This window comes from Manihot esculenta, chromosome 3, assembly GCF_001659605.2.
Source record: "Manihot esculenta cultivar AM560-2 chromosome 3, M.esculenta_v8, whole genome shotgun sequence".
Classification (NCBI taxonomy): domain Eukaryota; kingdom Viridiplantae; phylum Streptophyta; class Magnoliopsida; order Malpighiales; family Euphorbiaceae; genus Manihot; species Manihot esculenta.
This window is the reverse complement of record NC_035163.2, coordinates 25,362,178-25,927,434: the sequence shown is the minus strand read 5'-3', so window position 1 is coordinate 25,927,434 and position 565,257 is coordinate 25,362,178. Positions and strand designations below refer to the sequence as shown.

The window sequence follows — 565,257 nt, the reverse complement described above, 5'->3', positions numbered from 1 at the left end:
TTTTCGATTCGGTATAGTTTTAGAAAAATATATTTTTATCAATTTTTTAATTATATTTATTTTAAAAATATTAAATTTTATTAAATATTAAAAATATTTTGAAAGATTTTTTAAAAATAATATAAACTTAAATAGAATTATAATAGATAATTTACATGTTAATATAATATATTAAAAAATAGACAATCTTTTAATTATGAGAGTGAAGGAGTATAAATAATAACTTTTGCAGAATTATAAAGTGAATTTTAAAATTAAATGAAATACAACTAATTTTAAAAGTTACACTATTATATCAAAATTATAAAAAAAAATAAATATTAATTTTTTAGTTTTTTATTAATTCTGATTGAAATTCAAACTCAAATACTTTTTATTAGAGAAAGCATTCGGTCAGTTCGGTTTAAAATCGTACCGAATCGAATAAACCAAAAATTAAAATTTTGGTATTTATAATAATCAAATCGATTTTGATCAGAAATTAAATTAAATCGAACTGATTTGATTTAATTCGATTCGATTCGATTTGATCGATTTAAATTTTTAATAAATTTTTTACGTTTATAATTTTTAATATTTTAAAATTTAATTGAAATATTTTAACTTTAGTTAGGATCTAATATCTCTGTATTATTAAAAATAATATATTATTATCAATAATCGGTTCGATTTGAATTTTTTTAATTTTTTTATCAAAATCTAATCAAAATAATCGAAATTTTTTAAATTAAAAATTAAATCAAATTGAATTAAAATTAATAAAAAACCAAAATAAAATTTTAAATTAATTTAATTCCATTAATTTTTTCAATTTAAACCGCTGGCTTTCCTTGTTATAGCCAAGAAGAGCTAATATTAATAAGTTAAAAGCTGGCTGGTATATTTGGATTTTTATTAACTACATACCAATTACAAAATACCTTTCCAAATAAAAATACTAATATTGTATGAAAATCCTCTCACCATAAATATTACATATTACTATATATATCAGATTTTCTTAATTATATTATATACCTAATTCTAAATCTCTCTCTATTTCTTCCGTGTCTCCATGTCCTTCTCTTCAAGATCAATGAAGAACTTCAACAAGAAACTTCGCTCAAGGATCTTATCAACCCTCATCAATGGCAAAATCCACCTTCCTCACTTCATCTCTCATTTCATTGTCTTCCTCTGTGGCTTAGCCTTCGGCATTGCAATTCCTTCTTGGCATTCCAAATCCATTTCTTTAAACTTTCAACTCAACCCATCTTTGAACCAAACGCAGACCCTTCCATCTCCACATAAGCTTTTACCTTTGGAAATGCTGCTGCTTAATCGAACCAGTAATTCAACCGGTTGGAAAAATTTGTTTAAACCGCCAACCAGTGTTTATCACGACATGGAAGAAGAAGAGCTGTTATGGAGAGCATCAATGGTTCCTAATGTTGGAAATTCTACGTTGCCTCGTGCTAAAAAAGTTGCGTTTCTGTTCTTGACACATGGGCCTTTGCCTTTGGCTCCTTTCTGGGATTTGTTCTTTAAAGGCTATGAAGATCTTTACTCAGTTTATGTGCATTCGAATCCTTTGTTTAAAGGCACAGTGCCCTCCAACTCTGTGTTCTATGGCAGGATGATCCCAAGAAGTAAGGTCAGTCTTTTTCTTTTTCTTTTTTCTTTGAAGTTCCTAATTTTTATTTCTCTTATTCAGTGTTCTATTTTGATACGTTTCTTCCTTGCAATATAATTATACAGTTACTGTACAAATATACTAATAATTAATGAAAAATTAATATAGCCTTAAATCTTAATCATGTGATTTTCAAAAAAATAAATTAATAATTAAATAATATAAGTGAAACATATATTAAAAAAGACAATAAAAATGGTTAACTTTAGCGCCTAATTAATTGTATTTTTTAATTCACATGAAAATAATAATAATATATATATATAAATTTTTTTTAAAGATGTATTATGACAAATTGAGCTTTCATGCAAGGTGGTGCAATGGGGAACGTTTTCAGTAGTAGAAGCAGAGCGTCTCTTATTAGCAAATGCATTACTTGACGTATCCAACCAACGCTTTGTTCTCCTTTCAGATTCATGCATTCCTCTGTTCAACTTCTCCACAATCTACAATTACTTAATGTCTTCTTCAAAATCTTTCCTAGAGGTTCTTGACGTGCCCGGCCTAGTCGGCCGTGACCGATACAACCCACGAATGAGTCCCACAATTCAGTTTCATCAATGGCGAAAAGGCGCCCAGTGGTTCCAGATTGATCGAGATCTTGCCCATGAGCTAATCTCAGACCTAAATTATTTCTCCACATTTCAAAGATTTTGCAATGGCTTGTGCTTCGGTGATGAGCATTACTTGCCATCTTTTGTTACTGTGAGGCTTTGGAGGAAGTTTTCAAACAGAACTTCGACTTGGATTAATTGGTCAATGGGTGGGGCCCATCCCTTTGGGTTTGGGGAGATGGAAACCACTAGGGAGAATTTGGAGTGGTTGAGGAGTTATGGGAATGAAGGATGTGAATTCAATGGGGGAACTAATATTTGCTTCTTGTTTGCTAGAAAGTTTCTGCCTTCTTCTTTGGATAGTTTGATGAGGATTGCTCCTCATGTCATGTCATGCAATTTTAATTTACTAATACAAGGTTTAGCCTGGTGGAAAGTGCATCCTGTAACCTTGAAAGGTCTAAGGTTCGACTCCCCTAACCTCCTATTTCAAAAAAAAAAAAAAAAAACCTTTCATTTAATCAATTGAAAATTTCTGCTTAAACTCGATCTGCTATTTACCGAAAATTAAAAGATCAAATTTCTAACGGTTACGTGATATTTTAGTTATAAACAGTTAAATTTAGATTAATTACATTATATATCTAAAAATTATTTAATTTAATTAGAATTGAATTGTCATAACTAGTATCAGAATCATCATCAATAAATTTATAAAAAAAAAAATTCTTACAGAATAAAATAAACCGTCAGAGACACTAACAAATCATAATATTCGAAACTCTAATTTCGACCTAACAATTATACCTAATTTAATAAAATAAATTATGGTGATGCATGGTAAAATTTAGTGTAAGAGAATATCATATTTCACATTTTTAAGAGATCATAATTATAAATATTATATAATATATTAATTTAAAATTATTAAATAATTTGAATTAATCATTTTAAAGCTAATGAAAAAGAGAACCATAAAGTATTTAGACCAATTTAAATTAAATTGTTAGAGTAAATTGAATTTTTTTGAATAAATTATATTTTAATCTCTAAATTTTAGCGTAATTAACTGATCGATAATTCTATTTTTAAAATCCAACACGTAATTTTATTTTTACAATCATTCAAATCCAAAATCTTTCTGTTAATAAAATCTACGAGGTCAATAAAAAAGTCATGGTCAATAGTAATTGATATATTTTATTTCTAAAATGCCCTCTTCTTCAACCTCCATCTCAAACGGCTTCCAAAATTATTATTTAAACTTATTCTTTTATGGGTACCGGTTGCTTTTTTTTCTTTAACCATTTCTTATTGTTGTCTATAGTTTATGCTCTCTAACTCTCTCTAGTAACATAACAGATAATTAAATTTACTCACCCACTCATTGGCTATGTAAAACAATAAAATAATTTACTAAAAATATTTTAATGAATTTTTGGTTTGCTGAGATCTACATGATACGCTGGAGGAGAAATTTAACAAAGAAAATGAATTGATTAAAAATGGAATTTACACCTCGTTATTCATAAAAATTCTTGAAAACGTCATATTATCACCAACTATGTCATGATTTTTTAACTTTAGCATCAAACCCCAAGATCCCATTTATTACAGAAGTAATAAAATGCCCACAACTTCCATTATTACGGCTAATCCCGCTTTGCTAGCCCTTCGAAGCTCATTACCTCCTCTATTTCTCTCTCTGTTATTTTGATTTCTTTCTCCATTATTACTATTCCTTTCTCTGCTGTTTCAAGTCCCTTTTGTGCTGTCTTGAATCCTTCCTTCACTTAGCTCCTTCGCCTTCTCCTCCACTTTCTTCAACTTCTTCTTCAATCAAAACAGTGGAATATCATCGCCTTTAATGTTGATTATAAGATCGTCAATGTCGGCACTACCACTAGAAGGAATAGCAATTGCCTCTTGTTAGTAAAAGGTTTGGAGCGTATAAATATCTGATAAATATTTTGATTATTTGAAAGATATATGCTTAATGACCGGTTAATTGGAATTTCAAGGTGTTAAGGATATAGAAATTTGATTTTGTGGTATTTCGAATTCAATGGTAGTGAAAACAGTAGCTAAGAGAAAAGGAGAAGTAAATATTTAAATTTTTTTATCAATCGAAAAAAAAAAAGTTTGGGCTGCTTAAAGTTGGCCAAGAATTGTCCATTCGGATTTCCTATATTGAACTAAAGAGTTCGCACACATGTTACGGGCCCATATTAAGGTCAATATGTTTATTTATTTATTTTTCAAGGGCAAAACTACTACTTAAGCGGTATTTTTTTTTATAATTACTCTGCTTTATTTATTTATTTTATATAAATTTTATTCTTTTCATTTGTTTCATGAAAGTTAATTTGTTTAAGACATGTTTATTAAAATAATTTAAAAATAATAATTTAAACAATTACATTTTTTTCTTCAACTAAGAAAACATTTTACATTCATAAACTTTATTAAATTATCATTCTTATATAATTACTAAGCATATATAACGAACACAATTACAAACTAATGCGCCTTTTTGTAAATTAACCTAATCATCTACGTATTTTTCTTTTCTTCAAAAGAACTCCTTTAAAAATGTAACGGAATTATATTTCTTTTATTATATTTTTTGATAAAAACTTGTAAAAGATTTTTTCTTTTTTTTTTTCACGAACCAGCACGGAAATAGTGAAATGCCACACTCATGTGCCCTGACGTCTTGGGCAAATTAGTCATAAACGTAATCTGATTCTCCTCCCAGCGTAATTTCTAGGGTTTCTTCCACTCGTTCGCGCGCTCCCTCTCTCTTTCTCTCGCTAACCTCTCTATCCCGGAAAATGGATCTCGAGGTGGTGGGCCGCCATGCCTTGCTCTTCGACGACGACGCCATGGCGGCGTTCGTCAACTCCGCTGACGCACTTGTAGAGTGGAATTCTCTCTCTATAGATCGGTACGATGTGCGCCATCTCTTGCCTTCCCCTCCGCCACCGCGAAATCGCCGCCGCCACCAACATTCTCCGTCTCCCAATCCTGACGATTCTCTCGAATCCGAGATCGATCATGAGCGCTACCTCGATCTACCGTCAGCATCCGACGAGCAAGGTAATCATAGTTTCCCATTCTAATGATATTAATTTCAATTTGCTAGTTATTGCTTAAGTTGTGTACAAATACTGAATATGTTTACGTTAAATTTATTGGACCAATATTGTAAATAATTTGCCATAGCTTTAGCTTATAAGGAATTTGTTTATGTATTAAGGAGAATGCTTTAATTTAGTGGAAATCCTGTTTTGAACTTGCGGTGGATAATCTAGATATTACATCTCTCGTCTTGCTTGTGCGCGTCTTTTAGGTTTGAAGGTAGCTGTGGTGCCTTTTAACTCGGTTACTCGTTTATTATTTCCCATCATATTTTGCACATGGATGTGTATTATTCTGATTGCTAACCATTGCGGGTTGGAAGTTTAAATTACTAGAGAACTATGAGGCTATTTCAAGAGGGGGAAGTGGACGGACACGAGGAGGGCTTTAATTTCTCCAATCCATACTAGTATGGATGGTAGAAAGAAGTAAAAAAAGGATAGCTTAGAAGTGATGTGGATTTATAAGAGGAGGTCCATCTTTCAAAATAATCTCTTTCTTTTTTTGGGAGAAAAGAAATAGTGGGATGACTTCTCCCCAATTTTTTTCATCTCATTTCAATATCCTAATGATGAGTTACGTATTACCAGTTTGATTTTTCTCAAAATCTCCTATTTTTAGGGAAAAAGAAACAACAGGAAAGGATGATATCTTATAGTTCTTATTTTCCTCTCCCCATTTTCTCTTATTATTTAAACATCGAAACAATGAATAATGTACAAGCAGTTATATTTTGAGATTTTTGCAAAAATATCCTGCTTTCTCTTATTATTTAAACATCGAAACAATGAATAATGTACTACCAGTTATATTTTGAGATTTTCGCAAAAATATCCTGCTTTCTCTTATTATTTAAATATCCAAACAATGAATAATGTACTAGCAGTTATATTTTGAGATTTTCACAAAAATATCCTGCTTTTCTTGGAGAAAAGAAAGAAAGAAAAAGAAGAGCAGGATGATAACATAGAGTTCTCATTCTCTTCTCATTTAGAGATCCAAACAATGGAATAATTCATTTCTTTTACAAGTTTGTCTTTCCACTTCTCTCTTAATCAACATATTTATAGTGTGCAATTCATTTACTTCTATTGCTTCTACTTGTGTGAAGATTCAAGGCAAAATGGTTTAAGCTGATTCCATTTATCATTGTCTCGCAGATAGATTAATGTGCTGCTAAATCTAATGACTTAATTTGTATCTAGTTGCTGTGTTCAGCTATCATTGAATCCATTGATACATCTCATCCTGTTTGAGCACAATTTTAACATGGATTTTTCTGAAGGATGGTATTTAGCTGAACACGGGAATGTAGTGTTCTTTTTTTAGGGTTTGTGTGAATGTTCTACATTTTGGGTTGCTTTTCTAAGTTGCAGGATCAGATTTTGTTTACTAAAGTTTCATCTTTCAGGTGCCAAGTAAGAATTTCCTTTCCTCATTCTTGTGTTTTTACCTTCTCCTGATCTCATTGTTCATGTTCTTCTGCAGTTTTTCTATGCTGGCCCTCTCATCACAGGCAGGTGGTCTTATATTCGTTTGGTTCTAATTTTTTTTTTGGTCCTTTTCAGATTTAGGAAATGAAGCAGAAAGGAATGACATCAGTGGCTATCATATGGTTGCCTTTTCATATGGAGCCTCTAGTGAATCAACTGAACAGAAGAATACTGATGCTGAGTCTAGTTTTCAGCCACCCTTCACAGTGCCTGAACAGTTAACTCAAAACCTGGTAGGTAGATGGCCTTGTTGCTGTTTTCTTTTTACATATTTTATATGTCCTGATGTTGTTTGTTTGGTGCTTATCTAGTGAGACGGCTTGATAGATGTCTAAGGTGCATGTGTTTTTCTAAGGCTTACCATGTCTAAGTTTCAGATGCTCGGAGCAGGGATTGGAGTTCCTCAAGGTTGCCATACACAGGCACCTTGTCTTCTTTTGATGTCTTGACAAGGGGCCGCGCAGGTGGGATTAGGATGATAGAAGTTCATTACTTTATCGGGCATCCTCTGCAGATTAGAGGATAGATATCTTTGTAGAGTTCTGTTTCTTTATCTTAATGGTTATCTAAATATGTGTATGAAAGTCAGTGATACTTCTTGGGCCTATTTAGTAAGATGTCCTTTTCCTGGCGTTATGCTTTCTTAAATTTCCCATTGTTGAAAGATTTTCTCTCCTTGTTTTTTCAGCCTCCTACAGAGAAGGTGCACCAGATTATTGCTAGGACTGCCATGTTTGTTAGCAAACATGGTGGGCAGTCAGAAATTGTTTTGAGAGTTAAACAGGGGGACAACCCAACATTTGGCTTCTTGATGCCTGATCATAATCTTCATCCTTACTTCAGATTTCTTGTTGATCACCAAGAACTTCTGAAGTCTGACATTGATGGCAAATCTATAGAAGATGAGAACAAGATAGATAGTGGGGATCAGATGGGTGGTGGGGGTGGTGCATTGTCATTGCTTGGTTCTGTATATGGATCTGGAGAGGATGAAGAAGGAGCAAATGAGGATGGCCCAGCATTTACCAAAAATGACACTGAGGATTCTGTTGATGCTGCTGATAATGTAACCATTTCTTATGGATCAGAACAAAACTCTTCTTCTTTAGATGTTGCTGGGAAAGATGATTTGGTTTCTAAGCCTCAATTTTCTTCTTTGAAAGAAAGGTCTCAAGTCATAAAAAGAAATCGTGCCATCAGTTCAGTCAAGGCGGGAACCACAATTGGGTCAAAGAGATTTAGTGATTCCATGGCCTCAGTTTCCTCTACTGTGGATAAGTTGCAACCTTCCATCTCCCCTAGCCTGTCCAAGGTTGAACAGTCTATTTTGGAGCCTCCATCTGATTTGAAGAGAGTGGTCGAAAAGATAGTTGAGTTCATACTGAGAAACGGGAAAGAATTTGAAGCTGTTCTGGTTCAGCAGGACACTAAACATGGGAGATTTCCTTTCCTTCTGCCATCCAACCAATATCATCCTTATTATTTAAAAGCCCTCCAAAAGGCTCAGGAGGTACGTCTTCAATTTTTTTGCCTTCTTTTCTAGTTTTGGGAATTTGGGCAATTTGCATTAGATTCATGTTTATTAAGAGCATTATAATTGCATTTTTTTTTATTGCTCATTTGAACCATGTATATCATGCATCTATCACAAACTAAGTATTGTAATGACATCTTGAAGTATTATAGTTTTTATTTTCATCTTTTTTATCGCAATCCTATATGGTGGAAATTTCTGTTGCAATCTCACTTTTATTTAAATTATAGCAGACCCATTATGGATGGAGCTGATCCTATTTTGCTGTAATACAATGGTTAATGTGACATGGCTTAGCTTCCTAATCATACATTGTGGTTATGTGTTTCCAGTCAAGGTTATCTGGCAAGAGCTTCATTTCAGAGAAACATGATCCAGTAGGCCATGCGTTGGACAGGAGAACGGGAACAAAAGAAAGTGATACCCTGTCCTCAGCATCAGATATACCATATGAATCTGATAGGAAAGAAAAGTTTAAAATGGTAATTGGAAAGTCAAAGAAGGATGGACAGGACCCACCTTCGAAAGTCACCCAGCCACAAGTTGGAGTTAGTGTGGATGCTGTTGCTGCTATTCTTCAGGCTGCCACAAAAGGCATTAAGAATCCCAACTTAGAAATGATATCTAAGACACTAAATGGTATTGGTCAAGGTCCTAGCAGTGAAGCTGGAGACAGCGTCCTTGCACCTTGGCCTCAAAGTTCCAACCAGGACTTGGACAAGAACTGGGAGCATGGTGTTTCTGTCCCTCTAGCTAAAGCCATTACAAAGACAATGGCTGTTACAGCAGCAAGTGAAGCTGATTCCTCAGAAGCAAGGTTGACCAGAGAGCAGAAGTTGAAGGCTGAGAGACTGAAACGAGCAAAGATGTTTGCAGCCATGGTAAAAAGTGGTGCTGCACCACTAAAAAGTGAACCATTGCGTGGGGTATCTGTAGAGCCATCTGAATCTGGGTTATCTGGTTCTGATTCTCATGCTGTCCTTCCTACAGACCGAGAAAGGGAAAGTAGTTCTATTCCATTGGATATTGATACTAATAATAGGATTGAGAAATCTGCCGAGGAATATAATGAACGGCGATCAAAGCGGAGCTATCGATCTAGAACTAAAAGGGGTGAAGAGGAAGAAGAGGATGAGGAACTGAAAGATAAAAGGGATCACAACAAGCATTCAAGGAAAAAGAGGCATTCTCATCGCAGGGACAGGCATAAGCACAAAAAAAGACATTCCTCTTCCCAGGATGGAGAATCTCAACATCGACATAAGAGCAGTAGCTCCTTGGATGAACATCAGCACAAGCAAGATAGCTCTTCTGAAGATGAGTATAGGCGTGGTAGACATAAGAAGCATGATAGCTCCTCAGATGACGAGCATAGACGCTCTAGAAGGAAGCACAGGCATGATAGCTCCCCCGATGATGAGTATAGACACTCTCGAAGTAGGCGCAAGCTCGATAGCTTCTCCTCTGAGGAGTACACACATTCTCGACATGGTCACAGGCATGATTCTGATGATGAGCATCAGAACGCCCGACATCAGCATAAGCATGATATCTCCTCCAATGAGGAGAGTCGGCATCAAGCCAAGTCTGTAAAACATAGAAAGATCCCTCGTTCAGAAAGAGAGAGAGACTTGGAGGAAGGAGAGATCCTTACAAAATCAGATCAGTCAAAAGTTAGTGAGGGTGGGGATGGTGCTAGTAGGGAAGCTTCTGTGGATATATCAAAAACATACCAAGAGGTAAGGGGCTCATCTAAGCAGTCCGATTCCACCGAAGTTTCTAATGACCTTAGAGCCAAAATTCGAGCCATGTTAATGGCAACCTTATAACTAGCCATAACATACATCTTAAGTTTATTGCTTTGCAGCGATTGTATCTTATTAATTCTCCAGGTCACAATTCTTGTAGAAATCTGTTACAAGTTTCAGATTGACGAAGGGTATTTAACGACATTATGTTGAAAATTTCCTCTCTAACGCTTTTCTTTGACAGTAACTGGTCTATCAGTTTCCGTTGTTAGTTTTCATATTTGGAGCATAGCAAAGATGGTTATCCTTTAAAAGGAAGGGTAAATTAACATGATGCTTGACGTCCCAAGCAACAGCAACGAGCTAAGGCTTGACGTCCTAAGCAGCAACATCGATTCCAGGAGTAAAATAGATGGTTTATACTCATATTATTTGTATATGCATAATTAGCTAGACAAATGTTATGTCTCTCAATCTTTTTTTACCAGTTTTTAAAGGTCTCTTGTTTTTATCGATTGTTTTCTTTTTTAGTAGTTATGTAATGCATAGATTTGTAGATAAAAATATATATATAGTTGGACAATTAATAAATTTTTGATGCAGTGATAATCGATTTTCATTATCATATTTACTCTAAAAATTTAAGTAATATATACTTGACTGTTTACTCGTTGATTGTGTTTTTTCTCTCTATTTTAAGCGGCTATTCTTATCTCTAATATTCTATATCTGCTATATATATATATATAACAAAAAGAATGGAGAGAATTTGTAAATGTTGTGCATCACCGAAGCACGTACGTGTTCCCCTATTCAAAATAGAGCAAGTCTCGAGCATATTATTTTACATTATCTCCAATTAAGTTATATGATTTTCAATAAATAGTTTATAGTAAATACATTAATTACTTTTCCTAAATCATTTTTTATACATTTTTAGATCTGTATTAAGATTTATATATAAATTTATTAATAAATTTTATTTTTAAATTAAAATTAAATAATAAAAAATAAATTATTTTATTAAAAATATTTTTTAAATATAAATTTTTTTATAAATAAATAAAGTCTTAATTAAAAAATATCTTCAAATTATGAATTACAAACGATTATTAAAAAAAAAAAAAAAAAAATCATGAGTTGCCCCTTCATCAGTCTTGTTCCTAGCATTGATGTTGCTTCAAATTCTGACCCGACTTTAGCAAGTCTACCTAACATTTTAGGTGGTATTATTTTTTCAAAAAGTTTACATTATTAATTGATTTTTTAATTTTAAATAATATATTAAATATATCTAAAATTTTTATAAAATGTATTAACTAATTACTATATTAATTTTAATTATTAAACATATTTAAAAAAATTATTATTTAATTTTTTAATTATATATAAATATTTATTAATTATTCTTTTCATATTAAAATATTTTAGACTTTATTTATAATATTTAATGGTTAAATTTAATAAAAATATTAATTAATATATTTTTAAAATTTTAAAAATATTTTAATATATTTTTTAAAATAAATAAAATTATTAATAAATTTTTTCTATATAACATAATCAAATAATAATTTTCTCTTATTTTTTTTAGGTGCTTCAAATTTTATATACCTCTAATTTAACAATTTTCATATAAGCCGCTATCATTAAGCTTTTGCAAATTTTCACATGTTGCACGCCAATTTTATAAATAAAGATTTTTTTATTAAGTTAAACACATCTTTCATAAAAGTGAAAAATATTTTATTAATCGAAATTAAATATATAAGTAAAATAAAATAAAAGTTAATTAATATATTATATTATAATATTGTATCATCACCGAATGAATTTGCATATAGAACAACAAAAAAAATTTAATAATAACTGGATTTCCCACATTTGGTGGTTAATCACAACATTGATAATCAATTAGGGTTAGATAACACCGTAAATTCACAATTAATTAGACACAGATGATTTTTTTCATAACATTAGTGAAAATATATATAAAGAAATTAATTTTTTCTTAGTCTTACTAAAATATGTTTAATAGGTTTTAAATAAGAATTTGATATGTTTAATAGGTTTTAAATAAGATTTTATAATATTTTAGAGTTCAAAAATCATAATTTAAAAAGATAGACCCTCATTATTTGAATAGAAGTAGATGTTAATTCATGATTCAGAGTGTAAGCTATCCCGACTTATGAGGAGTTAGGGCATGAGATAGCTCCGCACCAACGTTTGTAGACATCTCTCCTTACCTCCTTTTACCGCATTCAAGGTGCTTTTCACGCGACCGACTAAGGAGCCTCCTCCATTCGAGGACTCGTGGGGCTGAAAATCTTTAATCAACCTCTTTCTCTTCGTTTGAGGCATTGGAGGGTCAAGTCTTTGAGAGGCAACCTGAGATTTCTTTCTCATCAAGTCACCTGAAGTCTTATCCTCTCCTTCTGAGGAATGGTCAGACAGAAAAACATAGATAATAGGGGTGTCAAGGGGGTCACGAGAGTTACCCACTTTGCAAGGCGCTTGCGGAACCCCTCCTTGGTGACTGCTTTCCCAGCACCTACTTCCTCTGCAATCTCCACAATATTCTCCTTAGTAGCAATAGTTCCATGATGGCCAAAGGTCACACGTCCTCCTCTTGTTGAGGATCAAGACCAAAGGCATCATGAACAACCTCAACAGCATGCTTGATGAAGTCTCTGGACAAAGTGAAATTTCAGGACATTGAGATCTCACCTATTGGAATATCAAAAGCTACAAACTACAAAAACGGAATTTTTAATCAAGCGTGAGAGAAAACAAAAAAAAGCTGCAAGAAATCAGTTAAGATATATCGGTAGCATAGCAATCGCCCTCAACAGAGATTTGCAGATATTTGAAAACGTCGTACTTATATGAGAAAGAGGTCATACAAGAAAAATACAGTTACTCCCAATCAAACAAATAAGGGAAAATATTACGCCCAGTATCAACATCCTCCCAAGATAGGTCGAAGCCCCAATTCTGCTCTCCCTTTATAGAATGATAATATTTTGTCGTTGTATTTCACAATAGAGATTACAACCTATTTATACACAGTATCTAAATAAGAAGGAAAATCAAAGTCTATGATTATACAATCCTAAGATTAAGCAACTGATCCATCTATCAATATTTACTTTCTATATTAACATATTTACTTCCTATAACCTATAACACTCCTCCTCAAGTTGGAGCATAAATATTAATCATGCCCAACTTGTTACATATATAATCAATTTCAGCCATAAAAACAAGCAACCCAAAACAATCAAAATAAACAAATGATCAGAAGAACAGAACCCGTGAACAGTAGCTCGTAAACAGTAACCGATGAACAGTAGGCGTGAACAGTTCCTATGAACAATACCCGATGAATAGAGCCCTAAGTCTCCAAATATTACCCTTTATAGGTAACCCAAATGAACAGAGCCCTAAGTCTTCAAATGCTACCCTTTATGAGTAACCCGATGAACAGATCTCTAAGTCTCCAAATGTTACCCTTCATGGGTAACCCAAATGAATAGAGTCCTAAGTCTCTAAATGTTACCCTTTATAGGTAACCCAAATGAATAGAGTCCTAAGTTTCCAAATGTTACCCTTTATGGATAACCCAAATGAACAGAGTTCTAAGTCTTTAAATGTTACCCTTTATGGGTAACCCGATGAACAGAGCCCTAAGTATCCAAATGTTACCCTTTATGTGTAACCCAAATGAATAGAGCCCTAAGTCTCCAAATATTACCCTCCTTTATAGGTAACCCAAATGAATAAAACCCTAAGTCTCTACAAAATTCAAATATCTATGGGTGAGACTCTGATAACATGTAGAAATATAATATTTTTTGTTGTTCACAATAGAGATTACAACCTATTTATACACGGTATCTAAATAAGAAGGAAAATCAAAGTCTATGATTATAAAATCCTAAGATTAAGCAATTGATCCATCTATCAATATTTACTTTTTATATTAACATATTTACTTCCTATAACCTATAACACTCCTCAAACGTATAACCAAAGCTGTCAACCAGGTGACAAATGGAATCTTTATGGCCTGTGAAAATAGATAAACCCATGCGACCACTAAAATTACAAAACCTATTATTTGATTTAAGGATCTTGAAGAGAGACTTAAAGATATTCACAGATGGTTTGAATCCCCATCCCCAGCATACCGCTTCGAAGATGCGCATAAATAAAATAGAGTTGGAGGTCAACATCCAAGGAGACACTCCGTAGAACTGAAGTACCTCAACAAAAAAACAAGAAAAGGGAAAATATAAGCCATAGTCAAATTACTTCAAAAAGAAAACTAGCTTTTTGCCATATTGGGCGTCGACTAGCCCAGGAGGAGGAGGAGGAGAAGCGAACAAAGCAATTCTCTCGAAGGAATGTGGAGCCTTGATATGATAAGACTCCGTAAGAAGCAATTCTTCAACAATGGCTCTTTGAAAGTTATTCGGGGTAACATTAGACTGCAACCCTCTATAGGGGGGAAATCCTAAGGGAGCCATGGAAAAAAGGAGATGTACCTGAAGCAAGAAGTTTCTCAAAGGAAGAGGTGAGGAAGGAGGGAGTTTGAAGCAGGAAGGAAAAGAATTCAAAGACGCCAAAGTGGTTTAAAGCGCCCATATAAGGCGTAAATTTAAATTCAAAATTCCTGAAAAAATATCTCAACCAATAATTCTTCAAAAACTCTCCACGAATTATTGCCTTCATTTAATAGTACCTTTTTGAAAATCAATAACGACTAAGACATTTTTTTTGAAAGAAAGCACATCAAGAACTATCCACAATGGCTCAAAGAAAGTAAATTCATTCTTTCAACCGTCATAAATAACTCTCGAATAAGTGAAGGGGCATCTGATAATGTGTAAAAAGTAGGCCTGCCAAGATCGTGACACGTGTACATGTGATTTGAGAGAGACAAAGCAAACCTCTCTACCTAATCTAACTGGGCTATAGAAAGCCCGACCTATAGAGTATAAAGGTTAGACCTTTAGCTCCCCTGAGTTCCTCAACACCCAGAACGAGCACACCAATCCCTCCAATGCTCGCGCCACCCATAGGAACTTAATACAGAGGTTACCAACATCTATAAACACCATGCAAACTAAGTATGACTTAATGAAAACTAGGATGAGACACTGATTTTCTGCACAATGGACGACCTCTCTAGCCTCCTTTGAAGTATTAAATGAGCATGCAGAAAGCTTGACTAGCGTGATGTGCACGGTAGATAGGGTATGAACAAAACAGCTCTGCATTGATTAGTCAACTATCAGCTGCCTGGCCAGCCACAACACGCCACCATCCAATTTGATGGGATATAAGACAAGGAATCGGGGTATAAGTATCTTGCCTCGAGGATGGACACTCCCTGAAATAAAGCTCTTCGAAAGTGAGACTCTCACTCTTTCAGGAACCAAGATCTAAAGAAGCTAATTTTTCTCTGCTATACTCACAAAAGAACCCTCATGATAGATGACCCTCCGAAGATTCTTTACTAATGCTTTATTATTTATTTATTTTTATTTTCTCTCTATATTAATGAATTTCAGATAACTCTTGATCTAATTTGAGAGTCGGAGAGTCTCTATTAAAAATATTTCCGGTAGACCCTTAATCGTCTGTTTCTATCTTATAAATTTCCTACCTCAATATTAAATATGAAGGGACCTAACCTAATTAATTTTGGATCAATGATTAATCCATTAAATTAAGCCGCTGTCAAAGTGTCTGAACGCCCATACAATTACTATTTAAATTATATTATACATGTATTCGATTACATGGACAATAATCTATTTCTAAATAAAGCTTTTTCTCATTAATATTTCTTGTAATAATCTTAATCTAATTAGAAAATTAACACAGTTTAGAAATAACACAATTGCAATCATACTTTCTAATATATACAAAAATATTTCTCCTGATTAGGCTCCATTTGCTTGATGAAAAATAATTTTTTAAAAAATATTTTTCATATTTTTTGGTATTTAAAATATTTTAAAATTTTAATAAAAAATATTTTTCTGATCAAAGAAAAAAATAAATTATTTTAAAGAAAATGACTTCATTTTTATAAAAAATAAAATTATTTTTATATTTTTAAATTATTATTAAAATCTTTGTATATAAATTTATTAATAAATTTTATTTTTAAATTAAATTAAATAATAAAAAATAAATTATTTTATTAAAAAATATTTTTTATAAAAAATGTTTTTTACAGAAAATACTTTTTAAATATAAGTTAAAACTAACATAGCCTTAATTAAAAAATATCTTAAAATTATGAATTACAAACAATTATAAAAAAAATAATGATCCTCACCTACCCTCCTTCATAACTCTTATCCCTAGCGTTAATGTTGCTCCTTTGGCAAGTCTACCTAACTTTTCAGGTGTATTATTTTTTCAAAAAGTTTATATCATTAATTGATTTTTTTAATTTTTAAAAGTATATTAAAATTTATTTAAAAATTTTAAAAATTTATTAATTTAAATATCGACTTATAATTTTAAAAAATTATTATTTAATTTTTAAATTTTATATAAATGTATATTAATTACTTTTCCATATTAAACTGTTTTATTAAAACTGTTTTATTTATAATATTTAATAATTAAAATTTATTAGAATAATAATTAATATATTTTTATAATTTTAAAAATATTTTAATATATTTTTTAAAAACAATTAATAAAATTTTCTATATTACATAGAATAAATAATAATTTCCTCTTAATTTTTTAGGTGCTTTAAATTTTATATACCTCTAATTTAACAATTTTCATATAAGCCGCTATCATTAAGCTTTTGCAAATTTTCATAAATTGCACGCCAATTTTATAAATAAATATTTTTTTATTGAGTTAAAAACATCTTTCATAAAATTGAAAAATATTTTATTAATTGAAATTAAATATATAAGTAAAATAAAATAAAAATTAATTAATATATTATAATATTGTATCATCACCGAATGAATTTGCACATAGTTGAAAAATAACAACAACAAAAATTAATAATAATTGGATTTCCCTCATTTGGTGGTGTAAAATCACAACATTGATAATTAATTAGGGTTAGATAACACCGTAAATTCACGATTAATTTGACATAGATAATTCTTTTTAAATATATTTTGAAATTCAGATAATAGGGTTTTATAAGACGTGTAAGTTTGGTCAGAAAATATCATCTTTTTTTTTTAATTTTTTTTTATCTGCTAGTGACATACAACTGCCTTTCTGCTACAGTGTTACCTATCTATGTCATTCAGACCGTACGTATGGACAAGTCAGAGCATGTTTCTACACGCATGTGTTGGTAGAGCTGCGAAGTGACTGGATCGACTGTTCTGCGCTATGATATATCACAGGGCTAGATTATCTCATGGGACTTGCGCTCGTGATTGATCCAGACTGCTTCATGTCGCTAGCCTAGAGCTTGTGGTCTCGGATTTGTTTGCTTGAGAATGACCTGATGAACTTTGGGTTTATATTCTTTTTTGGGGTCCGGTCTCACCACCAGGTATAAAAGGTTCGGCGGTCATGATATACAAATATAAAAAAATTAACTTGATTATTCAAAATTTTAAATTAGAATATAAATATAAAAAATAAAAAAATTAATTTTTTTTTCAATCAATCAAATTAGAATTTTTTTTACCACTTAAAAATTTTCTATCTTCTCTATCTCTTTCTCTTTTGCAACCAATTATGTTATCACTGTGTTTTTAGGGACATATTTTCTAAGTATAAAGCCAACAATTTCATTTTCATGTCACTGAATATGAATATTGTGATTGAATTTGGACTACTTAATTTCTTGTCTAAGGCGTTGAATGCTTTATGTCATGCATTGATTGTCTATATTAATTTAATTTTTCATAATCTAATGTGAAATCAAGAAAAAAAAAATTAAAATTGAGAAATAAACGTTTTTATAAATTATACTAATAAAACAAGTTTGCAAATTAAATTTAGGTAGGACAAATTGAAAATAAAAAACATAATTCAGATGAAATATAATAAATTTTATTATTTTGTACGACATAACTTAAAATATACAATTTAATTAAATTTTATATAATTTACTTTTTATTTTTTAAACTATTTTTAAGAGTAAAATAAAAAAAATTTACACTAAATAAATTATATTTAATAAATTCATAACAATTAATAAAAATATAAATCTATTAAAAATATATTAACAAATTTAAAATAAAAATTTTCATAATTAGAAGGTTTACATAATAAAATAAATAGTGTTACTGATAATAGAAAATAAGTTCAGATATTATAAGATTTAAAAAATAAAAAATATATAATAATAGTAGATAAATAGAAAATTAATTTTATAAATTTTATCTAGAGATAAATTATTGAGAGAAAATTATTTAAAAAGGATATTTTTGTCTAAAAAATATTATTATGTAAACTTTATAGAATTTATTTCAAATTTTATTAAATTTGATAGGAGTTGATTTTAGTTATAACTAATTTTATGAAATTGAATTTCTATAATTAAATTTTAATTTTTATTGGAATTAAACATATAAAATATAAAATTCAATTGAATTTCATAAAAATTTAAGAATCAAAATTGAACTAGACACTATAATGTTTAATAAAAAAGTACAAAAATTTACAAATATTTTAAATCATATGTCATTTTTAATTTTTTCACTATTTTTATTATTTTTTTCTATGTATACTTACAATTATAATAAAAAATATTTCTAATTTTTTTCTTTTTATATATTTATATTATTTAAATATAAAAGAGTAAATTTTTGAATGATCTACTTGAATTATATACTTAGATTAAAAAATAGATTAAGATATATATTAAATTAGATAAGATTTTTTTTAAAGTATAAAGCATAACTTAAAATTTTTTGCTATATAATACATTCCGATCAATATCAAGTTTTAATATTATTTATTTTTATAGTATTTTAAACAATGTCCACACTTATAATATTTAGTTTTGAATTCAGTTCTAAAATATGTTCTATTGTAATAATGTTTCCATTTCATAAATTTATTGTGACTATTATTTTTTATTATTAACTTTATTAGTTTTTTTAAGTGGAAATTAAGAATTGAGAGAGTAGAATCTGAAATCTCTGATCTATTAAAATACACTTATCACCACACTAAATCTGTGAGTGCATTTAACTTTATTAGTTTAAAGTCAATTTATTATATATACAATATATTTAATTGTTATAAAAAATTAAAATAATTAAGAACATTGATATAATATAACAAATTTTTAAAATAAATCGTGAGCTGTCATTATAACTCTAATAAAAAAAATAAAAAATTAATATGCGGTTACAGAAATCTTGTAAATAAAAAGAAAGATCAGAACATGTAATATTTGATATTTCGCTAAAACTCGCCCTTTCTTAAATCAATCAAACTTTTTATAAAATAAAGTTATCATTAAAAAATATAATTTAATAGATCTCCATTATACCTAATCAGTATTAGTTGGATTGTTAGGAGATTTGATAATTAATTTTAATTTATAAAAAATTTAAAATACGCATTCTTACACATTTATTCTAATATTTAAAGTTCAAAACAATTTATTATCCTCATTATTTCTAATAAATTACTGATTTAAACATCAGAATGATTAAAATTTAAAAAGTGTGCTTCCTAATTTTTAAATTAAATCAAGAAAATATTAAAAATTTTAATTTTTAAGTTAAATTGGAATTATTATGAGTAAATTTGAATAAAATGTTGAAAATAAGAAACTTAAACATTTTTTAATAAAAGCCTGTCTAATAATTCACAGCCAAAACCTTGACGAGAAGCCATGGGCCTGACCATTAAGATTTCACTTTCAGAGTTTTCCTTTTTTTTTTTTTCTTTTTTTTTTTCCTGGATTCTTTTCTTCTTTATCAAGGCTTGCATTATCCAATTTCAAACTAGTATTTAATTTCCCATAATTGGAAAAAGAAAAAAAAAAAGGAAAAAAATTAGCAATATAAGAATGATTATATAGTCGATTTGATTTAAAATTGAACTCAATAAATTAAAAATTAAAATTTTAGTATTTATAAAAATCAAATCGAATTATTTTTATTTAAAAATTGAATCAAACTGAATCAGTTTGATTCGGTTTAATTTAATTCAGTTTATCAATTTTGATTTTAAATAATTTTTTTTATTTTTCACTCTTTATTTTTAATATTTTAATTTTAATATGATCTAATTTTTTTATATTATTAAAAATAATATATTATTATCACTATTTGATTCAATTTATTTTTTTTAATCAAAATTAAATTCAACTAAAATAATTAAAAATTTTAAAATTAAAAATTAAATTAAATTAAAATAAATAAAAAATCAAAAAAAATTTTAAATTAATTTAATTTAACCGATTTTTAGAGTTTGAATAGAATATTGCTTCACCCAAGCAATTTGTACAGAGATTGCTAGTTTTCAAAGTCCACCACCTTTCTTCCTTTAAGATTCAACGTACCCACATTTCTACGTATTAATCAATTGTACCAACTTTTCTACATTTTGACTTGTCACAGAGATGGCTACAATTTGTCAACACTATCTCATCAATGTTTGTTTGCAAAGTGTTGATAAGAGTTGGTGGGTCATACATTTGAATTTCTATCTATGATGTTTTTTAATGAAATTTCAGTAATAATTTTAAAAGTACTAAAATATTAATATTTAATAATTAAATTTACTTTCAATTAATCACTATCTGAATAATTATTTAATATTCAAATAATTAATAACTATTATAATAATACGTATTGCTGAAAAAATTTTTTTTTTTTTTAAATTTATATTTTTTATTAAGTTCAATTACTTGTTGGTTTAGTATACTTGTATATGAAATCAATAATTTTATAGAAATTGAATTAATGTCAATGATTTGTTGGTCTATTATAGTTGTTTTTGAAACCAACAAATTTATAAAAATTAAATTAAATTTATGTTTGTAATAAAAAATTTGGTTTTTATATTTTAATATATACATAGAATTCATATATAATTTAATAATAATTTATTTAATTTTTTAAATGAATTATTTCGGAAGGTAATATATTAATTAAAATTAAGAACCTTGAAGAGTAGTCCAACTTGATTAATTATTGGTGTATGAAGATTAACAGCACAACAAACCCACGTCTGGTGACCTAGTCTAAGTCATAATAGGTTATAAGTAGAGTTAGCAATATTCTGTTTGAATGGAAAGAATTAATCAAATCAAATTAGTTTAAAATTTTAATTTGATTTTTATTTTTTAATTTATTTTAATTTTTAATTTTTTTATTAATTTAATTTATTTTTAATTTTAATTAAAAAAGATTTATAAAACTGAACAGAACTAGTTAATAAGCAATAATATATTATTTTTAATAATATAAACATATTAAACTATAATTAAAATTAAATATTTTAATTAAATTTTAAAATATTCAAAATAAATAGTAAAAAATAAAAAAATTTTATTAAAAAATTTAATCATATTAAATTAAATCATACCAATTTAATTTTAATTTAATTTTTATCAATATTAAAATTTTAATTTTTAATTTATTCAGTCAAATTTTAAATTGAATTAACGATTAATTAAGTAAAATCTCACTGATTATTATGGATAGTTAGTTGAATTAATATCATGCGAATATAATAATCAGTATGATTAAGGTTATGAAATTTATTTTTTTAATTTAAAATTGAAGACAACTATATAAAATTAAATTATAAAATATATTTAGCTATGAAATCATAAAATTTGAAAAAATATCAAACAATTAAAAAAATTATATTATTATACAAAGTTATATATATACAACCTCTTTAGATATTGTTAGTATTAACATTTAAATTATTTTAGTACCAAATATAAAACTTTATTGACCAAATTATTGTAATATGATAATAAATAAACTATTAAAAGTTAACTTTGTGATATAATAAAAAAATGATAAAATCTTTTTAAGAATAAATATAAATTAAAATTATAAAATATTTAGTAAAATAAACAATAATGATTGAATAATTAGTCCAACAATATTGTTTATGCCTAGGTGAGCAGTATTCGATTCAAATCGAAAAAATCGATCGAACCGAACTGATTTAAAAATTTAGTTCGGTTTTTTATACATTTCGGTTCGGTTCGGTTCGGTTTTTAATTTTAGAAATTTTGGTTATTTCGGTTCGGTTCGGTTTTGATCAGAAAAAAACTGAAAAAACCGAACCGAACCGATTAGTGATAATAATATGTTTTTTCAATAATATAGAGAAATTAAATCATATTAAGATTAAAATATTTTAATTAAATTTTAAAACATTAAAAATAAAGTGTAAAAAATAAAAAAATTATTAAAAATTGAAACCGATTAAACCGAATCGAATCGAACCGAATCAGACCGGTTCGATTCGGTTTCTGACCAAAATCGGTTCGGTTCGGTTTTCATAAACACTAAAAATTTGATTTTTGGTTTATTTGGTTTGATTCGATTTTGAACCAAACCGACCGAATGCTCACCCCTACTTATGCCGTCTAAAACCATATCCAAAGTTTAATTATATATGTGAACATCCAATAGTTAATATAGGAATAATAATCAAGAAAATGCGAGCGATATAATATTTAGAGTGAATATATAAAATTATATGAAATTTTTGAAAGAAATAAATAAATAAAATTAAAGTAAATTAAATAATATAATATTAAAAAAAATATATAAATATAATATTTTTTTATAATTTTTTCATAATAATATCATAATTGATTTAAAATTTGGATTAAAATAGTAAATACGAGCAATATAATATTTTTCATGGATAATAGTAATGTATAACAGTTACATGTGAATTAATTTTTTTTTTCTAGAGAAATATGAAATGGGAAAAAACAAAAAATTTAAAGTGTCAAAAATCGTTGCCCCACACTTGATTGTCTTCTTCATGGACTAGAGAATCCCTAAGTTTGAAAAATGAAGTTCCAGGTGAAGGCGAGAGAAGAGTGGGTAATTTTTGTTAATGTTAATTAAGGAGACATTATATACATATTAATTAAGAAAATGATGTCTATGTCGGCATCATATACTGTTGAAAAATTATTTCATGCTTATAGAATAATATTTTATAAGCCGACATGGTACTCTGGATTAATTGTAGTATAATAAATGATTGATTATATAATTAAAAGTAAGAGAAATACCAATAATAATTAATCATCAATTAAAAATAAAAAATAATAATTAATATAATAAATATATTTTTTTATTAGCTACCTTAATAAAGTGATATGCCATGCTTATACAATTATTTTTCAATATTGGAAGCACACGTCTCTTGTATATTTGACTTTAATATTATATCCTTAAATTTAATTAATAACACCTAGCTAGTATACATTATTTTTAAAATTAAAATATAAGAAAATTTATTATTTAATTATTGTAATTTATTAAAAAAATATTAACGGTTTGAAAAAATATGAATTAATTATTTAAATTTTAATTTTATTTAAAATATTATTATAGGATAATATATTTTTGAATTACGAGCCATATCATATCTTGCCATTTTTTTAAATAATTGAATAATATCAAATTTTAACAAGAAGTAAATTTAAAATTTTGCCTATAGATTGATGAGCTGCTTTAACTTGAAAAAAAAGCTCTTAGTAGTTATTATCATGCCAGAAAAGATCAAATTTGTGAGGGTAAAATTTTACTTTGGTTAAAAAATATATTTGAATTATCATTAAAAATTTAAAAAAATTTAAATAAAATTAAATAAAATATAACTCATATTTTTATATTTTGATAATCAATTATTTTATTTGATTTTCTTTTAATTAAGGAGAGAAAAAAAATTATAATTCTCTTTATTTTATATCGAGAGCATATATAATTTTTATTTAACTTTTTAATAATAATTTTAAAATAAATCTAAATAAAAAAATAGATTTAGTATTTTTAACTTAGATAATTCAGCAGAAAATTTAGATTTTTGTTTTTTCAAAAAGCGGGTTTGTGAATTCTACGGCTTCGCAGTGCTTGGTTCAAACTGAAAAAATCGATCGAATCGAATTAATTTTAAAATTCAGTTCGATTTTTTATTCAATTCGATTTAGTTTAATTTTTAATTTTAAAAATTTCTGTTATTTCGATTTGATTCGATTTTGATCAGAAAAAAATCGAAAAAATCGAATCGAACCGATTAGTAATAATAATATATTATTTTCAATAATATAGAGAAATTAAATTATATTAAGATTAAAATATTTTAATTAAATTTTAAAATATTAAAAATAAAGTGTAAAAAATAAAAAAATTATTAAAAATCGAAACTGATCAAACCAAACTAAATTAGAAAAATTTTATCATTATATTTATTAAAAATTAAAATTGATCAAATCAAAACTAATCGAATGCCTCGCACCTACGTCTAGCACGTAATGATCTAAAATGTGAGGAGTCAAATGAAAGTTGTGAGTGAGCGTCGGCCGCCTGTGTCTTATGAAAGTTTGCGGCTTCTACTCCTCTCCTCACGTGTTGTCCGCCGAGCCAATTGTGCCGGTTCATTTCGTTGAACCAGTCAAACCTCCTCGCCTTTATCTCCGCTCAACTCTACTTAAAGTTTGACCTATTTACTGTTTCCTTTTTCAACCACAAGGGGAACCCACAATATTTTAAAATTAATCTACCTAATTTTTATATTATTACAAAATCAAACTAACAATTTCTCATATAATTATAAAAAAATTACTATTTAATTTTTATATTATAAAAAAATTAATTAATTAATTTTTTAATTTTAAAAAATATATTAAAACATATTTTGACATTTAAAAAATTGATTATTTTTATTAATTTTATCATTAAATAATTTATTATTTAATCTTTATAATTTTAAAAAATTTATTAATTCACCTCTTAAATTTTTAAAAAATTTAATAATTAATCCTTAAATTATACATTAAAGATACCAAAGTATGAACACAAATGTGACTTTTACTGCTATATTTTACACGTGCAACATGCACAAGAAATGTTATCTATACAGTAGCCGCAATTTATGATTTTTTGGCCTTTCTCCATACAGAGGGATTAAGGTAATTTACAAAGATCAAGCTACCAATCGCATAGCTGCAATTTACGTATAGCTTTTAATGTTATTATATTATTTGTGCCTTCATTTTCATCTATTTGCTTATTTTTTTAAAAAAAATCAATTACAATTTGATGAAAGCTGGATTTCACCGCTCCGAGAAGAGACCGAGCCCACAGTGACAGGATCGGTCCAAAATCTGCGGAGTTTTACGAGTGAGAAGGCCCAACCCATTCACTTTCGAGGTCGGATTTTTCTCAGGACCCAACTTTCTCTTCCCGAACCCGGTCTGGACGCTTAACAAAACGAGGATCACTGACCGACCCCGAACTGCTCGGTTAACCTGCGTGTTAAAAGGAAGAATTAAATGACCGTTATGCATATAGCAAATATCTGATATTTTTATACGACCGTATCCGTATGGCAGAGACAGATGATTCAATAACAGTAAGGCCATTACACGTTACTAGCAGACAAAAGAAACGAATAAAAAGGGGAATAGCACCCTCCTTTTAGATCAAGCTTACTCATACATCGTAAAATAGATATTTAAGATTATCACAATTGATTTTCATAAACTTGTATCACAGTCTTTCTTAATCAAGTAAATCAATTATGATATTATCAATAAACTAATAAAGAATTTTGATATATATTAAAAAAATTTTTTATCCATTCAAAATAAAAACATATCCATATTAAATACTATAAAAATTAGAGTTTTTCTTCTTTGATTAATCGTTGTGCTTGCTTACTAATTAAATTTTTCTGCACCTATAAGAGATGCATGTAGCTGGACTGCTCGGCAATGTAACTCTGTATTGTCAATATGAGGAGACAGAATTAATGCGGTTTAGTTTCTTTACAAACATGGTTTTCTATCTATTTTATAAACATAAATCTCTCTCTCTCTCTCTATCTCTATAGATATCTCTCTCTCATACAAAGTAGTTAGGAATGTAAATAAATCCACCTGTCCAATTGACGCACGACCTTACCTCACATGGCTCGAGTCTTTTCTGCATATTCATGCTCGAAGATGGATCACTCGTTTCACATTTGGTCTTAGTCCACCTCATATCTTTATTGCCTAGTCAATTGCACTTGTTCAAAAACCTCTTTCACTCTTTCTCCATTTCCTTCTCCTTTTCAATGTGCCAAACCAAAACGACTCTCCTCTGGCACTGATCCTACAACTTCCCTGATCATTTCCAAGCCGCCTGGAACAAACACTACGTGGATGCACCATATATCAGCATCATGGACCTATCTAATGATCGTAGCCACTGTTGCGGCGATGGGTATCGTTCCATTTCAAATGGAAACAGAATGATTACTGAGATGGATTTCTTTGCTGATGGGAATTGTCCCAAGCAAGAAACTAAGCTGGCTGCAATTGTCAAGACAGAGGCCATATATGATGGGGTAGGGCAACAGGATGAAGAAGATGTAAATGTAAGCTAAAAAATATATCACCCCTATAGTCTCTCTCTTCTCTCTCTATCTACGAATAATATATTTCTTCTTTCGGTAGTTCTTGATTTGTTATCTCAGTGTTTGGATCCTTATTTTTTTTCTCTTTACTACAACTAGACTGGTTTGAATCTTTTAACGGGAAGCAGTACTAGTAGTGATCATAAATCCATGGTGGAAGATGGAGCATCTCAAAACAAGGCATTTTACAATAAAAGAAAGAAAGAGGTATATATATGGAACCCATGATCTGTCTGTCTAGCTACATATATATAATACAACAAAGAGAAATTAATTTTCATCAGGAATTTGAATTTTGATATTATATATTTTGTTCTTTCTTTTTTTCTTTTTGTCTTCTAAAGCGATCCTTATTCATTCTCCAAATGTTTTTTCTTGGTTCAGCTCGAACTTTTGCACTCAAAAATAAACCACATGAACGCAGAGAATCAACGTTTAAAAGGCATACTTCATCAGGTGAACAACAACTACTATATCCTGCAGATGCACCTTTTTACACTCATGCAGCAGCACCAGAATCAGAACACTGTAACTGTGAAAAATGAGGTAACTTGATCTAATCTCTTCATATATATACACACACATAAACACACCCATGTAGCAATTATCAGGTCAGCATATAAAGATTTGCTACCAATTTTTCAGGTGAAACATGGAGCGGTAGAAGACAGACACGATGAGGGATCCATAACAGCAAGGCAAATCATGGATCTGCGTAAAGCTGAAATGGGCGAAGATCGTTCACAATCTGAAGAAAGATCTCGGGATTGCCCAATATCTCCTAATATATTTGAGTCAATGGAGTATAATAAGTCACCCATGATTAGTTGTAGCTCTATTACTGGAGTTGTTCCTGTTATTGATCATTTGAAAAAGAGTGCTGATGGTGGAATAAGAGATCACGAGTCTCCAGAAGAAGCATTTCAGGGATGGGTTCCAAACAAAATCCCCAAGTTTGATACTTCAAGAGACGTCGATGATGAAGGGAAAGCAGAACCCTTGTCTATAATTAGAAAAGCCCGTGTCTCAGTTCGATCAAGATCCGAGTCATCAACGGTAAGTTTTGGTTATAGCCATGCACATATATATATTTTTTTCTTTTGGTATAATCATAGTTATATATATTCATACGGAATGATCCACTTAGAGATAAAGGTGCTCCTAGTGAATAGTAAAAGTATAAGAGTGTCGAATAATTTATGCCAAATTTATTAGTAACCATGCACATACTTAATGGGTGTATTATTTGGTAGGATGTAAATATACTAAGCAATTAAGCATGAGCTTCGTTCAATTCCTTCCGTGATAAAATTTCCACACAGAGTTTGATTAGCAACACAGCAGATTAAGCTAGAAAATAATACAGCACAAAGCCACAAAGCTCAAAAGGAAGTAGGGCCTCTCTCCACTGTACTTTCTGGCGGCATGAGAAAGATAAAGACAATTGAAAAAAATCCAACAGAGATCATTTTGCTGGCTTATTGTATAATATATTCTCTTAATAGTGCAACACTTTTATTAACCAATCTTTGATTATTATGTGGCAGATCTCTGATGGATGCCAATGGAGAAAATATGGGCAGAAATTAGCTAAAGGTAGCCCATGCCCTCGATCTTATTATCGATGCACTATGGCATCTGGATGCCCAGTTCGCAAACAGGTAAAAACTACTCCATTTCTTAATAACCTTTTTCCTGGAGAGTTTAAAGCTAATCAATACTGAAAAAGGTTCTGGGTAAACAATTCTTTAGGTTCAACGGTGCGCAGAGGACCAAGCAGTACTTATAACAACATATGAAGGTCATCACAACCATCCACTCCCTCCAGCCGCAATGGCCGTGGCATCTACCACATCAGCTGCAGCATCAATGCTACTTTCAGGGTCTATGCCAAGTCCTGATGAGTTAATGAACACTGAGTTATTAGCAAAAACTTTAGCTTGCCCACCAGGCTTCGCAACACTTTCAGCTTCAGCTCCATTTCCTACTGTAACACTGGACATCACTCGCCCTCCAGTTCCTAATCCCTCACAGATACTCCAAGGCCATTTCATGTCTGCGTCTCATGTTTCCGCGCAAGCCCTTTATAACAAAGCTGAAATTTCAGATCTTTTAAACCCTCATCAGGGAATGGAGCTGCCTCAAATGATACCTCCGTTGGCGAACAGAACAGTTAGTGCAGTAACTGCTGCTATCACTTCAGACCCTAACTTTACTGCCGCTCTAGTTGCAGCAGTAAGTTCCATCATTGGCAATGTTCAAGCTAAATACGATCAGCTTAATTAGCCCCACATTGAAGAACGGTATCGACAACAGCACATGAAAGAGCATAAATAGCCAACCAGCTTAATTAGCTCAATACGATCACAGCGTAACAAAAAGAAGTGCATAAATATTTGTATTGAACGACAGTGAAAGTACGATGAGGAATTTATCTGTCAGTATGAATGTGAAGGTGTTTAGTTAAAATTTACTTCTCCCTTTTGGCCTAAAAGAAGAGATCATGGGATCCGATTTACTTGTCAATTAGCAATTATGGGCAATTCTTAATTCATAATTTGAGTAGTAAAAAAATATGGAATAATAAGCCATATATATATCAGACCTCAAACCTTCAAGGATTCCACAGATCAGATTTCTTTTTGGGGCCAAACATGTAAATGCCCTGCAGTAAGTTAAACTTCATGGAAAAAGAAGAACCCTAGTTCAAGGTATTGACGATTGAAGTGGTAGTTAAAGATGAAGGCTTGGTTTAGATTAAGGCTTGGTTTAGATAAAACAGCTAGACGCAGATGATAATAATCTGCCAAGTGAGATCCTCAAAATCTTTTTTTCTTTTTATTTGAAAGATAAACTCAAACATATTGACTGCAATAACTGAATTCTAGTCAATATCATGATAATTTTGACAATAAATGTAACATAATTTACATTTAGCTAGTTCTAAATCTTTAGAGTTATTGGGTTGTTGAACAAGGTTGTTTTTTTTTCTTCCTTATGATGATTTTCTGTCTGCAACCTGAGAATTGAGAGCGGTAGTCCTATTTCGGCAATTGACTCTTGATGCTTAAACAAAATGGTCCAATTTTAAGAAGTTAGGTTAGCTTGGTGGGGCTGGCTTAGGTTAGCTTGGTGGTGCTGGCTAGACAGTCGAGTCTCTTAGTCGAAAATTTTATACGTGTATACATTTATTTAATACAAAATTAATATATTATTTAAAAATATAGAAAATTTTATTCAATGACAAAATTCACATATTAATTAATATGATATTTTAATTTTCAGTTGGTTGAATATTTCTGGCCGGAGTAGTATATGATCCATTGCATATGAATTAGCTCTTTTCATTTTTTGCATGTGAAATTTGATGTTGAGTTTAACTTTAAGAAGATAAATTATTAGATATTGCAGATGTATCTGCCCCAAGTTAATAGTATTTGATGTTAAATAACATTTGCCTAAATATGGTTATGAGCTGCAACCACAGGAACTACGTAGCAAGAATCAAGAATCAGACAGGTTCCGTATCACGCCCAGCCCATAAAAATTAAAAAAAAAAAAAAAATGAAGAGACGGCCCATAACGTACAAATATATATATATATAAAATTATTATTAATAAAATAATAAAAATAATTAATAAAATAAAATAAAATAATAAAATAAAAGACAGCATTAAAAGCTCTGGTTTCGGGAAAGTTCCGTCCCGAAACCATAACGAACTCTCTTCCTCCCGAAGAAAGCAGAAACAGAACAACATCTGTGATTAAAAAAAGAAAAAAAATTTCCTCTTTTAAACCTAAATCTCCTTTCCCTCCACCCAATCAACCCATAAACTTTTAAAATTCTATCCAATCAACCCATAAACTTCTAAAATTATCGGCTAAATTCTATTTTAAACTAATATCCTGCTCAAAAATTCAATAATTTTTTTCAGAGGCTCTAAAATTGAGTATGTGAGTTTTATTCATTTTATTCAAATTATTATGATATAATTTATTTTCTCCACCATTAAACAGTGATTTTTGGTAATTTAAAAATAAAAAGGGATAAGTTTTAGTTAGACCCAATTAATAGAATTCTATATTTCTTTTTAGATTGATGATTTTTCATAGGTTATCCTATATAATATTTATAGTTTATTGTGTATTTTTATTGAGATTGTGTATTTTGGGAGGTCTAGCTATATCAAAATACTGCCGAATTTTTTTTAAAATTATATATAAAAATATATTTAAAATTTCGTATTTTATATTTTATATTATCATCCTAAAATTTTTGTTTATTATTTGATATATTATTTTTCTTTTTCATTCTAGGAGAGGATCCAGCTTCCAGAATAGATAATAAGACTGCTCCTGCGACTTAGGTTATTTTGTCCCCAGTACTGGTGCGTGGATAAATATATAATATTGATATTTTCTTATATATATATATATATTTATATATGTTATTTTGTTTATTTAAGTTGGGAAAAGGATAACGATAATTTATATTTCTTGAATAAATGAAAATTGAATTTAAAGCACAGTTGAATAAATAACCGATTACACTCTGTATATGCACCGAATAGATAACACCTTGATGACAGGTGGTTTATCTTCAGCATAATATAAATTTGTACTATCTTTGGGACAGCGCTTGATATATAGACAACCTTTGAGGCGTATGTCGGGTGGTCATTCTTTGGGATAGCTCTGTACATGTGTAACACCCCCTACCCGGTTATTTGATTAACTGAGCCGGAGACATTACATTATGTAACAATTCGCTTATTTTTCCTGTATTTTATATCATGTAAATTATGGCTCTTTTTTTTTTTTTTTTTAACAAAAAATCCGGCAGAGTTTCCCCTAACATATGGACTTAATTCCACCTGTAAAAAGTAATATCAATCTTCTATCAATTTCAACCTTAACCCCCAAACTTCTTTCAACATCAACACAAATTCAACTGAGATCAAACACTTCATAACATTTCAATAATCTCAACACAGAACTTATATTAATCATCCATATTTACATATACAACTTCATCTCTAAAACTTTATGTACATGCTATATTACCACAATCAAGTTCATATAAAAAATTTACAAAATATACCCTAGTATGGTCAATGATGTAACTCTGACTGGGTTGATGCAAATCTTGCACTACTGTTCCTTGAATCTACAGCCTGCGCGAGGAAAAAAATAAATTTCAACGCGCTAAGCAATTTGCTTAGCGGTGCTCAACTTCTTTTTTTTTTTTTTTAAATAAAACATTTAAATCAAATTCATTTAATCACAGTAAATTAAACAAATAACAGTAAATAATATAGCAAATAATTTGAAATAAATCTAAATCATCTTATTATATCACATATATGCGTATTTTCATTTCATAAGCTTTTTCTTTTTCTTCATCATGTAAAAGGTTTTATTTTCTCTTAATACTTTTATTTCTTTATTATTTTTTGTTGGGCCCTATAAATCTAAATGGGACTGTTAAGTCAGATAAAGAACCTGTAACTGTAGGGCACAAAGTGCCAAATAACTGTATGGCTCAAAAGCCGATTATATAATTGTAGGATACCTCATTGTATCACAAGAATCAGTGTAACTGTAGTGCAGTACTGCAAGATCTGTATATGGCAAGATCTGTATATGGCATGCCACACCTTTAAACTAACTCACAATACCCACCAAATTCATAGGGCCAGACTTTAAATAATTTATACATTTAAACATGAGCCAAAAAGTTCAATATAGTGTAACTTTTAATTTTTCAAACTATAATAATTTATCATATTACAACTCTGTCTTTAAACATTGTCATATCATGTAAATCTATTCATTTACTTCAACTACATAAATTACAAATTCATAATTTAATCCTTAATTAATTAACTATTATTCTTTTTATTATTATTTTTTTCTAATATAATTTTTTTTTCCTATTTTTTTATCACAATATAACTTATTTCATTTTTCTTTTTCTTTAAATTTCTATTTTTAGCTTATATTATTCTTATTATTTCTAGCACATCATATTTACACTATAACTCACTTTTCTTATTCCTTTAATTTCTTCTTCTTTTTTTTTTTTCACTCTAATCTCATATCTCTCTCTTTTTTTTTTTAGTCTACTACATTTTTTTATTGTCACTAGATCTAACCAAATTATATTTCCATCCAAGAATATAAGTCATGTCATTTGATCCATAGCTTAATTTTTTGTTAAATTACATATTAATTTTAAAAATTTTCTATCTATTAAATCTGTTATTTTTCCAACTTTGACTATACAATATAATTAACCTATTAATCACTTGGTTTATGTCTACTAGGTAGTAAAATTTCAAATAGAACATAAATAACAATTTCTTGAATTTATTAAAATTAGAGTTGAGCACAAATCTTAGAATTTTCAAAATATTCTACAAGCTTTAATTCTCTACTCTTCCTTTTCTTTCCCTTTGGAACTTCCACTTTTCCTTTCCACTTCTTCTTCATGAAAAACATAAACCAATGAATCAAATTAATACACTATTTCTCATATATATATTCACATAAAATGATAAGAAATAACCCTACAACAAAAACCCCTAACATACCTTTCAAATTTCCAAACCCTTGGTTACTATTCACTCTCCCTCAACCTTGAATTTTCTCTTTGATTTTTCCTTCTTTTCTTCAAATTCTTCTTTGGAAAGGTGTTGGGAGAAGATGGATAATTAATTGGAGGTGAAATTTGAAGAAATTAGTGTAAAAGAGAAAAGATGGGAGAAGTGGGTTTCATGGTTGGTTGTTCACGGGGAGGAGGAGAAAACAAAAATGGGAAAGAAAATTCCCTCTTCTCTTCTAGTCTTTTCTCCTTTATTCTTTTCTTTTTTTTCTTTTTCTTTTTTTTTTATTTTATTTGGTTGTGCCACTTGGCTTTAAATTAACATTTAATTTAATTAATTTTTCTTTTCTTTTCTTTTCTTTTTCTTTTCTTTATTCATATTCTTTTTATTGATTTATTATTTATTCCTTTATTTTTATTATTTATTTACTTTTTTTTGGATGTTACAACATGTGTATGACCAGTATTTTATTAGCTCTTGGGGCCAAAATTGTCATCATAGAGCCTGAGATGTCAGCATTGCTCTCAGGCTGTCATTATTTTATCACACCTGAGATGCCAGCATTATCTGCAGGGAACATATTATGAGTGTATACGACTGCTATTTTTCACAGTTTATTTTATATTGATTGAATTAAATTGTATTTATTCAGCTGACTTATTTTAACTAAATATTTGGTACTAATAAGTACCTAAACTTTATCTTTTCCCCTTTGTTATTTATTTATCCGCTCACTGAGTATTTTGTACTCACCCCTTATACTTTTATTATTTCAGTTCATTTTCGGTGATCCGCTCAGCAGTCCTCATCTCCTAGTTTGTCCTTTCTTTCACATCGTCCACTCAGAGTCTAGAGGAGGTCGGACCAATCCTAGGTCTTTTGTCATTTCTTTTTGTAATTTTGAAAAATCATGTATAGATTGTACATCCAAGTGCAGAATGTTTTTTTTGTTTAATGTATATATATTTTGGATTGACTAGATCCACCATCAGTTTTCTCTTATATGTTTAATATTTTAAAATTATAGCAGGTTATAGGTATTTATATATATAAATATCAGGGGAAGTTCTGTCAATTTTTCGAGTCATATCCATCTCTACAGATTAGAGAATGGGTGTGACATTCAGTCACAGAAAAATGAGACCTAGACGACACTCAGATTATCGACAAGACTCGCCCTCCCCTGATAGGAGTCTTAGCGTAGAGTTACCATTGTTAGGCACATTTCCATTTTGCCTATGATAACAGGATCACTAATCTATTAGCTGGCCACGCCCAGTATCGAACAACCGGCTATATCATCGTTGGATTTTCAGGAAACACTATATTTATCTTCATTATTTTATAGTATAAAAGGGGAACGATTCCAAAAACAAAGGTACGCTATCTCTAATACCATTTAAAGTCTAAGTAATCAATTGCATTTTCTCTATTTTTCAAAATACTGACTTGAGTGTCGAATTGGCTGTTGTGGGAACCCACCACTATCTCATGTTTCCTCTCTTGCAGGTTCAAACCAATCACATCACAGTATTACTCCGGTCACATCATCAATCTAATCTCAGCTACATCACTTGGTTTCGTTACTGAAAAATTCATTAAACCTTTTTTTGGATTAGATCACAACTGACTCTCTATCATCTTTCGATGCTTAAAATGGCTGGAAGCCCTACAACTGCTAACAATATGGCTACCAACGAAGGAGTCATCTTTTCCTCCATCCCAGATAATCGGGAGAACATGCCCCAGTTGTAATACCCGGCTAGACCCCGGCATCAGAATTCCAACTTTCCGGCGAAATCTCCGTTGGAATTCGGAAATTTCTGATGTCAGAGCCTTCTAGAAGGGTAAGATAAATGTTTTCTAAAATGTTTCTAAGTATTTTAAGGTTTTGAATGAGAAAGAAATTGAGTTTTGAAAGAAAAGACCAAGGAGGGAAGAACCCAGGTTCGACCGCCGAACATGGGGCTGTTTAGGAGGCACGTTAGGCTTCCGAAAGTGGCTTTCTTTCAGCCGCCGAACGTGGTGAGGTTTTGGAAGCAGCTTTGGCCGCCGAAGGAGGTTTGGTCGGCCACCTATAAAAGGCCCTTTGTCCGAAAATTGGGCGAGTTTTCTCTCTCTTTTCGGGCATAGGTGAGTTCATGCTCTCCTTTGATTGTTTTTATGCTTTTTCTTCAAATCCCTCAAGTTTTCATGCATTTCATCTTTGTTTTGAAGAGTTTTGAGCTTAAGATCAAGTTTTGGAGTTTGGAGACCCAAGGAGCTAGATTTCTCCCATCTCCAAGTTAGGGATCGCACCAACCCTCGACCTTCAAGAGGTAAGTGTAGATCCACACCATTTTCTTTGTTTTAAGTAAGTTTTAAGGAGTTTTGATGCTTTTGTGTGGGTAGATGTACATGTTAAAGTTTATGTGAGTTTTATGCCCAATGTATGTTTATGTGATGTTATGTTGGGAGGTTTAAGTTAGTTTATGCCCCTAAATGCTTGTGGGAGTGTGTATGCATATTTGGGAGAGAGCATGTGAGGTTTTGGGTTGTGTTGGAAGGTTTGGAGGCTGTTTGTGCATGAGGAGGCTGAGTTCTACCATTCTAGAAGAGCTCAGGTTCGGCCGCCGAAGGGACTTTCGGCCGTCGAACCTGCCTGTGGAGGCAAGCTTTTGGCTGTCGAACCCTGCCCCCGAAAGTTGGGCTTTCGACTCTGGAGGGGAGTTTCGGCCGCCGAAGGTGCCGCCGAACATGCATGAGTTTCGGATCTGGAAGGAACCTTCGGCCGCCGAAGGTGCATGGCTGAGTTTCGGCTCTGGAAGGACTTTCGGCCGCCGAACCTGCCGCCGAAAGTGCCCTGTTCAGCATTCTTTTGCATGATTTCTATGATTGTTTTATGATGTTTTAGGGGGTTTTTGGGGAGATATTTAGAGTCCTATTAGAGTATGTTTGGTCCCTCATTTGAGTCCACCTGTGTAGGATCGGACCTGAGGAACCGAGGTGATCAGCTGTGAGTTAGCTGCTCCAGAGTTAGTAAGCGTCAGCCAGAGGTGAGTAGAACATAACTCTTATTATATTAAAGAAATTAAATGTTTTAAGCATGTTCATGCATCATGAATACCATGTTATGTAATAGGTTGTTTGCATTAGAATTCACGAATATGATGCATTGCATAATATGATAATGATGATGTGGATGAATATTGAATGATCCTCTAGCCCTCTGTACGATATGATATGATATGATATGACATGAGATGGAAAGACCAGGTGTGGCCGTATCGCCCCTGGCAGTATGTATATGTGAGAGAAGACCAAGCGTGGCCGTATCGCCCCTAGCACAGAGTAAGAGAAGACCAGGCATGGCCGTATCGCCCCGGCATAGTTGGACATGTTATGATATGAGATATGTAGAGGGCTATTGGTGACAAGTTCATCCTTGATGTGTATTGTTTGTGATGTGATGCATTTCATGATGGCATGTTTTTATGAATTGTTTTTACTATTCTGCTCATTGGGCTTTATAGCTCACCCCATTCCCTTAACCCCCAGGTTTGCAGGGACAGAGATAGTTCAGGAGGTCAGCAGGTTATGACTATGGTTATGTTTTGTAATAGAATAGTAGTGGACATGATGTAATGTAAATATGTGTAATAAAATGTAAAATGTTATAATGAAATGTAATGGATAGAGTTGTGCTTGGCCCGAGTGTTTGGTTAATCCATTTGTCACATGATCTGTATGTAATGTTTTTATATTGAGAAATGATGACCCAAGCTTGATATATGTTATGTTGACCCAACTGGAGCATTTGATGAGGGCTCCAGTAAATGGGTTTTTTATGATTACAGGTATAGTGCATGCTCAGGTCAAGCTTGGTAAGAGAAAAGTTAAAATTTTTATGTTTATGTTTGATCATGTATGGGATTATACCAGTTGCACAGGATGTATGTTAGGCTTGCTACGGGTCCCGGCAACCTTAAGTCAATCTGGATCCTAGCGCCGGTAGCGGTCTGGTTTCCGAGTCGTTATACCAGTGATCAACGGAGCAGACCTTAATAATTTAAACAACGAGCAAATGCTTCAGTATATCCAAAGGTTGTAGGTTACTCTCAGGCAGTATAAGACTCGGGAAGAGGTATCTAAGATAGACCCTGGAAGAAGGGACGAAACTTCCGTAAATATCCCAAGGGTCCAAACGGAAACGACTAAATTGCGGCATAAAGGTAAGATCGAATCTAAAGATGAATCAAATGAGGATCCAACAGGAGTGGATTAGAAGCTAGTATGGGTCGTGCAAATATACCAAAAAGAACAGGAAGAGGACTTTAGTTTAGATGGTGTCTCGCCTCTTTCGGAAGAAATATTAGCGGAAACCTTTTCCGCCAAGTTCAAGTTGCCAAACTTATATAAGTATGATGGAACGGCAGACCTCTGAAGCCATCTAGCCATTTTCAGGACGACTATATAGCTTCAAGATGTAAATGATTTTGTGTTATGCCAAGTGTTCCCATCAATACTCAAGGGTTTGACTCAGAAATGGTATCAACACTTAAGTTCAGGTCTAATCTAAAACTTTACATAGTTTGCTACGATATTCAAATCCAAATTTGTCACTCGCATATCTCCCAAAAAGCTTTCCTCAGAGCTGCGGAAGATTCGCTAGGGAGAGGGCGAGCCTTTAAGAAGTTTTATTTCTCCTTTCAAAGCCGAGGCCATACAGGTGGAGGCCATACAGGTGGAAGGGTTGAATCATAAGATAACATGTGAGACATTGAAAAAAGAAACCCATAACTTCAAGTTCATGGATTCCTTAATAAAAAATCCAGCCGCGACATACCAACAGTTGATAGACAAGGCCTAGAAATATATGAGGTTGGATGATGGAATTTAGGCATTAAAAGAAGACAAGAAGGTAAGTCAAAAGCAAAGTCAAAAGCCTGAGAGATGAAACCATAAAAGAGATCACAAGAGCTACCCCATCTCGTGAAAGAAAGACGAACAGAATAAGTATAAGAATTACACCCCGCTAAGTGACTCACAAACTCGTATTTTGACATAGATAAAAAAAATAATAAAGAAATCAGGTGGCCGCCCAAACTCAATCCCAAGAAGGCAAAAAAATGGAATAGGACAAAGTATTATCACTTTCATGAAGACCATGGCCACACAACGAAAGAATGTCGATAATTAAAGGATAAAATCGAGAGACCTATAAGGGATAACACCCTCCAAAAATTCATGAGAAAAAAAAAGAAGGGAAAAAGTCTGAACTCAATAAAACAACTCCTGATATCCCGTATGAGTAATACATGTGATAACAAAAGGGTCCGGCGAGACATAAATGGATGACAAATTACTGAAAAAGTAGAAAACTTTATAAGTCTTGAAAAACATTCACTCATGAGGTATCGTTGATATTTTTATATCAATTTAGTCCTGCACTCATATGTAAATAGAGGATATTCTGTTAATAATAAAACCAACGAATAATTTTCAGTAATTTCAAAAAAAAATTAATACAAGTTAAATGGTTAAACTCATTGCCCTAATTAAACTACTAGTATATTTATCTCCAAACTCGATAATACAACAAATAATTCTTAGTAATTCACAGTAATCGTTATAAGTATTTTCACATCAATTCCTCCCCTAATTTGTATTAATTTCAAAGGAGTACAAACAAAATCTAATTTAGGACTATTATTTATTGTTGTTCGAGTTTATATATCTAAATATGTGTGAGAATTATTTGTTAAATAAATTATTTATTTATAAAATAAATTAAATTATACCATCATTAACAAAAATTTTAATTCTATTCGATATCTCATTGCCCTATATTAAGCTACTACTAACTCTCTACTCCGCATTTCTTTTTTTTATTATTATTATTATTATTATTATTTTATTTTTGGCAGTATTTGATCAATCGTCAATTTAAATTCGTGGAATTTAAAAATATATCTAATTCATTTTAATTTTGTTTAAAAACACTCAAAATACTTACAATGCAAATGACATGCAAAACATGAATCATGCAATTAAAACGTTTTTGTGTTTTGTAAAATTAATTAAATAGTTTTATCAAAATATTTAAAAAATTGTTAATCAATTTGCTTTATTTTTAATTAGAAGAGTTTAATAATATAAATATTTAAAATTACAGAGATTAATTAATATAAATAATTAAAATTATAACTATTAAATAATATAAATATTGAAAAAATTAATAATTTATTTAATAAAAAAATTTAAAAATTAAATTTTATAAAATATAGAGACATTTAAATTGAATAATTTTAAATAAAAATCAACTATAGTAAAATTTTAAAAAAAATTTAAACACTTTATATTAATTCTAAAAAAAAAGAATTCACACCTAAAATAATTTAAACTTAAATAATATGATTTGGTGCACCTAAGATAATTTAAATTTAAATAATATGATTTGGTGTGATGCATACATATCTTAATTTTTTTTTTATAAAAAGTTTTCCTGCATAAAAATCATTATATTTGTGAAAAATAAAAAAAACTACAAAATAAGAGAAAATTGGAACTGTGGTTTGAGATTTAAAATTAATTTATTTAAAAAAATGTTTTAATGACTAACGTATATAATAAAAATTTCTTATTTTAAGAGTGCTTGATTTAAAAGTTGGATATAATCGAGAGCTTAGATGATTTTTTAAAATATCAAAAATCAGATCATAGGCAGCTCTAATTTTATAGCTGTTTTCAATTATTTGGTAATTATTTGTAATTATATTTTTAATTATTATATATATTATATAATAAATTAATATTTATATATTTATCTCATTAATATAATAAATTATACATACTGTTATAAATTATATTACATGCGATTTGATGGTTTGAGATCCAGAAATAGGGTTTTACAATTGATTCTGTAAAACTGGAAAAAACTTAAACCTAGATGAGAGTATTTCTTCCTTTATATGTTTCCTTTATCACTGGTCCACATGTCCCTGCTACGTTGATACGGACGTACGAGGGAATCAGATCTCTGCTCTATGCGTAACGGCCTCTGATTCTTTCAGGACGCGCATGCGGATGGATTCACACGAGAGACATGTGGATCTGCTTTCTGGTTTCGAATCGGACCAGAGGATGAGGTACGGGCTGAGCCCATCGAGGATCGGCTGGTCCAGTTGAAAGGGTCGAGCTGGTCTTGGAAAGAGGGAACTGGACTTAGTGCGAGTTGTGAAGTTTGAGGGTTTCGAGATGATGGGCCCGCATCGTGGGTTGGACCCCAAACCGGGGAGTGATGAGCCCAGCGGTCATCACTATTAGTAACACTTAAATTTAATTTACTAAAGGCCAAATATATATAGACACATAAATTTTACAACTTCTAAAATATTTTATTATATTTCTATACTTTTAAAAAATAAAATTAATTAATTTTCAGATAAACAGTCAGTATCTATAGTGAATGTATACACTAAGGAGAGAGTGAAAGAAAACACAATAGCTAAATTAAATGTATTTTTAATTTTTAATAAATAAAATTGTTTAAATTTATATTTAATTAATATATTTAAGATTTTTTTGGGCTCAATCAACAATTTTAAGTACTTAAAAAATTCAATAAAATCCGTATATCCTCGAAGGAAAAGACCAACTGCTATTTTCAAAGAGAGGAAAGGATACTCTTCCTCAAAACCAAATCCAACTTCTGTTTGTTATCATGTATCAAATTTTTGGTCAAATATACAAGTAAAATGATTCAATTTAATTAATTATATACTTTTCATCCTATAATTTTTATTTACTTCTTTTTATTTTATTATTTTAAAATTATTATTCACTTTTTTATTTTCTATTTTATATATAATTAACATGTAATTTAATTATTATAATCTTATTTTATTTAATTTTTTTTATTAATTATCAAAATATTTTAATATTTAATAAAATTTAGTATATAATTGAAAAGTTAATAAAAAATTATTTTCTTAATTTATATAAAAAATAAAATAAATATAAAATATAAAATAAAATGAGCATTTAATAAAAAAATAAATAATTATTAATTAATTAATTGCCCTTCTGAATTTAATTGCCATACAAATAACAAAGGAAACTTTATTTAGATTTTTTCATTTTAAAAAATAATTTAACTTTTTTTTCCTATATTTTCTTTTTTGCAATTATTATTGTTTATTCTTCTCGTGTCCAAGTGAAGTCTGTGGTTGGAGGAAGATATAAATACCCATAGTCTTCTGCAGCACCTAATCAAAATTCTCCTGTACTCTTAGCATAGAAGAAAAGCATATCTCGTTCGAGACAAGGTAACGGCACTGATCCTAAGTTGCGCGCTGAAGTCAATTTCAAAAAAAAAAAAAAAAAAAAGAGAAGAGAAAGGAAAAGAAAAGAAAAGAAAAATCATCGAACCGGACAGCCTGACATATATATACTCTCCCTCAGTGGCTTGAAAATTTTCCTTAGCATCTCTCCTTTTCTCTCTTGCTCTATCTTCGAAAACTGTGAGTGATTTTGATCTTAATCGCTTGATTGCTGTCGATTTTTCTTTTTTGTTTATCGTTCTTAGTAGTTTGAATGTTTGTAATTTATATCGCGCTATGTGATTTTCGTTGGGAATTTTCCTTTTGATGTGTGAATTTGACTTTCTAGTTATGTTTGGTTGCTTAGAATCTGTGGGAAAAAGGAAGTGGTTTTTGTTTGTGTTTCCTGTTTTTGATTCTTATGCTACCCGGTTAATATAGTAATGCTTTTATTTAAAATTTTACGAAATGCTTTGTGGATTGAATAAGCGTGGATATGGTCCATTTAGAAAATTTGTTCTCAGATTTTTGTTTATGATTCCATCTAGTAGTAGTTTAAATTCTAGAATGAATTTAGTTCAACATCATTATGTTCGGAAGTTTGCCGAATGCAACTTAAGAAATTATTTTGCCAGAAAAGAAATAAAGGATAATTTACATCCTAATTGTTTCTCATTTAGGGGAAAATGGTAGTTGTTAAAATAAGAGTTATTTCTCTTTCAGTTACAACTTCCACTTCTGAAAGACTTTTTTGTTTAATCTGTCTTATAACATGTCTCTGCTGCGCCTATGTGTATCTGTTGTATGCAAGTCAAGCTATGTTGAAGGAGTTTAGATGGTATGATCTTGTTATTGTGTGTGAGTTCGTTGAGAATATTAAAGGATAAAAACGCTTTCTTATGTGTTCATACGATATTTGTCATAATCCAGCTCAGGGTTTTGATCAATAATGATTTATTTTGTGTATTGTGCCTTTGAATTGCTCAGTCTTCAACATGGGAGCAAGATTCAAACCCATTACAGCTGCTCTTTTCCTTTGCTTCTTTCTATTGCCTTTGGTTTTTGCTGCCCATAATGATGGATTGGTCAGAATTGGACTAAAAAAGAGGAAGTTTGATCAAAACAACCTTGTGGCTGCTCAGTTTGAGTCCAAGGAAGGAGAGTCACTGCGAGCTTCTATTAAAAAGTATCATCTTCGTGGGAATTTAGGTGATGCAGAAGATATTGATATAATATCACTAAAGAACTACATGGATGCTCAGTATTTTGGCGAGATTGGTATTGGTACTCCACCACAAAAGTTCACTGTAATATTTGACACTGGTAGTTCTAATCTGTGGGTGCCCTCTTCCAAGTGCTATTTTTCAGTAAGTTATTTGCTTAGAGGATAATTATGTGATTTTTTACTTTACAGCTTGGGATTTTTCATCACTTGGAAGATCAGATTGAGAAATATTATGCAGCATGTCTTTAGTTGGTTCTGAGGATTTTGTCTCTGATAATCAATGTATAAAATTCTCTGTAAAGAAGTTTCTTGCGTTCTATGGTTAATGCCATGTCTAATTTCTGTTTTCAGCTTTCCTGCTATTTCCATTCCAAGTACAAGTCTGGCCATTCAAGCACCTCTAAGGAGAATGGTTTGTTACTGCACCTCAATTCCTTGTAGTGTTTATGGAATGTTGAGTTCTTTGTAAGACAATTTTCTTCTTTTTTTTTTTGGTGCATTGTTTGGAATTGCATATTTTTAGCTAAATGTATACTTATCAGACGGATGTCCATTCATTTTTGTGATTTATTCTTATGGCTGTAATGTGTGCTATAATGCTTTTATAATCATTATTCCAAGGTAGTTTTCCTTTTGTACATATATTTTGTTAATAACATGTTTCCATAAGATTCTTTTTTTTTTTCTATAGAAAAAAGTAATAATAAATCCAAGTGAAGTGGTGACTTTTGATTTGACAGCCAGAAAAGAAACAAGAAGCTTCAGATTGAAGGCTTATAACCCAAACCTCACCCCCCCCCCACCTCTCCTTTTTACCCTTTTCCAGAAGAGTTACATTCCTAAATAAGCGTGCAGGGTGGATACTGGATATCCTCTAATATCCACATGGCTTAGTCGTGAGTTTTATTCTCTTTACAAAATAGCTTTAGCTTTGGGCAGGTAGTTTTTAGTTTGAGCCCTTTCTGTTTATGAGCAGATCATAATGATGTTGAAATCTCTACTTCCAAGTAGGATGCTGTTTTCCATGTCTTATCTAATTAGTGCTGGATGTCTTCTTTGGTGTGCGCATTATAATTATATATATATATATGCAACAAGCTAAAGTTATTTTCGTCTTGGGCAACACAAGAACAAGTAATGCAGTCTTCTGCAGTTATATTCTTCAATTTTGCACTGTCTTCTGCGCCCCCCCCCCCCCCCCAAAAAAAAAAAAAAAGAAAGAAAAAACAAACAAAAACTCCCCATGTGGCGTTTGATGTCTTCATGATATTCAGAGTTCTGTCTTTTGTTGCCTGGCTTCTGCCATGGATTTTGTTTCACTGAATATTGGTTTTACCCACCTTTTCTTGTGCAAGTTTTCTGTGAACATTGCCATGCTTATATGTTGCATTTTCAGATGCTCGTGGAATATTGTTATATCTTTACCTGGGGTCGTTTTTGCATGAGCTTTTTCAGTATATGTGCAGACAAAAACATTTTTTAGATGCTATTGCAGAGCAGTGATTGTGCATTATTGCATCAAAATTTATTTATTTGCACATGATCCTGAGTACATGTTTGTGATTTGGTGAGAGACTTTCCTACTGAAGATTTAGTGTGACATAATTTCATCCTACACAGGAAAATCAGCAGCTATCCACTATGGAACTGGTGCCATTTCTGGCTTCTTTACTCGGGACCATGTAAAAGTTGGTTCTCTTGTGGTCAAGGATCAGGTAATTTGTGCTGGTTACTTTATATACAATACTACATAATTATATAATAGCGCGTTAGTTGGTGGTTTGAATTTATAATCTAATAAGGTGGTGTATTTTTAGGATTTTATTGAAGCAACCAAGGAGCCCAGCCTCACATTCTTAGTATCAAAGTTTGATGGTATACTTGGACTTGGGTTTGAAGAGATATCAGTTGGAAAGGCTGTACCTGTGTGGTATATATAGTTGTTTATTGTTCTGTACTAATAGTGGATTGTTCAATTGTTGTATTGATAATGCCTTGGTAAATTAGAACGTTGAGGAATTACAATGATTATATATCTGAGTAGATTCATCACAGGTACAACATGGTCAATCAGGGTCTTGTTAAAGAACCAGTTTTCTCATTTTGGTTTAACCGCAATGCTGATGAATATGAAGGGGGTGAGATAGTTTTTGGTGGGATGGACCCCTACCATTACAAGGGTGAGCATACGTATGTCCCTGTGACACAGAAAGGGTATTGGCAGGTTGGTTCTCTAAGCATCTCCTCTACTCTGTAATATCAGTATCTCAATATTCTGAATCTGAATGCCTTCTTTTCTTTTGCTGGTAGTTTAACATGGGCGATGTCTTGATTGATGGTAAAACAACTGGTAAGCAAAGTTCAACCTTTTTTAATGGGGAACGTTAATTCTCTACATCATTTTTCATCCTGATTTTTGAATCTATTTCAGGAATTTGCAGTAGGGGCTGTGCTGCAATTGCTGATTCTGGAACTTCTTTGTTGGCTGGTCCTACGGTTTGTAGTCAAAACACTTTTCTTTTGCCAACAATAATTATGCGTAGTGCTTAATATGCTGGGTCCATCTTCCCCCAGAGGACTCTCATGACCAAATCATGTAGATTTTCTAACAGATAAACACACCAGGGAAAAGGAAGGGAATAGGAGTCTTCAGCTTAAAATCACGTAATCCTTTTTCTAAACAAGGGAGCCTTGATGTGCCCTTGCTTGATGGCATAAGGGAGGTCATTTGCTGTGGGAACAATAACAAGCCCCCTATATAGACTTGCCATTTTCCATGGACATATAATTATGTTTATACTTTCTCCAATATCTTGCACTTGTTTCCTCTGGGAGTATATTTTATTTATTGCCTGCTTGATGGCTGCATGTATGGTCTTTGTATTTGGTGTGGTAGTTGGCCATTTGATTTGAGGTTCTGTGCTAGATGTTATTCCCTATTTTGCAAGGCACTGTGCTTCCTTTTTGGCTTTTGGGCTTTCTGCTATTTTGAACCTTATTTGGTAATTGTTAGTATTATAACCTGGGTAGTTGATGGTGATGTTTGTTAGTGTTGATGAGATTTCTGCTGGTGTTTGAGTTTGTACTGCCTTTGCATTATTTACAGGGCATTATTGCTGAAGTGAACCGTGCCATTGGAGCAACTGGAATTGTTAGTCAAGAATGCAAGGCAGTTGTTGCTCAATATGGAGAAATCATAATCGAGAAGCTTTTAGAAAAGGTATCAGCTAAGTTGCTGCACAGCATGAAGAAGAAGTTTATATTTTCTGATGTTTGTCTTAGGTGGATTTTCTAAATATCCTCATTACTATATGTGATAGGACGAACCACAAAAAATTTGCTCACGAATTGGTATGTGCACATTTGATGGTTCCCGAGGTGTAAGGTTGGAGTTGCATGCTTCTTGCCATTGCATCTATTAATATATTCCTTTTGCTGTTTGCCCATTTAACAAACTTAAGCTACAATTGGTTTTATATGATCAGTATGGGCATTGAGAACGTGCTGAATGAGAAGATTCAAGGAGTGGCTGGTAGTTTGCATGATGCAATGTGCTCTTATTGTGAGATGGCAGTTATATGGATGCAGAATAAGCTCGAGCTGAATTTAACTCGGGAGAACATACTTAACTATGTCGATGAGGTAAACGACTACACTCTGGCATTGTTAATTAAATTCTACATCACATTTGCTGATGCTGTAATTTTGTTAATGCAGCTTTGTGACCGATTGCCCAGTCCACTGGGAGAATCAGTAGTGGATTGTGGTGGTTTGTCTACATTGCCTAATGTTTCATTTACAATTGGTGGGAAGGTTTTTGACCTCTCCCCTGAGCAGGTATCGTTATCCATTTGGCTTTGTTGGGTTTGCCTGCATACCTTTTGCAGGAAAAGACATCATATGTATCTCAGTACTGTCATGTTTACTCATGTTGGTTGGATTTTGAGTTGAGAAATGAGAAGTAACCTGTGGACTTGAACCACCTCTCAACACCCACCTACAACCAACAGAATAAAATAAAATAATGCGTTTCTCTTTGGAGTAGCATATATTTTCCACAAGCAAGCTTATTTGTAACATTTGTGAAGTGTCTCACTGATTGTACATTTTTGTGATGGCGATAGTATGTCCTCAAAGTGGGTGATGGAGAAACAGCGCAATGCCTTAGTGGATTTACAGCTTTAGATGTGCCACCACCTCGTGGTCCCCTTTGGTATGCCCTACCCTTTTTGTCATAGATGGCAAAAATTCCTCCTTCCAAATTTTGTGGTCTAAATTATCTAGTTGATTTGTTGGATACTGAATCATTGAATCTAAAATTCACTGCATGGCAGGATATTGGGAGATGTTTTCATGGGTCGCTTCCATACTGTATTCGACTATGGTAATATGAGAGTTGGATTTGCGGAAGCTGCATAATTAATCATCTTTTACTACTTAGGTTCTGTTCAGTGTTGTACACCCTTGTTCATCTGTATTCTGTTTACGAAGTCTGTCGTTGTCGACTTTGAACTTTAAAGTGTCGGAAAATAAATCTCTTGTAAATATCAGAACAGAAATGTGCCCCGTTGTGTCTAGTATGATACCTTCAAAACTAGGAGTTTGAAGGTTGACTATAGATGCTGGGTCTTCCAAAACAGAGCCTTATATAATAGTACACGTAAATTTTATAATACCTCCAACCGAGTGTGAATGCCTTATATTTGTATCCGAGCTATTCGAAAAACTGTTTAGTGGTTTTTTATTAATAATAATAATAATAAAGGATCGCCTGCATCTCATTGTCCATTTTTTTTTTTATATATTTTGTATTTTATGTATCCGAGTTTAGTCTAGGTCTAGTGCATTTAAAAAATCTAATAATTGAAACCCTTCTGGATGCCTCAGCTTCTGGGCCATGGCATCTTCATCGGCGGTCAAATTGTCCTATATTCCCTATTAGGAAAGAGGCGTAAAAGGAACAGAATCATCCATACTTTGTTGTAAATAGAAACAAAAGTGGAAGAAGACCCTAGCAGACACGTTTTGCTTGCTGTATTGAATAGCTGGAAACAAGGGGATCAAAATTCCCAACCACGTTTAAGGGTTCGGCGCCGACTAGCTGCAAAGGGTAAGTGATGCCCCCGCTCTCTTCAAGGAGGTAAAAAAAAAAAATTGAGATTTTTTGGGAAATTAAATTCATGTATTATAATCTATTTCCTGCAATTACTCATGTTGTAAGCTTTTATCATTAGTTTGAATATAATTACATTATTAAATAAATATAATCACCCAAAATAAAATGACATAGAATTAATATAAAAACTTATTGAATTTAAAAAGAGTTAATGAATATAATCGAGACATATCAGCCACTTTTTAATCAAGTGACAACAATATTGAGAAGTCATTAGAGTGATCCAGATTTGATTTTTCGCTTCTCCCTTTTCTAAACTTGTATAGTAATATATTTGTCCAATAAAATTTTAAAAAATATAATTTATTTATATGATTGAAAAAATAGAAAAGAAAGCATGCTTTTTTTTTTTTCCCTTCCCATTTTCTTCAGTATTGAGCCAAGTTGAGGGCTCACTCTACAATACTCCCCCAGCATATAAATGTAGTGATTTCCCTCGCACAAGATACGAGTCATTCTTATTATATGGAGGGTTGGTCCTATAATAAATTAATATTGATTGTGAGACACGGCACAGAATGCACTGGTCCTCCCCCGTTTGACTTGATATCCATAGCTTCCTTCGTGTCCAAACCTTATATATTTATATAAAGAGGACTATTTTAAACAGATAAAATAATATGATAATGAGTTTACCTCAGATTCATTTCCTCAGGACATAAATATCACCTTTCACAAATACAATTGCTTGATGATGAATCAAACACATGTACGGTACCTGAATCCCTAATCCCAGTTTACGCAACTAACCTCAACTTATAACCAAAATTTGAATTTGTGTTTTAGTTGTTATCCCAAATACAAATTTGGAATTATTGTTTTCATCCCGCATAATTATGCTTCTTTTGCGAAAAGCCCCCCGAATTACTTTTGCTTTGATGATGATTGTCCAAATCAAAAATCAAAACGCCAACAACCTGTGGGCCTTTCCACAAGAGTCATACTACACGGTTTGCCTGTTGATGGAATTCTAATTATCTCGCAATTTCACGTTGAAAAGTTGGTGCCAGTTTTAATCAAATGTTGTATTTATGTCCCAATGAGTCCCCCAATCCTGACGTAGTCTTCATAAACTATACGCGATTCTTCATTGTCTATATAATGATCATATTAATGAATAGATACCATCATCTTCATACTTTTCCCCTCTAAATTTAATCAAGATATTTTGAAATGTATAAACTTAATTTATTTGGATCGAACTCAGATAGACTTGTCTATTAAAAAGAAAAAATAATTTTTTTAATTTTAAAATATTTAAAATTTATATTTAAATTCAAGATAATTAGTTAATAAAAAAGGATTTTATGATATATATATATATGATAATCTGAAATCCAAAAAAATAGAGTTTTACAAGGATTTTTTGAACTTAGAAAAACTTGGGTCTAGAGGAGGCCAATCCTCCTTTTATCCTCTTCCTTCTCCCTTACGCGAGATGGCTTCTCCGCTATAGGTCCACCTACCCCTTGATACAGTGCCGTACGTCAGGATAACCTCAGGACCCTCCCTGTGTCAGGCGAGCATTTAATTTCTTTCAGCGCGTGCGTGATCAGGGCTGCGAAATGATTGGACCCGCAATTTTTTCTTCTTATGACTGGATTTGAGGAAAAAGAACCGGCATTTAGGAGAGGACTAGATCTAAAACTGAAGTGAGCTGAATCGGTCTAATTGAGTAACTTAAATGGAAGTCTAATTAGGAAAATGAACGGATTGGGCCTGATTTACTCGGGACTCAAAAACCTCTTGATTGTGGGTTGCTACTATCAATCTGGCCTCAAAGAGATGGAAAAATTCAGCGAACATTGATATATATATTAAATGGGTGATATTGTAGACATGTTAAGAGTTTTGTTAAGACTTGCAAGCAATGTTCACACTTTGACAAATACATAAATTTGGCTTTGCCGCCGCAAAGACCATTCCTCTAATTCGGTATTATTCCTTATAATCACCCATTGATCACGCTGCCTTGCCACATGTTCACATGTCTTCATGTGGATGCCTTTATCCAAATCTCGCCCCTAAGTAACCCACCGTCCATGAGCGGCCAAGCTGTCAAACTCCTCCCTCCTTCTGCCACGTGGTTCACCTGCACTAACGAAAAAGTCACCTACTTTGGGCAGATTGAACAAGAAAAATACACTTCAGATTTGAGGCAACAAGAACTCTTAATTACGATGTTATGTGCAACAGTACATGACTCCAATACGACAAGTCGTATATGTAGTATTCACGCCCGTTAAATAGCCAAACCCACCCCAGCTAAAACCCATAACTCCTCATTTCTTGCTCTCTCTCTCTCTCTCTCTCTCTCTCTCTCTCTCTCTCTCCAATATGGAGTGGACTAGAGGACCAGTCATCGGCCGTGGCTCCACCGCCACTGTCTCGTTAGCCACCTCTGCCTCTTCCGGTGAGGTCTTTGCAGTTAAGTCCACAGAGCTCTCTAAGTCTAAGTTCCTGCAAAAAGAGAAGTACATTCTGTCTAATTTAAGCTGTCCTTATGTAGTCAAGTACTTGGGCTATCATATTACCGACGAAGATAGTAAGCCTATGTACAATATTTGCATGGAGTACGTCGCCGGCGGCACCCTTCACGATGCTATTCAGAGACATGGAGGTCAGCTAGATGAGCCTATGATAAGATTATACACACGAGATATCTTAGAAGGCTTGGAGTATTTGCATACAAATGGGGTGGTTCATTGTGACATCAAAAGCAAGAATGTTCTGATAAGCAAAGAAGGGGCGAAAATTGCCGACTTTGGCTGTGCTAAATATGTTGGCAAAGTTGGTGGCACCGAGTCAGAGTTTTCTGGTACGCCGGCGTTCATGGCGCCGGAGGTAGCTCGTGGAGAAGAGCAAGGGTGGCCAGCAGATATGTGGGCTTTGGGATGCACAGTCATAGAAATGGCAACTGGGACTATCCCATGGACAGGGCAACAAAACCCAGTATCAGCTCTCTATCAGATTGGATTCTCCGATAAGGTGCCTGAGTTTCCCAGCTGGTTAACAGAGAAGGGTCAAGATTTCTTGAGCAAGTGTTTAAGGAGAGATCCAAACGAGCGATGGACGGCGAAAGAATTACTCGATCATCCATTTCTTAATGATTTGGAGTTGGAGCTTAAGGAAATGGAGGAATTCACAATGACTTCTCCTAGTTGTGTACTGGATCAAGACTTCTGGGGTTCAATGGAGGCATTGCAAAGTCCTCAGGGTTTAACACTTGAAGGATTTTCGAATTCTCCAGCTGAAAGAATGAAGAAGTTGATTGAATGTGCTTCCCCCGCCGAAGTTCCCAACTGGACTTGGGAGGAGGATGATTGGATTACAGTTAGAAGCAGTGACACTGAGGAAACCTTTGATGCACCTTCAGTTCCAACTGCATTCTCGACCTCAGATTCAATTTTTTATGAACAAGACCTTCAAAGTTCATTTTTTTATGAAGATTTGCTAATGGAATTCTTTGTTGAAAATGAAAACATCAGCATTAATAGTAATGAAAGATATGATTTTGTATCAGAAGATCTCAATTCTGAGAAATATAATGATAAATCTTGTTTTCTGCTATCTCATATCTTATCAGTTCTCTGTTTTAAATTTTTATTATTGGCAAATATTTTCCTTGACAAGCCAACAGCCCCCTTTGTTTCTGTTTTTCTTTCTCTTTTTTTTTTTTTTTTTTTTGTTTTTCCAGTTAAGCAGAGATGACCGCCAGATACAGATAACTTGGATTAAGGGGGGTTGACTTTTAACTGAAGTCAATCTTGGGTTTGGTTTCGAAGCCTGCGAGTGCGAACAGAGAAGACTTTAGGTAGATTTTACATTGTCAATGTCCGCTTCCTGCTCTTTTAAGGGGTCAACTGAGACGAAATCTGAAAAAAAAAATTGTTAATTTTTTCCCCTGCTCTTCCAAATCCTTCAACTTGCTCCAGGTCCCAATTTGGTTGGCCCTTATGGGACCTGGGGAAACCCGAGTACCTGTTCCACAGCTCTTTTTCTTGAACCACCCAGAGTGGACTTTGATGTGGTGTCTCATAATGGAAGTTTTGAACATCCAAATTCCACAGTTGGTGGCTCCATTTTCGTATATTGTAGTGGCATTTGACTTTTTCTTGGCAGGTGAAGATGAAGGAACTTGGATATGTTTCTTATTAGATGCTACACACCACTATTAAAAGATTGGTCCATAATTTTTTTTAATTATATATGTTGTATTTTAGGAATTTGGTGTTAAAAAGGTGACAAAAGTAGCATGGAAAATAAAAACTAAGTGAAATAGTGAATTGGGTTCCGTAGTGACTATTCTAATGTTTAAATTAGTAATTGATTAATTATAAAATAAGAGAATATGGAAAATTTAATTAGTAAAAAATATGTGTCAATTTTTTTTATATAATGTGAGAAGATGATTATTGTAATAAATATAGAAATGGGTGAATATTACTATTAAAACTCAATAATTATCGATCGCTAGTCATTTATTTGATGACTAATAGTACTACATAAGAGAATCATGTTTAAGTGTTACACTATCATGTTCGTGTCATGTTCATATGTCATATTGCTATATTCGAGTGTCAATATTTAGTATTTAGATATTTTATATTTATTTGAATAATATGATTTCGAGTCACGATATTTTAATAGTGAATTGTGGTAAACTCTAATGATAAATAATATCAAATTATATTAAATAATACCAACTTATATTAAATTTTTTAACAAAATAGACAGCTCTCTGAATGTGAACAAATATATATTATATATATATATATATATAAATTAGGTTGCAATAATCTTTGGCGGTAAGGAAAAAGAATCCTCCTTTTATGTCCTAGTCTAGCAGGCTTTGACTGTAAATAAAGTCTAAGTTGTTTTTTAATAAGTGAATGGTTGGTTATGAAGATTATAAAGCCTCCAATGTGAAAAGAGACTTTGATTAGGCAAGTGGGAAAGTCAACATCCTTTTGTTTAGGCAAGTGGAGACAACATGAATGAATTATGACCAAGTAGTAGCCTTTTATGATCAGAAAGACTGTACTTTCAGTTGACTGCATGTATAAGGCAAGTGAGAATAAGAAACTTGGAATGTGTATGCAATTCTAGAGCATGATAATGGAATCTATTTCTTAAACAGTTGTCACGGAGTTGACCCTGATTGTACAAAAATGCTCAACTGGTGAATGATGGAGCTTGGCTTTCTACCATTTCTTGCAATGACTTATACAAGTTCCAATTCAGGTAACCTTCCAGGACTGGCATTTTGTTTCATATTTTGACATGAACATGGTGTTACACGGGTCTGCTGAACCCCGCGGCCAAACCATGCACGGGGTTCCAGCGACACGCGTTGATGCTCGATATGTTCAGGTGACATCTTCTCTGGACTATTACACAATTTGGATCATTGAAATGGAGCTGTTGGGCTAGCAGTTCAATTGTGGAGGGCATAATAAAAGACAATGCAAAAGAAATGCATGCAATGGAGACCTTGCGGTTTCTTTTTGAGACATTTTCCGTATCTTTTAACTTTTTGTCCCAACATTCTCCTCCATTGTCCTACTTTTTTTTGCTTCCACAATCCTGTTTTAATTTGTTCAGCCCTTGCAGCTTCTCCTTTACCAGATAAAGTTGTTTGATGTAATGGTGTAGCCTCTGTCATCATTGCAAGGAATAGAGAGAACCCTGTGAAATAATCATCAAGTCTGTTGTTGTAACTGATTCTATTGCTAAGACTTTATGCAAGTGGGTAGGAAATGTTTTCTCAAGAGAAAATCTTTCATAAGTCACCTGCTGAGTAACACAAACTTAACATCTTACAGCTTTCAGGCAATAGTTAACAATTTTTTACTGCATTCTCAGCAACCAACAGCAAATGATTGATTGATGTTTCTTTGGTCAAAATTTCCTCCCACAAATTAAGCACCGACAGTTACCTTTTAAAGATGCTTACAAAAGTTTTTCCGCCATGACAGCCTCATCAGTACAATTAACCACGCCAGATTTCAGAGCACGGTTTGCGAATCTTCATTACACTGTATAAACCACAAGGTGGCTCTCACAGTTTTTGCCACCACCAATGGACTCCTCTTGTCTCTTCAACTAGTCTATCCCTGCTGATAGCAGAATTCTTAGAATAGTTATAAAACAAAAGGGTTAGTTAGATGAAAAGAAGGCTCAAGCCTAAAATACATGGCCGAACAAATAAAAGATTCAGCCCAAGCCCAAATTCTATAAATTTAATCCTGACCCGGATCGGACCTCAGTTGTAACTCCCTTCTGAACCAAAACCATATCTCACTAGATTGCTGCTGCTGCCACTAGATACACAACCTAAGTGGTGTCGCTAGAAATTCCTACAAGAGCAGCTGCGAGGCCATAGCACAACTTATTGAAGCTTAATGAGGTGAAATGGGGAACAGGTAAACCCAACAAAGTCCCAAAAGAACTACACAAAGCAATCAAAGACTCCTCTAGTATCAACTATGAGATCAAGAAATCCCAATAAACCACATCAGCACCGAGATCAAGTACCCACTGTAAATTAAAACAAACGCATTTGAAGGTGAAGAGAGTATGTTCTTCAGTAAGCCATTCACGCCTTTTGAGGCTCAGTTTGATGAGCGACTGTCATATTATAATCGCCAGACTGAGACAGAAGAAGAGCCGTCATCAGAGAGATAGCCACCTGTATGCAAAATAACTCATTTCAAAAGAGGTTGGGCATAAGAGGAACACATGACAGAAAAAGGTAAAAAAAAAAAACAAAAAAACAGATCCCTCACAACTGATTTGCTGGCTAGAACTAAAATAAAGAAAGAAAATTTAAAGAAACCAAAAAATCAAAACAACCATTCGAAAGTGAGGAGAGAAGCTACTCTTTGAGTAAAAAGGAAGAAGGTCTCCTGCCAAACGAGGTAGAGTAAAGCCTTTGTTATGTGATCTTCAAGACTTGCAATACATTTACAGAATATCTTGACAGTTGGGAATCAAATGGTGTACGTTTAATAGCAAGCTGAATTTCATATGCATAGGTTTCTTCTCTTAGAAATTTTAATCGTAAAGAATCAATCTTCAATTTTAGGTTTATGTCATATTCACAGCTTTCAATTAACCCAAATGAAATAATAATAACAATAACAAAGCCTATTGAAAAAAAAAAAAAAATTTAAGGTTTATAAATTTTTACACTTATACACTAAACTTACACTTTAACTTTAGCCATCCCCATCAATCAACTTTAACCAAAATCTTTTTAATCTATTTTTTATTTTATGTTAAGTGAATTATTATTTTCAAGACCTATTAAATAAAAAAATTTAAATTTAAAATTTATTATTTAAAATTTTTAATATAAATATAAATTAAGCGTAAATATTTAATTTTTTTACTCAATAAAATTAATTGAGTAATGCGAAAATTTTAATTATAGTATTAAAAGTGTTAAATATAGTATATATTTGTTAAACAATAGGCCTAATCCGCAACTAAATCGACGTCGTTTTAAACTCGATTCTCTTCGGTACTTCGCTCATTGCTTCTGTGCAACCAACCTGTGCACCAGTTGTAACGGGAGGAGAGATTTTGGTTTTGGACAGCTGCAATGGAGGCGGCGCCATTCGCTTCTCCTTCTCTACCTTCTTCTTCGAAACTTTCCGGACTCTCTTATTTGTCCTCGTCGTCTCTCATTTCTCTGCCCAAAAATGACCTCCGCCGATCAAAGTTCAAGTCTCCAAGAAACCTCTCAGTCCGGGCCTCCTCCAACTCCGATGCTGGTCCTCTTTTCTTCTCTCTATGCACACTTTCACCTTCTTATACTCTCTTTTCCTTGCATATATGATAATAATCCTTGCTTATTTTCTCCTTTTGCAGTAGTGACTTTGCTCGACTATGGCGCCGGAAACGTCCGTAGTGTGAGAAATGCTATTCGTTATCTCGGCTTCGAAATCAAAGACGTAGGATTTTTCAATTTTTTAAGACTATGAACAACTATGCTTTTTGGTTCTAATCGTTTCGTCATGGTATTGTTTTAATTCTGAAAATCAAAGCCTCAAATGATGCAGGTGCAAACTCCAGCAGACATTCTAAATGCAAACCGTCTTATTTTTCCTGGGGTAGGGGCATTTGCGGCCGCCATGGATGTCCTTAACAAGACCGGGTGTGTGCTAAATGCAGTTTGAAACAATTTTTGTGCATTACATGGAGCGCGCACACACACACACAGAGTATTGGAGAATGGTTCCTTCATTTTTCCTATGGCAATTTAAAGTTTTTGACATATTGAAGAAACTTTCTGTTACTTCTGGTTTTTTGCCCTTGAATTCTTGCAGGATGGCCGAAGCACTATGCGCCTACATTGAGAAGGATCGCCCATTTTTAGGCATTTGTCTTGGACTTCAACTACTTTTTGAGTCTAGTGAAGAGAATGGTCCAGGTAAACGTTTCATGACTCCTTATTAAGTGTGAATATCAACCTGGATAATTTTGGTTGTGGAAGTGAAGCCTGATGCTAATACGTCTATCATGCGTTTGTCACTCAGATGACCAAATTATATTTGAAAATGTCATGAAAAAGAATCTGTAGGAGATAGGAAGTAATTTAGTGCGTTCAGCTTTTTAAAGTTAAGGTGGTCAATCTCTTATTTTGTCCCCATACTTCAGTCTCAATGCTAGTACATCATCATCATAATCATCTTCATCTGCATTTTATTGGAATACATAGGGCATTTTAGAATTGAGGCTGTTTAAAGGTTAATGGATAGAGATTGGGTTGGGGAAGAAAATCACTAATTTATAGAGGGGCGAATGTGAAATTGTTGCAGCTTTGGTAAGCAGTTTGTGTTACAAATAACATATTAAGAAGATGCTATTCTTTTCTCAACTTTTCCTTCCAGGTTTTAATGTCTGAAATTTTACATGTACATTGTCTCAGTGAATGGTCTTGGCTTGATACCTGGTGTGGTGGGGCGTTTTGACTCATCAAATGGTTTCAGAGTACCCCATATCGGCTGGAATGCTTTGCAAGTTGCAAAAGACTCTGAAATTTTGGATGATATTGGAAACCGCCATGTTTATTTTGTTCACTCTTACCGTGCGATGCCAGTGTGTTTTTTTTTGCTCATCTTTCCAATTTTTGTGAATGAGGCTATTCCATTGTGCACCTATCTGGTGATCTAAAGCTCTCTATATTCCTTTTGCAGTCACATGAAAATAAAGAGTGGGTTTCCTCTATCTGCAATTATGGTGATGACTTCATAGCATCAATCAGAAGGGGAAATGTGCATGCAGTTCAATTCCATCCGGAGAAAAGTGGAGGCAAATATCCTCCTTTTCTTTTCCCTTCTTCATGAAGTTCCCAAAATGTTAAAAGCTTGTTGATGCACATGCACTATAGATAATCAGGAAAATTGTATTTCCTCTCATCTTTTTTCTTCACGGAGGTGATATAAGGGAAAATTTTATATCCTTGGAGTCTTTGCTGCCAGATACTTTCTTCCCTTGCAATGTTTGAATTCTTTTAACGTGCAATAGATGCAAATACAAAAATGCACCAGATATCTACAGTTTTGATTTTCCCTTCTATATCTATATCTAATTAAACATTCCCGTAGGTGGACAATTATTCTAGGGAGTCCATTGCGTCATGTTGTCACTAATATCAAGCCTATTTCCTGATATTGTGAGTACTTGAAATGATTGTTACAGATGTTGGCCTTTCAGTACTGAGAAGATTTTTGCTTCCAAAGTCATCTATGACTAAGGTAGCCTTTGCAGCAATGAAATCTTTTATTTTTCTGTCTTTAAGACTTCCTTATTAGACCATCTAATGAAATTAAAACTTCATTGAAGACAGAAGCCTAGGGATGGGAAGGCATCAAAACTTGCAAAGAGGGTAATATTGTTACGCCTAAATTTTGTATGAGCTGTTTTAAAACTTTTCTCTCAATATTTCTTTTTTTTTTTTTAAGTTGTGGCTCCACATTTTGTTGACCTGATGTTCCTTTTTCGTGGTTTTTTAACTATTACTTTGTCGCATTGAATTTGATATGCTTGTTAAAAAGGTTCTACACTACGTGATATTGTTTCTGTTTAGGTAATTGCTTGTCTTGATGTGAGGACAAATGATAAAGGAGATCTTGTTGTAACCAAAGGAGACCAGTATGATGTGAGAGAGCACACAAAAGAAAATGAGGTATGAGTAAAGAATTACCTGTTTGAGGTGCTACAGAATTATGTTTTTTAGGGTTTGATTTGCTATAAGATCATATTGCTTGGTTAGGGAGGGAAATAGTTGTGATAAAAGAAATCCAAATATTATAAATCTTCATAACTGGAAAGGGCAACAAAATTCATATGCAAATAATCCCACCCAATCACCAAAAAAGAATAATAACAATAAATGGATAAACAATAAAATTGGTGGTGGGGTGCCTGCATAATGTGTATTCTGAATGCTCCTCTTGTCTTTCTGTTTACCTTGTTAAATGCTTTAACTGCTTCTGTATGAGATTTTCTTTCTTGGACAAAGAAGAGAACTTCATTGCTTAAGTTAGCATTGATGAGACTTTGATGGATTATCATTCTCACTTGAAAATGAGAATTGTGATAGTTGAAATAAGTAATTTACTATGATGTGAGAACTAAATTCTTATGGCAGCATTGTTTATGCTGAGTGGTTAACATCTTTGCTTGATAACAGAAGTTGAATTTAGTGACTCTAGTTAGATTTACCCTGAATGATATTGCTGCCTATTTTGTCTAAATTTTATCCCTTAACTACTGAGTTATGATGGCATGAATATTGTACTTACATCTGGCAATGGTTTTTATTGATGAAAATTTTTGCAGGTTAGAAACCTTGGCAAGCCAGTGGAGCTTGCTGGACAATATTACAAAGATGGGGCTGATGAGGTATGCTTTATTAGTTATATGCCCGTAGAGCAACAACATAATGTTAACATCTTAAAGTTAAATTTCAGGTTAGTTTTCTGAATATTACTGGTTTTCGAGACTTCCCTTTAGGCGATTTGCCAATGTTGCAGGTTGGTTTGTAGCAATTGCAAATGTCCCAATTGAAAATTTAATAAAATTTCTTTTCAATGCCTAGTGAGATGCCTCATTTTTCTATTGCTTCTAATTTTATGAAGGTTTTAAGGTTCGCTTCAGAAAATGTTTTTGTACCACTGACTGTTGGAGGTGGAATTAGAGATTTTACAGATGCTAATGGCAGGTATAAATTAGTTTTGCATGGCAGAAGTATGTTTTGATTATTTCATTTTCAACAATTTTTGCGAGCAATCTCCATGAATCCCTCAATTCTGTGTTGTTTGAGAATCTTCTGATTTCTGAGGATGAGGAAGTTATGTAAATATATATCATGATTTTGTACTCAGGCACTATTCTAGTTTGGAAGTTGCTTCAGAATATTTTAGGTCGGGTGCAGATAAAATTTCTATCGGAAGTGATGCTGTCTATGCTGCAGAAGAATACTTAAGAACTAAAGTATCCCCTATATGCTATTATCAATTTACTTAACTGTTATATTAATGGCTGCAGTCTGTCTTTCTCGTGTATGCTTCTAATAGCTTTTGGACTCTTCCTTGCAGGTAAAAACTGGAAAGAGCAGCATAGAACAGATATCTAGAGTATATGGAAATCAGGTAGTTTCTTGCTATCTAGTTTTAAATCTATGCATTCTCACTCATTTCCATCTTTTGTATTCTTCTAAAAGAACCTATTCTGTCATTCTAATTGTTTTTTCAATGATATATATGGTACCAATGCATTTGGTTTTGGGAATCCTGACTAGTTGCTGATTGACTTGGTTTCTGCACCATATAATTAATGTTGACTTTTCAGTTCGGGTTCTCTTTCTTTCTTCTTTCCCTTTTTAGGCTGAGCAAACAGGTAACTGTATATAACAGATATAACTGTAGAGGCAGGAGGGCAGCCCAAATATAGTAAGGAGAAAATGATCTGCAAGATAGGAAATGGATAAAATCTGTAGCAGTTGGTATTTAAAGGGCTTGTAAAGTGTACTTAAAACTAAGGGAAGGGTTCTAAGTCAACTTTCTGAAGAACTCGGAGAGAGTTCTACATTGTTGAAAACACAATTTTTTTTTTTTTTGGCTCTGAAATAACTGAAAAATAGTATCAAAATAATTAAACTTTCCTGTGTTCAAGTGGTTATGCCCCTCCAGGTCACACCTTATCCACCCAAGAGCTGAATAAACAAGCTTCTGTAGCTTGCTAGTCTAATTATCTCACTTGCAGCAAAAGCTTTCAGTTATTACATTGCTCCATTCTCAAATAGAGGTACGTTCTTAGGTGTATCATGCATGCTTATTGCATAGCATCTTCCTTGGAAAATTGGTCTGATGTTCTTCTCTGATTCATTAATGACAGCTTAGTAATAGAATTTCGCCTGAAAATAACTTGGACCCCTCCATCATGTGCAGTCTGCTCTGTGCGTATCCATCATATATAATTAGCCAACAAAGCTCAAAAGTTGCTCTAAAATGTAGCCTTAACTGGGAGTCTTTCTCACAGAAGGTCCTGTTAGCAGAAAATGCCCTTGAACACACACACATGTTGGAGAACAAAGAGAAAAACTAACACAAGAATCTTCAGTGGTTTGTGAAGTGTGCCCACATCCATAAAGTTGCCTGTTTTTACACCATTTGATAATGGGAATATTATAGCTCTTTCTATGTTAATCTAATCCTTATAAATCCTACATTCTACCCCTCGTCAAGGAGCTGCTGCTCCTAGTCTGGGGCCTTGGTGAACAATTTTTTTTCCTCTTAACAAATATGAGCAATAACTAGATAGGCCCCAACTCAAGGATAATAGTGCATGGAAATTTATCGAGGGTGGGAAGTTCCCCACCAAGCAGCAGCCTAACACTTAAGTGATCATGTTTCCATTAATAGCCCTCTTACTACACTTAAAACATTCACTAAACACCATCCATACCGTCTTTCCTTGGTTCTTTGTTTGCACTTCTGAAACATATAATTTTGAAGGTTTTTTAATCACATTTTATCCCTGTGTTCCTTCAAGAATTAATAATCTACCATAACCTAGGTATTGGAATGTAATTGTCTTCTTCACTGCTTATCTAACTGGGGAAGGATGATATTGTTAATAATGCCCTGGCTGGCTGTTCACTTCATTAACATTTGTGTTTGTTGCATCAATAGTTTAGTGATTAGTTGATGTTTTGCTGCAGGATCATTTATTACTGAAAATTGTGCTTAGGCATGTTGTCAGTTGTGTACACTGTTAGAAAACAGAGATCTATCTGTATGGTAACTTTTGTTAATACTTGTACTTAGGCAGTGGTAGTAAGCATTGATCCTCGCAGAGTCTACCTCAAGAATCCTAATGACATGGAGTTCAAGGCTGTAAGGGTTACTAGCCCAGGTAAACAATAGTTATTTATGCTAAACCTTTTTCTGCACTTCTAGCATTTCTCCTTTTTTTTGTTCACTTCATACCATATCCTATGTCTAGATATTATATGAGAAGGAATATTCCTGAACCTTAGCAAGCATAAATAACACCAATGCTAATAATAGCGACATTCTAAGTTCACTTTACCAATGAGTTTAATTAGCCATACACGCATGTCTGTGTGTTTATGAGTGTGAGAGAGAGAGAGCAGGGGGCAGGGAGCAATTATCTTATCTTCTCAGATGTTGCAAGGCATGTTTTTTAGGATTTAATTATTGGTCTCAGGTCCAAATGGAGAAGAATATGCCTGGTATCAGTGTACGGTAAGCCTTATTTTCTTTTTCTTTTTTTCTTTACTGTTCTACATGTGATTAAGTTAAAGCCATATTTATCTTCACCTGAGGGTTTGGTAGGCCCCAATTTTGGACTGGCCTCCCCAGCATGGCTGAGCTTGTGCCTCCCACCTTGTGCAAGTTCAAGCCCCTTTTCTTTTGAACCCCAAGCCTCTGATCAGCACGTGCGCACACACACGCACATGTATGTATGTATATTCAAATCATTGTTTGACAGTAAAAAAACTGCATTCCTTTTTTTATGTTTCAAGGTTAGTGGTGGTCGAGAAGGTCGACCAATTGGAGCCTATGAACTTGCAAAAGCAGTTGAGGCGCTGGGAGCTGGAGAAATATTGCTGAACTGCATAGATTGTGATGGTGAGGACTCTTTTTGTCTGTATTTTTCAATCATGGAATTATCTTTTGAACATTTGCCTTTATAGTGGACCTTAAGAAGCTTTGAAGTTCTTCTGAAAATAGTAGCAAAAACATATTCGCCTGACTGGTTCTGCTATTCTGGGCGGTCTCAACTCTACAAATCTGTGTTTTCATGACCACCTTTGAAACTATGAAATGCATATCTTATAGTGATTGCAACTTTAAAGTGCATCCTAGGGAACTTTTTAAGTGATTCTTCTTTTTTTTTTTTTTTTGTACAATTGGCTTATGCTGATGTTCAAACTTGAGACCCCTATTAGAGATGATTCCATACCAATGAACTGAAGCACATTGGTGAAGTCGTTATTCATTAGTAGGTAGCAAAGATTACTGATTTTAACATAATGACTATTTTGTTTCTATCCTACTAAAAATGGATAGCCCTTAAGAGGTATAAAGTTTGAACCTCAATCGAAGCCGATTGCATTAAAAAAAAATGGATAGCCCTCAAATTGATGTAATTATCTATGCATGTTTCAGCATTTTGTGTTGGAACTACAAATTCTATTGTCTGAATTATTTGCAAAATGATCAAATATCTGTTTTGATTTATTCGGGAATTGTTTTTTTATGTATTTTCTTTTATCATGACTAATATTACTCTGCCATTTCAGGTCAAGGGAAAGGATTTGATATTGATTTAATAAAGTTGATCTCTGATGCCGTATCCATTCCTGTGATTGCAAGTAGCGGTGCGGGTGTTGTTGAACACTTCTCCGAGGTGTTCACACAAACAAATGCATCTGCAGCTCTTGCTGCTGGCATTTTCCATAGGAAGGAGGTAAATCTATTCTTTAAGAGTTCAGTATTATATGAATATAATGTCACATATGTATTGCTGTTATCGTTTAGGTTTCAAATACGCATATCCTTTTTATGAAAATTTCAAATGCAAAAAAGGAAAAAAAAAATCTCTATGGTCTGCCAACAAACTTGCTCATCCTTTTGCATGCTAATGAAAATTGCCACGTCCACATAGGAATAATAATTACTTCTATTAATGGTATTGTTTTTTTTTCACGTGATTTTCAGCGTTATGCTGATGCATAATAAAATGTTGTGGCGTTGCAGGTGCCCATTCAGTCTGTAAAAGAGCACTTGTTGAAGGAAGGCATAGAAGTCAGAATCTAAATGGCGTTTATTGCGGAAATATAGAAATGCTGCCGCTAGAGTCGTTATTTAGGCACTCTAAACTTATTTTTGCAACTTTATTTCACTTTGACATCTTTTATATAATTTTTTTTAAAGAACTCGCTATCGTAATGATTAATTACAAATTTCCATTTGTGGTTTACATGCAAGCTTCGGTTCGCTTCACTTCACATCGGGGCTCGCTTGCTGTTCTATGGTATCTTCGATCAGCTTGAAGGCACCCAGAGCTTCATGCATCTTTTTCACTATGCTGACCAACAGATTTTGATTTGTTGCAGGAAAAAAAGTATATATATTCCCCCCGGGAATGGAATCTGTTGTAAAACGCTTAATTTTGAGAAATAACCCCTCTGAAGCGTCATGAGAATTGACCCATTAAATAAATGCAAAATTCCTCATGTTCAATCTTATTCCAACCTGCATAATCGACTTACTCAATCCTGCCAGACAAAAATAAAAGAGAATTAAAAAAAAAATGTGCATAACAATTTATAAAAGTCGGGAAATAATGACATGCATATGACCGCAATGTAAGATTTCCTCGATAAGTAAAAAAGCAAAGAAACAGAAATTTTCATTTCAGAATAAAATAAGGCCATGTACTATCTTGATGTCAATTGAATTGAGGCAAGCCGCAAAAGAACTCGTTACAGCAGAGAATCAAGATCAAAAAACAAAAACCTAACAGAACTTTGATATCAAAGTATTATTCCTGCCCTTTGTTGAGATGAAATTGACAATAAGTCTTTAGCTTGAATTTTCAAATGTCAAGAAGCAGCCTGCGTGGATCCTCCACTATATCTTTGATACGGCGCAAGAAGAAAACTGCCTCTCTTCCATCAATCAGCCTATGGTCATATGTTAGAGCAATATACATCATTGGCCTGGGCACTATATTGCCTCCAACCACCATTGGACGGGTCACTATCGAATGCATCCCCAAAATAGCCGACTGCAAATTAAATATTCAATTATTAGACTCTTTGATCTCATCATCATCAGATGCACCTAATACTGCGACCGTCAAAAATAGAACAATCCAATGTGCAACGCATGGATTGTCCAAGAAGATATTATCGTTGGTGCATTCGAGAGAATCACAAACACATTTTCAATTAAATTTGTTACAATTTCCATGCCAGCGGTAGATTTATAGCATTAAGTTTGGAAAGAAGAGTAAAGTACATTAACCCAAGCAGAAACAAACCTGAGGAGGGTTAATGATGGGAGTACTCAGAAGACTTCCATAAACTCCTCCATTAGATATTGTGAATGAACCTCCAGCCATCTCATCAATTGATATAGTTCCATCATTTGCTTTCTTTGCAAGGGTGTTGATCTCCTTTTCTATCTCGGCAAAGTTCATCCTATCGGCATTACGAATAACTGGTACAACCAGACCCTGGATTGAATAGATCGAAAACATTAAGCCTCATAGGAATAAGAATCCAATTCACATAAACATTTCCTTGTCTTTTATGATTAAAGCCAAAATAAATATCCTTCCTCTTTATCTTTTTTTCAGAATTTTATATGCGACTTCAGCTAATAGAAAGAAGGGGTGGGATACTAGTAGTTATTTTCTCTTTTTTCAAATGCAGGGACTGGAGGACTGAAGCTTTAATACAAGCATAGCAGTTATTTCTCTTATTTTTCATTCAAATTTTTCATAAATAAAAATGAAAATAAAAAGATAGCATTTAAACCACCAAGTTATTTAAAAAATAGAAGTAAAAAAATTTCAATGACTTGATCTAAAAGTCCATCAGCAAGGGTTTTATTCTTGTTACTTTCATAATATAATTGAGCAAGGATAAATCCATGCAAATTAATGTAAGAAAGTCTACCTTAGCATAAACGTCAAAGAACGTGTAATGCCCACAAATATTATAAAGGCACAACAATAGTACTTGTAGGCCAAGAAAATCACTGCATTCAGAAGAGAGCATATCTCAATGAAATACTAGCAACCTAGGAGCTCAAACTTAGAAATATTATTTGAGGCAAAAAAAATGCATATTACATCCTCTGATTATTTGAATAAACCACATTAACAACCAGAACGATCACATCTGTTCCATCAAAAGAATTCATCACTAAGCAGAGGAAGAAACATTTTTCTATACTGTCAACTGAATTCAGTAGGATCTCAAACTATACTGGTACAATTTTACTAATGCTTCAAGGAAAACATTCATTAGAAGATACTTTAAAAAAATCTATAGGTTATGAAAGAAAAGAATGCAAAATTACACACCAGAGGTAACCACAAACATGAATGCCTAGAAGTTTATAAGCATAAGAAGCTAATGAGCTTGGGAGATGAAGACAAACCTTAGGAGTTCCAACAGCGATACTGATATCTACATAATCTCTATATATAATGTCATCACCATCAATAACTGCATTTATAATAGGTTGATTCTGGAGCCCACTCACAGCAGCCTAGAGCATTTTACAGACAAGGAAAAAGATAAGGAATTATACATGTTAGATTATTAGATATTTGCAAATTGTTTTTTCTTATCCCTAATGACATATTGCACAATACCTTTATAAAACCTGACATAAGGCCCAGCTTAACTCCATGCTTTTCGACAAAAGCATCCTTATAATCAGACCGGAGCTTCATCAAGTTAGTCCTGCAAAATGATCATGAGAAATGAAGAACTGCCATTTGAAGATAACAAATCAGGTTTGAAGCTACATCACTGGCCTCCCAACAACCCAGTTCTCCAGCCCTCCCCTTGTGACAAGGGAGAAATTATTGTCAGTTAGATGAATTAGTTAGCGAGCTAAAGTTGTATTTGAAGAGTATAAAATAATGAAAAAATGCAAGAGTACAGTTATCCAATTATTGAATGGAGAACTACATTTTCCTTAACTTCTTTCTCTCTTCCGGATTCTCTCTTCTAACTTCTTCCTTCCTTCCCTTTCTTCTACGTCACTCTACCTTTCCTCTTTTCTTGTGTTGGATTATGGCACTGCCATAACAAAATGGTACCATTTGAGTTTGGGGACCAATGATTGTTGAGTTTATTAAGGAGAATAAGCTGGCAAGGAATGACTAGTCTATGAAATATTCCAAGACTCAACTCCAGTAGAATCACATGCAAGCCTGAGAGCTGTAGTTCCAAGATATGAACTGGGAGTTGCAAAAAGAACTGAAACAAGAGGTGAGCCTGATGGACCAGAAGAAAATCAAGTTTTTCAAGCTGTTTGGGGTTTCTCAGCCCTCTAATTGCAGGAAAGAAGATGACAGAAAAATCCAACAAATTTTAGTAAATCAAATAAAATCTCCACTGGCATTTCAACAAAGATATGATAATTCGCTCCAAGAAATTGATCATTCTGTTGATAAGAATGTTCAACAGGAGCGCCAACCAATCTTCAAGCATTTGGAGTGTTCCAAATTGAGGAAAAAAAAAAAAAAAAAAAAAAAAGCAGAGTTTTCTGATTTCATATGGGAATGATGATCAAGTCCTTGCCAGTAATATGAATTCTTGCATTGAACAATGGTATTGTGAAGAACTAGGAAGAAAAAGCAATTCCCAAACTTGAGAAAAAAGATCAGGTCTTGAGCACAACATTATCAAGATGTTAAGATTAACCAATTAATTCACAATTTAGAAATACATGTCAAATCCTTGGGTTTGCTCTCTGAGAAAAATTTTGTAAAGGGCAAAGAAAGAGTTGGTTGAAAAAGAAGATGAAAATATGCTGATTGTTCTAAATTTGATTCGAGGGACTATGATTTGAGTTGGAATCCTCTGACATTACACTTTTGAAAGAACATGAGTACGAGAAATGGAGTAGATACAGGACAAAAATGATTCTATCATCAAAGAGGGAAGATGTACATTAAGTGTTCTAGAAAAATGCCTTATCACTTAAACAAAATGACTAAGTGCAAATTCGATACTGATAAAATGCAAGTCTTGTCCACTGAATAAATAAAGAACTACATTTCTCTCTTAACTTCTCTTCCGGATTCTCTCTTCTAATTTCTTCTTCTAATCTTGCTTCTACTTTCTCCCCAAACACACACACACAACACCAGAGAGAGTGAGTGACAGAGAGACACCATAATATTCAACTCGTACATGTATCTTTATTTAAGGCAAGGATAACGAGGCAATTGATGAAACATAACCTAAAAGCAGGAAACTATTGAACCAGGACTCTGCTTTAGACTTAGCATCCAGAATCAACATAAACAAACAAAACCTAGATATGACCTATTTCTCTTTTAATCCATCAAAACATTACTCCAACCAAGCAGTAACACTTTAACCAGAGGGTGCGTGCCTTTTAGGAATAACAGCCTTTAATACACATGGATACAGAATGAGCATAGTCTCGACTAGTTCACAGCGTCAAACAAATAGTTAATTCTTTATAAATGATTAGCAAACAACCCAGATGCATATTTAGAGAAATGATATTAATTTCTGCACAAAAGTATGAATTGATGCTCTTATGATCAAGTTATATGCTTCCAAAGATAGTATAAATGACTTTAAAACTATTATCAAAATATGAAGAACTACAAGTAACCAGATCCATAAAACTTTAATGGAACTCACATATCAACTTCATTGAATGTAGTTAACATTGCAAATGTATTTTGAGAGTCCTTCAATCTGGTTGCAACCCTTTTTCGGAGCCTTGTCATAGGAACCTGCAATCATGAAAGTATGAAGCCTACACCCTCAATGCTGTTTACAAACCTGAACTTGCTTAAAATAAATGAAAACCTCTTTAATGAACATTATATATTTATAATAACAAACCAAAGTACTTACTCGTCTTTCTCTTTCTTTGGGGGGAAGCTGAGGTTCTGTTGCAGAGGGTTTAGGTGGTGGTGGTGCTGTTGTTTTAGACTTCTCCATTGTAGGTTTAGGCTTTTCATCTTTCTTTTCTTGAGGAGCAGATGCATTCTTAGGAACAGCTTTCTCTGCTATTTTCTCAGAGGGAGCAACATGAGCTACGTCCTCGCCAGACCTTGAAATAACAGCAACTTTAGTTCCTGGTTCGACAGTCTCCCCTTCCTTGGCTACAAACTGCCAATAATTACACACAAAAGCTAGAATCAAATCATTGAAACCTCAGCTAACTCATACCCAACCCAAAACAAATAGAAAATAAAAATAACAACACAAGTATTACCTCCTTTATCACACCTGCTTCTGGACTAGCCACATCAATTGTGACCTGTAACAAAAATTAATCTTCATATGCATTAGATACATAAACGGATTTCAATCCAACCAGAGAAAAAAGGGGGTGATTGTGAAAGAAAAGTACCTTATCTGTCTCAATTTGGGCAATTGGCTCATCAACTTCTACCCTATCACCAGGATCTGCTCTCGAGATATCATATTCACACACATCAAGAACTAGGAAATAATGAAAAAGCAAGCCAGCAAAAGAAATAAAAAATATTTGGAAAACATACTCTTCAAGAATTTTGCCAAGGTGCCATCGGTGATGGATTCACCCATAAAAGGCACAACAACATCAATCGAATCCCCTGCACCAGATGTATAATATGAAAAATCATCAAATTTTAGATAAAATAAAAGTGTAATGTGAACTAGCTGCATGGTCCTTCAGAATGCGATAGCTTCCTTTTCAAACAGTTGGAAATCATAGGTTCAACATCCACACCATTCTACCAAAGAACCAACAAAGCTACTTCCTGCTTCTTCAATGTATTGATGAAGTGGCTGTAAACCATCCATCCCTATCATATCCCAAATGTTGTAACTACTAATTTGTAAGAGTGCAAGTAACCAGTAATCCACCATGACAATGGTAAAAATCATTACCAAAAGTCAACTCATCCACTCAGTTGAAACCTAGTGTTATAAATAAGAGAAGGACGAAGAAGGCAGCAGGCGGAAGGACTGAATTGAAAAACTGGAACTGTTTGTGGGTGGATGAGTATTGAATAAGGAGTCATTGTTTAGGGAAGAGTGGTTTGCAGGCTGTTAGTTTTGGTAGGAAAGTATCACATCAGTTGTAGATGTTGGACAGTTATCAAGAATAAAATCAAGGATAGGAGGTCGCCTGTAATGCTCATTCCAGAATTCAATAACAATCATAAATGTTCTTTCTCTACTCTACTCTCTTTAATTCTCTCTTTCTAGAATCTTCTCTTCTTCTGTCTTCTCTATCTCCTTTCCTTTCTCTATTCTTCTCTACTTCTGTTCTATTCTAAGGTTTCTGTAAAAATTTGAGTCAAGAAGCAGCTAGCATGATGAATAGGAGGAACAGCTCCAAAGTATCAAGGGAAACCTAACAACCTGCTAACTAGTAACTACTCTTCCCTCCAAGCCAGCGACTCCTCCATTCAATACTCATCCAACTACAAAAAGTTCCAGCTCATCAATTTAGTCCTTTCCACCTGCTGCACTCTTCTTCCTTCTCTTATATTTAACTCCTTACTACAATGCGCTTATTGCTAAAGTACACCTCCCAAAAGCTTCTACAATACTTGCACATGTCATAATTATTAGGAAAAGCCTCATCAATGGAGTCTCTCATTAACCTACTTACAAATGACTCATCTAAGTGCTAAAATATTTCATATCATAGATAAAGAGTAACGAATTATCGAATCATGAAGTGAACTGTTAATGGAACAATACAAGATACAAATAAAAATTCAGTATTACAATTAACTGATTCATATGCTTGATTCAAATCATTCTATATGCAATACCCTTCCTGTGACTACACATTCCCAACAGCTTCATGAAGAATTGCTTAAGTTGGAATTAGATGGAACTAGCTTCAGCATGTAAATCCTCCTCAGCTTATAAGTGGCTCAATAATTACAGCAAAGCTAATATCATAGGGTACACATATGAGAACAAATAAAGAAAATTAGCTAAAAGCAGTCGAAATCATACCACCATCTGAAGAAAATGGCCTGCTCCACAATTGCTTGGGAGCCACAAGCTCAATGCTGGCAAAATCCCTGAATAAAAGAATGACTGTATCGACAATTCTATTTTCATAAAACTTTTCTTCGGTTATCTAGTTCACTTTCTCTAGATAACTAAAATTAGATTGAAATTACTTATTAAAGGAAGTTCACTGTGAAATAAAAGCTAGATGATGTACTGAGCAGGCAAATCTAATCTAGCCATCACTCTGTTAAGTTCTTTAAAGGGGAGAAACAATCTATTTGAAACAGCTTTACTTGTCCACAGCTTATCCAATATTCAGCAAAGACCATAAATGCCTCCCTTGTCTACAATCTCTCTCTCCTTCAGTCAGTCAGCTTTAGCAAGGAGACTCTCAATTGAGAAATATCTTCTGTCCGCCACTTATGATGTCTTGTGACAGCAGCATGGCATGAATTCTCTTCTAGATCCCTTCTACAGTGGGTTGACTACAGACTTATATAAAGTCTGTAAACTTAAATGACAGTATAGAAACTTCACCAAAACCTCGGTGACCTGCTTTTGCAGCAAGGCTTAGCATGAACCAGTTTCTTTAATTCTTTTCTGATTCATTACAAGCATGATTCTAAATCACAAATCCATCAACTTGCATACTAAATCATGATTCTGAAAGCCCTACTCAAAAGAAACTTCCATAAAAATCATAGAAATAGAATGATGTGTCACTAACCTCATAGACGCTGAACTAACTGAACGACCTACAACAACCAGATAAAAATCGTTCAAAACTCATTACAGCAATCAACACAATCATTATCCATATAACAACAAAAAGTAGTTCTAATTACCAGGTGAAGTGAGATGGCTGAAGTTACAGACATGCCCAAAACCTCTTGGATGAAGTAAAATCTGTTCATATAATTAAAAAAATAATAATAATAATAATAATAAAAAAGAGCTCTCTCCCAATATAATCTTCCAACAAAAAGCCAATCAAGAGAAAGTGCATTTGACTACCAGCAAAAGGGGTTAACATCTAACCAGCCAAAAAATAGATATGATGCAAAGCTACATATAAAAAAAGGACAAAACAACTCCAGCATTGGTAAATTACAATCAGATCCTTCCATTTTGTCAAAAATAACTATTAGCCCCTATTTCTAAAATCTAATTAAAATACTTATGTATGTTATAAAATCAAACTCTCTCATCCTTCAATTAAAAAGAGTTAGTCAACAAGTTTTAGCATTAGAGGAAGAAATTACAGGCTAAATAGCATACATATTCAAATATTTGTGTTAGTTGCAGCCCGTGATCAAAATTATGATTAGGCTGATGACATCATGTAATATATATATTATTTTAATTATGGTTGTTGATGTATCATAAAATCTGATAATTAAAAACCAAACATTTCGATTTTTATCAATTATAGCCTAGTTTTATAGGTTTTGTATAGTTATAACTGGTTGATTATTTTTTATCTAAAAAAGTCAAAATTAGTATTTTTATTACTTAATATAATAATATTAATATTCATTTTACTTGGTATAATAAAAAAATCGCCTCCCCTTATATTTATGGAACTTATTTGTAATTTCTAATTTGGATAAGTAAAAAATTATTATATTTTCATAAGTTTTTATAAATATGTTCTAAAAAAATAAAGGAGAGAGGAAATTATATTTTTATTATATTAAGAAAAATAAAATATTACTCTATTCATTCTATAATTTTTATCCATCTTTTCTTTTTTGGTTGTCCCAAAATTATTGTCCACTTTTCCTTTTTAAACTATAGCAATATATAAGTTGACATTATAACCCTATTTAATTTTATTTTATTTTCAAGAAACATCCTACAACATCTCTCAGTATTTAATAAAACTTTATATATTTAAGACATGTATAATTAGAAAATTAATAAAAAAATATATTTGTTAATATGTGTGAAAAAGTAAAAGTGTATAAAAATTATGAGACATGGAGAGTAATTTTTATTGAATATTAAAACAATTTGCTATAATTGACAAAAAGGACCAAGTTTTGGTTTTTTTTTCTTTTCTGTTGTTTACCATATCTAAAATACCAAGACTAAATAATATAAAATTTCAAGTATAACATAAGTTGACTGACATTTTTTAAGAGAATGATCTAATAGTTTTATTTTAGAAAATAAAGGGATATTCAGTTGTGTTTTAAAAAAGGACCAAGTAGTTTAATTTTGTCAAAATGCAGGGACTTCCTAGTTATTTTCCCTTCCAAGTCGCTGCTATTCTACTTCAATAAAGACAAAAAATTTGCTTTTGTGTATAAGAAGTGGGAAAGGGGGGCGAGCGAACTACCTCCTTCTCGGGAAGAGAGAAAACTCTAGGAGTAGACGCCGCAGTTTGAATGCTCTGCAAGGACTGCCTCAAAATCTAATATACAAATTCCATTCAATAAGCGTGCAATCTGCACAATAAATGTATTTAACCAAAAAAAAAAAAAGACTAACCGTATAAGATGAGCCTCCAGTGGCGACTCTTCTCCTTAAAATACCGAGCATCATTGCCTTGGATCTCTGTTTCCAGATCAAAACCAATAGACAAAATCACTTAACAAATCTCAAGATAATCAGTAATAGATAAATACGAGCAATCAATCCATCTATGGATTAGACAATAACACGAGCTTCGACTCTGTGAATGGAATGATAAATTTGGAAAAGCAAAATTTAGATTTTACCTGAGTGAAGCTAGAGGGGAGTCTGTGACCAGTGCGAATCAATAATAGAAGAAGAAGATGAAGATGATGAAGTAGGGTTTCACCTGAGAGAGAGAGAGAGAGAGAGAGAGAGACGCCACGAAGCTGGATTTTGAGCACGTTGTACGATCTCGCTGTGGCAAATTAACGATTTGTTGCGTGGCGCACTTTGATTGGTTAGTACTTGGAAAAAAATGTAAAATTCAAACGGGATGCTCTGGTGGCTTCTTCCAAAACGTCGTCGTGCCTGTTAAACTAAATAAAATTAATGGATTAATTTTATAACTGAATTGCGAAGAGAAATGTTCACCAGGAAAAAATGAATTGAGAAGAGAAAATAAGAAAAAATAAGGGTGTGTTTGAATTGGTGTTAAAAAATTAACCGAAAACAATTATGGTGCAATTATTAAGATTTAATCATTAATAATTTAAATATATGTAAAATATAATAGAAGTAACCGTTAAATATGGTTCGTATAATAAGTAGAAAAAAAAAATTTTTTTTTGAAAGTAAGTAGAAAAATATTATATTTATATATATATAATGGGTAATAATTTCTATTAGAAGTGTAAAATATGCACATAATAGTATAAAAACAACGTTTGATTTAAATGAATTATAAAATTTAATTAAATTCTATATTTTCTACGTTTTGGTTTGAATAAACGTTCGTGTCCTTTCTCTTAGCATTTACACCATAATTTAATTTTGATTATTTAAATTTAAATTAATTTTAAATATTAAAAATCAAATTATTAAAAGTTCATTCCACAATTTTTTATTGACAAGATCAAAATATTACAATAAAGATTGAACGAAAAATACGTCATATAAAAAATAATTTTATGGTAATAATTCATTTAAACGAAATTTAATCATAATATTTACTTAAATATTATAATGTCGTATAATATGTATGTAAGAAACTTGCTATAAATATGAGTTAAAATACAATATAAATGCTATTATTATCTTAATTTCCTATATTGAAAAATCTAAAAGATCTAAACAGTATTATAAAAATTTGTGAATCTATTCTAGCAAGATCATATCACTTCAAGTGAAAACTCATCATTCCAAAATATTTCATTAAGTTTAAAAACTCCTTGGTGGAGGAAAAATTATACATCATAGGTAACGAAAATATTATATACACACGGAGAAAGAATAGCAAAAATATCACTATGCTATAACGATAAAAAATTAAGAGATATACAGAGCAAAGGAAGTATAAAATCAGAAGCCACTCTATTCTTTCCATATATGTATATTCTTTCTATATATGTCAAGAGTGTGAGCGTTGGAAGAGACAACTATTTTACTAATAAATGTACAATTACACTGTCTCTACACTAATAGAATTACTCTTCCAAGTTCCAACATTTAATATAGTGCTATATCAACTTTTATAAGTGGAATATATATTTATATTTTTATATTAATTAAAATTAATTTATTAAATATTTAAATTATAATTATAATTTATTTAATTTTAAAAATTATAATAATTAAATATAAATTAATCATATTATTAATAATTTATTATAAAAAATAAAAATTAATCACTTATATTATTAAATATACTTTAAATTTTATTAATTATACTCTAAATTTCCTGTTTATAAATTAACAAAATTAAATGGGTATGATTTTATTATTTTATAAAAATTTAAAATTAAAATTAACAAAATTTTAAATAAAATTAGCAACAAATCAAACTGTTTTTTTATTAATTTGTATAAATTATCAATAATGTGGCTTATCTTAAGGTTTATGAATCACTTATCCTTCATTTTAAGATTTTAAAGTAGATATACCAACAAAGATAATAGGGTGAGCATTCAGTCGATTTAATTTAAAATCAAATCGAATAAATTGAAAATTAAAATTTTAATAATCATAAAAATTAAATAAAATTAATATTGGACATAAATTGAATCGCTTCGATTTAATTTGATTCAATTTGATAATTAGATTTTTTTAATAAATTTTTTATTTTTACATCTTATTTAATTTTAATATTTTAAAATTTAATTGAAATATTCCGACCTTACTTATGGTCTTATTTATTTATATTATTAAAAATAATATATTATTATCATTATTCAGTTTTGTTCACTTTTCTTAATTTTTTATCAAAATTGAATCAAATCGAAATAATTAAAATTTTTAAAATTAAAAATCAAATTAAATCGAATTGAATAAAAAATTAAATTAAAATTTTCAATTAATTCAATTCAATTGATTTTTTCAGTTTAAATTGAATATTACTCACATAAAAAAACTCTCTCTACTGTAATTGTGAATAATAAAATCCAAAGAGTAACATGCAATATTAAAAGTTGAGATCCAGCAGAGTATGAAGCAGCTAAATCAAAAAAATAATAATAATAAAAGCAGAGATGGAAACGACAAAAGTTTTTTTGAATAAAAAAAAATAAAAGAGAGAAAACATATTATGCAAGATTTAGTTTAAATTTGAATTTGATTTAGTTTTTACTCTATTCTAAAAAAATGTAAATAGGCTAAATAATCAGAAAAAATATATATTTTAACTATTACATTTAACTAAAATAATCTTTTTATTTTTACATTATTGTTTTTTTACCTTTTAATTTGGTATCTATTTTATTATTTTTATACAATTCGTCAATAATATTTTATCACATATATACATATTACATTTGAATACAAAGAATAAAAATTCTAATGCAAAAGAGTATAAGTAATTCAGGTAACCTTGAAGGTGGTTCAATGGAGACTGGCCAAATGTGTTCACTGCCTTATATTTATTTAAAAGAAAATATTTATTTATACTCAATCTATTATACATTAAAATATTTTTAAAATATAAATAAATAGATATTTTTATAAAAGAAAATAAGTAAACTCTAATGTCTCTCAATGAATTTTTTTTTTATTTTAGTTTTTTCTCCATGGGGCCATAAATTCTAGAGAACATTTTAAAATTATATTAAAATTTGCTTTAAATTTCTGCGTACTTATTCTTCCACCGCATCCGTATGTATCTAACTCGTCGTTTTGTCAACAGACTCAACAACCCATTTACTGCTCATTATTATCTCTACCAGAAATTCTCAGGGATCTTTAGACCACATTTAAATTTAATTATGGGTCGCGCATTGAATTTAATTCTCGTATAGGAAATTGTAGTTCCTCCTGAGAATAACGGCTATAATCTTTAGCGGTTTTAGTAGCATATTGTTATTTAGGTAATAATTAATTTAATATTATAAAAAATAATTTTTTATAAATAATTATAATAGTGATTAATTAAATATTATAAAAATTTTTTTTTTATAAGAGATTAAGTTTTTCATATATATTATTAAGGAATTCAATAATTTTTTATTATCTTTATTACAAATTAATTAATCGCTTAACTATCATCTATCACTTAATAATATGTATTATCCATTCATCATTTTTTAATCCATATAAAAATTAGTAATAAATTACCCCCATCCCATAATTATATGCATATAGTTTTTTTAATAGATTAAAAAATAAAATAAAATAAAATAAACTATATATTTTTTTGTTAATTATTTTAAAATTATTTTATTTTATATTTTTATATTTTTGTTTTTATTATAAAATTATTATCTATTTTTTATATTATAATAATATATAAATTTATTATTATAATTCTATTTCGTTTTATTTTATTTTTAAAATATATTTTAATATTTAATAAAATTTAATATTTTTAAAATGAATATAATTAAAAAATTATTTTTTTAATATATATAAAAAATAAGGTTGATAAAAATTATAATATAAAAAAGTAATACTTATTATTCTATTAATTATTCATTTCATCAGCACTTCTGAAACAAAAAAAAGAAGAAAACAGACAATTGCATAATGGTTTAAGTTTAAGATATGTGTGCTAATTATTGTCATCTGGGGAATTTTCTCTCATGATCAATCTCTGTTACTTCAAGGCAGTCCACCTCCAAGTCCACCGCCAGCGCCGCTACCAGCACCAAACCCACCACCAGCTCCACCACCAAGTCCGCCGCCGCCACCTCCTCCAAAACCACCACCTCCTCCAGCACCACTTCCAAATCCTCCACCAGCTCCCCCTCCAAAACCAGAACCACCACCTACTCCTCCACCACCCCCACCTCCAAAACCTCCACCACCACCAGCACCCCCTCCAAGTCCAGCACCAGAACCAGCACCACCACCAAATCCTGCTCCTGCCCCACCTCCAGCACCACCACCTAACCCACCTCCACCTCCAAACCCACCACCACCTCCACCGCCAATACCTCCACCAAGTCTAGGGCGACGAAATAAGTTCTTCTCATCCTGAAAAGAACCACCCTTCTCGTCCACAATCTTTCTAGCAACACTACCAGTGCAAACAAGAGCCCCAAGAACAACCACAAGGATCAATTTCGAAGTCATCTTTTCGCTGCAGCCAATCAAGCTCCGATATAGCTAAGATGACTCGAGTGGTGAAGAGTGAGGATCCGAGAGAGGGTATATATAGAGACATTACGAAGCTATACATAGAGCACAGTTGAGAAGCTTTCATGTCTTGTGCTCATCTTCTATCCAAAAAACCGTGTTGAGACATTTAATGAACACAGCTGTACATATTGACAAGGATTTAGGACGAGGGCTTTTATAGCTTTATACTCTGACTTTATGCATGTAAAGAAAGTACTTTGCAAAAAAAAAAAAACAAAAAAGTCTACTTGGCATAAATAAATAATTATATAAAAATAATTATTTTTTAAAATATTAATTAATTACTATATTTTTAAAATTTATTAGCCTTTTATTACTAGCATATATTTATATAGTTATATTTTTTTATTAACTCATTATATTATATAACTGTATAATTGTCGGTACCTTGAGACTTTGTCGTGCGAGTTGCATGGATTTGAGATTGCTTTTCTGTTTATGGTTGAAGGATTTGACGTGGGTATTAATTAGACTACAAGGGTACTTCATCCTTTTATCTCTTGCAAGTTGCACCATGATCAAAATTCAAAAGTCCAAATTATTTGCATTGGCGTCAGAAAATAATGTGTGTATAATTTAAGTGTATTTAATATAAATTTGAGAAATTTAATAAAATGAAAATTTTAATATAAGAGTGATTTTTTATTTGATTAATTCTAACTAAAAAATCATTAATTTTTTCAAATTCTTGAGGATACCTTTTTTTTAAAAAAATAGAACCCTTATTTTATTAATTTAGGCCATGAAAATTTTAATCTATTAATATTCAGTAAAAATTTAATAGTAATAGAAGTTTATTGATAAATTTTCGAATTAATGGGGAGTTGCACCAAGATTATTTTCATCACATTGCGCATAATCATCACAAATCTCTTTCCTAGATTCTGCATCTCCATTGTATAACACTGTGGGAATGTTGGAATAATTAGAAGTTTGGGATGATTAATGAAGATTTCAAACCCAACCACTATTTCATATCTGTTTGATATTTCTTTGAAATTAATTTTTTTTGGAAAAAAAAAAAACTGAGTTCAGGTGATTTATCTCATAAACTGCTGCAATTAGACAATTTGGGAAATTAGATTCGTTTACAATCAACAGTTGTAGGTTCAAGATTTTAAAAAAATAAATCACTTTACCTTTTTATATCTATATAACCAATGCTCTTATCTTCTTTTTTTTTTAATAAAATATTTGTTTATTATTTATTTATTTTAACAATAAAAATTATATATTTTTATATGAAATGAAAAATATTATTTTTTAAAATTTACAAAATTTTCACGAAAATAAAATCAAACATAATTTTTACATTTAATTTAATTTATTTTTTTTTATAAAATGAATCATATTTAGAAGATAAATGATGGAATCTAAAATTTCTTATTAATAATTCAGTGGCAAACTCTATTGTACATCCATACCCAATAGTTGTTGGTATAAAGGTTGAATAGAAATGATAACATTGATAAAGACAATTGAAGATTAACAATAATTTTAAAAAAAAAAAAAAAAAAACCTTTAAAGCAACAGAACACCGAACAATCACGTTGACATAGTTTAAACCAAGTTGTAGTAATGTTTGGGATATATATAAATGCTTGTGTTTCTGTGTCTTCAAGGCAATCCACCTCCAAGTCCACCACCAGCACCTCCACCAGCGCCAAACCCTCCACCAGCTCCACCGCCAAGTCCACCTCCACCTCCACCTCCAAATCCTCCTCCACCTCCAGCTCCCCCACCTAGCCCACCTCCAGCACCACCTCCAAATCCACCACCAAAACCAGCTCCTCCACCTAATCCACCACCACCGCCACCTCCAAATCCTCCACCACCACCAGCTCCTCCACCTAGACCACCTCCAGCTCCCCCACCAGCACCTCCTCCAAATCCAGCTCCACCACCAAGACCACCTCCACCACCTAAGCCGCCGCCACCTCCAGCACCACCACCTAGGCCACCACCATGGTGGAATAAATTCTTCTCATCCTCAAAAGAACCCTTTTCACTCAGAAGCTTCCTAGCACTAGTAGTGCAAACTAGGGCACCAAAAACCAAAGCAAGAAGCAGCTTATTACAAGTCATCTTTGCTAATAATATGAGATATAGCTAGCCGAGATGGCTTGGGTGAGAAATGAAGGGTCGAAGGAGAGGGTTATATAGAGATATCCGAAATGAGAAAGATAAGATAGAGTTGAGCCTCTTAAATTTTGTTCATCTTCTCATCCAACAAAAACCGGTTTGATCAGTTAATGCACCCATCTGTCGCCGTTGAAAAACAGGACTCTAACCATGCCCCACCTCTGATCAATTCAAGTAAAGGTTTTTGTTATTGCATGGAGTTATAGTTCTGCATGGACTTGAGTTGGAGCTTTGGGAAATTCTTAATCAGCCAATAATATAAGAAAACAAATTCTTACCCTTACTCCCACAGACAAGGTGTACAAATAGTTAACTAGAAAAAAAAATCAACATTAATTACATTATAGTATAGGTATGTATAGGGTGTGCATTAATAAGTTATAATCAAATAGCCAAACTGAATCCAACTAATAACATTTAGTCATTTTCTTAGAAATATATTTTGCTTGGTTATATATTATTACTATTATTAGTATATATTATTTCAGTTCTATAATTTTTATCCATATATTTTTTAAATTATTATCTAATTTTTTATTATAATAACATATAAATCGATAATTATAATTTTATTTTATTTTATTTTATTTTTAAGAAATCTTTCAAAACATCTTTTTAGCATTTAATAGAATTTAATATTTTTAAAATGAATATAATCAAAAAATTAATAAAAAAAATTATTTATCTTAATACATATAAAAAAGTAAAATTGATAAAAATTATGAAATGAAAAGAATATTATTTTATATATTTGATTATATCCATTAATCAATCAAATTTCGTACATATGGTTAAAAAGTTAAATTTACTCTTAAACTAACTATATAGTGAAAATTATAAAAATATCAAATTTTAACTTGTGATTCAAATTTATCCTTGAATTATTATTAAAAAATCAAATAAAACTGTTACTTGTTTTTTAAAAGCAAATATACTTATTGTATTAATAAAATTCCATCCAATAAAGAGGAATATAATCTCAAACAAAAAGACGATTATGTATGATAGATTCTCTAATCAAAGCATGAATATTACGACGAACCCATCTAACAGAAATATCAGTTTTAAAGTTTAACAAAAAAGATTTACAATCATTGAAAATCAAATAAAACCGTTATTTATATTAGTTTTAAAGAATAAGCTACATTCTTCTCGGTACATTTGATTTTATTTGAATTTATTTAGTTTTTTAATGATAATTTATGTTTAAAAATAAAATTTAATATTGTTAACTTTTTACTATATAATTTGATAACATATAAATAATAGAATCCATTAAAATTACGATACATATATACGGAATTTAGAATGATTTCATGAACTTCACCATTTGATTCAACCGTGCAGCAGAAAACCTAACTTATAAGTTATAAAGATCATAGCAACACCCATTACCCTATTAAAATCCGAAATGGACGGGTAGACTTATTCAAAATTTGATATTGATACAAGCTCAATTGTTAGTGACTAGGGAGAACCCATCTCAACACAGATCGGGTGAGTCGAGTACGACCTCCCGATGAGACTAAGATAGGATGCCGATCTCCTAAGTATTAGTCTTCTCCTCAATACATTGCTGGGATCACAAAATGTACGAGCGGTAAATAGACTGACGTGACACATGCAATATACAGAGTATGGACTAGTCGACTCTGTATTTATTATCCAACCACCCACCATGAATAAGCCGCTTAACACACTTGCAAAATGATACTCATTTAGTCTGATAGGACATGACACAAGAGGTGTCAGAACAATCAGGGATATATATACTATTGATCTAACTCAAAAAAGGACGTGCTCTCTCTTGAATTATCCAACTCTCTCTTTCACACATGATCACACCCACTCTTGGACACATCCTCTTTCTTTTTTCTCCAAATTTTTTATTTTTTATTTTTATTTTTTTTGCATCTCTTTACACTAAGGCATCACTTTAAAAGTTTTATACATAACTTGAACATTGGAGAGTCTCCACCGCGATATCCCTAATAGACCATGATTATTTTCTCATATCTTACAGACTCATTTCTCAATATCGAGAAAGGAGAACTCACGTAAAATTTCAAAAACATTCACTTTTCATGAAATCAATCACAATTCATTAATCTGTCCATCGAATTAAATTACAGTTTAAATATTCACATATCATGATCCACGAAATTGGTTTAAAAATAAATTTAGGGTTTTTGCCTCTTACATACACACAGTACGCAAATACTCGACTATAATATAAAAGCAACATGCCATATAATCTTTTATGATACTTAATTATCATAATTTCAGTTCAAATGATAGCTAATCATTAAGTAATTGGTGTATGTATTAATTTGAGTGTAGGTAATAACTACTCAATTTATAAAATCTATCATATTCTTTATTAGGGTGAGCAAGAAAAATTGGGCCATCAACAATTTATTTTGCTTAATTCAAATTTTAGCTATAAAAAACTATCTACCATTTTTTGTTGAAGAAAAACAATAATGCATTAAAATCTAAACTAAACAATTGTTTTTTACGAGCTTTCATCTTCTTTGGAAGTTTTGCATGACAATTATATCATCAATGGTGTTGCAAAGAAGTTCTGCAATTGGATTTTTCAAAAATTTCTTTGCAAAAAGTGTATTTTCAACATCAATATTAATTTCATAAGCAAAATTAAGATATAATAATATTTTAAAAATTTTGATGGGATATAAAATAAAACATTTTAATGAGTCATATGAATAATTTATTATAATGATAATATTTTTTTTTAGTAAATTCAATAGATCAACTTACTCGACACAGAAATCTTTGAATCCGTTCATGATTTTGATTAATTTGATATTTGTAAATTAAAATGGTTTATATATTGAGTAGAGGGGAGTCTTTTTTTCCTCATCTTGATTAACTTGTTAAAAAAAGGCTTCGCGTCTTGATAGAGTAGGTGGACGGAAATTAATTGGCGATCCATAAACTTTTTGGCTGGCCTGTCCTGGAGTGCCGTGCTGTGTGCCAAGTATATAAATTAGGTGAGAAGGATTCGAAAGGATTCTTATATGCATGGGATTATCATTTTTATATACACTGATCAGAGTTAGAGCCGCTCTTTAATGAGTTCAAAATAAGGTAAAATCAATCAGCGTAACAAAATTTCTTAATTGACTGAACATGGCAAATTAAATTTTTTTATGGGCATATCAAGTACTCCATGAATACAATGAATACGATTACTGACAAAGGTCCAATGCGAATTCGTTAACAATATAAAATTAAATTGTTGTAATTTAAAAAAAATATATTGTTATATAAATTGATCCTTTATCATAATGAAATTTATAATATAATTGATATACGTACAATAATTGAATTGTAAAGTTTCTTTTGCATTGAGGACTATGGGATACATAAACCGATGAAAAGGATCCTCATCAACACAAGAAATCTTGTTATGGCCTTTTCAGAAAAGAAAAAAGGAAAAATGTTTTGGCCTGTCAGGCTCTTGTGGTTGTGAGGAAAAGGCTGAGTACGTAGAAAGTAAGTGTACAGTTTTGGAGACTAAATTGTGCATATGATATGTTAACATGGAAAATTAATATTGTGATTACAATTAATTAACCTCGACAAGTTAATTAGCGCCAGCTGTAATAAAAACCATGGTGGTTGTGATAAAAGGTTCACCACACGCCAAATACATTATTTAGAGAGTATTTGGCCTGATTTATAGACTGATTAAATTAATTTATATATTTTAAATTTTAAATGAATAGTTTATTTATAATAATATAATAAGTTTATAAGTATAAAAAAATAATTTTTATTTTAATGCTTATAAATACTTTATTTATAAATTAATTTAATTAATTAAATTATTATCTTATTATTATTAAAAATTTAAAATTACAATATATATCTTTATTTAATAAAAAAACAACTTATACTATTTTTAGTTATTTTCATAATAAATGTACTCATTAACTAAACACATAATAATTTAAAATTATTATAAATTAGCTTATAAATATTTAGTATTTATAAAAGAGTGTTTAGTTTTAGTTTATGAAAATTATCTTATAAACACTAATTATTTAAAATTTATTTAAGACTTATAAATATTTAAAATTTTAAATAATTGTGTATTTAATTAAAATATTTATAAATAATTAATAAACAGCTACTATATTTGATAATAATTAGTTTATAAGCACATTTATAATTAAAATTATTAAAAAAGATATTAAATAAGATATATGATAACTTTTTAAAATTAACAAGAATAATATGTAATTTACTAGATCAAAGCAATTTATAAGGTTAGTGTTTATATGCCCTAAAATGAAAAACTTTCCCTCTAACTTATTTTCTTTTTTAGCCTATAAACTGCACTTATAAATTAAAAAAATATTATAAATAAATAATTTAATTAATTTTTAAAATTTATAAACTAATTTTACCGGCTTATAAATTTAAATAAACATTCCGATACATATGAATAAATCTGTCCCTCAATTTTTAATTCTCATTTAATAAAAAATAAACACGCCTTTTTAATATTGAATAACATGGCAAATGAGGCCTTAACACAATTAATTCCTAGAAAGGTTTTTGCCTTTTTGACACTCATTTATTAACTATTATCCCATCATATATACAAATTTTAAAAATCTTTATCTTTGTATTTATTATTTTTCCATTAAAAACTTTACATTTTTACTTCCAAGTCAAATGTTAAAATCTCCACTACCAAATCAGGATAAGAGAAAAAAAATAAATAAAAAAATTCCAATAAATAAAAATTTCCAATTTGACTAAATTTTTTTTTTTAAAAATAAGAATAAAAATATAAAATTTAAAATTTTTTATATTTATTCAGATGCATTTACTATTAAATTTATATCTGAACTACCAGAATAAAATTGTGAGTTCAAAAATTTAATTTTTAAATTTTATTATTATTATTTGTTAATTCATAAATATAATTTTTTATATATATAAGTAGCTTCGCTAGGCTCAAACTCAAAACATATTGGTTTGTAAAGATCTTTATTCAAATATTCTATTTACTTATAATCAAAATTCAAAACAATGTTATCACAATTAAAATCCAAATTAAATTACTGTGTAAATAAAAATTAAATACTTAATATTTACTTTTTTAAAATCCAGTTAAAATATCATTATAATTTAAAATCAAACTCAATCATCTTATTTTAATCTTAAATATTTATATTACTAACTCTTATAATTTTAATAATCCATATTACTTAATCTATGTAACTTTAATCATTCACAGTATTTAATCCTTTCATCAAAACTAAAACTGGACTAACATTTTTCTTTTTCATAAAAATCCAACAAAACTGCCAAGAAATTTATTTTAAAAAAAATAGACTCAAGCAGTTAATTTTGATAAATTACATACATTTAATATTTATTCACCCAAATTTCAATTAAAATCAGTTCTTCAGTATACTGCACATATTTTTTTCTCTCCCCTAAAAAGTAATTTTGTTTTCAAATGGCCTTTAAAAATCTAATAAATAATAAATAACTATGTCCTTAGCTTGTTGCAAAGAAGTTTATATTTACATTTGACACAAGCTCTGTTGTTCACTGAAACAGGCAAAAGAAAACATAACCTTACGAATCATCTGAAACTCTCATACCATAATGGCCTGCCAGATTTTGGGCAGTTTTATCACCCAGGACACCAACTATCATCTCATACTTCTTAAAGTTTGCTTTTAGGGTCTCCGCCTGTTGCTTATGTAGTTTCTCTTCTCTGTCCAATTGTTGCTGGAACCATAGAGAATAACGTAAACTAGTCAATTACATTGCTGAAAACTGGAATACAATAACAAACCAAAAAAATCATTAGTTGTGACAGAATGCAAAACCTTACCTTGAGCAAGAACGAAGCTTCAGTAGCATGCTTTCGGGTAACGAGCTTCAGTTTCTTTGCTACCTCAAAATCAGGGTCACTTGGGTCCAACCAATGGCAGTGTATCTTTCTACCAGGCTTCACTGGGCGATCATCAAACATCTCGGCTTCGGCAAGACGGGCCCTCACAGGTCTTGGCATCCCAGCCATCATGAAAGGAAATTGGGTTATTGATGAGATGACTTTTTTGGCTTTCTCAGAGTTCTCCATCTCTACCAGAGCACAAGAAGGGATACTCAAGGTTTCCAAGTAGTTTGGAATAAAACTTACACTCACAACAGTTCCAAACTGATCTAAAGCCTTTTTTAAGACAGGTTCAGTAACTTGTGGTGAGAGGTTGTCAACAAAAATTGTCCGCTCTACTTTTTCTTCAAATGCAGCATACTTTGCTTCAGCTGTAGACTCCATGCTATAGTGCACGCAATCTAACTAAAGCCAAAAGAATTAGTAAGCCAAGGAGCAATTATAGATTTTTCAGTGCAAAATTATATTTTACCATTTCTAGCCAATCATCACATATCGAGTCCAGTATGTCAAATGGTATAGAAACCATTAACTGGCAAAATTAACAATATTATAAAGCTTCTATATTTTTAAAAGCATGCTGAAGTACAATAATTACACTCAACCATAAACAAACCAAAAACTGCATCACTGCAGGCATTTTGCCATGATTCAAATCTATCTAACAGTTACTAGTTCAACAAAAAAAAATGCAGTTTCACTATTTCACACAGCAGAGCTCCAAGAATCTTCAAATCAATCTAGCAATTGACTACTCTAAGCTTAATTTTGAAATTCCACATTAGGAAGCACAGTATAAAATTGAAAGTTAAGACTAGTGGCAATTTAGGAAAGAACAAGCTAGAAGACGAGAGAGCTGATGCAAGACATATCTAACTTCTTAACCTCTTATTCTTGGGATGTTGTATATCTACACATAGTTTCATGTGTGTCAAGAGGGTGGAACCGTAAGCTATCACTCTTACAATGTTAGAACAGCTGAACATCCAAAAACAAGGAATACAGTACATACTACGAATAGGTAAACATAAAATGTCCAACCAATTATAATCGATGTAAAGGGATTTTATAGGAATCTAATGGTAGAGAATTAGGGAATAATAAGAGAACAAAAGTTGAGGCTTAGGAGGGACAGATTGTCTGAGGATATAAATTAAGAATTTGTCATTAAAATTACATGTGAATCTTCTAGGCATGATGTATAGAATTCACAAAATTGAACAACGCCATATAAAGGCAATATCTATTACCTAGGGATAGTGCCAAGCAGGGTAGCCGCGAAATTTTTAAGCACAGAACCCATTTGGAAATATAGTACCCATATTCATCCCAAGATTTCACTACCGGCATCCTTCCCAAAACCCGTACAACATTCTCGAAACTACCAAAACCCGATTAACTCGTAATCACAAAAAAAAAAAATTCACATAAAATAATCTCACATTAGCATCTCAATAGAACTCAGAAACCCATTTCAATCTCAAAAGAACATCTCTGAATTCATTCATAATAGTGTTCGTTTCAACAAATTTTCAATAAATCTCACAATTACAGCCCTAAGCACATTTACATAAAACTTGGCATTTCCAATAATTTCAGAAATCTCACATTAACATTTCAATAAAATTCAGAAACCCATTTCAATAATCTCACTAAAACAACTCTCAATCCATTCACAGTAGTTTTTATTTCAACAAATTTTCAATAAATCTCACAAATACAATCCAAGCATATAAATCTTAACATTTCCACAAACTTCAGAAACCCACATCAATAGATCTCACTCATCTTAGAAAGCGAAACCACAATCTCAAAACCCATTCAAACCTGCAGAGACTGAGGACGAGGCGACGAGCAGCAGGGGCGGCGTGACTGAGGACGAGTACCAGCGGCGAGGAGCAGAGGGACGATCGGTGGGAGGAGGGAGGCGTCGGCTGTACCAGGGGGAGAGGTGGAGAAGCCGAATAGGGGGAAGGGAGGGCAGGGGAGGGGACGGAGCAGTGTTGAGAGTTGAGAGTGAAATGTTTAAGGATTTTTATATATTATTTAAAATATTTTATACTATAGGTATAATTTTGCTTTTTAGGTTATAACTTTTTAAAGATAAATAATATAATTTATAATATTAAAATTATTTAATATAACAAGTATATTAGTTTGTAGTAAGAATTTTTCTAATTTCAATTTTTAAATTATTATTTTCCAAAATAAATAATAATATAAAAAACATTATAATTTTCTAATTATTTCTAAAACATTCAATGTTACCTTTTTATCTCTTTCGATTTCTTTTTAGGATTTATAAAAAGGAGACATGAAAATTATATAAAATAGATTAAAGGATGGTATATATATATAAAATTTAAAATATATTCATAATTTAGATATTATATTTTGTTTGGACTAATTTAAAAAAACCATTATTAGAAAAAACTTTATACAAAAGAAATAAAAATTAAAAAATTGAATTTAAATTTATAATTTAAAATTTCCCATTTCAACCATAAACTTTAATTTAGATTTGAATCAAAATTTTTGCCTTTATTTTAATTTTTATTAATTTAGTATTTTAATTTTACGTTTAATTTTAATTTAAAAAAAAAGACAAAACTAATTTTAATTTTAACTTTAACTTTAAATTTTAGTTTTAATTTAGTAGCTCTAAATTCTAGTCATTAATTTATTTTACTTTTTATTTTTACCCATTAAATTAAAATTTGTTATATATTTGTCCTTATATTGCAGTGTTACATTATCTTAAATTACAAAAGATTTATACATAGCTAATAGCTTTACCCAATTTTCAGCCTTTCTTCTAAAGGAGTCCTGCAAAGAGACAATTAGGCCGCAAGAATCTTTGGGCTCTAGATGCTGCCAAGCACCACTCAGCCTAAGCAAAAATAGCGCACTTACATATCACAATCGCAAAAGCCTACGATTCATGCCATCTCCAACGCTATGCTTTGGAGATAAGCCTCGCTCAATTTTGGCATTGCGCGTGTCACGCTAAATATAATGTAATATTGTAGCAACGTTATTTTATTTTTTTTTAATTTATATATAATTTAAAATTTATATATATTTTCAATTAAGTTTAATTTTTTTTATTCTCATAATTTATTATATTTTTAATTTATTTTATATTTTTATAATTATTAAAATTTAATTTAAATTAATATATTTTTAATTATAAATAATATTTATAATAAATTAATTTATTTATAATATATTATATAAAAAAATAAAGTGAAATATATTGTAATTTAATAATATATATTAATTTAAAATATAAATCTGAAAGTTCATACTCAATTCTAATAATATTGTTAAGATATTGATCATATACATTGGATGATGGTGATGGTAATTGACGTTAATTTTTTTTTAATATTTAATTTTTTTAACAAACTATTTCACGAGTAATTGAGTCAAAAATAAAATTTAAATTAAGATTTTATTTTATTCTTTAAATTTTTTTAAGTTTAAAACTCTCCGTTTCATTACTTTCCTTCTCTCTTTCTATAGTTACATTAGTCAACGATTTTATACACTTTTTATTATTCGCATCTAAATATTGTAAAGTGAATGAAAAATATTCATCAAATTTTTTATAATTAATTATTTTTATTTATTTATAATATAATTAAATATTTAAATATAAAATGAAATTATAAAATATATAAATATTTAGAGTGAGTATATAAAATTATATAAATTTTTTGAATGAACGATATAAATAAAATTAAAGTAAAATAAATAATATAATATTAAAAAATATATATAAACAGAATAATTTTTTTGCGTTAAAAATGATGCAGAAAATTTTAATATTACGCTACTATTTTGATGTTTTGCATCAAAATAGTACAAAAAACAGTGCTTGGCGATGGAATGGCCTCAGAACAATGGAGTCAACCACGAAATTGACCTGCTTCTTGCATCTCCTCATCTTCTCTTTTCTCTGCCAATCTTTGGCCTCATCACCCTTCCCCATTGTTGATTCAAACTCTACATTTCCCAGTGAAGCTCTTCCAACCAAATCCGGCTACCTACCCATCAACCCCAACACCAATTCAGCCATTTTCTACACCTTCTATGAAGCGCAAAACCCAGGCTTACCTCTCTCCCAAACCCCACTTCTTATCTGGCTCCAGGGCGGCCCTGGTTGCTCATCCATGATGGGCAACTTCTTTGAGCTAGGTCCGTATCGTGTAGTTGATATTCAGAGTGAAAACATCCAACCTCTTTCTCTTGAACGCAATTTAGGCTCTTGGAACCGCATTTTTGGCCTTATTTTCCTTGATAATCCAATTGGAGTTGGGTTTAGTATCGCTGCTACACCCGAAGAGATACCAAGAAATCAACGCTCTGTTGCTAAGCATCTAGTTGCTGCGTTCACTGGGTTTATTGGGTTGGACCCAGATTTCAAGAATCGTCCACTTTATTTCACTGGTGAGAGTTATGCTGGTAAGTATGTTCCTGCAATTGGATACTACATTTTGAAGCAGAATATGAGGTTGCCAGAGGCACAACGAGTGAACTTGAAAGGCGTGGCTATAGGTAATGGGTTAACGGATCCAATAACTCAAGTGAAAACTCATGCTACAAATGCATATTTTTCTGGTTTTATCAATGAGAGGCAAAAGGGAGAATTGGAGAAGCTCAATGGAAGGCAGTTGAGTTTGTCAAAATGGGAAATTGGAGTGAGGCAACAAATGCAAGCAGTAAGGCCTTGGGTTTGCTGCAAAACATGACAGGGTTGGCCACCTTGTATGACTTTACTAAAAAAGCGCCTTATAGGACGGGTTTGGTCACCAAATTCTTGCAATCAGCAGAGGTGAAGAGGAAATTAGGAGCAAATGAATCTATTGTTTACGAAGACTGCAGTGATGCGGTGGGGGAAGCACTGTCGGAGGATGTGATGAAGAGTGTCAAGTATATGGTGGAATTGTTGGTGAAGAAGAGCAAGGTATTGTTGTATCAAGGGCATTTTGATTTGAGAGATGGTGTGGTTTCCACTGAGGCTTGGGTGAAGACAATGAAATGGGAAGGAATAAAAAGGTTTCTGATAGCGGAGAGAAAAGTATGGAAAGTGAATGGAGAGCATGCTGGGTATGTGCAGAAATGGGGAAGCTTGAGCCATGTTGTGGTACTAGGAGCAGGTCATCTTGTGCCTACAGACCAGGCATTAAATTCTCAGGCAATGATAGAGGATTGGGTTTTGGATAAGGGTGTCTTTGCTTACGAGAAAAACAAGGGTCTCTGCATCGGACACCAGGTAGTCATTCTGAAAGTCGTAGCTCTTGCTGTTGGTAGACAGATCTGAAATGTTAAACGCACATTGTTATGGTATTTTGAAGTGATGGAAGATCTAGTGAGAAGTAAATTTCATAAATAAGACAACAGTATGCTTGTTATTAGCCAACTGTTGTTTCATTTATGTGATCTACAAGACATAATGACCATAGGACAGTGATAGTCGTGGTTTGAATATTTAAAGGGCATACATCATATATGAGACAAATAAATTGATGATAGAATTAATTTTGTCTTTTGCATATGTATTCTGCATGATTTGGAAAAGCAATTTAATTATTGAAATTATTTAAAGTAATATGGAAAAAATTATAATATGAATTATATTTTTCAAATATTATTATGAATTAACTTGACACATATAGTTCAATGACAAAAAAAAAAAAAAAAACTTGCATAATTGATTTTAATTATTTTAAGCTTAGAGAGGTTATTCACAGTTGACTTGGGAACTTGGGAATTAAGCTTCATCTTTTGTGTCAAAGAAACAAAATCAACATGGTTTATTAATATTTCATTATTAGCATAATCCATATTGATTTTGTGGATACTTTATAATTTAAATGAATTTATTTGAGATTTTATTCTTTTAAAAAAAAGTTAAGATAAAGAAAATCTAAATATTTATAATAATTTATGTTCTGACATTTTAAATTTTGAATAATAAAATTAAATATTTTTAATTTATCATAATCATAACTAAAAATATTAAATTGAATATAGTAATTAAATATTTTTTGTAAAGAAAAAGAATGAAAAAGGACAAGTAAATGCTAATCTCTTTTAACATTGTATGACAACAGGCGGCTGAAGAATCCATAGGCACTTGACACTTGTGTGGCCAATCTCTTCTTCCCAGTTCCACCTCACCTCAATCACACATTGAAAGGTCCGTCGTTTTTTTTTAATAAAAAATTAAATTAAAATCATTATACATTGATTTAAATAAAGTTTGTTTTAGTTATTTTAAAAATTAAATTAAATTAAATTTATTTAAGTTAAATTACACTTATAAAAATTTAATATATATATATAAATTTAAATAGAATTAAAAATGAAAGGTAATTGCAAAATAACTAAATATATACATATATATTTTACGTGAATCCCTATTTTAGTTTGAATTGTAGCCCAAGCCTTAAAAGAGGGCCCATCATGGTCGATGCTAAGGAGATATAAAAATTCCATTCGCACCCAAAAAATTTAAAAAAAAAAAAAATCTCACAGTGAGACAACATTATCCACAATCATCAAATGCCAAACAATTAAAGGAAAGAGAGCATTTCTGCTTCAATAATCTGAAAACACAGAAGCAAAAACAAACTCTTCACTATGAAGTGTATCCAATTTCAGTCTTCATTTCCTTCCTTGCATCTACAACCCCAGCAGAAGCCTCAGCTGCAGAAACTGAAGCCATACAAATGGCTATGCCCTTCTTCCCAAAGAATGTTATCAAGGACTAGGGCTATTATTAACCCTCTGATTCTCGCCGACGCTTCGCAACCTAAAGGAGGAGATATATCTGTCCTCCTTCAAACTGGGTAAGTTAAACACGTTGAAAATTCTTTGCAATTTCGCATAGCCAATGGTGTTCAACTCATTTCTCTCCTTTGATAATGCTGCAGTGGTTTGCTTTTGTTTGTTTATGGGATAGCAAACTTTGTGGTGCCGGCCTTCATTTCCAAACAATACGAATCGGACGAGAAAACGGAGGAAGATTCAATGTCAGATGAGGATGGCTCCACAGGTGATGACAAAGATGGTATGCCAAAGCCAAAATCACTTGGAAAAAAACGAGGCTTCCAAGGCACGAGGACATGATTACATGTAAGGGAGATGATCCCATGATTGCTACTAATGTCTTCTTTATCATTATCATCATTTATCTTTCAGAAAATTTTCCATAGCAAAATGGACTCTCTCTCTGTGCTAAGTTTTCTGTTAATAGTTCCAAGACTTTCGGTTTCAATTTTTAGTTGGCGACCTTTGATTTGCTGAAATAACTAACTAAAATAACCATTTTTATTAATTAATATATTAATTATATTTTCATTATAATAATTATATATCTTATTTTTGTAGATAAAAAATTATAAATTTTTTTTTTAATTTTTTTGTCAATATTTTATTATTCAATTACTAATAGAAAAATAAGTTATATATCTTCGATAATAACCGGTACCTTCAAATTTCTCTCCACTTGGTTAATAATTTTCAAATTAAAATTAAATTAGTTAAAATTTCGGACAACCCACTAAAGGGGTAAAAGAAAAGAATTTTTTTTATCAACATTAAATGCAATATGCAACATCTGAGCAAGAAGTCCAACTCATGAAGTTTAAAAAAAAAAAAAAAAAAAAAAAAACACTCTATATTTCACTTCTCGATTTCTTTTGGACATAGGGAAAGAAGTTTTCCAAAATAATTTACAATTTCCTTCAAGATATATCTTATAAAAAAAAAAAAGGGTGGTCATATTGTCTTACGGGTTAACAATTGTCCAATCATTTTCATCTGAACTAGGAGTTCTATCACCCGAGGATGCACTCTCAGGCTTAGGAGGCTTCTTTGAAAACAAAGATGATTTGCCATCAAAGAAATTAGAGAATTGTTGACGAGGTGAAATCTCCGAACACGTTTCTTTAAATGATGATTTTCTCAGGTTTCTATCCTTGTTGCCAAAGTTCAGGCCAAGTCTCTTAAACCTACCTTTGGATTCACCCGCAGTGGGAGTGGTGGCTTCTTCCGCCTGCTTTACTGCCTTCAGGACTTCCTCTGGTTCGAGCACTATTTTCTCCAGTGTTTCATAGACCTAACCCAGAAACTGATAGTATTAGAACAAGCTATAACTTATCAAAATCATCATGCATTATTTAACTGAAGAGTACAATTGTAAACTACTTTCATATGATAATTTTGGATAAGAAAACCTTCGAAATGCTTGTATCAGTGTAGTGGGGGAAGCGAAGAAGAAAAAGAGTGCAAATTGGTTTTTGTGCTTGAGCAACCATGCACATATACGTGCTCAACATGTGCTGCTCCCATATGGCAAAACAGATATTTCGATATCATTTGAAATTTCCCTCATTCAATAGATCACCAACTCTGATACTACTATTGGCTTAATCACATAACATGCTGAAAACAATAGCTCAGATTTGCTTGAATGACTTGCTAAAAACTAAATATGCATGCAATTATCGATTATATTTGGACTAAAATAACCTACCTGGCAGAGGTCATCAACTTTCTCACTCCAGTTGTTTCCTTGACAAGTGAAAATAATGTAGTCTTTACACTTGTGAAACAGCTTTGACAGATCATTGTTGCTTGAGACTTTAGACTCGGTCACTAAAATTCCTAATCCAAGCTGAAATTTTCGGAACATTGGACATCATTAGCACCATATATATATATATATATATATTAATGTTAACTAATTGAGAATTTGCAATTAGTGGAATTGCTTATGATTATTTATAAAATATGCAGCCTAGACTTCCATCATGCAGACAAAAATCAAATACGATTAAAAAAGAATTGATAAAATATGAATTTCCACTGGAAACTGAGGCAAGCCAACTATATATTCTGATGACAATTCATACAGCATGCTTAACTACCTGACTGAACAGCCCTAAGTTTCTCGAGACAAGTTTTCCCTGTTCTTCTAAGAACAATAATAAATGACCCATACTGGAGTCTGGATATTAAGAAATATAGGATATTTATGCACCATGGACTAACAAAACCAGCATAATGGAACATGGTTAGATAACTTACCAAAGAAATAAACAGCTGCTCAAACAGCTCAGAAGGTGAGAGTTCCTCTAGGTCGTGCAGTATACCCTCCCTGCAGAATCAAGGAACCACCTCTTCAATTCATGTGCATTAGGTTTCCTGTAACTTTAAAAAGAAAAATATTTATGAACACCATATGAGGATTCCAAACTTACACTGCCAAGTCCTCATCAAATTGGGGAGCCTGTTTAATAGCTGGTATTGCTTTGGCTGTTTGCCATAGTTCACGCCACAGGTTACCTACAATCAATTAAAATCATTTATCAGCACAATTTGATAATAATGTCCAGAAAAAAAAAAGAAAAGTGAAAAATAAATAAAAAGGTACGCATATAATACAAAAAGTAAAAAGCTTTGGTTCTGTCAGACAAATATATAAATATTTTTTTGCCTCATAGAAATCAGGAAAAGTATTTTTCCATGTGTAACAACAACTGCTATCCTAGAAACCGTTTTATTGAAAAAATTGAGATGAATAAATGCAATTCAGCAATTTATTAAGAAATGGACAATAGGATAAGGCTGCTACTATACCTTCTTTTTGCATTCGACTGCTTAGTTGACCTCTTGAAGAAGTTACGTCACCTCCCTCAAAAAACTCATTATCCTCGTCAAGATTATCTGTCCAATCTGGAGGAGAATGCCATCTTACAAAATCCTCCAAGATACAACCAGGATTTGCAGCCTGATACATATGCTCAGACAAATAGAAGCCAGTTATAATCACAGGAATTTACATCATGACCATAAGGTAGACAAAACTTAATAATTCAGACTACCTTGAAGGCCTGCATGTCCGAGAGGAGTTGAGAACAACCAGCACCAACACTGATAAAAATTAAAAAAAAAAAAAAGAATTATCAAAGCATGGCTAAACTTAAATCCCTTCCTCTTGTGTCAACAAGTTATAGCATATCATGCAAATGAGATACTTCATGGTAGGCTTGAAAAATATGGATACTTGTTCATAAAATGTTTAATCAGTCATATTAAAAACAATCTGCTTCATGATTATTGAAGAATGTGAAAGGACCCTAATAAAAGTGGCTTAGAATCAAGAAATCATGAGAAGCTGAAATAGGACACAGCTCAAAATCTAAAAATAAGTCCATATGATCATACTCAATAAACCAACCTCCCAGTTCGAAGCACAAACTCCTCATTTTCTTTGATAAGATCTTCAGTGAGCAAAGGCCCTTCCTGCATATTGAAATGCTCATAGATCAGAATAATATGGACAAGTTTAAATGCATAGTTATCTTCTAGCAAAAAAATTCACTATCATACCTGTGTTATTGGTGAGTATACTGGTTCACCAGTTTCCAACAGGGTTAAATTGTCAGCTGGCTGATCAGCACCCAACCGAAGGACATTTTCCCCATTGCTCAATCTGGCATACAAGATAACGCTTGAACCTATGGCCTCATTTGAAATAGCTGACTGTTCAGCACATGAACTGGCATCCCTCATTACCAATTCTAGTGATTGAGTGGCAATAATGCGACGCCGTTTCCTTGAAACACAGCAATTGATAACTTGAAGTTTCTGGTATAAAAGACATAAATTTAGATCTGGAAGATCATCCACAGGGATGCCAGGTATATGTCGTTCTTCAGACCAGTGTCTCCTCATCTGCATGTGTTAAGGATTCAAAACATACTTTGTCATGCAAATATACAATGAAGTATCATCAATACTTGAATTTCAATTTCTGGTTTACATTACCCAATAACTTTAAAAAGGAAAAGTAACAAAATGGAAAACTAAGGGCTGGGGACATTATTTGAGAAAAGGGAATCGTCATAGGATATAGTTACTAGTAAAGTAATATGTTAAACTTATGCATTGATAGAAATTACAGAATTTCCAGAGGACCTACTTACTTCATCCACAATTTTGCACCATATAAATGCCATTTTCCGCAGGGTTTTAAAGCTCCCAATTACTTCAGATAGCTTGGCAAGCAAGCTCTCAGGAGGAGCACCATGAATATCTCGGGACATAGATAATTGTTCTAAACCAGAGCTGATATTCCTTTTGAGAAACTTTCCCTCTGCGAATTTCTTGCAGATATTACAACGGAAGTGAAAGATCATCACAGGATAGTGAAAAATATTCCATATGAAAAATTATGCCCCCAGGAAGCACCCTCTAGACATTAATTATTCATGAACCTACCTACATCAAACAGTGATTGTATCAAGGAAGAAACTTTCTCCTCATCACCCCCAAACTCAGATGCAAGCTTATCCTCCTTGTCACGAAGAACTAATGACTTCACTGCAGCAAGGCTCAAGCTTGCCCTCTCCATGATAGGTGAAGAGCCTCCAGATGATGACAAAATATCTTTCATTGACTTGTGCTTCTTCCCAGCACTGGAAAAAGGACCCCCCAGAATAAAGCAAAAACAATTAATAAAATTGCAGCATATTCAACAGAAGGAATTCAACTGTGAAAAGAATGAATCATTTTTAAGGAACATGGAACAATGTGGGATAGAATGGGTAAGGAAAAAAGTTCAACAACAAGAATACATACTCAATAGCTATAGCCAACTGCTTCATGACAGATGTTGGAGGAATGCTATCTGGGCTGGTAGAATTTAATCTTTCTACTATGAAGGACACTTGTGAACCCTATAAAATACTGAGCTTGTCATGAACGAAGAGAATCCAACATTTGTTTGAGCCAACAATGAGACAGGTAGGAATATAACTGCTAATTCATCCAGCCATCACAATTCTAATTCATCTACCACAGATGAAAAGCCATCACAAATTGGCATGCTATATATATATAGGAATTTCGTTACCTTTGCCTCAGCATCATTTTTCATGTTCAGTATGTACAAATTTTCATCATAAAATGGAACAGCCATGTTTGGATTTTCAACTTTCTCCGTGTGATTTTCAGATCCTTTCTTTCCAATTCTAATTTTCTTGAGCTTATCCTGCCACTCCTGCTTTGTCCCTATATGCGCAGATCTCCACCTCAAATGTTTCCCTTCATTACTCTGCATCATGCAATATTACATTTTTTTAAAAAAAAAATTACTACTCTGCAATCATCCAATGTTAAATTTCTCCAAAAAGATAGAAAATACAAGTACCCATTATTTGATATGATAAAATTTCTGCATCCCACAGGTCAAACCATGACTGAAAATTAATTCCTAACAAGTTTGATAAACGATGGCGAGGAGAAGGGAAAGAAAATCAATAAAACCTTTCTCTAATTCAATTTAGCTAAATTCAATTTAATGCATCCCTCAAAAGAGAAAAGACAAAGTTCTCCTACTCTCTCTTCTTTCTTCAATATTCCTTGCTACCAAACGGAACTTTTTCTTTTTACACAGAGAGGGTAAAAGAAAAACTCAATATGCTTCTAGCTCCAGTATGCGAACATACATTTCCCATCAAAATCAAATTCACTAATGGAATTCTACGTTTCAACTGAACGCCTGCGTACCTTTGACTCATCGTCATTCTTCAAAGACTCATATTCTATTTGCTTCTTCGATTCCTTCGGCGATGGCTTATCCGAATCTTCTCCGATCGAGCAGAAAAACAAAAAAAATAGACCAATCAAATAAGGATATGAAAATAGTAAAAAAAAGCCAAAAATAGCGAGAAAATCTAAAAGGGGATGAAAACAGAAATAGCAAAAGAAGCAAAAAATCTAAGAACCTGCTCGATCGGATATAAAGTCTGATTTAATATCGGTGAAAACTCGCTCCGCTTTAGCAGCAGCAGAATGGAAGGCGGTCCTTGCTTTGGAGACAAAAGAAGGCGCCTCCATATCCTGCGCAGAGTGTGCGTAGGTTAAGATTACGGAAATTTGCTGATTGCTACAGATGAATGAAAATGGAAGACGAAAATGTGGGCATTTCTTAAGGAGACTGCAGTTTTGGGAAGCTCGTATCGCTGGATAGACCGATGGACTTGAATCTACTTGCTCTTTTCTTTCTTTCTTTTTTTTTTTTTTTTTTTTTAAATTGACTTCAAATTATTCAAAAAAATATTTTTTTTTGAATCAAATTATTCAAAAATTTTAAATATATATTTATAAAATAAACATCTAAAAATTATATGATATTTTATTTTAATAAAAATACTTTTTTGCAGAAAATTACTGTTCAGATATGTATATTAAGTTTTATATCACTTTCCAAAGTAAACCACCGTGCAATAAACTATTAAAATTGACTACATTATTCTGAATTTATATTTTTTATAATAAAATTATGTTATTTAATTTCAGTATTTAACTTATTTATTTTCAAAAAATAAAATGACATGTGAAACTTATTTATTGAATTTAAAATAAAATTTTTTTCTTACACTGCAAAATCACCTGTAAAATAAGAATGCAACAGAATTTTTATACAATTAAATAATTTTTATTTATTTTAAAGTAATTTTTTTCAAGTTAAATTAATTATTTTATTAAAAAATGAAAATTTAACAAAAATTATATATTTTTAAACCTTCCATTCTAAACAATGAAATTATGACCAAATGACGCACCGTTCACTTGATATACTTGCGCTGCATTCTTTCTTTGCATGGAAAGCCTTTTTTATTTTTTTTTAATTTTATAACATTTGAGATATTTGAAATTAAAAATTATTTTTTTATTTTTAAAATACATCATAATTAGTAGAATTATTCTTTTATTTTTAAAATACAACATTTCAATTCTTTAATTTTAATTTTATCTAAATCAAAGATTTTTTTATTATAACTGCCGTTAATGATAAAAAAATTATCAAATTATCTTTTTAGAATCTAATTATCAATTTATTTATAATTGTTTTTAACAGTTTAAGAAACTCATTAGTACTTCTCGTCAGTCACGGCTTGGAGTGAAGAAAAAGAGCTCGATAACGACTTTAAGGTGAAGAAGCAGAAAAATCACGACTCAGAGAAGGGAAGAAATGATTGGCCAAGAGGAAGAAGGAAGAGAAAAAAGAGGAGAATAAAATGAAGAAGAGAGAGGAATAAACGAAGAGAATAAAAATAAAATAAGAGTATTTTAGTAATAAAATATAATATTCTATTTTTAATTATGTAATTAATTTAAAAAAATAAATGGAAAAATATTTCGGACAAAATTAAAATTGAAGCGGCGGATTCATTAATTATATTATATTTTGAAGATTAAAACATAATTTTCTCTGTTAAGGTAAATGACCCACATGCACTATCAAATCTGGAGCCTACGTAACCATTGAGAACTCGTCTCAATCACTTGCATATAGATTTCGACTGGATATGGGAAAGCTTCCATTTCAAAGATGATACAAGAAAGAGGAAGATATATACTTCAAGAAACATATCTAAGAAAAAATCTCCCTTTTGTAAGAAAGGATCTGCAATAAAAAAAAATTAAAATTTTATTTATTCACATAATTTCGTTCAAAAACAGAGAGAGAATAAATTTAATTTTTAAATAGAGAAAGGAGAATGACTATATAAAGATCAGAGAGAAAAGGAATAAATTCTTTCTATAGCAAATCAAAGAGAGAAAAATAAAAAATCTCATACACCAACGCTTTCCAACAACTCTATGATAATTTGTTAACGAGAAGTACAGATTTATATATATATATATATATAGATGAAAAGTGCAGATTTTCATTAGTTATTAATTTTCAAAGAGTAATTTAATTAATAAAAAAATCACAATCGAACTAAAATCATAAATATAACTTTAGTTTGATTTTTTTTTTTCAATTTCAATATAATTTTTTTGGTTTGATTCGTGATCCCAAAACTTGTGCACAACTTAAGAGGACAACTACATCGTCCTCCTGGGCTGGATCCAATTTATTTTGGTTGAGTTTCCACCGAACTGCAGAGTTTTATTTTGTATGCGCTTAAAGTTTTTCTTCTGGGCCAATGGTTTGTAAGTCTGGAATTTTCATGTGGCAGCTCTTTTTTTTTTCTTTTTTTCTTTTACCAGTGCACCGTTAGTTGTATTTTACATGGCGCGAGGATAAAATTATAAGTTGTGATCCGATTTCATATAGAAATAAATCAAATTCAAAATTCAAAAAATCAACCACAATTTAAAAAGAATAAGACTTGTTTACAACCTTCCAAATGCACCAAGCCCATTGTAGTTGCCGCAACGCAGCCGACCAGTAATTGCACCACCCGCTTCGATTATAAATCAGAAGATCAAAACTACAAAGTCCTAAAATCTTCAATGAAGAACACATGCCAGAGACCTTATAAAAATTAAATTCCATGTATGCAATCGGAAACAAATGAAGAAAATTACAGCAGCGGTAGATAGTTTAAGGATAGCCAACCACGTGAGGCAACGAAATTTCAAAGCAAAGTACCACCAAACAATATTAGCATTTCCACCGGCTATCAACAGAAAACCATATCAGCAACATATTGAGTGCAAATTAAATTTTAATTAAATTAAATTGTTATGTTTAATTAAATTTTAATGCTGCATATAATAACAAATTGGTATTTTATAAGGTTTAAATTATTTAAAAATTTACTAATCAACTTATGTTTAATTTTTTGATAAAAATTTTATTTCTAATATTTTTAAATAAAATAATAATATAAATATTTAAAATTATATAATTAAAAATTACACTGATTAAATAATATGAGAGTTTTCTTAATAAAATAATTTAATTTTACAAAATGGATGGTGAGAAAGTTTGAGATAAAGTTTAAATAATACATTTTTTTAAAATGCACAATAATATGATAATAATTATGTGATTAAATAATATAAATTTATTTTTAAATTATAGATTAAATATACTAAATTTTAATTTTTTATTTAAATTTACTTTTAAATACCAAATAAAGTATCACTCATCATGATTCGAAAGAGTGGATTACACTTTATATAATTTTATTTAAATTTATTTAATTTTTAATACTAATTTAAAGAAAAATTTATATTTAGAATAAAATTTGGTATTTTTGCTGATACTGCATGGAGGTAAATTTAGCATAATTCTGCCAAACTTTAACATTCCTTACTGATCCGTTTCCGTTTCCGTTTCGGACTTAACCGTATATAAGCTACTTCATCGCGCCCTCTCGAGCCTACAAATAATACCCTCTCATCTCTCTACCAACGCACAGCTGCACGCTCTTGGAGCTCAGAAGAGATGGAGGAAATGGACGAAACGGAGGTCGATGCTCAGGTTGATTTGGATTATTTCCTTTTCCACTCCCATTTGCGCTTCTTGATTTCCATTTGGTTGCCGAGAAAATATGAAAGAGCTAAAAGTTTTCACGATCATCTCATCTGTAATCGTTTCGAAGGGAAGAATGAGAAAGACAAAAAAACTCAACGTAGTCGAACAGTTCCTGAAGGCTCTCTATACATTTATAGGAGACGAAATACTGGAGTTTCTCACGATTCGTTGTTTTTGTCTCCATTTTTTTTTTTTGTAAATTGTAAAACTCATTTCGATGAGCTAAAAAACAAAATTGCTGTATATTAGAAGAGAATTCAAAACTATTTCGCAATTTCCTTCTATTTATCAGAAATTTAAAATAGGATATCTTTGTGGATATAGCTCAAATTGCTGGAAATGTGTTTGTTTTCTGTATCTATGGCTTCCATTAGTAAACCTTTTTTTTTGGCCTTTTTGTTATTCTGAAGTATATTTCAATTGTTTATGTGTGTTTAAGCTTGCTGAATTCTGCAATTTTGTTTCAATCTAAATGCAGGTTTATATGGCATGCATTCTACACGGTCATCGGTAAGCGTGTTCGTGCAAGGCTAAAGACCTTAAATGCGCATTTCTCTTACATAAGAATCAAACTAGTTTTTCCGTAGTAAATTTGGCCATGTGAGGACCAGTGTCATTGTAGAAGTGCCTTTGAATGACAATGAAGCTCTAGTAAATTTGTCTGTGGATTTTCTTGTAGTCAACAGGAGAAAAACATGAAGCTATATGGGTAGGAATATTATCTTCTTCATCAAATTGAAGTTCTGGATGAGTAAAATGAATAAATAAATTATAAACATTACTAGAATGTTTAAAGTAGTGTGAACAAGTGATGAAAAGCAAAAGCAGCCATAGATGTTGCTTCTGATGTTTAGTTATTTACATTTTGCATTCAAGAAATTAGTTAGGGCTTTTATCTTTTGATGACTTTGCTAAACTCGCTACAGGGTTGGAATTTCTTATTATGATTCCAGTATTCGCCAACTTCATGTGCTTGAAGTTTGGGAAGATGGAAGCTCAGACTTCCCCCTGATTGATCTTGGTAGGTTTTTTTCCAATTTTTCTTTGCTAGGAATACAGTGCATTTCTTTTAGTTCTATGTGTCAACTGGTCTGGATTGAATGAAATGAACAGTTCTGGAATCATTCTGTTTCCTAGAGTTACTTCTCTGCATTCTTTATAATGTTCTATGCTTTGCTCTAGATTGAACTCGTTCCATATGTCTGTGATCAACAGATATGGTGTTAATTGCTGATGCCTGGAATAAGCAGATCTAGATTAATTTATTTTGTATAGAATTACATTTTTTTGTTATTAGTTACTTTTTTCATGACTGCCATTCTGTATGGATTCAATTCTATCCTCTATTTGTCACAGCTTCATTATCTTATTTTTCTACACTGCTACAGTAAAATATCAGGCTAAGCCTCTCATTATTTACACGAGCAGCAAAAGTGAAGAATCCTTCATATCCGCTTTACAACGAAGTGGTACATTGCTATTTTTTCTCATTATTATAAGCTATTAATACATGACCTGTTTTATCCGTTGAAGTAATGCAGATGGCACCAGTGAGACTCCCACAGTGAAACTGGTAAAAAGTTCAATTTTCAGCTATGAGCAAGCATGGCACAGGTATTAAAGATGTGTACAAGGGATCCTGGCACTTATGTGTACATACAACAGGCTAGAGAAAGAAAAAGAAAAATCCAAGTTAAAAACATTTGAGCGTCCTTAACAGTAGGGAGGGTAATAGTGTGACACAACAATTTGATTGGCACTGAATATCTTTAATTACCAATGCTCACATTGCATTTTTCAATTTCTGATCACCAGAGCCAGCGACTAGGAAATTTTTTGTGTCTCAGCTGTCTGATCTAACAAACTTATGGTCGTATTGACTTTTTCCAAGTAGAATGATTTATATTCTATTTTTCTCGATGCTCATAGGAAATGCATGAATGAGGTTTCAGTTTGACTTCACTAAGATGGTTGTATATTTTCATCTTTGTCACTCTGTTTTATCTCAGGCCTTACTGGAGTTGGCTTTTATCTTATATCTTTTCTCTGCCTCGACTTCTATAAATTAAAAATTTTACTACACCTTCTCAACACTTTCCCTATGATTTGGCAACTTGGACTGTAATAAGATGCTTGACAATTTTAATTTTACATATTTAAGTTTGATAACAACATTATGTCTTTCCTTTTTTATAATCTCCCCCTTCCTCCAGTTGCCAATAGTTACTCCCAACCGCTGCTTTTTTGTTTCTTTGGTTTTATAGATTGATATACCTTCGAGTAACAGGAATGGATGATGGGCTAAACATCAAGGAGAGAATTTGTTATGTGAGTGCATATCCACTTAAACTCTTTTTTTTTTATACTTTTTTTTTTTATAGTTATTGACCTATGGCTTTTTGAGAATGCATTTTTTTTCCTGCAGCTGAAGTTTAGTTGCAATTTTTTCCTGCAGCTGATGTTTAGTTCACTTTATTTGATGGATTCATTATATGCCCTCTGTCTGTACTGCATATTCTTTTTTTATTTTGTTTAAGTTTTTATAATCTTGTATTTATCAGGATCATTTATTGCATAACAACATAATAACTAATTTGGTGATTTTATATTTGTTTTTTATGGTTCTTAAGCATTTTTCCATAATTATAGTGTCAAATCTTGCTATGAATATTGCAGATTTTGATATTAACCCATGGGAGACAGAAATATTAATTTACTTTTTTTTATTAATTAAAAAAAAGATTATGGGAAGAAAGTCACAAATTGTAATCCTTTCAAAGATGTTCTATGTATTGTTTCCTTTATTTTTTCATACTTTCCTTGCTCAGAATACATGCTAATAACTAATTAGCCATATCTCTTCCTACCAAATAGAACCTTGATCTCTTGCCAATGTAGTTTAACTGCAAAATCTGTTTATTATATGCATCTTTATTGCTACACTTATTTTGTTCAGGGTTAGTGCTCCCAGAACCTATTGCACAACATAAGTTCCTTTTTGCTACATTTTTTTGTCAGTGTTTGTGATCCCAAAACCCTATCTAGTTCTATATCAATCTTCTTTGTCTCTTTCCTTGTGGAAGCTGAGTTCTATGATGGACATGGGAAGTGAAGTTCAAGTTCGAGCAAGTGGAGGTCTTCTTGCCATATTAGAGAATGAAAGGATTGTAGATACCCTTGAGCAAAAAGAATGTGGGAGTGCATCAATTACAATTGATTCTGTCACAGAAATTCTATTGTATCTTCTGATGTATAGAATTTAATTCTTAAGTGCTTAGTTTATATTTTGTTTTGATATCTTTGTGCATTTATGTTGAAGTATTAGCTTGTTTGTAGCAAAGAAACTTGGACAACAATGTATCCTTAACATTTAAAAACAGAAACAAATTTCTTAAACTTGATGCAACTTGTCATGAGGCCTTGCAGATTTTCCAAGTAGATAAACACCCAAGCCATATGGGTATTGGCAGATCAAAGGAAGGGTAATTCTGAATGATACTTCCAATATTTTCATCTGGAGAACAATCTACTGATTTCTTGACATGCAGGTTCTCTGTTTTTGGCATGATGAATAAGGTTGGTAGAAATATAATTTTCTGTTTGTAGCATCATTTCTCTAGTGGACTGACATAAGTTCCTGAATCAGTGTGTGACACCAATGGGTCAGCGTCTTTTGAGGTAAATTAATTTTGGCACATTTCTGATATTATTTCTTCCAGAAATAATATCTTTAGCTGTGGCACATTTCTGTTCATTAGCATATTATCTTTAGCTGTCGGACTTAAACATGTGATTTTCCTTGCTTTAGAAATTGGTTCCTAAGGCCCATACTTGACCTTGAAAGCCTGAATGGTCGTCTCAATGCTGTATCCTTTCATCATTTAAGTAAGTGAAGATTGATTTTCCTTTACATATCCTAGAACTTGATGTGGTCACAAAATAAAAGCTGACAAGGAAGACGGATTGAGATCACCATGAAATGGGGCTTTGTTACTTGATTTGGCTGAAATATAGCGTCCACAACACATTGGTTACATGATTGTAAGTATTTTAAATGAAGTTGATAGGAATCAAGAATTCTTGGATTGAATTTCTTGTTCATTGAATTATATAACTGCTAGTACAACAAACTTATATTCCTTAATGAGATCAAGATATCATTCTTTTTGTGTTCTGGAGAACTGATGGTTTCTCTGCGTGAAACACTGAAATCTGTCAAGGACATTTCCCGCATACTCAAGGTACTATCGCTTTTATTATTTGTCCTACTCTTATCTGGGGTCGTTAGGGGTATTTCGTCCCAAAGTTAGTATTTCCAAATTATATTTATGCTACAGAAACTTTCTTCGAGGACGGATTTCATACGTGTTGATTGTGGTAATCATTTATCGTTTCACAAATTGCCATTGTGATTTGTGATTCTTGTAAATGTTTTCATTGTTGTCCTTTTTCTGTAATAAGATTGGTTGTATTGTTGGATCTTTTATCACCATCTTGTAAAATTTGTCATGTTCTCCTTTCTTTTCTTTCTTTCTGTTTTGTTTTGGGAAGAAATTTAACTCCCCAAGCTCCACGTGCACTGCTGGTGATTGGACAGCCTTTTTGAAGGTAATCCTGATTGCAAGAATATATTTTCAATTTCCAGTTTTTTTCCTAATCAGCAAATGTTTATTATGCTCCTCATAGTGACAGGATGATTTCTGTTATGTTTATTAACGTTTTTTTTTCCTTTAGTTAATTGTTGCCTTGTATATGAATAATTAATCGGTCATGGTCTAAATATGCTGTATATTAATGTTTTTTTCTCTCTCGTAGAGCATTTGTTCACTTTTGCATGTCGATAAGATATTCAAAGTAGGCATATCAGAAAGCCTGCAAGAGCAGGCAAAGTGCTTGAGTTTCAACATTGTTGAGAAGGTACTAGACCATTTCTTATTGAGCCTTTTCTGTGAAGGCATATCTTATTCTGTTCTTGAGGTTTCCTGATATGCAGTATCTCTTTGTGGTTGTTTTGTTTAATTTTCAGGCTTCTTCATGTATTTCTACAGAGCTGGTTGATGTTTATGAATTGGTCAGTCTGTTACTCTCTCATATATTTTTTTTCCAGGGGTAATAATGTTTATGTTGCTAAAGATACATAACATTTCTAAGTTACTTTTCATTGGAAGTTATATTGTCATGATTTTGGAACAACTTGGTGCTTGAAATGTATTGGGAATCTGCTTGATGCATGTTCAGGTGTATAGTCAATTCTAATCTGAGGGACTTTGTTTTTTTAGTAAGGTAAAACAGTATTTTTAGCCTAAACTGAATAACTTTTCCAGCTCATTGTAGAATCATTATTGAGAGCTCTATGGTTCATATGATATACTTGACTTGATGGAAAAATGGAAATACAATTTATATGCTCTAATAAGTGTATAAGCATGATCCAAAAAACCATCAGTGGATCTGGAGCAAAATCTTTTTGTCATCTTCAAAAAGAGAAATTTTTTTTAAATAAATGCTAAAGGAAATAAGTGAGCTGCAGAAAGATGAAAATCAGAAGACGAGGGATTTGATTATTATCTCTACTATTTATTGGTCTACTTTTCCTTGTGGACATGTTATGTCATACTGCTGTCCTACCTAATGCCATATTATAATGTTTTCAGTGTATAGAAGCATTCAATTTTATTTATGTTTATTTCTCATCATCTTTTTTATATTGCTTCCATTCTGAATGTTGTTTTTTATTTAATCTATAGATCATCCACTTACCTATATTTTGTAGGTGATCGGTGTTATTGATGTTAATAGAAGTAAAGAGAAGGGTTATGGAACAATAGTGAAAGACGGTTTCTGTGATGAGGTTGCAAATTAATTGACTTTCCTGAGCTTTTCTTTCTTTTTCTACTATGTTCTCATTTTTCTATTTCATTTTGTAAAGATTTAAACGAGTTATTCTGCTGACTACTAAATTTAGTGTTGAGATGATAGTATTTAATATAAATGACTTTTTCATCCTTAAGTTATGTTACGTCCTTGATTTTTAGAACTCAATGATTTAGTTTTTGACTCTGTCAATTTGAAAGTCCCTCTATCCATATTTGAACACAATTCACTTTTGAAAAGTTGAGGGGACATATATGACTTGTTAATTTTTATTTAATCCAAATACAAAAAGCAATTAATCTTTAAGCGTGTTTTACACTATGTTTGGTTGAATTCCAATTTCTAAAATTTTGTCAATTCAATTCTATGTTTTGTATATTTAGTTTGAAGAAAAATTAGAATTCAATTCTAGAAATTGAATTTCATGGAATCGGTTTACTTCAAATTTTGATGGAATTTGAAATGAATTCCACGAAACTTATATAACAATGTTTTGTGGACTAAAATACTCCTATCAAAACTTTTCCTTTCAATTATTATTTATATTACTAGTTAATTAAATAAATAACTGAAAATTAATAAATCATTAAAAAATATTAATGATTTACAGAATAAATGATTAAAAATTATTTTAATGAATAATTATATTTTTTAAATTTTTTATATTATTTATAAATATTAAATAAAAATAATAGATACTACTAAACAATCAGTCATATACCTTAAACTTTCACTTTCTAAATGAAAACTTCCTTACATAAGAGTACACACAAATATAACTCTCAGGTTATTTATTTTGATTTTATCAATATATTGTTAGAAAATTTATATCATTATTATTATTATTATTATTATTATTATTATTATTATGAATAAAAATTTTTCAATAATAGAATATATATTACACTTGAGGGTAATTTAGGAATTTAGAGCAAATGAATTTCAATTTTAAAATTAAACTAAACAGAAACTATCTGGAATTCAATTGAATTCTGCAGTTTGAGTTATATCAAACCAAATAGTGAAATTCATTTGAAATGAATTCTATCTGGAATTCCACATAATTCTAGTAATAGAATTGAACCAAACATTGTGTTAGTTATTTCTCGAAATCAACTGAAAATTAGTGAACAATTGGATGGAGGGACCTCAGTTTGTCGAGTCAAAAAACAAGGACTAAACCTTTCATTTCTAAAAAGCCAATGGATTATTATACATGTTAATTTTGACACAACTGAAGGACAATAAAGTAATTACTCTAGTATTTATTGTGTATGCGTAAAATGTTCATGCCTCATTCCTTGTGGTTTTTCATTATCACCTGTTCTGCTCTGGTTGATGCTTCAAATTTAGTTTTGGAGTTTTGACAGTTCATTCCTTCCCATCAAATGTAGTTGGATGAATTGCGGGAAATCTATGAGGATTTGCCAGAGTTTCTGCAACAGGTGCTTCTTGTATAAATACACATGTATCAAATTGGAATAAAAAGTTCAAACTGAAAGTCGATTTGACTATACTCATTCTTCACAGATTTCCTCAGTGGAGGTTGCACAAATTCCCCATTTGGGTAATCAGAAGCATGTTCCATGTATTGTTTATATACATCAAATAGGTTGGTCTTTATTGCTGCAGTGTAATGTTATTGAAGAAATTGGTATGCCTAATTTAGAATCATTAGGGATTTCATAACAGTGAGACTTTTTCCTTATATTTAATTTTAAATTAGTCAGTATCAGATTATTGGAGCTTGAGGTCTTATAATGATACCAAATTTTTAATTCCATACATCTCAACACTACAGCTGTAACACTGATGACTTTTCCTTTATATGAAAGATTACGTTTAGAGCTGAAAGTTAAATGAAATGGAAGGGTGGGGTTTCCACGAATTGTTTTATGTGGAGGGTTTTTAGTAATAATGTAGAATATAAATGTGTCGACTTATTTGCTGATCCTAACTTATTCTAGGGATATGATTTGATTTGATTAGAATATTTAATTATCTCTATAATTATTATTTGATTATTTGCTTTCTGTTTAGATATAATTTTTTATGTATAAATAATCATATAGACCAATTGTAAAGATGAAGAGTGAAATACAAGAATATTCAAAATTTTCCCAAAATTCTTCATGGTAGGGTTCAAATTCAATTTTTTTCTCTTTAAGATTTCAAAACTCTAGATCTTCCTTTTTTGGTACTAACCCATATAGGAGTCTTTCCTCCTCTCACCGCCGGCACCAGGACTATCGCCGGCCGATCACCCAGCTTCGATGCTGGAAAAGCCTGCACGTGAGTGTGACCCATCGCGTCCTTGCGCATGACCAATCGCCTGATGCTACTTCGCCGCTCCAATCACTCCGGCGATGATTTTGACCATCTTTCCGGCCTTCTCGTGCCGCTACCCGGTCTTTTGGTGGATCGATTGGGCTCTCTTGTGTGTACAACCTTGGGTACCTCCTATTCTTTCACGGTTCATAAATCTTGACCATGGCAGAAGGTAAAAAGGGCTCGATTCCTAACTCTGATTACTCGTCCTCCGGTGCCACATCTAACTTTGTAAAATCAGGTAATGCTTCATCTCTTAATAATGTTCCATGGATTATCGATTCTAGTGCGAATAGACACATGACAGGCTCTTCTAAAGGCTTTCTCAATTATTTTCCTTCTCTAACCAAAGATAGTGTCAGAATTGCTGATAGCTCTTTTACTCCCATATTCGGCATAGGTTATGTTATTTGCACATCCAACGTTAAATTATCATCTGTCCTTCATGTTCCCCACTTTCTTGTTAACCTTTTATCTGTCAGTGCTATCACCAATACCCTTAATTGTAAAATTGAATTCTATCCTGATTATTGTGTTATTTAGGATCTTCGCACAGGAAAGAGGATTGGCAATGGTAGGCTGCATGATGGCTTATATATGTTAGAAGGTGATCCAGATTCTTTGATATCTCAAGTCTGTTTTGGAGAAAATAAGGATGTCAATTAGGAAATAATACAGTGGCACAGACGGTTAGGGCATCCATCATTTTTTTCTTAGAAAAACTTTATCCTAATTTGTTTGCTAGAACTCAATTTGATTCTCTATTTTGTGATGCTTGTGAGTATGCTAAACACACTAGAACATCTTATCCTTTGAGTCATAATAAATGTCAAATTCCTTTCGCGACTATTTATTTTGACGTTTGGGGGCCTACTCAAACTGTCTCCTTGTCTGGTAATCGATGGTTTGTCACTTTTATTGATTGTTGCACTCGAATGACTTGGGTCTATTTGATTAAAGCTAAAAGTGATGTCTTTTTTTGTTTTCAATCCTTTCATAAGATGGTTTGTACTCAATTTGATACTAAGGTGAAAATTTTGAGAACTGACAATGAAAGAGAATACATGGATAGTAGCTTTTCTACTTATTTGGAGAGTAATGGGATAGCACACCAGACTAGTTGTCCTTATACTAGTGTTCAAAATGGCGTTGCTGAGAGAAAAAATAAGCATCTATTGGAGGTAGTTCGATCTCTTATATTCACCATGAATCTACCCAAGACATATTGGGGAGATGCAATCCTTGCATCTGCTTATCTTATCAATAGAATGCCTCTCAAGACTCTTGACTTTATGAGTCCTTTGGCGGTTCTACATGGAAAGAATTCATACGTTGTTTCACCAAAAGTATTTGAGTGTGTTTGCTTTGTCCATACTAGGACGGCAGGGAAATTGGATCCCAAGGCCCTTAAATGTGTGTTTGTTGGGTATTCTCTAACACATAAGGGATACAAGTATTATCATCCTCCTTTTAGAAAATACTTAGTCAGTATGGATGTTACCTTCCGAAAAACTGAACCCTGCTTCAGTACCACCCACTCACCTCTTCAGGGGGAGAATAATGAGCAAGAAGAGGTGATCCCGAATTCTGTGATTCTGAATGATATGATTCAACTAGGAAGTTTGAGTTCTATTAGATAGGGGGAGATGTCCAATTAGGGAGAGAGAATTGGTCGTTTGGACAAGTCAGATTTGAGAAGATATTCGAGGAGAGACAAGGCAAAAGAAGCCATTATGCAGTCTACTCAGAGTCAAGAGTCTTCTTCTGTTGAGTTATCCAGTCAAGAATCTTCTTCTGGTGAGTTACCCACAACTCTTGAATGCTCCAATGACTTAAATAAACCTATTGCACAAAGAAAAAGGGTTAGATCTTGTACTAAACACCCTATTTCTAACTTTGTTTCTTATGAAAACTTATCTCCTTCCTATAGAGCCTTTGCCTTGTCTATTTCCTCTGTGTCTATTCCACAGGGTTGGAAAAAAGCTCTTGCAGATCCTAAATGGAAGGAAATAATGATTGAAGAGATGAAAGCATTGGCTAAAAATGAGACTTGGGAGCTTGTCACTCTCCCTCCTAAAAAGAAACTCGTTGGCTGTAAATGGGTGTTCACAGTGAAACACAAAGCTGATGGCACAATTGAACGGTTTAAGGCCATATTGGTTGCTAAAGGATTCACCTAAATCTATAGAGTGGATTACCAAGAGACATTTGCCCCAATTGCAAAAATGAACTCAATCAGAGTTCTGTTATCTTGCGCAGCCAACTTGGATTGGGACTTGCAACAGTTTGATGTGAAGAATGTTTTCATCCATGGAGATTTAGAGGAAGAAGTGTTCATGGAAATTCCTCCTGAGTTTGCTAATGAGAAGACACAAGGAAAGGTGTGCAGGTTAAAAAAGACTTTGTATGGGCTAAAACAATCTCCCAGAGCTTGGTTTGACAGGTTTAGCAGAGTTATGATATCCTTTAGTTACCAACAAAACAATGCTGATCAGTCTCTGTTTATCAAATATCACAAGGGTAAGATCACCCTTCTTATTGTTTATGTTGATGATATAGTGGTGACAAACAATGACAAAGAGGAAATGGCTCAACTAAAGAGGTTGTTGGCTCAGGAATTTGAAATCAAAGATCTAGGAAAACTACAACATTTCCTAGGTATCGAGGTGGCTAGATCAGAAAAAGGAATTTTCATCTCCCAAAGAAAGTACATTCTAGATCTTTTGGAAGAAACTGGCATGATGGGGTGTAAACCAGCAGAATCTCTCATTGAAAGTAATCACAAGTTGGAAGCAAGAATTGGTGAGTCCGTGGATATTGGAAGATACCAGAGAATGGTAGGAAGGTTAATTTATCTCTCACACACTCGACCGGATATAGTCTATGCTATTAGCTTAGTCAGTCAATTCATGCATGACTCTTGCGAGACTCATATGCAGACTGTACTTCGCATTTTAAGATACCTAAAGTCTGCGCTAGGGAAATGGCTTTTTTACTCTAAACATGGTCACCTCCAAGTTGAAGCTTTTACAGATGCAGATTGGGCAGGATCTCTCGATGACAGGAGATCCTCTTCTGGCTACTGCACAGTTGTGGGAGGGAACCTTATCACCTGGAGGAGTAAAAAACAAAGTGTTGTTGCTTGGTTAAGTGCTGAAGCAAAATACAGAGTAATGACCCAAGGTGTGTGTGAACTCTTATGGTTACAGAAGTTATTGGAGGAGTTGAGGTTGCTCAAGAGAGACAAGATAACTTTGTATTGTTACAATAAAGCTGCTATAAGTATAGCACAAAATCCAGTCTAACATGACTGGACGAAGCACATTGAAATTGATCGGCACTTCATTAAAGAAAAATTAACAGACAGTGACTTGAGCTTAGTTTATGTGACTTCTATTGGGCAACTTGTGGATGTGTTTGCTAAAGGGGTCAACAACAAGATCTACCATAATTTAATTTGCAAGTTGAACATGTGCGACATCTTTGCATCAACTTGAGGGGGAGTGTTGACTTATTTGCTGATCCTAACTGATTCTAGGGATATGATTTGATTTGATTAGGATTCTTAATTATCTCTGTAATTATTATTTGATTATTTATTTCCTGTTTAGATATAATTCTTTGTGTATAAATGGTCATATAGACCAATTGTAAAGATGAAGAGTGAAATACAAGAATATTCAAAATTTTCCCAAAATTCTTCAAAATGTATGACAAGTAAAATGATGATATTTCTGCTAGTGAATTCCACTTCTTTTTTTTTCCTTAGTTGGTTGAAACTTTGAAAGATGTTAGAGTTGAAAGGATATGAATTCCATTGGATTCTTGTAATGCTATGTCCAATTGTCCATAAAAAGTAACATACTGGAGTAACATGTATCTATTTTTCCTTGAAGATAGGGAGGAGAATTCTTATTTCAATTAACATGGGAGAGTTCTATTTCAACTAACATGTACCTTGGTCTTCCTTGATGCCCTTAGGTATCCACCAAAAGTTAGGGAAAAATTCTCAATGTTATTGACATTGAAGTGAAACTTGTGTTTTATTAAATTATAGAGTCGTAGCTATTGGCTCAATGTTCGAACTTACTAGAAAATAAATAAGGCTCCAACTAAATAAAAAAAGGACTTCCTAAAATAAAAGTAAACTTCCCATATGATTTAGATCCTAGTAATTCCTAGCTACCTATGTAGAAAATCTAAACTAGGAAACTACACGAAAATATTCCAAATAATCCTATAACTTGGAGGCCAGATAATTGAAAATTAATATAAGAATCTTGAAATATGTTCAAATAAAAATACTCATTAACCATGCTTGGGGCGCCATAGCATCACTTAGTACACTTTTATGTAGTATAAGTTATAACTCCCTTAACTTTTATGCTGTATTCTGATCTTTTTTATTTTAAGGTTTTTTTTCCCCCCTTTTTGCAAATCCACTCTTACTGATTTCTTCATATGCAGGATATTTGCTCTGTATTTTTGAAGAAAAACTTGATGAAACCTTAATGGAAAAGATTAAAGATTTTGAATTTGTGGTAAGATAAAGCTGCATATAAAAAATCAACTGTAATAAAACTGCATTTCTGCATCCCCTAAAGAAGAAACACTATAAAATGTAGTTCTCTGATGCTGATGGAGAGACTAAAAGATTCTTTTATCGCACTCCAAAGACACGGGAATTGGATGATCTACTTGGAGACATCTATCATAAGATTCTAGGTATTGTTACGAAGTGCTTGTAAAGTGCTAACTGCTTGAATTTTGTGTGGATTTTTCTGAGAGGATAGTTTGATGTCTAATATAGAAGCGAATTTTAGATATCATTGTAGTCCATAATCCTTCTTAGCATTGAACTCTACGTGCTCTGATTTAGGCAGTAAGTTACTAAGTGCAGTAACATATACCTTTTTTTTCTCTTCTTAGTAATGTATCGCTTATTTGTTGTTGAAGATATGGAGAGAGCAATTATTCGAGACTTGGTGTCACATATTATTCTATTTTCAGCGTATCTGCTTAAAGCTGTGAATTTTGTGGCTGAACTTGATTGGTAAGAAGCATTTGACAAACCTTCCCTTGCCCCCGCCCCCTCCACCCCTCCATAATATGGCATTCATTATGTGTCTTGTTTTGGTTTATTATGTACATTACTCCTTATTATGTGTGAATTTTGTTATTTAGCCTTTTGTCATTAGCGCTAGTTGCTCGTCAAAACAATTATGTCAGGCCCATTTTGACTGAAGAAACGTTTATTGATATACAGAATGGAAGGTGATCATTCATTTTATTAAATGTGCTATTTTTCTTTGAAAAGCTCTCTTCCAAGAGTTGACTTACCATTTTCATATTGACAAGTATTCACCATTTTGCAGACATGTTTTGCAGGAAATGACAGTAGATACATTTATTCCTAATGATACCAAGATTCTTGATGATGGTAAAATGACTTCAATCTAATTTAACTCTTGTTACTAAGCTTAGCTAGTCCATCTTAGCATGGAAGTTGTCTCAATAAATGTTTAAGGTTGTGTTGCTTCAGGAAGGATCAATATCATCAGTGGTCCTAATTATTCAGGGAAGAGTATATACATAAAGCAGGTCAGTAACTATGGCTTATTTGTAGGTATGTGTGTGGGTAGATGTACTGCATGTACATATAATGATGGTTGCATGTCTTATCCATCTATCATGCCATCTAGATACATTCATGGGTATGTTATATATCGTTTTAAGTTTTAACAATTAAGTGAAATTTGTACCTAATTTTCAGGTAATATATTTTAGCCTATGCTGTGAGCTCAGATAACATAGCATTAAGTCATATACCAAAGATTTATGTTTCTCAGCATAACAGTTAACGTGGCAATCATGCAATTGTTGCTCTGAATTTGTAACCTTGCTGCCAATTGTGTTGTTGATTCCTCTCACATCAGTTTCAATGGGTAACTGATGGATTGTATTATTCTTCTGCTGTATTGCTTTGTTGTAAATTTTGCATTCTGAAATTTGTTTTTCCAGGTGGCTTTGATTGTTTTCCTTTCGCACATTGGGAGTTTTGTTCCAGCAGATGCAGCTATTGTAGGATTGACTGATAGGTGTCTGATCTTACATATTTCAGTTATCTTTCTTATAGTTGCAGTTAACTATTGCATGCTATTAATTACTCTGTCCCCTATTCTGTTGCAATAGGATATTCTGTGCAATGGGAAACAAGCTTATGACTGCCGAAAAATCAACATTCATGATCGATCTGCATCAAGTAGGGATGATGCTAAGGTAAACTTTATACAAGGACAGTTAGCATGGTTTCTATTAATGAGTTAAAGGCCATCTGGCCATGGTTCTGACAATTGTCTCCACCTCTTTGTTCTCTGGACCTTGTTGATCTGTAATGAAGAATCTTTGTTTTGCTTGCTAATTTCATTTGAGTTCATAGGGGATGTTGGGAGTTCAAAAAATTCCTGCTTGAATAGGTGGAAGTCCATAATGCATCTTTAATATCACATCCATTTTATTCCACATCTGCGTTGTAAAATTTTACAGGCAGGCAACTTCACAATCCTTATGTCTGTTGGATGAATTTGGTAAAGGTACACTTACAGAAGGTTAGTCTCTCTTGCACAACTTCTAGCTGTCTTTGCTATGCTATATGCATATTAGGGCCTGAATTTCATAACGGTTGTTCCTTTTGGTGTTATGCTGAAATTGATGATTAACTACACTATTCAAGCACAATACTGAATGCAGATGGAGTTGGTCTACTTGGTGGAACCATAAATCATTTTATTGAATGTGATGACCCTCCAAAGGTTTGATATTTTTTCTCTACCTGCCGTGAGAATTCCATATGAAAACTAGTGGGACACTTTAAGAGTATTTTCTTCTGATGCACATGATAGGCAAGCATATCTTGCTACCAAGTTTTACTTAACATTAGCTATCAATTTTGTCCTCTGGTCAATGCATCTGCATGACATCTATCCACATATATGAAAGAAACACTTGAATTAGTTTCTAAGAATTGAATTTTATTGAATAGACCCAACCTCAATTGCCAACTTGTTCCTGTGCTTTGGTTAGTGCCACATCTCCTCCTTTGTAGTTATAAAATTTACACCACTGTTTTGATAGATTTCTTTGCTTGTGGCCAAAATTTGTCATTCAGTTCCTTTTTGTTAATTCAGCAACCAATCCACTGAACTTACCATATTGTAATGAATAATAGTGCAAAGACACCTTTACTAATCTGAGGAACAGTAAATAACATTAGGAACACAAGAATAACTCAATTCGAGCACCTTTTGCAGGTTCTGGTGTGCACTCATTTGACTGAGTTATTTAATGATAGTTACTTGCCAAAGGTATGCCTTCTTGCTGAGCTGTTATCCAATTTATTCACTTTTTGCATCATCAGTACTGTGAAAGTAATCTTTCAAGTTTTCTATCAATTCCAGTCTGATAAGGTCAAGTTTTACACCATGAGTGTGCTGAGGCCTGACAACAATTCTACAGATGTTGAGGACATTGTATTTCTATATCGGTATTTCTCTATATCCTGTCAGATTATATCAACTCAGTCCCATATATGTCACTCTTCAGGGGAAAAAGCAAAAAGAAGCAAAGTTCAATTTCTGGTTTTTGATTAATGATTTGATTGTTTTATTTACAATATGGAAGATTGGTGTTGCAAAAATTTACCACTGCATTTGATTGTGGAGTGATATGGTTAGCATGCCGAATGCTCATTTATGATCCATTCTTCAGCATTTATGCGTATCAGTAGATTGCAGCATTTATGGTATTGGATGTATCATTACAGTCCTAAGTCATGTTAATATATAGACAACCTGAACTTCACAGTTTGGTGCAATGCTTCTGTCATGGTTACTTTTCCTGGTGGCAATTGAATGTAATTGTACAAATATTTAAAACTATATCCACATATTTTTCAGGTTGGTTCCTGGACATACTCTTCTTAGTTACGGTGAGTGCTGTGGATAAATTAGGGACATATGCTGGGAATATTTTAGTTCATTCACATGTTATCTTTTTTATTTTCAGGGCTACATTGTGCGCTACTTGCTGGTACATTATCCCCATGATCCATGTGTATTTTGGTGAAATTTCAGAAGCAATTCATTTTAGATTGACAAAATACTTTTTCTATATTTCTCTGATTTTTGTTTGTTAATACAAGTAAAACAGTTAAATCTTCAATCAGGCAACAAGATGGCATACTCTGCTTTGTGTTTTTTTTTTAAAGACTTGCATGATTGGCAATAAGTATTGAACCCATGGATCAGCTCAATTAAGCTCCAAACAGTTGAAGAGAACTACATTAATCCTTTCCATAATCCTTTCCCTTCTTCCAACCAATCATATGATGTTGTTATGGGTTAACATTGATTATCAAATTCCCACAGCTTTATATCCTGCACTAGAGATGTGTACGATGTTTAAGCATGGTTTGGCTGCACAGGCAGAATTCTCTCTTTGATAGACACCAAAGAGTATTATATGCTTTAATGGATGCGATCTCTATATTAGAATTGGTCTGTATTCTTTGATTTGTTGATAATATTATGTCAATTTTTTTTATACGCCCAATATCATCGTTCATGCAGGAGTTCCTGCAGAAGTAATTAAGAGAGCAGCAGTTGTATTGGATGCTATTGGCAATAACAACCATGTCGAGCGATTGTGCAATGAAAACATATCAGCTCAAGATAAGCAATGCAAGGTCTTATCAAACATAGACTTGTTTTTCTGAAATTTGGTCTGCAAAACTTTTTTTTTCACAATGTAATTGGTAATAACAACCATTATTGAGCAATTATGCAATGTGTACACGTCAGCCTCAGCATCAGAAATTCAAGGACTTATTTTCAGAATCTAGATTTCACGAATCAAGGTGATGAAAATATTTATGCTTCATCCTTGCATGTATCATGGAGCTTTGTTACTGAACTCACAGGATGCGGTGGACAAGATGTTGGCAATGGATATTCTTAAGGGCGACCTCAACCTCTTCTTCCAAGATATATTTCTTCCTTAGTATACAGAGGTTGATAGAATTCTTCTCCTTGCCTATATATGCGAGCATGTGCCATGTGTCTATACTCTGAAAGCTACAGGTGAATTTAGTTTCAGCTTAATTTCCTTCAGAAGTTTCAGATATTCTGTTTACTACATGATATGACTGTTCTGTATGTGTTACCGGATACTAACTGGAACTGAATGATTACTGTATTTTTCCAGCTCTTCCTGAAAAACTTCGACGACCTAAGCAAACCAGGAAAGATGTCCTGCTCTCATGTCAGGAGACTGCTATAAGAAGAATCCTACAATTTATAGAAGTCATTCAAGTTCCTCTAATCATTCTTTAGTTTGCCATTTTTTCTCCATTTTTAAGAATGTGTATAATCCAACCTCAAATTTTACACTAATGCAAAGCATGAGCCATTGGTACAGTCTGAATATAAAAACATGTAAATAGAATTTCAGCGTTCATATGCCCACTCCTTCAATATGTTTGCTATGCTAGAATCTTGATATTGAAACATGAATTATGTGTTCGTGGATAACCACACTCCCCCCCTCCCCCCCTTCCCTCCCTCCCTCTCTTAAAAAACAAAAGAAAATCTCCCAGTTGCCAATGCATTGCTAAAGAAGTAGTTTCTCGCTATCGCTTTCTCTCTCTCTCGGGATATGATATCTTGCGATGTTAGTATGTAACATTTCAGTCTCATGCTTCATTAGCCTGTAATTGGCTGCGTTCTTGAAGATTCAAATACTCGACAAACATGAAGTGGTATCACATTTAACAGCTAATCGATTCAACTCTTTTAAGTACAAAAAACGCAATTTTGTTATGAAGGGAGACCAAAAAAAGAAGAAAAATATGCACCTATTACCTTCCCAAACTTAATTTCTCTAACTTGTGGAACTGATTTTCTATGGGTGCGCCAGTAGATGTGATAGGAAGAAGACATTTTTTCATCGAATACATGTCATAGCCATTCATATTTATGAGCTGAGTTGAGCTTAAACTGCAATAAGCTGCTTTATATTAATGGGAAATGTGTACTTTGGTGGGCCGTCGAAGATGGTATTCACAACAACTCGATCTGTTGCCTCTGTTGGATGAACAATATCCCAAAATACATGATTGCTTCTATTGGAGCAATATGTTGAAATTGGAATACAGGGGATTTCGGCATTCAGCTTCCCTAGCCCACAGCAAGCTGCTTTAACCTCAGCAAATCCTGAAAAACAAACCAAAATATTAACATATGTAAAACCTATACGCCAACTTATAACGCAGTCACGCCAATTTCTGAGACGTACCATAAGCAGCTGGTTTCTGGATGATGTTTTGCAAGACGCTGTAAGTATCAAAGTAGGAGTAATTTATGCTTTTAAGTTCTAATTTTAGTTGCAGCAACATCGACTTTATGCCTTCATTATACTTAACAGACAAACCATTTGCTTCTTCATTGCATTCTTCTGCTTTATTCTTAATCCTTTGCGATGGAGCACATCCCACAGGCGCCAGCCCAGGTAACAGAAATTTACGTGCACCATAAGTGTACAATCTCTGCCAAAAGATAGCAAAAATAAGGATCTATTGTAATTAAAATTAGAAAAAAAAAATCATATTTTACCATGCATGATCCCTACTACCAGTGAATGGAAACTCAATTGGTGACTGCTATTTAATCACCTTTATTTGCGATTTCAGTGTGAGAATCATCATATCCACGTATTGCTGTGGGGTGTTCTTCTTGTGGAGATCAGATGAACCAGAGTATCTTAAGAGGTCATTGCTACCAGTAATGATAGTAAAGAGAGATTTACACAGGTGCTTTTGTGCCCCAGAGGATCCCAGCTTTTCCAGCAAATCTTCGTGAACAGTTGCATAGTAGTCCACTTGTTTTGTCAAAGGGATTACTACACCCTATCACAGAGATTTTGAAAACCAGTAATAGAAAGTTGGCAAAACTTGAAGATCAGAAAAAGTTTTTATTGCATTAGTTCTGGTTTCGTTTCACTTACTAGGGATTGGCCTGTAGCATTGAGGATTCCTGAAGCTCCAGATGCAAAGTTTACACCAGCCAGGAACGATCTTTTTTTCTTGTTAAATAACAAGGACATATATGGTGGAGAAGTAGGCAGGCCCACTTTCTCAGCTGCTCAATTGATAGCAAGTATGGTGAGAATTAATTATATATATTATGTTATGTAGTTTATATGGAGGGAGGAAATTAAAAAATATACAAAAAAGAAAAATACATAATTTAAGGCATCAAATGATCAGCTTAGATTTTTTCTTCATTACTCTTTTATTCTCATAATTTTTGTTTACTTTAATTATTTTTTAAAATAATTTTTTTATTAACTTTTCAATTATATCTATTTTAAAAATATTAATTAAATATTATTAATATTTTAAATACCCATTTAAAAGTTGTTTTGAAAGTAAAATAAAATTAAATAAAATTAAATAAAATTATAATAATCAATTTATATATTAAATATAATAGAAAATAATTTTAAAACAACTAAAAAATAAAAAAAATTATGAAACGGTGGATCATAATGTTTTATGAGTGCGACAACATCGTTTATACAAGTGCAATAAAAGAAGGGCAGAGGTAACCAGTAATAACAGTAATATGTGAAGTTATAATTTAATGCTGTCTGGAGATCAGTTGGGAGTTAGGTTTCAAGTAATCAATACTCTAGCTACCAGTCAAGTTGATCTGATCTCCTGCTAATGGAACCCTGCTAACACTTGTTGTTTTAAAAAGATTTTTGATGTGAAGAAAAAAATATAAAAAATAATACAAGCTTGGATCAACTGTATATTTTATCCAGAATCCTTGGAGATGGAGATGATCTTTCCATGCTGAAGAGGATTCGATCTTTTTAAACTTACCGAGAAAATCTGCAGCATTTTTGCCATTGCTAAACCTCCCAGTTGGTTTTCTGGTGGGGAAGTCGATCCCATTAAAAGGAAAATCTGCTCTGGCGATGGAAAGTGGAAGGTAATTGTTGTTGCCAACATCTACACTAGAGTCGCCGAAAACGAACATCGCCGGCACCATTTGAGCCTTAGAATATTTGAAGCTCATCACCATTATGAAGAAGAAGAAGCTCATCGTCACTACCTGAGAAACCATTTTCTCTATGAGTCTCTTTTTGCTATGTATGTATAAGAAAGTGGGGAAGCAGTTAAGGGTATCAAGAGTTCATTCGGTGGTTTTTATAGCTGGAGATGGGAAGTGTGTGAATGGTTTTTGACGGTGTGGAAATTAAGGAGACATCTGCTTGGCAATTGGCATGGGGCTTTGTGTGGATTGTTTTTAGTTTCCAAAGATACACATGTACTAATTCTTCATGTAATAAAGAAAGGTGGTGGATCTATGTTGACGTATTTCAGTAGGTGGGTTTGATTTCATTTTGCCATTTAATGCCTTAGGTCCTTTCGCGGCTTAGCTAATGGCACGACGACTCTTTTCCAAAGTTGTCGCAACAAAATGGGCGGTAAATAAAATAGATGCACTGTCTCGCCTGATTTGGTTTAATATAATAATAATAATAATTATTATTATTTTATTTGAGCTTATTAATATCTTTATATATATTTATTAATAAATTTTATTTTTTTAAATTAAAATTAAATAATAAAAAATAAGTTATCTTTTTCAAAAAAATATTTTAAATATTTTTTAATACAAATTATTTCCACACAAACTGCGAATCTTATTTGCAAGTGTATTTCCATTGACTAGTATTTCTTTTTAGTTTTCTAGCTAATTTAAGTGTATACAGTGAAGAGTTTTATCAATGTATCTATTTAGAAACTAGATTGATTTTTTTAATAAATTATATAATTTCTTTTTATTTTTTATCTAATTTAAATGTATCTAATGAAGAGTTTCTAAATTTTAGCTTGGAAAAGAAAATAGAATTGGTCTGCATTTTTTCAACTTTTATTGAAAAATAATGTGAAAAATAATATAATTTTATTAGAATTGTTTTTTTTTTACAATTTATTTAAAATGAGACTCTAATGATAAAATTAGATTCACAAATTTAATTTAATGATAAGTATATATAACTAAATTTAAAAGGTTTCAAATTTCACTTTTCAATTTCAATTTCATTTAAAAAAAAAAAAAATTTAACAGGAGTTAGTTTGGAGATGAAATGATAAAGAGTGGTTGTCCCATTTAATTTGTGTAGATGGCTGAAAGGACAGAGTCGGAGGTAGGCCCTGCTCAAGGGATCGGATGATTATTTATAAAAAATATTTTATAATCATAATTAACCTAAAATTTTATTTCTTTAAAATTTTTTTTATCAAATTTCTTTTAATCATGTTATGACTATAATTAATTAATATGTTATTTACTGAAATTATTTAAAAAAAGAAATTAAACTTAATTAAAATTTTAATTCTATTCAAATATAATCAAACAATTTTCCTTATTATATTACAATTATGAGAATTTTTTTATACATAAATTTTCTAATTTTTTTTTAGAAGGCATTTGATTATCAAAATTTATTTTTACTTGGAATCACTGTCTTGAAAAAACAACTTTCCAGTAAAGTGATCTTTATAAGGATTATAATTTTATTTAGTATATATAATTTGATAATCGAATAATACATAATTTAATTAATAAAAAAATAAATTGAAATTATTTTTTTTTAAAATAACAGTATCAAAATTTAATTGGAGCCAAAATTTCTTGAGTCTACCTGGACTGTAGATAAATATTTTCTTATTTCTCTAATTATAATAGTAGTCAAATGAAAAGATTGGACATTTTCCATGGAACATCAAAATATTTAAAATAAAATACAAAAACACGTAAATATTGAATTATTCATCTTGTCTTTAATTCACTGATCTAAATTAATGGAATTAAGGTTTTAAATTTAAATAGTTATTTAAAAAAATTGAGGAATCAAGCGATAATTTTAATTTAAGTGATTTTTTAAAATTAATTTTTAGGGTTTAAAATCCAACCACCGATGGTGGCTCAACTCCACGTGCAATAATTAAGCATATCTCTCAATCTCATGGTCTCACTGTCTGTGTCTGTCTCATCTTCTTCTCGCTCTTACCTCTATGTTCTGATCGTGTGTGATCCTCATCATTCTCGTCTCCATCCTCGTGTTCATGTCCATTTTGACCCCTTGAATTGCCTTGTATTCTCTCATCCTCATCCTTATCCCTCTTGTTCTCTTAACGGACTTCTTCTGTCATTTCTTCACCCCTTTGTTTCAGTACTCGAATTGGTGAGAGCTTACACGTTTGCATGTGAACGAGGAAACCTTGATTGCTGAGCATGAGATGCTTGTGATAACGACTCAATGGGAATTGCTTTGAACTAGAGTTGGGACATCCATTTCTCAATATGGGTATTCTAATTTTCCTTCAAAAAAGGGCACCGAGAAAGTTGTTAAAAATTCAAAATCTCTTAATCTTTTTACTCCTGCATGTGAAGTTGGTGTTACAAAATCACGCAAGGTTAAAAAAGTATCTAGGATTAATAAAGAATAAGCTTAAAAAAGGCAATGTCTTGCGGGGATAGCTCAGTTGGGAGAGCGTCAGACTGAAGATCTGAAGGTCGCGTGTTCGATCCACGCTCACCGCATTTTTCTTTTATTAACTTAAAGAGCAATAACGCATAATTAACCCCTTCGGAAGGAAATTGAACAATTCAAAGGTTTTTCTTTTTTTTTTTTGGTTGTTGTTTTCTGCATTACTTTGACCCAAATGGTAACAACAACACTGCCTGAGGAGCTTCCTCGTATACATGTATATATGCTAACTATTCATCAATCATTTCTGTTACTTTTGTTGCAGCAACTCAAGTTTCTAAAGCTTAAATGGTTACCAACTTCCTCACATTCATGGGAATTGTATACTGAGATGACCCATCAAAAAGAGTATCTACAAGAATACGAGCAGTGGCTTCTGTTGGATGAAACAAATCCCAGAACACATGATCTTTTCTGTTAGAGCAATACGTAGCAATTGGTAAACACGGCACATTAGCTTTCAGGGTTCCAAGCCCACAACAGGCAGCTTTTACTTCTGTAAACCCTGAAACGACAACAAAAAATAGCACCCCATTAGTTTCAAGCCATAGCTGGAGCCAACTGAATAACAATTAAGTGTAATTAAGAAATTAATACTGTTAAACGAAAGTGTACAATTGTACCATAAGTAGATGGCTTTTGAATGATATTTTCGAAAATGGAATACGAGTCAAAGTAGGAGTAAGAAACGCCCTGGAGTTCTGAATTCAATGCTTGCAACATTGATCTCAGCTTTTGATTATACATGACAGCCATAGAATTAATTTCTTCATTGCAAGTTTGGTTCTGGGTCTTGACTCTACGTGATGGAGTACATCCAATTGAGCCAATCCCAGAAACAAAAAACTTGCGGCCACCATGCCCATAAATTCTCTGTCGAAAAAATCAACGTTTGATTGTTATTAAAAGAAGTATGTACTGAATTTAAATTGCTAATGAATAAGGAAAGATAGATTGATTACCTTTATTAGTTGTTTTAATGTGAGAATCATCAAGTCTACGTATTCTTGAGGAGTGCTCTTGTTGGGATCTGATGAATTTGAGTAACCAAAGATGTCATTGCTTCCTATCACTAAAGCAAAAAGGGATTTTGTTAACAAATTTTGTGCAGCAGAGGATCCCAGCTTCTTCACCAACTCTTCATACACCATTTCATAGTCACCTACTTGCTGTGTCAAAGGCATTGATTGTTTCTACAAAATAAAAAAAAGAAATTTAATCATCAAGCGGGGATAGCTCAGTTGGGAGAGCGTCAGACTGAAGATCTGAAGGTCACGTGTTCGATCCACGTTCACCGCATTTGAAATTTTTCCTTTTTGAACTGATAGTTTTGGCAGATTTGCGCACTCTGGGAAAACAAATTTTAAGGTGAAGATGTTGATTTCGGCTTCACTTACCAGAGTTTCATCTGTGCCATTGAAGATCCCGGCACCGCCAGAGGCAAAGCTGACGCCGGTCATGAAGGCGGAGACATTCTTGGATGAAAGGGATAGATATGGTGGTGAAGTGGGCAACCCCAGCTTCTCGGCTGCCCATTAAACCCAATATTGGAATATCAATTATCAAAGAAAATTCAGTAAATCACACCCACACTCACTACTACTAAACAGTCATATGCTGCAAAAGAAAATCATAATTCAAAAAAATTAATAAATAAAAAAAATAAATTCAAAGAAAAATCAATAAGATTAGCATCAAAGTTTTAATATTACTAACCATGGTTTGTCCCTTTCAACGTTAAAAACAAAAATGAAAATGAAAATGAAATAAATCCAATTAATTGGATTTTCACTTATTTATTATTGTCAAGAAGTTGAAATATCAGAATAAATTTATATGGTGGGGCATCACTATAACTTGTAGGTTATGAAGAAAGAGACTTGAAATTTCCAGCTTAATTTCATGTCACCCAACCTTATTTATTTATATATTATAAATTCAATTGATGGTTAAAAGTCTCTGTAAACAGAGCTATTATAATGAAATTGGTATTAAAGAATCTGATAGAAGATTTATGGAAAATAATCAATCGCTGGAAAAATGCTCATTGGATTTACGTGGGTTCTAATTACACATGCAACTCAAATACACATGCAAGGTTGAGTGATTCACTGATTAGCCACATACACTAATACAATTAATAATTAATCCATTACTAAAATAATTAAATATATAAATAAATTAATACTGCAAGATTTACTAGTTGAAATTTTTAGCCTTAAAATTATTTTTTTAAAAAGATAATAAATTATATATTAGCAGTAAAAGTTGAAGAAATAACAGATAAGTAATGAGAAAAATGATAAGAAGAATGGTCTAGAAAAGGTGGAATGATTTGGAACATTATGAGACTTTTTAGAGGTGCTTAGTAGCTAATACTGACCAAGAAAATCTGCAGCGTTCTTCCCATTGCTAAACCTTCCGGTGGCTTTCTTGGTCGGAAAATCGACACCGTTGTGAGGAAAATTTGCTTTGGCAATAGACACTGGAAGGTGATTGTTGTTGCCAACGTCCACAAGAGAGTCGCCGAAAACGAACACCGCCGGCACCATTTGAGCCGTGGAGAGCTTGAAGCTCAGGGTCAAAAGAACAATAGAAATGATGAAGAAATTCAGAAAAAATGTTCTGGTAGCCATTAATGGAAGTGTAAAAGAAAACAGAAGCTCCCCCAATAAGTGAAAGGTGTGTTGTTGGTCTATGGTTTGAGGGAGAAATGAAGCCTTTGTTGATACTTATATAGAGGAATATGAGTTGATGGAAATCAACCTTCATTTCTTTTTTTTTTTTATGCGTGTGAAAGGAAGAACAATTTTTTAAGCAAAAATAATAAAAATAGAAAAAAAAAAGGGGATAAGAACACTTTCTCAATTCTTTGTAAACTTAGGGTGTTGGATTGGAATTCATTTTTGTTTTTTTCACATTTGGATTATGGCTTTTGCATTTTGCACTGGTCTCTGACTCTTTTGTTCCCATGATTCTATTGCCAAACTATTTTCATATATATATATATATATATTAGTATAGATTAAGAAATTTATTACTAAATTATAAATTATACATATATTCATTTAAAATTAGTAATAGATTATTAATAAATTATCTTTTTAATAAATTTTTTATTTTTATAATTTTTATTAAAATTAATAATGAATTTCAATTTATTATTAATTTGTTACAAAATTAGCAATAAATTATTAATTTATTATTATTAAACATGTTAGTAATAGATTTTTCATTAGTAAACGTAAAAATCTGTTATGGCTCACCCCAAAGCTACATATATGGCTTACCCAAAAACTTGGAGCTTTGAGGTCAGCCATATATGGCAGCATCTAATTCTCAATCTACTTCCATATGACATGGACATAAGAAAGGCATTTTGAATTTGGTAGAGTCATGGACCCTTGGACTAGGATCTCACTTTTCTTAGTATTCTCCCTTTTCAAGTGGATAAATTTTATAATTGAATCATATATGAACAATGTTGTAATATCTATTCACCATAAGTAATAGTTAAATTATAATAGTTAATGACCGTTAGGCTTCTCTCATTCTGGATGAGACTGGATCCTAGACAAAAATACAGACTCAAAACTCATATAGCCATTCTCAAGCAGACTGGCCAAACATGATACATCCTAATCCGACTATACAAAGCAGGCTGGATTAGCCCTACACAGGTCCACTATAAAATAACCTAATTCGATGACGTGATAAGAGATAGAAAAGCAAGTCCAGTCACCTCGCAGTCTTACCAGCATGCGCGCTGAGGAAATTAAATGACTGTCTAATAGAGAGAGGTGTATTGACATGTCCGTACGTATAGACCTGTGTGACAGAAACATGTGATACTATAACAAGAAGGTGGTTATACGTCACTAGCAGATAAAAGAAAATAGAGATGATCGTCCTGACTAAACTTGCTAAACTCTATTTTTTGAATTTTAAAATATTAATATTATATAATTATTATAATTATTATTATTATTATACTTTTTTTCAATTTTGTTGGCAACATTGGATATGCTGAGAGGAAAAAAGTATTCTGATAGGATGAAAATAATTCATTTGATTTAATTCGTTTCTTGGGATTATGGAATGTTAATTTGGGAGCACATTATTGAAAATTAAATTGGGATTTTTTGTGCAAATCAACTGGTAATTTTGACATCAAATCTGTATTTTTATAGGGAGTATATGTAGGTTTATTGTTTTAATCGCTCAACTATCAGGAAAAAATTATTGAAATATACAATAATTACCAATATAATGCAATTTCCTGCAGGGTTGGCACGTACCGAATAATTGGAAAATTGGCAATTTCCAGAAGTTGCTATTGTATTTGACTCAGCACTCCAAATTCGCAAATGGGTCACTTCCATTATCTGATTTTTTTTTTTCTCACTAAGTCACCACATTTTGATTCTTCTGCATGATTTTAGTGGAGCAATCAACAAAACTGTGTTGTACAGACTTGGGCATTACTCATTAGCGCAATTGTAAGTAAAAAAATAAAAAAGTTGCCGAATCTGACGTCGCCGCAGTCGTGCTCATGATTCCATGTTGGCTTTGCATCCCTGCTTGACTATGCAGAAATGGCCAACCAGCCCCGTAGCAAGAAAATGACACGGTTTGTGTCCTGGACGGAAAATGAATGCCAATAGTTAGTCAGAGTCCTCCACTTCGTGTGAAAAAGATCAGCTTTTTTTTCCATTTCAGACCACGAACTTCAACAATAGGGACACGAAAATTTTCAAATATTGAATGATTGTGACTGCAGAGCGAGCAATCAAATCCGGCGAGGGTATTATATACCGACCTTGCAAGTTGAATCCATCCAATTTTTCATTTGGCAGTAAAAGTTGACATATGCACGAGTTTCTTTCATGGAGTTGAAACCTGGGTTAAGCTCTCTTCTAGAAGCAATATAGGTTTTAGCTCATTAGTTCTAAGAAAAAGTTGAGCACTTCAAAGTGTTGTATAACATTTTAATGTTAATTGTCTAATAATTTATTAAATTTATGAGTTAATGACTAAAAAATAGTCTACTTTTAATTTTATAATTTTTTTATAAATTAAATTCTAATTTTTAAAGTTACTTTTATTACATTTTACCGTTATTATTACTTATACCATTAAAAATTAACGAAATTATTACTATTTCATATACCATTATAAATTAATAGAAATTAACACTTCACGCGTGATATCAATACCATATTAGTAAATTTAAAAATAAAATTAATAATAGATAATACTTAATTTATATATTATTAATTTTTTTGAAATTCATTCTAAATATTATTAGTATAATCAGAAGAAAAAAAATATTAAATTAACATTATACTTAGAGTTAAAAAAAATAATTTAAAAAAATTATTCTTCAAAAATTATTTTATTATTTTTAATATTCTTAAACTCAATCATATTAAATATTATTTTAAATTATTTTTTAATATTTTATAGCTAAGATTATTTTCTATAGTTTTAAAAGTAATACTAAATAGTAAGTATATTAGATAAATTCAAGGAAAAAAAATTGGTTAATAAGTATTTCAGTTAAAATAAAATAAGAAAAATTATTAATAAAAATAAAAAAAAATAATAAATAATAACATAAATAGTAATTTTTAAATATATTTAAGGGAAAATTATTTTTTAGTCCCTGAAGTTTAACATAAGTAACACTTTTGTCCCTCTATTCTGGCGACCCAACACTTAAGTCGCTCACTTTCTCTTCCGTCCAAATTCGCAGTCCTTCCGTCTAAAATAACCATTTGGGATACGTCAATTGACAAAATTGACATTCACTTTAGTTCCGCTATTTTAAAATCACGAAATATAAATCCAATACCTCTTCACTGTAGATTTTCTTCTTCTTCTTCTTCTTCTTTTTCTTACTATTTCTCCAAATCACTTATTTCTCAGTTCCCATGTCAGCCTCCTCACCATAACTCCCACCTTTTCTCCAACAAATTTCTCTCTATTTCTGCAAGAATTCACTCTCTCATCTCTCTATTGACCCTCCAAGAAAAAAATTTTTGTAACTCTCAAATAATGCTTCAGGGAGAAGAAAGATGGAAAAGAGAAAAAAAAAAGAAAATCAATAATGTCAAAAGAAAATACAGAAAATATGAGGGAGAACGAAGATGAAAAAGAGAGAGAAAAAAAAAAAGGAAAATCAACAATGTCAAAAAGAAATAGAGAAAATATGAGGGAGAAAAAAAATAAAAAAGAGAAAAAAAAATCAACCATATCAAAAGGAAATAGAAAAAATATGAGAGAGAAGAAATATGAAAAAGAGAGAGAGAAAAAAAAAGAGAATTAATAATGGGTAAAATGAAATGAAGAAAATATGAAAAAGAAGAAAGATAGGGATTTTACATCGAGGGGAGGGTATTTTTGGAAAAATTTATTACCTCTCACCTTTGACTCTTTGACCAAACGACTATTTTGGACAGAAGGCCTATAAATTTGGACGGAAGAGAAAGTGAGGGACAGAAGTGTTGGGTCGCCAAAATAGAGGAATATAAGTGTTAATTACGTTAAATTTCAGAGATTAAAAAGTAATTTTTCTTATATTTAATAATGAAAAAAATAAATTGATAATTTTGTAAGTTTCTAACTATATAAGTAATGATATAGTGCATTTGGTCATATATTAAAAAATATAATTTAATTGACAAAAAATAAAAATATAAGGTGAAATTATAATTAAAAAATATAAATTTTTTAGTGATTAATTCTAAATTTTACTGGCATAATAATAATAATATGGCATTAACATGCTAATTGTATTAATTTTTTAACGACACACACATAACGATTTGATACATTTAAAGTAATTTTAAAATATCATAATTTAATTAGCAAAAAAATACAGGATATAATAAAACTATATAAATTTTATTTGTAGTTAATTCTAAATTTATTTGTAAACTTATGTTTTAAGATCCATTATTAAATTTTTAGAAAAAATTACTATTTAATTTTTATAATATAAAAAAAATTATTAATTAATTTTTCAATTTTAAAAAACACATCTAAATATTTTTAAAAATTTTAAAAGTTTACTAATTGATCTATATGTAACTAATGAATTGAGTTTTTGTATACTATAAAAATTAAATAATGAAACACTTAGCAATTAAAACTAATGAAATGATTAAGTAATAAATTTTTTGAAATTTCAGCAACTTCTTAATATATTTTTTTAAATTAAAAAATAAACTAATGAATTCCTACCTATTGCAATACTACAATGATTAAATATTAAAGTTTTAATTCTTTCATAAAATATATATTGATGACTGCTGGGTTTCTTCACCCCGGTTTAATGTTAGACCCATTAGGACAACTCATAATCTGAAGGCTTCTAGACCCCCTCCAAGATCGGGCTCCAGTCCATTTCTTCAAACAGGCCGGCCTAGCTCTTCCGGTCCTATGGACAGATTCCCTCTGGGCCTAGTTTTAACCTCATCCTCCGGCCCAGCTCAGAACCCGAAAAGAGTTCAACCCCTTCGCCTTGTGGGACCATCCGTATGCGCGTTCGGAAAGAATCAGGGGCCGTTATGCATGGGACAGAGATCTGATTCCCTCGTACGTCCATATCAACGTAGCAGGGACAGGTGGTCCAATGATACACGTTCTGTTAACACGTCACTAGCAGACAAAATGAAACATATAAAAGGAGAAATACTCTCCTCTAGGTCTAAGCTTTTCCAGTTTTACAGAACCCATTGTAAAACCCTATTTTCTGGATCTCAGATCATCAATTGGCGCCGTCTGTGGGAACGAAGGAGATCTTTACATCGCCGGAGTTCCACTCTCACAAATACCCACTGAGATCCACAATGGCTAACCACAACGAAAACAACGTCACTCCAAACGACTTGAACTCTGCCCAAGAGGGGCAGCAGTTCTCCTTTTCTAGTCCTACAACACCAAATAACCAAACACCAATCCCTTTCAACCCCTCGCCAAGCCTAGCGGGGAATGCTTCCGCCGCCACCTTGTCCAACCAAGACCTCCAAACCATGGCCCTCCAACTACAGAGCACCGCCCACTGGTTGGGGCAGATAATGCAGCAATGGGGCCTTAGCACTCCCGCAAACGTGTCACCAGTGGTAGAAGAACCCCAGACCAACGAACCTCAGCTTACCTTCAACCACCCCAGAATTGTCAGCCAAGAAACCGGAGACGGGAGGAGGAGAGCCAGAGAAGAGGAAGAGCCGGAAGCTCGAGTTCATGGAAGGAGGGTGAAGGAGCTGATAGAGAATGATGAAGTCGATAGCTACTCTGATGGAACCACCGGAAGAGTGGGGAGTGAGACAGGGAAGAGGAGGCCCACCAGGAGAGGAAGCCCAGGCGGGAAGGGGAGAGTGTAGACCAGAAGTTACAAAAGATGAGAGAGCAACTCTTGGCCGAGCTAGGAACGAAGGATCAGAACCAGGCCCTCCTGCCCACCTCTTCGCCCTTCTCGAAGTGGGTGCAGCAAGAGACTGTCCCCAAGAAGTTTATGATGCCGCCTATGGCCGCATACGACGGGGCTGGGAACCCTAGGGAGCATGTCTTGAACTACAAGACTTTCATGGAGCTGCAAACTTTGTCAGACGCCCTGATGTGCAAGGTATGTCCTACGACGCTCTCGGGGCCATCACGGGCGTTGTTCAACAGCCTTGAGGCAGGAAGTATTAGTAGCTTTGGAGATCTGGCCACCCGCTTCATCAGCCGGTTTATCGCCGGGGTGCCCGCAGATAGGAAGACGAGTTACCTGGAGACGATCAGACAGAGGAGAGACGAATCGCTCAGGGAGTATGTCGCTCGTTTCAACACGGAAGCCTTGCAAATTTCCGAGCTCGATGAAGGAAGGGCTGTAGAAGCCATGCAGAAGGGGACGACCTCAGCCGAGTTCTTTGGTTCACTGAGCAGGAAGCCTCCGACCTCACTGGCCGAGCTAATGAAGCGGGCTGAAAAATACATAAGGTAGGATGATGCCTTAGTGACAAGCAGGTTCGCCAAAGGCAGGAAGTATTAGTAGCTTTGGAGATCTGGCCACCCGCTTCATCAGCCGGTTTATCGCCGGGGTGCCCGCAGATAGGAAGACGAGTTACCTGGAGACGGTCAGACAGAGGAGAGACGAATTGCTCAGGGAGTATGTCGCTCGTTTCAACACAGAAGCCTTGCAAATTTCCGAGCTCGATGAAGGAAGGGCTGTAGAAGCCATGCAGAAGGGGACGACCTCAGCCGAGTTCTTTGGTTCACTGAGCAGGAAGCCTCCGACCTCACTGGCCGAGCTAATGAAGCGGGCTGAAAAATACATAAGGCAGGATGATGCCTTAGTGACAAGCAGGTTCACCAAAGGAGCGACAGATAAGGGGAAAGCACTGGAGGAGGAAAGGCCAAAGAGGCACGAGAAAAAGCATGGCAAGAGGCCTGAACCATATAGACAACCCTGGGAGCGTAGGGACCAAAGACCTCTCCCTCCTCGGGCCTCAGAGCAAAGGTCACTCCCCCCGTGGGTTCCAGAGAAACCGACCCCTCTCAATGCCTCTAAAGCCGAAGTACTCATGGCCATCCAAGACAAGGAGTTCCTCCAGTGGCCCAAGCCTATGAAAATGGAATCGAACCAGCGAGATCCTGACAAATATTGTCAGTACCACCGCACAAACGGCCATGACACCAATAACTGCTTCCAGTTGATTGCTAAGATCGAAAGGCTAATAAAGAGGGGACACCTCAAGAACTTCATAAAGAAACCGGAAGAACAAAGGTCTCAGCCAAACCCAACAGGACAGTCACTCAGAAGAGCGGGAGCAGGGCAGGTGAATGACGGATCCAATGGGACCATCAACATGGTCGTTGGAGGAACAAAAGGTTGAACAAGCTAGAGAGGTATTTTTCTTAGAATATTTGTGAAAAGAAATTCTTGTACTATGAAAGCACGAAATAACACCATCTTATAAATGCAATGATTAACTCTATTATTATGAGTATTAACTCTCTCAGGAAAAGAAAAAAACAGATGCCAAAAAGACCTCCTGGAAGGTAGAAGGCCGGCGGGATCACAAAGATCTCCCCGGAACAAAAACGGCCAGGATCTCGTAAGATCTCCTGGAGCAAATACGGCCGACGAGGATCTCAAAAAGACCTCCCGGAGCAAAAACGGCCAGGATCTCGTAAGATCTCCTGGAGCAAAAACGGCCGGCGAGGATCTCAAAAAGACCTCCCGGAGCAAAAACGGCCAGGATCCCGTAAGATCTCCTGGAGCAAAAACGGCCGACGAGGATCTCAAAAAGACCTCCCGAAGCAAAAAACGGCCAGGATTCCGTAAAGATCTCCTGGAGCAAAAACGGCCGGCGAGGATCCCGTAAGATCTCCTGGAGCAAAAAACGGCCAGGATCCCGTAAGATCTCCTGGAGCAAGAACGGCCAGGATCCCGTAAGATCTCCTAGAGCAAAAACGGCCGGCGAGGATCTCAAAAAGACCTCCCGGAGCAAAAAACGGCCAGGATTCCGTAAAGATCTCCTGGAGTAAAAACGGCCGGCAAGAATCTCAAAGATCTCTCGGGGCAACAAAAACCGGGATCCCTAGAGATCTTCTGATATCACATGCTCACAGAGGTACACAGCAACCACACGCAAAAACAAGAGTTCCAGCCTCACATAAAAGATTGGGGCACGGGATCATAAATAAAAAGCTAAAACTCCGACCTCCCAAAGGAGCTCGAGTCATAAGGTAAAGAGACTTTGATCTCGACTGCCAGAAGTATCAAAGTGTCATGCTAACCTCACAAAGAATGCTGAAACAAACATAAAAGACTTCAAAACCGACCTCACGAAAGAGCTCGGATCAACAAAGCTAATAAGGCCAAACTCGCAAAGTAACCAGCACATAACAAGATTAAACCAAGGCACCTCAATGCCTATATCATATAGCAGTACGACCTATTATGTAACGACCCGAAAATCGGACCGCTACCGGCGCTAGGATTCAGGTCGGCTAAAGGCAGCCGGGACCCGTAGCAAGCCTGACATGCAACCTGTAAACCTGTTTAATCCCATACATGATCAACAACATACATAAAAATTAAAACTTTTCTTTCATTCAAACACCAAACTCAACCTGTGCATGCACTAAACATAGTCATGATCATAACCATGACCCCTCTGTGGGATCTCAACAATGCCCCAATGGGCGATACAATATATGTTGAGTTGGTTTACATAAACATCATAAAAGATCTAGGATCATGCATTAAAAGGGATACCTTACACATAGGTCAAGCACAACCTCTAATCCTCAATATCATTACATTACATAACTATTCATAACTTTACATTTTATCATGTCCACATTCTATCTATTACATACAAATAACTTCAATACTCTTGCTGACCTCCTGGTCTACCCTGTACCTGCAAACCTGGGGAATTTGGGAGAGGGGTGAGCTACTAGAGCCCAGTGAGCAGAATAATAAAGCATTTAAAACACATGCTATCATGAAATGCATCACATCACAACTAATCATATCAAGGATGAACTTGTCACCATTTAGCCCTCTACATATTCCAATCATGCCAGGGGCGTAGTGCAGGCCACACCTGGTCTTTCTCTTATACATAACATAACATACATATCCAATAGTGCCGGGGGCGTAGTGCAGGCCACATTCGGTCTTTCTCTTACATAGTGCCAGGGGCGTAGTGCAGGCCACACCTGGACTTCCATATCATATCATCACGTCATAACATATGAGGGCTAATGGATCATTCAACATTCATCCACATCAACAACATATTATGCAATGCAACATATTCGTGATTTCTAATGCAAACAACCTAAAATATCACATGGCATCCGTGATGCATGAACATGCTCAAAACTGATTTATTTACTTGAAACATAAAGAGTTATTCTACTCACCTCTGGCTAGCTCTGACACTGACTGAAGCAGCTGACTCACTGCTGAGGTCCTCGGTTCCTTGGGTCCGAACCTACACAGGTGGACTCAAATGAGGGACCAAACAACTAGAACATAACTCTAAAAACATCCCCCAAAAACCCTCTAAAACTCCTCAAAACATCCATACAAAAACATGCAAAGGAAGGCTGGACAGGGCACTTTCGGCGGCAGGTTCGGCGGCCGAAAGTCCCTCCAGAGCCGAAAGTCAGGCAGGTTCGGCGGCCGAAACTCCCAGACAGAGGCGAAACTCATGCATGTTCGGCGGCCGAAACTCCCAGACAGAGACGAAAGTCTCCTTTCGGGGGCAAGCTTCGGCAGCCAAAGGCCGCCTCCACAAGCATGTTCGGCGGCCGAAAGTTCCTTCGGCTGCCGAACCTGATTTCTCCCCTAGTGGCAGAAACTCAGCTCTTCTATGCATATACGCCTCCCATTCCATCCAAACATGCATAAACCTATTCTACAACACACATACACAAGCATACAAGCACCTAGGGGCTTCAAACTATCTAAAACCCCATCTACAACACATCAAACATGCATTTGCAAGCCACATTGTTCAAAAACACAACATAACCTCATAAACCTAACCATAAGCTAAACATGCATTCTACCCCATAGATCTACTTAAAACTTGCTTAAAACAAGCAATGAGCTTAAGATCGGCTCTTACCTCTTGAAGATCGAGAGAGAGACGACCTAATCTTGGAGATGGGAGATTTTAAACTTCCTTGGGTCTCCAAGCTCAAAACTTGATCAAAACTTGAAAATCTTCAAAACAAGATGAAAACTTGTGAAAATTGTGAAAGATTTGAAGGAAAAACTCCGAGATTGGTGAGAGACGGCGGAGAGCTCACCTTGGCCGAAAATGGGGAGAAAAGCTCGCCCATTTCGGCTAAGGGACCTTTTTATAGTGGCTGGCCAGGCCACGTTCACAGAATAGCCACTCCTGACAGGGATGAAGTGAGCAGATTTGGTGAGTCTGTCCATAATCACCCATATGGAGTCCAATCTGTTGGACGTCGCCGGTAACCCCACTACGAAGTCCATAGCTATATTCTCCCATTTCCACTCTGGAATAGGTAGCGGGTTAAGCATTCCAGCCGGCTTCTGATGTTCCAGCTTCACCCTCTGACACACTTCGCAGGCTGACACAAACTGTGCCACTTCTTTCTTCATAGTTGGCCACCAATAAACCTTCTTCAGATCTTGATACATCTTGGTGGCTCCAGGGTGAACGCTGTATCATGCATTATGAGCCTCTCTCATAATGTCTCCCTTTAGCCCTATGTCATATGGTACACATATTCTGCTCCCGTAGCGGAGGATCCCTTTGCTGTCGAATCTGAACTCACTATCTTTGCCTGACTGAACAGTCCTGGCAATCTTCACTAACTCTGGGTCCTCATGCTGTTTCTGAGCCACCTGCTCCAGAAACACGGGTGCCACTCTCATCTGGGCTACTAAAGCACCTGTACCAGACAACTCCAACTGTAGACCTTCCTCAACGAGCTTGTAAAACTCCTTCACCACTGGCCTCCTCTCTGCTGATATGTGGGATAAACTGCCGAGTGATTTCCGGCTTAAGGCGTCTGCTACAACATTCGCCATACCCGGATGGTACTGAATCTTGCAATCATAGTCACTCAGCAACTCTACCCATCTCCTCTGTCTCAAATTCAAGTCTCTTTGACTCAGGATGTACTGTAGGCTCTTATGATCCGTGAAGATCTCACATTTAACCTCATAGAGGTAGTGCCTCCACATCTTGAGTGCAAAGATTACTGCTGCCATCTCCAGGTCATGTGTGGGGTAATTCTACTCATGCTTTTTCAGCTGTCTAGAAGCATAAGCAATCACCCTTTCATTCTGCATTAGTACACAACCCAGTCCCACACGGGACGCATCACAAAAGGCTGTAAAGTCTTTATCACTAGATGGCAGAGCTAACACTGGTGCTGAAGTCAACCTCTTCTTATGCTCTTCAAAACTCTCTTCGCACTGGTCGGTCCACACAAACTTTTGATTCTTCCTGGTTAGTCTGGTCAGAGGAGCTGCAATCTTTGAAAAGTCCTGAACGAACCTCCTGTAGTAACCTGCCAAACCCAAGAAACTTCTAATCTCTGTCACTGAAGTGGGTCTAGGCCAGTTAGCCACAGTTTCTGTCTTCTTGGGGTTCACCTCTATTCCATTTTTTGACACTACATGCCCCAAGAATGAAATGCTCCTCAGCCAGAACTCACACTTAGAGAACTTGGCATACAAGCCATGTTCCCTCAAGGTCTGCAGAACCAATCTCAGATGATGGGCATGCTCCTCTGTATTCCTGGAACACACTAAGATATCATCTATGAAGACAATAACGAAGTGATCCAGGTAGTGGCTAAACACTCTGTTCATGAGATCCATGAATGCTGCAGGGGCATTGGTTAACCCGAACGGCATTACAAGGAACTCAAAATGCCCATATCTGGTCCTGAAAGCCGTCTTTGGCACATCCTCATCTCTGATCCTCAGCTGATGGTACCCAAATCTCATATCTATTTTGGAGAAACAACCCACTCCTGCTAGCTGGTCTAATAGATCGTCGATCCTTGGCAAAGGGTACTTGTTCTTGGTAGTGACTTTGTTCAACTGCCTGTAGTCGATACAAAGTCTAAGGGATCCATCCTTCTTTCTGACAAACAAGACTGGAGCACCCAGGGTGAGGTACTCGGTCGGATGAAGCCCTTGTCTACCAGCTCTTACAATTGTTCTTTCAATTCCTTCAACTCTGCTGGTGCCATCCTGTAAGGAGGGATAGAGATCGGTCGGGTTCCAGGCATCAGTTCTATCTCGAACTCTATCTCCCTAGCAGGTGGTAAACCTGGCAGTTCATCTGGGAACACATCCAAAAACTCTCTGACCACCGGCACCGAGGCGGGCTCTCTAACCTGACTGCTAAGCTCTCTCACATGAGCCAAATACCCCTGACATCCCTTCCTAAGCAACCTACTAACCTGAAGAGCTGATATCAGACCTCTAGGTGTACCCCTCCTGTCTCCTCTGAAGACTACCTCTGACCCATCCTAACCTCTGAACCTGACTACCTTGTCCCTGCAGTCCAAGGTAGCACCATGGGTAGATAACCAGTCCATCCCTAGAATGACGTCAAAATCTGTCAAGTCTAGAACCACAAGGTCGGCGGACAAGCATCTTCCCTCAACAAACACAGGACTACACTGGCAGACTGACTCTGCCACTGATGGATCACACTTGGGTCCACTGACCCAGAGAGGACACTCCAATCCAGAGATCATCAACCCCAACCTCTCAACGGCTCTCGGAGCAATAAAAGAATGAGATGCACCAGGGTCCATCAAGGCATACACATCTGAACAACCAATGACTAAGTTACCTGCCACCACGGTGTTAGATGCATTTGCCTCCTGCTGTGTCATTGTGAAGATCCGTGCTGGAGCTGATGGACCTTCACCTCTGAAACCCGCTGAAGAAGAGGCTGCCCCTCTCCCTCTACCTCTGCCACTGGCCTGAGTCGTGGCTGGAGCTGCTGGCTGCGCTACACTGCCTGAAGCTGTTTGCTGGGACTATGCCATCGGGGCTGCTCTTGGACATTCTCGAGATATATGCCCCTCCTGACCACATCTGTAACAGGCTGTCGTCCCAAACCGACATACTCCTCTGTGTGGCTTACCACACCTTGCACAAACTGCATTATCCGCACCAGAGCTTGAGCCACCTCCAAATCCCAGACTGGACTTAACCTTATTCCAGAACTTGTTCTTCTTCGACTTTCTAGGGCCTCTGTCCCACTTTTTACTACCTGAAGCTGCTGCACTCAGAGAAGAAGAGCCTGGGGTCTTAGAACCAGAAGGCTGTGCCACTGACTGCTTGACTTTTCCCTCGATGATAACACTAGCCTCCATTCTCCTAGCCATATCCACTATGGCATGGAAGCTCTCCCTATCTGCGGACTGGATCAAGGAGGAATACCTGGAGTGAAGTTTCATGATATACCTCCTTGACTTCTTCTGGTCTGTGTCAAGAGTTTGCCCTGCAAACGGCAACAGCTCCAAGAACCTGTCGGTGTACTCCTCTACACTCATTTCCTCTGTTTGCCTTAACTGTTCAAACTCGATCATCTTCAATTCTCTTGAACTGTCAGGAAAAGCCCATCCTGCAAATTCTTTTGCAAACTCCTCCCATGATAGGCTGTCCAACCTCGGGCTCACATAGTTCTTAAACCACTCACGGGCCTTTTTGCATTTTAATGTGAACCCAGCCATCTGAATGGCTCTACTGTCATCCGCCCCTATCTCATCTGTAATGGTTTTGACCCTCTCAAGGTACACAAACGGGTCATCTCCGGTTTCAAACTGGGGAGCATCCAGCTTCATATAGTCTGTCATCTTGACCTTGCTCCCACCAGATGAGCTAGGCTTAGGCATATGGGTTGCTGGAACTGTGGGTTCTGCTGATGGTGGAGGAGGTGCAACATTTTCTGAGGTAGGGTTTGCTGGATTTGGATAGTAAGGTCGGGGTGGATACATTGGGTATTGTGAATATGGTGGGTAGTAGGGTAGAAACATGTTTTCATAAAATGTTTTAAGGTATTTCATGGTTTTAAGTATGAAAATTAAATGAGTTTTTGCATGAAAAGTCTTTGGAGGAAAACTCAGGTTCGGCCGCCGAACATGCATGCACTTCGGGAGTGCTTTAGGCCCCCGAAGGCATAAGTGAGGAAAGTCCAGGTTCGGCCGCCGAACATGGCATGCATGCGGAAGCACTTTCGGCCCCCGAACGTGGCCTGGCCAGCCACTATAAAAGGGTCCCTTAGCCGAAAACGGGCGAGCTTTTCCCCATTTTTGGCCAAGGTGAGCTTTTCCGCTATTCCTCACCATCCTTGAGTTCTTTCCTTCAAATCTTTCAAGATTTTCACAAGCTTTTACATTGTTTTGAAGATTTTCGAGTTTAGAGCAAGTTTTGGAGTTTTGAGGTTCAAGAACTCAAAATCTTCCACCTCCGAGTTTAGGACGTCTCTCTCTCGATCTTCAAGAGGTAAGAGCCGATCTTAAGCTCATTGTATGTTTAAAGTAAGTTTTATGCAAGATCCATGGGGTAGAATGCATGTTTAGCTCATAGTTAGGTTTTTGAGCAATGTATGTTGGATTGTGTTGTTGTTATGTGTTGTAGTTGGGGTTTAAGTTAGTTTGAGGCCCCTAGGAACCCTTGTATGTATTTTTGCATGATTTGGATGAGTTATATGCATGTTGGAAGAGTTAGGAGGCAAATGTGCATAAAGGAGCCAAGTTTCTGCCCTTTGGCAGAAACCAGGTTAGGCAGCCGAAGGAGCTTTCGGCCGCCGAACATGGCTGGGAAGGCAGGCCTTTCGGCTGCCGAAGTTGCCCCCGAAAAGAGACTTTCATCTCTGTCTGGGACTTTCGGCCGCCGAAGGTGCCGCCGAACATGCATGAGTTTCGCCTCTGTCTGGGAGTTTCGGCCGCCGAAGGTGCCGCCGAACCTGCCTGACTTTCGGCTCTGGAGGGACTTTCGGCCGCCGAACCTGCCGCCGAAAGTGCCCTGTCCAGCCATTTCTTGCATGTTTTTATGTAGTTGTTTTATGATGTTTTAGGGGGTTTTTGGGGAGTATATTAGAGTTATGTTTTTGTATGTTTGGTCCCTCATTGGAGTCCACCTGTGTAGGTCCGGACCCGAGGAACCGAGGACCCCAGTAGTGAGCCAGCTGCTACAGAGTTGTCAGAGCTAGCCAGAGGTGAGTGGAATAAACTTTAAGTTTTAAAATAAATGAAATATGAATTTTGAGCATGATCCATGCATCATGAATGCCATGAGATATAGTAGGTTGTTGCATTAGTATTCACGAATATGTTGCATTGCATTTATGATGTTGATGTGGATTGGTTATTGGATGATCCTTTAGTCCTCATATGGCATGATGATGTTACGACATGATATGGTATGGAAGTCCAGGTTGTACCCATTCTACGTCCCTGGCACGATGTAAGAGAAAGTCCAGGTTGTACCCATTCTACGTCCCTGGCACATTGGTATGTTATGATATGTTATGATAAGAGAAAGACCGGTTGTACCCATTCTACGTCCCGGCACAGTTGGACTATGTAGAGGACTATTGGTGACAATACCATCCGAGATGTGATTAGTTGTGATGTGTTGCATTACATAATAGCATGAAATTTTAATATATGATTTCACTATTATGCTCACTGGGCTTTGTAGCTCACCCCTCTCCCCTAACCCCAGATGTGCAGGTACAGGGTAGACCAGGAGGTTAGCCAGAGTTTTGAAGTATGTTTATGTAATAGTTAGATGGTGGACATGACAATTGTACTATGATGTAATGTAAGAGATTACAGTATGTTATGTAATGAGGTATATTGAGGTTATAGATGTGCTTGACCCTATGAGTATTGTAATCCCTTGTTGATGCATGATCTTAGATATTTGATGATACAGATGTTAGCCAACTCAACGCATGTATATCGCCCATTGGGGCATTGATGAGATCCCACATAGGGGTCAAGTTTATGATTATGTTTTGGTGCATGCACAGGTTGAGTTTGGTGTATGAGAAACGAATGAAAGAAAAGTTTAAATTTTTATGCATGTTGTTGATCATGTATGGGATTTTACAGGTTTACAGGTTATATGTCAGGCTTGCTACGGGTCCCGGCGGCCTTAAGCCGATCTGGATCCTAGCGCCGGTAGCGGTCCGATTTTCGGGTCGTTACAGTTCAAACTCGATCATCTTCAATTCTCTTGAACTGTCAGGAAAAGCCCATCCTGCAAATTCTTTTGCAAACTCCTCCCATGATGGGCTGTCCAACCTCAGGCTCACATAGTTCTTAAACCACTCACGGGCCTTTTCGCATTTTAATGTGAACCCAGCCATCTGAATGGCTCTACTGTCATCCGCCCCTATCTCATCTGTAATGGTTTTGACCCTCTCAAGGTACACAAATAGGTCATCTCCGGTTTCAAACTGGGGAGCATCCAGCTTCATATAGTCTGTCATCTTGACCTTGCTCCCACCAGATGAGCTAGGCTTAGGCATATGGGTTGCTGGAACTGTGGGTTCTGCTGATGGTGGAGGAGGTGCAACATTTTCTGAGGTAGGGTTTGCTGGATTTGGATAGTAAGGTGGGGGTGGATACATTGGGTATTGTGAATATGGTGGGTAGTAGGGTGGGTATGGCATCTGTGTGGGATAAGGGGTGAAGCTAGGGTAATCCGATGTACCTCCCATCGAATACCCGGGATTTTGTGAGAAGTGTGGGTAGTGGGGTGGCTGAACAAATCCCGAGGCCTGAGTGCCTCCTTGGGACTCTCCCATTCCCTCTTCTGACATGTTAACTCCTAGACTGCCATCCCTCCTCTGCTCCACATCCATATCATCCCCCATGTCTTCTGACATTCCTCCCTGAACTGTTCCCCTCACTGATCTGCTTCTACCCAGATCCAGAGACCTTCTAGGGTCTCTTGCTGCTCTTTCTCTGCTAGCTCTACTAGACATTGCCCTAGGCAATGCAGGAGGATGGGCGCTCATGCCCTCATCCTCAGGTGGCACTCCAATCAATCGTGCAGATCGACGAGTTCCTCTCATCCTGTTTTCTGAAAAACAGCACACATCACATAAACGTTAGCATCATATGGTTCATGTGGGCACACATGAACCCGCATCACATATATATCATTCACACCATAGCATTAATGCACATGTATATAATCATGGCATTTCACATCATCATACAAGACAGGACTCCACATCATAACCTAGTGGACATGACCTTTCCTATTGTGCTTGACCTTCTATAACATCGATGAGCCCGACACTCTAGGTCCGACCATATGAACCTAGGGCTCTGATACCATTATGTAACGACCCGAAAATTGGACCGCTACCGGCGCTAGGATCCAGGTCGGCTTAAAGCCGCCGGGACCCGTAGCAAGCCTGACATGCAACCTGTAAACCTGTTTAATCCCATGCATGATCAACAACATACATAAAAATTAAAACTTTTCTTTCATTCAAACACCAAACTCAACCTGTGCATGCACTAAACATAGTCATGATCATAACCATGACCCCTCTGTGGGATCTCAACAATGCCCCAATGGGCGATACAATATATGTTGAGTTGGTTTACATAAACATCATAAAAGATCTAGGATCATGCATTAAAAGGGATACCTTACACATAGGTCAAGCACAACCTCTAATCCTCAATATCATTACATTACATAACTATTCATAACTTTACATTTTATCATGTCCACATTCTATCTATTACATACAAATAACTTCAATACTCTTGCTGACCTCCTGGTCTACCCTGTACCTGCAAACCTGGGGAATTTGGGAGAGGGGTGAGCTACTAGAGCCCAGTGAGCAGAATAATAAAGCATTTAAAACACATGCTATCATGAAATGCATCACATCACAACTAATCATATCAAGGATGAACTTGTCACCATTTAGCCCACTACATATTCCAATCATGCCAGGGGCGTAGTGCAGGCCACACCTGGTCTTTCTCTTATACATAACATAACATACATATCCAATAGTGCCGGGGGCGTAGTGCAGGCCACATTCGGTCTTTCTCTTACATAGTGCCAGGGGCGTAGTGCAGGCCACACCTGGACTTCCATATCATATCATCACGTCATAACATATGAGGGCTAATGGATCATTCAACATTCATCCACATCAACAACATATTATGCAATGCAACATATTCATGATTTCTAATGCAAACAACCTAAAATATCACATGGCATCCGTGATGCATGAACATGCTCAAAACTGATTTATTTACTTGAAACATAAAGAGTTATTCTACTCACCTCTGGCTAGCTCTGACACTGACTGAAGCAGCTGACTCACTGCTGAGGTCCTCGGTTCCTCGGGTCCGAACCTACACAGGTGGACTCAAATGAGGGACCAAACAACTAGAACATAACTCTAAAAACATCCCCCAAAAACCCTCTAAAACTCCTCAAAACATCCATACAAAAAAATGCAAAGGAAGGCTGGACAGGGCACTTTCGGCGGCAGGTTCGGCGGTCGAAAGTCCCTCCAGAGCCGAAAGTCAGGCAAGTTCGGCGGCCGAAACTCCCAAACAGAGGCGAAACTCATGCATGTTCGGCGGCCGAAACTCCCAGACAGAGACGAAAGTCTCCTTTCGGGGGCAAGCTTCGGCAGCCGAAGGCTGCCTCCACAAGCATGTTCGGCGGCCGAAAGTTCCTTCGGCTGCCGAACCTGGTTTCTCCCTTAGTGGCAGAAACTCAGCTCTTCTATGCATATACGCCTCCCATTCCATCCAAACATGTATAAACCTATTCTACAACACACATACACAAGCATACAAGCTCCTAGGGGCTTCAAACTATCTAAAACCCCATCTACAACACATCAAACATGAATTTGCAAGCCACATTGTTCAAAAACACAACATAACCTCATAAACCTAACCATAAGCTAAACATGCATTCTACCCCATAGATCTACCTAAAACTTGCTTAAAACATGCAATGAGCTTAAGATCGGCTCTTACCTCTTGAAGATCGAGAGAGAGACGACCTAATCTTGGAGATAGGAGATTTTAAACTTTTTGGGTCTCCAAGCTCAAAACTTGCTCAAAACTTGAAAATCTTCAAAACAAGATGAAAACTTGTGAAAATCGTGAAAGATTTGAAGGAAAAACTCCGAGATTGGTGAGAGACGGCGGAGAGCTCACCTTGGCCGAAAATGGAGAGAAAAGCTCGCCCATTTCGGCTAAGGGACCCTTTTATAGTGGCTGGCCAGGCCACGTTCGGGGGCCGAACGTGCCTCCGCAAGCATGCCATGTTCGGCGGCCGAACTTGAGGTTCGGCGGCCGAACCTGGACTTCCCTCACTTATGCCTTCGGGGGCCTAAGGCACACCCGAAATGCCTGCATGTTCGGCGGCCGAACATGGGTTTTCCTCCAAGGTTATTTTTATGCAAAAACTCATTTCCTTTTTAATTAAAATCATGAAATACATTAAAACATTTTAAGAAAACATGTTTCTACCCTAATAGAGGCTTCCGACATCCGAGATTCCACCGGACGGTAGGAATTCCGATACCGGAGTCTAGCCGGGTATTACATTCTCCCCCCCTTAAGAACATTCGTCCCCGAATGTTCCTCAACTAGCACATGCAAGGTACACAACATATCATACACATAAAACACATAAAACTCATAAGGAACTAACCTCAGAAAAGATAAGGGTATTGCTGGAGCATGGACTCCCATGTCTCCCAAGTGCATTCTTCCAAATTGTGGTGGTTTCACAGGACTTTCACCATCGGGATTTCCTTGTTTCTTAGCTTCCTGATCTGGGTGTCTATGATCCGTACTGGCTGTTCAACATAGGTGAGATCCTCTTGGATCTCCATATCAAGCTCACTAAGAACCTTGCTCGGATTTGACACAAACTTCCTCAACATTGAAACATGGAAAACCGGATGGATTCTTTCCATTGAAGCAGGTAAATCCAGCTTGTACGACACATTCCCAATCTTTTGCAAGATTTCAAAGGGTCCGATGTATCGTGGGGCTAGTTTACCTTTCTTCCCGAAGCGAACCACTCCTTTCATAGGAGACACCTTGAGCAATACCAGATCCCCCTCCTGAAACTCTACCTGTCTTCTGCGGATGTCTGCATAACTCTTCTGTCTGCTTGCAGCAGTCTTGATCCTTTCTCTGATTATGGGTACTACCCTGCTGGTAATCTCTACTAGCTCAGGCCCTGCCAAGGCCTTTTCTCCAACTTCTTCCCAGCAAACAGGTGATCTGCACTTCCTCCCATACAAAACTTCATATGGGGCCATCCCGATGCTAGCATGATGGCTGTTATTGTAGGCAAACTCCACCAAGGGTAGATGCTGCCTCCAAGAACCGCCAAAGTCCAGCACACACATTCTAAGCATATCCTCTATGGTCTGGATGGTCCTTTCTGATTGTCCGTCCGTCTGTGGATGGAAAGCAGTGCTAAAGTCCAACCTGGTACCCATGGCATTCTGCAGACTCCGCCAAAATCTGGAGGTGAACTGGGGCCCTCTATCGGACACTATTGAAACAGGAACCCCATGCAGTCTGACGATCTCATCGACATACACCTGCGCCAACTTGTCCACAGAATAGCCACTCCTGACAGGGATGAAATGAGTAGATTTGGTGAGTCTGTCCACAATCACCCATATGGAGTCCAATCTGTTGGACATCGCCGGTAACCCCACTACAAAGTCGATAGCTATATTCTCCCATTTCCACTCTGGAATAGGTAGCGGGTTAAGCATTCCAGCCGGCTTCTGATGTTCCAGCTTCACCATCTGACACACTTCGCAGGCTGACACAAACTGTGCCACTTCTTTCTTCATAGCTGGCCACCAATAACCCTTCTTCAGATCTTGATACATCTTGGTGGCTCCGGGGTGAACGTTGTATCTTGCATTATGAGCCTCTCTCATAATGTCTCCCTTTAGCCCTATGTCATCTGGTACACATAGTCTGCTCCCGTAGCAGATGATCCCTTTGCTGTCGAATCTGAACTCACTATCTTTGCCTGACTGAACAGTCCTGGCAATCTTCACTAACTCTGGGTCCTCATGCTGTTTCTGAGCCACCTGCTCCAGAAACACAGGTGCCACTCTCATCTGGGCTACTAAAGCACCTGTACCAGACAACTCCAACTGTAGACCTTCCTCAACGAGCTTGTAAAACTCCTTCACCACTGGCCTCCTCTCTGCTGATATGTGGGATAAACTGCCGAGTGATTTCCGGCTTAAGGCGTCTGCTACAACATTCGCCTTACCCGGATGGTACTGAATCTTGCAATCATAGTCACTCAGCAGCTCTATCCATCTCCTCTGTCTCAAATTCAAGTCTCTTTGACTCAGGATGTACTGTAGGCTCTTATGATCCATGAAAATCTCACATTTAACTCCATAGAGGTAGTGCCTCCACATCTTGAGTGCAAAGATTACTGCTGCCATCTCCAGGTCATGTGTAACAGCCCGGCCCTTCTCGCACGGCACTGTTACCACCCACAGCCCGTGACCTCCTTCGGGCCCCGCCACTGTGAGCAGCTCTTAACATCCCTTCACCCTCACGGGTTCCAGGCAGGATTTGTCCCTCGGGAGAGCACCTACGGCCCATCTTACCCCAAGTGGATTTGGCCCAAATTTCCCTTTGGAAATTAGGTCGCCTCCCCCACTGCTCGAACCCTTGACCTCCCACTTTAAGGGAATAGTCTGGTGAGAGTGAGTACCAATTGTTCCTAACAGCCCGGACGTGAACCCCAGCACTGTTACCGTTCACACCCAGGGCTATCCCTCGCCTGGCCTCTTGCCACCTCGGGCTTTCCACTGGCGTATGAACAGCTCTTAACATCCCTTCACCCTCACGGGTTCCAGGCAGGATTTGTCCCTCGGGAGAGCACCTACGGCCCATCTTACCCCAAGTGGATTTGGCCCAAATTTCCCTTTGGAAATTAGGTCGCCTCCCCCACTGCTCGAACCCTTGACCTCCCACTTTAAGGGAATAGTCTGGTGAGAGTGAGTACCAATTGTTCCAATGGGAGGTCAAGGGTTCGAGCAGTGGGGGAGGCGACCTAATTTCCAAAGGGAAATTTGGGCCAAATCCACTTGGGGTAAGATGGGCCGTAGGTGCTCTCCCGAGGGACAAATCCTGCCTGGAACCCGTGAGGGTGAAGGGATGTTAAGAGCTGTTCATACGCCAGTGGAAAGCCCGAGGTGGCAAGAGGCCAGGCGAGGGATAGCCCTGGGTGTGAACGGTAACAGTGCCGGGGTTCACGTCCGGGCTGTTACATAAAAAGGCGCCTTTTTATGTAACAGCCCGGCCCTTCTCGCACGGCACTGTTACCACCCACAGCCCGTGACCTCCTTCGGGCCCCGCCACTGTGAGCAGCTCTTAACATCCCTTCACCCTCACGGGTTCCAGGCAGGATTTGTCCCTCGGGAGAGCACCTACGGCCCATCTTACCCCAAGTGGATTTGGCCCAAATTTCCCTTTGGAAATTAGGTCGCCTCCCCCACTGCTCGAACCCTTGACCTCCCATTGGAACAATTGGTACTCACTCTCACCAGACTATTCCCTTAAAGTGGGAGGTCAAGGGTTCGAGCAGTGGGGGAGGCGACCTAATTTCCAAAGGGAAATTTGGGCCAAATCCACTTGGGGTAAGATGGGCCGTAGGTGCTCTCCCGAGGGACAAATCCTGCCTGGAACCCGTGAGGGTGAAGGGATGTTAAGAGCTGCTCACAGTGGCGGGGCCCGAAGGAGGTCACGGGCTGTGGGTGGTAACAGTGCCGTGCGAGAAGGGCCGGGCTGTTACATCCAGGTCATGTGTGGGGTAATTCAACTCGTGCTTCTTCAGCTGTCTAGAAGCATAAGCAATCACCCTTTCATTCTGCATTAGTACACAACCCAGTCCCACACGGGACGCATCACAAAAGACTGTAAAGTCTTCATCACTAGATGGCAGAGTTAACAATGGTGCTGAAGTCAACCTCTTCTTAAGCTCTTCAAAACTCTCTTCGCACTGGTCGGTCCACACAAACTTTTGATTCTTCCTGGTTAGTCTGGTCAGAGGAGCTGCAATCTTTGAGAAGTCCTGAACGAACCTCCTGTAGTAACCTGCCAAACCCAAGAAACTTCTAATCTCTGTCACTGAAGTGGGTCTAGGCCAGTTAGCCACAGTTTCTGTCTTCTTGGGGTCCACCTCTATTCCATTTTCTGACACTACATGCCCCAAGAATGAAATGCTCCTCAGCCAGAACTCACACTTAGAGAACTTGGCATACAAGCCATGTTCCCTCAAGGTCTGCAGAACCAATCTCAGATGATGGGCATGCTCCTCTGCATTCCTGGAACACACTAAGATATCATCTATGAAGACAATAACGAAGTGATCCAGGTAGTGGCTAAACACTCTGTTCATGAGATCCATGAATGCTGCAGGGGCATTGGTTAGCCCGAACGGCATTACAAAGAACTCAAAATGCCCATATCAGGTCCTGAAAGCCGTCTTTGGCACATCCTCATCTCTGATCCTCAGCTGATGGTACCCAGATCTCATATCTATTTTGGAGAAACAACCCGCTTGTAACGACCCGGAAATCCGACCCGTTACCGGCGCTAGGATCCAGATCGGCTTAAGGCCGCCGGGACCCGTAGCAAGCCTACATACATCCTGTTTACCTGTTTAATCCCATACATGATCAACAAACATACATAAGAATTTAAAACTTTTCTTTTCCTTCATACACCAAACTCAACCTGTGCATGCACTGTATTCATCATATACATAAACATTAATCCCTCTGTGGGATTTCATCAAAGCCTCAATGGCAATATAAAATCTGTGTTGAGTTGGTTCACATATACATCATAAAATAGGATCATGTACATACCAAGGGATTAACATATACTATGGTCAAGCACATCTCTATCCTCAATAACATAGTTACATAACATGACTGTTCAAACTTTACATTACATTCTTATCATATGTCATGTCCACATACTCTAGCTATTACATACATATGACTTGACTTCACTCTAGCCGACTTCTTGATCTCTCCTGTACCTGCAACTCTGGGGATAATGGGAGTGGGGTGAGCTAAAAGCCCAGTGAGCGGAAACTAAAAACATTTGTTTTAATTCCTCCATTTTTAGGTACATTATTATTCATTTTTATATTTATTATCAAATAACTTTTAATTTCATTCTTTTTCTTATTCATGCTTTCATGTATGCGTCATAACACAAACATTTCACAACAAGGATGAACTTGTCACCATTTAGCCCCTATCCTTCTTACTTATACATGCCGGGGGCGTAGAGCCGTAGCAGGCACACCCGGACTTTCATAATCAGTCATAGTGCCAGGGGCGTAGAGCCGTAGCAGGCACACCTGGACTCACATAGGCTATCATGTCATACGAGGGCTAATGGATCATTCAATGTTCATCCACATCAACAACAAATTATGCAATGCAACATATTCGTGCATTCTAATGCAAACAACCTAATATTGCATGGCATAATGATGCATGGGCAATGCTTTATGATTCATTCATTTAAAAATTAAGGGGTGTTCCACTCACCTGGTAATTGAAGCTTTGACAACGAACTCTGAACAACTATCTCACAACCGGGGGTCTCGGTTCCTCGGGTCCGAACCTACACAGGTGGACTCAAATGAGGCACCAAACATACATGAACGTGACTCTGAAAAGCTCCCCAAAAACCCCCTAAAACATCCTGAAAACATCACATGAAAACATGCAAGAAATGGCTGAACAGGGCACTTTCGGCGGCAGGTTCGGCGGCCGAAAGTCCCTCTGCAGCCGAAAGTCATGCAGGTTCGGCGGCACTTTCGGCGGCCGAACCTCCCAGACAGAGACGAACCTTGAGTTTCGGGGGCAGGCTTCGGCAGCCGAAACTGCCTCCACAAGGGGGTTCGGCGGCCGAAAGTCACTTTCGGCGGCCGAACCTGAGTTTCTGCCGAAGGGCAGAAACTTGGCTCCCTTGTGTCCACAGCCTCCAAAACATCTCAAAACCTGCATAAACTTGTTTCTACTCATGCATACACATCATACCAGTTCCTAGGGGCCTCATACAAACATATACCCCAACTACAACACTTCAAACACACATCAAGCAAGCCACATTGTTCAAAAAATCACATAAACCTAACATATGCTCAACTAACTCTAACATGCTTCTCTACCCCTTAAAACTTCATGAAACTCATTTAAAACATACATTGAGCTTAAGATCGGCTCTTACCTCTTGAAGATCGAGAAAGAGACGACTCAACTCGGAGATCCAAGCACGAGAGCTCCAGAGTTTCCAAAGCTCCAAAACTTGCCTTTAAAGCTTAAAACTTGCAATGTGGGTTTAAAACTCAAGAAAGATGGAGGAGATCTAGTGAAAGAACACAAGATTTGAGGAGAGGGAGATCGGAAGCTTGTTGTGGCCGAAAATGGGAGAAAACCTCGCCCATTTCGGCTAAGGGTCCCTTTTATAGTGACTGGCCAGGCCACGTTCGGGGGCCGAAGGTGCCTCCGCATGCATGCAAGGTTCGGCGGCCGAACTTGGAGTTCGGCGGCCGAACCTGCATTTCCCTCACTCAAAACTTTCGGGCGCCTAAGGTCCCTCCGAAAGCATGCATGTTCGGCGGCCGAACCTCAAAGTTCGGCGGCCGAACCTGGGTTTTCCTCCAAAGATTTTTCATGTAAAAACTCAATTAATTCTTACTTAAAAACATGAAATACATGAAAACATTTCATAAAATCATGGTTTTACCCTTCTAGAGGTTTCCGACATCCGAGGTCCCACCGGACGGTAGGGATTTCGGTACCGGAGTCTAGCCGGGTATTACATTCTCTCCCCCTTAAGAACATTCGTCCCCGAATGTTCCTCAACTAACATACAAAGCATGGCATCAATCATAACATACAACATATCATACATGCAACACATAGAACAACTAACACTCACCTCAAAACAGATGGGGGTACTGCTGGAGCATGGACTCCCGTGTCTCCCAGGTGCATTCCTCTAAGTTGTGGTGGTTCCAAAGGACCTTTACCATCGGGATTTCCTTGTTCCTCAACTTTCTGATTTGAGTGTCTAGGATCCGCACTGGCTGTTCTACATAGGTGAGATCCTCATGGATCTCCATATCAGGCTCACTAAGAACCTTTCCAGGATCCGACACGTACTTCCGTAACAGAGAAACATGGAAAACCGGATGGATTCTCCCCATCGAAGCAGGCAAGTCCAGCTTGTACGACACATTACCGACCCTCTGAAGCACCTCGAAGGGACCGATGTACCGTGGAGCTAACTTACCCTTCTTCCCGAACCGAACCACTCCTTTCATAGGAGACACCTTGAGCAAAACCAAATCCCCCTCCTGAAACTCTAGCTGTTTCCTGCGGATGTCTGCATAACTCTTCTGCCTGCTGGTGGCAGTCTTTATCCTTTCTCTGATCATGGGCACCACCCTGCTGGTAATCTCTACAAGCTCAGGCCCTGCTAAGGACCTCTCTCCTACCTCTTCCCAGCAAACGGGTGACCTGCACTTCCTCCCATATAAAGCTTCATATGGAGCCATCCCTATGCTAGCATGATAGCTGTTATTGTAGGCAAACTCCACCAAAGGTAGATGTTGCTTCCAAGAACCGCCAAAATCTAGCACACACATTCTGAGCATGTCTTCTACGGTCTGGATGGTCCTCTCTGACTGTCCATCGGTCTGGGGGTGGAAGGCAGTACTGAAATCTAACCTGGTACCCATAGCACTCTGCAGACTCCGCCAAAACCTGGAGGTGAACTGGGGCCCTCTATCTGACACTATAGATACCGGGACCCCATGTAGTCTGACGACTTCATCCACATAAACCTGCGCTAACTTATCCACAGAGTAGTTGCTCCTAACTGGAATGAAGTGAGCAGATTTGGTGAGTCTGTCCACAATCACCCATATGGAGTCTAGTCTGTTGGATGTTGCCGGTAACCCCACTACGAAGTCCATAGCTATGTTCTCCCATTTCCATTCTGGAATAGGTAGCGGGTTAAGCATTCCAGCCGGCTTCTGATGCTCTAGTTTCACCCTCTGACACACATCGCAGGCTGACACGAACAGTGCCACGTCCTTCTTCATAGCTGGCCACCAATACACTCTCTTCAGATCCTGATACATCTTGGTGGCTCCAGGGTGAACACTATACCTGGTATTATGGGCTTCCCCCATAATATCTCCCTTCAGACCAATGTCATCTGGCACACATAGTCTGTTCCCGTAGCGGAGGATCCCCTTATCATCAAATCTGAACTCACTATCTTTGCCTGACTGAACAGTCCTGGCAATCTTCACTAACTCTGGGTCCTCATGCTGTTTCTGAGCCACCTGCTCCAGAAACACTGGTGTTACCTTCATCTGTGCAATCAAAGCACCTGTGCCAGACAACTCCAACTGTAATCCCTCACTCATAAGTCTGTGAAACTCCTTCACCACCGGCCTCCTTTCTGCTGAAATGTGGGATAGACTGCCGAGCGATTTCCGGCTTAGGGCGTCTGCAACAACATTCGCCTTACCCGGATGGTACTGAATCTTGCAATCATAGTCACTCAACAGCTCTACCCATCTCCTCTGCCTCAAGTTCAGTTCTCTCTGACTCAGGATGTACTGCAGGCTCTTATGATCTGTGAAGATCTCACACTTTACCCCATAAAGGTAATGCCTCCACATCTTGAGTGCAAAGATCACTGCTGCCATCTCTAGGTCATGTGTGGGGTAATTCAGCTCATGCTTCTTCAGCTGCCTAGAAGCATAAGCGATCACCCTCTCATTTTGCATTAGCACACAACCCAGTCCCACACGGGACGCATCACAATATACTGAGAAGTCATTATCACCTTTTGGCAGAGCTAACACCGGTGCTGAAGTCAACCTCCTCTTAAGCTCCTCAAAGCTTTCCTCACACTGATCGGTCCATATGAACTTCTGATTCTTCTTTGTCAATTTGGTCATAGGAGCAGCAATCTTTGAGAAGTCCTGAACGAACCTCCTGTAGTAACCTGCTAAACCCAGAAAACTTTTGATCTCGGTCACTGTGGTGGGTCTAGGCCAGTTAGCTACCGCCTCTACTTTCTTGGGGTCTACTTCAATACCCTGTTCTGACACAATGTGCCCCAAGAATGAAATGCTCCTAAGCCAAAACTCACACTTGGAGAACTTGGCATACAAGCCATGCTCTCTCAAGGTCTGCAAAACTATCCTCAGGTGATGGGCATGCTCCTCTGCATTTCTGGAATACACTAAGTTATCATCTATGAAGACAATAACGAAGTGATCCAGATACTGGCTGAATACTCTGTTCATGAGGTCCATGAATGCTGCAGGGGCGTTAGTCAACCCAAACGGCATCACAAGGAACTCATAGTGCCCATACCTGGTCCTGAAAGCTGTCTTCGGTACATCTTCATTCCTTATCCTCAACTGATGGTACCCTGATCTCAGATCTATTTTGGAGAAACAACCTGCTCCTGCTAGCTGGTCGAATAGATCGTCGATCCTCGGCAAAGGGTACTTGTTCTTGATGGTGGCTTTGTTCAACTGTCTGTAGTCGATACAAAGCCTAAGGGATCCATCCTTCTTCTTTACAAAGAGCACTGGAGCACCCCAAGGTGAGGTACTCGGTCGGATGAAACCCTTGTCCACCAGTTCTTGCAACTGTTCCTTCAGTTCTTTCAACTCTGCTGGCGCCATCCTGTAGGGAGGGATAGAGATAGGCCTAGTTCCAGGCATCAGCTCTATTTCAAACTCTATCTCCCTTGCAGGTGGTAGTCCTGGAAGCTCGTCTGGAAAAACATCTAAGAACTCACTCACCACAGGCACTGAGGCGGGCTCTCTGACATGACTATCTAACTCCCTCACATGAGCTAGAAACCCCTGACATCCCCTCCTAAGCAACCTACGAGCCTGAAGAGCTGAGATCAGACCTCTAGGTGTACCCCTCTTGTCTCCTCTGAAGACGACCTCTGACCCATCCTGATCTCTGAATCTGACTACCTTGTCTCTACAGTCCAAGGTAGCACCATGGGTCGATAACCAATCCATCCCTAGAATGACGTCAAAATCTGTCAAATCTAGAACCACAAGGTCGGCGGAAAGGCATCTTCCCTCTATGAAAACTGGACTACATTGGCAGACTGCCTCTGCCACTGACGGGTCACACTTGGGTCCACTGACCCATAGGGGACACTCTAACCCAGAGACCATCAATCCTACCCTCTCCACGACTCTCGGAGCAATAAAAGAATGAGATGCACCCGGGTCCATTAAGGCATACACATCAGAACAACCAATGATGAGAGTACCTGCCACCACGGTGTTGGATGTGCTGGCCTCCTGCTGAGTCATAGTGAAGATCCGTGCCGGAGCTGATGGACCTTCGCCTCTGTATCCTGCTGATGAAGAGGCTGACCCTCTCCCTCTGCCTCTGCCACTGGCCTGTGTTGCGGCTGGAGCTACTGGCTGCACCACACTGCCGGAGGTTGTCTGCTGAGACGGTGCTGTAAAGGCTCCTCTAGGACAGTCTCGAGCCAAATGACCCGCCTGTCCGCATCTGAAACATGTGTTTGTCCCTGCCAGACATACTCCCTTGTGTGGTCTCCCACATCTCATACATACTGTAACCTCTGCGCCAGAGCTTGAGCCACTGCCTAAACCCAGACCTGACTTGATCTTGTTCCAGAACTTATTCTTCTTAGATTTTCTGTGGCCTCTGTCCCACTTCTTACTGCCTGCAACTGCCGCACTCAGAGAAGAAGAGTCTAACCTTTCCCCACCTGGGGTCTTGGAACCAGAAGACTGTGCCACTGACTGTTTTACCTTCCCCTCAACGATAGCACTAGCCTCCATTCTCCTAGCCATATCTACTATGGCATGGAAACTCTCCCTCTCTGCTGACTGTACCAAAGAGGAATACCTGGAGTGCAGCCTCATAATATATCTCCTTGACTTCTTTTGATCTGTGTCCAAATTCAGCCCAGCATATGGCAACAACTCCAGGAACCTGTCTGTGTACTCGTCTACACTCATGTCATCAGTTTGCCTCAACTGCTCGAATTCTATCATCTTCAATTCCCTTGAACTATCAGGGAAAGCCCAACCTGCAAACTCGTTTGCAAACTCCTCCCAATTCATGCTGTCCACTCTCGGGTTCACATAATTCTTGAACCATTCCCGTGCCTTCTTGCACTTAAACGTGAACCCAGCCATCTGAATGGCTCTACTGTCGTCAGCCCCTATCTCATCTGTAATTGCCTTGACCCGCTCCAAGTACACGAACGGATCATCACCGGTTTCAAACTGGGGAGCACCCAGCTTCATATAATCGGTCATCTTGACCTTGCTCCCTCCAGATGAGGTAGGTTTGGGTACTTGTGTTTCCGGGACAGTAGATACTGGTGGTGGTGGAGGTACAACATCCCCTGGGGTAGGGTTTGTTGTACTGGTATAGGGAGGTGGAGGTGGGTACATGGGGTACTGAGAGTATGGTGGGTAGTAAGGTGGGTATGGCATATGTGGAGGGTAAGGGCTAAAACTGGGGTAATCCGATGTACCTCCCATCGAATACCCTGGATGGTGTGAATAGGGTGGGTAGTGATGTGGCTGGACATAACTCGAGGCCTGAGTGCCTCCTTCTGATTCTCCCATGCCCTCTTCCGGCATGCTCACACCAAGACTGCCATCCCTCCTCTGATCTACCTCCATATCCTCAGACATTCCTCCCTGCACTGTTCCCCTTACTGATCTGCTTCTACCCAGATCCAAAGACCTTCTAGGGTCTCTAGCTACTCTGTCTCTGTTGGACATACTGGACATTGCCCTAGGCAAAGCTGAAGGACGGGCATCAGTGCCCTCGTCCTGAGGTGGCACTCCAGTCAATCGTGCAGATCGACGAGTTCCTCTCATTCTATCTTCTGAAAAACAGCACATAGCATAAACAATCATTAGCATCATATGGTTCATGTGAGAACACATGAACCCTCATCACATACATAGCATCACATCATAGCATTTATGCACATGTATATCATCATGGCATATCATATCATCATATTGACAGGACTCTACATCCTATCCTAGTGGACATGATTTTCCTAGTGTGCTTGACCTTCTAGAACATCTATGAGCCCGACACTCTAGGTCCGATCATATGAACCTAGGGCTCTGATACCACTCTGTAACGACCCGGAAATCCGACCCGTTACCGGCGCTAGGATCCAGATCGGCTTAAGGCCGCCGGGACCCGTAGCAAGCCTACATACATCCTGTTTACCTGTTTAATCCCATACATGATCAACAAACATACATAAGAATTTAAAACTTTTCTTTTCCTTCATACACCAAACTCAACCTGTGCATGCACTGTATTCATCATATACATAAACATTAATCCCTCTGTGGGATTTCATCAAAGCCTCAATGGCAATATAAAATCTGTGTTGAGTTGGTTCACATATACATCATAAAATAGGATCATGTACATACCAAGGGATTAACATATACTATGGTCAAGCACATCTCTATCCTCAATAACATAGTTACATAACATGACTGTTCAAACTTTACATTACATTCTTATCATATGTCATGTCCACATACTCTAGCTATTACATACATATGACTTGACTTCACTCTAGCCGACTTCTTGATCTCTCCTGTACCTGCAACTCTGGGGATAATGGGAGTGGGGTGAGCTAAAAGCCCAGTGAGCGGAAACTAAAAACATTTGTTTTAATTCCTCCATTTTTAGGTACATTATTATTCATTTTTATATTTATTATCAAATAACTTTTAATTTCATTCTTTTTCTTATTCATGCTTTCATGTATGCGTCATAACACAAACATTTCACAACAAGGATGAACTTGTCACCATTTAGCCCCTATCCTTCTTACTTATACATGCCGGGGGCGTAGAGCCGTAGCAGGCACACCCGGACTTTCATAATCAGTCATAGTGCCAGGGGCGTAGAGCCGTAGCAGGCACACCTGGACTCACATAGGCTATCATGTCATACGAGGGCTAATGGATCATTCAATGTTCATCCACATCAACAACAAATTATGCAATGCAACATATTCGTGCATTCTAATGCAAACAACCTAATATTGCATGGCATAATGATGCATGGGCAATGCTTTATGATTCATTCATTTAAAAATTAAGGGGTGTTCCACTCACCTGGTAATTGAAGCTTTGACAACGAACTCTGAACAACTATCTCACAACCGGGGGTCTCGGTTCCTCGGGTCCGAACCTACACAGGTGGACTCAAATGAGGCACCAAACATACATGAACGTGACTCTGAAAAGCTCCCCAAAAACCCCCTAAAACATCCTGAAAACATCACATGAAAACATGCAAGAAATGGCTGAACAGGGCACTTTCGGCGGCAGGTTCGGCGGCCGAAAGTCCCTCTGCAGCCGAAAGTCATGCAGGTTCGGCGGCACTTTCGGCGGCCGAACCTCCCAGACAGAGACGAACCTTGAGTTTCGGGGGCAGGCTTCGGCAGCCGAAACTGCCTCCACAAGGGGGTTCGGCGGCCGAAAGTCACTTTCGGCGGCCGAACCTGAGTTTCTGCCGAAGGGCAGAAACTTGGCTCCCTTGTGTCCACAGCCTCCAAAACATCTCAAAACCTGCATAAACTTGTTTCTACTCATGCATACACATCATACCAGTTCCTAGGGGCCTCATACAAACATATACCCCAACTACAACACTTCAAACACACATCAAGCAAGCCACATTGTTCAAAAAATCACATAAACCTAACATATGCTCAACTAACTCTAACATGCTTCTCTACCCCTTAAAACTTCATGAAACTCATTTAAAACATACATTGAGCTTAAGATCGGCTCTTACCTCTTGAAGATCGAGAAAGAGACGACTCAACTCGGAGATCCAAGCACGAGAGCTCCAGAGTTTCCAAAGCTCCAAAACTTGCCTTTAAAGCTTAAAACTTGCAATGTGGGTTTAAAACTCAAGAAAGATGGAGGAGATCTAGTGAAAGAACACAAGATTTGAGGAGAGGGAGATCGGAAGCTTGTTGTGGCCGAAAATGGGAGAAAACCTCGCCCATTTCGGCTAAGGGTCCCTTTTATAGTGACTGGCCAGGCCACGTTCGGGGGCCGAAGGTGCCTCCGCATGCATGCAAGGTTCGGCGGCCGAACTTGGAGTTCGGCGGCCGAACCTGCATTTCCCTCACTCAAAACTTTCGGGCGCCTAAGGTCCCTCCGAAAGCATGCATGTTCGGCGGCCGAACCTCAAAGTTCGGCGGCCGAACCTGGGTTTTCCTCCAAAGATTTTTCATGTAAAAACTCAATTAATTCTTACTTAAAAACATGAAATACATGAAAACATTTCATAAAATCATGGTTTTACCCTTCTAGAGGTTTCCGACATCCGAGGTCCCACCGGACGGTAGGGATTTCGGTACCGGAGTCTAGCCGGGTATTACACCGCTCCTGCTAGCTGGTCGAATAGATCGTCGATCCTTGGCAAAGGGTACTAGTTCTTGGTAGTGACTTTGTTCAACTGCCTGTAGTCAATACAAAGTCTAAGGGATCCATCCTTCTTTCTGACAAACAAGACTGGAGCACCCCAGGGTGAGGTACTCGGTCGGATGAAGCCCTTGTCTACCAGCTCTTACAATTGTTCTTTCAATTCCTTCAACTCTGCTGGTGCCATCCTGTAAGGAGGGATAGAGATCGGTCGGGTTCCAGGCATCAGTTCTATCTCGAACTCTATCTCCCTAGCAGGTGGTAAACCTGGCAGTTCGTCTGGGAACACATCCAAAAACTCTCTGACCACCGGCACCGAGGCGGGCTCTCTAACCTAACTGCTAAGCTCTCTCACATGAGCCAAATACCCCTGACATCCCTTCCTCAGCAACCTACTAGCCTGAAGAGCTGATATCAGACCTCTAGGTGTACCCCTCCTGTCTCCTCTGAAGACTACCTCTGACCCATCCTAACCTCTGAACCTGACTACCTTGTCCCTGCAGTCCAAGGTAGCACCATGGGTAGATAACCAGTCCATCCCTAGAATGACGTCAAAATCTGTCAAGTCTAGAACCACAAGGTCGGCGGACAAGCATCTTCCCTCAACAAACACAGGACTACACTGGCAGACTAACTCTGCCACTGATGGATCACACTTGGGTCCACTGACCCAGATAGGACACTTCAACCCAGAGATCATCAACCCCAACCTCTCAACGGCTCTCGGAGCAATAAAAGAATGAGATGCACCAGGGTCCATCAAGGCATACACATCTGAACAACCAATGACTAAGTTACCTGCCACCACGGTGTTAGATGCATCTGCCTCCTGCTGTGTCATTGTGAAGATCCGTGCTAGAGCTGATGGACCTTCACGTCTGAAACCCGCTGAAGAAGAGGCTGACCCTCTCCCTCTACCTCTGCCACTAGCCTGAGTCGTGGCTGGAGCTGCTGGCTGCGCTACACTGCCTGAAGCTGTCTGCTGGGACTGTGCCATCAGGGCTGCTCTTGGACATTCTTGAGACATATGCCCCTCCTGACCACATCTGTAACAGGCTGTCGTCCCAAACCGACATACTCCTCTGTGTGGCTTACCACACCTTGCACAAACTGCATTATCCGCACCAGAGCTTGAGCCACCTCCAAATCCCAGACTGGACTTAACCTTGTTCCAGAACTTGTTCTTCTTCGACTTTCTAGGGCCTCTGTCCCACTTTTTACTACCTGAAGCTGCTGCACTCAGAGAAGAAGAGCCTGGGGTCTTAGAACCAGAAGGTTGTGCCACTGACTGCTTGACTTTCCCCTCGATGATAGCACTAGCCTCCATTCTCCTAGCCATATCCACTATGGCATGGAAGCTCTCCCTATCTGCGGACTGGATCAAGGAGGAATACCTGGAGTGAAGTTTCATGATATACCTCCTTGACTTCTTCTGGTCTGTGTCAAGAGTTTGCCCTGCAAACTGCAACAGCTCCAAGAACCTGTCGGTGTACTCCTCTACACTCATTTCCTCTGTTTGCCTTAACTGTTCAAACTCGATCATCTTCAATTCTCTTGAACTGTCAGGAAAAGCCCATCCTGCAAATTCATTTGCAAACTCCTCCCATGATAGGCTGTCCAATCTCGGGCTCACATAGTTCTTAAACCACTCACGGGCCTTTTTGCGTTTTAATGTGAACCCAGCCATCTGAATGGCTCTACTGTCATCCGCCCCTATCTCATCTGTAATGGTTTTGACCCTCTCAAGGTACACAAACTGGTCATCTCCGGTTTCAAACTGGGGAGCATCCAGCTTCATATAGTCGGTCATCTTGACCTTGCTCCCACCAGATGAGCTAGGCTTAGGCATATGGGTTGCTGGAACTGTGGGTTCTGCTGATGGTGGAGGAGGTGCAACATTTTCTGAGGTAGGGTTTGCTGGATTTGAATAGTAAGGTGGGGGTGGATACATTGGGTATTGTGAATATGGTGGGTAGTAGGGTGGGTATGGCATCTGTGTGGGATAAGGGGTGAAGTTAGGGTAATCCAATGTACCTCCCATCGAATACCCGGGATTTTGTGAGAAGTGTGGGTAGTGGGGTGGCTGAACAAATCCCGAGGCCTGAGTGCCTCCTTGGGACTCTCCCATTCCCTCTTCTGACATGCTAACTCCCAGACTGCCATCCCTCCTCTGCTCCACATCCATATCATCCCCCATGTCTTCTGACATTCCTCCTTGAACTGTTCCCCTCACTGATCTGCTTCTACCCAGATCCAGAGACCTTCTAGGGTCTTTTGCTGCTCTTTCTCTGCTAGCCCTACTAGACATTGCCCTAGGCAATGCAGGAGGACAGGCGCTCATGCCCTCATCCTCAGGTGGCACTCCAGTCAATCGTGCAGATCGACGAGTTCCTCTCATCCTGTTTTCTGAAAAACAGCACACATCACATAAACGTTAGCATCATATGGTTCATGTGGGCACACATGAACCCGCATCACATATATATCATTCACACCATAGCATTAATGCACATGTATATAATCATGGCATTTCACATCATCATACAAGACAGGACTCCACATCCTATCCTAGTGGACATGACCTTTCCTATTGTGCTTGACCTTCTATAACATCGATGAGCCTGACACTCTAGGTCCGACCATATGAACCTAGGGCTCTGATACCATTCTGTAACGACCCAAAAATCGGACCGCTACCGGCGCTAGGATCCAGGTCGGATTAAGGCCGTCGGGACCCGTAGCAAGCCTAACATGCAACCTGTAAACCTGTTTAATCCCATGCATGATCAACAACATACATAAAAATTAAAACTTTTCTTTCATTCAAACACCAAACTCAACCTGTGCATGCACTAAACATAGTCATGATCATAACCATGACCCCTCTGTGGGATCTCAACAATGCCCCAATGGGCGATACAATATATGTTGAGTTGGTTTACATAAACATCATAATTGATCTAGGATCATGCATTAAAAGGGATACCTTACACATAGGTCAAGCACAACTTCTAATCCTCAATATCATTACATTACATAACTATTCATAATTTTACATTTTATCATGTCCACATTCTATCTATTACATACAAATAACTTCAATACTCTTGCTGACCTCCTGGTCTACCCTGTACCTGCAAACCTGGGGAATTTGGGAGAGGGGTGAGCTACTAGAGTCCAGTGAGCAGAATAATAAAGCATTTAAAACACATGCTATCATGAAATGCATCACATCACAACTAATCATATCAAGGATGAACTTGTCACCATTTAGCCCTCTACATATTCCAATCATGCCAGGGGCGTAGTGCAGGCCACACCTGGTCTTTCTCTTATACATAACATAACATACATATCCAATAGTGCCGGGGGCGTAGTGCAGGCCACATCCAGTCTTTCTCTTACATAGTGCCAGGGGCGTAGTGCAGGCCACACCTGGACTTCCATATCATATCATCACGTCATAACATATGAGGGCTAATGGATCATTCAACATTCATCCACATCAACAACATATTATGCAATGCAATATATTCGTGATTTCTAATGCAAACAACCTAAAATATCACATGGCATCCGTGATGCATGAACATGCTCAAAACTGATTTATTTACTTGAAACATAAAGAGTTATTCTACTCAACTCTGGCTAGCTCTGACACTGACTGATGCAGCTGACTCACTGCTGAGGTCCTCGGTTCCTCGGGTCCGAACCTACACAGGTGGACTCAAATGAGGGACCAAACAACTAGAACATAACTCTAAAAACATCCCCCAAAAACCCTCTAAAACTCCTCAAAACATCCATACAAAAACATGCAAAGGAAGGCTGGACAGGGCACTTTCGGCGGCAGGTTCGGCGGCCGAAAGTCCCTCCAGAGCCGAAAGTCAGGCAGGTTCGGCGGCACCTTCGGCGCCCAAAACTCCCAGACAGAGGCAAAACTCATGCATGTTCGGCGGCACTTTCGGAGGCCAAAACTCCCAGACAGAGACGAAAGTCTCCTTTCGGGGGCAAGCTTCGGCAGCCGAAGGCTGCCTCCACAAGCATGTTCGGCCGAAAGTTCCTTCGGCTGCCGAACCTGGTTTCTCCCCTAGTGGCAGAAACTCAGCTCTTCTATACATATACGCCTCCCATTCCATCCAAACATGCATAAACCTATTCTACAACACACATACACAAGCATACAAGCTCCTAGGGGCTTCAAACTATCTAAAACCCCATCTACAACACATCTAACATGCATTTGCAAGCCACATTGTTCAAAAACACAACATAACCTCATAAACCTAACCATAAGCTAAACATGCATTCTATCCCATAGATCTACTTAAAACTTGCTTAAAACATGCTATGAGCTTAAGATCGACTCTTACCTCTTGAAGATCGAGAGAGAGACGACCTAATTGTAATATCCGGCTAGATTCTGGCATCGGAATCCCTACCTTCCGGTGGAATCTGGAATTCTGAAGATGCCAGACGCTTCTAGAGGGGTAAAATGTGTTTTCTAAAAGGTTTTTACTGATTTCATGGTTTTAAATGAAAAAGAATTGAGTTTTGAAAAGAAAAGACCAAGGAGGCATTTGCCAGGTTCGGCCGCCGAAAGTGAAGTTCGGCCGCCGAATATGGGAAGGCTTCGGGAGCGCTTTTGGCCTCCGAAAGCTTTGTTTGAACGAGCCAAGGTTCGGCCGCCGAACCTCAAGTTTGGCCGCCGAACATGCATGAGTTTAGGGGGCACGTTAGGCTGCCGAAGGTCTTCGACTAGGCCACCTATAAAGAGCCCTCAGATTGGAAATGGGCGAGTTTTCTCCCCATTCTCGAGCTCAGGTGAGTTCATGTCATCCTTTGGTCATTTTCATGTTTTTCTTCATCTCCTTCATGTTTTTATGAGTTCCATGGTTGTTTTGAAGAGTTTTCAAGCTTAGATCAAGTTTTGGGAACTTGGAGACCCAAGGAGTTGGTTTCTCCCATCTCCAAGTTAGAGCTCGCACAAACCCTCGATCTTCAAGAGGTAAGTGTGGATCTATGCTTTCCTTTACGTTTCATGAAGTTTTAAGTGAGTTTTAAGAGGTTTTGATGGTTGAGTATGGGTAGATATGCATATTAGGGTCTATGTGGATTTGATGCCCATTGTATGTTATGTGTTGATATGTTGGAAGTTTATGCTCCTCTATGCATGTGGGAGTGAGTATGCATGATGGGGAGAGAGTATGTGAGGATTTTGGTTGTTATCGATTTATGTTACCCTTTATGTAAATGTGTGTTTTTGTAGGATAAATGTAATGTTGTTGGGGTTTAGGATAGTTTGAGACCCCTATGTGCTTGGTTGCATGTTGTAGAATAGTTAATGCATGTTTTAGGAGGTTGGATGCTTGTTTTGGGGTGTTTGGAAGGTTTGGGAGGCTTGAATGCATGAGAAGCTGAGTTCTGCCCTTCTGGGAAGAACTCAGGTTCGGCCGCCGAAGGTGGTTTCAGCCGCCGAACCTGCCTTTGGATGCATGGATTGGCTGCCTAACCTTGCCCCCGAAAGTTGAGTTTTGGCTTGAAAGCAGACTTTCGGCCGCCGAAGGAAGGTTCGGCCGCCTAAAGTGCCTGACTTTCGTCTCTGGAGTGGGACTTTCGGCCGCCGAAGGTGCCGCCGAAAGTGCCCGAGTTTCGTCTCTGGAGAGAGGGTTCGGCCGCCGAAGGTGCCACCGAAAGTGCCCTGTCCAGCCTTTTCATGGTTGTTTTCTATGCATGTTTAAGTGATGTTTTAGGGAGTTTTTGAGTAGTTGTTTATGAGTTGTTTAGAGTGTGTTGGCACCTCATTCGAGTCCACCTGTGTAGGATCGGACCCGAGGGATCGAGGAGGCCATCAGTGTTAGCAGTTGCAGAGTCATGTCCAGCGTCTGCCAGAGGTGAGTAGAATTAAACTTAATCTTTTAATTTATGAAATCAAATGCTTTTAGTATGTTTCATGCATCATGATGAATAGTAGGACTGATTGCATTAGTGTACACGAATATGAGGCATTGCATTTAACCTTGTACTTGGCACTGCTCCTTGTACATTGTATGATGTGACAGATCGAACATAGTTTTGGATACATTAGCCCTCACAGTAAAGACCTGAGGAGCCCCATCGAGGGCCGGGCACAGTAAAGTCCTGAGGAGCCTCTGAGAGGGGCCGGGCACAGAGTACTTCGGTACTATTTGATTGTACAGTAAAGACCTGAGGAGCTCCTTTGCGGGCCGGGCACAGATTCGAAGGAGTTTTGATCCGTCCATCTGAGATGATGTGATTTACTTGTGATGTGATGCATTCCATGAGATCATGTTTTATCACATGTTTTATATGTTCTACTCACTGGGCTTTTTAGCTCACCCCTTTCCCCTAACCCCAGTTTTGCAGGTCAGAGGTAGTCCAGGAAGACGTCAAGGGTAAAAGTCTTGCTTATGTAATAGTATTAGATTAGTACTTTTAGTGTGGACATGTATTGTAAATTGATATAATGTTTTGTAAGAGATTGTAATGTAAAGTTATGTTTATTGGATTAGTACTGTGCTTGGCCCTAAGACTTGGTTAGTCCCTGTTTAATACATGATGTATGTTATGTCTAGATGTTGAGTTATGTTTGAACTAAACTGGTGGCATGTGTTGTTTACCACGCTAATGTTTGATGAGGACCCTCGTAGAGGTCTTATGTTTGTGGTTTGATGCATGCACATATTAGGTTCTAGTTCTTTGGATGTGACCCCAGCTTGATGTATGTTATGTTGACCCAGCTAGAGTTTTGATGAGAGCTCTAGTAGGGGATCCTTTTATGTTTTCAGTTATGTCGCATACAGGTCAGGCTCGGTTTGTACATCAGATGTTTGCATTTTTATGTTAAAGTTTCGATCATGTATGGGATTTGACCAGGTGATAGGAGGTATGTTTGGCTTGCTACGGGTCCCGGCGGCCTTAAGCCGATCTGGATCCTAGCGCCGGTGGCGGTTCGGGCCGTTACGGTAGGGTATCGATTTCCGGGTCGTTACACTAATCTTGGAGATGGGAGATTTTAAACTTCCTTGGGTCTCTAAGCTCAAAACTTGAAGATCTTCAAAACAAGATGAAAACTTGTGAAAATCGTGAAAGATTTGAAGGAAAAACTCCGAGATTGGTGAGAGACGGCGGAGAGCTCACCTTGGCTGAAAATGGGGAGAAAAGCTCACCCATTTCAGCTAAGGGACCCTTTTATAGTGGCTGGCCAGGCCACGTTCGGGGGCCGAACGTGCCTCCGCAAGCATGCCATGTTCGGCGGCCAAACCTGGACTTCCCTCACTTATGCCTTCGGGGGCCTAAGGCACACCTGAAATGCCTGCATGTTCGGCGGCCGAACTTGAGGTTCGGCGGCCGAACCTGGGTTTTCCTCCAAGGTTATTTTCATGCAAAAACTCATTTCCTTTTTAATTAAAATCATGAAATACATTAAAACATTTTAAGAAAACATGTTTCTACCCTATTAGAGGCTTCCGACATCCGAGATTCCACAGGACGGTAGGAATTCTGATACCGGAGTCTAGCCGGGTATTACATATTATAGGCTAAAGTAGGGCTCGCAGGCACTAAAACGCCAAAACACCATGCCGACCTCAAGAAAACGAGTTCAACACTGATAAAACTCTGCGGCAGCAAAAAGCTCATAAAACGCTGGAGGGCAGGCAGCACATAAAACACTCAGGGGCAGTAGGAAGCCCTGACCCAAGGAGAAAAGGAAAAAACACTTAAAAGTGAAGCCACGCGATCACAAATGAAGTCTAGGGATTTACCCCCTTACCACTCATATAATAAATACTGAGGAGGTAAAGGGGCAACCCGAGGAGAAATCCAATAGCGTGAGCAGACGAGACCCCAGCTTCAGTTCCCATCAAATCAGAACTAAAAGCAAAAAGGCTAAACCCGCTCACCATCTTAAAAGGTACATAGTACATTTCGCCTTAGTTATAGAGGGCTACACGCCCAAGCTTGTACATGTGAAATAATTGGAGACTTTAAATCAGTTGCTAAAACCTGAACTCCTAATAATCGAGCTCATAATAAAGATCTAATGAGGTCAAAATTTGTAAAAATACAGCTTAAGGACCTTGGCCTCAAAGCAAATTCAGCTCGAACAGAATTAAGGACCTTGGCCTCAAAGCAAATTCAGTTCGGATAAAATTTTATAAAGAAGAGCGCCGTTGTGAAATTAGAAAAGATTACAAATAAGAGACTAAGTCTCTTGCTAAGCTGTCAGCCCTGATTAAAGAAGGGACAAAGGATAAAAAGCAGTAAAGCCAACGCCTTACCAAGTTCATTAGGCACAGTTTTAGTACATCATTCTTAAATCTGTGAAATTAAACAAACTCAGACTGCTCTATAGTCTACTCCACCGAAGGAAAGACAGTTTTTAAAGGACTTACATGTCTAGGGACATTAACATCTACATTACCTTCTGTACTATCTACATTTACATTATTTACATCGCTGTTTGCGGGAGGCCCAGCGCCTTCTGACTCAGATCCCCCAAGGCCCACAAAAGGCACGACCTCCATTCCTCGAGACCCAGCGTCTCCATCGCCCAGCTCGGGGCTTGCCTCAGAAGGCCCAGCTGCAGTACGAGAAGCTCCCTTGGGCAAAGGTCTGTCGTCCTCCCCATAAAGTACCTCCTCACCATCAGAGTCTTCCTCCTTAGCTCGGAGTTCAGACAACGGAGTAGAGGGAGCGTATCTAGCTGTCCTCAAACCTCTATTATACCCAGAGGCGAACATACGGAAGCCCTTATTCCATATGGCAAGTTTCATCTCATTAGAGCCTTGGAACTCCGCCAGTCGCCTCTCACAAGCCTCAGCTATTTCAGTTTTCAACTCATTGGACTCCTTGTAATTCTTGAGGTGAGCTTCACAGGCTTGTTGGATTTCCTCTTTCAGCTCAGCCGACTCCCTATACTCCCTCAAGCTCCTCTCGCACTCCAGCTGGACCCTGCCTTCAGCAAGTCTGGCATCCTCGAGCAAGGCTGAGCATTTATGCTCCAAAGTCTCAACCTCGTGGCAGAGTTGTTGATTAAGAAGTTTAGATTCCTCTGCCGCCGAGGCCAGATCTCTGATGCGATCTAAACTCTTACTCAACTCCTGCTCGAGAACCTCGACCCGAGCTAGGGCCCCCTCTTTCTGGGCCTTCATCTTGTCAAAACGAGCTTGAGCTCCTTCAAGATCGGCCTTCATGGCATCGCACTGACGCTGGACCTCGTCCCTTTGGCTCACAGCCTCATCTTTTTCACGAAGGATCTCCACCATGGAGGACAGCTGCTTCGAGGCTTCTTCACAGCGGACCTCAGCAGCAGCTGCCCTCTCGTTAGACTCCTCGAGAACCCTTCGAGTGTGAGATAACTCCGCTTCCAAGGACTTGATATGCTCTTGCGCCTCGGCAGTCTTCCCGTCAGCCCTTTTTAAGGCCTCCAGTGCTGTATGCAGCTCTATCTGGAGGGACCTGGCATGCTCCCGAGCTGCTGCAAGGTTGCCTCTAGCATCGCTGGTTGCAGATAGATTCTCCTCCAGGCGCGCCTCCTCAATCCGGCGGTCTACAGATTCCTGGAGAGAGTGGTCGCGAGCATCCACCTCCATAAAGAGGCCCATCACCTGATACAAAAAGACAACCATCACGATAAAGAGTTCAAGAAAGCTCACGCAGAAATAAAAAGGGGAATAACTTACCATCAAGAGCATTTCCTTGATTGTATCTCCAAGTTCCCCCCGAGATCGAGACCGAAACGCAACTGCTCCTTAGTAGAACTGGCCAGAAGACCAGTAAGGGCAAGCAAGCGTGGGTCCGAAGCCTCCGTAACGCCGCCGAACATCCGCTCCTTAATGATTTCGGCAACAAAGCTTGCAGGAGACTGGTGAGTGATGTCCTCAGTGTTCAAAATGTCGTTGTCAGGAGCAGACAACAGGGGTACCACAGAACTATCTTTCCCCTTTAGAGGGGAGGGGGCAGGAGCTAACCCCTCGGAAGCTTCCTTTTCCTTTCCAATAGGAGGAAGAGCTGGAGTTGATCCCTTAGAGGCCCTGGATTTCTTCCGAGCAGGAGCTAGGGCAGACGTTTCAGGGAGGGCGGGACGTTTGTCCCCAACCTTTTTTGCGACTCCCCCGTCATTAGCAGGATCAGATCCAAGATCCCCAGTACGGGCCTCCTGGACATCTTTGTCAATCAGAATAACTTCCTTGCTCTTCCCTGGAGCTTCCTCCTCGATAATGGGGACCTCAAGCCCCACCTTGGAAACTCCCTCCTTAGCAACAGTGGAGACTCCCAGCTCCGTACCAGAAGCATCCACAGGAGGAATGGCGGGATCCGCCCTTGCCAGCCCGGCGTCCACGGCCGCATCAGAAATAATTCTCGAAGTCTTCTCCGCCCTCTCAGTAAAACGTCGGGGTTGGGGGGCTGGAGAGGACGGGAGAGCTGAGCTCGATCTGCTGTGACTAGAAGGCCGAGACGACTTACTACGTCGGGAGCTTGGTCTAGAAGCTTGTGAGGAAACCGGAGGAGGAGGAGGTCGGGTAACCGTTCTAGAAGAAATAACCTCGACCACCCTCTGCGTAGCCTCCCCAACAGATTGCCCAGCAAGGAGGGCATCAAGAGCAATGTCCATGCTCTCCCAAGACAGTATGAGATTCTTGAGAGGCTTAATCTGATCCATTTTCACCTCGGAGGCTGCAAAATTAAAAATCAAAGCAAATCAGAACAGTTCTGAACAAAGGTCGTGTAAAGCAAAAACTAATGCAGGTAGGTAGAATAAGATACCCGCGTCCTTAATATCCCTAAGGTTGGACGCGAACAAGCACTTTTCGACGTCATACTTCCTATCCATAGAAGTCAGTCGAAGGAACCCGACCTGCTCGGTAAGGCCCAACTGGGGGAGGTCATTGCAACTCAGGGAGACATCCTCCCAGTCAAGATTGAGCTCCCAAGCCAACCCCATATTCTTCTTCAACTCCACCACCAAAAACCTTTCTACCCAACCCTTAATGGAGTCCTTGTAACCCGTGAAAATGGATAACCCTCCGCGAGGGGCAAAGTAATAAAATTTTTGGCTCGCTTTGACTAGTATGAAAAAACTGACGAATAGATGAACTGTGGGTGTAAATCCCCAGCTCAAATACGCAGACTCAAAGTAAGACATGAAAAGAACGGAGTTAGGGGTTAGCATCCGAGGGGTAATCTCGAAATACTGAAAGACCTCCTTGAAGAAAGAAGAAAAAAGGAAGGACAGACCGTACTCCCTCTGTTTGATAAAGAAGACCAAACTGACGTCCTTTTGAGGGTCAATTAAGCCAGGGGGAGAAGGATCGGGAAGAACAATCCTCTCATTCCGGTAAGGAGTCCGAATGTGGTAAAGAGGGGTATCCAGATATTCCCTAGAGATGAAACTTCTAATGTTAGACGGGGTGATGCTAGACTCCTGGTGGACGACGTCGGGGAGACTAGAGCTATCCATGGCAAAGGAAGAGGTGTACCTGGAAAGTGATTAGGGCAAATGAACAGAGAAAAGCAAAGAGAGCAGTAGAACAGAGGAGAGCCAACGTTCTGGGGAGACTGACGGTGTAATACCCGGCTCGTGCAGGCATCGGAATTCCTACCGTCCGGTGGAATCTCGGATGTCGGATTCGTTTTGGAGGGGTATTGCAAGGGTAAACTGCAGTGTTCTCCAAGGTTTTCTACCATGTTTTTCCATGTTTTGAAGAGAAAAGACCAAGGAGGCAGAATGCAGGTTCGGCCGCCGAAGGTAATGTTCGGCCGCCGAAAGTGCTATAGGTTCGGCTTCCTAAACTTCACGTTAGGCCGCCGAATGTTGCATGGTTTTGCATGCAGTTTCGGCAGCCGAAGGAAAGGCGGTTGGCCACCTATTTAAGCCCCTTTGACCGGCCATGGAGGGTGTTGGAAGCTCTCTTGGTAGTCAAAGGTGAGGTTATGCTCTTCTTGGGAGGTTTTCATGGTATTTTCCTCAAATCTTGTAAGGTTTTCATGAGTTTTTACTTGGGTTTGAAGGTTTTGAGTAACAAGAGGAAGGTGTGGAGCTTGAAGCTTGAGGAGCTTGGTTTCTCCATGATTTGAAGCTAGGATCACACCAGCCAAGAGGTAAGTGTTGATCCTTATGTTTTCTAGTGTTTTAAGCAAGTTTTATGGAGGGAAAGGGAGAGTTGCATGGTGAGGTGTAAAAGGATGTTTTTGAGGGTTTTTCTGCATGAGTATGTTTATGTGTTATGGGTGTTGTTTGTTGGGGTTTTTAGGTAGTTTTGGACCCCTTTGTGCATATCTTTGAGTATATGCTTGCTCTGTGTGTTGAGATGCATGGTGAGTGAGGTTTGGGGGAAGTTGTGCATGAGGTGAGCTAGGTTCTGCCTAACTGGAGAACCCAGCTTCGGCCGCCGAAGAAGGGTTCGGCCGCCGAACGTGGTGAGGAGGTGGTTTCGGCTGCCTCAACCTGCCCCCGAAGGATTGGACTTTCGTCTCTGGAGGGGAGGTTCGGCCGCCGAAGGTGCCGCCGAAGGTGGAGACTTTCGTCTCTGGAGTATGTTTTGGCCCCCGAACCTTGCCCCCGAAGGCTTCGGCAGCCGAAAGAGGAGCTTCGGCCGCCGAAAGTAGGCGAGTTTCGTCTCTGGAGAGGACATTCGGCCGCCGAACCTGCCGCCGAACGTGTCCTGCCCAGCCTTCTTTTGCATGTTTTGCATGATTGTTCTAGGATCTTTTAGGGGGTTTTTGGGAAGGTGTTTACGAGTTGTTTTAGAGTTATGTGAGCATTGTTTAGCACCTCATGTACGTCCACCTGTGTAGGCTCGGACCTGAGGCGAGGTGTTTAGCTCCAGTGTGAGAGTTGGCCCAGAGTTAGTCACAGCTTGGCTTCAGGTGAGTAGACCTAACTATGCATGTTTTCAAGTTAATGAGTACAGCGCATGACAGTATGAGCATAAGACACGCATCATGAATGCCATGTGAGCCTAGGTTGTATTGCATTAGAGATCACGAATATGTTGCATTGCATTATTATTGTTGATGGGATGGACCAAGGCGATCTCAGTAGCCCGCTACCTGTTATGGCTAGATAAGACCTTTGGGAGCTCTGTAGTTAGGGGTCGGGCTCTAGTACATGTAGTGACCTGGGAGTCCGTAGGGACCAGGCACCGACAGAGGGAGTTCTGGGATCATGTCTAATCCGAGATGTGAGATGTTTGTGTTGTGACACATTCCATGAAAGCATATAATGAATGAACTGTTTTATGGTTTCTACTCACTGGGCTCTTGTAGCTCACCCCATTCCCATAATCCCAGTTTTGCAGGGCCAGAGTTCAGCAGAGTGAGCTATGAGAAAAGCAGAGTCAGCAGAGTGAGCTATGAGAAAAGCAGAGTGAGCATGAGTTGCCGTGTTTGGCTGTACTAGCATAGCTAGGTTTTGATACAGTGGCTTGTAAAGAGGCTTGATGTATATGTTTATGATGTAAAGATTAAGGATAATATGCTATGTTATGTATGTTTGTATGTTTGTATAGTATAGTTGTGGACATGATGTATGGACATGATGTGTATACAGGTTATGCATGGAAAGAGCTTGTGGTAAAGAGTATAATGAGATAATGTCTAGAATTGTGCTTTGCCCAGTGTGTGCTGAATCCCTAGTGTATGCATGTGTCCTGTTTTCCGTTTCTTGATGCGAAATGTGTCAAGCTAGGCTTAACATATGCTGTGTTTCTAAAACTCCAGTGATCAGGGAAGAAAGGGTATAAAATCCCTTGACCCATCTGAGAGGGAAGAAAGGGTAAATCCCTTGACCCAAAACAGACATCAAGACTAACCTGTGATATGCTGACCCTGAGAGAGTGGGTTCTATGTTTTCAGACATAGTGCATAGCGGTTGAGTGTGGTAGTAGATCACTGGTGTCAGCCTTGAAGGCTGTGATTTTAAGGTTAAGCCTGGTAGTTTTACAGAAAAGGTTTTCAAAGCTAGTGTTTAGTTGGCTCATGTATGGGATTGAGCAGGTACCCAGAGTTCAGTAGCAGGCTTGCTACGGGTCTAGGCGGCCTTAAGCCGATCTGGATCCTAGCGCCGAGCAGTTTGGAGCCGTTACAGAGGGGTATCGGTTTTCGGGCTGTTACAGATGGTATCAGAGCATAGGGCCTCTTGAGTACGGTGTTGAGTACGGTGTCATGAGCAAAGATGCTCAGGGATGAGCAGTATCTCACATCGAAAAGAGGTTTGTGTCTTTAGGAGGGCAAGCACAATAAGAAAGATCGAGAGAAAGATCGAGAGAAAGATCATGTCCACTAGGATAGGCTGAGGAGTCATGTCTTGCTTGATGATGTGCGATGCCATGTTTGATGCATGTGCATGTCTGTTGGTATGATGGCTGTTGACTGATCCCTTAGTCCTCGCTATGCCTATGTTATGATATAAGATGAGTTGAGAGACCAGGTATGGCCTTTGGCACAGTTGGTCATGACATGTTATGCTAGATTGAGGGCTTTTGGTGACAGGATCATCCATGAGATATATGTTTTAGAGTTCATGTGTTTGCTACATGGACCCTAGGTTCCTGTGTTTTGTGTTTTGTTCACATGATGTGAAGCTGATGTGTGCCTGTGTGCCTGTTGTGTTTCAGAAGAGTGCTGATGCAAAGTGCGAGTCAGTTTGTGGAGTCAGATCCGTCTGAGTGGGAAGGTACGGACACCTTTTCTCCCGTTCTGCCAGGGGTGCAGTCAGGAGGAGTTGGCGGTAAGGAAGCCTCAAGGAACCCTGCGATGTTGCGAGAGGGAAACAAAGAAGGAATGGAGCAAGGAAGAGTGTCCGGAGACAGCAGGCGAGAAGAGAGGATGGATATGCGAAGGAGGGATGTAGGTGTGCAAGTGAATATGGATGAAGAAAGGATGGGCAACTCGGAAGATGATGTGCAGACGAAGGATTCTCAGACCTCAAGTTCAGGAGAAGTTGAGCCCTCCATTCTGAGCACAGCTGCAAAACGAGAGCAAAAGAAGGGTAGAGGCCGTCGAAAGGCGAAGAAAGACAGGTTGTGGCAGGGACGAAAGGCTAGTCTGGGGTATGGTGTTGGTTCAAGTTCTGGTAGAGGGAGAGTCAACTGTGTGAGCTGTGGAAGGCCGCAGAAGGGAGTGTGTCTTGCACGGACAACAGCATGTTTCACGTGTGGACAAGAAGGGCACTTTGCGTGTGACTGTCCTACTTCGCCCAGGGTGGTACAAGCCCAGCGGTTCGCTACAAGGAATGTAGGTCAGGCCAGTCACCAGGGACGTAGAGGAGCAAACACAGCAGACACAGTGATGCCAGGTATGCTCACTTGTTCCTGTTCTGTTGTTTTGTGAGCTCTCGTGTGTGCTCTGCGTTAGTTGCTCTAGGAGCTTTGAGCAGTTGAGTTGATAGCTTCTCGGCTTAGCGTGTCCTCTTTGGGTTAGTTAGACCCGGGTAGGACGGTTCGAGACTTGAGTGTCTGGATGTCATTCGGGGGATGGTTTGGTTTTCTCTTTCTGATGCTGGGGTTACCTGCGTCTGCAGCGCACGGTAGTCCGGAGTTCAGGATGGATCGAAGGTAGGTGTCAGAGGGGATCCAGTAGAATGCCTAGAAGTTCGCTGTCAGCTGTCAGGCTCGTAGGGTGTTTAGGAGGGGTTGTTAAAGTGAGTTCTTGTTCAGGTTTGAGCGGTTAGCAGGCAGGTCTGGGAACCAGCCTTAGTGCCGTAGATAGAGCGAGTTTTAGAGATTCTAGGCTAGTGTCAGGTTTACCATCGGTCAGGGAGGTAGAGTTTGGTTTAGAAGTGGTACGCAGTACCAGTACCATTTCTATCTTTCCTCACAAGATGGCACCTGCGGAGTTGTGAGCGTGCGTCAGGGCGCGTAGGAGTAGTGGCGTGCTAAAGAGACAAGCATGAATGGTCCAGTGTGATGTGAGAAAAGAAGGATGAATCCGTGAAGTGAGGAGAGTACAGAGGCAGAAGAAAGCAACGACGAGTAAGAGCAGAGAAGGAGGAAAAAGAGAAGGATCAGAGTAGCACAGCAGAAGCCTGTTGCGAGGTTAAGACGACGCCAGTGTTGTACAGATGAAGAAAGAAGGGCAAGGTTCAAAGTGCGCAGTGGAAGCGTGTGCAGTTCTAGCGAAGCGTTAAGTTTCGTTTTCTTGTTTGCTTGTTTTCTTGTTTTGTTTGTTGTGTTAACATTCGGGGACGAATGTTTTTATAAGGGGGGTAGATTGTAATACCCGGCTCGTGCAGGCATCGGAATTCCTACCGTCCGGTGGAATCTCGGATGTCGGATTCGTTTTGGAGGGGTATTGCAAGGGTAAACTGCAGTGTTCTCCAAGGTTTTCTACCATGTTTTTCCATGTTTTGAAGAGAAAAGACCAAGGAGGCAGAATGCAGGTTCGGCCGCCGAAGGTAATGTTCGGCCGCCGAAAGTGCTATAGGTTCGGCTTCCTAAACTTCACGTTAGGCCGCCGAATGTTGCATGGTTTTGCATGCAGTTTCGGCAGCCGAAGGAAAGGCGGTTGGCCACCTATTTAAGCCCCTTTGACCGGCCATGGAGGGTGTTGGAAGCTCTCTTGGTAGTCAAAGGTGAGGTTATGCTCTTCTTGGGAGGTTTTCATGGTATTTTCCTCAAATCTTGTAAGGTTTTCATGAGTTTTTACTTGGGTTTGAAGGTTTTGAGTAACAAGAGGAAGGTGTGGAGCTTGAAGCTTGAGGAGCTTGGTTTCTCCATGATTTGAAGCTAGGATCACACCAGCCAAGAGGTAAGTGTTGATCCTTATGTTTTCTAGTGTTTTAAGCAAGTTTTATGGAGGGAAAGGGAGAGTTGCATAGTGAGGTGTAAAAGGATGTTTTTGAGGGTTTTTCTGCATGAGTATGTTTATGTGTTATGGGTGTTGTTTGTTGGGGTTTTTAGGTAGTTTTGGACCCCTTTGTGCATATCTTTGAGTATATGCTTGCTCTGTGTGTTGAGATGCATGGTGAGTGAGGTTTGGGGGAAGTTGTGCATGAGGTGAGCTAGGTTCTGCCTAACTGGAGAACCCAGCTTCGGCCGCCGAAGAAGGGTTCGGCCGCCGAACGTGGTGAGGAGGTGGTTTCGGCTGCCTCAACCTGCCCCCGAAGGATTGGACTTTCGTCTCTGGAGGGGAGGTTCGGCCGCCGAAGGTGCCGCCGAAGGTGGAGACTTTCGTCTCTGAAGTATGTTTTGGCCCCCGAACCTTGCCCCCGAAGGCTTCGGCAGCCGAAAGAGGAGCTTCGGCCGCCGAAAGTAGGCGAGTTTCGTCTCTGGAGAGGACATTCGGCCGCCGAACCTGCCGCCGAACGTGTCCTGCCCAGCCTTCTTTTGCATGTTTTGCATGATTGTTCTAGGATCTTTTAGGGGGTTTTTGGGAAGGTGTTTACGAGTTGTTTTAGAGTTATGTGAGCATTGTTTAGCACCTCATGTACGTCCACCTATGTAGGCTCGGACCTGAGGCGAGGTGTTTAGCTCCAGTGTGAGAGTTGGCCCAGAGTTAGTCACAGCTTGGCTTCAGGTGAGTAGACCTAACTATGCATGTTTTCAAGTTAATGAGTACAGCGCATGACAGTATGAGCATAAGACACGCATCATGAATGCCATGTGAGCCTAGGTTGTATTGCATTAGAGATCACGAATATGTTGCATTGCATTATTATTGTTGATGGGATGGACCAAGGCGATCTCAGTAGCCCGCTACCTGTTATGGCTAGATAAGACCTTTGGGAGCTCTGTAGTTAGGGGTCGGGCTCTAGTACATGTAGTGACCTGGGAGTCCGTAGGGACCGGGCACCGACAGAGGGAGTTCTGGGATCATGTCTAGTCCGAGATGTGAGATGTTTGTGTTGTGACACATTCCATGAAAGCATATAATGAATGAACTGTTTTATGGTTTCTACTCACTGGGCTCTTGTAGCTCACCCCATTCCCATAATCCCAGTTTTGCAGGGCCAGAGTTCAGCAGAGTGAGCTATGAGAAAAGCAGAGTCAGCAGAGTGAGCTATGAGAAAAGCAGAGTGAGCATGAGTTGCCGTGTTTGGCTGTACTAGCATAGCTAGGTTTTGATACAGTGGCTTGTAAAGAGGCTTGATGTATATGTTTATGATGTAAAGATTTAGGATAATATGCTATGTTATGTATGTTTGTATGTTTGTATAGTATAGTTGTGGACATGATGTATGGACATGATGTGTATACAGGTTATGCATGGAAAGAGCTTGTGGTAAAGAGTATAATGAGATCATGTCTAGAATTGTGCTTTGCCCAGTGTGTGCTGAATCCCTAGTGTATGCATGTGTCCTGTTTTCCGTTTCTTGATGCGAAATGTGTCAAGCTAGGCTTAACATATGCTGTGTTTCTAAAACTCCAGTGATCAGGGGGTCAAGGGTATAAAATCCCTTGACCCATCTGAGAGGGAAGAAAGGGTAAATCCCTTGACCCAAAACAGACATCAAGACTAACCTGTGATATGCTGACCCTGAGAGAGTGGGTTCTATGTTTTCAGACATAGTGCATAGCGGTTGAGTGTGGTAGTAGATCACTGGTGTCAGCCTTGAAGGCTGTGATTTTAAGGTTAAGCCTGGTAGTTTTACAGAAAAGGTTTTCAAAGCTAGTGTTTAGTTGGCTCATGTATGGGATTGAGCAGGTACCCAGAGTTCAGTAGCAGGCTTGCTACGGGTCTAGGCGGCCTTAAGCCGATCTGGATCCTAGCGCCGAGCAGTTTGGAGCCGTTACAGAGGGGTATCGGTTTCCGGGCTGTTACAGACGAGAAGTGAAATCTGAAATAATAAAAAGCCGAAAAGATTGTCCTTAGGCGGCGCGGTCATGATGACTCTAGGTATTTACCCCCTCATCAGCCGGGCAATAACTGACGAGAAGGTAAAGGGCAATTGATGACCGCTGGGTTTCTTCACCCCGGTCTAAGGCCAGACCTATTAGGGCAGCTCATAATCTGAAGGCTTCTAGGCCCCCTCCAAGACCGGGCTCCAGTCCGTTTCTTCAAACAGGCCGGCCTAGCTCTTCCGGCCCTATGGACAGATCCCCTCTGGGCCTAGTTATTAACCTCATCCTCCGGCCCAGCTCAGAACCCGAAAGGAGTTCAACTCCTTCGCCTTGTGGGACCATCCGCATGCGCGTCCGGAGAGAATCAGGGGCTGTTATGCATGGGACAGAGATCTGATTCCCTCGTACGTCCATATCAACGTAGCAGGGACAGATGGTCCAATGATACACGTTCTGTTAACATGTCACTAGTAGACAAAAGGAAACATATAAAAGGAAAAATACTCTCCTCTAGGTCTAAGCTTTTTCAGTTTTACAGAACCTATTGTAAAATCCTATTTTCTGGATCTCAGATCATCATATATATTTCTTTGTCTTTAGAAATTTTGGTGTAACATGTTTAAGCGACTAAAAAAACAACTTAATAGAGTTTCAAGTCAAAGAGAAAGGTATTCTTTGGATGGATTTTTTGAATGATTCAAGCTTAGTAAAAATTTTATGATTCAAATATATCATATTTTCCCTTTATCTTGTAATTTTGTTTATATTTTGTTATTGTCTATCTTTTTTATACTATAATAACATATAAATCGACTATTATAATTTATTTAATTTTATTTTATTTATAATAAATTTTTTAAATTTTTATAACATAATAATTTTATTTTATTATTTTATAAAAAAATAAAGTAAAATCAGTAAAATTTAAAATTTAAGTTAATAAATATGCAACTCCAATTCTTTATGGTATAGCATTACAAATGCTATGATTAGAAGGGATTTGAGTGAATGACTTAGCCAATAATCCGTCCTCCGTATATGCTAAGATTTAGTCTTGACTTTTATATCAATTATAAAATTAAGTATTTATCATTAATTTAAAATTTTAAATTAAAACCATGTCAGCTACTATTAATAAATTATATCAACTTAATAAAAATTTATATCAGCCAAAATTAAAAAATTATTATCTTACATATTAATTAATGTGAAAAATTTTCATGTGAAATATTAATCAACTTACATAATTATATATTAATTACTATTAAAAATTATATCAACTTCTGTTAAAAAGTTTACTTATTTATTTATTCATTAACTTTTAAAATTAAATTAATTTCAGTTCTCTTGAATAATGAGTGTAAGAATTATTAAAATTCTTCCTCTTTTCACTTACCAGAATGTTATTGATGATAACTTTTAAATTTTTTTATTATTTTTCCCATGCTTCTATAGCCAACACTTGTGGAGTTGACTAAACCCATGTTTCTACAGGAAGTAGTGGATCTTTCAAAAGGCTAGTCCAACTCAAAAGTCTTAAAAACAAATCAATCTAATCTCAGTCTAGCTCAGCCCACATACCCGATCCATGATACACAGTCCATAGTCCAAAAGCCATAATCTAATATTCACAATCGATTTGAACTCCAAATATATTCAGCACACTTGAATAAGCTTTCCAAATTCCAACTGGTTGAGATATCGCAAAGTAAGACGGGAGATAAACGCAACCGACAAAACGACAACGGCAATCAAATCCAATACCACGACAGCAATCGTAAAACGACATGAAACTAAACCAACCTAACGAAGTAGAGAAATCTTAGTTAGGCAAAAGCGGCTCTATATAAATAAATAAGTACAGATGGAGGAGACGCAATAAATCTCTCCGCTTTTTTCTTTTTTTCTTTCATTCCCTTTATGTATCCAAATTCCAAAGTCTGAATAGGCGTTAGTGAGTGGGAAAAAAAAAAAAAAAACCTCTTTTTTCTTTTTGAAATTGTTATAAAATTTTCTTTTGAACGAGGAAAAAGGAAGGAAGGGCGTGGTCTGCTTGTTTTCATGAACAGTGAAAAATCCAGTTGGACCACCTATTTTTTTACAAAGGACCACCTAATTTCAAAAGAACGAGACCCAATTGGCTACAGTTTCGGCTGCTATTTTATCATCACAAAATCGGACGGCTTATATCTATTCCTTCACTCGTCTGTTCTTGAAACACGTTTCTCGCTAATTTTTCAACCAAAATAAATCAACAAATTGTGGCCCACATTTGTTGTGTCCCACTACCTAATGTGGGACCCAGCCGAAATTGCCAGACCAGAATTTCCGGAGATGGCTCTTGTACTGGTACTGGCACTTGCAACAAATGCTTAGCTGGGCTCTTTTAATTTGCTGACTCACTGTCTCTATTCAAATCCCATACTGTGAAATTTTCCCAATATTCACCGTTTAATCACTTTGGGTCTGACGTCAGCAGCTACATGATTCACTGGTCGCCGTCGGATCATTTCGATCACTTGATGGGAGCCATCGTGATCTGAGTCGAACGGTTTTTGATGGCCGATGAGGAGCTTTTAACTTTGAAGAGCACAACACATAAGAGACCAGAACCAAAAAAGTTAATCAAAATGACCAACGTCTCCCCAATGGTATGGGCAAAGAAAGAATTTTTTATTGGATATTTATGTCAAAGAGCTAGTCTGGAGTCTCTGCACTTGGACATGTGGTCATGGCGGTTGCTATTCCGTAACTTAAACTGACGAATGAGAATGACTATGTTCTCCACTCGCCTCTGGGCGCGTACATTTTCGTAGCTCTGGGATTACTCCTTGTGGTCCTGCCACTTTTGGCCAGTAGAAAAATATATATATATTTTTAAAATTGAAATAGTAATTCTTTAACTTACAATTTCATATTTTGATTCATTAAAAACAATTAATAATCCACATAATTTGGTATTTAATTGGTTAAATTATTACAAAATTTCTATAAATTGTCAGGACCAGTTACGTAGTCATTATTTCTTAATCTTTTAATTATTTTTTTATTTTTATGAAATTAAATTATTTATTATTTTGTCAAATAAAATGTTAATTCAGTTTTTAGTCTTAATTATATTAATTAAATAATATAAAAGACTTTTTAATTGAATGATCAATAAAAAAAATTAATATTTTAGAGAAAAAAATTTTAAAAAATAACTTATTTTTATAGTGTATGATTATAATATTAAAAGATAAAAACATTAATAAAATTATGTACAAAAAATTTAATGTGTATTAATAAGACTTTTAAAATCTAAAAAGTGACTCTTAAAATTAAAACTGCTTTATTTTTTTAACCATGAAAAATATTTTACATTGACCATTTATTAATAAGATTGTTAATTTTGTAAAAATTTAATTTAATTTTTTAAATAATTTTTCAGTTTGAAATGAAGAAATTTAATTTTTTTAATTTAAAAAAATTATAATTTTAAAAAATAATTTTTGCCTAATTTTATAAAGATTTATTTGATTTTTTTTTTACAAAATGAATTATATCAAATAAGGGTAAATTTTTATTCGGCATGATTTATTTTATAAAAAAAATTAAATTAATTTTTATAAAATTGTATATTATTTTAATTTTTTTAAAATAAAAAATTTATAGGTAAAAAAATTAAATTATTTTTTTAAATAAAAAATTATTTAAAAAATCAATTGAATTGAATTCTTATAAAATTTTTATTTTTAAATTAAGTAAATATCATGAAATGTAAAAAAAAATTATTAAAAACTATTTTTAGCGAAATAAATGGAGTTAAATAATTAATTAACTCTAATAAAATATATGAATCTAATCACATACCATTTTATTTTAATTTTAGACAATAAGTGTAAAACTTCCAATTTTACATATTTATTTTACAAGAATTTCCTGATCCGTTGAGGGCCCGGTCACTTCCAAGACAGATCCCAAGTGCAATCCTTTGGAACTTTATCTAGACCTGCCAAGAGAACATAAGCCTATTTAATAGTGAATAATCCGGAGGAGCTATATTTTCATAATAACTTATCTGGTCCCTCTCGGTGGTGAGGAGGCTGTAAAGACACCACCGTGAGTAACAGCGAGGCTGGGAGATCGGCCAGTCCCAAAATCCATTAGGAGTGACGAAGTGGGTCACTCTTTATTTCTCCTTCACGGTCCAACTATTGTCTTCTTGCATATCTTTAATAAGAAGACCTCTCAGGAGCCAATAATCATCTCTCCAAAAGTTGATACTCCCTCCATCACCCATGGATCACATTGCCCCATCTCTCAAATGGATGCAAACAGAATAGACACCTCGCATGAGATTGGACTTAAATCCTCGACAACGTAGATCATCCAGGCAATTATACTTGATTTTATATTTGGCTCTCAAAACCTTAGCCCATAAAGCACTTTGATCCGAGATTATTTCCCACGCAATCTTGAGTAAGAAGGCATTACTTGTTAACCTGGCACTTTTAAACTCCAATCCTCCCATATTCTTGGATAGTAGAACTTGTCTCCACAGAACCACCATAACCTTTTGGTGAGTTTCATCAGAGCTCCAAATAAAATTTCCACAAATTATGTCAATCTCGTCATAAGTGCTTCTAAGCAAAAAGGACGTTTGCATACAGTATGTAGGTATAGTAAATAGGATTGACTGAGCGAGAGTCACCCTTCCCGTTAGGGATAGCTTCGAAGATGGCCAATTCATCCTTTTTGTTGAATTCTGTCAATAAAAAATTGATACGTCTGCTTAATTAATTAATTATTTATTTTTATTTTTACTAAAATTTAAATTTCGTAATTTAATGCTAAGTCAAAACTAGTTAGTTATGTGTATCATGTGTGCTCTATCGGTATTAGGTTTGGTAATTTTAGAAAATCTTTATTAGATTTAACATATAAATTTCTTTTCTCAATTTAATTATTTTAAAATAAATATCCGTCAACTCTTCATTTACATACACGTATTTAAAAGAAAAAATGAAAGATTTAATATTAATTAGTCAAATTTAAATAAACTTAAAAGAATTAATTCCTTACTTTTATTCATGCATTTACTACCGATTTAATTATAATAACTTCGTCGCAAAAAAAAATGTAATGACTTCATTTAAAACAAATTGTTTTTATAAAAAATAATTTAAATAAATAAATTAACATATTAATTATATTTTATTTGAAATATTTTTAAATTAAAAATAATTAAATTTTTTTATGTAAATTAAAGTTAAGAGATGATTTCATCTAAATTTTGAGGCCCTCAGTGAAATTTAAGTATATATCGACATGTAATCAATAATAATATGTCAAAAGAATTTTAATAATGATGGGTTGAAATTTAAGAAATTTTATGATATAAATTAAAATTAAATAATACTACTGATATGAGTGAAATGAACTATATTCATTATTATTAAAAATGTTAATCCTGACATGTAATTACATATTAAAAAATTTTATTTAAAATATTATAAAATTTATGTATTATTTTAAAATTTTAATTTTTTATTGATTGAATATATAAATTAATTTATATCATAGTCCAGATTCGTGCAAAAATTTTTGGAAAATGATATTTTACTGCCCGTAAAAATAGTAATAGTAACAGGGGACCGAAATCGTTCTAAAACAGAAGACTAAATGGAAGGTGCGTAGATGAAACGCTCCAAGACTAAATGCCGAGTATGAGCGCGGAAATAAAAAATAAAGAGATGACGTCGACAAATGGACAGCAGGCAAAAGGGCCCCGAGCCGATTTGGTGGTTTCAGAGAAAGAAAATTTGAATTAAAATTAATCTAATGATTAAAAAAAATCATTTAAATATGTAATTACCTGTCTACCAAAAATATTATTTAATTACCCAATTAACGATCGAACCTCAGCCTCGCAAGCCTAAAAGATTAGGTTCGGATCCAGGTTCGGACACCAAAAGCAACACTCCCTCGAAAAAGCCAAGCCACCATCTAAAGAAATAATGGAACCAAAAATGAGAGAGAGAGAGGAGAGAGAGAGTTAAAAAAAAAAGGACTCAATTTCTAGGGAGAGAAAGGGAAGCAGAAATAGCGAGGTTTTTGAGAGAAAGACAGAGATGGGACAGATCGTGAAGAGGAAGAAGAAAGGAAGACCATCCAAGGCAGATCTAGCTCGGCGGTCGTCGGGTCAGAACACGGCAGCTACTGAGCCTCATCGACGGCAAAGTCTCCGGCGCCGGAATGTGAGATATAACAATTTTATCGACTACGATGATTACCTGGACGAGTTCGAGGAGTACGAGGATATAGAAGAGGAAGAAGAAGAAGAAGAAGAAGAGAGGAGGAAAGAGAAAAAGCTCAAGCTAGTACTCAAGCTCAATAACCAGGAACATAGCCGCAACAAAGCGGCGCGTGGAGATCACGCTCGCGGAGATGCTGCGGCGTCTTCGTCGGAGGAGGATGTAGACCAGAGTGAAAAGAAGCCATTGAAGGAGAAGAAAATAAACGGCAGAGATTACAGTGAAGCAGAGGACGAGAGTGAAGATGATCATGTAAACGAAGATGATAACGATCAAGAGGTATAAAAAATGGTGCATCCATAGATTAAATTGTACGGATCTGATCAAGTAGGAGGGAAAAAAATGTGAAGCGTGGGAGGGAGAGATGGATATAGAGTAGGGAATGGAAGTGTCCAGCTCAGCGGAAATCACTGAGAAATTTCTAATTGGTCCAGACTTCAATATTACTCCTCTCTTTCTTTCTCTCTCTAAATCTATATCTATTTGGTTTCTCTTTCTATCTCTCTGTGTGTCGGGAAATTTTGAGATAATAACGGTCGGGTCAACTGTCAAAAACTACCTTCTCTCCAACAGAATCTGATCACACTCTCCCCACCTTTCTCTCCCTACCAACCTCTATCTCTCTTTCTCTACCTATTATCCTTTTTATCTCCCTTTCACATATGTTGTCTGCTTTATATAGATGTCTCTGTCTCTGTCTCTGTCAGCATCTTGTTTCTCTCCCATCGTAATTGCCTCATGAGCATGTATATTCGTGTTTAAGGTTTCGACTTTTTTATTTTGACAGGAAAGGGAAAGGAAAGCTGATACCAAGAGGCAGGACTCTGTACCAGGTTTGTGTTGATTGATGGATTTTGATTAGAGTGCATTTGGTTGCTTAAATTACCTTGTGGAATGGGAAATTGAATTGGGCTTGCTGAATTTTGTGTTTTCTTTCGATCAGGAACACCGACTGATCATGCAAATGGGTTGCCTTTACCTGATAAGAAGTCGCTCGAGTTGATTCTAGACAAGCTTCAAAAGTGGGTTACGCGTCACGTCCCTCTTTGTCATGCGTTAATTCATTAATTTACTTAATCTGAGGAATTTTTTGTTGTTAATTGTTGTTTCGGCTCTAAATTGTGGTAGGAAGGACACATATGGCGTGTATGCAGAACCTGTGGATGTTGAAGAGGTGAGTCAAACGGACACTGAAGTGCTTGCTTGTTAGCGGATTTTTGGAGGGCACTATTTTTTGGTGATCTTGAAGCTCTAATTTTTTTTTCTTCTTCTTCTCTGTTCTTGTAGCTTCCTGATTATTTTGATGTAATTGAGCATCCAATGGACTTTGCCACAGTGAGGAAGAAGCTGGGAAATGCGTCATATTTGACCTTTGAACAATTTGAGGTGAAAATCCGCCCTCACACCTCTGTTTTTGCTTTGCTAGGTAGTTTGTCGGCTTTGATATGGGCCCTCTCACCCTAAGCACTTAGCAGAACGCTGCTCAAGTCCAGTGCTGGCTGTCATTTGTTTATTCATTTGAGGCGGTGTTGTGTTGGACTCCGTTCTGCTTGCAGCTGCCTACGATTTTACAGCATTCCTTCATTTGATTCAAGTGTCAAAAATCTTGACTTCTGGGCAGGTCAATTGGAAGTTGTATTTGTTTGTGGAGAAAATCATGCAGATGGGATGTAGATGATATTGGATTGCAGTTGAGCGAGAAAGTTTTGGGATAGAATTCTTGATGCTACTTTAGTATAGAGCGCCTTTTCTTCCCCCCCCTCCCCCCCCCCCCCCTCTCCCTCCCTCCCCCTCTCCCTCCCTCTCTCTCTCTCTCTCTATATGCCTTCTTGGTTTTTCTATGGGGGACGAGATGACAATGCTTCTCTTTACTCCAGGTCAAAACTACGATTTTCTGGCACTTCAGATGGCAGAAACAGATACTGGGCTTTCACCTTTTATTTTTAAATTTTCTCAATCTAACATCCAAGCAGTAATTAATTGTGCAACTTAATGCTTCATAATTATGGTCAATGCATTGGCAAATTAAACTCAGTAGATGGTTTAGAAATGAGAGAGGATTTAAGAGCTGGCCGGTATTGAACTGGGTTAATTGGGTAGGTTCTGACATGTGAGTCTAGAATGTAAATTGAGACGGAGTATGGTTCTTATTTATTTGGCTTCCAAGCCAAAAAGGAATTAGTGGATGTGTGGAGAGTGTGATGCTAATGCTGGTTTTGCTGTTTTAGTCTTGTTCAATTGGTTTTTACCATGTAATCATACTGAGAGAATTATTCTGAATTAGATCACTTACCTGTGTTTGGGTTTTTGGAATTCACAAGCCACTACTGATTAGTGGTTATCTTCCTGGGTCTATGTGATAAAGAGAAAATTTTCTTTATGCCTAACCTTTGTATTTGACTTCTTTCAAGTGTTGTTTGACCTGAGAGCATTAATCTCTATAACACGGACTGTCATTCTCGTGGATAAACCTGCACAAATTGGCAGATACCATTTTCAGTTGGATGCCTTCATACTGATGATTGAAATATAATATTCTATTCATCTGTATTCCTGTATTTTTGTTAGTAGCATGTAGTCCTTGTTGACCTGGAAAACGGGGCTAAAATTTTGCTAATTTTCACTGTTGCCGAAAGTAGCACATTCTCTTGTTGCTTATTTGAGGTCCTCACATTTCTAACTGGTCGACACTGCATTGGCGTTTTTCTTTGTTAAATTTCTTGAACTAATGTTCTTCAAAAATTGTTTTCATTAGCTGGAGTATTTAACTGATGAATGCTAATTTACTTTTATTGCAGAGTGATGTGTTCTTAATTTGCTCAAATGCAATGCAATATAATTCAGCTGAGACCATATATCATAAGCAGGTATATGCTTTTGGTCTTCTTAATTCTTCTCATTTCCATGGTTTATCTTCCACCTTCTAGCTAAACATATTATTGATTATTTTGGAAAGGCACGAGCTATCCAAGAGCTGGCAAGGAAGAAGTTCCAGAAGTTAAGGATTGACTTAGAACGCTCTGAGAAGGAGCTGAAGTCAGAACAGAAGACAAAACCCAACTTCTTGGCAAAAACACAAATGAAGAAGCCTTTGAGCCGGACTATGCAGGAACCTGTAGGCTCAGATTTTTCTTCAGGTGCCACTCTTGCCAATACTGCTGACCACCAGAATGGTTTTGTTGCTGCCCAATCTACTGGCTGTGACAGGCCTAGTAATATTGATGGGCCTATAGAGGGTACCTCTTCCGTGTTTGACAATACTTTGGAGAAAGCAGAAGAACTATCATCAGGTATACTTAATGAATTTCTCTCTGTTTTTTTTTTATATATGTATTTTGATGAGTGCTTTTGGGATTTTATTGCTGGTGTACACCAAGCCTAGAATCAGATGCCAAAAGTTAAATTTTATTCAAGTGTACTTGGGAAATAATAGGTTAATGTGCTGTAGCTTGCTGCAGTGGTAAAGTTTCATGGTAGTAATTACAAGAATCTAACTTGGAGTCATGAAAGCAGCAACTTTCTGCGTAGTTACTAAACGAGATTATTTAAATTCTCAATTACTTGACCCCATTTTGGTTATGAATCATAATTAGTAATAGCTTTTCAATGCGAAGTGTCTATCTGAGCATGTTGAATTATCTCAAGCGGGAAGGCTTCAGAAAATGCTGTTTAAAAAAAAAGAGTTCTTGATGTTTATTTGGTCTCCATGTCATTATTGTTCCAAAGAATAATAAAAACACTTTATATTAACCATGGTTGTATTATTTCTTTTAATTGTTTGACTGCTTTACTCTTTAGGGAAGGGTCTCCTACCAAAATGTGGGAGGAAATCATCCATGCTTGATGAAAACCGTCGTGCTACTTATAACATATCAAGTCAACCTGCAGCAAGATCAGAATCTATATTTACAACATTTGAGGGTGAAATCAAACAGCTGGTTGCGGTATGTCAGAAAAAACTGTTTTCTCCTTTGAAATACTTGGTTTCTGTACTCACTGATTTTTATTTTCGTGAATCAGGTTGGGCTTCATGCAGATTATTCTTACGCTAGAAGCTTGGCTTGTTTTGCTGCAATGCTTGGACCTGTAGCATGGAAAGTTGCCTCACAGAGGATTGAACAAGCACTACCGTCGGGGTGTAAGTTTGGGCGTGGGTGGGTTGGAGAATATGAGCCACTGCCAACACCAGTATTAATGCTTGAAACACGCACACAGAAAGAATCTACTTTACTAGGTGCTGCTGATGCAGTGAAGAATGACTCAACTTCAAGGACCCCTATTCCTGCGAAGGAAAATCATGTTAATGCACCAATTTCAGAAGGAAAACCATCTTTGATTCGTCCAACTTGTGGGCATATTTTAGAAGGAAGACCATCCTTTTCTTCTGCTGGATCGACACCCAGTACCCTTCTTCCTGTTAATCCTACTTATCAGCAGCAAAACCTTCCACTCAGGAATTTTTCTGAGCCTCAGAATAAGAATTCAAAACAAGTTGAACTTAACTTGCCTCCATCGAGCTATCAACATGATGCTGATATTGCAGAAAAGCATCTTCCTAATAATTCAGAAGTTGCTACTCCGAAGCCAAGGGAGATGCCGAGGACAGTGAGTCTTATGCAATCGATGCCTTCTAAGCAGCCAGATAGTAGTGGAGTTGGCTCTAGTGGGTTGCCTAATGGAAAAGTCACTAGTTCCTTGAATAATAGATCTTCTGATGGTGTTCCCAGTCAAATGGCCCGAGCACCAACATTTTTTGCCAGAGGAAAGGAACATGTCCTTAATGATCCAGTTGAAGCAATGAGAATATCAGCTGAAATGGCCCCAAAACAGCAGAAACCTTCAAATCAATCCTCAGTTGATACGTCATCTGTTGTACCATCACTTCCACCTGTAAGAAATGATTCTGGCAATGCTGCTGCTGTTGCAGCCCGTGCATGGATGTCCATAGGTTCCGGGGGTTTTAAAGTACCAAGTGAAAATCCCTCCACACCCAAAAATCAGATCTCTGCGGAGTCGTTATACAACCCTACTCGGCAATTGCATCCTCAAATTCCTCGAGTTCAGGGGCAGTTTCCTCTTCCGGCAGGGATGCAATTTCAGGCTGAGAAGAATAGCTTACCATTTCAAGCATTTATGCAACCACCTGTTCATGCAGGAATTGGTCAAAACAGACCAATGGTCTTCCCTCAATTTGTGGCAACTGACTTGTCTAGGGTTCAGATACAATCTTCGTGGCGAGGGCTAAGTCCTCATTCTCAGCCGAAGCAAAAACAGGAGAGACTTCCTCCTGACTTGAATATTGGTTTCCAGTCTCCAGGATCTCCAGTGAAACAGTCTTCAGGTATCATGGTCGACTCACAGCAGCCAGACTTGGCATTGCAACTTTGAGCGTTGATGGACGTTTTCGAGGATCAGAATAATGACAAAGATTGTTGATGCTGAGGTAATATTGGCTATGGACTAAAGAACAAAAAAAAAAAAAATTATCCATCACACCTCAGCTGCATAAAATGTGTCTGGCCTGCCTAATTTGGTCTTGAAGATAGTAATACCAGCCTTGAATTCATAAGATAGAAATCCTGGATTAGTCCTTGGCTGGGTTCTATCTGTACAAAAGGAGGGATTTTTTTCAGGATGAAATGACAACTGGAGATTATCAGGAAGATAAATTTTTTAATAGAGCTGCATATGTTTGATATTTTCCCATTGAAGATCACTGACTTATAAGTTAGAACAGAACTCAGTTTCTGTCAGGGAGTTGAAAAAAAGATAGGGTACGGAAAGAGTTAAGTTCAAGGATTCTTGATCTCTAGGACTTTCAGCTGTTGATCATAAATCAAAATGAATCATAGATAAGTTTCAGTTCCAGCTATTCCCTTGTACATTTGATTCTGATGGATGAGAATTACTTGCATAGATTCTATCGTATTTGATTCCTTCAATATCAATATTTTGCTTCTTTTTTATGCCACTTGAATGTGTTTATGCTCTCAGAAGGAAAAATGATTTGGTGTTTTCTCTCTATCCGCCTTTATGTTTTTGTTCTGTCATCGTGTGAGCAATGTCTAATACTTTGACCCTTTTCTATGGTAAATAATATTATAGTTGGGATCAAAAGAATTTTGAAGGAAAGAAATGTATTAAGATTTTATCCCTGAATTATTAATTCAATTGCTGGAGTTACACCTTAAAAATATGAATATTTAATTTTATTTATAGTTATAGTCAAAATTTTTAATTTTATATAATGCAGTTTAATATGTTTAATTTTTTTATAATTGGAGTCAAACTGGAAATTAATTTTGACCGGTGAGCAATCTCTAAATCATGGTTAAACTAATAGTTTGGCATCAAGGTTACCACTCTTTTAACAATCTCAAGGCCGATGTAGCTCAATCTCTATCCCCTTTCTTCTAAATTCTTTTGCAGTTTGGGCTTTCAAATCTTTCTATTTATAGCTGTTTTAGATGGCTATTAGTTTTTTAAGATCCATAAGCGTTCTCTTTTACCAGAATTAAGACGCATATAGATTACAACCATTGAATTTATAAGAGTTGATTCTTGATCTCTATGATTGTCGATCATTATATGAGTAGTGTATTTTTAATATTATAGAAAAGGGCGACAATAGTGTCTGTCTAATTTAATATTTCAAATTTTGCTGCAGAATATTACATGAGACTTGATGTGCATATTGTCTGATTATTCAAAATTACTCTTATCCACTCCGTATCTTTCCATGATATATTATTCTTAGTTTTTTTATTCTCTCTGTTTTGGATCTAATATCTTATGTTTTTTTTTTTCTCCCTATTAATGGACAGTGCGCTGAGGTAGAAAAGCTTTCGGCAGAGGAAGATAACAAAGCATATAACCGGAAAAGAACGACTCGTCGTTTCACGGCCAAGACTAGTGATGTAGGATTGGTAATTGAGATAATTAGGGATTTAAAAGAGAACCACTAGTTTAACCATGATTTTCATTTCTAACAAGAAAAGATAAATCACACTTGACATCACAGGCGCGTAAATTACAACTATTTTCTCCAAAAAAACAAAAAAGAAAAATACAATTGTCAAAATCAAAATTAAGCTTTTTTTTTTTTTTTTTTAAAGCTAGGAGGAAAAGTCTATCCTGATATTTTCAGAATTAATATATATGCCATTGCAACCGCTCTAACTTAGTAAATCGAAATTAATTGACCACCTATCTTTTACAACAAATTAAAAACAATTATGAATGAAAGTAAAAAATTTGTCTAATAGACTTTAAAAAGTGCAGAATATTAATTTTAGCTTAATAACTTAAAGAACCAGAACTTTCATGCTCTTTTTAAATCTAACTAATTCTTATATTTCTTGTTTTCAATTCTACATGCTGCCTTTAAAATTTCTATGCATTTTGGTACGAAATCAATTTTCGGCCAGATACTCGGAACAAGAATCTGGTGTGGCACTGAATATATATAAAATTATTAAAAAATCGACTAAATCATTGAATGGACTCGATGATGCAGAACTCATCTAAATTCTACTCATGGTTATAGAGAGAAACCATCGAAACGCCTTCCTTCTGAGAGCATAATTCAGATGCACACATCGTAAGGATAAATTTTACGATATAACCATTGAGTATTGTATCCATTAATTATAGGGTTCCATATAAATCCCATTATAGTTAATGATCAAAATTGTATAGAATAATTTTTCCATCATAAAAGCTATAAAAGGAAGCGAAATTATCAATGCGTTCATATTGAGGAATCAAAAGACGACAAGAATTTCATCGACCAGAATCAAATGTACAAGGGAAATGCTGAAACTAGAACTTACGTATGATTCATTTGATTTATGATTAATAGTTGATGGTCCTAGAGATCAAGAATCCTCCTACTTTTTCCATAATATATCTTCTGTTCAACTCCCTGACATAAACTAAGTACTGTTTTGAGTCAGTAATCTTCAATGGGAAAAAGACCCAACACATGCAGCTCTGTCGAATCTCCGGTCGTCATTTCATCTATGGCAACTGCAAAAATCCCTTCTTTGCACAGACAGTGTTGTGATCCTCACACCAAAATTAGGCAGGCCATGCAGCTGAGGCGTGATGAGTTAAAATTTTTTTTAAGTTCTTGTGTCCACAGTCATATTACCTCAACATCAGCAATCCGTCATTCTCCTGATCCGCTAAAAAGCCCATCCAAAATCAGAGTTGCAATGCCAAGTCTGGCTGCTGTGACTCAACCATGACACCTGAAGACTGTTTCACTGGAGATCCTTGAGACTGGAAACAAATATTCAAGTCAGGAGGAAGTGCTTCCTGCTTTTGCTTTGGCTGAGAATGTGGACTTAGGCCTTGCCGTGATGATTGCATCTGAATCCCAGACAAGCTGGTCGCTACAAATTGAGGGAAGACCATAAGTCTGTTTTGAAACTGTCCATTTCCTGCATGAACAGGTGGCTGCATAAATGCTTGAAATGGCATGCTATTCTTCTCAGTATGAAATTTCGACCCTAAAGGAAGAGGAAATTGGCCATGCACTTGAGGAAATTGTGGATGCAATTGCCAAGTTTGGTTGTACAAAGACTCTGCAGATATCTGATTTGTGGGTGTGGGGAAATTTTCACTCGGTACTTTAAAACCCCCAGAACCTATGGACATCCATGCACGGGCTGCAACAGCAGCAGCATTGTTAGAATCCTTTCTTACTGGTGGAAGTGATGGTATAACAGGTGAAGTATCAACTGAAGATTGATTTGAAGGTTTCTGCTGTTTTTGAGCCCTTTCCGCTGATATTCTCATAGCTTCAACTGGATCGTGAAGAAAATGTTCCTGATGTTGGGCAAGGAATGTTGGTGCTCGGGCCATTTGATTGGGAACGCCATCAGAAGATCTACTAATCAAGGAACTAGTGACTTTTCCATTGGGTAACCCACCAGAACCAACTTCATTATCATCTGGCTGCTTAGAAGGCACTGACTGCATAAGACCCAGCGTCCTCGGAATCTCCCTTGGCTTGGTATTTGCCGTTTCTGAAGTACCAGGAAGATGCTTTTCTGCAACATCGGCATCATTTTGATAGCTTGATGGAGGTAAGTTAAGTTCAACTTGTTTTGAAGCCTTGTTTTGAGCTTCAGCATACTTCCTGGGTGGAAGGTTTTGCTGCTGATAAGTGGGATTAACAGGGAGAGGGATACTGGGTTTCGATCTAGAAGAAGAAAAGGAGGATGATCTTCCTTCTGCAATATGCCCACAAGTTGGACGAATCAAAGATGGTTTTCCTTCTAAAATCAATGTATTAACATGATTTTCCTTGTCAGAAACTGGGGTCCGTGAAGTTGATTCACTCTTTATTGCATCAGCAGCACCTCGTAATTTTGTAAATGAAGTATATTCTTTTTGTGCATGTGTTTTAACCATTAATACTGGTGTTGGCAGTGGCTCGTATTCTCCAACCCACCCGCGGCCAAACTTACACCCTGGGGGTAGTGCTTGTTCAATCCTCTGACACGCAACTTTCCATGCTACAGGTCCAAGCATTGCAGCGAAACAAGCCAAGCTCCTAGCATAAGAATAATCTGCATGAAGCCCAACCTGATTCAGGGAAATAGAAACGGGGTGAGTATAGAAACCAAGTATTCAAAAGGAGAGAACAGTTCATTTGTGACATACAGCAACCAGCTGTTTGATTTCACCCTCAAATGTTGTAAATATAGATTCTGATCTTGCTGCAGGTTGACTTGATATGTTATAAGTAGCACGACGGTTTTCATCAAGCATGGATGACTTCCTCCCATATTTGGATAGGAGACCCTTCCCTAAAAGCAGTCAAACAGTTAAAAGAAATATCATAACCATAGAAAATAACATGTGCTTTTGTTATTCTTGGGAAGAATAATGACAAAAAAACCAAAGGTTGCAACATCGGCAACCTACAGCTAGTAACCTGTTATTTTGCATGTACATTAATAAAATGGAACAAACTTTTGAAACCCAATTCTAGGCTTAGTAAAAACCTGCAATAAAATTTTAAAGAACTATTCAAATATTAAAAAACCCACCACTAAAAATCACTAAAGGTACCTGATGGTAGTTCTTCTGCTTTCTCCAAAGTATTATCAACCAGGGAAGAGGTACCTTCTATAGGCCCATCAATATTACTAGGTCTGTCACAGCCACTAGATTGGGCAGCAACAAAACCACTCTGGTAATCACCAGCAGTGGCAAGAGTGGCACCTGAAGAAAAATCAGACCCTACAGGTTCCTGCACAGTCCGGCTCAAAGGCTTCTTCATTTGTTTTTTCACCAAGAAGTTAGGTTTTGTTTTCAGTTCTGACTTAAGCTCCTTCTCAGAGCGTTCTAAGTCAATCCTTAACTTCTCGAACTTCTTCCTTGCCAGCTCTTGGATGGCTCGTGCCTTTTCCAAAATGATCAGATATAAGATTAGCCAGCAAGGTAAAAGATAAACTACAGAGTTGAGAAGAAATAAGAAGACCAAAAAGCAGTATACCTGCTTATGATATATGGTCTCTGGTGAATTGTATTGCATTGCATTTGAGCAAATTAAAAACACATCACTCTGAAATAAAAAAAAAAAGAAAGCAAAAAATCAGTATTACAAACAACACCAGATGTCCTCTAGGCTTCCAGCTGATGAAACAATTTTGCAAGAACTTTATTAAGAAAACCATCACTGCAGTATTGCAGTGTCTAACCACTAACAAATGTGAGTATCCATAACAGTAAATAAGCAACAAGAGAATGTGATACTTTTGGCACCAGTGAATTTTAGCAAAATTCTAGCCCTATCTTTAAATGTCAACCTAAGTATGAATAAAATATGGAAGATGAATAAAATATTACTTCAATCAACATCAGCACGAAGGCATCCGACTGAAAATGTCAATATATGCCAGTTTATGCAGGTTTTTCCACCAAAATGACAGTCCATGTCATAGAGATTAATGTTCTCTGGTCAAACAACAGTAGTAAAGAAGTCAAATACAAAGGTAAGGCAAAAATAAAATTTTTTCTTGTCACATATTGCCCCAGAGATATAAATTAATCAGTAGCTTTTGAATGCCATAAGCCCCACAAAGATAAATGATCTAATTCAGAAAATTTCCCTCAACATGGCAACAACCAATTGTATGAGACGAAAACAGTAAAACCAGCCCCAGAACCATGCTCTCCACATATCCACGAATGGCTTTCTGACTTGTAATCCAATGATATAAAAACAAGTCAACAACATATTCCATCTCAATTCACATTCTAGACACACAAGTTTGAAAATTAAATAATTAACTCTAGTACAAGACCAGCCGTTGTTACATCCTCTTGCTATCATTCTTAGAAGTTTTATTTATAAACCATCACAATTCTGAAGCATAAATTGCACAACTAATTTCTGCTTGAATGTTGGATTTGAGCAAAACTAGGGAGTAAAAGGTGAAAGCCCAGTATCTGATTTGTGCAGTCTGAAACTGCCATAAAATCCTGGTATTGACCTGGTGTAAAAAGAATCATAGACATTCCATCCCTCCACCCAAAAAACAGAAAATGAGAGAGAGAGAGAGGAGGAGCAGGAGTAGGTGGGGGTGGGGGGAGAGAAAATGCGTTTCATCATAAAATAGCATAAAGAATCCTATCATAGAACTTTTGTGCACTCAACTGTAGTCCAAATATCATTTATATCCCATCTCCATAATTTTCTCCACAAGTCAAAGACAGTCCGATTGACCTCGCCCGGCTACCAACAATAGGACTCCCAAAACGTTGACACTTGAATGAACCGAAGGAATGCTAAAATTTTGAGAGCTCCAAGGAGAATGCAGTCCACAGACTCAAATGCATAAACAAATGACAGACTTCAGCAGCATTCAGCTAAGTGATTGAGAATTCCCAGATCCCAGGCGACAAACTAACTAGTATAGCAAAAGCAGAGGTGTGAATGCTGGATTCTCACCTCAAATTGTTCAAAGTTCCAATACGACTCCTCCGCCAGTTTCTTCCTCACTGTGGCAAAGTCCATTGGATGCGCAATTACATCAAAATAATCAGGAAGCTACAGAAAAACAGAAGGAAAAAGAAGAAGTATGAGATTTTCAAGATCCCATGAAAATAATGCCCTCCAAAAACATGCCAACAATCCACCTCAGTGTCCGTTTCGCTTACCTCTTCAACATCCACCGGTTCTGCATACACACCATACGTGTCCTTCCTACCACAATTTAGAACCGAAAAAACAATTAACATCAAAAAGGTCTCTCAGACTAACTACATAATTAATTAACGCATGACATAGAGGGCGTGTAACCCACTTTTGAAGCTTGTCTAGGATCAATTCGAGCGACTTCTTGTCAGGCAAAGGCAACCCATTTGGATGATCAGTAGGTGTTCCTGCTCAAAAGAAAACAAAAAATTCAGCAAACCCAATTCAAAATTGCGATGCCATACATGTAAATTAAGCAACCCTTAAATCAAAATCCAGAGCGATCAAAAGCAAAGCTAATCAAAATCCATCAATCAACACAAACCTGGTACAGAGTCCTGCCTTTTGGTATCAACTTTTCTTTCCCTTTCCTGTCAAAATCAAAAAGGAACAACCTTAAACACGAATAAACATATTCATGAAGCACGCAAAATGTACGATTGGGGGGAAACAAGACGCTGACAGACAGAGACAGAGACAGAGACAGAGACAGAGACAGAGACATGTAAAGAAAGCAGACAACATACGTAGAATAGAGTGAAAGACAATAGGTATAGAAAGAGAGAGAGAGAGGTGGGTAGTGAGAGAAAGGTGGGGAGAAGTAAGCAGATTCTGTTGGAAAGAAGGTAGTTTTTGACAGTTGACCCGACAGTTATTATCTCAAATCTCCCGACACAGAGAGAAGAGACACACATAGAAAGAGAAACCAAATAGATATAGATTTAGAGAGATAGAGGAACAGAGTAGTATTGAAGTCTGGACCAATTAGAAATTACTCAGTGATCTCCGCTGAGCTGGACACTTCCCTTCCCTACTCTATACCCTCTCTCTTTCTCTGTTTCACGCTTCACGTTTTTACTCTTCTTCCTTGTCAGATCAGTGCAATTTAACCCATTTATGAGCAATTTTTTTTTATACCTCTTCATTGTTATCATCTTCAATTCCATGATCATTTTCACTCTCGTTCTCGGCTTCACTATCATCTCCGCTGTCAATTTTCCTCTTCCTTAATGGCTTCTTTTCGCTCTCGTCGTCCTCCGACGAAGACGCAGCATCTCCACGCGCGTGTTCTACACGCGTCGCTTTATTGCGGCTCTGTTCTTGGCTGTTGAGCTTAAGTACGAGCTTGAGCTTCTTCTCTTTCCTCTTCTCTTCTTCTTCACTCTCCTCGTACTCCTCGAACTCGTCAACGTAGTCATCGTAGTCGATGAAATTGTTATACCTCACATTCTGGCGCCGGAGACTGCGCCGTCGATGATGCTCGGTATTCACAGCGTTCTGACCCGACGACCGCTGAGCTAGATCTGCCTTGGATGGTCTTCCTTTCTTCTTCCTCTTCACGATCTGTCCCATCTCTGTGTATTTCTCTAAAATACTCTGATGTTTCTGCTGCCCTTTCTCGCTCTAGAAATGAGTCTCTTTTTTTCTTTTTTTATTTTTTTAACTTTCTCTCTCTCTCTCTTGTTTTTGGTTTCATTATTTCCTCAGATGGTGGCTTGGCTTTTTCGAGGGAGGGTTGCTTTTTATGTCCGAACCTGACTCCGAAGCTAATTTTCTAGGCATGCCAGGCTGAGGTTCGGTAGTTGATTGGGTGATTAAATGAGATTTTTTTATCATATATTGTATTACTTTATTTTTTAATTCTAATTTTACTAATTTTTTATTTTAAAAAAAATCCAAATTAAGTTTAATCCGCAAGTTTCTCCGCTTACATCCAACTCAAAACTTAAAATTTGACGTTCAAAAAAATATGTAAAACATTAATTATATAAAAAGTCATACAATAAATTTATATTTTCCACAGAAAGGTGAACTCATTATAATACTAAAATTTTTAACGCTACGAAAAATAAGCTAATGTGTTTTTAAGAAAAATAAAAAAAATAGGTCAAGAATGCTTTTGAGGAGTTGCAAAATATGGTGGTTCAAGAAGACCATTCTGTGCTATGCTCGATCACAAGTTTAGAGAAAATGTCTTCCTCCGCCTGAAGGTGCTATTGAAATATATGTGGACGTCTCTTTGATTCTTCTTGTTGTTCAGCAGGATATGGTTTCCTACTTAGAAATCATGAAGGTTTAATTTTGATAGCGGGGCAGCATGTGTTTTCTTGTACTTCATCTTTGATTGCTAAAGGAATTGCCTTAAAATAGCTTTAAATTTTACTATTTTAAAGCTAATTATTATCTGTACTATTAATTATAAAAAATAATCATATGAAGTTTCCATTCCGTATTAATATAAGGTTAAAATCATTCAAATATCTTTTAGATATTTAAAATATTAATTTCAAAAATTGAATAATAATAAAAAAATTAATTCAAATAAATAAAAACAATCAATAATTCAAGTTAAATTAATTTTTTTAACAAATGAATTTAGGTGTTTATATTTAATAATTCAATAATAAACTCTATTGAGAAATTATTTAAAATCATTCTAAAATAATTATAAACAATAAATAAGAAAAAAAAAGTTTTATATATAGATCTCTTTTTAGATTTTCTAAATCTTCATTCTTGAGTTTTTTGCGATTTCTATAGTATACATATATTCAATGGTGGATAAAAATTACATCCATATTTCAATTATATGTATGTATATTCTTTTAAAATTTATAATCCATGACAATTGAAAAAAAACTTATAAGATTATAATATTCAATAAAAATATGGAGCGGAGTGCATAAAAAAAAAGCAAAACATATAATAGACTATGAAAAAACAAATTTATCCATGTTTTATACTGTATAATTCAGCTCTAAATTTATATACGGAGGGAAAACATGAAGTAGAATGTGAAGGGGACAAAAACCCAAACATATGAACTACTCCGTATTTTTATCTGTTTTTTTAAAATCTCTTCAAAAATTATTTGATTTATCTCTAAAAATAAACATAAAAATTTAATAAATTTAATAAAAATTAATTAAAATAAATGGATATGAATTGTATAAGTAAATATATAAAATTTTACAGTATCATATTTCTTTAATTATTATATTTTTATTCATAATATTTATCTAAATATTTTTAATTTACAATTAAAATAATTACTTGAAAAGTGATAGTATATAACACTTTGCAGTTTAGAAAAAGTATTCGTTTACGATTAATTTGCGGATGCTTATTTTTTTTAATATATATGAATAACATTATTTTTTTAATTGTATAATAATATATTTTTATAATATTTCGTAAAATATTCATGTAAAATCACAGTATATGACATTATATTAATTTAATTTAATAAATAATAATATTTTGATATTGAAACGAAAATATAATAAATCATTTGATAATATATGTTTACAGCTTGTACTATTTGCAATTAATATATAGAATATTTGAATTATATTAAGATAAAAATAATATAATTAATTTATATAGATTTTATAAATATAAATGTTTATTAAACTAAAATTTTAATTGATTTTTGAATTGATTTTTTTTTTTGAAAGCAAAACTATTGGAATAGAGATGCGTCCCAATCTAGAAACAACGAAATGCTTTAGACATCTCCATGTCAAAAGGCTAATCACCTTCAACCCTATCAGTCCTCAACTCGGCGATGCAACCCGCGTAATCGAACAATTATTGAATCCCTTATTTCCAAGCAAAGGGCACAATCTCAACAAGCATATTGCGCCATTGACTCCATTATGGGATACCATGAGAATCACTCGTCAGCACCATTGGTTGCAAGATCGACTGCATTTGGAGGCATTGGCTCCACTTCCGAAGTTGATGAACTATGCGTAGATGGGGTTACTGAAGGTGGGGCTTGAGAAGATGGGTTTGGAGTGGAGGACATGCTTGTAGGGGTGAGCATTCGGTCGGTTCGGTTCAAAACCGAACCGAATCGAATAAACCGAAAACCGAAATTTTAGAGTTTATAAAAACCGAACCGAACCGATTTTGATCAGAAACCGAACCGAACCGGTCTGATTCGGTTCGATTCGGTTCGGTTTGATAGGTTTTGATTTTTAATAATTTTTTTATTTTTTACACTTTATTTTTAATATTTTAAAATTTAATTAAAATATTTTAATCTTAATATGATTTAATTTCTTTATATTATTGAAAAAATATATTATTATCACTAATCGGTTCGGTTCGGTTTTTTTGATTTTTTTCTGATCAAAATCGAACCGAACAGAAATAACTAAAATTTCTGAAATTAAAAATCGAACCGAACTAAAATGTATAAAACACCAAACTAAATTTTTAAATCAATTCGATTCGATCGATTTTTTCGATTTGAATCGAATACTGCTCACCCCTCGTGTGGAGTACTAACTCATGGGTTTGAAGGAGATAAATAGAAGGGGCTTAATCACGAGTTGGTGATTGCGTGGGTAAACCGTGGATTACAAGGTTAAGAGCAGTGTCCGACCGAGCAAATTCATATTTAATATATTTCTATTTAAAAATTAAAATTTTAAGGAATGATAATGTCTGCTTCTATATTAAATTCGTGCAATGGTCACGAGGTCATGAAAAAAAAATTTGTGAAAGTGATTTTTATCTATTTTTTATTATTTTAAAATTATTTTTCACTCTTTTTTATGTTTTAATATAATCATATTTTATTTTATAATATTTATTCTTCTAGATAAATGTATTTTTTAAAAATTTTATATTGCAATCTTTGGCAAGTGGTTGATAGGAACCTTCCATTTCTATTAAGTACACAGACATCTCTTTGGCAAGATTAAGTTTGAAGTCCCAAATTTAACAATGGTAAAAAAATCATGCAAATGCATGTCCAAATATTGAAAAATGAAAAGGAAGAACGATAATCCAAACAGCAAGAAAGAAGCTGTTAAGGCTTAAAAAGAAATATTTAAAAAAAAAAAAAAATCAAAAAGCCAGAAGCCAACCGCCTAATAGGCTCCACCATTGAAGTGTTGAGAAGTAGCCGGAGGAGGAGAGAAGAAGAAGAGATGTCATTGTCCTCTCATTTTTCCTCTCTCTAAAAGGCTCTCTCTCTAACCCCTGGGCCCCTTTTGTGGGTCACCACTTTCCCCTTACCCCACCAACCCCACCCCATCACCATCGTCATCATCATCTCCCAAAAGCCAACCTAGCCCCACTCCCTCTCTCTCTCTCTCGATCCTTCCTTTCTTCCTCCTTCTGCAGTTCTCTTTGTTTGTGTTCCTGCAGAAACCATAAAGAAAAGCGAAGAACACTCAGGAAAGAGAGATACCATCGAGAAAGAAAACCAAGAGGAGGAAACAGCAAAGTGATGGCAATGTCTTTCCTTGCAGGCTCAGAAAAGTCTCATTCTCAGGGCAAGAAACCAGAATATGGAGTTCTGTTATTTGTCCATTTTGCTTTGTTTTTTCTGAACAATCATCTCCAACCTAAATAAAATCTTTGGTTTCTTTCTCTCGTTTCTCTTCTCTCAGCAAAAAAGGAGAAGAGAGAGACAGGGAGATCATAATCAACTTAGCTTTTAATCCTTTTTTTTTTTTTGCTGATTTTTGTCTCTGTCTCTCACCAAGCGTAGAACATATCAAAAACCCAGCAACCAGAATCCTTGTTTCTGTTGTAGAAGTGTCTGTTGGCACAGAGAGAGAGACAGGGGGTAGGGGGAGAGACCATATCTCACTATACGTACATAAATAAACCAATCAGTCTTTCTGTTTGGCAATTTTTCAAAAACTTTTTAAGTTTTGCGATGATGATGTCTGCCAGCAATGGTGGTAGCGAAGGAGGTGGTGGTGGTGGTGATGATGATGTTGCTGCTGCTGCCGCCACTAATCAGGGTGCAGGCAGGGATATGCATGCCAATGTTCATCATGGTGGAAGTGGTAAAGGTGGCAATGGCAATGGTGATGGAAATGGTGAGACCCATTTGAAGAGGGGCCCATGGACGGCGGAGGAGGACGCGATACTCGCGGAGTACGTGAGGAAACACGGTGAAGGAAATTGGAATGCAGTGCAGAAACATTCTGGATTGTCTCGCTGTGGCAAGAGTTGCAGGCTCCGCTGGGCCAACCACCTGCGGCCCAATCTTAAGAAAGGTGCCTTCTCGCTTGAAGAGGAGAGACTCATTGCTGGGTTTCACGCTAAGTGGGGCAACAAATGGGCTCGTATGGCTAGTCTGGTATCTATCTATTGCTTCAATTTTTCATCGTTTCTTATTTGAAAACAATTATGGTTTTGTTTCTTGAATAATCTTCAATTCTTTTGTTCCATGAATTTTAAACATTAATTTCTTCTGGTTTAGCTTCGCAAATGTCCAGGTTCAGAATTTGTTTGTGAGTTGTTTGCCTGTGTTTCGGCTCTGTTTGTTTTTCTGTGTTGCAGAGAACAGAGAAAACAGCTTTTGTGTTTGTTGTGCTACTGCAAATAAAAACCATTTCCATTTCTTCAATTCTTTCTTCTGTTTTCGTATCTGCAGCTCCCTGGAAGAACAGACAATGAAATCAAGAACTACTGGAACACGAGAGTGAAGAGACATCAGCGCCGTGGAATCCCTCTTTATCCTCCTGATATTCAACCACAACACCCATCAAGCCCACATTTCCACCACCACAGGTCCTCCTCTTCATGCATCACTCCGACCACCCCAACCTCCTCTTTCACTTTCCCGACGCCTCACCCGCTGGCTCCAACGTCTGCTACTCCTCCCCATCTCTCCCTTACCACCCCTTCTACTAGTTTTCCTACTCTTCCGCTTTTTGACTTCTCTCAACCCCCCCACCACCACCATACATCCCACTCTACACCCACCACACCAACCTCTTCGTTTTCTTTCCACACCCAACTTCCCTCACCATCACATGCACACATTCAAAATGCTGCATCTTCTGTATCTCCTCTATCGTCTCCCTCCACCAATGCATCGACTAATTTTCCTACTCTGCCGCTTTTTGACTTCTCTATACCGAGAACCCTTCCAGTCCTTCAGACACCTATGCGCTTCAAACGCTTCTCCTCCTCCCCTAACATGGCCACCGTCACCACCACCAACAGTATTAGTCCTGATTCTCACTTCTCGCTGCCCTTATCACCATTGCCCCCTAATTCAACATCCAACATGCCTCCTCTGAGTCACCAGATGCATTCCTGCTTTGGTAGCTTAGTAACCAGCAACAGCAGCAGCGAGTTCTATGATGGACTGCAGGAGGAGAATCAGGATATGTGTTCGCTTTTGGCTGGTGTGACACAGCCGGAGCTCCCTTCAAACCAATATTTTTTAAAAACAAACCAGAATAGGAATTTGGGGATTGGTGTAACTACTCCCATTAGTAAGTTTGGTAGAAGAGCGAGTAAGAAGAAAATTAGTAATTCTATTAAAGACAATTTTAATGGCAACCTGGGGTTGACATTGGAGGATCTTTTGCAAGAATTTGGACAGAGTTCCACAGAGGACAGCAGTTTGGTTTTGCAGGAACAGAAGCCTAAGCTGCTCAGTTCTGATGGATTTGGCTTACATTGTGATCAATCCAGTCCTCTTGCTTTGTCTTCAGGTTTGTTGTTTGCCATATAGGCGCGCGTATATTTTGTTTCTTGCCATTCTTGCCACTAATCCCAATAACTTATCTTTGAAACTGATGATCCCTTGATGGCTGCAGGATTGGAACCGAAGGATGACGTTGCAGGCCAATTCAACGCCATGCCTGACGACTTCAGCAAGGTTTTTGAGACCATCCCTTCTCCAGTACAGGCTGAGTTGTATAATGATAGTGCAGATATCTCAAATGGGCCATCTTCAGATGTAACAGATGATAATATTGGGTTTGAGATGCAGCACATAGCTTCACTGTTTCCCCCAGCAGACAATGGCAGGAGTACTTTCGGGTCTTGCTCTTGGGATAATTTGCCAGGGATTTGCTGAGAGTGTGTGAGTTCAGATTGCATGCAACTTTGAGAGAGGCAGGAAAACACCAAGGCTTTTGGGTTAATGGTGTATTGTCTATTTTTTTTTCGTATCAAACTTGAATGGGGTTTGGTTTGTTCTAGCAAATGATGCTTTCTAGTATCTCTCTTTAGCTTCAAAAGATGATGTGTCTTAACTATGAACGTACATCACCATACCCATCCTTAAAAATAATACCATTACCGAACATAATTGTTCGTGTGTCTTTCATTGTTAAATGAAATCTTCTGTTTTGCTAGTTTTTGTTGCAGGGAAACTTGGCCTTTACTGTATATGCTGAACGGCTGTTAAAATATTTATTAATGCAATATTTATATTTAGAGGATTAAAATAAACTCTGTCCATTTAGAATAATATATAAATTTCTAAATTTCTATGACAACTATTTTTTTATATAAATTTCTATATCAGTCCTTAAATTTTAATTTTTTTATTGATAAATTTATATTTGTAAGCAAATTCAACATTTAAATAAATCCTTTACATCTCAATTCTATCGAGTATAAAATTAAAGGGTATCAATTAATGGCTAATGAAATAAGTAAATAATTAATAAAATATTATTTTTACATTTTAGATAATTAAAATTAACTATTAAAAAGATTATAAAAATTAATATATTCTTTTATTAGCATTCGACAAACAGTAACATAGGTTAAATCTTATATGGGTAATTATTAATCATTATAAACCTGATACTAAACTCCGATTAGCCTAATTAAAATTAAATTACACGTAATTTATTTGATCTAATTTACGAATTCAAGGGTTTATTTAATTATTGATTTATTTAATAGTTTATTGACTATTAATATTAATTTAGAAATTAAACAAAAAATCTATCATAAATTCAAATTTCGCCTCTCTCTCCCCTCCTAAAATAACAGGTGCAAAAATTTTAAAAAATTTTGTAAATTTTTTAAATCAATTATTGCAATAGTAATTGCCAAGATGGGCATTTCAAAACTAAAACTAATTGGTTAGATGTTTAATTTCGCTTTCTACTTATTAAAAATATTGTCATTTTTAACTTTTTATTTAAATTAACTTAAAATTTTCAATTTAAACTCAATTTAATTAGAAAATCTAAAATTTTGACCAAATCTTTCAATTTCCGAAAAGGTAATATTTTGATTTTCTTGATATTTGAGGTAAATTAAGCTTAAATTAAAATTTCAAAACTAATTTAGATTATAAGTTAAGATAAAGATCCAGTTCAAAAAAAAAAGTTAAGAAAAAGTTAAATTAAATATTTTCAATAAATATGAGGTGAAATTATATATTAAGCAAAAAATTAATCAAATAGAAATTCTGAAAAAGTTGATGTGGTTGAGTTTTATCATCTCATTTCCCCAATAAAATACATCGTGTGAAGAAATGAATTCAGTTGGAAAACACAAAGCAGAAGCTTCAAAGTGTTTGGAGCCATGACAACATAACCAATCCAGGGCTTCAAGAGTTTAACAGCAGAGTACCAATTAAACTTGCTCAAGCCTTGGCAGACTCCAGTGGACAAGTTAGGACTTGAGCCAAATATGACTATCTATGGAACAATACATCACATATCCATGGTCTCAATCACCGAGCAAAATTCCCTTCATGAAACCCAACTCATTTTCTGCCCCTTGCAATGTCTAATCACATTCATCTTAATAGGGATGATATTTTCAAACATCCACTTGAATAAATATAGGATGCCACTTCAGATACAAACTTGCAATTCACAACCCAGAAAATGATTGCATTACCATTTTAAACTTTACATTGGCCTGGCAAGATCCAACATAATTTAATTTGCCCGCCTAGATTCACAGAAATCACACGTATTAAGTTAAATAGTAGCAATTCATCCAGGCAACGAGGAGCACTTTCCTAGAGTTTAAACATGGTCTATTCAAGGTAAGTACAAAGCCAAGAATATACATATATATGTTCATTGACATCTCAAACTTTTAGCTGCATGATTTCCGCTTGACTGCCCTTTCACTGATCCCCAAATGTGTTCTCACCGCTATAAGTCATGTACAAGAAACCGTCCTCATCTTTGTTTTCCTCGTAAATTGCTGACATCATGGCAGCTGTGGTAACGGAAAGCATACATATCATCTGTCAACTGAATGATAATAACAGAAGTAATAGTACAAGTAAATGGGATAAATAAAAAATAATTGTCAATAAATTTAGATTCTCCCCACCCGTGGGCGGCAAAACATTCTTGACAAAGATGAATATAGCCTTCTCAGCACTGAGCTTTATTCTCTTCCGAACCACATAAACAAACTGGCCAACAGTCAGATCAGCTGGAACCAGGTATCTGCATCCAAAATGATGTGTGAACCAGAATTGGCCAACAGAGATCATCTAGATATCACAAATATAATTAAGACTGACAGGAAAAGCCAGCATTTCCTCTTCAGTCTTGAAAGCAGTAACTCCATGATTACCATAATCTTTCTTGACAGCTTTCCTTCATTACACAACACATTTCCAAAATCTGCATATATGCAATTACAAGGTGCAAGTGCCTAATGCATCATCATCCAAAACTAGGCTATTCAAAGAAGCTAACTGTAATTCATGGGAAGATGCCTAATTCACTAAAGCAATCATTAAACAATATTCTAATTAAAATATACAGCAGTTAGAAGCAAAAGATTCAGATACTACTGACTTCTTTTTGTCAATGTCAGGTATGTCACTTCTTTCAGCTCTCTCCACAATAACCTATGTAACATTAAAAAATAAGGGCAAAATAAAAGTGAATAAACAAAAAGGGTCACAAGTAACATGTCCAACAAATAGACAACATTATTGATGAATAAAAGATGACTTTCATACTGGTATTCTATCAGGATACTTCTCCCTAATACGGGCTGATTCTGCCTGCCTCCTTTCTGGCATATAAATAAAACACAGTCGTTAATTGAAAATATAAAGGAGAGAGTAAATCGGCATTTATAATTAAAGCAATATGGTGGATGACATTAGATTGCTTCTCATAGTTACAGAAAAGTTCTGCAATCTCAAATTTGCTAGATGAAATGTATGAGTGGGTAAAGGGCTTTTGCTTCAATGATGGAATGCTTCCATAAAAAATTTTAATGGTAACCAATATTATTGTCCACATAAACAAACCCATAAATAACAGAAGCAACAAAATTAGTTACACTCAATGTTCCAATTCTTTCAGAATTATGGTTGCTAAATCTTAATCAAGGTTACTTGGGACAAAAATTGCTATGCTCTGTGGAACAGCAAAATAACTGGAACATATAAACTAATCTAGCATGGAATATAATACTGAGAAAAGGATTCTTTTAGGCCATGTTTGGATGATGTTTTCCATGGTTATGTAATGTGCTGTTCATAGATAACCATGTTTGGGAAGATTGTGTTATATATTAGATGGTTTTTGGCGATTAAATTCCATGGTTATAGAACCATTAAAACTCATAGATTCTTTTACCATCAAATTGGTGGTTTTGCATTGTTGTAAAACAATTATTAACTTTAACTAACCAAACCAATCTCCCCAACCTAATAATCACCCTCATTAATATATCATCTTATGGATGTCATGCTATTATCAAATATTTAATAATATTTAACATATTAAATATGATTTTAAAAAAAAAAACAAAAATTGGACAGCTCTTTGTGAATTGGAATAAATATAAAGTGAGCATTAAATTATTAAAAGTGAAGAATTAGTGATCAAATTACATAAAAAAATGAATGAGGGTATTAGGTAATTTAATTATTATTTAGGACAATACTACACAATCAAACCAAACAAGTAATGGTTATAGAATCATGATAAACTATACAATCTTTGAAGACATTGTATAGTACAATACATTATAAAACCATACAATGGAAACAATACCATGAAAAACCATACATTAATGCAATCATAGTAAAACATCATCCAAACAGGGCCTTAGTGTCAAAATTTACAAAATTACATCCATTATGAAATGCAATAAAAAGCAACCTATATATATTATCACAGTGTTCTAGAGGAATACTAAGAAATTTAACTCTATATATATTATCACGGTGTCCTAGAGGAATACTAAGAAATTTAACTCTCCCAATTCTATATCATACTCAATTGGCTCATTAGTACATAGTTCAATGTTATACTTCAAACATTTATATTTATAGAAATCACTACATTTTTCTCACTTGTTTTGTCACATGAAATTCTGCATTCCAAATTTTCAAGAATACACATCCAAACCAAAAATTCTAATTTGCTAAGATTGTATAAGGAATTATGATAACTGCACATCTCTGGCCATTTATTACCATTACACATGTATTCCTCAATGAAAACGCAGACATACCCTCATTTATTAAACAAAAATATGGAGAACTTATAACAGTCCCGCAAGTTCTTCTATCTATTTCTCAATATCCCTTTATCTCTTGGCCAATATATAAGATGCCACCCTTATAAAAATTCAAATTTCCATTTTCCAGTGAGCACACTCACCAGATAACTAATGCACAATGTATTTTCCCTTGCATCAATTAATGAGATATTGAATTTGGCATCATGTTGAAAATTTATAATTTTTCAGTTGAATTACAAACCCAAATTTACATGTATTTCAAATGCATACGTACCCAAGTGGAACACGGGATTTCATTAGAAGAAGAAATATATAATACAATTCAAAACCTCCTTTTTTACATAAAATTTAGCATATCATTCAACACTCAACCTAGTGATCAAGCATATAATTTGATGAATTGATCTATGCTTTACTGTTACACATATAATTAAACACGAAATTAAATGGATCACGAGATCAAAACACAGTCGATAGAGGAATCTGAAATAAGCTTAGAAAATCCTTATTTCGTGATGCAAGCAGCCGGTATTACAAGGTCAATCATGGTAACTGGAAAGCAGATCAATATAGGATAGATATTAAAAGTTGAAACCACAGGAAAATCCAAAATCCATGAACAACCATGACGTTATTGATGTCAAAAAAAATTGTCAAAACCACCAAAAACCCAGATCAAAAAGTAAAAAAATCAAATACAAAAGAGACCCTAAGTGAAAAGAAAGAGGATCAATCAATACTTATGAACGCAAATACAAAGATAGGTGAAGATAGAGACAGAACCTAGGGGGTGTTCCAACTTGAAGGAGCTCTTGGCCATCGCTTCGAACTCTGTTTGTCGTGCTAATCAGCTAAAAATAGTTTGTCTTCTTTCCTCAAATGAGGTTTTGGATTGCTTGTTCCAGAGATAATAAATGAAGCAAGACTTCAATGAGCGAAAGCAAACTATTTTTCTTTTGAGATTCTTTCCCTGAACGACAGCGTTTTCGTTTTTCTTTATTCCATTTTTAAAATTTTGTTGTGCTTGAGCATATATATTGATGACCGCTGGATTTCTTCACCCCGGTCAGGAGCCAAGCCCTCGATCGCGGCCCATCATTCAGAAGCCCATACATTCTCAATACTAATAGGTTAGGCCCATTCGCGCCTTGATACCGGGCCCCTCAGAATTTCTCAGCCAGATCGGCCTCACCTTCATTGCACCTCGGGCCGATCTCCTTTGGGCCCGGCTTCGCTCCTATCTTCCGGCTCAGCCCAAAACCAGAAGGAAGACTCACCCATCTGCCTTGTGGACCCATCTACATGCGCGCGGAAAGGATCAGAGGCCGTTACGCATTGGGCAGAGATCTGATTCCCTCATACATCCGTATCAGCATAGCAGGGACAGGTGGTCCAATGATATACGTTCTGTTAGCACGTCACTAGCAGACAAAAGGAAACATATAAAAGGAGAAATGCCCTCCCCTATGTTGGAAGCTTTTTCTAGTTTTACAGAGCCCATTGTAAAAACCCTATTTCTCTGGATCTCAGATCATCAATTGGCGCCGTCTATGGGGAAACGAAAGAGATCTTTTCATCACCGGAGTTCCACTCTTAACCAAACCCACTGAGATCCACGATGGCTAATCACAATGAAAGCAACCTTAACATCCCAAATGACCTGAGCTCTGCCCAAGAGGGGCAGCAGTTCTCCTTTTCTAGCCCTACAACACTAAACAACCAAACACCCATTCCTCTCAATCCCTCGCCAAGCTTGGCAGGGAATGCTCCCACCGCTACCTTATCCAACCAGGACCTTCAAACCATGGCCCTCCAACTACAGAACACCGCCCACTGGTTAGGGCAGATAATGCAACAAAGGGGCCTCAGCACCCCGATGAATACACTCCCAGTGGTAGAAGAACCCCAAACCAATGAGCCCCAACCTATCCCCGACCGCCTTCAAACCAGCAGCCGCGGTACCGGGGAAAGGGAGAGAAGAGCCGGAGAAGAGGAAGAGCCGGAGGCCCGAATCCATGGAAGGAGGGTGAGGGAGATGATAGAAAATGATGAGGCTGACAACTATTCCGTCGGGACAACCAGGTGGACCAGAAGTGAAGCAGAGGAGGAGGAATACCGCCTGGAGAAGAAGCCCAGGCCGGAAGATGAGGATGTGGACCAGAAGCTGCAGAAGTTGAGAGAGCAGCTCTTGGCCGAGCTGGGAAAGAAGGATCAAAGCCAAACCTTCCTGCCCACTTCTTCACCTTTCTCGAAGTGGGTGCAGCAGGAGACTGTCCCTAAGAAGTTTATGATGCCATCAATGGCGGCCTATGACGGAGCTGGTAACCCGAGGGAGCACGTCATGAACTACAAGACCTTCATGGAACTACAAACTTTATCGGATGCCTTGATGTGCAAGGTATTCCCAACGACGCTCTCGGGGCCAGCGCGAGCGTGGTTCAACAGCCTGAAGACCGGAAGCATTGGAAGTTTTGGAGATCTGGCCACTCGTTTCATCAGCCGGTTCATCGCCGGGGTGCCAGCGGATAGGAAGACGAGCTATCTGGAAACAGTAAGGCAGAGAAGGGAGGAATCGCTTAGAGAGTATGTAGCTCGTTTCAATACGGAAGCCCTGCAGATTCCCGAGCTCGATGAGGGAAGGGCGGTGGAGGCCATGCAGAAGGGGACGACCTCTGCCGAGTTTTTCGGCTCATTAAGCAGGAAGCCTCCGACCTCACTGGCCGAGCTGATGAAGAGGGCTGAGAAGTATATAAGGCAGGATGACGCTCTGGTGACAAGCCGATTCGCCAAGGGAGTGGCAGGCAAGGAGAAAGCCCCGGAGGAAAGGAGGCCGGAGAAGCATGAAAAGAAACATGGCAAAAGGTCTGAGCCTTACAGACAGCCCTGGGAGCGAAGGGACCAAAGACCTCTTCCCCCTCGGGTCTCAGAGCAGAGGCTACTCCCTTCATGGGTTCCGGAGAAGCCGACCCCACTTAATGCCTCTAGAGCCGAAGTGCTCGTAGCCGTCCAAGACAAAGAATTCTTACAATGGCCCAAGCCCCTGAAATCGGAAGCCGACCAGCGAAATCCTGACAAATACTGTCAGTTCCATCGTACTCATGGTCACGACACCAATAACTGTTTCCAGTTGATTGCAGAAATCGAGAGGTTGATAAAGAGAGGACACCTGAAGAACTTCGTAAAGAAACCGGAAGGACAGAGACCTCAACCCAATCCGGCAGTCCAAACGCCGAGAAGAGCAGGAGCTAACACTGTGAATGATGGGTCCAGTGGAACCATCAATATGATCGTAGGAGGCACAGGAGGTCGGATGAGCCGAAGGGGGAAAAAGAGAAGCAGAGAGGGAGAAAACAGCAGTGCTGAGGTCATGCAGATCGTCGAACACTCTTCAGCGACCATCACTTTCTCCTTGGAGGACGCTCAGGGTGTTCAGATGCCTCATGACGACGCCCTTGTCATTGAAGCTGTCATTCACAACTACTGGGTAAAGAAGATCTTGGTGGATGACGGAAGCAAGGTGAACCTGTTGCCTTATCGAGTCTTCCAGCAGATGGGAATTCCTGAAGAGCAACTGGTTCGAGATCAAGCCCCGATTAAAGGGATTGGAGGAACACCAGTGACGGTGGAAGGGAAAGTAAAGCTAGCCCTTACTTTGGGAGAGGCTCCGAGGGCTCGCACCCATTATGCGGTGTTCCTAGTGGCTAAACTCCCCCTGAGCTACAACGCGATCCTGGGGAGACCTGTGCTGTTTGACTTTGAGGCCGTCACCAGTATCAGATATCTGGCGATGAAGTTCCCAACAGAAGCAGGGGTGGGGATAGTTCGGGGAAGCCAGGAGGAAGCAAGAGCAGTATACCTGGCTACGGTGGCAGAGCCGAGCCTAACAGAGGAAGGGCTGGATTCAGAAGTCTTAGAGGTCAGGGACGAGAAAACAGAGGCCAGGACAGAGCCGGTGGGGGAACTAGAGACTTTTCCCTTGTCAGAGGTGGAAACAGATAAAGTCTTCAGTCTCAACGCCGGCCTCACAAAAGAGCAGAAAACCGAGGTCATGACCCTGGTCCGAAGTCACGCGCCAAGCTTCGCCTGGAAGCCTTCTGACATGCCCGGAATTGATCCCGAAGTGATGACACATAAGCTGAATGTCCTCCCCGAAGCCAGACCAGTAAAGCAGAAGAAGAGGGTGGTAGGAAGGGAAAAGCAACAGGCTACCAGGGAGGAAGTACAGAAGTTAGAAGAGGCAGGCTTCATTAGGGAAGTCATGTACCCGCAGTGGTTAGCTAATCCTGTACTAGTCAAAAAAGCCAATGGCAAATATAGGATGTGCATAGATTTCACTGACTTGAATCAGGCTTGCCCTAAAGATTGTTATCCCCTCCCTGATATTAATAAAATGGTCGATTCTACGGCCGGTTTTGATTATATGTCGTCTTTGGACGCAATGTCTGGTTATCATCAAATCCCAATGGATAGGTCGGATGAAGAAAAGACCTCGTTCATAACAGAAGATGGGACTTATTGCTATAGAGCCATGCCTTTCGGATTGAAAAACGCCGGGGCAACTTACCAAAGACTGATGAACAAAATCTTCAAAGAACAGATCGGCAGAAACGTAGAAGTTTATGTGGACGATATGGTGGTCAAGAGCCTAACTTTCCAACAGCACGTGGCAGATTTGAGGGAGGTGTTCGGAGTATTAGATCAGTACAGAATGAAGCTGAATCCAGCAAAGTGCGCCTTCTTCATCAGAGGAGGAAAATTCCTGGGATACATGGTGAGTGGGAAAGGCATCGAGCCCAACCCGGAGAAGGTAGAGGCCATATTAAATATGCCAGAACCGACCTGCGTAAGGGACGTCCAGAGACTGACCGGGAGAGTAGTGGCACTTAATCGATTCATGTCGAGGTCGGCAGAAAAGTGTTTACCATTCTTCAAAAAGTTGAGGAAAGTGCCAAACTTCGAATGGACAGAAGATTGTCGAGAAGCCTTCAAAGAACTCAAAAGTTATCTCAGCTCGCCTCACGTGCTTAGTAGTCCCATAGAAGGTGAGGAACTTCTGATATACCTGGCAGCCTCTGAGCAAGCAGTCAGCGCTGTGTTGATAAGGGTAGAAGAAGGAGAGCAGAAGCCTGTTTTCTATGTCAGCAAGGTGCTTAAAGATGCCGAGGTCAGATATTTGAATATTGAGAAGATAGCGTACGCTCTACTATTGGCAGTCCGAAAGTTCAGGGTTTATCTGGAAAGCCACCAAGGAGTAGTGATGACAGATCAACCATTGAAGAAGATTCTGCATAGACCAGAGACCTCAGGCGGATGCTAGCATGGTCCCTTGAGATCAGTCCTTACTGCCTAGAGTACCGACCTCGAACAGCTATAAAATCTCAGGCCCTTGCCGACTTCATAGCAGAGTGCACATTCAGTAAGGAACAAGGAGAATCATCTTCAGAAGTATCGGGGAAGGAAAGAAAGGAAGAACTCTTCCAAAAGTTCAGCTGGAAGTTATATGTGGACGGGGCTTCAGGCGCCGGAGGCAGCGGTGCAGGAATAATGCTTAAGGGGCCTGGAGAATTTAAGGTTTGCTACGCCCTGCGCTTAGGATTCAAGGCCTCCAATAATGTGGCGGAGTATGAAGCCCTAATAAACGGAATGATGGTGGCAATGGAGGTAGGGGCAACCGACCTCGAAGTAAATAGCGACTCACAACTGGTGGTCAATCAGATAACTGGGGCATATCAGGCCAGGGATCCAACCATGCAGAGTTACCTGGCAAAAGTAAAAGCAATAGAGGCTGAGTTCATAGATCAGGGAGTTACCATCAAATTTCAAAGAATACCACGAGAAGAAAATGAGGAAGCAGACCTGCTTAGTCGGTTGTCCAAAGAAGAACTAGAACAGCTCCCCGACGAAGTGTACATACAACACGTCCTTACGCCTGCTTTTAGTAAAACAAACACGGTGCTGCAGGTGGAACAAAGCCCAACTTGGATGACCCCATACCTAGAATACCTGGAGAAGGGAAAGCTCCCCGAGGATAACGACGAGGCCAGAAAGATAGCAACTCGTGCTGCCAACTATCAAGCAGTAAGGGGGACCTTGTACAGAAAAGGGAAGTCCAGCCCGTGGCTCCGGTGTGTGAGCCCGGAAGAGGCTACAAAGGTGATGGAAGAGATACACAGGGGAATATGTGGAGCTCACGAAGGGGCAGGGACATTAGCCAATAAAATATTCAGGCAAGGGTACTACTGGCCCACTGTTAAAAGGGAAGCAGAAGAGTTTGTCCGAAGGTGTGATGTATGCCAAAGATTTGCTAACGCCATCAAAGTCCCAGCCACTCCTCAAGCCAGCATATCCAGCCCATGGCCATTCTCACAATGGGGAATAGACATCCTGGGACCCTTCCCCAAGACCACGGGGCAGAGGAAATTCGTGGTGGTGGCTGTAGAATACTTCTCAAAATGGCCAGAGGCAGAAGCAATAGCCACGATCACAGCTCGCAAGATGATAGACTTTGTATGGGGAAACATCATCTGCAGATTTGGCATACCAAGAGTGCTTATCTCAGACAATGGCAGACAGTTCGACTGCAGCACCTTCAGAGCATTTACAGTGAACATGGGCATATGGCACAAATTCTCCTCCGTAGCCCATCCTCAAACTAATGGTCAAACGGAGGTCACCAACAGAGCTATCCTCCAAGGGTTAAAGAAACGGCTAGATGGGGCAAAGGCGAACTGGGCAGAAGAGCTCAACAGTATCCTGTGGGCACTCTGAACTACCCCCAGAACGTCCACTAAAGAAACACCCTTTGCGCTGGCTTACGGCACAGAAGCCGTAGTCCCAGTTGAGCTGCAAATCCCCACTCATCGAGTCCAATTTGCTAGCGAGAACACTAATGCTGAGAAGTTAAGAAGCAACCTGGATGCTCTCGAAGAAATTAGAGAAGAAGCTCAAATCCGAACTGCTGCTTATCAACAACAGGCAGCCTGTTATTACAACCAGAGGATCAGGGAAAGAAGCCTAAAGGTAGGGGACCTAGCCCTAAGAAACTTAGAAGCTACGGGAAAAAGAGCCGCAATGGGCAAATTGGCACCGACCTGGGAGGGCCCATTCAAGATAACAAAAGTGGTCAAACCAGGAGTATATCGAATTGAAGATATGCAGGGAAACCCTGAGCCCCATGCCTGGAATATCCAGCACTTGAAGAGGTATTTCCCTTGAAATATTCGTAAAGAAAAATATTGTACTCTAAAAAACACAAATGAATGAAATAACACTATTCTTTGCACAATGATGTTACCTCTATTATGAATGTTGCTTCTCTTTTAAAAAGTCATGAAGACCGGGATCCCATAAGAACTCCCGGGAAAACAAAGAAGACCGGGATCCCCAAAGAACTCCCGGGAAAACAAAGAAGACCGGGATCCCATAAGAACTCCCGGGAAAACAAAGAAGACCGGGATCCCCAAAGAACTCTCGGGAAAACAAAGAAGACCGGGATCCCATAAGAACTCCCGGGAAAATAAAGAAGACCGGGATCCCCAAAGAACTCCCGGGAAAACAAAAAAGACCGAGATTCCCAAAGAACTCCCGGGAAAATAAAGAAGACCGGGATCCCAAAGAACTCCCGGGAAAACAAAGAAGATCGGGATCCCCAAAGAACTCCCGGGAAAACAAAGAAGACCGGGATCCCATAAGAACTCCCGGAAAAACAAAGAAGACCGGGATCCCTAAGAACTCCCGGGAAAACAAAACAAAAACGGCTGGCGATGATCTTAAAAGACCTCCCGGAGCATGAAGACCAGGATCCCCTAAGAACTCCCGAGAAAACAAAGAAGACCGGGATCCCTAAGAACTCCCGGGAAAACAAAACAAAAACGGTCGGCGAGGATCTTAAAAGACCTCCCGGAGCATGAAGACCGGGATCCCCTAGAACTCCCGGGAAAACAAAGAAGACCGGGATCTCCTAGAACTCCCAGAAAAACAAAGAAGACCGGGATCCCTTAGAACTCCCGGGAAAACAAAACAAAAACGGTCGATGAAGGTCCTAAGGGCCTCCCAGTGCAAAAATTCCCAATATCATATGCAGGGACAACTCATAAAAACACGGCTCCGATCTCACATGAAAGACGAGTCCTAAGCTACCAATGAAAAATAAGATTCCGACCTCCCGAAGGAGCTCAGGGCACAATAGCCAAAAGCGCCACAGCCCCAAGCCGACCTTAAAAAGTGAGCTCGGTATGACACCAACCTCGCGAATTGACCGCTGGCGCTAGACTAGCTAACCTAGAGAGAGGTCTAAACAACAAAGAGCCCGGAAAATACTCAAAGGTACCAGAAGCGTTAATGACTGGGCATAAAAGCCTAAACAAGGAGCAAAGAGCCGAGCTCCCAGCTCGGATAGATTCGCAACCTGCAACACTTAGGTAGAATGAAGCCAAGTATAGAGGAAACAACAGAAAACCGAGCTCCCTCTATGAAAAGGCCCATAAATGCAGGAATGTATAGGAGGATAAATGAAGCCACACAAGTACAAATAAAGTACAGGGATTTACTCTCTCACTATTCATGAAATAAGTACTGAGGAAGTAAAGGGGCAATCCGAAGAAAATCTAATGACACGAAGCAAATAAAACCTCAGCTCCAGCCCCTGTAAAGATAGAACCAAAGCAGAAAGACGAGCCCTGCTCATCATCGAGACAGGTACATAATCTGACTTACTATCACTCAGCAAAGGCTGTGCGCCCGAGCTCACATTAATAAAGTAACAAAGCAGAACTCACGAGGGCAGTTAGTTCAGCTCGGAAAGAGCTTACTGATAAGAACGCCTTGTGAAAAAAACGTGCTCTGATGAGACTAAATTCTTTACAAAGTTTATTAGGCACAGCTTAAGTGTTTCTTATCAAAATCTTTAAAATTTAAACAAGTTAGACCGTTTAACAGAAAAAGTGGTCCAATGAGGCTAAAACAACAAGCAAAGTAAATGCAAGTGAAAATTCATTAAAGAAAAATAAAAAGATATTACAACCTATTCATCTGATGAGGACGAAGGAAAAATAGTCCTTAAGGGACTTACATTTCTAAGAATGTTATCGCCTACATTATCTTTATTTATATTTGCATCTGGAGGAGATCTGGCACCCTCCAACTCAGATCCCCCAACGCCAACAACAGGCACAATCTCCAGCCCAGGGCCGAGGTCTTCCCCTTCAGGCTCGGGGTCGTCTTCTTCAGTTTTGAGGTCCCCTATATCCTTCCCGTCCAGCTCGGATTCTTCTTCAAAAGACCTAGTTGCAATGCGAGAAGTTCCTCTAGGCAAGGGGAAATCATCTTCCCCATACAGCACGTTCTCACCATCAGAGTCCACTTCGGCAACTCGAAGTTCTGCTAGAGGAGTATCAGGAGCATGTCTGGCTTCTCTTAAGCCCTGATTATAGCCAGTCCGGAACATGCGAAAGGCTTTCTACCAAATAGCAGTCTTCATCTCCGCAGAGGCTTTATACTCAGCAAGTCGTGTCTCACAGGCCTCAGCTATAACTGCCTCCAGCTCAGGGGAATCTTTGTAGTCTTGGAGGTGAGCTTCACAGGCCTGCTCAATCTTTCTTTTTAACTCATCCGACTCCTGATACTCCACCAGACACCTCTCGCACTCCAACTGGATCTTGCCCTCAGCATGTCTGGCTACCTCGAGCAGGGCCGAACATTTACGTTCTAGAGTCCTAACTTCATGGCTAAACTGTTGATTACGAAGCTTGGACTCCTTCGCCGATGAAGCCAGATCTCTGATACGTTCAGAATTTGTGCTCAGCTCCTGCTCAAGGACCTCCACCCGAGCTAAGGCCATCTCTTTTTGAACATTCACCTTATCCAGGTGAACTTGAAGTCCTTCTGAATCAACCTTCAAGGCCTCATATTGGCGCTAGACCTCATTCCTCTGGCTTATAGCCTCATCCCTTTCACGAAGGGTCTCCACCATGGAGGACAGTTGCTTCAAAACCTCTTCACTTCGAACCTCTGCTGCAGCCGCCCTCTCATCAGACTCCTTGAGAACCCTGCGAGTATGAGACAACTCTGCTTCTAGGGACTTGGTGTGCTCTTGTGCCTCAGCCGTCCTCTCATCAGCTCTTTTGAGGGCCTCCAATGCAGAACGCAGCTCCGCCTGGAGGGACTGGGTATGAGCATGAGCTGCTGTGAGGTTGCCCCTAGCATCACTAGTTGCGGATAGATTCTCCTCTAGACACGCCTCCTCAATCCGGCGGTCCACAGATTCCCGGAGAGAGTGGTCGCGGGCATCCACCTCCATAAAGAGGCCCATCACCTAATACAAAGGAAAAATTGTTAAAACAAAGAAAACCAGAATGAAAACAAAGGAGGTAGCCTAGCTTACCATCAGAAGCATCTCCCTGATTGTGTCTCCGAGCTCCCCACGAGGTCGGGAACGAAACGCTGCTTGCTCCCTAGTAGAGTTGGCTAAGAGACCAGTGAGAGCAAGTAAGCGTGGATCCAAAGCCTCCAAGGCGCCACTGAACATCCGTTCCTTGACAATCTCAGCAACCACACTCGCTAGGGACTGATGAGTGATATCCTATGCGTTCAGAATGTCGTTGTCAGGAGCGGACAGCAGTGGTATCACAGGGACCTCCTTCTCCTTTCCAATAGGAGGGAGAGTTGGAGCTGATCCCTTGGAAGCTTTGGACTTCTTCCGAGCTGGAGCTGGGGCTGGCATTTCGAGGGGGGCAGGACGTTTGTCCCCTACCTTCTCTATGACACCCTCGTCCTTGGCAAGGTCAGACCCCCCTCTTCAGGGGCATCTCTGGTAGGAGCCTCCGGGACGCTGTCCTCAACAAGAATGACCTCCAGTCCCGTCCCGGGAGCCTCCTCTTCAATAATGGAGGATTCAAATCTTCCCCTTGGTGCCTCCTCAAAAGGAAGAGCAGGATCCGACCTCGTCTGTTCAATGTCCCCTGCCTGCTTCACAACAGCTAGAGGCGCTCCCTCCGCATCCTCCGTAGAACCCTGACCAGACTTAGACTCCTGAACAGGTTTCAGGGCAGGGGCTGACCTGCCACGGCCAGACGGTCGAGAGGACCTGGCACCGTGGGAGCTCGGCTTAGGAGCTCTAAAGGAAACTCTGGCAAGGGGTCGGTTGACTTTCTTCGAAGACACAGTCTGAGCCACCTCATCAACGACCTCAGACACGCGGCGCCCAGCCCGAAGGGCATCTAAGGCGGCGTTCATGCTCTCCCGAGACATAACTAAATTCTTTGGGGGCTTGATCGGGTCCATATCAACGTTGGACGCTGCCAAAAAACACAAAACCAGAAAAAATTAGCGTACTTTCTAATATCACTTACGAGAAAAAAGCAGAATTGCTAAATAAGGCGTTATACCCGTGTCTCGGATATCCTTAAGGTTAGACACGAACATACACTTCTCGACGTCATACTTCTTGTCCACAGAAGTCAGTCAAAGATACCCCACCTGCTCAGTAAGGCTTAGTTGGGACAGGTCGTTGCAACCCAGGGGGACATCCTCCCAGCCTAACCGCACTCCCCAAGATAGGTCGGTCTCTTTTTTCAGCTCTACCACAAGGAAACTCTCTACCCATCCCTTTATTGAGTCCTTGTAGCCCGTGAAAAGAGACAATCCACCACGGGGAGAAAAATAGTAAAAATTCTGAACCGCTCTAACGAGGCGGAAGAAAGTGGCGAATAAACACGCACTGGGTGTAAAACCCCAACTCAAACAGATAGATTCAAAACAACACATGAACAAAAGGGAATTTGGAGACAACATCCGGGGGTTATCCCAAAGTATCGAAAAACCTCGATGAAGAAAGGGGTAAAAGGGAAAGTCAAACCGAAGTCTTTTTGCTTAAGGAAGAAGACTATGCAACGACCCTTTTGGGGATCTATCAAACCAGGAGGGGAAGGGTTTGGCAGAACTATCCTTTCATTTCGGAGAGGAGCTCGAATAAGGTAAAGCGGGGTGTCTAAATACCTCCTAGAAATATACTTAGTTATGGAAGAAGGAGTAATGTGCGACTCGAGATTAGCAACATCGGGAAGTTTAGGACTCTCCATGGAGGAATAAGAGAGCGTACCTGAAACGTAATAAGGTTGAGAAAGCAGAAGAAGTCGGAGGAAAACAGAGAGCAGAAGAGAACAAGTTTCCTCAGGAGACAGAGAGAATTTGAAATGAAAGGCGATAATGAGACGACGAGTGGCTCTGAACAGTTTTGTCTTGGAGCGGTGCGGTCATTATTATTCTCGAAGTTTACCCCTTCACCAGTTGGACAATAACTGCCGAGAAGGTAAAGGGGCAATAGAGGACCGCTAGACTTTCCCACCCCTGTCAAGGGTCAGGCCCACAGTAATAGCCCATCATCCAAAGGCCCACACGCTATCTGCATAAAACAAACTCAACTCGTCCAGGCCTTAAGACCGGACTCCACCTAGATCTCTCACCCAGGAAGGCTTGACATGCAAGATTTACCTCATCACCACTCATACGATAGATACTGAAAAGGTAAAAGAGCAAGTCGTGGAAAGATCCAAGGACGCAAGCAGACGGAAGCATGATAAAGACCAGACCTATTCACCACCTAAAAAGGTACATGATTTGACTTATCATTATTAAGCAAAGGGTACGAGCCCGAAGTGGTAGTAACAAAGTAATAAGGACGTCTTGGAATTATACAAACCTGTGGATCAAGAGCTCAACTCACTGGTTAAAAACAGAGCTCGCGGGTACGGCTAGTCCAGCTCGGAAAGGTTAAACCAAAAGCAGTTAGTCCAGCTCGGAAAGAGTAAACCAAAAATGGCTAGTCCAGCTCGGAAAGAGTAAACCAAAAGCGGTTAGTCCAGCTCAGAAAGAGTAAACTGAAAGCTCAGTTGGCTAAATAAACTCTAGTTCGGATCGGCTAGGAGGCGAGAAGGAAAAAAACGATACAGCGGATCCCTCAGCAAAATTACGAAACATGCGATCTAAATACTTCGCTCATGATAAGGAAAGAACAGCTCGAGTATGAATGAAAAACAAAAATTTCATTAAAAGAAAAATACATTACAGCATGTTACAGATACCTACACTATGGGATGAAGGGCTACCCTTAAAGGATTTACATGCCCGGATACATCATCATCTACGTTTACATCATTATCACCTACACTACTACCTTAGCTTTCGACTTTAGAAGAATTCTCATAGTTCGGAAGATGAGCTTCGCAGGCCGGCTGAGCTCTGTCTTGTTACTATAGGAGAGCTGAACAAGTTGATTCCCATAAGCATCTCTCACTGTTCCACCACAGACCGGCTTCCTATCGCCCAAGTGTGATGCACGATACACTCGAGCAAGCCGAGGAAAATCGGTGAGATATTCGGAAGAGCAATGGAACAAGTGAATGTTGCAAACCTACACACATACTATGTTGGACTAATTTTAGCAGGTTACCCTTGCTAATATTATGTGTGTAGACAATATCTTGTATCTCATAATAAGCCTCAAAAACCATGTTATTCCATGAGTTTGAGTCAGGAGCAGACATCAGGGGCACCACGAGAATCTCCTCCTCCTCCCCGGGAGAAAGAAAGACTGGAGCCCGGATGGGAGCAGGGGGAGGAGGCCGTCCGGACGACCTGGAAAACATGATTCTGGCAACTTGTCGAGTAACCCTCCCCGCCGATCGCCCCATTAGGAAGACATTTGAAGCGACATTCAAGCTCCCTATGGTCGGCGTAAGAGTCTTAGGGGGCGTAATTCGGTTCATCTTTACCCCTAAAGGCTGCAAAAATCACAAAAGCAAGGTTAGGACAGACCCCGTTGAAAGAAGGAGACAAGAGAAGGATAAACCATACCTTTTCCACATGACAAAGAAAACTAAACTTGCCTCTTTCGGGAGATCGATCGAACTAGAGGAAGGAAGATCGGAAAGGGAGATCCCGTTGTCCCGACAAGGAGCCCGAGGATGAGAGGGAGGTGTTATTAATATATAGCCAGAAGCTGAGATTTTAATGAAAGACAGGGCGACATTGCACTCTAGGCTAGCAGCATCAGAATCCTTAAAGGTTATTCACAAAAGAGGAAAGAAAGCGTATCGGGAAGATAAAGGCAGGAAAGCGAAGATAACAGTGCGCACAAAGAGCAGAGAAAAGCTAGAAATAGAAAAAAGACGGAGAAGATTTAAAGCTGCAAGTGACAAAAAGATGAAAGGCGTTAGGGAGCAAGCTGAATTCAAACAGGCGCGGTCATAATGATTATTGATGTTTACCCCCTCGGCAGTTGGGGCAATAACTGCCGAGGAGGTAAAGGGGCAATTGATGACCGCTGGATTTCTCCACCCCGGTCAGGGGCTAAGCTCTCGATCGCGGACCATCGTTCAGAAGCCCACACATCCTCAGTACTAACAGGTTAGGCCCATTCGCGCCTTGATACCGGGCCCCTTAGAATTTCTCAGCCAAATCGGCCTCACCTTTACTGCACCTCGGGCCGATCTCCTTTGGGCCCGGCTTCGCTCCTATCTTCCGGCTCAGCCCAAAACCAGAAGAAAGACTCACCCATCTGCCTTGTGGACCCATCTACACGCGCGCGGAAAGGATCAGAGGCCGTTACGCATGGGGCAGAGATCTGATTCCCTCGTACATCCGTATCAGCGTAGCAGGGACAGGTGGTCCAATGATATACGTTCTGTTAGCACGTCACTAGCAGACAAAAGGAAACATATAAAAGGGGAAATGCCCTCCCCTATGTTGGAAGCTTTTTCTAGTTTTACAGAGCCCATTGTAAAAACCCTATTTCTCTGGATCTCAGATCATCATATATATATATATATAAAGATAAATGTAAATAATTTAAAAGTTTAAAAGTTAAGTTTTAGAAGAATTAAATTAAATAATTAAATTAGATTAGATTAGGTTATATTTTAAAAATTATCAATTATCATATTATATATATATAAAATAAAAAAATGAAATTTTCTAATAAAAAACAGAATACCGGACATAAGAAGGTTTTAAACTTTCTTATTATTTCAGCTTTAATATATATATATATATATATATATTAAAATAAACAGAAAATCAAAAGATCTTTTTTTTTGTTAATTTTACTTTCATCTTTTTGATAATTATACTTTTTTTTTTCATCTGTATAAACCATACCTTTCATCTCTTGTTATTTTTTAAAACTTCTTTTTCTATGTTGGCATTAACTATTCTGACATTTTTTCTCTTATGGCAAAAATGACCTCAGTTCACTTATTCATCTCTCTTCTCAGTATTGGTCTTTACACCAGTTAAATATCAAGAATGCATTTTTACATGGTAATGTCCAAGAGAAGGTGTATATGGAGCAACCATCAGGATTTGTTGCTCAGGGGGAGTATGGAAAAGTCTACCATTTCAAGAAATTTTTATATGGTTTGAAGCAAGAGTTCCCGTGAATAGTTTGCTAAGTCCAGTTAAATATCAAGAATGCATTTTTATATGATAACGTCCAAGAGAAGTGTATATGGAGTAACCACCAGGATTTGTTACTCAAAGGGAGTATAGAAAAGTCTACCATTTGAAGAAATTTTTATATGGTTTGAAGCAAGAGTTCCCGTGAATAGTTTGCTAAGTTCAGTAAAGTTGTTCAAAATTTTGGGTTGAAAAAAAGTAAGTGTGACCATTCAGTCTTCTATAAAAATTCAAATACTGGTATTATTCTCCTTATTATATATGTGAATGATATTGTCATTATAGGGAATGATAGTATAGGGATTTCTTCTCTCAAAAACTACTTGCATGCGAGTTTTCATACCAAAGATTTGGGTCAATTTAAATATTTATTAGAAGTCGAAATCTTGAATAGTAAAAGAGAAAATTTTCTATCTTAAAGGAAGTATGTCCTTGCTTACTTACAAAAACTGAGAAGATGGGAGCTAAATCATGTAGTACACCAATAATTCATAATATATGTCTTACAAAGGATGACAGAGACTCTTATGATGATACAGAGAGGTACAGGAGGTTGGTTGAAAAGCCGGACTACCTTATGGTGATGACTTGGCCAGATATTACTTTTGTAGTAAGCTTTTGTAATCCAGTTTATGTCTGCACCTACGATGAAATATTGAACTGCTCTAGAACAAATTCTATATTATTTAAAAGGGACTCTTGGACTCAGTATACTCTACAGTGATCATGGGCATACAGCACTTGAGTGTTTTTCTGATACTGACTAGGCGGGATCCAAAAGTGATAGAAGGTCAACTACAAGCTACTGTGTGTTTGTTGGAGGAAATCTAGTATCTTGAAAAAGTAAGAAGCAAAATGTAGTGATGATCTGAGATCCAGAAAAATAGGGTTTACAAAGTGTTCTGTAAGCTTAAACGAGAGGAGAGTGTTCCTCTCCCTTTTATCCTTTTCCATTATCTGTCAGTGACGTGTAATGGCCCTACCACCATTGGACCATCTGTCCCTGCCATCCTGATACGGTTGTACGAGAATATCAGATATTCTACTTCATGCGTAATGGCCATTTAATTCTCCTCTGGCACGCATGCGAATGGTCCCATCAGATGGATCAGGCTGGCCACCTTCCTTCTTCCGGGCTGGGCTAGAAGATGAGATTAAGGCTGAGTTTAGAGGAGGTCTGCTCATTGGGCCGGAAAAGGCAGGACCGACCTGATTGAGAAATTTACATAGGGCCCGGTCTTAAAACTGAGCGGGCTGGACCTGGCTCACGCGGGAGACTTAGAAGCCTTCTGGTTATGGGCTGTCATCGTGAGCCTAGCCTTGGGCCGGGGTAGTGAAATCCAGCGGTCATCATGTAGTATCCAGATCCAGTACGAAGTCAGAATACAAGGCCATGACTCAATCCACTTGTGAGATTCTGTGGATAAATCATCTACTCAAGGAAGTTGATATGAATATTGCGTCACCCGCGAAACTTTTGCTTGATAATCAGGTTACTCTTCATATTGCTTCCAATCCGTATACCACGAACGGACTAAGTATATTGAAGTTGATTGTTATTTCATCTGTGAGAAGATTCAAGATAATTTAATCTCCACCAGTTATGTGAAGATATGAAAGCAACTGGATGATCTACTCACCAAAACTTTAAATGGGTCTCGAATAGAATATCTTTCTAACAAGTTGGGCATGATAAATATCTATGATCCAACTTGAGGGGAAGTATTAGAGTATGAATATAATCTGTACATAATCATAGGATATTACATAATTATAGGCTAATTGATTGATTGAGGAATTTTAGGAGTTGTTCTTCCAACTACTTGGAGCCCTAGTGTTGTGCGATGAAGCCTCTCCAAATAGTTACAAGGATGCGACGACCTTGTGTTTACTTAGCCTTAGATCTTTTTTTGGTCATATCCACGTTTGAGAATAGGGTTTATTTTATGTTGAGTTTCTTGGGTTTTATGAGCTTTGAACTAGAGTATTGGGTTTATCTTACACCTTACTTTGTAATTTTGGATCCTTTTGAAATTCTTTTATATTAGGTTTTGGTATTTTTCAGTATTGTCTTAACAAGATCTTATAATCTGTATATATACACATTTACAGAAAAATATAAAAATTGCCCAATTATCTTCATCTTATTACAATTTGATTTTGGATTTCTTCCTTAAATGTTTTTCTTCCTGAATAAAAGTACTTGATTTAAAAAAGTTTTTGTGCCGCATGTTTGAGGAGATTCTGGTTTGAGTCCTGCGTTTTTAATATGATAACTAGGTCTTTTAAATTTTTAAATTTGAGTTTTTCTGCCTGCCGCTAATTTTGTGTAGGTTGATGATTTGCCAGTTTGATTTGGGCGAATCATTCTAGACAAATTATTGTCTGCAGATTTTGATCAGCTCTGGAATGCTGTGCAGTCTTTTGGCTAATATGTGAAGTATACTGGATAGTTTATTCGAATTATCCTGTCCAGTATGCTTTTATGCTTTTAGGCTATTTTTTATTAATTTTTTAAATATTTTTCTATAAAATACGATAAAAATTATAAAATTATGTAAAAAATATTTAATTTAATACTAATAATAGTAGAAAAAATGTACCTAAATTATATTTAATCAGTCACCATTATAAAAATTTGATAAAATTTTATTTAAGTTAAAATTGAAAAAAAAAATGTTCACAAGTGAGATTAGAAATTTTTGCATGATATGCTTTGTTAGAGTTGATCTAATAATTTTAGTAAATATCAATAAAAAATAAAACCAAACTAAAAATATTAATACTGCATTGTTTTTTGCTCTATTTAAATCAATGACCGTTAAAGTCAATTCAAAATAACAACACAGCTACTATCTGAAAAAGTCACTTTTCTTTTTCAATTACTGTTGTTGTAGTAGTTGATGGCGTACCTAAGTGTATTTGAAGTTATTTTTCATTAGGTGTGAAAATTCATGTAATTTTTAAGATTCAACGATTCTGTTTGCAGCCTTAATTAATACGACTTCTTCGTTATTTTCTAATTAGATGTTAAATTTCATTTAAAAGTGACTAACTTTTCGAAATTAATTTCAATTTTGTAAATCTTGTTATAACTAATTTTAATTTTGTAAATCTTGCTATGTTTACAGCCAAATAATACATTGTTATGTAAGTAAAAAAAATATAAAAAAAAAAGACTTTACTGAATATATCAGTTAAAGTATAAAAAATAATTTTAAAAAATTGACATATTAAAAAAATTAAAATAATAAAACTATTTATTTCCATTTTTTCCGATGCATTTTTTTTCAAATTTTTTCCCATCAATACAAGCCGAGTCTAGAGTTGAAGCTAATTATATATAAAAATAAACAAATAAATAATTTAATGGGCATTGCAGAGTTGCTTGTGCTTGGAAGACTAACCACCACCTCCACATCATTACACGTTTCTAAGACAGGTGCCTTTAAGCTTAAGACTTGGGATAAAAAGAAGCCCAAAAGTGGGACTAAAAAGCTTCTTTCATGGTGGGTGATGATGCTGGGCCACACTCCAAATCATCAACACCACTCTCTCAAGCAACAACTTATGAGAGATTTCAATTCCCAGCAACACCATACTTGAAGAAAAAATGGTAAAACATCAAGTGATCAATCATATTTCAATATGCTGTGATTACAAATACATGACAGTGAAGGATCAGTATCTAAGTTGCATCTCCTTCAACTTCTTTACGAGAAAAAGGAGGTTCAAATTTGCTAAAAGCTCTATAAGAAGATATTACAGCTAAAACAATGAAGCAGAAAACAGCCATGGCATGGAGAATCAAAGCTAGCTTCATTCTTCTGCAGAACTTCCCATAAGAACTGCAGACTTCACTCCATGTCACTGTTTGATCTCCATTATAAGCTAAGTATATCAGGTCTATGAGTGCAGCCCCAGATGTGATCATCAAGTAAGTAATAATCTGCACAACCCACACAAGTATCCAATTTCAAAATAGAACATCAGAGATATTCATAATATTCATTCCCTTTTGAAGGAAAAAGACACAAACCTGGTCAGAAACAAAGAACAGCCAAACTTTATTAACTAAGAATCTGATCCAAAGAGACACAGCAGCAACAAAAGCATAACCACCACAAATGGCACTGATACAAACCATGTACCTGCAGAACATATTCATTCATTGACCTCAAAAAGACCAAAAGCTAAAAGGACAAAGAATTAGGACATAAAGAACAAAAAGTTCATCTTACTTGAGGCCCATGAGATTGCTGTACTTCAAATTCCCATAGCTGCTGTTATCTTCCTGGTTGGTTACAGTTAACCAGATGGTTGCAGCAGTGAGAGGAATCACAAAGAGCCTGAGAGAGCAATCAAAGAGCTTAAGCATTGAAGTCATCTCTGCAAATAAAAAGCAAAGCCCACTGAAGGTGAAGGTGAATAAAAGAACCAGAGTTGAAGGAGAAAGAGGAAGAATTCTGTTGGATTGAAATTGGAAACTGGGGATAGATCACAAATATATACTCTTCTTTTGGCCTGAAGAAAAGGGTGCGGTTGGAGTAGTGGAAAGAGTGAGAAGAAGTGGGGGCTGAGGCTTGTGCCTTTTCTGTCAGTGTAGGCATCATGGGATTATTTGTTTGGTACTATCTCCTAGACTTGGCTTCGATGATTCCACACGGCTTTGTTGATTTTTTGTCTACTTTCATCCCACTCGTTTGGATCTTTCTTCCATACTTGGTTTTTTTAACTCCTGTGCATCCATTATGTTCACACATTGATGTGCCTCACGACTCAAGAACCCCGCCAATTCTCGCTAAACAAGTGGCGTGAAGCCATCTGGGATGCCATCTAAGTGGGCAAAAAATCTTCAGTCTCATGATTATTACTGTAGATTTATCATTTCCGTGGCTGAGGTGGCTTTACATCATTATGAAGAGTTTTATTTACACTCTTGGAGTTTCAGTTGAGTCAGCATGAGATATGCAATTCGTAGCTGCAAAGGAGCTTTCAGGATCAAGAAAGATGTGAACAATCATGAAAGAGGAAGATGGAGAATAAGAATTCTTCTAATTTATGAAGCAGAAGATAGCAGATGCTAGATCAAATTATGGCACTTATTCAGGGGTTTCATTGGCCAAGGCAAACTTACAAAATGGCCCCTCCAAGCATATAAAGAATAAATAATTACAGTCTCCTCTTAAATTTGCTGTTGGTTTTTACTCCTGGCCTAAAATGGAGCAGAATCCCAATAGCAAGAACCCCTCCTACAACTCATTCTCTCTCACCTTACATTTAGAATACACACACTCCTCTACATCCAAATCTCTAAAACTGTCTCAAGCCGTCTATTTGCTTCCTCCTGAGTTAGGAAGAATTCATATTCGTCAGAATTCTGCACTCCATAAAGCGTTCTCGCCTTCCCCACAACGCCGGTGAACCTCCTTGATTCTCTCTACAGACTTGCAAATCCCACTACAGCTCCAATCAAATGAAGCAACACAGATGTTGCCTGCTTGAGCCTTCCACTCACAATCTGCAGAAATTTTATCATTATAAATATTTTAGCAACAATTTCTTGCAGGATGTAAATATTTTTGCATGAAACCAACAATTTCTTTCCCCCTGTTGGAGTACTGTAATGAAAGCGAAAAATATATACAAGAAGAAGGTGGTCAAAACACAAATCACACATAGCCATAGGAATGATGAGGCATGACTTGGTATGGATGATCTAACACCCATAATGATTCAACAGATCACATCGACGTCTCAAGTAGCCATCTCATATAAGTGAGCATACATGAAACCTACCCATGCTTCAAACATGAACTAGCTGTGCTAATACTATAAACATACTCTAAAGTATTGAAGATTCATGCCAAACAAAAGAAAATTTTATTCCTTGTAATGACAGAGAGCTTGTTCACTGGATGTTAGCTAAATCAGATGTAACAGCAATTTGTAATCCACCTATAAGATTTCTAGATGGGATGCCACTTGATGAGAATCTGCACCTACTTGATCCACCTTTGTTATTTGATTTTTTGTTATGTGCAGATCCTGTTCTCGACATGAAAAATCTTATTACAAATTTCAAAGTATATTGTCAAGTGATCAAGTCTTTTGCCCCTAATCATGACGAAAGCATAACATTTTAGTAACTTGCTATTCATTATAAGCAGGTATGATATCTGCCATTAGAATTCTGCAATGTTTGAATTGCACCCAATCACAGACCATGCCGTTGCAAAGTTTGCTGCCCTTATCACATCAAAATGTGAAGAAAGTCCACTTTCTTTTGAATAATATTAATAATGAATAGATGATTAGTTTAGACCTAGAGTTGTACCAAGGTAAGAGTGATTTATTTCTTCCAAACAGCTAATCCACAGTTAAAAACTGGTGGCCTAGTAGGTCAAAACTTATGATAAGTGACATAAAGTCGCACAAAGTTTATAATGTATGAGATTACCAGGTGGGGTACCACAGCAGAGTCTCCGGTCATCAATATGCTCCACATCCAATCCAAGAAACCATGACCCCAACGAAACATCCTCATTAGCATATTTATGTAGCACATGCCTGATATACAATTTCAAGCAGAACAGTTAGGCAGATTACTAGGGTGCCAAAAAGTTTATCATCTATCCTCCAGAAGACGCAGGAACTTACTGGTTGATTGATATGTAAGTAGCCAAATCATTTGAAATAGCATACAACTGTCCTGTAGCATGACGAAAATATTTGTTTCCCTCCTCCCCAAATTTCCAATACTCAGGTTCATGGTATTTGACTCCCCTATTCATGTAATAAAAAAGAAATTGAAACAGAATCCATTTTCTTAAATATTTAAATAAACTATCAATTCAAAGCATCTTTTTTGCTTACTTTTGAGCAAGGACAGGACCAGACTTCATGCATCCTATATAAACTCTGGGTTTTGATCGATGCCTAGCTAAAGTTGCTCCAAGTGTGGCTGCAAAAAAAGAAGTGTTGGATAAGCTCAAAAATAGAAATTATAGACAGGCAGAAAAAGATAGCAGCATTGACTTTTAGTTAAAATGGCCATGTGAAATAGTACTGCATTATCTCACAGTTAATTAGAAATCATTATTAGTAATAGGCTGCCTGTTATCCAAAATATGAGAACTTCCTATGGTTTTATGGACAAAAAAGTTCATGGAACTTTATTTCAGGTATATATAAAATGATTGGAATTGAATTTTTGGATATGTTTTCATGGGCCTAAAATTACGGCTCAATTTGAAAATCCCATGATCCCACCTAATTGGAATATTTATGAGGTTTGTAGTACAGACCATATTTTGTGATTTTACGTAAATCTATTGGGAATTAGAATTTGGAGAATTTATCATGGTAGAATTTTCTCTCATGTCTTGCCAATGGACTTAGACTTTACAGTCATAACACGTAAAATCTTTGCGTACCTTAAATTCATGTACCTGTCGTACATATATGTTCCAACTTGGAGTTTCTTGTTCTCAAATTAAGAAAAAAGATTCAAACACACATTTATGTGCTACATGTTATATATAGATATTTAGATGTAGGCAAGCTTTTCTGCTACATTTAAATAACAGAATAAATGTTTACCTATATTTACATGCACATCATCATCAACTTTGACATAAAAATCTGCATCCCACAATGCAACAGCAGTAGCAAAATATGTCTTTGTCTTTGCAGACAATTCAAGGTATCCCTCAACATGCTCCTGCTCATACAAAAGTTAACACAAGTCATATGCCAGGACTGAGCTGTTTTTCTAAAATCAACAAAATGAAGGTCATGTTTTGGTCAAACAGAATGGCTAAGAAGAAGAAGATCATTACCAGCCTCAAGAAGTCACCATGCTTTTTATCTTCTGCTTCAATAGCTCTGTCAAGGATACCACCTGCTGTAGCACTGGTGATCCAACAGCCAAGGGCAGGGAAAAAGATAATTAATATTCCATCTTTAAGATTGTGTTTGATGTCAACAATTAAGAAAACCATGTATAAATCATTGTCAGTACAAAAGTGATTCATGAGGATATGTGCTCATACAAGATACTGTTTTCTTCTAACACAGAATAGCTGTGAATTAATTATACACGACAACTTGACTATTGTTTATTGTTTCCTTATACTGTCAGAAATGTGAATAAACACCTAAATCTAAACAGATGAGAAGCCAGAAACATGTTCAAAAAACCCATTAAATTTCCAGGTGTTCTACCGTGATACATTTCTACAAAAGCCAAGACATGAGCTGTATTGCCACCAAATATCAAATTTGGACTTAGATAAGATGCCCACCTGTGACCTATTACAAAGCGAATTATGATTCCTTTCTCTTCCTCAAGCTTCTTTCTCTTGTCACCTATTTTCATAGAGGGAGAAGGGAAAAAAAAAAGGATAAATAGTCATTTACATACAAGCACATTTATTAAACAAGTCCTCACACATCATTGCATTCAAAATTCAAATCAATCATTATCATTCACAAACCTTGGGGCATCCAAGTAGCACGAACTGAATCTCTTCGCTTTCGGCTGCTAAAAGCAGTATTTATGCCTATAACCATTAAATATTTTCTTTTGCCACTTGATTGAGTGATTTTTAAATTGTCTGATACTGGTGAACCATTTAGTATGGATTCCTGCGCAGCCCTTGCAGCAGCTAACTCCATTTCCAAATTCGATATTGTTTTATCTAGAGTTCTGTCACAAGCAATCAAAGGTTAATGCTGCTACTTTCAGAAAAACTGAGACACAAAGCCCAATAATAGCTTACTGTATGGCATGATGTGTCTTTGAAACTTCTCCCATGATATCCTTAGATTCATGCCTTACATCCTTCTGACACAAAAGAAAATTAAAAGCATGTTAACAAGCAAGTAGGATGTCAGCACATGATACCATCACCCAAACAAAAGTGAAGAAAACATTTCACATAATTTTGATGGGTACTCACAGTTTCTGGTGCACATCCCTCTGAAACTAGCTTTAACTTTTCATCTTCAACCCTTGTTGTCCTTGATATATCTTTAACTTCCGGCACAGTCCACATTCTATTAACAGAAAATCCAAATTAGTGTGAAAGACACATGGGGAATAGATCTAATATCAAGAAAGTTGACATTGTTTCATCCCCTGAGAGTCCAAATGATAATGTGTTCTTTTGCATGCATTTTCAGACTGAAAGCATGCAGTACTTATGATTTAAAGTGTTAGCAGATTAATAATGGCCATTAATAAACACATAATCATCATAATAAATTACCACAATGAAAATAAAATCCAAGGAATAAACTTATAAGATAAAGCATATAAATGAAGAAATAAAAGTTATAGTGTATTGCAGCCTGGAAACAAATATGGCCCATGAGCATGTAAGGAAACAGATGCAAATAAAACACAAAAGTTTCCAATAAAAGATCTCAGATATGTGAAATGTATTTTTACAACTTGAGTTTCAAAAATGCAACATTTTAAATGTTTAGGACTTCTGTAGCAATTTCCTGAGTTTCATATATGGTCACTAGCCACCACATATTTAAGTTCTGATTTTTGGTGAGTGCCTGCGAAGGAAGTTTTTGGACCAAATAAGCTGTCAAAAGAAAGAAACCAGACCTATGCCAGATTGCATCAAAGAAAGGCCACCACTAAAGGCATTACTGTGCCCAGCACTGGAAGATACATTATTGTTTTCTTTGCTTTGCTTAAAGTCATTCCTTCAGTTATGTGCATTGCTAGCTATTCTAGAGATAAATAACACATAATCGCTCCTTCTCTAGTTGGCAATTCGCTGATTTGCTAATAACATTAATGCAATAAATTTGACACTCATCAGAAGGGCATTGACTGGAGAACAGAACTGCAAGGCATAATCTAGAAAGCCAGTTGTTTTGGATGAACAAAAATTGCTTCTAAGCAATACAAGCTCATAGACATGTGCTTGCACATGCATATGTTGTAAGAGGTTTTGGAATGGGCCTATCTAACTTGTGAAAAAAACTCCATAAGTTTGGTACTTCCAGAGGGTATCCAAGAAATAGAAAGTCTAGAGAATGAATGTGGGAAATTACAAGAGAAAAGAACTGAAACTGTTTGCAAATTACGATATGTAAAAGAATCCACAAGTAGCTAAAGAAAAAGATGGGCAACCCAATGAAGTCATCCTCTCTCTCTCTCTCTCTCTCTCTCTCTCTATCCCCCACATATACATGCCCCACCACCACCAAACGAGAGTAGAAAGCAAAAAGAAGTAGCTTCTAGAAGAAAGCCAACCACATGTGAACTGGATTAGTACTTGATTAATTATCAAAAGGATACCACAAAAAATCTCAGTGAACTATTCTAGATATAAACGCAATAGATCAGAAAAGTATCAATGACTTAGAAACAACACCACACTCCAACCAGATACAGGAGAATTGATTATACCAATCATGCAGGCATCTTGTTTAGCGAAGCAGGGAAGGAGCAATGACATCATTTCTTGAAACGATAATAGCACTTTAGCAGGAATACATACAAAAGAGATGCAACATACAGCTTCATAGGAATTGACTCTAGAAGCATGATATTCATCTTAGTTGAGCTATAGAATTGAAAAGGCAACACCGTAATAATTACAACAGAAAAGAAAATGGTATCACCAACCAAGACCCAATCAAACAAAAAGCATATCCTAGTATACTTATATAAAAGTATAGAATCTATAACAATTAAAGTTATCTTGACACATTGATTACAACACCAATCCAAACCCACATACTTAAATTTCCATCAGTATCTCAAAGAAAAATTTTCTTTCTATAGAGCTTTCAAATATTGTTTTCTGCAAATATATCTAGCAAAACTTCCAACCTGATATACAGAAATCTATTGTTAAATTGGAAGCAAAGGGACATCAATTAATTTCTCTCCCCACACACACAAGAAAAGAAGAGAGAGAGAGAGAGAGAGAGAGAGAGAGAGAGAGCTTATATCAGATCTCCATGGCTAACCAATCCAAAATTTCAAAGAACATGAGAAAGGCCTGTGAATGAAATTTTATGAAGCTAATAAAAAACTGAAAATGATGGAAATCACCTGTCAGAGAATAACATCCCAGCACAGAAGCAACCAATACAAAGCAGAAGACTCCATTTCTTTGAAACCACACTCTTCGCAGATGTATCTACTCCTCTACTCTTCCAAGTCATTATGGTCAATTGCACTTTGAGCCAAATCACGAGCTAAAATGAAACAAAACCCATCTCAAATCCCAAGTCAATGCACTGAATTGACTCCGACCCAGATCCAAAAGAACCCTCCTTTACTTCAAAATCAACACCAAATTAATCCCCAGAAACCTCTAAGTGCACAAATTTGAAACAAGAGACAATATAAAAGATAAATCAAAGCAGAGCAAGAATCAACAACTGCTTAATTCACACAATACACAGGCAAAGAGACAAGCAAACACGCAAAATCCAGATCAAGATGTATGAAAAGAATAATGCTTTGCATCTAAAACATGTGTCTCTCACAATAAAGGCAGAGTTTGCCACTTGGGTATTGTATGTGAGGTCTCTCTCTGTGTCCCAAGTCCAAGTTTAAAGAGTTGCAGAGACGGTGGAGCTGTGGAAAGCTAGGAGCAATAAGGAGAAGAAAATAGAAATAAAATGCATAGTTAATAATTTAATGTAAATATATGACTTAACCACCATGGCAACTCTTTGTTATTAAATGTTGGTAGGCCTACCAGTTTCTCTTGCTGACAGATTAACTACTTTCTCCTCCCAACAATAATATAATTTCAGTAATTATTAATGTTAAAGAGTTAATGCTCAAAGATGCACAACCTTAATTACCAATAGATTGCTCCTTCCACATAGTTTCATCTTCCCAAATTAGAATGTTATAATCCAGCATCATTGCTCTTCTTCTATTTTTTTTTTTAAATAATAAAAGGTTTGTCTTTAAGAAACTATATCCTATATGATGTTGATTTATGATTTACTTTTCTTCTAAAATTAAAAAATCTTCCTTCTTTTTCTTCATTGTATTCTTCCTCAAATGATGTCTATTTCTTTTTTTTTTTTTTGCATTTCTCTTGAACATTTGATTTGAGTGTATTATTTTTATTAATTTAATAGATATTTCCAAATTGAAATAATCAATTTGTATAACCCACTTATTTTTTTCTCAATTTTAATACATTTTAGATTTTGTCTCTTTGTGAAAATTCTAAATATTTATCATGAAAGATTATATTATATAGCCTTATATCATGTATTGATGTTTAAATTTGATTGAGATACCACTCTTCTACACTTTATTTGGTTTAAAATTGATTACTTTTTAAGAAAGTTTTTTTTTTAGAACCTAACCCAGTTAGGGAAGTAAGTTATTTTCTCTGAAAAAAAAAATTTAAAAGTCCAAATAAAATATTGGACTAAACAAATATAATTTTAACATTTGTTAAAAACTTTAAGCTATTTAACTAAATTATTTCCAACTAAATAAGACTATTATATCTTATTTTGTTCACACGTTATACGAATATTAGAATTTTTATATATTATTTTATAAAATAATATTTTTTCATATAAATTCATTCCATCTAGTAAACAAATCAAAATATTTCTTCTAAAACTTTAAATTCAAAATAGTAATCAATTATACAATCAAATTCAACCGTAACAAAAAAAATTAAAGATGTTAGTTTCTATTATCAGATATTATTAATATCTAATAATAAATTATATTTAAAGAAATATATTCTTAAACAAGTAAGGTTTATTAAATTTCAATTACGGTGGATTACAGTGGCAACAACGGTGGTGGTGAAGAAAAATCATATGCTTTATTAAAATACCCTTCAAGTATGTGAATTAATTTTTAGTGGTAAAATTTAGTATATCAATCATGTTAGGCATCAGGTCGACTTAAGGTCGCCGGAACCCGTAACAAGTCTACTATACATCCTGTATACCTGATAAAATCTCATATATAATAATCTCTTACATCGTGTCAGGGGCGTAAAATGGGTCTTGACTTGGACTTTCATATCATATCATATCATATCATATTGAGGGCTAGTGGGTCATCTAATATCCATCCACATCAACAGCAAATTATGCAATACATCATATTCGTGAATTCTAATGCAAACAACATATTATATAACATGGCATTCATGATGCATGAATATGCTTAAAAGCTTGATTGCTTTGAAAATAAAAGAAGTTATGTTCTACTCACCTCTGGCTGACCCTGGAACAGTTGGACATGTTATGTTATGTTTAAGAGGAAGTCCTGAAGAGCTCCGTCGAGGGTCGGGCATGTATTGGATTATGTAGAGAGTTACTGGTGACAAGTCCATCCGTGATGTGAATTGTTTGTGTTATGATATATTTCATAAAAGCATATGTTTAATTAAATTGTTTCTATTGTTCTGCTCACTGGACTTTAGTAGCTCACCCCTTTTCCCTAACCCCCAGGTTTGTAGAAGCACAGATAGCTGTGTGGGAGAGTCTATGTAATAGAACAGAAATGGACATGTACTGTGTAATGGATTAGATTTGTGCTTTACCCTAGTTTATGTTTTGTAAATCTCTTGACCCAGAAACAAAACCGTGAGAGAATATAGAGTTTCAATCCCTTAACCCAAAACGGACAATATTCACTGTGGACCCAAAAAATGTTACAAATACTTTGTAACTGTACAAATAACTTTATAACAACTATAATATAAATATATTTTCACTATTAAAAAGAATAGATAATTTCTTAAAACATCTAGATTACTCGTTGTCTAACTTCAAACTAGTTAATAGGGTTGAATAGCCTATTAAGCGTTGTACAATTATACATTCCATACTAAATGCTAAAAATATAATAAAAAAATTCAAAATCGGAGTCGTTTAAAAATGGAAGAGAGAGTTGTACAAATAAATATATGGAATAGAGATATAGCTAATGAGTTTTATATAAAATGTATAATAAAAGTTATATTTTTATAAAAAATAAAAAAATAAAATTATTATAATTATTTATATAATAAATTATAATAATTTAAATTTAATAATTTAATTGTTTAAGATTTATAACACTTGTTTAGAGTATTATAATCACAATTTTAGTTTTTATTATATTTTAATTATTTATATTTATTAATTTATTTTATAATTATTTGAATCCAATAAAATTTTAATTTGATGATATTTTATATAATTAATTTTATTAATTCTTCGATTGTTTTATATTTTTATCACAATTAATATTTCTTTATAATAATTTTAATGGATTATATATATATTTTTTATATAATTATTTATATCATATAAAATATTTGTAATTAAAGTTATGAAAAATATTTATATGATTTTTTGTTATAAAATTATTGCTATATGGTAAAAATGATTTTTTTTTATTGTTCAAACATTGTTTTATATAATGTTTACTTAATTTTTATAAATATATTTTTAACATATAATTTATTATTAAAATATTAAAATAGAATAAATTTTTTAAAAATATAATAAAAAATTTTATTACAATATTAATAATATAATATATGAAAAGTAGTAAAATATCAAAAGATCATATATAATAATGATAATAAATATAATAAAATTGTATTTATTATATTAAAAATAGTATAAAATTAATAACAACCAACACCAAGCAAGTAATTATAATATACATTTTGGGCTTAGGGGAATGATTAAGAAAGTTGACTTCCCATGGATTTGACCCATTACCCATTGGATAATGTATCTCATTTAATTTATTAAAAAAAAATCAATTACATTTGAATAATCGAGTTTATGTTTACATAACACTTATTTTGAAATACAATTTTCATTATTATCATAAAAAACTTATATTTTTAATGAAAAAATATTTGTTATCTTGATATTCAACTGAAGTTTCATACACCTACCAGTCGTCTTAGCATTATGTTAAAAGTTAAAATGAAAAGAATAAATATATTTGAATGGAACAAAAAGTTAAAACACTGGTGTCCCTATGCCTTAAAGATTTAACCCTTTTAATCCCCTAAATAATATGGCAGCTGCATATGTCTAAATAAATTAAATTATTTGTGAATTATTCGAGATTTTAATCAATAAAAATTTAATTGAATTCGGTTTATTTTGTAAATAAGTCGAATTCAATCTCACGTTTTAAATTCATTTAATAAACTCACGAGCTGATTTGTGAATAAACTCGTGAGCATATTTATTTACCAACACCAATCCCTTGAAAGTTGAAAGTATACAGAAAATTATTCAAAAATTAAAAGGATACGGATTGTGATTTTTCTATAAAAACAATCCTTATACATTTTTTTTCATTAATTTTAGATTTCAGAGATTTTAATTAAATAAAAAATTTTAATTTAAAATTTTTTTAATAATTTTATAAATTAAATTTATTTATAATTTAAATAAATTTGAATTATATTAAATTTGTTTATAACTTTATGGATCGAATCTAAATGAGTTCAAATTTAAGGAAATTTTTATAATAGAGTTTGAGTTGATTCGTTAATATAATAAACGAGTTTATTACAAATTGAGTTTGAACCGAAATCGAGTTTAATATTTATTTTATAAATTTAGTTCAAACTTATAAATAAAACTCGAGTCGAATTCGATCTAAAACTCGAACTCTTAAATGTATTTTATAATCCATTCTAAACTTATCAAAATTCGATTCGATTCGGTTAGATTACACTTCTACTCTCATATAAAATTAATAAATATATAGTTTTGATATTTATATTTTATAAAAAAAACTATTATTTAAATTTTTTAAAAAATATACATATTGAGCAAATAAATCCTTTTTTATTAAATAACAATTACAAATGAGGTAATAAGTAATAAATTACACAATAAAAAATATCTTTATTCATTTTTTCATATAATTACATGTATAAATTCATTAAATATAATTAAAATCATTAAATATCATAATTTATGAACTAAATAAAAAATGTAATTAAAATTTTAAAAAAGGCACAAAATTCAGAATACATTAAATTATTAAAATATTAAAAAAAAAAGGAATAAGAAGAAGCAGACAAGAGAAATTAAGTCCCTAATGCTGAAGTTGTTAGATCTAGAACATAAATTCTTTCCAAAAATAATTACCCATAAGTACTAACTTTAAAAAATGCAATAATTAGAAATGAGCAAAGCCTTTGGATTAGAAAAATATTCCCACTTATTAGGTAATTTCACATGCAAATCTCTGTTGTACCACTTGCCTTCATTTGGCACGTGGCTTCTGCCAATTAAATAATTGCATTCATTTAACTGATAATCCTCAATAAATCCTAAATATTAAAAAATAATAAATAAAATAATTAAAAATCACACACCCAACTGGGTAATGAGAAAATATAAGCTGTCATTTAAAAAAAAAAGAAATCAGTAGTAGATAAAAAATGAAGAAACAAACATGCCCTTAATTAGTGGAGTTGAGATTTTTTTCTTTTTTTTTTTCAGATTTAGCATCTAGAGTAAATCCATGATTTGATTAAATATTTATTTATTTATTACAAAAGAAAAATGTAAATCCATGATTTAATCATTCCAATTGTCCCAAAAATCCTACACAGCAACACTCACAAAGTATGGCTTGTACACATGCAGCTTATGCACAGCACATACCTCAAATAATGGGCTTCACATGCTTTTTCATTTTTCATTTTAATTTTAATTTTTTTTAAATACAAATATTTACTACTAAAAAATAAAATATTTTTAATAAATATTTATTTTATCCGAATTGGACTTTCCCTTTCGCTTACAGCTAAATTTAAATTTTGCTAAGTTTAAATCATCATGTTGTCAACATTAGAATCACTTGCCCATTTTTGATATTTTCAGTATAAATATAATTTTTTAAATATTGAATTTTTGGCGCTTTACCACTACCATTCAATGATTAATAATAAAATTTTCCTTTTATTTATTTATTAAAGTTTTTGTTTTCTTTCATCTATATAGAATTAACTTTGCATGTTTTTTTTTTCGAATTTTTGTGGGTATTATTCTCATAATTTTTATAATAATGTATTTATTTAGAATTTTATATTATTATTGATTGATTTCACTGAATAAATAGATTTTTTTCTAAAGAAATATAATTTTTATATTGAAAAAGACGATGATAAAATATAAAAAAAATTTCAAAAAAATCATTTAAATGGATCATGATGACCGCTGAATTTTTGTCATTTGACTGAAATCGAATATCGAAGAAAGAAATAAATTCAAAGCCCACTAGAGTCCATTAAGCAGGCCAGCCCATCAACCTCACGTTCAACTCGTGCCTAAGGCAAATTGAATTGTCCGAAAGGCCGGACCTGTAACGACCCGGAATCGGACCGCTACCGGCATTAGGATCCAGATCGACTTAAACTCATCGTGACCCGTAGCAAGCCTAACATACATCTTGTCATACCCGATAAATCTCATACATGATCATACATTTATATAAAAACTTTAAACTTTTCATCTACCAAGTTCGACCTGTGCATGCATTGAAACTGAATACATAAAACTCCCATACTAAAACCCTCATCAAATGCTCTAGTTGAGTCAACATTACATTAATCAAGCTTAGTTTAAACTTCTCAACACATTAATAAAAACATTTCATAAAGATCATGTATCAAAGTTATTAACCATAACTCTAGGGTCAAACACAACACTAATCCTCAATACAAATACGTACAATATCTTACATTACATTACATTATCTTTCATGTCCACAACTAAACTATTATATACTTAAAATTTTTATTCTTGTTGACTTTCTGGTTTAAGACCTGCTAAAAGAGAGTCTATCTTGCATGATGTGACGAGAAATAAGAGAGTAGTTTCAGTTATGCTACGGTTCTACCAATACGAGCGTTAGAAGAAATTAAATGACCGCCTGACGAGTATGAATATGCAAGTATGCATGTATAAGTGATTCTGCGTTATAAGAATATGTGACACTGTAATAAAATGACGGTTAGATGTCACTAAAAGATAAATAAATAAAAATAAAATAAAAAACGTGATCCTTCAAACTAAATTACACACTCGATAATTTTATTTTTTCTAAATTTCATACCATCAAATCATATTTTCAGATATATATTTAAATTTATAAGGATAAATTACATATTTTTATATAAATATTATTAATTATGGATGTATATGGTTATTTTTCTCTAATAGATAATCAGTTCTTTTTAAGCAACTAGAAGTTGCATCCTGAAAGTGCACATTCACTTTTTAGCTTAGTGCTTTTAAAAGAAGAGCCTCTCTCTCCACCACCATGTAATCATCCCACAAGTTTCTTCTGGGCCCATTTTGCCCACATTACTAATTACCCTTTTTTTTTTCTTTTTAGATTAATTAATTAATTACCTCTCTTTACTTTACATTTGAAAATATCTTTCAAAGTTAAACTTAGGTTTTTAATTAAAAAAAAAACCCACAAACATGCAACAATAGGTAGTACAGAATTTCTTAAGAACCAACATATTTTGCCTGAACCTGAAATCAACAGGTTTTTCTTGAGAATTACTCATCCTGCATGAAAATGAATGGGCTTCTCCAATGAATCCTAGCCACTTGATGATCTATGGCTGGTTACAAGAGAACGCCAAGCTCAAGATCTGGACAAAAAACCCTTCAAGGAGGTCCAACAACTTTGTTCCAGGGATAAAATAGCCCTACAAATTTGAAACACAACCTTTAAAAAAATCTAGAAATAATATTAATATTTAAAAATTCATTTAATGAGTTCATTTATTTAATTATTCAAATTAATTATATATAATATTAATCTAAAATATAAAATTAATGTGAAATTTTATTAAAAGTATATTATATATATTTTAAAAAATACTTTTTATAAAATTAAGTAAATCAATTAAAAACGTAATTTTATTGGTACTAACACAAATTCAAACAGAATAGATTTCAGTATATTTATATAACAAATTATTCTCTTTATTTTATATTTTTTTATTTTTTTATACTATAATAATATATAAATTAACTATTAATTTTATTTAATTTTTAAATAAATCTTTTAAAATATTTTTTAATAATTTATAAAATTTAATATTTTTAAAATAAATATAATTAAAAATAAATAAAAAAATTATTTTTTTAAAATATATAAAAAAAATAAAGTGAACAATGATTATAATTACAGATACGGCTTCGACGATAATGATGACAGAAACCCACCACCAACCACGAGCGTGTCGGTACTCGGTAGCCAAAAGAGAAGATTTGACAAACACCAAAATTAAAGAAAACGATGCGGACCACACGATCTACGTGAAATCAAACCCTCATCCGTATTTCATGGGGATGGGGCCCTACTTCTAATTAATTTCAATTTAACTATTTCCTCTCATTTTTAATCTATTTTTTAAAAATTTTTGCATACAAATTAAAAAAAATATAATAAATACAACATTAATTGTTTAATCTCACATAATTCAGGGTTAAAATATCAAATTTAATTTAATAAAGTATAAATATTAAAATTTTTATAATTTTAAGATATTTTTAAATAAACGTTATCTTTTTATAGGTAAACACATACTTAGCGAGACAATTGTTACTTTATCAAAATTTAAACGAAATTATATTTATTTAATGACTGAATGGTAGATTCATGAGTAATATTTAATTTAAATTGATAAAATTAATCAAATTAAATTAATTTAAAATTTTAATTTTAATTTTTAATTTTTTAGTTTGATTTAATTTTTATTTTTAAAATTTTCGGTTGTTTTGATTTTTATTTTAAAGTAATTTGTCTTTTTGAATAAAAATTTGCGGGAAAATTAGACTTTTAATAAATGAAGGATGTAATTATTTAATGGGTTGAATGTATAAGAATATTTTAATATACTTTAAAATTGGACATAAGAATATTTGTAAGCAGAATTTTTATCGGTAGCTTTTTCTTTTCATTTAGAGATTTTATTCTATAAAGGCCTAGATCAATACAAAGATTAAAAGTCTTAAGATCTAAATTCAGAACAATAATTCCAGAAACAAAGCAGCTTGAAACCATTAGGGCTCAACAAATAAAAAAAGCCTACTTAAAGCAGAATAATCTTAGGACATAAACCCTAATCCCACTAACTAAACCTGTTTTGCACATAACAGTGCCGCTTCTCCTCTGCCATAGTAGACTTTGGTCACTAAGAAGCCAAACCAGTGGCGAAAACAAGGTTTTCTTTTGTAACCATAGTCATGAAGCCATAAAGCCAACTGAAGCACATAGAAGATAAACTATCAATAGACCAAAAACTCATAATAAGAAGAAAAAGGTAAGGATTCTTTCTTTAAAGAAGAGAGAGATGCTTTTTTTATGGGTAGCTAACTTTATTTTCATTCTAACTTGCAAAAACATCTTAATATCAAAACAAAATTTATGCCCACAAATATTGGAAGCGGCTCATAAGCAAATCTCACGTCACATCATACGTAACTATGTCATTGCAAATAATTTTACTTTTCTTACAGCGCCTGTCCTTGTCATTTGCATGGCCTTCAGGCTTCCCTTGTGAGAATTTCGTGGGCCTCGTCGACTATAAAATAACGTTCTTACACATCCAGATCCCAATTATTGTACTTCAATTATCCATTTTCTTCCGCAACTTCCTCCTCCTGCTTTCCAGAGCCACCACCCATGGCCGGGGTTCTCTCTTCCGCCGTACATGGCAATCCCATAGCTCGTATTGTCTCCGGTTCCAACCCCAACCGTCCATTATTTTTTCATAGACCCTTGGCGGTTGCTGTGTCTACTACTCACCAGTCTTATTGGAGCTCCGTAAATGCTGACATTGACGCCCATCTCAACAAGTCAATTCCCTCAAAACCACCGCTGGTTGTCTTCGAGCCCATGCGTCATTTGACCTTCTCCGCCCCACAAACCACCGCACCCGCCTTGTGTATCGCCGCTTGTGAGCTCGTTGGTGGCCACCGGGACCAAGCCATTGCTGCAGCATCTGCTTTGCATCTTATGCATGCTTCCGCTTTCACTCATGAGAACCTCCCTTTGACGGAGAGGCCCAAGCCCACTTTTGACCATACCTATGGCCCCAACATTAGACTTCTAATGGCAGATGGAATGATAGCATTCGGGTTTGAGTTACTGGCTCGGGCCGACAACAATTCGAATCGGGTTTTGCGTGCAATCATCGAGATCTCACGTGCCATGGGTACACAAGGGGTGATGGCAGGGCAATATAATGAGTCACAACTTGGAGAATCGGACGGGACGGAAGCTTTCCACGTGGGATGGCTACATAATGTATGTAGCAAAAAGGGAGGTGTATTGCACGCGTGTGCAGGTGCGTGTGGGGCAACATTAGGAGGTGGAAGCGAGGAGGAGATTGAAAAATTGAGAAGGTATGGCTTATATGTGGGGACGATACAAGGGATCCTTAATAGGGTAGAAAAAAATGAGTGGTCAATAAAAGAGGTGAAAGAGTTGAGAGTTTTGGGTCTTAGAGAATTGAAAGATTTCAATCAAGAAAAGGTTAGAACAATTTCTAGCCTCGTTGAAACCTACTTTTGATGTAATTATATTAGTCACATGGTATGTAATAAATAATAATTCACTCATTACATTTTGAAACCTACTTTTGATGTAATTATATTAGTCACATGGTATGTAATAAATAACAATTCACTCAGTACATTTATTTCAAAAAAAAAAAAATCATCACTTATTTGCGTTTTAATAATTTATTATAAAAATATTTAATTTATTTCCACTTCAAAATGTGAAATAGAACATGATATAATACAACAATCATTCAAGATATATTATGAGCTATCTTTATAATACAGTCACATGACACAAGTTTGATTAGATAATATGTGATTCATTTGTGAAAAAAAAGATTCAAATACTGTAATTTTCAGTTTTTTATCGAGATTCACACTCTTTTCAGTAGAGCGAGACTTTATAAAAAGTTTTCGTTAGAGAATACAATTCATTCGATTCTCATTACACCTACAATCGTAGGATTCCATATTCACTAGCATGTGTCAGTTGGATTTTTAGGAGATTTAATAACCGACTCTACCTTCTTACACTATAAAGGCTGGTTAATATATAGATCAAGATATACATTTTTATATAATTACTCTTGAATTTTAAGCAATTCATTATATTATGCATTAACTTGAGCGTCGAAATGACTATTTTACATTCTCTCTCTTACAGATTGATCAATGGCGATACAATCTCATTTCAGCCACGTCAGAATATTACATATTTAATATTTTTAAACAATGAAAGGTAGAGGGAAAAAACTTCATTATTCATTATATGAAGCTACATAATTCAGTCTATAAAATTTAAATTCAAACAAATCAAACTCTCTGATGATTAGGGTGTTAAAAGCTTAGTAGTTTCATTTCTCCACGTTTATAGAAGAGTTGGGCTATAATCCTTCCTGATACTGGCAAAGCATTATTTGGGAAGTTACCAGTCTAGTCGGACATTTTCTTAGGGAATTTTTAAGAAGCTAATTAATAATGTTTTTCATGTGGATAAGCTTAATTCAGAAGATGATACAGGTATCCGAAATGCTTGGTGCCACCTCCTGTTCATGTAATTAAGTTGAATTTTGATACAGCTATAGCTAAATGGCAAAATAGAGGAGCCCTTGCTGTCACAGGAAGGAATCATAGAGGATATTGTTATTTTTTTGGAGTTGTGGATAAGATTTTTGATCCGCTTGTTTTAGAAAGCTCTCGCCTATAGGGAGGCCATCATGTTAGCTGTTCACCAGTGTATCTTCCACCTTTAAATTGAAGGTCATTTTCTTAAAAATTTTTTACTTGTAAAATAATATTGAATTATATGGTTGCTGCTAGCAGCAAAACATAACTATAACAAGACTATTACATTTTTTAATTGATACAACTGTCAATTTGGAGAAAGAGGTATTGAACTGATGTGGGATACGGTAGAAGGAGACCCTATACAAACGAGAGGATATTTCTAAAATGGCTACTCTCGTGGCCTTAATATTCCATGGTAAATAAGATGTTGTACAATGCAAAACATCATACACAACTGTAGAATCTGTTGCACACTCAATTGATGTAAAGTCAGCTTTAGATGCCAATTTGATCACTGCCAGCACAGTTAGAGCCTCTCTTGCTGTAGCAGATGAACACCAAACCCTCATAGCAATACCATGCACAATGATCCCTATACTATTAAAAGCAACCACAATAATAGCAGCGGGTGAAAACTAATCTTTTCATGCAACATCGCAGTTGAGCCTGATATTCCCTTGTGAGGGAGGATTCTAAGCAACATGAGAGGATCTACAATGTTGAAAGTGAGAAGAATAAGCAAAAACACCACTTTGTTGTAATTGCCTAAAATCAACTTTGACAAGTTGTGATGTAGCAATAGGATCCAGTTGTATGGAATCGAAGAGACTTCTATTTCTATCCCTCCATATATGCTTGTATAAAGTGAGTGTGACTAGGGTCAAAAGTAAAGGACCGTCCATCTCTAATCGAAACCTCTCCCACAGAGTTGCACACCATAACATAAAATTAGGAAAACCAACAGGATTCGGTTTACAACTACAAGGGCTAACAAACTAAACTATTTAAGCATGTGGATACCAAAAGAAAACATGTTCTAAGGTTTCAGGCTGAGATCAATAAATGGGGCATAAAGGATTATGCATGACACCACATCTTACCAAATTGATAGAAACTGGAAGAGCATCATGAAGAAGTCGCTACAGGAAAGTTTTTAATTTAGGAGAGACTTGGAGAGACCATATGCCCTTCCAAATGTCCGGATTAATAGTAGAAGAAGAAGAAAGTTGAACAACACATTAAAAATCTATAACCAAAATGTATATTATTGTAACAGCCCAAAAACCGGTACCCTTCTGTAACGGTCCGAACCATCACTGGCACTAGGATCCAGATCGGCTTAAGGCCGCCGGGACCCGTAGCAAGCCGACTCTACTCTCTGTGTACCTGATAAATCCCATACATGATTCAACAATACTCAACAATCCTGTAAACTCTCCTCAGAGTTACCAAGCTCGACCTGCATGCACTATGTTTGAAAACATAGAACTCACTCTCATAGGGTCAGCATGTCACAAGTCAGCTTTGGTTCCACACATTTCTCATCAAGAAACGTAAAACAGGATCCATGTACAAAGGGATGAATCATACACCATACTAAGGCAAAGACACTAGGGTAAAGCACAATTCTATCCATGATCTGATAGTACATATCTATCTATGACATTACAACTAATACATTAATTACATCATGTCCACTATTCTATTGCAAACATACATTCATGCATAACTTTCCTCTTTACTCTTGCTGACTCTGACTTCTGACTTCCCATAGCTACCTCGGAACCTACAAAACTGGGGTTAAGGGAGTGGGATGAGCTACTACAGCCCAGTGAGAAGGAACAATAAAACAGTTCATTCATTTCATGCTCTCATGGAATACATCACATCACAAACATATCATCTCACGGATGAATTTGTCACCAATAGCCCTCTACTATATACATATAAATATATGTCCAACTGTGCCAGGGAGACTACGTCGGTCACCTTGACTTCTCTGAACTGACGGACTCTTACCTGACTGTCTCACAGTACCAAGAGCGACCTGGACTGTCCAGAAGCGACCTGGTATGGCTATCTCATAGCCATATCTCATCTGATCATATCTCATCTGTAACAACCCGGAAACCGAACTGCTATCGGCACTAGGATCCAGATCGGCTTAAGGCCGCCGGGACCCATAGTAAGCCTGCTGTGAACTCTGTGTACCTGTGAAATCCCATACATGATCATACATTTTCTGTAAACCTTAAAATTTTTGTAATACCCGGCTAGATTCCGGCATCGAAATCCCTACCGTCCGGCGGAATCTCCGTTGGAACCTGGAATTTCTGAAGATGTCAGAGGTTTCTAGAGGGGTAAAATGTGTTTTCTAAAATATTTTTACTGATTTTATGATTTTTTTTTAAATGAAAGGAATTGAGTTTTGAAAAGAAAAGGCCAAGGAGGCATTTGCCAGGTTCGGCCGCCGAAAGTGAAGTTCGGCCGCCGAACATGGAAAGGTTTTGGGAGCGCTTTTGGCCTCCGAAAGTCTTGTTTGAACGAGCCAAGGTTCGGCCGCCGAACATGCATGAGTTTAGGGGGCACGTTAGGCTGCCGAAGGTCTTCGACCAGGCCACCTATAAAGAGCCCTCAGATTGGAGATGGGCGAGTTTTCTCCCCATTCTCGAGCTCAGGTGAGTTTTTGTCCTCCCTTGGCCATTTTCATGTTCTTCTTCACTTCTTTCATGTTTTTATGAGTTTCATGGTTGATTTGAAGAGTTTTCAAGCTTAAATAGGAGTTTTGGGAGCTTGAAGGCTTTTGGAGCTTGGATCCTCCACACCTCCGAGTTAGGGATCACACCACCCTCGATCTTCAAGAGGTAAGTGTAGATCCTCGCTTCCCTAGTGTTTTTATGAAGTTTTATGAAGGTTTTGATGGTTGAGTATGGGTAGAAATGCATGTTAGGATTTATGTGAGTTCTATGCCCAATATATGTTATGTGATGCTCATGTATGTTTATATGATGCTATGTTGGAGGTTTAAGCTAGTTTAGGCTTGAGGGAGAGTGTATGCATGATTGGGAAAGAGTAAGTGAGGTTATGGGTTGTTTTGATGGTTTTGGCCTATGTGGGTCATAAGCTATCTAGGTATGCTTTTGATGTTGTTTTTGGAGTTTAATCAAGTTGTTAAGCTCCTTTTGTGCATGGTTAAGGGTTTATGCATGTTTTAGGAGGTTGAGTGCTTGTTTTGGGGTGTTGGAAAAGGTTTGGGGGCTGTTGTGCATGTGAAGGCTGAGTTCTGCCCTTCTGGGAAGAACTCAGGTTCGGTCGCCGAAAGGGCTTTCGGCCGCCGAACCTGCCTGTGGATGCTTGGTTTGGCCGCCTAACCTTGCCCCCGAAAGTTGAGTTTTGGCTTGAAAGCAGACTTTCGGTCGCCGAAGGAAAGTTCGGCCACCGAAAGTGCCTGACTTTCGTCTCTGGAGTGGGACTTTCGGCCGCCGAAGGTGCCGCCGAAAGTGCCCTGTTCAGCCTTTTCATGGTTGTTTTCTATGCATGCTTTCGTGATGTTTTAGGGGGTTTTTGGGTAGTTGTTTATGAGTTGTTTAGAGTGTGTTGGCACCTCATTCGAGTCCACCTGTGTAGGATCAGACCCGAGGGATCGAGGAGGCCATCAGTGTTAGCAGTTGCAGAGTCAGTTCAGCGTCTGCCAGAGGTGAGTAGAATTAAACTTAATCTTTTAATTTGTGAAATCAAATGCTTTTAGCATGTTTCATGCATCATGATGAATAGTAAGATTGATTGCATTAGTGTACACGAATATGAGGCATTGCATTTAACCTTGTACTTGGCACTGCTCCTTGTACATTGTATGATGTGACAGATCGGACATAGTTTTGGATACATTAGCCCTCACAGTAAAGACCTGAGGAGCCCCATCGAGGGCCGGGCACAGTAAAGTCCTGAGGAGCCTCTGAGAGGGGCCGGGCACAGAGTACTTCGGTACTATTTGATTGTACAGTAAAGACCTGAAGAGCTCCTTTGCGGGCCGGGCACAGATTCGAGGGAGTTTTAATCCGTCCATCTGAGATGATGTGATTTACTTGTGATGTGATGCATTCCATGAGATCATATTTTATCACATGTTTTGTATGTTCTACTCACTGGGCTTTTTAGCTCACCCCTCTCCTCTAACCCCAGTGTTGCAGGTGTGAGGTCGATCGGGAAGTCTCAAGAGTAATGGTTTTGCTTATGTAATACTATTAGTTTAGTACTTTTAGTGTGGACATGTATTGTAATTGACATAATGATTTGTAAGAGAATGTAATGTAAAGTTATGTGGAGTTATGTTTATGGATTAGTACTGTGCTTGGCCCTAAGACTTGGTTAGTCCCTGTTCAATATATGATGTATGTAATGTTTTAGATGTTGAGTTGTTTGAACTAAACTGGTGGCATGTGTTGTTTACCACGCTAGAGCTTGATGAGGACCCTAGTGGAGGTCTTATGTTTGTGGTTTGATGCATGCACAGGTTAGGTTCTAGTTCTTTGGATGTGACCCAAGCTTGATGTATGTTGTGTTGACCCAGCTAGAGTTTTGTTGAGGGCTCTAGTAGGGGGTTCTTTATGTTTTCAGTTATGTCGCATACAGGTCAGGATCGGGATATATACCATATGTTCAAGTTTTTATGTTAAAGTTTTGATCATGTATGGGATTTGACCAGGTGATAGAAGGTATGTTTGGCTTGCTACGGGTCCCGGCGGCCTTAAGCCGATCTGGATCCTAGCGCCGGTGGCGGTTCGGGCCATTACAGAGGGGTATCGATTTTCGGGTCGTTACAATTTTTCTCTGTTCCAAGGCTTAACCTGAGTATACACTATCAAAACCATGAAAGATTTGAGAAAACACATAAATCACACAAGGAAGATCAAGTCTCACCTCAGCTCGTGCAAATGAAAAACAAATCTTATCCATTTGACCGACCTAGGGCCTTTTATAGTTGGCTGGCCAGACCAACTACGGCGGCCGAATGAGAACCCGAATGCCATGCACGTTCGGCGGCCGAAAGTCACCTTCGGCGGCCGAACCTTGGCTTTTCTGCCTTGGTGCTTTTCTTGCAAAACCTTACTTCTTTAACCACTTTAAAACATGAAAATGCTTTCAAAACATAGAAAAATAGCATCCATACCCTTCCAGAGGATTCCGACATCAGAAATGCCACCGGACTACAGGACTTCCGACGCCGGACTCTAGCCGGGTATTACATTATCTTATCTTAAGGGCTAAGGATCATTCAACATTCATCCTCACAAATAACATCTTATGCAATGCATCATATTCGTGAATTCTAATGCAACACAACCTAATACATAACATGGCATTTTATGATGCATGGATCATGCTAGAAGTGTGTCTTTTCTTAATTTAAAATATTAAGTTTAGTTCCACTCACCTGTAGCCACTGCTTGGCTAACTCTGGGCCAACTCTAACACTGAAGCAGCTACTACGGCAAAACACCTCGGTTCCTCGGGTCCAATCCTACAATGGAGGACTCAAATGAGGTACTAAACATACTCTATACAACTGATAAACAACTCTTACACAATTCCCCAAAAACCCCCTAAAACATCCTAGAACAATCATGGGAAACATGCAAAGGAAGACTAAACAGAGCATCTTCGGCGGCACATTCGGCGGCCGAATGCTCCCTTCAGAGCCGAACCTCATGCATGTTCGGCGGCACCTTCGGCGATCGAACCTCTCCTCCAGAGCCGAAAGTCCAAACTTTCGGGGACAAACTCAAGCAAGCTTAGGCAGCCGAAGCCACCTCCTCAGCATGTTCGGCGGCCGAATCCTCCTTCGGTTGCCGAACCTGAGTTCATCCAGAATCCAGCTTCGTGCATAACTCACCCTCTCAACCATCCACACACCCACAACAGGCAAAGCTCAACTCCTCCACATACATATACTCTAGTATCTGCACAAAGGGGTCCAATACTACCTTAAAACCCCAATAAACACTACAAAACAACACATATACATACTTTGACCAAGAAAACACCAAAAAAACCCTAAACATGCATATCTACCCATAAACTCTCTTTTCCCTTCATCAAACTTATGTAAAACATCATAAAAACTAAGGATCGACCCTTACCTCGTACAGAACAAAGGCTGGTGTGATCGAAACGTAGAGCGATGGAGGATCTAAGCTCCAAACTTTCCAAAACCTTGCTCAAAGTACAAAACCTTCAAAACAAGGATAAAACTCACTTAACTTTGAAAGATTTGATGAAAAACCATGAAAACCATCCAAGGGGAATAAGAACTCACCTCTGGAAGTGAAAAGGAAGCAAATCTGATCCATTTCACCGACTGAGGGCTCTTTATAGGCGGCTGACCGCCTCAGCTTCGGCGGCCAAACCTGCATGCAAAACCATGCAACGTTCGGCGGCCGAACTTGGAGTTTCAGGGGCCAAACCTAAGGCACTTTCGGCGGCCGAACCCGCACTTTGTTCCCTTGGCCTTTTCTCTTCAAAACTCAAATCCTTTCTCATTTAAAACCTTCAAACACTTAAAAAGATTTTAGAAAACCTGTCTCTTATCCTTCTAGCAACCTCCGACAACCTCAAATTCTAGATTCCAACGGAAATTCTGCAGAAAAATAGGAATTCCGATGCCAGAATCTAGCCGGGTATTACATTCTCCCCCCCCCCCTTAAGAACATTCATCCCCGAATGTTCCTAAATAACAAACAAACAAACGAAGCAGAAATCTGGTCTCCAAAGAGAGACACAGATATCGCTGGAGTCAGAACTCCCGGGTCTCCTATCCATACGATACTCCTGGGGTGATTCTAAAGGACTCCTGCGAGTTGAGTGTGTATGATCTGCTCTAACTATGCTATACAGGTGAGATTTCCTGAGATTTCCTGAGATCTCCACCTCTGGTTCATACAGAACCTCTATCGGATCCAACACCACTCCAGAACAAAAGACATAAGGAAACCAAATGGTTCTCCTCTTAGAAACAGGTAAATCCTATCTTGTTAATCCTCTCCAGGATTCCACGGATTTAACCTTTTATCTCTCAACCTTCACTGGATCACCATGTACTGGAGACACCACAAACAACACTGTACCCTTCCGCTACGCACTCTGATCCTTGCCCGCCTTTCTTCTTCTTTACTACACTGGTTTCTTCTCTTTTGATTTCTTCCTAGTACACTGAACTAACTCTAACTTTCACCAGTTTGCACCCAGATTTCAGATCTAGCTTGGAACACAACTGACTCCTGCCAGCTGATCCAACCGACCATCAATCTGAAGTAATACCTGTTCCTATAGGATAAACTGGTAAGCGACTTCTGACTGAAGGCAGCTAACATCTTATCTGCCTCACCCCATAGATACTGTTTTATAAACTTAGAGTCGCTAAGCAGTTCTCCCTAGTACCTCTGCTTCAGCTTCATCACTACAAACTCCTTTGATCGATAAAAGCTCTCATCTCTTACCCCATACAGTATTACCTCCACATCTTAAATCAACTACTATCCCTAGACCAAGTGTAGGATAATTCAACTCATGCTTCTTTAACTGTCTCGAAACATAAGTAATTCCCTGCCTCTTACCTTACCACACAATCTCGGCCTACAAGGGATGTATCACAAAACACTGTGAAATCCTTATTACTGGTAAACAGAGCTACCACTGTTACTGTACTGACGTCAGTTTTACTTGAGTGCTTTACAACCCTTGGTACACTAGTCAGACCACACAACTTCGGGTCTTTCTTGCTCATTAGAGTGACACCTTCTAGAGATGTCTTAGACTGATCTCTCTGTAGCAATCTGCCAAACCCAGAAACTCCTAATCCTTGTCACTGAGATGGGTCTAAGCCAATTGCTATACCTTTTTACTTTCCTGGGGGCTACTTCAATTCTTTTTCTGATTTCTGAACTACTCCTTCCTGCACTACTTCTCCACGAGAACTCACACCTACGGAACTTGGCATACACGCCACGTTCTCTCAAGGTCTACTATTTTCTGATCATGAGCACTCTCCTCTATGTTTCTGGATCTCATCACGGTATTGTCAATACCGGAATGATTCAGACTCGCACTAAAACCTCTGCTTATGAGAGTCATGAATACTATACAGGTATTACTAGCCCGTAACCCTTAGTGCTCATATTTCTTCCTGGATGCTATCCTTACTTTCTTGGTTACTCTCATCCTATCTGATCGTACCTAGATTTCATATCTATCCTGAAAAGACCACTGGCTATTACTAGTTGGTCTCACGTAGATCGTCGATCCAAGGTAACAGATACCTATTGGTAGTGACTTTGTCCAACGACTTACAGTTGAAACAAAGTCTCATGGATTCCTCCTTCGTTTCCCCTCACAACTCCGGAACATTCCAGGGTAAGGTACTAAGTCGGATACAATCCTTGTCTACCAACTCTAGCAACTACTCATCTGGCTTTTACTATCTCTCTCACTTTACTGGTGCCATCCTGTAGAGAAGACTAGGAATGGTTCTGGGTCCAGACACCACTCCTATGTCCCACGCTACTCTCTTAGCAGGTGGTAAACCTGGCAACTTGTCTGGGACAACATCTAAAACTTTTCTCTAGCTGCGAGCACTAAAACTGGTTCACTCCCTGATCTGACTAACTGCTATGCTCTCTGACATGAGCAAGAAACCTCTGATACCTCTCCTGAACAGCTTAAGAGCCTATAGGGCTGATATCAAACCTCAGGCATCTCTACACTGTCCCCTCAATAAACTACCTGTGATCCATCCTGATCTCTAAGCCTGACTACTCTGCCTCTACTATCTAAGGCAGTACTATGAGTAGCTAGCCCATCCACCCCTAGAATGACATCAAACAATCATTCTAGAACCACTAGGTCAGCTGGAAGGCATCTAATCAAAACTAGCACTGAACTCACCTGGCAGACTAACTCTGCCACTGATGGATCACACTTGGGTCCACTGACCCAAAGAGGACACTCTAAGCCCAGAAGCTATTAAACCCATACTCTTTATGGCTCTTAAAGCCCTACGAAAAGCGAAACATCAGAGTCTCTAATAGCAGACACATCAAAATAGATGGAAGTGAAAAGTACCTGTCACCGCCATGTCCGATGTGTGAGCCTCCTGCTGCGTCAAAGCGAAGATCCGTGCTGGTACTGATGGACCTTTACCTGGGGAACCTGTGGAAGAAGGAGTGATCTCGCTCCCTCTGCCTCTACCCTGCGCCATGGCTAGCACTAGGGGTGAGCATTCGGTCGGTTCGGTTCAAAACCGAACCGAACCGAAATAACCGAAAACCGAATTGCAGAATTTTACACAAACCGAACCGAACCGAATAAGAGGAATAACCGAATCGAACCGAACCGATTTGATTCGGTTCGGTTCGGTCGGTTCGATCGGTTCGATTCGATTTTTAAATTTTTTTTTTCACATTCATTCTAAAATCCAATTAAAATATTTTAATTTTAATTTTTATAAATAAAAAATCAATACTGGGACTGGGGACGGGGACGGGGACGGGGACGGGGACGGGGACGGGGACGGGGACGGGGACGGGGAGCGGGGACTGGGGACGGGGACGGGGACGGGGAGCGGGGACTGGGGACGGGAACGGGGACGGGGAGCGGGGACTGGGGACGGGGACGGGGACTGGGGACTGGGGACCTGGGACTGGGGACGGGGATGGGGACGGGGACGGGGGCGGGGAGCGGGGGCGGGGAGCGGGGAGCGGGGACTGGGGACTGGGGACTGGGGACGGGGGACGGGGACGGGGACGGGGACGGGGACGGGGGCGGGGGCGGGGGCGGGGAGCGGGGAGCGGGGAGCGGGGAGAGCGGGGAAGAGCTAAAACCGACGTAGTTTAGTGATTTCGGTTCGGTTCGGTCTGATCGAAATTTTTGAATCTAAAACCGAACCGAACCGAAATCACCGATTTTTCAAAAAATTAAATCCGAACCGAACCGAATTAAAAATAAAACCGAACCAAATTTTTAGTTCGGTTCGGTTTGGTCGGTTATTTCGGTTTAAACCGAATAGTGCTCAGCCCTAGCTAGCACTCCTAGCTGAGCCACTCTGTCTGAGGCTGTCTGCTGGGACTGTGTTATCAAAGTCGCGGTGGAACACTCACGTGCTATGTGCCCCTCCTGTCCGCACCTGAAACATGCTGTTGTCCCTATAAGACAGACTCCCTTGTGCGGTCTACCGCACCTCGAACATCTGGAGTCAATCAAACCAGAGCTCGATCCCTCACCTATTCCCAGACCAGACTTTATCTGCTTCCAGTACTCCCTTTTCTGTGACCTTTTGAGGCTTCTAACTTTCTGTTTACTCTTTACGGCAGCCTCCTTACGCTCTTTTGAGCTATCTGGAAAAGCCCATCCTACAAACTCATTGGCAAACTGCTCCCAGGATAAGCTTTCCACCCTCGGGTCCACATACTGGTTGAACCATTCCCTTGCCTTCTTACATTTCAATGTGAATCCTGCCATCTGAATGGCCCTACTCTCACTGGCTCCCAACTCATCAGTTATCATCTTGACCGTTCTAAGATACTCCAACGGGTCATCACCTGTCTCAAACTTGGGAACATCCAACTTTAGATAATCCGTCATCTTTACCTTACTTCCTCCAGGTGAACTAGGCTTAGGTGTTTGGATACCTGGGGCTACTGGTTCTACTGGTGGTGGAGGAGGTGCAACATTCCCTAGGGTAGGGTTTCTTGACCCTGGGTAACAAAAGAAGGGTGGGAACATGGTATACTATGGATATGGCGGGTAAAAGGGACGATAGAGCATAAAGGTGGGATATGGGTTATAACTAGGGAAACCCGCTGTACCACCCATCGGATACCCTGACCCCCACGGGTAGGGTGGATACTGAGGTGGAACAAAGCCCGAGGCCTGAGTGCCTCCTTGGGACTCACTCATATCCTCTCTTAACATACTCATGCCCAGACTACCATCTCTTCTCTGCTCATCCTCTGCGACTTTCCTCATATCCCCTGACATACCACCCTGAGCTACTCCCCTTCTACTCTCATCAAACGACCTTCTAGGGTCCCTTGATGTACCTTCTCTACTTAATCTACCTGACGTTGCCCTTTGCAGAACAGGGAGATGGGCATCCATGCCCTCATTCTCTGGCGGAGCTCCAGTCAATCTCGCAGATCGACGAGTTCCTCTCATCCTGTGTCTGAAAAGCACAACATCACACAAAGCATCAAATGATCCATGTGAGAACACACGAATCCACAACACATATAGAGAACATATCTCTAATGCACATGCATCTCATCATGGCATTCCACATCATCATGCAAGACAGGACTCCACATCCTCTCCTCGTGGACATGATTTTGCCTATTGTGCTTACCCTCCTATACAGGACAACACCTCTTTCCGATGTGGAATATCTCTAATCACTGAGCATACTTACTCAGCACATCATACTCAGGAGGCCCTATGCTCTGATACCAATCTGTAACAGCCCGAAAATCGGTACCCCTCTGTAACGGTCCGAACCATCACTAGCACTAGGATCCAGATCGGCTTAAGGCCGCCGGGACCCGTAGCAAGCCGACTCTACTCTCTGTGTACCTGATAAATCCCATACATGATTCAACAATACTCAACAATCCTGTAAACTCTCCTCGGAGTTACCAAGCTCGACCTGCATGCACTATGTTTGAAAACATAGAACCCACTCTCATAGGGTCAGCATGTCACAAGTCAGCTTTGGTTCCACACATTTCTCATCAAGAAACGTAAAACAGGATCCATGTACAAAGGGATGAATCATACACCATACTAAGGCAAAGACACTAGGGTAAAGCACAATTCTATCCATGATCTGATAGTACATATCTATCTATGACATTACAACTAATACATTAATTACATCATGTCCACTATTCTATTACAAACATACATTCATGCATAACTTTCTTCTTTACTCTTGCTGACTCTGACTTCTGACTTCCCATAGCTACCTCGGAACCTGTAAAACTGGGGTTAAGGGAGTGAGATGAGCTACTACAGCCCAGTGAGAAGGAACAATAAAACAGTTCATTCATTTCATGCTCTCATGGAATGCATCACATCACAAACATATCATCTCACGAATGAATTTGTCACCAATAGCCCTCTACTATATACATATAAATATATGTCCAACTGTGCCAGGGAGACTACGTCGGTCACCTGGTCTTCTCTGATAGTCCAACTGTGCCAGGGAGACTACGTCGGTCACCTGGACTTCTCTTAACTGACGGACTCTTACCTGACTGTCTCACAGTACCAGGAGCGACCTGGTATGGCTATCTCATAGCCATATCTCATCTGATCATATCTCATCTTATCTCAAGGGCTAAGGATCATTCAACATTCATCCTCACAAATAATATCTTATGCAATGCATCATATTCGTGAATTCTAATGCAACACAACCTAATACATAACATGGCATTTTATGATGCATGGATCATGCTAGAAGTGTGTCTTTTCTTAATTTAAAATATTAAGTTTAGTTCCACTCACCTGTAGCCACTGCTTGGCTAACTCTGGGCCAACTCTAACGCTGAAGCAGCTACTACGGCGAAACACCTCGGTTCCTCAGGTCCAATCCTACAATGGAGGACTCAAATGAGGTACCAAACATACTCTATACAACTGATAAACAACTCTTACACAATGCCCCAAAAACCCCTTAAAACATCCTAGAACAATCATGGGAAACATGCAAAGGAAGACTGAACAGAGCATCTTCGGCGGCACATTCGGCGGCCGAATGCTCCCTCCAGAGCCAAACCTCATGCATGTTCGGCGGCACCTTCGACGGCCGAACCTCTCCTCCAAAGCCGAAAGTCCAAACTTTCGGGGACAAACTCAAGCAAGCTTAGGCAGCCGAAGCCACCTCCTCAGCATGTTCGACGGCCGAATCCTCCTTCGGCTGCCGAACCTGAGTTCATCCAGAACCCAGCTTCAAGCATAACTCACCCTCTCAACCATCCACACACCCACAACAGGCAAAGCTCAACTCCTCCACATACATATACTCTAGTATCTGCACAAAGGGGTCCAATACTACCTTAAAACCCCAACAAACACTACAAAACAACACATATACATACTTTGACCAAGAAAACACCAAAAAAACCTTAAACATGCATATCTACCCATAAACTCTCTTTTCCCTTCATCAAACTTATGTAAAACATCATAAAAACTAAGGATCGACCCTTACCTCGTACAGAACAAAGGCTGGTGTGATCGAAACGTAGAGCGATGGAGGATCTAAGCTCCAAACTTTCCAAAACCTTGCTCAAAGTACAAAACCTTCAAAACAAGGATAAAACTCACTGAACTTTGAAAGATTTGATGAAAAACCATGAAAACCATCCAAGGGGAACAAGAACTCACCTCTGGAAGTGAAAAGGAAGCAAATCTGATCCATTTCACAGACTGAGGGCTCTTTATAGGCGGCTGACCGCCTTAGCTTCGGTGCCCAAACCTGCATGCAAAACCATGCAACGTTCGGCGGCCGAACTTGGAGTTTCGGGGGCCAAACCTAAGGCACTTTCGGCGGCCGAACATTACTTTCGGCGGCCAAACCCGCACTTTGTTCCCTTGGCCTTTTCTCTTCAAAACTCAAATCCTTTCTCGTTTAAAACCTTCAAACACTTAAAAAGATATTAGAAAACCTGTCTCTTACCCTTCTAGCAACCTTCGACAACCTCAAATTCTAGATTCCAACGGAAATTTCGCCGAAAAATAGGAATTCCGATGCCAGAATCTAGCCGGGTATTACAATTATATTGGCCATTACGCGCATAATGCATACAAGAGAATTCGATGTACTAAGAGAAGCCATTAGAATAGTGAGAATAGTTGTTGCTTGTTGATGAGGAAACAAGTGCTTCATCAGCTGATGGTTCCAATCCAAAGTAGTATTGTAATACCCGGCTAGACTCCGGAATCGGAATTCCTACCGTCCAGTGGAATCTCGGATGTCGGAGACCTCTAGAAGGGTAAAACCATATTTTCATAAAATGTTTTAATGTGATTTATGGTTTTAAGTAAAAAGGAAATGAGTTTTTGCATGAAAACAACCTTGGAAGAAAACCCAGGTTTGGCCGCCGAACCTCAAGTTCGGCCGCCGAACATGCAGGCATTTCGGGTGTGCCTTGGGCCCCCGAAGGCATAAGTGAAGGAAGCCCAGGTTCGGCCGCCGAACCTCAAGTTCGGCCGCCAAACATGGCATGCATGCGGAGGCACGTTCGGCCCCCGAACGTGGCCTGGCCAGCCACTATAAAAGGATCCCTTAGCCGAAATGGGCGAGCTTTTCTCCCCATTTTTCGGCCAAGGTGAGCTCTCCGCCGTCCCTCACCAATCTTTGAGTTCTTCCTTCAAATCTTTCACGATTTTCACAAGTTTTCATCTTGTTTTGAAGATTTCCAAGTTTTGAGCAAGTTTTGAGCTTGGAGACCCAAGGAAGTTGAAAATCTCCCATCTCCAAGATTAGGTCGTCTCTCTCTCGATCTTCAAGAGGTAAGAGCCGATCTTAAGCTCATTGCATGTTTTAAGTAAGTTTTATGAAGATCTAGGGGGTAGAATGCATGTTTAGCTTATGGTTAGGTTTATGAGTTTATGTTGTGTTTTTGAACAATGTGGCTTGCTAATGCATGTTTGATGTGTTGTAGATGGAGTTTTAGATAGTTTGAAGCCCCTAGGAGCTTGTATGCTTGTGTATGTGTGTTGTAGAATAGGTTTATGCATGTTTGGATGGAATGGGAGGCGTATATGCATAGAAGAGCTGAGTTTCTGCCACTAAGGGAGAAACTAGGTTCGGCAGCCGAAGGAACTTTCGGCCGCCGAACATGCTTGTGGAAGCAGCCTTCGGCTGCCGAAACTTGCCCCTGAAAGGAAATTTTCGTCTCTGTCTGGGAGTTTCGGCTGCCGAAAGTGCCGTCGAACATGCATGAGTTTCGCCTCTGTCTGGGAGTTTCGGCCGCCGAAGGTGCCGCTGAACCTGCTTGACTTTCGGCTCTGGAGGGACTTTCGGCCGCCGAACCTGCCGCCGAAAGTGCCCTGTTCAGCCTTTCTTTGCATGTTTTGCATGATTGTTTTAAGGTGTTTTAAGGGGTTTTTGGGGAGTATTTTAGAGTCATGTTCTAGTATGTTTGGTCCCTCATTTGAGTCCACCTGTGTAGGTTCGGACCCGAGGAACCGAGGACCCCAGCAGTGAGTTCAGCTGCTTCGGTGTTGTCAGAGTCAGCCAGAGGTGAGTGTGTAACAGCCCGGCCCTTTCACCGGCACTGTTACCGTTCACGGCCCAGGGCTATCCCTCGCCTGGCCTCGTGCCACCTCGGGCTTTCCACTGGCGTCGTGAACAGCTTTTAACATCCATTCACCCTCACGGGTTCCTGGCAGGATTTGTCCCCTTGGGTTCTCGCATCGCATCCTTCCCCAAGTGGATTTGGCCCAAATTTCCCTTTGGAAATTAGGTCGCCTCCCCCACTACTCGAACCCTTGACCTCCCACTTTAAGGGAATAGTCTGGTGAGAGTGAGTACCAATTGTTCCAAATATCAGAGCCCTAGGTTCATATGGTCGGACCTAGAGTGTCGGGCTCATAGGTGTTATAGAAGGTCAAGCACAATAGGAAGATCATGTCCACTAGGATAGGATGTGGAATCCTGTCTTGCATGATGATGTGAAATGCCATGATTATATGCATGTGCATTAATGATATGTGATGAGGGTTCATGTGTGCCCACATGAACCATATGATGCTAATGTTTGCTTGCTATGTGCTAGTTGAGGAACATTCAGGGACGAATGTTCTTAAGGGGGGAGAATGTAATACCCGGCTAGACTCCGGTATCGGAATTCCTACCGTCCGGTGGAATCTCGGATGTCGGAGACCTCTAGAAGGGTAAAACCATGTTTTCATAAAATATTTTAATGTGTTTTATGGTTTTAAGCAAGAAGAAAATGAGTTTTGAATGAAAATAGCCTTGGAGGAAAACTTAGGTTCGGCCGGCGAACCTCAAGTTCGGCCGCCGAACATGTAGGCATTTCGGGTGTGCCTTAGGCCCCCGAAGGCATAAGTGAGGGAAGTCCAGGTTCAGCCGCCGAACCTCAAGTTCGGCCGCCGAACATGGCATGCATGCGGAGGCACGTTCGGCCCCCGAACGTGGCCTGGCCAGCCACTATAAAAGGGTCCCTTAGCCGAAATGGACGAGCTTTTCTCCCCATTTTCGGCCAAGGTGAGCTCTCCGCCGTCCCTCACCAATCTTTGAGTTCTTCCTTCAAATCTTTCATGATTTTCACAAGTTTTCATCTTGTTTTGAAGATTTTCAAGTTTTGAGCAAGTTTTGAGCTTGGAGACCCAAGGAAGTGGAAAATCTCCCATCTCCAAGTTTAGGTCGTCTCTCTCTCTCTCGATCTTCAAGAGGTAAGAGCCGATCTTAAGCTCATTGTATGTTTTAAGTAAGTTTCATGAAGATCTATGGGGTAGAATGCATGTTTAGCTTATGGTTAGGTTTATGAGTTATGTTGTGTTTTTGAACAATGTGGCTTGCCAATGCATGTTTGATGTGTTGTAGATGGGGCTTAGGATAGTTTGAAGCCCCTAGGAGCTGGTATGCTTGTGTATGTGTGTTGTAGAATAGGTCTATGCATGTTTGGAAAGTTTTGGAGGCGTTTATGCATAGGAGAGCTGAGTTTCTGCCACTAAGGGAGAAACCAGGTTCGGCAACCGAAGGAACTTTCGGCCGCCGAACATGCTTGTGGAAGCAGCCTTCGGCTGCCGAAGCTTGCCCCCGAAAGGAGACTTTCGTCTCTGTCTGGGAGTTTCGGCCGCCGAAAGTGCCGCCGAACATGCATGAGTTTCGCCTCTGTCTGGGAGTTTCGACCGCCGAAGGTGCCGCCGAACCTGCCTGACTTTCGGCTCTGGAGGGACTTTTGGCCTCCGAACCTGCCGCCGAAAGTGCCCTGTCCAGCCCTCTTTTGCATGATTTTCTATGATTGTTTCATGATGTTCTAGGGGGTTTTTGGGGGATGTTTTTAGAGTTATGTTCTAGTTGTTTGGTCCCTCATTTGAGTCCACTTGTGTAGGTTCGGACCCGAGGAACCGATGTAATACCCGGCTAGTTCAGGCATCGGAAACTCTTACCGTCCGGTGGAGTTTCGAATGTCGGAGTGTTCTAGAAGGGTATAACATGGGTAAAACAATGTTTAACAAAGGTTTTCTAAGTGTATTTTAATGTATGTTATGGTTTTAATGCAAAAGAAACTGAGTTTTGGAAGAAAAGACCAAGGAGGCAATTGCCAGGTTCGGCCGCCGAAAGTGAAGTTCGGCCGCCGAACATGGAAAGGCTTCGGGAGCGCCTTTGGCCTCCGAAAGTCTTGTTTAAACGAGCCAAGGTTCGGCCGCCGAACATGCATGAGTTTAGGGGGCACGTTAGGCTGCCGAAGGTCTTTGACCAGGCCACCTATAAAAGGCCCTCAGATCGGAAATGGGAGAGTTTTCTCCCCATTCTCGAGCTCAGGTGAGTTTTGTCCTCCCTTGGCCGTTTTCATGTTCTTTCTTCATCTCCTTCATGTTTTCATGAGTTCCATGGTTATTTTGAAGAGTTTTAAAGCTTAAACGGAGTTTTGGGAGCTTGGAGCTTTTGGAGCTTGGATTCTCCACATCTCCAAGGTTCGGATCACACCAACCCTCGATCTCCAAGAGGTTAGTGTAGATCTCTGCTTTTCTTTATGTTTTAATGAGTTTTAAGTAAGTTTTAAGGAGATTTGATGTATGTGTTTGGGTAGATATGCATGATAGGGTTTATGTGAGTTTTGTGCCCAATGTATGATTACATGATGTTTTGTTGGGGTTTTAAGTTAGTTTATGCCCCTTTTTGCATGTGGGAGTGAGTATGCATGTTTAGGAGAGTGTATGTAAGGTTTTGGGTATGTTGAGTTTGGTTTTTGGCTTGGCAGAATCGGACCTGTTGTCCAGAGGGGACCAGGTTCGGCCGCCGAACCTGCATGGGAGGCAGTCTTTAGGCTGCCGAATGTGCCCCCGAAGGAGGGACTTTCGTTTCTGTCCTAGGGTTTCGGCCGCCGAACCTGCCGCCGAACCTACCCGAGTTTCGTCTCTGGAAGGGACTTTCGGCCGCCGAAGGTGCCGCCGAAAGTGCCCTGTCCAGCCGTTTCTTGGGTGTTTTCCATGCATGTTTAAGTGGCGTTTAGAGGGGTTTTTGGGGGTATGTTTATGAGTTGTATAGAGTATGTTTGGCACCTCATTCGAGTCCTCTTGTGTAGGATCGGATCTGAGGCGAGGTGTTTAGCTCCAGTGTGAGTCGGCCCAGAGTTAGCTGAGCAGAGGCTTCAGGTGAGTAGAACTAAACTTAATCTTTTATGCACAAAATCTAATGCCTAAAGCATGAGCATGCATCATGATTATGTATAGTAGGTTGATTGCACTAGTTCACGAATATGTTGCATTGCATTATTTCATGTTGATGTTGAGGTAGGGTGGACCGAGGCGACTTCAATAGCCCATATCTGTCACGAGTCTTGTCTTAGTCCTTTGAGAGCCGGACAAGTACCTGTAGGAAAGTCCATGTGAGCTCTCAGTGGACCAGACACCATGTCATGTATGTTACAGGCCTTTGTGAGCTCCTATGGGGGAGCCGGGCACCGACAGAGGGATTTTTGATGTCATGTCCATCCTCTGAGAGGAAAGATGCATGCAAAAAGTAAGACTCTCAGAAACCAGGGTCCGTGGGGAATAAATCTTGCATAAGCCCCGAGACGGACAAGATTATGTGATTTCTCTGTGTTATGACGCATTTCATGAAAGCATGAATAAGAAAGAAAGAAGAAGTTGAATGAATAATAATATACCTAAAAATGGAGGAATTAAAGCAAATGTTTTTAGTAAAATGAAATCATAATTAATGAACTGTTTTCTCTGTTTCTACTCACTGGGCTTTTTAGCTCACCCCTTTCCCCTAACCCCAGTGTTGCAGGTTTAAGTCAGAGCTCAGAAGTCAGCAGGGTAAAGATTAAGAGACGTGTGCTTTATGTATCAGTTTAGTAGTTTTTAGAAGTGGACATGTAATATAAGTTGATGTAATGTAATTTGAGATAATGTATGTAGCTGATAGTAGAGTTAATGTTTATGGATTAGCGTGTGCTTGGCCCTATAGACTGGTTAATCCCTGTTGATGCATGGTTATGTAATGTTTTTATGTTGAGTTGAGAACCAGGCTTGTTGTATGTAATGTTGACCCAGCTAGAGCATTGATGAGGGCTCTAGCATGGGAAAGTTTATGTTCCCAGTTATGTTTTAGCATACGGATCAAGCTTGGTGTATGTGCAGTTTTACAGGTTTTATGTTAAAGTTTTTAATCATGTATGGGATTTGACCAGGTATTAGTATGTATGTTTGGCTTGCTACGGGTCCCGGCGGCCTTAAGCCGATCTGGATCCTAGCGCCGGTGGCGGTTCGGGCCGTTACGGAGGGGTACCGGTTTCCGGGTCGTTACAACCGAGGACCCCAGCAGTGAGTTCAGCTGCTTCTGAGTCTGTAGAGCTTCAGCCACAGGTGAGTGGAATAACTCTTATGCTTTAAAATAAATAAATCAGTTTTAGCATGATTCACGCATCATGAATGCCATGAGATATAATAGGGTGTTGCATTAGAACTCACGAATATGTTGCATTGCATAATATGTTGATGATGTGGATGAATGTTGAATGATCCTTTAGTCCTCCTATGTTATGATATGATGATGATACGGTATGGAAGACAAGTGAGGCCCATTCTACGTCCCTGGCACTATGTGAGAGAAAGACCAGTGAGGCCCATTCTACGCCCCTGGCATAGTTGGAATGTTATGTTATGCTATGTTATGATTATGTAAGAGAAAGACCAGTGAGGCCCATTCTACGCCCCTGGCACAGTTGGACCATGTAGAGGACTATAGGTGACAAATTCATCCTTGATATGATTAGCTGTGATGTGATGCATTTCATGTTATCATATGTTTTAAATGTTTTATTATTCTGCTCACTGGGCTCTAGTAGCTTACCCCTCTCCCTTAATCCACAGGCTTGCAGGTACAGGGTAGACCAGGAGGTCAACAAGAGTAATGAAGTCTTGTGTATGTAATAGCTAGAATGTGGACATGACAAATTGTATAATGATGTAGAGTTGTGAATAGTTATGTAATGTAATGACATTGAGGATTAGAGATTGTGCTTGACCCTATGTGTATGGTATCCCTTTTAATACATGATCTTAGATGTTGTATGATGCTTATGTAAACCAACTCAACACATGTTATGCTACCCATTGGGGGCATTGATGAGATCCCACAGAGGGATCAAGTTTATGGTTATGTTTATGTTTAGTGCATGCACAGGTTGAGTTGGTGTATGAGAGAATGTATGAAAGAAAAGTTTTAATTTTTATGTATGTTGTTGATCATGTATGGGATTAAACAGGTTTACAGGTTACATGTCAGGCTTGCTACGGGTCCCGGCGGCCTTAAGCCGATCTGGATCCTAGCGCCGGTAGCGGTCCGGATTTTTGGGTCGTTACAGAGTGGAACTAAACTTAATCTTTTAAATTGAGAAATTAAATGTTTATCATGTTTCATGCATCATAAGTATGCAATAGGATGATTGCATTAGATTTCACGAATATGTTGCATTGCATTCTTTATTGTTGATGTGGGTGAATGTTGGATGACCCAATTAGTCCCTGAGGGAAGACCAGGACCCCATTCTACGGCCTGGCACGAAAATGAAAGACCAGGACCCCATTCTACGGCCTGGCACGGATATGGGACTCGAAGACCAGGAGTCCAGAGGAGGCCCTGGGGCAATGGTAAGTAATATATGATAGAACAGGAAGACCAGGACCCCATGCTACGGCCTGGCACGATTGATGCTGGGACTATTTGGTGACAAATTCACCCAACCCTTATGTGAATTGTCTGTGTTATGATGCATTTCATTAGAGCATGTTTGTTAATATGTTTTTATGGTTCTACTCACTGGGCTTTTAGCTCACCCCTCTCCCTTTTACCCCCAGGCTTGCAGGTACATGATAGAGCAGGAAGTCGGATAGAATAAAATCTTGTGTATGTAATAGATAGAATGTGGACATGACGAATTGTAGTATGATGTAATGTAAAAGTACAGTATAGATATGTATTGTAATGATGTTTAAGGATGTTAGAAGTGTGCTTGACCATAGTATGTTGTTATCCCTTTTTAATACATGATCTCAGATGTTTTATGATGTATATGTGAACCAACTCAACGCATGTTATGTACCCCATTGGGGCTTTAATGAGATCCCACAGAGGGGTCAATGTTATGGTTATGTTTATGTTTAGTGCATGCACAGGTTGAGGTTGGTACATGAGAAAATGAATGAAAGAAAAGTTTTAAATTTTTATGTGTATTGTTGATCATGTATGGGATTAAACAGGTTCATAGGATGTATGTTAGGCTTGCTACGGGTCCCGGCGGCCTTAAGCCGATCTGGATCCTAGCGCCGGTAGCGGTCCGATTTTCGGGTCGTTACAAGTATGATCAATTAAGTTTGCTACCATGGTAATACCAATCAAATAATTAGCTGGATTAGCCAATTTGAAACTATTCAGCTGAGGCACCTAAGGATCTGACCAAATTCTAGTATTCCTACCATCTCCAAGATTCATACGCGCTCCCTTCTGAAGAACTTCTCCACCAGCTAACAAACTTTGTCATATCCACGAACTACGTTGCTTATGGGTTGCTTGCCAAAAGGAAGATCGTGGAAAATATGCTTCTTTCAAAACCCAAACCCATAAGTGAGTTTGATTATGAAAAAGCCTCCAACATTGTTTTGCTAAACAACCTAGATTGAAGTTTTCAAAATCTCTAAAACTTAAACCATCCCAAAACTTAAAGTAACAGGAATGTTTCCAACTAACCCAATGAATCTTTCTGGACTCCTCAGTACCACACCACCAGAAGTTTGATAATAGGCTATTAAGCTTAGTTGAGAATTGCTTAGAATATTAAAAAATTGCTATAGAGTAAGTAAGGATAGCAGATAAAATCGATTATCATTTTAGCACGACTAGCCTGAGATAATAATTTCTGTTTCCAAGCTTAAGTCTTTGAATGGAACTTATCTTCCACAACAACCAAAACCTGCTGATGAGAACGTCCTAAAATCATTGGTAGCCCCAAATACCTATCAGAAGGAAGCAATTCTTGCATATGAAACTTATGGAGAAGTTCTTGCTTAAACACATGAGGAGTATGTTTACTGAAAAGAATATGAGACTTCTGAAAGTTAATAGATTGACCAGAAGCCATATTATAACTTTAAAGGACTTAGAGCAAATTATCAGCTTCTTGTCTCGTTGCTCGAGCAAATAACAAAGTATTATCAGCAAATAAAACATCAACAACTGAAGGAGCATATCGTGAATTCTTTATACCCTCAATGAGACCCTTCCCATGAGCATCTGTGATAAGTAGGAAAGTGTTTGAGAAACAAATAAAAAAAAGATTAGGAGATAAATGATCTTTTTGCCAAAGACCTCTAAAAGGACAAAAAGTAGTGGGAACACTATTAACAAAAATAGAAAAACCGGTTGTTGTAATACACTGCATAATCAAATGGACCATTGTAGAACAAAATCCATTTTCAATAGTTCCATATGTAAAAAAACCTCAATCGACCTGATCATAAGTTTTGTACATATTCAGTTTAAGAGCCATAGTATGCTGACGATTGTTGGTAGTCTTCAAATAATGAAAGATCTTATAAGGAAGCACAATATTATTCTGGATGGCTCAATTAGAAATAAAAGCATTTTGATCATCAGGGACAAAAGAGTACATCTATGACTTTAACTTATTTACCATTATCTTGAAAATAACTTTATACATAAAATTGCACAAATTAATAGGACAAAATTGATGAATTCCAACTGAGTTGCGACACTTTAAAATAAGAATGATATTAGACTGATTAATTTCCTTTAGCAAATACCCAATTTCATTAAAATTACGAATAGCGCTGCATAAAGACAAATCCACTATAATCTAATTATGTTGATAAAATAAACCTGAAAATCTATTAGGGTCTGGAATTTTTTTGGTGCCCAATTGAAAAACGGTTGTCTTTATCTCCTCATTAGACATGGGTACTGGCAACGCCTCGTTGAGCTCTGCTGAGATTAAAGAGGGTATGAAGTCATTCTCTTAATGTTATTACAGCCTTAACAAACCATGCTGCTTCGCTGGACATTCGAAGATATTAAGGAAGCTGCCAGTCGAGTTCCAATGCTCCAATTCTTGCATGTCACAAAAGTATTTGTAATAATATAATATTAAGGGTGAGTATAATATAAATTGGATTTTATACGAGAATAAATTTAATAATTATTAAATTAAGTAATTACATTAAAATTTGTGTAGAATTAATTAAAGTGTGAGTAGCGAATACATGAATTTATATGTAATATTTAATTTAATGGTTGTTAAATTCATTTTCTTATAAACTTGTATTCTTTATAACCTTATAATAATAACAATAAATATTTATTTTTCTCTACTTAAGACTTTATAATTTGAAAAGGGGCAAAACATATATTTGGGGTTTGAATTTAGGGTATTTAGTTATTTGTTAATATTTTTTTTTTAACGTGAATAACAAGATTTTGATATTGAACTTGATTACTCATCCTGAGAATGTTGTAGCCATCCTCCTGTCAATTCATGATGATATAAATGTCAATTAATAGGCATGCATGAATTTGAGAAAGAATAGGTGCCGTGGTGTATTTCATTGTTCATTAAATAGACAAAACAAAACAAAAGACTAAAGAGGAAGAGGAACAGAGCCATCATCCAATGGACATGAGTGGTCCATGATTGCTACTTTTTTACACATTTTCAATTCACATTCAACGTGGCTGTTCTCAAAGCTCCTTACGTTGTTCATTTCTGACACAGAAGAAGGAATGAAAATGATCAAATTCATCACAACTTCATTTTTGCACGTGCCAATCTCCATCTTAATGGACTCAATAATTGCATCATGTTCAATAAGTGTTCTTTGCTTTATGGTTTATTGCAGTAAAACTCTTCACCATTATTAGCAAGCCACTGATTCCAACTGTTCATTTTCTGGTTTTTCCAATTTTGTTGATGGGTTATTGAAAAAACTAGCAGAATTAGTAGAAAGTGAACAGAACTGGAGCTCATGAACAACCCATATCAAAATAGCCATTAAAATGCAAGAAATCATCCTTTATACACCAATGCCCACTAAAACCCTAGAAGAAAACCAAGACAAATTACCAAGGAACCAATACAAACCCATATACATATTACTAGCTAGGAGTTTAGATCACCATGGCTAGAGATTATGGTCATGGTGATTCAAGAAACCCAGTTTTGATCAAAACAGCATTTCTAACTTTACTGAGGTCCCTCCCTTTGAGTTTCCTGCCAATCCCTTCAAAAACAGAAAATGAAGATATCTGGCTCCTTGCAAGCCTTCTGGCAATGAGCTCATGTGGGGGAAGTTTATAATAGTAATCACCACCTTCATTTTCAAATTCATCATCACTGTCATCATTCACAACCCCATGATAATTATCATCATTTGATTCATGATCATGGTCATCATCATCATCATCATCATCATGATGTTCTTGATGGAATGAACTGGCATTTTTCTTGGACTTGTTTTTGCAAAATTTTGACCAGTCAGGAATGTTGACTGGTGCTGATTGCTGCACTACTTTGGCTTCATGAGAGGAATTGTTGCTGCTACTGCCACTGCTTGTAGCTCTTGGGATCATTCTTGCAGCAGAAGGGAGGTTTCTTGTGACAGAAAATGAGGATTCTATGGATTTTTCGTACTGAGAACTTGCAGATTTTCTTTCTCTTAGAACATCCCAAACATCTTCCTCTTCAAAATCTCCATCTCTTAGGGATCTCCATACACCACTGCCCTGTCTCATCAAATTATACCTGTTCTCCATTGATGATTGCCTGCATATCCAAAATCCCAAATCATTACATATAAACTTGAAATTCCCACATGGGTATTCCCCAAAATTCACAAATTCAAAGAGAGATATTCAAAACAACAGAAATTTAAAAGATCAGATAATTGGGTATCCTTCAACACCCAAAAACAAAGTTGAGGAAAACAATAACCTACCTTTTGTTTGATTTAGAACAACCTCAGAAAGCTACAGCTCTCTTTAGATTCTTGGGGATATCTACAACATGGAAAGCAAATTCAATTTAAAAAGAGACTCTTAAGTAAGATTATCCTCCTTGTCTCACAATCTTCAAAACAAATAGAAAAGAAGTGACCCAGATATAATTTCTATTCAAATTCTCAGTTTCTGACCTGGAAATGCCTGAGAGAATTGCTGTGACGGATGGCTTTTTGAAGAATCCAAACACCCGCACCAAGAACAAAAACAGAGGGGGGGTTGGAGGGGTGTTAAAAGGAAGAAGCCAGAATAAGACAAACCTTGAACTTTTGTCTCTTCTCTTACCTTTCCTAATATTTGGAAGCCTGTACTTTTAACGATGGAAAATGCAAAAATTGAAGTAATAATAATCTCTGTTTTGGTGTTTTTACTGCCTTCCTTTTTTGAAAATATTTTCTTTTTTAAAGGTAAATTTCAGAACAAACTGTAATAACTGAATTTAAATTAAAATCATGATAATTGAATGTGTCTTTTGTATTGACATCATCTAAGCCTCAAAAACCCTACACGCATACATATTTCAAAGAGCTAATGGGGAGTGAAGATGAATTGGCTGATTGATTGAATCCCATGAAAGCTGTGTAGTCATCTCATCTTATAATATCACCCTGTCCTCACATGAGTTGCTTCAATAAAATAATGATTAAAAGATCAATACCAAGTTTCTTAGAAAATCCTATTGAGCAGAAATTGTATCAACTCATTTATAATACATTAAATAAATAATATTTATATAATTTTTTTTTAATATATATGAAAAAATAAATTAAATAAAAATTACGAATTGTAATATTGACATAACAGAGACACGTTGTAAAGGCAAAGATAACGCCGTCGGTTGGTTTGGTGAGGATGAGTGAAGAAAGAACAGCCGCCTTCAGCTATATCTCACAAGTCTGGGAATGGGTCCAAATGCATTGATGTTCTTCACCCCCTTTCTTTCTACTGCTTCATAGAAATTTCTTTTTAATTATTTTTATCATCCGATTGATTAAAAGCATTTTAATTACACTTTAAAAATACTATTTGATATAATAAAGAAAAAATGACGGCACACACACAGTATACTGCCGGCCAAGTCAGAAAAGGAGGAAAAAAGAATTGTTAGAGAAATAAAGAAAGGTTTCCCAGTCAAAATTAATACTATTTCTTGAAAAGAAAATTAATAATTCCACAGAATTTAGAAAATTATCAGGTGAAAAGATGGAAATAATAATTTAAATACCCTTTTTCCAGAACATTGATTGTCTTCTTTCATTTGTATATTTGATAAATTTATTAAAGAAAAAAAATATTTTTTCCTCTGTGTAATTGACCCACATGCAGCAATCGGCAGTTGGCAATTGGCAACTAGCAAGCCGTCATGCATTATGCAATGCATTTGGTCATCAAATCTCACAATAAACCAAAATGTTTCAATCAATTGCTACGAAAAGATTTTTCTTTTTTTAAATGATTTGAATAAGGTGTAAAAATTGAGAAAAATCGATGGGACAGCAGTAGCTTTTTTCTTTTCTAACATTAAAATGAATATTTTAACAACAAAATTTTTTTTTAAATTCATAAAATTGGTAGAAATTTTGCTTATTTCTTTATTTTTGATTTATCATATTCTTATGAGATATTATTATTTAAAACATATAAATATATTTTTGCTAGATTCATGGTAGTTAAAGATTTTGTTTGATTCTTTTTTGTAAAACACAACATAAAGTTATGGCGGCCGTCAAGCAGGCGGTTGTAGGGTCTACATGTTCCTCCCCACAGTAATTTTCTTTAATAAAGCTTCATAAATTTAATATTTCTTGAGATGATGATGAAAGGGTGACATGCAGATGCAGCCAATTGAAGAGAATGAGCAAGTCTAGTATCTTATTGGGCAAATACAAATTCTTGAAATTTTTGTGATCATTATTTGATTATATATCATTTTCACTTTCAATGTTGTGATGATAAAATTATGGAGTCTAGCTCAAATAGGACAGGGAAAAAAAACCCTAATTTCTCACTTCCAGCATCAGTGGGTCTGTTTAGGACAAATCACTCAGTATTCATGTCCCATTAGATTGTGAAAAATGTTTTGTATTTTTCCATAATAATTAAAAAAAAAAAAAAAAAACACTAAAGATGAGCTTCCAAGACAACAAACCTATCATTATCAACAAAGTCTAGATTCATTTGAACCAGTTGTATTTAGTTTGAGAAATATTAATGAGTTGTAATTTTTTTTTTTTTAATTTTAATCAGTATTATTTAGCCCAGTTTCAAAAAAAAAAAAAGGAAAGAAACTATGTGCACGAGAAAGATCCCCAATCATAGCGAACAACTCCAAGTACAAACTCATTTATTTCATTAAAATTGAAGCAGCAAAGTTAAATTCATAGTCGTCAACCGTTGAATCAAGGTGAAAGGATCGGCATCTTTTGCTTTGATTCAACAGCTAACGGTTCATGTTCATTTATTATACGAAAGAATTAATTTTAAATTTTATAATAAATTTCAGTTAAATTTAATTTTTAATATTGATATTTGATAATAATTTATAATAATTTTTTAAAAGGATATTTTTAATATATACGTAGTTTTAAATTATAATGAGTGTTATAGATCTGTCATAAAATTTAAAATAAAAATTTTATTATTTAAAAATTAATTTTATATTTTAATTATTTTTTAAATATTTTTATAATTTTATATATTAAAATTTTTTTTTATTATAAATAATTTTTTTAATTATTTAAAATTCACTATATAATTTTTTAAAAATTTTAATAAAATTTTTTAATTTTTAATATTTTTTTATAATATCATTTTAATTAAACGTTATTTTTTAAAATTTTTAATAAAATCTAATAAATGCTTTATTATGCACGGCATTAAACCTTTTCAAAACGAAAAGTTTTCTACTTTCTTTCCCATCCCTTTAAGCATCTTAACATATAGAATCAATCAGAATGGATGTTCAGAGGCTTTCAACTCACCAATAACAAGAGAATTAGACAACTTTCAGTTTCACATGGCCAAAATGCCAATAACGATCATATAAACTCAAAAATTAAATTGAAATCGACGCTTCAAGGCCAACCGATATAAATGGCAGTTGGATGACAGAGGAAAGGAGCCAAACCTATGGATAAATGAAGCTCTTCCGGCATGTTCTGGTAATCGAAATGACCACAATCCACACATTTGTTACCAACCAACTCATCAATCAACAAACAGCAGGAAGGCATACTTCTTTTTCTGGAATTTGCCTTTTTAGTTTAAGAAAAATATTATTTAATATATTTAAATTTGTGTCAAATTTATTTAGTAAAGAGTGGTTTCACCCATTACTTTGGTAGACTCCACTTTTAACACATTTTAAAAGCGCATTAATAAAATTTTTAAAAAATATATATATATCGACTAGTAGATATTTGAATTTTTTTTCAATTATGATTTTTCGCCTGACGCTGTCTAAGTGGTACCAAGCTAAATTTTTTTTTTTTTATTTTTTAATTATTAATATATTACAATAATATATTTATACTATATTAATTTAATAATATTATTTATACTTAATTTTTTATAATAATAAACATTTTTCATAATTTTTAATATATTTTATTATTAATATTTAAATAAAAAATTACTTACAGTACTATAAAATTAATATTATATTATAATTAATAATAAAATATAAATTTAATTTTTATAATTTTAAACTTTCATATTAATTAATTAATTTATTTATTTATCTATTTCTTTTTATGGATTATAAATCGTGATCTCGAACACATTTAACTGTACTATTTAATTAGAATTACTATAATAATATAATAAAACATATTTATAAAAATAATTAAAAACATTTATTATTATAAAAAATTATATTATGAATAATATTATCAAATTAATATAATATAAATATATCAATAATTAAAAAAATATATTTTTTAGCCTGACATCCTTCTAAATAGAAGCCAAGTAAAAAATTATAATTAAAAAAAAAAATTATATGTCGCCCTGCAAATATTACTCTGCTAGTCCATATATTTTTATATAAAAAAAATTATGGCAAACAAATTTGCCATAAATTTAAATTATTAAATAATTTTTTTTTACCCAAAAAAAAATCCAATTGAAAGGTTCCATCCGAAAATGAGATAAGAAGCGAGTTGATTCATCTCATGTACTAATCGTAAACAGAGTCGGTGAACTAGCGAAAGGAAATAGAAATCAGAACGTCAAAAATCTAAGCAATCAATCACAATATAGAGAAGAGTTGAGCTAAATCATAATGCTATTAAATTAATTATCCAAAACTTTTTATAACAAAATCCAAACAAAAAGAAAGAAAAACGGTTTCTCTGCATAACTGGAAAAAAAATCTCCACAGAATGATTTATTGAGAATAATGATTATATATACATGAGATTGTGGGGCATCCACCAATCAAAACTAAAAGCTACTATTCAAAATTGAATTTTTTTCTTGTAAAATTATTCATGACAAAAGAGAATTTTGGTTATGTTTTCTAGAATTACATTTCTACTACAAAATTGAAGTTATTATTCCTAATGAACTTGATTGATTTGGAAATGCATTTGTTCGCAAACCAACTAAACATGTTAACCAAGAAATCTAGAGCATAACAACTAGAAGAAGATGGACTAAGCAAAGATCAATAATCAAACTACCAAATTCACATTAAGAGAATGTGAAGGCAAGAGCAACTTACATTCAAAGATTATCAAGCTTTTCCTCAAGATTCCCATTGGACAGTACAAGGAGACCAGCAAGTTTCTACTACTAATTACTCTCATTCCATCTATTGTAAGCCAATACTTCATCAATTCCCAACTATTTCACTAGTGATGAATTTCCCAAAATTAGACCCCAAAAAAAAAACAAAAGCAATATTCAGGTAAGCATCTCATACTGCTATAGAATTCAATTTTTAACCTTTTAATCCCATTCAAAGATTTCTAATGTACTAAAAAGGAGCTTGGACATAGATATTAGTGAATCAGACCAATGACTTCAAGCCAGCCACAGTTAGACCAATACATAACCAATTCATGTTAATTTCGAATATGAATATCAAAAAGGCACATGATTAAATCCACCTCTGGAAATTTTTGCAATTTAATGCAGAAAAGTTAGACAATGAAGATCAACCAGCAGAATTCACAAAGATTAGAAATTTACAAGTCATTTTGCACAGTTATCTAAGGAAGATAGCCTAATCATTTCTTCCCATCTGGCTCTACTGAAGTAATTATTATCAAAACAAATCAAAATGCAAACCACAATGTTATCCCCTAAATTCAATTCAAACAAATCTAAAGGAGGAAATTGTTTGATCAATTCCATCACTAATTAATTTCATCAACGCAAAACTCTACTCCATTGTCTCAATTAAGAAACCATATTATAATTGTAAGCCTTAATCAGCATTTATTATGAAATTAAATACTCAACTATGAGCATTTACATCAAACAGAAGCAAATTTACACTAACAAAACTGAATAACTGTTTAGATCATCTATCTAATATTCAATGAGCAATCAAAGCATCATTATTTAACACAGGAATTAAAGAATCGTTATTATTGTTATTACTGTGACTAGAGTCTAGAACAGGGGTAGAAGGACCCGGATTGAGACAGAAAACAGATCTAGCAGCCATGAGCTTCTTTCTTTTCAGACATGGGGGACCATAGATCTTGCTAAGGAGGCAAGGAACTTGGTCAACGGAGATCTGAGGATGGGGGTGCGGCGAATCAACTGGTTGAATAGAGAAACGAGTTAGCGATATGGGTTTGTGAGATCTGCCAATGATTTTGGAGTTTCTGAGTTGGGCAAGTGCACCAGGCTTTAAATATCTGTAGAAGCACTCGTTCCCCCCCGTGGTGGCCGTCGATCTTGAATTGGGTTTCATTGTTGCGAGGAAAATTCTGCAGGAAGAAAAGAGGGGGAGAGCAGGATGTGGTGGGAGACTGGGAGCCGAGATATGGTGTTTAATAAGGGACGTTTGGGAGGCGGGAAAATAAGGGAGGGAATTTAGGGTTTGGAACTTTGGAGAAGTTTAGGGTTTTGAAAATGGGAGTGGCGGGCGGACATGCATGGTGTTAGAGTTCTAGAATATCAAGATCAAAGCTGTAATTTTTCAACTATAGAATTTTAATATTTTTAAATATTTAATTCATTAAACAATTCCATCTTTTCATCCATTAGAAATCTATTTTGCATAAATTGTCAATTCAAATTCCAGCACTTATTTAGAACCCTGTGGTACTTAATTTTAATACTATCAAGATAAATTAGTCTATATATTTACACATTAAATTACACAATAAAATATATCAATTAACACCAAATAATTAATATATTATAACAGCGAGCAATATACACTTATTAAATAAATTTAGTAGCACAAATAATGAAAATAATTTATTTTAATTTAAAAATAGACAGAAAAAGGATTTTATTATTAATGAATTTAAAATGTAAAAGTATTCTAATAAATTTATTAATAATAATAATATTTAGTAATTAAATTATAAATTTCCTTTTTTTTTTTATTTTTTCGCTTGCAGACGGGCAAAAGTACTGTTGGAGCAAGTCAACCCGGATTACATCGCTTGGGTCAAACCCATGAAACCTAACAAGCAAAGGTAAGCAGATGCGGATCGCTGTAGAGTGTACTGATTGTTGATCATCACTACGCTTCTTCTGTGCTTCAGTAATGGGGTCCGATTGATTTCTCGAAACAGTTTGTAGAAGCAGGAGATGTCGAAGCTGTTTTCAAGAATCGCTGGGTTCTTCACCAGCCGGAATTTTGTTGGTGTGGACAAGGCAGGGAACCGCTACTTCACCAGAGTAGAAGAGGTCGATGGTATCAGTAAGTGGGTCTCCATCCTTTCTTTGTTTTTATGGTTTTGACTAATAATTAGATTTTGTCTGCTTATTTCTCTAAATCGATTTCTGGGTTCCTTTCTACAATTAGCATTTATTCATTGGTATTTGGGTTATAGCTTTATTATGACTTGCTCGCTGATATGGAGTTTGCCAAACTATTGTTATTTGAGCATAATGCGATTCAATTGTTTAGCTAAGTGGAGCTGAAATTGCAATCTCCTTATTGATTTAATAGATTAGATTATACGCCACTTCCACTCCAAGGAGCTCGCTGTGTTGTTCACCTATATAGTTTTCGGGTGATTTTGTTGGCATTCACATGGATAAAGCAAGCACAAATTTGAACTTGCCGCTTGTAGAATTAATTTATTTGGGTCATGTTGTTTAAATTTTAGTTTTTATGATGTTTCAGTGAAAGAGAAGAGATGGGTAAAATTCAAAGGAGAGGAGGATCCAACCTCAATTCCAGGTAAGTTGTTAGTTACTCCAGCTCCATTTTTTGGTTTTATAGAAGAGCATTATTACTGCTTGTGAAACTCACTAATGTCACCTTTATGCAGCCATTAACTTTTAGTGATTTGTGTAATTACTTTTTAAGTCGTTCAATAAATATGAAAGAAATTGTATTTGGTTTTTTTAAAGAAATATGTCAGGACCTACTTGACTATGTTGATTAGTCACGTTTATGTTGTTTGTTCCTTACAATGAATGGTTGTGTATATTTATTTATGTAGTTGAATGGATTTGCTGGTTGAATGGGCAGCGTAAAAAGGCTCCAACTCCTGAGGTATCTTAGAATTTTCATTTTCTATTCATGCATAAACTAATCAATCCCTGCCCCCTTCTGCACAAAAAATAGGGGAATAAACGAGGAAAAGTTCTTCCCAGCAAATTTGCATCTGTATATTTAGTTTATGTTTTTCATTTTACGAGTTAAATTTGAAGTTTAAGATGTCACTATATCTGTTATCTGTTATTTAGATGTGTGGACTTCATCTCTTGAGAGATTACATTTTATTATAAAATATGAGTGTAATGTTCTCTATTTTCATGTTTAAGCATTCTGTTTAACAAGTGAATTTGGTCTGATTTGATACTTTTGGAAGTAGTATAGCCAAATGATTGACAGCAGCAGTCTAGGTTTTCCATTTTTGCTCCAAAATTGATTTCAATTGAATGAAGAACAAAGAGATACATAGTAACCTGTGGATTCCTTTGACTTCTACTTTATCAATGCTTATTGCCTCATTGAATACCTGTTTTCTTAATGGAGAAATTTCTTCAAAAAGGATATTTGTGTGAAATATTTTTTGTTACAGTTAGGGGCATCAGTTTTCCCATTGTTTTAAAATATTCCGTATTTTCTCTTCAGGAAATGATTGAACTTGAAGCAAGGCGTGAACTTACAAGACAAAATGTTGCCCGTATGTATTGCTTGTAAAATGACCTAACATTTCTGATGTTTTGTTTAATAACTTATCATACTTTTCTTGTTGGTTATACTAATTGATGTTTCCATGATATCATCTCTTTTTGTTTTTTCATTTATAGAATCTTTCTTCGTTAATCAGTCAAAATATGTGAATTTGATCAAAGTATTGCTTAGGTTTTCAAATATGAGGTTGAAGTTTTCAAACAATTGCAAATTGAATTACACAATGAAAATGCTATATATAGCAAGTCTTTGTGAAGGATAACTTCAAAAATGATTTTCCATATGGGAAAGAATTGAAAATTTTATGTGAAAACTGGAAGCAACAACAGTATTCATCGTGCTTTTAGATAATTGTAACAAACATGGACTTTGTGCCTGCCTGTCTTGGGTTCTCCTGTTCTGGTTATGCTTATGGGATGATGTTGATTGCAGGACCTCTCTGCAGACCTTGACAAATTATTCTTTGTAATAATTATGAATTCGTTCTTTTTTGCATATTGCATAATCTTTCAAATTTTAATGTTCACAAAGCTGCTATTTCTGTGTCTTTATCTTGGAATACACTGTAGAAAGTCGCTCACTGCTTAATGACTCGCACAAGTAATCTGAACGCCTTAAAACAGGGATACTTGATATGCTACCAGACATTTGTGTTGAGACTTGAGAGAACCTCCATATTCAGATTAATGCCTCAGTATCAAAATAATTTTGCCAAGAGTTGAACCCAAGACTTTGGAATTTTGATACTATGTTAGTTTACTTTTGACCTTAAAAGTTTTGATGCATGTGCTCTTCTTCACTGTCTTATTGAATGGTTTTGAAATTGTTGAGTTACCTTTTATTTTCTGCACTGCTCATCACAATATGCTTGGCAATATTATAGAAGGATTTTAACTAGTCAAATATTCCATTTTCACTATGAAAGTTCTCAAGAAAGAAGAAGAGGAAAGAAGAGCCAAAGAAGGCAGTTTCCGAAAAAATGTTGGCACTGGTCAGCTTCTAACCAAAAGATCTGCTTGTTAATTGCACTTTTGTGCTTATATTACATGGTAACCATACCCAATTTTTACAGGTAAAGTTGGAGGTCCAGATTTGAAAAGTTTCATTCAGCAATTTCCCACTACTCCAGAAGGTATTCCAATCTTTTGCTGAAATACAAGTGTTATCTTAAATGGTTACTACCAAAGTTTCCTTACTACACTATTTCACCTCAATCACATAATACACATGTTAATTTTTCCATTCTGTAAGCATAAAGATTGGTTTCGGTAAATTAAATTTGAATAATGGATACTGTAACGCCATGGCATGGACTCTTGAACATGCCAATAGTCAGGTAAAGGCCTAAGAACTTCAGCAAGATGGCTTATTGTCACTTTGCATATAAATACATGATCACATGCGTATTTTCTTATTGCAATTCCTCTGCGATGGATATGTCTACTAAGTGATATGCTGATAAGGCTTGCTATATTGTTCTTGTTCTCAAAGGTCAGAAGCCTGAGGAGGAATCATATATAATGGATAAAGTGAGGTGGGTAACTCTTTAACATTTAATATTCAGATTTATTCAGGATGCACCTTGTCTTGCTTGGAGTTTGTTCCATGATCTCACTGTGCATGTTTATGCGTCTGCTTCACAAATCAAAGATGTATCTTTTGATCTTCACTCACTCAATGTTCTTATGTATCTGCTCCAAGAAACTACGCTTCTCTCTCTATTCTTGTGTGTTTGTGCCAGTGTGCTCGGCCAGTAGTTTTCTTGTTGATTCTAGTGGAATTGATGATCAGTCAAAGTCTTTTGAGTTCCTTCTTGTTTTTTCTTTATTTATGAGAACTTCTCTGCATTTGATAAACCATTCAAGCTTCTAGATAATTAATCTCGCAATGTGTGTGTAAATTTTTTGTGATGTTTCGTCTCAAATATTTTGTTGAAGTCACTTTGCCCTGGAACATCATTTATTATATTTTACAGAAAAAGAGGAGAAGCGGCAGAAGTAGAGAATGCAAAAGAACCTAGGCCAGCGTAAGTATGCATATATACATGGACATGCATTAACATAACTAAAGATCTTGTAACTTACCACAAGCAAGTCTTTTACACTCTATTTGGATATTTTATGGGGGAGGAAGGAAAATAAGTCAAGGGAAATCTTTTTTTTTTTTCATTTTCCCTCTTTTGTGTTTGGAAAGGGAGAAAAATAAGTTTGCTTTATTTTCTCTCCAGATTGGAGAGACAATAAATAAAGGAAAATAAGCATTACTTTCCTTCCTCCCTCTATTTTCCTTCCTTTCCTAAACAAAGGAAAGTGAAGATTTCATTTTATTTTCCTCCGGGTGCTGGAGCAGATGTTGGCCTCCCATGTGCTCTCTTCCCGTGGTTGGCCCAAAAGCAGAGTCCTTGGCAGCAATCACCACGGCTATTGGTGGTTGGAAGCCCCTTAGGACTAGCCGTAGGCGAATGTAAGCCAAACGGGACCCTGAGACCCCTATGTCTCCCACTTTCCTCATATCCAAAGAGAGGGTTGATGTTGGCTTCACGTATCTGGGAAGTGGCAAATGCATTTCTCATGTATACAGGAATCTAATGACTACAAATCGCTAGAATTTCCATGTGAATTTAGTTTCCTGCAGTTGTGCACTTAAGCCCTGCTTATTTTTTCGGTTGATTTCAGGTCTTCAGAGCCATCAGGATCTGGTGCAACCTTCAGGCCAGGGACATGGCAACCACCAACATAATGTGGCTACTACATACGTCACTGGTTACCCAACCACATTGATAGTTGCTAGTAAGATCCTGGTTTACAACAATTTTTTTTCACTAAAATCTGCAGACCCAGCGCAACGGGATGCATCACTTTTACAACATATGTTGAGGCAAATTAGGCATTCTTCATTTGACTTTTTTGCTCATACTAGGATTTTTGGCATTGGGATACATAGATGTACTTGATATTTCTTTCATGAATGTATAATTATGAGGATAAATTGAAGTATTCTGCTTAATAATTTGTGCAACAGTAGAGCAATTACCAAAATTCTGGAATTGTAATTTAGTATTATTTACCTACTTTTCTATAGTATTTTATACCCTGTTTGGAAGCAGGGATTTTGTAATAATTTAATTCAATTGATTATTCTTGTTTGAAATGTAAGAATTTATTTTTTTATTTTATAAAAAATTAAAATTTTATATGATTTTATAAGTATTTATTTGAATTATTTTTTAAAATTGGTGATTGCTTACACTGTTAAGTAATGTCTATTTTTCTCCGTAAAAGCTTCCTTTTTAATCAGTCTTAAGTATTAAATTACTTTTTTTTAAAAAAAAAATATGATAGTACATTTTGTACTTTATTAATATATCTCTATCTAATACATCTTGAAAAATAAGTGGTGTGTTAACTATCGGAGAATCTGAAATGATTGATAAGTGGTAGAAAAATCTGGACTTTCAAGACTTAAATTTAATTTCTTAGTTTTATTTGTAGTAGTTTAATTCATTGTAATTTGAATTGGATTTTATTTTTATAGTTAGACCATGCTTTATATATTTACCTTAAAAGCCTTAAAAAAATGTAAAATGACATACATTGCTAAAAGATATTTTACTTGAAAAATGAAAGAAAAAAGTTTTTTTTTTTTTTTTAAATTTATCAGTAGGAAAAAAAGGTTAGAAGTAAATTGTAATAAAGCCACCCAATCTTCCCAAGGTTAGATTTTGATATTGTCATGAACTGCTGCGCGCGCTCCATGTAAGAAAGTAGGAGTTGTACTTGTGACATGGAAGTCGCTAGAAGGAAGAAGAATGGAGCTTCCACTTGGCACTGGCAAGAGGTTGCCACGCCACGTTTGCATGAGTTTATTTGCTCCCTATCTAGCAGTTCTTGCACGCACCGACTCAGTAATTAATGACTATTTTGTCTTGCACCTTCTAATTAATAATTTTTTTATTAATTTTATCTATTATGAAAAATAATGTGTTTTTTATTTTATTTATTTTATGCCACTTAGAATAAAATAGAGAGGATTATTTTAATAAATCGGTGTTTATTATTATTATTAACATATTTAGTAATAATTTATAAAAGAAGATTTATTTTATGAAATTATTTTATTAAAAAATAAACACAAATTGAAATTGAAATGTTGTTTGAAATTGTGTTGAACGCGCCATTGAGAGTGTGGACAATTTTTCTCAAACCCCACGCCTCAAGGTGCTGCAACCGTCCGATCCGTCAATCAAAAACACCATCTAACGGCCAATATAAAAGCCAACTCCTCCCTTCCATCTGTATATGAACTCCACGTAAAACACTGCAAAATGAAAAGCTTTAAGAAGCTCTCCGTGTCTCTGTCTCGCATCTTCTAACTTCTAAGCCCACACTTTCATTGTTTTCAGACAGTCTCACCATGTACATGTCCACTTCTCCCTCGTCTTCAATTCTCTGCAGGTCTCGCTTCGCTTCTAGAGTCTCCTCCTCTCTCTCCTCTCTCTCTTCTCTCTCGCCTTCTCTTTCTAGACTCTCCCCTCCGACGTCGTTTGCCTCCCGTTCTCCTTCTTCACTCTCGTTCCCCTATCACAACTATCGTTCTTTGACCTTCTCCTCGGCGTTGTGGCCTTTGCGGTGCTCCGCTCCTCGCTGGAGCCAGGGAGTTGATTTCTGCTCTCCAATGAGCCTTCGAGCTCAGGCTCGAGCCGCTGCACCGGTTATCGAGCGAAACCTTTCTATTGTCGGTATATGCCTTTAAATTTCGGTTCTGTTCGTTGTTGCTGTTGTTGTTGTTATGTTTCAGTTGGCGATATCGTAAGTATTCATAAAAAGAAAAACAAAGCACCTTTAGAGAATAAATTCTTATATGAATCTTTTGATAAATTTGTTCAGCCTGGGAACATCCTTTCAAGGGGATACTGACCAAACTTCCCAAACCTGGGGGCGGAGAGTTTGGAAAATTCTATAGCTTGCCTGCGTTGAATGATCCCAGAATTGGTACGCATATTCAACTGATACTACTGCATATCTGTAATCAGCAACGAGTTTCTGATCATTTCCTTCTCATATGGAGCCACCATGTTAAAGGCTTTCAATCTGTTTTGATTTGCTCGTAGCTTCTATGTTCTACACTTGGTTTGAGAAACATGAAAAAAAATCTTTCAGTTTTCTCTATGCAGATAGATTGCCATATTCTATAAGGATACTTTTGGAATCTGCAATACGTAATTGTGATAACTTCCAAGTTACGAAGGAAGATGTTGAGAAAATAATTGATTGGGAAAATACATCATCCAAGCAAGTTGAAATCCCCTTCAAGCCTGCTCGTGTTCTTTTGCAGGTTTGTAATATTGATCCCCTTTTTTTTGGGCCAAAGGTAGAATTGATTCATTACCCCCAAGATATAATGTTTTCTTTGATGAAGGAATTCTAATTTTGGAATGTACATTGTGCATTTAAAGCTTTTGTTTTTGTTGACCAGGATTTTACTGGAGTGCCAGCTGTGGTTGACCTTGCTTGTATGCGGGATGCTATGAAGAATCTTGGTAGTGAGCCTAAAAGGATCAACCCGCTGGTTTGTGATATATTGTCTTTGAGCTTTTATTTAGTTAGTTAGGACCTTTTTTCTCTGATTGAGTTGTTCTTATTATTCACAGTACTTTTTCATAGCTGCCTTCTGTATTAGATCTTTTTTGCTATTGTTTGTAGTTTTAATTAGTATTATGGTATCGTGATACTTGCTATCCAGGTGCCGGTGGACCTTGTCATTGATCATTCAGTTCAGGTAGATGTGACAAGATCTGAAAATGCTGTGCAAGCAAATATGGAATTTGAATTTCAGAGGAACAAAGAAAGATTTGCTTTTCTCAAATGGGGTGCTTCTGCTTTCCAAAACATGCTTGTTGTTCCTCCTGGTTCTGGCATTGTTCACCAGGTAAGGAACTCTAGCATAGGGCATTTAGACGGCAATTGTTCTCTATAATGTTCCTGTCAAGCTTTGTAATGGCAATAGTGTGGCATGGAGAATTGCTAGATTAACATCAAGAAGTTTATTTTTTGGCCTACTTTTTCTTTTGAACGTCTAGTAATTGATTTTGGCATTATGTCTATTAATGAATTTGCAAGGTCAATCTGGAGTACCTTGGTCGGGTTGTCTTTAACACTGATGGAATCCTCTACCCTGATAGTGTGGTTGGTACCGACTCACATACTACTATGATTGATGGGCTAGGAGTTGCTGGCTGGGGTGTTGGAGGAATTGAAGCAGAAGCAACAATGCTTGGTCAAGTAAAATCTCCTTGCACGTACATACACGCTTGTTTTCTTAGCATTTGACTTTGTTATGCTTCTAATGCTTTTGCTAAATTGCATAGCCTATGAGCATGGTGTTGCCTGGTGTTGTTGGATTCAAGTTGTCTGGAAAATTACGTGATGGTGTCACAGCTACTGACTTGGTTTTGACTGTGACCCAAATGTTGAGGAAGCATGGTGTTGTTGGAAAGTTTGTTGAGTTTTATGGTAGGCCTGAAAAATATTAGACAATGTAAGTAGAATTTCAGTTGCTTGTAATTGTAGTCTATTATTTGGTGACTCGGATGAATTTGTATATGCATATAGGTGATGGAATGGCTGAATTATCATTGGCTGATAGGGCCACCATTGCAAATATGTCTCCTGAATATGGAGCAACGATGGGTTTCTTTCCTGTGGATCATGCTACCTTGCAGTATCTCAAATTAACTGGAAGAAGTGAAGATACTGTGAGTCTTTCCTCTCTTTCTCTTTCTTTCTCCCCCTCTCCTCCCCCCTGCCCTTCTTTATTCTGTTTTACTTTTGTTATTCCTTGATGGATGTTAAAATTTAGTTACTAGTCGAGTCTGGTCTGACCAATTGCTCTTTTTCTTTTCCTCCATATTAGGTGGCAATGGTAGAAGCATACTTGCGTGCGAACAAAATGTTTGTCGACTACAATGAGGTAATACTTTTTCACTTCATTTCACTTACATATAAGTTAGCTTTAAGATATACGTAAATGGAACTATGTTGTTGAAACAGCCTCAACAAGAGAGAGTGTTCTCATCTTACCTGCAACTAGACCTAGCAGATGTTGAACCCTGTGTTTCAGGTCCAAAGAGGTATGCTGTATGTTTCATTCGTTCATTGAATTTCCTGGAGATGGATAGTTTTTATTTTTGGTTTTGAGTAATTGTTTCTTCGCAAAACAGGCCTCATGATCGAGTTTCACTGAAAGAAATGAAGGCTGATTGGCATGCATGTCTTGATAGCCGAGTTGGATTCAAGGTGAGAAGCAAACAACCCACGGCTGATTGTACATCTTTTTACTTGTTTCCTGCGGTGTTACAAAAATGTAGTCAAATGCTGTGGTTATTGATATACTATTCTTATGAATGAGCTTGCTATTTCCATTCATACCCATGATGTGGGTCTAGTCCTAGATGGTTCTACTGCTATGCCACAGATATAACCTTGTTTATGTTTATCAGATTTTTCAAGTAATTTTGTTGGATTGGACTGACATGATTCTAATGCCATAAATTATTATTATTATTTTGTAGGGCTTTGGTGTACCTAAGGAAGAACAAAATAAAGTGGCAAAATTTTCATTCCATGAACAGCCTGCTGAACTTAAGCATGGTAGTGTTGTCATTGCAGCTATTACAAGTTGTACAAACACATCAAACCCTAGTGTTATGCTTGGGGCTGGTCTTGTTGCAAAAAAAGCTTGTGAACTTGGTTTGCAGGTTAGCTTGATCTTAGAGATATGCTTTTCTGTTCACTTTTGTTGCCTTCTGGATATAAGTATGTGGTCTAGTTGCAACCAGCTAGTAACTTGGCTTATCCTTCATCAGTATCATTTTGTAGCTGGACTTTTTCTTTTGAGCTATGAGCCCGTAACATGTGTGGTGGTTCACCAGGTTAAGCCGTGGATTAAAACTAGTCTTGCACCAGGTTCTGGAGTTGTTACAAAATACCTATTCCAGAGGTATGCTGCAAGATCATATTTTACTATCAGGTTGTTTTGTATGACTGTATGATTCATGATTGTGGTGGTTTCTCTAGTGGCTTGCAACACTACTTGAATCAGCAAGGCTTTCACATTGTTGGTTATGGTTGTACAACTTGTATTGGGAATTCTGGAGAACTTGATCAATCTGTTGCATCTGCAATTTCAGATAATGGTATGATTGATGAGTGTTGAGTGTTGATTGTATTTATTATGTTCTTTTTCCAGTGATATGTCTGCATACATTGTTTATTTGGATTTTGTTTGGATTGGACATGGATGATAATGAACTCAAGTTCTTGTTCTGGTGGACTAATCATGTTTCTCAGACTGATCTAGAATTTAAGTAAGCTTAGAAAAAAATACAAGTATACCGACTTCTTGTCACTGTCTCCATGATATACAACCAAGAAGCAAGAACACTTAAAGGGATACTGAACAAAATTCTCAATGGCAATGATAATTATAACGAAATAATTAGGCCTGCTGGTACTAGGATTAGAAATCCCAAAATAAGAAAATACTAAGCCAACACTAGTTTAGGAATCATAAACTAACTCAACCTTCCTAAATAAAGTTTTACTTATAAATTTCTTTATAAAATAGGTAGGCCTAAAACCACTAGTGTCAGGTCCTGCATCTCTCCCTTTAATGTGATATTGTTGGATAATCTGGTCTTACAAATTTCAAATCTTCTTGCAGGCATTTTTCATTTAGTTTAGATTTTGCATCTTGAAGAACTTGGATCTTCTAATTTCATTCAACTTCTGGCTATATAATTTCAAACTTCTGGTTTAGTTTTTATGTTTTATTCAGATTTTTCCTTTTTTTTTTTTTGTTTCTTGTCCTCTACTCATATGCTTATTGGTTACTTCATCAGACATTATTGCTGCGGCTGTGCTTTCGGGAAATAGGAACTTCGAAGGCCGTGTTCATCCACTTACAAGAGCTAACTACCTTGCTTCACCTCCATTAGTGGTTGCCTATGCACTAGCTGGCACGGTATGTTCCCTGGTCTTTCTGATGGAAGCTCCTGGTTGACATCTAAATGATGGTTTAGTTGTTTCATCATCCATTTCATCATAACATGTGTTTCAAGTGTTACAGGATTCGTGTGGCCTTGTGCAAATGCTTTTGATTTACTAGCTGTCTGATGTTTCCTACCTTTGTTCAGTATGCTATTCGTTATTCTTTAAGTAGAGAATTTCATGACTTTGGAAATTGCAAGCTCCAACTATTAGCACTTTTGTTTGCCTTTTATATACCAACACTAGAGATTAAAAAGCTTCTGAGGAGCTCCTGATACATCTCCATTATTTGGTTTATTTATTTATATATTACCAGGTTGACATAGATTTTGAGAAGGAGCCAATTGGAAGAGGGAACGATGGGAAGGATGTATACTTCAAGGATATTTGGCCTAGTAATGACGAAATAGCAGAGGTGAATTTTTTAGCCTCAAAATATGATTATTATATAGTGAAGTGAAATCAATTTCAAATTGTTTAATTGCTAGACTTTAGTCAGTTTACCTGATAGTAGCATGGTGTTACAGGTTGTGCAATCTAATGTGTTGCCTGATATGTTCAAAAGCACTTATGAGGCTATCACAGAGGGTAACCCCCTGTGGAATCAACTCTCTCTCCCTGCTTCCACTCTTTATTCATGGGATCCAAAATCTACATACATCCATGAGCCCCCATATTTCAAGAACATGACCATGGAACCACCAGGTCCTCATGGTGTGAAGGATGCATACTGCTTGCTCAGTTTTGGAGACAGTATAACCACTGATCATATCTCACCAGCAGGCAGTATCCACAAAGACAGTCCTGCTGCAAAATATCTCCTTGAGCGTGGGGTTCAACCCAGGGACTTCAATTCTTATGGCAGCCGCAGAGGCAATGACGAAGTAATGGCAAGAGGTACATTTGCCAACATTCGTATTGTCAACAGGCTTTTAAGTGGAGAAGTGGGCCCAAAGACCATCCACATTCCCACTGGAGAGAAGCTTTATGTGTATGATGCAGCAATGGTGAGTCATTGTTATTAAAATATTCTCACTGTTCAAACGCAGAATATAATTGTTCGCATCTTGTTATTGAATAGTGAATGTATTATATTTATAGAGATACAAGGAAGCCGGGCAGGACACCATTGTCCTTGCAGGACTGGAATATGGAAGTGGCAGCTCTCGAGATTGGGCTGCCAAGGGTCCCATGCTGCTGGTGAGTTGGTTTGTATTTGATGTGATGGATGCCATTCACAGCATGACGTTTGCTCCTTGCACTAAAATGATTAAATCATTTTTCTCTCTGATACTCTATCAGGGAGTAAAAGCGGTGATTGCCAAGAGCTTTGAGAGGATTCACCGTAGTAATTTAGTTGGAATGGGGATAATTCCTCTCTGCTTCAAGCCTGGTGAAGATGCAGACACATTAGAACTGACTGGTCATGAGCGCTACACTATTGATCTTCCAGACAAAATGAGTGAGGTAAGGCCTGGACAAGATGTAACCGTCACAACTGACGCCGGCAAATCTTTCACTTGCACAATGCGCTTTGACACGGAGGTATTCTCCTCACTGGCACGTATTGGGGTCTGATTTCACATTGCAATTTACTGGGTTCAATTATTGAGTTAGTGAAATTTAAACTTGCAGGTTGAGTTGGCATATTTTGATCACGGTGGAATCCTGCCATATGTGATGAGGAAACTTTGTAAAGAGTAGAGGTCCCAACTTGGAAACTGCGGGGGGGTTTTCCCTTAAAAATCTTTCTTCCTTCTGAGGAAAAAATGTGCTGCTCCAGTACGAATACGCAACTGTCTCCTGTTTCTTGGCAGGGTCACAAAGAAACAGGGTCACATTTGTAACTAGATTTTTTTTTTTTGGTTATACTTTGGAGCAGGATGAGGTGCTGCACTTGCATGCGGTGGTGGCCTCATGTTGTCGGCGATGTAATATAAACGGTGTTGGATGTATTCTGGGTGTATTGGTTGCAAGTTGTAAGCTTCTTAGTTATCATGTTAGAACCGCTAGGTGGGGGTGGACTCGCATTCCCAATGCAATAATCACAGAGAGCAGAGGGGATAGGGTGAAGAATGATTGGCAAAAAGAGAGCCAGCACGAATTACAAACAAATGAAACAAAAGAAAAAACAAACATACAAGAATAGAGAACTCTTACAACACCACTAGAGCTCCAAACAAAATACTAATAGAAGAAAGTCATGGTAGAGTTTAGCTGAAGCGGTATCACCAACTGTATCGTTACGATCCCGAGTTGCTGATGAGAAGGCTCTCCATCAGCTCTCATCGGAAGCTCTCCATCAGCTGGCCAAATCACAGAGCATAAACCCTCTCAGCAAGGTCCACTGAAAGAACTCCCTCTCAACACAGCACTGGAAACCTAGGGACAATGACAACCAACGGAAACAGATCCGAGAAAAACACTTATGTCTATAGTGAAAGAGAACCAATGGGACAGGGACCTCAAAAACAGCAAAAGCAAAAAAACAGAACCCTTCCATCAACAAAAGAAACCATCTATGCCGACATATGAATGAAAATTAATTCAGTTAATTTGAATTTTAATGTAAGATTTAAATTAATGAAAATATTTTTTAGTAACTAATATTTTGATCAAAATAATTTATAATTTATTTAATTTTGCTAAATAATTCGAATTAAACTGCAATAAAATTTATTTGATCCTTTGCCACTTTTACGATCAACCTTTTTACTGTAATCAATAATAATCTTCACTTTTTTCGTTTCACAACAACTTTTGTTTATATTTTTATCTATATTTTAATATTTAAAAATTATATTTTTTTATTACAGTTAACATATAAATTAATTATTATAAAACTATTTAATTTCACATTATTTTAACATAATTCCTATTTTTTTTAAACGGGAATTAAACCATCTTTCATATTTAATTCAAATTAGACGTTATTAATAATAATTTTATTATTTAATAAAAATTAAAATCCTCATGAATGTAATTGAAAAATTAATTAAAAAAATTAGATCATTTAATTAAAATAATTATTATTTCAATAAAAATTATAGCAGGAAGGATAACACTAACCTACACGACAATTTTTAGATTTTTAAAATATTAATAAATTTAATAGACATTTACTATTTAATTTTGAGGAGAAATTCATTAAAATTTTATTTTAAAAAATACATTATAATATTTTTTACATTTTAAAAAATTTATTAATTAATTTTTATAGTCATTTTAACTTTTAAATATTATTAAAAAAAATATAAAATCTCTTTATATAAAATATTAGTGAGTAAACTTTTTACAAATCTAAAAATTAACTAATGAGTTTTTTTAAATCATTAAAATTAAATAGATCAATTATTAGATTTTTAAATTTTAAGGATATTTTAATATATTTTTAAAAAATTTGAGATATTAATCAATAAATTTTTTTAAATTATAAGAACTAAGAGTAGAATATTTAATGGTTAAATTAATGAATAAACTAACTAATAAATTTTTTAAAATATTTAAAACATTTTAATATATTTTTTAAATCCAAAAAATTAATTAATAAATTTTCACAATAGTAATTTTTCCTACATTTAAACTTCATTTGTTTCACATAAAACCAATTAATAAATTTTCACAATACTAATTTTTCCACTTCATTTATTTTACAGAAAATAACTTGCATTTAAAGTTATTTTTTATAAAAAATATTTTCATAAAAAATATTTTTTATTGAAATATTTTATTTTTTATTATTTAATTTTAATTTAAAAAATAAAAATCATTTAATAAATTTTCATAAAAGTAATTTTTTTTGCATTTAAATTTCATTTATTTCACAGAACTATTTTCTGTAGAAAATATTTTTTATAAAAAATGTTTTCTATGAAAAATATTTTTCATTGAAATATTTTATTTTATATTATTTAATTTTAATTTAAAAAATAAAATTTATTAAAAAATTATGAGAAATATTTTTTTTTCAAAAGAAAAAAATTATTTTTTTTAAAATAATTTTTTAATTAATATTTTAAACGTTCAAATGCTAAAAAATACAAAAAATAGCCTTAATGTCACAAATGAGAAGAGCAGTATGCCCTTCGCACATTTCTTGCTTTCTTCCATCTTCCCTTCGCCCATTTCTTTTATTCTTCCATCTTCGCTTTTTCAAAGGAAGGCATGGATGTTTTTCACATGACAAAATTTCACTAGAAAGAAGTTTTGATTCTCAATATACCCCACTCTAATAAAGCCCGAAACTTTATACAACGCTACATTAAAGCACAAAAGAGACTTGGAAAACTGGCATACACTGGTGAAACACGAGCCCCAATTCCTAAGATTCAGCTCCTGTTGTGCAGGGACTTGCTTGCTTTAGATGCCAGAGCTAACGCTTTAGCATCTGTATTCATCATCATCCACTGCCTGTCGGCACGGCGCTGATGCTGCCGGGCATTCTTTGCTCGTTTTGGTGCTAAGCGTGTGTCTCTTTCCACAAATGCAAGTCTAAATTTTTCAGCCACGGACAACTCAGTAGGGCTTAAAAGAGAGGCAGCCCTAGGTTTTGGTGTAAACCCACACATTGCCCATGTTTTCGGATCAATATCCTTGACAACGGAATAATCCAGTGGAATGTCTGCTAAAGCTTCTGTAGGAACGTTGATTCCTCTAAAACCAAAGAGCGATGGCTTGGGATTTACTATTATGCGCGGGCACTCATTGGCCAAGGTCTCCAATGAATCTTTATCAATCTTAGGCTGGAAAAAGATTTAAAAAAAAGAGAAAAAAAGGTCAAATTTTGAGAGGGAAGACGAAAGAGCATATACATAAGCAAGTAAAATATGGCCACTTTACACAGCTGTGGAAAGAGCGCAAAAAGGGAAGAACATATTTCTGCTTAGCCCACTGAAATTAAAAAGACACTCCTAAACAAAATGATCATCCTTGTTGCATAAGAACAAACACATGTTTTCCCAATTCCCATGCAAAAGGCAATTGAACATGACATGATTCATGTGCACTCTATTGATGTGATAGCACCCTAACATTTTAACTAGAGACATGCTTGAGCTGATGTTGGCCACATAGCCAGTATTGAGTGCCAAAGCACCTCTTCCCCTAATAAGTTTTTGCAAGTGAAAAGAAATGTGCTATAAGTATGATTAGAAGTTAAGCTGCAAACCAGGAAGGTTTCTAAAAGAGATTACAGAGTGAGAACAATCCCATACCCACACAAGCCACCGCAGGGATTCCGCACCATGGCCAATTTCAGCAGTATCAAGTTCCTCCCACGAATCTCCCTCCATATCCTTCAGCTTTGGTTTCAATATGCACAAGCAGTTGCGTGCAGTGTAATCACTCCTTGGGCACCCTCTGCAACATTAACTTTGGTTCAAGCCTGTTATTTAGTTTATACCTAGTCAAAATCTCATATCCTGAGACTATAAATGCATATATTTCAAGGAACTGTGTAGGAAAACCTCTGATTTCACTTATCTTACCTTAGGGGGAGTGAATTTCAATGAGTTACAGACATCTTAAAAGAGTTGAGAATCTGATTTAGGAACTGATTGTATCACATTCAAAATGCTTGAGGTGAAGACAGTATTGACAGTAAAATTCGTTTCTACAATAGATCACCTCCCCTTGATGCATAACAAGAAATGTATACTCCAACCCTCCCCCCCCCCCCAAAAAAAACCTTTCTTTTGTAACGGCATAAATTTTCTGAAATATCTCATCTATAGGATTTATCAATTAAAGTATGCATATAATAGTGAAGCATTTTTTCAATTTCTTAGTGGTATCAAATTTAAATGGGTACCTAACTAACTATGAATTCTTAGCATTTACACCTAAGGGGCAGAAAGGAGTGGGGAAAAAAGAATTATGGTTAATAATTATGGATGATGACAAATTTTTCATAGTTCAAATCAAAAGGGGCATGGAACAGGCAGATGAAGATTAAGTCCATATGCAAAAGCTCCATGACAAAGAAAATGCAAATTGCATATTTCGTGATGCAAAAATTTGCTGCTTTTTATAAAGAGTATGTACCCGCATCTCAATGTCTGCAATGACTTGCACTGCTGAAAGAGTTCAGAAACACCAACAGCAGTAATTTTGTTGCATTGGCTGCACAAGGATGGTGTCAATATGATTCAGATTTCTACAAAATAGAGAGGTCTGATTTGATAGCATAACTGTGCAATAAGCAAATAGATGCTCAAGAGAGAAGTAAATATCACTGGTAAAACAATAAAATAAGTAAATAAACTGATAAATTAATTTATTCATACTAGGAGATCCAGTGTCACTCCAGATCCCATCAATCCATAAGCATAGGTCAATATAAATTTATTCGTCACTCAATTTACCCACTAAATTGTCAATCTAATCTTTTCTTTTCTTTTCTTTTCTTTTCTTCAATGTATTTTGCAAGTAATAAGATGCTCATATTACATCAGTACCCAACGTACTACCTTGTGCTATTAGTATGCAGATTCATCGTTGCCAACTATTACTGATATAGATGTGGCACAAGTAATATAACTCAATATATACTTGTTTGCATAGCTTTATCCACAAGGCACAGAAAGCAAGTTCTACTGAATAGTCCTCTTGCACCTGATCTTTTATGCCTCTGTCCTATGGATTTGATAGTATTGCAAATGTGCAATATAAGAACCAAGTCGCATGGTGATTAGCAAAGAAGTGGCACTAACTTGATTGGCAAAATTAAAATTTATATACCTTGTATCCACAGCTCGAAGAAATTTGCAGGTTTCAGCCACTTTCATTAAACCAGAATCAGTGACTTCAGAGCCAGAAAGATCAAGTATTTCCCAGGAACTATCGGCTAAAGAAACGATAACATCATCGTTAAGCAATTTTCTTCTCCTGGATATTGCTGCAATTGCCATCTACATGAAACTTAGAGCGTTAGAGAAAGGAGTTGAAGGCTTAAAAATAACAAAGCAGAAAGCAGTTAACAAAGCGTAATTAGAACCTTAATATCCGCTGGAAAGGCAATGGAAATCTCATTCAAATCAGCAATTATATCCTCCAAATGCTTGCCAACAACTCCAAGGCACAAGCTTACTAAACTTGGGGATTCCGCCTTCTCGCGACTCAATTCTGTCATAAAATAACCCAACAAGTAAGTTCACACAGGCGATAGGAACCCTAAAAATGTTCCCAAATCATCAGAAGTTTGTGAGCTTTACAAATTTTCTTTAAACGTATTCAATTTAAGAATTCAGTTGCAATTCCAATTCCTATTTTCTGACCTGAAATTGAAATCAATACCAAACAGTATAAATGTGATAAATGATCAGAGGTAAAGGTAATGACAATCGACACTTACTAATTGATTGAACGGTAGGACTAACATAGGAAGATTTGGAGTTGAATTTGGGATTCAAATCTAGTTTCTTCAATGAATTTGTAATGTCCTCCACAGCTTTGCCTTTTTCCATCAAAGACCTAAATATTAAATCTCTGAAGAAGGATATGTACAGATAGGGAAATTGACCATGAAACGAATTCTCTGGTTGAGGCGTACAAGAAGAAACGAGACGAAGAAGCCGACATAAAGATCCCAAATTTTATTGCCTTTTATAGTGCGATTAAACGACACACCTTCTAGGCCAACGACTGGCCAGTCCCAAAGTACTAAAACGAGGTCTTTTCCTATCGTTTCAAGGTATCCCTGGCAGTCAATTTCCAGGCCAACGACGAAGCGTTTCTTTATAAGAACGACAAGGCGTTTCGGACAGTTATTGAACCCCATATGCAATTCTTTGAAGTGTTTTATCGAAATAAACTCCGAAATCGAAATTGAAACTAAATTAACTTCAAAACAATATTTTCATTCTAAAATTTTTAATTTTTTTATTTAACTTAAAAATTACAAATAAAACTTACTTATTTTTTAATTCAATTTTTTATTTCGTGATTTAACTCAAAATTAATTAACTCAATCCCTCAATTTTTTGATTTTTCAGTTAAATTAACATTAAAGTAAAATTTTAAATTAATTTAGACAAAATTTACAAATGAATCTTTTACTATTTATTAAAATTTAATATTTTTAAAATAAATATAATTTAAAAATTAATAAATTTTTTTATCTTTTTAATATATATAAAAATAAAATAAAATACATAAAAATTATAATAAGATAAAAGATTATATTACCTTATTTAATACCATTAAATTTTATTTGCTTTATAACTTAAAAAAAAAACATAAATTATCTTTTAAACAATGCACTCACAGATTTAATTGATAATTAAAAAATAAAATCTAAATCTCTTAAATTTACATTAATACACTTACCATCATATTAAATTTAAAAAAATTTAATTCATATTTTGATTAGAATGACAATTTGATATTTTTATTTTTTATTTTGTATTATATTTTTGATATTTAAATTTTATAAAAACTATAAAAAATACAAAGTACAAATGCATATTTGATTAAACAATCCAAGATGATAAAATATTTTTGTTAAAATTTATATAAATAATTAATTAAATAAATACCACTAATTTAGAAGGAGGTATATATAAAGTTTTCTAAAATAAAATTTCTAGAATCTTATTTAGAGTCTCCAAAAGGTAAGAACCAAAATCTTTTTATCTCACTTTCCTTTATTTTTCATTTTTTTCAATTAGAATTATTTGCGATTGCATTTTGCTTTAGTGGATTTATTATGAAAAAATGTTTAATCTATCAAGTAAATATTAATTAATTAATTATTATTTATTAATATACAACTAAAATTTTTATTTATTTTATAAAATTAAGTTCTTTCGTCATGTGAAACTCACATGGTATATATAGGTAAAATATAAGAATTTATTCAGAATAAATAAATAATATAGCTAATTAATATTATTGGACTTGTTAAAACTAATAAATAATATAAATAATTAAAATTACATAAATTAACTAAATCATAAACAAATAACGTATTTATGAAAATTATCTTACTCAAATTCAAACATTATTAATATTTAAACTTTTCTAAATTCGATTAAATTTTATTAAAATATTTAAACACGTTAATTTTATATATTTTAATTCTAATTAATGTAATTTTAACTATTTATTAATTTTAATCCAGTCTAATAATATTAATTAGGCATATTATTTATTCATTATAACCAAAATTTATAATTTTAATTATCTATACCATATGAAAAAAATGATGGAAGTTGTGTTCAAAAAATAATAACTAATTAGTTAATTAATATTTACTTGATGGACTATATAAATTAATTATTTAAAAATTAAAGAGTTTAATTTTTGTTAAGTATATACATCAACAATTTAATTGAGTGATTACAAATTCTAAATTAAATAATTAATTTTAATAAAATATAAAAACTTAATTATAATTTATTTCTTTATTCTATTGTTTTTTGAATATCAAATTATGATTAAGTCTACATTGGAAGGTGACGTCTGAAAAAATTAAATGGTCGTTCGACGATGAAAAAAATACAATATATTCATACGTACAATTTATGTGATAATCATAGAATATACAGACTCAATATAATAATCATGTATGATTAAAGAAAAAAAATATATATATATAAATCAACAAGATCAAACTTAGCAAAATACATCTTTAATCTACTCATTATTAAATCTACGACATTATTCATAATTATAACATTTAACCAGGGGCGGAGGGAAGATACGGCAAGGGGACACGTACTGTACCGGCGACCGAAAAATATTTTGAAGGGGATGAAGGTGCCGCAGCGACACAACCGGTGCTCTACCAAAGGGAAACTCCTGGTTCTACCACTGCATTTAACAATAATAGCTAGTAAACAAGAAAATGTCAATTGTGTTAGCATTTACTTATTTAGTCCATAAACTTAAGAAAACGTCAATTTTTTATTTCTTTTAAAAGCTGATATCTAATCCATTTTAAAAAAGAAAAAAAATGATATTTAATAAATAATTTATTGTAAAAACGCCAACGAAATGAGCAGTTTTAATTATTTTATTAAATAGTTTAAATTTTACATCAGCTTGGTAAAATATATTTTTTTTTTAATAATAAACCTGCAGTGCTTTAATGTAAACGTGCGTGTATATATATAAAGAATTTTATGAATTTATATTTTTTTAGAAATGAGAATTAGAGATTGAAAATTAAAAAATAAAATATCTTTTAAATTTATTCAAATGCACTTATCACTAAATTAAACATGTGAGTATAATTTACACTAAATTAAGTATGTGAATATAATTTCATAAATTCATATTAAAAGTTGTAATGTATTGTTAAAACATTCACAATTTAGTAATTACAAGTATACATAAATTTTTTTAGTATTAATGAAATATTAACTATGTATTGATATAGCTCGACATTCCGCTATAAATGTTGACTCTTTGACTCATAAATAAAGAACATATATTCTAATAATATGACAACAAGTAATTCATGATAATAGAATATAATCATTAACAAGCATTGGAGTGAGACGTCAATCACTCTATTTTTCTTTTAATTATAAATTAATTAATAAAATAACAGTCTAATTAAAATCATAAGCTACATCATACATTGAAATAAATAAAAATATTATTTCATGAAATTATTGTATAAATAAAAAAGGTGTTGTAATTTGTCAGCTGAAGGGAATTCCAACATGAAATTTTGTTTGCTAACTAGAAATAATCATCCTTATTAAAAAAAACATAATCATCATTTAACTTTCTCGTTGATTAAAGTTCAGGCAAAATCGTAAAAATTTAAATTAATGAGATAATATAAGAGGTAGTAACTCCGTGATTGATAGGAATTTCTGTCTGCTAATTAAATTTCACTTAAAAATAAACGGAGTTATTTTCTATTATGATTTAGTGGTATGAACCAGGACATGACCAAAACGAGTGGCTGTCTTTCAATTTTCACGAACAAAACAGGCGGACGCGTGCGTGGATGGAGCCTATTTATTCCTCTGGATTCTTCTTATTATCCTATCCCACTCCAGCTGGAGCCTGGGCGCGTCAATCATACGCTTCAACCGCCTAACTTCATCTATTTTTTCAATATAAATAAATATTAAACTAACCACATCATCATTATCCTAGCCGTCCGTTTCTTATCCCACGGCCCACTTTTAAGCTCTTGGTCCAACCTGTCATCTCCTTGACCGACTTATGCACGGACTCCCCATTTTCTCTCTATAAATACACCACACCACCTATGTTTGTTGTTCATACTTGCATTCAAAGCTTACTTCTGAGAGTTTTGCTATCTTCTGTTTTAAGGTATCTGGCTTTGCGAATGATCTTTGATTGGAAAATATCTTTTCTTTTTCTTTGATGATCACGTAGATGTGGTTGATTGTTTCTCTGGTATGATCTTCTATTTAGCTCTGTTGTTTGATCAGTTGCTTGATGGACTGGTGTTGCCAGAAATTCGTATTTGGTTGGAAATCGATATCCATCAATGCCCTAAAGCTTAGTGATTTGTTTTTTTTTTTGAAAATTTCCTGTCGTGTTGTAGTCTATGTTCGTCTCTTTATGATCAAGGATGAGTTGTTTAATCAGTGCTATTTTCTGTGGTTTACTTGGTTATGAAATTGATTGGGGGTTTTATTTGAGCATATTCTGTTAATCGTGCTATTTATTGTTGTTTTAATTTTGTGATGATTGGAACTCTTTTTTGTTTTCAGTAATCGTTACAGTTCTCATCAAGCAAAATACATGGTTGAACTAGAATTCCAGATTCCTGGTGCTTTTGATCCATTCATTGAGGCCAAGGATACGGGTGCTCCTGGGGTGAAAGAGTACGTTCATATCAGAATCCAGCAAAGGAATGGAAAGAAAAAACTGACAACAGTTCAAGGGCTGCCCAGAGAATTCAGCTACGAGAAGATCCTAAAGGCTGTGAAGAAGGAATTCTGTTGTAATGGGAATGTTGTGCATGACAAAGAGCTTGGCGAGGTAATCCAGCTGCAGGGAGATCAAAGAAAAAACGTTCAGAACTTCCTCGTTAACGCTGGCCTTGTGAAGAAGGAACATATCAAGATACATGGTTTTTAGATCCTTTTTGGCTTTATGATCACAGGCTGCTATTGATTAATATATATATATGGTCTAGTGACCTCTAGAATGGTATTTGCAGTTACTGTTAATAAGAAATTGGCTCGGAATTGCGTTTTCTCTTTTCAGCTTTTTGTATTTTAATTTTTTTAATAATGGATTATGTTAATTTAATGAGTATTTCTATTACTTCCACCCTTTTCCTGCCTTTTTAAATTTTTTCATGACGGGGATTTATGAAATTATATTATTATTTCGAATAATAATAAATCGAGAATGTCTGTCTCACAAAATGGATGAGATAAGTTTATGAATCCAAAGCAAACGGATACAAGCTTTTACGGTCAAATTTCCCGTCAAATTTGAAGTTGCTCAAATAAAAAAAAGATAATACCACAATATGCACAACTCTTATTTTTTCCAAAAAAAAAAAGTCCCACTTCTAAACTAAGGGAACTCTTTATTTTAAATATTCTGGAAGTATTGTGATAGGGGAAAAAATTAAAAAAAAACTATAGAAGTGGCTTAAGATTTTCTACATCCCCCTTCAATTGACATTCGCGTCAGAAATAGTAACAAATCTCGTCCATTTAGAAGAGCCTGCCTTGGTGCTGGTTTCCCGTTCTCATCATCGTACAGAACTCTTCGTAGTTGATCCTACCATCCTGCATAATTAAGCCCACAAAAGTATTTAGCAATGGAAGTAAAAATTCAGAGTATCAGACTTCTGCTTGAAACCAAATAATCAACTTACATTATCCGTGTCGACTTCAGATATTATCTCTTTGATTGTTTCATCATCACCCATTCCAAAGTCTTTCATGGCTGTTTCTAGCTCATCCGTCGTGATGAACCTGTAAAGACATCAAAATCTTAATTACAAACGTAAACAGTTTTTATAAAGCATGCAAGCTCAGGTCCATTATTTTTCCTCTAAGCATCATATCAGAGATCCCTTGCCGACTTACCCACTATTATCCTTGTCAAAATATTGAAAGGCTTTGTAAAGATGTTCATCTCTTTCTAGCCTGTGCCTATGCATTGTCGCCGTGATAAACTCGATATAGTCTATTGTCCCATTACCATCAACATCAGCCTGAAATGACGAGCCAAAAGGAGTCAGCTTGGTGTGATGTCATTTGAAATAACTTTAGTTAGTTCTGAGATTATTGATATCTTACTGCCTCCATAAGCTGCTTGACTTCGGCTTCTGTAAGTTTTGATCCGAGTCGAGCTAATCCAGCTTTTAGTTCATCATAGGTGATGGTGCCACTATTGTCAGTGTCAATGTTTGCAAACATCGACTTAAGTCCTTGAATTTCTTCAGTACAAAGATTTTCTGCAATGACCTGTAGAACGATAATGAAGCGTTCCATTGATAAATTTGTTTTTGAATTGTATTTCACTCGATTTCATTCTTATATCTGATAAATCGTGTCCTCTTCTCTAATTCCTGAACTTACTTTCAATGCCATTTTCTTCAGCTTGTTCATTGCTCTGAATTGCTTCATCCTTGAAAGGACTGCACTATCAATTGGCTTATCTGAGGCCTCTCCACCTTCCTTGAGCCATGGATGGTCTGAGAATGTTAAACTTCAGTTAGAATTATAAAAATACAATGCATGAACCAAGACCAATGTTATCTAAGCTGCCAATGTGAATGGTATAATGACAGAGACTAAACACTTTGTACTTTATGATACTGGACTGGGGTTTGAGTATAAAAAAATAATCACAATAATCATCACTTAATGTGTTTACTCAACCAGGACCACCAGAAACTTTAAAAAGTTAACCCGTAAAAATGAACTGTCGGACATATTTCTAGGTTACCAAGTGTGAATGCCATATAAAGCCAAAGAGTCAAAATAAATCTAAGAAAAGGGCAACTTGCATGATGAAGGATAATGGTTTACTATTTTGGAAGATCCATACCAAGAACTTGAGCAGAAGTAATTCTTTTCTTTGGGTCCTGTGTCAGCATCCTGCTGACCAGGTCCTTGGCACTACTTGATATTGATGGCCATGGCTGACTGTCAAAGTCAATATCTCCTTTTAGAATGGCATCAAATATGCCCTTCTCTGTTTCTGCAATACACACATTAATGATCAAATGAACATGTTTAATCACTAAATATAGTAGTTCTTATTAACATCCAGAGATCATGCCAACATCTCACTGTTGAGACTCCCAAGTGAAATAAATATATTAGTACAGGCTATGCCTATAATTGACAGGAGTTTGGGACTATTGCTTTACCTGCCCAAAATGGAGGTACACCACTAAGCAAGATGTACAGAATGACTCCTGCACTCCAAATGTCCATCTCCTTTCCATATCTGCGCCGTAATACTTCAGGAGCAACATAATATGCACTTCCAACTATATCACGATATACCTTTCCTGGAAATAATACCATAAGCAACATCAAACATCCTGCTCATGGCTATAATACACATGTAATTGTACTACAAGAAAGTGAAAATATAACTACGACCATTGGTATTTCAAATGGTCGGTAATTTACTTTTAACTACCATTTTTTCGATAATTTGATCGGTAAATTTTGTCGATATTTTTTTGTTTTCTCATAGTGTTGCATGTTGCAAGGAAAAATCCTTCCAAATTAAGATAGAGAACAACTCTACTTAAATGAAGGCAATTTTGAACTACAATAGGAAGTCAACTTTATTCATCTCCAGAGTTCCATACTGCCTCTATGAGGGCATCTGAAGGCATCTAATACAGGAAGAATATAAAGGGAATATCTGCAAATTGTCTACTCCATTATGCAGTTTCATGATACTTAGCTTGGTAGATTATAGAACAAATGCATCTAAAGGATAGATTACCCAAAGGTAACCCAGCAAGTTGCAAGCATAAGAGAGGTCAATGACAGTGGAAGGTGCAAAATAAAGCACACAATCAGTAAAAATGCTAATATGTACTTGCCTTGATTTCAGGACAGAGTAGCTGGAGGCCATATACGTTGCAAGCTTAAAAGCAACAACTATCTAATACTGGAAGTCAAATAAGTTATAACCAAGATCTTAGAAGACCATTTGGATTATTGAAACTACAGAGGCTATGAAAATGTGAATGCATTGAGGTTCTCACTTCTCATCCTTCATGAGCAAAGTCTAAACATGCTAGGCCCATCAAACATAAAATTTGCCAAGCGGAGGATGCAATCAGTACCAATAATTTTTTAACTTCTAACTAAATTCTGGAGCTCACATCAACAGAGAATTGGGGCCAAAAGGAAATGCAAAATCTATATGTAAATTCAACCAACCTATTGTGGCTTGGATCATATTAACAAGAAAAATAGTTTCTACGTCTGGTGAGACTATAAAACTCAGAAAGTACGAGAATTGATAAAAAGAGTTTACCTTCTTGGATGAAAACTGAAAGTCCAAAATCAGTTGCTTTTAAAAGGGCATTGTGATCCTTGCTAGAGAGCAAAAAATTTTCAGGCTTAAGATCCCTATGCATCACACCCATAAAATGACAGGCATGCACAACATTGACAATGGCCCTGCATATGGTAGCAGCTTCCTTCTCACTATAGTGTCCCTTAGCAATAATCCTATCAAACAACTCACCTCCTGCACATATTTCCATCACAAGATGCACAGATTGCTTATCTTCATAAGCACCTTTAAACTCGACAATATTAGGTTGTCCACTCAAATGCTGCATTATTTGAATCTCTCTCTTCATATCCTCCTTATCATTCTTGGTAACAAGTTTCCTCTTTGATATTGACTTGCAAGCATATTGCTTACCAGTTGAAATCTCAATACAAAGATGAGTTACACCAAATTGACCTCTACCCAGTTCTTTCCCAACTTTGTAAAACAACTTGATATCCTCGTATGGTTTTTCAAGGATTGTGTCTGGTCCGTTGACTGGTTTTGGGCTTGGTGCTGGAGCATCAGGCTTTCTTGGGGTTTGTGCAGGAGGCTGGGAGGGCAATTGGTAGGCTGGCTGGGGTGGGGATTTGGATTGGTAGATAATTGGTTCTTGGGATCTTTTATTATTGTGTATCCCTGCAGCATCGTTGATGAACCGTGGCTGTGTCCTTTTGTCTTTGCTTAAACAGAGACCCATTTCTTATTATAGTCTAAATTTCCCAGTGAATACAGAAGCTAATTCAGGTGAAACCCAGAAAAGAAAAGAAGAATATGATACTGAATTTTGAAGAATAACAATAAAAATTCCCAAAATTAGTAAAGAGAAGGAATACCCAGATAAGAGAACAGTCAGTTTTCTGATCCTGGATCAATATTCAGGAATGAGAAAGCGAAGACGCGAAGAAAAGTAGCTTTTTTGAAAACAGGAAATAGACAAATCAAAACCAGATTGAACTCGGAGAAGATACTAAAACTGAGAAGTAATAAAGAAACCAACTTGGGCAGGCGGCAGGCAGAGTAGATCAGAGATACAAGCTTTGGAGCAAATGGTTTTTAACAAAGAAAAATCTAAGAGAGAGAGAGGAAGAAATGAGGATAAACAAGAACCTGGTCAACTGTTGGACTGAAGCTTCAGTAAATTCCAAGACTTCTCCACTCCAGCAGATTAAAAAGAAAGAGAGATACTCCGATACAATCAACAGATGAAAAAAGACTATTAAGGAAAGGCTCTCTCTCTGATCTCATGCACACAAAACATGACATGAGGCTTCCTCATATTTTCTTTTAAATTTTTTTTTCTCTGCCTTATAAATACAGAGCCTACTAACCTTCTTCTTTTTCACATATAAATGAAAATATTCATACACTTCTACAAAAGGAAAATACAATACCAGATCAATATTATTTAGGAATTTTCAGATTTTTTAAAAACTAAAAATTAAATATATTATGTGAGTTATTGGTCTTTAACCACTTGAATAGGTCAAGTTAATCTAGATAAATTTACTAGAAGTTTAAAGCATTAATTATTTAGTTAAATGAAAATTTATTAGATAATTTTTTTAATTTTAAAAAATATATTAAAATATTATGATATTTAAAAAAATTTAAATAAATATATATATATATATATATATATTTAGCCCATCGGTTGAAATTAGAAATTCATAAAATTTTTGAATAACTTCTAAAAATTTTATTTTAAAAAATTTTATTTTTTTTCCTAAGAACAAATTTAAGATTTTTAAATGGTAAAAAAACTTTTACTTTAAAAACCTTCCTCCAAATAATTAAAATTAATAAAAAAATAATTAATATAACTTTAAATTACATTTTAATTTATTTTTTAAAATTTGAGAGATAGAATGATGTGTTTCTATATATTAGAGTTTTTAAAATTAAATATTTGGACAGCTATTATAGTATCCATTTCGGACCCTTCAAAAGGTGGGTCCCAGAGAAATTAATGATTTGATGATGATTTTTCTTAAAAATTGTTTGGATTTTTTTTATTAAAAAATAGAAAAAAAACAGTCCAAGAAGTTGTTTTTCTAATCATGGGGGAAAGCAAAGCAAAAACATTGCTTGCAAGTGTTAATGGCAACTTGCTCATCTTCTAGTTTTAGTTTTTTGTTAATTATTACATTAAGTAATATAGAATACAATGATTATAATTGGCTTTGAAAGGAAAGATTAAATAAGGGCATAAACAATTCCTGGAATTCATTTTTCGATATGGGAATAAGCCCACCACTATGGCACTTTCCCATTCCACAATTTATTAATTATTAACTATCTTTAAGTATGATCACTAAAACTGTTATTTAAAAATAAAAAATATACATATAATTTTAAAATATTATTAATGATCTGTTTAATTTTTGAAAGAACTTTATAATTAAGAAAAGTTTTTTAAGAAAATAGTTTTAATAGAAATGTCAAACACAAGTGTGTAGACAGATCACATCAGTGTAAAATCTGTTAAAACGATTGATTAAAGGATTTTAAAGCTTAAACAATCCAACTTAGAGTAGTGAGAGAAGGCTCAATCATCATTCACAGCATATACCATTCTTTAAATCCTAATCCAGAGCTGCATATTCTTGTAACCTACCCCAGCACTATAATATGACCCATACTCCCATGCTTCTCTTACCCCAGAAAAAAATAAATTTTCTAAAATCTCATAGTCGTTTTAATATTTTTTAAAATTTTATAAAAAAAATATTTTTATTAAAATCGAGAAACTAACTAATAAATTTTCTATTTTATGGACTGCAATAGTAAATTTCCCAAGGAATAATGATGTCCTGCCAACAGGAATCCTAAAAGATGGTCTTCAAGTAATAATATTGACATGCCCTTGTGTCATAAATGATATAACAGGCTTCTAAGATGCTACCATCCAGCAAGACAGTATCCAATGTGAATTGCATAACTGATAAATATTAAGAATTCTCAAATAAACAAGTCCTGATGAGGATGATTTAAGGTGATAAACAGCGAGGGTATCATACAGTCAGACAGAAGAAAAATTCCAAATTCTAGACCATTTGCTTTAAGGATTCACCATGTACTTTTAAGGTTATAACACACCATTTCAAACAAAATTTACCAGCTGACTGAGCATGAGCAACTATCATATTCAGACTCAGTAGTAGCTTAGACAGTGGCGACTGGTAAATAAAGCTTCAATGAGATTTTGATCCTCAGTGAGTAGCTTAGCCGGGCAAATTATTTGATGCTTCAATGAGTTTTTGATTTCTCGACAAGGATAATCCTACCATTCCATTCAGTCTCATCAAGGGCTCTAATTGCCGCATCCGCATCTTCATCCCTTTCCATTGATAAAAAACCAAATCCGCGAGAATCTCCTGACCTATATGCAGAAAAGAAAATTCAGCATTCCATCAAGTGGTATACATTTCAAGTCCTAATAAAGAGAGCATCCATACTGAAGCTTCAACTTCATCCACTGATACCATCTCCACAATAAAAATAGCTTGCTTTCAATGGTCAAACAATGCAGTATTTACGTCTACCTTTAAGCAGCAGTTTAAAGGAATAAATGTGCCGTGCCAACCATTCCTTAAATATCTCCTGTTATATGCATTGTGCATTGACTAATTACCTTATGCCATCAAGAAATATTTAAGGAGCTATGCTGTGAGCTAAAATAAAAGAGCCTCATGTTTTTCTTTTTAAAAATTTGGTATATGAAGTACAGATTCTTGTAAAATTTACAGATTAGATTTTTCCATTTTATCAAAAGATAATGGGAGGCATGACCAGATGACATGCATAAAAGATGTTGTAAGCATTACTCAGTAAAACATCTATTGGGAACGTCAATATCAAAAAATAACACTGTTACCTCTTATCCCGCACAATACGAACATCTCGTACATGTCCAAACCTAGAAAATTTCCTTTCCAGATCTCTTTCTGTAGTCAAGAAGCTAAATCCTGCAACAAATAAATTGTTTCCAGGCTTCCCTAATCCTGTTCTCCTATTAGGAGGTGGAACCCAGGGTCTCCGACGAGGAGAGTGGTGACCGGAGTGATATCCAGGAGGAGATCTTTGCCTTGGAAAATTCCTTGCCCTAAAGCCAAAAGAATGAAATCACTATGCTGTCTAAAAGCTGCACTTCAGTGGGTGCATGTATGCACGTGTTTACAAGTACCTGAAAGAGATAAAATTGACATAATACATTTACCTTGGGGACCTGTGACGGCCTCTCGTGTATGGGGAAATTGATCGAGACCTGCCACGGTGATCTCTCCTGTATCCATACAAGGAATCCCTTTTCCTAATGGGTGATCGTGACACCGATTTCTCAAGTCTTCCATATTTTCTGGGTGATTCACGGAATTCTGGTGATGCATGTCTGCGCTTCTGAGAAGAGCCATCCTCATGCTGAGACCTATGTGGAGAGGCACGTGCTTGCTTCGTAGAGAAAGACAAATGATCTCGAGATGGGACTTCTTTAGCCTGATCACACCGGATAGGTGATGAAGATTGCCTACTTTTGTGTCTAGACCTTTCACGCGAAGAAGATTTTCTAGGTCTACTCGATATATGTGAATCAGATGGCTTTAAGAAACCTTCTTGTGAAGACAGTGGTCCATGGCCATTGGGAGACTGGTGTATGTGCAGGGATTTTTTAGGTGAAACTGCCATTTGTCTTAGCGTTGATGGTGATGGAGAATGTTCATCAGCATTCCCAAAAGAATGTGGATGTGAATGTGCTACATCCGTCCTCCCACTTTCAGTTGGGGAATTTCTTGAATAATTGTTTCCACTCTTAGGTTCAGTCTCCTGCCAGTTTGGCTTTTCTTCAGAGACATTCACTTCCCCTTTATCAGTTGTTTTTGACCTATCTAAGTTAGATTTGCCCTCCATTTTCTCTGCCTGGCTGTCATCTACTGTTATAGGAAACTCCTGTGAATGAGCAGAATCTTCAGTTCCCCTCTCACTGTGAGAAGTTTTTGCCATAAATTGAAATGAGGTTTTATGAAAATAACTTCCACTTAACTCATCCATCTCACCTTGGCAATCTTTGTCCTTTAATGGAGGCTGCACCCTCTGATCATAGGTTAATTCAGTAGGAAGTGAAAGGGAATTGTCACCAGGGGATTCCAAGTTCTCAATCTTAAAATCATCAGGCACAGAGGATGATCCCTGTCTCCTCAACTGGTTTGAATCTACTTCCAATTCATAAGCAGCCTCTGAGTTTTCAAAATCACAACCCTCAGCCTGTACTTCTCTACCACCTGTCAAGTCAACGTCCAATTCTCCAGCAGATGTGAAACCACATTGTCTCTGGAGATGACTAACTTCTTCTACATCTCTCTCAGAAGATCCCAAATCCATTACTGGAAAATTTTTAAACAATAATGTTATAAATAATCAATTAATAAGGCGTATCTATGAACAGAAAGGACAGGTAAAATATGAACTGCATTCACCATTAAATCCTTGACGATATCACATAAGAATCTCGAGCAACTAATCAATCAGAAAAATCTTTTACCCAACATCAATTGAGAAAGAAGACAATGTTTTTTATACAGATTTCCATGGGCAATATCTAGCAAACATAACCGTGCCAGGTTGCATGAATGCTATTAAGATATAAAAATTAGATAATATTTACCTAAGTTACTGCCTAGCTTCCAAATACAAAAGACCTATAAATCCAACTTATATGACTTCATGTTCCTTTATCTGACTTAATAACTTTCACGCTTTCCACAATGCCAAATATAGTTCTCCGAGAGCACTTAACAGTTTTTATAACATAAGAATTATACAAAAACACAATTATGTAATTGTAACAATGAATGCCAAGTGTGGAAAAAAAATTGCAGAAAATTCCATCTTTTCAATAACCAAATAACTACTCTTCAGTAGGATAACAGAACAATTCCATACAAAGAGAAGTTCTAATGCTACTCAGCAAAAAGTTAATAATATCGTATAGTCTCCATATAATTAAAAAGGTGGGAATGAGGATCAACACATTTCTTAATACAAATACTTCAGTGGATAGATAAAGCCAGTCAATCTCTGCAAGTCTAAAGAACATTTTAAACAAAGCACTAAAATCCTTAGCTTAGAACTGGTTGCTGCCTACCAAGAAAGCTACTTGGGTAACCCCAGTCCACAAATAAAACTGATGAGCTTGTATTGTGCCAGCTTTTGCACATTTAATTCCTTGTTGTTAAGAACTAATGCACTCCACAAAAATAAACCATGTATCTCAAGTGCATAGAGCATTTCAAAACCTCAACTTCATTTTCATTTAACATTCAGGTCGCTCTAGACTGTTAATGACTCTCATCATTTAAATTTTGTTTTCTAAAAACCATATTTCCGAAATGATATACCATGCCATGGAATAGCAAGCAAACCCAGATTGCCAGAAACACTGTAAAATCTTCCACAAATCAAAACCCAGAACAATTCTTCGATTAATGAGATAATAATCAAAAGGAAAATTATCATTCTATTCCACCGTAAAATATATTTTTCACAGAAAAGAAACAGAAAATGCGAAAAATATTGTTTTTATTACCTTGCTTTGTATCTTCTTGTGTGGATTCTTTCTTTCTCGAAGGCGTAATAATATAATAAGAGCTCTAATTTCCTTGGAGGTTTTCAATGGCGGATTAAAAAAGGGCAAAAAAATAAACAGAAATATGAAAAAAGATTGTGTTATAGCTGTCGTGTTTTCTCGGATCTCAGGGGTATGTATTCTACCGAGTATTGATACGATTGCGAAATTACATTTATATCCATCTTAGGCCTAACAGAGATGATCCTCATCTTGCCATGCGAAGCCCAATTTCTATAGAATCTAAGCCCAATTGGATTCAGACCATTAAAAAAATAAAATAAAATAAAATAAAATGTTAAATTATATATCTTCTTTTTCACATACCATAACAAATTTTAAAATTCTTTTAACTATATAAAATTTCAATGAATATTAATATATATAAAAAATTTAATTTAATTTTAAATATATATATCAATCTTGTATACTTTGTCAAAATTATCAATAAATGTGAATTAAATCCTACAAAAGAAAGCTTTAGAAATTCATGTATAAATTAACAAGGTAATAACTTGGAATTCAATAGTTATATCTTAAATTAAATATTAATTTGTAAATATAAATGATTTAAATTTTAGTTATAAAATATTGTTTCTTTAATATGATTCATTTTATAAAAAAAATTAGATATTTTATTTTTAAAATAAAAGTTATATAAATTAAATTAAATTCTTGTCAAATTTTTTTAAATAATAAAGTAATGATTTCAAGTAGGTACATTTTAAATTTAAAATAAATAATAAATTATATTTTAATCTCTAAATTTTAATATAATTAATAGATTAATTTCTATATTTTTAAAATTGAACACTTAAATTTCATTATAATTGTTTCATAAAAATTAGAGATTATTCCATCTATATTTACTATTAAAAATATAAAAATATTTTTATTATCTTTTTAAATAAATAAATTATACTTTAATTCTTAAATTTTAATATAATTAATATACTGTCCTTATATTTTTTAAATTAAATACTTAAATTTCTCTATAATTATTAGTATATCCAGATTCGATAATTTCATTCATTTCTTATAATTAAAAATATAAAAATATTTTTATTATTTTTTAAATTAAAAATATTAATGAGTTAGAGTTTTATCCATTTTATTTTACCTATTAAATTTTAAACATTTTATTTTTTTATTTTTCATTTAAAAAAATACTTAAACTTCTATTAACTTTTATCTAATTTATCTCATTTAATTAAATTTTAACACTTTTTTATCATTCAATTTCTATTTAATAAAATATTTGAGTATCTTATAATTTCAAAACTTAAAAAAAAAAATACTTATAATTTCAATCGTTTGTATGCAGTATCAAGTAATTTTAAGTAGGTAGTAAACTTTTACAACTAATTAATAGTAAATTCTTAATATATACACCAAATAATTTCTCATTAATTAGGGTGTTAATGTACCATTCTTTTCTATATGTGTGCATACATATAAAAAAATTCTGCTTTCACACAGAATAGCAGAGATATATGATTATTGGACAAAGCATTAAAAACTGAATCAATGACAATTAATGTTGGAATAACTAATATTTGATCATGAAATAATTGTTTGTCTTGCTTTAATATATTTAGAGTTTAAGATAGGGACCACTTGCCCTATCTTAAAATATAATGTCCATATTTCCCAATGCAAGATTTTTAAGTACATAACACCAGATTTTTTTTCCCAGCCCACAGAAGCAGTAACCAGCAATCCCACAGCCCCTGGTTTGTAACTTTTCCATCCCTCTCCTCACTCTATGTACTATAGCTGCTGCCATTGGTGACCCTCGCTTTTGTTGCAGCACTTGCAGCCAGTACAGCCTTTATATGGCCATCAAGTCACAGTTTTAGCTATATGTGTGGGGTGTGAACAAGTAGAAGTTATGGCATGTAAATAAATGAGATAGCATTCATTTGGCCAATTGCCAAGTGGGTTTCTTCATTTTTTTTCTTTTTCTTGATATGTCAGAGAGTTGGCACTCTTTAATTCTCCATGGGTGTAGGATTTCTAGCATTAAATTCTTTCCCCCATATATTTCATCTCTCTTACTGTCTCTATATGTATAATTCAATGGGGTAGCCCTTATTGAATGCCGAACTGCTTGCTTGCTTGCTATAAAATCTTGGATTGCCTCGCTGATTCTCTTCATTAAAAATATACTAGCTATGGCAGATAGGTGGTTTACTGGTATGGTAAAGGCTTTACTGAGGTGTCAAGAGGCTGTTTCTTTGTGGGTTCTTGCAGCAATGGAGGGTTTTGTAACTGGGATTTTTATTGGAGTTATGAAGAAAGTTATCTTTGCTGCTTTCACTTGTATTTTTGCATTAGGTATGTGTAGAAATTATTCTTCATCATTTCATTTTCCCTGAATCCTCAGTTGTTGATTATAGTGATCAGAGTCCATTGTTTTTTACAGGAGGGGCTGCAGTGGGCACTGTTATAGGAGCCATGAAAGGGCAGACAACAGAAACTGGGTTTTTTCGTGGGTCTGGAATAGGTGCTGTTTCAGGTGCTATCACCGCCTTTCAATTGCTTGAATCAGCTGCTGATGGCGAGCCATTGTCCAAGGTAATGATCTTTTTTTCTGGGTTTGATTTGCTAAACAAAGTGTAAACAAATAACATTGCTATTCACAGGTTGCTCTATTTTATAGCCTGATGAATGGGAAGGTGTTCATGGAATGGGTAAGTCTTGCAGTGCTAAAAGCTTATCAATGGCAAGTAAGTACACTTAGTTATTGCATGATTACATCTTATGATTTAAGTAATTAGGGTTTGATGATTTAAATAACTTTTCAGATCAGTGAACTGGAAACCACTGACAGAGAAATTACAGAAATTTATGACACTAGTGGAAATGGAGGGTTATCCAAGAATTGCATTCAGAAGCTTCCTCAACTTGAATTCCAATCCAATCACCAATTCTGTTGCTCTATTTGCTTGCAGGTAAAGAAATCATATCTTTATATAATTTTCTTAATGGCTATTTATTTAGAAGGATTGATTTCATTTGTGTGCAGGATTTGAAGGATGGAGATTGGATAAGGGAACTTCCCAATTGTGGGCATTTGTTTCATATGGATTGCATAGATAAATGGTTGTGTAGAAATGGGTCTTGCCCAATGTGTAGAATTTTTGCTTGCAATGACTCATGTATTCTACATATGTAAACCATTTGGTTTTTGAGTTTTGGTTCACTAATTAATTATAAGGAGCCTCATACAACATTATTATTATTATTATTATTATTAATTATAATTTTAAGCTACTGAAATAATTGACTGCATGGCCCACGAAGAAGACAAGAGTCTGGTCCCATTATGGACGATATTGATATGACGAAATCAGATTGGACCCACCAATTGGTAATACCAACTTTACACAGCTGATAAGGATCTCTGTGGAGAAACCAGGGACAGCGAAAGAGACAGACAGTAGAAAACAGTTACCCAAGTTGAAAAACTTTTGGAAGTCCTCCCAAATGGGAAGCATCAGACACACCATCTAGGCATTACTCGTGGAATGGTTGTTAAGTCTGAACATTCGGGTTAACCGTATTTACTTTTAAAATTTATTTTCATGCGGTTCGAAACAATAAATTAAATTTTTAGAAGCTATTAATAAATTGTAAAAATTATCTAATATTTTATTTTGTTAATAAAATAATCCATTGATTTATAACTTTATGTATAAGACGTAAATAAATTTTATGTTAATAAAATATAATAAATAGAGCATTGGTAAATATATTTCACATAATAATTCTTTAGTATATATAAAATATTTCACTAAATATTTTTGTTCAACACTATTACAAATTATGGGTTTCTTTTATTTATTTAAACATGAAAATTTGATATGATAACATTTCAGAATAATATACACATGATTTATAACAGCGTAAAGCATAAAAAAATTATATATATTTATATATGATAAATATAAACTATATCAATTATATTATATCGGAGTTTATTCATATAAATATTTATAATATAAAAATATATTCATGGTATTATATCTATTATAAATTTTAAAAAATTAATTTTAAGTGGTGTTTATTTTACGAAAAATAATTTTTATATTTTATAATATTTAATATATTTAAAAAATTTAATAAATGAAAAATATTTTTTTAATCTAAAAAATAAATTATTTTAAGAAAAATGATTGGATCTTTTTAAAAAGAAAAAATCATTTTTTATATTTTAAAATTTTTATTAAATATTTTATATTTTTCACATAAAATATTTTTAAAAAATATTTTCTAAATACAATTTTTTTTTTTAGAAACAAACGGAATCTTACGATAATAAAATTTAAATGTTGTGATTATTTTATTAATTAAATTAAAAATTTAAAAATTTCACTGTATTTAATTTAAATCCCTTATTTAATTGAAAAGAATTTACTTTGTTATACAAAATTTAAATGTAAATCAGACATTTTTTGGTCCATTATACCTAATAAAAATTGAATTTATCAGAAAGGAAAATACAAGTAGTCAAATTAAATGGACATTCTGCAGACATCTTAGTGCAATCTCCTCTAAATGCATTACATGTATGCCAAATGGGGCTTTTGTCCATGAAACTGATGATACAATTTTTATCCTTTTAGAGCATTTACATCGAAAAAAAAGGGGCTACCCTGCATGGTCAGATATGACTACTTATTTCCATCTGGCTTTCTCTGCAATTTTCATAGACACCATTTCCATCGCTACAACTAGATCTTCTGTTTAAGAACATGGCGCAATTGGACTTTCTGGCTCTCCATCCTTGCCTCCATAAGCTTTGCCTTCAAGCTGTTCTTATGCATTCCACGTGGCCATTCGATACAACCTTTCATTCCTCGAGTTATGTGAGGGTTACCTGAGTCGGGTGAACTCCATTGCCCGACTAAATCCGGGCTGAGTTCACCTTTACCAGACCCTCTATCTGGAGACACAATGCCTCCATTAGATTTCCTTCCGTTTGAAAGCCTACTGTTCATTCCGTCTACTGCTATTATTTTGTAGTTATCCCCATTGTTTGGGTACGATCTCCAAAGCTTCACAATGGATGAAACCTTCTTCAGCTGTCTTGTTGGCACAGAACAGAGTTCGCTGATTTCACTAATTGGGGTTTCATCAAATGCTTTTTCTTCCCATTCTGTTCCACTCCCTGAGACATTGCTGTCCCTGCAATTCTTGTTCACTGATGGGAAACTCCCTTCTGGTGAATAGCTTGAGCCTTGGTCCTCAAGATGGCTCACAGTTTCCCACCCACTCTCATCATCTTCTACATCACCATTCTGATCAAGATATGCATCAGAATGCCTATGGCTGCCATCCTTGTTCATGATGTTCACTTCAGGACTCACGGTATGAATTTTTGAGGCATGACTGGCAGGACTGTAAGCAACGCATTGCTCAATCTCCCTCTCATTAGGTTCACCAGAATTAACTTCTTCAAAAACAGAGAAAATATCATCTGGATTAGGCGGCACATATTTGAAGTCCTTTATGTCCTGAATACTCACAGCCGCAGCAGCATGTACAAGCGATTCTGCTTCTCTCATTTCCTTCAAATCTGAGGCTGCACTTCTGGATCTTAGAAAATTTTCTAAATCTGCAACAAGCTTGTTCATATGAGAATACTTCTCTTCAATTGCCACCTTTGCATCAATCAGCTTCATTTGAACGCGTTCTTCACGCCACACCTCAGCCATCTGCAACATCTTCCTTTCCTCATCCACTTCTTCCCGCAGTTTCAATGACTCCCTCTTTAATTCTTCAACTTCAGCCTTGTCCTCTCCAATTTCCTTAGCAAGCTCATCACACACTTCCTCAACCAATTCTCTGGATTTTCTCTCTTTTTCATAATCCAGCATAAGTCGCTTTACTGAAACCTTCACATCAGCCATCTCATTAACCAATTTGGAATTAATAATTTCCAACCGTTGGCGATTTTTCCTTTCACGGTTCAAATCAGCTTTAATATCACCGATAAATGCACGAATTTTCTCATGCTCTCTGCTCCTCCATGCAGCTTTTTCTTCAGTGACTTTCTTCAAGAAGTGCTCCAGTTTCTTTTTTGAGGACTGGCGCTCAGCCTCTAGCTCCTGAATGCGTCTTCGGGCCTGCTCTAGCTCCACTTCAAGTGCAGAAACCACTGATACAGCACTTACTTGTTGATCAAGATGCTTCATGTGGCTATAAATCTGGCGAGCCTCATCTAATGTTTCCAAGCAGACAGGGTCCCACTTAGTTGCGCTCTCCATTGCTGAGTTGGAAAACTGGAACGAAGGTTCAAGCTAAAACAGAGGAGAGCAGTGGCAGAATTAGAACACCAAACATAAAAGTTATTGATAAATGTGCAAGTAAAAATAATGAAACAGAACAGCAGAGCAAGGAGCATTCAATTCTATGCTTTCAAGAGATTTCACAGCTGAAGATGATTCATGATTGTTCCATACCCCCCCCCCCCCCCCACCCTTTCTTAATCCAGTGATTATTGATCTTCCCTTTCAGATCTAGACAAAATTGTGAATTAGTCAATTTTTTAGCCATATTGATTTTAATACTGCAATCTTTTGGTAAGCAGCTAACCTTTCTTCTGTCTAAATTATCTAGATTTTAACTAAAAATCTACTTTTCCAGATAAATGCAGTGCGTCTAAATATATACATATATAACCAATGCACTTGCATGCATCCAGGACATATAAATTTATTATGTTATTGAAATTTCCATGGTGGAAATTGCTAAATAAACACTGCTTTCTAGTCTTCCATTGGGAATAAGATGCCTGATCGTAACAGGAAAAACAACTTTGTCTATAAGATAGATGATTGTTAAGGTTGTATTGACATTGATTCTTCAAAACAAATATCATACAAATGGGAATGGAATCCCAATTTTTTCGTCAATGTGTATGCCACGTAAACGAGATAATTAAAAGTCTTACATTGGTCCTATTATTAGCATCAATCAATATTGTCGTTATCGAATAAGCCAGTAACTAACAGCTAACGATTCAGTTAAAGAACTTTAGGAACACACATACCTTACACAAGAATCTATTCTTTAAACCAGATACATAACTTGGACTTTGTAAAGGATCTTGTATTTCAGAATCATTTACTTCCTCGCTTTGATGAGGTATAAATGAGATGCCCATGTGACCACCACCAGGCTGCAGAGTTAAACAACACAAACTCAAATCTCCAACATTGAAAAATAAAATGCTATGTAGATTCAGAGATACGATTTTGGAAATGGAAACGAAAAAAACAAATGATTCCAGTACACACTCATGGTTTCAGGAAGTCATTTGAACAAGGATTGAGCAGATAGCAGATATAAATAAATAGATCTCTAATATCATTCAAAAGTAAGATTATAGATTAATATCAGCCAAAACTAAAAATTTAACCAAACTGTGAAACCCAAATTCAGCAAATTACTAATTTCTCACATTGATATAACGAGATGAACGTATATCTTTAAGACGTATCAAATATAACAGATAGTAAATCGATTCCTGCATGTACAGTTGAGTAAATACCATTAAAGAGAGTAGTATTTAACAACCTCTGACGACCCACAACTTTCAATTGGAAAACATGACCAGGCTCGGAAAAGTTGCAAAATTAAAGTAAGCACGTATCTATAGTGATCAATGAAACCAGTAGGATCTCATTTTCATAATAATTTTAGTCAACTTCAAAATGCAAATAAACTTGAACTACAAGTGTACAATGTTTCACCTTTATTCTATATGGCGAGTATTTCTCGTTCGGCGATGATATTCATGTAAATACAACCAAAATTAATAACAGCAGTTAGTAAAGTAAGTACATACCAGCATTTCTATTCCTAATCTATTACAACTTCAAAACAAAGCAAAAGGACCGAACACATTGTTCACACAATTTTAACACCTAGCAGATCACATTCAATACGCACTTAAATCAAAAAGTTGTCCATAGCTACAAAAACCACACGCATTTACTGGAGGAGTTATTTATAACCCCAAAAACCCATAGATCTTTCCAAACAGAGAACGGCGAATAGACATAATTAGAAAATCACCTGAAACCCTGATCGATCCCTCCTCCTCTCACCGACGCCTGCGTTCATAGTCTCCGGCGGCTGTAAGCGCCACAATCCAGCTGCCAGCTTCCTCGCAGACACCGCCCTCGAGATTTTCCGGCGACCTTTACGGGCACCAGTCTCGAGCTTCTCCTCCAGCTCGTCGTCATAGTCATCAAGTCTAAGCTTTCTCTCTCTATCTTCGATCTTCCATTTTAGAAAAGGCGTCTCTGGTCGGCTCCGTCTCCCAACTGGAGTTCTGGTTCTCTTCGATCGGATAAGACTAGGATTGCGGGTCCTACGTCGAGGCTTGAGAGCGGTTTTGAGATCTGGATGAGGCTGCGGGTTCCGAGCTTTAGAAGCAATATAGGCGCCCGGAAATGTCGGCGTGGAATGCGGTTTCCCGGTAATCTTCATTGTTGCAGCTTGCGACAACCAGCCATTCAGCAAGCAGAAAAAGAAGAGAAAGAAACTGCAACTTTAGAGAGAGAAAGAGAGAGGGAGTTTTGTTTTTGGCCGTAGTTTGTGTTTGTGCGTATGCAACGAGGAAAAGTAGAGAGACAGGAGAAGCAGTTTGCTGAAGAAAACGACGAAGAACACTCAGAGAGTAAAGATTTATACGCATACGCTCTGTATACGCAGTCAACGTATTTCCAGGCTTGAGTGATTTTCGACGGTGCTGCGTCGCTTATACGACGGCGTTTTAACATGAGAGAACCGCGCTTTGCACGTGCCTTAGAGCATGTGCTGTGCAGAGAGACGTTGTACATGTTTGTACATTAAATTATGAGAATTCCAATTTAAAATAATAATAATAATAATAAAGAGAATTGTTATTTTAATTCTTTTTTGTTTTTGACCATCTTTAAGCAAGCCATGTTCAGTTCCAATATGAGGGACTTGGTGTAAACGACAACCAAATCAATAAGCATGGGTGTTATATTTACAATTATCAAAATTTTAAAATAATGGAATTTAAAAATTGAACAAATAATAAATAATCCTCAATTTATAACAGGATAGTTTACATTATTTGATTGAGAGCAGAGTGAAAAGCATCCGAGGAAGAACACACGTGGATAGTGGTTGAATCCCCATGAAATCCAAATGCTATTGCATTTTGCAAGAGAACGCTATGCAGAATTTCCCCTTCAATCCTTTTATTCTCTCAATATTTGTCCTACGAATGGCTAGCTCGAAAGGGACAATCGGGGTGCCATGCAATATAATATATCATCCCTGCCTAGGCCTATACCGGTGCGGATTAGCTGCTAAAATCTAGCAAAGAAGGGAGATAATATTCCCTCTCTAGCTTGAAAAGGGGTAAATATAACTTCATGTTCATCATCCATGGGGCTCAATTTGTGGTATTTATTTAAATTATATGAGTAAAACTATTGAAATATATGAAAGTATAGATACTAAATTATGAATAGAATAAAAGAATATTGATATATAAGGCTAATTTATTAATTTTTAAAATTATAAAATTAATAACTGCATTTTAAAAAAACAAACAATTGAAATACAAGTTTACCAATTTCTTTAAAATATTACATTTTTTGAGAGGGGAAAGGAAGATCCAAGCCACCGAATGTGGTGGCTTGGTTAAATTAGCATAGCATGAGCATGGGCCCTCTTTTTATTTATGCGCGGTGGGGCCGACAAGTGGGCATTATGGCTTGTTGGACTTGTGGGAGTTCATCCATCACCATGCATCATGCATCATCAATGTGTTCGCTTTCTCTTTGAAAATGCCCTCTCATTTTTTCCATTCTCTTCTTTTATACCAAACATTATTTCCCACAAAAGGCCACCCTATTTAATATCATAATAATTTAATAAATGGAATTCACTCTTTATTTGTTTATTTTGTATTTAATTTTATTGAAATTTTTACTTTCAAATCTTTTTAAATTTTAAATTTAATTAGAAAAAAAAATAACCATAACTGTTTTAAAACTAAATTAAACTGTTTTTAATAATTAAAAATTAAGTATGTTATAATTTGATTTACAAATTAAATTATAAGTGGATGTAAAACTCTTATAAATAATATATTATTCATATTTTAAGTGGATGTAAAATTTAGAAATAATCTAAAAAGTGCCAAAAAAAAAACTAGGATGACATGGCATTTCATGTGAAGATAATAAATGATGAGATGAGAGGATAGCCCAACTTCATGGAAAAATCATTTCAATCTGTTATGAATACCAAACTCCATGCAACCCACGTAAGCACTAACCTCAATTAACCTACTTTCAATTTTATACACAAAGAAAAATCAACGAACACTTGGGCTTCATAGCCAATATATATAATAATTAAAATATAATTTTGAAAATTTATTTTTTATAAATATAAATATTATATATTGTATTTGATGAATATTATAATTAATTTAATTATTAGTTATAATATTTTAAATATTTATCAAAATACTTAATTAAATTCAGTTATTTAAATGACGGTCGATCTAAATATATAATTCAAAGTTCAATTGTGAACTTTTACCGAGCTAAGAAATAGAAATCGAGAATTCTTACAGCATTAAAACTCATAATGAGATTTATTATTGAATTATATCTGAAATTTTTTGAAAATGACGAAATCAAATTTAAATATATGAGTCGAAATTTAATAATAGATGGAACCGAATTATTTAAATAAAAAATCCTTGGAGTAAAATATGGAGCATGATTCGATTTGGAATTTGGATAACCATCATTATTCGAAAACCTAAACTTGAGATAGGGGTTGCATCAATTAATAATAAACACAGGCTAATCAATTCTCATCCATATCCCCTGCACTTGCGTAAGCCGTAAAGTGCATAAACAGGCAAGAGAACTTGGAAGACCGGCCTTTACAGGCAAGCCTATGCATAAATAAACTGAATTCCAAGCCCACCAGGCAGCTCCATTTTTATAACTTGCTGCTTCTTTTCTCAAACACTCAGCTTTAAGCCCATTTACAATCTATATCATGCTTCATTCTCTATTTATTGAATAACATATTCTCTCTCTCTCTTACATTCAAAAATATAAATTTTTTTATTTTTTTAATTATACTCATTTTAAATATATAAAATTTTATTAAATATTAAAAAATTACAAAAATTTTAAAATTAAATAAAATTATAATAATCGATTTATATATTGTTATAAGGTAAAAAAAATAAAAGTAAATAATAATTTTAGGACAGTTAAAAAATAAATATAAATAAAAATTATAAAATAAAAAAGTATTAATTATAGTTTTATTAGAAAAAATTAATATTTAGTAAAAAATTCATTAATTAATTTTTTTAAATTTAAAAAAATACGATAAAATATCTATGATGGTTTAAAAAATTTTGTTAATTTTAATTATTAAATTTTTTACTATTTAATTTATATAATTAAAAAAATCATTAGTTAATCTTTTAAATTTATAAAAAAACTGCTAATCAGTAGTAATAAGGAGAGTGTTTTAAAGGAGAATGTTTTAAATTTTTTTATAAAATTTAATGATTAAAATTTATAAATAAATTAATTAGTAAATATTTTAAAATTTTAATGTATTGTTTAAAATAAAATCATCAATTAATAAATTTTGTCATGACTAAATATTAAAACTTTTAATAAGGCTTGAAAGTTGAACCCATGGCTTTCATGCTAAAAGTAATTTTAATGATATTAAATTTAAATGTATTGATTATTAGAAATCATTTTTCATATATATGCTGTTACAAACTTTTTAATATAACCAAAAGTAAATCAATTTAATTGATAACTTTTTTTCTTAAAAAAATCTTATATTTTATTAATTAAATTTTATCAAAAAATTATTATTATTTTAAAAAAATTACTATAAAATTTAATATTAATTAGTTAATTTTTATAATTTTTAAAATTAATTAAAATATCTCTCGTTATTTTAAAATATAATTATTTAGTTTTTCTGTTAATAATTCTATTAATTAAAAGAAATAAAATATTTATAAATTCCAAAAATAATCTCATATTCTTCAAATTCGATCTCATAAATTAACAGCAAAAATCAATAAACATTAAGCCTAAAAATTGAATTTCAGATGCAAAAAGACAGGCAGAAAATGATTCAAATTTAAACTAAAAATTTAAATGAAACACACAAAAAGTACCAAATGTAGAAACAACAATATAAGGAACTAAATTCCAGATTTTATAAATAAAATCAATACAAGTTATAATCCATAAACTCCTGCAAATAGAAAAAACCATAATCAAATCTCATTCAACCAATAATTCATTAATACACTAGAACTCCATAAATAACAAATCCATAAAATCTACTGCAAATCTAAATAATCAAACTAAGAAACCCCATATATCTAAACCTCTATAAACCCATAAACAGTAAAATAGGGTAACCATTCAACATCGATCAGATTAAGAGAGAAAGTAACTGGCAAGGAGAGTGACCATCGAAGAAAGTAATGTCGACTATTATTCAAACAATAAAGATATATGGAGGATTTAATAGCAATGAAAATGGAGAGATATAAAAGAGTGGAACAAGGAAAGTGAATACTAAAAAGACGACACTACAGAGCATTTCAAACCGGCGATGACCGAAGATTGAGGGGAAAGAAAGGGATAAGAAGAATTGAAGGGTGAGAGGGGGAGATGATAGTGAAGCTGGCAGCAGATATAACTGGTTTGATTCATCCGATTTAGGTCATTGGATTAGATTTTTATTTAACTAATCAATTCTAATTAAATTTTTCGAATATTTATGACTTTTTTATTTAATATATTTTAAAATAAAAAAATATTTTAATTAATCATAAAAATTATAGGATTAACTCATTAATTTTACTAAAATTTAGAAGCTATAATAATTTACCTTTCATTTTATTTTAACCATAAAATAATGTAGAAATATTTTAACCATAGACAAAAAAAAAATCAGCATTTTCCTGCCAACTTTTGAATTTCACTCTTTTAGTATCTATAGTTGATTGTTTAATATAGAATCACTTGGACTGATCAAGAAATTGTAATGCTGTGGCTTTTTTTTAAAAAAAAAAAAAAAAAAAGAGTCCCAGGGTGAGTAGGTCAAGCAAAGTTTATTTTAGCTGATACAAAATTAATTATTGAGTAATATTAAAAATAATAATTAATTAAAGTTTGACTATGAATTATGTTAAACATTTGGTGTCTTCCCACTTTATTCATATAATAAATAATTATGCATAGTTATTTGTGTGTGCAAGTCTCTTTCAGTGTATAACTGGACTTCAACCATATTTTTATACCTAATCATAAAAAATATTAATTTTATTAAAATACATAAAAAAAAGTTAAAAAATATTTTTTTTTTGTTTTGAATAAAAATATTGTTAAAAAATCAATTTAATTAAATTTGTACCAAATTTTTAGCTTCAAATAGAAAAATAATGCACAATTGTGGAGTATGAAAATGGTGCGATGGAGTTGAAGTGGAGTGGGGTGTGAAAAAGATTCCCAAAAGTGGGCGCAGGATGACGGCGAGCTCCAATCCAAACATTTGGTGGAGTTAGATTTGGGTTTGTCGGCCTACACCCATAGCTAACTCTCCGCTCTACGTATAATAATAATAATAATAATAATATTCTCTATCTTATAATTTTTATTTATTTTTTATTATTTTAAAATTATTATATATATATTTTTATATTATAATAATATATAAATTAATATTATAATAATATTTTATTTTATAAATTAATATTATAATTATATAAATAATTTTTCATTTTTAGTTATATATATTCATTAATAAAAATATAAAGTTTCCAAAATGATAATACTGTATAAAATTTCTTTTGATAATTTAAAATAAAAATATATTGATTGATACTCAAAATTGTATTTGCATTTTATATATATAAAAAAAGAGTAAATAATAGACAATCACGTGAGGGCCCACACTCACTCACACGTGAATTATCATAATGAAGGTTTATTGCTTTAACCTGACAGATTCGCTTGGCAATTTTGGGTTCACACTTGAAAGATTCCCTTTTTTTAACGCGTTCACACTCTACCACCCACCTCATTTCCACTAATTACTTTTTGTCAACTCAGTTAGTTAGCCGGCTAACGTTACATTATTAAAATTTTATATTTTTATTTATCAAAAACCCTAAATTAATTATTCTTTTCTCTTAAACGCTAAAAATATAAAAATATTTTATTAAAAATTAGTTTTATAAAATAAATAGTTTTTAATTTAAACAAATTACTGGGGGGTCTTGGAACCTTAGCCGAGCCGAGCCTAGCCATGAGCCATGGAGAGCGGATAGGAGCAGTAAGTTACTGTGGATATGGGGGCACATCACATGCATTACAGTTGAAAAGGCCAATCAAGAATTGGTGTGCAATGATAGAGTCAACACTGGTTACCTGCCAGGTCACCCAGCAAATCCATCCTACGTGGCAACAGATTAGGTTTGACTCTTTCTCTCTCCCCAGCGCCCCTGTCTCTTTTTCTATTATATATATCCGCCACCTCTCCATCTCCAAAACCTTGCTCCCTCTCTCTCTCTCTCTCTCTCTCTCTCTCTCCTGACACCAACCAACCATCCAACCAACCATCCAACCAACACTTGTTTCAAAAAAGCACCACAGCACCCACCAAAAAGTAGAATGGGAAATTGTTTACGCCGTGAATCCTCCATGCAATGGGGCGGCGACGACTGGGGTTCACCGGTGCCGGACCGGTTTTTCTCTGCCAATACAAGACATGGAAGCAGCAGGAGTGAGAAAGTCATGAACGTAGAAGAGGAGGAGCTTTATGGAGACAACAAACAATTATTATCTTCAACGTCGTCAAGCACAGAAGTAAAATTCAAGATTACAAAGAAACAGCTTGAGGAGTTGCTGGGTAGGATTGACATGAAAGAATTATCAGTAGAACAGGTATTAGCCCAGTTGATGATGAGCGTCGGCTCTGATCGATATGAATCGCATCAACGGTCGTGGAGGCCTAATCTGCAGAGCATTCCCGAGTGATAGACGGCGGCGACGATCAATAAGTTTCATAATATTATATACTCATGCGTGTAGAATCGATATCTTTCTGCTCCATTGGATGATGTATAGCTTGTCTGTATATGGTTTTATTTTGTAGGGAAGATTCATAGATCAAGAAAAATGGAGCTCCAAGCTATGTTCATTGTATATAAAATTTATAGAAAAACAATAGCTGGTTTTTGAGTTCAGAAGTGAATCTTTGTCTTATTGAAAAGTGATCATTAACCACGGCCATAAGGGAAAAATACATAAGAGCAATTAATCAATGGTTTCATATTTAGTCTGTTGTTGAATTTTGTGTTAAGAGTATTAATTAAATCATAATCTGGATTAGATCACTATTTTTTATATATATTTTCCCAATTTTCTAGTGTTGATTCGTGCGAGTAGACGAGTAAACTCGGGCGAGTTATTGCATTGCAAGTGAGATGAGGACGAAAATGGCCGGCAGATGGTGATGAGAAGAGCAGGTCGTGCAAATTGCAAATGGGAAATGCAATGAGCAATAGCATGTGATGTGCATATGTCGTTTTCATTCACCCACTGAAAAAAATAATATGTATAAAGTTGGATTTATCTAGTGGGTCATGTCTCTTGATTAGATCAGATTCATTCAAACTCGAAACACTCACTATACTATACATATTTATATATCTCCTAATTCTTTTTTTTTTTTTAATTTTATCTTGCTAAGTCAATTCGAGATGACCAATATTAATTAATTAAATTAAATTAGTTGAACAGGTAGAGGACTGATAATAATAACATGTTCCCAAAATGGATGGCTCAAAGGACCAAGTCATTACTTTGATCTGATGTAGTATTGATGGAGAGGGTGATCTCTAGTACTAGTAACTTGGACTTCTTCAAAGAAATTAAAGTTAAACATTAATTTGGAAGTTGCAGGTGATTAGCTTGTGTCTGGGAACTTGCAAGTGATGATGTTCCTAGCAATTGGCTGAATAATATTACATAATTAATATAAGACTTTTCCTTCGTCTCCATCTTCATGTCACAAACTATAGGCTTTGATTAGATTTTCATTGTCAAACTAAGGTAGCTCAAGCTTTTACGGCTGTTCAATTTAATTTTCAATGTCTTTCAACTTGCAAAGTTGATCAGTCCTCTTATAACATAATAAATAAATAAAAACATGAGACTGTTTTCCTTTGCGCCTAGATTTAACCTATCGATTATGATTTAATTATACTAGAATTGTTTTTAAATGTAAGTTTAGTTAATACATAAGTTCTTTTAACTGCCAATGATCAAATTTTCAAATTTTCTTTTCTATCTTCCGACATTCGAATTTTTATAAAAAAAATAATTAAATGAGAATTGTCAATAATATATATATATAACAATGATATAAATTATTGAGGTTGGAGAATTTAAATTCATATACGTTTCATATTTAAAATTTTATATTTAATTTGATAAGAAATAAAATTTATGGAGATTTACTATTTAATTTTTAGGTATTGTCATTATTAACAAGTCAATTTCTATAATTTTAAAAATCTATTAAAACATTTTTATCTTTTTTCAGATCTATTAAAATCTCTTTATATTTTTTTAGATATTTTAAGAATTGCTTCATTCTCCTTCTCTTTCTTCTTAAAGAATAAAAAGATAAAAAAAACAAAAGCGAAGAAAAATCGAAAAAGAAGAAGGGGAGGAGGAAAAATTGAAGAATAAGGAGAATGAGTAGGAGAATGAGGAGGAGAATAGGGAAACTAATTTGGTTTTCTATTATATTTTTAATGACATAAATAGACGAAGTATTATTTAGTTGATGAATAGAAAATATAAGAATATTTTAATAAATTTTTAAAAATATAGGGTCTGATTTATTAATAATAGTAATATTTAGGAATTAAATTATATATCTTATTGATTAGTTATGAAAAGACTAAAAAATTAAGGAAAATCAAAACTGGAAGGAGGATCTATATGCAATTTAGAGAATTTCACCAAATGTGCGTATGTATGATTTCTTATTTGCATGAGTAAGAGACTAAGAGTCTTCCATAATTGTAGGTTCTTACCCTTCAAGTTCAAAGCTTATTCAGATTTATTTGGAGAAAGAAAACGACATGGGAGAACAATCTATGATACAATGCAAGGAGATGATCAAAAGTTCTGTGGGGGTAGATAGCGAACAAAGATAATAGAGCAACGTAGGGGGCGAGATGATTGATGACAGGTGTTGCTAAGATGAAAACCTAGTAAGCAGGTAAAGACCAAGATATGAAACAAATATCAAAAGATCAACAAGATTAACAATGTCTAAAAGGGTAACAATAAAACTGTGGACCTAATACTAATGACATAACAATAATTAATTCCTTTCTCCATCATTCTAAAAAATTAGTTATCTTTTTAATACATCTAAGAGAGAGATTTTTCTCTCCAATTTTCTTCTTTCTTAAAAGCCGTCACTATCACTTACACCACTTGTCGGTTCTGTGGTGGAGGTGACCTCTCTTCCTTTATGCCTTAAGAGTGGATTCCTTCCTCATCTTCGAGTGATTTTTTTTTCTTTGATTTGTTTTTTTCGGGTTTTTACTTTTATGTTTTAGTTTTCTTTCGTATGTGTCATATTCTTCTTTTCATCTACTTTTTTCTTTAGATTGTATGATTGTTTACTGCATGTTTTTTGCTTATAGATCGATAACTTTTTTTACTAGAGAAACTCTACGACGAATAGTGATAATAGTTAGTGAAATGCGAATAAGATACTAAAAAGCACATCTGTTTCATCTTTGTTGGTGACTTTTTTCGATATGTGATTAGTATCTTGATGAGAGAGCCGAAGACGATACTTTCCTTAGTTTGTTGTGGAGATACTAACTCGATTTGGTGTGGATAGCCTCTGGAACTTTGGATAAGGTTTGCTAGCTTGCATGTCACCTCTTCTTCTAGATTTTAATATTTTTATTGGCTTTTAGCTTTTATTGATGGATTATCGATAAATTCACCTAAAATATTCTTTGGAGTGGTCGGTATTCCAAAATTTATATCAATTCCTTTAATAGCAGAATTTCTCATCGGATTATATTATATCCGAATCAAGGATTGAATTATAGGATTAAATTTTATCTTAATCTTCAATGTGTAATCTCTTTTGATATATGTCTGGGTCATTTTGATTAACACAATAGACCTCTTAATTTTTAATAAAAAAATTATAAACCTAAATAATCAAAGTTCAAAAATCAAATTATATTGATATATATCAAATTAATATAACTCAAACCATTCGAGTCAACTCAATAAATTATAAATTTATTGTGGATAGCAATGCCACTACATGCATGTACCTTAATCTCCACATCATGAAAGACAACTTATAAATAATTTATCATTTCGCTCAAACAACCTTTGAAATGATAAAAAGGCAGCCCAAGTAAGAAAATAAAAGCCCTAAAAGCTCAACCACTAGAGCACAATCTTGAGAAGGGATGATATAGAGTTTGTCAGCTTTTCAATTTTATGTAGTGATGGAAATCAATATGTTCTATACAATGCTTTTAATATTACATATAATAAATATAAAATATATTTAATTTCAGTATAAAATTTAAATTAAAAAATTATATATATTTTATTAATATAAATTATCAAAAATTATATTCTAATTTATTATTAATTTTTACAGATTTAATTTAGTACTGTAAATTAATGATAAACTTAAATTTATTTAAAAAAAATCTAAATAAAAATTACCAATTATCCAAAATTTCCCCAAAATTGCGTGAATCATTATAAATTTTGCAATCTCAATATTTCCACCGTAAGAAGTTCAGTACAATTTACACTTCTACAGAGAGGGAAAATTGATTTAATTTTGCAAAATCAAAGAATGTCAGCGCGCCAAACTTCCCCACCCTAATTTCTCTATTTCCCTCAATCCCTCTCCTCCTCCATCTCTCTGTAGTCTCTCCCTGATGGCCGATATTGAACCTCCATCTTTCTCTCTCGGCCTGGATCTCGATGCCGAACCGGAACCCCAAATACTCACTCGACACCATCAACAGTCCGGTCTCAATTCAGCCCCAGGTCGGAGCTCCTGTACCCTCTTGCAGGACGATAATGATGATGGATATTTCCAACCCCGAGTCACCAATTCCGAAGAAGATGATTTCGGGCTTCAGGTTATGGATTCAGATCCCGAAGATGGACCATATTCGCCCCGGATATTCAAGCGGCTGAGGCGAGGACCTGCAATCGAGGAACCAAGATTGAAAAATAAAGAAAAGGATGTGGTTTGTTGTGATGATGAGATTGAAGAGTTTTCCTCGCAGGAAGATTTGGTTAGAGGTAACAATGCCCGTCCTTTTTTTTGTGGTTCATTTGTCTATGTTTTGTTAGAATTTTTTTGGGGGTTCAGTTTCATTCGCTGTTACTTCATGCATATAGAGTTAATGCAAGAGTTGGTTGCATGTAGAAGTGGCGTTAGTAATGGGTTTAATCAGCTAATTCATGAACCGATATTTGTTTTTGGAAGTGTACAAAGGATTAGGAAAGAAGTTGAGACCTTGCGAAGTGATGTTGATTGTTGAGTGGAAGAAGTTCGAAGCCCTAAAAACATTCATAGGTTTGAGCTCATAGCTGGACTAGTATCTAGGATTTTGTTAGAATCTTTCTGTTGTACTGTATGCGATAAAGCTGTTCTAGGAGAGAAAAATAAACGAGGGAAAGAAATAAATGATTCTGTTATGTTTTACAGGAGTCTATTATGATTCCTCGTGATCTCACTTTATCTTTGAATGTTCAAGAATCAAATAAAGGGTGAAAAGCTGAACAGAGTTGCATATAACACTCCCCTCAGCGATGGTGTTGCTATTTCAAGTAGATATAGATGTATCCCAAGCGATCCAAAAATGATCATTTTAAATGTTGGGTTGACAAGGAAAACGCAAGGGGAATGTGTTGAGAAATCTAAAAGTGAATAATGGCCCAACTTTTTGTTTTGCGAGGGACTTGATATTTATAAAATATTGGTTAAAGAGCTTGCATTTGGCCATTCTACAGGTATTGGTGCAAGAATTTGAAGTTATTAACAAGCAGATTACTGAACTTGGATAAGTTGGCTAAGGCAATTTCTAGGTTGGAATGGACTTGATGCTCATCGCTAGCTCAGGAAATTCTTTTGCACTGGTCTCTAGCAATTTAACAGCATATTGAGCTGTATGGCCCGACCTTTCTTTCCAAACATATATATGTCTTGAATCTTGATCTACTTATGGCTGGAAATAGTCAAAGTGACTGCGCTGAGCAAGCCTAAATTCAACCCAAATATTGGCTACAATACATGCATGCTCTTTGCTTAGGGCAACTAATCACAGGAACTCATCTTGGCTGTAACTTAAAAATTTCAAATCATGCCAATGCGATGAAATATTTATATTTGATATGACTTTTCATTAGTGAACGAGTGGCACTCTTCCATTGTCTATATTATAGATTCAAAGATTGTTATTGCTTAATTATAACTTGTTCTAGTCAGACTTCTTTTGATACATTGTTACATTCACTTGTTCAAAATTACATCTTGTTGAGAGGATTTCTCTGATCGTAAATGTCAGCTTGGATGAGCCTGCCTTAGCCTTAGAGGGTGTAAATTTGCCTTTGGGTGTTTATGTGATTGAGTTAATATGCTTAACTTTATGACTTTTCATTAGTGATCGAGTGACACTCTTCCATTGTCTATATTATAGATTCAACAGATTGTTATTGCTTAATTATAACTTGTTCAAGTCGGACTTCTTTTGATACATTGTTACATTCACTTGTTCAAACTTACATCTCATTGAGAGGATTTCTCTGATTGTAAATGTCAGCTTGGATGAACCTGCCTTAGCCTTAGAGGGTATACAGTTTGCCTTTGGGTGTTTATGTAATTGAGTTAATATGCTTAAATTTTCCTTCTAGGTGTCTGTCTCTAATTAAATATTGCAATCAATTTCGTCATGCATCCACATACCTAGATGATTAATTTTTCTGGATCAATATTTTCAAAGATCTAAGTTTTTCTTTCCATAGCAGATGCACATTCATCAAAACGGTACAGTTCTGTATGTAGTAGTTCAAAGGTTCATCTGCATGGTTCTGGGGTTCTGACTACCCAATCTTCAAGCCAGAAGAAAAGGAAAGAGTCTTCAGATGCTCCATCCTCTTCTCATGCAGAGACTGGCTACAATGGTTTGGTATTTCCTAAGTTAACTAGAAGTCCTCTTCGAAGGTTTCAGTTAATTGATTCTGATTCTGATTCTGAAGAGCCTCCTGTGAATGAAGATGTAAGTGAAAAAACTACTTCATCCCTAAAGGAGCAGAAGCTGCCTGCATGTGAACAAAGAAGAAATCAATCAGCAGAGAAACATCAAAATGATGATTTGTGGAGAGATTTCTATCCAGTAAAGAATTTTCACATTCCAACACCTGTTCTGGATGAGGTATGTGAAGAATATTTCCAATCCCTTCAAGATAAGAATGCAGCCCAGAAAGTGGGAAGTGATTTATATAAAGGCAGTGTGGGCTGTCATACAGATTTAAATAGCATCACAGGCTATGAGCAACGATGGAATGCAGCTGACCCTCTCCCTCCAGCTCATCATTATTTCTTCCATGATGATTCAAGGATTCAGACACTAGTCCGCTGTCGCTTACCTAACTTTTCCCCTTTGGGCATAGTTAACAAGGGAAATCAGCAGCGTAGTGAATCAGTCATTAATTACATGTAACTTGCTTCGTGTTCTTTTTCTTCATCTTTTGTCTCTATATCCTTTATCATGCTACATGTTCCTTTTCTTCTTCATCTTTTGTATCTGTAATGGTATAGTCTCAATTGTTCTATCATGCATTCTTCCTGCCATTTCAGGAGTCAATTCCATGGAGAAGCTTCTAAGCAGGGGGGAAGGCGAGGAAGTCATAATGGGAAAGGCTCAACAAGGGGAAGAAATAAATTAGAGAAATCAAATGCCAGAGCAGTCATGAGTGCTTCTGAAGGCTGGGTAGACCCCAAAAGCAGTTCTAGTATTCCGAAGGATGCTGGGAAAAGACGTGTTCGTGCCAATGGTCAAGCTGCTGGTCACTGGTTTACATCCCCTGAGGGGAGGAAGGTATGTTGAATTACTGCATCTGAAATGACATTTTTATTAATTTAATTTTTTATAATAATTATTCAGTGATTGATTGGTTCATGTTACACTTGCTTTGATGTATCAATCAATAGTAGAATTAACTAGGTCAACTTTCCAAGGATGTTTCCTTTTATGGCTGATGCCAATACCCTAAAATCTTAGAATACGAGTGAGTTTCTCTATTCCTTCATTGAGTTGGCAGCGATTTTGATGCAAGTGTATACTGCTTTCATGAAACCATGAGGACTAGTTTTACTCAAATATTTCTGAACTTGTGCTAATCACCACGCCACAGTGATAAAGTAGTTCCATATTAGCAATATATTAAAGTTACATGGGTGTTAAAGTTGTAAAATTGCAATAGTGATAATTGGGGATCATGGATTACCTGTTAAATTATGATTCTTCCCTTCACATAGGTTTATCAACAGACGCAAATCAGATGATAATATTCCTGGATTTTTATCAAATTAAGTGATGCCTCCTTTTTCCATGTCAACATTTTGCAGGCTCCATTTCCTTTGCTTTTACTTGTCTATTTAATTTATGATGTTTGCTTTCAATATTTTTAGTGCACCCGTCTGGTCATTTGTAGGTTTATGTTTCCAAAAGTGGTCAGGAGTTGACCGGTCAAATTGCCTACAGACACTACAGAAAGGTAAAAGAAGGACAATGTTTTATTCATTTTTCTTTCCTTTCTCCTTCTCCCCCTTCTTCCTTAAGAAAATTGTGTTGTTTAAATTTGTATTTAGCTTTTATTCACATTTTCGTTCTTGTTGGCAGGAGAGTGGAGGGTTTAGAAAGTCAAAGAAGAAAACCAATGGGAAGAGGAAGAAAGGCTGAATGTGGATGTCAGCGCACCTCCTTTGCATTTTTTTTTCTTTTTTGTTTCTTTTTTTGCCTTATACGTGCAAGTTAATTCTTGTAAACATTGTAGATTAGATTTTTCATGTGGCTCATCTGCAATCAAGTTTGTATTCTTGGCAATGCATTTTCAAAAACATCTGCCAAACATCATTCATACGAGGATGCTCATTCTAAGATTCAAGTCTTGGGATGGTAATGGGAGAAAAATCCATTAATCTCTGCAAGTGCAATAAAAGAACTTTGGTTTAGGGGACTTCGTAAAATGAAATTTGAACTCAATTTCGAAGGGATTTCTACTTTAAAGGTTGTTTTGAAATTGGGACTATGAAGTCTCCTGCTCGATTCAATTATTCCTCTTGCCTGGCTTAAGCCTGCCTGCTAGAATTATGCCCCAAAGGTTTCACTCTCCCACTGATTCACACAACAGAAATTCTTGGTCGAGCCAGGCTATAGGTCATATGAATGTGTTTTATAACACACGTCATTTCCTTCCTTCACTGAAATGAATCACAGGGTAAGAGGAATATAGCACGGTTGACAAGTTAACGAGCACCTTTCTCCGACTGAAGGGTAGGGTGCGATTTTCTCCTTCCAGGATTTACAGAAGTTTCCATTCAAAGGTCTTACCTAATTTTGAATAAAAAAACTAAGGCCATATAACAAGCCATCCAGTGAACAAGGAGTTGGGGAAAGTAAGTGCAAACACTATTATTTCTTAAGGCAAGCTTATCACTGCACTCTGATTTGCCAACCAACCATGAATGAAGTATGGTCACACTTGCATTACCAAAAATAAGGGTGAACATAAAGCGAACTTCAAATTTGTCTTTTGAAGTACAGCTCATATACTTAGATGAGATGAAAAAAGGGCCACCCATCTTGATCAGCACCTCACCATCTACCCTATGTAATAATAGAGCATTATCAGGTTACTGAAAGACAGGATCCTTAATACTACTACTACTACTACTAATAGTTTTTGTATATGCCTATTAATATCAAAATTCTATAATTGGACTCTGTAATCTGTCCTACGTCACAAGTGTACGTCGAAGGGGAACTTGTCTGGGAGGTCTTCAAAATCTTGGAACCTATACTGGCTGGCCGGGCCCCCCCAACTTTATGGTGATCCCTTCCTTTCCAATATACGCTTGCATGTCCTGAATTACATGAAAGCAAAGGTTACTGCATTGAGAAGCCAATGATTCATCAGAATCAGAAATAAATGCAATGAACTGAAAGTAATAGGATGACTCATGTATTTAATGGCAACAAACAAAAGATCAAATGGTAATTTATTTTGCAACACAATCCTAAACAGTTGAAAGTACTTATTCTTGGTGACATACGTTCCTATTCCATGCCATAGACATTATTTACTAAAAATTTAAGATTCCTAACAACGCAATAGGCAAATTTTTTAGGACTATAGTCAGAGTAGCTATGTTGTATGGGAGACGGTGTGCGCATATAAGGTACACATTCACAAGAAAAGGAATAAAAATGCAAACGTTAAGCTTGATGTCTGCTAAAATGATAATGAATAAGTAGAAATGATTACATCAATCTAAGAATGAATATAACACATATTGGATATGAAATGACTGGGTTGATTAAGATAGTTTGATTATGTCCAGCAGTACAAATCCCCTAGTACAGAAGTGCGATAAGATGACATGGAGGGAAATGGTATCAAAGGATTTACAAGTTTTGAATATTAATGCAGATTTAGTGTCACATAAAGCTGAATGGTGAAAAAAGATCAATATAGCCAACTCCAACTAGTTTGGGATTAAGATTTATCAGTGTTATATATATAACTGAAAGAAAAAATGAAGTTCTGAACTTTCTACAATGCAAATGAGAAGAATAATACGAGTGTAAATCCTGTGTCCTGCTCTTTATCTCCGATGACCATAACACTGGATTGGCGTTGTTGGGTAAGGAGTCTTGCTGTTGGGTTCTCTCTCTCAGCCACTGCTCAGCTTTATTGCACTCGTTAATGATCTGGAGAGTCTCAATTCTGTTATTGAAAATATAAATAAACATCAAACTTACAAAGTTTCAAAATCTTACTGATTCCTTATCCTCAGGCAGGAGAGAATTAACAGTCATTCGATACTCAACAATGCAATTTAACAGATCTCGTTTAGCTTGTGCTCTTGCTTCTACATCTTTATGCCGATTCTCAATGGGATCCACCAACTATTTAGTGCCATGGGAAGAAAAGGTCAAGCATGGAGAACCAATCATGGAATGCTAAACTTTGATAGTTGGAAAAAGAAATATTACCTTCTGAAGGTCCTGCATTTTTGAGGTATAAGCATTCTCAGTTTCATCATCACCATCTTCATAAAGCCATTCTTCAGTCTCCTGTAGGCTCCTGGAGATTCCCTCTTTCTCTTGAGCGCTGGCAAAGCTCCGATATGTGTTCAAAAGCTATTCACATAAAGATATCATTAATTCTCAAATTGGAATTTTAAGAACAATAATAGGGGCAACAAATTAGAAGCCCTCACTAAACTTGATTAAATGATTAAAACCTAGCATGAGGTATGGTTATCTCAGATACTTTATCTAATCCTTCACTCATCTAGTTTCATATCACATTTGTTCTGATATGCCATTTATAGCTCATTACAGCCCATTAACTGAGAAGCAAGATTTGCAAGTTCATGCTCATGTTGTGCAGATACAAGTACAGAATACAAAGCCCTAAAAACATCTGTTTTTACTTTTTTACTATGTTAAATAACTCCCTTACTACAGCATAAGTTGGTATTGTACCCTTAAACAGATTCAAAAAATTCAGCAGAAATTTCATAAAGGCACAGGATGCAAAAACCAAATTGATTATCACCAAGTTAACTGGTAAAAGAAAACCATATTATGATATCTTGGGAAGATATGATCCTGTGTCAGAAATTTGAGGTTCCACCTTATTTCGTGTTTCATAAACATATGATTCCAGGGCATTCTTCTGGTCTTTGGCTTGTTCGACAAGTTTGTCCTGTTGAGCTAGCTGAAATTCCTTCTCTTTAGCTTCTGAAAGTTCAGCGTCGGTCATTCCACCATATATGTCCTCAGTAACTGGTATCTCAAGCCTATGACCGGCATTATTTTTTGTTGCGCCATTAACCTGAAGAAATAATGGAGTGCAGATGAATTAGATGCATGCTCCTATGCCCTTTCATTTAGGCAACACAGAATTCAAAGGCCACTAGAAGTAAATATTGCTAGAGATACTAAACCTACTATTGGGCTCTCTACCACAAAGCTTAAGCTTGTAGGATCAAAGTCTCTTTTCACCCATGGGTCAAGAGTTGATACACAATACCTTTCGCATTATTAATATCAATATAACACATAGGAGAACATATTCTTATCCATGCTTCAAGCTGTGGGTGGGCGCAGTCTCGATTTGGCTACAACTGAACTGTTCAAACCCAGATTTGAATATAACTGTTTTGAACCAGGCAAAACCAACTTTGAATGGTGCAGTCCACTTTTCAATTCAAAAACAGATTTCACTTAAAAAAAAAAAATTCCTATTTTAAAAAAATTCCAAGTTTGATCAAGCTGGATTGATTGGATCCAAACTAAGGGATCTTTGGTCTGGTCCTGGGTTCCCAGGCTTTTGGACCTGAACTACTGGTCCAGTTCCAGTTCGAGCCTGGAACCTGACCACACCCATGCCTACTTCAGGCCCAGTGGATGCTGTAGGGATGCATATTTGAGATATTAAATCCATTCCAGGATCTAATTTGCAAATGGGTTTATATATGGAGTGATTCTTCAATAAATATAAATCCACAAGAACACTAATGTCAATAAATGGAGGTCTCTCATATGTCTGACTTGAGATGAAGACTGAACTTCCTGATCCCACTGAACAATAGTTTTGGCACATAAATCAATCCTAATATATCTCTAGATATCTACAAAATAGTATAACTTAAGAGGAACTTACTGAATCATCTAATGATCTGGCAGCCATTGTCACATCGTCATCATCACCATTTGCAAGCTTTGTTGAAGAACCAAATGAAGCAGAGTCTGCTTCCATTTTGTCTCTTTCTGGATAAGCATTGTCCCTTCTCACACAATCATCTATATGGTCTTCCATCAACTAAAGCCATAATAAAATCTAGACCAAATAAGAAATCCCTCGAGCAGGGATAATGTTAATAAGGATACAGAATATAAAGTGAATTAATACTTACCATAGCCGACTCAATGGTGAAAATTCCATGAAGGTTTAATTGGACTTTAAGTTTAATCCTTGCCTTTTCACTATAGGAGCCAGGGAAAGGACCAATCTGCATAAAAATATTTTGCACGAACTCAGAGGCTATGTGGTGCAATTACAGAAAATATATCTATGCTTACAACAAGCTCAATATATATTTGCACGGTAACTATACATAGTGAGTGTGACAAGTACACAATTTTACACGTACCCCAAACAGTGATGACAAAGAGATGGCAAAACTTAAGTTCATAGTACAAACTTATCTGTTGCACAAAACAAATTGACATCTCTTAGGAAAAAATGGCCTGTTATCATGGAAAGAGAGGGATGTCAACATTAAACAATTGTCTCTACAGCAATCGCTAATGAAGATCCAGTATTGACAGTATCCTCTATGGTTCTATATCCACCCATCCAAAGATCTCATTTATATTGCCTTTATCATACTGTAAAACAAATAATCCTCAAAAACATATTCCTAGGGAAACATCCTTCTACTTATTTAAAAATTTTAGTTGATTTTTCTCACATTCAAGATATACAGAAAATAAGACGTGAGATAATGATGGTGTGTCAAAATCATGCTAGGTTACTGAGATTTAAGTGTTGGTTGCATTTCCTTTCTGACAATAAATCAGTTCTGTCCCTACTACATGCATCATTCATAAATTAAGAACTCAGGGTGGGTATTCCCACACCAATATCTGGTAACTAATAAAAAGGTTAATGCCAATCCTCTTCATATTCCTAGATCTTTAGTCCACTCATGTCCAGCATATGGCCACATTTATTCATCCTTTAGCCATTGCTAAACCACTGGTGCATCTTTCCTCTTCCTTTCTTTGTACAGCAAACTCATCTATCATCAAGACTTAAGAGTTGAACAAATGAAATGATGCAGACACTAGAATGGCCATATGATCCCCATACAGCAAGTGCATGTCCAGATAGGACTGCTAGAAAATCACATTACTAACCTGAACAGTTGCAAACTATAGGTTATCTATTCTGAAATATCAATATATCATACATGGAATATTAGCTCATCAGCTCAACTATTGAAGTTGCAATAACTTATAGCTTCCCAACTCAGGAGAAAGGGAACCACATTTTTGGAAGATAAGAATATGGGCCTGTGATGTTAAGGCGTATTGAATGCTATTTCATTTAATGGTGATGAATTGCATGAAATAAAACTTCTGACATAATTATTGAATTCTAGAAGTGGAAGATATTTTCAAATGGACATGGAATGAAGATGTAATTCATCTTTTTAAAATAAAAAACAAAAGACTTTTGAAAGTGTTGTATGGTGAATTTACAGCCATGATAACAGTCTCTTGTACACAATCATCAAACATAATACTTCAACTCTGGCAAATATCAGCATCAGCAATGTTCTAATAATAAATTTGTTATGTGTCTTAAGGCATTCATGAAAGAATCCATTCATAGCAATCAACTAATAAACAATCTTGCATGTACATTTGGAGTGAAAGCTGCAGTATGCTTACTGTGGAAGAACTAATTTTTGAAGATGCACCAGGGGGAAGTTCATTTGGATTGGCATAGAATGCTTCCAAATGAAATGAATTACTTCGTTGGAAAGTCAAAACTTTGATACTTGGAATGGGTTGTCCTTTTGGAAACAATATGCCATTTGACCCTGCACTAATTGGGCCTTTATCTGATGATAATCCAATAGAGAAAGGAAATGAATCTTGAACCTGCATAAGACATGAACCCCCAATTACTTCTTTTGTAAATAAGAATGTAAGACAACATAAATGTGTTTCAATGCTGGAAATATCCAGCCAACTTTTGTACATCTTGTAGTTCTGAAACAATCCCAACAGAAAGGGAGAGATTTGTCCACCGCAAGATAAAATTTTTCAGCTTTGTGATTGCGACAAAAGGAACAGTTACAAACTCAACCAGATTAAGAAAAGCAGGAACATGTAGAGGTCAGAAAAATAACTTTACTCACTATTGGCCAACCCATTCATGTATTTAGTTCATTGCAAACATAAATTTGATTCTTCATAAACATGTGACTTAAGCTAAAGCAAATTTCAAGAACTTAAGCAGACAACTATATTAAAAGAAAATGAACTAACATATATGCATTTGAAGGAGAAAATCATTGTTTAATTAATTTCAAGACACAAACCTCGTATTCTCTCACTCGAAAAATTGGACTAAGCATTGCACACTGGAGGGCACATCCACGTGCCACACATTCACTTGCATTTAGTGTCCGGCTGGGTTCTCTCCCAAATAGAGAAGCTAACAACTTAGTACTGGCTGGCATTCTAGACCCTGAGCCAACAAGCTCAACAGAATGGATCTTCCCCACTGGTATCCCTGCATCAGCTAAAGCTTTCTTGCAAGGAACACTTATTCTCTCCAATAATCCTGAAGCCAGCCTTTCAAATTCCTCTCTCTTAATAAAACCTTTAACATCTTTCTCATCCATCAAGCACTCAATATTCAGAGGTGCCTCTGGATTTGCACTCAAAACTTTCTTCAACTTCTCACATGCTGCCCTTAACCTAATACAAGCCCTTACATTAGAATACACGTCTATTTTGTAATTCTCCTTGAACTGTTCAGCAAAATAGCTAAACAAAACCTCATCAAAGTCCCTTCCTCCTAAGTTGCTATCAAAAGCATGGGATAGAACCCTCATATGCCCAGACTCAAATGATACGATGGATACTTGCATGTCACAGTGACCAATGTCAACAAATGCGACATATGTTGGCCCTGAATTGGAGAAATCAGTTTTGTAAATCCCATAGCTGAGCGCTGTTGCAGTACAATCATGCATCAATCTCAAAGGCTTCAACCCAGCAATTGCTGCAGCATTCAAATATGCCCGTCTCTGCAAGTCTGTGAAGTATGATGGTATCCCAATCACACAATCGAGAACAGGCATTTCTAAATTTTTCTCTGTTATTCCTTTCAAATGTGAGAAGAGCATTGCCATGATCTGAACTGGTGTAAATGTATGTGTCTCACCCAAATATTTCAACTTAATCAAAATGCCACCGTCCTGCCCTTCAGAAGTCTCAAATGGTAACATTTTTAGCTCATTTTGAACATCAGGATCTGTAAAACTCCGGCCAATCAATCTCTTCACTTGAGATATAGTGGATTTTGGGTTCATCATAGCAGAAGCAGCACCAGCAGCCCCAATAAACCGCTGTTTCTCACCAAAACACACCACAGATGGCGTTTCGCGTGCAGATTCATCATTCAACAGCACATCAATACCCCGTTCTTTCACAGCGGCAATAACACAGTTTTCATTACCTATATCAAACCCAACCACACTCATTTTACTTTCCCAAGAACATATACCCTGCAAAAGACAACTACAACACAACCCCACAAAGGAATAACTAAATCAACCCACTTCTTCTCCTTGCTTCCCAATTAATCGACTCAAGTACTTTCTGCAAACTCCCTAAAAATTTCTTCACAGCCCCTAAACATTCACCGACAGAGCTATAAAGAGGAAATGGAGATCAATAACTAAAACATTTTAATGAAATATTAATTACTGCTAATAAAATGGCCTATTCTTGATCGTAAAACATTGCAGCGCTTCAAGGCATTTTTGAATAGCTATGAAAATGTAGGCCGAGAAAATAAAAATCAAACTTGGTTTCAATTGCCAATGATCCCAACGTTTACGGAAACAAAAGCGTAGGGGAAAGCGAGCAGGACAGCATTTACGTGACTCGCCAAAGTTGCCCCATTATCAAACATTTGGAAACAATACAACACGATCCACAATAATTTCTTTCCTATTCCTCATTTTCTCAGCAACCAGACAGAAGAAGAATACCCAGAACCACACAAAAATAAATGAAAGAAATAGCACTAGATTTTTTTCTTCTTTCTGAAACAAAATATCAGTAAAATTTAGCTTCGATGAAGCCACAAAAAAAGGGGGGGAAAAACCTGAATTATGGACACTATAGTGGATAAGGAGCTAGAGAATACAGAACCCTAGCAGATTGAAAGAAAGTTAAGTGGCGATGGAGAGACAAAATCTCCGTTTTGTTTGCCGAGGCATTAACCATTCTAGGGAAGGAAATATATCCATCATGTAAAAGGAAATTTAAAAAGAAACCTTAGAAATATGGGTTATAGTACAAATTTAAGAAAATTAAGGAGCTTTTTTGCAAGTACATTTTTTTATAAAAAGAAATTCTTAAAATATGGGCTCAATTGCAATTTTATGATGTACCTCATCGTTTATAAACTACTTTCATTTTTACCTATTTTGTACATATATTAAAATTTTTTATTATTTTTAAATTATATCCATATTAAAATATTAAATTTTATTAAATATAATTATAATAACTAATTTATATATTAATTATATATAAATAAAGAAAATAAATAATAATTTTAAAACAATAAAAAAATATTGTAAATTAATTAACAAATTCATGAATTATTTACATATTGTTTGAAGTTATTAATTGCTAATTTTCAATACTCTATAACAAAAATTCATTTAATTTTGGAGGTAGTGAAGGGGAGTTTTTATAAAATAAATAAATAAATAACGAATAATAAAATATAAAAAACACTTTAACACTTTAATGTAATGGGTTGAAAAAATAAACTTCAAATCTTAATTTTTTTTTTTTTATTATTTAACAACCATCCTTCTGAATACAAATATCATTTTAAAACTCACTACTTCAATCTAAACAAAATGTAGAAGTAAATTTCCTGCAAATAATATTATGGAAATTCCAAAAGTAATGGGTTTCCAATATGTTCAATTGTTTTTTTTTTTAATTGAAAAAATAAGTAACTTTTCTTAATAAAATTACATTTGAGGATTAACTTAATTTATTATTTTTCAGTTGGTACATAATAAATTAGAATTATTTTCATTTTAGTTTAAGACAGCATAAAAAATATTATTAAATATAATTGAATAATGTGTTATTTGTATATTAAAAATAACGTTTGTCATATTTATTCAAAATAATTCAGCATGTTACAAGTATTTCAAATAGATTAATCACAATGTCCATGCATGAAAACTGATATCGAATTATCAATTCAATTAATTAATTTTTCAGATTGATTACATCAATTTCCGGTGAACAAATCGATTTTTTATTTTCTATTTTGTTCCATCCTAGTGTAGGTGGCGCATTAATTTCTCCCAAAATAATAACGCTTGTTCATCATTTTACAATGAATTGTGAGATTCAAATCCTCAGCAGCCTCCTCCCATCAATAGCATAGAGAATCAATTATAGTTGAATTAACAACTATATATAGTGCTTTTACGCAAAAAGCCTGTTTTAAGCCTTTTTGTGAAAAAGAAAACAGAGGAATTAGGACACAAGTCTACACGCCAAAATTTCACATGCTAAGGAAAAAGCCAACTTTTATTCACATCTTGCCCAGCAAAAACGAGGATAGTTATGGCAAGATGAAAAGAATTTTCCAAAATGACCTGTGTATGAAACCATTGTTGCTGTTATGTCTGATATATTGTACATCTTACTTCTCCAAAATTCTCAAGTCTCCCCTTTCAACCTTCCACCATTACCAAACAACCCCTCCCCCCCCCCAAAATCCCCCCAATAAAGAAAGAAAAAAGAAATCAGCCCTATAAGACCTATATTAACAATCCCATATAGAATGAAATTAACCTGTATACGGGGAACAAAAATTAAGCACCTCTACACTAGATGCTCTTCAAGAAACTATGAACCAAAATTTTATCATTCATGAAAACGAATCATGGATTCATTATACCAGTGGAATATATTTATGGAAACTTGGTGCCGAAGAAAGGATTAGCTCCTGGAACTGGAAGGGGCCTGTTAGCAGGTATAGGAGGTTGCAAAAGCGGAATGTGGCTTGGGATTGCATATGGCTGCTGCCCACCAGCTACAAATGGTGGGGGCGCACACAGTTGCAAGGCCTGGCCTGTTATACACCCTGCACCGAAGGAACCAATTCAATGAAAAACAGCCAACAAGAAGTTTACAAATGAAATGCAGGTCGACTTAATTTTCATCAAGAGGTGAGACAAAGTAATGCCAAGCAACATATGCAAGTATGAGGTATACACCAGTGTGGCTTGAAATTATTCCTATAACAGCAAGCCCATTCAAATTCTTGGCAGACAGCACTAGTAATATTTTACAAAATCTTATACATAAGAACCAAATTAATCTCCAAGCAGCATTTTCAGTTCTAGCTTTTAAATGATTATTTCACTACTTTACAGTGATTTCCTTAAGAATCTAGCCGTCATCCTGACACCCCAGATGCTGCTGGCATGTAATCTCTCACTCTCCATAGGATAAATATTTTTTTTCTTTTCACTTTGAAACTTCTAAGGCTGCTGGCTGCTAGTTCTTGCTTTTGAAGTCTAAAGGTCTGTTCCTTGTTTCTTAAGTCGCTCTTTATTAATCTCCTGATGAACTTATATCATCCAGAGCTAAAATCTTTTTCCCTCACTCTTTTATGGATTTTCACTAGCTAAACAAATGAGTAAATGCACATTTAACCCGAGTCCTGACTTGGAGAGGTTAGATTTGAAAAAGAGAGAGTGTATGCATAAATGACTTCCATATTTCATAGGGTGAATTCTGGGATTTCAGTTGAACTAAGGAAATCCACAATATTAAACAATATATGAAAAAATAATCAAATAGAAAACATTAAAACCCATTTTTACCTTGGTGCTTAGGATATTGGACCTGATGTTGAGTCAACAGAGGACGTGCAGATACAGGTGCGATAGTTGCTCCACTCTGAACCAAATCCTTCCATATGAAACAAAATAGAAATAAACAATCAATTCAATATGCATAAATGTTCTAAAATTAGATGAGAGCCCCCGGATGAGAAATAGAATTAAAAAAAGTACTAGAAACAGCTTATAGATCTAGAAGAAGATGATGATGATGATAATTGATAGACAAGAAATCAAATACGAGAAATCATGCCCCTGATTTTCTTTCAACAGATGCTCGTGAGAATACATGAAATGCCAAGTTAATTAGCTGATATGATACTTTAACTATTTCTTAAAAATTATATTTTGCATTGTGAATTGCAGCTGATCTCACTATATCAATGATGTACACGATAATAATGCCATGTCGTAAAAGGTCTCTCTTATCAGTCAAACTACTGTATTTTTAGCAGACCAGAAAAAGAAAAACCCTGTAAGAATGCATCAAAATCAATATTGTGGAGAAGAAAAAAAATGCTCTACAATTGTGCTAGGCACTATATCTCTTCTATTTTAGTGAATACTTTCATATTTTCCCTTCTTGAAATATAATCCAGACTGCTTCCTGATGTGGCCATAAAAAACTTAAAACTATATCATATTTAGATTGAACCAAGGAAACTACCACACAGCGTCCTGCTTTAATCAAATTCTGTTGTGCACTTACATGAGGAACTGGCTGCACATAGACAAGCTGCCCAAGTCGTCCAACCATAACCTAGGGAAAACAGAAATTAACTTAGTGCCACATACCTCACCAGGTTAGCAGCAAATAAAATAAGGACTAATATCTCCTGATCAAATAATAAGGGAATTAACATCAGAAAGAACATCATAGGAAATCTTCCTTCTACTTACAGCTTGAGAATTTGGAGGCACATATGTTGGTGCAGTCTGAACAGCAGGATATTGACCACTATATCTAGGCAGTGTCCTGTTCCCCATAATCTGAAACCAAAAAGGAAACTCTATGAGAAAGACAAATAGCATGAAGATATTTCACAAATAGAAAATCTTATCCCTGCCTATACCTTCAACACATGTCATGATACTAGGGCATAAATAAGCTACTACATCTTGATCTTCCATTGTAAGAAAAGAAAAATGAGAAAAACAGACAGAAGCCTTCTATGGAGGCCAAATGAAAGCCATAAAAGGGAGGAGGGAGGATTTTCCAGATACAGAATGGTAAACTAAAGTGGCCAAGAAGAGAAAGAAAAAAGTTGGCATTTGGAGAAGTAACCTGATTAAAAAAGGTATTAAAAGAAGAGTCTAGATAATCAACATGTAAGAATTGAGTTCACTTATACATACAGGTGGTGAAAATTGAAGATCATTGCCACCATTTACAGCTGTCAAATTAGTGTATGAAGCAAACTTAGCAGGGACAGAAGGCCGTATAAAAGGGCTGATTCCAACTTCTGGCTGAGCAGCAGCAATGGGTACCATGGGAGAGTTGCTTGGTACATAAGACATGCTTGCAACTCCTGGCACTGCTGTACTGACTGATATTGGAGTTGCAAAAGATGGACAAAAGATTTTTGCTCCTGGATTGAGCTTGAATTCCTATGAACAAAAAATAATTTCAATAGAAAAAAAACCAGTCTAGATTAAATAAAGATGCCACGATATTGTGAAGTTCCAAAGAAACCCCAATATCATCCAATAACTGTGCATAAGAATTAAACAAAGATATTGCATAATGAATGGTTACTCACTACTCAGAAAATACTAGTGAAGCATTTTGTTATTGTTGAGTACTAAGGCATCACAATCTAATGATGGTATATAAAATAAAATGTCTATTCAGGTAAGATGAAATTAGAATAATCAGACGTTGTTACCTTAGAGCTTTTAGAGGATTCTGAACTCTGTGGAGAGACCACATCAGCTGAAGAATGTAATGAACCAGAACATGATTCTGAGGCTACATCAATCAGTGTATTGGAAACAGTTGAAACACTGGAACAAATGGCACCAGCAGAAGTGGGCCTTCCATGGCATTGATTGTCTGGTTTAACAAGTGCAGATGTTGTATCACAAGATACACCATTAGGTAACAGCTTTGTCATTTTTTGCCCTTCCCCAACGACCTTGGTTTCTGAAAGGGATAAATTGGCTGCATGTGGAGCAATAAACAATTAAAAAAGGATACAATCAGCTATCCAAACTGGAACCTAGGAAATTTAATAATGCAAGATAAACTCCAGAGCTAATCTACCATGACATAAAATTTTGCAGTTCAAGTGGCAATCAGCGATTGAAATAAATGTATCTTGTCAAAAGACACATGATATCAAAAGTTAAAACAATCATAGATTAGATTTGGCAAACATAGAATAACAACTTTGCTAGTTTTCACGCTAAAAAATACTTTGGGTAAGCCCACAGCAGAATGGTAGTCGACTGTCATCATCAAGCTCATGTAAAAAAGCCTCATGGACAACAAAATTTTATCTCTACTATGCTGATAGGATCATCATATTCACAGCTACCATTAGAATAATCGCGGTCAAAATAATGCATTTAGCCTTGATTTTTGTAGCGGTAACACTGAATATTCCTGCATCAATTGTTTTGCACATGCTACACTGACATATATTAGGGCTCCATGGCACACAATAAATAGTTTAGAGGGTCCATAGCACCCAGCTACAGTTTTGAAGGCTCAGTATCAAGCACTGTTATAATTCAGGGGCCACATAATAGATTTAGAAAAAAAATCAAGAATGGGTGCACGCAGTGCATGTGCACCCTGATGAATATCAGTCTTTTCTTGAATTACAGAGAATGAGATCCATGATTTTGTGAGTGAGGATGCACATGCAATGGGAGTATACTATAATTAGCCCCAGTAGGAAGCACAATCAAAATTCTTAAACCCTTCAACGGGCATTGAACTTACAGATTGAACTTGAGCTTTGAACTTCATTATCCTGCATAAGACAATAGCACAGGTAAATATTTACATTAATCATTTTCCAGCCTGGATCCAATACAAGGAAATAACTTTTGCCTGTCATGACATACACTCTTCTCCTTTTGAAGTTCAAACTGTTTGTGATGATTCTCCTCGCCTTTTGACCAGTTATCTCCTATCTGTCTGCCAGAAAAAAAATTTTCAGGAATCTGAAATTAGGAAGAATTCAACGAGGAAATAATTTTAAGGTGATCATTAAAAACCAAGAGCACTGCAGAATAGATATACCACTGTGTCTATATGTCTTGTCCAAAATTTGAATGTAGAAAGTAGCAGCGTAGAAAAAATGTGCAGATAATTCATTGCAGATAATTCATTACAGAATCTGAAAGCTTTTATAATGCCAGTACCAAGGGACACAATGCTAATTGGCATAAAACCAGGATCAAGTAATAGACTCATACTGGCAAAGGTTAATTAACTTTTACCTTCCAATAACTGCAGAATCAAAAGCTCCTTCAATCTGCAATAAGAAAAATAAAATCAAAAGAAAAATTTAAAACAAACAAGTAAAAGATACATATACGGGTTTCTCTTCCTCTCTATCACTCGTGCACACCTTAGAAAATGTACCACACTTGAGAAATTAGATTTCCATATTTGCTCATTTCATCTATAGTAGATATGAGGAGTCTCAAGTAAAGCTATATATCAATCCATCAGGTCATCCAAACCATTAGATGCGATCCATATATAGTAAGCTTTTTGTAATATCCGGCTAGACCCCGGCATCGGAATTCCTACCTTCCGGCGGAATCTCCGTTAGAATCCGGAATTTCGGATGTCGGAGCCTTCTAGAAGGGTAAAATAAAGGTTTTCTAAAATGTTTTTGTATGTTTTTATGGTTTTGATGAAGAAAGAAATTGAGTTTTGAAAGAAAAGACTAAGAAGGGAAAAGCCAGGTTTGGCCGCCGAACCTCATGTTCGGCCACCGAACATTGGGCTCTTGCGGCAGCACCTTTGGCCCCCAAAGGTGGTCTGGCCAGTCACCTATAAAGGGCCCATTGTCCGAAAATGGGCGAATTTTCTCTCTCTATTTTCGGGCATAGGTGAGATTTCGCACTCCTTTGGTTGATTTCGTGTTTTCCTTTAAGTTGTGATGAGTTTTTACCTTTGTTTTGAAGATTTTAAGCTAAGATCAAAGTTTTGAAGCTTGGAGACCCCCGGAGCTCGATTTCTCCCAACCTCCAAGTTTGGATCACCTCTTCTCTCGATCTTCAAGAGGTAAGCATAGATCCTCACCTTTTTTTATGTTTTAAGTAAGTTTTGAGGGGTTTTAAGGGTGTTTAATGCATATTTAGAGTAGAGATAAAATGTTAGGGCTATGTTAGTTTAATGAGAAATGTGATGTTTGTTGGGGTATAGGCTAGTTTTACGCCCCTATATGCTTGATCATGTGTTTATACATGCTTTTGAGTGTTGAGTATGAGTTTGGAGGGTTTTGGGAGGCTAGATGAGAGAGGCGAATCGGGTTCTGCCATTCTGGAGAATCCAGGTTCGGCTGCCGAAGCCATGTTCGGCTGCCGAACCTGCCTGTGGAGGCAGCTTTAGGCCGCCTAAACTTGCCCCCGAAAGTTTGGACTTTCGGCTCTAGAGGAAAGTTTCGGCCGCCGAACTTGCCCCCGAAAGTGCCTGACTTTCGGATCTGTGAAGGCTTTCGGCCGCCGAACCTGTCGCCGAAAGTCCCCTGCCCAGCCTTCCTTTGCTTGTTTCTTATGCATGTTTTATAATGATATAGGGGGGTTTTGGGGAGATGTTTAGTGTCATGTGAGATTTTGTTTGGTCCCTCATTTGAGTCCACCTGTGTAGGATCGGACCCGAGGAACCGAGAAGGCCAACAGTGAGTTAGCTGTTCCAGTGTCAGCCAGAGGTGAGTAGAACTAATCTTTTATTTCAAGAAATCAAATGTTTTAAGCATGTTCATGCATCATGTATATGAAATAGGTTGGATGCATTAGATTTTACGAATATGCCGCATTGCATAATTGGCTGTTGATGTGGATGGACAACAGGACGACCCATTAGCCCTCTAGATGTTATGTTATGTAATGAAAGACCAGGGCTGCCATTCTACGCCCCTGGCACACAGCTTATGTATGTAAAGAAGTCCTGAGGAGCTCCATCGAGGGCCGGACACAGAGTAAAGGGATTTTTGGGTCAGTCCATCCTTGATGTGTATTGTCTATGCTGTGACGCATTCCATACGAGCGTATGATTATTAAACTGTTTTATGTTCTGCTCACTGGGCTCTAGTAGCTCACCCCTTTCCCCTAACCTCCAGGTTTGCAGGAGCAGAAATAGTGCGGGAAGTCGTCAAGATTAATGGTACAGTCTTTATAATAGATTAGTAGTGGACATATAATGTATTGTGGATAGTATTGTGCTTGGCCCTATTGGTAGATTGTAATCCCTTGGTACATGATCTTTATGCAAATGTTTTAATTGATGAGATGTATTGAACCAAGCTTGATGTATGGAATGTTGACCCTACTAGAGCATTTGATGAGGGCTCTAGTATGGGGTTTTTATGTTTATAGTTTTGATGCATGCACAAGTCAAGCTTGGTATACAAAAAGTTTAAGTTTTTATGAAAATGTATGATCATGTATGGGATTTTATCAGGTATTCAGGATGCATAGTAGACTTGCTACGGGTTCCGGCGACCTTAAGTCGATCTGAATCCTAGCGCCGGTAGCGGTCCGGGTTTTGGGTCGTTACACTTTTAGACAAGCAGAAGAGTCTTAAAAAAAATAATAACAAATTGTAGCTGAATATAGCAAGTAGACAATTCAGCTTATTGACCCAGAAAGTCTTTCTTAACCATCTGCTCATGACCTTTGAACACGAGGACAAGCTTCTAGAGACTTTCTTTCCTGCCCGCTTGCTGAAATCTACCCTCCATATCCAATCTATAAGATACAAACAATAAATCTAGTACAAGAATAAACTCACTTTTGAAATATTAATCCTTTCTCTCTTTCCAGGTTCAATTTCTGTGGCAGTTGCTGCATGATTCGCTAAAACTTCCACCTCTTCATGCTCCTTTCCAGTTTTTGTTGGCATGAAACCATTAGCACTGTTGTTCCTATTTTTGGTTGAAAACTTCAGTAAGTACAGTGAGTACAAAGTTCAATTCAGAAAGCCAAATTGAAAGTAAGCCTAGAAACTGGACATCTTGAGCATCAAAATTCTGAATTTCTATATGAATGAGCATAGCAGTGACGTGCATGGACTTAGTAGTAGTGCTTCAAATAATCCGAACTCATGTGACGGATACTGCAACCATCAAATCTCAGAATGTACTACCATAAAAATCTGATTTAATTGTGCTCACAGTGGCAATATCAACTAAATATTTCTTCCTTTTATGTCTTTTGAAATAACCTTCACAAGTATAAAATTTATATTCAATTTAGTGAAACATTTCTTCCAAGTTAGCATGTAATGACAAAAATTTCTAAACATATATTGAATAGCTAACGCGGAAAAGGAGCAAACATTGCTATTATTTGCACTCTAATTTTAAAATTGTGATCTCTAACTGAAATTAAACATTAAATGGTACCTGTTTTCATTTACTTTCTTCTTATCTGTGGTCGACTTGTTAGATTCCTTTGCCCCACTCATTAAAATCTCAGAAGAAGGAACATTGACTACAGCAGCTTCTACATTATCACTAGCTATATTTCCCATGAAACCATCTGCTGGGAATAAAACTCCCTATAGAAACAGCCTCATGCACATCAGATAGAAATTTCCATGTTGTATCCCTAATACTAACAAAGATCTAAAAAAGAAGAAGTGGCTTACCTTGGCTACAACTTGGACAAGGTCACCTGAAAGAATTACAAGAGTTTCAATCACATTCCCGTTGGCCACATTTGCATCACATTTGCCCTTCTTGGTCAATTTTGCTTCCTTTAGAACAATACCTATATAAAATAATACAATCTGTAAAGAAATGTAATTTCAAATTCTACAATTGCATTAATTTGCCTAACACATTTTAGGCCCACATGGATGTGGTCAAGTATGCAAACATAGAGGGATATATGTTTTAAACCTAGCAAGTCTGCTATAGTGTGGACCATGATCTCAGCAAGGTTTAATTGGTGATGCTCTAAGAGGCATTTCATGAAAAAGTCCTAGGAAAAATTTCATATGTGACAATGTGATTGACAACTTTTAGGGGAGGAATAGAGGTACGAGTCCACCAGTCTAATGTCCTATTCTCTATAATGATTTTGAGATAGATGGATAATTGTTGCCATTGACACAACTCACAAGGGCAGGGGCGTTGGTTCACAACAGGATGTAAGTTTGCATAAACATCATTAACAATCTGCTCATGAGTGGGTTCTACGTTCGTAGCTATGTGTTCCAATCTTGGGCAGAAAAGAGTTCACCAAAACCATTATGGTGAAGTGCTATATGTCGTTAATAGGTCGACTGTTGGTGATCGAAGCATTTGGCGAAAGAAGCACAGGCTTCATCCCCCGAAGAAACTAAACAGTATAACAGTGAAACTCTTGATAGCTTTAGGAAAAAATTGTACAGGATTGGTATAAGCCCATATCAGAAATCAATCCGATCGCATCACATTAAGCAATACCAACATAATATCATTAGAAACCCGGATAAAATTCCTTATAAAAAACCATAAGAATATGCAATTCAGATCCAGACCACAAACGATAATCAATTTATGAGATTCATAAACTAATACAATTAAATTAAAAAAAAAAAAGAAAAACCTCACCATACTCCTTGTCAACAGAGGCAGTGTGGAAAGTTCCAGAATAGACAGAGCCATCCCTGACATGCACATCAACGGGCATCCCAATTATACAGATGGTAGCAAACAACAAGGCTTCATTTAAACAAGCCTCTATTTCAGTTTCTGCTCTGTTTCTGTTACCCATCATACACTCTATTTTGGGCTGTGCGAAACGCGTTGTATGTATCTACAGAAGCTAAAAAATTGGCTAATGGCTCTTGAAGAAACTGGAGTTGAAAGGGGAGATCTGAGAAAGAGTGTCTGTTGATAAGAGGGAAATGGGGAATTCGTTTCCTTTGGTGATGGCTTCTCCGTTCTTACGTTTAAGCTGCTTCCCCGGCTTCTTAGAGAAAATCGAGGTTTTATTCGGCTCCCCTTAAGTTTTAGAAAATTAAACATAATAACATAATTAATAATCATAAAAAATATTGATAATTTATTTCCTATAATTATTTTAATTAACTATATAATAAATGATATTTAGAAGTGATTCTAGATAATAATAGGAATAATGACATTTTCAAAAATAATAATCATAAAAAATTATTTGATAAATGGAAAAATTAAATTATATTTTATAGATTTCAATTTTTTTATAAATATATATTAAACCTTAATAACAATAAAAAAAATAAAGCATTAATAATTCTAGCATGAATAAAAAATTTAATTAATTGATATAAATTTCAAAGAAACTAATATTTCTTTGTGATTATTATAAAAATATATGAATTGAGGACAAATTCAATTTTTTCCTTATTCTTAGTTTAATAGGATTAGGATATGTGAAAAAATATGGAAAATTAAAAATAGAAAATAAGAAAAAGGATAGTAATAAATTTTCTAAGGTTAATTTACAAAATTAATCCCAAATCAAATTCTTTCAACGTGGGGCAAATATTTTTTTTAATAAATTAATAAATAATGGACCGCAAAACCCTAAACCCCCTTGCTCGTGTCCCTGTTGGATACTTCGCTTGATCTGCCATCTTTCCCGATTCCTTTTGGTGCTCAAACTCGACCCTTTTCTCAGTTCTAAACCTAGAGAACCCAAAATCTCTCTCTTTCAGCCAACGTAATGAGGAAGCCAAAATCCAAGTCCAGAGAACTGCGCAAGCAGCGTAAATTCGCTGAACAGGAAGAAGTTTCGTTACTGAATGAATGGATCGAGTCCCAAAAACCCGACTCCGGCTCCAATACTTTGGCTCTACCACCTCTGCCATCTAATGCACCTGTCGGCCGCCTTTCAGACGGCACCTTCTCGCGGTATGCTGGCTCCACAAAGTTCAGCGAATTGCCTATGTCGAAGAAAACTTTGGACGGGTTGAAGAAATCGGATTATGTTTCTATGACTGAGATACAGAGAGCCTCTTTGCCGCACGCTCTTTGTGGGAGAGATATTCTGGGTGCTGCAAAAACTGGGTCAGGGAAGACCCTAGCTTTTGTTATACCTGTGAGTATGTTATTAAAATTTGGGAACTTTGTGTTTTCTTGGTTTGGTCTTTGTGTTATTCTTTTCTGCTGGTTTGGGAGTTTTAGCATAGAGAAAATACATTTGCCTAAGATTAGAATCAATGCAATCATGTAAACAGTTGTGTGTTTGTGGTCGTAGTAACTAAGCAGCTGCTTACTTCATGACCAAGTGCGGGAAAGCTAGGTAGAAGAAAAATGTGTTGTGAGACTTAACTATTTGAATAGCTTGGTGTAGTTTAATGGGACTTCAATTTGATAACGGGTTAACAACATTTCCAATAAGGCAATAACAGAAGTACTTAGTCAAGTTTCTGAAGATCTGAGTTCCTCAGATAAAAGTTGTTCTGGCTTTATCTTGTAGTTTAATAGGAGCATTTGTTATTATCTGCGTAAATGGATCTCTCATGCCTTATTCCTATTTCAGGTTCTGGAGAAGTTACATAGAGAAAGATGGGGACATGAAGATGGGGTCGGCAGCATTATAATATCTCCCACAAGGGAGTTAGCAGGTCAGCTTTTTGATGTATTGAAAGCTGTTGGGAGGTATCATAACTTTAGTGCTGGCCTCCTAATTGGTGGGCGCAAGGAAATTGACACTGAAAAGGAGCGGGTTAATGAACTTAATATTTTGGTTTGCACTCCTGGACGGCTTCTTCAGCACATGGATGAAACTCTAAACTTTGATTGTTCACAAGTTCAGGTCAAGATTTGCATGCCTTCACTTCTTTTATCTTTTCATTTAACCTTATTATTTTCTTTATGGATAATACAAGAAAGAATAGGGAGAATAACGGTTGTTGTAAATTGTAATATCTGTTTGTGATTCCTGTTCCTCCTATGCTGCCTCTGCCTCATCGGACACCTCTTATTCTATTCTGATGTGAAGCATCAAGTACATTTATTTTGTTATAATATCACTTCCACCTGGCTGACCTGGTTGTAATTTTGTGGCTAGGGAACAGGTTTTAGTCCTTGATGAGGCAGATCGTATTCTTGATGTTGGCTTTAAGAAGACTTTGAATGCAATTATTTCACAGCTACCTAAGCATAGACAAACCTTGCTTTTCTCTGCAACTCAAACAAAATCTATTCAGGATCTTGCAAGGCTCAGTTTAAAGGACCCAGAGTATGTAGGTGTGCATGAGAAGTCCACAACATCAACTCCTGATCGTTTGCAGCAAACTGCAATGGTAGTTCCTCTTGAGCAAAAGCTGGACATGTTATGGAGTTTTATAAAGGCACATCTTAATTCAAAGATTCTTGTGTTCCTTTCAAGCTGCAAACAGGTATTTGGCATCATTTTGTAACCTTTGGATGACAAGGTTGCTCAAGGCCATTTGAAATCCCACCATGCTTTTCATTGTTAAACTAGTCAAGTCCATTGGATATGGCTGATGCTGTATATTGTTTCTGTATGATTGAATGTTGCAGGCCATTAGATATGTCTATGATTGGATATGGAGTTAGTTTGACTCCCATCTGGAAACTTAGCTCAATTATTATACTACCATTGTTGCATGCACAACTAGAATGTCATTCCTTCATGGTTGCATTCATATGGTTTGGATTATGGAGAATTGGAGTTCGACATGTTCATATCTTACTGTATTCAGCTGTTTCTGAATTTGTGTTTATTTTCGTAGAAGTAGAATTAGATATTCAGATGTGCCTGAGATTTGAGCATCATCCATTTTACTTTCTCCTCAGCAAAAGGACAAACCTTTCATAAACAATCCTTAATAAATTATTGTCCTTGGGAAAAGAACAAACACTTGATAAACCATTCTCCTCAGCAAAAGTACAAACTCTTATTAAACCATTCTGCAATTTAATTAACCTTGATTATCAAGTGGGAATCTATGATAAGTTGCACTAGTTTACCATACAAAAGAAGGCATTTTTGTGGCTGCTGTCTCCCCTTCCCCAGTCCCCCCACCAGAAGAACGCCTATAATTGATCTCTTCTGCAGTTTGTGGTGTATAATTGGCCTGTAATTGATCTCTTCCACAACATTGGTTCTTACTGTTGTTTATAACCCTGAACAAATAACAGGTGAAATTTGTCTTTGAAGCATTTAAGAAATTGCGGCCTGGAATTCCACTGAAGTGTCTTCATGGAAAGATGAAACAGGGGAAAAGGATGGTAATCTATTCTCAGTTCTGTGAGAAACGCTCAGTTCTCTTCTCAACTGATGTGGCCTCAAGAGGCCTTGATTTTAATAAGGCTGTTGACTGGGTTGTCCAGGTCAGATATTGGTTATTTAAAAAGAGAAGGCACATCTTTAATGATTGATTGGTTCTTAAAAGTCTATTTCCTTCTTATAGGTGGATTGTCCAGAAGATGTTGCATCCTACATTCACAGAGTTGGTCGCACTGCTCGCTATGTATCCGGAGGGAGGTCAGTTTTGTTTCTGATGCCTTCAGAAATGAAGATGCTTGAAAAATTGCAAGCAGCAAAAGTACCTATACAGTTTATTAAGGTAATCTCTATTACATTAAAAGGAAAAAAAATCGTACTTATTACTTTCATTTTTTTATTTGAATGATTAAAGTAGGTAATCAATTAAATGACTGAAATATCATCAATAGAAAGAGTTTGACCCCATGTTTAAGGTTTAAGTTCTTGTCTTCATTAACTACTTGGTACTAACCCTGCTTTCTGGACACTGATTTTCAGGCAAACAATAAAAGACTGCAACCAGTTTCTGGGTTGTTTTCAGCTTTACTCGTCAAAGATTCAGATTTGCAGGACTTGGCTAAAAGGGCGTTTGTAACATATTTGCGGTCTATCCATATTCAAAAGGATAAAGAGGTGTTTGATGTAATGAAGCTGCCTATTGATGAATTTTCTGCTTCAATGGGTCTACCAATGACCCCGAAACTCCGCTTTCTGAATCAGAAAATTAAGGGAAAGATGATGTCAGGAATTCAATTGGATAATGCCGACAAGGATATTGCCAGCCTAGCAACTGGTGCATTCAGAGAAGAAGATTTGGAAGGACAAAGAGAAGAGCTAGATATTGGTAATTCTGGGGAAGCAGATGTGGAGAAAGGTTTTCTGCTATCGAAGGAAACTGAACACGAGGGTGAAGAAAAAACAAGCGAACTAGGGCCAATCTTGTATGTAACTTCTACAGAATATTGTTGATATATGAGCCTCATACATGCTTAAATGAATTCAAAGAAATGGGTTGAACTGCCAAATTTGCTTAAGATGAGATTGATTCTTCCATTAATGTTAGATACAATTGTTTGGCTGTAGGAATAAGATCACATTCAGTATTTTTTAATTTTTATTTATTTTAAATTGCTCACAGGCCTGGAACACGGGTTCTGAAGAAAAAGAAGTTGAAGATCAATATCCATAGACCGGTGGGAACAAGGGTTGTTTTTGATGAGGAGGGGAATACACTTCCTCCACTTGCAAGGGTGGCTGATGGAAAGAATGTTGATAATTCATCTCTACTTGATCAAGGTAAATACTTTTTGACTCCTGAAATTGTGAACTATAAGAAGCATGAATGATACTGTATGTGTTGCAGAGGCAAAATAAGTTTATTATAATGTTGAAAAAGATATCCAAATTCCTCAATTTTTTTGGCGGTCTTTCTAGACTGGCCGAGGGATATGAAGTTGGACAGTTGCCGATATATTAGAAGTATTCTGAATCTTGCTTTATTTTGTAGGCAAAAGAGAAGAATATTATAAGAAGATGAGAGAGGACTTGAAGCAAGCAGACAAGGAAGACAAGGCTCTGGACCGGCAGCGTCGCAGAGAGAAGCGAATTAAGGAGAAGATGAAGCGGAAGAAACAAACTAGTGACAGTGAGGAAGATAGGGATGAGGAGGAAGATGTTTCTGCATCAGAAGGAGAGAAAATGGGTGACAGGAAGCCAAAGAGGTCGAAGATATATTTCGATAGCGACAGTGATGATGGCAAGACAACAGAGGACAGAGAGAAACTTGTGAAAACTGATTCCATTTCTCTAGCAGAGCAGGAAGCTCTGGCCCTCAAGTTGTTAAGTACAATGCATTAAAGAGATCCTCTATAGGTTCAGTTCTTTCCTGGTGCACTGCGTTTTTTTTGCTGGTAGCATTTTCTCCAAGAGAAGTGGATATGTTTTATCTTTTCTCTCCATTCCACATCACGCAGCAGGTGCACGTCTTGCAGTATTTTTGTCCCTGTATGCGCAAGTTATAGCGTTTATTGGTTTATATTGATTGTGATTAATCATCATCAATGAGAAGCAGCATTGTTTTCTATAAAAAAAGAGGAACGAAAGTATAGTCAGTCTCCTATATACATTTTCAGTTCACAATTTACATTATTCATTATTCTTTTCCAAGTCCGCTTCAGCATGCAGTTCTGCTTTCTTTTCTTTTGTTATGCCTCAAATAGTTGCTGATAGTCGATGGTAGCTAATATATATTAAGTGTTTGATAAAATTTTATATAGCTACTATTATTCTTATGGAAAAATGATTAATAGTGATGTATATTGTATTTATATGTATTTATTTTACTATTAGAGAGTATGATAGAATAATTATAAATTAATACATTAGTAATTGTATACGTATTTTATTTTTAAATAAGAAATAAAATAAAATATATATAGAGATTGAAGAAAAGGTGAGATGATATTTCTATTGTGAAGTAGTAGTTGATTGTGAATAGTTTTAATTTCGAAAGTTTCTGAACTACAACAGTTCAAGAAGTGCATCAATTGAACAAAAGCTGTTTGATATTTTTACTAAAGGAGTATGAAACAGTTGTTGGATATAACATCTATTAGCTGTTTTATGCTTCTAATCCAAGCATCTTTGCCTAAGAGTAGTGCATACAGCTTAAAATTGGTCTGAGGCCATATATTAAATTCAATTAAATTACCTAAACTCCTTATAAATTAACAACTAAATAATTTGAAAATATTATGAATTTAATAGTAAAATTTAGACATGAGTGGCCTAATTTAATGTAAGTATATTATTCATTTAGTAGATTCAATCAATCAAGTTTCTTTCTTTTCAATCTCCTACAGAAAAAGGAATGAACCTTAGAAGTTGTTTTGGTTCCAGAGCTACAATTTTAATAAGCGTTTATCACATAAGTTTTACCATACAAATTGTGTATTTGCATTAAAAGATATAGGTTTAGTAGTTTCGTACAACTGCGAGACGCTATCAAAAGAAAACTGTTTTAATATATCAACTAGAAATTAATTTAAAATTAAATACAATAACATTTTAATCATTAAAATTTTACAACAGTTGGATAATTCTTTTATGTCAGTATACTTTAGCATCATCTGAAATTCTAAAAGACAATGAAAGCATGACCGTACGTCTTAAATCAAAGTGACTTCAAAATTACTATTATTTTTATAAAATATAAAAATTTATTAATTAATTTTCAATATCAAGATATTATAAGAAAATTTAAATATTCTAAATAATATTAATTTTTTTATAAATTAAAAAATCAATTAATAATTTTTTAATCTAAAAAATTAAATAATAAAACATTTAAAATAAATAAAATTAATAAAAGACTAATTACTATATTTTTTTAACGTAAAAATGGTTGTAATGTATTTTATAAGACCAAAGACCCATTAACAAGTTTTTCCCACTAAATAATAAATTTTCCCTTAAAGATATACCCAGTCGTCTTGAATTGACCCAACTAGACCTAACTATGTACCCCCCCCACCGATTCAGCAAAGGCGAGCTTTAGATCTACTTTACCAAACAAAATATTTTCGTTTACAAATATTACAAAACTAATACTTCCCTCTCATTAATTAAACTTTGAGCAGTTAAAATATTAGGCAAATATATTGTTTTAATAATAATAATAAAAAAAGAAGCCACTAGAGAAAAGAATTTTTTTAGAAAAAACAACACAAGCGCAGATAAACTAGCATATCCACAGGAAGCACAAGCAATACCATAATAAATTGAAAGTAAGAAGTTGTACTGGACACAACATAAAAGCAATATCTGACAATTTCAACATGCATCGTATGTCGTGATGCACACCCAAAACAAACACACTAATAATCACTATATCACTACAAAATAGGTCAAAAGCCTACTTCCAAACATCAAGCATTGTACAATGGTCTGCGGAACGCGAACTGCTGCCGAGGATTAGGGCCAACTTTGTCTACATCCACCACAGCAACATCACTGCGCATACCAGAAATGTAAGAATATAGCAATGCATACGCAACAGCTAACAACCTACATGGGTGTTTTCAGATCATGTTCCGATGAAGAATAGATGACAAAACAGCAAGCAATCACCACCCAGTGATCAGGAAAATAATCCTATCCTTTCTAAATACCACCCATTTCTGTCCGAAGTGCTTCTGTATATTGGTAATCCTATTTACTAGTTGAACAACAAAAGTGAAAGTTCTAAACTTGTTATTTTTAACTACCTGCTGTGGCTGTTGGAAAGTTGCTGGTTGCTGGTAGTTTCCGTATCCAGGATAGCCACCATAATACATGTTAGGGTCTTGGGAAGATGCATATCCATATGCATCATATCCTTGTGCATATCCATAATATCCTCCATTCCATTGACTTTGATCTGGCTGTGCCTGGACATAACCAATGGATGCCTTTTTAGTTTTTAAAATACATGGGAATATACATTGTCAAAAAACACAGCTGATTTTAACGGGGAAGAAACAAAGACCTGTTTGTTTGAAGGACTGCGCCCCCATGAAAGCCGAATACTTTGCCCTGCTAACTGGGTTCCATTCAACATCAATAATGCTTGTTCAGCACAAGCCCTGAATAAAATCATATGCAGATAACCAAATCAATATAGAATGGCAAAAATGATATTACATAACAAACAGGTAGCATAAAGCCCTCAAATACCTGTTAGCAAACTGAACAAATCCACATCGCTTGCCAGCGGGTATTTTCACATGTACTAGCTCACCATATTTACTGAACACTTGTCTCAAATGGTCATCTGAAACACTTGGATCTAAGGCCCCAACAAATATCTGCATTAAAGAGTAACAAGTTAATAGTTTAGAGCGAGATGTAACCATGCAAACAGTCAATAAAACAAACTACCCACAGTTGTATTATTTGGATCATTCTCGCCCTGATTTCCTTGAGTATTCTGAAAAGAAGCTGAAAAACCAGGAATATATGTGAACTAAAATATGAAAAATATAATATGAAAAAAAGTTAAGAGTGCACATGGAGAGCAGCTTTTCGAAACAGGATGCTAGAAAGCAATCAGGATTCTTTGCTTAGAGGAAACAGGATAAAACCAAGTGATGTGACCAAACCAAACATTCTTAGTTATGAAGTAATCAATCAACATGAAAATATACCTATTCCTATAAAAGCCTGTAAGTTCAACATTATACTAACAACCAAATCTCCATAGAAATAGATGTCGATTGACTAGACATCTATAGATTTTGAGATCTACAGAGATGATCAGCATAGAAAACACCTAATGACCCAAAAAAGAAAGAAATATACCAAAAAAAAAGTAACATACATTGCAAATATAAGTGATTAAGAAAGTACATTCAGCAAAAGCAAAAGCATTTCAACATCATAAACAAAAAGAGCAGAATAATATAAACCAATTGAAAGGAATCAAATAGATCTGTGTTGCAAGGGGAGACAGAACCCAAATCAATGGTTTCTACTTTCTAGGTGCACACAATTACTTTTAGTTTTTAGAAAAACCTTACCGATATTCCGAGATCTAGCAGTCACTCTAACCCAACATCAAATTTGTTGGAAAATTATCGAATATAATCACAATCATATTGCATTCCCATTATTTGGTTATACAAACATGGCTAACCAACAGTATTCCCATTACATTATTCCATCAACATAATTTTGCAGATGTAATGCTCATGGCACATGAAATCTATTTACTCATGTTATTTTGATCGCATTGATCAATTCATCATCCATTGTCCCTTCTATAACTGTTATCACAATAGCTGCCACCTCTGTGGCGCTGCCATTGTACGTACCATTGCATCTAACATCAACACCTCGGAGGCTCACACCTTCACCAGCACATCCAAAACCAGCACCATATCCCTACAGTTAGTACCACTGGCACAGTGACTGCCACCTCCATTACATTATCTTAACACGGCCATACTTCCACCTAATAAACTAGTTTAATGAAAAAGCATAGCTAAGTTACAATAATCTTTCATTTTACATCCAATCAATATGAATAAAATGATCATCTGCTCTAAATTCCTTTAGCTTCTCGATTACATAACCCCATAGTACTACTAAACATGTTCTAGAAAAATGACCCTCATAGAGCCATATAGATGTTGGAATTATGAGTACAAGATTGAAGTCTCGACCAACATTACTCTCATGAACAACAGAAAGCTACAGGAAATCAAGTACATTGTAAATGAAGAGACATCAGAAGACAATTGCTGTCGCACTCGCACGATATCAAATGCAAGGACAGTCAAAATAGTGCTCAGTTGCATGGACACACAACAGATCTAAATTGCACTACAGTTGCTTCATGTAATCACTAGCACTGGGATGAAGATCCAAAGCTCTCATCTTCTCGAGAAATATAACTATACTACTGGATAAAAAAATTAGAATAGATGTAGACTGAAAGTATATAGTGCAAAATAACTGAACTGTGAAGAAATGAAACGGCAGTCCTAATCGATAAACATAAATTAAGGAATTCTGGAAAGGAATTAAAACATGGGAGAAGGAAAAAAGAAAAAGGAATAAACTTGAACGGAAAGTTTCAAATGTAAGGTACTGGAAAGTAATTCTGTGAAGGTAGCAAACGCCACAAGAAAATTAAGTAAACTTATGACGTAAACAAAATAACTGACCTAAAATGAGGCCACGCATTTAAGTGGAATCATTTCATCTGAAATCAGTTCCAGGCCCTCCAAAATGAGAGCCTCTTGATGTCCTGCTTTAAGACAACATGAGTTTTATATAAGATTATGCATGTTTTAACTGAATTAAATGTGCCCAAGTTTACAAAGGTAAGTATTAGATGGAATTTACTTTTCAAATTCCATCTACCTTCAGGAGCAAAACTGAAAGCACAGGAAATTAAGAACACTATTTGGGCAAAATCAACTCCATAAAAAGAAATGAAAAGAAAAAGAAATGAACAAAGGAATCTATTATAATAATCAACTCCACACCAATATCAACTCACTGCTTCATACAACTGAAGTGCATGCGTAGATTGGACAACAGCAAAATCAAACACCAATATTCCATTCAACAACGTCCAATAAATGCAAAAACAACTATAACAACATACCTTTCTGAAATTGCTGAGTCACAGGTTTTTTTGTAGCAGCTGGACCAATCCGCATGGGCCTAGTAGAACAGTACTGTCCATTCATTTCAACCATGGCGCGCCTTTGCTCATTTTCATCAGCAAACCTCACGAACCCATAGCCCTTGGAGCGTCCAGTGACCCTATCAGTGACGATTTTTGCACCTTTCACAGATGTGTAAACATTTCTAAATGTTTCTTGCAATAGGTAATCATTGACATCAGTAGCCAAGTCTCCAACAAAAATAGTATAATCAGGGCCGTCGTCTTGCCGCCTCTCACCGGCAGAAAGAGTAGCCCAATTAAGCCTGAAATTCTGCTCACTATTTGGCATTAGTGTCCCATTATATGTCTGCAAGGTCCTCTCTGCTGCTGCTTGAGAAACAAACTCAATGAAACCATAACCCTCTGGGAGGCCTGTCTGCTTATTCCTAATGACCTTAGCAGAAACAACCTGCATGATACCAAGAATAACATTTAGAAGCAGTATAAAAATCTAATTGCATAGAAATGACATAAGTTAAGGCATTTCATTTATAAAAGTACGGGGGGAAGGGTTCTGCATCAATAGATCCTCACATGCAACTACAAATAAAGTTGCACCCAATAAATTTAATTAGCATAAGGTTTGCTACGAGACAATTAGCCTACACAAACACATCACTTTTTCATGGAAACACCCCCCTCTTTCTTTCCTAATAATTTCTTCCAAATCTCCTGCAAAGAAAATCGGGGCACAAACATTATGTACAAGGAAAAGTAAAAAATGATTAATTTTGCATCCAAACAAACAAAACCAGTTTCCTAGGATCAAACCTTGATATGATGAGCGAAGTAAAGATGCACATGTAGTTAAAACAAAAATATGGCATGTAAGATATATATAAGTTACCTCCCCGGTACTGGCGAAGATGCTGAAGACATAATTTTCGTCCATCCACTGCTGCAAGTCTCCAATCCACAACGATCGGATCTCGGAAGAATCTGCACTGGCAGCACCCTGCGCAACCGGCTGAGGAACACCATACTGAGAAGGGGGAGGTACAGGTGGCGGTGTCCAACCAGAAGGAGGTGGAACAGGCTGCTGTTGCTGCTGCATCATCATCCACTGCTGCGGGGGCTGTTGTTGGTACTGCTGATCAGCAGGCATCTGCTGAGGGGCTACTCCGGATCCCGGCTGTTGCATCATATTGAGAATAGCGTTTTAAAGGGAAGAAAAGGTTAATCGGAATTATGGAGTGCCGGATCTGGAAAATCGAAAGCCGGCGAGAAAGGGAGTGGAGGTACAATTCCTAATCCCGACGAAGGAAGGGAAATGGAGATTCGTCTCTGCGACAGTGGATTATATTGCGAGAAGGACGTGGTTCGGAGGATTGGGCTGAGCTCGATAGCATAACTCGTAACACGGTTTTTCTCTTGGGCCTTAGTGGAAGTTCACCTTGTGATCAAATTTATTTTAGAAAAAATATATATATATATTAATTTAAAATATTTTCAAAAAAATAGTTAAAAATTTATTTTATTATTCACACATCTCTCTATGTATATAATAAATTTTAATATTTTGACAAAAAATTATTAGTTTATTGTTATTATTTAGAATTAACGTTAGTTTAGAAAGGAATAATGATATTGTTAAAAATACTCATCGTTATTTTTTATAATAATAATAAAAGAATAAATTTAATTGGTTATTAGGATTAATTTGTTTTAAATAAACAAAAATATAAAATTGTCAATATATTTATAATTTTGAACAGTCTCATTGCATTAGTAAGTTATTAAATCCAATAATTTTTTAAAACAAAAAATAAAATGAAAATAAATCTTAAAAACTATCGATTCAACATACATTAATTCATAAAGTCTACGTTTTATTTTAGTTATAGAATATAATTATCATATTTTGGTAAGGTTGAATTTATAAACATAATTGCTATTTTCATATTAGGTAATTTATTATTATGACAATTAAGATTAATTTAAAAATTATAAATAAATGCCAAATAATATGTAAAACGCTAATAAGATATTTTCATCACCGGAGTCTTCATCCTTATTTCACCACTGAAATTTACATGGCCAATCACAGCGAAATAATATGTAAAACGCTAATAAGATATTTCACCACGGTTCTCATTTTCTAGCCCCACTGCCTATTAAACCAACCGCCCAGGTGATTTAATCCCTCACCGAGCTTGGCAGGGACCATGTCCTAAACTACTTTATCTGACCAAGAGCTGCAAAATATGGCTCTCTAGCTACAAAATACAATACACTGGCTAGGCGAGATGTTGCAGCAAAAAGAACTTAGCACCCCGTTGAATGAGTCTCCTGTAGCCGAGGAGTTTCACGTTAATGAGCCTTAACAGAACAACAAGAGAACAAGTGACAGAGATGAAGAAGCCAATTGGAGGAATGAATCCATAGCCAGAGCAAGAGACTGGATAATGAAGGAGCTTATTAAGAATGATGGAACTGAGAGCTATTCCTTCGAATTAACGGAAAGGTCGAAGAATGAAGAGTTAGAAAGAAACTACCGCCTGGAGAAAAGGTCTAGAAGGAGGACGTAGATTTGGATTAAAAGTTGGAAAGACTGAAAGAACAACTACTGGTGGAGTTGGGGGCACGAGATAGCAGCAGCCCCTGTTACTAACCTCATCACCGTTTGTGAGACGGTTTCAATAAGAAAATATTCCCAAAAAGTTCATGATGCTAACAATGGCGGCTTACGACAGGACGAAAATCCTCAAGGAGAATATCTTGAACTACAAGACATTCATGGAGCTGCAAAGTCACTCAAATGCCTTGATGTGCAAGGTTTTTCCCACCATCTTAGCAGGCCCAGCCCAAGTGTGGTTTAACAGTTTGGAGGCAAGAAGTATTAAGAGTTTTATGGACCTAGCCAACATGTTCATTAGCAGATTCATTGCTGGAATTTCTGCAGAGATAAAGACAAACCATTTAGAGACTGTTCGACAAAGGAGGAATGAATCCTTAAGAGAGTATGTGACCAGGTTCAACTTAAAGGCTTTACAAATACCCGAGCTTGATGAAGGAAGAGATGTGGAAGTTATGCAGAAGGGCACCACCTCCTAGAGTTCTTCGGATCACTATACAAAAAGCCGATGGAGCTAATGAAAAGGGAAGAAAAGTATATAAGGCAAGACGACGCCTTAACCATAAACAGATTCACTAGGGAGTATAGAGATAATGGAAAAGTTGGGGAGGATAAAAGACAGGACAGACCGGAAAGGAGACAAAACCGGGGGATTGAGGCACTGAACAAGCACGGTGGGAGAGGAAGGAGCAGAGACCTTATCAACCTCAGCTCCCCGCCAAAATCACTCTCTCGAATGTGTCCAGAGCAGAAGTGCTCGCAGCGGTCTCAAAGCATCATTGATAAATTGGAAAAATTGATTATAAATCTCATTCCAAAAATCTATAATATTAGAAGTTAATAAACGCGAGAAACGAAGGCTAAATGGTGAAAAAAACCATATCAACTCAGCATGTTGACAACGAAAAAAAAAAGAGCCAATGTTTCTCTTTCTCTACAAAAAGGAGTCCGGGCTGAGATGTTGCAATCTGTTTAAGTAGGAGATCATTATATGGTAGACGTTCCAAATACAACAACCAAATAAAAATTTTCAATTTGCTTGGCAAATTTAGTTTCCACAATTTATCTCATGAGAAAGCACTTTGTAAAGATGAGAAAGGATCCAAATTTCCAGTCCCACGGCTAGTAGATGATTTGCATAAAACTCTTACAATTTTATAATCAGAATGAACCAAGTAAACTCCGTTACTTTCAAAGTGTTGATCTTCTCTATTAAAGATGTTCAAGGGTATTGAGAGAATTTTTATAATATTTTTTTTGAATTGGAAATTGAGAATCGGGGAAATAGAATTTGATAACCTTCAAATTTACTCGTACGCACTTACCATCAGGTTAAACCTGTGAATGCTTATAACATCTTTTCTTTAACCATCAGTATTTGAAATATTATTTTATATGAGAACAGTTAAATGTTGACTAATAATGGCAATAAGAACTACATAATACCTATTATGATTAATTACTATAATAAAAACCGCATTGTGTGGTAAAAATCCTTGTCCGTTTTCTAATTCAGCAGCAAAAAGAAAAAAAAAATCACTACAATTGGTTGAAAAAAATATAGAAACTAGTTTTCTCACAAACCATTTTTTTAAAAGAAAAGATTGAAAAGCAACTTAAAGTGTTCACACAAGACACACGTAGACATGTCCTTATTAATTTCTAGGAGCTAAAAAATGAGAGATTGTGCCAATAAAAAAAAAACACAAAACTAGGTCTCTGTTAAAACGTATACAAAATAATCTTCATTCGCATATTTAAATGAACAGCACACAGCACACACAGAGTTTAAGTCCGCAGCACATATGTTCAGCAGGCAAAGCACATCAACCTCCTTATTGAGTACGTGTAAAGAAGAGGACCCTCAAAGTCGCACCAACTCTTCATACCATGGAGGTAGAAGTTATGATCCATTTTCCTTATTAAGGTTTTCTTCTCCTCCTCCTCCTCCTCCTCCTTCTTCTTCTTCTTCTTCTTCTTCCTCCTCCTCCTCCTCCTCCACTTCTTCTTCTTCTTCTTCTTTCTTTTCAGCTTCCGCTTTCGAAATCCATTTTCCTTCACAACGAGTCCAGTCTGAGTCATTAGAATGTGGAACAACCAGTACTTGTGTTGTTGCAGACTCTATTGCTGAATCTCCACTTGTTGTCTGTGCCTGCATAATCACCATCTTGAAGCATGAAAGCTAGAACCCACAAAAATATGGTGGATACGTGTAAATTAGTGAGATTAAAACACGCATGATACGATATAATCGAGGTTGAGCACCCTGGTTTAGAAGGCTAGCAATTCAAACCCATAATCCATCTCCTTCTAAAAATGTCCATACCGAAGAAAAAGGGGAAAGAAAAAAAATACTCTTACAGATTGTTAATTAGTAACTCATGCAAATTACTCTTATGGATAAGATTATGACTCCAGAAAAGAGAGAAAATCAATATGAATAGATTTTAGTTTTGAGTCTACACCCATGGGCTCAGGTTTCTGCATCTAATCTAAAGGAGAAATATCATTTTCTATGAAGCCAAACATTTTTCTTTAACATAAGGAAATGCTTCCTATAATTAATACTGCTCGAAGCAAACAAATCTATCCTAAGCGATCCTGCTATTTTGTAAGTTACCAAGTATATGTACCTCAAATTTGGCGTGAACAGAAGCATCTCTTGCAGCAGTAAAGATCGTTGTCATCTCAGGACATGTTTTCACCTTTAACACTTCCAGAGATGGGAATACGAAATGATATTCTTTTGGACAGAAACTGATAAGGCTTGATAATTCTTCAAGATGTAATTTCAGGAGCTCAGGAAGCACAATCTCTGACATATTACTGATATCTGTTTGTTCTTCAGATCCAAAGATTGCCACTAATTGGTGGGATGCTTGTATGTGAAGCTCTGCTAGATGTCGCAGACCTCGAGCAACTGTTATTGGCAACAGAATCTTCAATTTGTTGCAATCAACAATCTGAATTTTTTTCAAGGAAGTGAAACACACAGATAGAAAGGGAGTGTTCAATGAGATTTCTTCCTTTTCAACGTTATAATCGTTTTCCTTAGCAACAATGCCCACCAACTCAGAGCATCCTTTTAAATCTAGAATTTCCAATGGTAGTCTTTCTGTGTCTGCAACTATCAACTGTTCTGAATTTGTTGAGACCTGCATCAAAAAGTTTTAAGAAACAGGGAAAAATACCAAAAGAGAAATTAGATTTCTACAGTAATTAACTCCATACATGCAAATTGCCAAAAAAAGAAGGGGAATAACTATTCCAGAAAAAGAAAACAACTAGCCTTGGCTGCAACAAATTTAGCTTTAGAACTTGGAGCAAAGTAATGAACATACCTTTGGAGAAATTTGCACAACTGAATGCAGCAACAACTTAGGACATTTATGAATTTTCACATGGCTCAAATATGGCAGTACCACAGCAGAAGTACTGGAGAACAAGTAGCCAACTTTGGATGAGTCTTCAAGTTCTAATTCTGTTGGGTAAGGGAATATGTTCCCATCCTCATCACTAAACACTTGCATTAATTGTGCACAATCAGATACTTTCAACACTTCAAGCTGCAAGAGGCCACGAGCAATTGACAAAGGGAATACACATTCCAATTTCTCGCAGTCTTTTACATGGACTTCCTTTAAGTTTTGCAGGCAGGTTTGTTGAGGTCTAGTTTTCGAAAATGTTTCTTTCCCATCCTCATCTTTCTCTGAGATAATATGCTCAAGCTGACCACAACTTTCTATGTCAAGTTTTTCCAGGTGCACCAGAGTTTGAGCAAGGGACGGTGATATAACAGATTTCAGGCTTCCACAGTCCCAAAGAGTGATACGAGTGAGACTTCTGAGATTTACATGGTGGGTCGGCCCCTTCCATATGCATAGCAATGCATCCATGCATATCAGCTCTAACGTTGTTAGGTGTGAAAGGCACTCCTCTGCGTCATCCATTCCATCCAGTTGGAATACATCTTGCAGACTCTCACATTCTTCAATTATAACACTTTCCAATTTTAGCATTCCTTGCAACAACTTCGTTGGAAATATGGTGATAATTTTTTCACATTCCTTAACAGTTAGTTTCTGTAATTTCTCCAAGAACCCCTCTGGTGGCGAACCATCACATAGTTCATTCAGTGATGCTACGGCGTCGATATTTAGCTCCACCAAGTTTGAAAATGTCTTTGCTGCGATATTTTTCTGCTTTGTAGTACTAACAAGGCATTCCAATTCATAACCATGAATTTCAAGGCGAGACAGATCTTGGAAGCCCATTTCAGACATGTCTGGCGTCATGTTTTTGAATCTTCCAGGGTTGTAATCCATTCGAAGATCATATACATTCTTGAACAACTCCTTACATGCACGAACAGTTTGTTCAGTTGGAATTAAGCATAACGTTCTGGATGCCGGGTATCTAAGCCTTGACGGGAAGGACGGGTATTCACAATCACAGTTGTGAATATGATACTCGGTCAAGTTCTTGGGGAGAGCAAAGTTTTCTGGAACTCCAGTAATTGCACGCGGTGTCAGTGACAGAGTCGTCAAGTGCCGCAGTGAATTCAACTCCATCAGGCTAGCATTGTCTGTTTCCTCCCATTCTTCATAGGAACCCAAGTATAATTCTTCAAGTTTGAATAAGTTCTGAATCAAATTTGAAGGAATTTTACCTGGATAACAATCTGTTAACTCCAACAGTTTTAAGTTCTTCAACTCTCCTATCTCTTCTGGTATATCCACAACATAAGAACCAAAAAGACTAAGGATCTCAAGTGTCTTCAAATTTTGCAATGAATCAAGGTCGGAGACTTTGCAATATCTCAGCTCCAGAGTCCGGAGGCTTGTTAAGCATTCTAGCGACCGTATTGACAAGATCACACGGGTTAAAGATAGAACCCGCAGTATTTCCATTCCATGAAAAGATTTATCTGAAATATTTGTAAACTTGTCTCGAGAACTGGAATACCCCTCTGTACTATATGCCCTTCTAGCCAACAACAAAATTTCCAACTTTGGAGAATCCAATTGATCGGGAAGTCTATCTATTTCATTGTCCAACAAGGAAATAGCTGCACATTCCCTGAAGCTTTCATCCGTTGGCCACTCTTCAAACCCAACACCGCCCCCCACAATGAATTCCTTCTCTGTTTTCGACTCTCCGGCGACTGAATAACTTTTCCCGATCAAGAGGACAACATCACGAACCAAGTCATGCATTTTCACGTGTCCTTCCTTTCCAGCTTCTAACAACAAATGGCAATCTCTGAGCTCGTCAAGTGCGTCCACAACTTCACTCAGATTATCTTTTAGTGATCGTGCACGTTGATACAGCCGCAACCCAAACGCATATCTAGACAAGTCTTCAATACAAATTTCATGATCTTCTGGATACAGAGAACATAGCAGCAAACATCTCTTGGTTTCCTCTCGTGGCAATTCATCAAAACTGAACTTGAGACTTTTATAAGCGTTTTCTTCTCTGCTCAAATCTCGAATTTCTAGATGTTCTCCCTCTTGAAGCTTTGTCAATGCGCGTTCCCATCCATGAAGTGATTTACCTCTGAGGGCCTTGGCTAATGACACAATCGCTACAGGCAAACGCCCACATTCTTTTGCTACCCTCTTTGCCACATTGCTCAAGGCCGTGGAGTCATCCTCTAGATTGGCAGCTGTTTTGAATAAAACCCATGCTTCGTCTTCAGTTAAAATATCCAGCAGAATCTTAGGCCGACAGTTCATAGCATCACAAACAGGAACTCGGCGTGTTGTTAGCAGAATTTTGCAATTCCCAAGATTCTCAGCAGATGGTATCCCAATTTCATTCAAATTAAGCTCTCCCCAAACATCATCCAACACTATAAGCTTCTTCTTCTCATCCTGCAGTCGCAACATTAACTTGCTTGCTCTCTCTTTTATGCTATTTTCCTTATTGCCATAATCCAGGTGCAGCTGCTGTGCAATTCGATCTTGGATAGCACTCATATTTGGTTTCTCTGTCACAGTAACCTTCACAAATTCATCAAAAAGCTTCCGTCTCTCAGCCTCCTCCTTCACTTGTATTGCCAGGGTGGTTTTACCCACTCCCGGCATACCGTGCAGCCCTATCATATGCACCCCATCATTCTCCAGCGCTTTCAAAATCTCACAAAGAGCTGCTTCAGAAGCTTTAGAGAGGATCAGACCCTTGGATTGAATGAATTCAATGTTAGGGAGATCAACATCATGGGTTAGCTTTAGGAATGTGCTGCGCTCTTCCTTGAGATTTTTTAGGGTTCCAGTCAGATCTTCAGCTTCCTTGCTTCTACTCCATCGCCAAGCCCAATTAGGACACCAACTATTAAAGCACTTCTTATCTTGTTTAATTGCATTCTGTAGAAGATGAGCATCTTCTATGGCTTGATTGGTTCTTTTGATCCAATCTTCAACAGGTTCATCAGGAACCTTGGTACTCCTTCTGTCTTCCTCAACTAATCGATGAACCTCTTGTTGCACCACATCCAGTGCGTGTTCTTCTTGATCAAGCTGTTGTTGAAATTTCTTCAAACAGCACATGTAGCGAAATTGATTTATGGCTGCTTTTACTCCTTCTTCCACGTAATTGGCAGCAATGGAAAGGAAAGTATTCGAAGCCCACGCCAAAATACATCCCATTTTTGCCTATCTGAAATAGAGACACAATTACTGGTCCAGCAAATGATCCATGATGTACCAGATGAGTATGCATGGTGTAGTGCAATATGAGAAAAAAAATTCTCACCAGCATCAACAGTATAAACAAATCCTTTTACAAGTGGGAAGTAAGCCACCACCAACCAATTTATTTAAGCAAAAATAATTATCTAATCTCTCAAATTTAATAAAATTCATTAATTAATTTATTAATTTTAAAAAATTTATTGAAATATTTTTAAAATATTAAAAAATTTATTTAAATAAAAATAAAATAATTAAATTGATATTAAATTTCAAATAATAATATATATATATATAATTAATTTTATAAGCTAAACAAATTTAGGAAATTATATTACTAATAATAGAAATAAGAAAAAAAAAGTTCACTTCAGAATTAAAAATTATAACTTTAATTTTAATTTTATAAAAATTAAAAATTAAAATAAAAAATTAAAATAATTTCTGTACATTAATCATTTATCATTAATTATATGAAAACTGAAAGTAAATTTTTATATGTAAAGTTATTTAATTATAAAATATAACACTCATATTTTAATATTAAAAATAAAAAATATTTAAAAACTTGAAAATAGAGCTGCAATTCACATATAAAGGGTTGACTAAGAACTAAATTGAGCTTTAATTCAAACTTATGTTTCACGGAAAATTGATATATATTTTCAATAATTTTTAACATTTGAAATACTTAAAAATTTAATTAATAAAAAAATTAAGTCATTTTTTATATTTCAAAAATTTTATTAAAATTTTTATATAAATTTATTAATATATTAAATAAATTACACTTTAATTTCTAAAATTTATTGTAATTAATAAATTAATTTTAATATTTTTAAAATCAAATATTTAAATCTCTCCCTAATTAATTAGTTCAATTAAAAAAATTTTCATTCATAATTTCATTAATAAATCTATTAAAAGGGGAATAAATATTTTAAATACTTAAAATATTCTTATGAGCATTTAAATTTTTATTAATTAAGTAAAATAAAAATATTTATAAGCTAAATTATTCATAGTTCAGTTTATTTTTAATTTTTGATATTTCAACGTCAAGTACACTAATATTTTAAAAAAAAAATATTTATAAGCTAAATTATTCATATTTATTTTTTATGATCACTTTTTAATAATAATCAGTGATAGTTATTTTTATTTAGTTTTATTTATACAACTGAAATTATATATTAAATTATTTAAATTTATAAAAAATAAATTTAAAATTTAAAATAAAAAAGTATTATAAGTAATAATGGTTAGATTATTTAATATTTTCATAAACTATTTAGATATAAATTAAATAAATCTAAAAAATAAGTTTAATAGGTTACGAGTTGTATTAACTTTTTTTTAAATAAATCATAAATAAAATTAAATAATATTTATATTGGTAATAGGTTAAATTATTCAAATAAAAAAAAATTAAATGGGAAAATTCATTCTAACTTATAAAATTTTATCTATATAAATTTTCTCTAATTAATTTGACTCTCAACTTAAAAACTTTGTCTTTAATATCTATATTTAAATTTTCTCTAATAAATGATGAAAATATTTAAATTTTAATAGATGGAGAAAAATAAAATTTTAACTTTTTAATATTTTTAATTTAAAAAGGAGATAATTAAAAATATTTTATGCTTTTAATTATAAGAAATGGATTAAAGGACGGGTGTTAAATAAAATGATTATAGATAGATTGAAGTATATGATTTTAAAAGTACAGAAATAAATTATGTTAAAATTTAAAATTAAAGTATAATTTATTCATTTAAAAAAAATAAAAATATTTTACATTCAATAAAAATAAATAGAATAATTTTTAATTTAAATAAATTGATTATTGAGAAATTTAAGTATGCAGTTTTAAAAATTTAGAAATACATTCGTTAATTATATTAAAATTTAGAAATTAAATATAATTTACTTGAATATATTTTATTTTTTAAATACTAAAAAATAAATTATCGTGTATTACGTTTGGTAAATAAATGTAAGTCTTAGAATCAAATTGGATTTAGAAAAAAATAAAATAACTGAAATATACATTTTGATTTACATAGGTTATGATTAAAATTAAGCATTTAATTCGTGGAAAGATGAATTTGAAGAATCTACTGTGGCAGAATTGAAATTGAGATTAAATAATTCAATATTTAAAATATATAAATCTAAATGTTAATAAGGATAATTAAAAAATATAAAAATTAAATAAATAAATGCATACATGTGCATGGATCACAAGCATATGAACTTTCTAATGTGCCATGAGAAAAAGTTAAAAGGAGCATAACTCCGGGTTTTTTGCAAAATAAAGTTAAAAAAAAAAATATTTTCTAAATCCTAGTTTGCGGAGAAATTTTTCTCAAATCAGGGTAAATCAGACCTTTACCGCATTTTATAAGTGCGGTAGTCTTTACCGCACTTATAAAATGCGGTAAAGAGTAAAATTATTATTTTTTTTAAATAAAAAATTTCTACCGCACTTTTAAAGTGCGGTAGAATTTTTAAAAATTTTTTAAAAAAATCTACCGCACTTTTAAAGTGCGGTAGAGCTGGCAGAGAGGGCAAAAACGAGACTCGTCTCTGCCCCGTCAGTGATTAATAATAATATATATTAAATAATTAATATAATATATATTAAATAAATAAATATAATTAAATAAACTTTACACATTACCGCACTTCAAACGTGCGGTAATGTGTAAAGTGATTTACGTATACGATAAATCAAATTCCAATCTAATATTTTAATTATTAAAAATAAATTTAAATAAAATTATACCGCACTTCAAAATGCGGTAGAATTTTATTTTTTTTAAAAAAAATTATTTTTATATCACTCACCTCTTTACCGTACTTTAAAAGTGCGGTAGATTTTTTTAAAAAATTATTAAAAATTCTACTGCACATTAAAAGTGCGGTAGAAATTTTTTATTTAAAAAAATAATAATTTTATTCTCTACCGCATTTTATAAATGCGGTAAAGACTACCGCACTTATAAAATGCGGTAAAGCCCTGATTTACCTTGGTTTGGGAAAATTTTTTCCACAAACCAGGATTTAGGGAATATTTTTTTTTTTTAACTTTATTTGGCAAAAAGCCCCCTTTCTCCACATGAAAAAATAAATAAATAAATAATTGAAATTTTAGTTATGGTTTAAATAAACCAAAATTTTATCCATTAGCCCTAATAAATACAAAACTTATTAATATAAAGCTAATAAACCAAAATTTTAGTGACAAATACAACTGTTTCTATATCTGATCTGGTAGAACGAGGAACTTCTCCTCCATCGTACCTCTTGATTATATATTTGTGAAAAAATAAAATAAAATAAAAGTTGACAATTATATATATAAGAATGGAAGATGAGTTTGTTGAAGTTTACCTCAGTGTTTTCCACAGTTGATGAGTTCAGTCCACCCTCTCCAGTGGCTGCAGCTGGAGAAGCAACACCAGAGAGAAGAATGTGGGAAAATTGAAGAAACTGATGAGCAGAGATGAGATGATCGCTACAATTTCTTAAAACTCAGTGTCTGTTTAAGTAAATGTGTGGGTTGGAATTTCATATCGTCTTCAATTATTGCAATTAGTCAATTACTGACTTTGCACCACATGGACACCTGGCCTTTTCTCTTGATTGTTCACATTTATTTATCTCTTGTTTCCACTCAATTATTGTCTTTTTTTTATTCATTTAATTAATTATCATGTGTTACATATTTAATTCTAAAAATCTTATCCTAACTAACAATTTCAATTATTATTACATTCACAATTCAAACATGGAGGAGTAGTTGTCTCCTATAAATGTAAAAACTTCACATCTGCCCATCATGAATCAATGGATTATATAATATATAAATGGTCAATATTGCTTTCCATATATAAATTAATACTTCCTCTGGTTTTATAATTTTTATTCATTCTATTTTTTGAGATAATTTTTTATTAATTTTTTAATTATATCTATTTTAAATATAATAAATTTTATTAAATATTAAAATATATTTTAAAAGATTTTTTTAAACCGTGATAAACGAGTTTATTATGAATTCAACTCGAATTTAATATTTATTTTATAAATCGAGTTTAACCTTATACGTGAAATCGAGTTTTTAATTTTATTTTTTAATTGAATTTGAGCATATTAAAACTCGGTTGGCTTAATTAGATTACAATCCTACATACATATAAAGAAAAAATTATTTCATGCAATATAATTGTTGTAAAGTTATGGCACTCACCATTGATCAATAGTTATAATAATACAACTGTTATACACATAAATTATAAAATTTCCATTGATCAAGACTGAGACAGATTTTAGTGATCATCAGTCTTGATAGATATATATCCTGGCCAAGTGTGCTCTTGCTCAATCAGACATCATGCTCAATAGCAGAAATAGGGGAAAAAAAGATAGCTTCCCTCAAAATACAAGTTGAAAAACCTGAGTTTTTGGCAACTTTATGTAAAGCTTGTCACTAAGTTTGGACATCCTATCACAGTTAAATCCTCCAAAGATGGGAAAATGAAATGATAACTTGCAGGACTGAAGTTGACAAGGCTTGGCAAGTCTTCTAGCCTTATTGTGTATAGCTTTGGGAAGATGATTTCCTTCTCATCATCAGCATTTGCTTCATCTTCAGCTCCAAATACGTCCACCAATTGATCCGCTAGTCCTACTTCAAGATATTCCAGGTATCGAAGACTTCGAGCGATTGTGATCGGGAAGAGATGCTTCAACTTACCACAGTTGTAGAGCTTGATATGGAGCAAGTTAGTGAAGCACACATGTTGACAATAACTTTTGTAACTTCTCAACAAGATAGTTTTCTTTTCATTGTTATCCCCATCATCATCAATGGCATGCTCCAATTCTTCACATTCAAGTATAAATTGATTTTTCATTTGTTCTCTTTCAAAATCTGCACTTTTTGAACTTGATTGTTCAAAAATTGTTGAAGCCTGTATCAAAAGATAGAACTGCGTTAGATAATTAGTGTGGGGTCTCATTCAAAAATCTAATTTCCATAAAACTTGGAATCTCCTTATTAGTTCTCGTACAACTGCAGAGTGGATTTTTTAATTATTTTAGTTAATACTCCCTCCTCTTCTATCTCAATTTATTTTAGTCAACTTTTCTTGAAAGCCATAACAAGAATCTATTGAAATAAGATGTTTTTCTTATCCGTTTAAGGTTTTCGCATATTAATTAAGGAAAACAGTAAACATACTAAATTTTAATAAAAATAGAATAAAATATTCCAACAAAGAAAATATTTAATGAAGTTTAGAAGTTAAAAAAGAGAACATAAAAAAAAAAAAAAGAAAAGGAGTATATCACAATGTTCGCTTTACCCTAGTTCAATTGTTAGCAACATATTAATTATGGGCTATTACTCTCCCTTATTCCCAGAATACAAAAGATAACCACGCATGCATAGAGCAAAAAATCCAAACCTGAAAAGTGTCAATGTGGCAAACCACCATCTCCAAATGCAAAATATATCAAGAAGAAATATGAAATCTAACAGAAACTGCAAATTACTGACAATAAAACATATCTGAGACTGACATATATAAGCCCTGAATTTTTTATACATAAATTTGATCCATTCAAAGCATAAAAAAGATTCGCAAGCATGAGCATGTATATATGCAAATGCAGCAAGTGCATGTGTGTGGACTCTGGCAGTTTAAAAAGAAAAGAAAACAACAATGAAGAAATGAAAAATAGAATCAGTGGCAGCTGCAACAAATTTAGCTTATAGACAATTTGGGGGTGAATGAAGAATACTACCTTAGGAGCAACCAGTAAATCAGTAACAGAATGCATCAACAGCTTGGGACATTCTGTAAATTCTAGATGTTGCAGAGATGGAAATACTGCAGGACAACGGAAATAGCTATGTTCTGGTGAATGTTTGAGTTTCGATTTTCTTGGCTGAGGGACAATGTTATTAGTCTCTGCTGCAGACAGAACACCTTCCTCTTTATTCCCAAATAATTCCCTCAATTGAATTGCACGCACTATGATTATTTTTTCTACGTGCAAAAGGCCTTGAACAATGGATATTGGAAAGATATATTCCAACTTGCTGCATTCATAAACGGTGAGGATCCTTAGGTTTTGTAAGCCGAGTTGAGGATGAGCATCTGAAAATACTTCCTCCTCTTCCCCATCCTTTTCTGAAATAATATGCTCAAGTTGATCACAACATCCTATATAAAGTGTTTTTATGTGCACTAGACTTCGAGCAAGAGATGGCGAGAAAACATATGTCAGAGACCTGCAGTTATTCAAAATAAGATGAGTGAGATTTTTTAGGCTTACGTGATGGTTTGGTCCCTTCCATATGCTCCTCAGATTAGGTAATTCTTGCAGCTCTAATGTTGTTAAACATGAGAGCAACTCAGTATTTGCTTCACCAAGTCCATCGAGTTCAAATACTTCTCGCAAATCAGTACAATGATTAACAACCAATTTTTTCAAATTTTTTAATGCTCTCCGCAACTTAGCAGGAAAAATGGTAACCATATGGGAACAGCCATACATCTTAAATGTTTGCAATTTCTCTAAGAACCCCTCTGGTGGCAGACCATGGCATATTTCCCTCAGATCTGTTTTGCATATGTCTATCATCTCTAAATTTGAGAATGTAACAGCAGGCACTTGCAGTTGCTTTGTGTCAATGAGGCATCCAATGTCACACAAAAGAAGGTTAAGGCAGATCAAATCATTAAAGCCCCTTTGATCAATCTCTGGCAAGATGTTCTGGAAACTGGTGCTATTGAGCAAATGAAAATCATACACATTCTGGAACAACTCCCTGCATGCCTTTACTGTGGTCACATCAGTAGGAGTGAGGCATATGGTTCTTGAGGTTGGATACCTTATACTTGAGGGAGACATATCATAGGAGCATCCACAATTTATGTGTATACAATATCCCATCAAGCTGGGGAAAACAAAGCTTTGATGGATGTACTCATCATAGTTCAACCATAATACAGCCAAGTGAGAGAGAGACCTCAGTTCCATCAAGCTAGCATTGCTTCCTCTTTTGCATGTCTCTTCAGCTTCCCATTGTTTGAAGCTACAGCCTCCAACGTATAACTCCTCCAGTTTGGTTAATTTTCTAATCATATTTGAGGGAATCCTCACCAGCCATTTACAACTTCTCAAATCCAACACTCTTAAATTATTCAACTCTCCAATTTCTTCAGGCAATTCTTCAAAAAAAGAACCACGGAGGCTAAGAATCTTTAGTTGCTTCAGCTTTCGCAACAAAACAAGGTTAGCACCTTTATTACTTGATTTGTGGCAGTTGATGTAGCAATCTTTCAGTTCTAAGGTCTTAAGATTTGTCAAAAATTCTAAAGATTGCATTGATAGGGACCCATGGGCTAAAGACAAAACTTTAAGCTCTTTCAACCCTGAAAATGATGTAACTGGAACATTAATAGTTTCTTTTGAACTAAATAATGTTCCTTTTTTGCCCAATAACAACAATTCAAGTTTTGGAAAAACCAACTTATCTGGAAGTTCTCTTACATTGTTGTCCATTAAGGAAACTGCAGTATAGTTGTCAGAGTTTCCAATATTTGGCCACTCTTCTGAACCAATTCTGGCTCTTACTCTAAAAACATTTTCCACCTTGGATCCAATCCATAGGGCAACATCACGAACCATGTCATGCATTTTGACATGTCCTTCAATTTCAGTTTCTAAAAGCATACAAGAAGCTTTGAGGTCACCTATTACTTCAAACACTTCATTCCTTACATCTTCAAATGATTGAGCATCTGGATAGAATCCCAAGCCAATAGCATATCTAGCCAAGTCCTCAACAAAAATTTCACTATCTTCTGGAAATAAAGAGCACAACAACAGGCATAACTTGGATTCCTCATAACGCAAATAATCAAAACTCAACTTCAGGCAAGCATACACGTTTTTGTCTTTATCAACATCAAGAATGTCTATGAGTCTAGATTTTTTAAGTTTCTGAAATGCTAGTTTCCATCCACTTAAACTTTTACCTTTTAGAGCCCTTCCCAAAGTCACAATTGCAATAGGCAAACCCTTGCATTCTCTTGCAACTTTCATTGCCACACTGCTCAATACAGAGGAGTTATCATGTAGACCAGCATTCTTTTTGAACAAAGCCCACGCTTCATTTTCAGTTAAAACATGCAAAGGAATCTCCCTTTGACAGTCCATAGAAGAACAGACAAGCCGTAGACGCGTTGTTATGAGAATTTTGCAACCCTTGTGATCATCACCATGCGGGACCCCTAAATCTTTCAAATCAAGAAATCTCCAAACATCATCAAAGATTATAAGCATCTTCTTCTCACTCTTCAATCTCTGCCATAATCTGCTTGATCTCCCCTCCTTACTCTTTTCACCAAGATGCAAACCTAACTTGTCTGCTATTTGATCTTGAATTTTTCTTATGCCTTGATCCTGAGACACCACAACCATCAGAACCTGATCAAAAAGCTTGGACATGATAGCTTTTCTCCCCACTTCTTTAACTAGGGTGGTCTTACCCACCCCTCCCATTCCATACAATCCAATCACGCTGACATCATTCTTCAGAGCCTCCATAATCTGGTGAAAAGCTTCTTTTGAAGATTTTGAAGGAACAAAATCCTTAGATGGAAAAAATTCTATGCCTGGAAGAGGAGCATGGTAGGAAACTTTATCAAATTTGCCACTTTCTCCAAGCTTTTTCAGAATCACTGCCTTCTTTGCTACTTTCTTATTGAAACTATATTGCCATATCCAATTAACACACCACTTATTAAAGTGCATAATGTGCTTCTCAATTTCATTGTTCAGCTGCTGAACATCTTCCATGACTTTGTTTGCTTCTGTCATCCAATCTTCTACATCTTTCTCAATTGCTTCAGCATTTCTTAAGGCCATGTTGACTTTGTTTTGCACCCGACCTTGCGCTGCTGTCAGAATCTTCTCTTCTTTAGTAAGTTCTTCAACAATATTTTTGAAACAGAAAACATATCGAAGCTGCCGTCTAGTTGGGTTCACCAAGAGTTCTGTAATCTTGGAAGCAACGGTGACAGCAACGGTTACACCAATTCTCTCAGCTGCCATTTCTGCTAAACTGAAATTGAAGAACAAGTATGTTGGTTCAAATAGATTTAGAAGAAGCAATTAGGATCAGGGAACATATACTGAAGACAAGAAAATGCCCAAAAAAAAAAAGAAGAAAATAAAATCTCTTTTGGGTAGTAGTGAGTCTGAAGGACAAGTGCAGGATGCGCCAAATTCCCTTCAAATTCCAGATTTTCTTCAGAGGCCATAGACAGCACGAGAGCCAATCAAGAATCAATCAAAACAAAGAATCTTTCAAGTTTTTAATTGCAGCAGTAAGACCATCTCAATGGTGTGCACCATTTTTTGCACTATTTTAGTGCTTTACACTAAAATGATGCAATATTATTTTCAATCTTTTGCACTAATTTTAACACCAAAAAAAATATTTTATTTATATTCTTCTTTTTTTTAATATTATATTATTTATTTTACTTTAATTTTATTTATATATATCACTCAAAAAATTTATAGAATTCTATATATTCACTCTAAATATTTATATATTTTATATTTCCATCCAATATTTAAATATTTAATTATTTTATAAATAAATAAATAAAAATATATTAATTAAATAATAATTATAAAAAAACATTACTTAAACATTAATTATAAACATACATTAATTAAACATTAATTAGCAAATTAAAAATAAAATAAACTCATACATATTAAATTATCAATAAAAAATTACAAACTAATTTATATGATCATTTGAATTTGTATATCAGAGAAAAGGGCTCAGCGTCAACAACCACCACCGCCATCCGCATCTAATATATATGGTCAATATCTCAATGATATTGCTGGATCCGGGTCTGACCTTCCGAAATATTAAATATTTAATGTACCGTGAATAATTGTATTTTGAATTAATATATATGGTTGAATTATAATATATGTGTTACTTTACTAATTTATTTATATTATTTTATATAATATATTATAAATAAATTAATTTATTATAAATATTATTTATAATTGTTAATATATTAATTTAAATTAAATTTTAATAATTATAAAAATATAAAATAAATTAAAAATATAATAAATTATGAGAGTGAAAAAAAATAATTTTAATTAAAAATATATATAAATTTTGAATTATATTATAATTTAAAAAAAATAAAAAAAAATAAATTTTAAATTATATTATAAATTAAAAAAAAAAAAAACAGAAAATAGCGCTGTTACAGTATCACGCCAAAATGAATCCCGTAGAATTTTAGCACAGCGTTGGAGGGCCATCTCCAACGCCAAAATGAAGATTGGCGCACCGTTGGAGATGGCCTAATACATTATAAAGTTGGTAGTATTCCTCAGAAATTGACATCACATACAAATCTCTCTGCAAATACATTGACAGCTAAATGAAAGAGTTCTCAAAACTTGAAAACGAAGAATCATGTAGCTAAATGATTACTTCGTTAACTGCTTTACAGCCTAGACCTTGCAGTGCTTGAAATTTAACATTTTTCTTTTAACCCTGGAATCACATATTCTATTCTTGGTCATTGATTGTAAGACTGGGGATTTTGATTAACAAACCTAATTATCAGGTGCTTAAATTAGGGTTTTGTAACCACCAAAAAAAGTAAGACGAGAACGGATGCTAGTTGGCGTTCTGGCGGGAGGTACGAAGCCGCATTGTTTGCAGGCGGAAACGAATCTTTTATGCTTTGTTCGGATCGGTAGAAACGGTGGGAGGAGTAAATAAAAGGTAAATTTACTAAAATTCATTAGTTTTTAAAAAATATATTAAAACGTAATGAACTTTTTCAAAAATTTATTAATTTGTATTTTTATTAATTTTAATTATTAAGTATTTTATTTTTAATTTTTATAATTTAAAATTAATTAATTTTTTAATTTTATAAAAATTTATTAATTAGACCTTTGATATCAAATATATTTTAAATTTTTACATAATATTTAGAGTTAATTTTTAAAAAATTAATTTTTTAAAATTTTTAAAATTATATTTTTTAAAATTTTTAAAATTATATTTTATATTTTATATTAATTAATTACTAATTAAATCTTAAATTTTATATATTATTTTAAATATTCTTACCGTTATTTTTACTGTTAGTGTTTAATGAGATTGCTACATCTTCGTATCATACTATCGCATCAATAAATTTCTAGAATATAATTAATAAAAATTAAAAATATTAAAATGTAATTATAAATTTTTGTAAAGTTTAAAATTTTTTTATTATTTTATTTAAAATTAAAATTCATAATAATTAAAATATTTGATATTATTATTATATTTATTTTATTTTAAATTAATTTATTTCTTAATTTTTTTAAAAAAATTTATTTTAATTAAAAAGTACATGATTAACTATGTGATTGGAAATGTTTTATAAAATAAATTTTTTAAAGAGAACATATTGTAGAAATATAATTTAATTAAATATTAAATTAGTATATAGTACAGTAACTATATTGTTAATAATTTTTATTTTTATTTTTTTATTTTTAATTATATTGTTAATTATGTATTTTTTTAATTATAATAATATTTATAGTAAATTTTAGGAAAAATAAGTTAATCTAACTGACAGATGTTTTAAGCTAAGGATAAAAGTATTAAAATTAATGCTCTAAAAACTATAAAAATATTATTAATGTTTTGTCCAATTCGAATTTTAATCATAAAAAATGTATATATTACTTCTTTTAATTTTTTTTAATTATTAAATAATTTAATTTCTATTATATAAATTATGCCGTTCTAATTTTTCTAGTGAGTTTGAAATATACATTTGTTAACATTCATTCATTTAATACACTCAATTAATATAAAAGTTCTAATTTTAAAAATAAATTTATAAAAAAATTATCTTATAATTTGATGTGTTTTTCAAGTATGGCCATATGATTTCACGTATTTAGCAAAATAGGAGTTTTCTTTCTAACCATACAAATGTGATATATAATTTAAAAATAATTGTAAAATACATTTTAATTTTAAAATTTAAAGAAATATATAATTTAGTATCAATATATAATTGATCCCTATACTTTTATAAATTAATTAGAAAATGTTATAACTATTTTATGTTTGTACAAACTAATATTTCTATTTCTTTGTTAAATTTTATCTACTATTTAAAAAATAAAATACTAAAACAAAAATTAAATCAAGAGTTTCACACAATATAATATGCATTTATATTCAACCCCAAAGAACCTTTTTATTTCTAACTTTCCTATTCTCGATTATTTATTTTTAATTAATTAGGGTAAAAAGAAAATTCTACATTTTTATTTTATTTTTTTATATATAATATTGGACTAATTTATAAAAAAATAATAAGTTTTAATTAAATTATTCTGTTCATATTTATTTGTTATTTTTTAAAAATTTTATTTGTCTAAAATTAATTGTCATTTTCAAAATATTAAGAAATATTAATTAAATCTGTTCCAAGTTTACCCTTATTTCCTTTGAGCATTATAATTACTTTTACAACTTCATATAATTTATCTTATCATTTTTTTCCTCTTTTTTAATTATCTCACTTTTTATCGCTAGATTAATGTAGATAATTAAAATCATTGACATTAAAGTAATCAGGTGAGATAAAAATATGGAAATTGTAGAAATTAGGTGAAATAAAAAAAATTAAAAAATTTATTAAAATTTGAACTGTTATAAATTGTAAATTCTAAATAGGGTTAGTATTTCGATATATCAAGAAAGAAAATTTTTATTTATTGGATGTAAAATGAACCAATAAATCAAACCCACGTAGGGTTAAATTAATGTTATGAAATTACCTCAGCCGAGGAGAGAGGTGCAAATTGGCAAAGCTAGTGAGCAAGGAAGCGATGGATCTCCGACGGGCTGTAGGCTATAGCGGCGGCCTCTACTCCTCAGTCCTTTGTCTTTGTGAAAACTGAAAAGCTCAGAAAATTGCGTTGATTAATGAGTGGGTCGTCAACTTAAGAAGACAAAACGACTGTGGAATATCTCATACATTAGTATTATTATATTAGCAACTTGGAGTATAATATATATTTTTTTAAAATGGGAATCGGAGTATAATATTATTGTTTGACTTGATATATATATTATTATTATTAATTATAGAACGATGATGGATGGAAATTATTTGTTTTTAATTATAAAAAAAATATCTATTTTTTTTATTTTATAAAAGAATGAACATATTATTTTTATTTAAAAATTTTATTTTTTAATCATCATAAACTTAGTATAAAAAAACTATTAATCAATTGATTAATTTTAAAAAATATATCAATTAATTAAATAGTGAATTTTTTTATTTTTAAAATGAAAATTAAAAATTAAAAAATTAAAATATGAGATCTCAAAGATTTATTTAAATATACTTATTAATAAATTATGTTTGTGAGTGCAATTGAATAGTGAATTATTTTAGTTAATATAATTAAATTTTTAATAAAGCATATTTAATTATTATTATTAATGTATAAAATGGCTAAAAGCAATATGTCTCGATTTATTTTTTAATATATATATATATATAATTAATTTATTATACAATAATATATAATAATTAAAATATATTTTTGAAATATATTTTATTATGAATATAAAATATTGTTTTGTAGTATAAGATGAATATTGTGAATATTCAAATGATTATTTGTAATATTTTTACATTTATCAAATATGTTTCTTATATTTTAAAATAATTTATTAATGTAAAATTTTAATTAAAAAAATTTTAGAAAAATAATATAATCTAAATAAAAAATAAAACTGAATTAGCTACCAACTACTTAGAAATTGTTCTACAACTAGAGCTATAGAAAACATAACTAAAGGCTCAACTTATCAGCTACTATTTCACGACTTTATCAAACACTTAAATTTCATTCGTTTGGATTTCTTATTATCTGTATCTGAAAATTGAAACAAATACTCCTTAATTTATTTGGTAAGAAAAAATTTATTAATTATCCTTAATTTTATAAATTATTTATTAATAATAGGTTTTTTATTAAAAAAAATTAAATTTTTTTACAATATTTAAAAATTATAATTAAATTTTTTAATATTTTAATATATTTTTCAAATGGATAAACTATTATTTATAGTCAATTTTATTCTATTCTTTTTTTAATAATTTTAATCAAATTAAAAATGTTGTTAGCAATTTTAGTCGGTGGTCAACTGAGATTAAAATTTACTTATATGGCATGCTTAGTGCAGCGTGGGTTCCTCTTATAATAAATTATTATTTTTTATGTAAATCGTTAATTATTTTAGTTAAAAAGTAAACTATATATATAAGAACTAATATATATATATATATATATATATATATATATATATTATTACCACACCATCTAAATATAGTTTAATGCAAAGAATTCAATAATTTATATTAATTTTACGATAAAAATAAAATAAAATTATTTTATTATCATATTAAAATAAATTATCTTTTTATTATAAATTAAAATTAACGTATAAATTAAAAAAATAATTGATTAAAATTATAAAATTATATGAAAAATTAGATAAAATATATAGTTTATATTTAGTAAAGTAGCTCCCATAATTTAAAATTATATTTTTACTGATTCAATATGTAATATAAGTAAAATTAAATATCCAATTGACACCTCACTAAAATTGTTAACCATTTTTTTAATTTATCTAAAATTATCAAATAAAAAAATGGATTAAAATCATGAAATGAGGTAAAGATTTGATTAAAAGTAATATTTTTTTTTAAATGAGAGACTAATTAATTAACTTATTATATTATAAAAATAATATTAATTTTTATTTTTATTTGATTCGATTTTTAAATACGTTAAAGTTATGACATATTATCACTTAATCATACAAAAATAAATTATAGCAACAAAGATTTAATAATTATCAAATTAAATATTTATATTTTTTTTTTTTAAAATAGGGGTTAGGAGAGTCGAACCTTAGACCTCTCAAGGTTACAAGGATGCACTTTTCACCAGGCTAAGTCTCAGAGTGCTAAATGTTTATATTATTAAAATATTTAATCTAATAGTTAAAAAATTTATTATCTTCTAAAATTAATCTCATAATAAATTTCAAAATTATCATCAATTTATTTTAAAAAATATAATATACAAAAGTTAAATAACAAAAATTAAAATTGCAAAATAAATTTATTTTTTAAAATAAAAGTTTAGAGACTAGAAAATGAATTTATCTATAAAAAGTTTTAGTAGTCAAATATCTCTTTGATAAATAAAAATATAATAGATTTGAATTGAAATTAGAAATTATAAAAAAAAACCTTTTAAAATTTAAAAATTAAAATTTTATTACGTAGAAAGTCAATAAGTATAAATTATTGAAAGTAATTCAATAATTAAAAAAATAGTGAATAAAACGAAAAAACATTTTCTGGACGGCTGTATTTATTATTATCCTCTTAAAATTATTATCTAATCAATTATTATAATTTTTGATGACCGTTGGACTTCTCCATCTCATCATGAGGTCGGGCCGATAGTAGCAGCCCACAACCCGGAAACTCTTAAACCCTCGAATAAATCGAGTCTAACCCGTTCATCCTTCAGACATGATTTCTATTTAAGTCATTTGATCAGACCGGCTCAGCCCAGTTCAGCCTTAAAGTCAGACCTTCCTGGATTCCGGTCATTTTTTCTCAAACCCGGACACGAAAAGAAATGATTGCGGGTCCAGTCATTTCGCAGCCCTGTCCACTCACGTGCCGAAAAGAATTAAATGCTAACCTGACACTTGGATGGTCCTGAGGTCATTTATACGTAGGTGGTCCTATAGCGGGATAACCATCTCGCGTGGGAAGAGGAAAGAGTATAAATTTGAGGAAATACCCTCCTCTAGAATTAAGTTTTTTTAAATTCATCAAACTCTTGTAAAACTCTATCTTTCTAGATCTCATATCATCAATTTTATTTTAAAAAATTTTTAAAATATTTTTTAATATTTAATAAAATTTAATATTTTTAAGATAAATATAATTAAAAATAATAAAAAGTTATTATATATAAAAGAAATAAAATGAATAAAAATTAAATTTTTGATGAAATTATAAATTCAATTAAAATTTTATTTTATTTTTATAAAAAATAGACCGGTAGAAAAAGTAAAGGTCAACCTTGAAAAAGAAAAAGAAAAAGCAAAGAAAGTCACTTCAAACCAATTATTTGAAAATAATATTTTGTAATTAGATTTGATCAGATCTTTATATATAAAATTAAATAATAATAATGATTTATCTGAATTTTATGACTGGCAATAATCATAAATATTTATTTATCATACACATTATATTAGTTTTAAATGTTTTTTTTTTCTCTCTCACTCTAGTCTAGCCTGATTTTATTTCCATATATAGAATGTTTAAGAAATAAAAATCCAAAATCCTATATCCATTTCGACAATTTATAAATATGTTTTATGGGTTGAATACAAAAAGTTATATTTATTTCACATGTTTAATGTTTTAGCTATTTTGAATATTTCATTAAATATTTATTAGTTAAATAATTTTTTCAAATTATATTAGAATTTATTATTAATATTTTAAAATTTATTTTAATTTTCTGACTATATTTATGATAAATTAAAAATATCAATTTTATTATATTTTTTGGCCTCCACATATTCGGTGGAGGCGTCATCTCAATTGCGAAACAGATGAAACAAAAAGGACAAATCATTTGCGTGCTTTTATGTGTGAAATGTGGACAATTATCGACACTGGCAATCCAGCGTTCACGCACATTACTAAAATGCCATCGTTCAAGTCCCCGCTTTCTATGCAAAATACGAGGCTGAATCCGTCATTTAACGTGGAAACCACCGCAGTTGCCGCTTACAGCAGCAAGACTCCCGGACAATCTTCAGATACCATTAAATGGATCTTCACTCCTTTGCTCACTGCGAAAGAAGCTTGTACATCTGAATTGATGGGGCTTAAATTGATCTTAACGGTGGTGTTTCTTTTAGTGTTCATCTCTGCAACTGTTACTGCTGAGTACATCAGACCTCCACCTCGCAAAACCTTGCATTTTCCATGGAGTTCCAGACCTTCTTCTCATCCTCAGCAGGTAATTTTTATTTTTCATCGCTCTTTTTCTACTGTAATACCTTTTGTTTTTGTTTTAATTTTACCTTGTCGCTATTGCTTCGTTTCCTTGTTGTGATCTGATCTGGGTTTTGCCTTTCCTCCTGGGTTTGATTGGTTTTTAGGCTTGTGTGTGTATATCCATGTTTGTGCTTTTAAATTCTGTTAATTTCAATGGTTCTTCCAAAACCAGGATTTGGAACTCATGGTGAGATTTTGAATCTTTTGATGAATTGACTTTGTGAAGGAAAGAAGGATCTTCAATGGCTCTGATTTGTTTTGCAGGAAATTTTCATTCTGATATTTATTTCCTAATGCAAATAAAAGGCATAATTTTTATTTTTATTTTCATTAAAATAATTTAATAAATAGTAATGGAGCTGTAAGTTATTAATTCTGCTATATCAACCATGATTTACATTTTAAATTGGGATTTGGTTTAATTTTCTGCGATTTGGATCAACTGTATACTGAATTCTCTGAACGTATGTTTCCTGACATTAAAGATTTTTGTATTTTATTTTAACTTTAAAAAGTTTTCTGGGTTATCAGGTTCATTTTATGCCATTTAGTTTGAAATGCTTGTGTATTACAAATCTCTACTGCAGGTGCACATCTCTTTGGCTGGAGACAAGCACATTCGAGTCTCATGGGTCACTGATGATAAATCTTGTCCGTCAACTGTTGAATATGGAACTTCGCCTGGAAGGTACAGTGCTATATCTCATGGGGAGAGCACATCTTATAATTACCTATTTTATAGCTCTGGACAGATACACCACACTGTCATTGGACCACTGGAACCTAACGCTGTTTACTTCTATCGATGTGGAGGAGAAGGTCCAGAATTCCAACTGAAAACTCCTCCAGCTCAGTTGCCAATTACTTTTGCTGTGGCTGGAGATTTAGGCCAAACTGGCTGGACTAAATCAACTCTAGACCACATTGACCAATGTAAATATGATGTGCATCTGCTTCCTGGGGATCTTTCATATGCAGATTACATGCAGCATAGGTGGGACACATTTGGCAAATTGGTCGAGCCCCTTGCCAGTGCAAGGCCATGGATGGTGACTGAAGGGAATCATGAAGAAGAAAGCATACCGATATTTAAGGATGGATTCCAATCCTATAATTCTAGATGGAAGATGCCTTTTGAGGAGAGTGGTTCAAGTTCGAATCTTTATTATTCTTTTGACGTTGCAGGAGCGCATATTATTATGCTTGGTTCTTATACGGATTATGATGAATACTCGGAACAATATAATTGGCTTAAGGTTAGTAACATTCATCTTTCTGTCAATCGTGTTCTTTTTATTGCTTCATTAAATTGAAAATGTAATGACAAAAATGCTAAACACATTTAATCCTTGAATACTCAGAACAATATAATTGGCTCAAGGTTAGTGACTTTATCGTTCTTTCAATCATGTTCTTTTTATTGATTCATTAAATTGAAAATGTAATGACAAAATGCTAAACACATGTTATCCTTGAACTTTTTCTTTTTTGAAATTTCATTCAGTCACATTGTATCCCTAAACTTAGAACTAACCATGGTTTGAGTTGGTCTCAAACTCAGGCCTGGAACTATCTTGGTCAAACTAAAGACTGAGAATGGTCAATGGTTCATGAAGCTGAATCAGACCTGAATCTTCTTGGATAAGGGTCGATGTCATTTCCCACCTTCTACTTTGAACCAAAACGGACTGCAATTGACAATTCAATCTAGTAGTCTGGTTTGGGTTGAAGCGCCTTCTTTAACAAAAAAATTGAAGAAAGTTTTAACTGTAGGCTTGCATCAAACCCATAACTGAAACCAAGTAGGAACCACTGGTCCCAAAACGTCTTTGAGGCAGATCTTACAGTCCGGTTCAGAACCTCCCAAGCTACAAACCGAAATTGCTAGTTTCAAACTAGAAATAGCCTGGAACTAGACCTTGTTGACTTCTATTGATCATTTATCTTTTTATGTTAGATTCTTTTTGTAGAAGTGAGGCGCATGAAAGGCGCACAATGTTAAACGTGCTTGGATGGCACAAAATGATATGTCACTATGATTGTGCATGGTTCGCGGGGATTCCAAACCCAAGAACCGTATAGGAATAAAAAAAATTGCTACTGTGAGAACCGGACCATATCCAACTGAACTCATATCTACAATTCTGGTTCGGTTCTAATTCTTTATCAAAAACCAGAAATTGAATAACCGATTTTATACATTTAATCTTAGATGTATTTATAAATTTAATAAATTATGGATATACTTATATGTAATTATAATTGCATATATTATTTATATATTATATATATATATATATAAATAGAAAATCTAAGTTATATTTACATATAACTGTATATAGTTTAATATTATCTTTTATTTTTATAAGTTTTAAAATAATTTTAGGTATAAATGTATTAAGTTACTTTATAATTTTTAATTATATGAATGAATCACATATTAGTTATATAATATATTTTTAAATGTTAATTACAAATATATTTTCTAATTAAAAATGTTATAATTAAAAACTATGTATAAAATAATATAATATTTTTATTGAGAATTAGATATAATATATTTGTAATATTAATATTATTATTGTCTAAATGTTAGTATTGTTATTTTTATTATTGTTTTGATGTTAAAAATTTAAAATTATTTACTATTCTAAAATAAATATAAAAATATTATAATTTTACGTGAAATAATCAAGATTTGAACTAAAATTAAAACTAAAGTTAACATAGATTGTATTTACATAAGTTTTAATAGTAATTTAAAATTTTGTATAAGATGTATACTGTTTTAAATGTTATAATTAGTTTTTTTTAATATTTATGAGTAATACATAAAAAATTTTCTATAAATGTGTATTGATCTTTTTGATACTTATGAAGTGTCAATTGCCTATTATTTAAAATAAATAATTATTAATCAATGAGAGAGGGAGAAAGACAGAGAGGTAGAGATTTTGCAGAGGGAAGAAGAAAGTCTGCAGAGGAACAGGAAGGATCTTTTCTTCTTTTTTTTTTAATTCTTCTCTTAAATGGATTTGTAATGTATTGACAAGCATTGAGTGACTGTCTACAATGATTGATTCCTAGTGGTACAAGGGGATGTTTGGGAAGAAAATTTTTGACTCTTGGTGGTTTTCTATACCTGTTGTTCAGTTCCATGTGTTTTTATGCATGCCAGTTTTATAGAGAAATGATATCATCTGAACTCACTGTTATTGGGACTATCTAACTATATGAAAGTTTTAGTACATGAATAGTGCACATTAGTTTCCATCATGAAGTACAACCTTTAACAGTTAATCCTTGACTTGGGACATTGGTCTGTATTTTCTTGAGCATAAAAGATGAGGTCTTATTTGTTTTCTTTTCCTGATTGCTACTTGAGCCAAAATCCCATGCAAAATACTACTTTCATATTATTGGATTTCCCTGTATATTTTATCTACAGGCTGATCTTGCTAAGGTAGACCGGAAGAAGGTACCTTGGTTACTTGTACTATTCCATGTGCCATGGTATAATAGCAACCATGCTCATCAAGGTGAAGGGGATGAGATGAAGGCAGCTATAGAGCCATTGCTTTATGGTGCTGGTGTGGATATAGTGCTAGCTGGGCATGTGCATGCTTATGAACGCACGGTATAGTGCTGTGTTTTCATTAATTCTCAATTTCATGAAACTTTGCTTATGCTATCTGGTGGTCTATTTGACAGAAACGGGTTAATCAGGGAAACTTAGATCCATGTGGTGCTGTTCATATAACCATTGGAGATGGAGGAAACAGAGAAGGTTTAGCCCAAAAGTAAGTTCTGAATCTTTTGACAGTGAATTTGTGGTAAAATTTAATAATTGGTTCGTCTGATTGCCTTTGGCTGTGAATGGAAAATTGCCAAAAATGATGTTGATGTATCCCATTCCACGCTTCCATGCTTGTCAAATGAGTTGTGGGAGATCAGGATATTTCTTATTCTTACGGAATCACACTCCAGTTCATTATTATATGATAAGTTTTTTGAATTTATTAACTAGGTTTGCTCAGACTTGGAATCAAATATTAACTGGCTAGGATAGTTAGGTTTTCGGTGGTCAAATTCGATAAATAGATTTCAAAGGAATATGTGAATTGCAGAACTAGAGAGAAACTCATATGGTATGTCAATGATATATATGGTGTTACATAAAGGTAACATACATTAGATGTTTTTAAGTTACTGATTGATGGGTGAAATATGGTCCTGCAAAATGATACTCACGGGTGTAATAACAATCTAGTGTATCTCTTTATCAGTAAACTTTAACAATCTCAACTTTTCCTGACAGATACATAAATCCACAGCCAGAGTGGTCAGTCTTCCGTGAGGCAAGTTTTGGTCATGGCGAACTCAAATTAGTGAATTCAAGTCATGCCTACTGGACCTGGCACAGAAATGATGATGACGAGCCTGTTAGGTCTGATCAAGTTTGGATAACCTCTTTGGCTAGTTCAGGATGCTTGCATGAAAAGAGGCAGCTAAGGAAGATTCTAATGGGACCATAGAACGGTTGCATCTCCACTTCCCACGTTCCTAGATTTCAAAAGAGAGTTCATGCTTCGCAGGTCAATGTAAATATTCTACATGTTGTGTTAATCGAATAGTTGATGCTACAATTGTAGATTACCTATGTGATACCGACCAACTTCTTGTGTCGGACCCAATGGGTAATCAAGCTCTTAACTCCAGTCTGTATGTTATCCTTCACCGGTGTATGACCGACTGGGAATAGGCTCTACTAAGTTTTACATATAGTAGCCTTTGACCCTTGTTTTGTTGTTGAATGAATTCAACTTTATCTATTGTCCGATATGAAAGATCAATATTTTGGTCCATTATTAAAGATTATCTTCAAATCCGTAATAATTTGATTTTGCTGCTCTGGAGGACGTCTAGCCAATTTCATCTCACTCCTTCCGGAGAGCGAGGGATTGCGAATACACCTCTACTGGGGCAACATAGACGACCCGACCCTCTGCTATCCCCTGATGACTGCGACAATGCAAGTAGCCAGCTTCTGCGGGCCCCAGTCTCAAACCTTCGACGTTATTTTCCGGGTAACATCAGTGATGCATTTTTCACCATATAATGACAAATGGCTCCTTTTTTTTTTGAAATTTAAATGGCTCCGATCATTGTTTATGTGATTCGTGAGAAAAGCTCAACCTACTCCTTTCCAGATCAAGTTGCTTATATCATCACATCAAATGTGTTGCTTATAGAGTTGCTACTGTACATTAACAATCCCTCAGAATAATCAGACTCCTTAACATGTTGGGTGCTGGACGGAGAAATCTGTCCCGTCTCCGTCTCTGATTCATAATCAATGCCTACAATAAAGGAAATTTGATTCTATTTTCGCCCCTTTTCATGTCTCTTGACAGCAAAAGAATTCCTAAATTCTAATTTGCTATAGCTATGTGCAAAATAATGAAGGACATTCAGATTAATCTACAATAGCTTTCAGTACAATTTTGAACAACAGGTCAATCCACCAGTATACAAGAAGACTTCATCATCTAAGCAGTCATAAATCGCACCTTGCCAATTTTATAACCTACTCAAGCATGTAAGGGCGACATTAAAGAAGCTGATGGATCTTGTTGCTGATCTCTTGTGCCTCTCCAGAGTATAATCTGCTCATCCTTGAATAAAATAGGAACACAAGGCACCAAATCCTGCATTTGTGGTAACAGGGAAAGCAATAACAAGTAATTTAGAATAGAGGTCCACAAAAGAAACTCCTTTATAAGCTTAATATCAAACTGAGTTGTACCCTTAGCTTCACACCAATCTTTTTGCAGTCACTGGTGCCAACATGAGTGCAGTCTAGCCTTACAACCTCTTCAGTCTTGAAGGCTTCTCTCACTCTCTCCACTACATTCACATACACACCGTTCCTGGCTGAAAAAAATGTGCCATTCAAAAATCCCACTTGTTAATTACCTTCAACTGTTAATATAGAACAATAGGTGCAGCAGTCTATCACATCTGGGGAAATAATCAACTTACTAAGTTTCATTAGGGCGGGAGAATTTAGTCCTCTGTTTCTCATTTCTTTTGTTTCTTCAAATGTCAGGCCATCAGCTACATTCTTGACAAGCTTTGGATATATAGGAGCATAAGGCTTCCACAACATGAGAGGTATAACAACCCGGTTCTCTGGATTATAGTTTCGACCCCGATATAAAAGAAGGATATTGATATGTCTGTAGATAATCTTTCCACCAGATTTATCCTACAGCGCCACCACCATCTACATCAGCTAATAATCTCTCAATACTAGAAACAGAACTAGAAAATCAAATTAATGGATACTGAATTTGAAGCAGACCTCAAGATGGAAGCAGACATTGTCCATATCAAGAGTAGGCACTCCCAAGCACTTTATCCTCACAGCTTCAGCCCTCCTCCAATGATTGTGGATGTCATCCAACATGTTGTGAGTAACTCCCCCCTTCCCTACCATAAAGTAAAATCTCAGTCCCCTACGAACAGCATATGCAAGCAAGTAACTCTAAGCCTTTGTTTAGGAGAAGGGTTTTTAAAGTAATGGGAGGTTTTCAAGGTTTAGAAACTTCGCATTTGTGTTTGAGAGAGATTGAGATTTTTCATTTTTTTTTTTTAAAAAAAAAAACTTAAAAAACCTCCATTGTTAACCCACAAAATTGGTGGGTGCGAAAGGGTTTCTCTTGACAAGATCCAATACCTTAATAAATTTCCTTTTCCTCCCAAACAAACCTTACTTCTCCTAAATAGTGTAAGACTCGGAAGTTCAGACATCACTGAAAATGCCAGGATCAGAAATCCATATGCATTGCTGATAAGATAGGGAACATGTATATTGTATACTTATCAGAACTTACCTATATTAATTTGCCTAGAACAATCACTGTGCCGATATCGTTCCACGAGCTCGTCCACCTCCTCCTCCGTAAGCGGTTCCCCAAGAACCCGATTCCTCTCCTCTATCACCTTCTCCATATCTACTTCCGATTGAACTGGAGCTGCAGTCCCTGTCCATTTCCTATCAAGACGACCAGGCCCGAATGGCGAAAATCGCTTCGGCTCACGATACCCAATTGGCTCAACGGCCTGGTTGGACTCGGAGTACGAGTATCGGAATTCAAAAGGAAGATCGGATTTTAATGGGAGTTTTAGGTCATTCGGTTCTACAATCGGCTCCGTAGATTTTGTTGGCGTCCTTTTGGGTTTGTGTTTGGATTTTGTGGGTTTGGAGGTGACAGCAAATGGTGGATCATATGGGTCATTAGAGAAAGAATGGCTTAAGAAACGAGAGAAACAACTAAACGGAGAAGAATTGGGGGTTTTGATTAGGGTTTTGTGCGGCCATGAACGGAGCTTTGCAAGCATTTGACTTGAAGTTAGAGCACATGAACTACGAAAAAGAAAGTCTCAATTCCGATAGAAACTAGTAAGGGTAGAATCGTAATTTAAAAGCCTGTTTGTTTTGTGAAAGGCCAGTGAGTTTATCTTTCCCTTTCTTGGTTGGCTCATAATTATCCACCCACAAAGGCCCAAATTATACCTTAAAACTTTTACGCAATAATCAATTTAGTCCTCTTAAATCTCTGAATTTTTAATCAGAGCAATTAAATTTTAACTTAAAAGTTTTGAATATATAAAAACGAAACTTACTGAAAAAAAAAAATCAAACCTTTATGTCAATACATTTTTATATTCTAAATTTTAAATTTAAAATAATATAAACAATCATTTTTAATATCTCACAATTATAGCTAAAAAATTAAATTTAAAAAATTAAAGAGTTTGAATTTTTTAACGAATAAATTTAAAAAAGCTATAAAATTGTCACTAAATTATAAAAAATTTTCCACATCAAGCCTCGGTTTTTATGAATAATATTTTTTTAGAACATTTAAAAAATTTAATCAATAATAATTTTTATAATAAAAAATAATCATTTTAAAAGAAATGACGTTTTTTCTTTAAAAAAATGTTATTTTTTATATTTTAAAAATATTATTAAAACTTTTTATATATAATTTTTTAACATATTTTATTTTTTTAAAATTAAAATTAAATAATAAATTATATGGTGAAAAAAATATTTTTTTAAAGAAAATAGTTTTTACAAAAAATATTTTTTAAAAAATAATTTATATTTATAAAATATTTTTTATAAAAAATATTTTTATAAAATAATATTTTTTTAAAAAATATTATTTAACAAAATAACTTATTTTTTATTATTTAATTTTAATTTAAAAATAATTAATAAATTTATATATAGAAATTTTAATAAAATTCTTAAAAAGTTAAAAATAATTTTTTTAAATAAAAAAGTCATATTTTAAAAATAATTTAATTTTTTTAATTAAAAAATATGTTTTATTGATTAATTTTAAATATTTAAATATTAAAAAATTAAAAAAAATATTTTTTACATTCTCTGCCATCTTAAAGAAAAAAAAAAACTTCCTTTTTAGGCGTTTGAAGGAGCTTGTCAATCAGCGATTGTGAAAAAAATATTTTTTATGAAATAAATGATATTTTTTAAAAAAAATTATTTTTCGTATATAAAAATTTTTAATAAAATTTTAATATATAAATTTATTAATATATTTTTAAAATTAAACAATTAAAAATAAATTATTTTGTTCAAGAAAAAAAACATTTTCCAACTTAAAAACAATTTCTAAATACAAAACAAACCGAGCCGAAATATGAAAATATTGTTTTTAAAGATGCATTTTTATTTAGTCCTCTTTTCCTTCCTATCATTTCACTTGCAACATTTCATGTCTAAACAAAGGACAGATATTGTGGGGCAGAGTTTTGTATAGAAGATTGTGCTCAATGATCATGCTGCAGCAACCTCTCATCTTTACATCGCCTTTGATCTCCAACCATGGAGTCCAAAACATCCAAAAGATTATCCAAACCCTCAGGATTCTCCCCTACTGCCTTCAGTGCATAAACAATGCTCTCAATGCTAGACAAACAAGCAGCTTTTGGCTGACGCCTCACCTCTCTAAACAAGCTCAATGTATCCATCACCAGCTTCAGATGCGGCAAAAGCCTCAGCCATGGATTCTCCTTGTACACCCTCTTTGCCTTTGCCCATGTTCCATCCAAAACAATCAAATTCTTCACCCCAATATTCATTGCTTGGAGGTCATCAATGCCCACCGCTGTATCGCTTGGAAATAGAAGTACTGATCCTGGAGGAACAACAAGTTCAAACTCTTCATACTCTTCCAAATTTATGCTCTCCTTCAGTTTCTGTTTCTGTAACTTTTTTACTATGAACCCTTTTGCCAATGCATCTGCAGCCATTTGGGAGCCCAAAAATTGATCAAAGTTTGGCATTTCTGGTGCTTCGGTTTGAGGCTTCCACTTACTTTCAAGATCGTTAATGACTCCATGTTTGCCAATAGTGGCAAATATAAATGGTTCTTCAGCACTTAAATGTCTCTCTGCAGCAAATGTAGAATTTGAATCATGAGCAGGATGGACTTCTCCTTTAGTTCCACCCAGATTACTACCCTTCTGGGTTTGATTGCTATACAAAATTCCATCAGATTCTAGCAACCGAATAACAAAACGGGCACCGAAATTAACATCTGAAACAGTAACCACATTGACATTTCTAAGCCCCAGTTTTGCAATCCTAACAGAATTTAGAGGGTGCTTTTTTTCTTTACTGTGTTGAAGAATGGTTACGCTCACCTTGTTATCAAGAAGCGGGTTCTGTATCCGGGAACAGAGGCAGAGGCGGGTCGGTTTGGAGCAAGATGGGCAAGTGGGTCGCTTGGAGCTAGAATCGGCCACCGCCATTGTTAGGGTTTTAGGAGAGTTCGATTTCTGGAAATGTAGGTGATTGAAGATTGAACAGAATACTGGATTGTTTCGGGTTGGTAACCGCATCCATGCCATGGCCAATTTATAAGCGTGTTACTGTTATCCGTCGCCGTTTGCCAGATGAAGGAATTCGATTCCAAATATGGCAGCGTAGATAGTGCCGTGCAAGACACACTCCGATTTTTAATAGGGCCACGTGGCAACACGATATCCTGGTTTCTACTGCATTTATGATGACCTAATTGTAATTTTGAAATAATCAAAGGTAAATTACGGAAACATGAAAAATAAAGGACCGGAGTTTGGCTCGTGTAAAGTGTAACAGTAGACCAACGGAATTCCACACGCCACCACTGTACAGCCGAGAAATTTTCCTTGAAGAGTCCTTCGCAGGTCCTAACCATAGAAGTAGGGAAGAACCCAAAACGTAGATACCTCTTCTTTGCTCGATCTGGGAAGATTTGGTTTATTGTTCGCAATACAGAAGGAGAGAGAGAGATACAAGAGAAAAAATGCATGATTTCTGCTTTACGATCCCTTATGGACTAATTCTGATGGTAGGAGGACTAGTTGGGTATATCAAGAAAAGAAGCATGGCGTCGTTGGCTGGGGGAGTGGGCACTGGTTTGCTTCTCGTCTTAGCTGGATTTTTGAGTCTCAAGGCTTTTGACAAGCGAAAGAATTCTTATCTTGCTTTGGTCATCGAAACTGGTACAATGAATACCTTTTTTTTCCTTTTTCTTTTTTGTTTTTCTGTTTGCGTGTTTTCTCGGTATAAGTTTTATACGTTGTTAGCATTTAGTTTATTGGTTATAGAGCCCTGGTGTGACTCTTTGCTGGAACTATATGGGTAATTTCTATACATTTAGTTTTCCGTGTTGAAAGATCTTACATTGTTATCCGGAGATATGAATTTGACAAGCCTATAAGTTGGATTGAGTTGAAAGACTGAGGTTTACTGACCAACAGTCACCCATAAATGACCGTTCCAATGGCAAATTAAGGAGAAACTTGATGTTGAAGCGTATGGAATAGATGAAGCTGCTTGAAATGACTAGATGATGTCTGTAGTTATTTCTTTTCCTTTGTAATTTCCCAGCTCATGTTTAAAATTTATTCTCATTCCATGAAGCTAGAGTCATTTGAATTTGTGAAATGTTGTTAGTAGGTGAAAATGTTTCTGAATTTCTCAAATTGCTTCCTAGAGGATATGTTTGCCATGCTAGTTGACTAGCTGTTAAATCTTTGTTTGCTTTGGTAATTCGGAAATTCTTAAAGGGGAGACGCTTTCAGGATTTGGATCCCTGAACTCGTGCAGTATGAGGCAGGCACTCAACCGCTACTGCGCTACTACCGAATGACATTGTTAATCTTTGTTTTCATTGCATGAGAATATTCTTTATTATGAGAGAAACATAGGCAAGGAAAGACTATTATTTTTTCTACTTATTTTGATAGGAGATGAAATATCCTTGCTTGCTTTGCATGATAACTTTTGTGTTTGAGAGACAGGACAAAAGATTAAAGCATAGGATAGCATCTATTTACGCTGCCAGATAAAATAAATCCAGAAAATAAAATAACATTGTTTTTTTTGCTTATTGTTGCTTGGATTCTCTCTTCCTTGTTTTACCTCCATAAACAAGGTGCTTTGCTTGAAAGACAAAAAGATGGGGGCAGAAATGCTTGATGACTTGCTTAGAACTACTTTTTTTTCCTTCTTCTTGGTGACATTTTTAGCATAGTTATGGGATTGGGAATGTTCACCCATCATATTAATACAAACTTGAGAGATTCAAACTTCATTTGATTGAGATTGACATTCTAATATCACATTGTTTTTTTTTTTTTTTTTTTTAACTTATCTTCTCATATTGTGCTCATTGATACCTACCCGTTAGTTTCATATCCAAATCTGTGTTTGTACTTATTCACATGTCCTGGAAACAGTTTGTGCAGCAGCACTGACGTTCATCATGGGACAGCGTTACATGCAGACCTCTAAGATTATGCCTGCTGGTATTATTGCTGGGATAAGGTAACATAAAACTCCTGCGTAATGCACTTTGATATGTTGGATGTTGGTTACTTTAAGTGCTAAACTTGCTGCAATTCTGATGAGTCTATGACCTTCATAGTATAGCTGAGTAGACATACCATGTCATGCATTATCATTTGAAAGTATGTTTTTATACTTCGAAAGGAATTTATTAATCAATTTATGGAAGACATATTTAGCTAAATAATGACTTCACGAAAAGATTGAGAATTTCTTTTCTTAATTTTTTTATGTTGGAATGGGAAGATTAGGAGGTGATAAACTTTGACCTTTATTTGTCTCTCAACTCTCTAAGTCGATGTTATTGAACTTTGTGAAAAACATGCACATGAACTTTTTCTTGTGGAGAGTCTAGTTAATCTAAGGCCTTGTTTGGTTCAAAATAATCTATAATATCCAATACTCAAATCACATAATAATTAATATATAATTTTTTTGATGATATCCAATACTCAAATCACATAAGAACTCAGAGAAATATGAAGAAAACAATTTAAGTCGGCTTGAGGGATCATCCAGTAATTGTCGGGGGAATGCAGGAAAAATAGACTCTGATGGAGTATATGTCTATGCAGGAGAGAAGAAGTCGAATGATGTGCTAGCCATGCCTTCCCCCGGTGCCCGTCCTGTACTGACTCTGATAATCATTTTTATAAGTGGGCATGTGTGAAGATTGACCAATTTTGTGTATGAGCCATATTGATGGAATGCAATCGACAATGTTATTTGCATAACACCAGGGTTTGGCGTAGGTCATAGAATCTCCGTCTCTCTTGATGGCCTGCTAGTTTGACGATGATGTTGTGGAGGGTTCTTAGAGGAGGAGGGCGCGTCATATATGTTGGTAAGATGGAGCCGGCTGTAGAGATGGTATTTGAGAAATGCGATCAAACATTTTAAGTGTATGAAACATCAAATTAATATCCCGCATGTCCCGCATGATATAACTAAAACAAATTATTTCTGGCAGACAACAATTGAGTCATACAACGTGTTGAAATTGATTGCTCCGACAGTCTATTCTTAATTTGTGGATTTCTTCCCACATTTTCTTCACTCTATCTTTAGCGAATTTACCTCTTAAAACTTTCGGAACAATGTAAATAGGTGCTATGAATGGAAAATAAAATTTAACAATGTAAATAGGTGCTATGAATGGAAAATAACTTAAGTAGGTTTTTTAGGGGAAAGGGAGAAGAGAAGAAGATGAAAAGAAAGAGGGTGGGGGCGGAGAAACCGGGGGTTGGGTTTAAATAGCCAAGCCTAGCGCTTCTCAAACAGGCGCCAAGCACAATTCTCCTCTGCCACTTGGCAGTCAAACCCAAAACCCCAAATACTTTTCCCCCAATCCCAAAATCCCAAATACTTTTCTCCCAACCCTAAATTCACAAATAAAAAACCCTATAACCCCTATTTGACAAAAACACCTACTTCCCAGGAATTTCCACTTCCCCCAAAACAAACAAGACCTAAGAATATTTTTCCCCCATGTTCTGGCTAGCCAGTGACTTTGAAAGAATTGAACGAATGTTGAGATTGAGGTACAGTCGCTTGCAATTATATAACTTATCCAATCACACCATCTCTTTTGCTTGGAAGCTTGGATCAATTTTCACTTCTATAAATGAAGGCAAGCATTCTTTGTCCTGGATAGGCCAAAATGACTAAAATGGCACTGATAGACTTCTTTGAGATGGGCTAATTCCACATCAATTTCATTATACAACTTCCGTAGAAAAAAGACTAATAAGGTGCTAGGGGAATCTCCTTCAGTGCAATTATCCCATCTGTTTATCAAATTATGAACATTATTCTCCCAAGAAGCAAAAGAAAAAAAGGAGGGGGAATCCTTGCCAATCCGCCCCTTCCCACACCAAAGATGTGCCAACCCAACTTGGGCACAGGAACTGATGAGTAGTCTTTTGCTTCCAATTATGTCCACTACCTGCAAAGAGAGAGAGCTTAGAGAGGGGCCTGGAGTCTCACTCAACAATCAAGTCAGATTCCTCATTCTGTAATGAAGATATAAGAAATAGTTGGGATCTTTATATCTACTATATGTGCATTTATACTTCACAGTTGTGATTCTTCTTATACTTCTTTAACGAGTAGGAAACAGTTTCCATATTGTTTATTTACTTACATGATGAATTCAATCCTAGTCTAATTAGAATTTGAAGTTGTAGCCTTGTGGCGGGTGATAACAAGAGTCTACCAGGAAGTTTTGAAACTTTGATAACTTCATCAGGAAAAACATTTGATTTGAAACTTTGAATGCTTACCTGGAAGGTTTTTCTCGTTGTTTATCAGAGTTCCTGATAGTAATGTAAATAGTTTAGGATTTTCTTTGTTAGTGAGAACATTCATTTTAATTTGTATGAGCTTTGCACTTAATTGTTGTGGTTTCTTGCAGTGTTCTTATGACAGGGTTTTATGTGTACAAAATTGCAACTGGTGGCAACCACATTCCAGCCAAGGCTGAGTGATGGTATTTTGAGAATTTGTACACCACTAATGTCAATAGCTGTATTGAGATGGGGAAACTCTGATTACTGTATTGGAAGATTTTAATTTCTTGGACAAACTTGTACAAGCATGTTATGCCATCGCTATTTCTATATGAAGCAACAATTGCTTGTCTTTCAAGTGAGAAAAATTTGAAACCTGTTTCTTATCTTGTGTGTTATCCTTCGCATTATGCTTGATATAATCCCCCCCCCCCCCCCCTTCTCTCTCTCTCTCTCTCTCTCTCTCTCTAATTTATTTGCAAATTCTTTACGGTTAGTGAAATAGGGTATTTTGAATTTCAAAATCCTATTCTTCACACTAATCTAATTGATCCTATACTCTTTTTTCTTGAGAAGTAGCATATACAAGGGCAATAAAAAGAAGAGATCCAAAGGTTAACCGTTGGAGTTTCTCGATTCTATAGAAAAATACCATATAGAATCATACCACAAGGTTTGGTATAATTATCTTTTAAAACAAAATCAATTAAACTGTGGCAAGATTATTCAAAATTTCAGCTCTTCTAAAATCATTTTAAATTTTTAAAAAATTAAATTCTTTTATTCAATGTAAGAGAATTGTTAGAAAAATTTTTTTATAAAAATTCTGGATTCCAAATAGAAGGTTAAAAGAAAAGTGAGATGTTGTTATGGAATTAAAAAAAAAAATACCACATACCATATTTATTTATAGAGAATTATAGAACAGTCACTTCTTTCACTCTATATACATATGCATATCCTTTTCCTGTGATGAGGTTGAGGCCACATTTTGATACCATGGAAGAGATTTCGACTTGAAAACCAGAAAAATATTGTTTTCTCCGCTGAAATTTCACCCCCACTTTTATGTTATTTACTCCATAGGCATACTCTACTGAATTTTCCTTTCTTGCATTGCTGACAGTGGTGCCCTTGACAAAGACACTCGCATTCAACATAGTCTGCAGTCTTCTATTTGGAATAGAAAGAGGAACTAGAAGAAGAGATAAGCTTACCGAGGTATATGTCTTGATAAGGATTTTGAGCTAATGAACCTAACTGTTCTTCAAGGTGTATGTCTGAAATACACTCTGTGCTTTGTTCTTTCCTGGTTTAAACTCCATTTTTGTCTTTGATAGCTGCCTAAAACACCTTGTCTATACACATCCAGTTTTCTACATGGTCTGGCGTTATAATAGCTGAAAACCTGACCAATACGAAGTAAACGTGGAGAGACAATGAGAATGATCGAGACTATATCTTTGGTTTCTTTAGGCAAGCTGTAAAGAATATGGAGGGTGATAGGTACCTTGTTCCTAAAGAGTTGTGAACTGTTTGAACCAGCCACATTTACCAATCAATTCCACCCTACTGCTTTATTCCATTCGTGGGATGGCCTTGCTTATGTCCAGGATATGAGTTTGCATGGAGAAATCCTTCCTGTTATCCCTTGAGGAAGCTGTCTTCTGATATTTCTTCAGTAGGATCCAATGCCAGTCCCGAAGGTAAATCGCACCAAAGTAACAAATGTTATATCAGCTTAGCCTTGTGATCCATGGAAATGGTGTCTGCTGGAAAGTTCCAGCGAAAATGCTGAAATGCTGTAATACTCAGACCTATCCTATGAAGCAAATTACATAATCACAAAATTGAATGGCTTTGAATGTGCCAGATAAAGATACTATTCCTTAAAACAACAGGATAAGAAATCTTGCAGAGGGATTTTGTGCATACACAACTTCAGGAGTTAAAACTCGTGGCAAATCTCTTTCATAGAATGAATGCTAGTTCAGCTTAACATGAAAGGTTCCAACCATGGGAAGGAAGTGATTGAAAAGGTTGAGTTCTGTCTACATTGCAGTTCATGTTCCAACAATAGTCTATAACACTATACATTGTCTTCTATGGTCACTTAGTTTAAACTTCATAAAAGACAAAAGCTACAATAGAAACTCCTTACATTTCATATATATTATCTGATGCTCTAATATTTTGCAGTATCATTGCCATATCTACAACCAATATCAGCCAAACTCTCCCTTGGGAGCTTCCGAATGTAATATCAAGAGACAAAGTAGATTCCATGAACCTCCAGGGTCATCATCCATGGCATAATAACTTCATGTTAAAAGTAGTTTAGCAATTTTGTGGCCTGTAGTATTGTGGTGGCAATGATGGACATCTTTCGTTCATATGGGGATAAGGATCCATGGTATTGTATCCTGGTAGCTCCATTCGATACTTGCCCCGAATCTGACAATAAGGGAGCTTCACATCGTCCCCATCATTGCACCACTTTGGAAGACGACTTGAGTTGTTTTCAAAAAACCTGAGGGTGTAGGCGTCTTTAATCTGCATTTCAGCAACAAAACAGATTTAACATGTGCATCTTGAGAGCTAGCACGATGAACTAGCCCGAAGGAACTCGGTTACCAAATTAAAAGCGCAGTCACACTTTCAACATAAACATAACTGCTGAAAATTTATAAGTTCTCAAAACATGATCAGTTTATATCCAAACTGATGAGATGAAGATAAATGTTCACCCATCTGGGTCACAAGTTACAAGAGCTAAAGAAAGGAGACATAGACGACGCTAACTGTTCAAAAATTATCTCCTCATAATTTTACACCACAAATACAGTTAAAATTAGCACACCACATAAGCTGAAGGAAAGACTAGAAACTAAGTCATACCATTCCAATGAACAAAGAAGAAGAAAAACAATACATGTTTGTTCCGTTTCATTTCAGTGAACAAAGAAAATAATAATATATGTTTGTTACTTTTCCCTCTTCATAGGTAATAATATCAACCCGCAGCACCAAAGTGGAACTTAATGCATGTGAGTGAGCATATCACATTTATTTATAGTTGAAGAAATTATCTATGGATATATATATATATAAAGAACTTTATCAGTGATGAAAGAAAGACTAACCGTAAACTCAGTCACTTGTATAGACTTGGGGATTGGATCAAATAATCCAGCTTCCTTGTACATTTCCAGAATGAAAGCAATGCATGAAGTCGATTTTCCATCACTGTACAGCCAGTCATCCTTTTCAGGAATTGTCAACAGTTCACCAAAGGAGGATCCACGCTTTTCAGTCTCTACTAAGATATTAGGAAGATCAAGGCCCTGTATGAAGCTCAAAAATTAAATCAGTTGATGAACCACTTAGTATGATGATACAAAACCAGCATTATGACTTGAAAATAAACTAGACAAGCATTCACTATGACCAACTGATACAGTGGTCAAAACTGACCATCTGAGCATTCTTTTCCCACTCAAAAATGGGGTTAGGTGGTCAAGAATAATCCAGTCATATGGATATCACAGAAGATAGTTTACTGTTGACAGAATTTTCATGGGTATGCACACTTGATGTCATTTACCCAGAAGCATCAGATACCAATAATTTTTTTTTAAAAAAAATGCTCCATACGTGGAAAAAGAAAATCCATTGCAACAGAATCAATTCAAAACTGTTTGAATCTATCCGGATAGCATAGTAGGTATATGAAGTAGCAAAAATTGCTAAAATACCTCTGTTCCAAGTCGCTTGTTCAAGGCTTCATCCCACATGTTGGCAGCATATGCAGGTTGTATCTGATTCCAAACTGTCATAACAGATGCAACCTGTAGGACCCAGAGTTGACATTAAACATCAATGGAACTGAAATCTCTAAAATTGCATACAAGGAGAAGTAAAGGGATTTATCTTTTTTAGAAACTTAGGCTGTGTTTGTTAGTGGGAAACATTTTCTGATTTTCAGGCATATGAAAAGTTTAGAAAAGGCAAACTAAGCCTTTTCCAACAAAATGGCTTCTTTTTTTTCCAGAAGAAAATTCACTTTCAGATGTTCAGAAACTTGTGTAAAGGAATGTGAGTACAACACCTAAAAGAAAACTGCAGAGACACAGCATTTGTTTACCAACCACCATCAATTATCTCTGTCATTAGCCACGAACAATCATAAGTGACAACCACAATTAGACCATTTTATGTCATTTTCTCCACATTCAATTACAAATAAAAAGAAAACCCTAAGGTTCTTGTAGATCCAAATATTTTTCATAGCCTTAATTATTTAAAGACTATATATTTTCCAATTGACTCCATATGCCTCCCCAAAAACCCAACTGGTTTTGAGAAATGCAGCCAAAGAAAAGCAGCAAGTCATTTTCCCAACAAATATTTTCCACAAAACAAACTCAGGCTTAGTGAATTTTCTTTTGACTGGTCGCACAAATTAAATCTCACAAATGCTTTTACCACAATCAAGTCCTTATACAATGTCTGCATATATGTATAAACATTTGGACAATCTTTCAGTAACTCTTATCATCTGAGAAGAATAAGATTCAACTATCTCATAGCAACAAAATCAAGATCAGGGTGATACATTAACACACAGGGCACTGGACCTAAATTTTGCAGTGACCCACCAAATTGCAGAAATGACGCGGTGCAATCACAACATAACAAAGTAGAAATAAAAGAAAGAATCTAGCATCAATAAAACTAGAAACTCAACCAGAAAACAGAAATTCAAATGGGATAATTTAGTACCAAGTGTGCATCCAATGGAGATGGATAGTTCCCGTCAATAGTGTCTATCCAGCTAAATATCATGTTATGGTATCCATAAGGTTTGCCCTTCATGCTCAATGCATACTCCCATGCAGCAGTCTCATTAAACTTGGCTCGCACATCAGGATGAAGAGGAAGAAGTGCAATATGGGGATTAGAGTCATCCTTAGTCAGCTCAAACTTCCACCATTCATCCCATGGCAACACAGCGATAACATCTTCTCCCTACACCAAAAAAGGCAAAGTAACATCTATGCTCTAACCGAAATCACAATTACCAAAAAAAAAATGCAAAAGTGAAGTTTCAGTCACTGTTTAGCATGGGCAGTCCAACAAAAAAAAAAAGGAACAACGAATGTCCTGATGGGGAGCAGAATCTGCTTTGTTAGATATGCTGTTTCTGTAGGACTAACAATTTGCTCCTTCACTTTAATTGAGAACTTGAATAGGATAAATAATGTTAATTTAATAGAGGGAAAGAGTATAAAACCTAAACTATGGGAGATATTTATATCAGGTACAGAAGAAATGTGAAAATCAGGTACCATTACAGCCAGTGCTGTCATAGCTTTTCTGAGACCATCAAATGCATGGTCATAACTCATAAGTCACCTGGAACGTCTTGGTATTACGGCTAGGGACAATGCAATAGCTCTGGTAGCTACATACCACTACATAAATTCATTGGACGAGATGCATGTAAATTTAAACTAAAGAGAATGAAAACAAGCCATTAAGGTTGACAACCAAGGGGTATATTGGTAAAAAATTTCAAATTGAAGAATTATATGGTAGCACTAACAGTTACCTGTTCATTTTCATTCCCTGATTCACCAACCCACAATTTTCCTTCAGAATCCCTTAAGCAAACAGCAGTATGACCAGCATAAGCTCCACTGACCCACTTCTCCAAAGTCTCAAAACCACCCCACCTCCCACGAATTTTTGATATTGCAAGAAAATCTCCTGAGTGAATATCATCAGTACTGATGTTGGTAACCCATGGTTGGGGACGTTGCTCAAAGGTAGCTCCCATGTGCTTCTCAAGGAATCTAATATTCGAATTCTCCCCCCATCCAGTATTTGTAAATAGGGGAAAGACATCCCACAGTGCTCGAAGGGTTCCCAGCATCCCTGCTTGCATGAGGAAAATTGAAATTCCCCTGTTCTTCACCTGATTACATCGAAAATAATACCACATTTGTGAATCCAATCTGGCATCAAAACAACTAGAAAACATAATAAGTCCTGAATGACAAGAAGAGGAAACTTACATATTCATACTCAGCTTTCCCTTCCCACTCTTTAAACTCAAATGTATGCTCCCGAGAAAGAAAATAATAATCCCATGTAACCCGGTATGGCGTAACAAAGACATAAAGATCCATACATGTCCAGCTATGAGCCTTGCTAACCTGAAAACATCATACGATTTTCAAGACATTACCTCCCCAAGAACTATACCCACCAATCTCCTGCAAGTAAAAATTTGGAGATAAAGTGGGAAAGAAAGAAGAACAAGAATTAGAAGTCCATAAGACAAGATAAGAAGCTGACCAAAAGTACTTTAGATAAACCAAACAAAGGATGATTTAAATGGTTGATGATGTCAATTGCTCAACCGAGATGCTTTTCCCCAATGGAGAAATAAAAATTCCCAAGCATACTCAGCTGCAAACCTATGAATTTCTCCACTGAAATTGACATAAAGACCTTGAACCCGTGCAATCCAAGGAAAATATTAAACCAAAAGAGAAATGGAAAAGCAATGCAAAGAGTTAAAATTCCCAAAGGAGTTATCTGTATACCAACACTGCCATTCAAAAAACCAACTAAAGTACCTTTCTTCCCCCTTCTTCTTTACAATTCTCCAGCATACGACCTAATTTCACATTCAGATATACATAAGCACCTATAATTTAAAGTCCTGAGGACACTAGCAAGCAACTGTTCCACATGCAACAGCTAAAAACAATACCCATTACCTTAGACATATTCATACAGATTCACGTTAGCACAAAGTCAATAACAATTAGTCAAACTCCGAGCCAAAATCAAAAGAAGAAGCACCACACACACACATGCCCTGCCTAGATACCAAGGCCTCCAAATTTCAACAAAATGAGTTCGATTGAAGAATAGAAATAGAAATAACAACTTGAATTACATATTCCGGATATTGCAAAAACCAAGGAGCTCATATTCAGTTCCAAAACTGGAGAAAACCCAAAAATCTCGATACCCGAATTCCACAACGTACAGTAAAATCTACTAGGAACAAGCACAATAATGACGATAACCCCAGAAATAACTCATTTAACAAATATAACAGGCACTAGAGGAGCTCGAATTTAGCAAAATAGAACTTAAACAGGAAATACCCAAATTCCAAACACTCAAAATTTAAGGAAAATCCTCTACAACCAGACAAAACGATCACAACTAAAAGCCAAAGGCAAAATTAGCTTCTACATACATCGTGATGTGAACCAAAGAAGCTTAAATTTCACACTAAAGTTCAAACTTTAAACATGCAAATACTCAGCAAATCAACCTGCAAATCACAACAAACCAATTAAAAGAATAAAACAAAGCGATACATCATTCTACCTTGATATGAAGTGTGCCACCGCCAAATTCACTGCCAGTCTTGTTGTGGAACTCCATCCAAGCCGTGTTATTATAGAAGCAGGCACCCTTCCACTGGATGGTATCATTGGGAGTCGAGGCAGCTCCCACAAAAGTTGGCAAAAGGTCAACAGCACTGTTGAGATAATTGAGTATTGGCCACGAGACTTGCCTAGGCAACAAGGGCAGAAGATCCTGTGGGTGAAATGGCAATGGCAGTGGCGCTGCTAGTGCGGCAAAAAATGAGATAAAAATGGATGTTCTGAGCATGGTTAAGGAAGAAGATGGAGCCATGAAAGAAGGATACAATACTTCACAGAGAATGAATGATAGGGAGAGATAGCGAATGGCGAATTAAGAGTTCAAAACTCCATCGTCATATCGCCTCTCGTCTCCTCTCTCCTCTTAAAGGCTGTCGCTTTCTCGCTCTTGCTTTTCGTCGTCACTCCGAAACGACGAGAAAATCTTTTATCATTAGTCTCTCTCTCTCTCTCTGTTTTTTTTTTTTTTTTTTTAAAGAAATGCTTTTTTTTTTTTGCCATGTTTAAAGAAATATTAATTACAAAGTTAGCATTTTTTTTTAATAATGCATTTTATTGCATTTAACATGGACTAGATACACACTAAGAGAGCTAAAAAAAAAAATCAAAAGTCAAACCACAAGCCACCATAACTCATAAAAATAAATTCAAAAAATTTAAAATTCAAAATTAAAACCGAATTACACACTAAATCACTCACATTGCAATCATTAAAATGTTAATGGACTTGAAGCATCAACATAGTTGAGAATGTACGAAAGGATTGATCGATAACGATTAACAATTGAAAGATTTGGCATATTTATAGCAGTAATTTTCGGACAGTTATTTCATTGAAATATTTCATTTCTAATTATAAGTCGGACATTTTATTTTTAATAGAAACAAAAACTCTTAATTTTAGTATGAAATTTTTTTATAATTTTTTACATTTTGATGATCGCTTCTCAGTTAATAGATAAAGATTGGGAGGAGACCTTTCGTTAATGTGAAAGAGTCCTTAATCTATTTTTGTGGTTAACTTTTCTTCAAATTTTATTGATTTGGTTGTTTCAGAATGTAATGTTCAATAGAAGTTTACTAGTCATTATGAGTTTTTGAAATTGTAACGACGATGTCAGTATTAAAATTTTATTCGAACTTTATCTCGTAGAAACTTTTCTCCATGATCTTGTTCGAGAGATTTTAATAATTTATGTTCGAGAAATGAGAAAGAATTAGGAGTATTTTTACCAAATTATCTTACACAGGGGTTTAAACACGTACTTGAAGAGTATTTTTGACAAATTATATTATACAGATATTTGATTTTAAATGATTGTAAATCTCTGTTAGACTGTGAAACTGATATTTATATTAGATGAATTCATCGTAATATTATTATAATTGCTCATACTTTGCCTAGAGAATTTATCAGACATAATTGTGTTTTTATTTAAAATGATATCTCTCTTTATTTAATAAAATTTTATTAATACAATCATTAGTTTTGTTTTTAGAAAAAAAGTCTTTAATTTTACTTTCAAAAACAAGTCTTTATTTTTAAAATATAATAAATATTTTTATCTTTTCCGATTATTAATTATTTAATTTTATCATTAATAGTGAAATTAAATAATTATTTTGAAATTATAAAATTAATTAATTATTATTCTAAGATTATAAAATTAAATACTAATTTTTTTAAAATTATAAAGACTAAAAAAGTATTTTAATTATTTTATATATTATTAATAGTTTGTATAAATAAAAAGACTAAATAATTAGGAGTTTGAAATGATTAAACTAAATAATAAATTTTCTTAAGATACTTAAAATCTTAAAATACAAAGAAATTATTTTTCACGTGTTAATTATTTTCATCATTTTATTATTTTTTAATATTGAAGAATAATTTAACAAATTTGTGTTTGCAATTTTTATCAAAATATCCTGAACGCATTAATTTGGCTTTCAAGGGCTAGCTGGATCCGAAGCTCTCTTGGTTGGTAAATTGAAAAGTGAAATTTTGCACGTTTTTGAAAAATTTAAAATATCTCACTCTCCTAAAAATTGTTTCTTCGGAAAAAAAAAAAAAAAAATTTAACTTCCATATTTTATCTGCATTTTTTTTCTTCAACATATCGTAAAATATTAATCATGAGCTACATTATTTTCACGTTTAAAAGAGAAAATGCGAGGTAGGAAAATTTTTATATATTGAGCAAAGTATATCATATTTCTGGTTTCTGAATACATTGAAATAAAAGAATAATTTTTTTTTTTTTTTTATAGAAAAAGAGGGATAGAGCCCTTATTTTATTAATCTAGGCCATGAAAGCCCCAACCTATCAGCATCCAGTAAAAATTTAATAGTAACAGGAGGCCATTGATGAATTTTCAAATTAAAATCATCACCAATGGTTAAACTAGTCAAACGATCCGCTACCGCATTTGCTTCCCTGTAAATTTTTACCATCTTGACTTCCCAGCTTCTATTGATAAGATCACGACAATTCCTCACCAAATTAGCAACTCTAAAAACTCCTGCACCTCTACCTGCAAGTAAATCTAACGCGAGTTGAGAATCCGTTTGAATTTCAATCTTCTTCCACCCTGAATCCCATGCTAATACTAAAGCATAATATATTCCCCATAGCTCAGCTTCCATTGCTCCACAATTGCCCAAAAACCGTTGAAAGCCCAAAAGCCATCTACCTTCATTGTTTCGAAAACAACCTGCACAACTTGCCCTTCCTGCTGACAACAATGCACTACCATCGGAATTCACTACCACCCAGCCTGTTTCTGGCGGCTTCCACCCAACATACTTCAAAGATCGGCCTCTCGGTCCAGACCCAGCCTGCATCGAAAACCTCCATGCATGAATATATTCTTTTGCTCGAAGCTGAATAAAGGACGCATCAATAGTATCCTGGTCATTATTCTCATTAAAAACCAACAAGTTTCTTCGCTTCCATAACCACCAAACAGCCGAACTAAAAAGCACATCCCATGGTATTCCATTAGCCAATAACCCTACTTTTTCTATATTAGCAGATAGCCATAAAGGCACATTCAAAATATCAAAAAATGGAGAAACGAAATTGGTAGGTAAAAGGGAATTCCAAATTTGTTTCACATGTTGGCAATCTCGTAGAGCATGCAAAACAGATTCACTTGCAACTCCACAAAGAGGACATAAATCATAATCAATAAATTCTCGCTTTCGGCGTTGAACATTAACCATGATTTTCTCATGTGCCACTTCCCACAAAAACACTTGAATTCGCTGTGGCACCCTAACCTTCCACAGCCCTTGCCAATCCATATTAGATCCTGACACTTCTGAATAAAACGTATCAAACCCTGACTTAACTGTATATAAGCCAGAAGAAGAATGCTTCCACGCAAAACCATCCAAACACGACATATCATCAACTAAAGTAATTGATTGGAAATATAAAAGGACATCAGTAGGAAGAAGAGAATTTAAAATGTCCCAATTCCAGCCTACATTAGGAACCCAGAAATATCGAACACAAACCTGCATATTCAACTCAATCAACGGTTTAAGTGCAAAATTCCAAAGAGGCCCAACCGGAAGCCAATCATCCAGCCAAAATCTAGTGTGCATCCCATTATTCACATCTACAACTATCCCTTTTCGAAGTAGCTCCAAACCATAACAAAAAGATTTCCAATTGACTGAACCATTAGCTCGCTTAGTGACTTCCCAATGAACAAAACCCGACTCATATTTATTGAAAAGGCACCTAACCCACAAAGCTTGCGGATTCTTGTAAGCTCGCCAACACAACTTCCCTAATAGAGCCTGATTCATTTGTCGCATATTTCTGATGCCAAGACCACCTAACCGCTTCGGCAAGGACATTGTATCCCAATTAATCAGATGTACAGCTGGCTTCATATCCTTCCCATGCCAAATAAAGTTCCTGCATATTTTCTCTATTTCATTGCAAAGCGATATCGGTAAAAGAGCACTCTGCATCACAAAAACAGGAATAGCATTAAGAACTGATTGAACTAACGTTATTCGTCCAGCTTTTGATAGAGCTCTCGCCTTCCAGCCATCAAGTCTGCCTCTCATTTTATCCAAAATACTACTATATGTTGAGACTGAAATCCTCCCATGAATAGATGGCACACCCAAGTATTTTCCCAAATCAGCAGTCAAAGGAATACCTGACCTTGAAGACAAAAGTGACGCCAAATCACTATCAACAAAAGGCGACAAATAAAGAGAAGACTTAGCTAAATTCACTTTCTGCCCGGAAGCCTTAGCAAAGTCATCCAAACATGATAAAATCAAATCCAACTGTTCCACAGAAGCTTCTGCGAACAAAACCATATCATCCGCGAACATAAGATGAGAAATCATCGGACCATTACTCGAGATAGGAATCGGCTTCCATCTGCCTTGACGAACAAGCTGTTTAAACATTCTCGAAAGTTGTTCAATACACATAACAAAAAGATATGAAGACATTGGATCGCCTTGTCGCACACCACGAGTCGGTTTAAAAGATTCTAACTTCTCACCATTCCATAACACTGACATAGAAGATGTTCTAACACAATTCATAATATTAGAAATCCAAGCATCGGAAAAGTGGTAAGAACCCAACACCCACTGAATAAAATCCCAATCTAGTCTATCATAAGCCTTTTCAAGATCAATTTTAATCGCCATAAAACCCCCTGACCGCTTAGACGTTCTCATAGTGTGCAAAACTTCTTGAAACACCACAATGTTATCAATAATTTGTCGGCCAGGAACGAAGCTACTTTGTTCCAATCCAATGAGAGAGCTCAAAACATCTTTCAATCTGTTAATCAACACTTTTGTAACAAGCTTATAGATCACGTTACATAAGCTAATTGGTCTGAACTGAGAAATAAATTCTGGACAAGCAATTTTAGGAATAAGAGTCAGCACCGTTTCATTAACTTCCTCTGGAAACTCCCTCCCGCCCAAGACCTCAATAATAAACGCTGAAACCTGTGAACCTACCGCAGACCAAGATTTCTGAAAGAAAACTGCTTGTAGACCATCGGGTCCTGGAGCCTTGTAAGGAGACATAAGGCGCAAAGCATCATATACTTCATCATGAGAAAAAGGACGATCCAGAAGCAACCGTTGAGAAGAAGAAAGAGCAAGCCCATCAGGTCTAACAAAATGGCTGCAGTCAACCGCCAAATCTTTCGAATACAGCTCCTGATAGTAACCGCTAGCAAGCTCTTTAAGTTGACTAGAATCTTCAATCCACACATTGTTTCCATTTCTCAGCTTGAGAATTTGCTGCTTCTTGCGTTTAATCACGGTAGAAAGATGATAAAACCTTGTATTTCTCTCACCAGAAACAATCCATTCCTCCCTAGATTGTTGAAACCAGTATAATTCTTCCTGCTTCAAAACATCTTCAAGCTGTCGTCTCAGATTAAATTCCAGCTTCACTAAACCTCTCGTTCGCCGGATAGCTAAGCTTTTTTGAACACCATCAATTCGACGGATCAACCTCTGCTTATTATGAAAAATATTCCCAAACTCAGATCGGTTCCATTGGCTTAATGAGTCTTTGGTTGATTTCAAATTATCAAATAAAGAAGTATTTTGCTTCCAACCACGGGAAACAACATCAACAAAATCTTTGTGAGCTGTCCAAGCCGCTTGAAAATGAAAACGACGAACAGAAGAATTTGTAACTCCAAAGCAATTCATAAAAATAGGACAATGATCAGAATGCAACTTTGAAGCATGAATAACTGTAGCTCTAGAAAATGTCATGCGCCAAATCTCAGTACACAAGCAACGGTCTAATCGAGCAGCTTTATAAGAAGAATTAATACCACCCTTACTCCAAGTAAAAGGGGTACCTTCAAAACCCAAATCAATAAGTGAGTTATCAAAAATCCATTGCCGAAAATCACTAGCCCCAATACTGTGAACATTAACATAGCCGGTTTGTTCATTCTCGCTTGTAAAAGAATTAAAATCTCCCAACAGTAACCAACTTTTCTCACTTCCATTGAAACCCAGAACCGAATGCCACAAACGTCTTCGTAAACTAATGTCAGGGCTGGCATACACAAAACTCACTAACCACGAGTCCCCATTATCAAGTAACACATTGCATGTAATAAATTGCGGATCTGTCGACACAAGCGTTAACTTAAAAAATATTTCTGACCATAAAATCCAGATGCCTCCACTGAAACCAAAAGTCTCGACACGAACCCAATTATCATAACCTAGCTGTTTACAAACATTATCAGCTGAATGGCCAGAAATTCGAGGCTCAACCAAACAAAAAATCTGAGGCTTATAGATACGATTGTATTCCTTAAAAGCTCTCAGAAAATTAGAAGAAGCAGCACCCTGACAATTCCAAACTCCAATAATCATTAAAAATAAGAGAGAAAAGAAAGCCACGAGGATGACTGAACCTATAATAGAACGAAAAATCTAGTAAGACCCCTCATTAGAAGGCATCTTACCAATTAAACCACTATTCTGAAATTCATTCAAGGAAGTCTGAGCAACAATTATCATCGCATCATCGTCAAGATTCATATCCTGATTACCATCTCCATTAGCTGCTGGGATATTGGGACGGGTTGGATGAGGAAATGACGGATCATTAAAATTATCATGTTTATTCCTATCCAATTCTGTTTCTAAATTTGCAAGTCCCACCAATTTCGAGTTAGAAACAACCCAAGTCTTTGACTGATTCGTTCTATTATTCCCTTGAACAACTACATGGTCATCTTGTGCAGCAGCTTTTCTAGAAGATCCCCCTGATCCACTCGAAACCCCTCTAATTTTTAGAACTGAACTTTGCACAGCAGGCCCATTAGATCTCACATAGGAATCTAAAGCAATATTGGGAGTCTCCTCTCTTGTCACAGTAGAAACCACTTGACCCTTCCCTTTAGAATCCCGTAGCTTTTTCTTGCCCAAGACAGGACGAAAATCTTGTACCACTGGTGGAGTCGCATTATGTTCTATATGAGTCTCAGAATCCTGGAGAATAACTAGAGAACTAAAGGGGTTATTATTGGCCTTCATCGTTGATTTACCCTTGTTTGACTCCCTCGGACCATGATCACCTGACCCAAATTTAAATACAGGTTTTTCCTGAGGACGTTGATTACGTCTTCTATCTTTCTTAACCAGCATCCAATCACCAAAATCATCTAAAACAGCTGGATTAACCACCTGATTCTCGGGTAACTGAGCCACCTTAGGAGCAGGGTTACTATGAACCGAATTAGGCACATTCTCTACATTCTCTGGCTGCAACTCTTTCCGCAACGAAGGACAATTATCCTTCATATGCCCAAAAATTCCACATGAAAAACAAACCATATGCAACCCCTCATATTCAATACGTCGAACTCTCCGGTTCAGCTTGAATTTCGACAAAAGAGGCTTCGTAACATCAACTTCAACACATAATCTCGCAAAATGCCCTCTTGTCACTCGGCTAGTGTTATTATCCACTCTGATAGGATCTCCTATCTTCCTCCCCAATCGCATAAGAAAATCCTCATTAAAATATTCAATTGGAAGGCATGGAAATCGAACCCAAACTGCCAAGCGTTCCAAGGAAACATTAAATGGATCAAAATCCGGGCACCATTGGCGAACTGACAAATAATGATCAGCTATAATCCATGGTCCACCCTCCAGTGCAAAATCAAAATCTTCCCTACTATTAAATCGAGCAAGGAAAAAATCGTTGTCCAGAGCAATTAAGTCAATAGGGGATTTAGGTTTCCAGAGTTCCTTCACCCTTCGCGATAAATAGGCATACCCTATTGATCTTCCAATCAGCTTGATAATCAAGGAGTTCTTCCATGGTTTACAATAACGAGATTTCTCAATTTTAGTAAGTTTAATATTAGGGCACTTTTCATCCTCCTCATCCTCTTCCCCATCAGAAAGCTCATACGACTCCTCATCATTCACTTCAACTGTGTCAGCAATCACAGTCTCGTTATTAGGACTCCCATTGACTAGCATATCCCTAAACGAAGGACCCATTGGAGACGGTTGTCCAACAGACTCAAACTTTCTACCGTCTTGTTCTTCTAAAGAGAAACCTCCTTCACCATCTTTACGCTTCCTACGGCCATTATGTTGCAAAAGATCATCCTCTTCCATACCCTCATTGCCGGAATCTGACATTCCGGTGGAATCACAATCGGCAAAAGTTCTAGAGCTATTGGCGGCTTGAGAGAGAACTTAAATAAAAGAATAATTTTGATATATATTATGTGAATTTATTAAATAATATAATTAAAAAAAATTATCAATATACATTCATTATATTTTCTAAGATCAAATAAACTATATATAAGAGATGATAAGAAAAATATTAAAAATCTAATAAAATTCAAGTAAATAAAAATTAAATTAAATTTAAATTAAAAATAAATAAAGCAAATTAAATTAGACATATATCGACTATGCAATCTACCATTCGCCGTCATAATTACTAAACAATAGAGCAAAACAACTAGAATCTAAAATGACAGATACGATCCCAGCTACTAGAGTCATAACACTTCAAGAATAGAGACACGACAATACAAACATACATGTAATATAAATTAAAGATAAAATATAACCTTTTTGGGTAAAATATTTAATGATTATAGATGAAATTTCTATTTTTTTTTACCTCACTAAATTAAATTTTCAGCCAAAGACAGATATAATTAAATATAAAGAAAAGAAATCAATTGTTTATTATGATTTATTTTATTTTAAATAAAAAATAATTAAAAAAATCAAATTGAACGTATGGTGGGAGACGAATAGGGAACAGAGATAAGCTTGAAAGCATGAAGAATATTCGTGATTACGTGTGGTTTATACTTTATTTGCATCCGACGATACTCTTCATTTTCTCTTTCTTTTTTTTTTCTTTTTCTTTTAATTTTTCGCGTCAGCGTCTCATAATTGGTTTCTTCTCCATCTTGTAACTTGGAAGCACCTTTCTCTTCATACATATCCCAAAAGTTTTAGTTTTTTTTTTTTCAAAAAAAATTTGATGATATAAAATTCAGAAAATAGAGTTTTTTACAAGGGTTTTCAAAACTTAGTTCTAGAGGAGAATGTTTATGGTTGTACGAGAGTATCAGATTTTTGTTTCATGCGTAACGGCCATTTAATTCTTCCCTAACATGCATGCGGATGGACCCACCAGGCGAACGGGCTGACCACCTTCTTTCCTCCGAATTGGACAGAAATATGAGATCAGGACTGAGCCCATGAAAAATCTGATCTTAGGGTCGAAGGGACTGGACCGACCTGATTGAGTGATCTAGATGGAGACCGGTCTCAAGGATGAGCGTGCTGGATCTAGTTCGTTCGGAAGATTTAAAACCTTTCAGATCATGAACTGTTATCATAGGTCTGGCCTTAAATTGGGGTGGAGAAATTCAGCGGTCATCAAAATTAAATTTGTAAGAATAAATTATAACTATCATATAAAAATAGATATTTGTATTTATCAGCATTAATGAAATCAAGACGACTCTAATTATAGCTGTCGAACAAAAAACGCAAGAGAATTCACGCATTCTGGAAGCCTCGACTTGTCGAGAGGCACAGCACCATGCGTCTTCTCAACGACTTATTTTATAGATGGCTCCACTTGCTACAACTTTTCGATTGCTAGCTAGACTACATAAATTTATAAAGGAGAAGAGATCATCATCTTCGCAAGTCACGGTCATGGTAGAATATAGCTTTCAGGATCTCTATCCTTTTTCAAAACGACCTCCCCTTTGTACATCTAGGGTATCCTTCCATTTTCAGAAAAACCGCAATTAGAAATATTTCATTAAAATTTTATAGATTCTAAAAATATTAAAGCTGAAATTAAAAGAAAAAATTATTATCGATTATTAAAAAAAAATTGAAATAAAAAATGTATTTTTAAATTATTAAATAAATAATAATAATAATAAATATAACTTATTTTGATAAAATAATAATTATAAAATCAATAATAGCAATAAAATTATAAAAAAAATCATTAATAATATTTTATTAATAAAATAATAATTAAATATATTATTCGATAAAAATTCGATTATTTCAATTATCAAATTAAATACAACCAAATACAACTAAATTTATATCTAATAACTAAATTTCATAAGTTCGGTTCTTATAAATAGAATAATGCACATCCCAAATCACAACCAATTCATGGCTCACAATTGTGCCACATGCTAGTTGGCCAATGGACCAACTCCATTTACAACCACAATTTGTTTTGAGCTCATATGTATTGCCTCTTGAACCACACTGCCTCTGATTTCTCGTAAGGAATGCTCAATGTCTATCCTACCCTAGCAAAAGTACCTTACAAGGTCCCCAGCCAATGTTCCTAAGTACCAAGACTTGTGCTTTCGCAGACTTGTGATAGGTTCAGCCACCACCAAATCTCAGCCTAAGCCAGCCCAATTAACTACTGAACCTAGGCTGGTGAGCCCACCAACTTTAGACTCACTCACCCATTGCCCGTCCTGTGCTCAATGGTCCTAGATTGCAATCAACATGGTCTCACAGTACATGGGTGGTGGCAATTGAGCCACTGTGCTTATTTCCCTAGCTTACGCCATAGTGGCTGCAGCTGATTTGCATGTAGGGCTCCAGCCCATTTTAGCTGACATTGGCTTCGGGGTATACCCACTCGGGAATTAAAAACTATGGTGACGCATTTAAACAAAATTTTGATGATCGGATTGAAGAATTTCAAACTCATCACAAGTAACCATGGATTATTAAGTGCCCCAAGCACAGGCAGCAACATTCTGTGTATTGCCTATAGATTCTGCTTGTAATGACCCTATAATCCATGGCTTTGTTGGTGCACGCTCTGGTTTTTTATAATGTTCAGCCAGCAGTTTCAGACATGGGCTTACGGCACACTGAGCAAGTTACCACCATTAGCGGTAGCATTGCGGGATCTTAGATTGTTGGTATCACGTGCTCAACATCTGCTCATCTTCAGCTTCCTTATAATAATAATTATCACATAGTGAATGATCTTTGGAATAAATTTTTGGACAGCACTAAAGATGGCCTGAATCCTTTAAAAGCTTAAGTAAATAAATATGTTCAATTCCCATTACAAGAAGCACCAGCTCATAACAAACATGAATAATTTAGCCAATATATATCCATGATTGGAGTCCCTTTCCATCTAATCCAAGTCTCACATTCACAAGCAGCAGACGTTGAATAATTTTTTGCATCACAGTGATCAATTTGGTGAGTAGACTTGCAAGTTGCCTGCCTAGAAAAAAAAAAAAAAAGACCGAAGTGCACGTACTTTACAACTTCCTTCACAACCTGGGGAAAAGGAGTGAAAGATCAAAAAGAAAACACATCTCAATTATTAGTAGTTTCAAATATTTACAAGGTCAATGATTTGGCACATAACACTCCAATTAGAGAGGATATTCTCAACGAACTATTGTAAGCTCAAGTTCATGTTATGGAATTAGAATCTTATTGAAAGTTTGCTTAGTTAGTACCAATGCATAAAGGATAAATGGATTAAGGCTACGTTTAATAAAATCAAATATTCTATTGAGATTACGGCATATCAAACATTGCATAAATTAATTTCAAATGTTGCATACTGGCAAAATTGAATTGGCTAATATTTACAAGCAATCAATATATACAAACATACATACACACACACTCTTAACATAAGTGGATTTTCAGGCCCTTATTTTGTTAGATATCCTTCACAAATATTTAATATCAGGCTCAAGAAAATAAGAGACAAGCAAAATGACAGGCATTGATGCTAGATTACAGTAAACATTAGCAAATTGCAGAAAGAACTAATGGGAATCAGTTCTTTTACATTTACTCTATTGAATTTAGCATTCAATGTATTTTACATTGCTACTTTCACAGCCAGACATGTGGATGGAATAAAATAACTTCAAATTACCTTTTGCACCTTATGATATGGGTACATGTATAAAGTTTGTGGATGAGATATCATGTTAGACATCAGCTCCTACTGAAGAGGATACGGAAGACACACAGGGGAACCAATAGCGGCGCTTGCCATCCTTGTGGCCATCATCAATCATAGCAAGACCTTCCTGCATCAACCATTTGAGATTTATGAGTCCCATGAATCCAGTTGTACAGGCAGGAACAGAGAAAAAAAAAAGATAAGAAAAAGGCAACTTGAAAATGGATAATCAGAGGAGGTGGCAGAAACTTACATCTAATAATGTATCAAGGGCATCAATAGCACGACCAGATGTCCAAGAAAGTCGCTTCTCTACCTCATCAACAGTCACATAACCTTGAGCCTAAAAAGAATAAGATGAGTGGAATGTGATGTAAATGCTCATCCATTGCGAATGGCAATTAATGCTTTATAATATAGAACACGTAGAAACCTGAGCCAGCTCCAGAATTTCATTATGGTCTTTGTTCAATTCAGTCGGAACAGATCGAACAAGCTTTCTTTTTCCAACAGATATCACCTCAAAACCACTTCCTAGAATCTGAGAAAATTCATAGTCAACTAACAAACAAAGCCAGAAAAGTAACCAGTGATATATGATGCAGAAGTTGTATTTAATTTTAGCAATTAATATAATGGCACTAATGCATATTGCTTACTCAGAATGAATATAATAACACCTATTTACAACTGTTAGGTGCATCAAAAAAATTTACCAAATAGACACAGATAAATTTATATTGTTCCCTTGAGAAAAAGGATAACAAACATAAAGAAATTCAGGGATAACAGCAATATATAAACATTCTGATTGCCTTCCAAAAATACCATGCAACAAACAAACGATACTTCACTACCAGGCAAAAGAATATGCCCATCAAGACATTGCAGGGAAAAAAATCACATGCAGAAGACTTTTAATCTCCCTCACCACCTAGAGAGATGAGGAAATATTTGTGACTGATTTTTCTTAATAAACAAGATAAAGTACCTAAACTTAACATACTATAAAACATAGGAATGATGTCTTAAGAATTTAAAAAAGATATCATAAAACATGTCCATGTAACCTTTAATTCATATGAAGAATTTATCCTCCACACCTTATATTTACATCAATTTCTCAAAAGTTCTACAATTATCGGTAATGAAAATATTCATGGCACCTTAATTACAAACCTTAAGCTTACTTATAGCACGCAAGCAGTCATCCTCGGAAACAGCTTCACGACCAGTTTTTCGTTTCTGACGAAGTAGAGTGCACAGTTCCTGAAGGTTGATCAAACCTCCATTGTGAGGTCTTGTTGCCAAGCATATCTCAACGATTTGCACACCTATCTAGCCAAGTAGATGAAAGCAGAAGACAATTCACAGCATGTTGAAAAACATATGATTTAATGACTAGATACTTTTAGGCATGGTTAAAAGAAGTGGAGCATAACAAAATCCAAGTCACAAACATAAACAAGGACACATTTCATTCACTAGCAGAAGTAAAAAAACAATCACATTTCTCATAAAAAATGGCACACAATATCTTAAAACAGCCATAGCAAATTTATGGGACCAAAAGTTAATTGTGAATTAAGTACAAAACCGCCTTTTTCTTCTCCTTGGTGTGTGTCTGAAACCAGTGATGTATTCTCCATTATGCCCTAGATAATCTCAACAAAACAGAAAAACAGACATCTTTGATGTTCCCACTACAGCCCAAAATTTACTCTTAAACATACAGTTGAAACATTCATAAAACAAAAAGCATATAGTTCTCAACTACAAATAAAAGGGAATTAAGCCACCAGAAAAGTATCATACTTCGAGAAAAAAAGGTACAAACCAAGTTCGTAATAGAAGTCGCCAATCCCTAACAGCTCTGCCCAAAAACCCTTATTCGAGGCCAGTGGATCCACTCCAACTTTAGCACACATCTCGTGGAATTGCGCCCTGAAACTTGGGTTCTTGCGGATATCATTCTGCAGCAATCCAAATCAAGTTTCATTGCAATTTCTCATCTCCAATCATGAACTTTGACAAATATATTTTCAACATTTTAGAGTGAATGATCAAACATAATTTCCCAGCATGATAACACTGTTAAAAAGGATGAAATTCAGACATATCATCAAAATCAAACCAATTGGATAAGAAAAAAAAATATCGCTGGAAATATTAATAACCTTGTGCTTGCGGGCAAATTCTTCGAGCTGGGAGCGAAAAGTGGCGAGCTGTTCTTTCATAAGATCAGTTCTTAACTTCGCTACATTTTCTCCTAATAATCGATATTGGTCCTTCAATATAAATTCAAAAACAGATTAGCAATTAACGAGAATCAATAATCAAAGACATCAAATAGCCTAAACAGGAAACAAACCCGAGCAGCAGCAGCCGTTTGTAACCCGCCAATTCCAGGCCTCCTCCTCATTCTTCTCTAAAGATATCCTCCTTTTATTCTGGATTTGGATCAAATATCTTGAATCGTTGTATGATAGATGACGCTCTGTTTCTGTCAAGAGGAGTGGTCAGCAGATGGTGGTGAGAGGCACTGGCCATTAGTAGGGGGATAGAGAGAAGGCTGTAAAGTAAAAAGATCAACAAAATATCAACCATCAAAGTGGCGCAGCGGAAGCGTGGTGGGCCCATAACCCACAGGTCCCAGGATCGAAACCTGGCTTTGATAAGAGTGGCTTCTGAATGTGTGCTACTAAATTATTTTTCCCAAATAATTTAATTTTTGTTTTATTCTAATCACTTATTACCGGTAAAACATTTTGTTTTAATTATAAAGGTGGCTTAATTTTGTTTTCAATATGCTCACTGAACTTATTATTAATTTGAATATGATCATTTAATTTCGGTTCATATCCATAATTATTTCTAAAATATGGTATTCATTCATAAATTAAGTACATTTTTTATTTCAATAAAATTACTAAATTAGACTAATGGTGTTAGTACAGATTGAAGTTAATAATCATGCCTAAATTCATTAATAGCTTAATTGATGTAAACTCTAAAATTGGAAAAAAAAGAGTAGAAATTATTATAAATCTCAATACAAATATTTAATCTAATATTTATAAAAGATTGAGCTTATATAAATGCACAATAATTTTTTAAAAAAGAAACATATAATTGATAATTTGGTCAAATTGTGACATTCTGTATTTCACATTGTATATGCTTTAGCCAAAGATCTACAATGACAAAGTATATATCAATTAGCAACATCTCCTGATTTCAGAGTGCATATCTGTGTGTCTCAGCCGCTAGTCAGCCAAAAAAAATCAGCGAAAGAAATCCTATCCATTTTTGTGTTGCTAGATAATTGTATTCTAATTCTATATTGAGAATGAATTCCAAACTATGTTGATATCCCTGTAGCATGTTTTGGTATCAAAAATAGAAGGACAACTGGAATATAGGTGCAGAAGACTTGGATGGCAATGCCCAATAGCAGGTTGTCAAAAGATCCAGATGATAGGTTCAAAAATGAAGCCAGTGCAGCACCAGCGAATGATCCCAGCGTTGAACCCAAGTTGTTTATTGACATAAAGAGTGCAAATAAAGTTCCTTCAATTCCTGGAGGGCATAACTGGCCGGATAAAATGAGGAACGGCATCAACCTACAGGTATGATTCCAGACAAGTAACAATATTATGGAGATTAGTCATCTTAGTCAATTGATAACAATGTGGATCATTCATGCATGCATGCGTTGTAATATCGAATTTGCATATATGAATGCCGTGAAATAATCCCATACTTGAATTGGTTAATAGCGTCAGCCAGGGCAGATCCACAAAGCACCATGATCTTATCTGAAATTCCATAGGCAAGGCTGATTCGAGACACTAAGATCATATCTAGGACGCTCATTAAGGACAACCCAATATGAGCTGACCTGTATTATATAGGAAAAGCAGGATAAAGTGTAATTAGACAAATAGAATTGAAGAAGATGTGGCAACTTTGCCAGCAAATACTTTCTGCAAATACGAACTACTTACAGGAGAATCTTCCGCAATTTCATACTCTTTAGATAGCGATTGTAAGCGAAGGTACCAAGCATGAGGCCCAACCATCCAACAACACGGACAGTCCCCAAAAAGGATGCATTCAAGTTCAAGTACTCAGTCTGGTAGTAGAACATGACTGTTGAGAGGTTTGGAACAGTGATGTGTGCTAGGAAAAACCAAGTCATTGGTCTGGTCTTCCCAATACCAAGGTAAGAGCAAAAGCAACCACGATTAGAATAATAAAACTGAATGTGGTTGGTAGATTATGCAAAAAAAAAAAAAAAAAGAGGAAACAATAATCCTTACAAACAGCTAGATTGACATTAAGATAGGCACGTTACAGTTTACACTACAGTTGATCCTGTTATACTTGATGATAACATATGCAAAAAGCCGGTTTAAAAATTTGACCACTTAATCTGTAATACAGATTAATTAGTCCATGAACCAACATTTATTGGCATAAATACAAACAAAACACTAAACTCATATTCTCAATTAAAGCCTAAAAATGGCTAAACCTTTAAAGAAAGCAAATTAATAAATGACCTTCAACCATTTGACAATAAATGACCTTCAACCATTTGACAATAATAACCGAGTGATTCAAGATCTGTTAGGAGTTACCTCAGAATGATTGGCTGCCTAAAAGCTTCTATTAAACTGTAAGTGGCTGCTTTTAGAGAGTGTAACCAATTCAGAGCTAAGTAACTTTCCTTATCAGAGATCTGTGATTTAGCACTAATTGCTGTCCTCCTTGTTTTATGCTTTTGGCTATTCTTTCTTCTCGATGCACTCCTATTAGATTTCTTTAATGAGAATCTATCTTCATCCAAAATAATAGCATTCTCTTTCTCTTTATGGGAGCTGCTTACAGAATTATCAAACTCGGCCAAACCTTTACTGCCTATATGATTCTCCTTAACCAAACCACATGATAATAACTGTATGGCTGGCAGCACTGAAAAAAGGAGGAAAATTGTTTCTATCTGTATGTTGGTCAATGCATATCCTCCTAACAAACTGCCACATATTCCACCCAATGCCATAGATAACCAAGATATCGACTGGAGATCTCCCGCAAATGAGGCCCTGTTTAATGACAATTGTAAGTATCTTAAGGAAATTAACTAAACCATGTAAAACAACAACCAGGAAAATATATCATATGTCAATTTTTGCAACATAGAGGCATGCCAAATAAATCGAAGCCTGCAACAAGAGCAGCATCACATAATACAGTTATGAATTATCGACTTCTGCAGAAGGGGGGAAAGTTACCACCATAGCATACTTGGCAGATGAAATATTTTACTTGGCCAAATTAATTTTCATAGTTAGCTGACTTAAATAACCATTAAGGTCGCATGTCAATTATTACATTCATAGTCCAGAGGCTTAGCATGTATATGGAAATGGAAAAAAGGCTCAACATATGCACTTACATCTCAAACCTTACTGCCTCAGCAATCATTGCGTCCACCACAACATCTGCCATAGCAGAGCCCAAGTTTTGCACTGTCAATAAGACACTAATGTGCCATCTGGAACTTCTGAAGAATGCATTTAAGCCTAGAACAGGCCATGGCACTAGAGAAAGAACAGTTGCAATTACTAGGTAGGGTATCCTTTTTCTTCCCTTGATAGGAAAGCAGTCTGACAAAATTCTACAGAACACGTGAAAAAAGAACAATCCAATAAATAGAAGTGTAAAATAACTCATAAAGAAAGGGAGGGATTTCTAAAGTACCATGAGGAATTAAAAACATATATGACAATATGCAAAGACAAATTTCATATGTGAATTTTGTTGTTGCTAAATGATCATGCTATAATTTTTAGTTTTATTTATATATATATGCATTTCAAAATGAATCGTTGTTGTTTCTTTAGCATTCATTAGTTTTAACAACTATGATAATGAGAAAGTCATGAGAAGCGACACCATGCCTGATGTTTCAATATAAATCTGTGTGCTGGAAAGGTTGCAACTTTCATAACATTGCTATGAAAAGCAAGATAGAGTTCCTTCATTTGCATCAATCATATAAATGCCACAAAAAAACCACATTAGAATAGAAAAGGAACAAATAAGGATGGATGTAGATAGGCAAAGCTACAATATATCCTTGCACAGAGTGTGGGAAAGAAAGGATTATACCCGTATAATGGTTTTATGCTCCATGGGAAAAACGCTACTGAAGATACAAATTGGGAGGCCGAGGGTGACAACTTAAGCCTGTCTTTCAGGTGATAGGAAACGGCAGTCCATACAAAGGATCTGAAACCCTACATTCATATTTTTAAGATAAAGCGAAGAATGATAAGTTGATGGAATTTCAACAAAAGAGGGCAAATAACAACTGGAAAAAAAAAAAAGCTTTAGACAAGTATCCACAAAATACCATTACCACAATCCAAATTAGACCAAGTTTTATATTATCTTACACCAGAGGGCTAGCCATCAGCAGAGGAAAAAAGAGAGAAAGTTTATGAATAGTTTTCAACTTTATAATCCAGTCCAAACTACAACCAAAGGCCTGCCAGTTAAAAGGCATTGAGTAGAAGGAAGAGAAGCTGGCCTAAAACTTGAGTTGGGTTGGCTTAATAATAACATCAACTTCATAACAAAACCAGTCCTATGCAAAACATTTTATAAGAAGAGTCAAATCATATTTAAGATTCATATCCTGGATCATTGATAAAAAGATAAAAAAGAAACACTGTCGTCGTTATTTGTGAAGTTCATTAAACTCCTCCTTCAATATTAATTTTGAAGCAGGTAGGAAAGGAATTATATTAAGCTATTTATTGTTTGAGTTACAAGGTCTCCAACAGCGAAACAGTTGCAAAAAATCTATGAACATGAGAAATTAAAACAGGTTATAACATTATTCATACATCTACAAAGGAATGCCATTCCAGTAGTATATTTGACTACGAAACTAACAGAAAACAGGTCACTTAATTTCATCAACGTATCAAAAGTACTTATTTTTCTTCATAAAGCAAACATTTTGTTTCTCGACGAAGACCACCTACTTCCAAAAGCTTGAAACAACACCTAGTTAGCTAAGCAAATAAACAAATGCACATTAACTTAGCTGCTCCAAGCGATTAAGAAAATGCAAACTCTGATTAGCAAAAACATAACTTCAAAAAGCCATCCCACCAACAAATTTATCAAAATTAACATATCTGGTACACTTCTAAATCAACAAAATCACCCCATAAAATTTTAAAATCAATAAATCCTCGAAAGCACAAAAACCGAAGAAGATTTCCCATATGATCGCATCCCTGCACTCTTCTACCAATTTAACATTACTCAATAACAGCAGAAGATCAATTTGACAGCAGGAAATTCATTTCTGTAGAACACAAAGAGAGAGGGAGAAATGATTGAAACCTGAGTGAAGTAAATCAAGCAAATGAGCCATAGAAATGAAGCGCCAAAAGCATTTCTTAGCTGCTTTAGCCATCCTATCATTTTCGAAACGAAAAGAATTAAGACAATCTCTTTTCTTCTTAAATCATAAATTTTCGATTTATCTTGTTTGATTCGTTCTCTTCTCCCTCCGAAACTCTTTCGTATTCAAAGGTTTATTTCTTTTTAATATGTGACTTCCTTGTCCTTGGGGTGTAGGCGGCGCCTAGCGTCATATATATGCAGAGTCGGGGCTTTTTCGGTAATTTGACTAAGTGATGTTGCTGATGCGCATTTTGATCTCGTGAATGGAACGCGTACCACTAACCTATCAAATCTCACCAAGTCAGCTTCAGGGCCCATGTACATGACTGCCAAGTCACGACTCATCTCACTGTTACTTTTTAGATATTTTTTTTTACTTTTAGATTTTTTATTTTTTTTAATTATTTTAAGATTAAAAATTATTATTTAATTTTATAATAGGAGAAAATTAATTAATTAATTAATTGATTTTAAAAAATATATTAAATATTTTTTTAAAAAAATATCTCTTAGTATGTTTGTAAAACTAAAATACAAACACTTTTGACACCTCTTACGAGAGGTTCTAAAAGTCACATAATCAGTTAAATTTTTTTTTTTTTGACAAATAAGTTTATCAATGAACCTAAAATAATAAATAATTTTTTTTAATTTAAAAGGATAAAAAGCCCAAAAACTCAATAAAAACCTTTCTCTCTCCTAAATTACAAGCAATCAAAAGTAATGAACACATTTTATCAATAAAATTATTTCATTTTTAATAAAAATATTATTTAATTGATTTATATTTTACTATTTATTATCAATTTAAATTTTATTGATTTTATACTTTATAGTTTGTAGTGATGTGCTTCATTTTTATCATATTTATTATTTTTTACGTGATTTCCATTTTTTAAGTTTCTTATCCCAGCATCGGTTTAAACAACCTGAAATTTATAGAATTTTAATTTTATTTTTATTCTCAGTATTACTTAGAAAATATTTTAATTAAATTTGAAATGGATTCGGTTAAGGATAAAATTAGTTCAAGTAAAGTGATTTTCATGTGTACCCTGATCTCCAGACATTACCATAGTCTGTGCTGCTTTATGTAATAGCTTGAAGTCCTAGTTAATAGTGATACGAGATAAGTTGCTTCAAAATGATCTACAAGGCTGTGACCTTGACAAATGCCATTGTTGACACAATTTTTATCATCTCAAACGCATATTTGAAGCACTAGAAAAAGTATTACTATGGCCAGAACCCATAAATTCAATCTACATGATGGAACACAATTTCAGTGTATATATCATATTATTTTCAACATTGAATTGAGTATTTTTTTAATTAATTTGTATTTTTTTTTAATATTCTTTTACAGAAAAGTGTAAGAGTGGTAGATGCAATGAAAATAATGAAAAAAATTAATGAACCTGACTTGATCAACGATTTGGATAAATCTACTGGCTGATCTATTTTATAGAACTAAAATTTGTTCAAATTCTTTAACTGAGTTGATAATAATTCAGTTAAAAGATTGGAAAAGAGATTTATCCAAACCTTTGGACAAATCAATAGCCTATATCAATAGTTAACAGCAAGTGAAAAACTAATTCAAATTTGAAATAAAAATTTAGATTTTCTCATTTAAAGATGCGGGACCTTATTTTTTCTTTTCACTTTACGTGCGGCATGATATATTCCGTGAATTAAGAAATATTCTCCTAATGAAAATAAATTAAAGGAGGATTCCAATCAAAAAAATCAAGATCTATTATTTTCAAAGGGATTAAAAAAAATTCAGTTAAGTTCAACTGTTATAAATACTTAGCTTGGGCAGTAGCCACGAGCATCATCATCTCTTCTTCTGCCGATCTCTTTTATTAATTCTTTTTGTATTTTCTTTTAAACAATGTGTAGCTAAAATCTTTATTTCTAGTCGCAGACGGTGAAATTTCAGTTTGTTCATTTTTTATTATTTTAATATTTATACAATTTCAATTCTTAATATTATTATTACTTTGTTATTGATTAATATATTCTATTATTCATATTTTCAAAGTGATATATTGTTAGTTTAAATACTTGAAATTCATAATTGTTTAAGATATTCAACAATAAATAACAATTAAGAAATTGCATAATATAATTTGAACTCGACACGCAAATTAATTTGTTAGTTATAATTGAATTTCTCTAATTCTTAAGACGGTTGATAAATTAAATTCAATGTATATTATTTAAATTGTTTATTGACTAGGGTTAATCAATGAATATTTTCTAATTAATTTAAATTTAAGGAGAAATTGATAATGTAAAACGTCTTTTATAACTAAAATTAATTTATTGAAATAAATAAATACATTTTTATTTCTACAATCAATTCTTATAACTGAGATAAATCCTAATCTTCAATGGAACTCATTTGCATTGATTTAATTTTCTCTTGATTATTTACTTTCTTTAATTATCTTACTTTTTGTTTTGGTTTTTCTCTTCATCAAAACTTTTATTTTTATTTTTGTTGTTTATTTTTCAAGTTATTGGTTGAAAATTCTCAGTGTCTATTCGCTCTATGTGAAATTCATAATTTTAGTTGCTTCAGCACCGTCACAATAATCATTGAAGATTATTAGTTAACCAACACTATTGCTGTATAGAACGTTAACCATGAAGGTGAATAAAGGAAACCATCCAGAATGATATCTAACATGTTTCTGGAAAACATGGGGCGGCCTGTTTTCTAACATGTTCTACATAGAACAAGCACGATTGATGAAGTATAAATACACGATAACTGTAGAATCTAGATACAGTAAGTAGGAACACTAGCAGGGCGGTAGACAAATGGTCTGACGGCGTGAGAATAACCTGATGGACGATTATAAGTGAACTTCACTCCTGTGCTTCCTTCCCCGAGATGGGTGCAGTGCTCATGGAAACTACTAATAGGTCTTGCCAAGCATGCATCCCAACGATCGCTCTCAGGCATGGTCTCTGCTACGGTATATATCCCCTTTGCATTTGTAAATGCTTGGTAGTTTAGAACTTCACCTGATTTTGTTATGCAGAGAACAGCTACTTCAGCACCTGCATCAAAATAAGCAAAACCATCCAACTTCACACCTCATTTAATTAAACACACAATACAGAGTTTTTTCTTGCTCGAATCAATTTCAATCCATCCTAGCCAGCAGTTAAGATTTTAAAGATGTACACATTCCCAATAATATATCACAAGAATAAGCCCATCAGAGAATTCCATGAATTTACCTGTTAATATGTTCAATTACATGCAAACCATAATCCATCAAAAAATTAAGTCATCAGGAGGCTCCAAAGCCAAGGATATGCCGCCCAGAGATCTCAAACTTCACAACCAAAATTTCCATATAATGACACATATATTTGAAATGAAAATAATTCAACTGCATTGTCAAAAAAAAAAAAAAAACAATAGCAGATTCTCTAATGCCTTCTGTTCTGTGTTAATTCAAATGAATAGGAAGCAATTTTTCTGCCAAATCAAATCACATTATGCAGCAATATGAAATACCGTCACTGCATTGATGAACTTTCAACATTAATATGAAAAAATAAAGACTTCAAGGCAAATAACAGGATCCAAAATCTATACTTTTCATGCTTGAGTGACTGAATATTAATACCATTTGCCTGCTAATAATTGCTACATTTTTCATCCTGCACTTAGTCTATGCTTGCAAGAAATGTCCATATGCATGTAGCTCTGACCATTTTGGCATAGAAATATTAAAAAATCGAAGAGACGGAGAAAGTTCTTGAACATTAAACACAACTATACAAGAAGCTGAAATCTCATTGTAGCATAAACCCAAAACCTTTTCATTTCCTGATCATGTGAGACAAGTAGACAACCCTCACGACAAAAGAAACACAAAAGCTAGTAACTACAAACATCAAAATAATTCATTATCTCTCACTTTCTCTCAATCTCTCTCTTTTTATTTTAACACAGAAGTAAACTGAAGAAAAATTATAATGAACTAAGTTCATAAACAATTAATAGTTGAAAGGTGGAAAGAGATTATCTATAAGGAACACCCGTAATCTGACAACTGGAGTTAATTACTATGTTACTGGCAAATCGCTGGACAGATATCTAACTGAATCGAGCAAAGCAACTAATCAAAGCAAGCATAGAAGAGTTGGAAATGCAAAGTGATAGAACTCCTAGAACATAGACCTGAAGCGCTACGGCGCAACTTAACTGTTATAATTGTGCAAACAATGCAGATCAGCATCAGTAATTTATACTTAAAAGGACAATAAAGCTACCATAGTTTCTACACATGAAGTAACAAAAATTGTAACAATTTGCCAATCACAAAATCTGAATCAATTCATCCAACTATAGACAATCAATCTCATAAATCGATAAAAAGAAAGATTTTGAGAGCAAATATCAGTACAACTATCAACAAAGGAGACAAACCACCCATTGCAAAACCCATGAACACTTGCTAGTCCAAAGACAAAACCCATTTTACAAATTTGACTAAAGAGCACATATCAAAAGACAAATGCCCAATTAGAGAGAGAGAGACCTTCTAAGATATGATCCTCGGGGCCAACGGTTGAATCTGCACATACATCACAAACAACTCTTCCATGGATTTCACCTGTCCAGGCTTTCACACCGGAGACGAAGACGATTAATAGAAAAAGACCCATCAACAGATTTCTTATCGGTGATTGCGTCTCCATGGTTTGCTTTTCACACTTCCGAGACGTCCAGTCAGTGAATTTACGAAAACTTGAACGCGCCGGCTTCGAGTATCTTCATAGTCGTTGTTTGGTTGCGGCCTTATATTGTCGGTAGACGGTGATAACCGATAACTTGGCAATTTTTAATTAGATAATTTATTTTTAATTATTTAATTTTATTTTTTAAAAAAATTTATTAATAAAATTATATGTAAAATTGTTGATAAAAATTCAAGAAAATCATTTTTCATGATTGGTTATTTTTATAATAAAAAATATTTTTTATTTATTAAATTATGATTTTATTTAATTTTTAATAATATTTTAAAAACAAATTAAAATAAAAAAATAAAATTTAATATTTTAATTTTTATTATATAATTCAGAATAAATTTAATTTTTTTATCTATAATTTATTTGTAGGTTGCATAAATCATAATAAAATAAACAAAATATATATTATTAATAATATTATAAAATGAAATAAAATAAATCATAAATCATAAATGAAATAAATAAATAAACCATGAAAGAGGATAAAACTTCCCGCTTTAATACTAATATTTAGTGATTTTTAAGGGACTAAAAGGCAAGTATTCTATTTTGTCGTTTCATTTGTAGCATCAAACTAAACCTAATCTCAGCGGCTCAGCTAGAGAAGCATCGGTTGCTGTATGATGAATCCATACAATTAGTGGCAAGGTCGGTTCTCATTTCAGTAGCCGTACGAATGGGAGAGAGGAAAAGGAAAGAGAAGAAAGATTATATCTTTGATCGGTAAGCTTACGGGGTTTGATTCCTGTGATTGTTTGAAACTTTTTGCTATCCTTGTTCCTTTTTTTTTTTATTTGCTTGATTTTATCAATTTTATTTTCGTTTTATGCTAATTGGAATTGCTTTACATGCCCTTTTTCTTTCTCATTCTCTTCGTCTCAAATATTGGCTTGCGTCCCCATGAAGAATGATGTTCATATGTGAAAGTAGTGGGATGATTTCCATTGATGACGAACAAATTATGATGAATGCGCTTTATTCCCGTTTGGTTCATGTTTATTCGGATTCTTCGCGAAAAGATTTGTCTTAGAAAGTAGCATTCAATATTGGCTTCTGCATTATGGTCTTTGAATATGCAAGGAACCTCATATATGCTTGGAGGTTCTGTTTGGGTAACTCGGGACAATTGATTCTTCTTTTGTTTCGTGGAAACAGGAGGATTTGATAGTCAAGACATATTACTTAGAACAACGGCTCCACCTTTTATTCCTTTAATTTTTGCTTCCCTTCCTTTCATCACCTGCCCCTTGAAATTTTTTTTGCATCTCTATGAGGATTTCGTGTTAATTAAAAGTAGTGGTCTGATCCATTGATGATAATGTCTATTCTGAGGGATGCCAATGTTTCTTTAAGTTGGCTTGTGATCTAGACATATGGGTTTGTAATAGGATTTTGCATATGTTAAGTAAATGGTTGTGTTCTGTTCCTACTCAGGCTATTACCCATATGCCATTTGATAATAACAAGGGTTTGCTGTATAAAATATAGTGCACATCTTTATGATGGATATTAATGGAATTTAAAGTAGTGGACTGAACTCTGTTGATGATGCAGCAATTCTGAGTGATGTGCGATCTTTCCTAGGGTTATGATGCACATACTAGTTTGGTAATTCTGAAATTATGCTTTTTGTTTGTCAGGCTGAGCATCGTTGTTTGTAAATTCAAGTTCTTGACATGTTTCTGATCTTAATAGGAGGCCACTCTCTCTATTTTTAGTGTATATAAATTGAGATTTATTCAGAGATTGAAATCAAATGATGAATCTGGATTACAAATTTTTTATGACAATCAACTGTGGTTTGTAAGTACTTGTTACTTCCTCATTTTGTAAATTAAAAAACACAATTTAACACTTCCAAATAGATTACATTGACAATAAAGGGGCCTCTTGTTGCAGAGGGGTACTGTTGGAAGACAGTATCTGAGGAGACCAAAGAAGTCTATTGCCAGAGTTCAAGGTATAAATCGTTTGTATATATAATATGTAAAACAGAAATATTTCTTTTGGTAAGAGGTCATTGAAAGTTTGGTTAAAATAGCATGACAGAAGAAGACTATTGAGCATTATAGATGGCTCATGTGTTAAAGAAGGGGAAGAGGAAGAACATAGCAGCGCCAGCCGATGTTCATAAAAAATGGCAAGAGGTATGGAACACCGAAGAATACAAAGCTAAGCGTCAAAAGTTTTCAGCAAATCAAAAGAGTGAGACTGGTGGATCTGATAGTGGGATACCAAGACATTGTTCTGGATCTATTTCTGAGTTTACGAACCAACAGAGAATGGCAAGTATAAATCAATTATTAATGTATCTGATGATTTTATTGAATATTAATACCAAAACTTGTGTTCAGTATGATAGGCTTGGAAGGGATCCACATTCACAGGAGCTGTTTGAGGCCATACACAAGAAGAATGGTACAGATGAATTTGTAGATGCACGCCCTAGAGTTATTCATGTAAGCAATACATTAGAAATGTGTTGCAAATGTTATACTTAATATACTTAATATACTTGATTAATAGTCTGCTTTCCACTATCATATGTGTATTTTGAATGTATGCTATTGAAATCTTATTGCATATTATGTCAACAGGAGAGCTTCTTGCAGTTTAAGGCAAATGCATCACAACCACTAGAGAGGTCAAATGAGCCAATTGACGTGGATGAGGCTCATCTGTATTATGAGATTGTGGATTGGGAGAAGGGGCGGCGAGTATATGGTTTAGGTTCTCAGGCATCTGCTTATTTCCCTTCACAGGCTTCTGCTTATTGCCCTTCATCGTCACAGTCGGCTAGATCGGTCTCCCCAGTACCACAGCAAGAGTCCGTTAATGTTGAATTTAACAACTTAGAACAAAGGCTCGCACGTATTCAAAGAGAAAAGGATGCTTTAAGCATTGAAATACAAAAAATGAAGGACATGGTTATGACCCTCATTGCCCAGCGGGGTTTATCGCATCAATTTCAATTAGGTGTTCCTACAACGGATCCTTCACAGGCTGAACATAGTGTAGCAGTTCCTCCACCAAGTCCTTCCCAACATGTCTCGGATGAAAATGGTTCAGACAAGGACATTGCACCTATTTCTTAATTACAGTTGTATCTTGTTATATACGTTTTGTGATACTATTTATTTTTACTTCTCTAAACAATTATAGTATGATTAACATTTTGTTTTACTGGATTTTTTATGTTTAATTTTAATCTATTTTATGTGTACTATAAATGACTACATCAAATAAATGCACGTCGAGAAAAGAGTTTCTTATAAAATATTAATAAGTTATTACAATTAAATTATAATGAATTTTTAATATTTTTTATTAATTAAAATATATTCATAATAACTTTATTATTAATATTTATAAATTTATTTTTTAATAAAAATTATTAATAAATTATTTCATAGCTCATCATTTATTTTATTATAGAGTATGGAGAGAACTTTTTATCTTGGTTGTAGCACATAAAACCATAAAAAAATGTTTTTAAATAATATAATAATTTAATAAATATTTTTATTAAAATTTTAATTTTTTTTAAATTTAAATATTTTATTTCATTACTCATAAAATCATTTTTATCAATATTTTAATTTTGTTTTTCTATATTTAAATAGTCGAACATATTATCTATAAAAGCAATATTTTATTTTATATTTATTTTTTTAATTTAAACAATCTAACCTATTAAACTCATCCATTTAAAAAAAAAAAACATATTAAACTCATATTTTGTAAATTTAAATGTTGTTTTTCTTAAATTCAAATATTCCATGAAGATCTAACATTATTCATAAAATATTTTTTCAAAAATTAAAATTTATTTCCTCTAAATTTAATTAGTCTAATATTTAATTTTAATTACATAAATAAATTAACAACTAAATGAAATTAAAAAAATATTAATTTTTAACAATAAAAATATTATATAAAATTAAATTAAATAATAAAGGAATAATTTAAGAAAAACTTTAAATGAAGATTTAGAGTTGAATTTTAAAAGTAAAAAATAATTTTTTTTAAATTAAAAAAAGAATTAAATAGTATAGTATATTTAAAATTATATGCATTAAATAATATAGATATTAAATAAATTAATAATTTTTTTTATAAAAAATTAAAGAGTTTGATTTTATAAAATATAAGACATTTTAATTTAATAATTTTAAAATAGAAATAAAATAGTAAATTTCTTAATATTACAGGAATTTGATGGTATTTATTCATTTAAAAAAAAATTATATAAGCAACCCTCAATAATTCTAAAAATTTTAGAAATCCATAACCTCTTTAACTTAATACCGGCTCGGCCAATGATTACAATAAAATATTAACGGATAACAGTCGTGCATCTGCATGTTGATCCATTTGTGAATGGTAGTTGAAATGACAAGCAGTATTACTAATGGATACCAAATGCAAATAGATAAAAATATTTATATCCCATTTAAAATACAAACATATTTTTTTAATTCTTTTATATATAAATTTACTATTTCAATTTATTTTATGAATCAGTTTTACAAATGGGATTTTATTAATTTGAAACTGATTTTTCAATTTGTAAAATTATTTTTATTTTATTTTTATTTATTACAAATTATAAAAACGTTTTCATATTCAACTTGCCTTCTTCATTCGAATTTATTTTTTGCATGGATTTCACCTGTCTAAGCTTTTCACACTGGAGATGAAGAGATCCATCACCAGATTCTCACGAGGATAGCATTAGCATGGAATTAAAAGAAAATAAAACTTCCCGCTTTAATTAATATTTAGTAAATTTTAAGGGACTAAAAGGCAAGTTTTCCATTAGTCGCTTCATATATATACTATCAAACTAAACCTAATCTCAGCCGCAAGTGGCTTCTCGGAGAAGCACTGGTTGCTGTGTGATGAATCTATGCAATTAGTCCTAAGGTCGATTCACATTATAGTAGGCGTAAAAATGGGAGAAAGGAAAATAAAAGAGAAGAAAGAATATATCTTCGATTGGTAATCTTATGGGGTTTGATTCCTGTGAGTGTTGCATCTTTTTGCTGTCATTGTTGTTTTACTATTGTTTAATTCTGGGTTTTTTCTTATTCTATTTACTCGATTTTATGTTCACAGCTAGATAAAAGCTTTTATCAATATTATTTTCTTTTTATGTTGATTAGATTATTGGGTTGCATCCCCATGAAGAATGATGTTTATATGTAAAAGTAGTGGGCTGATCTCCATTGATGACGAACAAATTCTGAGGGATGCTCTTATACCCGTTTGCTTCATGTTTATTAGCATATATTTCCGAGAGGATTTGTCTTTGAAAATGGCATTCAATATTGGCTTATGCATATGGTCTGCTAGTGTAACTCAGGACAATTAATTCATTTTTGTTTATTTATTTTTGTGGAAAAAGGTGGATTTGATAGCAAGATGTATTATATAGAACAATGCCTCCATATTTTTTTCCTTAATATTTTTCTCCATCCTTTCAGCACCTGCCCTTTGAAATTGTCTTTGCATCTCTATGAGGATTGCATGTTAATTAAAAGTAGTGGACTGATCCATTGATGATTAATCAATTCTGAGGGATGCCAATGCTATATCATGTACTTGCTCAAAATTGATTTTAACAACTAATATGAGTCTATCATTGATATTTTTTATGCATATTTTAACTTGATCGCTGGGTCTATTCTGCAACTTTTCAGACTAGTACCTTTATGCCATTTGCTAATGATAGGGTTTGCTGTGATGAATGTTAGTGGAATTTAAAGTAGTGGACTGAACCCTGTTGATGATGCAGCGATTCTGAGTGATTTGCAACCGTTCTAGGATTATATTGCACATTTTGGCTTGGTAATCATGCAATTAAGCTTTTTGTTTCTCAGACTGGGCATTGTTATTTGTAAATTCAAGTTCCTGGGATGTTTCCTATCTTAATGGGAGGCCTCTCTCTGTTTGTGGATTGAGATTTATTCAGAGATTGAAATCAAATGATGAATCTGGATTATAATTTTTTCACGACGGTCGACTGAGACACTAATCATGGTGTCCATGCTGATTCAATACTCCAGTTATTCTGATGGTATGATATCTGTATTAGAACTACTTATCCTAAAAGAAAAGCCATTTATAATAATTATGATTTTTGTTTGCATATCCATCTGGCCTTCTTCATTTTAAAATTTTACTTGGGAATGTTGTGCAAAACTTGTGATAACCATCCTATTCTGCAAGTAGTAAAATGCTAGCTGATGATCATATGTTGAGACGTGCTCAATATTTTTGTCATTTAAAGTTGTGTGGATAATATTTGGATGTTGAGATCGGTGTTTTTAGGCTCTACTTCTACACAAACCTTGATCATTAAGCATGTGGCCATGTTGGGGAATTTTAGACTTACTGTAAAGACATTGGAGAAAGCTGTTGGGAATTTGTTCAATGGTTCATGTTCTAGTTAACGAGGAAGAGGTCGCTGTGCTATTGATCTGAATTTTCACAATGTACTCAATTATGGCGTGGGTTCCTCCAATGGTGACCAATTGCAGTAGTGGTGGAGCTGGGATTGGAGTTTAATGGTATAAACTTTTATCCATTTCAAGATTACTCAAATTGGATGGAAAAGAGGCATTAATGATTCAAAAACAATGTCTAAATTTTCATTATATTGATTTGCCTAAGCTCCATTTGATAACATCTCTTTTTCTTGGATTCAATGCCTTTGAAATCTCTGAAATCTCATTCACGTTAGGGGGAGGCTAAGAAAAATATGTGCTTTTATAACATTAACTTTTCAACCATTTAATCTGTTTAACTACTTTAGTGATATAAAATAATATTCAAATCTGAAAATTCGTAGATTATAGTAACATAATTATTAAACTTTATATGACTAGGATTTTTCAATTGGTTGAATTAAATTGTTTGTGTTGGAATGCTAATATTGGTTTTCCAAATTGCTGTTAATCCATAATCCGGATGTGTGATCTGGAAGCAAATTGCTACAGGTGTAACAATTTCTAGCAATGTTTAATGCATGTCGGGGCTTATTAATATGTGCAGGTGGTGAAAGCATATATGGTAGTGTTTTTCCTGATGAGTTCCATTCACGTCTAAGATTCAACCACAGGGGAGTTGTTGCATGCGCAAATGCTGGTACCCCACATTCTAATGGGAGCCAATTCTTTATTTCCTTGGATAAGTGTGATTGGCTTGATCGAAAGAGTACCATTTTTGGAAAGGTAATGGTCATTTTGATTTTGAAATTTTTTTCTCACTGATTTGTTTTGATTAAATGAATACCATTTTTGGGAACAGACGTGATTTTGATTTTGTACTTTTTTCTCATTCATCTAGAGTGTAATGAAACTTTTTTCTTTCTTTCTTCCTTTTCTTTTTCCAGGTGACTGGAGATTCAATATATAATCTTTTAACCATTGGTGAGGTTGAAACTGATAAAGATGATCGGCCATTGGATCCAGCCCCAAGAATCAAATCAATTGAGGTATGCTTTTCTCTGTGTTTGGAGGTGACATCTTTCTCAGATGCAGATGCATAGCTATACGTAAAGCTGGTATAACTTTGATGCTTGTGGCATTTGAGCTCAATGATTCTGCAAATGCTTGCATGTGGTTTTGTTGATTTTTTTTGAACTACATAGACTTATAAACAACATTGTCCATGATATGTCGACATATGATTCTTGTTCGCCTTAGATTTTCATTCCTCTGTTATTTAGTTTGTCTTCTATCTTTCATTTTCAGATTTCAGGTATCAATGTATATGCTGTTTCTTAGTCCTAATAATATAATTTTCGTGTAGAAGTTTTGAAGGAGTTTACTGCCTAGATTTATTCTTCAAATCTGTCTTCTAGGTATTATGGAACCCTTTTGAAGATATTGTTCCTAGGGGACCCCCTAAGCCCCTAATCCAATCTGCAACAGATACTGAAAATAAAGATTTAAAGAAGAAACCTGTGAAGTAAGTTCCTCCTCCCTTCCTCCGTGAGCTGATGCAATGAGTTATTTTTGAAATAGAAAAACATTCATTTCCACCAGTTTTATTGTTTAAGGTACACTATATCTACATAATGCAGAAAGTTGAACTTACTTTCATTTGGAGAGGAAGCTGAAGAAGAGGAGAAGGAATTAGCAGCTGTGAAACAAAAGATTAAGAGTAGTCATGATGTATTGGATGATCCTCGTCTCCTGAGGGAACAACATCCAAGTGAAGAATCGGTGATGATTCAGTTCTCTTAGTTTTTAAATTAAAAACTTTTATAGTCATACTAGGATGTGATCCAAGTGTAAAATTGATAATGTTCAATTTAATATGTTACCTTTGCATAATTTTAGTCATAGAGACTAATATATGCCCAAAATTATAGGGAACAAAAACTCCTAATACTTGAGACCGAAGGTCATGATTAATATCTGCATGTATTATGATTTTTTAAGATTGGTTGCAATAGGCATAATGTCCTTGAATAATGAAACAAACGAGAGACCACCTTATGCTTAAGTATTTTTTTTAATGTATAACACCATAATCCTAAGCAGTTCTGCTGTAATTAAGGTGGATTCACATACTGATTTTGTTTGTGCCTACCTATATCAGGTTACTAGGCCCCCCTCCCAACCATGGTTACTAGGCCCCCCTCTCTTTTGATTCGCAAATGCAATGTACTCAGTCATCATACACTTATATTTGATATTATCCTCAGAGATTGGTTGGCAAGTCAGCTATGCAAATGGCAAAGTTGTCATTTTTTTCATTTATATGCATTTTATGATCTATAGGACATGTCCTTGAGACTTTCTTCAATGCAGAACTCAGCTGAAGCCAAAGCAACCAGGGATCTGCAGTTATCCGTGAGAGGGGCATTAAGCTCTAAGAAGGACGCATCAAAGAAAGATTTAGATCCTGAACTTTCTAATAGTGATGATGATGATGATGATGAGGCCAACTTTGATGCACGAATGCTCCAACAAATACTCAGAAGAAGAATGGACCTGGGAGATCTCTCATCTAAGCAAAAGAAAGATGGTATCTTTTCAATTTAATGAAATTTCTAACCTGACTAATCAGCATGGAGCTTCTATTTTCTTCTAATTTCATTGTATGTTATGCTGAGAGCATAAAACTTGAGTTAGATCTGCTCCCTCTCTAAAGGCTTTGAATTTCCCTTTTCGTCAAAAACAGCAACAATGATTTGGAAAATGAGGCAGGGAAGATCTTCTAAGTGAATAAGTTAGTCCTGATCTACTGATGAGTTTGTTTCAAAAGTCATTTCTCCTTGTGAAACTCTAATGGATGTGACACATGCACACGGATGTTGAGCTGACAGGTACCCTGCCTTGCCAAGATTTAGAAATTTGTGAATGAATAACGAGTAATTTGGATAAAAACCATCTAACATGCACACTTGGTTTGCACATAAAAAGTTCCTCATATGTTGATGTTATTTCAGTTTTCTGGGCAAAAGCTGCTGTCTGAGATGAGATTGTAACTCTTGAAAATTCTTTACTAGATATTCCAACATAGTTCAGAACCAATATCCTTTTTATAATTTTGTTGCCAACTTATGAGAGTGGTTTAGTTATTCTTATTATTTTTGGACTTCCTCTATTCAACTTTGAGCCATGTCCTAATATGTTCTCATCATCAGTTTTAAATAGTTGGGGTTTGGATATAATGGTTATGTTAGACTTAAAAGAATTGTTTGGCCATTTTGGCATTTATCTCATATCCTCTACTTTATCTACCCTTCCATTTTAGATTACTACTTTTTTATCAAAGATTGCCTTTGTTATTAATGCACGTCTGTTCATTGTATATTTTATGTGCAGGAAGCACTAGCCCAACAGGTCGTCAAATTTCTGCCCCAAGGTAAGAAATTAAGAATAGCATTTCTTTTGAGGAAAAAGAGAAGGAGTTAAAACATCATTTTGCAGGTGCATTTGTGCATTAAGATGAAATGGCACCTTGCAATTTCATGAAGATGAAAAATGACGCTTTGAAGTTTAATAGCTCAGCACAGGTCACTTTTAAGTTTAGAACAGAAAAAAGGAAGCATATTCAGAATGTAACTGTAAATTCCATGGCTAACTCCTCCATTTCTTTGCATGTCAATTAAATCATATGAAAATAGAAAGTGTCACCATTATGTAGGCATTCCCTCATTGCAGCAAACTCTTAGTTCTACTGTGTTTGAACAGAAAGTGATGTAAACAAATTGGCACAGCGACAGATATTGTGAAACATACAAAAATGAGCCAAAAGTTTCTCTTATAAAGAAGTGAAGGATTTGCAAAATTGCAATGAAGGGGGTCATTCACTCTTTTTTTGCATTTGATTGAGGGAAGGATATTACTTGCAAGTTACTATTTTCTTGAACAAAGCAGCATTCCTTTTCTCAAAAAATTTTAATAATACTTTTCCCTGGTTGTTAAAGCAATGCTTCATGTTCTTTTATGCTGCAGAATTACTTTTATCCCTAATATAGTTTGTTACTTTATTGTGGAATCATGAGCACTATTTCCTGGTCTTGTTGAGGCAATGTTTCCTATTATATCATTTAGAGTATTACTTGGTTTTTCAGTACGAGTCCAAAGTTGAATCCTGTGCAACTTAATTATAAGCAACTTAATTATATAAGCATTCTGTGCTTTAATGCCTGTTTCATTCTTGCTAGGTATACTGCTGAAAGCATTGACGATGACCAGCCAAGGGTGGAAAAGCTGTCGCTGAAGAAAAAGGGAATAGGATCTGAAGCCAGGGCAGAGCGCATGGCTAAGGCAGATGTAGATTTACAGTTATTCAGCGAAGCTGAACAAGGAAGACTGTTGCAAAAACAGAAGAAGCGCAGAATTCAAGGACATGAGGATGAGGTATATTATGTGTTTGTGGTAATCTTAACTTTCTTTACAATTTATTTATTTATTTTTATTGTATTTGGCTGTAGGCTGTGTTCCTAGTGATCAATCTCGTTAGACTATCTGATCTTAGCTGATAGGGAAATGAGGCTAACAAATTATGCAGAGGCATAGGCTGGGGTGGGATTATCCATCATTTTTGCTCAATCTGGGAACACAACTACACCAAGCTTTGTCTGCAAAGCGGGAAGTAGGATGAAAATATTCAGGAACTTACAGATTACGGTTTTTACACTTATCTGTCGAATACTTTCTGTACGAAAAGGGGTGTGATGTAGAACAAGCTCTGATACCACAATATCATAAAAACTCTAATAAAATACTTAGAAGTTATAAATATTTATATTATAGTATTACTACTACTAAGACTTGGTATTTTTAAATAACCAAACATTAGCTAGGAATCTCAAATCAACACAAAATCCCTAAATAACAAAATACTAAATCTAATAGAACTCTAAAAATATTCCTAAATAGTAATAATATAATTCCTAAATAGTAGAAACAATACGATTCCTAAAATTTGAGTCTTCTTCCAATAGTGCATGTGTATTTCCTCTAAATTTCATGTTGAATTCTTCAATTGGTTGCTGAGAGTGGAGAAAAATAGAAGTTGAAATATAAGGACAATCATCTATGCTGTCTATAATTTGTAAAATTGTCACCCTTTTTTCTTCTTCTTTAGTTCTTACCAACTCAGCTAACAAATAAATATGTATTGATTATTAACCAAAACAAGATGAAATTAAAGTGGGTGCCTAGTGGGAAAACTTTATGTGCTTCATCTACGCTGTCTATAATTTGTATATAATGACCTTTAGTATTAAATTGGGATGTGTTTATATAAATCTTTTGGTTGATTCTGGTTCCATTACTACTAGGTTTTAGGAAAACTTGAGAAGTTTAAGAAGGCAATTTCTGGAAACGTAGTTGCCGCAAACACCTAGTCCGGAGGTGCTTATAAAGAGGATTTGTCTGACTGGAGTAGTGTCCGCCTAAACTTTGCACCTGAACCTGGCAAGGTAAGCTTCGCATTACCATCTCCATTCTCCAGTATATATTTTGTTCATTTCTTAGAAGAATTTTTGGAGACCACATGTACGTTTTTTTCAATTGAAACAGTGATTTTTCTTTTTTTTTTACATATTCTAACTTATGAAGCTACTTCAGAAAAATATGATGTTCAAAGTGGTACAAGCTCTCCTCAGTCTTGGGTTCAATATAGTTTTGAATCTGAGCTGTACATAGATTATGATCATCACAGCATGAATTTGAAATTGCATAACTCTTTTTTTCAAAAAATATTTTCTATGCATGACAAGGGGATAGGCAATATTATGAAGTCGTGCACTTTTTAACTTGTAACAGGATCGTATGTCTCGCAAAGACGACCCAAATGACTATGTTGTGCATGATCCCCTTTTGGAGAAAGGAAAAGAGAAATTCAACCGAATGCAAGCCAAGCAAAAAAGACGAGAACGAGAATGGGCTGGCAAATCTCTCACTTAGTGTCATCCCTGCATATTACGACCATGAAATTGATGAGCTGGTTTAGGTGGGCCGCCTAGTGTTTGCTATGTGGTTTGAGTGATCAAAGTGCGGAAAAAAAAAATCCCCCATCTTGCCAGCCAAACTTCCAAGAAACTGGGAAGCTGTAGTTGACCAATAGACTCCTAGGTTCATTTCATTTGTACTATTACACTGATTCTCGCCTCCTGTCTAATTTATCTCCAGTAGAAGTACAATTCATTGTAGATACTCTGCTAAATATGCCATAATCAGAGGGTTTTTCGAGTCAAATTAGGTGCTTGAACAGATGTAGCTTGTCAAAGTGATTGGAGTGATACTTGGGTGCTAGCCAACCCAACCCATTTAGTTCTGAAATTTCAAAAAATAAAATATAATAATAAAAAAATAATCACGTTGGAACTGGTATTGGATGAGAAGTGGCATAATCATTTATTGAAAAAATTACTCTGGAAATTTACTAGTTATTTCTTTTTAAAGATATATTAAAATATTTTTTAATTTTAAAAAATTTATTAATTTTAATATTTAAATATTGTATTTAAACGTAAATGTTTTTAAAACGGAGAGATTATGTAATAAATATTTTTATAAATTGTAGATATTAATTAGTGAATTTTTTTATATTATAAAAAATAAATAGAAAAAATATTTAATTATTAAAATTAATAGAATAATTAATTAATAAATTTTTATATATTATGGAGTAAATTTTCATTATTTATTACAGGGATCTAAAGTCTTAATAGTTTAGTCTTAAAAAGGCTTGTTAGGGGTATAAAGCAAGCACGTTATGGTTGTTGACTATCTCCGCCATTTGTAGGAGTTGAGGGTTTAATTTTCCCTTTTTTCTGGTCTCTTGCTTTTGGCTTTTTCGGCGTGTTTTCGGGAATTTCTCGCTTTCTGTTCACACTGGGGAGCGTCTCTGATTTTTCACCTATCTATTTGACTTTGTTTATAAGATGTCGCCGACTGCAACGTCTTTGTAGTTTGTTGGAAGCTAAGCATTTTAATGTTTGAAAAATCAAGCTCTTCTGAATACGATTGCTCACTGATTATCACCACCACCTCTGCTCTCTTGCACTTCTTCAATATTGAATATCGACAAAAATTCATACTGGGTATTATAAAAAAAAAAAAAGGGAAAATCTTGAATATACTGTATGTAGATTTAATTCTTAAGATTAATTAGGGTTATGGGAAGTGGCATGGTCAAAAGCAGTGGATAATATTGAATTTCTTAGCTTACTCGTTGAGTGCTCCACATGGCCCCACAAAATTTAATCTTTTTATCTACTAACCATTATTACACTTGAGATTATAGCCAAAGTACCCATTTACATAATAATATACAATTTATTTTCTTCTTTTTATAAAAAACAACAATAAATAAAAAATCTATGATGTAATAGAATCTAATCACTTTTCGATTCCCCTAGGAAAGTAGTGTCTGGATCGATTTGCTCAGTAATAAATATTGTTACTTATCTAAAATTATTGTCATTTTTAAACTATAATACTATAGATAAATTAATTATTATAATTTTATTTTATTTTAAATTTTTTTAATATTTAATATTTTTAAAATTGATATAATTAAAAAGTTAATAAAAAAATTATGTGAAAAATTAAAATAAATAAAAATTATAAATTATTCAAAGTTGATTTTTTAGAAAAAAATATTAATTTAAATATTATACAAAAAATATTTTAGAGAAAGTTGTTTACTATTTTTAATATTCTATAACAAATTTAATTTTTTAATTAATATATTTAAAATAGTATTTTTATCTGTAACCCGCACAATTATAATATTAGATAAACATTTATTTAGTTCCTGGTCAATTCGATTATAATTTATTTTAATATTTAATAATTAATAATTATTTTAGTAATGATTAATTAAAAATTAAAAGAATATATCTTAATTTCTAAATATTAGTGTTATAATTTATGCTATTTTAAAAGTTATTGTCCAACAGAAAATATCTAAACTTTTTTATTAATTTTAAATCGTGAATTTGTAATAATCGTTAAATTGATCCAATTTACTATGTATCTAAAAAATATATTTATTTATTTATATTTTAATCTATCAAGAAAATATTTCTGCTAATTTTAACCAACACAAGTAACGAATCTGTGGGCCCCTTTTTTCTTTTTATTTTTCTTTACAGTCATGTGATATGCCAATTTTCAACAAAACTGTTTTTTTTTTTTAAAAAAAAGGCATTATCACCTAAGAGAAAGTGAAGCACATCCGACAATAATACATTTGTATTACAAGCTACACAACCAATTCGTTTGTCGCATGAAGTCCCAATCAAACTACTACTTTCTTTTTTCCCAACCCGAAAGTCCAAACAAAATGGGACCTAAGCCCAACAATCTGGAGCCCTAGAGAGATTTGGGTAAAATTCGAATCAGGAACTCATCCAATAGCTAGAAGCTTCCTGACATAGAGAAAAATCATCCCGGCAGAAATCTCATCAAACCACCTGTAGACAGATGAAAGCTAAGCTCAAAGCCATCGTTTTCAGGGAGGGCAAAGAAAATAGACCATTATTATTGAAAGAACAAGAATTTGAATCCACGCCGAATTAGCTGAGGAGACAGATTGGACAAGCGTAAGCGGAGGGGAAGATCAACCATGGAAACACCACTCCAAGCTCCAATCAAACAGCTGTAAAAGCTTCAGATTTGACTGTGTAGAAGAAAACAGCTACATACAATCACCACGGGAACATTGCGCTTTATTAAAATAAATTAATAAAATCGATCATGTTAGAGCTACTCTTTCATTAGATAAAAAATCTAAGATTTAGAGATCTAACATACTAGTGCTTGCAGTAGGAACTAAATTATTCGCACATCTATTCGCCTCTCGATAAATATGCAAAAAAACACATAGTACATGAATCGTACTTATCCAACAACATGTTGATTGTGTTCAGATTATAATTCTCAACTATCAACTGATGAAAGTTTCGTTGATTTGCGAATCTAACTCCTTAAAAAATAGACAATAAATCAGTATTCAGAATCGATATTTAAACTAAATAAGTTCAGAGTTAAATAAAATCTTCTATAAACATAAGGGTCACGCCCATCAACTGTAAGAGAATTATGGCCTAAATGGTCTACAATTCAGCAGCCACAATTTGAAAAATTCTGACAAGCAACACTGCTCATTCCAATTCCAGGCAAGGCAACGTACAAAACCCTAAGCGTTACTATCCCTCCCAAGTTACAACCTTCAGCATATTAAAAAGAATTCATCTTTTGTTTAGGCATAATTATATATTTTTTACTTATGAGATTAAAATTAAATTTTATTCATACTAAATTGCTTCATTAAAAAAAATTAAGACTCTCAATGAGTATTTACTTGATTTATGTTAATCAAATCTTCAATTTCACTAAAAAACACTCTAAAATTATTTATTTTAATATTAGTGAACAAACAGCTCTCAAAAAGTTTATCTCTCAATAAGTATTCTCATTCGTTTATTTGCAATAATAATTTTTGGAAGATCTAAAATGAGATGACATCTCTCATCATATCTTAAAAATATTAACTATTTTTCAGACAAAATTAACTATTTCTCAGACAAAATTAGGTCAGTCATTAGAATTATCAATACCCAATATTCAAAGGAGTAAATTTTGAATTATATTATACAAATTTGAATCAAACCCAGTTGTCATATAGTGTGTTTTTAATCAAATGTGTAATGGGTTAGAGCTGGAATTAATGAAAACGATAGAAAGATTGCCGCTTTATAATAAAAATTACAAGACTTTGCCAAAATGAGTTGATAAACCATAATTGTCAAATGGATATGTGTTTGTGTTCACACTTGGCTCACACATTCTTTGAAAAGCCAACTTGAGAAGACTTCGCTATTTCTTTGGTCCTTCCCTCTCTCTCTTCCTCCTATTATATGAAAGTCTCTTTCTTTTCTGCCTAATCCACAAAATTTTGCTCCCTTTTCTCTTCCTCTGCTTCCCTCTTCACTCAAACAAATGAATGAATCCAACAACAGCAGGAAAAGGCAGAGGAAAAATATGAAAGAAAGCGATGATGGGGACACCAATTCATTTGAAGAAGACAGCAATAATAGCTACACATGATTGAAAGTATGTTTATATTTTAAATGCACTCATACATAACTAATAACTAATGACTGAAAAGTTAGCCATCATAATTTTCTTAGCCTCACCATCACCTGTTATCTGTGTGCACATGCATTGCTTGGATCAGTTAGGGCTTCATTGATATTGGATTTAATCTCCAATTTCCCATGTAATGTACCATACGTAATGTGCATTGGAAGCTGTTCTTAATTATGACCGTCCGTCTTCATTTTCTTGATCTTTGTTCCACCCACATCAACAGGCAAAATCAAAATTTGTTGAACCACTATGGTTACTGATCTTTAATCCTGTACTATTCTATTTTTCTTTCACTTCTCGATTTCTCTACAATGGCACAAGTGAAAGAGACGATTCCCCTTTATAGAGCAAGGTCTGAAACTATGGTGTCTTTGAAAGATGGGAAGCAGACAACCAGGCATGCTAGATTCCTCAAACCGTGTGTTGATAGTGTCGATCAAGCTGTTAAGGTTCCAAACACTCCCTTGTTGTCTGAAATTTTCTCTCATAGTAGCACAGAATGGCCTTCAAAGGTTGTTTTTAAGAGCTGGGTAAGACCCCATAAGCAATGGGAGGAATGGATTGATAACTTGGGAGGGAAGTATGGGGCTATTTGGAATCAAAGCAATATCTGCAATTCCATCTCGAGCTCTAGATATGAGATTTGTTGTAATCGCGATTTGATACTTGCATTAGCAGAGTTTTGGTGCTCAGAGACCAACACTTTTGTTTTTCCATGGGGGGAAGCTACAATCACCCTTGAAGATGTTATGGTAATTGGTGGCTTTCCAGTCACCGGAGAGCCTGTGGCAAGTCCTCTGACAGGAGAGTTAGTGAAGATAGAAGAAGCAATGGAAGAAAAGCGAAAGGAATTGCAAAAGAACAGGGCAAAGAAAACAACCCACTTCGCTTGGATGAGACATTTCATGGAGATTGAAACTGAAATTGAACATGTGGCTTTCTTGGCTCTGTGGCTGTCGAGGTATGTGTTTCCTTCATCGCCGAGGGATACCCTGAGAAAGGAAGTTTTTCCTATAGCAATCCGTCTAGCTATAGGGAAAAAGATGGCACTTGCCCCAGCAGTTTTGGCAAGCCTCTATAGGAACCTGAGTTTGTTAAGGGAACAAGCAGCTGCTTCTCAGGAAGCAGTAATTGTTTCAGGACCATTGCAATTACTGCAGCTATGGGCATTTGAGCATTTCCCACTTCTGGGACCAAAATCTCCTAAAGCACTTAATCGTGGTGAGCCCTGGGCTGCTAGATGGCATAAGCTGAATCCTAAAATCAGTCTCCCATTGATTAGATCAGCTCTAAAATTGGCTGAAAATTTTTGTTGGCGTCCATATGTTGATAGTAATCTGGACACCTGGCTACAACTTCCCAACCATAAAATAGCCGGAGATCGGATGATTTCATCGAGTTCAGATGAGGACTTGCAGTCTTATCTTAGGTGCTCAGTTGCTACGGAGCTGGTGGGATTAGGTTGCAGAGAACAGTATCTGCCACACCGGGTGGCAATGCAATTAGGAATGGATCAGGATCTTCCTGGTGATCACTCTAGTTTGGAGCTTGCAGAGAAAAATATTGTTGTCTTCATTCCAGGAAGATCTTTCAAGCCTGGTGTTTCAAAGAGGTATTTTAATTGGTGGAATGAATCGAAATCGATTCGTGAAGATGCACTTAAGGATGTATTGAAGAATTGCAGGACTGCGAGATTATCACCCACTTTTCATTGCAAGATTTCATACTCGTCATCCGGTCGAGAGGAGGTGAGCCATGGCTCGGTTACTTCAAAATGTGATCAAAGTAGTTCTGGTGGAACAGGAAATGATGAAGCATCAGAATCAGCTTGGGCAGGAAACAATAAGGATGGCTGCAATATTAAGTATGAGATGGGGATTAAAGAAAAGCGCCACACCACTTACCGTTTTATTTCTTCTCCCAAGATCAAGGAAACAGTGTCTCAAGCTTTTAGCGACGACGACGATGACGACAAAGTTCCTATTTCAACAATAATGAGATCTCGTCTTGCTGCTGCAAAAGCAACCATCATTCCTGAAGTTGATTCACAGAAACAATCTGAAAATGTTGAACCTGCAACTTTGAAGGGATCCAATATCAGTGGGAAAAGAAAATTTTGCGAAGTGCAGGAAAAATCCTGCGTTACGGGTTCTAACAAGGAAACTAAAGAAGTGAAGAAAGAGCCCATTGATTTAGAACTTCTGTTTTATATCGATAATGCAAGTGAGTACAATGAATGCAGCAAAGTATCTGAAGTATCACTTAGATTTAAAAATAGAAAGATAAAAACAGCAGGAGGTTCTTTTGATGATCCTATATATGTTGATGACTGCGTTGGGACTTCTACAAGCAAAGCTCAGAAAATTGGGCTAGAGGAAAGGGTTCAGAACCTGGAGAAACTGTGGGGAATATGAAGCCTATGTGCTCAGCGCCTGCTTATGCTGTTCCGTTTGTTAGCTTCTTATGGCTTTGGACGGTGAGAGAGTGCGAGTTGTCTGTTTACTGGTAGGCTCATTCCTCTCATTGATTTTGAATTTCTCCGATTTCTCATCTCTTATGCGTGTTAGAAAAATTGCCAATCAGTGTACTCATGCTTTTGCTGGACTTGCTGTTTTCTGGACAGTTTCGAAAAAATGGAGTAATAGTCCTCCGTCTCTTTATTTATTTATTTATTAATTTATAATCTTTATTATGTCTTTTAATTTTAAAAAATAACAATTTTATTTTTAATATTTAATTTTAATTTAAAAAATAAAATATATTAATAACTTTATATATTGATGTGTTAATAAAGTTTTCAAAATTCAATTTAAAAATATAGAATTAATATATATCACATATAGTAAAAAAAGTTAACTATTTTAACTATATTAATTATGTATCTTTTAATTCATGTGAAAATAGCCATGCGTCTTACTTTTATTTGGAAAGAGAGAGTACTCTTGTTTTTAATTTTTTGAAGATTAAACGCTCCGTGTAAGTGGTATTGGTTTGAAATAAAGGTTTTTCTTTTTTTTTTAATTAAATGAAAATTAGAAAAGTATAATTTGAGATTTATCAGATTTATTCAGATTTATCTACTATGAAATTAAATATACAATACTGATTTAAAATAAAAATTATAGCTTTACACATATTTTTCTTTAGACTAATTTTTTATCTAAATTAAATTTAATTTAAATTTAATAATAATATAATTATAATTATTTTAATATAATTAAAATACTATCGTAATTTAAATATCATTATAATTTAATTATATTAAATTTTAATAATAAAATAAATTGTATAAATCTAAAGTCATTACAAAATATTTAAGGAGAATTACTTATTATAAATATGAAAAAATTATTTTTTTATCTTCGAGTATAACATAATTAATGAATATGTTATTCTATTTTTAAAATTCAACATTTTCGTTCTTAAATCGTCAAAATTAAAGGTCTATCCATAAAAATGCCGTTAGGAATAAAAAAAATATCAAATTATCATTTTTATTAGAACCCAATATTTTAGTTACTAAAATTTAATTTTTATAAATTTATAGATTTTTAACTCAAAGAATCAAAGAGAAAAGTACTTTTTCGTCCCTAAAATATTACATAATTAATGTATTTGTTCCTCTATTTTTCGAATCTAACACTTTTGTTTCTGAACTTTAATTGCATCAAAATCCAAAGAAGAAAATCTCAAACTCAATCTCCATTCAATAAATTCAAGATTCAAACTCAAAAATATAATAAAAATCAAAATATATAAAATTTAAATTATTAAAAATAAAAAATTAAAATTCAATAAAAATTATTTTATAATGTCATTCGCTATTGATCACTGCTCACCATGCAAAATGCATTAAAATATCTATAACATTTGAAAAAGTCTATTGTCTCTTTCATTAACTTTAGTAGTTAAGTATTATAAAAAAAATCTAAAATATTTAAGATATGGAGGAACTAATTAGTAAACTTTTTAATAATTTGAGAGACCAACTAACAAATTTTTTAAATTATAGAATTAAATAGTAAAATGTTTAACGATAAAATTAACGGAGAGAATAAACTAGCTAGTAGATTTTTTAAAATGTTAGATACATTTTAATATATTTTTCAAAATCAAATAACTAACTAGCGAGATTTTTCGTATTATAGAAACTAAATAGTAAGTTTTTATTTTATTATTGATAAAAGTATTTTTGAAATTATATTTAATGTCTTTTTTTTATTAGGTGTAAGTTATTAAATCTTAAATCTCGACGAAATTAAATTTTAGGGACGAAAGTATTAAATTTTAAAAATATAAGAATAAATTCATTAATTATCTAATATTTTAGAGACCAGAAGAATAATTTAGAATTCTTTTAGAGATGATAAACAAGAGTTTTCATAAATATTTACAAGATATACCTTTAATTTTTTATTTTTTACACTTATGCCTACCGAACTTAACTAGTGGAAATCCAGACAGTGGCATCACTATTGAGGATGTGACAAATTGCAGGTCCTCCAGGCTTAACATTAAGGATCTGAAAGGCAGAGTGATGTGGGTGCCAAGCCGATGTATCCATGTGGCAAACAACAGCTGCTTCAGCTTTAGATCCATCAGCCGCCATTAATGGAACCTTATAAACCTTTGTGTCTTTGATTCTATGGCAATAAAGCACAGCATACGCATATCTCTCCTTATGGCATATAATGTTATTTTCTCCCATCATTTTGATTCCCTGCAAGATTGTATACTCTTGTTTCTTGTTCTCTTCTTCTACCTCATTAGAAAAAACTTGAACATTTTGTCCGAACTTGGCAGCCACAAAATCAACTAAGGATTCTAAAGATGTAGCACAATACTTGTCTTCTCCTCTCATGCTAGGTGTCTCGCATTCTTCAATTGTCTGTTTCATGATTTGAGCTTCCTTTGATGTGGATTTTATTGAAAAATAGTTGAGAATTTCTGGGAATTTGTTGCTTGAGAAAGGAATGGATTCTGCTATTTTACGTGGCAAGAAATTAGACCCATTTGTAGATTTAAGGAAAATGATCCTCATATTTTTGCCTGGAAGGAGATCCTGGTATAAGAAGTAGACAGTAGTTGAATTGGATATGGGTTTTCCGTTGTCAGGCCAATATCCAACTCCATAGTTTACCTCTTGACAACTTTGTGGCATGTAATCTTCTGGAAATGATAATGTGTTTTTCTTTCCAATATCTGCTTATAATTGAAAATCCACAAAAAGATAGTTCATGCTTTAGACTAAAATCACTTAACAAAGAAAATCATAAAAAAAAAACGAAGAAAGTTAACTAACCAGCAGGGTGCAGAAAATCTTTTAAAGCTTTTGGAAATGGAGTGTTTGGTAACATGGATTGCCAATACAGCTCTGCAGGTACAGAAGCATGACTTCCTTTGAGAACAATCTGCCATAAAAGAAGTTGAAGAGAATATTATAATATGAAAAAATTGGAGAAACAAATAAAATTCAACACTCACAGCAGTAAATAAAGCAAAAATGAGAAGGAGATGAAACTCCATAGAAATTATTCCAGTAGCTACTATGGGGATGGAATTCAGAGAGTGAGAATATGCAGACAGGAAATGATAAAATGGGACAAGATTTAAATAGACAAAATTAAAGAAAAAATGACGTCATTTTATTTGATTTTCAAGGGAGTGGTCCTGTTTTCATATGGCCTGAAGCCTTCACAAAGATGGCTAAAATCGATTTGGTTGATTAAGATTTTTTCAGTATAAAAGCCGGACTAAAAGGTGAGTGAAGTCTGATTTCGAGTCCCTTAATTAATTTATCTGCTTATTTTGAGATATTCACTTTCATATTAAATAAAAGAAAAGGTTACACTCATTATCTAGTCTATGAATTATACTTAGACATTATACCTTTCTTATAAAAAAAATGACTACTCACTTCTATATTGGGAATGCAATGTGCAATGAGTGAGACAAAATTAATTTATGAACAACCTGGAAACAAGTTAACTAGAAGACGAGGACAAGACTCAATAAATTGGATTGTGATACTTGCAAATTGGCTTGAATTGTGGAGCCAATTGCCAGTGAGTTTTGTGGTCAGAGTTTTTCGCAATAAATATGTCAATGCAAATCAACAATTACTGGTTGCAATTTTAAATCCCACTACACTTTGAAAAGTGAAATTTATATTCGATTAAAGATGATAACCGCCAGACTATCGCCCGACTTCTTACGCTCTGGGATGAGGCTGGACTCTGAAGAAGTATATATGTTTAAAATTCATCGAAATTCTTTAAAGTAGACCGGTCTAATATATGTACTATAGTCTGAGACCAAGACAGACCGAATTGACTTATGCACAGGTCTATCAGGGGATGACCTAGTCTGGAAGGTAGGAGAGTAGGTCTAATCACATTGTAACCCTATTAACATGTGCGTCGGGGGAATTAAATGGCTGCTTGACAAAAAGGGATATGCTGGTACGTTCGTACGCATGGGTCTGAGTGATAAGGACAGGTGATACTGTAACAAGGTGGCGGTTATGCGTCACTAGAGGATAAAAGGAAAAGGAATAAAGGGGAGAAGCGTGATCTTTTCTGATCAAGCTTACTCTCATATTGTAAATCTTATTTTCTGGATATCAGAATATCAATTCGCGTCGTCTGTAGGAATGAATGAGATTTTCTCGTCACCGAAATTCTATTTTCATAACACCCACTAGAGATCCACATAGCAAACCACAACGAAAAGTAATACCCCAAACGATCTAAGCTTTGCTAAAAAAGGTCAGCAGTTATTATTCTCTAGTCCTACAACACTCTCAAACCAACCACCCGTGTTGTTTAATCCCTCGCCGAGCTCGACAGGTACCCAGAATCGCCTTGTTCGACCAAGAACTCCAAGCCATGACTCTTCAGCTATAAAATACTACCCACTTGCTGGGGCAGATACTGCAACAGAGCGGCCTTAATACTCCGTTAAACGTACCCCCATAGCTTAAGGGTTCAATTTTACCGAGTCCCAACCCATCTTCAACTACCAAACCCCCAATAAAGTAGTCAGAGAATTGGGAAGAGAAGTGGGAGAACTATTAGGGAGGATGAGCCGACAGTTAGCAAATTAGTATGTGGACGTTTTCAAATAGGTATAATAATGTATTACAGAAGCCAATAACAAGTATAAAACTATAGCCGATAAATATAGGAGTTTCAAGTCCTTCAATATCAGTAATCAAATTATGGTATTTTTACGTAAGGAACGTAGTGTAGGATAAAAAAAACTTGATCCAAAAAAGATTGGTTTATTTCGGATTGTTCAAAAAATTAATCACAATACTTATATTCTTGACCGCCCAAATTATATGTAAATTTTTAAAATATTTAGTGCGACAGATCTATTTCAGTACTATTCTGCTGATGACAATTTGAGATCGAATTTTTTATAAGTGTAAAAAAATGATACAGAATAATTAATTTTAAATTTTTTAGAAAACTCAAACTGAGTTTAATTTTTTATTATGATATTTATTAAATATACACGATAGCTTGAAAATTTTAATACGGACAATTTTCAAATTATATTAGATTATTGTGCTTCTTCCTATTAAAAAAATAAAATATAAAATCTTTACTTTCGTATAAAAAATGCAATGTGCAATGAGTGTAAGAAAATTAATTTATGAACAAATTAGAAAAAAATCTAGCTAGAATGACGATGACAGCACTCAATAATTTGATTGTATTATTTGCTTGAATTATGAAGCTCATTGCCGGTGAGTTTTGTGGTCATAGTTGGTTAATTAAGATCCATCCACGTGGTTAATTTGGGTGCGTTAGTTATTATTACAGTTTTTTATTTTATAAAAAAATATAAAATTTAATAGTATTGTATTTTTCTTACTACTTATTAAAAATCATTTTTTAAAAACTATATTTAATTTTCTTATTATATATTCTATCCAACCATTGTTTTTTTTTTTACAATTTTTATTAAATTATCATTAAAAATTTTAAAATTTTATGATATTAATGGAATTAATTTTTTTAAATACATATTTATTCAATTATTTATAAAATATATTTTTATTTTACTAATATAAAAAAATTTATTATTTAATCTTTAATTGATTCATCTATTTAAATATGCCTTTAAATTTAAATAAATATGCTAATTAATCATTTCATTAGTTTAAATTATTAAATATTTTAATATTTAGTTTTTTAATATGAAAAATATATTAGTTAATTTTTTAATTTTATAAAAATATTTATTAATTAATCATTTTATATTAAAATATATTTTAAACTTTTTTTAAAAAAATTTATTATTTAATTCTTATAATATGAAAATATTTGTTAGTATTTTTATTTTAAAAAATATATTAAAATATTTTTAAGATATTAAAAATATATTAATTAATCTTTTTATTATTTTTGAACAATTAAATATTTTACTATTTAGTTCTTGCAGTAAAAAAATTATTAGTTGATTTTTTAATTTTATAAAAATGTCTACTAATTAGCTCCTTCATATTAGGAAATTTAAAATATTTTTATAAAACTTAAGAGCTAAAATTAAATGAGAAATTAAGTAGTAATTTTTTTTAAAATTTCAGAAACGCTCTAATATATTTTTGAAAATTAATAAATTAATTAGTGAATTTTTTGATATTATGAAGACTTTATAATATTTAATGACTAAAATTAATGGAGAGATTAATTAGTAGACTTTTTAAAATTTTAAAAATATTTTATTGTACTTTTTAAAATTAAGAGATTAACTAATAAGTTTTTTTATATCACAAGGATTAAATAATAATTTTTTATTGTAATATTATATAATATATAAATATAATTTTTTATTATTATTAAAAATATTTGAGACTTTTTTAAAAAAAAATTTATTATTAATCCCTATAATATGAAAATATTCGTTAGTTGATACTTTTATTTTAAAAAATATATTAAAATATTTTTAAGGTATTAAAAATATATTAATTAGTCTTTTTATTATTTTTAACTATTAAATATTTTACCATTTAGTTCTTGCAGTAAAAAAATAAATTATTAGTTGATCCTTCAAATTTATAAAAATATCAACTAATTATTTTCTTCATATGAGGAAATTTAAAACATTTTTATAAAACTTAAGAGCTAAAATTGATAAAGAAATTAATTAGTAATTTTTTTAAAATTTTAGAAACGTTTTAATATATGTTTTAAAATTAATAAATTAATTAGTAAGTTTTTTATATTACATGAACTAAATAATTTTTATTTTATAATATTTAATGGCTAAAATTAATAGAAAGATTAACTAGTAAATTTTTTAAAATTTTAAAAATATTTTAATGTATTTTCAAAATTAAGAGACTAACTAATATATTTTTCTATATCATAAGGATTAAATAATAATTTTTTATTATAATATTATATAATATATAAATATAATTTTTTGTTATTTTTATGTATAATTATTTATAAAATTATTTATATTATTGATGATCTGAGATCCAATAGAGTAGGGTTTTACAAGGATTTTTGTATTAGAAAAATAAAGCTTAAACATTCTGAGGAGGGGACTCCCCTTTTATCCATTTCGTCTTGCTTGCTGGTGACGTGTAAAGGTCTCTCTAGGATTGGGCCACGCGTCTCTGCCATACAGATTCGGGCGTACGAGGGTATCAAGCGCTTGTCCCATGCGTAACGGCCCCTGATTCTCCCTGTGCGTACGTTCGAACGGATCTGCCAGGCTGTCTGGTGAGTATCATTCTGGATACTGGGTCGGTCCGAGAGTTGGGCCAGAGTGGAAAGGGCCTGTTTCGCGCGGACTGAGCCAATCTGGGTGAGGAGGCTTGGTCGAGCCTGGCCTTGGAAGTTGGATGAGCCGGACCTGCTTTGGGTGCCAAGTACGTGGGCCTTTACTTAGTGGGCTTTAGGTTGTGGTCGAGGCCCTGGACCGGGATGAAGGAATCCAGCGGTCATCAATTGCCCCTTCACCTTCTCGGTAGTTATTGCTCTGACTGCCGAGGGGGTGAATATCGAGAACCATTATGATCGCGTCTGTTCGCGTACAGATGCCTTCATAACTCCCTTTCATCTTTTTGTCATTCCTCATTTCTTGAATTCTATCTGCCTCTTTCCCTTTCTGGCCTTTCCTTACCTCTCAAGTACTCTGCTCTTCTTTACTTCCTTGTCATTATTGCCTGGGTTCGCTTCTTTTTCCTTTTCCATGAATATCTGTTAAAGATCCTGACATTGTGGTCTTAGAGTCTAGAGTTACTTTGCGCTAAGACTTCAGATTTCGAGTATATATCAGTGTGGACTCTTCTTCACTTCTAGGCCCTTTGTCGGGGAAAAGGAGTCTTTCCTTCCAGCGAGATTCTTCTGTTTTTTCCGCAAAGGATGTATTTGACGTTTTCTTCACACAGATTAAGGTGAGCCGGAGGCTTCATTGCTTTGCTGCCCCAGGGATTTGCTTTTACCTCGCTTTCTTTGTTTTAACAAAAAATTATCCTGACTTCTCTGTTTGGAATTTTTTGCAGTACCTGAGATAAAGATGGGTCAGTCCAAAACTCTTAAAAATCTGATATTACCTCGAGGGAGTCTGAATGTTGCTTCTGAGGTCCTTCTAGCAGGGCGGTTGGTGGGCGAAGTCGTTCGGCGGGTTGTTGAAACTGTTTTACCCAGATCGTCTGGCTGGCCTCCCTCTTTGGTTGTTGTTCGGGCTCCAAAGAGGCTATGGGCTGCTAGGAGGTCTGTTTTGACTTTATCTTCCTTTAAGAAATAAATTTTCCCGATGTCCATGTTGTTTTCTTTTGATATAAATGGAAGTGGAGAAAATGATCGATTTATTACCCCCTCTGGTGTGAAGTACCCGTATTATGAAAGGCTGAGATCTGCTGCACTCAGTCAAGCTTTCGGCGATGCCTTCGGATATATGCTCTGCGATCTTCTTGAGGCCGTAACTCGAAGACTTATGTTTTTCATACGCGACATCTGGACAGCATATAATATCTGAGCTTGTTCGTATGTATCGCGCATCACATTTGGGCAACCGAATGTTTGTCCATAGGGGAACAGTGAGAAATGCTTATGGGAATCAACTTGTTCAGTTCTCCTATAATAACGACGCAGGGTTTGGCCGACCTACTGAGCTCGTTTCCCGTATTCAAGAGTTCCTCTGTGTCGAAGACTAGGATAGTGATAGGTGATAGTGATGTAAACGTAGATGATGTATCTGGTCATGTAAATCCTCTAAGGATAGCTTTTTGTTCTGTAATGTGGGTATTTGTAACGCGCTGTAATGAAACTTTCATTTTTTCGTTCATATCCGAACTGTTCTTTATTATGCATGAGATGACTTTTTTCTTCTCTAATCCGACCTGGAATCTACTTAGCCAGTCTGAGTTTTTAGTTTGCTCTTTCCGAGCTGTACCGACCGACCTGCGAGCTTACTTTCGGTTTACTTTGTCCAAGTAAGACTAATCCGACCTCTGAGCTCTATCTGTGTTCGATGATCCGAGCTCTAAGTTTCCTTAACTTTCGATTTTACTTTTTCCGAGCTGAACTGACTGACCTATGAGCTTTGCTTTTAATAAAAAAGGTTGAGCTCCTGGCCCATAACTTTGTAAGATTCTGAGACGCCTTCATCGCGTCGTTCTGGGCTCCTGGCTTTTGCTTAATGATAATCCTTCTTAGGTGATGGGCTGTTCTGACCTTTATCATGCTTCCTACTGTTTGTCTCCTTAGGCTTTTCTATGACTTATTCTTTTTCCTTGGTTTTTACTGCCGGAGCGGTGATGATGTGTATTTTGCGCGTCAGGTCGTCCTGAGGGAGAGATTCGACTGGAGCTCGGTTTTGGGGTTTTGACAACTTGTTTATCTTATGCGAATAGCGTGCGGGCCTTCAGTTGATGGGCCATTGTCGTGGGCTTGGCCCTTTGTAGAGGTGGAGAAGCCCAGCGGTCATCTCCTTGCCCCTTTACCTTCTCGCCGGTTACTATCTAACCGTTGAGAGGGTAAACTTTGAGAGCAATTAATGATCGCGCCGCTCCAAGACAAAACTGCTCAGAACAACGTTTCATCTCAGTATTGCCTTTCCCTTCAAATTCTCCTTGTCTTCTGAAGAAGCTCACTCTCTTTTGCTCTCTGTTTTCCTGCAACTTCTTCTGTGTCTTCCATCTTATTGTGCTTTCAGGTACGCTTCTTTGCTCTTCTATGGAGGGTCCAAAACTCCCCGATGTCGTTAATACTAGGTCGCATATTACTCCTTCCAACATAACTAAGCACATTTCCCAGAGGCTCTTAGATACTCCTCTGTATCTCATTCGAGCGCCTTTTCAAAACGAAAGGATAGTCCTTCCTAACCCTCCTCCTCCTGGTTTGATTGATCCCCAAAGGGGTCGCTGTATAGTGTTCTTTCTCAAACAGAGGGATTTCGGTCTGCCGTTTCCTTTTACCCCTTTTTTTATTGAGGTTTTCGAGTACTTCGGGGTAGCCCCTCGGATGTTATCCCCAAATTCCATTTTGTTTCTGTCCTGTTTTGAGTCTATCTGCCTGAGTTGGGGCTTTACCCCCACAGCATGTCTGTTTGTCACTTTTTTCCGTCTGGTTAGAGCAGTTCAGAATTTTTATTACTTTTCCCCCCGTAGTGGGTTGTCTCTTTTCACGGGCTACAAGGATTCTATAAAGGGATGGGTAGAGAATTTCCTTGTGGTGGAGCTGAAATTAGAGTCCGCCCGATCATGGGAGGTGGATCTAAGTTGGGAGGAGGTCCATCCGGGTTGCAACGAGCTGCCCCAATTGAGCCTTATTGAGCAGGTGGGGTTGCTTCGACTGACTTCCGTTGAAAGGAAGTATGACGTCGAGAAGTGTATGTTCGTGTCCAATCTTAGGGATATCCGGGACACGGGTATATTGCTTTGTCTAGCGATTCTGTTTCTTCTTTGCTCATGATATCCGAAAGTATGCTGACTTTTTATAATTTCATGTTTTTTGCAGCTTCTGAGGTTAAAATGGATGAACTCAAGCTCCCCAAGAACTTTGTCCTGTCTCGGGATAATATGCACGCTATTTTCGACGCTTTTTCGGCTGGGCGTTCGGTGTTTGAGGCCGCTGCGGAGGTGGTTCAAGCTGTTTCCTCCAAAAAGGTTAACCGTCCTCCTGCCAAAGCTTCTTCTCGAGCTTCTAAACCAAGCTCTCACAATGCCAAATCACGTCGGCCATCTAGCCGTGGTGGATCGAGCTCAACTGTTAAGCCTGCTGAAGGGTCTAAATCTACTTCAGCTTCCTCAGAGGGCGTGAGGGGAACCTCCCTAGCCATTGTGGAGTAGACCCAAGTCGTTGAACAAGTGGAGTTGGGTCTGGTCCATTCTCCTGAAGGGGTGTCAGGGGGAAAATCTAAGTCCCCCGTTACCGAAGACAAGGAGGCCTCTGGGACAGGGATGGAGATCATCCTCCTAGAGGACCAAGTCCCAGAAGTTCCTATTCAGAATGCCCCTGCCTCTGTGGGGACTGGGCCTGAGGATTCTGAAGGCATTCTACTAAAGATCGGGGATAAGCGCCCAGCCCTTTCCGGAACATCTTCTCCATCTCCTGCTCGGAAGAAATCTAGGGCTGCCACAGGATCTTCTCCAGCTCTTCCTTCCATTGGGAAGGGGAAAGGTGTTCCTGCTACGCCTTTGTTGTCTTCTTCTGACAAAGTTCTAAACGGGTCGGACATTACCTATGAGTCTCCTGCTAGTGCTGTTGCCGAACTTCTTAGAGAGCGAATGTTCGGTGGAATTTCCGAGGCCTCTGATTCGCGTCTTCTTGCCCTGACTGGTCTCTTAGCCAGTTTTACCAAGGAACAAGCGTCCTTTCAATCTCGCTCTCGGGAGGAGCTCGGATCGACAATTAGGGAGATGCTTCTGATGGTAAATTACTTTTCCACTTCTCTTTTAGTTTGCTTTATTTCCTCCTTTTGACGATTGTTATTCCGTGCTAGGTGACGGGCCTCTTTATGGAGGTGGATGCCCGTGATCACTCCTTTCGGGAGTCCGTAGACCGTCGGATTGAAGAGGCGCGTCTGGATGAAAATTTGTCTGCAACTAGTGACGCCAGGGGCAACCTTGCAGCGGCTCGGGAGCATACCCAGTCCCTCCAGGTAGAGTTGCACTCTGCGCTGGAGGTCATTAAAAAGGCTGAGGAGAAGGCGGTTGAGACAGCAGAGCACACCAAGTTCTTAGAAGCAGAGCTGTCTCATACTCGCAAGGTCCTCAAGGAGTCTGATGAGAGAGCAGCTGCCGTGGAGGCTCGTTGTGCAGAAGTTTTAAAGCAGCTGTCCGCTATGACGGGGGCCCTTCGAGAGAGAGATGAGGCTGTGAACCAGAAAATTGAGATCCAGCGTCAATATGAGGCCTTAAAGGCTGATTCTGAAGGACTGCAGGTTCACCTGGAGGAGGTGAAAACTCAGAAGGAAAGGGCCCTAGCTCGGGTGGAAGTCCTTGAGCAGGAGTTGAGTACGAGCTCTGATCGTATCAGGGACCTGGCTTCGTCTGCTGAAGAGTATAACCTTCGCCACCAACAGCTCAACCATGAAGTTAGGACCTTGGAACGTAAGTGTTCAGCCTTGCTCAAGGTAGTAAAACATGTTGAGGACAGGGCTCAGCTAGAGCGTGAGCAATGTATAGCGGAGTATGAGAAGTCTGATGAACTGAAGAGGAAGATCGACCAGGCCTGTGAGGTTCATCTTCAGGACTACAAAGATTCCGCTGAATTGAAGGCGTTTGTAGCTGAGGCTTGTGAAGCACATCTTGATGAATATAAAGCTTCCGCTGAGATGGGGTCGGCCATTTTTAAGAAAGCCTTCCGTATGTACATAACTGGTTATAATCGTGGTTTAAGGGAAGCTAGACAGGCTCCTGATATTCCTTTGGAAAAGTTTCGTAAGCCCGAATTGGACTCGGATGGCGAGCAGGTGTTATATGGGGAAGATGATTTCCCTATGCCCAGAGGGGATTGTCGCGTCGCAGGCCGGCGGCCATCTGTGTCTTCTTCAGAAGAGTCCGAGCCGGGGGAGGATGAGGAAGTTCTTGGGTCAGAGGGAGATGATCCTAATTCTGAGCAGGAGGACCCCCACCTAGGGTCAGATATTGCCCCTGTTGTTAATGTTGAGAGGCCTGATCCAAAGGAGGCCGTGCTTCCTCCAGATGTAGTTGTAAATTAAGATAGTGTAGGCGAGGATGTTCTCACAGATGTGAGTCCTTTAAGGACTATTTTTCCTTCTACCTCGTCCGAAAAATAGATTGTAACAGCTATTTTAATGAAACTTTGATTCCCTTACTACTCTTGTTCTTCATATCTCTCTTTGCTTTTCATACTTGTAATATTGGCACTAAGTATTCTTATTTATAAGCTCTTTTTCCACTGAATAAATCTTAAGTTGTGAGCTCAGTTCTTGGCTAATTATCTGAGAGATCAAATCTCCTATCTTTTAATGGCTACTAGTATGTTTGTTTTTCTATTTTTAGTCCTTTCTTCTAGGTTGTGACTTCGGATGTTTGTTCTGGACAAACTGATTTGGGCTTTGAGTATAGCCTTTTTACCTTTATTTACCTTCCTGCTGGTTTCTTTGTTTATGAGCCTTTTTATAAAGGGAGCTCGGCTTTTCGCTCGACCTTTATACCTCGAACGTCAGGGTTCAGGACTATCCGAACTGGGAGCTCGGCCCAGGCTTTAAGTATTAGCAGTCATTTCGAGGTCGGTGTTTCTTAGCTGTCATGCCCCGAACCTTTTCAAGAGGTTGGAACTCCTTTGGGAGGTCGAAATCTGATTTTTGCTTGATAGCTTTGAGTCCTTCTTTTTTGTGAAGTTGGAACAGTGTTGTTATAAGCTGTCCCTGCATATGATATGAGAAGTTTGTACTTCGGGAGGTTTTTGGGACCTTCACCGACCGTTTTTGTTTTTCCGGGAGTTTTTAGGGGATCCTGGTTTTCATGCTCTGGGAGGTCCTTTAAGGTCCTCACCGGCCATTTTTGTTCCGGGGTGACCTCGGGGCCCCGCCGGTTGTGTTTGCGCTAGGAGATCTTACGGGATCCTGGTTATTTTTGTTCCGGGGTGACCTCGGGGCCCCGCCGGCTGCCTTTTGCTTCAGGAGATCTTACGGGATCCTGATCTTTTTTGTTCCGGGGTGACCTCGGGGCCCCGCCGATTGTGTTTGCGCCAGGAGATCTTACGGGATCCTGGTTATTTTTGTTCCGGGGTGACCTCGGGGCCCCGCCGGCTGCCTTTTGCTTCAGGAGATCTTACGGGATCCTGATCTTTTCCGGGGTGACCTCGGGGCCCCGCCGGTTGTGTTTGCGCTAGGAGATCTTACGGGATCCTGGTTATTTTTGTTCCTTCTTGAGGTTTTGCACAATATTCAGGCACATTGGACTTACTGTCGCTTCGTCATCTTAGCTGGTTTTGTGTCTAACTGAGGTTTTGTTTTTCCAGGGGCCTCTTTGAGCCCTATTCGTTCTTTTTTACGGAGGATTAGTATTCACAAAGATAATCACATTGTATAAACAATTTTATTCATTCATGTGTGTCAGAATACAATGTTTTTCTTTACAAATATATTAAGGGAAATACCTCTTTAAGTGCTGGATGTTCCAAGCGTGGGGCTCAGGGTTTCCTTGCATATCTTCGATCCGGTATACCCCTAGCTTGACCACTTTTGTTACCCTGAATGGACCTTCCCAGGTCGGTGCTAACTTGCCCGCGGCCGCTCTTTTCCCTGTAGCGTCTAGGTTTCTTAAGGCCAGGTCTCCCACTTTCAAGCTTCTCTCTCTAACCTTTTGGTTGTAATATCGTGCTGCCCGTTGTTGATAAGCAGCAGTTCGGATTTGGGCTTCTTCCCTAACTTCTTCAAGAGCATCTAGATTGCTTCTTAACTTGTCCCCATTAGTGTCTTCACTAACGAATTGAACTCGGTGAGTGGGAATCTGCAACTCGACTGGGACTACGACCTCCGTGCCATAAGCAAGTGCAAAGGGTGTTTCTTTAGTGGGTGCTCTGGGAGTGGTTCGGAGTGCCCACAGGATACTGTTGAGTTCTTCAGCCCAATTCTCCTTTGCGCCATCCAGCCGTTTCTTTAACCCTTGGAGGATAGCTCTGTTAGTGACTTCTGTTTGGCCATTAGTTTGAGGATGGGCCACAGAGGAGAATTTGTGCCATATGCCCATGTTCGTTGTGAAGGCTCTGAAGGTACTGCAGTCAAATTGTCTGCCATTGTCTGAGATAAGCACTCTAGGTATGCCGAATCTACAGATGATATGCCCCCACACGAAATCTATCATCTTGCGAGCTGTGATTGTGGCTATCGCTTCTGCCTCTAGCCATTTTGAAAAGTATTCTACAGCCACCACTACGAATTTCCTTTGCCCCGTAGTCTTGGGGAACGGTCCCAGGATATCGATTCCCCATTGCGAGAAAGGCCATGGACTGGATATGCTTGCTTGAGGAGTGGCAGGGGTTCTGATGGCATTAGCAAATCTCTGACATACGTCGCACGTCCGGACAAACTCTTCTGTTTCTTTTTTAACAGTGGGCCAATAGTATCATTGCCTGAATACTTTGTTGGCTAATGTGCCTGCTCCCTCGTGGGCTCCACATAGGCCTCTATGTATTTCTTCCATTACCTTTGTAGCCTCTTCCGGGCTCACACATCGGAGCCATGGACTGGATTTTCCTTTCTGTATAAGGTCCCCCTTATTGCTTGGTAGTTAGCGGCACGGGCTGCTATCTTTCTGGCTTCATCTTTATCTTCGGGGAGCTCGCCCTTTTCCAAGTATCTCAGGTATGGGGTCATCCAAGTTGGGCTTTGATCTACCTGTAATATTGTGTTAGTTTTATTGAAAGCAGGTGTATAGACCTGTTGTATGCATACTTCATCGGGAAGCTGTTCCAGTTCTTCTTTGGATAATCGGCTGAGCAGGTCTGCTTCCTCATTTTCCTCTCGGGGTATTCTTTGAAACCTGATGGTTACTCCTCGACCCATGAACTCGACTTCCAAAGCTTTTACTTTATCAAGGTAGTTCTGCATGACGGGGTCTCTAGCCTGATATACTCCCGTCACCTGATTGATCACTAGCTGAGAGTCGCTATTCACCTCAAGGTCGGTTACCCCTACCTCCAAAGCTACCAACATTCCATTCACCAGGGCTTCATATTCTGCTACATTATTCGAGGCTTTGAACTCTAGACGTAAGGCGTAACACACCTTAAACTTCTCCGGCCCCTTGAGCATTATTCCGGCACCATTGCCCTCAGTGCTTGATGCTCCGTCTACATACAACTTCCAGTTAAATTCCGGATGAGGTTCCCCCTCACACTGCTGTCTTGCTGTCCCTGAGGATGATCCTCCCTGCACCTCGTTGAATGAGCACTCTGCTATGAAGTCAGCCAAAGCTTGGGATTTTATAGCTGTCCTGGGTCGATATTCTAGACAGTAAGGGCTGATCTCGACGGACCAAGTCAACATCCGACCTGAAGTTTCTGGCCTGCGTAGAATCTTCTTTAAGGGTTGGTCTGTCATCACAACTCCTTGGTGGCCCTCCAAGTAAACCTTGAATTTCCGAACTGCTAGCAATAGGGCGTAAGCCATTTTTTCGATGTTTGAATATCTGACCTCGGTATCTCTAAGTACCTTGCTGACGTAAAAGACGGGTTTCTGCTCCCCCTCTTCCACCCTTACTAACACTGCGCTGACTGCTTGTTCTGAGGCCGCCAAGTATATCAGAAGTTCCTCTCCTTTTACAGGGCTGCTGAGTACATTGGGCGAACTAAGATTATTTTTAAGCTCTGTGAAGGCTTTTTTGCAGTCTTCCGTCCACTCGAAGTTCGGTACTTTCCTCAACTTTTGGAAGAACGGCAAGCACTTTTCTGCCGATCTGGACATGAATCGGTTGAGCGCCACTACTCTCCCAGTTAGTCTCTGGACGTCTCTTACACAGGTCGGCTCTGGCATTTTCAATATGGCTTCCACCTTCTCCGGATTAGGCTCGATGCCTTTTTCGCTTATCATGAATCCCAGGAAGTTTCCTCCTCGAATAAAGAAAGCACACTTTGCTGGGTTCAACTTCATTCTGTACTGGTTTAATACCCTGAATACTTCCCTCAAGTCTGCCATGTGCTGTTGAAAGTTTGGGCTTTTGACCACCATGTCATCTACATAAACTTCTACATTCCTGCCAATCTGATTTTTGAAGATTTTATTCATCAATCTTTGGTACGTTGCCCCGGCATTCCTCAATCCGAATGGCATAGCTCTGTAGCAATAAGTCCCATCTTCAGTTATAAACGAGGTCTTTTCCTCATCCGACCTTTCCATTAGGATTTGATGATAACCAGACATAGCATCCAAAGAAGACATATAATCAAAACCGGCCGTAGAGTCGACCATTTTATTAATATCAGGCAGTGGATAACAATCTTTAGGGCAGGCCTTGTTTAGGTCAGTAAAATCTATGCACATCCTATATTTGCCATTGGCTTTTTTGACTAATACAGGATTTGCTAACCACTGTGGGTACATAACCTCCCTAATGAAACCTGCCTCCTCAAGTTTCTGCACCTCTTCCCTGGTGGCCTGCTGCTTCTCTCTTCCTACCACTCTCTTCTTCTGTTTTACTGGCTTGGCCTCGGGGAGTACATTCAGCTTGTGTGTCATTATCGTGGGGTCAATTCCAGGCATGTCGGAGGGCTTCCAGGCGAAACTAGACGCATGACCTCGGATCAGGGCCATGACTTCAGCTTTCTGTTCTTTAGTGAGGCCGGCGTTGAGACTAAAGACCTTTTCTATCTCTGCTTCTGATAAAGGGAAGGTCTCCAGCTCCCCCACCGGTTCTGTCCTGGCCTCTGTTTTCTCATCTCGAACCTCTAGGACTTCCGAGTCAAGAGCTTCTCTAGTGGAGCTCGGTTCTGCTACTGTGGCCAAGTATACTGCTTTTGCCTCTTCCTGGCTGCCCCGGACTATTCCCACTCCTTCTTCTGTTGGAAATTTGAGCACCAAATACCTGATACTGGTGACTGCTTCGAAATTGAACAGCGCAGGCCTCCCCAAGATCACATTATAGCTTAACGGAAGTTTGACCACTAAAAATACCTCGTGGTGAGTACGGGTTCTGGGCGCTTCGCCCAAGGTGAGAGCCAGCTTCACCTTCCCTTCTACGACCACCGGTACCCCTCCGATCCCCTTGATTGGTGCCTGGTCTCGGACCAGCTGTTCTTCCGGAATTTCCATCTGCTGAAAAACCCGGTATGGTAGCAAGTTGACTTTGCTCCCATCATCCACTAAGACCTTCTTTACCCGATAATTGTGAATGACGGCTTCAATGACGAGCGCGTCATCATGGGGCATCTGAATACCCTGAGCATCTTCTGAAGAGAAGGTGATTGTCATGGGAGAGTGGTCAACGATCTGCATGACCTCGGTGCTGCTGGTCTCTCCCTCCCGATTTCTCTTCTTCCCTCGGCGGCCCATCCGTCCTCCCGTTCCTCCAACAATCATGTTGATGGTCCCACTGGATCCATCGTTCACTGGTCCCGCTCCTGTTCTCCTCGACGCCTGAACCGCCGGGCTGGATTGAGGCCTTTGTCCCTCTGATTTCTTTACAAAATTCTTTAGGTGCCCCCTCTTTATCAACCTCTCGATCTCTGCTATCAACTGGAAGCAGTTGTTGGTATCGTGGCCATGCGTCCGATGATACTGACAGTATTTGTCAGGATTCCGATGATCTGCTTCCGACTTCATAGGTTTGGGCCACTGGAGAAAATCCTTATCCTGGACAGCCATGAGCACCTCGGCTCTGGACGCATTTAATGGAGTCGGCTTTTCAGGGACCCAAGGGGGAGTCATCCTTGGCTCAAGGGCCCGTGGAGGGGGAGGCCTTTGATCCCTTCGCTCCCAGGCCTGTTTGTATGGCTCAGGCCTTTTGCCGTGTTTCTTTTCACGTTTCTCCGGCCTCCTTTCTTCTGAGGCTTTTTCTTTTCCTGCCATCCTTTTGGCAAATCGGCTCGTTACTAAGGCGTCATCCTGCCTTATATACTTCTCCGCTCTCTGCATCAGCTCGGCCAGGGATGTGGGAGGCTTCCTGCTCAAGGAACCGAAGAACTCGGCAAAGGTCGTTCCCTTTTGCATTGCCTCTACCGCCCTTCCTTCATCAAGATCGGGGATCTGTAGGGCCTCCGTATTGAAACGAGCGACATACTCTCTGAGTGATTCACCCTCTCTCTGCCTTACTGTCTCCAAGTAGCTCGTCTTCCTCTCCGCTGGCACTCCGGCTATAAATCGACTGATGAAGCGAATGGCTAGGTCTCCGAAACTCCTGATACTTCCGGCCTCAAGGCTGTTGAACCACGCCCGCGCTGGTCCCGAGAGCGTCGTTGGGAATACTTTACACATTAAGGCATCAGATAGAGTTTGCAACTCCATGAAGGTCTTATAGTTCATGACGTGCTCCCTCGGGTTACCAGTTCCATCATAAGTCGCCATTGATGGCATCATAAACTTCTTAGGGACAGTCTCTTGCTGCACCCACTTGGAGAAAGGGGAAGAAGTAGGCAAAGAGGTTTGGCTTTGGTCTTTCTTACCTAACTCGGCGAGGAGCTGTTCTCTCAGTTTCTTCAACTTTTGGTCCACCTTCTCGTCTTCTGGGCTGAGTTTTTTCTCCAGGTGGTACTCCTCCTCCTCTACTTCAGTTCCCGTCCACTCGGTTATTTCGGCGGAATAGTTATCCACCTCCTCATTTTCTATCATTTCTCTCGCCCTCCTCCCATGGATTCGGGCCTCCGGTCCTTCCTCTTCGCCGGCTCTTCTCCCTCTCTCTTCAGTATCACGGCTGCTGGTTTGAAGACGGTCAGGTGCAGGTCGGGGGTCATTGGTCTGAGGTTCCTCTACAATTGGGAGTGTATTTGCTGGGGTGTTGAAGCCTCTCTGCTGCATGATCTGTCCCAACCAGTGGGCTGTGTTCTGTACCTGGAAAGCCATGTTTTGAAGATCTTGGTTAGACAAGGTGACAGCGGGAGTATTCCCTGCCAAACTTGGCGAGGGATTAAGAGGAACAGGTGTTTGGTTGTTTAATGCCGTAGGACTAGAAAAAGAGAATTGTTGCCCCTCTTGGGCAGAGCTTAGGTCATTTGGGACGTTAAGGTTACTTTCTTGGTGATTAGCCATCGTGGATCTCAGTGGGTTTCTTTAAGAGTGAAAACTCCGGTGATGAAAAGATCTCCGTCGTTTCCCACAGACGGCGCCAATTGATGATCTGAGATCCAATAGAGTAGGGTTTTACAAGGGTTTTTGTATTAGAAAAATAAAGCTTAAACATTCTGAGGAGGGGACTCCCCTTTTATCCATTTCGTCTTGCTTGCTGGTGACGTGTAAAGGTCTCTCTAGGATTGGGCCACGCGTCTCTGCCATACAGATTCAGGCGTACGAGGGTATCAGGCGCCTGTCCCATGCGTAACGGCCCCTGATTCTCCCTGTGCGTACGTTCGAACGGATCTGCCAGGCTGTCTGGTGAGTATCATTCTGGATACTGGGTCGGTCCGAGAGTTGGGCCAGAGTGGAAAGGGCCTGTTTCGCACGGACTGAGCCAATCTGGGTGAGGAGGCTTGGTCGAGCCTGGCCTTGGAAGTTGGATGAGCCGGACCTGCTTTGGGTGCCAAGTACGTGGGCCTTTACTTAGTGGGCTTTAGGTTGTGGTCGAGGCCCTGGACCGGGATGAAGGAATCCAGCGTTCATCAATTATGATTTTATTATTAAATATCATACTTTAAAAAAATATTTTATTTCTTACTTTTATATAAAAATTTATATTTATTTTTATATAAATAGTTTTTTAAAAAATAAATAACAAAAATCAAAAAATTGTTTTTAATTTAAAAAACAAAAATAAAAATCCAGCAGTAATACCCTAAGATTTTCTCTTCGTAAACGTAGCATATACAAGAGAAATTTTCAAATTGGTACTTCAACTTGCAAGTAATCTTTCCTCTCCTATTGAAAGATTTTTTTTTTTGTTTTTGTTGGTTTTTTAAGTGGAGGAGAAAAAGTAGAGATATAATTGAAATTGAACAGTTTTTTTTTTTTTTTTTTTTTTTTTCAATTCATTGAAACTTGAATATATATAAAAAAATATAATAAAAAATCTTAATGAAATATGAATCTTAACTACTATATTCAACAAAATACATTAAAACTAATTAATCTACTTGTCTCATCTTTAGTATTTGACTTCCTCCCCTAAAATTAATTTGTTAGCTGATGACAGAAAACTACTTTGATTGAAAATTTGTTGAATTTTTTAACACCAATGTTTATAACAATCAACTCAGCCAATTTGACAAAAAGTAAAAAGTTTGATTTCTATTAATGCATTATGGATATTTATACATTTGCAAGGTTAAATGATTACCAAACTATTATTTCAACAATATTAAGAAAATAATTTCATAACCACTCCTAAAAATGTATTAATGAAAGTAAAATTAATACACACAGCATATAATGAAGGGCAGTCTTCAAGAGTGTGAAGCATGGAGATTAACACACAACATCACAAACATTTTCCCCAAGGCTTATCTATTGATGACTTATTGGACGAAAAAGAATTTCTTCCAATTTCACTTCTGAGAATGGCTTAGTCAATGGATGCCATTTATCCATTAGGTGAGAAGAAACTTGTTTCATGGTTGGCCGAAATTGAGGATTGGCACTCAAGCATGCATGTGCTATTCGTGCAACATGAACTACCCCTTCAGCAGCTTTGTTTCGAGGAGTTGGGAGACGTTGATCAATCACATCCTCGAGTGGTGTATTTTCATCCATCGGCGAGGATGAGGGGATTGAAAATGATGATGAAAGAGATGAAATGAAATCACCTGGATGTCTTCCCATTAAAATTTCAATTGTCACCACACCAAAACTGTAAACATCGCATTTTTCATTCACCATCATCGTGTAAGCCAGCTCTGCAAAAAATTTCCAATCACACTTCATATATAAAGAATGATCTTAGCAGCAAACTATATCAATGATGTTGTAAGAGTTGAGTTCATTTGCAGAAGAAGTTTACCTGGAGCCGAGTACCCGAATGTGCCTGCAAATGAGGTCCAATGTGATGAGTCAGGCATCAAAATCCTAGCTGTTCCAAAATCAGAGACATGAGCCTCAAACTCTGAATCCAACAGAACATTGTTACTGGAAATGTCACGATGTATGATTGAAGGAGAGCAGTCATGGTGCATATACGACAATGCATTAGCAATTCCCTTGACAACATTTAACCTCCTGAACCAATTCAACTCCACTGCTTGTTCTTCATTGCTTAAAATATTTCTTAAACTTCCTCTTTCTATGAATTTATATACCAAAAATGAGTGTTTGGCGTGTGAACAAAAACCATGCAACTTCACAATGTTTCGATGACGAATGTTCATCAACACACAAATCTCACTTTTAAAAGCTTTGAAATCAGTCAGATCTCCATTTTGTGCCTGGTGAAGTTTCTTTACAGCAACCACTCGACCTGTTGGCAGGACAGCTTTGTAGACAACTCCATATCCTCCTTCCCCAATGCAATACTTGGAGTCGAAACCCTCTGTGGCCTTAACAATGTTTTCATATTTCATATCCTCATCACGACCCCACATTGCATAAATATCTTCACCATTTTTCTCCCCTTCCCCTGAGTTAGTTTTTCGGTTTCTGATTCTTTTGCAGAGAACGAAGAAACCCCCAATCAAGACACCGAGTAGCAACAAACTGCAAACGAGGGGAATGACAATAACACGAACCGGTTTACTGTCCTTTTTTCTGATGTTTTTGTTGATTGCAACTGAGATACATGCCTCTAGTCCAGTGTTATTGCCACACAGGTGTCTGTTGTTTTGGAATGCTTCAAATGGAGCCTGCTGAAAGGCTTTATTGTGGGGAATTGGGCCCTCTAACTCATTATAGGATATATTCACCACAGTGAGGCTCGATAAATAATTAAAAGTAGTTGGAATGGAACCTGACAGCAAATTGTGAGAGAGGTTCCATATCTCCATTCTTTGCAACTTCCCGAGTTGTGGCGGTATACCTGCTGTTAACGAATTCTGACTGAGATCAAGAATTTCAAGAGAGCCCAAATTGCCTAGCTCCTCAGGAATACTCTCTGTGAGCTTGTTCTTGCTGAGATTCAAGAACAATAGCTTTGAGCAATCTCCAAGCTTTTTGGGAATTGGTCCACTTAGATTGTTATCACACACATGAAAAACTCTTCCAGCCAAACTGACCGAAGAAACGGAAAAATCTGCCTCATGAGATTCGATTTCTCTTTCATCGAAGTGTTCTTGAAGCGCACAGATGGAAGGAGCTATAAACAAGACATTAAAGTACATCCCAACACAAGGCAGATAATGAGAAAACCCTCCTGGGAGGAAGGAAACCACTACCGGGTGCGGTGGAAGAAGACCAGTACTCTAGCCTCGAAAGGGTGAGAGCAGTCATAGATCGGCAGAAACGAGGCCTTTCGCCTTAGAAGAAAGAAAAAGACCCAACATATAATTGCTCCCTCTAAGCAAACTTAGAGAGAGAATTAGAAAAAAAGCTAAAAAATACTTTAATTTTAAAATTTCACAATATACTTTATTTAATATCATTTTTAATAATTTTAATATTAAATATTCTCATATAAGCTATTCATTGCTAATCATATCAACTATTTATCAATCATTTATAGACATTTTAATAAAGAGATATTAAATAAAAAAATTTAAACGTTTATGGTGATTTATATTTATATTCAACAATTTAAATTTTTGATAATACAATTAAAATTTTTCAATTTATTATAATTATAACCAAAGAATTACCATTATAGTGTTTAAAGTTCTATTTAAAATAAAATAATCCCTAAATACATATTTTTATTATAACAATATCATTTTTTATTAATCTCATTATTTTGTAAATTTTCACTTTTATATAATATCGTAAGTATTAAAAAAATTTTGAAATATAAAAAAAAACTTTACAATTTAAAACATACAATATTTCTTTTTTATTAGAATATTATTAATAAAAAGTAAAGTTTTCTGAATATAAAATATAAACACATAATTTATAGTATTAAATATAAACATTCGGTGAAATATTTTAATATTTATTATTTATATATAATTTTTATATAATAGAAATTTATTTGTAATAAATATTTATTTAATATTATATATAATAAATATAAAATATAAAATAAAAAATTATATATTTTATTAATAATATAAAACTTTAGATATTATAATTTACCATTATTTTATATAAATTTAATTTAATTCTTTTAGTTATAATTGGATAAATTGAAAATGTTTGGTTTTACCATCCAATATTTAAAATAGTGTTAATTATAATTATAAATTATTTGAACGTTTGAATTTATTTATTCAATATTCCTTTAATCAATCATATTACCTAAAATTTTAAAGGATTATAAATTCCAAATAACTTATAAATGCCAAATGTTTATAAGTTTATTTTCATAAGTTAAGCCACAAATACACTATAAATACACACTTTTGCCTACAGAACCTAACTACTGGAAATCCAGACAATGGCATCACTATTAAGGAAGTGGCAAATTGGTGGTCCTCCAGGCTTAACATTAAGGATCTGAAAGGCATAGTGATGTGGGTGCCAAGCTGATGTATCCATGTGGCAAACAACAGCTGCTTCAGCTTTTGATCCATCAACCCCCATTAATGGAACCTTATAAACCTTTGTGTCTTTGATTCTATGGCAATAAAATACAGCGTATGCATATTTCTGCTTATGGCACACCATGTGATTTTCTCCCATCATTTTGATTCCCTGCAAGATTGTATACTCTTGTTTCTTGTTCTCTTCTTCTGCCTCGTTGTAAATAGCTTGAACATTTTGTCCAAACTTGGCAGCCACCAAATCAACTAAGGATTCTAAAGATGTAGCACAATACTTGTCTTCTCCTCTAATGGGAGGTGCCTCGCATTCTTCAATCGTCTGTTTCATTATTTCAGATTCTTTTGATGTTGATTTTATGGAAAAATAGTTGAGAATTTCTGGGAATTTGTTGCTTGAAAAGGGGATAGATTCTGCTATTTTGCGTGGTAAGAAATTAGACCCATTTGTAGATTTAGTGAAAATGATCCTCATATTTTTGCCTGGAAGGAGATCATGGTATAAGAAGTAGACAGTAGTTGCATTGGATATGGATTTTTTGACAAATTTTCTGTTGTCAGGCCAATATGCAACATCATAGGTTGTCCTTGGAATTTCAAGACTGTTTTCTGGCATGTAGTCTTCCTGAAATGAAAATGTGATTTTCTTTCCAATATCTGCTTATAATTGAAAATCAACAAAAAGATAATTAATGCTTTATACTAAAATCACTTGCAAATAAATAGTAAAATTTTCTGAAAAATTTTTCTTAACAAAGAATATCATATCATATGGAATTAAGTGACTATTTGATATCCTATTAAAGCAAAGAAATTGAATTGATCTTCTTCTCTCCAATGGATTGTTAAATTTGCCAAAACTATTCAAATGAAGAAACAAAAAAACGAAGAAAGCTAACTAACCAGCAGGGTGCAGAAAATCTTTTAAAGTTTTTGGAAATGGCGTGTTTGGTAGCATGGATTGCCAATACAGCTCTGGAGGTACAGAAGCATGACTTCCTTTGAGAACAGTCTGCCATAAAAGAAGTTGAAGAGAATATTATAATATGAAAAAATTGGAGAAACAAATAAAATTCAACACTCACAGCAGTAAATAAAGCAAAAATGAGAAGGAGAAGAAACTCCATATTATTCAGAGAGTGAGAATAAGCAGAACAGGAAATGATAAAATGGGACAAGATTTAAATAGACAAAATTAAAGAAAAAATGACGTCATTTTATTTGATTTTCAAGGGAGTGGTCCTGTTTTCATGTGTCCTGAGGCCTTGACAAAGATGGCCTAAAATCAATTTGGTTAGTTAAGATTTTCTCAGTATCTGAGTTCGAGTCTCTTAATTATTTTATAGGCTTATTTTGAGATATTCACTAAGAAGTGAGTGAAGTCTGAATTTGTGTTTCTTAATTAATTCATCTGCTTATTTTGAGATATTCGCCTTTCTTATAAAAAAAATGACTTGGGGAATGCAATGTGCAATGGGCGTGACAAAATTAAGTTATGTATAACCTGGAAACAAGTTAACTAAAATGACGAGGACAAGACTCAATAAATTGGATTGTGATACTTGCAAATTGGCTTGAATTGTGGACCCAATTGCCAGTGAGTTTTGTGGTCAGAGTTTTTCGCAATAAATATGTCAATGCAAATCAACAACTACTGGCTGCAATTTTAAATCCCACTGCATTTTGAAAAGTAAAATTTGTATTCGATTAAAGACAATCAAGAATCTTTAGAGATTTAATCTTCTATTTACCATAAAACAAAAAGAAAATGAAAAAGATTTTAATTGATAGGCAGCTTGTTGTAAAATATAAATTCATAAGACAACAAAGGAAAAACAGAGTATCAGTGATAGAAAATACCATTCCTGATACTCTTTTCTCTATCGCTAAAGGCTTTAGCGACATATTTCTCCATTAAACATGTCCTGCGAGAAGCTAATTGGACGGCTGAGGTTTTTGCAAAGCAAGGCCTTCATCGACAATAAAATTTCATAGCGTGGTTGTCGTTTGATATCTCCACGTTGATCTGCTGCTGTTTTTTCTCAATGTGGATTGCTGCTTGCTGATCTGAGCTTCTGGGTCCTAGTTAGCTTATGTTGGTTGTAACCTTTGCTGCTTAATTATGGCAGCTTGCTTTGGGTGGTCTTTTTTGCTGTCTTTCCTTTGTCTGTTTTTACTAGATGTTGGTTGCTCATGCTGTTTGAAACACAGTTATATGCTTTTGCTTTGGTTTATATTTTGTACTAAGTTTTCTAGGTGTTTTAGAGCAATTTTTCAAATCATGCATATTTAAAAAAATAATTCTAAAATCATGCAGGATCCGAAAATATTTTCGGATCCTGTGCGTCAACACGCTAGTTCGACACCCATGGTGTTGAACAAAAGCAAGTTCGACACCATGGATGTCAAACAAAAGCAAGTTCGACACCATTGATGATCTGAGATCCAGAAAATGGAGTTTTACAAGGGTTTTATCAACTTAGAAGAAGCCCCCTCGGAGAAGGGTGTTTCCCTCCTTTTATCCTTTTTCCTCACTCCCTCACGCGAGATGGCCTCTCTGCTGTAGGCCCACCTACCCGCTGGTGCAGGTTCGTAGGTACGGATAACTTTGGGACCTTCCCTGTGTCAGACAACCATTTAATTTCTTCCGGTGCGCGAATGGACAGGGCTGCGAAGTGACTGGACCCGCTGTCTTTTCCTTATGTGACCGGGTTTGAGGGAAAAGGACCGAAACCTAGGGATGGGCTGACTTTAAGGCCGAAATGGACCGGGCTGACCTGATTGAGTGACTTAGAGGGAAGTCCGGTATGGAGGATGAATGGGCTGGGCCTGGTTTATTCGGGAGGCTTAGGAGCCTTCTAATTGTGGGTTGCTACTATCGGTCCGGCCTCGTAACGGGATGGAGAAATCCAACGGTCATCAAATGCCCCTTTACCTTCTCATCAGTTATTGCCCGACTGATGAGGGGGTAAATACCGAGAATCATTATGACCGCGCTATCTAAATACAGTTTGCTTCAGAACACCCTTTCATCTTATTGTCATTTCGATTTCCAAATTTTCTCCGTCTCCTCCCAGCTCCTGCTTTCCTTTGTCATTTGTGCACGCTGCTATCTTCATTCCCTGTCTTTGTTTTCAAGGTACGTTTCTTCTTTTACCAGGGATAGTTCTAATCTCCCAGATGTCGACAACTTAGAGTTTAGCATCACCCCGTTTATCATCTGGAATTTCATTCCCAGGGAATACCCGGACGTTTCCCTTTTTTACATTAGTTCCCCTTATCGGAAGGGGAGAATCGTTCTCCTTGATCCTCATCCTTCTGGTTTAATCGACCCTCAGAGAGATGTGAGCTGGTTTTCTTTCGTTAAACAGAGGGGATTTGGCTTATCCTTTTCCTTCTCTCCCTTTTTCCACGAGGTCTTCTGGTATTTCGAGATCACCCCTCGAGGGCTTATCCCTAATTCCATTTTTTCTAGTCTTCCTTCAAATCTGTATGTCTAAGCCAAGGGTTTACACCCACGGTGCGCCTGTTCATCGCCTTCTTCAAGAAGGTTAAAGCGAGCCAAAAATTTTATTACTTTGCCCCTCAAGGGGGCCTGTTTTAATATTGCTTTTGTGATTTTCGCTGAGAAGCCTTCTGACTTGCCCCGATTTTGGATTTTTTGCAGCTTCTGAAATGAAGATGGATCAGATTAAGCCCCCTGTAATACCCGGCTCGAGTCCGGCCTCGGAATTCCTGTCGTCTGGTGGAATCTCGGGTGCGGAACCCTCGAGAAGGGTAATACATATGTTTTCCGATGTGTTTTAAAAAGTTTTGAATGTTTTCAAGTGTGAAAGGAAATGAGAAATGCAAAGGTTCGGCCGCCGAAGGTCACTTTCGGAAGCCGAACATTGCATGGTTTCGGATTCACGTTCGGCTGCCGAAGGTGGTCTGGCCAGCCACCTATTTAAGGGCCAAAGGTCGGTGGAAGGAGGATATTTCTCCTCCACTTGCAGCCAGAGGTGAGCCAAAACCTTCTCACGTTGACTTTGATGATTTTCATATTTTTCACCAAATCCTTCAAAGGTTTTAAGAGTTTTGGTGTGTTTTGAAGGTTTTGAGCAAAACTAGCAAGGTTGGAAGTTTGGAGCTTTGGAAGAGGTTTTCTTCATATCTCCACGTTAGGATCACTCATCCTCAAGGTCTTCAGGAGGTAAGGGTGGATCCTAAACTTCTTTGCTGATTTTTGACGGTTTTATGAAGTTTGTGTGGGTAGTATGCATGTTTAGGTTTAGGTGAGGTTTTTTGTGATCTTTGGTGTTCAAGCATGTTTGAGTGTTATGTGCTATGTTTGTTTGGGGTTTTAGGTAGTTGTAAACCCCTTTGTGCATATATAGGTGTATATGCTAGTTGGGAGTAGTTGATATGCATGGTGTAAGGTTTTTGGGCAAAGTTTGCATGAAACAGAGCAAGGTTCTGTCCCCTGGACAAAACCAGGTTCGGCCGCCGAAAGAAGGTTCGGCCGCCGAACATGCTTGGAGGCAGTTTCAGCTGCCAAAGCTTGCCCCCGAAAGCTAAGCTTTCGGTTTAGAAAGGGACTTTCGGCCGCTGAAAGAGGGAGTTCGGCCGCCGAAAGTATGTGAGTTTCGTCTCTGGACGAGACCTTCGACCGTCGAAGGTGCCGCCGAACATGCATAAGTTTCGTCTCTGGAGAGGGGTTTCGGCCGCCGAACCTGCCGCCGAAAGTGCCCTGTCCAACCTTCTTTTGCATGTTTTCTGTGAATGTTCTAGGATGGGTTAGAAGGGTTTTGGGGAGTTTCTTAGCAATGTTCTTGAGTGAGTTTGGTCCCTCATTGGAGTCCACCTGTGTAGGTACGGACCAGAGGAATCAGGGAGGTCAGCAGTGAGTCCAGTTTCAGAACCTGCAGAGTCAGTTCAGAGTCAACCCGAGGTGAGTGGAACTGAACTTAAGGTTTGAATATGAGAAATGCATATTTTATCATACTTCATGCATCATGACTATGCTATAGGGTGAGTGCATTAGTGTACACGAAGATGCTGCATTGCATTTATCCTTGATTCTATGATTGTATGGACATAGTAAGGATTCAATAGCCCTCAGAGGAAAGACCTAGAACAGCCCTACGGGGACCAGGCATAAAGACCTGGAACAGCCCTACGGGGACCAGGCACAGGCACAAAGACCTGGAACAGCCCTACGGGGACCAAGCATATGGTATAGAGGGAGTGTTGATCCGTCCATGCTGAGATGTGATTACTTGTGATGTGATATATTGCATGAGAGCATGTTTTATCACCTGTTCTTTCTTACTGTTCTACTCACTGGGCTATAGTAGCTCATCCCTCTCCCCTAACTCCAGTTGTGCAGGTTCAGAATTCAGAGGGAAGTCAGCAGGGTACAGGAAGAGTATATAGTTTGTAATAGTTAGTTAGTGTGGACATGTAAATGTAAAGAGATAATGTATGTGTACAGTGTATAGAATGGTGCTTGATTATAAGAGTTGTAATCCCTTTTTGTGTTTTCACATGATCAGTTTATGTTGATATATTGTTGTTTGTTTATGAGGAAACCAGACTTATCATTATGAGTTTTATTCGCCTAGAGCAATGAGGAGCTCTAGTAGGGATTGGTAGAGAACAGAGCTAGTGCAGGCACAGGTTAAGCCTTGGAATGAAGAAAATTTTTATGTTTTTACAGAAAATATATGATCATGTATGGGATGTCACAGGTTCCCAGTCAGGATAGCAGGCTTACTACGGGTCCCGGCGACCTTAAGTCGATCTGGATCCTAGTGCCGGTGGCAGTTCAGTTTCCGGGCTGTTACAGATTGGTATCAGAGCATTAGGTTCACATGGTCGGACCTATATAGACAGAGTTGGGCCTATAGAGGTTTTAGCAGGTCAGGCACCATAGGGAAACATGTCCACTAGGATAGGATGTCAGTCCTGTCGCTATATGCTGATGTGTAATGCCATGAATACATGTGCATGCGTTTATATGTGTTGTATGCTGATATGTGTTGCTTATGTGCTCTGTGATGTGTTGTTTTCCAGAGAGAGTTAAGATGCGAGGAACTCGTCGATCCGCGAGATTGACTGGAGTCCCACCTGTAAGTGAGGGTACAGCTGCTCGTCCACCTGCCTTGCCAAGGGCAAGATCTCACAGGTCAAGCAGGGAGGGAACGTCAAGAAGGTCTTCTGACGAGAGCAGAAGAGGAATAGGCAGAGGGGGAAGATCAGAAGAAGAGAGAGTTTCTATGGAGGAGGATCAGAGGAGAGAGGTCAGTATGGGTATAGGAAGGTCAGAAGAAGGTATGGGGGAGTCCCAGGGAGGCGCACATGCCTCAGGGTTTGGCTATCCACCCTTTCCTCAGGGCCCAGAGTATCCGATGGGAGGCACGTCGGATTACTCCAGCTTTGCCCCATATCCACCCTACATGCCATATATGCCCTATCCTTCCTTTTATCCACCATATCATATGTATCCACCCCCCATCTTTTCAGCCAAGTTCAGCATCGCCTGAAGCCAGAGAACCAGTACCTCCACCACCACCTGAACCAGCAGCCCCTGTTGTTGAAGCACAACCCAGTTCTTCAGGGGGAACGAAGGTAAAGATGACGGAGTACTTAAAGTTGGATGCTCCTAAATTCAACACGGGAGATGATCCCTTTGAGTATCTCAGTGCAGTCAGAATGATAACAAGCGAGTTGGGAGCAGATGATAGCAGGGCCATTGAGATGGCAGGGTTCACATTAAAGTGCAAGAAAGCCAGAGACTGGTTCAAGAACTATGTGGACCCCAGAATAGACAGTATGACATGGGAAGAGTTCGCCAACGAATTTGCTGGGTGGGCTTTCCCTGATAGTTCGAGGGAGCTAAAGGTTGTGGAGTTTGAGCAGTTGAGACAGACGGAGGAGATGAGCGTTGATGAGTATACAGATAAGTTCTTGGAATTGTTACCATACGTGGGTCAGGCGTATGCTACAGATCAGAAGAAGGCAAAGAGATATGCCACAAGGCTTCATCCCAGGTATTTCTCTTTGATTCTCCACGCAGAAAAGGAGAGTTTCCACTCCATTGTGGATGCTGCTAGAAAGATGGAGGCCAGTGCCATAAGTCAAGGAGTAGTCAATCACCCAAAGGCACAGTCTTCTGGTACGAAACCAGGTTCCTCCTCACAGAGTACAGCAAGTGCGAGTAAGAAGAGATGGGACAAACTCAGAGGAAAGAGAGGCAAGTTCTGGAACCGAATTAAAACGGGTCTGGGAATGAGGAGCGGCGCCAGTTCTGGCACAGATCTTCCAGTTTGCAATAGGTGTGGGAGACAACATAGTGGAGCTTGTTTGCTGGGATCTACAGCCTGCTTTAGATGTGGGCAGGAGGGACATTATGCACGGGAATGTCCTCAGGCGACTTTGGTTACACCATCTCAGCAGATGACCTCAGGTAGTGTTGTTCAGTCAGCAGCTTCAGTCCGTCCACCAAGCAGTGGCAGAGGTAGAGGAAGAGGGGCAGCCTCTTCATCAGGGATGGGTTCCCGAGGTGCAGGTCCGTCAGCTCCAGCACGGATTTTCACCATGACGCAATAGGAGGCAGACACTTCGAACACAGTGGTGTCAGGTACTCTCATCATTGGGTGTTCAGAGGTGTATGCTTTAATGGACCCCGGTGCTTCTCACTCTTTCATTTCTTCGAGAGCCGCAGAGAGATTGGGGTTGATTGTGTCCGAGTTAGCGTGTCCTCTCTGGGTCAGTGGACCTAGATGTGACCCATCATTGGCAGAGTCAGTCTGTCAGTTCAGTCCAGTGGTTATCGAGGAGAGATGCCTTCCAGCTGACCTTGTGGTTCTAGAGTTGACAGATTTTGATGTCATTCTAGGGATGGATTGGTTATCTACCTATAGTGCTACCTTGCACTGCAGGGACAAGGTAGTGAGTCTCAGAGACCAGGATGGGTCAGAGTGTGTCTTCAGAGGAGACAGGAGAGGGACACCTAGGGGTTTGATATCAGCCCTCCAGGCTCGTAGGATGTTGAGGAAGGGTTGTCAGGGGTTCCTAGCTTATGTGAGAGAGCTAGACAGTCAGGTGAGGGAACCATCCTCAGTACCAGTTGTTAGAGAATTCCCAGATGTGTTTCCTGAAGAGCTTCCAGGACTACCACCTGATAGGGAAATAGAGTTCGAGATAGAGTTGATGCCCGGTGCTAGACCGATCTCTATTCCTCCCTACCGGATGGCACCAGCAGAGTTGAGAAAGTTGAAAGAACAGTTGCAGGATTTGGTAGCTAAAGGTTTCATCCGCCCGAGTACCTCACCCTGGGGTGCTCCAGTATTATTTGTTAGAAAGAAGGATGGACCTCTTAGACTTTGTGTCGACTACAGACAGTTGAACAAAGTCACTATCAAAAACAAGTATCCTTTACCCATGATCGATGATCTATTCGACCAACTGTCAGGAGCAGGTTGCTTTTCTAAGATAGATCTGAGATCCGGATACCACCAGTTGAAGATCAGGGAAGGCGATGTATCCAAGACTGCTTTCCGAACCAGATATGGGCATTATGAGTTCCTAGTGATGCCGTTCGGGTTGACTAATGCCCCTGCAGCATTCATGGATCTCATGAACAGGGTTTTCAGGGAGTACTTGGATCGTTTTGTGATCGTCTTTATAGATGATATCTTGGTGTACTCCAGGAATGCAGAAGAGCATGCCCAGCATCTGAGGGTAGTGTTGCAAACCTTGCGAGAGCATGGCTTGTATGCCAAGTTCTCCAAGTGCGAGTTCTGGCTAAGGAGCATTGCCTTTTTGGGACATGTAGTATCAGAGGAAGGCATAGCAGTAGATCCCAAGAAGGTAGAGGCAGTAGCTAATTGGCCTACACCCACGACAGTGACAGCGATCAAGAATTTTCTGGGTTTGGCAGGCTACTATAGAAGGTTTGTTCAGGACTTTTCGAAGATAGCTGCTCCTATGACCAGACTGACCAGGAAAAATCAGAAGTTCGTATGGGCAGAGGATTGTGATGAGAGTTTTGAAGAGTTGAAGAGACGGTTGACTTCAGCACCGGTGTTAGCTCTGCCGACCAGTGATGATGATTTCACAGTGTTCTGTGATGCATCCCGAGTGGGATTAGGTTGTGTGTTAATGCAAAATGACAGAGTGATAGCTTATGCTTCGAGACAGCTGAAGAAGCACGAGCTAAACTACCCGACACACGATCTTGAGATGGCAGCTGTTATCTTTGCACTTAAGATGTGGAGGCATTACCTCTATGGGGTAAAGTGTGAGATCTATACGGATCATAAAAGCCTGCAGCACATCTTAAGTCAAAGAGAGTTAAACTTGAGGCAGAGACGGTGGGTAGAATTGCTCAGTGATTACGATTGTAAGATCCAGTATCATCCGGGTAAGGCTAATGTTGTAACTGATGCCTTAAGTCGGAAATCACTTGGCAGTTTATCCCACATTGCAGTAGAGAGAAGACCGGTGGTGAAGGAATTTTACAGACTCATGGATGAAGGGCTACAGTTGCAGTTATCTGGTACAGGTGCTTTGATCGCACAGATGAGAGTTACACCAGTGTTTCTAGAGCAAGTGGCTCTGAAACAGCACGAAGATCCTGAGTTAGTGAAGATTGCCAGGACCGTTCAGTCTGGCAACAGTGCAGAGTTCAGATTTGATAGGGAGGGGATTCTTCGTCACGGTAAGAGATTATGTGTACCAGATGATAGCAGTTTGAAGGAAGACATTATGAGGGAAGCTCATAATGCAAGATATAGCGTTCACCCTGTAGCCACCAAGATGTATCAAGATTTGAGAAAGGTGTATTGGTGGCCAGCAATGAAGAGGGAAGTGGCACAATTTGTGTCAGCCTGCGAAACATGTCAAAGGGTGAAGCTAGAACACCAGAAGCCGGCTGGAATGCTTAACCCACTGCCGATTCCAGAGTGGAAATGGGAGAACATAGCTATGGATTTTGTAGTGGGGTTACCGGCGACGTCCAACAGGCTAGACTCCATATGGGTGATTGTGGATAGACTCACTAAATCTGCCCACTTCATTCCAGTCAGGAGTACCTATTCTGTGGACAAGTTAGCGCAGGTCTATGTAGAAGAGATAGTAAGGCTGCATGGAGTTCCAGTGTTGATAGTATCAGATAGAGGACCGCAGTTCACCTCCAGATTTTGGCGGAGTCTGCAAGCTGCTATAGGGACAAGATTGGATTTCAGCACTGCTTTCCATCCATAGACAGACGTTCAGTCAGAGAGGACCATCCAGACCATAGAAGATATGCTGAGAATGTGTGTGTTAGACTTTGGCGGTTCTTGGAGGCAGCATCTACCTCTGGTGGAGTTTGCCTACAACAACAGCCATCATGCTAGCATAGGTGTAACAGCCCGGCCCTTTTCGCACGGCACTGTTACCGCTCACAGCCCGTGACCTTCCTCTGGGCCCAGCCACTGTGAGCAGCTCTTAACATCCCTTCACCCTCACGGGTTCCAGGCAGGATTTGTCCCTCGGGGGAGCCATTACGGCCCGCCCTAGCCCGAGTGGATTTGGCCCAATTCCTTCCTCTGGGAATTAGGTCGCCTCCCCCACTGCTCGAACCCTTAAAGTGGGAGGTCAAGGGTTCGAGCAGTGGGGGAGGCGACCTAATTCCCAGAGGAAGGAATTGGGCCAAATCCACTCGGGCTAGGGCGGGCCGTAATGGCTCCCCCGAGGGACAAATCCTGCCTGGAACCCGTGAGGGTGAAGGGATGTTAAGAGCTGCTCACAGTGGCTGGGCCCAGAGGTAGGTCACGGGCTGTGAGCGGTAACAGGGCCGGTCGTACGGGGCCGGGCTGTTACAATAGGGATGGCTCCTTATGAAGCTCTGTATGGGCGGAAGTGCCGAACACCTGTTTGTTGGGAAGAGATAGGAGAGAAGGCTCTTGCAGGGCCAGAGTTAGTTGAGATTACCAGCAAGTTAGTGCCTATCATTAGAGAGAGGATCAGAACAGCTGTGAGCAGACAGAAAAGCTATGCAGACATCCGTAGGAAACAGATAGAGTTCCAGGAGGGGGATATGATATTGTTAAAGGTGTCGCCAATGAAGGGAGTGGTTCGCTTTGGAAAGAAGGGTAAACTGGCCCCACGGTACATTGGTCCCTTTGAGATTTTGCAAAGGATCGGAAATGTGTCGTATAAGCTGGATTTACCTACCTCTATGGAAAGAATTCACCCGGTATTCCATGTTTCTATGTTGAGGAAGTTTGTGTCAGATCCAGAAAAGGTTCTTAGTGAACCTGAGGTGGACATCTTAAGTGATCTCACCTATGTAGAGCAGCCAGTGCGGATCTTAGACACCCAGATCAGAAAGCTGAGAAACAAGGAGATACCAATGGTGAAAGTCCTATGGAACCACCACAATCTAGAAGAGTGCACCTGGGAGACACGGGAGTCTATGCTCCAACAGTACCCATATCTGTTTTGAGTTTAGGTTTTTCCCCTTTTCTATGTGTTTGATGTTGTGTTAGGGACATTTGGGGACGAATGTTCTTAAGGGGGGGAGAATGTAATACCCGGCTCGAGTCTGGCCTCGGAATTCCTGTCGTCTGGTGGAATCTCGGGTGCGGAACCCTCGAGAAGGGTAATACATATGTTTTCCGATGTGTTTTAAAAAGTTTTGAATGTTTTCAAGTGTGAAAGGAAATGAGAAATGCAAAGGTTCGGCCGCCGAAGGTCACTTTCGGCCGCCGAACATTGCATGGTTTCGGATTCACGTTCGGCTGCCGAAGGTGGTCTGGCCAGCCACCTATTTAAGGGCCAAAGGTCGGTGGAAGGAGGATATTTCTCCTCCACTTGCAGCCAGAGGTGAGCCAAAACCTTCTCACGTTGACTTTGATGATTTTCATGTTTTTCACCAAATCCTTCAAAGGTTTTAAGAGTTTTGGTGTGTTTTGAAGGTTTTGAGCAAAACTAGCAAGGTTGGAAGTTTGGAGCTTTGGAAGAGGTTTTCTTCATATCTCCACGTTAGGATCACTCATCCTCAAGGTCTTCAGGAGGTAAGGGTGGATCCTGAACTTCTTTGCTGATTTTTGACGGTTTTATGAAGTTTGTGTGGGTAGTATGCATGTTTAGGTTTAGGTGAGGTTTTTGGTGATCTTTGGTGTTCAAGCATGTTTGAGTGTTATGTGCTATGTTTGTTTGGGGTTTTAGGTAGTTGTAGACCCCTTTGTGCATATATAGGTGTATATGCTAGTTGGGAGTAGTTGATATGCATGGTGTAAGGTTTTTGGGCAAAGTTTGCATGAAACAGAGCAAGGTTCTGTCCCCTGGACAAAACCAGGTTCGGCCGCCGAAAGAAGGTTCGGCCGCCGAACATGCTTGGAGGCAGTTTCGGCTGCCAAAGCTTGCCCCCGAAAGCTAAGCTTTCGGTTTAGAAAGGGACTTTCGGCCGCTGAAAGAGGGAGTTCAGCCGCCGAAAGTATGTGAGTTTCGTCTCTGGACGAGACCTTCGGCCGCCGAAGGTGCCGCCAAACATGCATGAGTTTCGTCTCTGGAGAGGGGTTTCGGCCGCCGAACCTGCCGCCGAAAGTGCCCTGTCCAGCCTTCTTTTGCATGTTTTCTGTGAATGTTCTAGGATGGGTTAGAAGGGTTTTGGGGAGTTTCTTAGCAATGTTCTTGAGTGAGTTTGGTCCCTCATTGGAGTCCACCTGTGTAGGTACGGACCAGAGGAATCAGGGAGGTCAGCAGTGAGTCCAGTTTCAGAACCTGCAGAGTCAGTTCAGAGTCAACCCGAGGTGAGTGGAACTGAACTTAAGGTTTGAATATGAGAAATGCATATTTTATCATACTTCATGCATCATGACTATGCTATAGGGTGAGTGCATTAGTGTACACGAAGATGCTGCATTGCATTTATCCTTGATTCTATGATTGTATGGACATAGTAAGGATTCAATAGCCCTCAGAGGAAAGACCTGGAACAGCCCTACGGGGACCAGGCACAAAGACCTGGAACAGCCTAACGGGGACCAGGCATATGGTATAGAGGGAGTGTTGATCCGTCCATGCTGAGATGTGATTGCTTGTGATGTGATACATTGCATGAGAGCATGTTTTATCACCTGTTCTTTCTTACTGTTCTACTCACTGGGCTATAGTAGCTCATCCCTCTCCCCTAACTCCAGTTGTGCAGGTTCAGAATTCAGAGGGAAGTCAGCAGGGTACAGGAAGAGTATATAGTTTGTAATAGTTAGTTAGTGTGGACATGTAAATGTAAAGAGATAATGTATGTGTACAGTGTATAGAATGGTGCTTAATTATAAGAGTTGTAATCCCTTTTTGTGTTTTCACATGATCAGTTTATGTTGATATATTGTTGTTTGTTTATGAGGAAACCAGGCTTATCATTATGAGTTTTATTCGCCTAGAGCAATGAGGAGCTCTAGTAGGGATTGGTAGAGAACAGAGCTAGTGCAGGCACAGGTTAAGCCTTGGAATGAAGAAAATTTTTATGTTTTTACAGAAAATATATGATCATGTATGGGATGTCACAGGTTCCCAGTCAGGATAGCAGGCTTACTACGGGTCCCGGCGACCTTAAGTCGATCTGGATCCTAGTGCCGGTGGCAGTTCGGTTTCCGGGCTGTTACACCCCCTAAGAATTTCACACTGTCCTGATAAGACATGAATACTGCCTCGGGCGCCTTCCTAGCGGGGCGATCGATGGGGGAGATTATTCAACAAGGGGTCGAAGCAAGATCGTCCAGGTCGTCTTACCGGCCTCCTTCCTCGGCTCGTTTCCGAGCTCTGAGGCCGAGCTCTCGAGGTGCCAAATCTTCAGGGTCGTCAAGCTGCAGCAGGTCGGGCTCGGCCACCCAAACTGTTCAAAACCCCCGGGTTCCCGCAGACTTCGAGACCGAGCGAGGACTCCGGGTTGACGGGGACGAAGCCTGCCTTTCCTCTGGCGATGCTCTTGGAGAGATGCTCGAGGCCTCCACAGCTGAGGTGAAGGTCCCTGCAAGTGGGACTAAGGTCGCCCCGGTGGGGAATGTTCAAGTTACAGAGGAGAGGGAGTCCGGTCCTTCAGATGGTAGAGGTGTTGCGGAGGAGGTCGGGGGCAAGCGTCCTGCCCCCATCGAAGTGCCTGCCCCGGTTCCCATTCTAAAGAAGTCCCGGGTTTCTAGAAGACCGGCTCTTGTCCTCCCTCCTCTTGAGAAGAGAAAGGACGTTTCCGTGGTGCCCCTGATGTCTGCTCCTGACTCAATTTCAGGGAATAACATGATTTCTGAAGTTTTTTGTGGACTACAAGATGCGGCTTACCCATGTAACATAAAGCGGTTCCTGGTAGATTTGTGTCAGGATTTTCTTGCTGGGAATGGCAAAGATGATCAGCTTGTCGTTGATTTTAATGTAGAGCGCTTGTGCTATGAGAAACAGAGATCTGCTGCACTCAATCGAGCTTTTGTTGATGCTTTTTGTTCCATTGCCCTTCAGAATGCTTCACCGACTTTCTTGTGCTGCCTTGAATAAGCAAAAGGGTGACAACGCTACTGAATTTGCCAAGTGTTATATCCCATCTGCTGTCGTTGAAGGTTCTCTTTTAACCGGCTTGAATCTCCTTTTGTGGGTGCTGGGAGGTCTGAGCAAGAGGGTGCTAGGTCTCCCACAAACAGTAATGTAAATAATATAAATGCAGATTATGTAGATGATAGCGCTCCTAGGCATGCAAGTCTTTTAAGGACGGTTTTCCCTTCATCCCGTGCAGATGATTAGAATAGGCTGTAATATACTTTTCTTTTAATGGAATTTATTTCTGTCTCTTACTTCGTATTCATACCTGAGCTATTTTCAGTCTTGTGTTTATGCTTAAATTGTTTTTGCCTTTGTTTGTTTTTTTCATAGTTTATCGAGCTATCTAGGCTATTACAAGCACAACTTGTTCAATTTTTCCAGGATGAAACACTCAAGCTATTCCCCATAACTTATAAGGAATTGAGCACACAGTCTCTTACTGCTCGCTTTTGAGCTAATCAGGACTGAAAGTTTGGCCAAAGACTTGGCTCTTGGCTTGTAAATTTCTATAATTTCACAGGGGCCTTCTCACCTGTATGCTTTTTCCGAGCTGGATTTGCCATAAGGATAAGACTTTGAGCTGTGCTCCTTTACAGGTTTTGACCCCATTAGGTCCTCAGCCTGAGCTCGGTCTTTAACAGTCGGCCGGTCGTCCTCAATTTTCTTTTCATTACTTCGCGCATATGATTTCATGCGCATAGCCTTTGTATAATCAAAGTAAAATGGATCCTGTACCTTTTAAGGAGATAAACAGGGCTGGCCTTCTTGTTTTTAGTTCTGTTTTGATAGGATTTGAGGCTAAGGCTTTATCTTCTCACGCCCTTGGTCTTCTTCTCTGATCATATGAGGTCTATTGCCTTTAGTTCGTCTCTGAGCTTTCTGAGCTCGGCACTCTTCTAGCCTGGTTTTCTGAGTCTATTTTTATGTGTCTCAGGTCGGCACTCTTATCTTCATGTTACTTTCATTTGATGATTCAGTTCTTGGGTGTGCCTCGGCTGAGTCTTTTGCAGCTCGTAATCCGAGTTCGGATTTAGACTTTTTATTTCTGCCTTAGCACCTTTTTGAGGTCGGCACGACACTTTGCCTCCTTTGGCCGCGAGATTAGAGTTTCTTCCTCTTAGGTCCCAAGCTCCTTCGGGAGGTTGGGATCTGGTCTTTCATTGGTGATTCAGGGCCCATCACTGTGTTTTCATGAGTTGTTTTTGCTTGTTGCCTATTCCTGCCGCTGTTTGCTGTAAGCGTGTGACGCCGGAGGATCTTTGGGGATCTCGGTCTTTGTTGCTCCGGGAGATCTTGGGGATCTCGCTAGCCGTTTTTGCTCCGGGAGATCTTGGAGAGCTCGCCGGCAGTTTTTGCTCCGGGAGATCTTAGAGATCTTTGCCGGCCGTTTTTGCTCCGGGAGATCTTGGAGATCTCGCCGGCCGTTTTTGCTCCGGGAGATCTTGGAGATGTTCACCGGCCGTTTTTTCTCCGGGAGATCTTGGGGATCCCGGTCTTCTTGGATCTGTTCTTTCTTTTTCAAAGAGAATTAATACTCACCGTAATAGAGATAGCATTGCTTTGCAAAAAATGGTGTTATTTCATTCATTCATGTTTTCAGGGTACAAGAATTTTCTTTACTAATATTTTAGGGGAAGTACCTCTTCAAGTGTTGGATATTCTAGGCATGAGGCTCAGGGTTTCCCTGCATATCTTCAATTCGGTATACCCCCGGCCTGACCACCTTTGCTATTTTGGATGGGCCCTCCCAAGTCGGCGCTAGCTTTCCTACTGCTGCCCTCTTTCCAGTAGCTTCTAAATTTCTCAGGGCCAGATCTCCTACCTTCAGGCTTCTTTCTCTGACCCTTTGATTGTAATAGCGAGCCGCTTTTTGTTGATAAGCAGCAGTACGGACTTGAGCTTCCTCCCTGACTTCCTCCAGGGCGTCTAGGTTGCTTTTCAATTTATCGTCGTTAGTGCTTGCACTATTGAACTGGACTCGGTGCGTGGGGACTTGTAGCTCGACTGGGACTACGGCCTCAGTGCCAAATGCGAGTGCAAAAGGCATTTCTTTAGTGGACGTTCTGGGGATAGTTCGGAGTGCCCACAGGATGCTATTGAGCTCTTCCGCCCAGTTCGCCTTTGCCCCATCTAGCCGTTTTTTCAATCCTTGGAGGATAGCTCGGTTAGTGACCTCTGTCTGGCCGTTGGTTTGCGGATGGGCCACTGAGGAGAATTTGTGCCATATGCCTAGGTTTGCCGTAAATGCTCTAAAGGCGCTGCAATCAAATTGTCTACCGTTGTCTGAGATGAGCACCCTCGATATACCAAACTTGCAGATGATGTTCCTCCATACAAATTCTATCATTTTGCGGCCTGTGATTGTGGGGATTGCCTCAGCCTCTGGCCATTTTGAGAAGTACTCCACAGCCACTACTACGAACTTTTTCTGTCCCGTGGTCTTGGGAAAAGGTCCCAGGATGTCTATTCCCCACTGCGAGAACGGCCACAGGCTGGATATGCTGGATTGAGGAGTGGCTGGGACATTGATGGCGTTGGTAAACCTCTGGCATACATCGCATCTTCGGACAAACTCTTCTGCCTCCTTTTTGACGGTGGGCCAGTAGTACCCTTGCCTGAATATCTTATTAGCCAGCGTTCCTGCTCCTTCATGAGCCCCACACACTCCCCTGTGTATTTCTTCCATTACCTTTAATGCCTCCTCCGGGCTCACACATCGAAGCCACAGGCTAGACTTCCCCCTTCTGTATAAGGTCCCCCTTATTGCTTGGTAATTGGCTGCACGAGTCGCTATCTTTTTTGCTTCATCTTTGTCCTCAGGGAGCCTTCCCTTCTCCAGGTAGTCCAGGTACGAGGTCATCCAGGTCTGGCTTTGCTCCACCTGCAATACATTGGCTGCTTTATTAAAGGCAGGTGTGTTAATGTATTGTATGTATACCTCGTCGGGGAGTTGTTCCAGCTCTTCTTTAGACAATCGGCTGAGCAGGTCTGCCTCTTCATTTTCTTCCTGAGTTATTCTCTGGTATTTGACTGTGACTCCCCGACCCTTAAGCTCGGCTTCTATGACTTTTACCCTTGTTAGGTAATTCTGCATGGTCGGGTCTCTGGCCTGATATGCCCCAATTATCTGATTAATCACCAGCTGAGAGTCACTATTCACTTCGAGGTCGGTTGCCCCTACTTCCATTGCCACCAGCATCCCGTTTATTAGGGCTTCATACTCTGCCACATTGTTGGAGGCCTTGAACTCTAGGCGTAAGGCGTAGCAAACCTTAAAGCCTTTAGGTCCCTTCAACATTATCCCAGCGCCACTGCCTCCAGCGCTAGACGCCCCGTCAACATACAACTTCCAGCTAAATTCTTGGGAGGACTGCCCTCCTCTCTCATTTTCTAACTTTTTCGAAGATGATTCATCCCGTCCAATCTGTTCTTCGTTGAATGAACACTCTGCTATGAAGTCGGCAAGGGCCTGAGACTTTATTGTTGTCCGAGGCTGATACTCCAGACAGTAAGGGCTTATCTCAATGGACCAGGCCAGCATCCGACCTGATGTTTTTGGTCTATGCAGAATCTTTTTTAACGGCTGATCTGTCATTACTATCTCTTGGTGGCTCTCCAGATAGACCCTAAACTTTCGGACCGCTAGCAGCAGTGCATATGCCATCTTTTTGATGTTCAAATACCTGACCTCGGCGTCCTTAAGCACCTTTGTAACGACCCGAAAATCGGACTACTACCGACGCTAGGATCCAGATCGGCATAAGGCCGCCAGGACCCGTAGCAAGCCTAACATACATCCTGTAAACCTGTTTAATCCCATACATGATCAACAATTACATAACAATTTCGAACTTTTCTTTTCATTCATTTTCCAAACTTAACCTGTGCATGCACAACTCATAAACATAAACATCAACCCCACGCTGGAGTCCTCAACAATGCTCCAATGGGGTAACATAACATGTATTAAGTTTGGTTTACATGACCATCATTAAAAAATCATGTACTTAAAAGGGATTAACAACATACTGGGGTCAGGCACAACTCTAATCCTCAATAACATCATTACATTACACAACTGTTTAATACTATTCATTACATTTCAATAATTATCATGTCCACCACTAGCTATTACATAACCATGACTTTACTCTAGCTGACCTTCTGGTCTATCCCGTACCTGCATACCTGGGGGATTAGGAAAATGGGGTGAGCTACTAGAGCCCAGTGAGCAGAATAATAAAACATTATATTTAAAACATATGATATCATGGAATGCATCGCATCACAGACAAATCACATCAAGGATGAATTTGTCATCAATAGCCCTCTAAACATTCCAATAGTGCCAGGGGCGTAGAATGGGCCTCACTGGTCTTTCTCTTACATAACATAACATAACATAACATTCCTATATGCCAGGGGCATAAAATGGGCCTCACTGGTCTTTCTCTTACATAGTGCCAGGGGCGTAGAATGGGCCTCACTGGTCTTCCATACCGTATCATCATCAAATCATATCATATCGTGGGAGGGCTAAAGGATCATTCAACATTCATCCACATCATCATCATATTATGCTATGCAACATATTCGTGAATTCTAATGCAAGCACCCTAGTATATCTCATGGCATTCATGATGCGTGAATCATGCTAAAGCTTTCATTAATTTAAAATATAAAGGTTTTATTCTACTCACCTCTGGCTGACTCTGAAGCAGTTAGCTCACTGCTGGGGTCCTCGGTTACTGGGGTCCGAACCTACACAGGTGGACTCAAATGAGGGACCAAACATACATGAACATGACTCTAAAATACTCCCCAAAAACCCCCTAAAACACCTCAAAACAATTATAGAAATCATGCAAAGGAAGGCTGAACAGGGCACTTTCGGCGGCAGGGTTCGGCGGCCGAAAGTCCCTCCAGAGCCGAAAGTCATGCACCTTCGGCGGCACTTTCGGCGGTCGAAGGTTTCCTCCAGAGACGAAACTCATGCATGTTCGGCGGCACCTTCGGCGGCCGAAACTCCCTTCCAGAGCCGAAAGTCCACTTTCGAGGGCAGGGTTCGGCAGCCAAAGGCTTGCCTCCACAGGCAGGTTCGGCGGCCAAAAGTCCCTTCGACTGCCGAACCTGAGTTCTTCCAAAGGGCAGAACTCAGCCTCTTTCATGCACAAATGCCTCCCAACTCATTCAACTCAAAACCAACACTTTCACAACATGCATTCACACATACATAAGCTCCTAGGGGTTTCAAACTATCCTAAACCCCAACTACAACACATCAAACATACATATATAACTCACATTGTTCATAAACACAACATTAACCAAAAACTCAATATAATCCTACACATGCATTTCTACTCCAAGAAACTTCATAAAACTTAACCAAAACATGAAAAGAAGTGAGGATCTACTCTTACCTCTTGAAGATCGAGAGGGAAGACGATCCAACTCGGAGATGGGGGAGATCTCGCTCCTTGGGTCTCCAAGTTCCACAACTTGCTCAAAGTTCACAAATCTTCAAAGACCAAGCAAACACTTGTTAAAACTTGAAAGATTGGAGGAAAAACATCAAAAACGACCATGGGAGAGCATGGACTCACCGTTGGCCGAAAATGGGGAGAAAACTCGCCCGTTTCGGCCATGGAACCCTTATATAGGGGCTGGCCAGACCTCCTTCGGCAGCCTAAAGTGCCTCCAAAACTCATGCAAGTTCGGCGGCCAAACATGAGGTTCAGCGGCCGAACCTGAGCCACTTTCGGAAGCCTAACTTGCCCCCCTAAACTATCCAATGTTCGGCGGCCGAACTTGAGGTTCGGCGGCCGAACCTGGGAATGCCTCCATAGTCTTTTTCATTCAAAACTCAATTTCTTTCTTGCTTAAAACCATAAAATACATTAAAACATTTTATAAAAATATGGTTTTGCCCTTCTAGAGGTTTTCGACATTCGAGATTCCACCGGATGGTAGGAATTCCGATACCGGAGTCTAGCCGAGTATTACAACCTTGCTGACGTAAAACATTGGTTTCTGTTCTCCCTCATCTACTCTTACTAGCACTGCACTGACTGCTTGCTCAGAGGCTGCCAAGTATATCAGAAGCTCTTCTCCTTCCAAAGGGCTGCTAAGTACGTGAGGGGAGCTCAGATAGCTTTTGAGTTCTTTGAAAGCCTCTCGGCAGTCCTCGGTCCATTCAAAGTTTGGCACTTTTCTCAGCTTTTTAAAGAACGGCAAGCACTTTTCTGCTGATCTCGACATGAATCGGTTGAGTGCCACCACTCTTCCCGTAAGTCTCTGGACGGCTCTTACACAGGTTGGCTCTGGCATACTCAGGATAGCTTCTACTTTCTCAGGATTGGGCTCAATGCCTTTCCCACTCACCATGTACCCCAAGAACTTTCCTCCCCTAATGAAGAAAGCGCATTTCATTGGGTTCAACTTCATTCTGTATTGCTCTAGCACCCCGAATACCTCCCTTAGATCTACCAGATGTTGCTGAAAAGTTGGGCTTTTTACCACCATGTCATCTACATACACCTCTACATTTCTGCCGATCTGATTTTTGAAAATTTTGTTCATCAGTCTTTGGTATGTTGCCCCGGCATTCTTTAGCCCGAAGGGCATGGCTTTATAGCAGTAAGTCCCATCCTCTGTTATGAACGAGGTTTTTTTCCTCATCTGACCTGTCCATTGGAATTTGATGATAACCAGACATAGCGTCCAAAGACGACATATAATCAAAACCGGCTGTAGAGTCAACCATTTTATTAATATCGGGGAGGGGGTAACAATCTTTGGGGCACGCTTGATTGAGGTCAGTGAAGTTTATACACATCCTATATTTGCCATTGGCTTTTTTGACCAACACAGGATTTGCTAGCCACTGTGGATACATAACCTCTCTAATAAATCCAGCCTCTTCCAATTTTCGGACCTCTTCCCTAGTGGCCTGTTGCTTTTCTCTTCCTACCACTCTTTTCTTTTGCTTCACCGGTCTGGCCTCGGGTAGAACATTCAGCTTGTGTGTCATCACTCCAGGGTCAATCCTGGGCATGTTAGAAGGCTTCCAGGCGAAGCTTGATGTGTGACCTCGGATCAGGGCCATGACTTCCATTTTCTGCTCTTCAGTGAGGCCGGCGTTAAGACTGAAGACCTTATCTGTCTCTGCTTCTGATAAGGGAAAAGTCTCCAGCTCTCCGACCGGCTCTGTTCTGGCCTCTTTCTTCTCGTCCCTGACCTCTAGCACCTCTGAGTCAAGCTTCTCTCCTGCCGAGCTTGGCTCCGACACTATGGCTAGGTACACCGCTTTCGCCTCTTCCTGACTTCCTCGGACTACTCCTACTCCTGCCTCTGTTGGGAATTTCATGGCCAAGTATCTGATGCTGGTGACAGCCTCGAAATCAAACAGTGCAGGTCTTCCCAATATCGCATTGTAGCTCAGGGGGAGTTTAACCACTAAGAACACTGCAAAATGAGTGCGAGTCTTTGGCGCTTCTCCTAGAGTGAGAGCCAGTTTTACTTTTCCTTCTACGGGCACTAGGACTCCTCCAATCCCTTTGATCGGTGCTTGGTCCTGGACCAATTGTTCTTCCGAGATTCCCATATGCTGGAAAACCCTGTAGGGCAGCAAATTCACCTTACTCCCATCGTCCACCAATATCTTCTTTACCCGGTAGTTGTGGATGATGGCTTCAATAACAAGGGCGTCGTCATGAGGCATCTGAACACCCCGAGCATCCTCCGGAGAGAAAGTGATGGCCACTGGAGAGTGTTCGATGACCTGCATGACTTCGGCACTGCTGCTTTCCCCTTTTCGACCCCTCTTTTTTCCCCTTCGGCTCATCCGACCTTCTGACCCTCCAACAAGCATGTTGATGGTCCCACTAGACCCATCATTCACTGGTCCTGCTCCCGTTCTCCTAGGTGTTGATACCGCTAAGTTGGGCTGAGGCCTTTGTCCCTCCAGTTTTTTCACAAAGTTTATGAGGTGTCCCCTTTTTATCAATCTCTCGATCTCAGCAATCAACTGGTAGCAGTTTTTGGTGTCAAGGCCATGTGTACGATGATACTGACAGTATTTATCAGGATCTCGCTAGTTTGGTTCAGCTTTCATAGGTCTGGGCCATTGAAGGAACTCCTTGTCCTGTACTGCCATGAGCACCTCTGCTCTGGAGGCGTTGAGCGGGGTCAGATTCTCTGGGACCCACGGGGGAAGCAATTTCTGTTCTGGGGCCCTAGAAGGGAGGGGTCTTTGGTCCCTTCGCTCCCAGGGCTGTCTGTAGGGCTCAGGTCTTCTGCCTTGGTTCTTCTCCTGCCTTTCTGGCCTCCTTTCCTCAGGGGCTTTCCCCTTATCTGCCACTCCTTTGGCGAACCTACTTGTCATCAAGGCATCATCCTGCCTTATGTATTTCTCGGCCCTCTTCATCAGCTCGGCCAGTGAGGTAGGAGGCTTCCTGCTCAACGAGCCGAAGAACTCGGGCGAGGTCATCCCTTTCTGCATTGCCTCTACCGCTCTGCCCTCATCTAGCTCGGGGATCTGCAAGGCCTCCGTATTAAAACGGGTGACATATTCCCTTAGCGATTCATCTCTCCTCTGCCTCACCGTTTCCAAATAACTCGTCTTCTTGTCTACAGGCACTCCGGCAACGAACCGGCTGATGAAGGCATTGGCCAGATCCCTGAAGCTCCTGATACTCCCAGCCTCCAAGTTGTTGAACCACGTCCGTGCTGGCCCCGTAAGCGTCGTTGGGAATATTTTGCACATCAAGGCATCTGATAAAGTTTGCAACTCCATGAAGGTCTTATAACTCAAGACGTGCTCTCTGGGGTTCCCAGTTCCATCGTACGCTGCTATAAGTGGCATCATAAATTTCTTTGGGACGGTCTCCTGCTGCACCCACTTTGAGAAGGGCGAAGAGGTTGGTAGAAGAGTTTGGCTGGGGTCCTTCGCCCCTAACTCGGCCAAAAGCTGCTCTCTCATCTTCTGCAGCTTTTGATCTACACTCTCTTCCTCCAGTCTGGGCCTTTTCTTCAAGCGACATTCCTCCTCCCATGCCTCGCTCCCTGTTCTTCTGGTTGTTTCGGCAGAGTAACTATCAGCCTCATCATTCTCTATCAGCTCCTTCACCCTCCTTCCGTGAACTCGAGCCTCCAGTTCTTCTTCTCCCCCGGTTCTTCGCCCCCTTTCTTCGGTTTCTCTGCTGACGATTTGAGGGTGATTGAAGGTAGGTTGAGGTTCATTGGTTCGGGGTTCTTCTACTATTGGCAACACATTTGCAGGGGTATCAAGGCCCCTCTGTTGCATCATCTGCCCCAACCAGTGAGCGGTATTTTGTAGTTGGAGGGCCATGGTTTGAAGGTCCTAGTTGGATAGAGCAGCTCTAGGCACATTCCCTGCCAAGCTTGGCAAGGGGTTGAAGGGGATTGGTGTTTGGTTGTTTGGGGTTGTGGGACTGGAAAATGAGAACTGCTGCCCCTCCTGGGTAGAGTTCAGGTCATTGGGAGTGTTAATGGTGTTGTTTTCATTGTGGTTAGCCATCGTGGATCTCAGTGGGTATTGTAAGAGTGGAACTCCGACGATGAAAAGATCTCCTTCGTTTCCCACAGACGGCGCCAATTGATGATCTGAGATCCAGAAAATTGGGTTTTACAAGGGTTTTATCAACTTAGAAGAAGCCCCCTCGGAGAAGGGTGTTTCCCTCCTTTTATCCTTTTTCCTCACTCCCTCACGCGAGATGGCCTCTCTGCTGTAGGCCCACCTACCCGCTGGTGCAGGTTCGTAGGTACGGATAACTTCGGGACCTTCCCTGTGTCAGACAACCATTTAATTTCTTCCGGTGCGCGAATGGACAGGGTTGCGAAGTGACTGGACCCGCTGTCTTTTCCTTATGTGACCGAGTTTGAGGGAAAAGGACCGAAACCTAGGGATGGGCTGACTTTAAGGCCAAAATGGACCGGGCCGGCCTGATTGAGTGACTTAGAGGGGAGTCCGGTCTGGAGGATGAATGGGCTGGGCCTGGTTTATTCGGGAGGCTTAGGAGCCTTCTAATTGTGGACTGCTACTATTGGCCCGGCCTCGTAACGGGATGGAGAAATACAACGGTCATCAACCATGTATGTCGAACACTACAAGATTTTGCAAAATCACCAACGGAAATTTCCGTTGGTGAGCGTTGAAGATCCGTTAGTGGAATTTTTCACTAATAGATCTGTGACGGATTTATTCCGTCAGGAAAATCCTCGTTGGTAAATTATTCACTAACGGAAATTTGTATCCGTTAGTGACAGTGACAGATCACCAACGGAATTTTCCGTTGGTGACAGTGACGGATCATCAACGGAATTTTTCGTTGGTGACAGTGACAGATCACCAACGAAAAATTCCGTTGATGATCTGTCACTGTCACCAACGGAAAATTCCGTTGGTGACACTAACGAATTTTTGGTTATTAATCCGTTAGTGAATAAAAATACACAATTGCAAATTCTACACCCCTGTACCTGTACATGTACATTCATATACATCCATCTGTACCCTGTACATTCATATACATCCATCTGTACATTCATATACATCCATCGACAATAATAATACTATAAACGGACAAAACCAAATTACTCATTAAAATATATTTAAAACGTAAAGAATTTGTACTACAATTATAATTTGAAATAAAAATTATCAATTGGTAATAACAAAATATACATACTAAACTAAACTAGCTAGCTCATCATCTGTATCATCATCATTATCTGTATGATGATCACCAATGACAGGGGCATCATCACGCAGCTGCTGTGGAGACGGAGCTGGAGGTGCCATAGGAGCAGATGTCTGAGTGGATGTCCCAATACCCTGTTGTGCCATCATCCTATGCATAATCGTCTGCAACTCGTCCAGCCTTGTTGTAATTCGACTATTCTCTGTCTCTAGCCGATCAATTTTATTCTGCATCCTGTTCATTGTTTCAATTATAGGAGGATCCACTGGGGGTGCAGACGTATATGATGCAGAACAATGAGATGGCTCATGAAAATATGCTGAAGCCTGGGACCCTAACCCATAAACTCGACTCTTTTTCTGTCCGCCAACCGCTTCGTAGTACAGTTGGGCCTCATTTATGGGCGTCGGCTCATTGCTTCCCTCCTGTTGATGTGTAGCAACCTCCTTCAGTTGTACGTATTTATCCTGCATTATAAATTTAAAGTAACGTATAAGTAAAACAATTTAAGTCAATCAAAATTGTTAATAACTACATTTAAGATTAACTTACATAATTAGCTTTTGACCTCGCATCAACAAACTCCTCCGTCCCCTTTCTCTTATGTGTGGCCTCAAAAAGCTCATGAGGATGTGATTCTCTGCCTAGTCTTTCCCTCTGTTACCAATTATAAGAATTGTAGCATTTATCATCGAACCAAAATATTTATAAGAAGATAATTATAAAATAATAATTTTAACAAATACCATCCTCCGCTGGTGGGTATACTGTGAAACAAAACCGCATGCGTGCCTGGAAATACCAGATCCTGACCCTCCAGCCTCACTGCGCCTATTGGCAGAAAACTTCTCATACTTCTCTTTATATTCAGAAGTGTTCGAAGTTTCTTGCCACTTCCTCAAAACAGAATCAGGGATTGCAAGATTCTTCGTCTTCCCTTTCCTGATTTCCCACATTAAGCCCCTGTATCGCTCAGCTGCCTTTTTCTGCCATGCAATTTTTACCAAGCTGTCAATTGCTTGGTCCCATATGAAGTATTTCTGCAAAAAGATTACATTTAATGAGTAGTTAGTAATTAAATATTTCATAAATATATGACAAACTACTAAAATAATTATGCTTTACCTTGAATTCCTGCCAATAAAACTCCTTAGTTTCATTGGGCACAGTCTTCCAACAGTGGCCTTCCTCGACCAATCTTTCTTTCACTATCAGAGTTATCCTGCGGCTGCACATCTCCAACGGATGTAAACTACATGAACAATGGTGAGTAAGTAAATGGTAACATTTAAATTAATCTTAATTAATAAACAATTAACTATTACTTGTTGTTAATGAGTGAAATAGTCTGTCGGAATGACTGTGTTCCGCCTACAGCAGTGGTCGATGCAGCTGATGCAGGAGCAGATGATGGAGTAGATGCTGATGCAGATCCTGTCCCTCTAGCTGATGCAGTACCAGAAGGGGATGCAGGATGAGGTGAATGTGTATGTGATACCGCTGGTCGTGGAGCTGCAGTAGGGTGGTGAGGATGTAAACTGTGACGGTGAGGAGGTGGAAGGGGACGGGGAAGCTGTGCATCGGCACATGGTGGAACTAGTGTATATGATCGATCTCTATGAGATGGCTGTACACCGGATGCAAGTGGTACCCATATCTGAAGTTTCGTATCCCCAAGTCCCGTCGGTGCCCGTGGTAAATGCGGCTCATGCTCTTGTCCGTCATCTGTATTCGCGTCCTCTTGACTTGCACTAGCAGGAAGTTGAACCGGTCCTCTGGGCTTCTTAACCCTTCCACGTCCCCTCATCTGTGAACAAACAAAAATTATCATTGCCAAAAATAATATAAAGTTCATAAACATTATATTAAATATATACAAATGTATTAAGTTACTCTCTGAGTAATAAATGAAATATACAACTCCAAACTAATTTAGTATATAGATGAATTTAGTATGATTCATATGAATTGAACTCATTATCACCATATGCAATTTTCAGTGCACCTGCTGGTGCACTTGGCCAAGTGCACCAGCAGGTGCAATTTCAAGTGCACCTGCTGGTGCACTTGCCAAGTGCACCAGCAGGTGCAATTTCCAGTGACACAAGAAATAAGCCACCTTTAAACACCATAATTGCTTTATTACTTACTGGACTAGACAATAGAAAAGATACAAAAATAGAAATTTTGGATTTAAGAAGGGAAAGTTTTCAACTGACAATGCTTGCTCTATGCTAAGGATTAGTCTAGCTGAATCCCTATAGTACAATGTGACAATTTCAAGTGTGCACCTGCTAGTGCACTTGGCAAGTGCACCAGCAGGTGCAATTTCAAGTGTGCACCTGCTAGTGCACTTGGCAAGTGCACCAGCAGGTGCAATTTCAAGTGTGCACCTTAAACCTGCACGAACTTGTCAAGGAACCCATTCACAGCCCAAAGCAGTGATGCACCAAGCCTTGAACTTATATTGTAACAGCCCGGAAACCGAACTGCCACCGGCACTAGGATCCAGATCGACTTAAGGTCGCCGGGACCCGTAGTAAGCCTGCTATCCTGTCTGTAGACCTGTGAAATCCCATACATGATCATACATTTGCTGTAAAAACATAAAACTTTACTTCATTCCAAGGCTTAACCTGTGCATGCAATCTTTCTATTCTCTACTAATCCCTACTAGAGCTCCTCATGGCCCTAGGCGGATCAAACTCATCATGTTAAGCCTGGTTTTGCTCATAAACAACAACAATAAAGAAACATACAGAAACTGATCATGTGACTCCACAATGGGATTACAAGTCTTATAAATCAAGCACCATTCTATACATTTACATATACCTGAGTTCTATACATTTACATGTCCACACTAGCTATTACAAAACTCTGTACTCTTCCTGTACCCTGCTGAGTTCTCTCTGACCTCTGAACCCTCCTCTCACCGACCTTTGGCCCTTTTATAGGTGGCTGGCCAGACCACCTTCGGCAGCCGAACGTGAAGCCGCAACCATGCAATGTTCGGCGGCCGAAAGTACCCTTCGGCGGCCGAACCTTTGCCTTTCTCCCTTGTTGCTTTTCTTTCAAAACTCAATGCTTTTCACACTTCCAAACATGAAAACAAACAAGTGAAAATACCTTGGAACACATATGCATTACCCTTCTCGAGGGTTCCGACACCCAAGATTCCACCGGACGACAGGAATTCCGATGCCGGACTCGAGCCGGGTATTACATATATGCAATCAATTATACACTGAATATGAAATTGCAAGGACAGAAAATTCACAAATGCTGGAAGAAATTTATTCCCCAGCAATGATTTAGATAGCAAAGTGCTATTACATTCCAAAGAAATCTCAGTTTCTGGTTTCAAATAGTGAAACACGGCTACATGTCTATAACAGCAATGAGGATGCATAGCTCCATTATTTCTAATTCAGAAGAGCAATAATATTGCAGAGCAATATTACATAACATCCAGTACATTCTCTTACCCTTAGTGTCACGAGATTTTGGGTGATACAAGTTTTACATTTAGTTTATCTAAATGAATGCCTGGATAATTTGATGATTTAGTGCAGACAATGGGCCTTAAAATTTTCAAGGGGAAGGTACTTGTAGCTACTAATTTAAGATCCAAGATTTTATCTATTAAATTGGAACCAAAAAAATGACCCAACAGGCAAATATCCCAGGATAACATTTCCAAACAAAGATTGGACCATACTTGGACTTATACTCGAATTCTATTATTTTTCAAGAAGCTGAGCATTCAATGATTACTTAAAAATCAAAAGTAAAGAGTAGTTCTTAGATTCATGGGGCTAAGTCACATGCAATATCTTTAGCTTTGGCAAACAACCTAAAAGTCAAACTCAATGCAAGTGCCCTAAAAGTTGACGAAGTTCATGAATCAGCATAGACAATACTCGTACCAAACAGATGGTGTTAAAAATTGCTTCTTATCTCACTCAACATGCTAATAACATCTTCCAAAAGCAAGTACTGATAGTCATCTGAATCTAGCAAGACAACTAAGAAATTAAAGCTATTGTGAACCCAGACGTTATCCATGAAGTAGAAATAGATCAACTAAGAAAAGAAGAAGAAGAAGAAGAAGAAGAAGAAGATGAAGAGCAGTACCAGGTGAGAGCTGAACCGCAGGATTTCTCGTTAAAACCAAAGAGCAGTCCAGTAAATTAGACAGCTTGTACTCTAGATGAAAATTACAAGGAAACTAACACACTTAAAGAATGGAAGAAGAATGACATCAAATAAATTTATATCGTGTTAAAAATGGTTAATGAAGAGATGGATAGGGTACCTGTGGACACTGTTCGTGGAGAAGGGAAAGACTGGTGAGAGAGACGGGCTCACTCGTGGACAGTGATGCCGAGAAGGGGCGCACTTATCGGCGGTGGACGGCGGCGGACCGTTGATCGCGGCGGACGAAGGATGCCGGCGGCAGTGAACGAACGGGAGGTTGGACGCAAGCTCAGATTTCAAAGTGATTTTGATTTGGCAAACACACGATTTAGTGATTTCATTTAGGATTGTGTATTTGGCTCCACAATTCACTAACGGAATGATTAGTCCGTTAGTAAAAAAACGTTTACATTAAATAAATAATAAATTCACTTACGGATACTTACAAATTTCTAACGGGAAAAGATCCGTTAGTATTTTACCAACGGACTTCTGACGGATGGTTTCATCCGTTATTGGACAATACGATACAAATATTCCGTCGGTGAATCCGTTAGTATCACTAACGGACTTCAATCCGTTAGTATCACTAACGGACTTTAATCCGTTGGTGAAGTCCGTTAGTGATATGCTCAATTTTTATAGTGGAACATCGCTTACATTAAGCTTGTTTGGCACTATGACAAATTCTTCGGCACTTAGAAGTGAAAGCCTGCAAGGCCGTGCATGCATGCACCTGCATCCACTGCAGGTGCATGCATGCTATTGCACACCTGCACCAATGCAGGTGTAGGCATGCAATTACACAGGAATTCAATGCAGTGTAGGCATGCAATTACACAGGAATTTGGTGCCCAACAAATTCCTGAGTCAATAATTACAGTCCGTGGGCAAGTGGGAGGCAATAAATCAAAAATAAAATTATTAAATTTATAAAAAAATTATTTCATTTTATTCTTTTAATTACTCTTTATTTTAAAAATATTAAATTTTACTATATATTAAAAAAAATTTACATAAACTTAAACATAAAATAAAATTAATAATAAATAATTTATTTTTTATTATAATATAAAAAATAAATAATAATTTAAAAATAATAAAAAAATATGAAGGATGAATATTTTAAAAAAAATAAATTATTATATTTTGAGAAAAATTATTAAATTTTATTACCTATTTAATTATATTTATTTTCAAAAATTTAACTTTTAATAAATATTAACACAGATTTTATAAAAAAAATTATTATAACAAAATTATTAACTCATTAAGAAAATTAACTATTTAATATCTTAAATAAATATACTACTTATTTAATTTCTAAAAAATTTAAACTTCATTTAATAAAATTTCTAAATTTCTAAAAATTACATAAAAACTTATATTAACAATATTACTTCATCTTAAATATCTTATATTTTTTAAAATTAAGATTTAATGTTTTAATTTTTTATTTTATTTTTATATATTAAATGAAAAAATTAGATATATATTTAAAAAAGAAAGTTTAAAGACAAAACCCGGTTACAGTAAGGAGATGAAAATGGAGAAGAAGATTTGCGCTGGGCCTCCGCATGGCTCTGCATTCTCCCTCTGCTGTGCATGCAGCCTCCGCATGGCTCTGCACTCTTTACTTTGGTCAAGACTCCGTCAGAAATCTCTGACCGAGCGTTGAAGTTTGGGCGTGTTCGGCACAATCAGCTTGTTTGGCACTCATAGTGCCGAACAAGCTGAATATAAGCAATCTTCGACACCCATTGTGTCGAACTTGCTTTTGTTCGACACCATGGATAGCAAGTTCGACACCATGGGTGTCGAACTAGCATGTTCGGCAGTATGACTGCCGAACAAGGATCCAAAAATATTTTCAAATCCTGCATGATTTTAAAATTATTTTTTTAAATATGCATGATTTGAAAAATTATGATTTGAAAAATTGCTCGATTTTTTACTTAACATACCGATATTCAATGATATAGAGCAATCAACTTTAAAGTTTATAGAAAATTTGGACCGGTCCTAATTTCTACTTACGACGTCTGTTGGAGGCATACAATAATTTTTCAAAAAGGGAATTTCAAGATAAACGACTTTCAACACGGACGATTTTCAACACTTTCTGAACGGCCAAAATTAGAAATCTCTCCATAAAAAATACCGTTAGTAACAGAAAAAATACTGAACTATCATTTTTAGAACCCAACACTTTAGTTTCTAAAATTTAATTTTTATAAATTTATAGATCTCTAACTCAAAGAATCAAAGAGAAAAATATTTTTTTATCCCTAAGATATTACATAATTAATGTATTTATCTCTCTATTTTTCGAAGTCAACATTTTAGTTCTTGAACTTTAATTTCGTCAAATCCAAGGAAGAAAATCTTAAACTCAATCTCCATTCAATAAATTCAATATTCAAACTCAAAAATATAATAAAAATCAAAATATATAAAATTTAAATTATTAAAAATAAAAAATTAAAACTCAATAGAAATTGCTTTGTAATATCGTTCGCTATCGATCACTACTCGTCATGCAAAATACATTGAAAATGCATTAAAACGTCTCTAACATTTTAAAAATTCTATTATTTTTTTCAGTTAATTTTAGTCGTTAAGCATAAAAAAATTAAAATACTTATGATACAAATGGGCTAATTAATAAACTTTTTAATAATTTGAGAGCCTAATTAACAAGTTTTTTAAAATTATAGGGATTAAATAGTAAAATATTTAATGATAAAATTAATGAAAAGACTAAATAGTAGACTTTTTAAAATATCATAAACATTTTAATATAATTTTCAAAATCGAATGACTAATTAGCGAGATTCTTCATATTATAGGAATTGAATAGTAAGTTTTCATTTTATTATTGATCAGAGTATTTTTGAAATTATATTTAATGTCTTTCCTTTGATTAGGTGTAAGTCATTGACTTATGATTTTGAATTTTGACGAAATTAAATTTTAAGAATGAAAGTGTTAAATTTTAAAAATAGAAGGATAAATTCGTTAATTATGTTATATTTTAGAATAAAAGAATGATTTAGAGATGATAAATAAGAGTTTTCATAAATATTTACAAGATATACCCTTAATTTTTTATTTTTTACACTTATGCCTACCGAACTTAACTAGTGGAAATCCAGACAGTGGCATCACTATTGAGGATGTGACAAATTGCAGGTCCTCCAGGCTTAACATTAAGGATCTGAAAGGCAGAGTGATGTGGGTGCCAAGCTGATGTATCCATGTGGCAAACAACAGCTGCTTCAGCTTTAGATCCATCAGCCGCCATTAATGGAACCTTATAAACCTTTGTGTCTTTGATTCTATGGCAATATAACACAGCATACGCATATCTCTCCTTATGGCATATAATGTTATTTTCTCCCATCATTTTGATTCCCTGCAAGATTGTATACTCTTGTTTCTTGTTCTCTTCTTCTACCTCATTAGAAAAAACTTGAACATTTTGTCCGAACTTGGCAGCCACAAAATCAACTAAGGATTCTAAAGATGTAGCACAATACTTGTCTTCTCCTCTCATGCTAGGTGTCTCGCATTCTTCAATTGTCTGTTTCATGATTTGAGCTTCCTTTGATGTGGATTTTATTGAAAAATAGTTGAGAATTTCTGGGAATTTGTTGCTGGAAAAGGGAATAGATTCTGCTATTTTACGTGGCAAGAAATTAGACCCATTTGTAGATTTGAGGAAAATGATCCTCATATTTTTGCCTGGAAGGAGATCCTGGTATAAGAAGTAGACAGTAGTTGCATTGGATATGGGTTTTCTGTTGTCAGGCCAATATCCAACTCCATAGTTTACCTCTTTTCCATAAATCTCTGCACAATATGACATGTAATCTTCTGGAAATGAAAATGTGTTTTTCTTTCCAATATCTGCTTATAATTGAAAATCAACAAAAAGATAGTTCATGCTTTAGACTAAAATCACTTAACAAAGAAAATCATAGAAAAAAAACGAAGAAAGTTAACTAACCAGCAGGGTGCAGAAAATCTTTTAAAGCTTTTGGAAATGGAGTGTTTGGTAACATGGATTGCCAATACAGCTCTGCAGGTACAGAAGCATGACTTCCTTTGAGCACAATCTGCCATAAAAGAAGTTGAAGAGAATATTATAATATGAAAAAATTGGAGAAACAAATAAAATTCAACACTCACAGCAGTAAATAAAGCAAAAATGAGAAGGAGATGAAATTCCATAGAAATTATTCCAGCAGCTACTATGGGGATGGAATTCAGAGAGTGAGAATATGCAGACAGGAAATGATAAAATGGGACAAGATTTAAATAGACAAAATTAAAGAAAAAATGACGTCATTTTATTTGATTTTCAAGGGAGTGGTCCTGTTTTCATATGGCCTGAGGCCTTGACAAAGATGGTCTAAAATCGATTTGGTTAATTAAGATTTGCCAACCTAAGAAGTGTGTGAAGTCTGAATTCAAATCTCTTAATTAATTCATCTGCTTATTTTGAGATATTCGCCATTCTTATAAAAAAAATGACTTGGAAATGCAATGTGCCATGAGTGAGACAAAATTAAGTTATGAACAACCTGGAAACAAGTTAACTAGAATGACGAGGACAAGACTCAATAAATTGGATTGTGATACTAGCAAATTGGCTTGAATTGTGGGGTCAATTGCCAGTGAGTTTTGTGGTCAGAGTTTTTCGCAATAAATATGTCAATGCAAAACAACAACTACTGGCTGCAATTTTAAATCCCACTGCACTTTGAAAAGTAAAATTTATATTCGATTAAAGACAATCAATAATCTTTAGAGATTTAATCTTCTATTTACCATAAAACAAAAAGAAAAATGAAAAAGATTTTAATTGATAGGCAGCTTGTTGTAAAATATAAATTAATAAGACTACAAAGGAAAAACAGAGTATCAGTGATAGAAAATACCATTCCTGATAGTCTTTTCTCTATGGCTAAAGGCTTTAGCGGCATATTTCTCCATTAAACATGTCCTACCAGAAGCTAATTGGACGGCTGATGTTTTTGCAAAGCAAGGGCTTCATCGACAAGAAAATTTCATAGCATGGTTGTCGTTTGATATCTCCACGTTGATCTGCTGCTGTTTTTTCTCAATGTGGATTGCTGCTTGCTGATCTGAGCTTCTGGGTCCTTGTTAGCTTATGTTGGTTGTAACCTTTGCTGCTTAATTATGGCAGCTTGCTTTGGGTGGTCTTTTTTTCTGTCTTTCCTTTGTCTGTTTTTACTAGATGTTGGTTGCTCATGGTGTTTGAAATATAGTTATAAGCTTTTGCTTTGGTTTAAATTTTGTACTCAAGTTTTCTAGGTTTTTACTTAGCATATCGATGTTTAGTGATATAGAGTAATTAAACTTAAATTTCATAGAAGACTTGGACCAATTCTAATTTCTGCTTACGACGTTCGTTGGAAACCTACAATAATTTTTCGAAAATGGAATTTCGAGACGGACGACTTTCAAAAATATGACGAGAACCATAGATCTGTCACAAAGTTCGAGATTCAAATTTCATTATTTAGAGGTCAATTTTACATTTTTATTATTTTTAATTTTTCTTTTTCGTATTTTTCCGCATTAGGGTTTTGCTATTATAAATAGTAATTCTTTTGGGAGTTTGTAGCACTTTTCAATTTTCGAGAATTCAATAAGAAATTTCAGTTTCTAACCTTTTATTTTCTAAATTTTGTCCTAATCAAACATTATTGGTTAAAATTTCTGACATTGTCCAAATAGTCATATTTCAGTTAGTATCAGAGTGAAGTTCATCCATGGCTGATAACCAAAAAGCGAGATTTGCTGCAATTGAGGCATCCTCAGCAAAATTAAGGGAGATGATTGGACAACTAACCCTACAATGGGGTAATGTAACGACTCGAAAATCGGACAGCTATCGGCGCTAGGATTCAGGTCGTGTAACGACCCGAAAATCGGACCGCTACCGGCGCTAGGATCCGGGACGACTTAAGGCCGCCGGGACCCGTAGCAAGCCTGACATGTAACCTGTAAACCTGTTTAATCCCATACATGATCAACATCATACATAAAAATTTAAAACTTTTCTTTCATCATACACCATACTCAACCTGTGCATGCACTAAACATAACATAACTTAAACATTAGTCCCTCAGTGGGATCTCATCCTTGCCCAAGTGGGCGATACATCATAAGTTGAGTTGGTTAAACATAAACATCAATAGACATTAAGATCATGTATCAACTAGGGATTACAATACTCATAGGGTCAAGCACAACTATAACCTCAATATACCTCATTACATAACATACTATAATCTCTTACATTACATATCTATACATCATTATACAATTTGTCATGTCCACATTCTAACTATTACATAAACATGTACTTCAAACTTTGGCTAACCTCCTGGTCTACCCTGTACCTGCACATCTGGGGTTAGGGGAGAGGGGTGAGCTACAAAGCCCAGTGAGCAGAATAGTAAAGCATTTAAAACATATGATAACATGAAATGCATCACATCACAGCTAATCACATCAAGGATGAATTTGTCACCAATAGTCCTCTACACATTCCAATAGTGCCAGGGGCGTAGAATGGGCCTCACTGGTCTTTCTCTTACATACATAACATAACATAACATTCCATAGTGCCAGGGGCGTAGAATGGGCCTCACTAGTCTTTCTCTTACATAGTGCCAGGGGCGTAGAATGGGCCTCACTGGTCTTCCGTACCGTATCATCATCATATCATAACATAGGAGGACTAAAGGATCATTCAACATTCATCCGCATCATCAACATAATATGCAATGCAACATCTTCGTGAATTCTAATGCAAGCACCCTATTATATCTCATGGCATTCATGATGCGTGAATCATGCTAAAACTGATTTATTTATTTAAAAGCATAAGAGTTATTCCACTCACCTCTGGGTAGCTCTGACCAGACACTGGGACAGCAGACTCACTGCTGGGGTCCTCGGTTCCTCGGGTCCGAACCTACACAGGTGGACTCAAATGAGGGACCAAACATACTAGAACAAAACTCTAAAAACATCCCCCAAAAACCCCCTAAAACATCTCAAAACATCCATGCAAAACATGCAAAGAAAGGCTGGACAGGGCACTTTCGGCGGCAGGTTCGGCGGCCGAAAGTCCCAGACAGATCCGAAAGTCAGGCACTTTCAGCGGCACCTTCGGCGGCCGAAAGTCCCAGACAGATCCGAAAGTCCTCTTTCGGGGGCAAGCTTCGGCAGCCGAATGCTGCCTCCACAAGGGGGTTCGGCGGCCGAAAGTTCCTTCGGCTGCCGAACCTGGTTTCTCCCAAATGGGCAGAAACTTGGCTCAAACGAGCCTCTTGCCTCCCCAAGCCTCAAATCATGCATAAACTTGTTCTAAAACATGCATATATATCATACATTACACCTAGGGGTCTCAAACTAGCATATACCCCAACTACAACACTTCAAACACACAAAATCAACATACATTGTTCAAAATCATCATCAAAACCCATAAACTCAACTTATAGCCTAACATGCATTTCTACCCCCATGAACTTCATAGAACTCACTTAAAACATAATATAAGCTAGAGATCGACTCTTACCTCTTGAAGATCGAGAGTAGAGGCGACCAAACTTGGGGTTGGGAGAGATTTGAGTTCTTGAACCTCAAAGCTCCAAAACTTTGCTCAAAAGCTCAAATCTTCAAAACAAAGTTAAAACAAGTGAAAAACTTGAAAGATCTAGAGGAAAAACATCAAAGATCGGTGAGGGGCGGCGGAGAGCTCACCTTGGCCGAAAATGGGGAAAAACTCGCCCGTTTTCGGCTAAGGGACCCTTTTATAGTGGCTGGCCAGGCCACGTTCGGGGGCCGAAAGTGCCTCCGTATGCATGCCATGTTTGGCGGCCGAACTTGAGGTTCGGCGGCCGAACCTGGACTTCCCTCACTTATGCTTTCGGGGGCCTAAAGCACACCCGCAACGCATGCATGTTCGGAGGCCGAACTTTGAGTTTCGGCGGCCGAACCTGAGCTTTCCTCCAAGGTTGTTTTTATTCAAAAACTCATTTCCTTCTTACTTAAAATCATCAAAACATTAAAACATTTCATGAAAACATGGTTTTTACCCATCTAGAGGTTTCCGACATCCGAGATTCCACCGGACGGTAGGAATTCCGATACCGGAGTGTAGCCGGGTATTACATTCTCCCCCCCTTAAGAACATTCGTCCCCGAATGTTCCTCAACTAGTACATGCGTAGCAAAACAACATAACATACATACATAACACACAAGGATACTAACCTCTAAAAGAGATGGGGATATTGCTGGAGCATGGACTCCCGTGTCTCCCAGGTGCACTCTTCCATATTGTGGTGGTTCCATAGGACTTTCACCATCGGGATTTCCTTGTTTCTTAGCTTTCTGATCTGAGTGTCTATGATCCGCACTGGCTGCTCAACATAGGTGAGATCCTCTTGGATCTCCACATCAGGCTCACTAAGAACCTTGCCCGGATCTGACACAAATTTCCTCAACATTGAAACATGGAAAACCGGATGGATTCTTGCCATTGAAGCAGGCAAATCTAGCTTGTACGACACGTTCCCAATCTTCTGCAAGATTTCGAAGGGTCCGATGTATCGTGGGGCTAGTTTACCTTTCTTTCCAAAGCGAACCACTCCTTTCCTTGGAGACACCTTGAGCAATACCAGATCCCCCTCCTGAAACTCTACCTGTTTCCTGCGGATGTCTGCATAACTCTTCTGCCTGCTTGAAGCAGTCTTGATTCTCTCTCTGATTATGGGCACCACCCGGCTGGTGATTTCTACTAACTCAGGCCCTGCCAAGGCCTTTTCTCCAACTTCCTCCCAGCAAACAGGTGATCTGCACTTCCTTCCATATAAAGCTTCATATGGAGCCATCCCGATGCTAGCATGATGGCTGTTATTGTAGGCAAACTCCACTAAAGGTAGATGTTGCCTCCAAGAACCGCCAAAGTCCAGCACACACATCCTAAGCATATCCTCGATAGTCTGGATGGTCCTTTCTGACTGTCCGTCAGTCTGAGGGTGGAAGGCAGTACTGAAATCCAACCTAGTACCCATGGCATTCTGCAGACTCCGCCAAAACCTGGAGGTGAACTGGGGCCCTCTATCTGACACTATAGAAACAGGAACCCCATGCAGTCTGACGATTTCATTCACATATACCTGCGCCAACTTGTCCACAGAGTAGCCACTCCTGACAGGGATGAAGTGAGCAGATTTGGTGAGTCTGTCCACAATCACCCATATGGAGTCCACTCTGTTGGACGCCGCCGGTAACCCCACTACGAAGTCCATAGCTATGTTTTCCCATTTCCATTCTGGAATAGGTAGCGGGTTAAGCATTCCAGCCGGCTTCTGATGTTCCAGCTTCACCCTCTGACATACTTCGCAGGCGGACACAAACTGTGCCACTTCTTTCTTCATCGTTGGCCACCAATAAACCTTCTTCAAATCCTGATACATCTTGGTGGCCCCGGGGTGAACGCTGTATCTTGCATTATGAGCCTCCCTCATAATGTCTCCTTTTAGCCCTATGTCATCTGGTACACATAAACGATTCCCATAGCGGAGGATCCCCTTACTGTCAAATCTGAATTCACTGTCCTTGCCTGACTGAACAGTCCTGGCAATCTTCACTAACTCTGGGTCCTCATGCTGTTTCTGAGCCACCTGCTCCAGAAACACGGGTGTCACTTTCATCTGAGCAACCAAGGCACCTGTACCAGACAACTCAAACTGTAGACCTTCATCAATGAGCTTGTAAAACTCCTTCACCACCGGTCTCCTCTCTGCCGTGATGTGGGATAGACTGCCTAGTGACTTCCGGCTTAGGGCGTCTGCCACGACATTCTCCTTACCCGGATGATACTGAATCTTGCAATCGTAGTCACTCAGCAGCTCTACCCATCTCCTCTGTCTCAAGTTCAAATCTCTTTGACTCAAGATGTACTGCAGGCTCTTATGATCGGTAAAGATCTCACATTTTACCCCATAGAGGTAATGCCTCCACATCTTGAGCGCAAAGATTACTGCTGCCATCTCAAGGTCATATGTGGGGTAATTCAACTCGTGCTTCTTCAGCTGCCTAGAAGCATAAGCAATCACCCTCTCATTTTGCATCAGTACACAACCCAGTCCCACACGGGACGCATCACAAAAGATTGTAAAGTCCTCATCACTAGATGGCAGAGCTAAAACTGGTGCTGAAGTCAACCTCTTCTTAAACTCTTCAAAACTCTCTTCGCACTGGTCGGTCCACAGAAACTTCTGATTCTTCCTGGTTAGTCTGGTCAGAGGAGCTGCTATTTTCGAGAAGTCCTGAACGAACCTCCTGTAGTAACCTGCCAAACCCAAGAAACTCCTGATCTCCGTCACTGAAGTGGGTCTAGGCCAGTTAGCCACAGTTTCTGTCTTCTTGGGGTCTACCTCTATCCCATTCTCTGACACTACATGCCCCAAGAACGAAATGCTCCTCAGCCAGAACTCACACTTAGAGAACTTGGCATACAAGCCATGTTCCCTCAAGGTCTGTAGAACCAACCTCAGATGATGGGCATGCTCCTCTGCATTCCTGGAATACACTAAGATATCATCTATGAAGACAATAACAAAGTGATCCAGATATTGGCTAAACACTCTGTTCATGAGGTCCATGAATGCTGCAGGGGCGTTAGTTAACCCGAACGGCATTACAAGGAACTCAAAATGCCCATATCTGGTCCTGAAAGCCGTCTTTGGCACATCCTCATCTCTAATCCTCAGCTGATGGTACCCAGATCTCAGATCTATTTTGGAGAAACAACCCGCTCCTGCTAGCTGGTCGAATAGATTGTCGATCCTTGGCAAAGGGTACTTGTTCTTGGTAGTGACTTTGTTCAACTGCCTGTAGTCGATACAAAGTCTAAGGGATCCATCCTTCTTTCTCACGAACAAAACTGGAGCACCCCAGGGTGAGGTACTCGGTCGGATGAAGCCCTTGTCTACCAGCTCCTGTAACTGCTCCTTCAACTCTTTCAATTCTGCTGGCGCCATCCTGTAGGGAGGGATAGAGATCGGTCGGGTTCCAGGCATTAGTTCTATCTCGAACTCTATCTCCCTAGCAGGTGGTAAACCTGGCAGCTCATCTGGGAAGACGTCTAGAAACTCTCTAACTACTGGCATCGAGGCGGGTTCTCTAACCTGACTGTTAAGCTCTCTCACATGAGCCAAATACCCCTGACATCCCCTCCTAAGCAACCTACGAGCCTGAAGAGCTGATATCAGACCTCTAGGTGTACCCCTCTTGTCTCCTCTGAAGACAACCTCAGACCCATCCTGACCTCTGAACCTGACTACCTTGTCTCTGCAGTCCAAGGTAGCACCATGGGTAGATAACCAGTCCATCCCTAGAATGACGTCAAAATCTGTCAAATCTAGAACCACAAGGTCGGCGGAAAGGCATCTTCCCTCAACAAAGACTGGACTACACTGGCAGACTGACTCTGCCACTGATGGATCACACTTGGGTCCACTGACCCAGAGAGGACACTCTAACTCGGAGGTCATCAACCCTAACCTCTGAACGGCTCTCGGTGCAATAAAAGAATGAGATGCACCAGGGTCCATCAAGGCGTACACATCTGAACAACCAATGACTAAATTACCTGCCACCACGGTGTTAGATGCATCTGCCTCCTGCTGAGTCATGGTGAAGATCCGTGCTGGAGCTGATGGACCTTCACCTCTGAACCCCGCTGAAGAAGAGGCTGCTCCTCTCCCTCTGCCTCTGCCACTGGCCTGAGTCATGGCTGGAGCTGCTGGCTGCGCTACACTGCCTGAAGCTGTCTGCTGGGACTGTGCCATCGGGGCTGCTCTTGGACAATCTCGAGACATATGCCCCTCCTGACCACATTTGTAACAGGCTGTCGTCCCAAACCGACATACTCCTCTGTGTGGCTTGCCACACCTTGCACAAACTGCATTATCCGCACCAGAGCTTGAGCCACTCCCTAGTCCCAGACTGGACTTAACCTTGTTCCAGAACTTATTCTTCTTCGACTTCTTGGTGGTACTGCTCCACCTCTTGCTGCCTGAAGCTGCTGCACTAAAAGAAGAAGAGCCTGGGGTCTTAGAACCAGAAGGCTGTGCCACTGACTGCTTAACTGTTCCCTGAACGATGGCACTGGCCTCCATTTTCCGGGCCATATCCACTATGGCATGGAAGCTCTCCCTATCTGCTGACTGGATCAAGGAGGAATATCTGGAGTGGAGTTTCATGATATACCTCCTTGACTTTTTCTGATCCGTGTCAAGGCTTTGCCCTGAAAAAGGCAACAGCTCCAAAAATCTGTCTGTGAACTCTTCTACACCCATCTCATCAGTCTGCCTCAACTGCTCAAACTCTATCATCTTCAGCTCCCTTGAACTATCTGGGAAAGCCCATCCTGCAAACTCGTTTGCAAACTCTTCCCAAGACATGCTATCCACTTTCGGGTTCACATAATTCTTGAACCATTCTCGTGCCTTCTTGCACTTAAGTGTGAACCCAGCCATCTGAATGGCTCTACTATCATCAGCCCCAATCTCATCTGTGATCACCTTGACCCTCTCCAGATACACAAACGGGTCATCCCCTTTTTCATATTGGGGAGCACCCAACTTCATGTAGTCGGTCATCTTGACCTTGCTCCCACTGGCTGAGCTAGGTCTAGGAGGTTGGGTAACTGGGGCTGCTGGTTCTGTAGATGGTGGAGGTGGTGCAACATTTTCTGAGGTAGGGTTTGCTGGATTTGGATAGTAAGGTGGAGGTGGATACATTGGGTACTGTGAATATGGTGGGTAGTAGGGTGGGTATGGCATCTGTGTGGGATAAGGGGTGAAGCTAGGGTAATCCGATGTACCTCCCATCGAATACCCGGGATTTTGTGAGAAGGGTGGGTAGTAAGATGGCTGAACAAATCCCGAGGCCTGAGTGCCTCCTTGGGATTCTCCCATTCCTTCTTCTGACATACTGACTCCCAGACTGCCATCCCTCCTCTGCTCTACATCCATGTCATCCCCCATATCCTCTGATGCTCCTCCCTGAACTGTTCCTCTAACTGATCTGCTTCTACCCAGATCCAAAGACCTTCTAGGGTCTCTTACTGTTCTGTCCCTGTTGGACCTGCTAGACATTGCCCTAGGCAATGTAGGAGGACGGGCGCTCATGCCCTCATCCTCAGGTGGCACTCCAGTCAATCATGCAGATCGACGAGTTCCTCTCATAATGTTTTCTGGAAAACAGCACACATCACATAAACATTAGCATCATATGGTTCATGTGGGCACACATGAACCCGCATCACATACATCTCATATCATTAATGCACATGTATATTATCATGGCATTTCACATCATCATACAAGACAGGACTCCACATCCTATCCTAGTGGACATGACCTTCCTATTGTGCTTGACCTTCTATAACCTCTATGAGCCCGACACTCTAGGTCCGACCATATGAACCTAGGGCTCTGATACCATTCTGTAACGACCCGAAAATCGGACCGCTACCGGCGCTAGGATCCGGGACGACTTAAGGCCGCCGGGACCCGTAGCAAGCCTGACATGTAACCTGTAAACCTGTTTAATCCCATACATGATCAACATCATACATAAAAATTTAAAACTTTTCTTTCATCATACACCATACTCAACCTGTGCATGCACTAAACATAACATAACTTAAACATTAGTCCTTCAGTGGGATCTCATCCTTGCCCAAGTGGGCGATACATCATAAGTTGAGTTGGTTAAACATAAACATCAATAGACATTAAGATCATGTATCAACAAGGGATTACAATACTCATAGGGTCAAGCACAACTATAACCTCAATATACCTCATTACATAACATACTATAATCTCTTACATTACATATCTATACATCATTATACAATTTGTCATGTCCACATTCTAACTATTACATAAACATGTACTTCAAACTTTGGCTAACCTCCTGGTCTACCCTGTACCTGCACATCTGGGGTTAGGGGAGAGGGGTGAGCTACAAAGCCCAGTGAGCAGAATAGTAAAGCATTTAAAACATATGATAACATGAAATGCATCACATCACAGCTAATCACATCAAGGATGAATTTGTCACCAATAGTCCTCTACACATTCCAATAGTTCCAGGGGCGTAGAATGGGCCTCACTGGTCTTTCTCTTACATACATAACATAACATAACATTCCATAGTGCCAAGGGCGTAGAATGGGCCTCACTGGTCTTTCTCTTACATAGTGCCAGGGGCGTAGAATGGGCCTCACTGGTCTTCCGTACCGTATCATCATCATATCATAACATAGGAGGACTAAAGGATCATTCAACATTCATCCGCATCATCAACATAATATGCAATGCAACATCTTCGTGAATTCTAATGCAAGCACCCTATTATATCTCATGGCATTCATGATGCGTGAATCATGCTAAAACTGATTTATTTATTTAAAAGCATAAGAGTTATTCCACTCACCTCTGGGTAGCTCTGACCAGACACTGGGGCAGCAGACTCACTGCTGGGGTCCTCGGTTCCTCGGGTCCGAACCTACACAGGTGGACTCAAATGAGGGACCAAACATACTAGAACAAAACTCTAAAAACATCCCCCAAAAACCCCCTAAAACATCTCAAAACATCCATGCAAAACATGCAAAGAAAGGCTGGACAGGGCACTTTCGGCGGCAGGTTCGGCGGCCGAAAGTCCCAGACAGATCCGAAAGTCAGGCACTTTCGGCGGCACCTTCGGCGGCCGAAAGTCCCAGACAGATCCGAAAGTCCTCTTTCGGGGGCAAGCTTCGGCAGCCGAATGCTGCCTCCACAAGGGGGTTCGGCGGCCGAAAGTTCCTTCGGCTGCCGAACCTGGTTTCTCCCAAATGGGCAGAAACTTGGCTCAAACGAGCCTCTTGCCTCCCCAAGCCTCAAATCATGCATAAACTTGTTCTAAAACATGCATATATATCATACATTACACCTAGGGGTCTCAAACTAGCATATACCCCAACTACAACACTTCAAACACACAAAATCAACATACATTGTTCAAAATCATCATCAAAACCCATAAACTCAACTTATAGCCTAACATGCATTTCTACCCCCATGAACTTCATAGAACTCACTTAAAACATAATATAAGCTAGAGATCGACTCTTACCTCTTGAAGATCGAGAGTAGAGGCGACCAAACTTGGGGTTGGGAGAGATTTGAGTTCTTGAACCTCAAAGCTCCAAAACTTTGCTCAAAAGCTCAAATCTTCAAAACAAAGTTAAAACAAGTGAAAAACTTGAAAGATCTAGAGGAAAAACATCAAAGATCGGTGAGGGGCGGCGGAGAGCTCACCTTGGCCGAAAATGGGGAAAAACTCGCCCGTTTTCGGCTAAGGGACCCTTTTATAGTGGCTGGCCAGGCCACGTTCGGGGGCCGAAAGTGCCTCCGCATGCATGCCATGTTCGGCGGCCGAACTTGAGGTTCGGCGGCCGAACCTGGACTTCCCTCACTTATGCTTTCGGGGGCCTAAAGCACACCCGCAACGCATGCATGTTCGGCGGCCGAACTTTGAGTTTCGGCGGCCGAACCTGAGCTTTCCTCCAAGGTTGTTTTTATTCAAAAACTCATTTCCTTCTTACTTAAAATCATCAAAACATTAAAACATTTCATGAAAACATGGTTTTTACCCATCTAGAGGTTTCCGACATCCGAGATTCCACCGGACGGTAGGAATTCCGATACCGGAGTCTAGCCGGGTATTACAGGTCGGCTTAAGGCCGCTGGAACCCGTAGCAAGCCTACTATGCACTCTATGTACCTGATAAAATCCCATACATGATCATACATTTACATAAAAAAATTTAAACTTTTCATATCCCAAGCTTGACCTGTGCATGCACTAACACTGTAAACATAAAATCCTTACTAGAGCCCTCAACAAATGCTCTAGTGGATCAATATAACATATGTCAACCTGGGTACATATCTCATAAAACATCATTAAAACATTTGCTAAGATCATGTACAACAAGGGATTAACCATACAATAGGGCTAAGCATAATTCTAAACTTCAATATACTACTTTACATCATATTATTTACATTTCATTGTCTTTCATGTCCACAACTAACTATTACACTTTAAATAGCCATTCTACCTTGACAACCTCCCGAACTATCCAGAACCTGCAAAGTTGGGGATTAGGGGAGAGGGGTGAGCTAAAAAGCCCAGTGAGCAGAAACTATAAAAACAGTTCATTAATTACATGCTTTCATGAAATGCATTACAGCACAGACAAATCACTTCACGGATGGACTGATCCAAAAATCCCTCTGCTCTGTGCCCGGCCCGCGAAGGAGCTCCTCAGGACTTCTGTTACACACATAAGCTCTGTGCCAGGGGCGTAGTGCAGGCACCCTGGTCTTCCCATACTCTGTGCTCGGCCCTCAAAGGGGCTCCTCAGGACTTCTGTTACATAAAATAATATCCAGAGGGCTAATGGATCGTCCTGTTGTCCATCCACACCAACAATAAATAATGCAATGCGCTATATTCATGAAACTAGTGCAATCAACCTATTATATATATACATGATACATGAACATGCTTGGGGCATTTGATTTCTTGAAATAAAAGATTAGTTTTAGTTCTACTCACCTCTGGCTGACTCTGATCTAGCTTTGAGGCAGCTAGCCCTGCTGACCTCCTCGGTTCCTCGGGTCCGAACCTACACAGGTGGACTCAAATGAGGGACCAAACATACTCTAACATGACTCTAAACATTCCCCCAAAAACCCCCTTAAAATATCTCAAAACATTCCTAGAAAACATGCAAAGGAAGGCTGGACAGGGCACTTTCGGCGGCAGGTTCGGCGGCCGAAAGTCCCTTCAGAGCCGAAAGTCATGCACCTTCGGCGGCCGAAGGTTCCTTCCAGATCTGAAACTCATGCATGTTCGGCGGCACCTTCGGCGGCCGAAACTCCCCTCCAGAGCCGAAAGTCCAACTTTCGGGGGCAGGGTTCGGCAGCCAAAACGTGCCTCCATAGGCAGGTTCGGCGGCCGAACATGGCTTCGGCTGCCAAACCTGAGTTCTTCCAAAATGGCAGAACTCAAGCCTCCTCTCATGCACATTTGCCTCCCAACTTCTAAACTCAAACCAACTCATGTAAAAATATGCAATAACACTTATTCATGCATATAGGGATATAAACTAGCCTAAACACCAGCAACAACCACATCTAGCAACACATATAACATACATTACCCATAAAACTAACATAAACCCTATCAAAAAGCATTTGCTCTAAAACATACATTAACCCTCTTCAACCCCATCAAAACAGAGTGAAAATACTAAAGAAGGGTAGGATCTACTCTTACCTCTTGGAAAACGAGAGAAGAAGCGATCCAAACTCGGAGATGGGAGAAATCAAGTTCCGAGGTCTCCAAGCTCCAAAACTTTGCTCTTTAGCTTGAAAACTTCAAAACCAAGTTGAAAACTCATGAAAATCATGAAAACTTGAAGGAAGAACACATGATCGACAAGGGGGCGGCGGAGACTCACCTTGGCCGGAAATGGGGAGAGAAAACTCGCCCATTTCGGACAGGGGACCCCTTTATAGATGGTTGGCCAGAACACCTTCGGGGGCCTAACGTGCCTCCGCATGCACCCCATGTTCGGCGGCCAAACTTGAGGTTTGGCGGCCGAACCTGGGTTTTTTTTCCTTCTCTTTTCTTTTCCAAAACTCAATTCTTTGCTTCATTAAAATCATAAAAACATGTAAAAACATTTCATAAAACATATTTTACCCTTCTAGAGGGTTCCGGCATCCGAGATTCCGCCGGAAGGTAGGAATTTTGATGCCGGGGTCTAGCCGAGTATTACAGGTAACAACTAACTTGCTACAGCCGAACACCCACAGCCAGTTTCAAATCCTATGGTCACAAATCCTATGGTTACAAATTCCCAATAGGATTATCAAGGAGGTTACAGATAAAGATAGACCTTCAAAACTTTTCTAGTTCGTTAGATGTAGAATCTGTCAATGATTGGTTAGCGGAGGTTGATCGGTTTTTTGAAGTTATAAATGTAGAAGAGGATCAAAACTTTTCGATTGTAGTTTATATATTAAAGGGTGGAATAGCAGCATGGTAAAATTCTGTTCAAAACGAACGCTATCGCTGGAGGCTTGAACCTATATGAAATTGGCTGTTGATGAAATAGATGATTAAGCAACGGTTTTTGCCTAGTGATCACGCTCAGATTTTGTATAATCGGTATCATGACTGTATTCAAGAGAGTCAAAGGATCGATGAATATACAGAGGAGTTTTTAAGGCTGCAGGCGAGGTGTGATAACTGTGAGAATGAAGCCTAGCAAGTAGCTGATTATCAGAGGAAACTGAATCACGAAATTCGCTATATGATGGGAGTAGCTGCGATTTTCACTTTGGCAGATACAATTGAGATGACAAAAAGAGCGAAAGAACGTGTTGAATGGTAATCTCGACATCAGTTTAATTGAAATTTTAATTACAGAAATTCTAATTCGACTGTGAATTAGTAATATAGAGGTAATTATAGCAGACAACCTTCTAGGACTATCAACAGACTACTATGAAAGAAAGGAGAAACAGTAAGGGAAAAACAATCATCAATACAGCATACAAAGAAAGCAAAACTAATCCTTATCAGAAACCAACCGGAAACATATGTTATTACTGTAGGCAACTTGGCCATTACTCGAATAATTGTTCAGAATGCAGAGGAGTTAATAATGATCGCCGACAGGTTAATGTGGTTGAGGAGGTGGTTGAATTTAAGGAGGAAGTAGATGAAGATGATGGGTCTCTTACTAGTTCTGAAGATGGGAAAGTCACCTATATGGTAAAGAAAATTTTATGCTCAATGAAATAGGAGGACAAGACGCAAAGGAGGAAGATTTTTCAGGCAAATTATCGAGCAGGATAAGCAATTTGCTGGCTAATTATAGATAGTTGCAGTTGTGAAAATCTGATAGCTAAGCAATTGGTGGATAAACTGCAGTTGTCTACATAGCCTCACCCTTCGCTATACAAAGTTGGATGGATTAAGGAAGGTCCAACAATTAAAGTCAACAGAATCTGCAGCGTGCCTATTGCTGTCAGTAAATCTTACACTTAATCTGTTAATTGTGATGTCGTGGATATGGATTGCTGTGAAATTTTTTTAGATCTTCATTGGCAGTTTGATGTTGATGCTTTGCATAAGAGGAAGGAGAATTCGTACATGTTTACATGGAATAAAAGAACATTACTATTTTGCATTCTGGTTCTGCAAAACATTCTAAAGTGGAAGGGAAAACTGTTGCTACTGTTTCTACGGGAGTACAAAGGCTATCAGGCACAATTGAGAAGTCTGGAGGCACACTAGCTTTATTGGTAAGAACAAAAGGTGAAGTAGAGGATGTATCATCTTTACCACCATCCGTCAAAGAGCTGTTGGAGGAGTTTCCTGAGGTGAGAAGCCTTCAAATCTTTCACTTTTGCGGGATATTCAACATTAGATTGATCTCATTATTGGATCTAAATTACCGAATCTGTTTCATTACAAGATGAGGCCCAAAGAAGAGCGAAATCTTTCAGGAATAGGTTGAAGAGTTATTGAAGAAGGGGCACATTGGGGAGGGCATTAGTCCTTGCGGAGTCCCTACCTTATTCGTTTCAAAGAAAGATGAAACTTCGAGAATGTGCATGGATAGTAGAGCCATCAATAAGATTACGGTTCAATATCGATTTCCTATTCCTCGCTTGGATGATATGCTGGATCAGTTATCAGGGTCTAAATTCTTCTCAAAGATCGACCTTAAAGGCGGCTACCACTAAGTCCGAATTAAAGAGGGAGATGAATAGAAGACAACCTTTAAAACTAAGAAAGGTTTGTACGAGTAGTTGGTTATGCCGTTTGGTTTGACGAATATACCTAACACGTTCATGCGACTTATGAACTAGGTTTTGTACTCCTTATGCAAATTCGTAGTTATTTATTTTAATGATATTTTGATTTTTAGCCACAATGAAGAAGAATATTTACAGTACCTCCGTCAAGTCATGACAGCCTTGTAAAAAAATGAGCTGGTTATTAATTTAAAAAAATACATTTTATGATAGAGCGCGTTCTATTTCTTAGATATGTTGTTAGTGTAGAAGGGATATATGTTAATGAGAAGAAGGTAGAAGCAATTTAGAACTGACCCATTCCCAAAAATATTTCAGAAGTTTGCAGCTTTTATAGATTTGCTACTTTCTATCGGCAGTTTATCAAAAATTTCAGCAGTATCATTGCCTTATCACAGATTGTTTGAAGAAAGAGAGAATGGAGAAATTTACTTGGATTAACACTGCCAATAAAAGTTTTGAAGAGATTAAAGATAAGCTTACTTCTGCCCCTATTCTTGTTTTACCTGATTTTGATAAACTGTTTGAGATTAAATGTGATACTTGTGGAGTTAGGGTTGGCAGTATGTTATCGCCGTCTAATAGGCTTATTACTTTCTTTAGTGAGAAATTGAATGATGTTAGGAAGAAGTGGTCTACTTATGAGCAGGAATCATATACAATGTTTTGGGCCTTTAAAATTTGGGAACAGTATCTGATGGGGCGAGAGTTTATTATTCGCACAGATCATCAATCTTTAATTTATTTTAAGACTAAAACACATATGAATAAGATGCATGCTCGATGGGTAGCTTATTTTGAAACTTTTCATTATGTCATAAAATATAAGGCTGGCCACAGTAATAAGGTAGCAGACGCTTTGAGTAGGAGGATTGCTTTGTTGATTACAGTTAATCAGGAGGTCGTGGGTTTTGAATTTCTAAAGGATTTGTATACTGCAGATAATGATTTTACTTATATATGGGCGAAGGTCCAGACTCATCAGTCTGCTGGTAGATTTTTTATACATGATGGATTTCATTTTAAGGAGAACAAGTTATGCATTCCTCGTTCTTCTCTGCGGGAAAAATTGATTCAAGAGGTCCATGGTGGAGGTTTGAGTGGTCATTTGGGACGTGATAAGACTATTGATGGGTTAGAGAAGCATTTTTATTGACCACAATTGAAAAGAGATATCGATCGGATGGTACAAAAGTGCTCAATTTGTCAAACTCAGAAAGGTTATTCGCAGAATACGTGCTTATATACTCCATTACCTATATGTTAATGAGAAGAAGGTAGAAGCAATTTAGAACTGACCCATTCCCAAAAATATTTCAGAAGTTTACAGCTTTCATAGATTTGCTACTTTCTATCGGCAGTTTATCAAAAATTTCAACAGTATCATTGCCTTATCATAGATTGTTTGAAGAAAGAGAGAATGCAGAAATTTACTTGGACTAACATTGCCAATAAAAGTTTTGAGGAGATTAAAGATAAGCTTACTTCTGTCCCTATTCTTGTTTTATCTGATTTTGATAAACTGTTTGAGATTAAATGTGATACTTGTTGTAATACCCGGCTACATCCAACATCGGAATTCCTACCGTCCGGTGGAATTCAGGGATGTCAGAGGTTCTAGAAGGGTAAGAGTGAAGGTTTTCTAAAAATGCTTTTAAGTGTTTAAGTTTTAAAGAGAAAAGGCTTTGGAGACAAAGGCCAGGTTCGGCCCCCGAATGTTAAGTTCGGCCGCCGAAAGTGCTCAATGTTCGGCCCCCGAAGTTTAAGTTCGGCCCCCGAACGTTGCATGGTTTTGCATGCAGTTTCGGCAGCCGAAGCTGAGGAGGTCGGTTCGTGGTGCACACTCCGCAGTCCGTGGTTTGGCCAGGTGTTTACCTCCAGATCATGATCTGAGGGTAAGCCACGTCTCCCTTTGACTCATCTGCAAGCTTTAATCAGCTCATGCAGAGGGTTTGGTCATTTGCAAAGGGTTTAAACGTTTTGGAGTAAAAAGAGAGAAAAGAGAGGTTTTGGTAATAGGTGAAGAGGAGTTGCTGAGTTGGTTGTTCCTCTTCTGTTTTCAAGAGGTAAGGGAAGTCTTTACGTTTGTTTTAATGAGTTTCAACAGCTTTTCAAATGGTTACGGGTAGAGTTGCATGGTTAGGTTTGAAAGCTTAGTTTTGATGCTTTAATGATGTAAGCATGATTATGTGTTATAGTTGCTGTTTTGTTGGGGTTAATAGGTAGTTTTGGACCCCTTTGTGCATATACCAGAGTATATGCAAGTTAAAAAGGAGTTATGCATGTTGGAGTGGTGTTGGTGCTTGGCAGGAGATGGTTGTGCACGAAGCTGAGTTCTGGATGAACTCAGGTTCGGCCGCCGAAGGGAGGATTCGGCCGCCGAACCCCTTGGGAAGGTAGTTTCGGCTGCCTAAGGTTGCCTCCGAAAGAATGGACTTTCGGATCTGTCCTGCACATTCGGCCGCCGAAGGTGCCGCCGAAGGTGTCCTGCCTAGCTTTTCCTTTGCATGTTCGAAGTGATTGTTCTCTGAGTTTTTAGAGGGGTTTTGGGAAGATGTTTAAGAGTTATAAGAGTATGTTTGACACCTCAATCGAGTCCTTTTGTGTAGGATCGGACCCGACAGTTCAGGGAGGTCGTCAGGATTAGCAGTTGCAGAGTCAGTCAGGTTTCTGCTTGAGGAGCAGAGGTGAGTAGAACTAAACTTAATCTTTTATTAAAGAAACATAATGCTTTAGCATAGTTCATGCATCATGAATGCTATGATATGTAATAGGGTGATTGCATTAGAATCACGAATATGAAGCATTGCATCTTATTGATGATTATGTGATCAGAGGTTAGGTGGACCCAGGCGACTCTAATAGCCTAAGCTTCGGCTCCTGTCATTGTGTCAGGTCAGTTGGGCAAGTACATGTTGGTATGCCCTGTGTAGCTCCTTTGGGGGGCCAGTATTGACAGAGGGTATTTTTGGGGTCATGTCTACCTTTGTGGAGATTAGACCAAGGCGACTTCACTAGCCCGTCGAGGGAGTTCTGGGGTCATGTCTATTCCACGATATATTGAGATGTTTGTTTTGGTGATGCATTTTCATATATAGTGCGTATGAATGAACTGTTTTCAGTGTTTCTACTCACTGGGCTTTAGAAGCTCATCCCTTTCCCTTAATCCCAGTTTTGCAGGTTCAGAGTAGCTGGGAAGGGCAGAAGCAACAGAGTTATGCTAAAGGATTGCATGTGTAATAGTATAGTGTGGACATGATGTATCTAATGTAAAAGTGATGTAATAGTTAGTCAGTTAATGTATAAATGAGTTAGAATGTGCTTTTGCCTATTGTCTAGTGTATGTGAATCCCTAGTGTATGCATGTATCCTGTTTTACAGTTTCTTGATGAGAAATGAGTCAGACCAGACTTAATATATGTTGTGCTTCGAAAACCCAGTGCAGGATAACTGTGAGGGAAGACAGGGATTAATTCCTTTGACCCAAGACCAGTGCATAGGAAAGACCAGGTTTGATTCCTGTGATCCAGAGAGAGGCCAATAGAGAAGACCAGGTTTGATTCCTGTGACTCTATGGTAGCCAAGTTAACTTATGATATGCTGACCCTTACAGAGTGGGTTCTATGCTGCAGAGCGCATAGTGCATGGAGGTTACTTGGTAGAGTGGCACTGGTGTATTACAGATAGCCCGAGGGCTAGTTCAGATTTGTATATCTGAGCATTTTGGTTCATCTGATTGGACCTACAGAGAATGTTTTAAAGGTTAAGTCTGGTAGTTTTAAAGTAAAGTTTTAAAGTTAGTAGTCCAGTTGGATCATGTATGGGATGTTAACAGGTACACAGAGTTCATAGCAGGCTTACTACGGGTCTAGGCGGCCTTAAGCCGATCTGGATCCTAGTGCCGAGCAGTTTGGGCCGTTACAAAGAGGGTACCGGTTTCCGGGCTGTTACAGTTGGTATCAGAGCATAGGGCCTCTAGAGTACGATGTGCTGAGTCAGTATACTCAGGGATCAGAGATATCTCACATCGGAAAGAGGTTACGATGTCAGAGTGATATTAGAGTATAGGGCCTCCTAAGTACGGTGTGTTGAGCAAGGGTTCACACATTGGAAAGAGGTTGGTCTAGAAGGTGTGGTCAGGCAAAGCACAATAAGTATAATCATGTCCACTAGGCTAAAATGTTCAGTTGTTTTGCATGCTGATGTGAAATGCCCATGTATCTAAACATGTGTATTGATGTTATGTATGTATGCCATATTGTAGGTTCATGTGTTTTCATATGAACTCTATGTGTGCTAATGTTTGTTTCTTGTGGTGTTCTTCAGGATAGCTAAGATGAGTGGTGTTAGTCCACAGATTGATTCAGATCCGTCTGAAGAATCTTTTGATGAAAATAGAGGAGGCATGGATCTAGGAAACAAGAGAGAGAGAGAAGTAGATGTTCAAAGAAGGGATGTTGGTATACAGGTGAATATGGATGCTGATTCTTTAGAGGATGCTCAGACCAAGGACTCTAGGATAGGAGAGAATGAACCCTCCACTTGGAGTACAGCTACCGCGAAAGGAGTGATGTGGGGGAAAACTATAAAGAAAAAGGTTAGAGGTTTGAGACGGTCAAAGAAAAATAAGAGTCTAGGTGATGATGTTGGTCCAAGTTCTGGTATAGGCAAGCCACAGTGTTTGAGGTGTGGTAGATTGCATAAGGGAGTTTGTCTGGCAGGAACCACAGTTTGTTATAGGTGTGGACAGGAGGGGCATGTGATTCGTGAGTGTCGTATGATGCCTTGGATGGTTCGGTCCCAGCGGTCTTTTTCAGGTAGAAAGGCTCAGCAGGGAATAGCCCCATTAGATCCAGTGATGCCAGGTATGCTCTTTTTTGCGAGTTTTGATATCTGTCTTGTTTTGTGGATCCTAGTAGGATTGAACGTAACAGAATGTACTAGAGTTACATGGTCAGAATAAAAAGTTAAAGAGATAGAATTTCAGAAAAGAGAGACTTGTGATGAGATCATAATGTTTCTGGTTTCTCTAAACCAGGTATAGTGAGAATGGTTTTGTGTACGAAAGAGTAAAAAGAGTAAGGGAAACAAGAGAAAGCAGAAAACAGAACAAGAGACAGAAAACTAAGAGCAAGTGTTAGATAAGAGTAAAGTCAAAAAGAAAGGTTACAGTTAGTCTGGGAATGGGTGGTAGTTGAGGCAGAGAGGTTCCCGAAGGAAGTTCCATTTGCTTTAGTTTGGATCTTCATCCTGACTCAGTAAAAGGTTGCCACATCAAACACGGTGACGTCAGGTACGTTCACTTGAAAGTGTTTGGATGTGTATGCTAGTTGTTTTGAACCCCAGTGTTTCGCTTTCCTTGTTTATGTGAGCGGTTGATAGGTTTGGGTTTGATGTGATGACTTCTGGGCTTAGAGTGGTTTCCTTGGGTCAGTGGACCTGAGAGTGTGATCCATCTGATGCAGAGTCAGTTAGTTCAGTTCAGAGTTAGTGGTGAGTAGATGCGATCCAGCTGACCTTATGGTTCTAGATTTGACTGTGTGATGTCATTCTAGGGCGGATTGATGCATTACTCCTGGTACTACCTGTGTCTGCAGAGACAAGGTAGGAGAGTTTATAGTTGAAGATGGATCAAAGTAGTCCTTTTAGGGGGACAGAGTATAGCTGCCTAGAAGTTGATGTCAGCCCTGCAGGCTCACAGGTTCTCAGGAAGGGTTATCAGAGGGTTGTTCTAGCTCTTGTGAGCAAGTTTGTCAGGACAGGGAATCAGCCTCAGTGCCTTTTCGAGTGCGTTCTAGATGTTTCCCAGACAGGCTGTCAGGTTTACCATCTGTCAGGGAGGTAGAGTTGGAATGAGAATGGTATCTGGACGCAGAACCATTGTTTCCTTTCTTTCCTCACAGGATGGCACCTGCAGAGAGAGAGCTCAGAGTTATCAGAATAGTGAAAAAGAGGCTTGGTAGTAACGGGTTTTATCTGACTTAGTACTTCACCCTGGGTTATGCCCTGTTGGTGTGGGAAACGAAAGATGAATCCTTAAGGTTTTAATCTGATAGAACAGTAAACCAGTGAGTTTAAGCTGGTAAGCAAGTACCAAGTTATCCTAGTTAGGATTGATGATCTTTTAGCTGTTCTGATAAGAGTTGATTATGGTTTTAGTGTAATCCGAGTTTGGAGTATCCCTTTTGCGAGTTAGGAAAAGATAAAGAGAAAAGAGGAATACGGATCAGAGTTAGCTCTTGTTTGTTCTTGTTTGTTTTAACATTCGAGGACGAATGTTTTATAAGGGGGGAAGATTGTAATACCCGGCTACATCCAACATCGGAATTCCTACCGTCCGGTGGAATTCAGGGATGTCAGAGGTTCTAGAAGGGTAAGAGTGAAGGTTTTCTAAAAATGCTTTTAAGTGTTTAAGTTTTAAAGAGAAAAGGCTTTGGAGACAAAGGCCAGGTTCGGCCCCCGAATGTTAAGTTCGGCCGCCGAAAGTGCTCAATGTTCGGCCCCCGAAGTTTAAGTTCGGCCCCCGAACGTTGCATGGTTTTGCATGCAGTTTCGGCAGCCGAAGCTGAGGAGGTCGGTTCGTGGTGCACACTCCGCAGTCCGTGGTTTGGCCAGGTGTTTACCTCCAGATCATGATCTGAGGGTAAGCCACGTCTCCCTTTGACTCATCTGCAAGCTTTAATCAGCTCATGCAGAGGGTTTGGTCATTTGCAAAGGGTTTAAACGTTTTGGAGTAAAAAGAGAGAAAAGAGAGGTTTTGGTAATAGGTGAAGAGGAGTTGCTGAGTTGGTTGTTCCTCTTCTGTTTTCAAGAGGTAAGGGAAGTCTTTACGTTTGTTTTAATGAGTTTCAACAGCTTTTCAAATGGTTACGGGTAGAGTTGCATGGTTAGGTTTGAAAGCTTAGTTTTGATGCTTTAATGATGTAAGCATGATTATGTGTTATAGTTGCTGTTTTGTTGGGGTTAATAGGTAGTTTTGGACCCCTTTGTGCATATACCAGAGTATATGCAAGTTAAAAAGGAGTTATGCATGTTGGAGTGGTGTTGGTGCTTGGCAGGAGATGGTTGTGCACGAAGCTGAGTTCTGGATGAACTCAGGTTCGGCCGCCGAAGGGAGGATTCGGCCGCCGAACCCCTTGGGAAGGTAGTTTCGGCTGCCTAAGGTTGCCTCCGAAAGAATGGACTTTCGGATCTGTCCTGCACATTCGGCCGCCGAAGGTGCCGCCGAAGGTGTCCTGCCTAGCTTTTCCTTTGCATGTTCGAAGTGATTGTTCTCTGAGTTTTTAGAGGGGTTTTGGGAAGATGTTTAAGAGTTATAAGAGTATGTTTGACACCTCAATCGAGTCCTTTTGTGTAGGATCGGACCCGACAGTTCAGGGAGGTCGTCAGGATTAGCAGTTGCAGAGTCAGTCAGGTTTCTGCTTGAGGAGCAGAGGTGAGTAGAACTAAACTTAATCTTTTATTAAAGAAACATAATGCTTTAGCATAGTTCATGCATCATGAATGCTATGATATGTAATAGGGTGATTGCATTAGAATCACGAATATGAAGCATTGCATCTTATTGATGATTATGTGATCAGAGGTTAGGTGGACCCAGGCGACTCTAATAGCCTAAGCTTCGGCTCCTGTCATTGTGTCAGGTCAGTTGGGCAAGTACATGTTGGTATGCCCTGTGTAGCTCCTTTGGGGGGCCAGTATTGACAGAGGGTATTTTTGGGGTCATGTCTACCTTTGTGGAGATTAGACCAAGGCGACTTCACTAGCCCGTCGAGGGAGTTCTGGGGTCATGTCTATTCCACGATATATTGAGATGTTTGTTTTGGTGATGCATTTTCATATATAGTGCGTATGAATGAACTGTTTTCAGTGTTTCTACTCACTGGGCTTTAGAAGCTCATCCCTTTCCCTTAATCCCAGTTTTGCAGGTTCAGAGTAGCTGGGAAGGGCAGAAGCAACAGAGTTATGCTAAAGGATTGCATGTGTAATAGTATAGTGTGGACATGATGTATCTAATGTAAAAGTGATGTAATAGTTAGTCAGTTAATGTATAAATGAGTTAGAATGTGCTTTTGCCTATTGTCTAGTGTATGTGAATCCCTAGTGTATGCATGTATCCTGTTTTACAGTTTCTTGATGAGAAATGAGTCAGACCAGACTTAATATATGTTGTGCTTCGAAAACCCAGTGCAGGATAACTGTGAGGGAAGACAGGGATTAATTCCTTTGACCCAAGACCAGTGCATAGGAAAGACCAGGTTTGATTCCTGTGATCTAGAGAGAGGCCAATAGAGAAGACCAGGTTTGATTCCTGTGACTCTATGGTAGCCAAGTTAACTTATGATATGCTGACCCTTACAGAGTGGGTTCTATGCTGCAGAGCGCATAGTGCATGGAGGTTACTTGGTAGAGTGGCACTGGTGTATTACAGATAGCCCGAGGGCTAGTTCAGATTTGTATATCTGAGCATTTTGGTTCATCTGATTGGACCTACAGAGAGTGTTTTAAAGGTTAAGTCTGGTAGTTTTAAAGTAAAGTTTTAAAGTTAGTAGTCCAGTTGGATCATGTATGGGATGTTAACAGGTACACAGAGTTCATAGCAGGCTTACTACGGGTCTAGGCGGCCTTAAGCCGATCTGGATCCTAGTGCCGAGCAGTTTGGGCCGTTACAAAGAGGGTACCGGTTTCCGGGCTGTTACACTTGTGGAGTTAGGATTGGCGGTATGTTATCGCCGTCTAATAGGCCTATTACTTTTTTTAGTGAGAAATTGAATGATGCTAGGAAGAAGTGGTCTACTTATGAGCAGGAATCATATACAATGTTTCGAGCCTTTAAAATTTGGGAACAGTATCTGATGGGGCGAGAGTTTATTATTCACATAGATCATCAATCTTTAATTTATTTTAAGACTAAAAAACATATGAATAAGATGTATACTCGATGGGTAGCTTATTTTGAAACATTTCATTATGTCATAAAATATAAGGTTGGCCACAGTAATAACGTAGTAGACGCTTTGAGTAGGAGGATTAATTTGTTGATTATAGTTAATCAGGAGGTCGTGGGTTTTGAATTTCTAAAGGATTTGTATACTGCAGATAATGATTTTACTTATATATGGGCGAAGGTCCAGACTCGTCAGTCTGCTAATAGATTTTTTATACATGATGGATTTCTTTTTAAGGAGAACAAGTTATGCATTTCTCGTTCTTCTCTGCGGGAAAAATTGATTCAAGAGGTCCATGGTGGAGGTTTGAGTGGTCATTTGGGACGTGATAAGACTATTGCTGGGTTAGAGAAGCGTTTTTATTGACCACAATTGAAAAGAGATATAGGTCGGATGGTACTGAAGTGCTCATTTTGTCAAACTCAGAAAGGTTATTTGCAGAATACGTGCTTATATTGTAATACCCGGCTAGACTCCAGTATCGGAATTCCTACCGTCCGGTGGAATCTCGAAGGTCGGAAACCTCTAGAAGGGTAAAACCATGTTTTATGAAATGTTTTTAAGGTATTTTATGTTTCTAAAGTAAAATGAAAATTTAGTTTTGAATGAAAAAGACCAAGGAGGCTTTGCCAGGTTCGGCCGCCGAAAGTTAAGTTCGGCCGCCGAACATGGTAAGGTTTTGGGAGCGCTTTAGGCCTCCGAAAGCCTTGTTTGAGTGAGTCAAGGTTCGGCCGCCGAACCTCATGTTCGGCCGCCGAACATGCATGAGATGTGGGGGCACGTTAGGCCGCCGAAAGGTGACAGAACCAGCCCTATAAAGGACCCCGTGACCGAAAGAGGCGAGGTTTTCTCTCCCATTTCGGCCGACGGTAAGCTTTAGCCCTCCTATGGTCATTTTAAGTGTTTTCCCTCAAATCTTTCAGATCTTAACAAGTTACATCTTGTTTTTGAAGAGTTTTGAAGTTTGAGCAAGTTTGGAAGCTTGGAAATCAAAGAGTGGATTTCTCCCTACCTCCAAGCTAGGATCGTTCTTCCTCTCGATCTTCAAGAGGTAAGCTTAGATCCAACCTCTCTTGCATGTTTTAAGTAAGTTTTGAGTAGATCTATGGGGTAGAAATGCATGAGTAGGCTTGTGGAAGTTTATGTTATGTTTATGGGTTTGATGTGCATGTTCTTGAGCAATGTGGTTTGCTTGTGTGTTGTAGTTGGGGTTTAAGTTAGTTTGAGGCCCCTAGGAGCTTGTATGCTTGTGTATGAGTGTTGTAGAAGAGTTTTATGCATGATTAGGAAGTTTGGGAAACTTGGAGGCAAGAGGAGCCAAGTTTCTGCCCTTGGCAGAAACCAGGTTCGGCAGCCGAAGGGAGTTTCGGCCGTCGAACATGGCTTGTGAGGCAGCTTTAGGCTGCCGAAGCTTGCCCCCGAAAGTTGGAGTTTCGGCTCTGTCCGAGACTTTCGGCCGCCGAAGGTGCCGCCGAACATGCATGAGTTTCGCCTCTGTCTGGGAGTTTCGGCCGCCGAAGGTGCCGCCGAACTTGCCTGACTTTCGGCTCTGGAGGGACTTCCGGCCGCCGAAGGTGCCGCCGAAAGTGCCCTGTCCAGCCTTTTCTTGCATGCTTCCTAGGAGTGTTTTGAGGTGTTTTTAGGAGGTTTTTGGGGGTATGTTTAGAGTTATGTTCTTGTTGTCTGGTGCCTCATTTGAGTCCACCTGTGTAGGTTCGGACCCGAGGAACTGAGACCCCCGGTTGTGAGATAGTCGTTCAGAGTCCGTTGTTAAAGCTTCAGTCACCAGGTGAGTGGAACAACTCCTTAAGTTTTAAAGTAAGGTAAATGAATAAATGAATGAATCATAAAGCATTGCCCATGCATCATTATGCCATGCAATATTTCAGGATGTTTGCATTAGAATTCACGAATATGCTGCATTGCATAAATTGATGTTAATGTGGATGGTTGTTGGGTGATCCATAGTCCTCTGATGTTATGTTATGATGATATGTTATGGAAGACCAGCGAGGCCCATTCTACGCCCCTGGCACTATGTAAGAGAAAGACCAGCGAGGCCCATTCTACACCCCTGGCACCTTAGGATGTCATGTTATGTTATGTTATGTAAGAGAAAGACCAGCGAGGCCCATTCTACGCCCCTGGCATTTGGAGATGTTGAGGACTAATGGTGACAATACCATCCTTTATGTGTTTAGCTGTGATGTGTTGCATTTCATGAAAGCATGAATAAGAAAAAAAGAGAAGGGTAAATAATTTTGATGATAATAATAATAAAATGAATAATAATAAACCTAAAAATGGAGGAACTAAAACAAATGTTCTTAATAATAAAATAAATAATAATAAACATAAAAAGGGTGAAACTAAATCGTATGTTTTTATCTTTCTGCTCGCTGGGCTTTATAGCTCACCCCCTCTCCCCTAACCCCAGTCTTGCAGGTACAGAGTAGATAGAGAAGTCAGCAAGAGTAAGAGAAGCTTATGTAATAGCCTAGTGGTGGACATGGTTTATTTGTAATGTAAAAGTATGTTATGTAATGTAATGAAAGTTTAGAATGTGCTTGACTGGAATTTGTTTTAATCCCTTGTGTATATGATCCAAAAATGTTTTTATGATGTTTATGTTATCTAAGCCTACCATATGTTATGATATGTTACCCATTGGAGTTTTTGATGAGGACTCCAATGAGGGGTTTATGATATGTTATGTATGCTCAGGTTAGGCTTGGAAAGAAAAGTTTTAATTTTTATGTATGATGTTGATCATGTATGGGATTAAACAGGTTCACAGGATGTATGTTTGGCTTGCTACGGGTTCTGGCGGCCTTAAGCCGACCTGAATCCTAGCGCCGGTAGCGGTCCGATTTCCGGGTCGTTACATATATACTCCATTACCTATTCCATAACACCTTTGGGAGGACTTGACTATGGATTTTGTTCTTGGTCTTCTACGCACTCGACATGGATCTGATTTCATTTTTGTTGTCATTGACAGGTTCTCCAAAATGGTGCATTTCATTTTTTGCAAGAAAACTAGTGATGTTTCTCATATTGCAAAACTGTTTTTTCAAGAGGTTATTTGTTTGCATGGCATTCCTAAGACCAATACTTCTTATAGAGATGTGAAGTTTCTATCTCATTTTTTGGTGACTTTATAAAAGTGTTTTGGGACTAAATTTCGATACAGCAATGCTACTCATCCTCAAACTGATGGCCAAACTGGAATGGTGAATCGCACTCTTGGTAATCTTCTGCATTGCATCTGCAGTGATAAGAAAACTGCTTGGAATCTTGCTCTTGCCTAAACAGAATTTGCTTACAATAGTTCTGTCCACAGCTCTACAATGATGTCACAATTTGAAGTTGTATACAAGAAAATTCCAGCGCATATAGTCAACCTTATTGCCCTTCCTATAAGCATTCATAACAGTATTACAACAAATAATTTAGCAAATTAGCATGTGAATATTTTCAAACAGGTATAACAATGTCTTACGGAAGCCAATGACAAGTATAAAACTACAACTGATAAACATAGGAGTTTCAAGTTCTTCAATGTCGGTGATCAAGTTATGGTGTTTTTACACAAGAAACGTGGTGGAGGACAGAAAAAGTTTGACCCAAAAAAGATTGATCCGTTTCGGATTATTTAGAAGATTAATGACAATACTCATATCCTTAACCTTCTAAATTATATGAAAATTTTTAAAATGTTTAACGTGACGGATCTGTTTGAGTACGATCTTGCTGATGATAATTCAAAATCGAGTTTTTTACTAGTGGAAAAGAATGATACGGAACAATTAGTTTTAAATTTTATAAAAAATTTGGATTGAGCTTAACTTTTGATTACGACGTTTATTGGAGATCTACAATAAATTTTTAAAAAGAAAATTTCAATAGGGACAACTTTCAAATTATATTAGGTTATTGTGCCTCTTTCTATTAAAAAAAAAATATATAAAATCTTTACTTTCGAACCAAAACGCAATGTGCAATGAATGTAACAAAATTAATTTATGAACAATTAAAAAAAAATCTAGCTAGAATGACAATGACAACACTCAATAATTTGATTGTATTATTTGCTTTAATTATGAATCTCATTCTCGATGAGTTTTGTGGTCATAGTTGGTTAATTAAGATGGCAATCCACGTGGTTAATTTGGGTGCGTTAGTTATTATTACAGTTTTTTATTTCATAAAAAAATATAAAATTTAATAGTATTGTATTTTTTTTATTTTTATTACTTATTAAAAATCGTTTTTTAAAAACTATATTTAATTTTCCTATTATATAATCTATCAAACCATTATTTTTCTTTACAATTTTTATTAAATTATCATTAAAAATTTTAAAATTTTATAAAATCAATTGAATTCATTTTTTTAAATATATATTTATTTAATTAATTTATAAAATATATTTTTATTTTATTATTATAAAAAATTATTATTTAATTTTTTTTAAATGGAGATGGAGAATTGGTAGAATAAAATCTGAAATCTCTTAAATTTATTCAGATGCACTTACCACCAGACTAAGTCTGTGAGTACTATTTAATCTTTATTCTATAGAAAAATTTTTTAATTAATTTTTTAATTTAAATGTGCCTTTAAATTTAAATAATATAAAACTTTAGAAATTATACTGTAATTTATTATTAATTTATATAAATTTAATTTAATTTTTTTAATTATAATTGGACAAATTGAAAATGTTTGGTTTTATAATCCAATATTTAAAGTAGTGTTGAATATAATTATAAATTACTTTGAAGGTTTGAATTTATTTATTAATATTCCTTTAATCAATCATATTACCTAAAATTTTAAAGGATTATAAATTCCAAATAACTTATAAATGCTAAATGTTTATAAGTTTATTTTCAGAAGTTAAGCCACACATATACTATAAATACACACTTACGCCTATAGAATCTAGCTAGTGGAAATCCAGACAATGGTATCACTGTTAATAAGGAAGTGACAAATTGATGGTCCTCCTGGCTTAACATTAAGGATCTGAAAGGCGTAGTGATGTGGGTGCCAAGCTGATGTATCCATGTGGCAAACAACAGCTGCTTCAGCTTTTGATCCATCAACCCCCATTAATGGAACCTTATAAACCTTTGTGTCTTTGATTCTATGGCAATAAAATACAGCGTATGCATATTTCTGCTTATGGCACACCATATGATTTTCTCCCATCATTTTGATTCCCTGCAAGATTGTATACTCTTGTTTCTTGTTCTCTTCTTCTGCCTCGTTGTAAAAAGCTTGAACATTTTGTCCAAACTTGGCAGCCACCAAATCAACTAAGGATTCTAAAGATGTAGCACAATACTTGTCTTCTCCTCTAATGGGAGGTGCCTCGCATTCTTCAATCGTCTGTTTCATTATTTCAGCTTCTTTTGATGTTGATTTTATGGAAAAATAGTTGAGAATTTCTGGGAATTTGTTGCTTGAAAAGGGGATAGATTCTGCTATTTTACGTGGTAAGAAATTAGACCCATTTGTAGATTTAGTGAAAATGATCCTCATACTTTTGCCTGGAAGGAGATCATGGTATAAGAAGTAGACAGTAGTTGCATTGGATATGGATGTTTTGACAAATTTTCTGTTGTCAGGCCAATATGCAACATCATAGGTTGCCAAGTTTGGAGTGTCAAGACTGTTTTCTGGCATGTAATCTTCCGGAAATGAAAATGTGATTTTCTTTCCGATATCTGCTTATAATTGAAAATCAACAAAAGGATAATTAATGCTTTATACTAAAATCACTTACAAATAAATAGTAAAATTTTCTGAAAAATTTTTCTTAACAAAGAATATCATACCATATGGAATTAAGTGACTATTTGATATCCTATTAAAGCAAAGAAATTGAATTGGTCTTCTTCTCTCCAATGGATTTTTAAATTTGCCAAAACTATTCAAATTAAGAAAAAAAAAAAAAAGGAAGAAAGTTAACTAACCAGCAGGGTACAGAAAATCTTTTAAAGCTTTTGGAAATGGAGTGTTTGGTAACATGGATTGCCAATACAGCTCTGCAGGTACAGAAGCATGACTTCCTTTGAGAACAATCTGCCATAAAAGAAGTTGAAGAGAATATTATAATATGAAAAAATTGGAGAAACAAATAAAATTCAACACTCACAGCAGTAAATAAAGCAAAAATGAGAAGGAGATGAAACTCCATAGAAATTATTCCAGTAGCTACCATGGGGATGGAATTCAGAGAGTGAGAATATGCAGACAGGAAATGATAAAATGGGACAAGATTTAATTAGACAAAATTAAAGAAAAAATGACGTCATTTTATTTGATTTTCAAGGGAGTGGTCCTGTTTTCATATGGCCTGAGGCCTTGACAAAGATGGCCAAAAATCGATTTGGTTAATTAAGATTTGCCAGCCTAAGAAGTGAGTGAAGTCTGAATTCGAATGTCTTAATTAATTCATCTGCTTATTTTGAGATATTCGCCATTCTTATAAAAAAATGACTTGGGAATGCAATATGCAATGAGTGAGACAAAATTAAGTTATGAACAACCTGGAAACAAGTTAACTAGAATGACGAGGACAAGACTCAATAAATTGGATTGTAATACAGATCATTAATCTTTGATTTATTTTAAAACTAAAAAACATGTGAATAAGATGCATACTCAATGGGTAGCTTATTTTGAAACTTTTCATTATGTCATAAAATATAAAGCTGGCCACAGTAATAAGATAGCAGACGCTTTGAGCAGGAGGGTTGTTTTGTTGATTACAGTTAGTCAGGAGGTCGGAAGTTTTGAATTTCTAAAGGATTTGTATAATGTAGATAATTATTTTGCTTATATATGGGCGAAGGTCCAGACTTATCAGTCTACTGATAGGTTTTTTTATATATGATCAATTGTTTTTTAAGGAGAACAGGTTATGCATTACTTGTTCTTTTTTACGGGAAAAATTGATCCAAGAGGTCAATGGTGGAGGTTTGAGTGATCATTTGGGGCGTGATAAGACTATTACTGGGTTAGAGGAGCGTTTTTATTGACTACAATTAAAAAGGGATACAGGTCGAATGGTACAGAAATGTCCAATTTGTCAAATTCAGAAAAGTTATTCGTAGAATACCGGCTTATATACTCCATTGCCTATTGCATAATACCTTTAGGAGGATTCGTTCTTCTTTGCAGGAAAAATTGATCCGAGACGTCCATGGTAGAGATTTGAGTGGTCATTTGGGGTGTGATAAGACTATTGCTGGGTTAGATGAGCATTTTTATTGAACACAATTAAAAAGGGATACAGGTCGGATGGTACAGAAGTGTCCAATTTGTTAAATTCAGAAAGATTATTCGCAGAATACCGGTTTATATACTCCATTACCTATTCCATAATACCCTTGGGAGGACTTGACTATGGATTTTGTTCTTGGTCTTACACGTACTCAACATGGATCTGATTTCATTTTTATTGTTGTTGACAGGTTCTCTAATATGGTGCATTTCATTTTTTGCAAAAAATCTAATGATACTTCTCATATTGCAAAACTGTTTTCCAGGAGGTTGTTTGTTTACATGGCATTCCTAAGACCATTATTTCTGACAGAGATGTGAAATTTCTAACTCATTTTTAGGTGACTTTATGAAAGTGTTTTGGAATTAAATTTCGATACAACAATGCTACTCATCCTCAAACTGATGGCCAAATTGAAGTGGTGAATCACACTCTTGGCAATTTTCTGCATTGCATCTGCAGTGATAAGAAAATTGTTTGGGATCTTGTTCTTGCCCAAATAGAATTTGCTTACAATAGTTCTGTCCACAGCTCTACAATGATGTCACCATTTGAAGTTGTATACAGAAAAATTCCAACGCAAATATTTGACCTTATTGCCCTTCCTATAGGTATTGATAACAGTATTGCAGCAAAAAACTTAGCAAATTAGCATGTGGACGTTTTCAAACAAATACAATAATGTCTTACGAAAACCAATGACAAGTATAAAACTACAGTTAATAAATATAGGAGTTTCAAGTCCATTAATGTCGGTGCTTAAATTATGGTGTTTTTACGTAAGGAACGTAGTGGAGGATAGAAAAAACTTGACCCAAAGAAGATTAATCCATTTCGGATTGTTCAGAAAATTAATAACAATACTTATACCCTTAACTTTTTAGATTATATGAAAACTTTCAAAATCCTTAACGTGGCGAATCTATTTGAGTATTACCTTACTGATAACAATTCAAAATCGAGTTTTTTATGAGTAAAAGAGAATGATACAGAGTAATTAGTCTTAAATTTTATAAAAATCTTAGACTGGACTTAATTTCTGATGACAACGTTTATTGGAGATCCACAATAAGCTTTTTTTTTAAATTTCGATAGGGATAACTTTCAAATTATATTAGGTTGTTATCCCTCTCCCTATTAAAAAAAAATAAAATATAAAATCTTTACTTACCGAACCAAAAACGCAATGTGCAATGAGTGTAACAAAATTAATTTATGAACAAATTAGAAAAAAATCTAGATAGAATGACAATGACAACACTCAATAATTTGATTGTATTATTTGCTTGAATTATGAAGCTCATTGTCGGTGAGTTTTGTGGTCATAGTTGGTTAATTAAGATGGCAATCCACGTGGTTAATTTGGGTGCGTTAGTTATTATTAAATATCAGACTTTAAAAAAATATTTTATTTCTTATTTTTATGTAAAAATTTATATTTATTTTTATACAAATAATTTAGAAAAACTGTTTTTAAGAAATAAATAACAAAAATAAAAAAACTGTTTTTAGCGAACGTACCCTAAGATTTTCTCTTCGTAAACGTAGCATTTACAAGAGAAATTTTCAAATTGGTACTTCAACTTGCAAGTAATCTTTCCTGTCCTATTGAAAGATTTTTTTGTTTTTGTTGGTTTTTTAAGTGGAGGAGAAAAACTAGAGATATAATTGAAATTGAACGGTTTTTTTTTTTTTTTCAATTCATTGAAACTTGAATATATATATAAAAATATAATAAAAAATTTTAATAAAATATGAATCTTAACTACTCTATTCAACAAAATAAATTAAAAGTAATTAATTTACTTGTCTCATCTTTAGTATTTGACTTCCTCCCCTAAAATTAATTTGTTAGCTGATGACAGAAAACCACTTTGATTGAAAATTTGTTGAATTTTGATGATCTGAGATCCAGAAAATAGGGTTTTACAATGGTTCTGTAAAACTGGAAAAAGTCTAGACATAGAGGAGACTATTTCTCCTTTTATATGTTTCCTTTTGTCTGCTAGTGATAAGCGGTTGTCGAAACCGTAAAAAATAAACCTATTATCAATTAACAAATAAATTTGCAGATAGTGGCAATAGGGTCGAACCACAGGGAATTGACACCAAGTATCTTCCTAATAATGACTAAGGCAAGTAATAACAAATAAGTAAAAGAGGGGGTTTGTTTGATGAGTTAAAATCTAAAAGCAAAAGAGAACAATAATTTAAATAAGTGAGAATATCAATGGGAAAGAGATTCTAGCTGAAGTGTAGCCTAATTCAGTTTGTTCAGAATTGATCATTGATTATTAAAGACTCCTATTTGATTTCAATAAATCAGTTTTGGTTGTGGAAGACGCTTCTCACAATCCAAATTCCTCCTTAGTTCTAGTTTGATTAGGAAACGTTCGCTAATCAAACACTGATCAACAAGTTGCCAAGGAACGTCCTTGGGCATTTAGCATCGAAACAACTGTTGATCGCATTAAGACTTAGAGAAAACCCATTCTATCCTTGCCAACCGCGTGGTCAAGGCTAGGTTATGCAACTGATTATATTTATGTTCAAACAATTTAAGCAATTACGGACCTGAATCATTCAAACAATTTATCACTTAAGCAATTTAAAAGCAATGGGCCCTTATTGATTCTAAAAGCAAAGTAATAATTATGGAAAAGATCAGATTGCATAAATATTGAAACAAACAAGAGTTCAAAAATGGAGTATTAAACCTCCCAATTCATCACAAATCTGAATATTCTCAACTTCAACTAGAAAAGAATGAATTTAGCCACTCATGGTGACTAAAATACACAAAAGATGAAAAGAAAGGAGAAAGAAAGAAGCTGTAGAGTTTCTGGCGAGAGGAGAAGATGCTGAGTAGCTGATCCGAAGATACCCCTTGCTGGTTTGGAGGTTGCTCTTTTATAGCTGAAGAATTCCATCCTTCTAGGGTTTTGAAATCCCTTTTTAATTTGGCTTGTGATTCCTCTTTTGATGTTGAATTTAATTGCAACTGGAATTCCTTAAGTGAGAAACTCTTTCGTGGCTCTTGGAATTATTTTGGTAGTGATTGAGTTGGATTTGGACTTCTGAAAACTCAAAATTCGGTTTCTTGAACAATTTCCCGCTCTACTGTATTTTCTACTGTCATTGTGATCGGGGCAGTGATTTGGGCAAATCACTGGTCCAATCACTTTCTGCAAGTCTGTGCTATCTCTGCTAGTGATCTGGGCAGTTTCTGCGAGTGATTTGACCAGTTTCTACGAGTGATTTAGGCAAATCACCGACCCAATCACTTCTGCCTGTTGCCTCCAGGTTTCTGCTTCAGCTTGATTTGGGCAGTGATTTGGGCAAATCACTGACCCAATCACTTTTCTGTCATTTTCTGCACTTTTTCTCCATTTTTCCAATTTCTTCATTTTCTGTAAAAACAAGGTAAAAACCATAAATTAAGCTAAATAATGTGTAAATAAACAATAATAAAGATCATAAAAATGTGGCTAAATTATGCTTGATCAGCTAGTGACGTGCTAACAGAACGTATATCATTGGTCTACCTGTTCCTGCTACGTTGATACGAACGTCCGAGGGAATCGGATCTCTGCTCCATGCGTAACGGCCTTTGATTCTTCCTGCGCGTGTGTAGATGAACCCACAAGGCATGTGGATGAATCTTCTTCCTGGTTCCGGGCTGGGCCGGAAGATAGGAACAGAGCTAGGCCCAAAAGGGGGTCGGTCCAAGGAGCAGTGAAGGCTGGGCCGACCTGGTTGAGAAATTCAGAGGGGGCCTGGTGTCGAGGATCGAATGGGCCTGACCTGTCAGTGCAGAGGGTGTGTGGGCTTTCGGATGATGGGCTATTGCCATGGGCCTGGCCCTTGACCGGGATGGAGAAACCCAGCGGTCATCAATTGCCCCTTTACCTTCTCGGCAGTTATTGCCCCAACTGTCGAGGGGGTAAACACCAAGAATCATTATGACCGCACCTGTTTGAATTCAGCTTGCTCCATAATGCCCTTTCATCTTATTGTCACTTGTAGCTTTAAATCTTCTCCGTCTTTTTTCTATTTCTAGCTTTCCTCTGCTCTTTGTGCACACTGCTATCTTCACTTTCCTGCCTTTATCTTCCCGATACGCTTTCTTTCCTTTCTTGTGAATAGCCTTTAAGGATTCTGATGCCGCTATCCTAGAGTATAATGTCGCCATGTCTTACATTGAAATCTCAACCTCTGGCTATATATTGATAACACCTCCTTCTCATCCTTGGGCTCCTTATCGGGACAACGGGATCTCTCTTTCCGATCCTCCTTCCTCTGGTTCGATCGATCTCTCGAAAGACGCAAGTTTAGTTTTCTTTGTCATGCGAAAGCGGTACGGTTTACCATTCCCTTATCTCCTTCTTTCAACGGGGTTTTTCTACATTTCGAGATTGTTTCTCGAACGCTGGCCCCTGGTTTCACTCTCCTTATGTTTTCTTTCGAATCTGCTCTGTCTCTCATGGGGTCTGTTTTAACCTTGCTTTTGTGATTTTTGCAGCCTTTGGGATGAAGATGAAGCGGATTAAGCCCCCTAAGATTCTTACGCTGCCTATGGGGAGCTTGAACGTTGCTTCAGATGTCCTCCTAGTGGGGCAATCGGCGGGGGAGGTTACTCGACAAGTTGCCGAAATCATATCTTCCAGGTCGTTCGGATGGCCTCCTTCCCCTATTCCTGCCTGAGCTCCAATGCCGAGCTCTCGGGGTTCCGAATTTTCAAGGCCGTATAGCAGTGGCAAGTCGGTCTTGGCTGCTCGAACTGTTCGAGCTCTCGGGTCCTCTCGGACTTCGAGATCAATCGGGGACTGCAGATCGACGGGAGCGAAGCTTGCCCCGCCTTCTGGCGATGCTTTCCAACATGTGCTTCATGATATTGAAAGTTTATCTTACAAGTATATAAGTAAGGACAATTCATCAAGGTCTTCGTTTAAATCAGGAAGCAGGGGTAATCTGCTAAAATTAGTCCAACATAGTATGTGTGTAGGTTTGCAACATTCACTTGTTCCATTGCTCTTCAGAATGCCTCGCCGGTTTTCCTCGGCTTGCTCGAGTGTATCGTGCATCACACTTGGGCAGCAGGAAGCCTGCCTATGACAGAACAGTGAGAAATGCTTATGGGGATCAACTTGTTCAGTTCCCCTATAATAACGAGACAGAGCTCAGCCGGCCTGCGAAGCTCATCTTCCGAACTATGAGAATTCTTCTGAATCGAAAGCTAAGATGGTGGGGTAGGTGACAGTGATGTAAACATAGATGATGATGTATCCGGGCATGTAAATCCTTTAGGGATAGCTTTTTATCCTGTAATGTAGGTATTTGTAACATGCTGTAATGTATTTTTCTTTTAATGAAATTTTTGTTTTTCGTTCATACTCAAGCTGTTCTTTCCTATCATGAGTGAAGTATTTAGACTGCGTGCTTCGTAATTTTCCTGAGGGATCCGCTGTATCATTTTTTCCTCCTCGCCTCCTAGCCAATCAGAACTAGAGTTCATTTAGCCAACTGAGCTTTTGGTTTACTCTTTCCGAGCTGGACTGACCATACCCGTGAGCTCTGTTTTTAACCAGTGAGCTGAGGTCTTGACCCACAGGTTTGTGTGATTCCACAGGTTTTCCTCGGCTTGCTCGAGTGTATCGTGCATCACACTTGGGCGGCAGGAAGCCTGCCTATGACGGAACAGTGAGAAATGCTTATGGGGATCAACTTGTTCAGTTCCCCTATAATAACGAGACAGAGCTCAGCCGGCCTGCGAAGCTCATCTTCCGAACTATGAGAATTCTTCTGAATCGAAAGCTAAGATGGTGGGGTAGGTGACAGTGATGTAAACATAGATAATGATGTATCCGGGCATGTAAATCCTTTAGGGATAGCTTTTTATCCTGTAATGTAGGTATTTGTAACATGCTGTAATGTATTTTTCTTTTAATGAAATTTTTGTTTTTCGTTCATACTCAAGCTGTTGTTTCCTTATCATGAGTGAAGTATTTAGACTGCGTGCTTCGTAATTTTCCTAAGGGATCCGCTGTATCATTTTTTCCTCCTCGCCTCCTAGCCAATCGGAACTAGAGTTCATTTAGCCAACTGAGCTTTTGGTTTACTCTTTCCGAGCTGGACTGACCGTACCCGTGAGCTCTGTTTTTAACCAGTGAGCTGAGGTCTTGACCCACAGGTTTGTGTGATTCCACAGGTTTTCCTCGGCTTGCTCGAGTGTATCGTGCATCACACTTGGGCGGCAAGAAGCCTGCCTATGACGGAATAGTGAGAAATGCTTATGGGGATCAACTTGTTCAGTTCCCCTATAATAACGAGACAGAGCTCAGCCGGCCTGCGAAACTCATCTTTCGAACTATGAGAATTCTTCTAAATCGAAAGCTAAGATGGTGGGGTAGGTGACAGTGATGTAAACATAGATAATGATGTATCCGGGCATGTAAATCCTTTAGGGATAGCTTTTTATCCTGTAATGTAGGTATTTGTAACATGCTGTAATGTATTTTTCTTTTAATGAAATTTTTGTTTTTCGTTCATACTCAAGCTGTTGTTTCCTTATCATGAGTGAAGTATTTAGACTGCGTGCTTCGTAATTTTCCTAAGGGATCCGCTGTATCATTTTTTCCTCCTCGCCTCCTAGCCAATCGGAACTAGAGTTCATTTAGCCAACTGAGCTTTTGGTTTACTCTTTCCGAGCTGGACTGACCGTACCCGTGAGCTCTGTTTTTAACTAGTGAGCTGAGGTCTTGACCCACAGGTTTGTGTGATTCCACGACGTCCTCATCACTTCGTTATTACCACTTCGGGCTCGTAGCCTTTGCTTGACAATGATAAGTCGGATCGTGTACCTTTTTAGGTGATGAGCAAGTCTGGTCTTTATCATGCTTCTATCTGCTTGCGTCCTTGGATCTTTCCACGACGTGCCCTTTTGCCTCCTCAGTATTTATCGTATGAGTGGTGATGAGGTAGATCTTACCTGTCGAGCCGTCCTGGGTGAGAGATCCAGGTGGAGCCCAGTCTTAAGGTCTGGACGATTTGGGTTTGTTTTATGCAGATAGCGCATGGGCCTTTGGATGATGGGCTATTGCCGTGGGCCTGACCCTTGACAGGGGTGGGGAAGTCTAGCGGTCCTCAATTGTTGCCCCTTTACCTTCTCGGCAGTTATGGCCCAACTAATGAGGGGGTAAACTTCGAGAGTAATAATGACCGCGCCGCTCCAAGACAAAACTGTCCAGAGTAACTCTTCGTCTCATTATTGCCTTTCATTGCGAATTCTCTCTACCTTCTGAAGAAACTTGTTCTCTTCTGCTCTCTGCTTTCCTTCGATTTCTTCTGCTTTTTCAATCCTCATTGCTTTTCAGGTACGCTCTTTTATTCCTCCATGGAGGGTTCTAAACTTCCCGATGTTGCTAACCTCGAGTCGCACATTACTCCTTCTTCCATAACTAAGTATATTTCTCGGGGGTATTTAGACACTCGACTTTATCTTATTCGAGCTCCTCTCCAAAATGAAAGGATAGTTCTTCCAAACCCTTCCCCTCCTGGTTTGGTAGATCCCCAAAGGGGTCGTTGCATAGTCTTCTTCCTTAAGCAGAGGGACTTCGGTCTGACTTTCCCTTTTACCCCTTTCTTCATCGAGGTTTTCCGATACTTTGGGATAACCCCCCAGATGTTGTTCCCAAATTCCATTTTGTTCATGTGTTATTTTGAATCTATCTGCTTGAGTTGGGGTTTTACACCCACAGCGTGTCTATTCGCCACTTTCTTCCGCCTCGTTAGATCGGTTCATAATTTTTACTATTTTTCTCCCCGCAGTGGATTGTCTCTTTTCACGGGCTACAAGGACTCAATAAAGGGATGGGTAGAGAGTTTCCTTGTGGCAGAGCTGAGAAAAGAGACCGACTTATCTTGGGGAGTGGGGCTAGGCTGGGAGGATGTCCCCCTGGGTTGCAACGACCTGCCCCAACTAAACCTTACCGAGCAGGTGGGGTATCTTCGACTGACTTCTGTTGACAAGAAGTATGACGTTGAGAAGTGTATGTTCGTGTCTAACCTTAGGGATATCCGAGACACGGGTATAGTACCTTGTTTAGCAATTCTGCTTTTTCCTCATAAGTGATATTAGAAAGTACACTAATTTTTTCTGGTTTTGTGTTTTTTGGCAGCTTCCGTCGTTAAGATGGACCAGGTCAAGCCCCCTGTAACAGCCCGGAAATCGATACCCCTCTGTAACGGCCCGAACCACCACCGGCGCTAGGATCCAGATCGGCTTAAGGCCGCCGGAACCCGTAGCAAGCCAAACATACCTCCTATCACCTGGTCAATTCCCATACATGATCAAAACATCAACATAAAAACTGAAACATCTGATGTAAATATCGAGCTTGACCTGTATGCAACATAACTGAAAACATAAAGAAACCCCCTTTTTCTAGAGCCCTCAAAACTCTAGCTGGGTCAACATAACATACATCAAGCTGGGATACATCCAAAGAACTAGAACCTAACCTGTGCATGCATCAAACCACAAACATAAGACCTCTACTAGGGTCCTCATCCATAACATAACGTGGTAAACAACACATGCCACAAGATTAGTTCAACACAACTCAACATCTAGCATAATATACATCATGTATTAAACAGGGACTAACCAAGCCTTAGGGCCAAGCACAGTACTAATCCATAAAGCAATCTCTACTTAACTTTACATTACATTCTCTTACAAAGCATTATCTCAATTATAATACATGTCCACACTAAAAGTGCTAATCTAAAACTATTACATAAGCTTAACCTTTGCTCTGAGACTTCCCGATCAACCTCAAACCTGCAACACTAGGGTTAGGGGAGAGGGGTGAGCTAAAAAGCCCAGTGAGTAGAAACACAGAAAACAGTTCATTAATTACATGCTTTCATGAAATGCGTCACAGCACAAAGAAATCACATAACCTGGTCCGTCTCGGGGCTCATGCAGATAAATATTCCCCACGGATTGTTTTTGAGAGTTCCTTTTTGCTAGCATCCTTTACTCTCAAGGATCGGACATGACCTCAAAATTCCCTCTGTCGGTGCCCGGCTCCCCCAAAGGAGCTCACACAGGACTTTCACATACATGACGGGGTACCTAGTCCACAGAGAGCTCACAGGGACTTTCCTATATGTACTTGTCCGGCTCTCAAAGGACTTACCCAAGACTCAATGACAGAAATGGGCTATTGAAGTCGCCTTGGTCCAAACCTCCTGAATCAACATCAAATAATGCAATGCGCCATATTCGTGAAACTAGTGCAAACAACCTATTACATATAAACATGATGCATGAACATGCTTTAGGCATTTGATTTCGTTAAAATAAAAGATTAAGTTAGTTCTACTCACCTCTGGCAGACGCCGAACCGACTCTGCAACTGCTAACACTGATGGCCTCCTCGATCCCTCGGGTCCGATCCTACACAGGTGGACTCGAATGAGGTGCCAACACACTCTAAACAGCTCATGAACAACTACCCAAAAACCCCTTAAAACATCACTTAAACATGCATAGAAAACAACCATGAAAAGGCTGGACAGGGCACTTTCGGCGGCACCTTCGGCGGCCGAACCCTCCCTCCAGAGACGAAACTCGGGCACTTTCGGCGGCACCTTCGGCGGCCGAAAGTCCCACTCCAGAGACGAAAGTCAGGCACCTTCGGCGGCCGAATCCTTCCTTCGGCGGCCGAAAGTCTGCTTTCAAGCCAAACTCAACTTTCGGGGGCAAGGTTAGGCGGCCTATCCATGCGTTCAAAGGCAGGTTCGGCGGCCGAAGCCACTTTCGGCGGCCGAACCTGAGTTCTTCCCAGAAGGGCAGAACTCAGCTTCTCATGCATTTAAGCCTCCCAAACCTTCCAACACCCCAAAACAAACACCCAACTTTACCAAAACATGCATAGACCCTTAACCATGCACAAAGGAGCTTAACAACTTGATTAAACTCCAAAAACAACATCAAAAACATACATGGATAGCTTATGACCCACATAGGCCAAAACCATCAAAACAACCAAATCCTCACATACTCTTTCCCAATCATGTATACACTCTCCCACATGCATAACCTAGCCTAAACATTCAACATAACATCATATAAACACATATAATCATACATTGACATACATTGGGCATAAAACCCACATAACTCCTAACATGCATATCTACCCATACTCTACCATTAAAACCTTCATAAAACTTTATAAAAACACTAGGGAAGCAAAGATCTACACTTACCTCTTGAAGATCGAGGGTGGTGTGATCTCTAACTCGGAGGTGTGGAGAATCCAAGCTCCAAAAGCTCCAAGCTCCCAAAACTTGATCCAAGCTTTAAAACTCTTCAAAATAACCATGGAACTCATGAAAACATGAAGGAGATGAAGAAAGAACATGAAAACGGCCAAGGGAGGACAAAAACTCACCTGAGCTCGAGAATGGGGAGAAAACTCGCCCATTTCCGATCTGAGAGCCTTTTATAGGTGGCCTGGTCAAAGACCTTCGGCGGCCTAACGTGCCCCCTAAACTCATGCATGTTCGGCGGCCGAACTTGACTTTCGGCGGCCGAACCTTGGCTCGTTCAAACAAGACTTTCGGAGGCCGAAAGCACTCCCGAAGCCTTTCCATGTTCGGCGGCCGAACTTCACTTTCGGCGGCCGAACCTGGCAAACGCCTCCTTGGTCTTTTCATTTCAAAACTCAAATCCTCTTTTTTTTTATTTAAAACCATGAAATCAGTAAAAACCTTTTAGAAAACACATTTTACCCCTCTAGAAGCCTCTGGCATCTTCAGAATTCCTGATTCCAACGGAGATTCCGCCGGAAGGTAGAGATTCCGATGCCGGAATCTAGCCGGGTATTACATTCTTCCCCCCTTAAGAACATTCGTCCCCGAATGTTCCACAAACAAACAGGCATAGCATAAAACATAACATCAAACATACATGAACAAGCAAGCAAAACCTAACAACCTCTCTCTTAAAAGAGAGACACAGGTACTGCTGGAGTAAGAACTCCCGGTCTTTCGAACATATCTTAGCAATACCTCACCTTCTCCTGAACTCCACAAGCTTCCGCTGCGCTACTCTGATCCATACTCTTCTCTTCATCTTCACTAACTGGCTTCTTCTCACTGCTAACCCAAAACTAACTCTAACTCTCACAGGTAGTACCCGGATTTCCGATCTATCTTGGGAAAACAAACAGCTCCTACTAGCTGTCCCAATAGATCATCCATCCTGCATGGGAATACCTGCCCTTGGTAGTGACCTTGTTTAACTGCTTACAGTCGTCACAAAATCTCAAGGATCCATCCTGCTTTTCCCACAACAACACTGGAGCAATCCAGGGTGAGGTACTAGGTCGGATAAAACTCCTTATCTACCAAGCTCTCGCCTCTACTCTGACTACTACCTCTCTCTAAACAACTAACACTGAGGCTGGTTCCCTGACCTGACTGCAAAACTCTCAAACAAGAGCTAGAACCCTCTGACAACCCCTCCTATGTACCCTACGAACCTGATAGGCTGACATCAGACCTCTAGGCATCCCTACTGTGTTCCTTCAGAAGAAAACCCTTGACCCATCCTGTCCTATGAGCCTGACTATCTTGTCTCTGCAGACCAAGATAGCACTACGAGTAGAAAAACCCAGTCCAACCCTAAACTGACGTCCAGACAGTCAAGTCTAGGACCTCAAATTCGGGTGGAAGGCATCTACCCTCAACTGACACAGAACTGGACCGGCAGACTGACTCTACCACAGATGGATCACACTCGGGTCCACTAACCCAAAGAGAACACTCTAGCCCAGAAGCTATCAACTCAACCTCTCAACGGTTCCTAGAGCAACTAAAGAAAGAGAAAAACACCAGGGTTCACAAAAACACACACATCAGAACATCTAAAAGTGAGCGTACCTGACACCACCATGTTCGATGTGTCTGCCCCTTGCTGAGTTTGGATGAAGATCCGAGCTGGAGCTGACGGACCTTCTCCATGGGAACCCTCAGAAGAAAAGGCTGACCCTCTTCCTCTACCTCGACCACTAACCTGAAACATGGCTGAAGCTACTGGCTGAGACCGAGCCAACCAGGGCGCAATGGGACACTCACGTACCATGTGCCCTTCCTGACCGCATCTAAAACATAGATTAGTCCCAATCAGACAGACTCCCTTGTGCGGCCTTCCGCACCTCATGCATCTTGAACTGCCTGAGCCAGAGCTCGAACCACCACCTAATCCCAGACTAGACTTCAACCGTCTCCACAACTTCTTCTTCTTCCCCCTCAGGGTTCTGCCCCACTTCTTGCTCTTCGTGGAGGCTGTACTCAAAGTGGAGGGATCAATCCCTCCTGAACCTGAAATCCTAGAATCCTGAGTCTGAGCATCCTCCTGAGAATCTCCCATGCCTTCCTCTGGCACTCTGATTCCCAAACTGACATCCCTTCTCTGAACCTCCAACTCTACTTCCCTCATACTAGCTGACATCCTTCTTGGAGCCATGCCTTCTCTGCTTACATCAAAAGACCTTTCAGGGTCCCTTGATGTTCCCCATCTGCCGACTCCCCACGACTGCGCTCTTGGCAGAGCAAGGGGAAAGGTATCCATACCTTCCCTCTCAGATGGAACTCCAGTCGATTCCACAGATCGACGAGCACTTCGCATTCTGGCTCCTCTGAAGAACAACACACAAGCATACAATCAATCATTAGCATTATACGGTTCATATGAAAACACATGAACCTACAACATATCATACATACATAACATTAATGCACATGCATAAAATCATGGCATATCACATCATCATACAAGACAGGACTCAACATCCTATCCTAGTTGACATGATTCTACTCTTGATCTTTCTTATTGTGCTTGCCCTTCTATGACCTCTAAGCCAACCTCTTTTCGATGTGCAACACACCGTACTCTCGAGGCCCAAAGCTCTGATACCACTCTGTAACAGCCCGGAAACCGATACCCCTCTGTAACGACCCGAACCGCCACCGGCGCTAGGATCCAGATCGGCTTAAGGCCGCCGGGACCCGTAGCAAGCCAAACATACCTCCTATCACCTGGTCAATTCCCATACATGATCAAAACATCAACATAAAAACTGAAACATCTGATGTAAATACCGAGCTTGACCTGTATGCAACATAACTGAAAACATAAAGAAACCCCCTTTTCTAGAGCCCTCAAAACTCTAGCTGGGTCAACATAACATACATCAAGCTGGGATACATCCAAAGAACTAGAACCTAACCTGTGCATGCATCAAACCACAAACATAAGACCTCTACTAGGGTCCTCATCCATAACATAACGTGGTAAACAACACATGCCACAAGATTAGTTCAACACAACTCAACATCTAGCATAACATACATCATGTATTGAACAGGGACTAACCAAGTCTTAGGGCCAAGCACAGTACTAATCCATAAACATAACTCTTACTTTACATTACATTCTCTTACAAAGCATTATCTCAATTATAATACATGTCCACACTAAAAGTGCTAATCTAAAACTATTACATAAGCTTAACCTTTGCTCTGAGACTTCCCGATCAACCTCAAACCTGCAACACTGGGGTTAGGGGAGAGGGGTGAGCTAAAAAGCCCAGTGAGTAGAAACAAGAAAACAGTTCATTAATTACATGCTCTCATGAAATGCGTCATAACACAAAGAAATCACATAACCTGGTCCGTCTCGGGGCTCATGCAGATAAATATTCCCCACGGATTGTTTTTGAGAGTTCCTTTTTGCTAGCATCCTTTACTCTCAAGGATCGGACATGACCTCAAAATTCCCTCTGTCGGTGCCCGGCTCCCCCAAAGGAGCTCACACAGGACTTTCACATACATGACGGGGTACCTAGTCCACAGAGAGCTCACAGGGACTTTCCTATATGTACTTGTCCGGCTCTCAAAGGACTTACCCAAGACTCAATGACAGAAATGGGCTATTGAAGTCGCCTTGGTCCAAACCTCCTGAATCAACATCAAATAATGCAATGCGCCATATTCGTGAAACTAGTGCAAACAACCTATTACATATAAACATGATGCATGAACATGCTTTAGGCATTTGATTTCGTTAAAATAAAAGATTAAGTTTAGTTCTACTCACCTCTGGCAGACGCTGAACCGACTCGGCAACTGCTAACACTGATGGCCTCCTCGATCCCTCGGGTCCGATCCTACACAGGTGGACTCGAATGAGGTGCCAACACACTCTAAACAACTCAAGAACAACTACCCAAAAACCCCTTAAAACATCACTTAAACATGCATAGAAAACAACCATGAAAAGGCTGGACAGGGCACTTTCGGCGGCACCTTCGGCGACCGAACCCTCCCTCCAGAGACGAAACTCGGGCACTTTCGGCGGCACCTTCGGCGGCCGAAAGTCCCACTCCAGAGACGAAAGTCAGGCACCTTCGGCGGCCGAATCCTTCCTTCGGCGGCCGAAAGTCTGCTTTCAAGCCAAACTCAACTTTCGGGGGCAAGGTTAGGCGGCCTATCCATGCGTTCAAAGGCAGGTTCGGCGGCCGAAGCCACTTTCGGCGGCCGAACCTGAGTTCTTCCCAGAAGGGCAGAACTCAGCTTCTCATGCATTTAAGCCTCCCAAACCTTCCAACACCCCAAAACAAACACCCAACTTTACCAAAACATGCATAGACCCTTAACCATGCACAAAGGAGCTTAACAACTTGATTAAACTCCAAAAACAACATCAAAACATACATAGATAGCTTATGACCCACATAGGCCAAAACCATCAAAACAACCAAATCCTCACATACTCTCTTCCCATCATGCATACTCACTCCCACAAGCATAAACTAGCATAAACTAACAACATATCATCACATAAACACATATAATCATACATTGACATACATTGGGCATAAAACCCACATAACTCCTAACATGCATATCTACCCATACTCTACCATTAAAACCTTCATAAAACTTTATAAAAACACTAGGGAAGCAAAGATCTACACTTACCTCTTGAAGATCGAGGGTGGTGTGATCTCTAACTCGGAGGTGTGGAGAATCCAAGCTCCAAAAGCTCCAAGCTCCCAAAACTTGATCCAAGCTTTAAAACTCTTCAAAATAACCATGGAACTCATGAAAACATGAAGGAGATGAAGAAAGAACATGAAAACGGCCAAGGGAGGACAAAAACTCACCTGAGCTCGAGAATGGGGAGAAAACTCGCCCATTTCCGATCTGAGAGCCTTTTATAGGTGGCCTGGTCAAAGACCTTCGGCGGCCTAACGTGCCCCCTAAACTCATGCATGTTTGGCGGCCGAACTTGACTTTCGGCGGCCGAACCTTGGCTCGTTCAAACAAGACTTTCGGAGGCCAAAAGCACTCCCGAAGCCTTTCCATGTTCGGCGGCCGAACTTCACTTTCGGCGGCCGAACCTGGCAAACGCCTCCTTGGTCTTTTCATTTCAAAACTCAAATCCTCTTTTTTTTTATTTAAAACCATGAAATCAGTAAAAACCTTTTAGAAAACACATTTTACCCCTCTAGAAGCCTCTGGCATCTTCAGAATTCCTGATTCCAATGGAGATTCCGCCGGAAGGTAGAGATTCCGATGCCGGAATCTAGCCGGGTATTACACCCCCAAAAAACTTAGTTCTGTCTCGGGAAAGCATGAACGCCGCCCTAGATGCCCTTCGGGCTGGGCGTCGCGTGCCTGAAGTCGCTGAAGAGATGGCTCAGATTGTGTCTTCTAGGAAGATTAGCCGACCTCTTGCCAGAGCTTCCTCTAGAGCTCCTAAGCCGAGCTCCCGTGGTGCCAGATCCTCTCGGCCATCTGGCCGTGGCAGGTCGGCCTCTACTCTGAAACCTGTTCAGGAGCCTAAGTCTGATCAGGGTTCTACGGAGGATGCGCAAGAAACTTCTTTAGTTGTTGTGAAGCAGGCAGGGGACATTGAACAGACGAAGTCGAATCCTGCTCTTTCTTTTGAGGAGGCACCAAGGGGAAGACTTGAGTCCCCCATTATTGAAGAGGAGGCTCCTGGGATGGGAATGGAGGTCATTCTTGTTGAGGACAGTGTCCCAAAGGCTCTTACCAGAGATACCCCTACCCCCGTGGGGATTGGATCTGGGTTTGGGGGCGTCATAGCGAAGACCGGGGATAAGCGTCCCTCCCCTCCTGAAACATTTGCCCCAGCTCCTGCTCGGAAGAAGCACAGGGCTTCCAAAGGATCATCTCCAGCCCTCCCTCCTATTGGGAAAGAAAAAGGTGTTCCCGTTGTACCTCTGTTGTCTGCTCTTGACAACGACATTCTGAACGCGGAGGACATCACCCATCAATTTCCGGCTAGTGTAGTCGCCGAAATCCTTAAAGAACGGATGTTTGGTGGAATTACAGAGGCCTCAGATCAATGCCTGCTTGCTCTCACTGGTCTTCTAGCCAGTTCTACTAGGGAACAAGCGTCGTTCCGATCTCGATCTCGAGAGGAGCTTGGGGAGATAATTAGGGAGATGCTTCTGATGGTAAATTGTCTTTCTGTTTCTCTTTTGGTTCTCTTTATTTCTTACTTTTGATGGTTGTTCTTTTGTACTAGGTGACAGGCCTCTTCATGGAGGTAGATGCTCGCGACCATTCTCTCCGGGAGTCTGTGAATCGCCGGATTGAGGAGGCGCGCCTGGAAGAGAACTTATCTGCTACCGGCGACGCTAGAGGCAATCTCACAGCTGCTCGAGAGCACTCCGAGTCTCTCCAACTCGAGTTACATACAGCTTTGGAGGCTCTCAAAAGGGCTGATGTGAGAACAGCCGAGGCACATGAACATGCTAAATCCCTGGAAGTAGAGTTGTCTCACACCCAGGAAATTTTAAAGGAATCAGACGAGAGGGCAGCTGCCGCTGAGGTCCGCTGCGAGGGGGTTTTGAAGCAGCTGTCCTCCATGGTGGGGGTCCTTCGTGAGAGGGATGAGGCTGTAAGCCAGAAGGATGAGGTCCATCGCCAGTATGAGGCCCTGAAGGTTGATTCAGAAAGACTTCAAGTTCACCTGGATAAGGTGGATATCCAAAAAGAGATGGCCCTAGCTCGGGTGGAGGTCCTTGAGCAGGAGCTGAGCACGAATTCTGAATGTATCAGAAATCTGGCTTCATCGGCGGAGGAGTCCAAACTGTGTAATCAACAGCTTAGCCATGAAGTCAGGATTTTAGAACGTAAATGTTCGGCCCTGCTCGAGGTAGCCAGACATGTTGAGGGTAAGATCCAGCTGGAGTGCGAGAAGCGTCTG

General features: G+C 36.5%; 55 protein-coding genes, 2 long non-coding RNA genes, 9 other non-coding genes and 3 pseudogenes across 124 annotated transcripts; 37 read left to right on the top strand and 32 right to left on the bottom strand.

Annotated features, from left to right (window-relative positions):
• Positions 1–1,054: 1,054 nt before the first annotated feature.
• Positions 1,055–3,567, top strand: LOC110624901 (glycosyltransferase BC10). Its single transcript, XM_043955104.1, has 3 exons — positions 1,055–1,633; positions 1,985–2,645; positions 3,554–3,567. Exons 1-3 carry the CDS (start codon positions 1,055–1,057, stop codon positions 3,565–3,567), a joined length of 1,254 nt encoding a protein of 417 aa, XP_043811039.1.
• A 1,368-nt stretch (positions 3,568–4,935) lies between these two features.
• LOC110611893 (splicing factor, suppressor of white-apricot homolog) lies at positions 4,936–10,389 on the top strand. 5 transcript variants are annotated; one of them, XM_043954941.1, is made up of 5 exons: positions 5,019–5,197; positions 5,245–5,325; positions 6,936–7,093; positions 7,549–8,370; positions 8,727–10,389. In XM_043954941.1, the coding sequence occupies exons 1-5, from the start codon at positions 5,179–5,181 to the stop codon at positions 10,221–10,223; spliced, it is 2,577 nt and encodes an 858-aa protein (XP_043810876.1). In that variant the 5' UTR covers positions 5,019–5,178; the 3' UTR covers positions 10,224–10,389. The 5 variants fall into 5 exon arrangements, with proteins under 5 accessions (XP_021608137.2, XP_021608142.1, XP_021608140.1 ...); XM_021752445.2 differs by having other exon boundaries at positions 4,936–5,325; XM_021752450.2 differs by adding an exon at positions 7,238–7,324 and having other exon boundaries at positions 4,968–7,093.
• A 15,866-nt stretch (positions 10,390–26,255) lies between these two features.
• On the top strand, positions 26,256–29,309 carry LOC110610706 (annotated as a pseudogene). The gene is made up of 6 exons (XR_002487263.2): positions 26,256–26,744; positions 26,883–26,990; positions 27,168–27,329; positions 27,429–27,839; positions 28,331–28,444; positions 28,536–29,309. The product of XR_002487263.2 is annotated as a WRKY transcription factor 6-like (transcript).
• A 2,427-nt stretch (positions 29,310–31,736) lies between these two features.
• Positions 31,737–33,726, bottom strand: LOC122723217. The gene is made up of 2 exons (XR_006350172.1): positions 33,378–33,726; positions 31,737–31,958 (listed from the first exon to the last, which is right to left on the bottom strand). It is a non-coding gene; the product is annotated as an uncharacterized LOC122723217 (long non-coding RNA).
• A 7,908-nt stretch (positions 33,727–41,634) lies between these two features.
• LOC110612143 (aspartic proteinase) lies at positions 41,635–47,589 on the top strand. Its single transcript, XM_021752833.2, has 14 exons — positions 41,635–41,890; positions 42,677–43,056; positions 43,266–43,326; positions 44,535–44,629; positions 44,732–44,844; positions 44,970–45,138; positions 45,225–45,264; positions 45,346–45,410; positions 46,021–46,134; positions 46,235–46,299; positions 46,400–46,556; positions 46,632–46,751; positions 47,039–47,127; positions 47,249–47,589. Exons 2-14 carry the CDS (start codon positions 42,685–42,687, stop codon positions 47,331–47,333), a joined length of 1,545 nt encoding a protein of 514 aa, XP_021608525.1. The 5' UTR covers positions 41,635–41,890; positions 42,677–42,684; the 3' UTR covers positions 47,334–47,589.
• A 2,405-nt stretch (positions 47,590–49,994) lies between these two features.
• LOC110611631 (mitogen-activated protein kinase kinase kinase 18) lies at positions 49,995–51,838 on the top strand. Its single transcript, XM_043955103.1, has 2 exons — positions 49,995–51,675; positions 51,788–51,838. Exons 1-2 carry the CDS (start codon positions 50,428–50,430, stop codon positions 51,836–51,838), a joined length of 1,299 nt encoding a protein of 432 aa, XP_043811038.1. The 5' UTR covers positions 49,995–50,427.
• A 3,779-nt stretch (positions 51,839–55,617) lies between these two features.
• On the top strand, positions 55,618–63,667 carry LOC110612383 (imidazole glycerol phosphate synthase hisHF, chloroplastic). Of its 2 annotated transcripts, none has more exons than XM_043954936.1 (19): positions 55,618–55,864; positions 55,965–56,048; positions 56,157–56,251; positions 56,424–56,527; positions 57,026–57,195; positions 57,294–57,408; positions 57,799–57,854; positions 57,947–57,985; positions 58,187–58,285; positions 58,942–59,004; positions 59,073–59,135; positions 59,241–59,323; positions 59,487–59,595; positions 59,700–59,753; positions 61,431–61,518; positions 61,834–61,871; positions 62,153–62,258; positions 62,933–63,099; positions 63,390–63,667. In XM_043954936.1, exons 1-19 carry the CDS (start codon positions 55,697–55,699, stop codon positions 63,447–63,449), a joined length of 1,761 nt encoding a protein of 586 aa, XP_043810871.1. In that variant the 5' UTR covers positions 55,618–55,696; the 3' UTR covers positions 63,450–63,667. The 2 variants fall into 2 exon arrangements, with proteins under 2 accessions (XP_043810871.1, XP_043810870.1); XM_043954935.1 differs by having other exon boundaries at positions 55,618–55,868; positions 55,966–56,048.
• A 352-nt stretch (positions 63,668–64,019) lies between these two features.
• On the bottom strand, positions 64,020–73,267 carry LOC110611630 (dihydrolipoyllysine-residue succinyltransferase component of 2-oxoglutarate dehydrogenase complex 1, mitochondrial-like). 4 transcript variants are annotated; one of them, XM_043954937.1, is made up of 15 exons: positions 73,111–73,267; positions 72,881–72,946; positions 72,729–72,803; positions 71,233–71,293; positions 71,115–71,142; positions 70,388–70,455; positions 68,929–69,003; positions 68,778–68,833; positions 68,640–68,684; positions 68,276–68,533; positions 68,057–68,151; positions 66,022–66,112; positions 65,805–65,915; positions 64,678–64,872; positions 64,020–64,422 (listed from the first exon to the last, which is right to left on the bottom strand). In XM_043954937.1, exons 2-15 carry the CDS (start codon positions 72,932–72,934, stop codon positions 64,231–64,233), a joined length of 1,404 nt encoding a protein of 467 aa, XP_043810872.1. In that variant the 5' UTR covers positions 72,935–72,946; positions 73,111–73,267; the 3' UTR covers positions 64,020–64,230. The 4 variants fall into 4 exon arrangements, with proteins under 4 accessions (XP_043810872.1, XP_043810875.1, XP_043810873.1 ...); XM_043954940.1 differs by having other exon boundaries at positions 73,194–73,261; XM_043954938.1 differs by lacking the exon at positions 72,729–72,803.
• Positions 73,268–76,918: 3,651 nt separating this feature from the next.
• LOC110611629 (glycine-rich protein 5-like) lies at positions 76,919–79,805 on the bottom strand. The gene is made up of 2 exons (XM_043955416.1): positions 79,291–79,805; positions 76,919–77,379 (listed from the first exon to the last, which is right to left on the bottom strand). Exons 1-2 carry the CDS (start codon positions 79,715–79,717, stop codon positions 77,093–77,095), a joined length of 714 nt encoding a protein of 237 aa, XP_043811351.1. The 5' UTR covers positions 79,718–79,805; the 3' UTR covers positions 76,919–77,092.
• Positions 79,806–85,293: 5,488 nt separating this feature from the next.
• LOC110610599 lies at positions 85,294–87,737 on the bottom strand. Of its 4 annotated transcripts, XM_043954572.1 has the most exons (4): positions 87,549–87,737; positions 85,659–86,126; positions 85,388–85,552; positions 85,294–85,353 (listed from the first exon to the last, which is right to left on the bottom strand). In XM_043954572.1, the coding sequence occupies exons 2-3, from the start codon at positions 86,103–86,105 to the stop codon at positions 85,397–85,399; spliced, it is 603 nt and encodes a 200-aa protein (XP_043810507.1). In that variant the 5' UTR covers positions 86,106–86,126; positions 87,549–87,737; the 3' UTR covers positions 85,294–85,353; positions 85,388–85,396. The 4 variants fall into 4 exon arrangements, with proteins under 4 accessions (XP_043810507.1, XP_021606285.2, XP_021606283.2 ...); XM_021750593.2 differs by having other exon boundaries at positions 85,294–85,552; positions 85,659–86,122; positions 87,531–87,737; XM_021750591.2 differs by having other exon boundaries at positions 85,294–85,552.
• Positions 87,738–89,567: 1,830 nt separating this feature from the next.
• On the top strand, positions 89,568–91,234 carry LOC110612219 (annotated as a pseudogene).
• Positions 91,235–92,263: 1,029 nt separating this feature from the next.
• On the top strand, positions 92,264–92,949 carry LOC122723348. The gene is made up of 2 exons (XM_043955379.1): positions 92,264–92,578; positions 92,663–92,949. The coding sequence occupies exons 1-2, from the start codon at positions 92,370–92,372 to the stop codon at positions 92,856–92,858; spliced, it is 405 nt and encodes a 134-aa protein (XP_043811314.1). The 5' UTR covers positions 92,264–92,369; the 3' UTR covers positions 92,859–92,949.
• Positions 92,950–93,385: 436 nt separating this feature from the next.
• LOC110610268 (rab3 GTPase-activating protein catalytic subunit) lies at positions 93,386–98,800 on the bottom strand. The gene is made up of 14 exons (XM_043955378.1): positions 98,525–98,800; positions 98,307–98,383; positions 97,651–97,851; positions 97,377–97,474; positions 97,017–97,213; positions 96,722–96,891; positions 96,126–96,470; positions 95,974–96,038; positions 95,618–95,666; positions 95,373–95,523; positions 94,994–95,078; positions 94,821–94,890; positions 94,267–94,407; positions 93,386–93,849 (listed from the first exon to the last, which is right to left on the bottom strand). The coding sequence occupies exons 1-14, from the start codon at positions 98,634–98,636 to the stop codon at positions 93,520–93,522; spliced, it is 2,091 nt and encodes a 696-aa protein (XP_043811313.1). The 5' UTR covers positions 98,637–98,800; the 3' UTR covers positions 93,386–93,519.
• Positions 98,801–101,858: 3,058 nt separating this feature from the next.
• On the top strand, positions 101,859–119,801 carry LOC110611753 (DNA mismatch repair protein MSH5). 17 transcript variants are annotated; one of them, XM_043954919.1, is made up of 35 exons: positions 101,865–102,024; positions 102,557–102,588; positions 103,005–103,099; positions 103,467–103,547; positions 103,620–103,692; positions 104,343–104,406; positions 105,162–105,316; positions 105,459–105,560; positions 105,627–105,654; positions 105,725–105,756; positions 105,887–105,944; positions 106,233–106,319; positions 106,630–106,686; positions 106,894–106,995; positions 107,105–107,149; positions 107,852–107,929; positions 109,347–109,397; positions 109,483–109,519; positions 114,748–114,821; positions 114,906–115,005; positions 115,237–115,333; positions 115,465–115,554; positions 115,656–115,720; positions 115,808–115,881; positions 116,302–116,378; positions 116,473–116,559; positions 116,827–116,888; positions 117,031–117,092; positions 117,591–117,644; positions 117,738–117,823; positions 118,236–118,267; positions 118,345–118,368; positions 118,908–119,023; positions 119,258–119,417; positions 119,542–119,801. In XM_043954919.1, exons 1-34 carry the CDS (start codon positions 101,989–101,991, stop codon positions 119,336–119,338), a joined length of 2,394 nt encoding a protein of 797 aa, XP_043810854.1. In that variant the 5' UTR covers positions 101,865–101,988; the 3' UTR covers positions 119,339–119,417; positions 119,542–119,801. The 17 variants fall into 17 exon arrangements, with proteins under 17 accessions (XP_043810868.1, XP_043810869.1, XP_043810858.1 ...); XM_043954917.1 differs by having other exon boundaries at positions 109,483–109,564; XM_043954918.1 differs by having other exon boundaries at positions 101,866–102,024; positions 109,483–109,564; positions 115,823–115,881.
• A 273-nt stretch (positions 119,802–120,074) lies between these two features.
• Positions 120,075–122,650, bottom strand: LOC110611754 (GDSL esterase/lipase At5g55050). The gene is made up of 5 exons (XM_021752202.2): positions 122,222–122,650; positions 121,339–121,472; positions 121,007–121,240; positions 120,631–120,880; positions 120,075–120,548 (listed from the first exon to the last, which is right to left on the bottom strand). The coding sequence occupies exons 1-5, from the start codon at positions 122,463–122,465 to the stop codon at positions 120,328–120,330; spliced, it is 1,083 nt and encodes a 360-aa protein (XP_021607894.1). The 5' UTR covers positions 122,466–122,650; the 3' UTR covers positions 120,075–120,327.
• Positions 122,651–124,882: 2,232 nt separating this feature from the next.
• Positions 124,883–124,955, top strand: TRNAF-GAA. The gene has a single exon. It is a non-coding gene; the product is annotated as a tRNA-Phe (tRNA).
• A 57-nt stretch (positions 124,956–125,012) lies between these two features.
• LOC110610879 (GDSL esterase/lipase At5g55050) lies at positions 125,013–127,607 on the bottom strand. Its single transcript, XM_021750953.2, has 5 exons — positions 127,286–127,607; positions 126,300–126,430; positions 125,865–126,095; positions 125,526–125,775; positions 125,013–125,407 (listed from the first exon to the last, which is right to left on the bottom strand). The coding sequence occupies exons 1-5, from the start codon at positions 127,536–127,538 to the stop codon at positions 125,187–125,189; spliced, it is 1,086 nt and encodes a 361-aa protein (XP_021606645.1). The 5' UTR covers positions 127,539–127,607; the 3' UTR covers positions 125,013–125,186.
• Positions 126,129–126,201, top strand: TRNAF-GAA. The gene has a single exon. It is a non-coding gene; the product is annotated as a tRNA-Phe (tRNA).
• A 58,230-nt stretch (positions 127,608–185,837) lies between the features above and the next one.
• LOC110611628 lies at positions 185,838–192,114 on the top strand. Its single transcript, XM_043954915.1, has 9 exons — positions 185,838–186,422; positions 186,931–186,976; positions 187,087–187,165; positions 187,272–187,317; positions 187,431–187,529; positions 188,942–189,010; positions 189,100–189,433; positions 189,942–190,087; positions 190,164–192,114. The coding sequence occupies exons 1-9, from the start codon at positions 185,961–185,963 to the stop codon at positions 191,529–191,531; spliced, it is 2,649 nt and encodes an 882-aa protein (XP_043810850.1). The 5' UTR covers positions 185,838–185,960; the 3' UTR covers positions 191,532–192,114.
• A 1,758-nt stretch (positions 192,115–193,872) lies between these two features.
• Positions 193,873–199,846, bottom strand: LOC110610752. Its single transcript, XM_021750812.2, has 9 exons — positions 199,276–199,846; positions 198,683–198,728; positions 198,467–198,545; positions 198,321–198,366; positions 198,112–198,210; positions 196,654–196,722; positions 196,227–196,560; positions 195,816–195,961; positions 193,873–195,737 (listed from the first exon to the last, which is right to left on the bottom strand). The coding sequence occupies exons 1-9, from the start codon at positions 199,708–199,710 to the stop codon at positions 194,349–194,351; spliced, it is 2,643 nt and encodes an 880-aa protein (XP_021606504.2). The 5' UTR covers positions 199,711–199,846; the 3' UTR covers positions 193,873–194,348.
• Positions 199,847–203,075: 3,229 nt separating this feature from the next.
• LOC110610753 (transcription factor MYB120) lies at positions 203,076–206,481 on the top strand. The gene is made up of 3 exons (XM_021750813.2): positions 203,076–204,466; positions 204,764–205,835; positions 205,941–206,481. The coding sequence occupies exons 1-3, from the start codon at positions 204,038–204,040 to the stop codon at positions 206,201–206,203; spliced, it is 1,764 nt and encodes a 587-aa protein (XP_021606505.2). The 5' UTR covers positions 203,076–204,037; the 3' UTR covers positions 206,204–206,481.
• Positions 206,482–207,959: 1,478 nt separating this feature from the next.
• LOC122723379 (autophagy-related protein 8C-like) lies at positions 207,960–211,541 on the bottom strand. The gene is made up of 5 exons (XM_043955509.1): positions 211,387–211,541; positions 209,084–209,139; positions 208,917–208,969; positions 208,441–208,559; positions 207,960–208,323 (listed from the first exon to the last, which is right to left on the bottom strand). The coding sequence occupies exons 1-5, from the start codon at positions 211,421–211,423 to the stop codon at positions 208,229–208,231; spliced, it is 360 nt and encodes a 119-aa protein (XP_043811444.1). The 5' UTR covers positions 211,424–211,541; the 3' UTR covers positions 207,960–208,228.
• Positions 211,542–229,667: 18,126 nt separating this feature from the next.
• Positions 229,668–230,944, bottom strand: LOC110611718 (CASP-like protein 2D1). Its single transcript, XM_021752117.2, has 3 exons — positions 230,295–230,944; positions 230,093–230,204; positions 229,668–230,002 (listed from the first exon to the last, which is right to left on the bottom strand). The coding sequence occupies exons 1-3, from the start codon at positions 230,438–230,440 to the stop codon at positions 229,742–229,744; spliced, it is 519 nt and encodes a 172-aa protein (XP_021607809.2). The 5' UTR covers positions 230,441–230,944; the 3' UTR covers positions 229,668–229,741.
• A 145-nt stretch (positions 230,945–231,089) lies between these two features.
• LOC110611627 (probable beta-1,3-galactosyltransferase 3) lies at positions 231,090–237,730 on the bottom strand. Of its 5 annotated transcripts, none has more exons than XM_043954945.1 (12): positions 237,580–237,730; positions 237,140–237,285; positions 235,017–235,113; positions 234,837–234,901; positions 234,552–234,763; positions 234,360–234,423; positions 233,895–233,967; positions 233,656–233,776; positions 232,930–233,017; positions 232,714–232,839; positions 232,514–232,623; positions 231,090–231,574 (listed from the first exon to the last, which is right to left on the bottom strand). In XM_043954945.1, the coding sequence occupies exons 2-12, from the start codon at positions 237,250–237,252 to the stop codon at positions 231,426–231,428; spliced, it is 1,218 nt and encodes a 405-aa protein (XP_043810880.1). In that variant the 5' UTR covers positions 237,253–237,285; positions 237,580–237,730; the 3' UTR covers positions 231,090–231,425. The 5 variants fall into 5 exon arrangements, with proteins under 5 accessions (XP_043810880.1, XP_043810878.1, XP_043810879.1 ...); XM_043954943.1 differs by having other exon boundaries at positions 237,140–237,368; positions 237,580–237,729; XM_043954944.1 differs by having other exon boundaries at positions 237,140–237,363; positions 237,580–237,721.
• Positions 237,731–246,699: 8,969 nt separating this feature from the next.
• On the top strand, positions 246,700–247,701 carry LOC110610620 (geranylgeranyl pyrophosphate synthase 11, chloroplastic). Its single transcript, XM_021750625.2, has one exon. The coding sequence runs from the start codon at positions 246,764–246,766 to the stop codon at positions 247,652–247,654; it is 891 nt and encodes a 296-aa protein (XP_021606317.2). The 5' UTR covers positions 246,700–246,763; the 3' UTR covers positions 247,655–247,701.
• Positions 247,702–256,581: 8,880 nt separating this feature from the next.
• On the top strand, positions 256,582–258,600 carry LOC122723309 (glycine-rich cell wall structural protein 1.8-like). Its single transcript, XM_043955102.1, has 2 exons — positions 256,582–256,855; positions 258,329–258,600. Exons 1-2 carry the CDS (start codon positions 256,582–256,584, stop codon positions 258,598–258,600), a joined length of 546 nt encoding a protein of 181 aa, XP_043811037.1.
• Positions 258,601–273,004: 14,404 nt separating this feature from the next.
• Positions 273,005–274,589, bottom strand: LOC110610341 (putative mediator of RNA polymerase II transcription subunit 12). The gene is made up of 3 exons (XM_021750220.2): positions 274,171–274,589; positions 273,976–274,036; positions 273,005–273,803 (listed from the first exon to the last, which is right to left on the bottom strand). Exon 3 carries the CDS (start codon positions 273,791–273,793, stop codon positions 273,176–273,178), a length of 618 nt encoding a protein of 205 aa, XP_021605912.2. The 5' UTR covers positions 273,794–273,803; positions 273,976–274,036; positions 274,171–274,589; the 3' UTR covers positions 273,005–273,175.
• A 4,866-nt stretch (positions 274,590–279,455) lies between these two features.
• LOC122723202 lies at positions 279,456–280,161 on the bottom strand. Its single transcript, XM_043954706.1, has one exon. The coding sequence runs from the start codon at positions 279,960–279,962 to the stop codon at positions 279,579–279,581; it is 384 nt and encodes a 127-aa protein (XP_043810641.1). The 5' UTR covers positions 279,963–280,161; the 3' UTR covers positions 279,456–279,578.
• A 454-nt stretch (positions 280,162–280,615) lies between these two features.
• On the top strand, positions 280,616–285,447 carry LOC110611411 (NADH dehydrogenase [ubiquinone] 1 alpha subcomplex assembly factor 2). Of its 4 annotated transcripts, XM_021751726.2 has the most exons (10): positions 280,616–280,698; positions 280,798–280,925; positions 281,355–281,411; positions 281,677–281,729; positions 282,315–282,366; positions 283,303–283,368; positions 283,450–283,509; positions 283,869–283,911; positions 284,353–284,403; positions 285,053–285,447. In XM_021751726.2, exons 2-10 carry the CDS (start codon positions 280,814–280,816, stop codon positions 285,114–285,116), a joined length of 558 nt encoding a protein of 185 aa, XP_021607418.1. In that variant the 5' UTR covers positions 280,616–280,698; positions 280,798–280,813; the 3' UTR covers positions 285,117–285,447. The 4 variants fall into 4 exon arrangements, with proteins under 4 accessions (XP_021607418.1, XP_021607417.1, XP_043811379.1 ...); XM_021751725.2 differs by having other exon boundaries at positions 280,629–280,925; XM_043955444.1 differs by having other exon boundaries at positions 280,629–280,929.
• Positions 285,448–286,687: 1,240 nt separating this feature from the next.
• Positions 286,688–293,419, top strand: LOC110611409 (aconitate hydratase, cytoplasmic). Of its 3 annotated transcripts, none has more exons than XM_021751720.2 (20): positions 286,688–287,115; positions 287,264–287,368; positions 287,551–287,711; positions 287,853–287,945; positions 288,120–288,305; positions 288,497–288,658; positions 288,745–288,889; positions 288,989–289,131; positions 289,290–289,346; positions 289,427–289,506; positions 289,597–289,672; positions 289,948–290,133; positions 290,308–290,375; positions 290,453–290,571; positions 291,277–291,398; positions 291,741–291,839; positions 291,952–292,431; positions 292,526–292,624; positions 292,727–292,969; positions 293,060–293,419. In XM_021751720.2, exons 1-20 carry the CDS (start codon positions 286,791–286,793, stop codon positions 293,126–293,128), a joined length of 3,018 nt encoding a protein of 1,005 aa, XP_021607412.1. In that variant the 5' UTR covers positions 286,688–286,790; the 3' UTR covers positions 293,129–293,419. The 3 variants fall into 3 exon arrangements, with proteins under 3 accessions (XP_021607412.1, XP_021607414.1, XP_043810535.1); XM_021751722.2 differs by having other exon boundaries at positions 287,067–287,185; XM_043954600.1 differs by lacking the exon at positions 286,688–287,115 and having other exon boundaries at positions 287,537–287,711.
• A 2,063-nt stretch (positions 293,420–295,482) lies between these two features.
• Positions 295,483–299,018, bottom strand: LOC110612014. Its single transcript, XM_021752637.2, has 6 exons — positions 298,776–299,018; positions 298,419–298,546; positions 298,163–298,332; positions 297,467–297,544; positions 296,638–296,782; positions 295,483–296,166 (listed from the first exon to the last, which is right to left on the bottom strand). Exons 1-6 carry the CDS (start codon positions 298,885–298,887, stop codon positions 295,753–295,755), a joined length of 1,047 nt encoding a protein of 348 aa, XP_021608329.1. The 5' UTR covers positions 298,888–299,018; the 3' UTR covers positions 295,483–295,752.
• A 3,546-nt stretch (positions 299,019–302,564) lies between these two features.
• LOC110611261 (protein translation factor SUI1 homolog) lies at positions 302,565–303,688 on the top strand. 2 transcript variants are annotated; one of them, XM_021751462.2, is made up of 2 exons: positions 302,565–302,716; positions 303,124–303,688. In XM_021751462.2, the coding sequence occupies exons 1-2, from the start codon at positions 302,652–302,654 to the stop codon at positions 303,491–303,493; spliced, it is 435 nt and encodes a 144-aa protein (XP_021607154.1). In that variant the 5' UTR covers positions 302,565–302,651; the 3' UTR covers positions 303,494–303,688. The 2 variants fall into 2 exon arrangements, with proteins under 2 accessions (XP_021607154.1, XP_021607155.1); XM_021751463.2 differs by having other exon boundaries at positions 302,668–302,803.
• A 193-nt stretch (positions 303,689–303,881) lies between these two features.
• LOC110611260 (calcium-dependent protein kinase 33) lies at positions 303,882–308,127 on the bottom strand. Its single transcript, XM_021751461.2, has 8 exons — positions 306,887–308,127; positions 305,754–305,897; positions 305,429–305,581; positions 304,957–305,072; positions 304,675–304,842; positions 304,462–304,589; positions 304,248–304,347; positions 303,882–304,158 (listed from the first exon to the last, which is right to left on the bottom strand). The coding sequence occupies exons 1-8, from the start codon at positions 307,605–307,607 to the stop codon at positions 304,084–304,086; spliced, it is 1,605 nt and encodes a 534-aa protein (XP_021607153.1). The 5' UTR covers positions 307,608–308,127; the 3' UTR covers positions 303,882–304,083.
• A 1,687-nt stretch (positions 308,128–309,814) lies between these two features.
• Positions 309,815–313,640, bottom strand: LOC110612430 (RNA-binding protein rsd1). The gene is made up of 4 exons (XM_021753216.2): positions 313,488–313,640; positions 311,127–312,285; positions 310,785–311,012; positions 309,815–310,289 (listed from the first exon to the last, which is right to left on the bottom strand). Exons 2-4 carry the CDS (start codon positions 312,281–312,283, stop codon positions 310,157–310,159), a joined length of 1,518 nt encoding a protein of 505 aa, XP_021608908.1. The 5' UTR covers positions 312,284–312,285; positions 313,488–313,640; the 3' UTR covers positions 309,815–310,156.
• Positions 313,641–315,204: 1,564 nt separating this feature from the next.
• On the top strand, positions 315,205–316,774 carry LOC110611014 (NEP1-interacting protein-like 1). 5 transcript variants are annotated; one of them, XM_021751111.2, is made up of 6 exons: positions 315,205–315,259; positions 315,699–315,863; positions 315,952–316,103; positions 316,172–316,255; positions 316,334–316,480; positions 316,555–316,774. In XM_021751111.2, the coding sequence occupies exons 2-6, from the start codon at positions 315,701–315,703 to the stop codon at positions 316,702–316,704; spliced, it is 696 nt and encodes a 231-aa protein (XP_021606803.1). In that variant the 5' UTR covers positions 315,205–315,259; positions 315,699–315,700; the 3' UTR covers positions 316,705–316,774. The 5 variants fall into 5 exon arrangements, with proteins under 5 accessions (XP_021606803.1, XP_043810630.1, XP_021606806.1 ...); XM_043954695.1 differs by having other exon boundaries at positions 315,244–315,259; positions 315,337–315,863; XM_021751114.2 differs by lacking the exon at positions 315,205–315,259 and having other exon boundaries at positions 315,266–315,863; positions 316,189–316,219; positions 316,371–316,480.
• Positions 316,775–317,992: 1,218 nt separating this feature from the next.
• Positions 317,993–322,207, bottom strand: LOC110612035. Its single transcript, XM_021752674.2, has 3 exons — positions 321,612–322,207; positions 320,584–320,712; positions 317,993–319,831 (listed from the first exon to the last, which is right to left on the bottom strand). The coding sequence occupies exons 1-3, from the start codon at positions 322,026–322,028 to the stop codon at positions 318,263–318,265; spliced, it is 2,115 nt and encodes a 704-aa protein (XP_021608366.1). The 5' UTR covers positions 322,029–322,207; the 3' UTR covers positions 317,993–318,262.
• A 5,955-nt stretch (positions 322,208–328,162) lies between these two features.
• On the top strand, positions 328,163–328,841 carry LOC110610847. The gene has a single exon (XM_021750922.2). It carries the CDS (start codon positions 328,268–328,270, stop codon positions 328,631–328,633), a length of 366 nt encoding a protein of 121 aa, XP_021606614.1. The 5' UTR covers positions 328,163–328,267; the 3' UTR covers positions 328,634–328,841.
• A 3,603-nt stretch (positions 328,842–332,444) lies between these two features.
• Positions 332,445–336,929, top strand: LOC110610428. 2 transcript variants are annotated; one of them, XM_021750345.2, is made up of 5 exons: positions 332,445–332,977; positions 334,703–335,396; positions 335,538–335,778; positions 336,395–336,457; positions 336,583–336,929. In XM_021750345.2, exons 1-5 carry the CDS (start codon positions 332,605–332,607, stop codon positions 336,640–336,642), a joined length of 1,431 nt encoding a protein of 476 aa, XP_021606037.1. In that variant the 5' UTR covers positions 332,445–332,604; the 3' UTR covers positions 336,643–336,929. The 2 variants fall into 2 exon arrangements, with proteins under 2 accessions (XP_021606037.1, XP_021606038.1); XM_021750346.2 differs by having other exon boundaries at positions 332,447–332,977; positions 334,706–335,396.
• Positions 336,930–337,409: 480 nt separating this feature from the next.
• LOC110610426 (heat shock 70 kDa protein 16) lies at positions 337,410–345,029 on the bottom strand. 3 transcript variants are annotated; one of them, XM_021750343.2, is made up of 10 exons: positions 344,888–345,025; positions 343,089–344,428; positions 342,433–342,645; positions 340,890–340,985; positions 340,637–340,795; positions 339,605–339,805; positions 338,959–339,105; positions 338,743–338,871; positions 338,543–338,673; positions 337,410–337,826 (listed from the first exon to the last, which is right to left on the bottom strand). In XM_021750343.2, the coding sequence occupies exons 2-10, from the start codon at positions 344,256–344,258 to the stop codon at positions 337,787–337,789; spliced, it is 2,286 nt and encodes a 761-aa protein (XP_021606035.1). In that variant the 5' UTR covers positions 344,259–344,428; positions 344,888–345,025; the 3' UTR covers positions 337,410–337,786. The 3 variants fall into 3 exon arrangements, with proteins under 3 accessions (XP_021606035.1, XP_021606034.1, XP_021606036.1); XM_021750342.2 differs by having other exon boundaries at positions 343,089–345,027; XM_021750344.2 differs by lacking the exon at positions 337,410–337,826 and having other exon boundaries at positions 338,549–338,689; positions 343,089–345,029.
• A 1,297-nt stretch (positions 345,030–346,326) lies between these two features.
• Positions 346,327–355,838, bottom strand: LOC110612437. The gene is made up of 13 exons (XM_021753226.2): positions 355,451–355,838; positions 354,502–354,623; positions 354,257–354,411; positions 353,644–353,776; positions 351,120–351,154; positions 350,742–350,814; positions 350,617–350,647; positions 349,556–349,830; positions 349,026–349,277; positions 348,570–348,659; positions 348,379–348,429; positions 347,652–347,739; positions 346,327–346,906 (listed from the first exon to the last, which is right to left on the bottom strand). The coding sequence occupies exons 1-13, from the start codon at positions 355,614–355,616 to the stop codon at positions 346,734–346,736; spliced, it is 1,644 nt and encodes a 547-aa protein (XP_021608918.1). The 5' UTR covers positions 355,617–355,838; the 3' UTR covers positions 346,327–346,733.
• Positions 355,839–356,402: 564 nt separating this feature from the next.
• On the top strand, positions 356,403–361,286 carry LOC110612008 (DEAD-box ATP-dependent RNA helicase 32). 2 transcript variants are annotated; one of them, XM_043955376.1, is made up of 9 exons: positions 356,403–356,921; positions 357,366–357,641; positions 357,904–358,227; positions 358,994–359,185; positions 359,266–359,421; positions 359,619–360,061; positions 360,259–360,288; positions 360,370–360,416; positions 360,628–361,286. In XM_043955376.1, the coding sequence occupies exons 1-9, from the start codon at positions 356,547–356,549 to the stop codon at positions 360,975–360,977; spliced, it is 2,193 nt and encodes a 730-aa protein (XP_043811311.1). In that variant the 5' UTR covers positions 356,403–356,546; the 3' UTR covers positions 360,978–361,286. The 2 variants fall into 2 exon arrangements, with proteins under 2 accessions (XP_043811311.1, XP_043811310.1); XM_043955375.1 differs by having other exon boundaries at positions 356,404–356,921; positions 360,259–360,416.
• Positions 361,287–362,867: 1,581 nt separating this feature from the next.
• LOC110610619 (polyadenylate-binding protein RBP45C-like) lies at positions 362,868–367,617 on the bottom strand. The gene is made up of 7 exons (XM_043955244.1): positions 367,181–367,617; positions 366,271–366,742; positions 364,042–364,097; positions 363,834–363,964; positions 363,646–363,742; positions 363,386–363,547; positions 362,868–363,131 (listed from the first exon to the last, which is right to left on the bottom strand). The coding sequence occupies exons 1-7, from the start codon at positions 367,475–367,477 to the stop codon at positions 363,129–363,131; spliced, it is 1,218 nt and encodes a 405-aa protein (XP_043811179.1). The 5' UTR covers positions 367,478–367,617; the 3' UTR covers positions 362,868–363,128.
• A 1,392-nt stretch (positions 367,618–369,009) lies between these two features.
• On the top strand, positions 369,010–369,387 carry LOC122723308. Its single transcript, XM_043955101.1, has one exon. The coding sequence runs from the start codon at positions 369,010–369,012 to the stop codon at positions 369,385–369,387; it is 378 nt and encodes a 125-aa protein (XP_043811036.1).
• Positions 369,388–370,471: 1,084 nt separating this feature from the next.
• Positions 370,472–375,625, bottom strand: LOC110611626 (probable disease resistance protein At4g27220). Its single transcript, XM_021752014.2, has 3 exons — positions 372,250–375,625; positions 371,542–372,063; positions 370,472–371,060 (listed from the first exon to the last, which is right to left on the bottom strand). Exons 1-3 carry the CDS (start codon positions 375,556–375,558, stop codon positions 370,812–370,814), a joined length of 4,080 nt encoding a protein of 1,359 aa, XP_021607706.2. The 5' UTR covers positions 375,559–375,625; the 3' UTR covers positions 370,472–370,811.
• A 4,209-nt stretch (positions 375,626–379,834) lies between these two features.
• Positions 379,835–388,653, bottom strand: LOC110611615 (probable disease resistance protein At4g27220). 2 transcript variants are annotated; one of them, XM_043954609.1, is made up of 3 exons: positions 388,534–388,653; positions 381,418–384,748; positions 379,835–380,582 (listed from the first exon to the last, which is right to left on the bottom strand). In XM_043954609.1, exons 2-3 carry the CDS (start codon positions 384,736–384,738, stop codon positions 380,082–380,084), a joined length of 3,822 nt encoding a protein of 1,273 aa, XP_043810544.1. In that variant the 5' UTR covers positions 384,739–384,748; positions 388,534–388,653; the 3' UTR covers positions 379,835–380,081. The 2 variants fall into 2 exon arrangements, with proteins under 2 accessions (XP_043810544.1, XP_043810543.1); XM_043954608.1 differs by lacking the exon at positions 388,534–388,653 and having other exon boundaries at positions 381,418–385,014.
• Positions 388,654–392,454: 3,801 nt separating this feature from the next.
• Positions 392,455–397,741, top strand: LOC110611207 (purple acid phosphatase 18). The gene is made up of 5 exons (XM_021751382.2): positions 392,455–392,838; positions 393,464–394,132; positions 396,325–396,513; positions 396,588–396,676; positions 397,195–397,741. The coding sequence occupies exons 1-5, from the start codon at positions 392,461–392,463 to the stop codon at positions 397,409–397,411; spliced, it is 1,542 nt and encodes a 513-aa protein (XP_021607074.2). The 5' UTR covers positions 392,455–392,460; the 3' UTR covers positions 397,412–397,741.
• Positions 397,742–398,327: 586 nt separating this feature from the next.
• Positions 398,328–400,380, bottom strand: LOC110611208 (CRS2-associated factor 2, mitochondrial). Its single transcript, XM_021751383.2, has 5 exons — positions 399,773–400,380; positions 399,241–399,368; positions 398,919–399,144; positions 398,683–398,810; positions 398,328–398,584 (listed from the first exon to the last, which is right to left on the bottom strand). The coding sequence occupies exons 1-5, from the start codon at positions 400,278–400,280 to the stop codon at positions 398,468–398,470; spliced, it is 1,107 nt and encodes a 368-aa protein (XP_021607075.2). The 5' UTR covers positions 400,281–400,380; the 3' UTR covers positions 398,328–398,467.
• A 1,149-nt stretch (positions 400,381–401,529) lies between these two features.
• LOC110612081 lies at positions 401,530–402,831 on the bottom strand. Its single transcript, XM_043954911.1, has one exon. The coding sequence runs from the start codon at positions 402,825–402,827 to the stop codon at positions 401,745–401,747; it is 1,083 nt and encodes a 360-aa protein (XP_043810846.1). The 5' UTR covers positions 402,828–402,831; the 3' UTR covers positions 401,530–401,744.
• A 188-nt stretch (positions 402,832–403,019) lies between these two features.
• On the top strand, positions 403,020–407,485 carry LOC110612082 (protein FATTY ACID EXPORT 5). The gene is made up of 3 exons (XM_021752741.2): positions 403,020–403,463; positions 404,703–404,790; positions 407,225–407,485. The coding sequence occupies exons 1-3, from the start codon at positions 403,265–403,267 to the stop codon at positions 407,295–407,297; spliced, it is 360 nt and encodes a 119-aa protein (XP_021608433.1). The 5' UTR covers positions 403,020–403,264; the 3' UTR covers positions 407,298–407,485.
• A 1,558-nt stretch (positions 407,486–409,043) lies between these two features.
• Positions 409,044–414,991, bottom strand: LOC110611418. Of its 2 annotated transcripts, XM_021751742.2 has the most exons (8): positions 414,513–414,991; positions 413,177–413,317; positions 412,711–413,076; positions 411,882–412,127; positions 410,855–410,947; positions 410,243–410,443; positions 409,434–409,652; positions 409,044–409,391 (listed from the first exon to the last, which is right to left on the bottom strand). In XM_021751742.2, exons 1-7 carry the CDS (start codon positions 414,822–414,824, stop codon positions 409,437–409,439), a joined length of 1,575 nt encoding a protein of 524 aa, XP_021607434.1. In that variant the 5' UTR covers positions 414,825–414,991; the 3' UTR covers positions 409,044–409,391; positions 409,434–409,436. The 2 variants fall into 2 exon arrangements, with proteins under 2 accessions (XP_021607434.1, XP_021607433.1); XM_021751741.2 differs by having other exon boundaries at positions 409,044–409,652.
• A 9,238-nt stretch (positions 414,992–424,229) lies between these two features.
• Positions 424,230–425,700, top strand: LOC122723307 (annotated as a pseudogene).
• On the bottom strand, positions 425,676–429,140 carry LOC110610256 (vacuolar protein sorting-associated protein 22 homolog 1). Of its 2 annotated transcripts, XR_002487179.2 has the most exons (8): positions 428,966–429,139; positions 428,772–428,882; positions 428,432–428,567; positions 427,774–427,928; positions 427,028–427,135; positions 426,848–426,937; positions 426,565–426,721; positions 425,676–425,948 (listed from the first exon to the last, which is right to left on the bottom strand). XR_002487179.2 is itself a non-coding variant. In XM_043955193.1 (7 exons), exons 1-7 carry the CDS (start codon positions 429,014–429,016, stop codon positions 426,620–426,622), a joined length of 753 nt encoding a protein of 250 aa, XP_043811128.1. In that variant the 5' UTR covers positions 429,017–429,140; the 3' UTR covers positions 425,897–426,619. The 2 variants fall into 2 exon arrangements, 1 of the variants encoding a protein (XP_043811128.1); XM_043955193.1 differs by having other exon boundaries at positions 425,897–426,721; positions 428,966–429,140.
• Positions 429,141–429,199: 59 nt separating this feature from the next.
• Positions 429,200–429,271, top strand: TRNAM-CAU. The gene has a single exon. It is a non-coding gene; the product is annotated as a tRNA-Met (tRNA).
• Positions 429,272–429,748: 477 nt separating this feature from the next.
• Positions 429,749–434,233, bottom strand: LOC110608347 (probable folate-biopterin transporter 4). Of its 2 annotated transcripts, XM_043955191.1 has the most exons (7): positions 434,020–434,233; positions 432,772–432,899; positions 432,056–432,277; positions 431,238–431,702; positions 430,602–430,799; positions 430,358–430,495; positions 429,749–430,217 (listed from the first exon to the last, which is right to left on the bottom strand). In XM_043955191.1, exons 1-7 carry the CDS (start codon positions 434,098–434,100, stop codon positions 429,956–429,958), a joined length of 1,494 nt encoding a protein of 497 aa, XP_043811126.1. In that variant the 5' UTR covers positions 434,101–434,233; the 3' UTR covers positions 429,749–429,955. The 2 variants fall into 2 exon arrangements, with proteins under 2 accessions (XP_043811126.1, XP_043811127.1); XM_043955192.1 differs by lacking the exon at positions 434,020–434,233 and having other exon boundaries at positions 432,056–432,638; positions 432,772–432,901.
• Positions 434,234–436,744: 2,511 nt separating this feature from the next.
• On the bottom strand, positions 436,745–438,905 carry LOC110610593. Its single transcript, XM_021750579.2, has 2 exons — positions 438,654–438,905; positions 436,745–437,157 (listed from the first exon to the last, which is right to left on the bottom strand). Exons 1-2 carry the CDS (start codon positions 438,811–438,813, stop codon positions 436,874–436,876), a joined length of 444 nt encoding a protein of 147 aa, XP_021606271.2. The 5' UTR covers positions 438,814–438,905; the 3' UTR covers positions 436,745–436,873.
• A 494-nt stretch (positions 438,906–439,399) lies between these two features.
• Positions 439,400–442,144, top strand: LOC122723178. Of its 5 annotated transcripts, none has more exons than XM_043954529.1 (6): positions 439,400–439,590; positions 440,767–440,827; positions 440,909–441,152; positions 441,222–441,326; positions 441,465–441,986; positions 442,045–442,144. In XM_043954529.1, exons 3-5 carry the CDS (start codon positions 440,940–440,942, stop codon positions 441,960–441,962), a joined length of 816 nt encoding a protein of 271 aa, XP_043810464.1. In that variant the 5' UTR covers positions 439,400–439,590; positions 440,767–440,827; positions 440,909–440,939; the 3' UTR covers positions 441,963–441,986; positions 442,045–442,144. The 5 variants fall into 5 exon arrangements, with proteins under 5 accessions (XP_043810464.1, XP_043810466.1, XP_043810465.1 ...); XM_043954531.1 differs by adding an exon at positions 440,563–440,670 and having other exon boundaries at positions 441,465–442,050; XM_043954530.1 differs by adding an exon at positions 440,508–440,670 and having other exon boundaries at positions 441,465–442,050.
• LOC122723401 lies at positions 439,761–439,838 on the top strand. The gene has a single exon (XR_006350350.1). It is a non-coding gene; the product is annotated as a small nucleolar RNA R21 (small nucleolar RNA).
• LOC122723400 lies at positions 440,130–440,204 on the top strand. Its single transcript, XR_006350349.1, has one exon. It is a non-coding gene; the product is annotated as a small nucleolar RNA R21 (small nucleolar RNA).
• Positions 440,360–440,436, top strand: LOC122723398. Its single transcript, XR_006350347.1, has one exon. It is a non-coding gene; the product is annotated as a small nucleolar RNA R21 (small nucleolar RNA).
• A 1,900-nt stretch (positions 442,145–444,044) lies between the features above and the next one.
• LOC122723396 lies at positions 444,045–444,122 on the top strand. Its single transcript, XR_006350345.1, has one exon. It is a non-coding gene; the product is annotated as a small nucleolar RNA R21 (small nucleolar RNA).
• Positions 444,123–444,378: 256 nt separating this feature from the next.
• LOC122723397 lies at positions 444,379–444,452 on the top strand. Its single transcript, XR_006350346.1, has one exon. It is a non-coding gene; the product is annotated as a small nucleolar RNA R21 (small nucleolar RNA).
• Positions 444,453–444,847: 395 nt separating this feature from the next.
• On the top strand, positions 444,848–444,949 carry LOC122723394. Its single transcript, XR_006350343.1, has one exon. It is a non-coding gene; the product is annotated as a small nucleolar RNA Z161/Z228 (small nucleolar RNA).
• A 2,155-nt stretch (positions 444,950–447,104) lies between these two features.
• On the top strand, positions 447,105–451,595 carry LOC110611617 (peptidyl-prolyl cis-trans isomerase CYP57). The gene is given in 5 exon segments (XM_021752008.2): positions 447,105–447,906; positions 448,710–448,749; positions 449,555–449,750; positions 450,677–450,817; positions 451,164–451,595. Coding segments are annotated over 5 exon segments (762 nt in total). The 5' UTR covers positions 447,105–447,662; the 3' UTR covers positions 451,305–451,595.
• A 3,522-nt stretch (positions 451,596–455,117) lies between these two features.
• Positions 455,118–458,178, top strand: LOC110610563. The gene has a single exon (XM_021750541.2). It carries the CDS (start codon positions 455,810–455,812, stop codon positions 457,910–457,912), a length of 2,103 nt encoding a protein of 700 aa, XP_021606233.2. The 5' UTR covers positions 455,118–455,809; the 3' UTR covers positions 457,913–458,178.
• Positions 458,179–459,829: 1,651 nt separating this feature from the next.
• Positions 459,830–461,120, bottom strand: LOC110611618 (BURP domain protein RD22). Its single transcript, XM_021752009.2, has 3 exons — positions 460,983–461,120; positions 460,801–460,909; positions 459,830–460,700 (listed from the first exon to the last, which is right to left on the bottom strand). Exons 1-3 carry the CDS (start codon positions 461,022–461,024, stop codon positions 459,940–459,942), a joined length of 912 nt encoding a protein of 303 aa, XP_021607701.2. The 5' UTR covers positions 461,025–461,120; the 3' UTR covers positions 459,830–459,939.
• Positions 461,121–468,924: 7,804 nt separating this feature from the next.
• Positions 468,925–470,687, top strand: LOC122723306 (cingulin-like). Its single transcript, XM_043955100.1, has 2 exons — positions 468,925–469,395; positions 469,467–470,687. Exons 1-2 carry the CDS (start codon positions 468,925–468,927, stop codon positions 470,685–470,687), a joined length of 1,692 nt encoding a protein of 563 aa, XP_043811035.1.
• An 8,277-nt stretch (positions 470,688–478,964) lies between these two features.
• LOC110612292 (MDIS1-interacting receptor like kinase 2-like) lies at positions 478,965–480,886 on the bottom strand. The gene is made up of 2 exons (XM_021753039.2): positions 479,578–480,886; positions 478,965–479,473 (listed from the first exon to the last, which is right to left on the bottom strand). Exons 1-2 carry the CDS (start codon positions 480,884–480,886, stop codon positions 479,085–479,087), a joined length of 1,698 nt encoding a protein of 565 aa, XP_021608731.1. The 3' UTR covers positions 478,965–479,084.
• A 1,186-nt stretch (positions 480,887–482,072) lies between these two features.
• On the bottom strand, positions 482,073–546,884 carry LOC110611297 (BURP domain protein RD22). 5 transcript variants are annotated; one of them, XM_043954546.1, is made up of 3 exons: positions 546,810–546,884; positions 483,101–483,209; positions 482,073–482,854 (listed from the first exon to the last, which is right to left on the bottom strand). In XM_043954546.1, exons 1-3 carry the CDS (start codon positions 546,873–546,875, stop codon positions 482,073–482,075), a joined length of 957 nt encoding a protein of 318 aa, XP_043810481.1. In that variant the 5' UTR covers positions 546,876–546,884. The 5 variants fall into 5 exon arrangements, 4 of the variants coding, with proteins under 4 accessions (XP_043810481.1, XP_021607212.2, XP_043810482.1 ...); XM_021751520.2 differs by lacking the exon at positions 546,810–546,884 and adding an exon at positions 483,283–483,320; XM_043954547.1 differs by lacking the exons at positions 482,073–482,854; positions 483,101–483,209 and adding exons at positions 514,732–515,589; positions 515,690–515,798 and having other exon boundaries at positions 546,810–546,874.
• Positions 508,468–508,719, bottom strand: LOC122723180. Its single transcript, XR_006350117.1, has 2 exons — positions 508,606–508,719; positions 508,468–508,520 (listed from the first exon to the last, which is right to left on the bottom strand). It is a non-coding gene; the product is annotated as an uncharacterized LOC122723180 (long non-coding RNA).
• Positions 546,885–565,257: the final 18,373 nt, after the last annotated feature.

Excerpts from the sequence above, each read along its gene's own strand:
- LOC110624901 (XM_043955104.1), top strand. The coding sequence starts at position 1,055 with ATGTCCTTCTCTTCAAGATCAATGAAGAACTTCAACAAGAAACTTCGC. Across the intron at positions 1,634-1,984 it reads GGATGATCCCAAGAAGTAAG|GTGGTGCAATGGGGAACGTT; the intron begins GTCAGTCTTTTT and ends CTTTCATGCAAG.
- LOC110611893 (XM_021752445.2), top strand. The coding sequence starts at position 5,061 with ATGGATCTCGAGGTGGTGGGCCGCCATGCCTTGCTCTTCGACGACGAC. Across the intron at positions 7,094-7,548 it reads AACAGTTAACTCAAAACCTG|CCTCCTACAGAGAAGGTGCA; the intron begins GTAGGTAGATGG and ends TTGTTTTTTCAG. Across the intron at positions 8,371-8,726 it reads CCCTCCAAAAGGCTCAGGAG|TCAAGGTTATCTGGCAAGAG; the intron begins GTACGTCTTCAA and ends ATGTGTTTCCAG.
- LOC110612143 (XM_021752833.2), top strand. The coding sequence starts at position 42,685 with ATGGGAGCAAGATTCAAACCCATTACAGCTGCTCTTTTCCTTTGCTTC. Across the intron at positions 43,057-43,265 it reads CTTCCAAGTGCTATTTTTCA|CTTTCCTGCTATTTCCATTC; the intron begins GTAAGTTATTTG and ends TTCTGTTTTCAG. Across the intron at positions 45,265-45,345 it reads GATTGATGGTAAAACAACTG|GAATTTGCAGTAGGGGCTGT; the intron begins GTAAGCAAAGTT and ends AATCTATTTCAG.
- LOC110611631 (XM_043955103.1), top strand. The coding sequence starts at position 50,428 with ATGGAGTGGACTAGAGGACCAGTCATCGGCCGTGGCTCCACCGCCACT. Across the intron at positions 51,676-51,787 it reads TGCTATCTCATATCTTATCA|TTAAGCAGAGATGACCGCCA; the intron begins GTTCTCTGTTTT and ends TTGTTTTTCCAG.
- LOC110612383 (XM_043954935.1), top strand. The coding sequence starts at position 55,697 with ATGGAGGCGGCGCCATTCGCTTCTCCTTCTCTACCTTCTTCTTCGAAA. Across the intron at positions 58,286-58,941 it reads AGCACACAAAAGAAAATGAG|GTTAGAAACCTTGGCAAGCC; the intron begins GTATGAGTAAAG and ends AAATTTTTGCAG. Across the intron at positions 61,519-61,833 it reads TGTAAGGGTTACTAGCCCAG|GTCCAAATGGAGAAGAATAT; the intron begins GTAAACAATAGT and ends TATTGGTCTCAG.
- LOC110611630 (XM_043954937.1), bottom strand. The coding sequence starts at position 72,934 with ATGATGCTCGGTATTTTAAGGAGAAGAGTCGCCACTGGAGGCTCATCT. Across the intron at positions 71,143-71,232 it reads CAGCCATCTCACTTCACCTG|GTCGTTCAGTTAGTTCAGCG; the intron begins GTAATTAGAACT and ends TGGTTGTTGTAG. Across the intron at positions 64,423-64,677 it reads CCATCATTAACCCTCCTCAG|TCGGCTATTTTGGGGATGCA; the intron begins GTTTGTTTCTGC and ends TTTAATTTGCAG.
- LOC110611629 (XM_043955416.1), bottom strand. The coding sequence starts at position 79,717 with ATGACTTGTAATAAGCTGCTTCTTGCTTTGGTTTTTGGTGCCCTAGTT. Across the intron at positions 77,380-79,290 it reads TGGTGGAGGGTTTGGCGCTG|GTGGTGGTGCTGGAGGTGGG; the intron begins GTGGAGGTGCTG and ends GAGGTGGGTTAG.
- LOC110610599 (XM_021750593.2), bottom strand. The coding sequence starts at position 86,105 with ATGGAGTCTACAGCTGAAGCAAAGTATGCTGCATTTGAAGAAAAAGTA. Across the intron at positions 85,553-85,658 it reads AAGCTTCGTTCTTGCTCAAG|CAACAATTGGACAGAGAAGA; the intron begins GTAAGGTTTTGC and ends CTATGGTTCCAG.
- LOC122723348 (XM_043955379.1), top strand. The coding sequence starts at position 92,370 with ATGAAGTGTATCCAATTTCAGTCTTCATTTCCTTCCTTGCATCTACAA. Across the intron at positions 92,579-92,662 it reads TCTGTCCTCCTTCAAACTGG|TGGTTTGCTTTTGTTTGTTT; the intron begins GTAAGTTAAACA and ends ATAATGCTGCAG.
- LOC110610268 (XM_043955378.1), bottom strand. The coding sequence starts at position 98,636 with ATGGAGGCGCCTTCTTTTGTCTCCAAAGCAAGGACCGCCTTCCATTCT. Across the intron at positions 97,475-97,650 it reads AAAATGATGCTGAGGCAAAG|GGTTCACAAGTGTCCTTCAT; the intron begins GTAACGAAATTC and ends AGTATTTTATAG. Across the intron at positions 96,039-96,125 it reads TATACTCACCAATAACACAG|GAAGGGCCTTTGCTCACTGA; the intron begins GTATGATAGTGA and ends TTCAATATGCAG.
- LOC110611753 (XM_043954917.1), top strand. The coding sequence starts at position 101,989 with ATGGAGGAAATGGACGAAACGGAGGTCGATGCTCAG. Across the intron at positions 102,025-102,556 it reads AAACGGAGGTCGATGCTCAG|GTTTATATGGCATGCATTCT; the intron begins GTTGATTTGGAT and ends ATCTAAATGCAG. Across the intron at positions 109,398-109,482 it reads TGCCAGAGTTTCTGCAACAG|ATTTCCTCAGTGGAGGTTGC; the intron begins GTGCTTCTTGTA and ends CATTCTTCACAG.
- LOC110611754 (XM_021752202.2), bottom strand. The coding sequence starts at position 122,465 with ATGGTTTCTCAGGTAGTGACGATGAGCTTCTTCTTCTTCATAATGGTG. Across the intron at positions 121,473-122,221 it reads AAATGCTGCAGATTTTCTCG|CTGAGAAAGTGGGCCTGCCT; the intron begins GTAAGTTTAAAA and ends TCAATTGAGCAG. Across the intron at positions 120,881-121,006 it reads CACTGAAATCGCAAATAAAG|AGATTGTACACTTATGGTGC; the intron begins GTGATTAAATAG and ends ATCTTTTGGCAG.
- LOC110610879 (XM_021750953.2), bottom strand. The coding sequence starts at position 127,538 with ATGGCTACCAGAACATTTTTTCTGAATTTCTTCATCATTTCTATTGTT. Across the intron at positions 126,431-127,285 it reads GAACGCTGCAGATTTTCTTG|CCGAGAAGCTGGGGTTGCCC; the intron begins GTCAGTATTAGC and ends TTTAATGGGCAG. Across the intron at positions 126,096-126,299 it reads ATGGCACAGATGAAACTCTG|AAACAATCAATGCCTTTGAC; the intron begins GTAAGTGAAGCC and ends TTTATTTTGTAG.
- LOC110611628 (XM_043954915.1), top strand. The coding sequence starts at position 185,961 with ATGGGACAGATCGTGAAGAGGAAGAAGAAAGGAAGACCATCCAAGGCA. Across the intron at positions 187,318-187,430 it reads AACCTGTGGATGTTGAAGAG|CTTCCTGATTATTTTGATGT; the intron begins GTGAGTCAAACG and ends CTGTTCTTGTAG. Across the intron at positions 190,088-190,163 it reads AAATCAAACAGCTGGTTGCG|GTTGGGCTTCATGCAGATTA; the intron begins GTATGTCAGAAA and ends TTCGTGAATCAG.
- LOC110610752 (XM_021750812.2), bottom strand. The coding sequence starts at position 199,710 with ATGGGACAGATCGTGAAGAGGAAGAAGAAAGGAAGACCATCCAAGGCA. Across the intron at positions 198,729-199,275 it reads AAGATGATAACAATGAAGAG|GAAAGGGAAAGAAAAGTTGA; the intron begins GTATAAAAAAAA and ends TGATTTTGACAG. Across the intron at positions 198,546-198,682 it reads AAGGCAGGACTCTGTACCAG|GAACACCTACTGATCATCCA; the intron begins GTTTGTGTTGAT and ends TCTTTTGAGCAG.
- LOC110610753 (XM_021750813.2), top strand. The coding sequence starts at position 204,038 with ATGATGATGTCTGCCAGCAATGGTGGTAGCGAAGGAGGTGGTGGTGGT. Across the intron at positions 204,467-204,763 it reads GGGCTCGTATGGCTAGTCTG|CTCCCTGGAAGAACAGACAA; the intron begins GTATCTATCTAT and ends TCGTATCTGCAG. Across the intron at positions 205,836-205,940 it reads TCCTCTTGCTTTGTCTTCAG|GATTGGAACCGAAGGATGAC; the intron begins GTTTGTTGTTTG and ends TGATGGCTGCAG.
- LOC122723379 (XM_043955509.1), bottom strand. The coding sequence starts at position 211,423 with ATGGCCAAGAGCTCCTTCAAGTTGGAACACCCCCTAG. Across the intron at positions 209,140-211,386 it reads CAAGTTGGAACACCCCCTAG|AAAGGAGGCAGGCAGAATCA; the intron begins GTTCTGTCTCTA and ends TTTATATGCCAG. Across the intron at positions 208,970-209,083 it reads AGTATCCTGATAGAATACCA|GTTATTGTGGAGAGAGCTGA; the intron begins GTATGAAAGTCA and ends AATGTTACATAG.
- LOC110611718 (XM_021752117.2), bottom strand. The coding sequence starts at position 230,440 with ATGACTTCAATGCTTAAGCTCTTTGATTGCTCTCTCAGGCTCTTTGTG. Across the intron at positions 230,205-230,294 it reads AGCAATCTCATGGGCCTCAA|GTACATGGTTTGTATCAGTG; the intron begins GTAAGATGAACT and ends TATGTTCTGCAG. Across the intron at positions 230,003-230,092 it reads TGTTCTTTGTTTCTGACCAG|ATTATTACTTACTTGATGAT; the intron begins GTTTGTGTCTTT and ends TGGGTTGTGCAG.
- LOC110611627 (XM_043954945.1), bottom strand. The coding sequence starts at position 237,252 with ATGACTTGGAAGAGTAGAGGAGTAGATACATCTGCGAAGAGTGTGGTT. Across the intron at positions 234,764-234,836 it reads AAGACACATCATGCCATACA|AACTCTAGATAAAACAATAT; the intron begins GTAAGCTATTAT and ends TGCTTGTGACAG. Across the intron at positions 231,575-232,513 it reads CTGCTGTGGTACCCCACCTG|ATTGTGAGTGGAAGGCTCAA; the intron begins GTAATCTCATAC and ends AAATTTCTGCAG.
- LOC110610620 (XM_021750625.2), top strand. The coding sequence starts at position 246,764 with ATGGCCGGGGTTCTCTCTTCCGCCGTACATGGCAATCCCATAGCTCGT.
- LOC122723309 (XM_043955102.1), top strand. The coding sequence starts at position 256,582 with ATGGGTCTAAGCCAATTGCTATACCTTTTTACTTTCCTGGGGGCTACT. Across the intron at positions 256,856-258,328 it reads GAGTCATGAATACTATACAG|CGGGGACTGGGGACGGGAAC; the intron begins GTATTACTAGCC and ends GGGGACGGGGAG.
- LOC110610341 (XM_021750220.2), bottom strand. The coding sequence starts at position 273,793 with ATGGAGAACAGGTATAATTTGATGAGACAGGGCAGTGGTGTATGGAGA.
- LOC122723202 (XM_043954706.1), bottom strand. The coding sequence starts at position 279,962 with ATGAAACCCAATTCAAGATCGACGGCCACCACGGGGGGGAACGAGTGC.
- LOC110611411 (XM_021751726.2), top strand. The coding sequence starts at position 280,814 with ATGTCGAAGCTGTTTTCAAGAATCGCTGGGTTCTTCACCAGCCGGAAT. Across the intron at positions 283,369-283,449 it reads CCGAAAAAATGTTGGCACTG|GTAAAGTTGGAGGTCCAGAT; the intron begins GTCAGCTTCTAA and ends CAATTTTTACAG. Across the intron at positions 283,912-284,352 it reads TATATAATGGATAAAGTGAG|AAAAAGAGGAGAAGCGGCAG; the intron begins GTGGGTAACTCT and ends TATATTTTACAG.
- LOC110611409 (XM_021751720.2), top strand. The coding sequence starts at position 286,791 with ATGTACATGTCCACTTCTCCCTCGTCTTCAATTCTCTGCAGGTCTCGC. Across the intron at positions 288,306-288,496 it reads GTTCTGGCATTGTTCACCAG|GTCAATCTGGAGTACCTTGG; the intron begins GTAAGGAACTCT and ends TGAATTTGCAAG. Across the intron at positions 289,673-289,947 it reads ATAGCCGAGTTGGATTCAAG|GGCTTTGGTGTACCTAAGGA; the intron begins GTGAGAAGCAAA and ends ATTATTTTGTAG.
- LOC110612014 (XM_021752637.2), bottom strand. The coding sequence starts at position 298,887 with ATGGAAAAAGGCAAAGCTGTGGAGGACATTACAAATTCATTGAAGAAA. Across the intron at positions 297,545-298,162 it reads CTTCGAGCTGTGGATACAAG|CCAATGCAACAAAATTACTG; the intron begins GTATATAAATTT and ends ATCCTTGTGCAG. Across the intron at positions 296,783-297,466 it reads TTGCAGACATTGAGATGCGG|AGGGTGCCCAAGGAGTGATT; the intron begins GTACATACTCTT and ends TTAATGTTGCAG.
- LOC110611261 (XM_021751462.2), top strand. The coding sequence starts at position 302,652 with ATGTTTGTTGTTCATACTTGCATTCAAAGCTTACTTCTGAGAGTTTTG. Across the intron at positions 302,717-303,123 it reads TTGCTATCTTCTGTTTTAAG|TAATCGTTACAGTTCTCATC; the intron begins GTATCTGGCTTT and ends TTTTGTTTTCAG.
- LOC110611260 (XM_021751461.2), bottom strand. The coding sequence starts at position 307,607 with ATGGGTCTCTGTTTAAGCAAAGACAAAAGGACACAGCCACGGTTCATC. Across the intron at positions 305,582-305,753 it reads TGTACCTCCATTTTGGGCAG|AAACAGAGAAGGGCATATTT; the intron begins GTAAAGCAATAG and ends TGTGTATTGCAG. Across the intron at positions 304,159-304,247 it reads CTGAAGTCGACACGGATAAT|GATGGTAGGATCAACTACGA; the intron begins GTAAGTTGATTA and ends TTAATTATGCAG.
- LOC110612430 (XM_021753216.2), bottom strand. The coding sequence starts at position 312,283 with ATGGATTTGGGATCTTCTGAGAGAGATGTAGAAGAAGTTAGTCATCTC. Across the intron at positions 311,013-311,126 it reads GGCCGTCACAGGTCCCCAAG|GGCAAGGAATTTTCCAAGGC; the intron begins GTAAATGTATTA and ends TTTTGGCTTTAG. Across the intron at positions 310,290-310,784 it reads CGTATTGTGCGGGATAAGAG|GTCAGGAGATTCTCGCGGAT; the intron begins GTAACAGTGTTA and ends TTCTGCATATAG.
- LOC110611014 (XM_021751111.2), top strand. The coding sequence starts at position 315,701 with ATGGCAGATAGGTGGTTTACTGGTATGGTAAAGGCTTTACTGAGGTGT. Across the intron at positions 316,104-316,171 it reads ATGGCGAGCCATTGTCCAAG|GTTGCTCTATTTTATAGCCT; the intron begins GTAATGATCTTT and ends TGCTATTCACAG. Across the intron at positions 316,256-316,333 it reads TAAAAGCTTATCAATGGCAA|ATCAGTGAACTGGAAACCAC; the intron begins GTAAGTACACTT and ends ATAACTTTTCAG.
- LOC110612035 (XM_021752674.2), bottom strand. The coding sequence starts at position 322,028 with ATGAAGATTACCGGGAAACCGCATTCCACGCCGACATTTCCGGGCGCC. Across the intron at positions 320,713-321,611 it reads GGGATCGATCAGGGTTTCAG|CCTGGTGGTGGTCACATGGG; the intron begins GTGATTTTCTAA and ends TTAACTCTGCAG. Across the intron at positions 319,832-320,583 it reads AGAATAGATTCTTGTGTAAG|CTTGAACCTTCGTTCCAGTT; the intron begins GTATGTGTGTTC and ends CCTCTGTTTTAG.
- LOC110610847 (XM_021750922.2), top strand. The coding sequence starts at position 328,268 with ATGGGAAATTGTTTACGCCGTGAATCCTCCATGCAATGGGGCGGCGAC.
- LOC110610428 (XM_021750345.2), top strand. The coding sequence starts at position 332,605 with ATGGCCGATATTGAACCTCCATCTTTCTCTCTCGGCCTGGATCTCGAT. Across the intron at positions 332,978-334,702 it reads GCAGGAAGATTTGGTTAGAG|CAGATGCACATTCATCAAAA; the intron begins GTAACAATGCCC and ends TTCTTTCCATAG. Across the intron at positions 335,779-336,394 it reads CATCCCCTGAGGGGAGGAAG|GTTTATGTTTCCAAAAGTGG; the intron begins GTATGTTGAATT and ends GGTCATTTGTAG.
- LOC110610426 (XM_021750342.2), bottom strand. The coding sequence starts at position 344,258 with ATGAGTGTGGTTGGGTTTGATATAGGTAATGAAAACTGTGTTATTGCC. Across the intron at positions 339,806-340,636 it reads CCAGATCATTAGATGATTCA|GTTAATGGCGCAACAAAAAA; the intron begins GTAAGTTCCTCT and ends TTATTTCTTCAG. Across the intron at positions 339,106-339,604 it reads TTTATGAAACACGAAATAAG|CTTTTGAACACATATCGGAG; the intron begins GTGGAACCTCAA and ends TTATGTGAATAG.
- LOC110612437 (XM_021753226.2), bottom strand. The coding sequence starts at position 355,616 with ATGATGGGTAACAGAAACAGAGCAGAAACTGAAATAGAGGCTTGTTTA. Across the intron at positions 351,155-353,643 it reads AAAGGATTAATATTTCAAAA|ATTGAAGGAGCTTTTGATTC; the intron begins GTGAGTTTATTC and ends TTCTTATTGCAG. Across the intron at positions 350,648-350,741 it reads AACTTCAAAAGGAGAAGAGT|GATAATGAAGTTCAAAGCTC; the intron begins GTATGTCATGAC and ends TGTCTTATGCAG.
- LOC110612008 (XM_043955375.1), top strand. The coding sequence starts at position 356,547 with ATGAGGAAGCCAAAATCCAAGTCCAGAGAACTGCGCAAGCAGCGTAAA. Across the intron at positions 357,642-357,903 it reads TTGATTGTTCACAAGTTCAG|GTTTTAGTCCTTGATGAGGC; the intron begins GTCAAGATTTGC and ends GCTAGGGAACAG. Across the intron at positions 359,422-359,618 it reads TACCTATACAGTTTATTAAG|GCAAACAATAAAAGACTGCA; the intron begins GTAATCTCTATT and ends ACTGATTTTCAG.
- LOC110610619 (XM_043955244.1), bottom strand. The coding sequence starts at position 367,477 with ATGATGCAACAGCCGGGATCCGGAGTAGCCCCTCAGCAGATGCCTGCT. Across the intron at positions 364,098-366,270 it reads GACTCAGCAATTTCAGAAAG|CTTCTTTTCAGAATACTCAA; the intron begins GTATGTTGTTAT and ends CTGGTTTTTCAG. Across the intron at positions 363,548-363,645 it reads GCAGTCCTTCAAACAAACAG|GCACAGCCAGATCAAAGTCA; the intron begins GTCTTTGTTTCT and ends GGTTATGTCCAG.
- LOC122723308 (XM_043955101.1), top strand. The coding sequence starts at position 369,010 with ATGGCGGCTTACGACAGGACGAAAATCCTCAAGGAGAATATCTTGAAC.
- LOC110611626 (XM_021752014.2), bottom strand. The coding sequence starts at position 375,558 with ATGGGATGTATTTTGGCGTGGGCTTCGAATACTTTCCTTTCCATTGCT. Across the intron at positions 372,064-372,249 it reads TTGTGCAAATTTCTCCAAAG|GTCTCAACAAATTCAGAACA; the intron begins GTATGTTCATTA and ends TTTTTGATGCAG. Across the intron at positions 371,061-371,541 it reads CTGTTCACGCCAAATTTGAG|GCACAGACAACAAGTGGAGA; the intron begins GTACATATACTT and ends GTGATTATGCAG.
- LOC110611615 (XM_043954609.1), bottom strand. The coding sequence starts at position 384,738 with ATGGCAGCTGAGAGAATTGGTGTAACCGTTGCTGTCACCGTTGCTTCC. Across the intron at positions 380,583-381,417 it reads ATTTACTGGTTGCTCCTAAG|GCTTCAACAATTTTTGAACA; the intron begins GTAGTATTCTTC and ends CTTTTGATACAG.
- LOC110611207 (XM_021751382.2), top strand. The coding sequence starts at position 392,461 with ATGTGTGAAATGTGGACAATTATCGACACTGGCAATCCAGCGTTCACG. Across the intron at positions 392,839-393,463 it reads CTTCTTCTCATCCTCAGCAG|GTGCACATCTCTTTGGCTGG; the intron begins GTAATTTTTATT and ends TCTCTACTGCAG. Across the intron at positions 396,677-397,194 it reads AGAGAAGGTTTAGCCCAAAA|ATACATAAATCCACAGCCAG; the intron begins GTAAGTTCTGAA and ends TTTTCCTGACAG.
- LOC110611208 (XM_021751383.2), bottom strand. The coding sequence starts at position 400,280 with ATGCTTGCAAAGCTCCGTTCATGGCCGCACAAAACCCTAATCAAAACC. Across the intron at positions 398,811-398,918 it reads TCCCGCCCTAATGAAACTTA|CCAGGAACGGTGTGTATGTG; the intron begins GTAAGTTGATTA and ends CATTTTTTTCAG. Across the intron at positions 398,585-398,682 it reads AGATTGGTGTGAAGCTAAGG|GATTTGGTGCCTTGTGTTCC; the intron begins GTACAACTCAGT and ends CCACAAATGCAG.
- LOC110612081 (XM_043954911.1), bottom strand. The coding sequence starts at position 402,827 with ATGGCATGGATGCGGTTACCAACCCGAAACAATCCAGTATTCTGTTCA.
- LOC110612082 (XM_021752741.2), top strand. The coding sequence starts at position 403,265 with ATGCATGATTTCTGCTTTACGATCCCTTATGGACTAATTCTGATGGTA. Across the intron at positions 403,464-404,702 it reads TGCTTTGGTCATCGAAACTG|TTTGTGCAGCAGCACTGACG; the intron begins GTACAATGAATA and ends TCCTGGAAACAG. Across the intron at positions 404,791-407,224 it reads GGTATTATTGCTGGGATAAG|TGTTCTTATGACAGGGTTTT; the intron begins GTAACATAAAAC and ends GGTTTCTTGCAG.
- LOC110611418 (XM_021751741.2), bottom strand. The coding sequence starts at position 414,824 with ATGGCTCCATCTTCTTCCTTAACCATGCTCAGAACATCCATTTTTATC. Across the intron at positions 413,077-413,176 it reads GGAAAGCTGAGTATGAATAT|GTGAAGAACAGGGGAATTTC; the intron begins GTAAGTTTCCTC and ends CGATGTAATCAG. Across the intron at positions 410,444-410,854 it reads ACAAGCGACTTGGAACAGAG|GGCCTTGATCTTCCTAATAT; the intron begins GTATTTTAGCAA and ends AGCTTCATACAG.
- LOC110610256 (XM_043955193.1), bottom strand. The coding sequence starts at position 429,016 with ATGAGGAGGAGGCCTGGAATTGGCGGGTTACAAACGGCTGCTGCTGCT. Across the intron at positions 427,136-427,773 it reads GTGCTATAAGTAAGCTTAAG|ATTCTAGGAAGTGGTTTTGA; the intron begins GTTTGTAATTAA and ends GAATTTTCTCAG. Across the intron at positions 426,722-426,847 it reads CCCTTGATACATTATTAGAT|GAAGGTCTTGCTATGATTGA; the intron begins GTAAGTTTCTGC and ends TGGTTGATGCAG.
- LOC110608347 (XM_043955191.1), bottom strand. The coding sequence starts at position 434,100 with ATGATAGGATGGCTAAAGCAGCTAAGAAATGCTTTTGGCGCTTCATTT. Across the intron at positions 430,800-431,237 it reads AGGCAGCCAATCATTCTGAG|ACCAATGACTTGGTTTTTCC; the intron begins GTAACTCCTAAC and ends TGGGAAGACCAG. Across the intron at positions 430,496-430,601 it reads AAATTGCGGAAGATTCTCCT|GTCAGCTCATATTGGGTTGT; the intron begins GTAAGTAGTTCG and ends TATATAATACAG.
- LOC110610593 (XM_021750579.2), bottom strand. The coding sequence starts at position 438,813 with ATGGAGACGCAATCACCGATAAGAAATCTGTTGATGGGTCTTTTTCTA. Across the intron at positions 437,158-438,653 it reads CGAGGATCATATCTTAGAAG|GTGCTGAAGTAGCTGTTCTC; the intron begins GTCTCTCTCTCT and ends ATTTTGATGCAG.
- LOC122723178 (XM_043954529.1), top strand. The coding sequence starts at position 440,940 with ATGGCTCATGTGTTAAAGAAGGGGAAGAGGAAGAACATAGCAGCGCCA. Across the intron at positions 441,153-441,221 it reads TTACGAACCAACAGAGAATG|TATGATAGGCTTGGAAGGGA; the intron begins GCAAGTATAAAT and ends ACTTGTGTTCAG. Across the intron at positions 441,327-441,464 it reads CACGCCCTAGAGTTATTCAT|GAGAGCTTCTTGCAGTTTAA; the intron begins GTAAGCAATACA and ends TTATGTCAACAG.
- LOC110610563 (XM_021750541.2), top strand. The coding sequence starts at position 455,810 with ATGGCACAAGTGAAAGAGACGATTCCCCTTTATAGAGCAAGGTCTGAA.
- LOC110611618 (XM_021752009.2), bottom strand. The coding sequence starts at position 461,024 with ATGGAGTTTCATCTCCTTCTCATTTTTGCTTTATTTACTGCT. Across the intron at positions 460,910-460,982 it reads TTTTTGCTTTATTTACTGCT|ATTGTTCTCAAAGGAAGTCA; the intron begins GTGAGTGTTGAA and ends CTTTTATGGCAG. Across the intron at positions 460,701-460,800 it reads AGATTTTCTGCACCCTGCTG|ATATTGGAAAGAAAAACACA; the intron begins GTTAGTTAACTT and ends AATTATAAGCAG.
- LOC122723306 (XM_043955100.1), top strand. The coding sequence starts at position 468,925 with ATGGAGATCATCCTCCTAGAGGACCAAGTCCCAGAAGTTCCTATTCAG. Across the intron at positions 469,396-469,466 it reads TTAGGGAGATGCTTCTGATG|GTGACGGGCCTCTTTATGGA; the intron begins GTAAATTACTTT and ends ATTCCGTGCTAG.
- LOC110612292 (XM_021753039.2), bottom strand. The coding sequence starts at position 480,886 with ATGTACTTTAATGTCTTGTTTATAGCTCCTTCCATCTGTGCGCTTCAA. Across the intron at positions 479,474-479,577 it reads ATTCGGGTACTCGGCTCCAG|AGCTGGCTTACACGATGATG; the intron begins GTAAACTTCTTC and ends AATTTTTTGCAG.
- LOC110611297 (XM_043954546.1), bottom strand. The coding sequence starts at position 546,875 with ATGGTAGCTACTGGAATAATTTCTATGGAGTTTCATCTCCTTCTCATT. Across the intron at positions 483,210-546,809 it reads TTTTTGCTTTATTTACTGCT|ACTGTTCTCAAAGGAAGTCA; the intron begins GTGAGTGTTGAA and ends CTTTTATGGCAG. Across the intron at positions 482,855-483,100 it reads AGATTTTCTGCACCCTGCTG|ATATTGGAAAGAAAATCACA; the intron begins GTTAGTTAGCTT and ends AATTATAAGCAG.